The 566,405-nt window shown below is 36.4% G+C and overlaps 57 protein-coding genes, 6 long non-coding RNA genes, 61 other non-coding genes and 1 pseudogene across 142 annotated transcripts in view; 78 read left to right on the top strand and 47 right to left on the bottom strand.

Annotated features, from left to right (window-relative positions):
* Positions 1–17,908: 17,908 nt before the first annotated feature.
* LOC117566784 (uncharacterized) lies at positions 17,909–19,955 on the top strand. The gene has a single exon (XM_034246327.2). The coding sequence runs from the start codon at positions 17,909–17,911 to the stop codon at positions 19,736–19,738; it is 1,830 nt and encodes a 609-aa protein (XP_034102218.1). The 3' UTR covers positions 19,739–19,955.
* A 2,532-nt stretch (positions 19,956–22,487) lies between these two features.
* Positions 22,488–24,671, bottom strand: LOC117569256 (uncharacterized). The gene has a single exon (XM_034250330.2). The coding sequence runs from the start codon at positions 24,669–24,671 to the stop codon at positions 22,851–22,853; it is 1,821 nt and encodes a 606-aa protein (XP_034106221.1). The 3' UTR covers positions 22,488–22,850.
* A 1,792-nt stretch (positions 24,672–26,463) lies between these two features.
* On the bottom strand, positions 26,464–27,754 carry LOC117566783 (uncharacterized). Its single transcript, XM_034246326.2, is given in 1 exon segment — positions 26,464–27,754. A coding segment is annotated over 1 exon segment (1,230 nt). The 3' UTR covers positions 26,464–26,524.
* Positions 27,755–32,643: 4,889 nt separating this feature from the next.
* Positions 32,644–32,715, top strand: Trnah-gug (transfer RNA histidin (anticodon GUG)). Its single transcript has one exon. It is a non-coding gene; the product is annotated as a tRNA-His (tRNA).
* A 1,119-nt stretch (positions 32,716–33,834) lies between these two features.
* Trnah-gug (transfer RNA histidin (anticodon GUG)) lies at positions 33,835–33,906 on the top strand. Its single transcript has one exon. It is a non-coding gene; the product is annotated as a tRNA-His (tRNA).
* Positions 33,907–34,441: 535 nt separating this feature from the next.
* On the top strand, positions 34,442–36,226 carry LOC117566782 (uncharacterized). The gene has a single exon (XM_034246325.1). The coding sequence runs from the start codon at positions 34,442–34,444 to the stop codon at positions 36,224–36,226; it is 1,785 nt and encodes a 594-aa protein (XP_034102216.1).
* Positions 36,227–38,798: 2,572 nt separating this feature from the next.
* On the bottom strand, positions 38,799–39,996 carry LOC117569669 (thioredoxin-related transmembrane protein 2 homolog). Its single transcript, XM_034250916.2, has one exon. The coding sequence runs from the start codon at positions 39,869–39,871 to the stop codon at positions 39,047–39,049; it is 825 nt and encodes a 274-aa protein (XP_034106807.1). The 5' UTR covers positions 39,872–39,996; the 3' UTR covers positions 38,799–39,046.
* Positions 39,997–42,071: 2,075 nt separating this feature from the next.
* LOC117569670 (uncharacterized) lies at positions 42,072–43,145 on the top strand. The gene is made up of 4 exons (XM_034250917.2): positions 42,072–42,447; positions 42,521–42,649; positions 42,715–42,855; positions 42,915–43,145. The coding sequence occupies exons 1-3, from the start codon at positions 42,315–42,317 to the stop codon at positions 42,831–42,833; spliced, it is 381 nt and encodes a 126-aa protein (XP_034106808.1). The 5' UTR covers positions 42,072–42,314; the 3' UTR covers positions 42,834–42,855; positions 42,915–43,145.
* LOC117569668 (parkin coregulated gene protein homolog) lies at positions 43,124–46,789 on the bottom strand. Its single transcript, XM_034250914.2, has 5 exons — positions 46,279–46,789; positions 46,008–46,180; positions 43,743–43,914; positions 43,453–43,602; positions 43,124–43,346 (listed from the first exon to the last, which is right to left on the bottom strand). The coding sequence occupies exons 1-5, from the start codon at positions 46,538–46,540 to the stop codon at positions 43,186–43,188; spliced, it is 918 nt and encodes a 305-aa protein (XP_034106805.1). The 5' UTR covers positions 46,541–46,789; the 3' UTR covers positions 43,124–43,185.
* Positions 46,790–47,098: 309 nt separating this feature from the next.
* On the top strand, positions 47,099–50,002 carry LOC117569439 (serine/threonine-protein kinase hippo). Its single transcript, XM_034250602.2, has 2 exons — positions 47,099–48,619; positions 48,677–50,002. The coding sequence occupies exons 1-2, from the start codon at positions 47,341–47,343 to the stop codon at positions 49,447–49,449; spliced, it is 2,052 nt and encodes a 683-aa protein (XP_034106493.1). The 5' UTR covers positions 47,099–47,340; the 3' UTR covers positions 49,450–50,002.
* A 195-nt stretch (positions 50,003–50,197) lies between these two features.
* Positions 50,198–52,261, bottom strand: LOC117572144 (rab proteins geranylgeranyltransferase component A). Its single transcript, XM_052005958.1, is given in 5 exon segments — positions 50,198–50,558; positions 50,560–50,661; positions 50,664–50,824; positions 50,883–51,950; positions 52,009–52,261. Coding segments are annotated over 5 exon segments (1,521 nt in total). The 5' UTR covers positions 52,058–52,261; the 3' UTR covers positions 50,198–50,417.
* Positions 52,262–52,353: 92 nt separating this feature from the next.
* On the top strand, positions 52,354–53,358 carry LOC117572145 (PSME3-interacting protein). The gene is made up of 3 exons (XM_034254785.2): positions 52,354–52,638; positions 52,694–52,854; positions 52,919–53,358. The coding sequence occupies exons 1-3, from the start codon at positions 52,443–52,445 to the stop codon at positions 53,276–53,278; spliced, it is 717 nt and encodes a 238-aa protein (XP_034110676.1). The 5' UTR covers positions 52,354–52,442; the 3' UTR covers positions 53,279–53,358.
* LOC117572143 (nucleolar GTP-binding protein 2) lies at positions 53,266–55,638 on the bottom strand. The gene is made up of 3 exons (XM_034254783.2): positions 55,327–55,638; positions 54,587–55,265; positions 53,266–54,532 (listed from the first exon to the last, which is right to left on the bottom strand). Exons 1-3 carry the CDS (start codon positions 55,534–55,536, stop codon positions 53,373–53,375), a joined length of 2,049 nt encoding a protein of 682 aa, XP_034110674.1. The 5' UTR covers positions 55,537–55,638; the 3' UTR covers positions 53,266–53,372.
* Positions 55,639–56,177: 539 nt separating this feature from the next.
* On the top strand, positions 56,178–60,484 carry LOC117572142 (E3 ubiquitin-protein ligase SH3RF1). Its single transcript, XM_034254782.2, has 7 exons — positions 56,178–56,376; positions 56,535–56,717; positions 56,782–56,890; positions 56,969–58,700; positions 58,762–58,923; positions 58,987–59,265; positions 59,598–60,484. The coding sequence occupies exons 2-7, from the start codon at positions 56,604–56,606 to the stop codon at positions 59,770–59,772; spliced, it is 2,571 nt and encodes an 856-aa protein (XP_034110673.1). The 5' UTR covers positions 56,178–56,376; positions 56,535–56,603; the 3' UTR covers positions 59,773–60,484.
* Positions 60,284–60,802, bottom strand: LOC117572148 (cytochrome b-c1 complex subunit 10). The gene is made up of 2 exons (XM_034254788.2): positions 60,647–60,802; positions 60,284–60,490 (listed from the first exon to the last, which is right to left on the bottom strand). The coding sequence occupies exons 1-2, from the start codon at positions 60,697–60,699 to the stop codon at positions 60,370–60,372; spliced, it is 174 nt and encodes a 57-aa protein (XP_034110679.1). The 5' UTR covers positions 60,700–60,802; the 3' UTR covers positions 60,284–60,369.
* Positions 60,803–60,861: 59 nt separating this feature from the next.
* Positions 60,862–61,383, top strand: LOC117572147 (uncharacterized). The gene is made up of 2 exons (XM_034254787.2): positions 60,862–61,063; positions 61,140–61,383. The coding sequence occupies exons 1-2, from the start codon at positions 60,953–60,955 to the stop codon at positions 61,233–61,235; spliced, it is 207 nt and encodes a 68-aa protein (XP_034110678.1). The 5' UTR covers positions 60,862–60,952; the 3' UTR covers positions 61,236–61,383.
* A 212-nt stretch (positions 61,384–61,595) lies between these two features.
* LOC117572146 (ras-related protein Rab-4B) lies at positions 61,596–63,421 on the top strand. Its single transcript, XM_034254786.2, has 4 exons — positions 61,596–61,840; positions 61,904–61,984; positions 62,148–62,480; positions 62,543–63,421. The coding sequence occupies exons 1-4, from the start codon at positions 61,825–61,827 to the stop codon at positions 62,752–62,754; spliced, it is 642 nt and encodes a 213-aa protein (XP_034110677.1). The 5' UTR covers positions 61,596–61,824; the 3' UTR covers positions 62,755–63,421.
* A 122-nt stretch (positions 63,422–63,543) lies between these two features.
* On the bottom strand, positions 63,544–84,815 carry LOC117571670 (endoribonuclease dcr-1). The gene is made up of 9 exons (XM_034253910.2): positions 84,251–84,815; positions 84,047–84,177; positions 70,736–70,913; positions 69,912–70,222; positions 69,150–69,852; positions 68,369–68,923; positions 67,884–68,058; positions 65,626–67,271; positions 63,544–65,566 (listed from the first exon to the last, which is right to left on the bottom strand). The coding sequence occupies exons 1-9, from the start codon at positions 84,281–84,283 to the stop codon at positions 64,130–64,132; spliced, it is 5,169 nt and encodes a 1,722-aa protein (XP_034109801.1). The 5' UTR covers positions 84,284–84,815; the 3' UTR covers positions 63,544–64,129.
* Positions 81,465–82,883, top strand: LOC127565756 (uncharacterized). 2 transcript variants are annotated; one of them, XR_007955113.1, is made up of 3 exons: positions 81,465–82,028; positions 82,337–82,545; positions 82,612–82,883. It is a non-coding gene; the product is annotated as an uncharacterized LOC127565756 (long non-coding RNA). The 2 variants fall into 2 exon arrangements; XR_007955112.1 differs by having other exon boundaries at positions 82,019–82,272.
* Positions 84,816–85,033: 218 nt separating the features above from the next.
* LOC117571673 (tubulin-specific chaperone E) lies at positions 85,034–87,453 on the top strand. The gene is made up of 5 exons (XM_034253913.2): positions 85,034–85,382; positions 85,442–85,914; positions 85,974–86,397; positions 86,451–86,733; positions 86,792–87,453. The coding sequence occupies exons 1-5, from the start codon at positions 85,287–85,289 to the stop codon at positions 87,085–87,087; spliced, it is 1,572 nt and encodes a 523-aa protein (XP_034109804.1). The 5' UTR covers positions 85,034–85,286; the 3' UTR covers positions 87,088–87,453.
* A 95-nt stretch (positions 87,454–87,548) lies between these two features.
* Positions 87,549–88,915, top strand: LOC117571674 (GTPase Era, mitochondrial). Its single transcript, XM_034253914.2, has 3 exons — positions 87,549–87,845; positions 87,904–88,603; positions 88,665–88,915. The coding sequence occupies exons 1-3, from the start codon at positions 87,582–87,584 to the stop codon at positions 88,850–88,852; spliced, it is 1,152 nt and encodes a 383-aa protein (XP_034109805.1). The 5' UTR covers positions 87,549–87,581; the 3' UTR covers positions 88,853–88,915.
* On the bottom strand, positions 88,852–89,341 carry LOC117566781 (probable peptidyl-tRNA hydrolase 2). The gene has a single exon (XM_034246324.2). The coding sequence runs from the start codon at positions 89,249–89,251 to the stop codon at positions 88,931–88,933; it is 321 nt and encodes a 106-aa protein (XP_034102215.1). The 5' UTR covers positions 89,252–89,341; the 3' UTR covers positions 88,852–88,930.
* On the bottom strand, positions 89,337–89,668 carry LOC117571675 (cytochrome c oxidase assembly factor 4 homolog, mitochondrial). Its single transcript, XM_034253916.2, has one exon. The coding sequence runs from the start codon at positions 89,529–89,531 to the stop codon at positions 89,337–89,339; it is 195 nt and encodes a 64-aa protein (XP_034109807.1). The 5' UTR covers positions 89,532–89,668.
* Positions 89,669–89,822: 154 nt separating this feature from the next.
* LOC117571672 (eukaryotic translation elongation factor 2-like) lies at positions 89,823–93,305 on the bottom strand. 2 transcript variants are annotated; one of them, XM_034253911.2, is made up of 3 exons: positions 93,032–93,305; positions 91,715–92,242; positions 89,823–91,650 (listed from the first exon to the last, which is right to left on the bottom strand). In XM_034253911.2, the coding sequence occupies exons 1-3, from the start codon at positions 93,247–93,249 to the stop codon at positions 89,862–89,864; spliced, it is 2,535 nt and encodes an 844-aa protein (XP_034109802.1). In that variant the 5' UTR covers positions 93,250–93,305; the 3' UTR covers positions 89,823–89,861. The 2 variants fall into 2 exon arrangements, with proteins under 2 accessions (XP_034109802.1, XP_051861913.1); XM_052005953.1 differs by lacking the exon at positions 93,032–93,305 and adding an exon at positions 92,595–92,630.
* Positions 93,306–98,075: 4,770 nt separating this feature from the next.
* On the top strand, positions 98,076–98,469 carry LOC117566780 (uncharacterized). Its single transcript, XM_034246323.2, has one exon. The coding sequence runs from the start codon at positions 98,254–98,256 to the stop codon at positions 98,407–98,409; it is 156 nt and encodes a 51-aa protein (XP_034102214.1). The 5' UTR covers positions 98,076–98,253; the 3' UTR covers positions 98,410–98,469.
* Positions 98,470–103,791: 5,322 nt separating this feature from the next.
* Positions 103,792–104,057, top strand: LOC117568922 (uncharacterized). The gene has a single exon (XM_034249832.2). It carries the CDS (start codon positions 103,827–103,829, stop codon positions 103,977–103,979), a length of 153 nt encoding a protein of 50 aa, XP_034105723.1. The 5' UTR covers positions 103,792–103,826; the 3' UTR covers positions 103,980–104,057.
* Positions 104,058–108,488: 4,431 nt separating this feature from the next.
* LOC117570510 (neuropeptide CCHamide-2 receptor) lies at positions 108,489–142,414 on the top strand. The gene is made up of 8 exons (XM_034252208.2): positions 108,489–108,839; positions 127,382–128,143; positions 131,362–131,581; positions 131,676–131,842; positions 138,628–138,821; positions 138,887–139,007; positions 140,456–140,863; positions 142,235–142,414. The coding sequence occupies exons 2-8, from the start codon at positions 127,785–127,787 to the stop codon at positions 142,269–142,271; spliced, it is 1,506 nt and encodes a 501-aa protein (XP_034108099.2). The 5' UTR covers positions 108,489–108,839; positions 127,382–127,784; the 3' UTR covers positions 142,272–142,414.
* LOC127565755 (uncharacterized) lies at positions 114,852–118,249 on the bottom strand. The gene is made up of 3 exons (XR_007955111.1): positions 116,991–118,249; positions 116,234–116,612; positions 114,852–116,078 (listed from the first exon to the last, which is right to left on the bottom strand). It is a non-coding gene; the product is annotated as an uncharacterized LOC127565755 (long non-coding RNA).
* LOC117570511 (uncharacterized) lies at positions 120,611–121,729 on the bottom strand. Its single transcript, XM_034252209.2, has one exon. It carries the CDS (start codon positions 121,603–121,605, stop codon positions 120,676–120,678), a length of 930 nt encoding a protein of 309 aa, XP_034108100.1. The 5' UTR covers positions 121,606–121,729; the 3' UTR covers positions 120,611–120,675.
* An 11,753-nt stretch (positions 142,415–154,167) lies between the features above and the next one.
* LOC117566779 (sodium channel protein Nach) lies at positions 154,168–156,802 on the top strand. Its single transcript, XM_052005382.1, has 6 exons — positions 154,168–154,355; positions 154,411–154,614; positions 155,114–155,850; positions 156,311–156,428; positions 156,484–156,593; positions 156,663–156,802. The coding sequence occupies exons 1-6, from the start codon at positions 154,168–154,170 to the stop codon at positions 156,800–156,802; spliced, it is 1,497 nt and encodes a 498-aa protein (XP_051861342.1).
* A 1-nt stretch (position 156,803) lies between these two features.
* Positions 156,804–158,452, bottom strand: LOC117567610 (WD repeat-containing protein 74). The gene is made up of 4 exons (XM_034247699.2): positions 158,246–158,452; positions 157,470–158,188; positions 157,029–157,399; positions 156,804–156,967 (listed from the first exon to the last, which is right to left on the bottom strand). Exons 1-4 carry the CDS (start codon positions 158,331–158,333, stop codon positions 156,868–156,870), a joined length of 1,278 nt encoding a protein of 425 aa, XP_034103590.1. The 5' UTR covers positions 158,334–158,452; the 3' UTR covers positions 156,804–156,867.
* A 78-nt stretch (positions 158,453–158,530) lies between these two features.
* On the top strand, positions 158,531–159,864 carry LOC117567611 (pseudouridylate synthase TRUB2, mitochondrial). The gene is made up of 4 exons (XM_034247700.2): positions 158,531–158,751; positions 158,809–159,021; positions 159,082–159,707; positions 159,767–159,864. Exons 1-3 carry the CDS (start codon positions 158,622–158,624, stop codon positions 159,690–159,692), a joined length of 954 nt encoding a protein of 317 aa, XP_034103591.1. The 5' UTR covers positions 158,531–158,621; the 3' UTR covers positions 159,693–159,707; positions 159,767–159,864.
* LOC117567607 (SET domain-containing protein SmydA-8) lies at positions 159,709–161,779 on the bottom strand. The gene is made up of 2 exons (XM_034247695.2): positions 161,442–161,779; positions 159,709–161,093 (listed from the first exon to the last, which is right to left on the bottom strand). Exons 1-2 carry the CDS (start codon positions 161,777–161,779, stop codon positions 159,767–159,769), a joined length of 1,665 nt encoding a protein of 554 aa, XP_034103586.1. The 3' UTR covers positions 159,709–159,766.
* Positions 161,780–163,487: 1,708 nt separating this feature from the next.
* Positions 163,488–165,474, top strand: LOC117567608 (fatty acyl-CoA reductase wat-like). Its single transcript, XM_034247697.2, has 5 exons — positions 163,488–163,623; positions 163,731–163,843; positions 163,897–164,407; positions 164,460–165,174; positions 165,233–165,474. The coding sequence occupies exons 1-5, from the start codon at positions 163,548–163,550 to the stop codon at positions 165,318–165,320; spliced, it is 1,503 nt and encodes a 500-aa protein (XP_034103588.1). The 5' UTR covers positions 163,488–163,547; the 3' UTR covers positions 165,321–165,474.
* Positions 165,475–166,998: 1,524 nt separating this feature from the next.
* LOC117567609 (fatty acyl-CoA reductase wat-like) lies at positions 166,999–170,284 on the top strand. Its single transcript, XM_034247698.2, has 5 exons — positions 166,999–167,157; positions 168,548–168,660; positions 168,733–169,243; positions 169,300–170,014; positions 170,094–170,284. The coding sequence occupies exons 1-5, from the start codon at positions 167,082–167,084 to the stop codon at positions 170,179–170,181; spliced, it is 1,503 nt and encodes a 500-aa protein (XP_034103589.1). The 5' UTR covers positions 166,999–167,081; the 3' UTR covers positions 170,182–170,284.
* Positions 170,285–173,170: 2,886 nt separating this feature from the next.
* Positions 173,171–178,032, top strand: LOC117572676 (fatty acyl-CoA reductase wat-like). Of its 3 annotated transcripts, none has more exons than XM_034255706.2 (5): positions 173,171–173,354; positions 176,318–176,430; positions 176,503–177,013; positions 177,071–177,785; positions 177,854–178,032. In XM_034255706.2, exons 1-5 carry the CDS (start codon positions 173,279–173,281, stop codon positions 177,939–177,941), a joined length of 1,503 nt encoding a protein of 500 aa, XP_034111597.1. In that variant the 5' UTR covers positions 173,171–173,278; the 3' UTR covers positions 177,942–178,032. The 3 variants fall into 3 exon arrangements, with proteins under 3 accessions (XP_034111597.1, XP_034111600.1, XP_034111598.1); XM_034255709.2 differs by lacking the exon at positions 173,171–173,354 and adding an exon at positions 175,032–175,261; XM_034255707.2 differs by lacking the exon at positions 173,171–173,354 and adding an exon at positions 175,935–176,075.
* Positions 178,033–178,080: 48 nt separating this feature from the next.
* Positions 178,081–183,822, bottom strand: LOC117572672 (serrate RNA effector molecule homolog). Of its 5 annotated transcripts, none has more exons than XM_034255693.2 (8): positions 183,703–183,822; positions 183,170–183,322; positions 182,905–183,083; positions 182,558–182,843; positions 181,751–181,817; positions 179,607–181,684; positions 179,440–179,547; positions 178,081–178,302 (listed from the first exon to the last, which is right to left on the bottom strand). In XM_034255693.2, the coding sequence occupies exons 2-8, from the start codon at positions 183,310–183,312 to the stop codon at positions 178,233–178,235; spliced, it is 2,931 nt and encodes a 976-aa protein (XP_034111584.1). In that variant the 5' UTR covers positions 183,313–183,322; positions 183,703–183,822; the 3' UTR covers positions 178,081–178,232. The 5 variants fall into 5 exon arrangements, with proteins under 5 accessions (XP_034111584.1, XP_034111582.1, XP_034111585.1 ...); XM_034255691.2 differs by having other exon boundaries at positions 178,084–178,302; positions 182,905–183,101; positions 183,703–183,821; XM_034255692.2 differs by lacking the exon at positions 178,081–178,302 and adding an exon at positions 178,374–178,749.
* Positions 183,823–185,431: 1,609 nt separating this feature from the next.
* On the bottom strand, positions 185,432–307,303 carry LOC117572673 (ecdysone receptor). 7 transcript variants are annotated; one of them, XM_034255700.2, is made up of 10 exons: positions 307,168–307,303; positions 302,984–303,145; positions 294,853–294,889; positions 288,284–288,400; positions 285,587–286,286; positions 285,360–285,526; positions 192,398–192,942; positions 192,188–192,331; positions 191,229–191,381; positions 185,432–191,167 (listed from the first exon to the last, which is right to left on the bottom strand). In XM_034255700.2, the coding sequence occupies exons 5-10, from the start codon at positions 286,156–286,158 to the stop codon at positions 190,199–190,201; spliced, it is 2,550 nt and encodes an 849-aa protein (XP_034111591.1). In that variant the 5' UTR covers positions 286,159–286,286; positions 288,284–288,400; positions 294,853–294,889; positions 302,984–303,145; positions 307,168–307,303; the 3' UTR covers positions 185,432–190,198. The 7 variants fall into 7 exon arrangements, with proteins under 7 accessions (XP_034111591.1, XP_051860744.1, XP_051860743.1 ...); XM_052004784.1 differs by lacking the exons at positions 294,853–294,889; positions 302,984–303,145; positions 307,168–307,303 and adding an exon at positions 289,609–289,716; XM_052004783.1 differs by lacking the exons at positions 285,360–285,526; positions 285,587–286,286; positions 288,284–288,400; ... (1 more) ...; positions 302,984–303,145; positions 307,168–307,303 and adding exons at positions 204,075–204,128; positions 231,024–232,034; positions 245,446–246,801.
* Positions 212,979–213,061, top strand: Trnal-cag (transfer RNA leucine (anticodon CAG)). The gene has a single exon. It is a non-coding gene; the product is annotated as a tRNA-Leu (tRNA).
* LOC117571522 (uncharacterized) lies at positions 258,192–259,600 on the top strand. The gene is made up of 4 exons (XM_034253698.2): positions 258,192–258,395; positions 258,570–259,235; positions 259,297–259,412; positions 259,474–259,600. The coding sequence occupies exons 1-3, from the start codon at positions 258,290–258,292 to the stop codon at positions 259,305–259,307; spliced, it is 783 nt and encodes a 260-aa protein (XP_034109589.1). The 5' UTR covers positions 258,192–258,289; the 3' UTR covers positions 259,308–259,412; positions 259,474–259,600.
* LOC127565581 (uncharacterized) lies at positions 259,473–259,813 on the bottom strand. The gene is made up of 2 exons (XR_007954919.1): positions 259,714–259,813; positions 259,473–259,655 (listed from the first exon to the last, which is right to left on the bottom strand). It is a non-coding gene; the product is annotated as an uncharacterized LOC127565581 (long non-coding RNA).
* Positions 267,107–267,179, top strand: Trnar-acg (transfer RNA arginine (anticodon ACG)). The gene has a single exon. It is a non-coding gene; the product is annotated as a tRNA-Arg (tRNA).
* Positions 267,527–267,599, bottom strand: Trnak-cuu (transfer RNA lysine (anticodon CUU)). The gene has a single exon. It is a non-coding gene; the product is annotated as a tRNA-Lys (tRNA).
* On the bottom strand, positions 286,365–286,438 carry Trnan-guu (transfer RNA asparagine (anticodon GUU)). Its single transcript has one exon. It is a non-coding gene; the product is annotated as a tRNA-Asn (tRNA).
* On the top strand, positions 286,612–286,685 carry Trnan-guu (transfer RNA asparagine (anticodon GUU)). The gene has a single exon. It is a non-coding gene; the product is annotated as a tRNA-Asn (tRNA).
* Positions 292,063–313,340, top strand: LOC117572675 (probable cytochrome P450 6w1). The gene is made up of 4 exons (XM_034255704.2): positions 292,063–292,191; positions 311,545–312,048; positions 312,108–312,887; positions 312,948–313,340. The coding sequence occupies exons 1-4, from the start codon at positions 292,063–292,065 to the stop codon at positions 313,221–313,223; spliced, it is 1,689 nt and encodes a 562-aa protein (XP_034111595.2). The 3' UTR covers positions 313,224–313,340.
* On the top strand, positions 295,223–295,295 carry Trnar-acg (transfer RNA arginine (anticodon ACG)). The gene has a single exon. It is a non-coding gene; the product is annotated as a tRNA-Arg (tRNA).
* On the top strand, positions 295,451–295,524 carry Trnan-guu (transfer RNA asparagine (anticodon GUU)). Its single transcript has one exon. It is a non-coding gene; the product is annotated as a tRNA-Asn (tRNA).
* On the bottom strand, positions 295,963–296,034 carry Trnae-cuc (transfer RNA glutamic acid (anticodon CUC)). Its single transcript has one exon. It is a non-coding gene; the product is annotated as a tRNA-Glu (tRNA).
* On the bottom strand, positions 296,741–296,813 carry Trnak-cuu (transfer RNA lysine (anticodon CUU)). Its single transcript has one exon. It is a non-coding gene; the product is annotated as a tRNA-Lys (tRNA).
* On the bottom strand, positions 297,287–297,359 carry Trnak-cuu (transfer RNA lysine (anticodon CUU)). Its single transcript has one exon. It is a non-coding gene; the product is annotated as a tRNA-Lys (tRNA).
* Trnak-cuu (transfer RNA lysine (anticodon CUU)) lies at positions 298,090–298,162 on the bottom strand. The gene has a single exon. It is a non-coding gene; the product is annotated as a tRNA-Lys (tRNA).
* Positions 298,673–298,745, bottom strand: Trnak-cuu (transfer RNA lysine (anticodon CUU)). Its single transcript has one exon. It is a non-coding gene; the product is annotated as a tRNA-Lys (tRNA).
* Positions 299,557–299,629, top strand: Trnak-cuu (transfer RNA lysine (anticodon CUU)). Its single transcript has one exon. It is a non-coding gene; the product is annotated as a tRNA-Lys (tRNA).
* On the top strand, positions 300,789–300,861 carry Trnak-cuu (transfer RNA lysine (anticodon CUU)). Its single transcript has one exon. It is a non-coding gene; the product is annotated as a tRNA-Lys (tRNA).
* Positions 300,969–301,042, top strand: Trnai-aau (transfer RNA isoleucine (anticodon AAU)). The gene has a single exon. It is a non-coding gene; the product is annotated as a tRNA-Ile (tRNA).
* Positions 301,230–301,303, bottom strand: Trnai-aau (transfer RNA isoleucine (anticodon AAU)). The gene has a single exon. It is a non-coding gene; the product is annotated as a tRNA-Ile (tRNA).
* Positions 302,077–302,150, bottom strand: Trnai-aau (transfer RNA isoleucine (anticodon AAU)). Its single transcript has one exon. It is a non-coding gene; the product is annotated as a tRNA-Ile (tRNA).
* Positions 302,349–302,421, bottom strand: Trnai-aau (transfer RNA isoleucine (anticodon AAU)). Its single transcript has one exon. It is a non-coding gene; the product is annotated as a tRNA-Ile (tRNA).
* On the bottom strand, positions 302,568–302,641 carry Trnai-aau (transfer RNA isoleucine (anticodon AAU)). Its single transcript has one exon. It is a non-coding gene; the product is annotated as a tRNA-Ile (tRNA).
* Trnai-aau (transfer RNA isoleucine (anticodon AAU)) lies at positions 302,835–302,908 on the bottom strand. Its single transcript has one exon. It is a non-coding gene; the product is annotated as a tRNA-Ile (tRNA).
* Positions 307,884–307,956, top strand: Trnar-acg (transfer RNA arginine (anticodon ACG)). The gene has a single exon. It is a non-coding gene; the product is annotated as a tRNA-Arg (tRNA).
* Trnar-acg (transfer RNA arginine (anticodon ACG)) lies at positions 308,126–308,198 on the top strand. The gene has a single exon. It is a non-coding gene; the product is annotated as a tRNA-Arg (tRNA).
* Positions 308,369–308,440, top strand: Trnae-uuc (transfer RNA glutamic acid (anticodon UUC)). The gene has a single exon. It is a non-coding gene; the product is annotated as a tRNA-Glu (tRNA).
* On the bottom strand, positions 309,183–309,255 carry Trnar-acg (transfer RNA arginine (anticodon ACG)). Its single transcript has one exon. It is a non-coding gene; the product is annotated as a tRNA-Arg (tRNA).
* On the bottom strand, positions 310,758–310,830 carry Trnar-acg (transfer RNA arginine (anticodon ACG)). The gene has a single exon. It is a non-coding gene; the product is annotated as a tRNA-Arg (tRNA).
* Positions 311,126–311,197, top strand: Trnae-cuc (transfer RNA glutamic acid (anticodon CUC)). Its single transcript has one exon. It is a non-coding gene; the product is annotated as a tRNA-Glu (tRNA).
* Positions 313,341–317,590: 4,250 nt separating the features above from the next.
* LOC117572861 (5S ribosomal RNA) lies at positions 317,591–317,709 on the bottom strand. The gene has a single exon (XR_004572596.1). It is a non-coding gene; the product is annotated as a 5S ribosomal RNA (ribosomal RNA).
* Positions 317,710–318,079: 370 nt separating this feature from the next.
* On the bottom strand, positions 318,080–318,198 carry LOC117572860 (5S ribosomal RNA). Its single transcript, XR_004572595.1, has one exon. It is a non-coding gene; the product is annotated as a 5S ribosomal RNA (ribosomal RNA).
* A 3,309-nt stretch (positions 318,199–321,507) lies between these two features.
* LOC117572859 (5S ribosomal RNA) lies at positions 321,508–321,626 on the top strand. The gene has a single exon (XR_004572594.1). It is a non-coding gene; the product is annotated as a 5S ribosomal RNA (ribosomal RNA).
* Positions 321,627–322,150: 524 nt separating this feature from the next.
* On the top strand, positions 322,151–323,221 carry LOC117572677 (plasma membrane ascorbate-dependent reductase CYBRD1-like). The gene has a single exon (XM_034255710.2). The coding sequence runs from the start codon at positions 322,515–322,517 to the stop codon at positions 323,214–323,216; it is 702 nt and encodes a 233-aa protein (XP_034111601.1). The 5' UTR covers positions 322,151–322,514; the 3' UTR covers positions 323,217–323,221.
* A 646-nt stretch (positions 323,222–323,867) lies between these two features.
* On the top strand, positions 323,868–323,989 carry LOC117572865 (5S ribosomal RNA; annotated as a pseudogene).
* A 1,711-nt stretch (positions 323,990–325,700) lies between these two features.
* Positions 325,701–325,773, top strand: Trnak-cuu (transfer RNA lysine (anticodon CUU)). Its single transcript has one exon. It is a non-coding gene; the product is annotated as a tRNA-Lys (tRNA).
* Positions 325,774–326,086: 313 nt separating this feature from the next.
* Trnar-acg (transfer RNA arginine (anticodon ACG)) lies at positions 326,087–326,159 on the bottom strand. The gene has a single exon. It is a non-coding gene; the product is annotated as a tRNA-Arg (tRNA).
* A 980-nt stretch (positions 326,160–327,139) lies between these two features.
* LOC117572681 (snaclec bothroinsularin subunit beta) lies at positions 327,140–327,961 on the top strand. The gene is made up of 2 exons (XM_034255715.2): positions 327,140–327,274; positions 327,340–327,961. Exons 1-2 carry the CDS (start codon positions 327,155–327,157, stop codon positions 327,676–327,678), a joined length of 459 nt encoding a protein of 152 aa, XP_034111606.1. The 5' UTR covers positions 327,140–327,154; the 3' UTR covers positions 327,679–327,961.
* Positions 327,962–328,734: 773 nt separating this feature from the next.
* On the top strand, positions 328,735–329,408 carry LOC117572679 (snaclec GPIB-binding protein subunit beta-like). The gene is made up of 2 exons (XM_034255712.1): positions 328,735–328,896; positions 328,951–329,408. Exons 1-2 carry the CDS (start codon positions 328,735–328,737, stop codon positions 329,302–329,304), a joined length of 516 nt encoding a protein of 171 aa, XP_034111603.1. The 3' UTR covers positions 329,305–329,408.
* Positions 329,409–330,611: 1,203 nt separating this feature from the next.
* On the top strand, positions 330,612–331,274 carry LOC117572678 (snaclec bothroinsularin subunit beta-like). Its single transcript, XM_034255711.2, has 2 exons — positions 330,612–330,796; positions 330,851–331,274. The coding sequence occupies exons 1-2, from the start codon at positions 330,614–330,616 to the stop codon at positions 331,181–331,183; spliced, it is 516 nt and encodes a 171-aa protein (XP_034111602.1). The 5' UTR covers positions 330,612–330,613; the 3' UTR covers positions 331,184–331,274.
* A 788-nt stretch (positions 331,275–332,062) lies between these two features.
* Positions 332,063–332,728, top strand: LOC117572680 (lectin BRA-3-like). Its single transcript, XM_034255713.2, has 2 exons — positions 332,063–332,232; positions 332,287–332,728. The coding sequence occupies exons 1-2, from the start codon at positions 332,080–332,082 to the stop codon at positions 332,638–332,640; spliced, it is 507 nt and encodes a 168-aa protein (XP_034111604.1). The 5' UTR covers positions 332,063–332,079; the 3' UTR covers positions 332,641–332,728.
* Positions 332,729–334,120: 1,392 nt separating this feature from the next.
* Positions 334,121–334,841, top strand: LOC117568611 (galactose-specific lectin nattectin-like). Its single transcript, XM_034249372.2, has 2 exons — positions 334,121–334,327; positions 334,388–334,841. Exons 1-2 carry the CDS (start codon positions 334,121–334,123, stop codon positions 334,718–334,720), a joined length of 540 nt encoding a protein of 179 aa, XP_034105263.1. The 3' UTR covers positions 334,721–334,841.
* Positions 334,842–336,194: 1,353 nt separating this feature from the next.
* Positions 336,195–336,881, top strand: LOC117568521 (lectin BRA-3-like). The gene is made up of 2 exons (XM_034249223.1): positions 336,195–336,362; positions 336,426–336,881. Exons 1-2 carry the CDS (start codon positions 336,210–336,212, stop codon positions 336,777–336,779), a joined length of 507 nt encoding a protein of 168 aa, XP_034105114.1. The 5' UTR covers positions 336,195–336,209; the 3' UTR covers positions 336,780–336,881.
* Positions 336,882–337,170: 289 nt separating this feature from the next.
* LOC117569366 (snaclec alboaggregin-D subunit beta) lies at positions 337,171–337,890 on the bottom strand. Its single transcript, XM_034250498.2, has 3 exons — positions 337,769–337,890; positions 337,600–337,708; positions 337,171–337,544 (listed from the first exon to the last, which is right to left on the bottom strand). The coding sequence occupies exons 1-3, from the start codon at positions 337,853–337,855 to the stop codon at positions 337,279–337,281; spliced, it is 462 nt and encodes a 153-aa protein (XP_034106389.1). The 5' UTR covers positions 337,856–337,890; the 3' UTR covers positions 337,171–337,278.
* A 112-nt stretch (positions 337,891–338,002) lies between these two features.
* Positions 338,003–359,163, bottom strand: LOC117570203 (patched domain-containing protein 3). Its single transcript, XM_034251691.2, has 10 exons — positions 358,910–359,163; positions 348,465–348,595; positions 348,231–348,376; positions 344,682–344,896; positions 344,437–344,618; positions 344,194–344,373; positions 343,968–344,131; positions 343,564–343,902; positions 341,744–342,057; positions 338,003–341,258 (listed from the first exon to the last, which is right to left on the bottom strand). Exons 2-10 carry the CDS (start codon positions 348,593–348,595, stop codon positions 339,342–339,344), a joined length of 3,588 nt encoding a protein of 1,195 aa, XP_034107582.1. The 5' UTR covers positions 358,910–359,163; the 3' UTR covers positions 338,003–339,341.
* On the bottom strand, positions 346,123–346,194 carry Trnae-cuc (transfer RNA glutamic acid (anticodon CUC)). Its single transcript has one exon. It is a non-coding gene; the product is annotated as a tRNA-Glu (tRNA).
* Positions 347,595–347,666, top strand: Trnae-uuc (transfer RNA glutamic acid (anticodon UUC)). The gene has a single exon. It is a non-coding gene; the product is annotated as a tRNA-Glu (tRNA).
* Positions 349,297–349,370, bottom strand: Trnan-guu (transfer RNA asparagine (anticodon GUU)). Its single transcript has one exon. It is a non-coding gene; the product is annotated as a tRNA-Asn (tRNA).
* Trnan-guu (transfer RNA asparagine (anticodon GUU)) lies at positions 349,500–349,573 on the top strand. The gene has a single exon. It is a non-coding gene; the product is annotated as a tRNA-Asn (tRNA).
* A 1,876-nt stretch (positions 359,164–361,039) lies between the features above and the next one.
* Positions 361,040–361,945, top strand: LOC127565594 (uncharacterized). Its single transcript, XR_007954925.1, has 3 exons — positions 361,040–361,111; positions 361,297–361,781; positions 361,882–361,945. It is a non-coding gene; the product is annotated as an uncharacterized LOC127565594 (long non-coding RNA).
* On the bottom strand, positions 361,879–362,427 carry LOC117568542 (uncharacterized). Its single transcript, XR_004572147.2, has 3 exons — positions 362,241–362,427; positions 362,014–362,187; positions 361,879–361,955 (listed from the first exon to the last, which is right to left on the bottom strand). It is a non-coding gene; the product is annotated as an uncharacterized LOC117568542 (long non-coding RNA).
* Positions 362,428–362,972: 545 nt separating this feature from the next.
* Positions 362,973–363,731, bottom strand: LOC117568541 (uncharacterized). Its single transcript, XR_004572146.2, has 3 exons — positions 363,602–363,731; positions 363,358–363,546; positions 362,973–363,297 (listed from the first exon to the last, which is right to left on the bottom strand). It is a non-coding gene; the product is annotated as an uncharacterized LOC117568541 (long non-coding RNA).
* A 1,107-nt stretch (positions 363,732–364,838) lies between these two features.
* On the bottom strand, positions 364,839–365,555 carry LOC117568540 (uncharacterized). The gene is made up of 3 exons (XM_034249259.2): positions 365,412–365,555; positions 365,167–365,355; positions 364,839–365,104 (listed from the first exon to the last, which is right to left on the bottom strand). The coding sequence occupies exons 1-3, from the start codon at positions 365,470–365,472 to the stop codon at positions 364,866–364,868; spliced, it is 489 nt and encodes a 162-aa protein (XP_034105150.1). The 5' UTR covers positions 365,473–365,555; the 3' UTR covers positions 364,839–364,865.
* A 1,499-nt stretch (positions 365,556–367,054) lies between these two features.
* Positions 367,055–367,968, bottom strand: LOC117569411 (uncharacterized). Of its 2 annotated transcripts, none has more exons than XM_034250548.2 (3): positions 367,809–367,968; positions 367,533–367,745; positions 367,055–367,469 (listed from the first exon to the last, which is right to left on the bottom strand). In XM_034250548.2, the coding sequence occupies exons 1-3, from the start codon at positions 367,873–367,875 to the stop codon at positions 367,465–367,467; spliced, it is 285 nt and encodes a 94-aa protein (XP_034106439.1). In that variant the 5' UTR covers positions 367,876–367,968; the 3' UTR covers positions 367,055–367,464. The 2 variants fall into 2 exon arrangements, with proteins under 2 accessions (XP_034106439.1, XP_034106438.1); XM_034250547.2 differs by having other exon boundaries at positions 367,056–367,473; positions 367,809–367,962.
* A 1,034-nt stretch (positions 367,969–369,002) lies between these two features.
* LOC117571142 (gastrula zinc finger protein XlCGF52.1) lies at positions 369,003–370,730 on the top strand. Its single transcript, XM_034253144.2, has 2 exons — positions 369,003–369,431; positions 369,496–370,730. The coding sequence occupies exons 1-2, from the start codon at positions 369,092–369,094 to the stop codon at positions 370,248–370,250; spliced, it is 1,095 nt and encodes a 364-aa protein (XP_034109035.1). The 5' UTR covers positions 369,003–369,091; the 3' UTR covers positions 370,251–370,730.
* Positions 370,731–373,490: 2,760 nt separating this feature from the next.
* On the top strand, positions 373,491–373,609 carry LOC117572858 (5S ribosomal RNA). Its single transcript, XR_004572593.1, has one exon. It is a non-coding gene; the product is annotated as a 5S ribosomal RNA (ribosomal RNA).
* A 374-nt stretch (positions 373,610–373,983) lies between these two features.
* Positions 373,984–374,102, top strand: LOC117572857 (5S ribosomal RNA). Its single transcript, XR_004572592.1, has one exon. It is a non-coding gene; the product is annotated as a 5S ribosomal RNA (ribosomal RNA).
* Positions 374,103–374,481: 379 nt separating this feature from the next.
* LOC117572856 (5S ribosomal RNA) lies at positions 374,482–374,600 on the top strand. The gene has a single exon (XR_004572591.1). It is a non-coding gene; the product is annotated as a 5S ribosomal RNA (ribosomal RNA).
* A 377-nt stretch (positions 374,601–374,977) lies between these two features.
* Positions 374,978–375,096, top strand: LOC117572855 (5S ribosomal RNA). The gene has a single exon (XR_004572590.1). It is a non-coding gene; the product is annotated as a 5S ribosomal RNA (ribosomal RNA).
* A 375-nt stretch (positions 375,097–375,471) lies between these two features.
* LOC117572854 (5S ribosomal RNA) lies at positions 375,472–375,590 on the top strand. The gene has a single exon (XR_004572589.1). It is a non-coding gene; the product is annotated as a 5S ribosomal RNA (ribosomal RNA).
* Positions 375,591–375,968: 378 nt separating this feature from the next.
* On the top strand, positions 375,969–376,087 carry LOC117572853 (5S ribosomal RNA). Its single transcript, XR_004572588.1, has one exon. It is a non-coding gene; the product is annotated as a 5S ribosomal RNA (ribosomal RNA).
* Positions 376,088–376,463: 376 nt separating this feature from the next.
* LOC117572850 (5S ribosomal RNA) lies at positions 376,464–376,582 on the top strand. The gene has a single exon (XR_004572586.1). It is a non-coding gene; the product is annotated as a 5S ribosomal RNA (ribosomal RNA).
* Positions 376,583–376,960: 378 nt separating this feature from the next.
* On the top strand, positions 376,961–377,078 carry LOC117572864 (5S ribosomal RNA). Its single transcript, XR_004572599.1, has one exon. It is a non-coding gene; the product is annotated as a 5S ribosomal RNA (ribosomal RNA).
* A 378-nt stretch (positions 377,079–377,456) lies between these two features.
* On the top strand, positions 377,457–377,575 carry LOC117572849 (5S ribosomal RNA). Its single transcript, XR_004572585.1, has one exon. It is a non-coding gene; the product is annotated as a 5S ribosomal RNA (ribosomal RNA).
* Positions 377,576–377,953: 378 nt separating this feature from the next.
* Positions 377,954–378,072, top strand: LOC117572848 (5S ribosomal RNA). The gene has a single exon (XR_004572584.1). It is a non-coding gene; the product is annotated as a 5S ribosomal RNA (ribosomal RNA).
* A 377-nt stretch (positions 378,073–378,449) lies between these two features.
* On the top strand, positions 378,450–378,568 carry LOC117572847 (5S ribosomal RNA). Its single transcript, XR_004572583.1, has one exon. It is a non-coding gene; the product is annotated as a 5S ribosomal RNA (ribosomal RNA).
* Positions 378,569–378,980: 412 nt separating this feature from the next.
* On the top strand, positions 378,981–379,099 carry LOC117572846 (5S ribosomal RNA). The gene has a single exon (XR_004572582.1). It is a non-coding gene; the product is annotated as a 5S ribosomal RNA (ribosomal RNA).
* Positions 379,100–379,477: 378 nt separating this feature from the next.
* On the top strand, positions 379,478–379,596 carry LOC117572845 (5S ribosomal RNA). The gene has a single exon (XR_004572581.1). It is a non-coding gene; the product is annotated as a 5S ribosomal RNA (ribosomal RNA).
* Positions 379,597–379,977: 381 nt separating this feature from the next.
* On the top strand, positions 379,978–380,096 carry LOC117572844 (5S ribosomal RNA). The gene has a single exon (XR_004572580.1). It is a non-coding gene; the product is annotated as a 5S ribosomal RNA (ribosomal RNA).
* A 346-nt stretch (positions 380,097–380,442) lies between these two features.
* Positions 380,443–380,561, top strand: LOC117572841 (5S ribosomal RNA). Its single transcript, XR_004572577.1, has one exon. It is a non-coding gene; the product is annotated as a 5S ribosomal RNA (ribosomal RNA).
* An 839-nt stretch (positions 380,562–381,400) lies between these two features.
* Positions 381,401–381,520, top strand: LOC117572862 (5S ribosomal RNA). Its single transcript, XR_004572597.1, has one exon. It is a non-coding gene; the product is annotated as a 5S ribosomal RNA (ribosomal RNA).
* A 378-nt stretch (positions 381,521–381,898) lies between these two features.
* LOC117572830 (5S ribosomal RNA) lies at positions 381,899–382,017 on the top strand. The gene has a single exon (XR_004572566.1). It is a non-coding gene; the product is annotated as a 5S ribosomal RNA (ribosomal RNA).
* An 801-nt stretch (positions 382,018–382,818) lies between these two features.
* On the top strand, positions 382,819–382,937 carry LOC117572819 (5S ribosomal RNA). Its single transcript, XR_004572555.1, has one exon. It is a non-coding gene; the product is annotated as a 5S ribosomal RNA (ribosomal RNA).
* A 379-nt stretch (positions 382,938–383,316) lies between these two features.
* Positions 383,317–383,435, top strand: LOC117572882 (5S ribosomal RNA). The gene has a single exon (XR_004572615.1). It is a non-coding gene; the product is annotated as a 5S ribosomal RNA (ribosomal RNA).
* Positions 383,436–383,813: 378 nt separating this feature from the next.
* LOC117572872 (5S ribosomal RNA) lies at positions 383,814–383,932 on the top strand. The gene has a single exon (XR_004572605.1). It is a non-coding gene; the product is annotated as a 5S ribosomal RNA (ribosomal RNA).
* A 366-nt stretch (positions 383,933–384,298) lies between these two features.
* On the top strand, positions 384,299–384,417 carry LOC117572863 (5S ribosomal RNA). Its single transcript, XR_004572598.1, has one exon. It is a non-coding gene; the product is annotated as a 5S ribosomal RNA (ribosomal RNA).
* A 610-nt stretch (positions 384,418–385,027) lies between these two features.
* Positions 385,028–385,146, top strand: LOC117572851 (5S ribosomal RNA). Its single transcript, XR_004572587.1, has one exon. It is a non-coding gene; the product is annotated as a 5S ribosomal RNA (ribosomal RNA).
* Positions 385,147–385,525: 379 nt separating this feature from the next.
* Positions 385,526–385,644, top strand: LOC117572812 (5S ribosomal RNA). Its single transcript, XR_004572549.1, has one exon. It is a non-coding gene; the product is annotated as a 5S ribosomal RNA (ribosomal RNA).
* A 431-nt stretch (positions 385,645–386,075) lies between these two features.
* Positions 386,076–392,108, bottom strand: LOC117568402 (synaptojanin-1). The gene is made up of 5 exons (XM_034249034.2): positions 391,993–392,108; positions 391,227–391,527; positions 389,141–390,442; positions 386,773–389,079; positions 386,076–386,503 (listed from the first exon to the last, which is right to left on the bottom strand). Exons 2-4 carry the CDS (start codon positions 391,389–391,391, stop codon positions 386,791–386,793), a joined length of 3,756 nt encoding a protein of 1,251 aa, XP_034104925.1. The 5' UTR covers positions 391,392–391,527; positions 391,993–392,108; the 3' UTR covers positions 386,076–386,503; positions 386,773–386,790.
* Trnae-uuc (transfer RNA glutamic acid (anticodon UUC)) lies at positions 386,658–386,729 on the top strand. The gene has a single exon. It is a non-coding gene; the product is annotated as a tRNA-Glu (tRNA).
* A 2,817-nt stretch (positions 392,109–394,925) lies between the features above and the next one.
* On the bottom strand, positions 394,926–398,877 carry LOC117567940 (ceramide glucosyltransferase). Its single transcript, XM_034248234.2, has 2 exons — positions 397,552–398,877; positions 394,926–396,710 (listed from the first exon to the last, which is right to left on the bottom strand). Exons 1-2 carry the CDS (start codon positions 398,362–398,364, stop codon positions 396,087–396,089), a joined length of 1,437 nt encoding a protein of 478 aa, XP_034104125.1. The 5' UTR covers positions 398,365–398,877; the 3' UTR covers positions 394,926–396,086.
* A 335-nt stretch (positions 398,878–399,212) lies between these two features.
* LOC117567941 (damage-control phosphatase ARMT1) lies at positions 399,213–401,011 on the top strand. Of its 2 annotated transcripts, none has more exons than XM_034248235.2 (4): positions 399,213–399,636; positions 399,688–399,804; positions 399,859–400,579; positions 400,642–401,011. In XM_034248235.2, the coding sequence occupies exons 1-4, from the start codon at positions 399,363–399,365 to the stop codon at positions 400,949–400,951; spliced, it is 1,422 nt and encodes a 473-aa protein (XP_034104126.1). In that variant the 5' UTR covers positions 399,213–399,362; the 3' UTR covers positions 400,952–401,011. The 2 variants fall into 2 exon arrangements, with proteins under 2 accessions (XP_034104126.1, XP_034104127.1); XM_034248236.1 differs by having other exon boundaries at positions 399,216–399,641; positions 399,708–399,804.
* Positions 401,012–401,343: 332 nt separating this feature from the next.
* On the top strand, positions 401,344–403,371 carry LOC117569499 (damage-control phosphatase ARMT1). The gene is made up of 5 exons (XM_034250683.2): positions 401,344–401,739; positions 401,863–401,968; positions 402,039–402,135; positions 402,198–403,064; positions 403,131–403,371. Exons 1-5 carry the CDS (start codon positions 401,525–401,527, stop codon positions 403,280–403,282), a joined length of 1,437 nt encoding a protein of 478 aa, XP_034106574.1. The 5' UTR covers positions 401,344–401,524; the 3' UTR covers positions 403,283–403,371.
* Positions 403,372–403,765: 394 nt separating this feature from the next.
* Positions 403,766–405,390, top strand: LOC117569500 (damage-control phosphatase ARMT1). The gene has a single exon (XM_034250684.2). The coding sequence runs from the start codon at positions 403,914–403,916 to the stop codon at positions 405,330–405,332; it is 1,419 nt and encodes a 472-aa protein (XP_034106575.2). The 5' UTR covers positions 403,766–403,913; the 3' UTR covers positions 405,333–405,390.
* Positions 405,391–413,466: 8,076 nt separating this feature from the next.
* On the bottom strand, positions 413,467–424,333 carry LOC117568717 (ERI1 exoribonuclease 2-like). Of its 2 annotated transcripts, none has more exons than XM_034249533.1 (3): positions 415,843–416,204; positions 414,261–414,523; positions 413,467–414,200 (listed from the first exon to the last, which is right to left on the bottom strand). In XM_034249533.1, the coding sequence occupies exons 1-3, from the start codon at positions 416,187–416,189 to the stop codon at positions 413,623–413,625; spliced, it is 1,188 nt and encodes a 395-aa protein (XP_034105424.1). In that variant the 5' UTR covers positions 416,190–416,204; the 3' UTR covers positions 413,467–413,622. The 2 variants fall into 2 exon arrangements, with proteins under 2 accessions (XP_034105424.1, XP_034105425.1); XM_034249534.2 differs by lacking the exon at positions 415,843–416,204 and adding an exon at positions 423,934–424,333 and having other exon boundaries at positions 413,521–414,200.
* A 357-nt stretch (positions 424,334–424,690) lies between these two features.
* On the top strand, positions 424,691–426,894 carry LOC117568716 (uncharacterized). Its single transcript, XM_034249532.2, has 5 exons — positions 424,691–424,898; positions 424,953–425,199; positions 425,256–425,338; positions 425,400–425,549; positions 426,184–426,894. Exons 1-5 carry the CDS (start codon positions 424,802–424,804, stop codon positions 426,813–426,815), a joined length of 1,209 nt encoding a protein of 402 aa, XP_034105423.1. The 5' UTR covers positions 424,691–424,801; the 3' UTR covers positions 426,816–426,894.
* A 57,345-nt stretch (positions 426,895–484,239) lies between these two features.
* LOC117567311 (uncharacterized) overlaps positions 484,240–566,405 on the top strand; it is an 85,064-nt gene continuing 2,898 nt past the window's right edge. The window contains exons 1-8 of one of the 2 annotated variants that reach the window (XM_034247198.2): positions 484,240–484,372; positions 486,461–486,947; positions 547,514–547,797; positions 548,069–548,212; positions 553,006–553,112; positions 555,468–555,641; positions 561,024–561,178; positions 561,325–561,604. In XM_034247198.2, coding sequence (XP_034103089.2) covers positions 486,599–486,947; positions 547,514–547,797; positions 548,069–548,212; positions 553,006–553,112; positions 555,468–555,641; positions 561,024–561,178; positions 561,325–561,604 — 1,493 coding nt within the window. In that variant the 5' untranslated portion in view covers positions 484,240–484,372; positions 486,461–486,598. Of the gene's footprint in view, positions 484,373–486,460; positions 486,948–547,513; positions 547,798–548,068; positions 548,213–553,005; positions 553,113–555,060; positions 555,398–555,467; positions 555,642–561,023; positions 561,179–561,324; positions 561,605–566,405 lie in introns of those variants that run through there. The other variant, XM_052003648.1, reaches the window with a different exon arrangement.
* Positions 490,588–491,331, bottom strand: LOC117567313 (transmembrane emp24 domain-containing protein 2). The gene has a single exon (XM_034247201.2). It carries the CDS (start codon positions 491,231–491,233, stop codon positions 490,622–490,624), a length of 612 nt encoding a protein of 203 aa, XP_034103092.2. The 5' UTR covers positions 491,234–491,331; the 3' UTR covers positions 490,588–490,621.

Here is a 566,405-nt window from a genome sequence, read left to right on the forward strand (position 1 = left end):
GATGTCTATATAAAAATATATACTTATAAATTCAGATCATTCCTTAATGTTAGTATAATAATAATTTCCGGGCACACTAAACAGAATTCCAATGGAAAAGGAGGAAATAGATGAAAACAGTTCGAGTATTTCTTCAGTGTATTAGTAAATTAGGCATTCAATTTAGAGCAAGAGCAGTATTTAGTTTTTCCCATATTACAGAGAGTGTTTTCCCAACACTCACTGAAAGTCGCATACAACAACAACAATTCAACTGGGATCTCATTGTAAAGGAGCTTGCGATTTAAAGCAAATGCTCCAAATAATTTATTGGGTATTTTAATCGCAAGCATTGCTCCATGTCAGTGTGTGTGCAATAGATGCTTGTGTGTGTGTATGTGTGCATACATTGAAGTCTCCTATAAAGTAGATGATGTCGCTCTATGCTTAAATTGAACGGCGTGAACTAAGCGCTGACCACATTCAAACCGATTCTCTCATTGATAAGAGTTAATTTAGTGCTGGGCATCAATTCTAAACGTTTTCGTTATCAGAACGGAAGTATCTCTCTTTGCATTGAGATCGATTGTAAACCGATAATTTATAGAGAAGAAATGCAAGTCTGAGTTGTCGATAAATATTCTCAGTTAGCCAAGCAGATCCCAGAAGAAATTTACTCTTAAAGTACATGACATCGACCGGTTGTAAACTAACACACACACACACACAAATGAACACTTACAGACACAAAGAACAAGAAATTACAAGACAAAATACACACAAACACACGTAGAGATGTGAATACTTATATTCGTTCTTAGACAGAGAACGAGAACGCTAGAGTCCCATAGAAGTTGTTTATTTTGGCGTGTGCAATATATAAGTATAATTTGACTTGTGTTTAGTTAACACAATTTCACGTATTTAATAATAATAGCAATGTTAATATGTAATTTAGTTGAATTTGCGTTGAACGTTTTAGTTTAGTTAATGCATAAATTTAATTTTAGACTTGTTTGTATTATGGCGAAAATAGGTATATTGTTTCACACACTCATACACACACACACACACACACAAACGAACACATAGCCACTTGTTAAACTAATCCACCGAATAAAAACAATCTCATTAACTAAATTAATTAAATTAAAAAAAAAAACAAAGCATAATCAACAATAACATTTTGCATCTATTTTCGCCAAGCTTTTGCTTTTCTGTTTGCATTTAGTAGCACTAATATTAATGCCGCGACTGTAAAATCGACGCTGCAAAAAAAGTGCAGCATACTTTGAGGGTGCATTCAAAAATCACGAGTGAACAACAACATGAAATGAAGCGATAACATAAAAGAAGACGAGATTAAGATGAATATGAATTAGAAAGCATCAACAAAAGAACGATATCATAGCAACAAATTTAAATTGAATTTTCTAAGTATTTAGTCGAAAAAACGCGTAAAGATCGTATCGTAATTTACTTAAAAATAGAGAATAATAAAAATACACTCAATACTAACACACTACATATGCTACATTATAAACTTAACACTTACATATATATACAAACATAACACTCATACATAAATACATTCGTACATACATACATACATGCAGTCATACATAATAACATAAGCCTACAGAATGCAACATAATCAGATCAACCAAACAACTTTTGATAACAACTTTTCGATATTTATTAACAATTTTTGAAACACGTTTCTGCGTCTCGATTACATCAACATCAACATCAACATCAACACCAACACACACACACACATGTACACATTTTCAATACGATTGCTATGTGCATTGAAATAGCCATCAATCAGCAGAATTATATCAAACTGAAAGTATCGAATGAATCCAATAACAAATATCACACAACAGCAAATTTGTTTATGCGAGTATATAGACACACACAATCACTCACACACATACATACATGCAAACACTCACACTCACACGCATATACAGTCACACACAATATGACAATTTATAAACAATTATTAAAACTACTATTTATTAAATGTTGTTAGCATTTCAAAAACAAAAAAAAAAGACAAAAAAAAAACAAAAAGAAAAACGCTGTAGTGCAAATGCAAAAACTAAAAATGAACAAAACAGAAAATTGTATGCAAAACATTAAAAACATATTTAAATTTAAGCGAAAAATACAGAGAAATTCGATACAAACGAAATATCTCAAAAATACATAAACAACCACAACAACCAAAACAAAACAAAACAAACAACAAACAATCTTGAGCGAAACAAATAAATGAAAAACTTAAACTTATACACAAAAAAAAAGAGAAAAAAAAACTCAAAAGAAAAGTTTGTTTTATTTCCACAACAACAACATCATGAACAACCAACAACAGAAATATATCATTTATTTCGATCTTAACTCACTTCAAGAAACTCACCGTATACTTTTATCATATTTACAGTTAACAAGCAGTACAACAACAACAACAACAACAGACAACACTATAACAAGAACAACATCAGTAGAGTTCAGTTAGTGGCCGCATAACAAGAACAACAAGAACAACAACAATGAACAAGCACTACAGTCACCAAGTCCTCCTAACCAAACCTTCAACAACAAATACAACAATATTAACAACAACAACAACAACATCAACTACAGCTACAACAAGAACAACAACAACAACCACCTCCATTACAAGAACTAGAACAAGAACAACAACCGAAGTAATCGTAATTCGTTCTCATTTAGACAACAACAACAACTGCATGAGAACACTTTGTTTATGATAGAAGATCTGCAGACTTGAAACTTTATAAATAATTTAAGAATGCAATAAAATCACAAAGAAAAATAAGACATCTGTAGTGTTGCACTTATCACATTTTATTGTCAAAACTGTTTTAAATATTTTTGAATTTGTGCCCTTGATAGAACATTCGGGAATTCCACCTAGAACTAGTTCAATAAGTTTTTTAAAGTTTTCATGCAGTTGTAAATATTTCTATAAAATTTCCAAACCAAATGAACTTCAGTCCCAAATTCCTCTGCCTGCTGCATGTGGTAAGTAATCGATATAGCCACAATAATGTTTAACAAACAAATTTGTAAATTTCATTTAACAATAAGCAAAAGAATTTAAAGCGTTTGATTTGACAGTTGAAACCAAACAATTTTGCCTTGGGTATGATATTAATCAGAGAAGCGCAATCAACTTGAAAATTTAATTAATCCTGTTTTGCTTTCAAATCATTTGTGCTAGGAATTCTCTCGACTAAACAGATATCCTTTGCCTTTCTCACATTGTCCATTGTTATTCAGAACTCCCAATATAAAATCGAATCAAAGCAGGGAAAATAAAGCGAAAGCCTCAACAATTTAATTTAGTTCGTGCACAAAACTAATAAACAAACCCAACAGCAACAAAACAAAAATAACAAAATACACAAATAAACAATAATAAAAGATGTGACATGCGGGAAGCGGCGGCAGCCAAAAAGCGTGAAGCAACAAAGCAGAAAATGAAATGAAAATGTAAATCGAAAAACCAATTCAAACCATGCGGAAATGTGCGCAAATGTATGGAAAAATGTTGCGCCGCTGGGCATTTGGCCTAAAACAAATTAAGCGGTTTATGTGCAACATTTTGCGGCACTTCTTCTCTCCTTTGAGGAAGGGGCAACACAAAAAAGTTTAATAAACATTGTGCCATACGTCCCGATGAGCAATTTCCTATAAACTCGTAACTCTTTTGCTTTGATTTCGTTGTCAAAATTTAGTGAACGCTTGAGTAAGTTTAAGAAATTGCATTCAAAATTGTTTAATTAAGGTTGTGGCTTTGAGGGCCTAGGGCCAAAAGTTTTTCAAAAGCAGCTGCCTCAAAGGTTCAAGATGCTCAATTTATCAACTCTCCCGCATATAGAAACGTAAAGTACGTGTTCCAAAATGCCAAACCCAGGCAGTTCCATCTCTCTATCAACCTTCTGCGTGTGTCCGAGCGGCTCAATAAATAATTTACTTAAGCTTAAGTTTTATGTAAAGCAGCAGATTTTGCATTGGCTCGTTGTAATCCTTTGTCTATTATTTCATTTAACATGGCAAAACCGAGCAGACCAGAGCAGAGCCAGAGCCGAGCACCGACTTACATAAATATTCCATTTGCAATGCATGCCAATGGCAATGCCTTGGACCATTGTGGCTGAAGGTTTATCCCCATCCCTAGTATTTGCCTGCCATTGTCATTTCATTTAGGTTCTCTTCTATCTTCTTACTCCCCTCCAATCTTTTTTTCTACTTGCCTTTCTTTTTACTATCCCAAACTAATAACACACAAACGTGCAACGACGAGTATTTATCTATGGTTAAATTTATTTATTTATTTTTCTACTCATTTGAAACTCTTCTTATTTATTCCCTGGCTTTTGCAAACGCTTCTGGTATTCTCTTTACTGAAAGATATACCCATTAAATATGCAAAGAATAAACTTGATTCAAGTGTAGCTAAAGTCACATTCCTTTTATACAAATACAGTTGAATTTCCCGACTGGAGTAAAGGATATCATCTAGTCTAGCAAGATATATTTTGTCTTTTTTTAGATATTTTGTTGTAGTTGGCGTTAAATTGCATGTCGCATGTCCAACTTGGTGACCATTGATTGATGGCAATTGCGAATTGCCAGAGAGCTTTGGACAACAATGAAAAAATGCAACATTGTTCGAACTCCCTCAAAGCAGCTGCACAAACAAATACACAAACAACGCAATAAATAGTTCAAATACAATGTGAAAAAGTGTGCTAAACAATGAGAATTTCAATTGATAAGTTGCAACCGGATATTGAAAATCGTGCTTTAATAATTTGTTGCAGAGTTTACAATTTATGTTCGAAATCGTCAATTTGGTGCTCTATAAAAGCCATCATTTATTATGATTGGAAACTCACTTTGCGAGCTTTATCTAACAATTTCATTGACAAATTTTTTCATAAAAGAGGGACCAAATTTATTTTGATCACAAATCCAGTTATCTTGTTATTTAACCTGCATTCCCAAAAAAGAAGAATACATAATATAAATAATAATAATAATACTTGAAAACACGAAATTTAACATATAGCCTTGATGAAACTATTGCAGTATTTACTTTACAAAAGAAATTCAGCAATTCTTTTTGCAAATAACTAAAAAGCGTGTCAATTTGTAAATATGAGTGAAAAGAAAGATCGCAATAAATATGGAAGAAAACAAAAAAGTGTTAAACTAAATATTTGTAAATGGAATGTTTAAGTAATAATAATAATGACATTCATGTATAAAAAAAAATTTGTATTACATTTTCTTTGCTTTTTTCAATTTATTTTGTATTTTTATAAATGTGTTGCCATAAGGGAAATAATAAACAACAATGTTAAAGATAAAAATAAAGTTAAGCAAATTGTATTGAGAAAAAAATGGGGTACAATAATTTACATTTATTAAAAAGAAAAAAAGATGAGATGAATAAAAATAATGTGGCAGATGCAAGGTCCAGATGGAAAATGAAAGGTTCAACAATTTGCTCTTAGATATTATAATTGGATAGCTGTTTTTCTCACTTTGGAACGTAAAGTTAAGCATAGACTAAAGGCATAATTAAAGTAATAAAAGAAAAAGAAGATTAACAGCAACAATAAGCTACACCAACTAAATATAAACGCACTTCAATTAACCTTAGCTTAGTGTCAATTGTCTCTCAATTATTTTTTCGGTGGAAAGTAGAAATCTGCACAATAATCGAAGTTAATTATAGTATATAGATATACCATAAACTCAATACAAAAATATACAAATACCGAATAGAATACGAATAGTCTAGTATTAAATGCACTTACTGAAATTATCATTTACAAAATTCGGGTGTAATTAGAATTCTAATTTGTGTACTTAAGCAACAAGAAGTTCGATCAAATGCATTTCCCGATGCGTGCGAACCAAATGATCCTAATGTCAATTTCAAGTTAAACTTAACTGTAGTTGTGTAAACGTAAACATATACATATACATTTACATACATGCGTACATATGTGTATATACTTGCATATATACTGATGTAGTTGCGTAATTATTAAGTCGGAAAAGCGAGAGAAAAATAAAAGCGAAAAAAGAACACACAAATAAACAACATAAAATTGATATGCAAATCGAGTTACTTTAGCTACAACTAAACGTATTTTATGTAGTTGCAACACACACATACACACACACACACAATACTACTTTAGCGAACTCGCGGCGATAGTTAATTTAAGAACACAGACACACATACATATACAAACAATAGAGATACTTACACTTCTTGGCATGCAAAAATATTGTAAAAAGCAATTGAAAAAGTGTGATGATAGCAAAACTAATTCGAGTTGCTCATTCGCAACACGAAATAAAGCTGGTTGAATTCCTTGTATTCATCACACAAGAAGAGAAGAGGGGAGAAATTATTCAAATGTGATTTTGCTATATATCTTTTATATATATATGTATACATACGCACTTAATTATGTACAATTCGATGGCTCTGGTTTATGCAGTCGCATACTTTTAGATAACATTTATTGTAGCATACTTCTAGGCTAATGCTCTTAATGCTAACTGCTACTTTTGTTTGATGCCAACGACGCCTTGCTGTCTCTGTGTACTCTCATCATTTGACTATCACTTTCAGTTTCAATTTGATTTCAAATTTCACGAATATTGATAATTTGAATTTCGTTTCACCGACTAAATGTATAAATGGAGTCCAAGTAAAAGCCACCGCCTCTAACTATTTCTAATTAATCTTAGAGAAAATTGTGAACAAATTGTGTCTATGCTAACTGTAAACTATGAATAAAGACGAACAAAAAAAGTATAAGGAAACATTGAACGTATATAGATGTGTGTGTATGTAAGTGTGTACTCGTACCCGTTAATGTACTTGTACTTGTAACTAAAAGATACTTATATACAGCATATACACATTATAGTAAACTATACATAAACAAATATATATATATATATATATATGTAATGAGATATATATATATATATTCATAGATATACATATGTACTTATACAGGATAATCTTATATACATACGCAAATCCTTTTTGGACAAATTTTTCGATGTTGCTAATACGGTAAACAAATAATTACACACACTCTCACACATAGGCGACACTTTCACCCAGAGAAGTGTACGAAATTATTGTAAGTTGTGGTGCAACCTGGTCGAGTATAAAAAGAAAAGAAAAATAATTATAAAAACCTATGAAATAGATAAATAAACCTGGCTAATGCAATAGGCTAAACCAATGCTTAAACAACGTTTCGATTAGATTCATGTGAAAAAAGAGGCACAGAAATGAAGTGAATGTAACTGGAGAATTGTATTTTCTTATGCTTGAGAACATTTATAGAACATCCGAAATTATTATTCAAACGAGCATTCTCTCCGCCGATCATTGACTAGTGTCTATAACTTTCTATTCAACATGTTTTTAGAACTACCCACCAGCTGCTCTTCCAAACAAGACGCAAAATCAACACAAAAACCAACTATACAAGTCCTTTTCCAATGCAATGCAAATGAAAAAACAAACATAACAAAAGATACTATACAAAACGTACTTAGATGAGTACAAAGATATGTGTAGACGTACTCTCATAATCTGAATATCTAAAGACATGTTTTGCCATCACTATAAGAGATGCTCTTCTCAACGCTGACTGCAGAAATACCACCATATTTAACTAAAAGAGTAAAACTTAAACTTAAAGCATAAACTTACGAATCGAACAATTCTTGAATATATATACATACAAAATATATATATTTTAAAAGCGAATGAACTGTCTCAGATCAAACTGAGGACAGATCCAATGCGAGGCTCATGTATACAAAACATCAAATACAATTTAACAGCAAATAAATTTAAATGAAAGTAAAAATAATACTAATACAAGTAATACATACATCAAATATATTTTATTAGTAGCAAAATTTGACAACAAAACAAATGAAAATAATATTAATTATAATAAATAAATATAAATGTTATATATGAACTAAAGTTAAGTGTGTATTGAATATCATTGCAACAACTAACAAAAATAATTAAATAAAAAGGCAACTAATCCAACCAAAAGTTGTTAAGTTTTTCCGCTTTAAGTGTCAAATTAGCTAAATATTGTAATTATAAAATAATAAATAATAATTGCTTGATAAAACAACATCAACAAAATAACAAAAAAAAAAACAAAACAACTCTAAAAAGACAAGAAACAATTTTTAACTGTTAGCGCAAATTTTAATTGTAAAAAAAAAAAAAAACAAAAAAGAAATACAAACAAATTATTTAGTTAAGCGCATTGCGACATTTGTTAACAAAATTAGATTTTATTTAATTTTTAATAAAAACCAATAATAAAAAATGCCAAAAAAAATATATATATACATAACATATATGTAAACGAAAACACAAGCAAGGTAAAACGTTACTTTGAGGCCCAAAAATGTTGTCTAATCTTACAAAAGAGAAAACATGAAAATAAAATAATACATTTACCTACCTAACTACAGGCGACACGAAATGGAGATAAATGACGAATGTTAGCCGTGAAAATCCGCATAAAAAATATATGAGAAAACCAAAAATAAAATGTTCATACATAAATGTATTCGTAATATCAGAACATTTAATATACAAATAACATAAATACGAACCACAATAATAATTAACAGAGAAACAAGTGGCAAGTTATAATGAAACTTTATGCATACAACAATATTGTAACAGCAAACGAAATGCGAATAAATAAAAATTAAAATTAAATATTAAATTGCAAGCGAACACTTTATTTTGGTATGCCAAGGGAGATACTGGTTGTCCTTTCTATTATCGATATTGTGGGGTCCATCGACATCATGCTTCACTTTGAAAGGATTTAACGTATAACTTAACTGGTTATATTTTATCTTTCTCTCTCCGGACAGAAACATTCGCACTTTTTTGGGACTCACAGAGAGAGAGAGAGAGAAAGAGAGTGAGCGACTTGCTGGGTTCCCTATCTATCGCTAGTTATAAATCCAATTTGAGCTGGAAGCCATAAAACATTTTCCGGATAGGTAAAAGTTATGCATGTTTCCCATTTAAGTTGGAGTTTTGTTGTTGATTTCGCACACTCTGAATATATGTACAAGTGTGCACAACATTTGTGTGTATGTTTATATGTGGATGATTGTGTTTGCATGTGACAACAATACGCGGTGACTTTGGTTTTTTCCCCATTTAATGCTCTAGTGTTACGGCGGGTTTCAAATGGCAATAAAGCGAGGGCAGCAATTGACATCATTGAGAATTAAGTTCGTTGGTTTGACATTTTAAGAAGATTATACAAAGCTCTCAGATCAAAAGTTGTTTAACCAAGAGTAATGCCCAAATTCATCCACATAGTATTTTATAAATTTTTTTGATTTTTATACTCGCTACCCATAGGGTAGAAAGATGTCATGTCTTTCGACCGACAGGAAATAGTAAGTAATATCCCCTATGAGTAGAATATACATATATATATATATATATGTATATTCTTGATCAGGGTCAATAGCCAACACAGTAAAGCCAGCTCCGGCTGTCTGTCCGTATGAACACCTATGTAGATCACAGAGACAATTAAAGATATATTTATAGTACAATTTATCTTATAACAGTTGCACTCAGACAAAGATTATTTTAGATTTTGGAATATTTATTTAATTAAAAAAGTTATTAAAAAGGTAAAAGTTATTATTAAATTTAACACTAACATTATTACTAAAGCACTGACTGCAAAGACCTTCCGATTAGATTTTGATTCCTGAATTGCTTTTTATCAAATAAGAATCTTAGAAGTTATTCACGAAATAATTTTATATTGCAATATTTCTTTGGTTCAAAATCACTTTAATTTCATATATGATATATGTTGAAAGTATATCGATATATAGCATATAGTATATTTTAGTATTTTTGGTGTGTCGAAAACCACAGTATATCGATATACCATAGCATGTCGTATATTTTAGTATTTGTGGCATATTAATTTAGTACATTTTAACTATAATACTAAAATATTTTTGCTTTCGTTGAAAAGAGGTAGCAAATATCCCACAGTCTACTACGCTGAACTGTAGCTTTCTTACGTTTTATAAGTTTAAATAAAATGTGCAAAATTGTGACATTTATAATATAAATATCAGCCTGATACATTAAACTTACGAAAAGATTAAATCTCAATACAAATGTCACGAAAATTATTCAAGTTGCCCTCTTTATAGTGCATTTTTTGTGGCACAACGAAATGTTTGGCTGTACATATCCCATTTTGCTGTCAGTTGGAATGAAACCGCTACAACAATCGCGACAGCAACAGCAGTAATAGTATGACAAAAAAAAATACCCAATTAATATTGCTCAATGTCAAAATATGACACTTAACACTGCGCAGATTGGAAAATAAATTTGGGAACCTGAGCGAGAAAAAAACGGGAATACTGAAATGTGAAAACGGAAAACTTGGAACAAGTTTATCAAAAACCATTTCACTTCTTGACATGGAGCAGAGCTCACTACAAATTGTTCAGGGACAGGGGTAGAAGTGGAGAAAAGGTTAAGTGAGAAAGGTCAGTGAGGAGGAGCTCAAATGACTTCATTAGTTTAATTGCAAACATTATTATAGTGCACCCAAAAAGTTGCACTTACTGAAGAAGGAAAAGAAGCGAGGACCCAGCCAGGACCTAAGCACCCGAAGGAGCCTCCATTTGACTCATTTAGCAAACGTTTCTTGTCTGCCTGCAAACAACAATTGTTGCTTGGCCAAAAGAGATAATGAGGCAAAAGGCAAACTCAAAATCAAGCAAAAAAGGCGTGAACATAGCGCCACTTTCCCCCCTATTCTCTATGTACATCGTTCTTCTCTTTTTTCACTCATTTGCCGCCGCTGCATAAAATGGCTAAATTATGCAGTGAGAAATGCGAAAAGAAAACAGAAAAAGAAATCTTTGCCAGCTGCCAAAATGCCAAAGCGGTTAAGAGAGCAACCCAAGCAGCCCAAACACATTCCCGGCCATCGCCTTCCATGGCTTTAAAAATTTTCTTACTTATAAAATTAAATTTAACCAACGTCTTTTACTTGTGCTGGATAAACAACAATGAGCCTTGTACTCATTACTTGCTACACAATGAACTTCTAAGGAACAGAGGAATTTGGATTTCTGGCTCATTGTTAAGTATTTTCAATTCCCTTCCTCTGCTTTCTTACGCTTTTGCTTCAAACCAAAATTGAACTGAATGGCTTTGAAGTTCATTCCATTTCCAAACTAAGTTGGAAAATTTTATGTTGTCAGGTGCGAGAGAAGTTAAAGGATTTCTTTATTATTGTAAATTACACTAATTAAGCTATGACTATCAAAATACTTTTAATTGACTTACAATGTTATATAAAAAGTAACAATAATCCAATATAAATAAACTCATAACGCAAGTCTTTTGCTATACACTCCAAGCTTTATTATAATCAGAAATTCAAATGTAATTTACTTTATAATGTAAAATTATATTACTTAAAAAATGTATACGATTTCACTACCTTAAATATGTTTGCAAGATAATTTATAACCTAAGTTGTATTCTTAAAAATTTAAGCTTAAAATACATGCATTTTTTTTTAATTAACTAAATTTTATAGTATGATTGTATAATACAATAATATACAATATATTCACAATTTCAATTAGTATTATTATTTTTCTGGTATCATTTATTCTTGATGTTATTACTACGTTATTTGCTTTTACTTATTAACTTTATATTATAATTTTGTTTATAATTTAAGTTTAAACTAAAATATATAGTTCAAGCCATATATAATTAGACATTCAAAAAGTAATTGATTTTAAAATTTCATACATTTCATAACGGAACGATATGTTTATACCCGCTACCCATAGGGTAGAAGGGTATTATAACTTTGTGCCGGCAGGAAACGTATGTAACAGGTAGAAGGAGGCATCTCCGACCCTATAAAGTATATATATTCTTGATCAGCGTCAACAGCCGAGACGATATAGCTATGTCCGTCTGTCCGTCTGTGTGTCTGTCCGTCTGTCCGTCCGTCCGTATGAAACACTGGATCTCAGAGACTATAGGAGATAGAGCTATAATTTTTTTTCGACAGCATTTGGTATATTTGCACGCAGATCAAGTTTGTTTCAAATTTTTGCCACGCCCACTTCCGCCCCCGCAAATCAAAAAAATCGGATAACAAGTGTAATTTTAAAGCTAGAGCTACGAATTTTGGTAAGTACAATAATTTCTGTAGTAGTTATGATTTCTGAAAATTTGGTTGCGATCAGATAAAAATTGTCGAAGTTATTAAAGAAATACTTTTGTATGGGCAAAAACGCCTACTTACTAGTGGTCTGAGTTGCTTTGGCCGACAATCTGGCACATTGTGCCGGTTATGGTATATTTTGAATGGTGTACTATATCGATATACCAAACATACCATTTGGTATATTTTCAGTATTTTTAGTATTTTCGGTATATTTTGAAAATGATACCGCAATATTTTGCCTTTATTAAAAATGGTTAGCGGGTATCTCGCAGTCGAGCACACAAAATTATAGCTCTATCTTTATAGTCTCTGAGATCTAAGTGTTCATACGGACGGATGGACGGACGGACAGACGGACAGACGGACATGGCTATATCGTCTCGGCTGTTGACGCTGATCAAGAATATATATACTTTATAGGGTCGGAGATGCCTCCTTCTAGCTGTTACATACATTTCCTGCCGGCACAAAATTATAATACCCTTCTACCCTATGGGTAGCGGGTATACAAATTTCATTTATATTAAAATTATGTTAGTTTCGCTGTGGAACGTTTATATTTATCATTATTTTTTCTATAGTCGTCATTCATTATTAAGTTGTTCTTTCATCAGTGTCATTACTACAGTTTTTACTCTCATATACTTATGAACCTTCTACTACGCTTCCTTCTATTTCTCTGCCACACTCTATCACGCTATTGACTATGTAATGCCATAACGGTATTTGAAGCGTTCTAACGCCAAGCTCGTATGACTCGTATCGAATAACATTATTAGTGCTTTTCTTCTTTGTACTTCTCACACATTTTCCTTGGCACACAAACTTTTAGCATAATGGCATATCAGCTTCACGGCTGCTGCTGCCTTCTCTCTCTCTCTCTCTCTCTCTCTCTCTTTTTCTGTCCTACTCTATCTCTGTCTCCTTCTCTCTGTCGCACACATTACCCACTCAGCTTGGGCCATTAAAGAATGCATCAAAAAAACGGAAATTGCCTTTTTCCAAAGCTTTTGCCAGCTGCAAGTTTGTCGGTTGCATATTGAAAATTAGCTGCTCCGATATTAATGTGCAAATTGCATTTGCCAGTGATGCGCATCCTCCAGGTAAAATGAGAGCAACTTAAGCAAGAAATGAAGAATACAAGAGGCCAAGCGAAGAGAGGAATCAACTGTGCCATATGCTGTTATAAAAAATATTGAAGCACTCTGCTCTGCAATTTATTTAACCTAAGTAGTTTTATCATATAGAGAATTTAGTGAGAATTGAAAAATTATAGACACTTATTAAACAATATTTACTACTAATAACATATTATTGTCACTTGATTAACAAAATTAACTACGCTTTACTTATTTAAGCAATTAATTCAGTAATACCGTAATTTTTCTCAATTGTACAGGGTATTATTGTCATTTACAGCTCGATAATTGAATGTCGCTCAAGTTCTTTGTATTTAAACGCTTGGCAAGCAAAAAAAAAGGTCAGCTTCAATGGCAAAATAATTATTTTTCATTAATATTGCAGGCAAGTGAAGAGGATACACATTCTTTACATCTGTAAGACCCAGAGTTGGCCACAAACTGACAAAGCCAAAATAAACTGAGGTCTTGGGTAAAAAAACGAGAGAAAATTAGAAAATACATTTTTCAGCATTAAAAATTGTTCGACGTGCGGAGATTGCGGTAATTTCGCTTAACAGTTAGCTGCAGCCACACACGCGCGCATACACACACACACCCAAGCAACAATACACACACACAGGGCGTCCAGTGGTTGGCAATGTTTCGACACATGCTGCGGTACCAGTCAAACACACCTGCTCTCGCTCGCCAGTTGCCATAGGTGGGTGTGGGTGTGGGGGTGTAAACGTGTGGGCGGCGCTTAATGTCGAGAGTGTTGGGCAACTGTCGGATGGAGGAGGACACGAGGACAGCAGGACCCACAGGACGGAGGCCAGCAGCTGCCACTTGACATGAGCAACGGCAACAGCAACAGCAACAGAAAAAGCAACGATACAACTCGAGAGCCTTCGTTCAACTACAACACTCACTCACACACACTGGCAACATTTTGCTTCCGCTTCCAAATGGCAAAAACATACAACCAACTCCCCCACAAATGTGCAGCCAGCACAAAAGTGTAACTAAAACAATCTGAAATAAGATATTTTAGACAAACTAAAAAACCAAAGTTTGTGGGGGAAAAATACTGGAAAAAAACTGTTTATGGACTGGCAAATTATAACTTAATATTGTGCTTGTTAGACTAGTTGGTATTCTACAAGAAGCAAAGCTACTAACACAGATGGACTGCTTTCAATGAGAATATAGTTTAATTATAAGGAAATTTTCATGGATTTTAAAGCTATTTTAAAATTCTGTACGATAGCTAGTAAAACATTTATATATTGTATATTGCATTATACGCGTGCAACTTTATTAACTGAAAATATATGTATTCTGTTTAAAGTTCGTATACATTTTTTAAAGCGTTAATAAACAAACTTTGTATCTTACTTACTCAGGTAATCAATTGTTGTCAATATACAAATCTTTGTATTTGGATCCAAAAATTAAATTCTTATTTTATACACATAAATAAGTACATATATGTATGTATTTATCTAGCACAATGCTATATTTTATATAACACGAACTGTAAAAAGTTGAAAAAAGCAAAGAAATTATATTATTAATATTAAAAATTGCAGAACATACAAATATAATGTAAGAAAGATTTAGTCGAAAGTGATCGAATGTGAGATACAAGCTACACATTGTAAATAAAAGCCAAATTATGCAGCATTATTTTGAAACAAATAAGAAAGCTATAGTCGAATGTATTCAACTGAGAAATATCCGCAACCCATTGAGAATATATCAAAATAGTGCGGTATTTATTTTAAAATATACTAAATTAATATACCACAAATTACTTAAAATATACCATTTGTTATAATAATTCAAAATATGTCATTGAGTGCAAAAAATACCAGATTATCAGTCAAAGTAACTATGTTAAGACTCCATTGTAGTACGAGTTTTTTCCCATACAATAGTATTTCTTCAATAACTTCTAAAATTTTCTGATCACAACCAAATTTTATTATTATTATATGTTTCATCGCTCTAGTTTTAAAATTTATTTTTATATATATTTTTGTCCATTTGCAGTGTCGGCGGCATGCCTGTTACATACATATGTATGTATGTTCATTTCTTTGCAGGCACAAAGTTAAAATGCCCTTCTACCCTGTGGGTATTGAGTAAAAATATACCGGAAATATATCAAAATACACAGAAGTCTTTATTTGGTATATCGATATACTATTATTTTTAAAATATACAATATGGTACAGAATATACTAGATTGTCACCCAAAACCAATAAGACCTAACTGCAGAAACTGTTTTTAATATATACTATTTTTTAAATAACTCATACAATCTTAATTCATGTACATACATGTACATACATGTACATCAAATTACGCTTGCTATTCAATATTTTTTGATTTGCGGTGCGGAAAAATCTGAAGCAAACTTTATTTGCGAGCAAATATAACAAGTGCTATCAAACAAAAGTCAAGAATATATACACTTCCTGGGGCGGAGATTCCTCCTTCTGATTGTTACATATGTGTGTATAACATATGTTTCCTGAAGGTACAAAATTATAATACCCTTCTATCATATGCATAGCTGGTATATAAAACCGAAAAAATACAAAATTTACAACATTTTTTCCATTCAAAATGAAAGTACAAATACAAAAAAAAAAAAATCAAACATCTACAAAAAATCCAAATTATTCAATAAGATGATTTCTAAACACATTCCATAATAATTATCTTCATCTAGTTTTCATTAAAATTATTTAATTTGCAATTAAATAAACCAACATTTTTCATATTTTCTTGTAAGTTAATCAAGTATCAATGCATCCTCCATCACCAGCCGATGTAAGTGCAATTTCAAATCAATAAATCATGTTATAAAGCCGAAAAATGAATAATGATTGCAATAATGTGAAGATTTGTGCTTACTAAGAGAATCACTTATTTTGTTTATCATTTCGTGACAACTGGTTTTCAAGCTTCCTCAACAGCTGCACTGAAGCGCAGCATTTAAATCTAAATAAAAAACTGAAAATATAAATGGATGGAAAAAGAGAGAGAGAATGCGATTCAACACGCTGGCTTAATGTATTTTAGCGCTTGGGGCGCACACATTAAAAACCACAGCAATAACAACGACAACGCGAGAGATGCCATCAACAAAAAGCAGCTAAGGATGAGGGGCGAGGTACGACGGGGCAGGGCAGCGCAGGGCGAAGGAAGCTGAAAGCTGAAGGCGCCGCAATCCTGAAACATATGCCACAACAACAAGGCAGGGCAAGTGAAGTGTAGCTCCAGGTGTTTGGCTGTTTAGCTGTTTAGCTGTGTGACCAGCTGCCTCAATTCCCACGATACTTGCCACAAATGTGCTCAAATGTGCACAGAAATGTGACAACAATGTGACTAAAATTGACTTTCCGTAATGCGTATTACAATTACGTACGTAAGCGTGAAATCGCTAAAATTTGACAAATCATCGGACAAACAATAGAAACGGCAACATAGATAAAAGCATGTGCTGTCAATATGGCATTAAGTCCAGTCTTATCCGTTAAGTGTGCAGAGTAAGAGTACAAAACCTATTGCAAGGCATCAATCATAAATACATTATTTAAGCTGCAGGCCAATCGACAACAGCAACAACAGCAACAACAATATGGATGGCTTTGTGTCTTTTAGTCCATTGTGTGCATGTGTCTGGAGAGGGGAGGCGAGAGTTTGTGGCTAATTGCATTTGCTCGGCCATAAAGCTTAGACGTAACTCGATAAGCTCGCATGCTTTCGGCTCTGTCCGTTGGCATTTTGACTCAATTATGAAATTTTGCAGCAATTAAAAGTTAATGAGATGTGCAACGACAACATTGTCCGCCAGTGGGACTTTCATTGTCAACCACCTCGCAACCGGCCTCGGGCTAAAGTCGAAGCCACGCTGAAAAGTAGGCAACACAAATTGTGAGGTGCGTGCCAGGTTCGATGGTGCGTATGCGTGATTTTTAATTGCTATTGCAGCGCAAACCACAATAATGACACTGTAAAGCTTGCATGTTCCGCAACGATTTGTCCAATTATACGGGGTCCTTTGCATAAATACGTCTAAATAGTGAATATGACTGATTTGCACTTGAGATTAAAGGTGTTTTCGTTTTATGAGTCAATAAACATGTACAATAAATATGCGACCGGAGCGCACCGAGGTGCAAACGAGGCCTTGCCACGTTTTCGCATTCCAGATAAAACGCGATTAAATTCATTTTGCTCGCTCCTGGATTTGTCGGTTGTCTGTCATCCAGTGTAAACACTTTGATTGCTGGCCAATAAAATGCTCGCTGCTCGTTTGGCGAAATATGTCAGGCATGTGTTGAAATGCCATTCTCAATGGCAGCAATGGCTGTCGATACTCAACTAGCGTGTAATTCAGTTGCGAATCGACAATGGACAACTTCAAAGCAGAGCTAATGCTTAACCAGCACAGCGTTGTGCGCTCCAACATAGAACCATTAACACAGCTGCATACTATCAACAACAGCTTCGTTTTGGACATTGTACTGCGTCTCGATCGCAGCAAGCATTTCAAGAACTTTGTGTTCTTCATCTCGGAGCAGCTGAATCTCAACAATGCAGGTGCCATCGAGTTCTTTAGCAACTTCTGGCTGACATTTCCATATGTGCCCAGAATATTCGTCAGACAACCAATCGAATCTGACAAATCGATCCGAGATCTCATAAGCACACCTTCGTTGGTGCTCGTCTGCACAACGAATCGCAGTGATCCCATCATGGACGTGGCAAGTCAGAGTCTTCGGGGAATGCGTTGGCTAAAGACTATCTTTGTGCTCTTTCCCAAGTTGCGAACGGACCAGGATCACAGTGAAGCACTCTCCTCACAGGTCAAGGATGTGCTCGACTGGACATGGACCAAACAGTTTATTAACACGTTTCTGCTAACTATCAAGAATAATTTATTTCTGCTTCAGCCATATCCAACGCCCAAGGTTGTGAATAAAACACGCACCTGGCGCTCCAAACATCTGTTCAAAGATACCAGCAGTATCATCAACACCAAAGGATATAAGATACGTACTCCCGTATTCGATGATCTGCCACGTGTATTCAAGGGAATTGATCAAAAGGTTTACGGCACGAGTGCCGAGTTCTTTAAGGATTTCCTCGAGTTTATCAATGCCGAGATTGTGGACACAAGCGCCAATTTAAGTATCAAATCATTCGACTTGCCCACTCTGCTGGAGCTGGTTGCTCAGGGTGTCTACGAGACATTGATACACTCGTTTACGGATCTGATTGGCAACTATTCGGTGAGCATTAGCTATCCGCTTGGCATCAACGACTGGTGCATCATGGTGCCCTACAGCAACGAGTCCTTCCAGGAGTTGTACGTCCGCGAGGCTCTGCAGAACAGCGTTTGGCTACTCTTGCTCTTGGCCATTGCTTACATGAGCTTCGCCATATGGCTGTGCTCCCCACAACGGCCACGTGATCTTAGTGGCGCTGTGCTTCAGTGCATCTGCAGCATTACAAACAATCCGCCCTTGTCGATCATGAAACCAGCTACGCTGCGAATGCGCTTTCTCTACGTGATACTATTCATCATGGGTCTCAACTGCTCCAACATGTACATCTCCAAGATGGCCAGCTACTTGACTTCGGCACCTCAACCTCGACAACTAAACACGCTGCAGGACATCATTGATGCGGATCTGCGCATCCTGGTGCAGAGCTATGAGTACGATCGTCTGGCGAGATCACCGCAAACCTATTCGCCACGCTTCTTGCAACAGGTGGACATCGTCAATGCTGAGGTGCTGCAGCATCATCGGGACAGGATGAATGCCAGTTATGGCTTCTTTGTCCCCTCAGATCGTTGGGATTTCATGAACTTGCAACAGAAACACCTGCGGTGGCCCATCTTTCGATTGACAGAGATTTGTTCGGGACCTTTCTACCATGTTTATCCTATGCACCTCGATTCACATCTTCGCTCACCGCATCAGAACTTTATCTTGATTTCACAACAGTCTGGCCTGAAGGTTCACTGGAAACGTGAGGCTTTCTGGGCAGCTCTGCGCATGCACTACTTTCGGCTATACATCGACCAGGATGAACCAACGCCTCTTAGCATGAGCTTCATCTCTAGCATGGTGCGCACCTGGTGTCTGGGTCTGGTGCTTGCCGGATTTGCATTTGTCTTTGAGATGAAGTGGCATGAGCTTATGAGAATTTACAGGCGATTAAGGAGAACCTAGAGTATAATAGTACTTTATGTCAAATTAATAGCCTGCGTAGAGAGAGCCCTCATAATTGTCATATTATAACTTGGTCACAATTCGATATTACTAAGAAGTGCAAAGGAATGTATTTTCAATCCCACGTAGAATATACTCAGAATCTATCCCAAATAACACTCAGTTAAGAACTTCTCTTTTCCCTAAAATTAGTTTACTAATTGGCTAATGCTTCTCACAATAGGTATCAAATTTCTATACAACGTCGAACACTGTCTATGTTAATATTGCTTATAAAAAGAGAATATAATACTTTTAATTATTTAAATATAAATAAGTAATACTCATTTTCAAATAAGCTAACCTCAATGTAATTTACGGAAATGTCGCACCAAATTTTGTTGAATATTTGTCTTCAAAATTTTAATTACAATAAAAAACATCGGAATTTGAGATAACTTTTAATTAATTAAACTCTAAAAAAGTCTTCTTATATAATTATTTGTATTTATTTATGTAATTGTGAGCAACGGTTTTTTACGGAGCCAATTTAATATACACCTGGCCCTCGCCTAACACGGAGGTTAAGTTCCTAGAAATCCTCGTGTTAAGCGAAATATTGATAAGCGATACATGGAGTCAGTACAAAATAAGGGGTTACGTTCGCAAAATTCCAAATTGGCAGTAAAAATATTTTTTTATTGTTCAAATTTGGTCTGTTTTTATTAAAGTTTCATATATTTGATCAAAATTAACCAAAAGTAATTATGCATATGCTTTTAATAAATGCATAACATTCTTATTTTCTTCATTAAAAGTTGGTATTATATTAGAAAAGTTGCTTCATATAATTAATTAACAAGTTAAACTTTATAGAAACTTAAAAATGTTAAAAAGCAAGGAGATCATACAGTGGCGTGCAAGTCTGAGTACATGTTTGCAACTACTGACTTTGGGTTCGCATAAAAAAGTTATTAGTAAAGTAAATGAGCCCAAATTTTTTGTGTTTATTCTTTGAATATTTATTAACAAAATACGCCTTGTACAAGAAACTGCGAAACACTGAGGAGGAAATGTCATGGTCTGGAGCTGTTTTACTTGATGGAGCATTGGACCAATTAAGAAAATAGATGGAACTATGCAAATGGAAGACTTTCTAGATATTTTGCAAACCCATCTTTGCGATTTTGTTGACAAATTTGCATATAAGGAGAGAGACATCATATTTCAACAAGATAGAGATCCAAAACTCACGACCAAAATCCTCAAAGTATGGATCGCAAAACAACATTTTAAGTTAAAGGAGTGGCCAGCACAGAGTCCTGATCTCAATACGATCGAAAATTTGTGGTCGATAATGAGAAGATGATTGGGACTCTACGAATCAGTACCAGCAAGCTAGCGCGAGATGCAGCAACGAGTCCAGCAAGAATGGAGAGCTATTCTAAAAGAAAAATTACCAAATTTGGTAGAAAATATACCAGTATGAATATAAATAAGGCTCTTTGGACCAAATTAAAAAAAAAGCGTTTGTTGAAAAGTGTTCAAAATGAGCATAACTGAGTACATGTGAGTTTTTTTTGTTTTTTATTTCTTAATCAGACCAATTAGTTTTTTTTTTTGTTATATTTTGTATACGATTTTGTTAATAAATATTCAAAGAATAAACACAACAAATTTGGGCTCATTTACTTTACTAATAACTTTTTTACGCGAACCCAAAGTCAGTAGTTGCACGTACTCAGACTTACACGCCACTGTATGTTTCAATTCATATCAAATTTGAAATACATTTGGTGGCATTTATCATTTAAGCCAGTTTGTTTCAACATGTTTTCTCATTTTGGTGAATTCTTATCAAAAAAATTGTGTAAGAACGAGGTTTTTACCGTGTTAGCGGGGGATGGGAGCAAATTTGTAACCTTGTAACCTTGACCGAGTTCGTGCTAAAAGAGTCAGAGTTAAGCAAAGGCCAGGTGTATATTAAATTTTAATAATAATAATAATAATAATAATATATAAAGTATATATGTATATTCTTCTTGGTCGTCCCACCAACTGACTATCTGACTATCCGACTGCCTGTATGATTACCAATATCTCAGATACTATACAAGAAAAAGCTGCAATTTTTGTTGCGTGCACTTTTTCTTTCACGCAGATCAAGTTTGTTTTAATTTTTTTCTACGCCCGCTTTTGTCATTTGAAAATTAGATTTTTGATATATAACTAAAATTGTTTATGATTCCTGAAAATTTGTTATCCGTTCAAAGTCTTATACGTTATTCAGGAAATAATTGAATATGTCAGAAAGCGACAACAGTTATCAGATTAGAAATGCTATCGCACAATCACAAATATTTTGTATTCCTTAGTTTAATTTGAATCCACATATGTATAAGTAGCACATCGATATAGAAAATATAGGGCTTGGTGTGTAATACCGTTTTTCCATTATTTTGATATTATTGAAATTGAATTTGAAGTATTTATTATTTATTTATTATAAGGCTTCGATTATAAATAAATGTATAAGTTAGCGTAGATTTACTAGCGCTAATAGTATTTTTGTAATATATTAATTTGGTATATTTAAAAATGAATTAATAAATCAGTTTTGCAATTCACAGTCGAGCACACTCGACAGTAGCATTCTTACTTGTTTTAATTTAAATTCAACTAATTTTCTTATAGTATGCAAACGTATTTATTTTAACCAAATATGCTCTATTATTATCCACAATGTTTCGATATTTTACAGGCAGAGTCATAATGCCCTTGGCGAAGAACGATTATAATTTCTGGATAAATAAATATGTTATTTAAGTAACATAGAAGTGCGAGCAGAGCTCGTTGTGTATTTATTTAAAGTGCATGTTATGTCGAACAATTCCCGTGAAACGTAAGCAACGCTTTGTCAATTTGCTTTTTATATAGCATTAACTATGGGTAAAAGCCAATTAAGTATTGAGTATAACATATGCGACCTAACCACATTATCAATTAATACACAAACTTTGAGAAATTTTCTTCTTTAAAGTTTGGTTTTTATCGCTTACGTTATTTACGCAAAAAGGTCTACATATTTCAAATTCATTGCTCTTTAAAAAAAGTGTCACCAGTTGACAATAATTTAAATATTTAAATTGCCACTGACAGAGCGTAAAATACGCGCCCAACTTAGCTCAAGGCAGAAGATTATAATCGCAATTGCAGCCATGGTCAGAAGAAAAATAAATGCAATCGCAAGATGTTGCAGTCCCGCCGAGGTATACTCCTTGTTCTCCTGCAAGCGCTGCACAATTCCCGCCCGCAATGCAGATTCAAAACTGATTCTGGCATAATAATTATGCAGCCCAGAGGAGTGCACGCGAAATGTGTAGTACTCGAGGTCCCGCCACAGGGATGAGTCCATCTGCATAGGATAGGCAAGGTGGAAGGAACCAAAGCAAATGTCGCTAAACTTAAAATGAGGCTGCTTCAAGTGCCGCTGCTGTTCATTCAAAAACTGCCAAGTATCCTCGGTCACAAAGTAAGCATACGAGCTGTTGAAAGCCATCTGATGCTGAGTATAGACTCCACTGTCCACAGGTCGTAGAAGTTTGCGAAACTCCGTCGGAAGATCAGACTGCATTTCCAAAAGGAACTCCAATTCATAGTCGATGATCATAACTGGCAGTTGCGCCTCCACCAGATCTTCCATTGTGTTGAGCTGAGCGTGAAACAGATTCACAGTCAGAATGCTGCCGAGTGTCGAAGTGTAGTATGCAGACAAGAAGAAGCCATGGAAAAAGACTGTGACTAAAAGCAGAATTCGCAGTATTGATGGCTGCATCAACTGTCGACCTGTTGCTATATTGAAGATGTAGCAGAAAGAGTTGAGCAAAGCGGCAATGAAGGATTCTGCAGCACTGTCTGAGGACAGCCAAATCCAGAGCAGCTCCAGCGACAGCAGAGCCACAAAAGCGCCAACCACAAAGAACCACACGACGCCAGAGAAGGGCTGCACAGCATACAAATAGGTGGAGACCTTGTTGTACAGCGGCACCATCAAACACCAGCGCACCACAAGCAGAGGATAGCTCTTCTCCAGCTCATCGTCGGACCTGAAGAGCGCGTAGGCATGGGCGGAGAACTCAATGCGACGTTGACGCACCAGCTCCAGGGTTAGCTTCATATTAACCACCTGACCGCCAAGTGCATCCTTGGGTAGTTCCAGCTTAGTGAAGCTTCCGTTGAGATGCTGAACAAATGTTTCTATGATGCGATAGGTGCTGCCCTCATAGTGTCCGCCAACCTCGAATAAATGTGGGGCGTCCTCTCGCAATGGTGTCGCAAAACTGAAGCCTCTCACATCCATTTGAGCGTTAACCATTTCCCTGCGTTTACGTTGGAAATACCTTGTGAGATCTGTGCGATTCTCAATTTGCTTTGCGGGATATCTTGCGGTGCCAAAGAGCTGATTACTTCCATCCATCGATTCGAAATACAGCAGCGAATTCTCAAACTGATACTCGCCTAGAAAGCGACACATCTCATAGACAGGCTCCATGTCTCCAATCTTATCCATCATCATAAATACACTGAAGTAATAGTGCCTGGCCAGCAGCACTTTGTTGACCACCTTCATAATTGGATCTTCGACTCCGGTGGTGAACACAATGCTCATGTGATTACGCTTGGCAGAGGATCGAATCATTCGCATCTCTGAGTTGTTGTAGACGACAATCTGAGTAATGCCATAGGAATCTGCCATTATGCGAATGAACCGGTCCATTTGCTCCGTGTGCTCTGTGCGAAGCTCTTGGCTGATAAACCACACAATTTCCTGAAACTGAATCATCTTTTGGAACGGCATCAACAGTCCGGTAATGTACCTTAAATTCCAACCATTGACCAACAGTTGAAATGCCATCAGCAGGAACACTCCCAGCAACCAATGCGACCAATACATGACCTTACTTCGATGCGTACACAGTGCGTATGCGTAATGGTTACGTTTTGTTAAGCATCTGAACCGATTAATTCGGTCAGTTAATTGCCACAGGCAAATGCCTCCAGAGATTACAACTTACAAGCTGCCATAACACAGCAATTAATGCTCAGGAGCTTAACAACCATTTATTGTTTTCCGAACATTTTGTGTCAATAAAAGTTTATTTTGTGAAAACGATAAATGTCAATCGAAACTACTTCAATGTGCTAAAAATTATTAGGAGGATCCAAGTAGATATAATTTAATAATGTAATTAAACATTAAATGTAAAGATTGAATCTTGTTCATTATTCTATTTTAATAATAATAATAATAATAATAATAATAATAATAATAATAATAATAATAATAATAATAATAATAATAATAATAATAATAATAATAATAATAATAATAATAATAATAATAATAATAATAATAATAATAATAATAATAATAATAATAATAATAATAATAATAATAATAATAATAATAATAATAATTTTTTTTTTTTTTTTTGAGGTAGGGAAGAAAATGTCTACACACCACCATAGCGACGTCTCAAACTATGCTGTGCGGGATCGCATATGCATGCTGACCCGCTAAAAACTCCCCTTTCGCTGTTTCAGGGCGGAATTTCCCAGCCCGGAACCGCATTTGAGTGCGCATAACTTCAGGCTGGGCGCTCTGGTGTTTTTAGCTCATGTTTCACCTGCGTCCAGGCGCCTCTTTTTGCGTCGGAGGATTCTCTCGACGTGTATCGTTATTATTTTCCAGTTTTGCTCGTTACTTACGAGCAGATTTGCAACGTTTTGTGGTCTCCAGATTCCATCGATCTGCGATTCAAGTAGCTCTCTTTCTGTTTGCCACTGAGTGCATGAGAAAAAAGTATGCTCTGCGTCATCTATATCGGCATCGCCATACACGCAGCTTGGCTGTTGGCGTAGTCCTCTTTGGTGCAGGTACTTTCCGAAGTATCCGTGCCCAGAAAGCAGCTGTGTCAAATAATAGTTTACTTCGCCGAAGTCTCGGTTGCTCCATATTTTTACGTCAGGTATACTGACATAATAATAATAATAATAATAATAATAATAATAATAATAATAATAATAATTATAATAATTATAATAATAATAATAATAATAATAATAATAATAATAATAATAATAATAATAATAATAATAATAATAATAATAATAATAATAATAATAATAATAATAATAATAATAATAATAATAATAAATTGTTTACTTATCTTGTTCACATATTCAATCATATTAGTTTTGATAAATAAGGTTTTCAAAATTAATGAACAAATGTTTATGTAAGATTTAAGTAAACATGTGAAGTCTTTGTAAAGTCTTTATCCTTGCCCAATCTAACATATATAATGCAGTTATTCCCCTTATAGTATTATATTGCAATTAGTAAAAGTTGAAAGTCAACTCTTAAACTGGCTCTAAATAAGTCCCTCGAATAGTCGAATTATTATTTACTACATTTAAATATAAAGAATATCAACATTAATCAACTATTTTACACTCCATTGTATTTACACTTGTTTTTATATAATAGTTGATTGTAAGAATACCAATTCTATAATTTTATAATTTATAAATTAATGCATACATTGATTTATTATAAACACTAACGTCAATACTTCGCAAGATACGTTTCATTAAAAATTACAATAAGTGGAATAATAAGTTAATAAAAAACTAATGATAGATTTAACAAACTGGTAATTATTAAAATTGAAATAATTTACGATGAATAATAACTTCTTGAACAATAGTCTCCTCTTGTTTGCATGAAGCTCATTCTGTGCTGAATTATCGATTGTATCTGAGTTTTGTTGATGAACAACGCCACCACAAATACTCCAGAAGATAAACCACTAGGCTAATGGGCAGACCCACCACAATCACAATCCAGGCAGTGCTAAAGAACTCCAGATTCAGTGGCTCCACAGGATACGTATCGAGAAAAACCTTGGCGTAATTGGCACGCACAGCGTAGATGAATGCCATTTCTTCCCAGTATTCCCAGAGACCCGCCTGCCTTACATACAATATGAAACGGTCAAGGGCATCGGCAAATGGAGCATCTTTTTGTAAGGGGAAAGCGTTGACGAATCCATTGAAACAGACCTGGGACATGTGGAAATAGGGCTGAATGAGCACCGCCTGCTGGCGATTGAAGAATTCCCACGTATCCTCGGTGACCACATATGCAAATTGTCAAGGCGGTGCAGTCAATAGATCTTGATAATCCTGCCAAATAAGTGGTTTAAACTGCGGATTTAAGGACGAAACATCCAAGCCGGGTAGAGAACGCATCTCCTCCAAGAGAGTATCTGGAATGATAATCCGCAGTCGGGATTCTATTAAATCAGCCCAGGTGTTGATAGGCTTTACAAAGACTGGCTTCATATCGAACGACGTCATATGACTGATGTGATAATTGGAAAGTATGAATCCCTGAATGTAGAGCAGCGTATAGAAGACTATCCTCCGGTATGGCATATGATACATTCGCACCCGCATATTCATGTTGGGACTGTACATAAGGAGCGCCATGGCGTGCAGCAGATTCCGCGTATAAGATCGGGCTATGGTCTCCTCCCAGTGCACATAGCGCAGCAGAAAGGCCACATAGAAGATGCTCAGAAAGAGAGATGTCCACACATATCGCCCCAGGGGCCAAACTATATACATCCACTTGGGCAACTCCGGTGCAAGCGGCACCATGACGCAATTCCTCAACATCTCGAACGGATAACTGTACTGCATAATGTTGCTGGCGTCATCCAGCAGAGTTCTGAATAGCACTCCATGCAACGACACATTGTACACACCCTCTGCAAATAGTTCCTGCAGATCGCTCTTGTTGGGCAAACTGTCGATGTGGTCCAGCTGCAGATCGTAGTGAAACACCTGGGCAAAGCTCTGTATGGACTCCGCATAGGGTCCACGGTAGTAGGACTTTGCCTTCCTCGAGTCATTGTATATAAACGCGTGTGGAATGTCCGTGCTGAAGGGCGAAAGAAGAGGCTCCTCCATTGTATTGCCGTCGACTGTTGGCAGGACTCGTGTTGCATGCGTTATTTATAGGAGAACTCCGACAAAGCTCTAATACCAACTCCATTTGCAAATGCAAACAAGTAAGAAAGCTACAGTCGAGTGTACTCGACTTTGAGATACCCGCTACCCAATTTGAATAAAAGAAATATATTTTGCGGTATTTTTCTCAAAATATACCAAATATGCTGCGAAAATACTAAAAATATACCGAATGGTATATTTGGTATATCGATATAGTACCGCATTCAAAATATACCATAGACGGGCCAATATACCAGATTGTCAGCCAAAGCAACTAAGACCACTAGTAAGTAGGCGTTTTTGCCAATACAAAAGCATTTCTTTAATAACTTCGACAATTTTTATCTGATCGCAACCAAATTTTCAGGAATCATAACTACTATAATAATTATTGTATATACCAAATAACTCTAGCTTTAAAATTACGCTTGTTATTAAATTTTTTTGATTTGCGGCGGCGAAAATTTGAAGCAAACTTGATCTGCGTGCAAATATAACAAATGCTGTCGAAGCTCTATCTCTTATAGTCTATGAGATCTAGGTGTTCATACGGACAGACGGACAGGCAGACGGACATGGCTAGATCGTCTCGGCTGTTGACGCTGATCAAGAATATATATACTTTATAGGGTCGGAGATGCCTCCTTCTACCTGTTACATACGTTTCCTGCCGGCACAAAGTTATAATACCATTCTACCCTATGGGTAGCGGGTATAATTATCAGACTGCAAAAAACCGAATAAAACAAATTCAACGAATCAATCGTGACCCTGAACTGGCTAGACTGCACGGCGGCTAAAATCATGCAACCAGTTAGTTGCCAATCAGGTGGTTACTGGTTACAGCTTGTTCAAGTCGCACAATATTACTGAATCAGAGGAAAAAAAATACGAATTATATTTACATATATATATTACATCTATTAAAACACGATTTATTTGTAAAAGATATTTTCTTTCATTTAACATAATAGAGAGTTATTTTTTTAATAGAATGTTTTATAATATAAAGAAATTTAATTAATTAGTATATTATTATACATAGTCCATCTATTAAGTCATTTATTTATATATATTATATTTTGGTATTGTATAGAAATACTAATTATAATTTAGAGAAATATAAAATATTTATATTCTTCATACATGTTAATAAGATTATTCTTAAAAATAGATGTCAAATATAATATATTATTATTTACATTTAAAATAGTATTGGGATATTACTAAATCAGAGAAGAGTACACGCATTATATTTGTATCTATTGATTCTATAAAAATTCTTACTTAAAATAAATTCAATTTAATTATAAAAACTCGTATACCAATGTTAAGCGCAATTAAGATTTATAAAATATTAAATATACATATGTATATTAAATGAGTTTTTTAATTATTATGGTATTATTCATTCTTAAATGCATGCAAACATATTAACTATAATTCAGAGAAGTAAATTTAAATAAAAATTAAATATTTTCTATACATATGTACATTTAATTATTTTTCAATTAATTAATCACTTTATCTGAATTACAATAAAAATATTTTTTAATACTTCGTTATTTTACAACTATATATATTGTAAAAATAAATATAATACTTTTATATATTTTACAAATTTAATATGAAATAATTCAGTAATAATTTTATTATGCAATATTGAACAATACAGTATGCACACTTATTGTTCATTATTTAATATATGGAAATTTGATAATAATAGTAATAGTACAGTTTGATAAACTTAAATAATACTATTTCCTGCTAACGACTGTTTTCGTTACTATTTACGACTCCTGTTGCTACTGGTCTACTTTTAATGACTTCTGTTCAACTTCTTACGACTGAGGATCTGCTTTCAACAACCGATGCTCTAAAAAGACAAGTGATGATACCGATAGCTTCGTGCCTATCGACTTGCGAATGCAAATTGATACCGATAACGTAAATCGACTAGCCGCCACCGCTAGCTATTACATAAAATAGTTATTGAATACATCTTATTACTTCCTTATTTTACAAATATATATTAAATAAATAAACATAATACTTTTATATTTATATTTGACTCTTACGTTTAAACCTGTTTTTACCACTGTGCAAAAATTAATAGAAACATTTTTATTGCTGCCCTTTGACCTCTGCAAAATACATTTATGTGTGGATTACAGATCTGTCCACTTAATTTATATATAAGCTATGTACGTATGTATGTTAGTTGCTGAACAGGAAAGGAAGGGGCAAGGCACGTGTGCTTTTTTCAGCAGCAATTTTTTTTTACAGTTATCAAAAATTAATTTGTAAATACGGGTTGGAATTTATTTTATAGTCATACGGTCAATACATGTAAATAGCCCAACTGTTTTGCGCAATTATTGGAGCGTGAATGCTCACACACACATACACACACACACACACACATACACATGAGTATACTCACTCACACAAAGAAGGCCTCGCGCTTTTTTCATATTTCAAAAGCAGGCCACAAAAATTACAAAAAAAAACTCGCGCTGCACGAAATTTTACGGACTATTGTCTCCCTTGGAGGAGTCCGGAGTGCGAGTCGGTATGTGTTCGTAAATTTTCAGTTTACATGTAAACACTTTACAGTTTTTTACGGGTTTGCAGCACGTAACGCCAAAGTGGTGTTGAAAAAACGAATGCCAAGCCCACTTTGATCCCTTTGACCCCCGCCGAAAGCATCGTCGACTGCATTCCCACTCTGGCATAAGCATTTGTAAATGGCGCACGGTAAAAACAACAAAAAAGTGCCATTGAAATAATATTATACTTATGGGTAATTACAAAATCATTAAATGTGCAAAACGTACACAAGCCAACAAAAATTTCAAAGTACATTTGTACAGTTTAACGACGAAGGAAACATATTTACATTGAACATTATATTCCTCAAATTTAAGAGTCCTACTTTTGTTCCCCTGTGTTGTTTTGAATAGCCAGATTGTTCAAGTAATTTCGTTTCGCATTTAAGTTGACGTCAAATCAAACTTTGATTAGTGGCCTAAAAACTTTGGCTTTCTATTGATTTATTTAAATACCAAATTAAATAAATTCAAAATATAAGGTTGGTATTTGCAGTATATTTTAGATATTTACTACAAATTTACGTAAGTTTCAAATCCCATCCCCAATAAATTAGCCTCTTCAAGATTATTGTGCTGATAACACCAAATGTTCTATTAACTTATCAGTCCAAACCCAAAAAAAACAATTCCGATAAGCGTGCATCATTTGAAACAGCTCTTTCGAATACCCATAAATTTATTCACTTTGTTGATACAAATGAAATGCTCGACTGGGAACAAAATATATAACTCATCAAATTGCCCCAGGGGAGGTATAAACCAGCGGAAACAACTCAGCACCTCATTAAAGGTACGTGAGTCCAGTTAATTTCCATACCTTTACCATTTATAGAGGGGAGGTATATTGGGTTCCAATTATCCCTCAGCTCTAAATCAAGTACAACAATCTTAAGTCGCAATTATTAGATTGCATTTAATGTTGGTCGAAATCAAAAGCTCGTTATGATGTCATTATATTTGTAGGCCATGTGCGGGTATACTATAGTCGGAAACCTGGTCTTTGTCTGATTAACAAAGCTCAAATTAACATGCAATGATCAAAAGGAACGAATTTAAATCATAAAATGGTTAACACAAAGGAAATGTTTTTATTTCTTTTGGCATTTAAATAAATTAAAACACCTTTTGCCCTAAGGGAGTTAAAATGTTGTTGTGTGTTTTCGTTTATTTCAATTAGGATATGAAATAAATAATTTTTATTATTTCATTCTTTTGACAATTCCATTTTTAGAGGTTTATTTCGTAAAAAGTTAAATTGGCAAACTATAAATTGAAATTCAAATAAAATAATACATTGGGTTGTTAATATGAAAATTAAATATGGGAGAATTTTTCCTAGAACAAAAGCTTTAAATTGAGAAACAAAAATTGTCTCTAATCTACATAGATGATGCATAAAATATAAATACATACATAGATGTAACATAAATACATGCTAACCAACTATAATTTTAAACGAAATTCTGATTAAATTCAGTTGTTGTAATAATAATACATGTGAAAACATAATATTGAAAGTTTTAGTTGAATTTCAATTATTTGTTTTCACAGAAAACTCTCCTCTAGTACTTCAACTTTTATTATATGTTCTAAGAGTTCTACCAGTTCCACCCAACAGCTTTAAATTGAAACTGGAGTATTCAAACATCTGAATAAAGTCGTAAATTTATTCAAAATTGTATTTCATTTAATATATTATTTATATTCATATAACCCAGCAGGCAGCCCTCATTCCGTAGTCCAGTTCTATATCAGCTCCCCCTCAGTGTGGAGTTGCACAGAACCCAGCCACAAAATGCTGCTGATAGCAAAATGAATTGAAATGCCAAGTCAAGAACCATGCCCGCCCTTCCCCTCTCCATACACTCTTCTCCGACCATTTGCCCCCTGCAAGTGCTTGGCATTTAAATTCATTCATAAACCAAAATCTTGTTTATTGGTTGTCAGTCGGTCGGACTTTTGGACGCTGGTCGTTTGCTTGGGACTCTTGTCTTTTGCCTTCGTTTCTTTCAGTTGCCTTTCACCGCTGATTTTTATGTATTTGTTATTGTTGCTCTGCTGCTGCTATTACGAGTCTATCTTGATGTTATTGTTGCCGTTATGGGGCGTACTTGCTCCATAAACAAGTTGTTATAGAGCAAGCAATGCGCTTGCAGCAGTAACAACGCTCACTGAAGCGTTGATAACACAATTTGTATTCGCTATTTGGCTGCCACCTCTCAAGAGTCTTCAATAGCCGTGATCGTCTAGTGGTTAGGACCCCACGTTGTGGCCGTGGTAACCCAGGTTCGAATCCTGGTCACGGCAATGCTGCAATGCGCATTGTCACGGAGAAGATTCGCTTTTTTTAAATTTTTTACGCTATTATTAAAGAAATTCTACTTAAAAATCATTATAAAAAGCAGGAAAAATTAATTGTGTTTTACTGTCATAAGCAGAATAGTCGAAAGTACAACTTCAATTGGTTAACTCAACTTTACTTTGCGAAAATTAACATATTTTTTTGGGTTATTACAATATATTTAAATAAAAAATGATCAATAATTCAAATAATTAAAAAATATTATAAATGTAAAAATTCTGTATCAAGATAAACTACTAAACTATTGGGTTAACATTAGTTTCACAAAAATGTAAATACCAATTTATTTATTATTATTATTGTCATGGAGGCAACTTTCGTGTTTTTAAATTTACTTCCGTCAAATTTTAACTAATTCTCTTAAAACCTCACCATAAATAATTGTATAAAAACCTATTAAGAAATTGTACTGCCACAAAACTCGAATGTTATATACGTATGTATATAGTTTTTCAATTCTTTAAACTTTAATATTTTAACAAATTTATAAAACAAATAATTATTTTTGTGATGGAGCTTTTTCATTGTTTTAATTTATCTGCCTTAATGAATTCAATTTTACGTTAATTTTTTTATGATATATAAATTTATTAAGCTATTCAAATAGTCTTAAAACAAATACTGATTAATAAATTGATCCAATTTGATCAGCATAAACTTCTGTTTATGTTTAAACTCTTTTGTAGAGTTTCTGTAGTTTCTCTAATAAATTTATTAATATTTTATGTAGTTGACATTCTTTTTAAATGGTTTTTATATTTAATTATATTGAACAAAATAAAATAATAAAAACTTATAAATAAATAAATTTAATCTAATCAGGGTATATTTGATAGCTAAATGCAATTACTCTACTTTTATAGAGTATCGTTGAGTCGTACATTTTTATTACCTGGAACTAATTGTTACGATTGCCTTTCTCTTTGCTACATATAGTTCAACTTTATGATCTATAAGCAAGTTGACTAAGCAAGAAATGGAAACAATTAAATCAGAGCTTGCTCAAGCATTGCATTTTCGTTTATATTCGCTATTAAATCAAGTCATTTCAAGCGTCCTCAATAGCCGTGATCGTCTAGTGGTTAGGACCCCACGTTGTGGCCGTGGTAACCCAGGTTCGAATCCTGGTCACGGCAATGCTGCAATATGCATTGTCACGGAGAGGATATTTTTTTATTTAATAGCATTAGAATTTAAATATTTCCAAATGTTCCTCAAATTGAACAAATGTATAAAAGTTGTTTTTAAAACTTTTCAAAATTAAATCTATAAATAAATCTGCCGTTATTTAAAAATAACATAAAATTATTTTAGTGATGGCATTTGCCGATTTTACCTTTAAGCAAAGTATATGTATAAGTATATATATATATAAGTATATATACGCACAAATTATTAATATTAATTGTCGCTGTTCAACCAAAAGTTACTATAACAAAATTCGTTGAAGCACCACTTAAATAAAATGCACATAATTACGCCAATGCTGGCAGTAGTTACATGTGCCACAATTTGTGGCACGTTATTGTCCAGTATCCATTTGCTGGCAATTTGTTATCTGTGGCAGCGATAAGACCAATCAGCAGTCGATTAAATTGAATTAAATCCATTACGCAAGCTACGTATAAAGAGGACTCCAATGAGTGTTATGGACACAGTGAACCTTCGATCATGCCGCTTGCAACGCGGTTGCTGCTGCTGCTGCCTGTACTAGGCACATGTCAAACTAATCTCGAAGACCTGAGGTTTCTGCAGAATGTAGTCCAGCAAGTTTCCGATGAAGAGCGCTGGACAAATACGCCGTTGTTCATGAGTCATCCCCAACGATTGGAGGATTTGAATCCCTTCATCGAATGGCTGCATACCAACTTAAGTGTGACCAGCTACGTTTTCGATTCAAATGGTATGCCAAATACATACGATCCGCTAAGGAATCACATCAATAACGATGCCCTGAGCCTGCTCTTCTGCTACAGCAGCGATGAGATCATCTTCTGGCAGCTGGACCAACGCCTAAGGAAACTGCGAGCTAGTCGCCTCATTGTCTACCTGTCAAATCAGCGAGAGAAGTTAGCGCTGGGTAAACTGTTCGACAAACTATGGAGTCTGCAGTTCCTTCAGACGCTTGTGCTGCACAAGCAGCGAATCTACAGATACACACCGTACCCCAAAGTGCGCTACTTTGAGCTGAATCTAGCCGGGAAAGGACTGTTGTTTCCAGCACCGTCACGTAATCTAAATGGCTATGTGGTGTCCACTCCCGCTGAGAACGACTTACCGCGTGTGTTTCAGGTGCAAGATCAGCGAACTGGCAAACATCTCATACGTGGCTTTGGCTATCGCATCTTTGCCGAGTTTCTTCGTCGTCACAATGCCCAGCTGATCATCAGCAATGCTGGCCAGGATCTGGACGCTGGCAGCAGTGTGGACATGACACGCCTCCAGCAGCTGATTGGTGACAATCGCCTGGAGATCACAATGCATCCATATGTGGGCATCGATCGTGAACTCGGCATCCTCAGCTATCCCCTGACCATCGCTCAGAATTGCCTCATTATGCCAGTGCGCAACGAGATCCCTCGCTACATGTACCTGCTGCGTCCATTCCACTGGACCAGTTGGCTCCTGCTGCTAGCCGCCGTTGTCTACATCAGTGTGGCGCTGCACTGGCTCAGTCCCTCTCTGAGCGCCAGTCCAGGACGCTGTTTGCTCGAAGCTCTCAGCCAGCTGCTGTTCCTCAGTTCACCCAGCCGCATCTATGGACCTTCGGTGCGGTATTTTCTGGTCTCGCTGCAGCTAGTTGTGCTGGGATTCATAGTGACCAACTGGTATTCGAATCAGTTGAGCAGCTCGCTGACTGCCACCTTGGTGGGTGAGCAGGTGGACACCTTTGAGCAACTTATTGCACAGCAACAACGCATATTAGTCAAGCACCATGAGATACCCATGCTGCTGCAGCAGGTGCCACCGCATCTGGAGGAGCAGGTGTCCAATTTGGTAGTTGGCGCCGAGGCTGGGGAGCAGGTGAGAGCATTGCTCAGCTTTAACACTAGCTACTCGTATCCGTTCACTGTCGAACGCTGGGAGTTCTTTGCGCTGCAGCAGCAATACGCCCACAAACCCATCTATCGCTACTCGACGGTCTGCCTGGGCGCACCTGTCATCGGTTATCCCATGCGCAAGGATTCGCACCTAGAAAATCTGCTAAAGCACTTCATAATGTGGGTGCAGAGCACGGGGCTCTATCGGCACTGGACCGTCTCTGACTTCAATGATGCCCTCAGGGCAGGCTACATGCGTCTCATCGACAACTCGGACAACTTTAAGGCCCTGAATCTGGACACCTTCCGCCTTGCGTGGTACGTTCTACTTTGCGGTTGGCTGCTGGCCGCATTGGTTTTTGTTTGCGAGCACCGCAACGTCTTCAGCACCGTCTCAAGTCGCACCTGCCATTGACTTCAGGTTTAATTCAATTGTACGCAATTGACAGAAATACACTACAAGGCGACGACAGCTTTGCTCCCAAACCGAAGGATATTAAGATGCCGAAAGGAGGCTGCTGAATAGGTGGAAGGGGGAGGGGTGGATTGTGGGATGCGGGTGACGGGTGGCGGGTGGCGGTTGGCATCAGCTGCTGTTGACATAAAAATGCAATAAAAAATGTCAGCAAAGCTAAAGGAATCTTGAGTAATCACATTTAAAAAAACAGTCGAATTTCAAATGCACTGCAAATAACCAAATTACATTATTAACAATTTATAATTCGCAAAGAATACAAAATGTCATTAAATAAAGTTAATGTAAATTCATATAATCAGCAATTAAATTGTAGATATAGCAAAATATATCTATGTTGCATTAAGTATAACATTCATTTGGTTTTAAATTAAGAGTTTCGTATTTGAATTACTTTATTCTAAATTTAAAATAAAACGTAAAATCTTAATTATATTTAGAATAGCTATAATAATATATCATATATTGTGGGATCTTAAGACGGTGTTAATGACTTTCAGAATATACTACACATCATCATTACTTATATGTAGTTTAAATATAATAAAAAAAATATTTCAGTTTATATTCCTTAGGCTCTAATTTAAATAATAATAAAATATGTACTCAAACTCAAACTTAAAACTATTTAAAAATATCTTCAAGCAAACTTAACTATTTAATTTTGAAAAAAATAGCTCATACATAACAATTAAAAAGTAAATAAAAACAATTTCAAACTGCACGCTCCTTTTAAACAAAAAAAACTTTTATCAAAATGCGGACTCCAGTTCAGAGAGCAACGAAACGGAAACTAGCGAAACGACACATTAAGTGCAAAAGTGCTGATGTTTATGTGAAAGAGAATAATAAAATTTAGTCATAAATGTTTTTGGGCAAGATGTTGCCATAAAGCAAATATGCTCGTAGTTCTCTAAAAGTATAGTAGAGCAAAATCGCTCAAAATCAATCCAATGTGACCAACGAACGCACTGAAAACGAAGGTAGAAATGTCGTCAACAATACGTTCTGCAGTTATGTATGTATGTATGTTACTTGCTGCGTTGTTTGTTGTTTTTGCTGTTGTCAAGGAGCTGCTTATTGGATTTTCGATGTGAGAAGCTGTTGACAATATCGCGTGTGACGTCCAGTGGGAGGAGGTGCGGATGGGGAAAGAGGTGGCTGTCAGCCAAGATGAATTCCAGCTTCTATCAAGCGAACACTCGTCAAGGATTTTAATTGCATGTACGCAGACGACCGCAGTGCAGAGCGGCCTAATTTGAAATCTTACACGATTTCTTTGTCCACTTACATTGTACATACATACAAGAGCATTGCTATACATATTTTCAGCAAATAAAAAGCCACGCCACATGTGAGACAATCATATTATGCAATACAATACAATATAATGGCCATTTCCATGCCGTTTCATTGAATATAAAATAAGAATACAAATAATAACCACAAAAGCGATGCTCTGTCTGTTTGCCTTTGTCTCTTACTCCCCCTCGAGCCACCCCCTGCACCTGTATGTGTGTACACATGTATGTGCGTTTGTTTGTAAATATGCATATTGAATGGATGAAAAGGATTTGCGTTTATTTCGTATTTCGTCTGGCCGTTTGGGCCTCATATACAACCATCATGCCAAACCTTGCCTTCACTCGGCTGGTTAAGCCATCGCTCCGGAAACATTGTTGTACGGTTGTTCGATTTTCTTCCTTTTTTTTGCACAATTCTCATTGTTCGAGACAATGTTTGTTTAACGCATTCAGAGCAGCAGCGCGTCAATGCATGTTTTATAAGCACATTCCCCGACAGTCGCCTTTAGATGCGCTCTTGGCACAAAATATTACGCGTGTATTGTGATTTAAAAAAATCGTCTCGACTTGAAAATGCGGAAAACATTAAAATAAAATTCCATGCATTCAAAACGTTAGCGAGGACAACAACCAGCGCCAACTAAACAATGTTGCCTAACGTTCACTTAGTTGCATTAGGCAACACTACAAAGCGAAAACATATTTTTCAACAATAATAGTACAGTGAGTGCTCGTTTTTCGATTTCCTTTTGTTTTTTTTCCTATTCTTTTGATGAAAATATGATCTGTGGGAGGAGAATATTCGCATGATAGGTTTAAAATATGATCTTTGGTGTCTGTATTTGTTGAAAACCTTGAAAATAGCCAGCTTTTTGAAACGCCGCGCCTTATTATTCGCGTATAAAAAAAGTGTAACCAGCTGCTCTCAGAACCAACACGAGTAAAGTGACAGTTTTCTTGTAGTTCAAAGTCACATTTGCTTAATTTATTCAATAATAAATAATTCATAATTATTATCAATATTAAAGGACTGGAACATCATAAATTTCTGTTTGACCTACCATTTATTTCAACATTATTATACTTTGTTTATCTTCCCCATAGTCTGGAATTCTCGACTATATCTTTCTTACTTGTGCTCCATTAAATTTGGACGGAAATCGTTAGTTTTAATTCATTAAACACTAACGTAAAAGACGCAGACAACATTCACGATGACTTTTACAATTTTTATTAATTTATGATGTTATGGCTTGAAATTTAGCTAGCAATGAACAAACAATAAATTAGGTTAATGGCAACGCGTTACAATTTATATTTAGTTACATAGTTGCATGTAGAACGTGTCTTTAGTGCATTTGCTTTGTGCACTCTCACAAAATAAATAATAACAACTAAAAACTTAACAATTACGAATTGTTAAAATGAGATGTCGTTTGGTTAGAACATAGAGTAACTACTTTGACTTCTTCGATTCCACCGTCGTCGTCGCAGTGGCCGGCAAACGTTCCACAGCCTGCTTATAGAGTTGATTCAGTCCGAAGGTTGCACGCACATTGTCGCTGGAGAAGAAGAACTTCTGCAGCTTCCCCTTATTGTCGACACATGGACGTCGGTCCACCTCCTTGCCCTGCTGGAACAGTATAACCGTAGGCAGCTGGCGTGAGAAACTGCTGTCCGAAATGCGATACTTTTGTGCGACATCTGGGAAACGTCCGATATCGATTTTGCCAAACTTCAGTAGTTCCGTATTGTATTCCGCCGACAGCTCAGCGAAGATGGGTGCAAAGTTCACACAGCTGGGATTCCAAACAGTGTAAAAACAAATCAACCAACTGGTGCGCTTCTCTCTAGCCAGCTCCTCCTCAAAGACCTGAGCGTTGCGGAAGTAGGTGATGTGCTCAGGACCACGATACGATGGCTCCGGTAGCAGCATGCCCACGAGTACACAGATGAGTAGGAAACCTAGGCCATAACGAAAATCGGCATATGACCAGAGTATCATGTTGGCCACTTTTGTGTAGAGGAAGGACGAAGTCAAGTAGTTGATCATGGTTACGCTGCCCGACTTGCGGGAACGTATCATGACCACAATCAGCAGAAAGAACAGTATCTCTACCTCACGACTGTCCATATCACAGACGTCATCTTGATCCGTTTGCTGGAAAATGCGCGTGCAAATCACTCTGGTCTTCTTGGCGAGCAGATACGAGACGGCCAGCAGTATGTTCACCCAATAGTAGGGCTTTGCCAGTGTACGTAGTTCCTTTTGCAACGACATGACGTTGTGTTCTCGCAACTAGGTCACCTTTTTAATTAACAACTTCCCGTGTTTTTCTTTTATTGTTAGCTAATTTTGGCGACGCCTGCTGATTGCTGACTGCTCGATAAACACTGAGCACTGAAGAGAAATATCGACTACAATACAATATTTTTGTGAATGTCAAAAACATCGATTGTTTGTGACAAATATCGATGCTTTCTGTAGTCAAGTAATAATAATGCAAATTAATTTATTATTGAATCATTTAATCAGTCAGATAAATAATAATTTTATATCTTTCCACGTTAAAATTTGCTTTCTTAAACAGCTTTATTTGTCGAGATATACCAAAGTACCAAAACTCCGAGACATGGTAAGATTTTTAAAAATATTACACAAGATTTCCAAAACACGTATTCAAAGGCGCGACAATTTTAATAGCTTTAAAAAGGTTGATGTTCTAAAAAATAGATTGATATTAACAGCCAAAAGATATATATCGATAACAGACTGTACAGTTTGATGACTACTCAAGTTCACAGGGTGGTTATCTCAACAGTTGTAGATAGTGCTGCCAACTTAACTTATCATAACACGTTATTAATTCAAATTCAAATTTGAATTTTTGACACAATTTGAAATGTATTCTATAAACTTTTGCTTGGGGCGTATCAGGAGTGTTTTGCGTCAATTGCTAATTGCTGGGCGTGCCGTCAACAAAATAGAAATGTATGCTGCGAACCTTGCACAATTTTAAAGACCACACACGCAATCAGTTCTTGTATGTTTGTACTAAAGAAATTTAAAGTACAATGAATAATGAATGCTAGAAAAGAGCAAGCACACGCTGGCTCTAATCAGTGAATTAAATCGCGCTCTATGTGACTTCAGGCGCTCGTGGCAGACATTTCAGCCAGTATCTGTATTTTTTTGGACACCTCTTTTGGACTTTTTATTTTTTGTTTAATCATTAAAATAAATGCAAACATATATGTTTATACATTAAACAAAACAAGAGGAAAATGAGCAAAATGTGATGTCACAGTTTGACGACCATGTGCCTTTCAGAGACAATTATCATTGAAATTTACGTATATTGTAATCGGCATAATGCAATTGCAGCAAATATTTACAACATGCTCCGCTGCCTGGCAACAGGCAATCGAAGAATGCTGAACAATGAGAGTACTAGAATATGCGAATTATGGTGATACGTCTATAAATAATGTGTGCTTAAACGAGGTTGTATTCGCCGGTTACATGCTCTAAATAAAATCGTCCAGCAAAACATCGATAAGGTGCTCGTTATATATGGCTGAAATGTGTCACAGACATTTGTATAGTAAGTGTTTAATAGTAACTAATATTAATTATCAATTAAGACGATTAACACAACCAGCGTCATAAGTCTTTTTATATTAAATAGTTTAACCTATGGGTCACTCCAGGTATCAGGCATAATAAGATCAATGTGTTAACATAGAATGATTGTTTACTATGTTGTGTATATTATTGCACTTGATGCAGCTGTTGTTGGTAAACAACAAGCAACAGCAACAGCCTACAGCCTACAGTAAGGTCAGTAATTGCATCAGCAGGTACTTGAGTACTCACACTATGAGTATAAAAAGAACAATAGTACAATCCACTTTAAACCAGTTGATGGAGTGGTTTGACTTCACATGAACCTATGAGCAAGATAGAGCGCTCTGAAGAAAGTACTTGGCACATGGCCCACTAAAGATTGTTTGGGTAATTGACCAGCAAGAGCAAGGCTTGCCTCCTGCACTTCACTTTCTGATAATTGTTTGTTGAGCCAACACTTTTCAAAGGTCTTCCCACAAAAATTGAAACTGCGCAGTTTTCGAAACAAATTTAATCGATCTCCTTATCAGACGCTCTCGAACAATGTCGAACTTTATCAGTTAGCGGAGCGGATCGGAGCTCAGTTGGCGGATTTCAGAACGGATCGAGGTCGGTTTGACAAGTCACATGGGTTCAATTGCATTTTAAAAAACTACTGAACAACAAAAAAATGGAAAAAGACATATCAATCAAACATCTATACAAATCCGTATATATAGCATTCTATATATACGTAGGCTTACGTGCTAGTCGAAATAAAATGGCGGCTAGCTGATCTCTGTCTCTCGCTTATCAAGTTCGCCAGTTTCGTTGTGTTGAGCCTCTATAAATCTGACTCGCCGACGCGCCAGAGAGTCAGTTCAGCTTAGAACCTCTTCTATACTCTTTCGTGTGTTGTGAGTGTGCTTAACAATCGGTGTCGATCACGTTTGAAATTCATCTTCATATATAAGCCGGGCATTGCCAAATGCCATCAACGAGAACGCTTTTCTAGTGCAAAACAAAATAATAGACTGCAATAGTGAATAATACTATACAGTGTTGCGAATCTCAGAGACTCTCGAGATTTTTGCCAGACTTGAACCTTGTGCTTTGAATGCTGCTGCTGCAAGTGCGCGAGAAACCCCTAAAAATTAGTCAACACGTGACTAAGCTCTGGTATCAATTGTGTGATCTAAGCAACCTGTTTGCTCCTGAATTTTCCCTTCTCAATAACCTCAGACTGAACAGTAAGTGAACACGACTCGACTTTTCGTGTTATCAAATTGTATTTAATGTGAGTTTTCACTTTTGCTTTGTCAGTTGTCGACATGGCTTTGCCACAAGGTGCCTTCGCAGCCTGCAAACTACGTGAGCAGTTCCAGGAACGTGACATGATCTTGTCCCGTCTACGGGCTGCCAACAATGCTGATAAGGCCGACAATAATACTCGTAAGTTCTCTCAACTCTCAACTCAGAATCGTTTAACTGACTCATCATTGTCATCGCACCTGCAGAACGCGAGTATTTGCCGGTCAAATACAACGATAAGCTGATGAATTCCATTTGGGGTCTCTACAATCGCTACTCTCCCCACAATGTGAAGAAGAATGAGTTTGCCCCACCCAAATACTGAACAAAAAACAGGCGCAACAGCTGTAAGTATTTCTGAAACATCTTCCGATTTCTCTGGCTATATTTCTTATTGTCTTTACAGCTGTTGCGCCGTCCTCGCCTTGCCACAAGGATCCTGTGGCATTGGCTGCTGCAACAAATGGTTGACAGCACACCTGCATATATAATCTCAATATATACTCACCTATATATACACACACATATATTCAATTATTAAATTCCAAAACAAGGCAAATTTGCATCATTCGCATCTATGTAAAATTCAATAAATACTCTTGATATGATAAATAAATTAAGTATACGAAGCGTAAAACACGTGTAAGAAAAAGCCAATTCGCCAAAATTGATATCGCTTAGTTCAAGTAGCATGACTCGTAAGTGGGCACCATATACTTGATGTTGATGAAGGCATCCTCGCCGCCATGCAGCTCCAGCACTTGAAGAGTCTCGTCAATCAGATCGCCCAGGTTGAGATTGTTCTTCTGTGCATAGTCAATCTCATCGCCGCAGTTCACTGCAAGAAATGAAAGCGTTATTTCTAAGTGACGACTGCTCAACTATCGTTCGCATCAATTAGGAATAAACCTCTCACATCTGCGATAGTAACGACAGCAACTTACAGTTCTTCACCTTGAACGCATTGAACATGGGCAACAGTTGTCGGTAGAAGGGCACCAGGGCAGGTCCAACCATATCCGAGGCCATGACCAGCTGTTGTATGATTTTCAAGGTCGTGCACATTACCTCCAAATTTCTAGTGCTCAATGCGTCTGAAAAAGGAAAAAAGACACACAGCCATTAGACAGCGAAAGTCAAGTGACAAAAATTAAAGTCGAATGCTTGCGTGCTAAGACGACTTTTGGCTTTGGCTTTGGCTTTAGCTTTAGCCCCGTCGCAAGCAGGTACTCACTCTTTAATGGCAGAATTAATTGCGGGACTACGGGATGGATTTTCTCTCCGCCGGCGAGCAGCAAGTCGCTGACACCCTGGCGTGCATAGGTCTTGTAGGGATGTTTGGGTTCGGCCAATCCATCAAAGAACAGTGGCAAGTAGAGGCTGTAGTCCAGCTTGTCAATGTCCACCTGCGTCACGTAATGAAACGTAGTTTACATTGACAGCCATACGAATTGGAAATTGCAAATGCAATACTACGTAATACGTAATAGCGGGAAAATAGTTTGCCAAGTTTTTCTCTACTTTCTTTATTTCTGTATGGGGGTGTCGATTCTTTCGCTTCGTTGTTCAGGTGTAAATTTGCACGCGATGCTAGTTAAGTTTTTCTGATTTCTATTAAGATGCAGTTTATTTGTTTTCCTTGTCAATGGAAAGTTACAGAAAGCCTTTGGAGATAGTCTTATACAATGAAATCTACTGCCTTAATTGGGAAATTCCCAATTCTATTAACATAATGAGCCCTTTTTCATCAAATTAATTAGACGTTGACAGGAAAGAAAGTTCAGCTGAGTAAATTGGTTAACTAAAAAAACAACCATCATACTACATAATGCTAGTGTAGTTTTAGTCTTAGTTAAATGGAAATTTCAACATAAGAAATTTGAAAAAGAAATTTTTGAACAATACACTTAAATTTCTTGTTTCACATAGAAATTACAGACATATTTCAAATGCATTTCTCCGAATTCAAAAGTTTTAAACTTAAAATAACAAGACATAGAAATTTGACCGTAGACTGAACAGATAAAAGATCATTCTATTCAATATATAGATATTTATTAAAATCTCTTAATCGGTTCCTAATGTAATAGTGAATCTTACTTGCAAATATCATTTCATAGGGAACATAAGTATAAAATTAAAGATATTAGCTATGCAAAATACAAAAACTAAAATTAATTGTATAATACATGGCTTCACTCTTCAACTTAATTGGATGCCAATTGCATAATATTATTTTACTGATGCCGCTTTCCATTTCTTTCAGGAGTATTCCCCCATTTAACCTCTTTCAGCCTGACCTTCGACTGAATTTCGCACATGACGCAAATGATATGGTGTCACTCACATTTCGCTCATATGTAAATGAGCTGTCATAAATGCCTCAAGGCTTAAATAAACAAACGCACCCACTCACTCGAGCAATTATTCCATATTTATATATAAGCTCTAGACATCAACTCACTTCCAAGGCTTATGACATTGAAAGGGTGCACACACATGAATCCATGTTCCCAATATTTTATTTGCTCGCCTTCTTGACAGACTAGCTGACACCTGGACGTCAAGGCGCTGCGATCGAAATCGGTATGTCCGGAAATAGACAATGCCATATTATGTATACTATACTATTTCATGTAGTGTATTATACAGAGTTTAACTTTTATTTTTGTCGGTACCATCATAGCAAACACTTCAAATAATTGGACACGCAGGTCTGCAGATGGAGAAACCTATATAGGCCTAACACCTATATGCAATTAGTTTGCTTTGATTGTTGTCAAGTAATTTTCAGGTCAAAGTTCAGCTAATCACGACACGTATTCCCAGTTGCTCTAGGGTAATTACACTTTCTCGTTACAGCTATAATTATTCTAGATTCATTAAAATCTAGAGCCTACATCGACTCCATTTTTTGCGACTACCGAAGCATTGTACTATGTTGATACCTAAACTCCAAAGTCTCCTGCCTGTGGCCAACATTGAAATATAGTACCACGCGTTATGTTTTAGGGAATACGAAATACCATTCAAGGATTATAAAATAACAAAATGTGAGCAATCAACTTAGCTTCTATAGCTGTTACATCTCATTTTGATTAAGATCTTTTAGCAGTATTTTTCCACGGAGTATTCTTCAAACTATATTTTTATAATATTCTGCACAGAAATTACAAAAAATATAAATTCACAAATAACTTTCGCAAAAAATGTCGCATACGAAATATCCAGAGAGATATTGAATAAATAAAATATTAAATATAATATATTAAATGATTGTACAAAAAAATAAATTACTTAAATCTTTCGAATCAAAAAAAAAATACACAAAACACAACCTTAGCTCCAAATATAGTGCTAATCAAGAGCAATTAGTTCCTCACTTCGTCCGAATAAAATAATGTTTTGACTGTACATACCTATGTAAATACCTAAAGATCCTCGCTTTTCTGGCTATACTTTTGTGTAAGGTTAACTAACTTTTGTCGGTAATACTCACCGTCCAGCCAATTTTATCGCCTCCACACAGGTATTCCATTTTGATGGGTAAATCGCCGCGATCGAAATACATGCGAAACAATGTGCCACGCCCAGCAGTTTTGGGGGGCGTGCAGGCGTTGAAAGTGGCACCCAAATTGCATGTCGAAATGGATTTGTGTTGTTTCTTTAAGCCTACAAAAATCAACAGAAACAACAAAAAGTCACAAAAAGTTGCTATCAGATACAAGATACAATACACGGTATGAGAGGGGGGCAGGGAGGTTACGCACTCTTCGGATTCGGCGCTCTGCCCCGTGCGCTTGCCGTAACGGGCGCCTCGTGAATGGGACCATTAATGACAACCGTGTTTTTTTGCTGCGATTGTATCGAAAATGGTGGCACATAACGGGGTCGCGAACCCTGTATGCCACTGAACGGTCTTAATTGCGGTGGATTTGCGGATTTGGAACGTTGCTTCAGCGCTATGGAGTTTGTATGATAATCGTGTGACGGTCGGGCTCCATAGGCGGTGGTAATGCGTGTATGCGACATTTGTGTTGACGTTGACTGCAATTAAGCGCTGAACCGAAGTCACGTAGCGTAAACAACTAACTAACTGCTGATGTCCAGGTGCAGGAATTTTCTAGCGCTCCAATCAGTGTAGGTGGGCTCCACTTCGTGTGCGGCGGTTACTATGGCGCTCGTTGCCAGGACAGCAAAAGGCGCAGTGACTGATAAGACCCATTGTTTACGAATTTACTTAAGCCTTCAACTGAAACCGACAAATAACATTACACTTTGTTTACATTCCTTTGTTGTTCAGTCTGGCAACACTATCGCTATAAACTCAATGCCCGCCAAAGTGTGGTTTGTTGATTATGGTAAGCAATGGCAATATCGATATCGACAAAACCTAATAGTTTTGAAAATAAACAGACATATTAGAAATCTAATTAAAACTTAAATAAGAAAACAAGTTAATTTAAGTATTTATGTTTATTGTGTAATCAAATTTGCATATTTTGGAAATATAACTGTTTTTCTTTGTTCTCTGACTAAATAGTATATTTGCTAGTATATTTTGCAAAACAGAGTGGTATATTTTGAAGTTGAATTTGCGGTCACGCTGCTGTTCTTCTGGCGAGCGAATAAAGAACAAATGTGTGTGAAAAAATGTCGATTTAAATTGGCAATTAATTATCGTAGCACACGTAGCATCCGTGTTAATTGAAGGCTACAACAATACGCGACGTGCAAACACATTGTACAGGACTCAACCGAACGCATATGCAAGAACACCGCCAAGGTCTAAAATAAGTTGAACCACAACAGACTGCAATAGCAACAGCAACATGTCTTCCAATTCAAATGGCAATGGCGAGCTAAAGAAATTGTCGGAGGAGTCGCTGCTGCAACCGCCGGAAAAGGTGTTTGACATCATGTACAAACTCGGTGAAGGCAGCTACGGCTCCGTCTACAAGGCGCTACACAAGGAAAGTAGCTCCATTGTGGCCATCAAATTGGTGCCGGTCGAATCTGATCTGCACGAGATTATAAAGGAGATATCGATTATGCAACAGTGCGATTCACCCTATGTAGTTCGCTACTATGGCTCCTACTTTAAACAGTATGATTTATGGATCTGCATGGAATACTGCGGTGCCGGCAGCGTTTCCGATATTATGCGGCTGCGCAAAAAGACGTTGACCGAGGACGAGATAGCTACCATACTATCGGACACGCTCAAGGGTCTAGTGTATTTACATCTGCGCCGCAAGATCCATCGCGACATCAAAGCTGCCAATATACTGCTCAATACCGAAGGCTATGCCAAGCTGGCGGACTTCGGAGTCGCCGGCCAGTTGACGGACACGATGGCCAAGCGGAACACAGTGATTGGGACGCCCTTCTGGATGGCGCCCGAGGTCATTGAGGAGATTGGCTACGATTGTGTGGCCGACATCTGGTCACTAGGCATCACAGCACTAGAAATGGCCGAGGGCAAGCCCCCGTACGGCGATATACATCCAATGCGTGCTATTTTCATGATACCACAAAAGCCGCCGCCGTCGTTTCGTGAGCCGGATCGCTGGAGCACCGAGTTCATAGACTTTGTAAGCAAGTGTCTGGTAAAGGACCCAGATGAGCGTGCCACAGCTACCGAGCTGCTAGAACATGAATTCATACGCAATGCCAAGCATCGCAGCATACTGAAAACCATGCTAGAGGAAACGTGTGCCATACGGGAGCAACAGCGCGCCAATCGGGCAGCAGGAGTTACCATGAGCCAGGCCAAAAGTCTGGCCACCCAGGAATCTGGGTTAATACTGCAAGAAGAGGAGACCGAATTCAATTCAGGCACGGTGAAAACGTTCATCGATGATCCCGGCACATTAGTGCCAGAGAAGTTCAATGAATATCAACAGACATCGGCGTCAGATGCCACCATGATTGCCCATCCCGAGCAGGAGATGGACGAAGGCACTTTGGGCCCAGGAGGCATACGTGGCGGCTTGGCCAAGGCGGCAGCGAAGGCAGCAACAGCAGCCGCACCCGGTGGCAGCAGTACTTCTGCAGCGGATGTGGCAGCAGTGGATAGCGGCACAATGGTTGAATTGGAGTCGAATCTGGGTAAGGGAACACAAATTGTTCGCTTAACGCATTTAATTCAATTACTTTAATTTGCAGGCACCATGGTTATCAACTCGGATTCGGATGATTCCACGACTGCTAAAAGAAATGATGATCAGAAGCCGCGTTATCGCTATCGTCCACAGTTCCTCGATCACTTTGAGCGCAAAAATGCTGGCGATGCTCGCGCTGATGACAAATCAGCGACCACGCCTACTGAGTATTCGCCTGCAGCAGTTGAGCAACAACTACAACAGCAGCAGCAACAACAGCAGCAGCAACAACAACAGCAGCAGCAAGAGCAGCTACACATGGCAAGCGGAGCAAACGATGCCAACAATTGGGAGCACAATATGGAAATGCAATTCCAGCAAATCTCACAAATCAATCAGTATGGCTTGCAGCAGCATCAACAACAACAGCAGCAGCAACAGCACTTGCTCATGGCTTATCCGCTGATGAACGAGCAGCTGATTGCGCTCAACAATCAGCAGAATTTACTGCGCAACAATGTAACGCCGCAGCAGCAACAACAGGCAGCTGGTGGTGCATCAGCAGCGGCTGGAGTAGTGGCACAACCGCCGCCCGCATATCAGCATCAACATTTGCACACACAATCGCATGCGTATGTGGAGGGAGAGTTTGAGTTTCTCAAGTTTCTTACCTTTGACGATCTGAACCAAAGGCTGAGCAACATCGATCACGAAATGGAGCTGGAGATTGAGCAGCTGAATAAGAAATATAATGCCAAACGACAGCCCATTGTCGATGCAATGAATGCGAAACGCAAACGCCAACAGAATATCAATAATAATCTGATTAAGATATAGGCAAAGAAAGCACGCTAAACAACAAACACAACATTAACAATTTCATGAACTGAATGAAAGAAGCAAGCAGCTGATATTGAAGTGAAACGAGAACATAAAAGCTTTATTGTAAAATGCACTGCACTACATACATTATATATACATAATATTATTGTGGATTAGAGACACTAACTAATTACGAATATGCACGGCTTTTTTGTCTCGTCTCGACTCGTTTTTGTGTTTTTCTGTTGGCTTGAGTATAAATTCGAATAGTGGCATATCTAAAACAGTCATCTAACAATTAGATGGTAACCACTCTCAGCCTAAACTATTCTTCAACTCTTTTATTTGTAATACATTTATCTCAACTGCCCCAGAGCCTGCTCCTGTATAACCTTAAGACTTAATTGGTACGTTCTTCCTTGTTAACTTTACGATTGAGTTAGAAATTGTTTTTTCAACTAATTTACTCATTACATGTTTGTGCTTTACCATTTTCGTTTACTTTTAATTTAACAGTTATTCGACATCAATCAATTGTAGTGCATCACATTAACAAAAAAAAAAACAACTAAGAAAAAAAAAATGCATAGGAAACCATCAAGCAATAAATTTTTATATTACGTATTGGAATGCATATTTTTCGAAAGAATATATATTTCACACATACAAAACACTCACATATATAAACATATACACAAATATATATAGATATATATATATATATATATATATATATATACATATATAGTAACTTAGAGTTTATATAAATAATTTACACAATAAATATATAAAAAGAGAACAAAATATGCAAAAAGAAACTTATACTAAAAAACATTAGTCCTGCATACAATTTCAATTGTCCAAACAAAAGTATATATGTATCTGATGATATTTTAGTGTGTATATAGATTTCTGATCATTTCATATTTTTTGATTACAATAAAGTGATGATAATGAAACTGCTATCCAATAGAAATGAACGACTATTCAGCAATATCCATATCCTGTGCTGCCTGTTGCAAATCATGCAACTGAGCGCGCAAGTCATCCGGCAGACTGTGCTCATTTAACGCACTCGGATCCTCGCCATCGACGACTATCTCCTCCGGATCAGGAGCGCGGGGGTAAAAACTCTGCATCTACGTACAACTTGCCAAAGATTTCCCGAGCATTGGCAATGGCAGCATCATAGTCCAGCTCATAGCTGGGCGGCGCTGTGCAGTAAATAGGCGTGGTAAGGCAGCATTTGTGGTAACTGGTGCAGCTATAGTAAAGTAAGCGCTATAGATGAGTTGTTGTGGTGTCTGTGCTCCAAAGAGCAGCTCGACGAAAGGCGCCAGATCAGCAGCAGGATCGTCACTGCTAGCGGACGTGGTTAAATGAAATATATCTGCAAAGAGTAATTAATTAATAGTTGTAAGTGTATTGCACTACACTACACTGCTTACAAAGTCCTTCGGGGCAGGTACCAGAATAGTGAGATAATTGGATGAGGAACGCTTCGTGTTGTCCATCGGGCGTTAGTAGTCGCAGCAAGTTGACGCCTCCACCACCCTTATTGAGATCCTCGCCTCCCAATGGACTGCTGGCAATCAGCAAACCACGTGAGATATGAGCACGTACCTCGCTCTGCAGCTGGTCCAAAGGAACTTGTCCGGGTGCACAGACCACTTGCTTGGCACGCAGCGTTTTGCCCGCACTGCTTAGCAGCAACTCATTTGTGCTATCTTCCACTGTGATGCGATCAACGCTACGTTTTAGACAATAGATGCCGCCATAAACGGCGCACAGCCGGCAAAAGCATTGTGGCAATTCGCCGCATCCGTACATGGGAAACAGAAAAGGCGTGTTGCCATAACGACCCAAGCTGTCCAAGAAACGCTGGGTGCGCTGCATGCCTTCCTCAAAACTGGTGTTGGGCGTACACATGGCAATGGACTGCATAACACAGGTGGCAATCTTGTCAGTCACTCGTTGTGCCTGCAAATATTCCAGAAAAGTTCGTCCTCGAAAAGCGAGCGAGTCCTCATTGCATTTATCTTCGCCATAGTCGTTGCAGGCAGTTAGGAACTTCATCAACAGCCGCTTCTCCACAATACTCAGGGTCTTGGTATTGAAGACATCGCTGCGCGAACAAGGCACTGAGACAAGTTCGTTGTTATACCACATGCAGACATGATCCAAGGCACGGAATTCTGCATAACGACAGATGTTGGATTTGATCAATAACTGTACTAGCTCGCCAGCCGAGTATGCCACTCGTGGGCACAGGTCCAAACTGAATCTACGTGATTTCTCCAGCAGTTTTTCCCGTGTCCAAGACGCACTTTCCTCACAGGAATCATGCCATGTGAAGCGTCCATTGCGCACCATTGTGTTTGACTGCTGCAGCAGCGTGTTTAATGCATCCAGATTGAAAGAGCTCCACACATCGCCATAGTATTCATTTAGATCGATGTGCAGCACGGTTTTGCCAATGCGACTGGCAGCAGCTGCAATACAAGACTCCGTGAAGCCTATAAAGAGATCAAATGACTCATCGTTGGGTTGAAGAGTTTAAAGGCGTGTTCTCACCTGTGCCAATAACGACTAAATCGAATTGATCTGGTAGATCATCCGACATGGTAGCTGCTATTTAGTTGAAGTAATGCAAGTTATACAAATTAAATGCACAAGTTCTTGGTTTTGATTGTACTCAAGCAATCCCAGCTGTTATCTTGTTTTGCGTAGTATGCTGTTGAGACACTAATCGATAACAATTTATTTAAAAGTGCAAAAAGAAAAAAAATAATTGGATAATGCAAAGCGAGAGACAATTACTTTTCCTTTTTAACCAGTCACTAGAAATAAAGCTATTTATTTAAATAATTATTTGCATTTAGCGCTTGTATTCTCAACAAAATAATCGATATAAATTGTCGCTACGTTTTCTAACACTAGGCAGCGACAACACATTTCTGAAGCAGCAGCTACTTTGTTGAAAACCTTTCGTAAATAAATAAATAATAATGAGTTCCGGATTTGTAACTGAATCCGAAGCGGCCGAGGCACGTAAGCGTCGTCAGGAAGAGTGGGAACGAGTGAGACAACCGGACGATCCCCTAGAAAGACCAGAGGAGCCCTACGACGGACGTTCGCTCTACGAGCGATTGAAGGAGCAAAAAACCAAAAAGGACATGGAATACGAGGAAGCGCATAAACTTAGTGAGTACAACAAATCACCAATGAAATTCGAACTAATTTTAATCCAAATCCACAGAGAATCTAATACGCGGTCTGGACGATGATGAGGTGCAGTTCCTCGAGCTCGTCGATGCTCATAAAATGAATGCCGAGCGACAGCAAATGCGCGATGAGGAATTCGAATTAAAAGACTTTCGTAATCGAGTTGAGAAGCTGCAGGAAGAGAGTGTTGACAAGGTAAAGCGCATTCAGTTCTTTAGTTACCATTCCCGTCAGTTCCCTTTCTATAATGCATCCACAGAAACTGCAGGCGGAGATCAAAACCACATCCAAATCTATTGGCGTTGCATCGACGACGCGGAATACTCAAAAATCATTGCTGGGACAAGGCATAAAACGCCGAAATGGAGAAGTACCAACAACCAGCAAAGTGGCAAAACTGGAACAAACAGCCGTCAGCTCAACTGAAACCACAAATGCTACGCAACATGAAATGGGCGGACTCAGATGCATTGCCATATTGCCTGGTATTGGATCTTATACCGAATCGAGCGACTCGGAGGCAAGCACGGATACCGATGATCTGGATCAGGATAAAAACAGTCTAGTGGACTTGTGTGGTCGCAAGATAATCAAAAAGAAGCAATGTGCTACTGAATGATCAGTTTATTGGCGATTCTTACTAATTAATGCGTAGTGTTTTCTTCAACGAAATATATAACCTAGGAATTAAAAACATTGTGTGGTCCATTGTGTTATGTATCCTTTTTCTTGTTGCGATTGCGATTCTTCACATTGGTCGTTTCATAGAAGTTGCTGCCAATCTTCTTACGCTTTTGGCTACGTTCCAGCGCCCGCTTCTGCTTAGCATTGAGACGTGGCGCCTTCGCACTAGGACCATCGTCATCGCTGTCATCATCATTGTCGGAATCACCAGGTTGCACTTTGGCAACCCGGAATTTCCCAGATGATGTGATGGCCAACTGTTGCGGCTTCTTAGCCTTGGCTTTCTTGTGCACCACACGCTGCAAATCATCGTTGTACTCATCCTCAGAGTAGAAGTCACTAGCACCATCACTTGAATTTTCAGCCTCGTTCTCAGGATTAACAAGACGCGCCTTCTTGCGAGCTGCTCGCTCCTGCTTCTGTTGCTCCAACAGCTCTAAATCGATGTGATCTAGTTCACGCTCATCCTGCTGCTCATACTCCAGACCCACGCGAATTTTGCGGAAATCTTGTATCTGTTTAAACTCGCGTGCCTTTTTCACCGATTCGCTTACAAACGTAGGCGCCTCCGACTTAGCATCCGCATCTTCTTCGGCAGCAACAGCGTCAGTATCAGCTGCGGCAGTTTCCTCCTCGCTCGATTTGCCTTCTTGTGATTTGGGTATCGCAAAGCCTTCAGGTGGCACATAGAATGGCAGCTTGCCACGCTGCCAATCGTTCAGCACCATGCGAGCCGTGACTGTGACATCTGGTTCGCCACCTTTAAGCAATTTGCCAGTCTTCTTGGCCAACTGCTCGAGGAAGTGTGTGGACGTCGTCCAGCTGTCGATTTTGTAGTTCTTGGCAATGTATTCGCTTCGCACACGTTGTAATACAGTCTCCACATAGTCCTCGGGATTGGTGACCAACTCCACACGCACCACACCTTTCAGCACCTTTTCGGTGTCGGTTTCAGCCGAGGGATAAACGACTCCAGGACAATCAATGAGGAATATGCGCTTCATTAGAGTTATGTATTGCCAGACTTTGGTTTCGCCAGCAATTGGCGCTACATTGCAGACCTTTTTGGAGCGCAGTGCATTGATGACCGATGATTTGCCTACATTAGGATATCCAATAAAGCCAACGCTGATCTGTTTTTTATCCATGTGAAGTTTGCCCAACTGGCGGAACAAGTTGATCAAAGCACCTGTTAAATGATTGTGTTAATTAAATTGTTAGCTTAACGTTACTAAAGTCTTACCTTTGCCAAAAGGATGCTGCAGTGAAGCATGGAAGGCAATGGTGGGGTACTCTGCACTTAGGATGGCCACCCACCGCTGTGTCACCCACACTGGCACCAAATCTACCTTGTTCAGTATGAAGAACAGATGTTTGTGTGGCTTCTCTTTTCGCAGAAACTCCTCAATGTACTTGGAACGTGTGCCCATGGGATCGCGTGCATCCAGAACCTGCAGCAGTACATCGGAGGCATCCACAACCTTGTGCAACTCATTCCAAATACGCTTGCTCTGACCCGCACCAAATACCCAATCACGCACTGCCTTCTTTTCACCTGTGTCCTCGCGAATAAGATCCACATCTTTTGTGGAATCATATTGCTCAGCTTGTTCGTCGGCTGCACGGCTCAAATCCTCCAGATCGCGTACCTTGAGGCTAACACGTTTTCGTTGCTTCTTTGGTCCGAAGACGCTATCAAAGCTCTCAGTGTCCAGCAGATGCACACGTTGGTATTTGGAGGCCTCGTTGAGCAGCGTTACAGGCAATTGTGAGGGTTTCATTATCACCTGATAGGGATCCTTGACAGCCTTGCCAATCTCATCCTGGAACTTTTGCAGTGCATTCTGGGATATGACGCGTGAATTGCTGAACCATTTGGGTGTAGGTTCCACACGTGCCATTGTTCCAGCCGGCAGGCGACCCTATAAGTGCATCAAGTGATCATGACTACTGTAGTTCCTGAATAGATGGTTCGTGACTTACCTGGAAGGGCGCGGGAGTTAGAATTTTACCAGTGCGATCTCGCTTGGCCTTGAAATTGCGATACATCTGCAGGCGCTTGATAGTGCCTTTGGTTCTCGGGTGTGCGACACCTTTGAGTCCACTTTTGGGCCTCTCTGGATTCATGGAGTGATTGGAATGGTTGAATCCCTGGGTCCGGGGCTTGCCCGGTGTGCTGCGTACTTTTGGCATTTTTGTTTTGTTGTAATTTACGTGCGTTTAGGACAATTGAACTGCTGCTCTCACAGCACGCACGAATCAAAACAAACACGTTCCGCTGTAAAAAGAAAGGTTAGGTTTCACGATAACACTGTAGTCAAATTATATGGTCATCGTTATTTGTTATCGATACCATTTAAAATTTATATCATATTGCCGTAATTGCTACGCACTTATCAAGCGGTTCTAGGCAGCAATTATTAGAAATCGTACAACAAATATCAATTTATAATTCTACTATTTCGATCCGTAAATAAATACGACATGATACGACAATCGTCCAATTCAAATATTTCGATGATTTCTTTAAGAAGGTTGCCATACGAATGTAAAAAAAGATCTGGCCACGCTACGCTGAACGCCAATAGGCATAAATATAGATGCGATGTAAATAATATATATCTCCCTCCAGATTGCATTTAGAAATAACAATAATGCTTATAGAAACATTGAGAGATACTATGCGTTAATATTTAAGAAACATAAGTCAGAGTTTGTTCACCAAGCTATGACTACGCCAAATTTGTTCAAAGTCAACTTAAAAAGTGTTCATATTCAAGTGATTTGAAGTGTGGCTTAGAAGCAAGCTGGTTTAAGTCCGTGTCCGTGTCCGTGTGCAAGTGTATGCATATTTGTAGTTGTTAATTTCAATAATGGCCACGAGCTGCACGCTAGCTGCATTTAATAAATTTAATCTCATAACTGTGCTTTTTGTTTAGTTAAAAACAAAAGAGTAAACATGTAACTTATAAGTGCAACAGTTCAAAGTAGTTTTTAGTGGTATATCAATGAGATTCAGATATACAAACGGATGTACGTACATATGTATTTCACAAGCTACATCTTTGGAGCGTATTGTGTGTGTATGTGTAGAACGAGTGTGTGCGTGTGCTTTTTGGAATGTTGCTTTGCACGAAATTCAAACTGTGACCATCCTTGAGATTTTTTCTCTTTTTTGTTTTGTGATGCAGAGATAGGCGAATAAAGAGGGCAAAAAAGGGCAAATAATTATGCAAAATTAAAACGAATACAACTGCAAAATGGATGAACACACACTGAATGACCTGTTGGAATGTTCCGTATGCCTCGAACGCTTGGACACCACTTCAAAGGTGCTACCATGTCAACACACCTTCTGTCGCAAGTGTCTGCTGGTAAGTAGCAAATATATAATATAATACGTCGACTTTTATTGTAATTATTCCATTTCCCACATAGGACATCGTGGCCAGTCAGCACAAATTGCGTTGCCCCGAATGTCGCGTATTGGTGAATTGCCGTATTGACGAGCTGCCGCCAAACGTTTTGCTAATGCGAATCTTAGAAGGTAAGTTTATTTATATAATGCGCATGTGTAGGCAGCAATTGTGGGCAGTACCAACTAATAGTTAATCTCTCTTGTCAGGCATGAAACAAACTGCTGGTAAAAATGACAAAACCGAAGATTTGGCGCAGACAAACGCAAGCAGAACGCAGCCGGAAGTTGCACCTACACAGCAACAAGAACAACAGCAGCAGCTACTCCAACAGCAGCAGCAACAACAACAGCAGCAGCAACAACAACAAGCTGCAACTCGCCAAAAGCAGCGACGATTTCTATTGCCACACGCCTATGCGCTCTTCGATTTCGCCAGCAGCGAAGCCAGCGATTTAAAATTTAAGAAAGGCGACCTAATACTACTAAAGCAGCGCATCGATAACAACTGGTTCGTTGGTCAGGCGAATGGCCAGGAGGGCACATTTCCCATCAACTATGTTAAGGTCGCTGTCGCCTTGCCTATGCCCCAGTGCATTGCCATGTATGACTTCAAAATGGGACCGAGCGATGAGGAAGGCTGCTTGGAGTTCAAAAAGAGCACCGTCATCCATGTGTTGCGTCGCGTCGATCACAATTGGGCCGAGGGACGTATTGGTCAAACCATTGGCATCTTTCCTATTGCATTTGTCGAACTTAATGCGGCTGCAAAAAAGCTGCTAGACAGCGGAGCCACCAGTGCGCCGTCGCAGCCCTCTGTGCAATTGATGCAACTGCAGCAGCAACGTGCTTTGCCACCAGTGCCGCTAATCGATCCCACGCACATTACAAACGATTCCAGCACTGGCTCGTCAAACAGCAATTCATCGAACAACAGCAGCAGCAACTCCAGTTCCACCAGTAGTTCGAACAACTGTAGTCCTAATCACCAATCGCTGCCCAATACGCCGCAACATGTTGCTGCCGCTGCTGCAACTGTTTCAGCTGCAACAGTCGCTGGAGGCGGAGGTGGCTGTGGTTCGGTACGTTATCGGGATAAAGGGGCCAAGGAGAAAAGGCATTCATTAAACGCCCTGCTACAGTCAGCACCACTTAGTTTGATGCAAACTAACCGTCATTCTGCTGAAATTCTCAGTCTGCCACATGAACTAAATCGCTTAGAGTTAAGCTCCCAGGCAAATGCAGCCACAACAGCCACTATAACGCAGGCATCTCAGACATCTCGCGTACTGAAGACGCATGTACTTCAGCAACAGCTGCCGCCAACACTGCCATGGGGCTATCTGGCGTTGTTCCCCTATAAGCCAAGTCATGCCGATGAGCTGGAGCTGAAGAAAGGATGCGTTTACATTGTGACCGGACGCTGTGTGGATGGCTGGTTCAAAGGTAAGAACTGGCTGGACATTACTGGTGTCTTTCCGGGCAACTATTTGACGCCGTTACGCACACGAGATCAACAGCAGCTGATGCATCAATGGAAATTTGTGCCGCCATGCACAGAGATGAATGGGCCACCGGCTCAGTCACTCGACGTGCGTCTGAGCAACTTGCTACCTACGCAGCCACCAGATCTGCCTCCACGACAACAGCAGCAGCAACAGTTGCCGCAAACAACAAACACAACAACCAGTTGTTCTATGTGGACAAAGCCAGTGGAGGCGCTGTTCAGTCGCAAGTCAAGCGGCAGTGCTGAAAGCAAACCCGAGACTTCTTCAAGCAGTTCAGGTGCTGTTGGACTTATGCGACGCTTAACGCACATGAAAACGCGTTCAAAGTCACCGGGTGCTCCGCTACAGCAGCATCAGCAAGCAGCGCCCAAAGAAGCCCCAATTGCAACTGAAGCCATCGTCAAAGCGGAGCCACTGCATCCAGTGCATGTCAGGTACGTATTGCCAAAAGTTTTACATGCAATATCATTTATTTACCTGCTCTCCTTTGATCAGATCCGGCTCTTGTCCCAGTCAGTTGCAACAAAGTCAGCCTCTCAAAGAAACAACTCCAGCGACATCGAACGCCGGACAACAGTTTCAGCCGAATAGCAGCAACATTTCCTACGGATCGCAGCGCATCAAAAGCAACAACAAAGAGCGACCGCATTTGGTTTGGTGAGACTGCAATTTGGGTTCTTGTTGATTATGTTTCCTAATATTCCATTAATTCACTCGCAGTGCCAGGCAATCACTGGACGCAGCCACCTTTCGTAGCATGTACAATAACGCGGTGTCGCCGCCGCCATCAAGCCATACCCAAACCCAAACGCAGCTCCATGCTAATATGATCATTGCCCCAAATCATCGCAAGACTCAGAGCCTGGACGCGGGACATGTACTTTGTGCCAGCAACAGCAACAGTAATAGCAACAACAGCAATAGCAATGGCGGTATCATTTCTGAGGCAGCCATAAAGGCCAGTGCGACTACAAAATCGATGTACTGCACCCGAGAAAGGTTAGTACTAAATGTGAATAGATTTTATCTTTTCTCATATGACGTTTATGATGATTTTTCATTTATTTGCCTATTATAATATAATAATAATTACAATTGCTAATCAGATAGTTAAAATTAGACACAATTTAAAATGCACACCATTTACAAAATATTTTTTTTAATTTAAATTTAATTTAATTCATATTCATTTATTCATACAACTAGTAATGAGGGAGCTGCTAAGCTGCAATCAGAAAAAAAGACGAGGCTACACTTTTCTCTGAACCTTATATAATATCCATAACTTTTAATCTTACCGCGCCTAATAACACATTTTGTTTAATTCACAGCCGCTTTCGTTGCATTGTGCCGTATCCGCCGAACAGCGATATTGAATTGGAACTGCGCTTGGGAGATATCATCTATGTGCAGCGCAAGCAGAAGAATGGATGGTATAAAGGAACGCATGCGCGCACTCATAGGACTGGTTTATTTCCAGCTTCCTTTGTGGAACCGGATATTTAGCTTCTTTATTGCACATTCCTTAATGCATTCGTGGTGTGAAATTTCAAATTATACACTCACATTTGTCAAAATCCCCTTTAAAAATCGCCGGTCGATTTGTGCTTCCACAAATGTTCGAAGGTTTTCCAATATCTCCTTTAATCGCTTATGATCTTTTCGAAAAAGAACTTTTTTGTACATTTTTATACTGCGCTCGAATACGAATGCGATATTCTCTATTATGTAGTTTTTGATACGATTTTTAATCAAAAATAGGCATAAGCATACCTAATATTATATATACTGTGTACTTAAGATCATAATACTGTTTAATTAGTTAGTGAAATCGAACCAACGAACGAACCTGTCTCTTTGATCCAAACGTAGAGTTTGTACGTTTCCTTTGTACTCTAAATTAGACATAAGAAATTAACAAAAACAAACCTGTTATTCGTAGTAACTTGTACTTAAGTATACAAACAAGCATGCATTCGAATATTCATAATATTAAAATAAAACATATGCAAACTGATTATCGAGTTGAACTTATTTTATTCACGATTAATATCAACATGAATTAATCAAACGTATTTAACTAGTTCAAAGGAGTCGCCTCGTCTAGTCGCTCTTGTCGAACTTGGATCCGTAGATGGGCACGTATTGCAGCACCAATTTCCAGTCCGTGTAATAAAGGAGGGCCAAACCGGCCGCGCCACCGAATCCTGCGCCAGAACGAACGCTGACAACAAACGAAGGAATCAATTAACTTCAATCAACTTGTAATGATATTTGTCAGGTTTTGATTATGCAATGCAGATATTGCACGCCTCTTTACAAGGAGCCTGTTGTATCCGTACATTTCAATGTCATTTGACGCTAATTCAGATTTACTTACAAAGAGGTCGCAATTTCGGCGTGTTTCTTGCCAAAGGGTATGCGAAAAGCCATTTTCTTATATTTTTAACAAGTTTTCCGCAAATAAATATTCAGTGTCCGTCAGCAGTGTGGCTGTGTAGCAATACATTAAAAATGCCCTAGATAATAGGGTAACACATGGTAGAAATGTTGAAAAAATTCCATGCTAGGCAACCCTGTCATGTGGCGTACGTGAACTTCACGTCGTGAAGTCAACAGTTAGTCATCGTTTGCATTTGTTCATTTTTGTTGCGGATAAATAATTATTCAAGTTAAATCCAACACGATGAAGATAGCTATTTTTGGCGATTTGAATGTATTCGAACTGGCCATTCTGAGCAGTTTGATGCCATCTGTATTCATCTATTTGTGGACATTGATAACCGGTGACATTAAGGTAAGGAAACACTTTGAATCAGCTGATTATCCCCAGAATAATTTTTTGTTACAAATTTATTTACAAATGCATTCAGAACTTTGAGGACAGCAAGCGAGCTTATTCGGTGTACACTGCGAAGGACCCAATTAATTGTTATCAAAACTATGTAGAACCAAAAAAGGATTCATAAATGTAGTAACGATAAGATAAGATATTTGTTAAGGTTCTAAGAACATACATATGTATGTGTGTATGTACATATAATTTGTATTAAATATCCACTTGCATATCTGAACAACAAACACCTGTTAATTATAATTATAAATCATCCTGCCTAATGCGAGTTTCTTTTCGTTTAGTTGGGTACTAAAAAAATTAAATATTGCCGTAACAAACTGTTTTATTTCTTTTTCATTTAGCTGGAAGATTTTTAGTCTGACTAAACAAATGTTTGTGAAAACAAAAACCAGGGAACAAACCATTTTAAATAGTTCATTGCGCAGATTTTAGGTTTCAGTATATTTTGTAAGAATGTGGTATATTTGGGAAATCAAACTTGCGGCCACACGCATGAGAATACTTATTGCATGTGAACAACAACAGTTTTTAGTTAAAAACAATAAATAAGTTTTATTGAAATAGCGTGTGATTCTGACCTATAGAGCAAATATTCGTAGGCGAAACATAACTTTTAGCTCCAAAAATACGAGAAGAGCAAACAAAGACGCTGGCTACAGAGCGACAACTCAACAAAGAAATAAAGACGCAAATACAATAACATGTCTGAAACATACGGTCTGTCATCACGAAATAGAAATTAATTAGTAATTGAAATGTAATGTTTGCTCACCTTTATAGATTACCTGTTCAAATTTCTCATAATTGGTAGTGCTGGCAGTGGCAAAAGTTGTCTCTTGCATCATTTCATCGAAAGCAAATGTGAGTAGCTGAATTGCATTAAATGTATTTTTACATATATACATATGCAATCAAAGTGTTGTAGGGCTCTTGATACAGGGAGCTTCTATATATAATATACACATATGTATATTTTTCAAAGTAAGACTGTGTGTTAATTCAATCTTTCCATTCGATTCCGCAGTCAAGGACGATAGTTCACATACTATTGGCGTTGAGTTTGGTTCGCGGATTGTGAATGTTGGCGGCAAGTCAGTGAAGCTACAAATCTGGGACACAGCTGGACAGGAGAGATTCCGTTCGGTGACACGCTCTTATTATCGCGGAGCTGCTGGTGCACTGCTCGTCTATGACACAACGTCGCGTGATTCGTTCAATGCCCTGACCAATTGGCTAAATGATGCACGTACTCTGGCCAGTCCGAATATTGTCATTCTGCTGGTGGGTAATAAGAAGGATTTGGAAGAAGCACGAGACGTCACATTTCTTGAAGCCAGCAGCTTTGCCCAAGAAAATGGTGTGTACAGATGAATATTTGCTTGTAACTATTTGTATTTGAAGTGTGCAACTATTTCCCAGAGCTGATCTTCTTGGAGACTAGTGCGAAAACGGGTGAGAATGTTGAGGAGGCCTTTCTTAAGTGCTCAAAAACCATACTGGCGAAGATCGAAACCGGTGAACTGGATCCTGAGCGCATTGGGAGTGGCATTCAATACGGCGGTGCTGCGTTGCGCAATTTGCAAACGAGGCAGCGAAGCATTAACAAACCTGACTGCACCTGTCGTGTATAAGGTCGGAGTAAAAGTTTTAATAGAAAGTTAAATCAAGGATTGGCATGTAGGCAAGATAGATCATTAACTTTGTATTAGTTTAGGCGACGCTTATTAATCTCATTTATTCTATAGCTACTTGATACGAGACCGCATTATCCTTAGTTTTGTTTTATATATTTGTGTACTTTGTGAGTGTCGCTTCTCTTTTAACATTTTTAATGAAGGCTTCGTTTTAATTAGAATCGAATTGGTTAAAACTTGAAAGTATTTGGAGTCAGCAGTGCAATTTATATATCATTCCAAAATATTAATTCGATTTTTCTCATGATTTTTAATTGATGACTTAAATTCATATGCTGAATTAATTGTACAACTTTTTCATTGTTACTTATGTATGTAAATTGTAAGCACTTTTATTATAATTATTATTATTGTAACCAGTGGCGGGCCAATTAACAACGATTATCGACTAGCATCTGGAAAAATATCAAAGTCCGGTAGTGACGTATAACAAACCAAATGAGTCATTACCGGATGTAAAAAAAAAAATTTAAAAAGAAGAATAATGCGCCCAGCATTTTGTAAATAAGCAATGTCAACCTCGGCGCTGACAATGCAAGATGTAAAGAAATTTAAACAATTATATGCACGCGGTTAATAAAAACGCAATCATTAATAAGCGAAAGTTCTTTGAATTTCTTATTAGTTACAGGGCTGGGATATGTTTAGCAAAAATGTAATCGTATTACAAAGAAATTAAAGTAGTGGATATCGATGAGTTCCCCTCAATAAGAAAAGTCAATAAGATTTTTGTATAAAAAGTTTATTGTAAATATAAAAATTTGATTAAATTTACTAAGCAACAGGTGGGAACTAAAAAGGTTAAAATTTTGTATTATTTTGTTGAAGAAACAATTTTTGCATGATAACTGCATGCAAAACAAGTGAGAAAGCTACAGTCGAGTGTACTCGACTATGAGATACCCGCTACCCATTTGAATAAATTTTATATAAAAATATAAAATGGTCCGATAAAAAAATCTTTTCATTTTGAAATGGAATTTTCTCGTATGGGTTTGGTTTAATAAAAGTAACATTTTGTTTAAGTTTCATTGCTGAGGTATGAAATATACTGCACTTAATTACAGTATTAGTGATACCACAATTATCAAACCCATTCAACATTATTACAGTTAAAAATCATATTAAATTCGAAATGAGATTTTTTGATAACTAATAACAATCGGTTGCTTAGTATTAAATGTAGTGTACGCGAAAAATGGATTCGAGTGTTAATAAAATATTTTACCTATAAAGGTTTTTCACATTTGGAGTTCAATTATGGCTAGAACATGAAATAAAAACCAAATAAAAGATACGAGACATCTATAAATTAGGCCTCACATTTGGCCAGCTTCTGGAGAGCATGCTTAGCAGCTGACAGTTTGGCCTGCTGACCATTGCTGCCAAAGCCAATGACCTTAATGCTCTTCTCCATGCAGATGAACTGACAGGTGACCATGACACCGCCCTTGTCCGCCACGGGAGCACTAAAGCTGGGTTTGGCTAGCTTATGCTCCATTAGTTGTCGTATGGGATTAATCGGGACATTGCGCGAGAACTCGATCAGCTCGGGCTCAAACAACTTGTAGATGACTTGCCAAGTGGTCTCCAGATTGCGGCAATCCAGATAGACGGCAGCGATCAATGCTTCCAAGACATCACCCAATGCCTTTGGCACATCTACATTCTGCGAAATATTGTAGTCACCAACTGGAATCTCTGCATCTGTTGCAGTTATAGCATTTGATGATTCTGCAGCCAACTCATATTCATATTCATCATCGGAATCGAGGGGTTCCGGCTGCACGTCACGCTCCTCCATCAGGATGCGAACGTGATTGGTGACACGATGATTTTGCGACTCCTGGAATTGTACAAACCTCTGTATCGACTCCGAAAGCAATGTATTCTCTGCCAATATGAAGAAATGGAAGCGATGACGGACACAAATACAAGCGAGTGTTGTATTATTGACCAGGGCAGAGCGTAGATCCGTCAGCTGTCCCGGGGTCATACGTGTCTTATGCTCAAATATGTAAGCCGAGATGAGAAAATCCAGTATAGCATCTCCGATAAACTCCAGCTCCTGGTAGCAGCCCGTTAAACGATTTGTCGGATACGAGGGATGTGTCAGTGCCTGCAGTAAATAGGCACGATCCTTGAACGTATAGCCTAGATTTTGCTCCAAATTTACATGATTTATGAGAAAACCATCGATTTCCTGTTGCGATATATTCGCTCGCATACGTTTGCTTCCCAGTTGCAGATCCAGTAGGTGGGTCAATGGCTTGCCAATATCCGGCTTGCAAATGCCAAAGTATTCCAAGATGCGGAATCCATTGTGCAGTCCATAGTTCTTGACAATCACACCCAACAAGGCCTCCAGCGTGTCCGAGACCATCTTATCGGGCATGCTCACTCGTCCAATACAAAAGTTGACCTCACCACTAAAATCGAGACCGGCATGGGGCGAGTGCTGATTCGACTGGCAGCCTTCCACAAAATTGTTGTAGCTGTTAGTGCTGCATTGGCCTCTGCCAAACACTTCCTCCTCACTCAGTGAGATGTTGCGTAGATTATGGGGTCCCACCAGACCGCCGACATCAAGTTTATCCTTCCATATTGCGAGCACATTGTGCGGCAAGCTCGTGCTCGGCGGCATCCAAGTGTACTTGGGAGTGAACATTGTGCTGCAGATTCGCGATGGAATATCTGTTTCGCTGAGGCAATATAACAGGTTACGATTGGACACTAAATTGGACTTGACCTGCAATCAATGAAATGTAAATACTTCGATCTGTAGGAAAAGTGTAAGGGATGACTTACTTGTGTGAGAATTCCCTCATTCCAGGCCGGATACTTGTTGGCCAGATATAGTGAGGCACTAAATTTAAGGAAGCTGTCGCCGAGCAGCTCAAAGCGTTCCATGTCAAACACATCAACGCTACTTGAACTGGTAATGGCAGCAAGAAATTCACCCTGCTCAGCTGCCATTATATGATCGTTGGATTTGCTATGCTGCAAGACAGTCAGTTGAACCTTCTCCGCGGTACCAGCGGCTGGAAGGATTGCGGCCAAGTTGCGTTGGGGACTTCTCGGTGTGTTGTAAATGTTACCTTTGGGCATTTTAAACTGTGTCTTGGCCCAAAGCTCCTTGTCTTCTTGCTCCATTTTCTCTATTTGCAACAAGTTGCCGGAGGTAAAGTTGTAATAATAGGACAGTTCCACTGGATACGTGGCCATGATGTTTCGTGCAATATCCAGCGGTTCCATGTACTTTTGCCACGGCACTTCCAGGTCGGTGATCTCCAGTTTCTCCATTGACAACTCAACGCCCTTCGTGGGCAGAGGTTCCAGCAGCGGACGCGGCTCCTCATAATCATCGGCGTGCATAGCATTGCCCTGATAATCCACATTACGACGCAGCGACCAATCAATCTCCAAGGGCTTTGGCCTATAATTTAATCCATTTACTGGCAATTTGTCGATACCTAGATATTTGTTAATGCGAACGCGAAGTGTCTCCGCATGCAGCATGTAATGGATGCGACGCAAAATGCTCGGCAGAAACATAATCTTCACCCAGAGATCGCCTGGGAAGCCAAAATTGAAGCACAATTCGGGTATGAGCATCACTTTGGCGCGTGCCTTGCTCTGAGCCGAGTGTTTGACGCTCTGCTGGATGTAGAAGTTCAACTGGTCGGTCAGCTCACGCACCTCGAGAAGGAACTGCTGCTTGTGAATGACGTCGTTAATTAAGTGGCGATACTTGGACATAGTGAATGTGTAGTAGCTTTTGTCCTGGTGGTTCTCCTCCATCATGCTCATGGGCGTTAGTTCTGTGTGAACTTTGGTCACCAGCATCCGTTTCTTGTCATAATTATTATACCATTGCGTCACAATTTTGCCCTCATAGTCCTCGGGACGTGGTGCTGGCATGCTGGCCCGCTCGGCCAGGGTCGACTCTTGCGGTTTGGGCAATCGTTGAAATTGGTTAATTAGCTGCCAATCCAAGGCACCGCCGCCTGGTAACGGCGACAGGGGGACCACCAAAAATGAATTCTCTGCGCTACGACGATCGAACAAAAAGAATGATTGCCAAATGCGCAGCACATCGCGGAAGAGCATGACATGGAATCGTTGCAGCTGCTCCAGTTGCTCCTGGCTTTCAATCACAATCTCCAATGGCTTCTCCTCCACACGAGCTTGCAATTTGCCTTGATGACAGAATAGTGGCATCGCTGCCAGCAACGGCAGGCGCTTTCTCAAAAGCAATGCATAGCTACGAGGCGACTCTAGGGAGTCGTACATGTAGCTAGTGTAATCGTTCCTCTCGAAGTCCGCATCCAAGCTGATCTTGTATGCAAAACACTTTTCACCAACACGCGGCATGGCATCATAGAACTCCGTTGGACATTTAGTCTCATATGTGTGTATGTTGCTCAAAACTTGATCCTTGCGTTTGACCGTTACTAACAGTTGGGAATGGGTAAATTTAATAAGGATTAAACAAGTAAGAAAGCTACGTATACGCATACATACAATATATACATAGCAGGCGGTTTTGCTCATACAAAATATTTCTTTAATAAAACCCACAATTTTTATGTATAATTGTTGTAAATAGGATTTAAAAAAATTTTGTACCCCGAGCGGGCTCGAGCCCGAGCACCACAACATGCGCGGCTTGCACTCTACCACCTGAGCTATCGCATTGCTTATGAGCCCTTCATGCATACAGATACTAATATAGACGAGCATGTATATACGTATACGCATACATACAATACATACATAGCAATACATCTTTAATAAAATCCACAATTTTTATTTCTAATTGTTGTAAATACGATTAAAAAAAAAAAAGTTTGTACCCCTAGCGGGCTCGAACCCGAGTCCCCCGACTACCACAACACTAATATGCTTGCACTCCACCAATAGAGCTATCGCAGTGCCTCTTGCATGCAGATACAAATATAGAGGCGACCATGTATATATATACGTATACGCATACATACAACACTCAAAGTTATAATACCCTTCTACCCTATGGGTAGCGGGTATAAAAATCAAGGAATACGCACCATCGTCCCCATACTTCTTCCAATGCTCGAAATGTACGTTGGCGACGTCCGCAACTCGCTCGTTAATTGTTGTGGGCAAAAAACGTTCATTTAGCTCCCCCAACTCGTACAGCTTTTTGCAGGCATTGAATGCTGCTGAGATTTTCGCCAATCTCGAGCTGTTCATTGGATCGCTCTGCCAATAAAATGAAAAAAAAATTAACATAGAAAATTAAACAGAGCGGCACTTAATTCTTGATATATGCTTTCAACAACTATCACGATTATACCACAAACTATTTAGAACGTACAGTAAAATCTTCCTTATAGAACACATAAAATAGCAGAATATTCCGAAAAAAAAACTGTGTTGCGTCAAAATGAAGCCCAAAATTGGGGCTTTGGAGCGAGACTAAAATAATATTTTTAACTTACGTTTAACTAACTTCTAACTTATAGTCTTAAAGATCTAGATGATTGTACAGGACAACGGACAGAGAACTTACATAGATCGGTTCGTGCCATGACGATGTAAGTGGCAACGTTACAGAAACGATTGTCTTTTTTGCCCAGTTTGTGGTTATCTTCTTGCGATCCACTTCCTCCAACAGTTTGAACCAGGGAAGCACAATGCCAAACGCATCCTGCGGCAATTGTTGGCAGTAGCGATGCAGCAGCTGTAGAGCACTGCTGGCCAACAGTGTAGCGCCATTGGCATTAATAAAAGGAGAAATTTCGTCTGTGAAATGCTCGTTGATTTCATCCAATTGCGGCTCAACTCTCTCTAACACACGTTGTTTTAGATAATCTGCGATTTCGTTGTGAGCTTGACGATATTGAGAAATTTGAGTTGATACTTTCTGCGCGTCCATTTCCGCTGAGAACATTACGAAGGATGCATCCGCCGAGCGGGCCCGTCCCTTGGTCTGGACGTACATGTTGAATGTCTTGAGGGGATCCAATATGAGCACATAGTTGCAGGACTGCACATCGATACCCTCTTCCAGCACACTGGAGCACACAATCATGTTAGCTTCCCTATCGCGGAACTGTTGAATGGCCTGGAAGTTACAATAATCACAAAAGAGGAGCTTTTAATGATATATGTATATATAGAATATAAATTTCCAGCCCTCAATTGATTAAGTAATGCAATGATCTTCATTGAAGTAACTAATTTCTAAATAAACAGTACGATTTATTTTATAGTTATTAGTATCGATAAAGTACAATTTGAACTTACAATTTACGGTTATTTATGTATTCAAATAAAAATCAAAAACTCACCGACTTCTGCCATTTTCTTTCGAGCACGGCTTCAAAGTCCTGAAAGATGCCATGACATCCAACCATAAATTGTGGCACCAGCACGTTACGCAACTCCGGCGTGGCAGCAATAAAGTTAAGCAGCACACCATAAATGCATTTAGCGGTATACCGCCTCTCAACGAACACAAGACAACTGATGTCTCTGGGATTTTTATTGGCAAACGTATTTTTCAAATAATGCAGAAACATTTGCACCTTGGGCGTGGAGAAGTTCAAAATGATCTCTGCAGAAATGAGTTGATCGTCAGGCATATCGTCATCGTCGAGCATGTCACGTAATTTGGTCACCAGTAAATGTCGAATGCCTTCTGATGCCGTGATTGCTGCCCGGTATAAGTTGCGCAAGGCAAGAGTTTCGGCCTGACGACACTTGATCTCAAATTCGACCATCACGGACACAATGGCAATGGAACCCGCATAGATGCCATAGTTATTTACTTGGAAGAGGAAGTCGTTAAGCAGCCTTTTGATGTAACTCTTCTTATTTGGTTCTCGTTCGATATTCAAGCTCTTTGACATGCGTACCGGCTGATAACCAATATCGATAAGCTCCATAGTTTTCACAAATTGCATTATCCGAGTTTCTATATTCTTAATCAAATCGAAAGGGTTAGGCCCTGATTTATGTTTGATCAGTAGCTCTCGTGGCTTTGTTGAGTATCTGCAATAAATACAGGACATAATAGAAAAGTAAATAGCAGGTTGAGTTGAGTTTCTTACAGCATAACATTCTCCATTTCCTTTGAGTCCGAAACTGTAATGATTAGACCACGATAAGTGGTCTCTAGCTCTTTTAATTTCCTTGCCACATGCGTGATTTCGTTGCCCTTGATCAGAACACCTGTTAGACCAACAATACGGGGTATCGGTGTTCCAGGTGGAGCTATTTGCATCAATTTCATAATTTCGTGGTACGGATGCTTTCCTGTTCCATGATGACACTCGTCAAACACAGTAATACTCACTGATTTGATACTCATATGATTTTGCAGAAGCAAATCAAGTATTACCTGGGCAGTCCCAACTAGTACCTATTAATATAAAGCAGAATAAATCATAAATCACAATTATAATGTGTTCCGATCATAAATTCTAAATTTATTTATCGTTAATTATTATAATTAAACAGTAGTAGTATTAGTATTCTATAGCATTGTAAGAATTAATCTTAAAAGTTCCCTAAAATACAATTAACTATTTTCTTCGTCTGGACCCGTCTGGCATAAGCTTATAATTATAATTTTATTTAATTTACAAATATTTTAAGTATGGTAACTATAAATAATATAATATTGTTCATCACTTAATAATGTTTAAACGACAAAAAATTTTAAGCGATATAAAAACTAATTTTTATTATATTATTATTTATTATATATCTATTATTATATATTAAAATCTGTTGCTTTCAACAGAACCTAAACTGGCTCATGAGCTAAATATTCTGAACTTTTAAAATTTATTTGTTATCCATCAATAAAAGGAGTGATCTTTCCTAAAAAAAATTTACATCCATTCAATATGTTTTCGACCTATTCACTTACTTGATTATTTTCGATTTCTTCTGACCATTTGGCGCGGGAGAAGTTATCAGTTCCTTGCTCTCCAACATAGAATCCAACTTTGAAATTTGTGAACTTTCTTACACTCATTGCTTGTTGCCGAGCGAGCTCGACGGTGTTGCAGATGAAGAAAGCCCGTTGTCCGCCTTCTTTGATTGGTCTGTGTAATGTAAACAAATCACATATAAGAAAACTATCATATGCTCAAACGCGATATATATTTAAAAATATTTAGTCACTTTAGTTTTTTATTTTTATAAAAGGCAGAAGGAGGCATCTTCCACCATTTAAAGTATATATGTAAATACTTGTTCAGTATCAAAAGTCAAAACCAGACTGTCCGTATGAACATTTAGATCTTAGAGATTATCGCAGATTGAGTTATAATTATACCCGCTACCCATAGGGCAGAAGGGTATTATAACTTTGTGCAGGCAGGAAATGTATGTAACAAGTAGAACGAGGCATCTCCGACCCTATAAAGTGTATATATTCTTGATCAGCATCAACAGCCGAGACGATATAGCCATGTCCGTCTGTGTGTCTGTCCGTATGAAACACTGGATCTCAGAGACTATAAGAGATAGAGCTATAATTTTTTTTTCGACAGCATTTGTTATGTTTGCACGCAGATCAAGTTTGTTTAAAATTTTTGCCACGCCCACTTCCGCCCCCGCCAATAAAAAAAATCGAATAACAAGCGTAATTTTAAAGCTAGAATTTTGGTATATACAATAATTACTACAGTATTCCTAAAAATTTGGTTGCGATCAGATAAAAATGTTGGTTGTTATTAAAGAAATACTTTTGAATGGGCAAAAACGCCTACTTACTAGGGGTCTTAGTTGCTTTGGCTGACAATCTGGTATATTGTGCCGTCTATGGTATATTTTGAATGCGGTACTACATCGATATACCAAATGTATCATTCGGTATATTTTTAGTATTTTTGCACTATATTCGGTATATTTTAAGAAAAATACCGCAAAATATATGTCTTTTATTCAAAATGGGTAGCAGGTATCTCACAGTCGAGTACACTCGACTGTAGATTTCTTACTTGTTTTTAATGGTTTATATTTTTATATTCCCTTTTAAGCTTACTGGCAGAAGTAAGAGCTAACCGCGCATTGATTTTGATGATGGCTAGTGTGGTGCATGCACATATGAGTTCTTATTACACAACATAAATATTGAGCGGCAACACTTTGTTAGCCGAAGTCACAACACTTTGTTGTTATAACAATAATATACGCAGGGCATTGCCTATGTCACTCAGCGACAGCGTGCCAAGTGCCCAAACACATTTCAAGTGCATACGTAATATGATATGCACTCATTGCATTCACCACTTAGAGCCGAGTCTGCATGGTTCCCATGCTGACCGCTTACATACATACATATGTGCATGCATAACTCTGCGTGATTTACATACTGTAACTTTACTTATATATAAAATATATAAAACGGCTGCTCTGCCGCTGCGCCGACAGCTAGCAAGCCTTAGTGTAAGAAAACAAGAAAACATTCTAATAAAGACTCTGAACATGAGCAGTCCAATCTTTTAATTCCACACTAGAGTTAAATAGCACCTGCAAAATGGCTGTGTTGGCTCTAGTGAAAGGTTGCAAGCCCGGCATGTTATGGTGCTCGAGTTCAAATCCCGATCGAGAATACACGCACATTTTTTTAAAAAATATTTTGAGATTATTATCGCAATATGTTGCTTGTATTCAAAATGGGTAGCGGGTATCTCACAGTCGAGTACACTCGAGCTTTTAACTGTAAAGAAGATCGCACGCGACATAGTCAGAGAATTACCCATATATTTCGAGATCTATATTTTTTTTTTACTCTATTGTATGTTTTGAATGTAATAGTATACCGATATACCAAATATATATTATAATTCGGAATAGAGTTTTTTTGTACTCCATTGTATATTTTGAATATAATAGTATACCGATATGGGCAAATCCCACGTGTCGCACGCTACATTCGCACGATTTTATCTAATGAAAATCAATTTTTTGGGGGGTTTTTTTAAAGATTTACCCGTAAACTTTTGTTATGTGTTTAGAGTGAATTGAGAGTACTTTCGGAGGGTATAAGATTCAATTTCACTGGAGTCACTATTTTGAAAATAATTAATAAAATTGTGACGTGTCGCACGCTACACAAAGTGGAAGTTAGTTTCAAAATTTTCATTTCAAACGCAACCCTATGAAAGTTAATATCCTAAAGAAAGTTAAGAATATTAGTAGACAAAAACCGATCGTTTGGTCTTAATAATGTTTATAGATTTTTAGCAAAGCCGTAAACCCATTGTGTCGCACGCTACGTGTCGCACGCTACACTTTTCCGCTGGCATTAACATAAGACAAAAATCTTTTTATTTAAACTAAACATTATTTATTATATTCATAAATGTGCTTAACAATTATTTCAACGTGATTTACTTTTGATTTGTATGTGAGCCCAAGCAGAGGCAAAAAATTGTGAAGAATACAAAAGGGATTTGAAGGTGTGCGCAGAGCACGAATGTAAGTAAAATTATGAAAATTATAATGAAAATTGGGTTTGATAAAAATTTTTGCATTTATAATGATCGAAATTTCTTTTTTTGCTTTAAATTCTTAAAATTCGATATCTACTTTAATGCTCCATATATAAAAAAACATTACAAAATGTGAAATTTAAAAATTGGTCGCTGGTGGACTGTTTCTGGGATTTGCCCATATAACAAAGATATAATTCGGTATATTTTAAGAATTATCAAATAGTTTTGCTTTTATTGAAAATGGGTATCAAGCGCACTCGACCGTATCTTTTTCCATGTGTTGTTATGAAATAAAATAATTTTATTTAAAATAAAAATAATACAAACATTATTTGTATTTTTTTTTACTTAGTGCACATTGATTTATGGAAGTGGATAACGTTTATATACACAAACTTTAAGTTAAATTAATATTTAATTTATTTAAAATTGTACCAAATTTAAGAAAAAGGACTCCTCCATCACGCTAGTATTGAATGAATAAATAAAATTATGTTGTTTTAAAAAATGTTAAAATTTCATTACCTTGTTCGATATTATTTTTATTGTGGATATATATTTCACATGAAGTTTTTTATTTTATTCTGAAGGTGGTCTGTTAATTCACAAAACTCAAATAACAAGCGTCTATTCTTTGGCTGACAATCTGGTATATATTTCACTCTATGGTATATTTTGAGTGTGGCACCATACCGATATACCGAATGTATAATTTGGTATATTTTTAGTATTTTTGTGGTATATCATTTTTGTATATTTTGGGAAAAATATCGCAATATTTTGCTTTCACTTAAAATGGGTAGCGGGTATCTCACAGTCGAGCACTCTCGACTTTCTTACTTGTTTTTATTTTGCGGTACGACACTTGTTAATTAAAATACTTTTCAGTTGTTATCAATTATAATACTATTCTTTTCAATACACTTGGCCCTCGCTTAACATGAACTCTTTTACCACGAACTCGGTCTTACACGGTTACAAATTTGCTGCCATCCCCCTTTTAACACGCTAAAAACCTCGTTCTTACACGAGTTTTTGATAAAGGGCCATAATTCCATTCATTAAAGGCATATGGGCATTTCCAAAATCGCGCACGGGACATTCGTACGCGTTCAAAGTAAAAACACGGTAAAAAGGAAATGTTTTTTTTTCAACTGAAACGCTTAATGTATAGCATTTTATTAGCTCTTTCATTGGTGCAAAGATTGATGTTGGGTATTTTTTCATTTAGAAGATAATTGCAGAAGTCAAGTGATTCGCACGGGACACAAAACGGAAGTGGTTTAAGAGGTCAACCAATTCAAACGCAAATTTCAGCGAATCCAGAGGCAATATTTTAATGCAACTAATTTTAAACTTTTGTGCATTAATGCCTCTTTAAGAAAGTTATAATTTTTTTCAAAAATGACTTGTATTTTTTTTTAATTCAATTTGAAGTAATTTCGCACGGGACATCGCGCACGGGACATGTTTTATCGCCACTATTTTTATGTTATTATCATTGCCGTTGTTGGGAAATATTTAAAAATCCCACCGAAAAAATATTTTTAAATTAACAAAAATAGTGAATTTATTTATTTTTACCCTCTTTTGTAAAAAAAACTTAATACTTTAATAAATTGTTGTGTTTTTTTAAATCGATAAAGTTTAACTCCAATGTTTACATTAAATTAATTGTAATATAGATTAATGCATTCATTTATTATTTACGATATTTAATATTATTAATACATTTATTTAATACAAACAATAGTATATTGCAAGGAATAAGCAGTCCTCGCTGCCTTTACCTCGTTATATGACGTCGAAAAAAAATGAAACTTAGAAATACCCTGTATACTTCTTACCTCTCTCCATTTTTCGTCTAAGTTATATTTCAAAATATCTTTGTTAATTTCATCTGTTGACAAAAAAATTAGTTGTACACCTTTAACAAATGGGCAATTCTCGAAAAATGGTAAACCACGACCGAAAAAAAAAAATCTTCACATTCATCGTATTTTTTTGTATAATGTCATAAAGAAATATCCAAATTTTCATAATACAATGGATCCGTAGCATATCTCCGTTGTTTTTATAAAAAAATTTGCCTGCAAACTGAAAAAATGTAATTTTTTCACTTTTAGCTCCTTTTGTATGCATTTTTATGTTTTATTATTTCACAAAGAAAACATATGATATGTTTGCTCTTTTTCTACCAAATCTCTTAATAGCAATCCAATAAGATAAAAAATGCAAAGTGAGCGAAAAAATGTTCAATTACCTGTTTATTTTTATTTTGCTTCTTATCTATGTTCAAATCGTACGTTCGTGTCCGAAAACATCATTTTATTGTAATTGCTTCGCATTAAGTGCAAGCAGGTGAATGAAACTTCGCGTGTTAAGTTATTTTGGTATATATATTTTAAATATAAAAAATCGTTGGGGTTACTCTAACCAATCTTTTTTATTGATTGTCAAAGTAGCGTACGTTCGCGACCTTACCATAAGCCTATGTCGATTTTTACTAACGTCGCATGGATTTAAAAAAAAAAAAAATTTTTTTGTTTTTGGTTTTGAAAACTATGTCGTTTGCAGTTACTTACTTACGTTCGCGACCGGAACTTAATTAAATTAAAAATAAATAAATGGAGATATTTTCTTGGGAGCAGACTTAATAGAAAGCTACATGATTCTATTTTAAAAGTAAAGTTATTTCTTTAAAATATTCCGTCTCAATTCGCAGAGTTTTGCATTTTACTGTATTAAGCCAAAGTCGACTTCCATTTTGCGGCGTACGTTCGCAACCGCATGCTTTTTGACAATATTATGAAAATTAAAAATCGATAAGCCCTATAATTTACACTAACCAAAGAGCTAAACAAATGCTATCGAAGAGTAAAAAAAAAGTTTCAGGAAACGTTTGTTTTCGATTTTATTTTTTTAATTTATCTCGTACGAACGTACGTTCGCGACTTTGAGAAATGCCCATATTGGAGTTCACACTGATAAAAAGAGAATGCATCAGGTAAAACCATACTTCTTGATTTTTTCATCTGCCAAACTTTCCGTTCTACTACTGCTCCAACACCATCAACAGCTCCTTTCCCATGAGAGCTAGCAAAAAAATATTATCGTCAACTTGTCACTTATAACATCAAATGACTTTTAACGCATCGCAGCCAAGCTACACAAGTAAAAATGGTTACCTGCCGATAAATAAAATGAGCACTTTGTATCTCATTTTGACTTGTGAAGCCTATAATTTTTGGCAAAATCAATTTGAATCACCAATTCAGTTGTTTTCAAATTTTTTTTTGCTTCATCAAAATATTTTTGCTGGACTCTTTTGACAAAAAAATGAGTTTTAAAAGAGGGCTATGCCATTTCCAACTCAACATTAAGATCCGATAGAGTTGCATCGGTTGTTGAAAGGGCCATGGTGTTATTAATTTTGCGTCAATGCTGCCAACTTACTTCATCATTCATATTGTGTAAATATGAGAGAGGAATAAGTTGGTACTTATGTTCTGTACTTACAAACTTTAAATGATCACCAAAAATACAAATATTGTTTTTTCTCTAAATTTTTTTATATATTTACTGCGCGCATAAACTCTGTTTGAAAAAAAAAATTTGATGCAATTCGAGCAAGTGATTTGGATCTACTGATAAGAAATGTTGTTTTTCGGTCGCGCACGGGACATTAAAATAAGTGATAAAGCAAATCAAAATTTTTACCGTTATTGGTGATCACATGTTACTTTTTGCGTTCTCTTTCGTTTCTTGCAGTCTCCAAATAATTTTACAAAGCAAAAGACAAAGCATAATGCATTTATTTTAGAAGTTGTTATCAAAACAAAATATGCCCTACAAAAACATCATAATCACAACAGGTGCATTTGCATTCGAATATTTTGAAATCTATAAATGATAAATGCAAAATTCTTTCAAGTTTATTAAACTTGAATATTTCTTTATGTAACCATGTTAAAAAAAAATCATTTTCAAGAACTTTTAATTTTTTGGTCGCGGTGGACCTTTCTGTGGAAATGCCCATATGCATAATTCGCTCGCTCTCGCAGTCGCAGTCGGACGTGTTTTTTTCTTCCCTCTTAAACTTTGTGATTTTTCATTGAATTTCATATTTATTTACAATTAATATAACATTAATTTTACTCTCTCACTTGTGTTTAACTACAGATCGTTAAATCGCTGTGTGCTTTCTTGTATTTATTATATTATTATCATTTTTCTGGAAATATAACAACAAATTGTGTGGTCAAACTTTGCTTTGCTTTGTTAGCAAAACAATTCTGTTTTCGTTGCAGCTGCACTTTGTTTTTGTATTCTTGTTTACTTTCGGTCTCTTCCTTTTTCACTTGCTATTCTTTGCGCTCAACGCTGTTACAATAGTTAACTCTCCCTCTCTTGGTGTTGTTGTTGGCTATCGTCTATCTTGCGTCTCGCTCGACCCGCGCTTTACTCTCTTGTGCTTGTGCTTTGTGCTCTCAACGCTCTTTAGAATAGTAACTCTGAACGCGATATTGCTGGGTTTATACGGCAGACGCGAACTTGTTTTAAAGATATATGGCGGGCTTTAAAAAACTCTCCGATAGCTTTTCTGCTTTGGATTCTGGGTTTAAGAGTATGAAGCTCATGACCGAGTCTCCGAAGCGTAAAAAGGCCAATACGCGTCTGTCGATTACCCCAATCGAGCTTTCTGTCCCAGTTGATGTTCCAAGCTTATCTATACCACCTGCTGGGGAATTAATGTCGTTTAGTTCGTCCCTCAACCTTCGTCCCTCAACCTTCGGTAGCTCTGGATGTTCCAGATCATGACATTACGTCATTAAGATTGGAGTCTCCTGCTCCGGCTTCGATTTTGTTGTCGACTGAGATGGAGACGGTTGAAGAAATTCAACCATCACCATCCTCTGTTGAGATCGTTAGTGCTGTAACGATAGAAGAATCGCCTCCAGCTCCTACCTCAGTTGTCCGCAACACGTTAGTTGCAGTGCCACCTCTTAAGCAGATTTTCGTTTCAAGGCTTTCCCCTGATACGACATCTGATGATGTTCGGGCTTATATTAAGTCCAAATCCCAAGCCAGGGTTAAAGTAGATAAATTTAATTTCTCGTATGAACGGGAGATTTCGTCTTTTAAAATAAGTGTTCCGGCTGAACAATTTAGCATGAAGTGCAGTAAAGAGTTTTGGCCGGAACACCTATTAGTTAAAGAATTTGTTGCGAAAAAGAAAAATCGGTCTCCGGTTTCTCTTCCTAGTAGTGGCAAGAATTCGATTTCAAAGCCTTCTTCTATGTCTGTCAGTTCAAAAAACTAACATCCTCTTTACTTCTTGGCTATCAGAATGTAAGAGGTATTTGTAGTAAACTTACTGACTTATATTTAAATAGTGTATCTTTCCCTTTCAATGTCATTGCCTTTACTGAAACTTGGTTAAAAAATTACATCCTTGATACGGAAATCTTTTCTAGTAGATTTTCCGTATACAGACGTGACCGCAAGGTACGTCGCGGTGGTGGAGTTTTAATTGCAGTAGATGCTCAATTAAATTTGATTGAGCACACTTCTGATATTGAGCTAGTGGCTGTTAGATTATCCTTTGGTAGTTTTAACATTTTTATTTCTTGCTCATATATCCCCCCTGCTTCAGATGATGCTTTCTATTTAGCTCATTTTTCTATTATTAATAACATTTCTAATATGCTTTCTGATCGTGATCACTTTATAGTCCTTGGTGATTTTAATATTGCTGGGGTGTCATGGCATTCCGCCAAGAATCTAAATGGACTTTGCCCCTCTGTATCCCATGTTTTTATTGATAGTCTCTTCGGGGTATCATTGTCTCAGATTAATGGTATTCCAAATTTCTTAAACAGGTCTCTAGACCTTATTTTTGTTTTAGACCCAGATTCATGTTCTCTATCGAGAATATCTCCTATATCTTCCCCTGAAGACCCTTACCATCCCACTTTGGAAATTATGTTGGAGCTCCCATTTATTGCATCAGAGTCGAGTGTACGTTGTGGTGAGCTTTCGCGTTGTTTTCGGAAAACCGATTTTGAGAAACTTGCTCTTGCTTATATCTCAAGCTGACTGGTCCCAACTTTCCTTGTCTACGAACTTGAATATAGCGGTTGAATTTTTTTATTCTACTTTGAACTCGCTATTTGATGCTTGTGTTCCATCAAGTATTCCACATTTGTCTGATAAACCCTTATGGTTTACCAAGAAATTATCGAATTTAAAAAATCGTAAGTCGAGGCTTTACAAAAAAATTAAAAGGAACTGGCTCTTCTTTTGATTTTCTCCGCTATTCTGTTGCTCAAGCTGCTTTTCGCACTCATAACAATGAGTGCTATAATAATTATTTGAGTAGGTGCAGAATAAGATTTCAGCGTGATCCAAAGCGATTTTACGACTTCGTTAACTCGAAGCGTAGATCCGCGTCATCACCAGCATTTATGTCTTTGGAGAATATGACAGTATCTCATGGTCATGATGTTGCCGATTTATTTGCGGACTTTTTCCAAACGGCATATTCTGTCCCAAGTTCTCAAAATTCATTTTCTTATCCTTATCAGTTAAATTCATCTAATTGTATTTTTGGTCCTTTAATTACTGAAAGCTCTATTTTAACGGAACTATTGGCTATAAAACCTATTTTTTCGGCAGGTCCGGATGGAGTACCTAGTTGTGTGCTGAGGTATTGTGCTGGTAGTATCTGTAAACCGCTTTTTAAATTGTTTGAATTATCCGTTAACTCATGTTCTTTTCCTAAAATCTGGAAAAAATCATACATTATACCTATCCTAAAAAGGGAGTAAATCTAAAGTTCAAAATTATCGCGGTATAACTAAATTGTCTGCGATTCCGAAAGCATTTGAAAAAATTATAACTTCTCAACTGCAACATCTGTGTAAATCTATAATTTCACCTTACCAACATGGGTTTGTGAAGTCTAGATCCACTTCTACTAACTTATTGGAGTTCTCTTCTATTGTAATTAAAGGATTCGAGAATAAAATGCAAACGGATGTTATTTACACCGATTTTAGTAAGGCTTTTGACTCTGTTAATCATCACCTCTTACTGTATAAGCTTAATGTTTTAGGGTTTCCTCATAGCCTAATTGAGTGGATATCCTCATACCTTTTCAACAGAATTCAGAATGTGTATTATAATGGTTTTGTATCTAAATGTGTCCAAGTCACTTCTGGTGTGCCCCAGGGCAGTCAATTGGGTCCTCTATTGTTCACTTTGTCCATAAATGATCTTCCTTCTGTTACCTGACCTTAATCGTCTGGAATCTTGGTGCAGAGTAAATATGTTACATCTCAACTGCAATAAGTGTAAGTTCATGACCTTTTGTAGGGGTTCTTCCCAGTTAAATAACTATGTGTTATATGATACCCCTCTTGAGCGAATTGAAGGTGTGAATGACTTAGGGGTTCTGCTTGATGCAAAACTAAAATTCGATAAACATATTCTGTCTGCTGTAAATAGGGCCATGGGTGTTCTGGGATTTATAAAACGCTGGCCGAAAGAGTTCAATGATCCCTACATCACTAAGACTTTATACGTCTCACTGGTTCGTCCTATCCTTGAGTACGGATCTCTTGTCTGGAATCCCCAGTATAGGGTTTATCAAGATAGGATTGAATCGGTGCAGAAACAATTCTTATTATTTGCTCTTCGTAGTTTAAATTGGAATCCTAATATTAGATTACCACCGTATCACAGTAGACTTATATTACTAAACCTTCCTTCTCTTTCTGACCGTAGAACTATGCAAGGTGCTGTTTTTATACAGAGACTAATTAATGGTGAAATAGACTCTTTGGAGCTGTTAAGTCAAATAAGTTTTGCAGTTCCTCTCAGGATCACTAGGAATTTTCTTCCCCTTCTCATTTCACGTAGATCTACTAACTTTGCATGCCATAATCCCTTCCGTATTCTGTGTGTGAACTATAATAATCTCAATAACGTAGTTTGCTCTAGTAAATCTATTCCTATGCTTAAAACCTTATTATTAGCTTATTTATCGAGTATTTAATTGTTATTTATCTTATTATACATATATTCTAATTATACCCGCTACCCATAGGGTAGAAGGGTATTATAACTTTGTGCCCGCAGGAAATGTATGTAACAGGTAGAAGGAGGCATCTCCGACCCTATAAAGTATATATATTCTTGATCAGCGTCAACAGCCGAGACGATCTAGCCATGTCCGTCTGTCTGTCTGTGTGTCTGTGTGTCTGTCCGTCCGTCCGTATGAACACCTAGATCTCAGAGACTATAAGAGATAGAGCTATAATTTTTTTTCGATAGCATTTGTTATGTTTGCACGCAGATCAAGTTTGATTCAAATTTTTGCCACGCCCACTTCCGCCCCCGCAAATCAAAAAAATCGAATAACAAGCGTAATTTTAAAGCTAAAGTTGCGAATTTTGGTATATAAAATAACTACTGTAGTAGTTATGATTCCTGAAAATTTGGTTGCGATCAGATAAAAGTTGTGGAAGTTATTAAAGAAATACTTTTGTATGGGCAAAAACGACTACTTACTATGGGTCTGAGTTGCTTTGGCCGGCAATCTGGTACATTGTGCCGTTTATGGTATATTTGAATGAAGGCCAGCGGCTGCGAAAGCCGCCCTGATGGTGCCCTGCATCTGGAGTATGATTTCGTTTCTTCCAAATTATTGAGGTAATTATTCCAAAGGTATCTAAGTTATTGTACATTATTATTTAAGCTTCATTTCGAGTTGTCATTGAATCTAGATCTAAATTACAACTCAATATGAAGTTTAAATAATATTGTAAAATAACTCAGATACCTTTGCAAATATAATCTTAGTAAGGTTATCTAGACGACTGTATAGTCTAGAGATTACAGAGCTCAGAGTCAGTTCAAATAAAATATTTAAATAAAATGCTCCTCAATTTCTCAAGTATGTCGGTTGTGAACATTTATGTAAATATATTTTTGAAATATTTTATTTTGTTTATTTATAGTTCTTCCCCGACAAGCATCATCCAGTTTAATCGAACCCTAATCCGAATCAGCATCAATAGAACCCATAAATTGGTTTCTCATGGAGTCTTTTCGTAAAGAGCCGGAAAAAGACACTTATAGTATTTGCAGACAACGAGAAACGGTCAACAGTTATTTGCGAGCTCTGATTTTGATTCATTCTAAATAAAAGTTGAGCTTGATCAGAAAGGTAATGTTAATGGTATGATGAAACAATTGTGTGAGTTATACTAATTAAATTGAAGATTGATTTCAGAGCTATTCTGTTTACATCAGATGCTTACCAAGCCTGTGCCGTCGCTCTTTACAATCTAAAGCAAGCCTCTTCTTCAGAGCTCTGGGAGAATGTGTCCTTACTATGTATTGGCATGACTGAAGAATTGCCAAAAATATACTGTTCCATTCCACCCACTTAAGAGAATTTATTGCTTCTGCAATTCTTTTGAGCTCACCTATTATGTCTTATTATTAATTTAATAATACTTTAATAATAATAATACTAATAATTTAAAATAAATAATAATTTCTATGAATGGTATGAATGTGTTTAGTAAACAATCGTCTATGTAACCTTACTAAGATTATGTTGCAAAGGTATCTGAGTTATTTTACAATATTATTTAAACTTCATTTCGAGTTGTCATTGAATTTGATAGATCTAGGTGGGTTTTTATATTATTATTATATTTTATTATTATAACTTTGTGCCCGCAGGAAATGTATATAACAGGTAGAAGGAACACCTAGATCTCAGAGACTATAAGAGATAGAGCTATAATTTTTTTCGATAGCATTTGTTATGTTTGCACGCAGATCAAGTTTGTTTCAAATTTTTGCCACGCCCACTTCCGTCTCTGCAAATCAAAAAATCGAATAACAAGCCTAATTTAAAAGCTAGAGTTCCCCATTTTGGTATTCTATAACTACTATAGTAGTTATGATTCCTGAAAATTTGGTTGCGATCAAATAAAAACTGTGGAAGTTATTAAAGAAATAATTTTGTATGGTCAAAAACGCCTACTTACTAGGGCTCTTAGTTGTTTTGGCCGACAATCTGGTACATTTTGCCGTCTATGGTATATTTTGAATGGTGTGCTGTATCGATATACCAAACATACCATTTGGTATATTTTTAGTATTTTCGGTATATTTTGAAAATGATACCGCAATATTTTGCCTATATTAAAAATGGGTAGCGGGTATCTCACAGTCGAGCACACTCGACTGTAACTCTTACTTGTTTTTAATTTAATTTAATTAGCTGTCCAGCGTCTTTTAATATTTATTCGCGGTTTTCGTTTAATGCATGCTGTTCACAAATTTATTTTGTTTTGTCCGCGCGTCAACAAGCCCGTGCTTGGTATCGCTGGGCCACTTGATGGTACTGCCGTTAGTACGTCAACGTCCAAATAAATAAATAATAACTTTTGGTTAATTTTGAACAAATGTTATGTATGAAACTTTAATAAAGACAGACGAGAATTTCTAGGAACGTAACCCTGTTAAGCGAGGGCCAAGTGTATACAAATACAAATATTATTTATACATGAATTTGCCGCATGAAATTTGAAGCAGACTTTATGTGCCCTACTTCACAATTGGTTTCGATTTTAAATTTCATAATTATTCTTAGCTTTAAAGATTTTAAATAAGTAAATAAAATTGAACAATACATTTTGAAATTCACTTACTTGTCAAAGTTTTTGGAGAAACGCTTCAGTGTCATGATGGCCACGTGAGTCTTGCCAGCGCCAGTTGGCAAGTACACAATTCCATTATAACTTGTCAGATGGACAACCAGACGCTGTTGGTAGTCTCGCGCCTGATGAGCAAAGTAAAAAAATATATCACATACACTAAATTCATTTTGAACAATATTTAAAATTTTCACTTACCTGGATTTTACCATCGTCCTGATTTTCAGTCATATTTTGTATTTTTTCAATAAAAAAGTCTAGAATCTTCCAAGAAGGGGCTCACCATACATGTACGATTGCAATTCGATTGCTATTGCATATGACCGTCGTTGTTCTCTTCTCACTTCTTCCTTTCGTCTTACGAGACGCTGACGTGGCAATCAGAAACTCTGTGGATGGCTTTGTATTTGCAATATTCCACCCGCGTTAGGAAATTTCGTTTTCGGGGATGCACCGTTTTCAATCATACGCGTACAACATACATACATATACCTGTTTATTCACCCCCACCAGTATTTATCATCAAAACAAATTTTTTTTACCGGCTTATCGCGTTTTATCACACTACGTTGATAGTTATATGTGCTAAAATATTTCTTATTTCTTAATGCACATTAGACATTTACAATATAATGTTATTCGAACCACACGTCGTACAAAAATATTACGCACAATTCCGTTCAAGCGCACGAACAAAAAGATATTTTGACTAAATGGGCCTTAATAATAAACTGCTAATGTCAGCTGTTTTGGACTAGTATCGATACTTTGAAGTTAAAGTATTTTGCACAACATTAAATATACTAATAATGGAAATGTGGCCAATATTCAAAGTATTTGACATTTTTGGGTTGAGAAATTAAGAATATTATTCAAGTCAGCATAAAATTTGCTGATAACCAAAAATGTACTCAAAAAAGCTTCATTATGAGTGAGTAGCACAAATTAATGGAATAATATACCGAAAAATAGTTATCTGGTGTATGTTTCCATATTAAATTTGCGGTCACACTGGTCACACAAATAACATAAAGAATTCGTCATTTCGTTGCAAAATATCTTCTTAAATTAGGACCTAGCCGTGTTTATTTCAATGTTTTAATGCCAACTAGAATTGTTGTGCGCTGGCGTCAGTGTTAAACGAAAGCTTGTCTTTCTGATTGAAATTATTTGTTTATTAAACATAGATAGTTTACGCTGCCAAGCAACAGCAATACCAACAAAAACAACAACAATGGTTGGAATTATTGATGAGGCGCAGCTGTTTTATCCGTTGGGTACACGCATCAAAATAGGCAATAATTATGGCACTGTCAAATACGTAGGCGAGGTGAGTGATCAAAAATATGCATTTCCATTCACAAATATTAATTGGTATTGCGTATGCAGGTTTGCGGACACGCGGGCACTTGGTTAGGTATCGAATGGGATGAGGGGATGCGGGGCAAGCACAATGGCATTGTTGATGGCAAGCGCTACTTCCAAACGCAGCTGCCCACAGCTGGCAGTTTCATCAGACCTGGTAAGCTGGGACCCTGCGCAACACTAGAGGATGAGGCACGCGAACGTTATTTGAATTATGACTCTAGCAATGTGGATGTGTCGCTTATACGTGAGGCGCAGGCGTCAGTGCAAGCATCGTTATTTGAGGTGGTTGGCATGGATAAGATAGCACGCAAGCAAAGTAAATTTGAGCAGCTGTCGGAAGTTAGTGTGGATGAGACTCCAGTAAATGCAGCCGGTTACTTGAAGGATCTGACACAGCTTACAACGCTGAATGTGAGCCACACCCTGATCTGGAATTGGCAGATTGTTGCTAGCATAACCGAGCAGCTGCCAATGCTTAACAATTTGAATTTGAGGTAATTTTGCTCGCTTTCACATGCTTTTCTCTGTTCACAATTTCTATTTGGACATGCAGCTCCAATCGATTAGTGCTCCCTACAGAAGCGGAAATCAGCAAGTTGGAGCCGGCGTTTCGACAGTTAAGGCATATTAATCTACGTAATTGCGGCTTTACGGACTGGAAGGATGTTATGCAGACGGCATTACTTTGGCCGGACATTGAATCGCTGGGCTTGCAGGAGAACTCCTTAAGTCAACTGTTGGAGGTGGACTGCAATCGGATATTTAGGCAGCTGCGTGAACTAGATTTGCATCGTACAAAATTAATGGACTTTGACCAAGTGTGTAAGCTGGGCAACATAGCCACGTTGCGATTGCTCAATCTCATGGAGAATGGCATTGAACAGTTACAATTGCCGGACTGTGAGCCACATTCCAAGCTTAATTTGTTTGTAGCAATGGAGCAGCTTAATTTGCTGCATAATCCAATATGGAATGAGGTAAGATTAGTGATAAATTAATTAATTTGCGATGTTAAGAGCTGTATTTGCAGGCTGAAGCATTCAATGAATTGGACAAGTTGCCACAATTAAAACGCATAAATATGAGTCCACACTTAAAGTCGAATTTTGATGAAATGTTTTCCAAGGCTGTAGCTAGCATTGGAGGCTTACAGTTTGTCAATAAAGCGAAAGTCACAGCCGAGGAGCGACGTGGTGCAGAGTACGATATATGGAAGAAGCATGCGGTGGATTGGTTGCAGGCATCCAAATTGGGCGCCGATGCTCTTAGAGAGTTTTACAAAAAACATCGCACATATTTGATGATAGTCAATAGTAAGCCACTCATAAAATACTCAATTACAATTGATTTTTAATAGTCGACAATTTACAGAATATGGATCACCCGCTGATTTTGTGCCGCGCATACAAACGAAACAATCGAATCTCATTAAGGTCCGGATACAGCATCAGCCCAGTGGTGAAATTTGGGAGAAAAAAGTGCCCCGGATGATAACTGTGCAAACGTTGCAAGGGCTGGTCATGAAACGTTTCCGTTTATCCGGGGACACACCCCAACTTTGCTATGTTGATGCCAAGCATCCCGAGCTGGTTGTGCCTTTGGAGAATAATGCCAAAACACTTGATTTCTATTCGGTACAGGAACATGACACTGTTCTGGTTCAGTAGTGATATTGGCTCAGTGTAATGTGATTCCTTTAATCTATTGTGGTTCTCCTTTATTTCGTATTTAATTGTGGTATTTTAGTTGTAATCGAGAAATTGTAAAAATTCTGAAAAAGTTTTTGATGTACTAAAAATGTACGAAAAATAGGATACAAATAGAAATCCGATATGAAATACAAAATTTATAATGTTAGTGTTAGGTGCTTAAGTTCAAATTCCCAATACCGATGATATATTAATTTTTGTTCTGTTTTACAAACTAAAATTTAACGTTCATTAACCAAAATTTCAATGTCACGTTTTTTATTTTTATTAATGACTATCAAGTTATTTTTGCAGCTTATGCAAATAAATATAAAATGCAGTTGATACAAATATTTTATTTACTTGTTCAAGAATCGATTTTATACTCTACGTACTTGCTTTAGCAATCGATATTTGTACGTTCAGATTGTGACAATCAATAATCGATAACTTTGCCAGTCACACTTTGCGCGATGTTTTGTTATGGTGTAAGAGGTTCTTTAATATTGCTTAATTGCAATAAAGCCGTTTTTGCACCTTTACTTGCGCGAACTTTGTCCACCACAGCGGATACCAGTGGCACTAATGTAGAGGCTAAACTGCCACCGCCTCCAACAGAAGCAGCAAACAGTGATGGTCAACCAAACACGCAGCAGCAAAGATCGCTCCACATAGCCGTCATTGGAGTTCCGAATGTGGGCAAAAGTACCTTCATCAATAATATTGTCAATCATAGAGTGAGAGCGTGTGCATAGTTTCATTAGGATGACTAACTTAATTTGTTCGCATTTTAAGGTATGCCCCACATCCGCCAAGGTGCACACGACGAGGCAATCGAACACAGCCATTTGCACATTTGGACAGACGCAGCTCGTCTTCTACGACACGCCCGGCCTGGTGACACAGCGCGAGATCCGCAAGCACCACTTGGACAAGAGCTTTAAGAGCGCCTATCGTCATGCCATTCAGCACTCGGACATTGTGGCCGTGATACAGGATGCCTCGAATAGTTGGACGCGTAAAGAACTTCATCCCACTGTGCTAGATACGCTGAAGGCTTATGCTAAGCTGCCAAGTTTTTTGATACTTAACAAGATAGATGCCTTGAAGTCGAAACGTGTGTTGCTCGACTTGATTAAGACGCTAACAAATGATACGTTGCAAGGAAGAAGAGCAGGAAAAAAATCAAAACCACGGGAGCCTCAAACAGTGGTCGCGGATTGTACACCTTTAAGTGAGCGTGAGACTAGTTGGAGCCACTTTAGCGATGTATTTCTGGTATCCGCACTGACGGGCAGTGGGCTGCAGGAGTTGCAGGATCATTTCATTAGCGCAGCTAAGCCAAGACGCTGGGAATATCCCGCTGATGTTTATACGGATGCCTCTCCAGAGACGCTAATTGTTGAAAGTGTTCGTGCCCGCTTGCTGGACTATCTGCCGCAGGAAATACCCTATAATCTGGAGTGCATGATCGAGTACTATAATGTGGAGAAGCGTATGCTGAATTCAAAATTCAAATGTTTATGGATATAATAATTGGTATTTTTGAATTACAGATGTCGTTTACACCTCGGTGCTGGTCAAGTGCCCTACGCCACGTATTGAGCGCTTGATTTGTGGGGAATCCAATGGCAAACTTCGCCAGATAACTGAGCGAGTTACATCGGATTTGGTGGAAATGTTTGGTCAAGCAGTTTCCTTAACCATTTCCACGATGTCGGGCGGCAAGAGAACAACAGCTTGAGCAAACGAAAAGTCAAGTTTGGTTTGGTTGTTTATATTAAATGTAATATTGTTTTAACAGTAATGTCCACCTCTCTATTTACAATAGTTTTAAGTGAGCAACCAGTTTGTCAAGATCCGTGGCTAGGGCAGGTCCCAAGCCCAACACTGTCGCTGTGCCGGCTTCCAGTTGTGTGCGTCCCGCGTCTCTAACCAGTTGAGCAACCACGTTTGCCTGCTGGGCTTGATGTTGCAGGTCGTGCAACTGCTCGTAGCTATCCACACGCAGAACAATTTTTGGCTGCCCCATTCGGCACCAACGTTGTAGTACTGCCGCCTGCGATTCGCTGCCTTGAGCTGCACTTTGATAACACATGACAGCTGCATGAGCGCATTGTGCTGCAGTCTTGCCCTTGCTCATCTTGAGGTCGCCACGCACGATAAGCGCAAGTTTTGTTGGCTTGCCGACGACGGCGACACTGGTGCTGACAAGTTTCTGTATTATCTTACTTAACATTGGCGTATTTCTTGCTTTGCTCATCCACATACTTTTGCATGCACGCTTTGAACTCTTTAACTTTGTCTTGACACGTGCGCCAGTCGCCGGTCTCTGCTATGCACTCCTGAACTTTATAGTGTAGCTCAATGCAGCCGGTTTTCTTAAGCATTAGTTCAACGGGATCCTGCTCCACCGCAGACATTTTAGACAGCTCCCTTGAATGTTATGAAATAACTTCAATCGCCCGCAAGCCTGCAGTCAGTCTTTCCCACAATCAGCTGAGCAAACAGTGTGACCGTAGATGGACTGTTTAAATCCACGGGGTTCATAGAAAAATGCTCAAAAATACCGTTTTGGTTCAAGTTTAATTTTTGCGGGCTTTGAAAGATTCTAAATTTAATTGAAATTAGGAAGAAATGTAAAATATGCTGTCCCCCTTTTGTGTAATTTATTTCGCACAAAAGTTGTTAAATAACTACTGCTAACATATTCAATGAATGACAGCAGTTTAAAAAATATAAGTAAACATGGACTACAACTTGTCCAAATATTGCATAAGATCAGGATTGCCTAGCTTGAGAGCTTTACGCAAACGCGTCTCCTGTACAATCTGATACGGTTTGCTCTTGAAATCACAAGGATCGCCAGGTAGCAGCTGCCAGTGATCAAATACGCTTTGAGGAAATGCCTGTCCACGCGTATTCGTTCGTAGCTCGGCTGTGAAACCAAATGATTCGTTGACTGGCAGATAAGACTTTACCATAAACATGGGTGTGCCGGGTACCTGAGTTTCTTCAAAGACGTGACCACGTCGTTGACTGATCACGCGATGAATACCTCCAATGGCTGAATTGTGGCATTGTATCTCACACAGATAAATGGGCTCCAAGATGCGAGGACTCGCGGTGATTGTGGAGGCATAGAGACAACGCCTTGCGGCTGGAATGATCTGGCTACCACTGCGATGCACTGCATCGGCATGAACGGTCACATCGTGTATGTCAAAGCGAACTCCACGAAGATTTTCCTCGGCCAAGACGCCTTCTTTGGTGGCCCATTGGAACCCGGCCATCAGCGAATCTTTAATCTCGTGAAGGTATTGCACAGACTTGGTGCAGTCCACGATGATGTTGGGACCCGTTTCATCGGGGCCAAAGCACCAGATCTTACGGGCCTCGGTCACGTCATAATTGTACTTCTCGTTTAAGAATCGTCCGCGTTTCTTGATATCGTCGCGAGATGTAACGATACCACTGTCAATATCCTCGGGTAATCCTTCGGGCATAGGCTGGGCTTTCATGGTTAAACGATTGTGCTTATTGCGAGACTTGGACAGACACAATTGATTTGATTCCTGCGAAACGGTTTCTCGATAAGAAACCAACGGATCAGATGTTTTCAGTGCAATGCATGCATGATCTTCTTGCAAATCCTTAATGCAAATTTCCAAATGCAATTCACCGGCACCTGCAATGATATGCTCCCCAGATTCCTCAATAATGCACTGCACCATTGGATCAGATTTGGCGAGCCGCTTGAGACCAATTACAAGTCGAGGCATCTCCGCTGGATTTACGGGCTCAACGGCAACACGCACAACCGGCGACACTGAGAACTTCATGACCTTCATATTGTGTGCCTCCTTGAAGGTTGTGATTGTGCCCGTCTTGATCAGGAATTGATCGACGCCAACCAGACCGCAAATGTTGCCAGCCGGCACATCCCCAATGGCCTCTACCGAGCGACCCATCATCAGCACTGTTCGTTGGATCGCCTTTTCGTACAGATCCTCCTTCTTACCAGGCACATAGTTGGGTCCCATAATTCGGCATTTTTGACCCGTGCTAACCTTTCCCGCAAATACTCGACCAAAGGCATAAAATCGTCCCACATCGGTTGTCGGCACCATTTTCGATATGTACATCATTAGGGGACCATTGGCATCACAGTTTTTTATGGCAATCGCTGCTTCATCGTTCTGGGGACCCTCATAAAGCAGTTCCATGCGATACTTTTGCGCCGTCACTGGTGATGGCAAATGTATGGCAATCATTTGGAGTAGCGTTTCACCCGCTGGCAACCATTGCCTCATCACTGTCTTTAACAGCTCCTTCCCGGTAAAATTCTGTTCCTCTGCTTGAAGGCTTACACCAATCTTTTTTAGCAAAATGGGAATCTCGGTCGCTTTGAAATTCAGGATAGCATTGAACACCTTATAAATGGGGTCCAGGATGTACAGGCAAAATGAGCGCTTGTTCTCCAAATCCTTAGCACTTTTCCATTTTCGTGTCTTTGTGTTGAAGAAATTGTCGCCCCAAAGTCTAGATGAAATAAATAAATAATTGTAAAAGTATTTTGTATTGAGTTATCGAAGGGATCTCTTACCTCGTCATCAACTTTGCTACATCAATTTTAAATTTATTCGCATATAATTCGGCAAATTGTTTGAGAGTAAAAGCCCAACCATGAAGGCCTGAACCGAAGCCAACTGAACCTTTTGCGGCATCCACAGAGATGTCGCCCATTGGTCCATTTTCATCATTATATGTGGCAATGATGAGATTTACATTCTCTACAATACGCTGAAATGTTTGGTATAACTCCTCGCTCTCCAGCTGCAGTTCGAGTAGCGCCCGATCCATTTTATTCAAAAATAAAATGGGTCTAATGCGTTCCGCAATCGCCTGTCGTAGCACCGTCTCCGTTTGGACGCATACGCCGGAGACGCAGTCAACAACAACGATGGCTCCGTCGGTTACTCGCAGAGCAGCCGTCACCTCTGAGGAGAAATCCACATGACCAGGGGAGTCAATGAGATTGATCAGAAAACCTTTGGTGTTCTTTTCGCGCTGATCTGGTTGAGTGATGAAACACAAGTCCTTGCTATCAACTTCAAAGTACATTGTGATTGCTCTGCAAAAAACATTTCGAGAAGGTAGCAAAGTGTAAGATACTTAAATATATTTTAATTGTACTATTCATCTTCGAGTCGAAAAGAACTAATTGAGAGTTGAAAATCTATAATTCCTCTACCTACTAGAGCACACATGATCGTTGATGTATCTATCTGTCTGATTAAATTCTAAATTCTGACTTAGATTATAAGATATTTTTGTTATCTTTTCGGATTTTTAATCCTTTAAAATAATAAGCTGAGATATTTTGAGATGCTGCACTTTGTTGACCTCGTCAGTTTAATAATTCAATTTAAAATATAATATCATATCACTAAATTTCAAAAATTAAATATTTACTGATAATTTACCTGCTATCGTATTAACGATTAATATTTTTAACTGTGAGATACCCGCTGCCCATTTCGAGTAAAAGCAAAACAGTGTGATATTATTTTTTAAGAATACTAAATTAATAAACCGTAAAAAATACTAAAATATAGGAAAATCTATATTTGGTATTATATTCAAAATATACTATGGAATGCAAAATATACCAGATTGTCAGCCAAACCTAATAAGACCCGTAATATGTTGGCGTTTTTCCCTAAAGACAGACGGACAAACGGACATGGCTATAGCGTCTCGGCTGTTGACGTTGATTATGAATATATATATACATATATAGGGTCGGAGATGCCTCTTTCGGCCTGTTACATACATTTTGCTGGAGACACAATAAGTTATAAAATAATATATAAGAAGAGCTCACTCAACTTTATCTTTCTTATTTTTAGCATTCGCTTACGTTGATTTGATGGTAATGCAACGATCCTGCTCGTCTTTTCGGGTATCCGTGAATCTCATATTGCCCGCCTTGGCATTCGCTATGATGCCCGCCTTGGAAACGAGGGAATCAGTCAGCGTCGATTTGCCATGGTCAACATGGGCGATGACCGATATGTTGCGTATATTACGCCTCTGATCCATAAGGCCACGAATCTCGTCTAGAGAGAACTTTACCATTTTAATAATATTCTTTTGAGTTGCAAACAAGAAATTACTTTGCGCCTACATTTGACGCGCAATGAAGCAAATACTCACTTCGTGAACTCTATTTTCTTGCAGCGCTTATAAACACTTTTGATCTGTTAATTTCAACATAACGGTAAGAAACGCTTTAGCTTTTAACGTAAAGCTTTCACAATGCAGTTAAAGCTTTGTACCGCACTGATAAGCTTTTGTTGCGCGTCAATATGCTTGGTGAAATTGGGCAGCAAACAGTGTCGTAAAGAAAGAGGGACGGGAATATGTATATGGAACTGACTGAACTCTCTTTCAAATATTTATTGAAATGAATGTATCCAAATTAAATTTATTTCTTTTATGCGTACATGCCATGAGCTATTCTATTTAATTTTAAATACCTTTACAAAAAAATACTTGCCTATTCGCATTAGTCACAAATTCCAGCGCCATTAAATTAAATTAGCGAAGCTTAAACATATTGTTTTGATAAAGCTTTTTTCAATATTGATTAGAATCTTAAGTTGTAGTAAATAAAGCATGATTAATATATCGTCGATGGAAATACTTTGTACACTCGGTATGCAATGTGGGCTAGTGAGTGGTAACTTAACTGGGTAGAAGGAGTCATCTCAGACCCTATAAAGTATATATGTTCTTGATATTGCCTTGTCCGTCTATCCGTATGAAAAATTTTATCTCAGAGAGTATAGGAGATAGAGATATACATTTTTCCACAGCACATGTTTTTTGCCACGCCCATATCAGCCCCAAACTCTAAAAAAATCGAACAACAATCGTAATTTTGAAACAAAATCTAAAATTTTGTACAGACTGCAGTATTTATGATTCCTGAAAATTTGGTAGCGATTTGATAAAAATTTTAAAAGTTATTCAAGAAATTGTTTTGTATGAGGAAATATGCCAAACATAGCTTTTGATATATTTATGTATTTTTGCGGTGTATTTTCGGTATACTTTAAGAATAATACTGTTTTGATTTCATTCAAAATGGGTAGAAGGTATTTCAGAAATAAAAAAATAACAGACGTTTCGAGTGTTGACGCTGATCAAGAGTATCTATGCTTTATAGGGTCGCAGATTACTCCTTTTACATACATACATTCCATGGAGGCACAAAGTTATACAAATAATCGTATAATTAAAAAATGAGCAAGAATAGCGCATTGATACTGTGTTGCACCAACTTAAGTGAGTGTGTATTAAGTTTGAAAATGAGTTATGTTTAACATACATACATACATACATACTTATAATATATAGAAAACTATTTACAAATCTTTTGCCTATAATATGATTGTTATTCATATTTAAAGTAAGGTTTGGTGTACAGTTTTAATGAAACAATTTTTATACCCGCTACCCATAGGGTAGAAGGGTATTATAACTTTGTGCCGGCAGGAAATGTATGTAACAGGTAGAAGGAGGCATCTCCGACCCTATAAAGTATATATATATTCTTGATCAGCGTCAACAGCCGAGACGATATAGCCATGTCCGTCTGTCCGTCTGTGTGTCTGTCCGTCTGTCCGTATGAAACACTGGATCTCAGAGACTATAAGAGATAGAGCTATAATTTTTTTTCGACAGCATTTGCAATGTTTGCACGCAGATCAAGTTTGTTTCAAATTTTTGCCACGCCCACTTCCGCCCCCGCAAATCAAGAAAATCGAATAACAAGCGTATTCGTTCCGAATTTTGGTAAACACATTAATAACTATAGTATTTATGATTTCTGAAAATTTGGTTGCGATCAGATAAAAATTGTCGAAGTTATTAAAGAAATACTTTTGTATGGGGGAAAACGCCTACTTCCTAGGAGTCTTAGTTGCTTTGGCTGAAAATCTGGTATATTGTGCCGTCTAAGGTATATTTTGAATGGTGTACTATATCGATATACCAAATATACCATTTGGTATATATTTTTAATATTTTTTTTAGTATTTTCGGTATATTTTGAGAAAATACCGCAAAATATATTTCTTTTATTCAAAATGGGTAGCGGGTATCTCACAGTCGAGTACACTCGACTGTAGCTTTCTTACTTGTTTTTATTTGAGTTATAATCTGTTGTAAAGCAGTAGTAGAAAGTAGTTCATCTTACTATTTATTTTTAAACAATTCAAATTAAAGTAAGCAATACATTTTAGTTTTTGGCAGGTTGTCAAAATTTCGATGGAAATTAAAAGTTTTAAAGCTATACTTAAAACGCTAGATGCAATGAACAGCATTTCCAACTTTTTCTGAAAAAATTTACAAATATTTTATGTCCCAAGGGTAATTGCTGTAATTTATGGCATGGCTCCAAAAAAGGCTTTCAAAGTAAAAAAAAACAAAGACATTGATATTTGAAATTGTGACATTAAGATTGCTCGAAATGCAAAATTTGAAGCAGCATTGTTTGGAGTTATGTGCAATGTGTCATAGAATCATTCATGGTTCGTTGGCTTTATGAATTGGTTTTTCCAATTTTCAAGTAACGATATACCATATGTATTGAATACGCATTTTCTTGAGCTTTGAAATTGGAATCTTTTGTTGAACGAGTGAATCAGCGAATGAATGAAATTTGCACATTTCGGATGAGTAGACTGAGCGAACCCTTCTCAAAAGTATTCGCATTTGCATAATTTGGCTGCAGCAACTGTCGTCTGGCATTAACATTATTTGGCTTTTGTTGCCAGATTTGCGAGGCGAATGAATGCAGCGTCTCGTTTAGGTTACTCCCATCCGCAACATAGTAGCAAGTGGCAAGCGGCAAGCGGCAAGCGGCAATAAGCAACAACGCCCACATAGAGAATGGCTGCTTGTTTATGGGTTCAGTCAATGGGTTCGCTTTTTACGCATCCACTTGCATTATTCATGAGCGGGTTCGTGGCGCGTGTCCAATGCCAACCACACACACACATGCGCACACATGAGGTGTGTGCACTGCATGGATGAAAGTGCGGCGAGGGTCGAGCTGGAGTATCTTTTAAACTGCGTTGTGTCGCGACGCTTTGCTTCGTTTACATGACGCAGTTGTCAAGTAACAACAAGACCCACGCATCGTCTACTAGTGTAATGTTTATCAAGTTGAATCTTTATTTACATTTTAAGCAGTATGCAAATGCTCGTCCCGCCTTCCTTCCTTCCTTCCATTCGAGCTCCTCTCCCACGCTTTGTCGCTTGTACTATGGGCACTTCCGTTTCCGTCCACCAAAATTGCCATGGAATTGTTTACGCTTAACAAACTTGCGGATTCAGGCTAAAAACTTGTTAATTGCCAGTTGGCTGCCAGCCGAAAAGTTTACCTTGTAAATGATACTTGACAGTATTTTCTATTTGCCAATTTGAATTTTGTTTCCCGAGCGTTGGCAAAAACTTTTGTTCAAACACTTGTGACTTGGTTACATTTGCTTAAGTTCGATATTGTCTGAAGCTCTGCTTATTGTCAAATATCGAGCTTATGTGTATAGCATACTTTTCAGAGCTGGAATAAAGTTAACTGCTTCTCTTGTTGAGAGCGGATTCATTAATAAAAATTGGAATAATTATATTAGCTTTATTATTAAAAGTTACATTGCCTTTGGCAGCTGTTGCCTTTAATCAATATGCAGCTACTGTGGCCAATTTCCTGTTCCGCCTGATTGACAGGCGCTCAGTGAGGCGTGGCGCCAAATATTAAACAAGGCAAGGCCAAAATGAAAACGAAAGCCAAAGCCAAAGCCAAAGACAAAGACAAGGCTAAACCGAAGGCAAAGTCAAAGCGAAAAGGTTCCACAATTGATTGGTTAGCAATGAAATCGGTGAAGCATTGCGTAAAATTAACCAGCTAATTTGGCATTAATTCTTATTACTAATTATTTATTTAACAACGTGCAATTAGCACGAAAGCCACTTCGTTGTGGATAACGCACCACCAATTAAATTCCCATTGTATACTTTTAGGCGCCTCTGAAAATAATTCGTGCATGGAGACTAATGACACTGGCTGAAAACTGACCTAAATTTGATAAACGAATATTGATGAGACAAAAAATTATTATGAATCCAAGTAAGGGAGAAGCATATCTATTTAAAAAACAATATATAATATATAATTTTTGTTTCTTAAAACACTTTATTCGAAAAATATGCATATTATTATAAAATTGTATGCTATATAAAAACGTAAACTAATTTATGAAAATTATTATATATAATATATTCGTAAGCACTATAAATAATCATTTTAATTGATTCGACTGTTAGGTGTTTGCTTCATCACTCAATCCAATCATGAAATTCAGCTAATGTCCTTAGACCAAAACCACACCATCATCATCATAATCAACGTAGTGTGCAGTGAACTCAGAGCCCATAATTCAATTAGGTCCAACACATTTTATCTGAAATGGAATATCAAATTTTAGACAATTGGCATTGGCGCAAAATTCTAAAGCGATTAGTTACACACGTACACCCACACACACACACACACACACAGACAAACTCTCAAACTCACACACAAATTGGCAGATAGAGGGAACCAATTACGCAAATGTCGCCGGGCAAACTCATCTCATTTTGAATGAAAATTTGTAAATTTGCTAAATGCAGTAAATAAAATTTACGCAAATTATCTGCGCTCTTCTGTGCATAATTGACTTTTGTCACAAATTAACTTACTTATGTACTTAGTTTTACTTAGTCAACCATTGAGTATTATTTTCCTAAGGTCGCTGCTGTTGTCAACATATTTAATAAAGACTGGACTGTGTTTATAATGTTTTGTCTTAAATTGCACTAAAAACTAGGCTAGTCTAATATTTAATGTAATTCGAGATAAGCAGGTCAAAGACACTGCAAGTCATCTGTCCGGCCAATTGACAATTGTGCAAATACTTTTAGCTCACTGTTGCCTATAAAAAGCATGTGACCCAATGCATACATTATTATTACGCACTTCGGAGTACTTTGCAATTGACTATTAAGTGTTTTAATTAATCATTTTAATTCATCATGAATTTATTGTCGTTGTGGTTCCACCTGCTGCTGATTTCCATGGTGCTGCTCCTGATTGCTCCTGCTGCCGAGTCAACTTTTCTCTTGTTTGCTTGTATCTTCCGACTGTCGATCTGTCCGTTCCGTACAACAACAGTAGCGAGTAGTGGTTAAAATTAATGGCAATTTAACGATGACAAATTTTGAAATATTCTACAAGAAACACATGACTTTTCTAATTTTGTAAAACATAACAAAATTCTTATATTCTTTTCTGTAACTACTTATAATCAAGCAATGGAATTAAATCCAAAGTTCTGTAATAAAATGAATCAGTCTATTACGAAAAATTACAATGCTTTCCTATTTTTCTTTAGAGAATATTCAGAATTCAATAAACTAAAGTTGCAAGCCAAAAAACTCTTGCTTATTTCAAGTTTTAGGTAAAAATACTCTTGGTTGTCCTTTAAAATTTAAAATTGTTTATGGAGTAAGAATTTCTGCCTCTCAGTTTTAAATGTACTTACGGACAGGCCTTTTCAGATAACTGATTATATCTTTTGCTTTGTGCAAGCAATTTAAAAAAAAAAACATTTCTTTTGTGTGCACAAATTGTAATTGGTTAATTTGCAGAGCCCTTGAATCTATTTTTAGCGAAGAAATGGATTGAAAAGTGAAACCCTATTGAGGTCTATGAAAAGCTAACACCTTAAGTGTGATTGAATGCTGTGAATGGTTGTATAAATATAAAGACGAATGCTTTTAACATTCAGCAAAGTGACTCTTAATTGCCATTGAAGTGTCGGTAGCAAGTGGCAAGACCGAGAGTGAATAATATTCGAATGGGGTGTTGAATGTGGTGTTAAAGTTAAGTCAAGTCAAATAGAAGTCTTTCTGCTTGGCTGAATGCTCGAGTTCATTTCAAGTCGATGGAAAAGTTTGTCATTAGTTATTTGCACTAATTAAGTGCAAAGCGCATTAAAGCCAACTCAATGTGCAAAGCTTCGGCTACGTGCCATGATTATGTAATTTCAGAATACTTGGGGTACCACACAGAGACACCCACACAAGGAGCGAGGTACGAACCCGAACCTGATACTGAACCGATGAGCAATGGCCACATTAATGAAAGCTTCTGCTCGTAGAGTTTGCTGTTGTTTATGCTGTTGTTTAGGCAGAAGGCAAATGACAATGTCATATAGAATTACCCATTACTCAATTCAGCTTTGCTCAGCGCGACTAGCTTAACAGAACTTAACTTGACGCCACCTTAACTGTTCTCTCTAACTCCGTTTAGGCCTTTTTCAAATCAATCCCTGTCTAAGAAAGATTTGAAACTTTTTTCTGGAAACTTAATAGCATCAACAAAAATGTCACATTAACCTTTCTGTCGATATAAATAGTCAGGCAATTCGCTTTTAATAAATTTAATTTGCGAATCGATTTTATAGCCACTTTTTCACTAAGCATTTTGCCTTTGTATAGATGATGTGCATCCGCCGTAATTGTTTAAATAATACGAAAAGATTCTAATTGGGATGGCTCTTGAATGTTTTTACCCCAAAAATATTTCGCAATATTGATGCCTGAAAAAACATTTGGGTATATTTCCCATATGCCAGAGGCGTAGCTCTTTTGCCTCAAATGAAGGCCCACTGGAATGTGGAGACGAACCCAATCAGTAAATGAAATTTGTGGAATACTCAGAGAATTGCGAAGGTCGAAAATTGTGGAGCTGAGGGGACGGCATCTATGCAAATAAAGCTATTTAGAGTTGGACTCCAAAAATTAACATTTCATCAGCAGCAGCAGCAAATTTTTTTCAATTTCACAACCATTGGCAAATGTATCAAAGGGCCTTGGGCTATAACAGGAAAGGAAGACGTATTTGTTGTCTTGTGTGTTGTTTTCGTATGTGGGTGGAAAACATTCGCAGAGAAATGCGTTTGCATTTGGGGGAAGGTATTTATTTTTGCTCTTTAAACTTTTCAATTTGAATAGTTTTTGCGTTCCCCAAAAAAGAAGAAAAAAAAATTTATTTTACATTTTGAACATTTTTGCAAATTTCTAATGTGAATTATTTCTGCTAAATTACTCAAAACAACTACATTATAAAAAGCGCATGATATAAACATAAAATTCTTAAATAAAATCGATGACTGTGCTGAAATGAAAATCAATAAATAATTCGAAGTCATTTGGCAAAACGAAATTGGCTATTAAATGTTGACAAATGTTATAGCAAGAAAACGTATACAAAATTCCCAATAAAAAGACTTGTAAGTTTTCAATTGGTTGCAACGGACAGACAATTGCAAGTTATACAAATCAATTGCCATTTAATTAGCCGATTCGAAAGCCAAACAAAAATGTCGACTGACTGTAATTGCACGACATTTTCTGACTGGGACCGAGACAAAGCAGCAGCTAGGTGGGAGAAAGAAAGCGAATAGCTTGTAAATGGCAAACAGCCAGTTAAAGCTCAAGCTCTCTGAAGTAAGCATCTTTTGTTGCATACTTATGGGCGGACAAATAGAAATGGAAATTCTACCTTTACCTAAGATGCTTATTTTTAAACAATTTAGTCTTAAGAGCTTACAACATGCTTCAATGTTGAAATTTAAACGCCAACACAAAAATGTAAAATTGTACAAAATAAGTTAGGGTTGTAGAGCAGCTTTCAAAAATAACACAAAAAGGTTGAATTATAAATACTTTGAATTAATAATGTTATATGAAACGTTATATTGTTTTTGGTACTATGAATTAATAATTTGGAAATTCACATTCCCAAGGAATTGAGTTTATGCTTCTCAATCTGATTTTTGCCCACAGATTTTCAAGCAATCGGTAACAAACATAAATGATTTATTATTCCTTACTCATCAATAGTCTCACAAAACAGCAACACCAATAAATATAATAGTAATATAGTATACCAATCTATACAAAAATTGATACATGAAGAAGAACTTAATAAGTCATTTACTATATATCACAATTTTCAGTTTTCTTCGACGCTCTGTATAATCAAGCATTGCAAAAACCTTATCCAATTATCAATGAATTCACCGAATTTTTGCCCGATGTTTTCAGTCATTCAGTACCAAACAAAAATAATATATTAGTCCTTACAACACAGTAACCCAAATAAATATGCCAGCAATACGTCAAACTAAACTAAAATAGGTGAATAAATATACCTTAAAATGTCAGCGATGTTGAAATATACAATGAGGAACTTAATAAATCATTCACATTACCATTTCCAAGTCAATGAATTCTTAATGAATCGGATTCATTCAGTAACAAACATAAATTATCTATTTTTTCCTACAATGTAATAACTTTACAATAAACCAACACAAATAAATATAGTGCCAATATACCAATACAAAAGAAAATTGGTATAAAACAAGTAAGTAAGAAAGTTACAGTCGAGCACACTCGGACTGTGAGATACCCGCTACCCATTTTTAATAAAGGCAAAATATTGCGGAATCATTTTGAAAATATACCGAAAATACTTAAAAAAATACTAAAAATATACCAAATGGTATGTTTGGTATATCAATATAGTACCGCATTCAAAATATACCATAGACGGCTCAATATACCAGATTGTCAGCCAAAGTAACTAAGACCCTTATAAGTAGGCGTTTTTGCCCATACAAAAGTATTTCTTTTATAACTTCGACAATTTTTATCTGATCGTAACCAGGAATCATAACTAATATAGTTATTATTATATATACCAAAATTTGCAACTCTAGCTTTAAAATTACGCTTGTTATTCGATTTTTTCATTTGCGGGGGCGGAAGTGGGCGTGGCAAAAATTTGAAACAAACTTGATCTGCGTGCAAACATAACAAATGCTGTCGAAAAAAAATTATAGCTCTATCTCTTATAGTCTCTTAGATCTAGGTGTTCATACGGACAGACGGACAGACACACAGACGGACAGACGGACATGGCTAGATCGTCTCGGCTGTTGACGCTGATCATGAATATATATACTTTATAGGGTCGGAGATGCCTCCTTTTACCTGTTACATACATTTCCTGTCGGCACAAAGTTATAATACCCTTCTACCCTATGGGTAGCGGGTATAAACATACCATTACATTCTAGTGATGCCAAGCCGAGTAAATTTTCACTATAAGGTTTGTTATCGAATAACTGCCAGACGACCTGAAACAAATATAAAGGATACATTATTATTAGAAATTGAGAAGTTAAGTTTTTGAAATTGAATGTTCAAATTAAACTATGTAATTAATGACATCAACTTTAGTTTAGCGTGGAAATAAAGTTTCATCTGCCTGCTGCGGGGTTAGAGGTCACTGTGTGCGTGGCACGTGCTCGATTCAGCACTTTTAGTGACAATAAAAGCCCGCAAGCAAATCCCATTCGATGTTCAACAAATTGTTAGTATCAAAAGGTGTAAAAATCCAATTTATATTTACTATACAAGAGCAGAGGAGTCGCCGTCATTCGGCGTCGTGTCGTCGTCTGTTTCAACTCATTGCATGCTTAGCGGCGTCACAAAGTTGCCGTCAAACTTTTTGTAGACTTTAAAATGTGTTTTTTTTTTTGTCGAGAGGGGGTGTGAGGAGGGAATGAAGTAGCAGTAGAAGAAGGGAAGGGGAGTCATACATGTGGGCAAACAACTCGTTTCCTCTACTGCTGACAATCTTCCGCCCCGCTTCCCCAGCTCATCACTTGTATGAAGTTTGTTTAGATTGTCTACAATGTAATGTTACGTATACGTTATCGCACACATTTGCACAACGCAAATTGCAAACAGACGGCAAATTAATTAAATATCACTCATACGTCAGGTGGTACGTTGATGCTTTTCCTGCTTCTAGGATTGCTCTTGATGAAAGGATGAATTGTTTATCAGGACATGACTCGTCACTACTAGTATCCCAGGCCACATACAACGACTTGCGGGCGATTCGCTCGAATATTTAATCTGCATGTTGCATGCCACAATGACCATGCCACGTGGGCAGAACAACCAAAAATAGTCGTACGGCGTAGGCACGCGATTACAGCTAAATGATTTTATGTAAATTTACAGCAGACTAGATTTTTCGGCTGTCTGGCTGATACAAAGAGACAAAAGTCTTTAAGTGAGAGTTCTAAAGATGCTTTTAATGTAGATTCAATTTCATCCAAAATCCAAATTTGTTTCGAGGCTCAGTATAAACAAGAATTGGAAAAAACATTATCCAAAAGATTTCTTCAACTGAAGTTAGGACCCATTTGCAGTTGGTGTCGTTTGCCATACTTCTGAAATAATTTTTGTTAAACTGATTCACTCCAAAACTTCGTGTCTACTTTTTGAAAGAGCGTTCCCCTTTATGATCTTTTACTGCATAATAAACATACATATCATTACACAACTTTGTTTAATCGATCATCGCAGTATTATTGAAAAAATAAATGACGCGTGCAGTTTAATTGATACCAAATGTTCAAATATTTGCACATTCACTTCTCTTCGATATTTGATATAAAAAGGGGTGAGTGAGATCGTTGAATTCAGTTTAAATCCGAACTCGATTGAATTCAACATAAAAAATGCTGTCTACAAATTTCTTCTTCTACTTGTTGGTGATTGCAATGCTGCTGGTCTTCACAGCACCTGCAGCTGAGGGAACCTTCTTCCTCATCGCTTGCTTGTTGCGATCACCGCTGTGTCCATTCCGTACAACGACTCCTGCATCAGCCTAATACACCTAATACACTCGGATTAATTGGTTTCATATTGTGCATAAAAAAATAAAAATGAGTATATAAGTTTGCATTGAATATCTGTGAGTTTTATTGCCGAGCAACTATATAATCTTTTTGGCGATATTACGTCAAATACTTAATAAGGAGAACCTAGTTTTACCCTCAAGTTTATTCAAGAGAACTTCTTCTGAAGCACATAATTTAAAGAGAGAAAGAGAAAGAGAGAGAGAGAGAGACAGAGACAGAGACAGAGGGAGAGAGAGAAGGGAAGGGAAAAAACAATAGATTCTTTTAACCATTTCTAATTTGATTAAATCGAATACTGTTTTAGAGAAAATCATTTTAAGCGACTATTGCTTGCTTTATGCATGGAGAAATAAATATGAAAACATTCTTAGTACCTTCTTTATTAAAACGAATGAAGTAATATTGCATCCGATTGTTAATTGAACAACTTTCAAGTTTATTATGCCATTCATTTTATATAAATGGTTTGGAAAGTTAGAATACTTCTAAATGGATGGCTACAACAGTGCTTAAACATGTTATAAGAATTGATTATGTAGTCAGACTCTTTTATAATTTTCTTCATTAAATTAAACGCGTTTCAAGTAATTGTTTAAGAGTATAACCTGATTAATTTTTACATACTTCATTATAAATTTACTTAGTTTGAATTTATTTGTTTTATAGCTAAAGTATTAATAAAATTAAGTATAAGCCGCATGCATTTTGTTTAAACCCTTTTTGGGCATGTTTTCTGCTATTGAACGCAGATGCTGTTGGATCATTGAAATTATTTTGAGTAATTTTGTTTTACTTTTAATGTTTCGTGTATTTCGTAATATGATTTGATCCTTTCTAATTTTGTAAAATGTGAGGAAATTAAACAGATTCGAATATACATATAAATATAAAACTGAGAAAGTAATGGTATTACTATTTAAACAATTGCCGAGCATTTTCTCTTATATCATAAATGTAAATAAGCGGCACAGTGGAGTCTAAGGGTGTTTGTAATTAAATATTTGCTTGGAATTCTATCATTGGCAATGCTCTTCTGCGAAATTCCTCGCTCTCAGCTCTACAATTTAGATAGCTTATTCGATAAAAGTGCTTAAATTGTTTATATGTGTTTTAAATGTATAAAAAACCCTTTAACCATTTTATATCGTTAGAGGGTATAAAGATATATAAAAAGGGCACTGAACAAATTAGATTCTCAGTTTAAACTCATCGTATATCGTGAACAGTTACTTTCCTAATGTCATCAAAATTTTTCTTGTTCTTAGCATTGTCAGCCATATTAATGGTCGACGGTGAATTGTCGAGCCTTACAGTATTACGCTTCATCATTGAGAATAAAAAAATATCACTAATTGGCCAGAAATAATGTGCGCGTTACGTTAACCTCCATGTCCAAGAGTGTTCATCCCACGGCGTCCATATCGCAGAGATGATGCTTTAAACAGCACAGAATTCCCAGGAACGACAGCCTCTTTACGAAATAACACAAAATGGCGGTGAAAGTGCTATTGATCCGTGGATGTCGATGTTAAAAGAGTTTATCAAATTATTGTTATTTGTATTTTGAGCTGCATATAATAATGAATATGAATTCGTTTTAAATTTATTTTTAAACTTATTTACGAGAATATTAATACCAAAAAAAACTATTTTCATTATATAATTTTCTTTATTATTTGCTATTTCCAAAATATATGTTATATAGTACCCCTCTGACGCCTTAAAGTGTATAATTTGTACTTGGTTGGATTTTGTCATGTTACAATATTTGTGCTGCTTGCAGATCAAGCACGTTTTAGAATATATAATACTTTCATGACATCCAAATTCATAAAAGTAAATTCTGGTCGTTCCAATTCCAGATTGGGTGTTTTACTCTTCAGTTGGTTGAGTTTATAATTATAAATGATTCTCTAATTCTGCAATTTCTTACTCAAAATTCTGGCGCTGACTTTGACTTTTATTTGTGTTGTTTTGTCGAAGCTCTTTTTAATCGATTATTATAATTGAGAGTAAATATTTTATAGACTTCAAACCAAGTGTGCAAGATCATAACCATTGACAATATATTTGTCTTTAAAAACTCGATTTAATTTTTAAAGTCGACTGTTTATTATCTGTTATATAGAGGTTTAATATTAATATGCACTTTGAGAAGCCACGAATTGAATAAAGAAAAAATGTTTATTTTAATCAATTTAATTTTTCTAATAAATTCTAGATTAAATATATTATATTATAAACATATTATCTTAATCATTTTATCAATCAATTTTTTGCGAATATTATTATTTTTCATTTTATCACATTTTTCTTTACGAATACATCCTTTCAGCTTTCTCCGTAGTAATTTGGCGTATTATTGCACAGTTTTCCGCATTTCGGTTTATGTAGCAATCCCAAAATGAAATGATCAATTCAAGTATATATGTATGTTCTTGATCGGCATCAGCAGCTGATATGACATAGCCATGTCCGTATATCTATCTGTCCAAAGAGATTTAAAGAGATACAGATATCATTTTTTTTAAAGCACTTGTGTTGTTTTTACAAAAATCGAATAACAAGTGTTACAATAATATTTAAAATATTAGTTCTTGAAAATTTACGATCAGATAGAAAATATCGAGCACTGTAGCTTTCTTACATATTTTTTGTTAGGTAAGTTCTGCGGAAATGCTTTTTATATTAAGGAAAATAAGTTGTTATAGACCCTAAGAGTTTATAAAGTACATGCTCTAGATCTCAGAGACAACAAAAGTTATATGAACTAAACTTGGTGTCAATACAAGTTGGCTCAACGAGGATCAAGAAAAAAATTTAATTTATTTATTTGTCCAACATTATATGAAATTCATATTACAACTACTTTTTTATATCTATATTTCACCGTCATGAATACTCGAACGTAGCTCTCAGATTGGGTTTGTCCTTAACATATTTTACATTTACTAATTTTTAGAAGTTTTTAACTTAGAATCTTATAATTTAATAATTCATTTATTTTTTGAATATAAAATTATTCTTTGTCTGGATTACATTGCAGATATAAATAGGTCGAAGTATCCTTTTTGACTTTTATTTACCACTTTGAATGCTACCACCTAGAGTACCATTAATACGAAAACTGTCAGCTAAGGGCACTTCAGTGGTGGACCGGTATGGTAGGCATTGTGTAAAATTGAAAAAATTGGGATTCCATAAACACATCACTTGCAAAAAATTAGATCCTTCTGATTTAGGTGCATTGTTGACCATTATTATGGCCACAAATGCTAAATAGATGAAAAACTTCAGAGACATTTTACAAGTGACTGATCGCAGTGAATGGCGCGTTGAAAATGAGTCTTTTCTCTCTCTACGGATTACAGCCTATTTATATCTTCAGCAATATACGCAGTACTTAAATGTGTCTATCAATTTACTCACAAAACAAAGAAACTATATTCAACAACTATAAATTAAACAAGTTATTGCCATAAGTCTATATAAATATCATTAGATAACAAAGCTTTTTCAATGGCCTTTCTATTTTCCTATTTTGAAGCTTCAGCAAGTTGTAGACTGACAAACAATAATGTCTCATTTGTTATATTTTCAAAAAATATAGTTATTGTATAATGGAAAATTACATTTTTTAATAGAATCTAGACAAGTTTGAGTGGCTTGGTTATGTTTTTTAAGTAAGAATATTTTATTTTTTAGAGTTTTTTTTACAAATACAATAAAAGATCCTTATATAAAAAGTGTTTAGAATATAATAATTTGATTAATTGGAATATCTCAATACGAATGTGATTTGATTGCGATTTATTCTTTTCCCTTAAGCAATATAAGATTTTGACGGAGTGCAAAAATTCCATATTAATTATCTTATGAAGATTGAAATTTGTTCACTTTGAGATACTTACATATTTGTTAATTATTAAACATGTCAAGCATTTTAATGGCTTAAGAGGTGGAACACGTGCCAGTTTTCCAAGGAAAGTTAATGAAATGTGCTGACTTATTGCTTGACTCCATTTCGAGCTGGGAAACCACAAAGACTTTGTTGTGGTTACCAGTGTCTTAATGCTTCGAGGCGGAGGAAATTTAAAAGCAGCTTGAAACCCGCTAAAAATATGGGAAATATTTATAGAATTATTTGAGCAGCTGTGAACAATTTGTGTCAGTCGCAGAATATCATGAATGAAATTCCGCTCAATGGTATTAAGGCAACAGTTGTCCACACCCACACACACACACACACACACACACATACGAAAGACGAATACAGCATCCACATAACGAAATGAATAGATTCCACAAATAGCGAAGAGACTGCGCAGTTCAAACGTCCGCACATGGTGGCTTCCATTTGGCGTTCATTGTGGATGGCATCTTTTGGCGCGTTTTTGCCAGCCGCAATCAGTCAGATTGGCTGTGGATGGCATTTGGCTTGAATGCTGCTTGCTTTCGCTTCGTCAATTTAGTCCTGTGAACGGATTCGCCCGAAGCGGTCGTTGGTCGTCCGGAGACTGATCAAGCGGAAACAGAAGTTTTAAAAAATTCACTAAGAATATTTGGAAATTTTCCTGAAAATAATTGAAATTGAAAAGCGTGCCAAAAAATAAACGAAATAAATATATATACATCAAATATTTGGGGCGACGCGAATTGTGCCAAGTTTGTTTACGTCTCGGTTCGGGACAAGTGTTTAAAATAGAAAAACCGACATGAAATATTGAAGAACTATTACTTTGAGCAGTGCGAGTATTGAACTGTTGGCTGTTTATTTTTGCATCATTTGCAGGCATCTGTGGAAAAGTTGTTTGGCTGTGCTGCGAACTTGTAAGTTGAAAAGTGTTTTCCACTCACTCAACTCAAATGCCAGTGGGTTGCTAAGACCATAAATCAACAGAGCGTTCGATCGGGCAACTTTATCAAAATGTTCCTGCAAATATTTGTCTGTTTGCTTAGCCAGGCTTAAATCATTACCCATCTGTCTCGAATACTTTTTTTTTATGTCTGACCTTACTGACAGACTTCTCTGCTCGGACTGCAAATTTTAGATGTCATTAATTTTTTTTGTGAAGTCTCACAATGTTTTGGTCCGCTGAAAGCGGCAACAAAGTGTTGAATTTATTACTTGGAATTGATTTGTTCAGCGAAAAAATGCTTCATGGGCTATAAAAGATTTTCAACAATAAAGTGCATTAACACAATCTTCTTTTTTATCTATAAGTATTGAGTATCAATTTAAAAAGTATGTTAATTTAAATTAAAAATATTTATTTCACTTTGAGAAATAGTTTCTAAAATTTTTATATTTTTCATTTTTTTTATTTAAAACACTTTATTTAATTTAAAGGATCTTATAAATATAATCTGCTTTTTATTTAAAAGTAATTTAATTTAATAACTTTAATTTTAATTAAAAATATTTTGTTTCACATTAAAAAATCTTTTCTGAAACTATTTATTTTTCACATTTTTTGTTTAACTTAAAATGAAACTAATCAAATTTGAGGTTTAACATTGAATTAGTTTAATTTTTGACATCCTTATTTTCAAATTAATAAAAATTACTTATTTTATTGTAACTAAAAGACTTTAACACAAAATTATTATTTTCAAGCCCAAAAATACTATTCTGATTTAGAGTGACTTTTGATAGGTTCTATTAATAGAAAGTTGTCCATCTATCAGATATTTAATTACTTAAATATATTTGTAAAGGCCTAATTGAACTTTTGTTCAAATTAAATTACAAAGCGAGTTGAACTTAAGATTTGGTACAAATCTGATAGCGAGTTGCGTTCAGTGTTTTCTGTTTGTGACTGACATCAAGTTAATGAAATTTGTGGCATCTTTTTATGAGATAAACGCAAAGAAACTTCCGATTTCACAAATGTTGTGTAAACGGTGGGCAAGAGAACCGCAGAGAGATAAACAAACAAGCAAAATAATATAATTAAAAGGATTGCAATAGTTCAAAACTAAGCGAGTGGTCGAAGCAGGCAATAAACCCAGTTCTCTGCTCAGTTCACCAACACGCCTCAAAATAAACGCCTGCCTGGGGATCAATCAGAATCAAGGCAATTTTGGTGGTAAATGACAAGCTATTTGGCGCTGCTCTGCTTAAAATTAGCATAAGCCAATCAGTCTAACAGTCAACAGTCAACACAGAGTGTTTCTATCGGACCGTCAGCCGTGTGTCAACCCTTGCAGCACGCACCAAGTTCACACAGTTCAAGCCAAAATCAGTTGACGTTAATTAGCGTTCGCAATCACTGACAAGCCCAGAGCTCTACAGAGCATCATTTGCTCAACATCCATTTACCTGCCCTTTGTGGCAACCAAAATTTGGCGTAATTAATGTTTCCCTTCTTGTACTAAGCGTTCTTTTTTTTTGTTTTATAATTGTTTTCCCTTTTTTGTTGTTGAGTGCGTGGCAGTGGAAATTATCACGCATACGCCGGGTTGCAGCCTTTCTAAATTTTGATGACTAAAGTTGGCAACGTTTGCTTTGTCTTCCACATGATTACCCTAGACAAATATTGTAGACTTGGCTCTGGGGCACACTCGTTGGCTGATTGGTTGCCTCTTTCACATGCTGCTGCTGCTGCTGCCACAAAAGTTTTTGCGGTTAATAAAATTGACGCAGCACACATGGCGTATACGTAACGTCGTAATATGCCCATAGGGTCATATTTATATTTCGTGTGCGCTTGACAATCATTTGATTATTTTTCCGCGCTTTGTTGGAGTATTAAAACTGCGGCATAATACTCAAACACACACACATATACATAATACACGTGTGAATGTCTCTATTCATATTTGGGCAAAATATTTTGTGGTCATAAATGAGCTTAATGGCAAATACAAATTGTTTGCAGGCTTTTCAAACTTTAATAGACGAGGATTTTACAGCATTTTCATTGTCCCTTACAGTTTATGTAAATTTACACTCATTTTTATGGTAACTGATTTGCATCTGCTCGCCCGACAGATGGGAGGATATCAATAATATTGTTTTTATAAGATATTTAATCAAATTTTAAACTCAATTCCGAGGTTCGAATTGAGTTGTATAAAGAGGATAATATGGAATCACATTGAACTTATAAAGTAGGAATCTTTCAAGCTTAACAAAGAACAACATTTTTTAAATTGCTAAACTTGTCTTTGATATTCCTGCAAACAATATTGTTGAATGTTGAAGACCTATATTAAGTGGTATAGATTTTTAATGACAGTTCAATAATTATTTCAAATCAAGTTTATAGTCAAATTAATAAACAAAAAACAGCTGGATAGCATTTATATACATATATTTTAATAGCACGATAAATAAAAATGTTAGGCAAATTTGGAATTTCTAGTAAGTAAATTTACTTACTTATTAAAACTAAAAATATAATAGAATCACATAGTCAGTGTGCGTACTTGTGAATATAAAAGAACTATTAAAGTGTAAAACATATTTTTAAAAATTTCAGCATCCTTAGAATCGCATGCTGTAAGCCAACATGACTTTCGACTTCAATAGAGATGCCATACGTATTCGCAATTGTGGTCATAAGACAGACACACGCACATAAACGAATACTTATGTATATGTGTTTACTCACACACACACACACACACACACATTTAAGTCTGTTTAAGAACTTTTAAAGCGGCTTGAAATGTCAAAAAAGAGAGCGAAAACTTTTTATGTTTTCTCGTTTTGCCACTTGGCCATATGTCAGCCCTCGTCGTTGAGGCTGATGGCTCACTTTTGGAGAGGCTGACCATTTAAAAGCAATATATCCAAGTCTGAAAATTTCCATGGCAACTTTTGCGACATTTTCGGGAGAGGTGCTGCGGCGTGTGGTGAGAATCGGGAATGAGAAGTGAAAGTAAAATAAATAAATAAAAATTGCTTGTAGCTTCAATTGAATTAATAATGGCAGCCGCCACGCGGGAAAAACTTTTTGCTTAGATGTTTGCTCATATAATTTCCGTGCTGGTATTTTTATGGCAGGCAAGAGGGACATGGTGACATGGTCGAGAAGTGGAGAGGAAGCGGGTGTGGGAGTGGGACGAAGTATGTTTGGTGGTGCATTCCTGTTGGACATGTTCGCATTTTAATTGCCAACAAATGTGTCGTCAGGCAGGCGTCTCTTTAATCTATGGCTGCCATAATTTATGTTCATATTTGCCAGCATTTTCTTTTGTGCTTTTATTTTTGGAAAATTCCCATTCCTGCCTTGCGGGCAGGTAATAATATATTGCATTTCATTTGGCCAGACTGGCGAGTTGTCAATAGGCTGGCCAAATTGATATTTATGTGCTTTGACGACTTTGTCGCCTTTCAATACCCTGCAAGAAAGTGCACGGAACATTAAGGTAGTTTGCCTGCATAGTAAAAAGTTTTTGGTCTGGGAATTGATTTGCTCAATACAAAGAAGAGTTGCTTTAAAAATATAATTTCTTTTATGTTTTTGTGACTAGAACTAAGCTTAGATAGAATCCAATATTACACACAAGGTTTCGAAATGGGCAGAATTTAGTTGGTGTTAGTGCTTAATAGATTATTAGCACATTTCAATTTATATGTATACATTTTTTAGTAGGGTATCAACTAGCAGTTATTTCAGTAAATGAAACATTTTTTTGTTTCATAGAGACGTTAAGTTAAAGGTTCGTTTGATTTATGTACAACTAGGGCTTTTAATGCTGGCATGCTCAATCTTCGGCTTCTTCAGGCTCTAAGTCCCATTGTGACAGTTATTTTCTCCTAGTTGATTCGGGATTTATGCTGTGATTTGGTCACAATTTCTTAAGCTCTTTATTCAACTCACTTACAACATTGTTGGCGTCCATTGAAGTTTAAAGTTTATCCTCATTTGAATTTTTATTGTGCTTTTGTGGAACTTCTGGTTTCCGGCATTGTTGTTCGTTGTTCGCTGTTTGCCTGTGCTCAATATGAATTTCCCATTATAATTTCCGCTTCATTCAATTTTTCGAAGCATCTTCTACTCGTTTATCCATTGTCAACTGCAGCTCTCTTGTGTGCTCACTACTGCTCTCTTTTATTCTCATTAATGTGTCACTTACAGTCAATGTTTACTAGTGAAATTTTCTTATTAAAGCGCTTGACATCACATTTAATGGGATTTTTTCAATGACGTCGCCCTTTAAAGCACTCAAATTAATTCGTCATATTAAACTGATGAATGAATGCTGTTGCCCATTATTAATGACCATCCATTAAAGATTCAGGCTCAAACGCTGGCTAAATTGCTCAATTATGCCTTGGGCTGCCTCTCCGCTGGACTCTCGTATTGCTCTCGTCAGTTAATCAGCTGATTGCATAACAGGGGGGCAAGAAATAATGCAAAGCACATTATGAATATGGAGCAGCTGGGGCTGGAGCTGGACTCTGATTAACAAGCAAGGTCTATTTGTGTATCTCAACGAATGTTAATACGGTAATAGTATCTGCTACGGATGGATTGTTTTATGGGGATGATAAATTGTCAAGAATTTAATCATTAATGAAACCTATTTTAACATAAATTCCATGTAATGAAATGAAAAAGGACATGAATTGTTATATTTTATTTTCATAAATGTAATTTAATTTAGATATCTGTGAGAAATATTTTCAAAATTTTATTCTGGATTTTCTGATTTTCCTTCAAATTTGTTATCTTTAGATAGAAAAATGTTAAATTTAACTGAATAAGTTGTTTTGATAACAATCGGACACTGAGTAACTCACAGATCGCGCTCGATTGCAAGGTGCAGAATCATCCTGAAAAATGGGGTCTTCTTCTTCTTCACTTATGGACTCAATGCTAGGCACAACTCCACTTAAAATTATTTCTTTGTATTGACAGAATTCCATCAGATCCAATGAGATTAAATTTGGACTCATCTGAAAATAGCACTCTTGACCAATCAGAAGCAGTCCAATTTGAAGGAATAAGTGTGCATTAAGTCCTTAGATTGCCCAGACCTTAATCCAATCTAGAATGTTGGGGCCTATATGAGTGCCAAAATAAGAAAGTGAAAGCCCAAAACTATGGAGAAGCTAAAACATATTATAGAAAAAGTATGGATACACGATATAACGAAGAAATATTTGTGTTCCATTTACGATTCTATGCCCAATAGGGTAAAATCTGTAATTAAGGCCAAAGGCGGCACTTCTAAGTATTAAGCTAAATTAAAAAAAATATGTTTATTGTTAAATTGCCTAGGTTTAATATTTTTGTTATAGTTAGTAAGGTGTTCAATTGGAAAAAAATAGTTTTTGTTGAATTTTTTCATTATTATAACTTTTATGATTATTTTCCTTAAGTTTGCCATAATAGTGAAAAGTCGTTAAAACTAGGGTGAAACCAAAAACAACATTTTTTTTAATATTAAAAACAAATTTAAAATAAATATTGGTATGCACCTTTATTAACATACCATCAGTTAACTTGTTAAAAAAAAAATGGACGAATCCGCAATCATATAATGAAACCACAGGCTCTGAAAGTTAAAAATTCGTAAAACCCTTAAAAGTGCGGCTTTTTTTGTGGCGCTGACTGTATATATATCGCAGCTCTACTTTACACCTTTTCATCAAATAATAGTGAAATTGTATATCATAGAGATAGTGTGTGTTTGCGAATAATTGAGAAAATATTTCTTACATTTTCCATTGTCCCATTGTCTACCCACTTACAAATGAAATTATTTATTTAAACTCTCATGAGATGAGCAGACCTCAAGGAGAGAACAAAGAACCATTGTGAATGAATGCATTTTAATTAGAAATCTATTTGTTTACTTACAAATTCTTTTGAATAAACATTCAGCACATTTATTTGTAATATTGGACACATTGTTTTTTGTTAGACACAACTGAATAAGTAGATGCACTCATATCAGGCGATTCGCATGAATAATCAACGAAATTCAATTACAATTTCCATTTGTATACGGCTAGAGTGCGGATAATGTCATTCCATCAAGCTGACACACAGTCATGAAGTCAGTTTTTTGTTTTCAATATTGATGTGGCATAAATAGGAAATTAAATAAATGCAAGAGGTAAAACGTGTGTTGCCAGTCTAGGTCCCAAGTCAAATCAAAGCCAAGGCTGAGAACGAGACTGAGAATGAGACAGAGACTGAGGCTGAAGCATTGACAGGTTGTCAATCGATGACATGCAACATGGCAAATGGTAAATGGAGCCAGCATCCAGTTATAGTCACTCAATCTGCTGATGCGGATAATGTGCCGGCTACGTGCGTAATCTAAGCCTCTGTTTCCAATGTTTCTCAGTCTATGAAAACTGCTCAGGCATCTGCCATCTACCATCTACCATCTAACAGATTATGCCTATCTCTCTCTCTTTATATTTCTTTCACTTTCTCAGTGTGTGCTTGTGCAAAGGTAATCCAATGCTGAGCAGCCGGCTGAAAGATGAGCTGCTCTTGAGCCTTGGGATAATGTTGTTATGTGATTTGGTTACTATGCACAAGTTTAGTTTGGAAAAGCTGGAAGCTATTCGGTCGTCCCCTTGATAAATGGATTCGCTTGTCTCTTGGTCATTTTGTTGAATTGTTTGCTAATGTCAATGCTGGAGTTCTCACGATTTATAGTAGAGTTAATTTTGATAGTGAATTAAGGTTAAAGTCTTTCACATTAATCTTTTAACCACAATATCAATCAATAACACCAACTTTTAGCAAAACTTTCTTTAACCTGTACAACATCATTTACTATTCATTGACGTCAGCAGCTTCTGAAGTATGACTTGTTTTTCTTATAAATAGTTAAGAATGGGTTTTTCCCACCTGCTCGGACAAAGGCAACAACTTTTTCATTTGGCCACAAGTTTTTCCTGATTTACTCTCGTTGTGGCTGTTGCCCCTTTGTCGAACAGCTACTCCAGACTCGAGTACACTTCGAGTTGATGATTAACTTTTTCGTCATTTATCATAAAATCATTGCTCCAGAACGAAGGAAAGAAAGGCACGAACCCACGCCCACCGCCTTCCATTCGTCCACTCACTGACCACAAATGCTATAAATAATGCACTGAAATTGCAAAAAGAAATACAAAAAAAAAAACATTCAAATAAATAAATAGATACAATATGCATAGAAAAAGATGTTGTTTCTTTTATGCTTTCTGCTGTGTTACGCAACTTGAACACATTGTTCTATTATTTGATTTTTTTGCTGGGTCTTACTTTTGTTCGGGTTTGAGTTTGCTCTCCGTTTCCATTCGGTGAGCTACATTTATCTTTTGGCTTACAAATAAAGCACAAAAAACCATTTAATTTACATAAACATTCTCATCTAATACGAGTCACCGTCATGAGATGCCATACATTTCTGTTTTCTTTCTTTTTTTTTCACTACACCAAAAATATTTTAATTTTCATCTAGAAAAACTTTTTTGAAGCCCTCAGCTGTAAACTTGTGATTGTTAATTACGATTTTTGTTTTTCAATGGAAATTAGCTTTATAAGTCAGAGATTTGCAGAAGGTGCTGAATCATCAAGTAAGAATTGAGGAGTAGTGAATTTTATACATACGTTTTTTTTTGGGTACACATTGAAATTTTACCTGAAAAATATAAAGTGTTAAATGGTATTTCATTAGTGAAAAAATCCATATAGTAGAAGGGTATTATTTTTAATTATTTCTTTTCGTTATCTGCATTTTTTTACAAGCTTTAATAATTGGCCATATTTTACAATATTGCCTCTTATTCTTGATCGGTCACAAACAAGTGTCGCTTTGTTATCGGTTTTTTAGTTTCCGCGTTCTCTTATCGATACATTCTTAATTTAAGTGTTGTGTATTATGCAATTAAAACTTACTTTAGTTTAGTAGTAAGTAATGATTGCATTATTTAACTGTTGAGTAGTGTGTAAAGATACCTCAATTCAAGTGCTGTGTAGGGTATTAAGATTAACGGATAAAGAATGAAGCAACTCTTACAATTTAGTATTATACATAGAGAGCTCACATGATCTCAAAGATTTCGATAATTGCAGCGATCATTTGCAGATTTTCTTTGATTGAGAATAGGTAAAATTTGAATATACGACTGTAATTTATGTATCTTGAACACTCAGCGCTGTTGGAACTAGTACTTAATCATAATAAATATGGAAGCAATTCACAGTCATTAGAAGCTATTGTTAAACATTTGTTTACATCAGTCAAACGAGCGCTTTTTGTTTTTCTTTCGCTCTGCTTGAATTTTTTCATTCATCCTCTTTGCATATTTTGTGTTTATCTCGCTTCATTGTGTCTCGGTCTCTGTGCTAATGTTCTATTGACATTGACCGACATGTGGATAAGGAAATTGTCTTCAAAATAATTCTCTTGTGCAGTCTCAGTCTCGGCATATAAAGTGTGTAGAAAGGCAGTATTTTTCCCCTATGAGCACACGTAGTATATTTTGTTCTCAGTCTGCACGTGGAGGGTAATTTACTTAGAGCTGTCGAAAATTGTTTGTCTTCCTTTGCGCTGGCAACCTGCTGTGCTGGTCCACAAAATGAATTTGGCTTGAATTATGTGGACAATAAATTTCAGGGCTGCCTGTGGCTGCTGCTATTGCTATTGCTGCCGCTTCTCTTACTCCTGTTTCGCATTGACTCTCAACTTTGATGGCGTGATTTTGCCAATTAGCTTGCCTGGACTCAAAAATGTAGATGTAAGCATGAACGTTCTGAACAGCCCCAGCTTCGCATTCCTGACCAAGCACCGAAATTGCTTTTCAATTCTGTGTGCCGCAAACAATTTAAGAGCAATTTCAATTCTGATTTTCTGCTTTGCCATTTGTTTATTCCTCTTTGGCCCGTGCTGAGGCTCGAGTTCCGTCGACATCAAAAATTTATCGCGAAACCTTCAATTGAAATTCGCTGCATTTTCGCCGTTGACAGATTGCCGCATAAGGTAGCAAAAAATCCAAAAGGCAAACCAAACAAACTGAGTGGAGAGGGCGACATTCTCATTCAATGCTGGAATACTCTCTTGTAGAACACTGTACTGTAAATCATGTTACTCCTAGGGGAGCCATATGTCATAGTTAACCAATCTGTAATAAATTTTCGATTTAGCTAACGTATCAATATCCATATGCAAATGGGCTGAATAATTTAGGGTATATGGTTAGAAAGTTTTTCAGCACTTTCAAATTTATTGTAGCACAAATTTATATATTTTTTACACGAAACTGTAGAAAATTTGTTAAAGATTTTGACTCATGAAAATCTTTTCAATGAACTTAACTTAACTTAACAATATTTAAAAATAAAGTATTGTTATTTAGGATTTAAATCATAATAAAATTTATGGTAGTAAGATGATCTATATACTATATATGTATATAATTTATATCTTTTCTTTTGGCTTAATTTTAATGAAAATTGAATCTTTAATAAGCGCTTTAGCTTGAATATAAAACATTTTTAACAACTTTATTTATTCAGTTAAATTAATATGTTTTTCTACAGAGTTTCAATATGCATATACTAAAGAATATTACGTATACGCTGCATGTTTTCTTAAACATTTTCAACCAGGTTTGAGTGTCGCCCTTTGCATACTCTTACAGACAAAGGACGACAAGGTTGGCAACATACTGCTGCAGAGTCAAAGCCTGGTATTTGCAAGGGTTACAATCTTTGTAACTGTTTTTTTTTTTTTTTTTTTTTGTTTGGCTTTTCAGGCTGTCAAGAATGTGAGTTATGCGAGTTGGACTTGTTTCAAGCTGTTACTTTTGTTGTTTTTAGTTTCAATTTGCATTTAAGCGGCTCTGAAATGGGCTTAAAATGTATGTGTCTGCTTGTAGCTTCGTCCAGGAAAAGTAAGATCTAAAATTCGAATAGAAGATACGGTTATGGTGTAAACAATGTCGATAAACAATTGAGAAGCTGCCAATAAAACGAAATATTTACACTAGAAAATGGGGTGTGGAGGAAGGGAAACTACCACATGAAATCAATTAAAATATTTGGAAGCAAGAGATAGCACAACACATAAAACAGCGGACGGAAAACATCTTTGAATTTGTGCGTGAAAAGTAATTGAATGTGACCATTAAAATAGCGTATACGAGCCATACGCCAAGAAGAAGAACAAGAAGTAGAAGAGAAAATGTTTTTTCGACATAAATCGAAATGAAGTACGACTACTAAGTGGCGTCTGTTTATTTGGAAAACAAGCAAACAAACAGACAAACAGACAAACTGAAAGAGAATGCCAATTGAAAATGCGAAAATGTGCCACACACTGTCCATCATTGTGCCATCAAAGTTTGGCCAAAAGTGAAAATTAATTAAATACTATATATACCGAGTACTATGTGTGTGTGTGTTTAGCCAAGTATTTGCGTAAATTACTTGAATGATTATTTTTCATTTTTTATTCTTATTCTCCTCATATTCGTCTCTATGGAAGCAGCACTAAAATGGGAGCAAGAGCAGCGAGTGCTGTAAGTGAAACCTCTTCGGGCATTTCAAATATTTGCCAAATAATTAATCACGCCACGTCATGGCCCAGAATGGAAGCGCCTACGTCAGCGTCAGCATCAGTTCTTGCACTTCGTTTTACTTCCCTCTATCTCTATCGTTCGCTGTCTGTCTTTGTCTCTGCCTCAACCTCTGTCTCTGTCTCTGTGTTGACATGGCCAATGCCTGTTGCCCACTGATAAAATGAGCTCCGACTCATACCAGATTATTATTATTATAAAATTTTAAATAAAGCCGACAGTTAAAGTTCTCTACACATGACCTTATCCCCTCCTCTATCAAGTGAAGCAAAACATTCCTGATTCCGACCACAGCTTTCTGTCGCTGTCCCTGTCTCTGTCTCTGACTCTGATTCCGATTTAGATTCTACGTTGCTTTTGACTGACGTCCTTCTGCACCGGCTGCTTTCATGTTTGAGTATTTCTCTTTTAAGTTCGTGCTTATTTATTGCCCGCATTTAAACTGACATTTAAATTCAAGTTAAGTCTCAAATAAATTTCAAATGAATGTTTGCCTAAAAGTCATATTTGTATTCCAATTATGCAAGATAAATACCCATTATTGTTACTCAAAAATGACTGATAGCTATAACCGAATATTAAAATAATCTTTGCCTTCTATTATTGTAAGATTTTGAATTAAATAGCTAGTTACTTTAAGGTATCAACTTCTCTCTCTTTTTACAATTATGGCAAATTTCGTGACTTAATCTTCGCTCCCTTTGGCTAATTTCCCAGAAACAAAAATTTAATGTAGAAACTTTCTTAATCTTATCATGTAAATCACAACTAAGTTAACTTCTTATTTGAGTTTTTACCCAGGCAGAGTTTTTTATCCCACTTTCTTTTTATTTTCCACTCTGACACCCTCATTAATTTCACTACTTACTAAACTTGGCAAAATAATTTTCTTTTGAAAGTTTTGCAGGCGAGAACATTCCCAAATTTCCCTCTGCATCGCTTTTGTCTAATTACAGAATATGTTTGCATTCGTATTTAGAATTATTTTTAAGGCAATTATTGTGATGAATTTATGCATATAAAAATAAATTTGTTTAAGGAAAAGTTGCAATTTATTTAAATTAAAGACTGCAAGTCTCAAATTTATTTGTGGCTAAAAATACATATATTGAATTGGACTTAAATTCAAGCAAAGCAGTCGCAGTCACAGTTGCCCGGACAGGAGCAGACAGGAGTGTAGAGAAACTCGCTTGGCTTCCAAAAATCCACAAGTGTCTGGCACTTGTTCTTTTTGTATTCCTTTTCAATCTGCTCCATCTTTGTTTCCTTGCCGCATTGACAGAAGTAGTCGCCCTTAAGAAGATTTTCCATGTTGCCGCAACAGACATCTCTGATCAGCAAATCAATGGGACTGGGATCGGAAGTTGCGCCTTTCATTGGCTGCGCTTTCAATAGAATCTTGTGCGATGTTCTGGCATTCACATCCAGTAAAATGGTGCACTTCAGCCTAGGATTATAAATACTTTTCATTCGTTTATTGTCCACAAAGATCTCATAGTGATCCACATGGTCGAGGTCATGGATATACCAGTCCACCGACAAGCACCTCACGTCGATGCGTTTCACTTTGGTAATGCTGGCGGGAAAACCATCGTGTGGGGATGGCAGCGACTCTTTGGTCTCGTCCAGCTGATTCTCAATCCTGCATCTCGCGTATGTCATCGCATTGATGTCCATGAAGAAGCTCTTCATGTGCATCTTCATCTCGAGGCGTCTCTTGCCCTCGGGAGTTCGCAGAAAGGCAGCTCGCTTAATGGCGCATCTCACGGCCACACAGTGGCAACAACAACAATCCTCCTTATAACGTTCGCAATCATCTGAAAAAGGCTTATCGTCCTGCGCTGATTTTGCCGCAGCGCTCTCATCTGTCGCATCTGTTTTTGTTTCCGCTGCAGCTTTGGCCGCACTTTGAGCATCGCCTTCACTTGCCCTGGGACTCTTTGGTGGCGTTGCCGTTGGGCTTTTGCTGGCTCTGGCTTTCGACGATGTTGACGGTCGTGATGAGTTATTCACTGTAGTCTCCTCTGGCGTTGCAATGCTTACTCGCCTGGACATCTTGCAATGAGTCCAATTTATTTGTACTTGGATAACTTTCAATTTATTTATTTTTGCAATCAAATGAATAATAATAAATTCAAATATAAATCCCTTTGTAAAGATTGTGATAATTTCAAGAAGAAAATGAAATTAAACTCAAATCTATCGAAATTAGATACGCATTGTTATATGTATCTTATAATTATATGCTTAAAACCCACTAAAAGGTCTCTCTTTTTTTTGCACAGAAGTTATGAAAAATAATAATTAAGAAAATAATAATGATTTTTCTGCAAACAAATATTCAAATTCGAATATAAATTTTTTGTGATCATTTAAAACAAGAAAGCTACAGCGTATACAAATATATTCAAATATATTCAAAAGTATTTGCCAAATAACTTCTTCAATACAATAAATACTGTAGTTATTATTGTACATAAGTTATGTATCAAAAAGTAAGAAAGCTACTGTTGGGTGTGCTCGTCTGTAAGATAATTAAGCACAACAATTCAAAAGTGATTTATTTTATTAACTAAGTTGAACAAATAAACGAAAATGGAATTTTGTGCACCTAATGCCTTTTTCCATCAACTCGAAGTAAAATAATTTCGAAACACTACACCAACAGATCTTCGTATAAATACCCCTCGTAAATTATATAGTGCGAACTACTGAAGTTATTCAAAGCTCGCTTATGCGCAATGTGATATTTACATTGGTGGCCTGCACTTGTATTACACGATGACATATTCGAGATTTATGAAAGATAAACACGAAACGGCATCGCTATCAAATCGATGAACGTGCAGGCTCACAGTTGCCAACATCTTCAATCATCTTCAATCATAACGAATTTGCAGAATTTCTACAGAACGCTTTATGACCCGAAATGGATGACCCAGTCTGTTCCAGTCAGGTTTCTGGTCGTGATGCCTGCCTGAGAAGAACGAGAACGAGAGAGGGAGGTGAAGGACGATGGCAGGCAGCGTAACTTTGTCAATATTTATGTTCACAGCTTGGAGCTTGGGTAAAAGCAAATGGAACGCTGTGAAATTTGCATAATGTATTGAGAGGAGATGGGGGGTTGAGCAGCGAGCGTGAATGGGAGCGAGAGGGCAGCGCATACGAAATGAGCAGCGCCCATTCACTTTTTTTTTGAAATGACAAATATTTTGAGGCCTCTCTAATTAAAATAGCTTAGAAGGCGTTGCATAATGAGCGACCCATTAGTCTGAATTTGCCAAGGGCTTCAACCAACTAAGACTTGCTCTTCCAAGTTGAAGTTGAAGTTCGCTTTTAAGTCGCAGGCAGCATTTCAGTTTTGCTCAGCTCGCAGGGCTAGCCGATTTCTTTTCTTTTAGCTCATTATTCGGCTTGGCTGCGCATACGTGGCGTATGATTAACACGCTCGCCACATTACACAACATACATACGCACCGTATGCCATTACTGTTCCCGTTGCCAGCTTACAAGAAAGAACCTGACATACACGCATGCACAAGTGTGCGTGTATTAAATTATGTTTGCTTTATGATTTATCTAACGGAGGACTCGTAAGAATTTTGAGCATGTACTGCAACGCCATTCCGACAATATGTTTTATCTGCCTTTGTCTGCTTAGCAGCATCCCAAACTTTGCGGCCCAACGGGGGGCATCCTAGCCACGGGATATTCTACCCTGGCAGCCACGGCAGTCAGGCAGTCAGTCAGCGATTCAGCCAGGCATTTTAATAGACTTTCCCTCGCATCGTGACGCGTCGTGTCGAGGCGGCTCTGGCAAAAGTAATTGCGTAGAAGAAACAGTCGCTGGTTGCTATCTGAGCTCACACTCTGATCCTTAAATGATAAATAAATAGGCGTTAGAATCGCCAATGCCTCAAAAGAGCGACTAAGAATTGCTCTGTGATTCTTGGAAAATGAATATCCATAAATCTCGCAGCTAACCCAATGTGGGAATTATTGCTAATCAGCATGGCGAGAGAGAAAATGATACATCTTCTCAACATTGCCTGCGCTGCTTTTTTTGACACGAAGATAGAAGAAAAGCAATTGACAGGTCGCCTAGGAAATGTATCTCCCCAAAGAAAACTTTTTGAAATTGCCCAAGAAATTCAATTAAATTGATTGCGGTCGCCGCAGTCGCCACAGGGCATTTCCCCTAAGTTTAATAATATTTGCTGCTGCTGCCAAAATAAAAATAAAAATGAAACGAAACGAAAGCGCAAAGAAAATATGTTTAATACATTTCAAACTGCCACTTAAGCTGTGTCCTGCAATTTCTGCTGTTTTGTTTTTGTTATTGTTGTTGTTCTCCTTCTTGTTCTTGGTGCTTTTCCTGGAAAATTGGCGTGTTTCTTGAAATTGTCGTCAAACTTGTTTTGAAGTGCATATTTCATCGCCTGTGCGACGGGTATTGTGTGACATTTTCTCTATTGACTTCGACGTTTAACTTTTGGCAATTGCCCTGTTCTTGGCATTGGTCTTGGTCTTGGTCTTGGGCCAGCCACTTCCGTCGCGTCAGCGACATCCGTTGCTGTCTGTTGTGAGATGTGTATGTGGTCTGTGTGAACGAATTCAAAAGTTTTGTAACTGATAAAAGTAGATAAAGTTTGGTTTTTTGGGAGAAGCTGAGCGTTAAAAACAAACTGAAATACTTGGTGTTGCGTTGACAAGTTTTAAGGGCGCTGAATAATTGCCCGACGCCCAAAGCAGTCAATAAAACTTGGCTGGCCAACAGCGGGCAGTAGCACACAGTAGCACGTGAAAACTTTACTTTAAATTGTACGAAAAATAATTAATACTGCGCAGCTTTTCATTACATTTGCTTCACCCTTGCCGGAAGTCACATTCCGAAATTCCCCGCCAAAGCACACAATCCCGATGTCGCCTGACGACGTATTCGCATTCGTTTTGGCTTTCGTTCTCGTTGCCGCAAGAGCTGTCATTAAAAATGAGTTGCCAATGGCAATTGCAGGGTCCCCACTATTTACCCTCGACTCGACACCGACACCGACGTCGTCAAAGTCACCAACTCCGACCCTGACCGCAGTTATTAGTGCCAAAGCTAATTGCACTTAAACGTCTGTGCACTTGATTCCTTTGTGCAAGGACCACAAATGCTTTGAATGCCCCAACCAAAAAATGGCGCACATTAAATTCATGTAAGTGCCCATGTCAATTGGGTGAAAACTCAATCCCATATCAAATGCTTAAACACTTTTATGACCTTCGGACAATAAATCATCAATTGTGCGCTAGAAAATTGTACAAATCATTTACAGCACTTTTATGCGGAGTAAGCTCTTACTTTTTTCTATGATTTATTGTTTCAATAAATTAGGAATGATTTTGCTTGAATTTCGTCTAAATTCTTTCAATATAAATTATCATTAAACAATGATTAGGCAATCAATAATCAATTTATGTGTACTCTGAGTGAAAATATGTTTGAGCAGTCCTAAAGCTATTTGCACTTTCCACTTTTCAATTTCCACTTTGCCCTTCGATTTCTCTGATCTGAAATCATCCCGTGGCGTGCAAACATCAATAATTTTCACTTAGCTGTCCAATAAACACAGGATTTTATGCCAAACAAATGCAGCTGACCAGCTCAATGAAGCCACCTGACCAAGTACACATACATATACTTGTATGTACATTCGGATATGTATTCTCAGTATCTGGGCAATGCTACAATTACATTGTGCTTTCCAATTTGCTAAGCTGCTTAGCCAGTCAAGCGTCTATAAATAGCTTGTCTCAATAGCCGCTAGAAGATTCCGTTCGATTTGCCAACAATTTGTAACAACATTTTGTTTTTCGGGTTCTTCTCAGCCAATGAATAAATAATACGCATACGCACTATGGAGCTGTGTGGAATTGTAGACTGCAAGCGATTGCCAAAAATCAATAGCAAATGAAACAAGTGACGCCTTCTAAGCACTCTAATATCGAATTGAAATTGAAGCGACCCGAAAGGCATAAGGCACAAAAACACAGACAAACACTTGTTCGCAGTCCATGGAATAAAACCACATCAGACGACTGCGTTGAGACTGCGTTTGCGATTACGAATGCGATTGAATGGGGATAAAGGCGCCTGATTGCGATTCGAAAGTCTTTTGTAGTATTTGCTCCCAATGAATTTGTATTATGTAGTACACAATGTGACGCCACTGAACGGGTTTGCGACACACACTTCCTCATGCTCTTCCTTCTGCTTCGTCCTTGTCCGTCTTGCACCGGAAACAGCAGCTCAAGTCAAACAAAAACACCCCAAAAAGATAATAACAAAAAGGAATGCCAATACGCAGCTAACACAAGGCAAATGAATTCCTTGCAGCAACTGAGCCAAAAGCCATGGCTCAAACTCAATCAGCTTCCTTCGCTTCGATTGCACAAGCCAAAAATTCTTCAGCTGTAATCTTAAGCTGCAGTTGCTTTGTATGTAGATTTCCGTCAGCTTACAAGCAACTTTTCCCATCTTCAAGTAAATAGAATCTATAGATTGTAGTTCGGCAAAACGTTTTAAGGTAGATACTTTAAATCAAGATACTTCACACCCGCTAATCATGTGTGTTTGCAGCAAACTTACTTAAAAGTCAGTAGAAATCATTTCCGACTACATAAAGTATAAATATTCTTTATCAGCGCTACGACGATGTCCGTTCGTCTGTCCTTCTGTCTGTCCGTCCGTCTGTATAAAATACTGGATCTAGTTGTTCATATAAATGGTCGGACAGACGGACATGAATATAGTACTATATATCGTCTTTGACGCTGATCAAAAATATATACATATATGTAACTTCATAGGGTCGGACATACTTGATACATACATTTCCTGCCGGCACAAAGGTATTATACCCTTTTATCCTATGGGTAGCGGGTATAAAAAGTCTGCCAAAATTAGTTAGATATTTTGAATTCATATTACAATTTATTAAATTTAAAGTTTCGTCATGAAATATTTATCAGTTAAATGGTCAGAGTTGTTCTTTAAATACAAAATAAATAAACAGCACATAAATATTTGTAGCATTCATATAGTATGAATAAATAAATAAATTGACTCGTAGTCTGACCTCTGCTTTAATTTAGTTCAGTTTGAAAAGTATTTCACGCATCTTTCATTCGGCTGACAGTTGAAATTTATTGCTTCGACTAGTCGTTTAAAAGTTGGACAAGTAATGACACTATTATTGTAATACTATAATGCTTCGAATGGCTTCTAAGTTGTAAACTAACCCAAACAAAGACAATAAATGAATTAAATCGCCAAAGTCTTATTTGAGCTTCTGCTCTTGACATGCTAGAAAAAGTACTTTTAAATTATTAATAGGATTTATAGTTATTTTTATTTTGGGTATTCAGAACCCTTTCCTTGTTTTATTTTATGTTGTTTAATTTGAAAATGGTGTTCGATTTTCTATCTAATATTTTTTATTACTTTACATTAATTTGGGTAGAAGAAAAAGGTTCTATTGTCATGGAAGCGCCTCAAGCCACAGCCATTGCTTATTCAGTGTGTGTGTGATGATGCCCTTTTGGCAAAGGACATTTTTGCATATTAAATAAATAATAGACTACCCTAAGGGAGGGTTGTCGATGTGTGTGTGGAGGGGAAAATAGGCCGCAACATGTAGCAGAATTTATAGAACAACGCATTTGAGTTTATTACGTATACGCAATGTTATTTAATTTAAAGTTGCTTAAATCAAATGACTTTTACAAGTATTTGCCTCTCGCTTTTGCGCACTGTGTTTATGTGTTTGTCTTGCATTTTTTGCAGCATGGCAACAACTGGCGCCAGTCAAAGAACACAGCAAAAGGAATAACAACAGCAACAACAATTGTGGTCACAGCTAAAACAAAATGTGCAAAATAAAACACGCAACTGCGGCAGCAACACAACAACTAACAACAACAACAAAAGTAGCAGCCACTCTACGGAAAACGTAGATGCCATAAACTGAATATCCCTTAGCAAAAAAGTGCACAACAAAAAAACTTGAGCGCAACAACCGAGCAAAGGAAACGGAAGTGGCCACGACGACCACACGCACACGAAATAAGCGAAAGACAGAAAGAGAGAGAGAGAGAGAGAGAGAAAGATAGAGGAAAGGAGATAGTCTGTCAGTCTGCTGCCAGCGAGGCAGTGTCACATCTTGCATCTTTAAAGCAAACTCCCAAACATGTACGCAGCGCTAATGGACATAAGCCAGACGCTTGCGGCGAGTCTGGCATATGCGCCGCTGGAGTCCAACGGTGCAGCTGCTTCTGCTGCTGCTGCTGCGGCGGCGGTGGCGGCTGCGAACACAGCGGGCTCAAATGTAAGCCAACTCAGCAATTTCAGTCAGCTTGATGTGTCGGGCCGAGGGGCACACAACGCCAGCGCCGAGGAGGTATCGCAGTACGTGGATGTCTGGGATCGCCCGGAGACCTATATTGTAACCGTCCTCTTTACGCTCATCTTCATTGTGGGCGTGCTGGGGAACGGCACTCTGGTCATCATATTCTTTCGCCATCGCTCGATGCGCAACATACCGAACACGTAAGTGCCGTCATACTTGTAATAGCCATCCAGACCACCCACGGTGTTGGCTTGCTGGAGTCCTACCTTCCCTTTCCTTTCCTTCCTTCCGCTTGCCATCTGCCATCTGCCTCCTTCCTCCTAATCATAATCATAGCAAGCACTTAGTATATAAATAGATGTGTGTATATATATAGGAAATATAACCCAAAATTGCCACTCAACATTCATGGGCTGACTTATGAGCAGCATCTTTGATTTTATTGTTCCTTGTTATCTATCCCAGTCAGATACTTATTCTTTTCCCGCAACCAACAAAACAGCTGTCAACTTTTGGCCAAATTAAAAGTTACCAAAAGAAAATGTTCATATTTTTGTATCAGTCTCTCTCTCTCGAAAGCGGCACAGTATGTGCTTAAGAATACTTTTGCCAAGCACACCAAACTTGAAGGAATTTAAAGAGGGAACCCCAAAGGGGTTCCCTTACAGCGGCCCATAGGTTCAAAAGGGATCAAACGAAAACATTAAAGCTACATCGCACATCCCTTTTCAATTTAAATAATCCGTATCTCAAAAATCCATTAAAATATTTGCGCACACACGAAATTTTTTATTTATCATACCCAATTATGCTTCTTGATTTATGCTGCCAAATGCTAATTATAATGCATCAATATTGGTTAAGCTAATTCCCAAATTAGTAATCAATGCTTTTCAAAGTTGTGCCGAGAAAATAAGCCCATATTCTTTTTTGTATTGATTACTTGGAGCAAGCTGTAACTTAAAACTTTATGAAGTTGTAAATTTGTTGACAGCAACTGGAATTAAAAAGTTTCTTTTTTAACAAGCGCTTTAATTCATAAAATATGTCAACTGAAAAACTGTAAAAAATTTTAACACTATCTAGTTTTTATTACTCAATTATAATTAAAAGAATCAATATTTATTATTATTTCTATCAAGTTTTTTGCGTTGACATTAAACATTCACTGAACTGTTTACCCACACTGCGTATGTGTGATATGTCTTAAATAAGTAAAATGACTGTTTGCTCACATTCTGATATTGACAGCTTTTGCAGCTGGCTTAACGCGTGCTAAGCTGCAAAGCTAGTGAGATAAAGATGTTATATAAGTATTGGCAACCCGAGTTTGAAAACATTTTATGGCCAACAGCTGGCGGCAATTTCGGGTTCGGGGTGTGGCATATGAAAATGTTTATTAAGTTGGCAACTTGTACAGAAACTAACAACTATGTAACATGGTTTGCGGCATTGTGGCTTCTGTCTACAAAGAAAAATTTAAATAAATTGAAATGGAAATTCAATCAAAAGTTTTACACCTCAACGCGACAAACGCTGCAGACTTTGACTGCGACTTTGTCTACGACTGTGACTGCGAAGTCAACTGAGCACTTGCATAACAAGCATATTTATTATAAATTGTCTTCCCGCCTCGACTATCAATAAAACGTGTTTCTTATGTGCAATCCTCCTTGAAAGATGCCAGAGCAAACTGTGCACAAATTGACAGATAAAGGGAAATATGTTGAAGGTGACTGTCCAAGTCCAAGATTAAGTCCAAGTTCGAATTCGAGGAGTGCCATTGATGCTCGGACAGCTGCTATTTGGGAGCATCCAATCAATGGCAAAGAATCATAATTTTCCCTCTATTGATGATAAAAGTTTTCTCTGAATGCGACTGTCTAGACAAACGTCAATTGACGAGAGTCAGCAATCACAAATTAGAGGCAGTAATGATACACGTTAGGGCCAAATGTCTTTGCTCTGGTTGTTGCCATTTGCCACCTAAAAACCAAGTTCAAGCGTTTCAATGCCAACACAATTTGTGAAAAAGGCAACATTTGCCTCAGATTTCTCTCACACACAACTTGGACTCGATTTGACAATGAGGTGGATAGTAGATACTCTCAGTTGTTGACTCGGCTGCAGACCTAACTCAAGGATTTCACTTTAAAATGTCCAAATACACAATAAAAAATTTGTTCAGGAAAGTGCGTTTCGAATCGAGTGCTTTCCAAATGAGTACACACGAATGGCACAGAAATTCAAACAGAAACTGTATCACGGATAGTTGCAGAATCACAAACAGGAACAAGACCCTTCCGATACCAATTCCAATTTCAATCGCAGTGCAACCATGCAGCAAATTTGACACGTTTAACTGCGTGTGTGTCAAGCAAAAGAATTAAACAATTCTTAATAAAAAAAAAGGGGTTTGGGTCCCTGACCGATGAAATGCGAAATGTGCACATTATTATCCCAATAAATACTTCAAACACTTATGATTCATTTGTGGAATTAGTCACAGAAAATAATATACATGAATTCGCAGTTGTTAGAGAGCTTAATAGTTTGAGTAAATTATAAAGTCATTCAAAATAGTCTTTTTATAAGATTATATTTTCATTAAATTTACATATAATTTATTTATACTCTCTATATTTTAAATAGTATTTTTTTAATTTAAATTTATTTTCAATAATGTTTGGGATATAACCTTTTATTTTAGTTTGAACATTCCTAAGTTTCGTTGAGATATTCTTAATATTACAAATGTTTTATGGTAGCAATTTAGTCCACCATTTGTGATTCAGTATTCCAAATGCCTTTATAGTAGCAATTTAGTCTAGCATTTGTGAATCACCATCATTATTTGAATTTTCAACATTGCATATTAAGTAGCTACGATTGGTTATTGAACATTTGTTATTGATACCTGGAACAATATTCAGAGTCTCTCTTCTTGTGAGAGTAATTAAGCCTTGCTTTTGTTTTGCAAATATTTAAAATTCCTTTTTGGAATTCCTATTTGAGTAGGCTTTAAATAAAGGAAGTTTAAAAGTATGCACGAAAGTGTCTCACGCCAACACTTTCAAATATTTTCAATGTATTTGTTTTCGGGTTGATTAATCAACTGTTCTTCAATGCCTTAATTTTATGCAAGTGTATTCGTTTTTATCTGTATCATATTTCTCATTTCTCATTTCGGATATACAAAATATAGCCTTTGGCATATTTCAGTATTTCAATGTATTTGTTTTCGAGCTCGTTTTTGACCATTTCATAATATTTCTCCTTTACTCTAATATACAAAATATAAAGTTTGGCGTATTTTGTAGGATTTTAATAATAATATCGATTTTGCACACTTCCAAATATTTTAAATCAAACTGTTTTCAATTTGAATCATTTTATATTCATAATTCTTTCCTTTCAGGTATATACTATCGCTGGCTCTGGCCGATTTGCTGGTGATTGTGGTTTGTGTGCCAGTGGCAACAATCGTCTATACACTGGAGAGTTGGCCCTTTGAGCTTAATATGTGCCGCGTAGTTGAATTCTTCAAGGACATTTCCATAGGCGTTTCCGTCTTTACATTAACAGCACTTTCCGGCGAGCGATATTGTGCCATTGTCAATCCTCTGCGAAAATTGCAGGTGAGCAGCTGTCTGCTGATGTTTCCTCCTGAAGTCACTTAAGTAATTTATTATACCATTCCTCTTACTTTCTCCCTCCGTTACTCATGTTTAGACAAAGCCGCTGACTGTTTTCACGGCCGTGATGATCTGGGTCTTGGCTATAATACTCGGAATGCCATCGTTTGTTGTCTCGAACCTCAAGACGTATCCGTTGGCATCGCCGACGGGCAACATAACCATTCTAGTGTGCTCTCCATACAGCACCTCGATTTATGCAAAGTGAGTAGCCAGCAATTTCTCTGCCTCTCCCAGTTGTGCCAGTCAAGTGCCCAATCAGTTAGATATTTTCGCCTCATTCGCTTTTATTTAGTTTTAAGTGGGTCGCCGCAGCAGCAGCCTCGCCTCGTCAAAAGTCCTACCACAGTCCAATGAAGCAGAAGATCCTATTTTTCTTCAAGCTATTTAAGCCAGCACACTCAAGTTAAAGTACATAATATATGCAATATATTATACTATATAAACAAAGTGCTCCGACTTTGTATTTGTATCCTCTAAGCAGTCCTTTAGATTTCTTTTATACATTGTACATTTGAGTTTAACTTCTAAAAATATGATAATAATTTTGGACTTTTAAATTGTATTGAATTCATGTTTTAGCTAATTAAATAAAAAAATGATACTTCACTCTCTTATGCGTTGTAATGTTGGACTATTTGATTTAACTAACTTTCTTTAATATTTTGCGTTGGAATTTTAGGAAAATTGTTCAAAATTTAACTTTACAAATGGTGAAGCTTTTATATACATACATCATATTTTAAAGAAAAAAAGAAAAGCTGACTTTACCAAGAATTTATGTACACAACTCAAGTTTTTTAAAGTATAATGTTATGCTTCTATTTGATCCTAATAGAATGTCTATGTTTAACCTGTTAAATATACCTGACACTACTTATTAAAGAACGAAGTATCTATTAGCTCACCAAGCTCATTTACAAAAATTTTCTTCTTTTAAATTCGTTTCCATTTGATTGCATTTTTCAATTATTTGTTAATTTAGTTTATACATTCCTTGTTGGAAATCAATGCTTAGTAGTGTGGAAATGTTTCCTTTTTTCATGATGAGGGAAAATGTCCTCATTTAACAAACTGATTGAATCTGCATTCCCCAGATGAGCTGCCATTTATGGGACTCTTTAAGCTGTCTCCACCCGAAGACTTTGTTGGTCAGCTCATCAGATGGGCTCAGTGTTGTCTGCCCGGGTTATTTTACTTGAACATTGGCCATATGCTGCCATCTACTCCTCATTCCAACATTATCCTTGTTGATAAGCAACTTAAATTTAATTCCGCTTTCTCTTTTTTAATGCACCTCGTGCGGTTTTGGTTTGCTCCCTGCTTTCCTGGTCTGCGGCTGTGCTTGCGCTCGCTCGCCTGTTGCCATGAGTTGGAAATCCTTTGGTGTCGGACAATGGCAGCTGTTGCCACATAATCTGGCACCGCTCTCTTACCAGTGCCTCGTTGTACTATCTCGTGGCCGTAATTTACAACTGGTCGCTAATTTTTTGTTTAAAGCATTAAAATCTCTTTTATAACTGTTTGAAAAGTATTAAAAAAAAGAAGCCACCACATTTCAGGGAAAAGAGAATTTTATTTTCGTTGCTCTCAGTTATAATTCGTATTTATTTTTGTGATAACTGCTGTTATTGCCCATCAGAATGAGCCACGCTCCATAATTTATTTAATATCTTGTCCTTGCTGGTATTTTAATAGTCCAACAAATTGTTTGGCATGGCTTGAACCTGCAGCTATTTGGCCTAAATCCGCTTATAGGAATTTCAAATTGACTACCAAAGTTTACAGCCATGGCGAGGGATACTAATTTTAATTGAATTTCGCCATTTTCATCAATTTGAAATGCGATGGGAGTTAACTTAACTTAAATTCATCAAACTTCCTGTCAATTCGTTTAGCACGAAAAGCAAAAAAAAAATGCGAATCAATAATTAATTGAACGAGAGCCTTTAAATGAAATTCGCTTCTTAAACGAAAGAATCTTGTTAAAGATTAAATCGATATGCTTGGGTACAAGTATTGTGTGCCTCTGAAATGTATGTTACAGGCAGAAGCATCTCCGACCCTATAAAGTATATATCTTCTTGATCAGGGTCAACAGCCGAGGCGATATAGCCATGTCCGTCTGTCCGTCCGTCCGTCTGTCCGTATGAACACCTAGATCTCAGAGACTATAACAGATAGAGCTATAATTTTTTTTCGACAGCATTTGTTATGTTTGCACGCAGATCAAGTTTGTTTCAAATTTTTGCCACGCCCACTTCCGCCCCCGTAAATCAAAAAAATCAAATAACAAGCGTAATTGTAAAGCTAGTATTGCGAATTTTGGCATATACAATAATAAGTATAGTATTTATGATTCCTGAAAATTTGGTTACGATCAGATAAACATTTTGGAAGTTATTAAAGAAATACTTTTGTATGGGCAAAAACGTCTACTTACTAGGGGTTTTAGTTGCTTTGGTCGACAATCTGGTATATTGTGTCGTCTATGGTATATTTTAAATGCGGTACTATATCGATATACCACATATACCATTTGGTATATTTTTAGTATTTTTGCAGTATATTTGGTTTATTTTGAGAATAATACCGCAAAATATATTGCTTTTATTCAAAATGGGTAGCGGGTATCTCACAGTCGAGTACACTCGACTGTAGTTTTCTTACTTGTTTCAATCTATGGTACATTTGGAATGCAGAAATGTATAAATCTTTATATACTGCTTAACACAAAAGTTAATACTGGCAAATTTAAATTGAATGTGTTCGTTTTTTTCATTTATTATTCCGTTTTCATTAATTAACCAACAAAATGATGATTGGTTTTTATAACTTTGATACATAAATCTGATTACTTCAGGCAACCGTTAAAAAATTTCATTTGCTAAAAAAATGTTCACAAAAATTAAATGCATGTAAAAATGAATTAATAAACTGCATTAGTACGACCAAAAAATATATAATCTACTAATCGATTCATTAAGCGATTCTCTTTCAACTAAAATTGAAATATTTTTCCCTCTCTAATCCTTTTTGGGTATAATCTATTAGATTATTTTTAATGGGTATTTTGAGCACCCGTCATGTCAAAAAAAAACTTCATCAATACAATTAGATTGCATTAATTTCAATGTAATTATGATTTTTTCACTGCAGCACGTAAACCTTCTAAAAAGATTAGTGTCAATTAAAATAGAAACAATTTAAAAGCGAATAACATGTGGCGATGTTTTGCCACAACATTTAATTTTATTTAAAATTGTTGATTAAGTGTTTGCAGTTCATTTTATCTTTAAATCAACCTGTAAATTGTTTCACTCAATTTAAATGTATTTAAAAAATAGTTCAATGAAAAAAATACGAAGTGATTGACAGATATTGACAGATTGTTGACAGACTACGAGAGACACTCATTAATTAAGCTGTCTTTTCACTGATTGTTTCTGATAATAATACAGTATATAATTGCAGGACAAATAAAATATTCATGTATTAATTGCCATTGCTGAAAGTGCAATTTAAATGAATAAGCATGGCTTTTAAATATTGGAATTATAATAGAAATGAACTAAATTTTCAGATTTTAAATTTCAATAAATTCCATAAATAAAATTGGATTAAATTAGTTACTTAATTTGAATTATGTTCAATTTAATAAATAATTTAATTTAATTGAATTCTCAGTTTCTTAAAATTCAATATAAATAGGGATATTGTTTTATTATTTACATTTTTATATGCGCTACCCAAAGAGTAGAGATGTATTATAATGGATATGAATGTTACATAACAGTCAGAAGGAGCCATCTTCGACCCTATAAAATATGTATATTTTTGATTAGCATCAACAGCTGAGACTATAGAGTCCTGCCCGTATGTCTGTCTGTCCATCCATATGAAAGCCTATGTATATTTCAGAGACAATAAGATATAGAGATATCATTTTCGACAGCACTTGTTGTTTGCAAACATGATCTTGTTTAAAAAATCCCATTTCCGGCACCTCAAATTTTTAGTATATGGGCATTTCTCAAAGTCGCGAACGTAAGTTCGTACGAGATAAATTAAAAAAATAAAATCGAAAACAAACGTTTCCTGAAACTTTTTTTTTACTCTTCGATAGCATTTGTTTAGCTCTTTGGTTAGTGTAAATTATGGGGCTCATCGATTTTTAATTTTCATAATATTGTCAAAAAACATGCGGTCGCGAACGTACGCAAAATGGAAGTCGACTTTGGCTTAATACAGTAAAATGCAAAACTCTGCGAATTGAGACGGAATATTTTAAAGAAATAACTTTACTTTTAAAGTAGAATCATGTAGCTTTCTACAAAGTCTACTCCCAAGAAAATATCTCCATTTATTTATTTTTAATTTAATTAAGTTCCGGTCGCGAACGTACGGTCGCGAACGTACGATTTTTCCATGTTGTTTTATTTATTAAATTTTTATTTTTACCACAACTTTTTTTTTATTAATAACTTCATATTTCATAAAAACAAACGGATTTAACTCAATTTAATGTGTCTAATAACATTTCAAAACAAAAAAAATAAATTTTTATTAAATATGCAAAATGTACTGAAAAATATTAATAGCAAGAAAAATATGAAATAAATAAGAAGTAATAACTAACAAGTAATAAGTAACTGCAAACGACATAGTTTTCAAAAACAAAAACAAAAATAAATTTTTTTTTTTAAATCCATGCGACGCTAGTAAAAATCGACATAGGTAAGGTCGCGAACGTACGCTACTTTGACAATCAATAAAAAAAGATTGGTTTTAATAACCCCAACGATTTTTTATATTTAAAATATATATACCAAAATAACTTAACACGCGAAGTTTCATTCACCTGCTTGCACTTAATGCGAAGCAATTACAATAAAATGATGTTTTCGGTCGCGAACGTACGATTTGAACATAGATAAGAAGCAAAATAAAAATAAACAGTTAATTGAACATTTTTTCGCTCACTTTGCATTTTGTATCTTATTATTGGATTGCTATTAAGAGATTTGGTAGAAAAAGAGCAAACATATCATATGTTTTCTTTGTGAAATAATAAAACATAAAAATGCATACAAAAGGAGCTAAAAGTGAAAAAATTACATTTTTTCAGTTTGCAGGCAAATTTTTTTATAAAAACAACGGAGATATGCTACGGATCCATTGTATTATGAAAATTTGGATATTTCTTTATGACATTATACAAAAAAATACGATGAATGTGAAGATTTTTTTTTTCGGTCGTGGTTTACCATTTTGTGAGAATTGCCCATATACCAAATTATTCCTGAAAATGAGATTGCAATCAGATAAAATTTGTTATTATATTGGAAATATTTTTCTTTGTCTGACAATCTGATATATTGATACCCGCTACCCACAGGGTAGAAGGGTATTATAACTTTGTGCCGGCAGGAAATGTATGTAACAGGTAGAAGGAGGCATCTCCGACCCTATAAAGTATATATATTCTTGATCAGCGTCAACAGCCGAGACGATTTAGCCATGTCCGTGTGTCCGTACTGGATCTCAGAGACTGTAAGAGATAGAGCTATAATTTTTTTTCGACAGCATTAGTTAAGTTTCAGATCAAGTTTGTTTCAAATTTTGCCACGCCCACTTCCGCCCCTGCAAATCAAACAAGTAAGAAAGCTACAGTCGAGTGTACTCGACTGTGAGATACCCGCTACCCATTTTGAATAAAAGCAATATATTTTGCGGTATTATTCTCAAAATATACCAAATATACTGCAACATTACTAAAAATATACCGAATGGTATATGTGGTATATCGATAAAGTACCGCATTTCAAATATACCATAGACGGCTCAATATACCAGATTGTCAGCCAAAGTAACTAAGACCCCTTGTAAGTAGGCGTTTTTGCCCATACAAAAGTATTTCTTTAATAACTTCGACAATTTTTATCTGATCGCAACCAAATTTTCAGGAATCATAACTACTATAGTTATTATTATATATACCAAAACAACTCTAGCAACTCTAGCTTTAAAATTACGCTTGTTATTCGATTTTTTTGATTTGAGGGGGCGAAAGTGGGCGTGCCAAAAATTTGAAACAAACTTGATCTGCGTGCAAACATAACAAATGCTGTCGAAAAAAAATTATAGCTCTATCTCTCGTAGTCTCTGAGATCTAGGTGTTCATACGGACAGTCGGACGGACACACAGACGGACAGACGGACATGGCTAGATCGTCTCGGCTGTTGACGCTGATCAAGAATATATATACTTTATAGGGTCGGAGATGCCTCCTTTTACCTGTTACATACATTTCCTGTCGGCACAAAGTTATAATACCCTTCTACCCTATGGGTAGCGGGTATAAAAATCGAATAACAAGCGTAATTTTAAAGCTAGAGTTGCGAATTTTGGTATATACAATAATTACTATAGTAGTTATGATTATGGTTGCGATCAGGTAAAAATTGTCGAAGTTATTAAAGAAATACTTTTGTATGGGCAAAAACGGCTACTTATAGTTGCTTTGGCCGACAATTTGGTCCATTGTGCCGTCTATGGTATATTTTGAATGGTGTACTATATCGACATACCAAACATACCATTTGGTATATTTTTTAGTATTTTCGGTATATTTTGAAAATGATACCGAAATATTTTGCCTTTATTAAAAATGGGTAGCGGGTATCTCACAGCCGAGCACACTCTACTGTAACTTTCTTACTTGTTTAGTATTCTATATATTCTATATCAATATACCTAATATTGCCTTTTGGTATATTTTTAAATTAATAAAGCACTGTTTTTTTTTATCCACAATGGGTAGCGGGTATCTTACAGACGAGCCCACTTGGCTATAGCATTACTTATTGTATATATGTTATGTATATGTATATTACATTATAATTTCGAGGCAATTGGACTTTAAGTAAATAACGAAGAGATGATTCTTAATTTCGCGTATTATTAATTGCTTCTTGTTTCGTTTTAGATACATGGTTGTTGCCAAGGCGTCCATCTACTATTTATTGCCACTGTCCATCATTGGAGTGCTGTACATCATGATGGCAAATCGGCTTCACATTAGCGCCCGCGACATGCCCGGAGAGCAGTTGAGCATCCAAAGTCGTAGCCAGGCGCGAGCTCGACGTCATGTGGCTCGAATGGTGGTCGCCTTTGTTGTGGGTGAGTATTGTGGCAAGGAGGAGAAGAAAGAGGCGAAGGGAATGACTTACTAATTACTCTGATAGTGTTCTTCATTTGCTTCTTTCCATATCATGTCTTTGAGCTGTGGTACCATTTGTATCCGACCGCAGAGGAGGATTTCGATGCCTTTTGGCACATGGTTCGCATCGTGGGATTCTGCACAAGGTGAGCGAGCCACTTAATAACTGCGATTTCAGCGCTTTTTACATTTTCACATTTTACTTTCACATTCACTTTGAACTTATAGAACTACGTATACCTGGGGGCAATTGCATTTCTTTGCACGCGCTCTGCTAACTCAAATGGAAATGGGGATAATGGCGAAAAAATACGCGTAGTTGTATCTTAAAACTTAAGTCAGAATCGCCCCTGGGTTCTGTCTTTTGGCATGATTTTTAATTGAAAGAGATAATCCTTGTAAACTTTTGCTTCACCCCAAGCAAGTGGCTGTAGTCCTCTGCTCTGAACATCCCATCTACTCTCAGTCTATGAAGTAGTAAATTTATTTCAGTTGACAGCTTTCTTCTTCTTCTTCACTACCTTTCACCGCCCGAAAGAAAGTGTGAGAGGCACAAAGCACAAGTCCTGGGAGCTCTTTAGGGCTCTTAGCCCCGCCGCAAAGTGCGAAAAAATAATGCGTCAGCATTTTGGTAACTTAATTTGTGACGTCAGCGTATTAAGCTGGATTTGCATTTAAATGCCAAAAGGGTTGAAAAATTTACTCGAACAAATTATTGAATAAAAGATTTGAAACAAAACGATATACGACATTGTGTAAACGGAATAAATGCGCCGCATTATCAACTTTGGGGATGCAAATAAAACGGATAAAGCACATTAAACAATTTATGTAATTTTGGAACTGACTTTAAGAGTCTCAAAGTATATTAAAATGCAAAAATAGGGATAAATATAGTTTCTGCCTCGCAGTTAAATTTATGTTTACATAAAAGTGAATCGAAAAAAAATATTGTAAATTTTTTTAAGGAAAGCTAGTTAGGCCCAACCAGGAACATCAGAAAATACTGAAAATACGTTTTAATAATCGATAATAATGAAATAAATAATACGCGTTGAGAAAAGTCTTTCGTTTTCTACAGCGACTTTTCGGTCAAGACAAATCGCTTCACTCAAAATTATGCATTTGGAAGTACAGAGATGTAAGAGTAATAATAAAAGCATAACTTATATCAAGAGAGAGCTATTAGAATAGCCAAGAGAGTGTAAAGTGAATATGTATGTGTGTGTAGGCACTCGACCTACTACAAATATAAATATGTAAATAATTATGCATCTATTATACTTTTTAGTACTATTCAGAAAAGAATATATTTCAATCGGAGAAATCGACTTCTTATCATGTCCCTTAGGCCTGATGTTTATTTTAATTCTCTCCAACATTTCATAACAATATATATCGATAAAATAGAATTTCGTAAATTCCTAATTTTTGAATAAGTCAGATATGAAATTACCCTGTGTAACACAGTATATCAAAATTGCAATTGTATGAGTATTTGGTATTCTAGTCTCTCAAACTCAACCTATAACCATTTCCAGCAATATCATTTCACCCATGGACTAATTTTTGGCATCGCACTTTCAATTTGCAGCTTCCTCAATTCCTGCGTTAATCCAGTGGCACTGTATTGTGTGTCTGGTGTGTTTCGGCAACATTTCAACCGATATCTCTGCTGCTTCTGCATCAAGCGTCAGCCCCACCTTAGGCAGCATTCAACCGCAACTGGCGTCATGGACACCAGCGTCACCTCGATGCGACGCTCGACTTATGTGGGAGGCAGTGGCGGAGGCGGAGGCGGAGGAGGAGGGGGTGGCAACTTGGCTGCCCATCGCGCCTCGTTGCACATGAATAACAATCATGGCGTTGGGGCTGGAGGGCGTGGCGGCAGTTTCCATCGCCAGGACTCGATGGCGCTGCAGCACGGAGGCAGTGTGAATGGGGCTGGAAATGGAAACGGCGCCGGCAACATCGGACGCGGCTCCATCATCAATGAGAAAAGGTGAGGAACGCTGATTGTGGAGCTGCTGGAGGAGGGTGCCACCCCTCAGGAGGCCGACGAGCAGCTCTAAACAATTGGCAACTCTGATCTCACTGGCTGACTGTCTGTCTACTGTCTACTGTCTACTGTCTGTTTGTCTGCTCTGTTCTGTTCTGTTCTGTTTTGTCTGCTGCGTATCGCACTCTTGCACCCAAAAATCGCACACAATGCCCTTGCTAATTGGCAGTAATTGTTTGGCCTCCAATCTGTTAGTCCTGTATCTGTGCAATTTGTGATGCAACAATCGTCCAACGCCCAACGCCCGCAGCCCATCGACCAATTGGTCTATGTAAATTTCCAAGGGCTTTAAGCCCTGCATTTCCCTTGAGAAGCGAAGTGTACCACTTACTTCACTGTACATACTAACTAAGTGGCAAAAGGCCTGCGTATACGTGATTCTCAGACAGACAGGCTTAGGCAATGTGTGTAAGTATTGTAAGTGTGTTAGTGTACCTTCCATCAACTATGCTGAGAGCTTAAAGCTCTCCTCTACGTATACCTCGTGTAAGCGACAGCTTAGCCGATTTAACTAATGAACGGAATATAGCATAAACTTCCATTTTCAGTACTTTGTAGTCGAGAATTAAACGTAGCACACGTATTAATAATAGCTATTGTGTTTAGGCTCAATTTGTTGTAAATACATATGTAATGTAATGTGTAATCTACACACTCTCTCTCTATCTCTCTCTTACCTACAAAATGGTATTCTATGTGATGTGCTTAATTAAGTAGTATTTAAGAGGCACTCGAAATAATTCGTAATTATTTATACTCCAATACATACACTCAATCGCATTAGAGATGGGCAAACTATTACTAATTATTTATAAAATATATTAAAGCCCTTTTAATGAGTTCAAGCACTCATCTCTATTGCATATTGAAATTTAAATTACGTCTAGTTTCATAATCTTGTGTAGCTGCAAATATCAATAGCTATAATTATAATAAGAGAGCTTAAATTGTATGTACATAAATGATTAAATAATATTTGGTTGTTGTTGCTTTCAAGTATGAAATTTAAAAACTATTAAAGAGCAAAAATTAGCAAATTGAGTTGCATTATTGAGAAATTACTTACTGTGGAAATAATGAATATAATCAATATAACATTTTTCTATCTATTAAAGCACTTGTAAATATATAGCTTAATTTGTAAAAACACAATTTAGTAAAAGCAATGAGAATATGTATATGGTAATAAACAGGTAATGTATTCAATTTGCATTCACAATTTATTCGTTTCCATGCAGCACCAAAAAAAAAAAGAGTAATATGAACACAAAATTCAAATAATAATAATTCAAGCTTATATTTTTACGGTTTCAGTTTTATCAAATGCTACGATGAGCGTACTCGCTACTAAATTGGAAATAATATTTCATTTCAGCATCGAATTAAATAAAGTAGTTGTTAAACTCTCTTTAAAATAAATAATACAAGTAAATATTTACAGTTTAAGATTGTGAAATCCTCTCATACAAACTTAAGCAAAAACAATATATATTTGAATGTTAATGTGTCAAATGTGCAAATATGAAAATGCAAATAAAGTTTAGAAAATAATATCAATTATTTTATTTATGAACGGATACAATTTTTGCAAAATGTAAATTAAATGCGATTTATTTAGTTTCTTTCAATATTGTTTATACTCGTATGTAAATTTGCAAATGGGAAAACAAATTGCTTTTAATAGACTTGTCAAATACTGCAAAATTCTGACAGCTTTTATAAAAATGGAGAAGAACAAAATAAAAGGAAAATTTGATTGTAAAATTACACAGACAAAATATTCATAAGCAAGAAATTCCATTCCATACAAATTCAAGAGACAACATAATGTTGTTGTTGCTGCTGTTGCTTTGTCTAACATGTCAACATTGCAGATAAAAACCGAACCCAATTTTTGCCCCAAACACACGCAAATACACACAGGGGAAATATGTCAACACACCTTTTGTGTAGCTAGACAAAAGTTATTGGCATGCAATAAATGCTGCAGTCAAAGTGGCTAATCTCGACCCTTACCTCCAACTCCACCTTCACCTCCACCTCCAACCCTAGGCTGACATGTCCATTGAATGGCTCGCTCTGCCCTGGCTGACAGACCTATTGGACCTGCACTAAATCAGACGCAACTGGCAGGTGGCACCCTAGGATTGGACTCGTAGCCTACAACCTGGTCGAACAATGAACAAATTTTATCATGTTTTCCCCAAAAATGTGGGAGCTATGTTTGTGTGTTGATGAATGTGTGTGTAAGGGAGGTTCATATAGCATTTTGGCATTTTGAAAGACCTTCTCCTCTCTTCTCATCTCTTCTCTCGCCGCAGCGATCACTTCGAATTCAGGTAATGCTAATGTCAATGGTAATTTGTGTTGCCTGCAACGTGCCACAAAATGGGTTCAGAACACACCAGATTTATGTACACACTCAAAATGTAAATATGTGCCCCTCTGTGAAGGAGCAACATACATATAGAAGGTCTTATGGTCAACCCAGCATTTGCTTTGTGCCCAAATGCAAAAGCCACCAAAACCACACTGGCCACAAATTTTGTTGGCGCTGATTGGCAGCTCCCCTTAACAAACGAGCTCTTCGCCTGTCCCTGTTTCTCGTTTCCCTTTTCCCGTTTCCCTTTTCAGTCTATTTATCATTTGGGGCATTGTCAGAAGTCCAGCCAAATGCCGATTACACAATTAGCTAAATTTGTTGGTGGTCTTTTGTGCTGGTTTTGTGCTTCGGCCAGTTACCTCAGCTGTTTATAGCCAAGAGATTTAGGCGTGGACACGTAATTATCGTAAATATTCATTTCCTATGGCACTTCTCAGATGAGTTTGTTCAATATTTTACGACTCAGTTTTCTTCTTGGCAACAGAAATTGCAAGTAAAGTTTTACTGTCAATTACATTAAATATTTTGTATCTAAATTAACCAAATTTATCAGCAGACTATTTTGTTATTGTACCTAATCTTAGGCTTTTGTAGCTGAGAAGTAGTTGCCCAAGGATTATAATGTTAAATATCCCAAAAGTAGAAAAGAAAGATAAATGTTAAATTTCTTCAAAAAGAAAAGCAACCACAGATAATTTATAATTTGGTGACTCAGTTTGTCTCAGCTAACCATCAAGTTTGAAAATGGCTAAAATGTGGCCATTCATTTATTTATAATTATTATTTACTGCTGAAATTTTTATGGGTTTTTTCGTCTGACTTTGAAAATTTAATTGCTCTCAAAAGTATACTATAAATATAGTTTATTTTCTAACGAATTGCTGTTAATCTCATTGAATATTTTGTGTTCTATCAAATTTAAAATCAATTATTTAATTGTGTATTTACATATTTTTATTTTTTCTAATATTATTTTTTTTTAAGACTTGTGACTGAAGTTTATTACTTAAGACAACCTTATTCAAAGTTACTATAAATGCAGAAAGTAAGCTACAGTCGAGTGTGCTCAACCTATACTCATTTTCAATAAAACCACATTCTATAATTAAGCCAAATATATACCACAAAAATACTCAAATATTCCGAGGTCTATATTTGGTATATCTATATTGTAATACGTTCAAAATGTAGCATAGAGTAAAAAATATACCGGATTGTCAGCAAAATCAACTAAGACACGATCAAGTAGACGCTTCTGCCATACAAAATTCTTAACTACAATTTTGGACACTTAAATAAATTGTTTGAACCAAGTTCCTGTGCTTTGTTATCCGATTTTTCCGATTCGAGAGGGCAGATGTGGGCGTGTCAAAAATCTAAGGGAAATTTGATTTGTATGCAAAAATAAGAAATGCTGTCGGAATAATAATTGTAGCTTGTAGTTTCATACAGACAGACAGACAGACGGACAGACGAACATAACAAGGGTTGGAGATGACTCCTTCTTCCAGTAACATAAAATTATAATACACGTGCCAAATATTACAACAAAAAAAATTTAATTAATTTAATTTAAAAATTTCCAAAATACTTAAGGTAGATAAAGCAACCATAAAGGCAACGATTTTTATCGTAATCGAGATGGTTTGAGTAATCTGTTATAAGCTTTCTTAAATAGACTAATGCGACCAAGTTGTGGTAGATAAATAGACAAAGGCAGTGAATGTTTACTCACAATGTGGACACAAATTTGTTGACCAAACTCGAATCAAGCGTTAATTCTCCTATGTACATATAGACTGCTCCCCTGGCCCCTCCTGCATCGTCTGCCAGCAACAACTTGTAATGGAAACTTTGCATATGCAAATGAGACCCAGGGAACAGAACCGACACACAAGATGAAAAGAGAAAGTGAAGAAGACGGAGAATGTTGTATGCAACAATGTTGGATAAGTGTGGATAGAAGAGAGAGTCGAGATGAGCAAGTAGTCGTATGTGATGGACCCTGGAGTATAGACCAGAGCAGGGCATAACATAACCGTAGAAGCATCTGTGGTAATCAGATTATCAAGTGCTGAACGTGGCTGGTAATGGCAGCAAATTGCTAGCAGCCAAGGGAAAACTTTCAACGCTTCACTTCTCACCATCTCAAGTGGCCCTAAAGTGATTTATCACGCTGCATAGCTGCGAAAGATGTCAAGAATTTTGCTCGCTCTCTCTCTCTCTCTCTCTCTCTGTCGCAGTTCACAGTGCCTCCATCTGGACATCTCTCAGTTCAGTTCAGTTCAGTTTATCAGCTTATGCTTAACGCATTGGCAAGGGAAGCATAACTAACAATTAGTGTACCGAACACGCCTATCTCGATATACCCTGTCGGCATCTCGCAAGCTCTTATCCTTTATGGTTCCTGGCATTCATAATTCCTCATTATGTGTCCATGTCGAATTTCCTTGCGCCTGCATTAAAATCAGCCTGTTGTTAGGGGCAGGCTAGAGAGATGGACAGATTCTTATCCTGTTCGAGTCGCCTTTTATATGTTTGTCTAACACGCAACTAAAGGCGACTGTCTCCACGTTGAGTTGGGTTGGGTTGTTTCGGTGCTTGGACCAAGGCTTAGCTTAACGTTGCCGCCCCACTCGTTATGGGCACTTTGATGCGGCCATCCTTTTGGCCAAGTGCCGCCGTGCTGTTTGGTTTGGGCCATTTTGATTATGTTTTCGCTTTGCTTCTGCTCTGTTTTTGTTAATTGGCGCAACTTGTAAGCTGAGCAGCATTGACAGAACACTCTCTCTCTCTCTCTCTCTCTCTCTCCCTCTCTCTCATAGGAGGCGTGTCTCGTTCAGGGCTGATGGACGCACGTGTCGTAACACGGTCAAGCAACGAAAATATCATTTTGCCCTGTTTATGTGCATGTCTAAGAGCCAGCGAATTGTTTCCGGATTTACTCAGGATTTGCTTCTTGATGTTGATGCTTTAAATTGTTTTCGCCCCTCCATTTCATCGCCCTCGCCCTCGCCCTCGACATTGCTTTTCTTTTTTGTTTCATTTTGCTTGCCTTTGTTTTGCTGTTGGGAATTTTCGTGGCATTGATATTTATGGGCCAAGCGCCTGTAGTTTGATATGCCTGATATATGGATATTGATAGGTTGATTTGTGGCCTGCTGGTTAATAGAATAAAATAATTTGAGCCATTCGCTGATTGAATTTAAATACATTTCCAATTCGCACATAAATTGAATTATGTCACAAAAAGTAAATGGAAATATGTATTATATTTTTATTAATTACAAAGTTAACTAACTTAATTCAATATAACTTTACAATCAACATCAAATAGTAATAAAATACACTTCAAATTTCATTTCTGATTAAACTTACGATACAAATAACAAAATATATTTAATTACAGTTACGAAAATTGATTAAATTAAAACTCAAATTACATTGATTTGAAATTTTTACCATAATTACGTTAATTATTATTATCAACAAATAGTAGTTAAGTAAATATCGCAAATGAAAAAGATAATTAATTTGCGTTTAAGTATTTTTCTATTTATTTTATGTGTTACACACAATGCTAAACTTAAATAAACGAAATAAATTAAAATAAATAATTAAATATTTTATTTTAATTACTGAAATTATGAAATAAATTTAAAGTCAAATAAAAAGACAGCCACAGTAAGTAGCATTCCTTATTTTTAACTAAGAATATTTAAAGTCATAAAATGGAGAGAAAATAAAGGAACATATGGACAGATTTATTTACAATTTAAAGAAGACAAATTGCGAATTAATTTAGCAATTTTATGCACTTCATAGCGAGATTATAAATTTGAGCAGAGACCAAGAATAATCCTTTATGAAAGCAGCTCCATCACTTCAAGTGGCCATTTGTTAGGGCCAAAGGCTTCAGCGGCTGACTGTCAGAAATGCCGTCAAGTGTTGAAGGTCCTTCGTCAGTTTCAGTAAAAATAAAACTCCGAAATCTGCACATTGCCCCTTACGCTTTACGAATTTCCTGTTCCATTAACATGTTTTGCTTTAGTTGTTTTCATTTCAGAGACAGACTCCTCACCTGGCAAGGTGCACATTTAATAGGCTTAGAAGCATCCGTAAGCCGGCTTAAATGCAAAGTGCGTTAATTTAATGACAGTTACAATAAAAAACGCCGGCGGCAGAATGAGGCAGCCAAGCAGCAAATGCCACACAGAGCTACATCGCCACTGCAAGCAGCTTGACGCACTTTTTAACCCCACAGTGGCGCACATAAGTTTATCGACCTCGATAATAAAGACTGTTTTGAATGCAGCATATGGGAAGCCATATTGCGAAAGTCTTCAATTGACTTTTTGCAAATTATTTTTAAAATATGTTTTCCATATTTTCATTTCAAGTGAGAGAATGGTACGATGGATTTTGATTTGGAAGTTTGCAGACTGAGTAAATAAAAATAAAAGTTGAATTCCATTTGTTTTTTGCTTTTATACCATATGGTAAAAAGCAGAACGCGTTGGTATTCGGATATTAGTTGCTTTGGTTGACAATCTAGTATATTATATCCATATAATATATTTGTATTTTATATAATATAGTATATTTTTGGTGTATTCATTTGGTATAGTTTTAGAATAATACCGCATTGCATTGCTTTTATTGAAAATTGGTAGCCAGTTGACCACACTTGACTGCTTCTATCTTGAATACAATTTAAATCTTCAACGTCAGAATTGTGTTTTAAATCAGTATGCAGCTATAATATTATCTAGTAAATGCTTTCATGTCCACTGTAGCTGCTCGTCAAGCTGTTTTTATGGAACTTAACCTGTGTCAAAGAAAGCCAGAGGCGACAAAGAAAATAAGCGCAATTAGTTAACGGCATTTGCCACCTTTTGCCATTATTAAGCTTTAATGGGATTTCTGAGGAAAGGCCGCAGGCGGTACTCAATCTGTCTAAATGGCAAGGCACGAGAATACGAGAATATGCTGGTAAATTGAAATCAAATTAAAGGTATTATCGCCTCAGCAATCATTATGCCAAATGCCGAACAGTAGCTTGCAGTTGCTTTTATACTTTATTTTTATTTTATTTGAATATTATGTATATGTCTTCGAAAGTCATTATTTTGCAACCCTTTCGAGCCCCTTTCGACGGGCCACTCCAAGACCCATTTGTTATTTCAATAGAGCATAAAGCCATTAAAAATCAATTGGCCTCGAAAAAAGAAAATGCAAAGTACGCCCAGCTTATGTCTGCGAACACATGTGAACTTTTTTTTCCCCAAAAAGAGGCAACGGAAAAGGGGAAATTCAAGGCCGCCTACATCGAATAAACAAAAGTATTTTGTCTTCGGCTTTGCATTCCGCTAAATTGACTCTCAACTTTACGCGAGTGGTTCCAAAAACTACTCCCCCAACTTGGTCTTTCTGTTTTTGTCCCTCTTAGCAGCATCCCATTTTGTTATTTTTCTTGTTTTCTTGTTTGTCAATTTTCAATACTCTTTCAATGGGTTCGTGAAACTTTCAATTCCCATGAGTATATTCACAAAATAGCTTAGATGATTGATATAAATAATATATATAATTTGGGCATTTTTGATAGTTCAATTAATGCTGTCTTAAATGTTCCTCTATTTACCAAAAAATGAACAAAGCTTATAATAACACAGAATTTTTTGAACACTTTATGAATTTTAACTGTACAAGTTTCAAATGAAATAATAAAGCTGTACAAGAAATATAAATTAAGCCCAAGAAGAAATTCCGATAATCACAATCACAATCACAATTAATTAATTAATTTAATCACAATTTTTTAATATATGATATAAAGCAGTATAGATTCGATTTTGAAATTCTTGAATCTTTGAATTCTTTGAATCAAATATTTCAAGTATTAAAGATATAGTATTATTCATTTGTATATAAATGCCTCAATTGAATAGAATTATAGTAGAAATTAATTCACAATAAATTGTGTCATATGTATCACGTTAGTATTATTCATAATTCAATCTAATTACTGATCCAAGCTAATGAGCAGAAGCTTTGATTGCCATGCCAACACGTTGTTAGTCAATTGTCAGCTACAGATTGCACCTGTGGATAACTTCACAGCAAGCACAGCATTCCACCTCCAATCTATTCTTATGAAAGGGAGCAGTTAAGTTTCCTTAAATCCTTTCACTTAACATTAAGTGGTGTAAGTGTGGGTGTGTGCTTGTGTGTGTGTGTCTGGCGTCTCTTGGCAACTATTTTTGCTGACTCAGCGCAAACAATGAATCTCGAGCACAGAATCGTCGTTGTCTTTACCATTGCCGACGTCGCCTTCGACGTCTTCGTCGGCATTGTTGTTGGTGTTGCTATTGGCATTGCTATACATGGCTACTTGGCTACATGGGCAATCTTTGGCGCGGCTGTCAATGTGCTGGCTTCCGTTTTCATACATTCTTAATGCTCCATTTGCAGTACAGACAATTTCCGAGGTGCCTTGGGATGTTTTTACGAGCACATACCGACCGTACGGCTTACCCCTTTGGAGCTCTGCCCAGATGCCAACTGATATTTAACCAGATGCACATAAAGTGCTGCCCGCAATGGCCGAAAGGAAGCAGGGAGTACAAGGTACGAAATGCTCTCGTATACAATGAATTATTTGTTTTACTTTACGATTATGTCACTGTGCTTGGCCTCATAATAAGGCCGAGACGAATGGCTCGTTGTGGCTTTCACATTTCAATGTGTATGCAAATATATGACTACTTATATAGTACATTCGATATGCGATATTCGATTGCATGGCCAGCGGGACAAAGAAGAGACGACATCCGTATTTTTATGTGACGACAGCTGATGTTGATGTGGCGTCGATAGCATTCTTGTTGGACACGTCCAAGTGCTGCTCAAACACAATAACGAAGTAACCGCCGATGCCGTTGGCCATGTTCTTTGCTTTATGGCCAAATCTCTGTTTGGCTTGGGCCATTTGATTGATTTGCCTGATTGTCAGCTGGCATTATTGTTGGCTTATCATTACGAACGATGAGGACTCAACTCAAGTGCCGGCGGGATATCAATCTGCTCATTCTTTTCGTTTTACTAGCCAGACACTTGAGCTCTCGCCTGATTACGAGTATATTTTGCAAAATACGCAAAGCTTTGCCTTTTATTAGAGTTTATATTAAGATTTATTCGAACTTCCTCTGTAATCTGTCTAACTGATTTTATTTTTATTTCGATTGTTATTTGATATCATAAATACAAACTTGAGCATCATTCCATACACAATTCTCATATCATATGTCACTTTAGTCAAATCAAATCAAAGTCACAACTAACAAACTAATTTGCTAAAATTTGTAATAAAAACATTGCTCAACAAATTACACAAATTCCACGCTGAATTCTGTCAAATGGCAAAGCGAAAAGTTTCCAACTGTCAAAGCATTTGGTGGCAACTCGCAGCGAGTGTGCTGCAACGGCCACTGAAGCTGCAACTGCATCATGCAGCCGCTGCTGCCGCCACATCAAACCGATTTTCGCTCAACTTTTGCCAACACGAATTATTTGTGCATAGTAAGAAAACTTTTCTGGCGTGTAGCTGCAACTAAAAAAACGCTTTGACAAAAAGCCCAACTCACGAGGGAAATAAAACAAACACAAAGACTTACATTACATTGATCAACAAGCACATACCCTATTACTGTATTTTTTGTATTTAATTACAATTTATTGCATACACAATTTACTTTACAACTATATATTAACGACAAAGTTTTGTAGACACCCTTTAGAAAGCAAGAGTTAACTTCTTCTTACGTAAACCCCAAGTTAGTTCACTGAATTCTACTAAAATAAGATGTGACGATGTATTATATAATACTATTACAACATATTATGAGCATGATCAAGTCAATCAAAGTCTTTATATTATATTATATTTGTAAACTAATAAATAAATATTAGTTCCAAGAGTATAAAGCCAGTAATAATAAAAAAAAAAATAGTATACACCTTTATAATGTTAGTAATTATTAAAAAATGTTACTTATGTGCAATGTGCGTCCTAAACAAATATATCAGTTGTTTGCTTTTGCTTGCTTCTGCCCTTTAAACTTTTCACTTATTTAAATAAATAATAATAATAACTTGTTTATTTTTAGCTACAATAAGCCAGCAATCTTTAATGGTTTCCTCTAAGTTGGATTGAATAAGAAATTACGTATACTTACACATTGCTTAATACTGAACCAGACTGCTTAAAGAATATATAAAATTAGAGAGTATCTTCTGCTCTAGCTACTTTTGATAAGGTTCCCCATACTCAAAACCTTTTGGTTCGCTCCGCAGGGTATTAAAAGTTGAAGCAACTAAATTTTAATTTTCGGCAACTTTGTGCCTCTGTTTGAGCAGGTTTACCTGTCTAAGCCACGAGTCTTATGGTCTTTCGGTCATTTTAAAGAAAATATATTAAGCTCAGTCTGCTGAAAAATGCGATTTCCAGCTGAATATTTCGCTGCTTGCTACTTGCTACTCGCTGCCTGCTCCCGCCCTCTTGAAAATCGCGAGTGGCGGAGTCGACCCCAATGTGATTCTGTATGTTTATCAGACCCACAAATTTTACAAATTGCTTGCCAGTTCGACCGATTATACAGGGACAAACATAATAGTGTATGTGTGTCTCTCTCTCTCTCTCTCTCTCTCTCTCTCTCTCTCTCTCTCTCTCTCTCTCTCTCTCTCTCTCTCTGTGCGTATGTGAGTTTTGCCGTATCACACTTTTATGTCTGACGCGACACGCGCGCGTTTCTGAGATAAAATGAAAGAAGGCAGCATGAAAAGTTGAAGGCATTTTCTTGGCTTAAACATTTTCGTCGACATTTCCCTTTTTCCCTTTAGTTGGCAAAGGAATTAAAAGTTGCCCCTGTTGACTGCGTAGTTCATGTTAAAGTTGAAAGCACAACATGTTTTTGTCTTTGTTCATTTTGTTTTTATATTTCCTTCATTTACATGTTTTCCTCTTTCGGTCGTGTACTCTTTTAATTGTCTAGATTAGCATAGAATAATTTAACTACGCGTGTTTAATTAAAATTCAATCTGAACTGCTTACAGATGTGACAAAAACAGCATTCAATAAAATCAGCAAACTAATTTTCCTACTAAATACGCGCCAACTCACCAACTTCCCCTCCTCGCCATATCCTTCTGACTCACAAAGTTGTTTCCTCATCGTGAACTTCACCAACTACAAGTTTCTGCTCGCTTTGAGTAAATTGTTTTCCCTACTTTTTTGCCGTTGTTCCCTTTTTCATTTGTTAGTTTGTCGCCCGCCTGGAGGATGTCGTTGTCCACACAAGTTCTGATTTTTATTGCCATTTCTTAAGAGCTTCAGAGTTGTAAGTGCAAACTTTTTGCTTCTACTGTTTCGAGTGTGTGTGTGCCACCAAGCAGTTCAACTGTTGTTCCGACTCTAAAAACACATCTTAACTCACTGACACACATTCCTGCAGATAGTCCAAGAAGTGCAGTTCACTTTAAACAAGTTGCTCAAGTGCAATTGCGAATTTACGAATTTAAAGTTTCGTCTGCCAATTGAAATGACCTCAGGTTCCATTTCAGTTGCTATACATTATCTATAATGGCGAATAAATCACTTTTCCCAATAGGTACTGCAAAACTTTGACCAAAAGTATATGGAATAGTAATGAAAAACGTTGACGCACCTGTGCACAAATAAACCACCTTGAACTTAAGATTCCTTGCTGTACTATATATGTGTACTATACATGCCATAAGGTAACTTTAATGGTGCTTACATATTACTACTTGGCTCCGGCTATACCTTGGAGACTAGTCTCCTATCCGAGAAGAAATAATGGAAGGATTTTAAATGAATTATGTAAAATTTAAGAATTCAATACACTTTAATTCGCAATATAAATTTAAAGCGTTTTTATACCCACTACCCAGGCGGCAGAGGGGTATATAACTTTTTGCCTCCAGGAAATGTATTTAACAGGCAAAAGAAGGCATCTCTGACCCTGAAAACAGCCGAGGTGATATATCTATGTCCGTCCGTCCGTATGAACACCTAGATCTCAGAGACTATAAGAGATAGGGCTAAAAAATGTTTGACATCATTTGTTATTTTTGGACGCAGATCAAATTTGTTTAAAAATGTTTTCCACTACAAAAACCGAATAACAAGCTAGACTTTTGGTACATACAATAATAACTAAAGTATTTATGATTTTAGAGAAATAGTTGCGACACTTAAAAGTGTAAAAGTTATTGTTTCAGCCTTTGGTTTTTGGTTTATCTTTTTGTTTTTAAATGTGCAGCGGGTTTCTCACATATTATTATATGTCTATCAAAAGTTTTTCGGTGTCTATGTTCATTGACAGAAAGATGAATTTGTGAACTTTTCGATCTTTTGCGAAATATTAAAATTAACGCACTTTAATTTACAGAAAAACCATATAAGGAACAAAATATATTTATGAATGTATTGACAAGTTGCTAATAGATAAATATGAATCACACTTACCACATCTAGTATATCTCTCTCTTGCTTGCCATGAAGGTATTCATTCATCCTACTCCTTCAGCCATTCGTAAATCAATTCAACTTGCTCTCTCCATTTAGTTCTCCGGTCAATAGACAGCACATGGTGCTGCTAGCTGCATCATTATCATTACAACTAATGTAGTACAAGAGACAAACTTGTTCAAACTTAACAAATTAAGAAGTCAATTAGTACGTAATTAGCACTATAGCAGGCCAAGACTTCTATCCTGCTCCTCGACCAGTCATGTCCTATAAAAGTGAGTGGCATGTGGTGCCAAGTGCTTTGTAGCACATGAAATGGCTCTCAACGTCAAGTGGACACCGAAGCGAAGCGCCTCGTCAAGCCGTAGGCAAAAGCTGCTGCAGCTCTGGAGGAGTCATCCACTGCGTTTGGCGATTGCCAACACATTCTGGGAGTACACGGAGCGCACTAAGGTGAGCGGAATGTGGCTGCTGAGGCGCAATCGAACGCACGGCTTGTCCAGGTGAGTGTCCAGATCACCAGAAAGTGAGTCCATTCTGATGCCCAAAAAATGTCAGATACATCTGGGCAACAGTGCTAATAGGATTGCTGCAGCTGAGCATCTATCTGACGCTCTTGCTCTGGCTCAAGTTCTACTCGTATCCCATACTAAACACCATCTCCAATGATTTGTCCATTACGGATGTCGCTTTTCCCGGCGTCACTATATGCAGTCCCAAGGCGGTGAACATGGAACGCGTGGAACGCTACGTAAAGACTCTGTGAGTAACTTGAATAATACTAAAATACAGTGAATCACAAACATTTTCAATCAATTAAATTATATTAAATTAAATTAAAGGCAGTCTAATGTAGTAAATTGAAAATGATGTGGAGAATTACATCAAGACTCTGTAAATTGCTAGAGAATCATTTGTGTTGAATGTATTTCAATAAATCCAATTAAATTCAATTAAAAATCACCTAAAATATATTATGGCAAATAAATGCAGTCTAAATAAATTTTTTGATCTACGAAATTGAATTTAGTTAAAGTTAAATATATGTAGTTTCATTTGATTAATTTAACTGAATTACATTTTAAATAGACAGATTATATGAATAAAATTGAATTGCAAATATAGTAAAAATTAAATTAAAATTGATTTTCAAATTCGAAACTGTTCGGAGAACGATAAATTGAAGTGAACTATATTAGCTAGATTTTGAATTGTTTTCATTCATTCAATATTAAATTAACTTATCTAATTGTAACTGCAGCCGCATACCTCCGGAGTATGATATGGCTGAAGTGGCTGCTGGCTTTGACTTCCTCAATGCTTTTACGGATCAATCATTTGCACCGCCTTCGCATGACAGCTACAAGATCACGGACGCAGTGTTGCGCCTGAACAATGTGTCCATTTGGGAAGCCGCCATGGCCGTCAGTCCCGGCTGTGCAGATTTTGTGAAGCGCTGTTTTTGGGGCTACGAGGAGTTTCAATGCAACCAGACCCACGAATATCTGTCCTTTATACCGACCACGGCATTCCTTGGTCCCTGCTGCTCCTTCAACTACAATCCCCGCAACATCAGCTATGTGCCGTTCTCGGCCAACATTTTCGGCATGGACGGTGGCCTCACCTTCATCGGTGCCGAAGGATCGGAGCGTAACTTGAGCACGGGTCTCATTGTTCTCGTTCACCATCCCATGGACTATGTTACGGAGACAGCTGCGTCAGTGACGATCACCGCCAGATCCGAGAGCTTTGTCGAGGTCTCGCCCACTGTGCAGTCATCGTCGACGGAGGTGCTCGAGCTGTCGGAGAGCAAACGTGACTGTCTCATTTCGGATGATCTTCAACTGCGCAATTATCGTCAGGCCGCCTGCATGTTATCTTGCCAAACGGAGGCAATCGGCAAGCGATGCGGCTGCCATCCTTATCTGTTGCCTGTTGTCAGCCAGAAGTTCAAGGAGTGCAATCTAAATGACACCTTCTGCTATTCGGACAACTACGGTACGGTGGCTAGACTAATCAATTGTCTGCCAAAAATATAAAAGCACCATTAACAATAAAGGGGGTTTGCTGTCGATAAAAAGTTTGCAAGCATCGGGTTAATCTATCTAGTTATTCGAGAGTGTCCCTGAATTCGAGGCCATCCCTTTTTGACACTTAAATCGCATCTCTTGTCTCCTATTTTATGCTCCTTTAATGTCATTTTCACTTCGTGCCTTTCACGTTAACCTGCGAGTAGCCATTGTGATGCATTGTGCTGTGTCTGACAATGTTCGGTTTATTCCGTTTATTCTCAGACACAATTTATTTGTAATAATGTGTATTTAATATTCACAATGCGAACCGTACGTATAATGGCTCCCCCTGCAGACTAGCGCTTCAGCTTAAAGTGCACTCTTGGAAATTAAAAGATTGATACATTTTTGAGTGTAATTAATGGTTGACTTCATGTTTTCTTTAGACAACTTTAAGAGCGTTCGCTGTGATCAATGTCTGCCCAATTGCTACGACGTCACTTACTCCACGCTGTCTTACAAGACCGATCTAAATTTGCATCAGTTCTCCGTTAGCAACTTCTAGTGAGTATCAACTAGGTAATCACAGCAGGTTTTATTAAAGGAACCTCTTCAATAGCACACCGGAGCTGCTCAACAACGACAGTTTTGTACTGCGGGTCTATTTGGCTAAGCAGGTGGTGCCAGTTATACGCAAGGTAACAGTCATGTCCTGGATTGGACTGCTCTGTAAGTTGAACTATTTATATGTTATAAATACATTTCTCAATTAATTCTTCTAATTTGTTCTAATTGTAGCTGATTTGGGTGGCATTTTCAATTTATGTCTGGGTCTAAGCATGATATCCGTTGTGGAGTTTTTCTACTATTGCACATTTCGTCTGTACAAGAACTACGTGCAGCAAAAGGCGCTGGAAGAGAAGCAAGCATGGAAGTAGTTCAGCGATTCGAGTAACATAGATCCATATATAATTGCTACTATAAGTCTTAACTAAAACAAGTTTTATTGTTTTTTCTTTTTTGTTTTTAGCGTTTGTTTTGGTGCCTTCCGCTTAACAGGAGCCATTGCTTGTCTCTCTGATGCCTCCTCGCCATCGCTATCCCTGAATTGGAGATGGAGCAGTCAGTAGTCTGTTACGTTGATCTAATTATATAAAAACTTACCCCACTGTGGGCATCTGATCAAACATATCTTCATATTCCGCATCCAGGGGCGTGGCTTGAGGCTTTCTTTTGTTTTTGTTATGCTTTTGCGAATTGAGTTCTTCATCTTCCTCTTCGGCATCATCGTTTGTTTGCTGTCGCGGCTGTTGCTGCTCTGCTGACAACTCTCTGATAAGCACTTTGGTTGCCTTTGACTTTACATAGCACTGATAGAGCAGAACTGTAGACTCCGCCTCGTGCACACGGACGTAGCGATCCAAAGATGCGGAACTTAGGAATCTGCCGGTCTCATCTAGATGCAGGTCGCTAATGCCGCCCGTGAATCCTTTATAGGTGTGCACATGGGTCTTCATTCGTCGCGTGTCAAAGGCCTGCAATCGCGTGTCAAAGAGCACAATTAAAGCGACGAGTTCAACAAACAAATAATAGAGTCAAAACTACCTTCAGAGCTCCCATTGTTGTGCCCGTGTAAATGTAGTTTCCATGGGCCACTAGTGCCGCAAAGCTCATACCATGCTCTTCGCTGGAAAAGTGCGTCACTGGACGACGCTGTTTGCGTGTGTCGTAAAGTCGAACGTACCCATGTCTAGAGCAGGTGGCCAATACATTGGGTCCATCAACGAAACCGATGTCACTGTCCCACACGGGCACCTCCAACTGCAAATAATCGTTGGGCAAATTCTTGGAGGTGAATATTTGCTTGCCATCCGCGCTCAGATCATAAACTTTAAGATTGTTCTGTCTAGCCTTGCCGCCAGTAGCCACAATGTGAGGTGCTGCTTGGCATTGTCGCAAGTGATCCATGTGATCACCTGAATTGATAACAACAGGCTTAGACGACTCCTCGTCTTCGGCATCCTGCTCAGCCTCGAGCGATACGCTTTGGATTTGTCCATTTGCAATGCCAGCAATTAAATTGTTGTTATAGCGTGCTAAACCCACAATAGGAGCAGCAGTGAAGTTAATTGACCGCGTTGTTATGCCACCGCTTCTGCCAAGCGAATGCAGCTCGGCGGAGTTCTTGGCGCGACCGAGAAGAATTTCCGTTTGTGCCTCATTGCCAAAAGCAAGAGAAGTGACACGCGATTCCTTGTCCAAGGTGGTCAAATCGCTTAGATTGGACTGTGCATACGGATTCTTGTCAGCAGCAGGCAACAAGTCTGTTTTCACAAGAAGTCAATATTAAATAACTTCAATAGGAAGATCTTGCCACTTACGTTTAAAAGATCCAGTGTGTGTGCCGACAAACAATTCATGCTTGGTTGTATAGTTGGCATGCTTTATGTTTGCTGTAGTCCACTTCATTATGTTAAATCGTTGTTTAAATCACGTTTTAACAAAATAAAATAGCACGAAACGCGCAGCGAGAATGCAAAACAAATGCTACACGTGCAGCGCCAAATGTGTGCGAGCGGGACAACTCGATACATTGTAGTGTTGTGTGTACTTTAGTGTTGAAAAACGTAGAACTTATCGACTATCGAATGCGTATCGCCAATCGCGGGTATCGAAACAGCTGACCACATTGAAAGTTCTTCTAAAAAAAAGAAGTGCTTTATTTTTATGTAATTGTAAATATTTACTTAAAATAATATGGCTCTAGCAAAGGTCTATGACGCCGCAACCGTGTTCAAGCACCTAAATGGTATCATAAATGTGTACAAGCCCGCCGGCATGAAGTTAAAGCATGTACGCAACGCTATAATTGGCAATATTGCCAAAGGTAATTAAGTAAAAAACAATCGAATTACTTTTCTAATGCACATTTACAATTGCTCAGGGCTAAACGAAATGGAATTAAGAGAACCGCGTAAATTGGCAAGGGATACTCCACTGTTGGGCACAGGAACTGCTGCCGACAGCGTACTGCACAACATTGCCTCGAATACAGATTTATCAGATCATATTCTGGCTGCTGGACCACGATATATGCCGCGGGATGTTCGTTGTGCAACAGTTGCAACGCTTGGGGACCATACAAGTGGTGTTTTATGTAAGTTGTGATGCAATCACCAAAGACTTAGTTGATAAACACACTTCTTTTCTTGTATAGTATTTGGCATAAATGATGGACTGAAACAGTCCATTCACATACAGCGTAATCGCCCCATCCGTGTATACCATGTGACAGCTCGTATGGGAACTGCCACAGAGAACCACATGCCTGACTCACGAGTCACAGTGCGCGCCAACCATCGCCATGTTAGTGCGGATCGCATAAGTGGCCTGGCGGCGTCTTTGCAAGCGTCGCACCAACGCAAAATGTATGAAATGTGCGGCGTTGATTTGCAGACGCAGGCTGCATACGAATTGGCTTGTAAAGGGCTCATCCGGCCAGCTGATAACAGTCAACCAGTGCTATATGGAATAAAACTGATACATTTCGAGAGGCCGAACTTTACACTTGAGTTGCATGCGATCAATGAAAGCGAGCAATTTATTGCTGCTCTTATCCATGACATGGCTATAGAACTGAGAACAGTGGCTCACTGCTCACAACTGCGATGTGTTCGTCACGCACACTTTGATGTGACCGATAGCTTGCTGCGGCATGGCTGGCATCTGCCTGGCATTGTCAAAAATCTGAGACGACAGCGAGAGATTCTCGAAGCGAATCCGCAGTTGCTGGAGCAGGAGCGTATCGAACTGCATGCAGCCTCGTGATAAGATACAAATAAGGTAAATGTAAACAAATTAAATGTTTTGTTCATATGATACATGATTGTTTGTTTTACTAGTTAAACAGCCGTTTGTGTTTGGCTGTGGTTATTGGCCAACATCAGTTTGTCCAGCTCGAATTGATCCAGCTGTAGCCTGTCGTTCAGCTTTTTGCCAGCCACAGAGTCCTGCACCTTTTCCAACACCTCTTCCGCTTGCTGCAGATGTGACTGAGCCAATTCCAATTGAAGTTTCGCTTCAGCAGGCAATCTACGAGCTTTTTCCTCCAGTGTGTGGGCAATCTCTATCAAAATGACGCTCACGTAAATGGCCAACTTAATGCTATGTGGGTCTAGTCGATGACACACATTGCGCAATTCCTCGCAGAGCCTAAGCTTACGACCGAGTTGAAGATCGGTAAGCGTAACCAATTCCAAGCCCGGTTCATGCCCATATAGCTGTATGAGTGTATGCTTCAAATTGAACATGTGAAAGTGATTCGGATGCAGCAATTGCGATAGACGTGCCAAAAGCAATTCCACTTCACTAGCTGTAGGACTGCCGGCTAACAATCTCTCCACCTCCTCTGTCATGTGGGTCTGCACCTCTGTCACATAAGCGGCATCCACCAACATGGGACAAGTGTCGCACTTCCATTGTGTCTGCTCGTTGAGAGGCTCGACTGGCAGTTGAAGACCGTCACACGTCTTGGACACATCCCCCAGGCAGCGCATAGCGCTCACGTAACTGCCGTATTCGGTGGGATCCTCACATCGCGGACAACGACAGCTGAAGTGCTTGGTCATGCGCAGATGATGCTGCCGCATCTGCGTGCCCCACAATATGTTTGTGTATGTGATCTTCAAGTGGTCGCCCTTCTTAATATCACATCCAGCGCGCACTGCAATGCGGTGCGTGGTTGCATCGAACTGAAAGTAACAATTGGGCTGACAAGCGTGTTCCATCATACAAGCTTGCCGGAACAGACCGCTCAGCTCCACTCCGGTGGCCAGCTCAATGACCATGTAGTTCGTCTCAATTATGCCACAGAGACGATGCAACAGCTCAGGCTCATAGTCGCTGAGCACATTCTGCTTGTTCGTGTTCGACTTCAAACGGCGTAGAAATCGCTGCTGCAAGTAGCTTACAATGCGCTGCTCCGCCTCCAATTGTAACTCCGTGCCAAGACGCTCCTCTTCATGGGACTGCATCTCCAGCAATGCCTTCCAGCGTTCCGGCTGGGAGCGCTGCAACAACAGACACTTTAACACCAGTAGTGCATCATGGCGAAAGTAATCGTGCTGTCCCCGCACATCCGATTTGGCTCCAGGTGCATTGCCAAGACTGAGAATGCTGCACTCCAGACTTTCGTGTGCACAGCCAACACTGCACACTGGCCAATGGCAGCTACAAGTAGAGTAAGGTAGACATTATTTATTTAATTATTTTACATATTTTATAGTTTTCGAACTATGTATTTCTTTTAGAGAAACTGTTAACAAGTGTTATTTAAAGCAATACTAAAACTTAAATAATGTCACTACATTCATAAATTTTATTACAGGAACTAATGTGAAAGGGACAATAAAATTGATAAATTCGAAAATGAACTGCCTAGTTATCATCGACTTAATCAAGACTCCAGTTAATGTTTGCTTAAATTGGTATTTGATCTTCATTTTCTTAAATCATCCATACCGATCAAAGGTTTTTTCTAGCACTTAATTTTTGTTATGCCCATTGTTGCATTCTTACTTGCGACACTGATGTTTGCCCAGGCGACAGGGCGTAAAGCAACCGACACATGGCACAATTGTGGCTGACTTCTCCCCTTCGGTCAGAAACCATTTGGGTCCCACAACTAATGGCTCCTCGACGAATATGATCTGTTTAGCTTGAATGTCCTGGGTGGCGGCCAAGTAACGTCCCAGCGCGGGGTCTTGCTCCTCTCGAAAAGGTTTGCAGCAGCGTTTGTGCTTTGGCCAGTGCTGCTTTTGATGCTCTCCGTTGCAGTACCGGACCAGTCTGCACCTGGTGCAGGTGAGAGGAGCAGAAACACCGCAAACCGCACACTCCATACTTAGCAACGTCATTATCGTGATAATTTGACGAATTTTCAAGTAGAACTGATGTTACGTCGCGACGCTTCGGCCAAGAATAGTTCTTTCCGATTGAGTTTTAGTTATTTTCTCGACTAATTTTATTTTTAGCACGCTTCTCCAAACATTTTCCTTAGCTCGCTCGGAATTCTTTTTACGCTCACGCATTCGCTCATCGTCAAATAATGTGAGACTCTCTGTTTTGAAATGGCCATTTGAGAGCACTTACATATGCTCAGTACGTACACTATATAATTTTAGTAGGATTGCAATCGGCGGCTTCTCGAGAAAAACAAAGTCAATTCATTTTGTGTTTTTCAAAATTGCTTCTTCATTTTTTTAAATCGCACTCTAAAATCAGTATGCCAATAACTTTTTTCTTCACGTTCTTCATTTAAAAAATGCACATCTATATGAAAAGTTGTGCTTATAACATAGCTTCGTCATTAATGACAAAAAAAAACTTTATAATATATGTACATTAAGCAATCATTTAACTGCAATAGACCTTTTTATTTAATTTATTTAAATTACTTATACTTATGTTCATCAGTCTTGTTGTTGCTTTACCTTCAGGTATAGTACTCGGACAGCAATTTCTTCATCATATTCTTCACTTGTCGCATTTTATTTTTATAACTACTAACCAAAGGGTTGAAAGGTATTATATCTTAGTGCTTACAGGAAATGTATGTAACAGGCAGAAGGAGTCATCTCTGACTGCATAGTATATATATTCTTAATCAGCGCCAGCAGCCGAGACGATATGGCATTGTCTGTCTGTCTGTCCTTCACATGAAGCTAAGAGACAATAAGATATAAAGCTATGATTTTTTCCCGGCAGCATTTGTTATTTCTGAGCTTCTGCACTCAGATCAAGTTTGTTTTTGCACGCCTACGCAAAAATCGAATAGCAAGCTGAATTTTGAATGTATTACTATATATATAGTATATATTTGGTATATTTTTAGAATATGGTTTTATTGAAAATCGCGAGTAGGGTAGCGAGTATCTCAAAGTCGAGCACACTCGACTGTAGCTTTCTTACTCATTACTTTTAAAATTTAGTGTTTGTGCTGTACATTATTGATACAATAGTAAAGAAAGTTAGCTTGCTCAGATAAAAAGAAAATGGTAAAATATTGATTTACATGTGTATTATTTAAATAAATAAATGTATGAAGGTTTGATAACTCATAAAAGAACAATCTAACTCCGTAACATTGTGACCGTGTAATAAAATAAACTCGTACAGTATAAACTTCCATAAACATAAATTATAATACCCAGCTAAAGTAAACCCTTTAATAAAATGAAGTAAATATCTTAAATCTGGATTTGTACAATCGAATAATACCCATATTTTCCAATGTGACAGGGTACACGACAATCCATTGGTTTATCATAAGCTCAAAGGTTATATACCCATTCTTTCTTTTAAAATACTTGAAAGCATCGAAAAGAATATTGCAAGTATACTGAGTATCTGAATTTGACTATAATTATTGTTACATACAATAGAAAACATATGCTTACATATGCCAGCTTAAGAATTGAGCTCTCTTTTGATGTAATATGATAATTAGAAGAGTTTGCCCGATTACGCTTGAATAAAAACAATAAAGTAATCGTTTAATGTCTAATGAATTATTTAACAGTCTACACCAAATATCACTATAAAAGGTGCATCGCAAATTTGAAATTGTTCAATTGAACAATTACAGCGAAAGTATTGAAGAGTCCAAGAATATCGTAATAGGATATGGAGTCGCAAATTACAGCATTTTTCAAGGACAAAACCGTTTTAATAACCGGCGGGACTGGGTTTTTGGGTCGAGGTAAGACAATAAATTAAAAATTAATGATGAAGTATCATAAGTGAACAAAGCTAATCAATGTGTTAATGTGAGTTCAATAATTGACAAAATGTAATGGTGTTTTTCAGTAACCATTGAGAAGTTGCTACGGTCAACAGATGTAGCAAGAGTCTACGTGCTAATGCGACCCAAGCGTGGAAAGAGTATAAAAGAACGCTTTGAGTCATGGAGAACAAACTCTGTAAGTCTTCATTAATATTGTTCCCAACTTACTATCAAATTCAATCTATATAGTTATTTGGTTTACTACTCAAAACTAAACCAAATGCACTGGACCGCATTGTTTCCATTTCTGGCGATTGTGAAGAACCAGACCTGGGGATTAGTTTAGCAGAACGTGAGATTCTGAGAAAGGAGGTGCAAGTGGTGATTCATTGTGCAGCCACAGTTAATTTTGTTGAGCCGTTGCACAAAGCCCTGGATATTAATGCTCGTGCTACTCGCCTCATGCTGGAACTGGCCAGGGAAATGAATAATCTGAAGGTTTTTGTGCATGTCTCAACGGCTTTCAGCAACTGCGTAATCCATCACATTACTGAACATTTCTATCCCGGACATTTGAACTGCACTGTGGACAAAGTCTTAGCGGTGAGGGAACTTTGTGACAACACCGTTATCGACGAAATGACGTCGGCTCTATTGGGAAAGTTTCCCAATACATATACCTATACAAAGGCTCTTGCCGAACAGTTAATTCAAACGGAGTCACGCCAATTGCCAGTTTGCATTTATCGACCTGGTGCAAGTAAGTTGAATCAATTAATTATAACCGAATTCTTATTTGTTATTTATTTTAGTTATGGCAACGAGCCGGAATCCGATGCCAGGCTGGATAGACAATATTTACGGACCTGTAGCTACAATCTACGGAGCCACTATGGGCGTTCTTCGAGTTGCACCTGTAAATCTTGATGCGAATTGTGACATTGTGCCTGTTGACTTTTGCGCCAATTTAATTCTTGCTTGCGCATGGCAAACGGCTAGGGAATTCTCTGAATGCGAAGCAGAACAGTCCCCTCCAAAAATATACAACCATGTGCCTCATGCTAAAAATATGATTACCAATCGTAGCTTGATTAATGCCACCGAGCGCTTACGATTGATATGTCCATTGGAGCAGTCAATTTGGTATCCGTTTCTACATACAACGACCACTATTTGGCTTTTAAAACTGGCTTACATATTTTACCATTTGCTTCCTGGTTATATCATGGATCTTGCACTACGCTTTCGCGGTCAAAAGCCTCGTATGATTAAATTGTATAACAGGATACACGAAGCTATCGATGCAACATGTTATTTCAGTAGCCAAAGTTGGTCATTTGAAACACATAATACTGACCAATTGTGGCAGTCGCTCTTGATAGCAGATAAAGAGAATTATGAATTTGATATGCAGCATCTTAATTGGGATAAGTTTTTCGAACGTGTATTAACTGGTATGCGACTCTATTTGGGCAAAGAGGAACCAACTGAGGAAAGTAAGCAACGTGGTCTTAAGCACATGAAACGGTTCGTATTAAATATTATATATTAATGTTTGAATAATGTATTTTAAAAAATGTTTCAGCCTCACACTATACCATCGGATACTGCAATTTGTCCTTTGCTGTGGTGCCGCATTTATTGTGAAGTGGTTCATATGCTTATTCCTTTAAGTGGAGTGTATGGTACTATATACATATGTACATATATAATGACTAAAGTTTTTTTTTGTATTAGAACGTATTTGGTTGGTAATTTTTGTTATGTTTTATTGTCAATACACGCGCCTTACACGAACTTCGATCGCTATTATAATTTTACTCTGAATATATTTGGCGTGTATTTATTACATTGATTTCCTGGTTGAGGGAAGCTAATAATGTGCCACTACTCTTAGTCATTTGACTTGCGGATTCATTTGGTGACGTTTGCTTTAAATATGCAAGCATTTTAAATATGCAAACACGAAATGGACTTTAAAATGCTTAAGCTATGCACGCAGCCAACCGCAAATTATGTGAACAAATTAAAAAAAAGTCTAAACAAAAAGTACAATACATGACCCTGATTCTCACTCAATAAAGTCATTATACCGCTACCCACAGGGTGGAAGGGTATTATAACTTTGTGCCGGTAAAAGGAAACATATCCGACCCCATAAGATATATAAATTCTGGATCAGCGTTAACAGCCGAGATGATATAGCCATGTCCATCTGTATGAAAACCTAGATCTCAGCTTCTATAAAAGATAGAAATAGCACTTGTTATGTTTAGAAGTTATTAAAGAAATACTTTCGTACGGGCAAAAACGCATACTGACTACGCGTCTAAATTGCTTTGGCTGACAATGTGGTATATTTTGCACTCTATGGTATATTTTGCCGTCGGTACATTTTTAGTATTTCTGCGGTATATTAAATTGGAATATTTTAAAATCAACACAGCACTATTTTGCTTTTATTCAAAATGGGTAGCGGGTATCTCACAATCGAGCTCAGTCGACTGTAGCTTTCTTATTTTTTGCTTCTTCTCCTGGCGTATGTTTTGCTTTCAAGACAGTTTGATTTTTAAAAACCTAATCAGTTTAGAAAACACAGAATACAACGAATTGGTTTTATGCAACCAAGATCTTCAAGACATATGTATACCATAAAACTAATGTTTAAAGAGCGCTATAGTCTTTGATATCAACGCGTTTTTTACGACAGATCGAACTGTCAATATCTGATAAATACTTTTTAGATCGGAAACGCTTTCTTCTAGCACTTAAATTTGTTATGTGTTGAACAAATCCATTAAAACTGTATAAAATATATCAAAAATTGTTATTCGTTACTTTAGTTCTTATGCATGTGAATATGAATAAATGAGCAATGTTATATAAAATATATATATACGTTACATATATAACATTTATTTTAGTGAACTGTTTTTGGTACTTAGCCAATCAATATAAATGCGCTCTCACTCTATCTTTGCTTTTGTGTCAACGCTAGTCTTAGCTTTCTTACTTGATTTACACATTTTCGATTTACTTCATCTTACAAAAACCCATCAACCGTTAAAACAATAATATTTTTTAGAAATACTTAATTTATAAACATCTCCATTGAATCTTTAATTTATGATTAACGAATTATATAATAAATTCCCAAGGCTGAAGTCGCTTGAAGCTCAAAGTTAAAATTGCACTTTACAATTAGGTGAACTTCATATTCATAAAATAATTTAAGTGCACTCATCTATTACATTCGTTTCATTTACTTATCTGTAAAACTGCTTTTATTTTTAAGTACATACTTATAATATATGGAAGTACTTAAAAGGCTACTATTGACTCGCGAAGTCGCATTCGTATTATATTCATTCAACGAAATAAATTAGAAGTGCTGTCTAAAAACCTAGTGTAAAACGGCAAAAGTTTGAAATAAAATGGACTCATTGATAAAGGAATTTTATAAAAATAAAACCATATTCCTTACGGGCGGAACTGGATTTTTGGGAAAAGGTTGGAAGATTAGAAATGTGATACAATAAAAAATATAAGTGATAACTGGATGGCATCGTTTGACTTATTAAGACTTATCGACAATGGCTTATTGGTGGCCACATGATTTCTATGTTGCAATTCTTTTAAAATAACAATATTCTAATATCTGGACTGTGCGATACCAGTGTCCTATTTATATATATACCATATATATTCTTAATCAGCGTTAACAGACAAGACGGTATGGAAATCTTTGTATGCCTTAGCTAAATTTTTGCTGTTGACAATAATTTTTGTTGATGCACTTTCTGATCATTTCAGAGCTCTGATTTGTCATACATACAATTTTAAGTTATTGAATATATCACATGCAACATGCAACTTTCGGGTCTTAAATGTGATATGTCATTATACCAAATATAGCTTTTGGTGTTTAGGTATTTTTCGGTTCATTTTATCTGCATTGTACCACTTACGCACCTGTTTGTTATACCCGCTACCCATAGGGTAGAAGGGTATTATAACTTTGTGTCGGCAGGAAATGTTTGTAACAGATAGAAGGACCCCATAAAGTATATATATATTCTTGATCAGCGTCAACAGCCGAGACGATCTAGCTATGTCCGTCGTCCGTATGAACACCTAGATCTCAGAGACTATAAGAGATAGAGCTATAATATTTTTTCGACATCATATGCTATGTTCGCACGCAGATCAAGTTTTTTTTCAAATTTTTGCCACGCCTACTTCCGCCGCCGCAAATCAAAAAAATTAAATAACAAGCTTAATTTTAAAGCTTGGTATATACAATAACAACTATAGTAGTTATGAGTTATGAAATTTGGTTGCGATCTGATAAAAATTGGACAAGTTTTTAAAGAAATACTTTTGTATGGGGAAAAACGCCTACTTACTAGGGCTCTTAGTTGCTTTGGCCGACAATCTGGTATATTATGCCGTCTATGGTATATTTTGAATGTGGTACTATATCGGTATAACAAAAATACCATTTGGTATATTTTTAATATTATTGGTATGTTTTGAAAAAAATACCGCAATATTTTGCTTTTATTCAAAGTGGGTAGCGGGTATATCACAGTCGAGCACACTCGACTGTAACTTTCATACTTGTTTTTTACTGGGTAACCGCTATCTCTCAGTCCAACCCAGTCGATATAGCTTTTTAAGAAATACTTCTGCTTCCATTTGTTGAATGTGAATATTGAAAACCATAGATATATATCATTTCAAAAAGCAAACCGCAAAATGTTGCACAAAGAAACAACGATGCTGCTGCTGACATTTGCAGTTATTTTACGAGTTTGAATACATATACGTTTGAAAAGTTAATTGGGGTCAATGATTATCTATGCATATCATAATTTAAGGGTGTAATTGTGTTTTTTAGTGGTTATTGAGAAAGTGCTACGGGCCACAGAGACGTCTCGTATTTATGTGTTAATTCGATCAAAGCGTGGAAAAAGTCCCCAAGACCGCATAGACGAATGGAAAACAGATCCAGTGAGTACTGATCAATATTTTCCACAATATGTTCAAAAACTTTCAATTGAACTCAATTTTATTTTCATCCAGTTTTTTGGAGTACTACTCAAAATTCAACCAAATGCTCTGGAGAGAATTGTGCCCATATCTGGTGATTGTGAAGAACCAGATCTGGGAATCAGTGCAGCCGATCGTGAGCTGCTCAAGAATGAGGTGCAAGTGGTGATTCACTGTGCAGCCACAGTGAACTTTGCTGAACCTTTGCACAAGGCAGTGGATATTAATACTCGTGCAACTCAGCTTATGTTGAATCTGGCCAAGGAAATGAGTCGACTTGTGGGATTTGTCCACGTCTCCACAGCTTTTAGCAATTGTGTAATTTCACACATTTCGGAACAATACTATCCGGACAATCTGATTGCTGGGGCAGACAAGGTTTTATCGATTAGAAATGTTTGCGGCGATAATCTATTAGACAGAATGGCATCGACTCTGATAGGCAAGTTTCCTAACACCTACACTTACACAAAGGCTCTGGCAGAACAAGTGATTCAGACCGAGTCGGGAGAATTACCGGTGTGCATCTTCCGACCAGGTGCAAGTAAGTGCCTTCACCGAGTTGATTCAATTCCATACTAATTGTGAAATAATTTTTAGTTACTGCAACTAACAAAGAACCGATGTCGGGATGGATAGACAACCTCTATGGACCCATTTCTATGATTTATGGCTGCGCAATTGGTGTTTTACGAATTATACCTACAAATAAGAGATTTCTCCAGCACATAGTGCCAGTCGACTGCTGCGCCAACTGCATACTTGCTTGTGCCATGCAAACGGCGAAGGAATCATCTGAGAAGAAACGTCGCTCATTGCCTCCGACCATTTATAATTATGTACCCCATGAGCAAAATACGTTAACAAATAAGCATTTCATTGAAACAGTCTATAAGCATCGATATACTTGTGCTTTAGAGCAGGCACTGTGGTATCCTTTCTTACATACTACATCTTTCCTTTGGATGTTCAAATTGATAGCGTTCTTCTATCATACATTACCCGGATATGCTATCGATCTGGTTTTACGTTTGCGAGGCCAAAAACCCCGAATGATTAAGTTATATCAAAAGGTACACAAAACTATGAACGCACTCGCCTATTTCGGTACAGGATTCTGGACATATGAAACGATAAATACAGATCGTCTTTGGCAGTCACTTTCTGATGAAGATAAAAAACATTTCGAATTTGATATGAGAATATTCGATTGGGATGATTATTTCACACGTGCATTAGTCGGCATGCGTGTCTATATGGCCAAAGAGGATCCAAGCGATGAGAGTATAATGCGTGCTCGCAAGCACATGAAACGGTTTGTTGAACATTATCTATATTTTATAAAATAATTGGTGAGCAAAGCTAGGAATATTTTAATTTTCGTATACTTCCAGACTCGAAAGGCGCCATCGGGTATTACAACTTTTTATTTGCATTTGTGGCATCTTCATTTTTAAATGGCTTGCGGGTTTCTACTTATAAGGAACTAGTCAGCTTGGCCCGCAACATCGTCCCCATTGCATTTTGAAAGAAAATATTAAATATGTTAAAAAATAATAAAAATATATTGGTGTAAGAAACTTGAAGCCTCCTCCACTGCAGATTTTGACGAATTTTCCGCACTATCTTTCTATGGACATCACTTATTTAATTCTAATTTAAAAACTCAAATTTTCTATGACCAATAATGATCTTATCTTTCGTTCCGAGTTTGGATACACTTTTGCTTAAATATTTTTATACTTGCTACCCATAGGGCAGAAGGGTATTATAACATTGTAACAGTAGAAGGAAGCATCTCCGAGACGATATATCCATGTCCGTCTGTCCAAAATTCGAATAACAAGCTTAATTTTGAACCTAGAGCGGAAATTTATTATATTTGATATCTATGTAGGTACTCATAAGGACAGACAGACGAACATTGCAATATTGTCTCGACTCTGTAACTTATTTACTTTATATAGTTTTCTTTATCATATATGAGCTCGATGGTTAGTTTAAATATGTATCCTGTATAAGGGATGTTATGTGTTTACTTACTTGACCGCTTAATAAATATATGTATATATACTAATAAGAAAGCTCGAGTGAGCTTGACTGTGAGATACCTGATACCCATTTTAAATATAAGCAAAATAGTGCGGTATTGATTTTAAAATATACAAATTAAATTTAAAAATACTAGAAATGTACTGAAGGCTATTTTATAGAGTGCAAAATATACCACATTGCAAGCAATTTAGACCCGTAGTCAGTATGAGTTTTTGCCCATACAAAAGTAAATATGTATGTATCTTTAATTAATTTAACAATTTTTAATTGATCGCATCCGAATTTTCGGGAATTTTAAATACTATAGATATTATTGTATCAAAAATCTTTTTAAAATTATGTTATTAGATTTTCGTCGATTTGTTGAGTCGGAAGTGGGTTGTCAAAAATTTGAAACAATATCAAATACCAAAACTATTACGTTAATAACTTCTAAAATTTCTAATCTGATCCCAATCAAATTTTATGAAGTTGATATTTTTGTATTTACAATAAAAATTACGCTTCCTTTTAAATTTTTTTTTTCTGAGACCTGACCCAGACAGACATACAGTTTAACAAATCTGTTTGCGTAGGGGCGCTGAAAAGTTCAAAAGTTCTTTCTTTTCCGAAATAAAAACACTCGCGGTTTTTTCTTATAATAAATATGTATTTATTGCAAACTTCTCGGGTTGTTGAAAACGCACAATTAGGGGGTAATTAAACCGATGTAAGTGAGACGTGGTTTAGAACTAACAATAGAGAAAATGCCGACGGCATTTCGTCGATCTATTGCGCTGAGCCGCGCTCAGCGGTGGTGAGTTGTGGGAGAGAGAAGCTGAGAGCACTGGAGCTTGAGTGCATTCTTACGCATTGAGCGCATTGCTGGTGAGCGAAAAAGCTGAGTGCTTTTCGGTCGGCGGAATGGTGGTATGCCCCTCACCTACAATGCGCAACAACAAAATCTTTAAAAATAATATCTATTGATGACGTTGATCAAGAATATATGACGCAGAGTTATAATGCCCTTGTACGGCATTAGACAATCTAACAGTGCATCGCAGCGTCGCATTAACTTTGTAACTGGTCAACTGAATAATAAATACATCTAACAATATATATTGTATCATCACGAATAATCTTTTTTATCTTATCTTTTCTCTTTTCCTTATGAGTATACAAGCATGCCTATTTCAAATATAAAACTTATTTTTTGTGTTAAAAAACAAAATGAATTATAGTTCGTTGAAGCGTTTAAAATTTTTTGAACTCTGTTCGATTTTGTGAGCTACGGCAACTGAGTCGTCTTGTATCTAAGCATCTCGTGTCGAGCACACTCGACTGTAGCTTTCTTACTTGTTTTTTAAATTTAGTCGTTTTAAATAAAAAAAAAAACTAAGGTTGAAAATATGTATTATATTATAAAAGAAATTCAATAATGAGATATATAAATATTCGTCTTGTATCTAAGCATCTCGTGTCGAGCACACTCGACTGTAGCTTTCTTACTTGTTTTTTAAAATTAGTGGTTTTAAATAAACAAAAAAAAAACTAAGATTGAAAATATGTATTATATTATAAAAGAAACGCAATAATGAGATATAGAAATATTTTTGAGTTTATTTTTAAATGGATACTTACTAACATATGCGAGAATAGGAAAATAATCACAATTCAGAAGATATACTCTACTCTGCTATTATTAGTCCAGTTTTCATTAATGTAGATTTAATGTGGGTCTGCTTTCAACATTATTCTGTATATGAAAACTCACCGCGGGCGATGGGGCGGACAAAACTCGGAGGTCATGTTATTATGGTATGTTATCAGCGCAATCCCCTATTCGCAAGGGATTATCAGAATCTTGTCGAGCAGAGAATGGAAATGCATTTGTATGTATGTATGTATATTCCTCGATTGGACTCAAAATGCGTTTACACTGAGTATATACTTACATATGTAAACATGATATTGCTTTTAAAAATGTTGTCATAAAACTTAAAAGCAACAATTTATGTATCAAAGTATCAATTCTTAAACCTTATAAAGCACTAAGCTAGAGTCTTTACCTCCATTCTATTGCTTACATACAAATACAAAATACTTAATAAATATTAACATTATTATATTAATATATGTTAATATAATACCATTTCATTTTGTCTCTTCTTCTGCTTTTTGAAAAATGAAATTAATTTATTTCAGTTCACTTAATATCAAATATGGTTTCATATTTTTATTTTCACACAGTATTATAGTAAGGGAGATTAGGCTGATGCTAACACATACATATTTACTGAACTTGTTTAACTATACTATATATACTATATTACACTCGTATGCATGAATGAGCCAGTATACTTTGTAGCATATTTTAATACTTTGTATTTAATTACACAACAATTTCCACTATATAAAGTCGAACAGCATTAGGCGAACCGGTATTGATTCGCAGCGTCGCGTAAACGTTATATCTGTTGAACTGAACAGATCAGTCGTGTTTTTCTTTAAACGAAAGTGAAAAAGGCAATAAGTTTTAGAAAAAATGAACTCGACAATAAAGGAATTTTACAAAGATAAGACGCTATTCCTGACAGGTGGAAGTGGATTTTTGGGAAGAGGTAGAACAACTATAAATGTGATAATGCAAACAGTGATAATATACATTAAATAATAAATAAACGTAAAAAATACATTGAATTAATACGAATGATATGACCAATAATTATTATACCCGCTTCCCAGAAAGGATATTATAATTTTGTGCCGGCACGAAGGCATCTCCGACCCGAGTATATATATAAAAAATAAAACCAAACTAAGTAATATTTTACGTGCAGTAAGCGAGGGTACATTCATTAATAGCTATCTACTTCTATATGATGGCATCCTCACTTCACATTACAATTAAAACCACGCAAAGTAAAAATTACAGACATTTTTTTAACGGGTTCAATTTGTTATTTGTGCATATATTCTATATTTGTTTAATAATGTATATACGAGTACATATATTCTTGATCATCTTCAACAGCCGAGACGGTTTAGCAAAGTCCGTCTGTCAGTCTGTCCGACTGTCCGCCTGGCCGTATGAACAGCAATATCTTTCAAATTTTAGATTCGAATAAAAACAATATTTATTCAACCAAAATAGCCATGCACATATTTAGGAATGACTATCAAATGTACATTATGAAGTTAACACATCGAGACTTTAAAGACTACAAAGATACAAAATCATTCTCCCTGATATAATTTGTTACTTTCCTTTACGTACTGGTTTTAATTGTCGATAGGTAGCGGTTATATCACAGTCTTACACACTCACGGCCTCGATTTTTATTACATTGTATTAACTTGACTTATTTCAATATTACAATGTATACTATATATACTAAGAGAGATTACGGTGATAACTATCACACAACCAAACACACTGAACTACAGCTGGCATATTTATTGAACTTCTTTATATGTAGTATACTCGTATTCATGTGTGAGACAGTATATTACCATACTATAACCAGAAAGAAATCTACAGTTGAGTGTGCTCGACTGTGAGATACCCGCTACCCATTTGCAATAAAAGCAGTACAATATATGCTATATTTCGTATATCGATATTCTATTACATTTAAAATATACTAGATTGACAAACAAAGCAAGTAAGACCCTAATGCAGCAAAAGTTTTTATATTGCATATAAAATTATTTCGTAAATGACTTCCAAAACTTTTTAACTGATCCCAATAAAATTTTTTGAAGTCATAAATATACTGTAGATATTTTTATATTTATAAAAAGAAATTGGGCTCCCTATTAAATATTTTTGATTTGCAATAATCATTTACGTGCATTATCAGGTTCGAGCTGACTCGTTCTGCTTGTTACGCTGTAAGCGCAATGTTATAATACCATTTTACCGTATTAAAAGTCAAACAGCATTGACAATCTGATATTGCCTCGTACCGTCGCATTAACTTTGTATCAGTTCAACTGAATAATAAATACATCTATCAAATACATTGTATCAACACGAATGATAGACCGATATATCAATGCTCTTTTCTCTTCTCCTTATGAGTATACAAAGATGCCTTTTTCAATTATAAAAATTATTTTTTGTATTGAAAAGAAAATTTAATAGTATTTTGTCTAAGTGTTTCAAATTTTTTGAACATTGATCGACTTTCACTACGGGCAACAGAGTCGTCTCGGATCTAAGCAACTCGTGTAGCTTTCTTACTTTGATTTTAATGTTAGTAGTTTTAAATAATAAAAAATAAAAAGGTCAAAAAATTATACAAATAAACACAATAATGAAATGTGATAGCAAAATTTTTTAATTTATTTTTAAGTGGATATGCACTAACATAAGCGAGAATAGAACTCGCAAATGTCATTGCGAATTTAAAATAACCACAATTCAGAAGATATACTCTGCACTACTATTAATGATCAAATTCTCTTTGATTTAATGTGGGCCTATTATCAACAACGCGGGCAATGGGGCGGACAAAATACGGAGGTCAGCAAATATAAATGAAAATGTAATACTTTGTTGCATTTGCTGTAGTATTATTGTTATTATTGTTATCAGCGCAATCCCCAATTCGCAAGGGATTATCAGAAACTTGTCGAGCTGAGAATGGAAATACATATGTATGTATGTATGTATGTATGTATGTATGTATGTATATTCTTTGATTGCACTCTAAATGCATTTACACTGAGCACATACTTTCATACAAAATGTTGTAATAAAACTTATAAGCAACAATAAAGTATCAAAGAACTATATAAAAAATAATTCTTAAACCTTATAAAGCACTAAGCAGGAGTCATCACCTCCATTCGATTGCTTACATACAAATCCACAACTACTCAATAATAAATATTGGACTATCATTAATATATGGATTAAGATACCATTACATTTCGCTTCTTTTCTGCTTTTTAAAACATGAAATTAATTAAAAGTGTCAGTTGACTTGATATTGAATATGGTTTCATATTTTTATATCGACACAGTATTATACTAAGGGAGATAAGGCTGATTGCTAACACAAAACCGAACTACATAATTACTGAACTTGTTTAACTATACATATATAATACATAATATAATATGGGCCAGTATACAGTATATGTAATTACACAACAATTTCCACTATATAAAGTCGAACAGCATTGAACTGTTGAACTGAACAGATCAGTAGTGTTTTTCTTTAAACGAGAGTGAAAAAGGCAATAAGTTTTAGAAAAAATGAACTCGACAATAAAGGAATTTTACAAAGATAAGACGCTATTCCTGACAGGTGGAAGTAGATTTTTGGGAAGAGGTAGAATAACTATAAATGTGAAAATGGAAACTGCCAGTGTAAATTAAATCATAAATAAATGTAACAAATACATTCAATCTATACGAATTATATGGTCAATAATTTTGTTCTCTCCATATAAGTTTTAATTACACGCATGTGCCTTTTTAAAAAATTAAAAAGTATTGTTTGTGTTAAAAAGCAAATTGGGATCATAGTTCCTCTAAGCATTACAAATTTTTGAACTCTGATCGGTTTTTCAGTGGTCATTGAGAAAGTGCTACGGGCAACAGAGACGTCTCGTATTTATGTGTTAATTCGATCAAAGCGTGGAAAAAGTCCCCAAGACCGCATAGACGAATGGAAAATAGATCCAGTGAGTACTGATCAATATTTTCCACAATATGTTCAAAAACTTTCAATTAAACTCAATTTTATTTTCATCCAGTTTTTTGGAGTACTACTCAAAATTCAACCAAATGCTCTGGAGAGAATTGTGCCCATATCTGGTGATTGTGAAGAACCAGATCTGGGAATCAGTGCAGCCGATCGTGAGCTGCTCAAGAATGAGGTGCAAGTGGTGATTCACTGTGCAGCCACAGTGAACTTTGCTGAACCTTTGCACAAGGCAGTGGATATTAATACTCGTGCAACTCAGCTTATGTTGAATCTGGCCAAGGAAATGAGTCGACTTGTGGGATTTGTCCACGTCTCCACAGCTTTTAGCAATTGTGTAATTCAACACATTTCGGAACAATACTATCCGGACAATCTGATGGCTGGGGCAGACAAGGTTTTACCGATTAGAAATGTTTGTGGCGATGTTCTAGTAGACAAAATGGCATCGTCTCTGATGGGCAAGTTTCCTAACACCTACACATATACAAAGGCTCTGGCAGAACAAGTGATTCAGACCGAGTCGGGAGAATTACCGGTGTGCATCTTCCGACCAGGTTCAAGTAAGTGCCTTCACCGAGTTGATTCAATTCCATTCTAATTGTAAAATAATTTTTTAGTTGTTGCTACTAACAAAGAACCGATGTCGGGATGGATAGACAACATCTACGGACCCCTTGCTATGGTTTATGGTGCTGCAATTGGTGTTTTACGAATTGCGCCTGTAAATATGAGAGCTCCCAATCCCGTAGTGCCCGTCGACTACTGCGCCAACTGCATTCTTGCTTGTGCAATGCAAACGGCGAACGAATCAGCTGAGAAGAGACTTCGCTCATTGCCTCCGACTATTTATAATTATGTGCCCCATAAGAGTAATCCGATATCAAATAGGACTTTCACTGATATTTTGGCGAAGTATCAACATACTGTTCCATTAGAACAGGCGCTGTGGTATCCATTCTTACATACTACATCTTATCTTTGGCTGTTCAACTTAATAGCTATATTCTATCATACGTTACCCGGTTATGCCATTGATTTGGTGTTACGGTTGCAAGGCCAAAAGCCCCGTTTGATTAAGTTGTATACGAATATCCACAAAAGTATGAATGCACTTGCCCATTTTAGTACTGGATTCTGGACATATGAAATGATAAATACGGATCGTCTATGGCAATCACTTTCTGCAGCAGATAAAGAGCATTTTGAATTCGATATGAGAAAAATCGATTGGGATGATTATTTTAGCCGCGCAATGGTTGGCATGCGAGTCTATTTGGGCAAAGAGGATCCAAGCGAAGAGGGTATACAGCGTGCAGCCAAGCACTTAAAACGGTATGTATTAAATATCATCAGCTATAGTAACTATACATAAATAATATGAATATCGAATGTGCTTTCAGACTCAAAAGACGCCATCGGGTATTACAACTTGTCCTTTGTATATGTGGCATCATTATTATTAAATGGTTTGTTGGGTTGTTTCTTTAAATAATAATTATTTTATTTACTTGAGGGGAATTAAAATCTTGTTTTTTTAAGTAATTTGAAAATAAAAATTTCATGCTGATAATCAACTTTATTTATATATTCTTTTCATTCAAGCAATACAAACAATATGCATACATTGATCCATGATTTGTCATTTGTCACTTTTAAACTTTTCTTTTGCTTTAATAGATATTATGATTATTTTTTTCGTAGTCTGATTAATAATTTATCAGAATTGTTCAATCTATTAGTTATAAACTAATTGTGATGACACTCTTATTTGTGTATCTTTTAATACGGCTCTTGCGGCGCGTCCAAGTCCCGGTAGTGTGATCTGGCGCGATAATCAAAACCACCGGGTCTGTAAGCAACGAAATTGAGTTTAGATTGAGGAATAATATGCAGATCTTAAAATAAAACAAAATGTTTTTGAAATGCTCGAATATGTTTGCATTTCATAGCTTTACAAAATAGTTCAAGTTTATTAGTTGAAATGAAAATTAAAAGATTTAGGTCTTGGGTTTTATCAATTAATACAATCCACATATTGTACATAGAATCGAAAATGAAATAATATTTTGAATAATTAATGTTAAGAATTTCCCTTTTTTAAGATAGCATTGCTTAATTTGCTTATAAGAACTGAGCTCGAGAGCTCGACATAGTGTAGTCTGTCTGTGTAATTGCTGTGCTTTAAATTTGTTTGATTGTTTTCATGCTAATCAATTAGTCAAACATATCGGAATTAACAGGCGCGTCCAAATCATGGTAACCGATAAGCCGTCGTTGGTGATCCAAAGGCAATTCTCTGCAAAAAATTTGCGACACAAGAAAGTTGTGACAAATTTCGATTTAAGACCACAGCAAAATATTAAAAAAAAAAAAAATTTGGGGACAAATACACTAGGTTTTTAAAGGAGAAATATGATGTTTGGAGGGACTTAAAATTATCCTTGCTTTTTTAGCATTCAGACAGAATTAATCTAATCATGTTACAAATTTTTGCATCCTATGTGGCCAATGCTGAAAAGCTATTTCTTATCACACAAATTAAGTAAATAATAAAATAAATTCAGTGACTAAACAATTTAACAAGATTTTGTACAAACATGCATACTTATGTACTCATACATGTACCTAATGAATACATTATAGGAGATTTGAATACTTCAGCTAAAATTTGCTTTAGTCAGAACCGAATTTAGCAATCCACGCTCATAAACAGCTTGACAGTGAAAATTCCCTTAATAAACACCTTTATGGGACACCTTTGTTTAGCGGAAATGAATTCCATGACACCTCTCTTGGTCTAGTTTTGAAATGTAATCGGACACCCGAGTGACAGTTTTCTCTGTATTTCCATTTGATCGAGTTGAAAAAATGTGTGGAAAAATGGTTTAACGAAAATTTTTAAAAGAAAACCTCTCAATAAACCTTCATTACAAATCTCAAATCTACTTAATTTTATGGACGGAACAATATTATTTATTAAACAAACCTGCGTGCTGGCGGAAAATTGCGTCCTCCACGACCACCACCGCCCATCATGGGCGGCGCGAATCCATAAGGCATAGCTGAGAAGGGCGGATACATCGGTGGTCGATAGCTGCAGTAATTAAAATTGTTATAAAACCATATTCATTTAGCAGGCACTTAGTATCTCACCCGCCACCGCCACGGCCAGACTCGGAGTCCGTGCGCTTAGAGCTGCCGGGATGCTCCGGTAGCTGCGGGCGCTTGGGATCGCGCAAATAATTATTGAAATATTCGACTTCCTTTCGAACCTCGTCAACTTTCTCTTCATGCTTGTTAAAGATGTGCTTGCGGATGAACTCGGGCCCTTTGAATTTTTTACCCGACAACGGACATAGCCACTTGTCTTTGGCCAATTCTTGGGTGTTGGCCTGTACGAATTTCTCCACTTCCGTGTCTGCATTTTTGGCGCCAAGCTCTTTGATATCGTCTTCGCTCAATTGAACGCTCTTCGTTAAGAATTGCACTAGCTTGCCTTCATACGTCTTAATATATTCTTGAACATCGTTGGTGGTGACACGCATGGGCGCTGGGCCACGAGCATGGATGATACCACAGCGATTGGGCATCTCATCCTCATATGGATACTCGCAGTGATTGTAGTAATCCACAGAATGAACAATGCGCAAATACAGTACCAAGCGATCTAGCACTGTCAGCAGCGGCTCATCTCTCTCGATGGGCTCGCCTTCGCTGTCCTTGTTGTCGCCAGCCAAACCCAATAGCTCCTCCTCCTCGGCAGAAGCTTCTTCGATGAGGTAATCGGTTATGTTTTGAAGTACTGGATTCTTGGAATTAAAACCATAAGTAGTCGAGTTGCTTCCACTGCCATTGGTTGCCTCCACACCAGCCTTGCCCTCCGAAGCCGCTTCTTCCGCTGGAGATACATCACTCCACAATCTGAAGCGCTCGTCCAGATTCATTGCTATCTTAGCACATAACTTGATGTCGGAGCGCACAATCTGCTTATGTGCTGTGATGCCATTAGCGGGACGCACCCGTCGACTCAAATCGCGATTGACAATTGCTCCCATTTCGCAGTCCCGAAGACGCTGATTGTTCAGACTCCAGCAGATCTCCTTTATGTTAACATCACGAGTAAAGGTAATCCAACCACGGCGATACCAACGTCGCTCCACTAGAGGATCGGCAATTGCCACGCGCAGATATCCACTAAATCGGGTGCAAATCGCCTCGATTTCTGCCTTGGTTATTGAAGGGGCCAGATTGCGCAAAAATATGGATGATGTGCGATGCAGTGCACGGGGATGTCCATCCTTAACTTTGTCTAAATCGATTGTCTCGGTCACTTCGTCGTTAGCTTGTTTTGCAATTTCCCCGTCGCCTTTGTCCTTTGTCTCCAGCTCGTCCTTGTCCAAAGCCTTTTCTTCAGTTTCTTTTTCAGACTGTTCTTCCATAAGTTCAGGCTTTTCTGCGTTCCCATCGGTGATTTCCGTTTTTATATCAGTTACGTCCTGATTTTTACCCTCAAAGGACTCCTCAGGTTTCGGACTAGCAGGTGGTTGCAATTTGGCCTTAGCTGCTGCTTCCAACTCTTTGTCTTTTTGTGCCTCGGCCTTTTGATCAGCGCGCAAACCCTCTTCCACGTCATATTTTTCTTTGAGCTTCTCGTCGTCGGAATCCGAGTCCGAATCAGAGCTGCCAGAGGATGAACTTTCGTTGCCGCTACCGTTGCGTTTATGTTTCTTGTTTTTCTTTTTTGTTAGGTTTTTATCGCTGTCACTTTTTGGCGAACCTCCATCGGCCTGTCCTTCAGCTGGCTTCTCAGTGACGGGTACATCGTCCTCTTCTTGATCCGTTTTAGATGCAGTCTTCTCTGATGCCGCCATCTCGTCATCATCCCAATTCTCCTCATCAGAGTGCGCGGGCCGCGTTGTTTTGCGTGAAGGTGACACAATAATTGGCAAGTCGTCGTCGTCCTTTTCAGTTTTTGTCTGCTGCTTTGGACTATCGGGCGTCTCGCGCTTGGTAATTACGGTTGAATCAACAGTTTCCGATTTGCGCTCCTGGACTACAGGAAGATCCTTAGGCTTCTCATCAAGCACCTTGAGATCCTCATCGGTGCCGCCCTCTAGCTTAATCACACAAGTGTCAAGCACGCGCACCAATGCATCTGCTTGAGAGGAGTCAATTTTGACATTGTCGATGGTCCCATTCTCGAGTAGTTCAAGAAATACATCTGTACGCCTCTGTAAAACATTCGGGTAAGATGAATGGAAATTCGTAAGAAGTCGGAATGTAAATAATGCATTTACCTTCAAAAATCCTCGCTGTTCTTCACTGCGCCGCACGCTATCCTCGGGATGATATTTATTTTTGAACCTACGAGAGATAAAATATTTCTGATAAGAAATGGAATCTTTCAGATATAGCTTAAGTACGTCTCGTACAGAGATATATTTAGATAGATATATGGATATTCCACGCGCATCCTCTGGCTGAGTGGCATCACATCAAATTGAGAATTAGTACTACATTGTTTTACGCTTGCTTTGAATTGAGTTTTGTAATTGATTTAGATATCGGTTGCAAGTACATATTACCCAAAGTCTTACCTTTGCATATTTTTTTATATGCTCACATATTTAATGCACATATGTTTATGTACGAGAGAATTGCATATTTAGGCAACGAATTTACATAAATCGCGGTTTCAAAAATATAAAACACACCCACGGCATTGCTCGCCGGGTACTTTAAATTTAACTGTTATCATATGTATTTAGTTCAATATGCTTCTATCGAGGCAGAGACAGAGCCGAAGGCAGAGGCTGACGCTGAAGCGGAAACTGAAGCTGAATCACTGTCTCGTCTCTGACTCTCAGCAGTTCGAAACTCGTCATAAAACCCATTAAAGCTGCAGAGAAAAACTTAATAATAAGTAGGTATACAAATAGGAAGTTATGATTTGTGATGGATTTGATTTGATTCGAGATTTCAAATTGAACCAATCAAAATAGTCTTCAGGAAGAGTAGCTTTCCATTGTCCTTTGCGTGTAGCTCTCATTGATTCATATTTTGCTTTAGTTGTTCTCAATTGCTGATCAATTTGCGCTACTCACCATTCCTCATCCTTGTGGGCCACGAAGAACTCATTCAGCTGCTGTCGCTTAAAGTCCGTCTTATACTCGGTGTACTTGCGCATCACCTCCGAGTCGGAAATGTTCTCATCCTGAGTGTCCAGAAACTGTTTCAAAGTCAGCATCGCCGGCTGAGTTTGCGTGTCACTTGTTACGCCACCACTTGGAACTGATTCGCGGGCAGATGGCACATGGCTTGCATGCGAATAGGCCGAATGCAGTGACTGATAATGATCGTTCCAAGCCTGCACAAGGTACGGATCATAGCCTGCAAAAATGGAGTGAATGTATCAATAAGATGTTCTATTTTCTGTTTTACCCCAACTCACCAAAGCGTGGATTCGAGCGCATCTCGTTGTCACCCCAGTCGGGACGCATGCGCTTCGCGGGCGGCATCTCGCGTCCAGGTGATCCATATCGTGGACGTGGTCCGGAGCCGCGGTAGTCGCTGTAATCTGGCCGATGCCGTGCGCCGCCACCACCTCCTCCACCACCGCCAGCTGCCGAACTACCTCGAAATGGATTGCTGTGAAGCAGTTTATTGCATTGTAATGGAAGCCGAGTCCAAACCAGACAATAATGTCCGTTACTTACCGCTCCGCTCCCCACTCGTCGCGAGCATTTGCTCCGCCACCCATTGGACGTCGTTCATCCCGACGTTCTGGCCGATAGCTGTCACGTTCACCGCGAAACTTATCGCGCCGTTTGCGATCGTATTCATCTTCCGAATCACCCATTGCCGTTTGTCTTCAAATTACAATGCTTATTGAGCAAAAATTATCCAAGAGAAAGTAGTTTTTGCTTTATCCGCTGCAAGTCGCACACATAACCTCAATACGCCTGTTTTATTTATGTGAATCAATTGTTTGCATATGTCTTACAGTTTGCATTTCTAATGAACTGTTCACTATAATAAAATCGGTCGATTTGCCAATTGCAAAATGCACCAATCTGCCTAATATTCATTTGCAGCTGCCATTGCCGCCATCTTGCCGCCTTTGCAAAAACGCTTACGTGTTGTTGTTGGGTCGGCAAACTTCAGCAGTATTCCGTATTAATAAAAATGCAATTGTTTGTGTGCGATTTGCAGCTTCAGAAGCAAATGCAAACAACACCATTTTACAAACCTTTTATAGTTTATCAATAAATTTACTATTTATTTATTATCCTACTTTTCGCAGTGCGGCATCCGAGTAGAGGTGGATAGAAATCGATGACAGTATCGATGAGTTGATATTTTATAAAAGTTATGTAATCGATGTTCATAATGATTATTATCGATTGTTCTTGACACCTTAACGTAAGATGTATACTCAATAGAATCTTGAAAAATATAAAATATTTTTATTTTTAACTATTTAAAAAAATTAAAAATCATACTCGACGAAGATATTCATTTCACTACCACGATATATCGATAAATTACTTATTGTGAATGTGTAAAGTATGCCGCCCTGCCAACTATGTTGAAGGTATATTTGCGCATTTCGTCTTGGTATTATTTAAGAATACTGCTTACGGTCACACTCTAACGCAGATTAAAACCGCAATTTTTTTTGTTCATCTAAATATAAAAAAAATGTTCAAAATAATAGTGCAATCGATGCTAAATCGATCACTAAATGGCAGTGAGAGATTTCAAAATATTAGTGGTTTAAGTAAATTCAATAGTAAATCAGTTGAACATATTTTAAATATATATATTTTTTTTTTATTTTATTACACGTTTCATATATATCGTATATATAGACTTCTGTTGGTATTATATTTATATGTACAACTTAGTTTTAAAACTATTTAAAGTATATGTACGTGTAATCTAGACCTATTAGATTTGTTATGTATGTATGTAATTAATTTCAAAAATGTAATTATGTATATGCGCCCAAGAGTTGCATATTACTCAGTTTTAGTTAATGCGTTGCCACACGATCGCCCAAAGATACACAGAAATAGCAAATTACATTAACTTGTACATATACGTCAATGTATGTATTGTATATAGATATATGTATATATTATTTTTCTCAAACTTAAGTCAAGTTATACTCGTAATTTTTACGCCTCTGAAGTATAAAAATTTTAAATATATATTATATTTGTAATTCTTGGTTTTTGTTGTTGTTGTTTTAGCAATACATAATATTCATTAATTTGCATGAAATAATTTCAAAATTAGATGTCAGTTTGATAGATAGACTTAATTAAGTTAAGTGTAAGTATGTCTATGTAGATAGATCAATGCACCTTATGTTTTCATTAAAACAACAAGCTAACCTCTCATGTGTTAGTATTATATGCTTGATAATAGTAATAATAATAGTTCATAATAATCATAATAATAATTATAATAATAATAATAGATAGGTTTGCACAATATTTAATTGTTTGTTGGGTTTAAATGCTAACAATCTCTACATCTCTCTCATTTTAATTAATGCGGTTTCCATAATAATAATGATAATAATAATAATAATAATAATAATAATACAAAGAAGCCAATAAATTGCAATTCGCCAAAATAATTTGTGTTGATCTCTTAAGCAGGCACACTCTACGTTCGGTACTTAAAATTTAGACGTATCATCTGCCCTTTAACGAGGCTAAGATATAACTTAAGGTTCTTCTTTTGGCAGTGTAGCGTTTAAATTAATAGCATAGATTGCCGATAAGCCAAAATATAATTGTGGATGAACAGAAAATATACTATACGTATAAGAAAATAAGATGAAATGGCTCCATTTTGTTTTTCGATTTCTTCACTTTTTATGAAACTGCCGAACTGTCTTCTCTATTACGTATATTTCTTTGTTGACTGCCTTTCATTTAGAATATTAAATTGAATATAATTATTAATTTGTTTTTTTTTTTTTTGTTTGTTGCTGTATTTTTGTTTCGTATTTCGTAACACTAAAATGCCATCAATTCAGTTTTAAGTTGTATGTATTTTTTCCGGGGTTTTTCATTCCTGCTAACTGCATTTGTTGTTGAATAATGTGCGTTGTTTTTGCCTTCTCGTAGTCGTATTTTAAATGTATTACAATATTTATCGTATCTATATTGACTTGAACTGTTTTTTTTTCGTATCTCTATGTACTAGATCGTAGATAATTAATTATTTATTTACTCGTATATTACTGATTGCTACACATTGCAAACGAAATTTGACAAATAGTATTTAATAATAACGGAAATTTGTATGATTATATCTGCTTTGTATAATAATAATAATATATTGTTTGTTTACTTTCAATTTTGGCAGTGAGAAAACTACACAACTTAAAACTTAACTCCTTTTGCATCCGATTTTAGATATTGAATTATGTGATTGAAAAAGCAATTTTCTTATTGGTTTTTATCTTTGTTTTCCATCTTTTAACTTTGGTTAATTCGAAATTAAATGTTGTTTTTGGAAACATCTTTTGTGTGACTCATTATGCTAACCATCGAGTGTTGCGAAACAGGTACCTCGAAAAAAAGGCGTCAGGAGTTCGAACAGAACCATTTTTGAGGTTATGGGAATTTGCGAATTCAATGCAAAAAAGAAAATTCAATAATTGCTGTTTTTGTAAGTATTTATGTGTGTGTAAGTATATTTGTGGTTTAGCGCTGTATGCTAAGGTCTCGCTTGTAGTTACGTTTATTATTAATGCTCAAAAACCGTTCAATCGTGTTTCATTTGAATGTTTCGTTTGAGGTAGTTTTCAATTCAGGATCAATATCTACAAGTTGAACACAAAACTCCAATTTCAATTTCAATTTCAATTCGTTTCTCATTCATTTCATTTCATTTCATTTCTCTTCTTTTGGTTTGCATATTTTCTTTGTATTTTTTGTTGATAAGGATCATTTTTAGCTGTGTGCTCAATTGGGTTATATTTGTGGATCGTATCATCTAAGGATAAGATTAAAAATGTATTTATGGGCAAAACAAGTTACAAGTTACACATAACAGAAAACAGTGCATAAAAATTAAATAAAGTTTTTATGTTTCTTTATGTTCTTTTTTTTTCTTTTTTTTTTTTTGGTTTTGAAAATTTTCAAAAATCTACATAACGATTTGTTTTCACTTAATTTGTTTTGTTTTGTTTTGTTTTACTTTGCTTTGTTTACTTCGGTTTGTTTCAATTCAATGAATGGATATCTCAACAAGTTGTTACTTTATATCTTATGTTCATCATTATAATTTTGTCAGGTTGCTTTTTGTATGTTTCGTATTTGTTGCTTGTCGTAATGCTTCTTTGTATAGAGCGAGAGTTACATAAGTACATACATACATATTTACAATTACTGGCTTAGGTGTAGGCTTAGGTATTTTTCACATTATTCGGGTATTCCGTATTCCGTATTCCGTATGCTTAGGTGTTATCAAATTTTAAAGAAATCGTTTAGCGAGGGCGAGAAGAGTTTAAATTGTAATTGTATTCTTTCGTTACTATTTGTTAGGTTAAATTACTTGACTTAATTTTAATTCACACTTGACATGCCATCAGCCTGGTAGATTAATATTCTTTCTTTCTTTATTATCATTATTATAATATTTTGTTTTCATTAAATTAGAAATTTCATTAATTTTAAAAAGGTTGTTAGCAAATCATTAGTTTTAGTATTATCTAAAGCTATTTTATAGCGCGTCTTATGTTTCAATTATTTTTAAGGATCTACTCTCAAGTTTGACCCATTTTAAAATCATTTCTTGTGTTTCACTTTTTCAATTTTGATGCTAGTTTCCCAATTGGCAAAACTAAAACTTGGACTACTACAAATATAACTAAAGTTCGTTTCCTTCCTCGAAGCTCTTCCACAAAATCCCTTTTCAGTTCTCCCAGTATTACAAACAGAAATCTTTCATTTTTTTTTTACTTAGCCTGCTTTCCAATATCAATTTCATTTTCATCATCATTTTATAGCCACACTCAGAATCTTTGAAAAGCCAACTTCACAGCCGTTTGCTTCGCATGTTTTGATCGATTTATCAACATACAAACTCGATCATCAATCATCAGTTTTTTTTTTTGTTTTGGGCTTAAGTCTAACGAGTCTTTGCCTACTTGTCGCATTCTCTTCAATAAATCAAAATAAACCGAATGAAAATTGGGGAAAATAATAAATAAAAACACATTTGCTGCATTTATGTTTATGTTTGAATTTCAGTTGTTTTTTTTTTTTTTTTTGCTGTTTTCATTCAACATATTTTCATATATATTGTGTATATTTTGTATATTTCTGTTTTGTTTTTGCATGCTCCATTCTTGCATTTACGTAAAATAGTAAAAATTATTTATAGATTATGATAAATGTTTGTTTTATACATATTAGCGTAGTAGGTAAAACTACAAAACAAATTATTTATAATAATTAAACGCGCTTTATGCATACTAGAAAACTTAAAATTAAAATCAATTGTGTAAAGAAGAAACTTAAGAGTGTGTTTTTTGCGTTTTTAATTTTTAATGGGGATTCTTCCACTTATAAGTTTTGTATTTATTTGATTAATTATAATTAAATTATTCACTGTGTATCTGTTTTCTATTCTGAAGAGTGTTGTTAATATATTTATATGTTTGATTCTTTCAATGATTTCAATCATTTACAATATAAGAAATTCAATGGATATAAATTAAATTTACTTAAATATGAGTGTCCGTATGTATGTGTGTGTGTGTTGGTGTGTGTGTGTGTGGATGTGATAATTATATTTAATTAACGTAAATAATTATACAGTAATTAAAATAATAGTAAAATTAAAGAATTGCACATTTCAAAAAAGATGTCTGCCACGTTTTTACACAATTAAAAAAATAATTGGGATTTACATTAATATATTGTTTGTTTATTTGATGTTATTTTCTTGTTTTCTCATCGTATTTTACAAATCACTACTAAAATTAATATAAATTTGATTTAAGTTAAAATAAGGCCAACAATTTGTATTTGTATTTGTTTTTGTTTCTTTCTTTCATTGTTTTAAATTACAATTCAAAATCAAAATCAAAAGCAAAAGCAGCATAAACAAAATATTCAAATTCAAATTAAAAATATAAATTGCATAACATAATTTCAAATAAAGCAAATTGCCAAAAAATATATATATAAAAAATTAAATAGTTTGCACGTTGTTGTTCTTGTTTTTGTTAGAAAACAAAATTTTGATTTTGCCAAATTGTTTTGTGTTTTTAGATTTTAAATTTAATGTCTAAAATGTACAAGTTTGCATTCATTTTAAATTTTACAATTTTAATTTACAAATTAATATTGAAGTCTTTTGGTGTATGTGTGTGTGTGTGTGTGTATGTGAGTGTGCATGCCAAGTGATTGAAACTTATTCAAATTTAGTTTAGCAAAAAGTGCATTTTGTTTTCCATGTGGCGTTTTTTCTTTTTCTTTTCTTTTTTTTGTAATTGTTTAATTAATACCGTTAATGCCTTTTTGAGTAAAACTCCAATCACTTTTTGTTTTTACAATTTTTACAATTTTGTTATATTTATAAAACAACGACGCCAATTTGTTTCCATGAATCAAGAAAATTACAAAATAAACTGCGAGAAAAAAATTGTATAAAAAACGACGGCGCTTAAAAAATGTTCTTCGTAAATTCACGTGTTAAAAATATAAGGAGGGCATAATAAAAAATATGTCGTTTTCTCCTGTTGTTGTTGTTCTTGTTATTTCACTTATATTTTTTATACAGTTTTTGTTTTGTTTTGTTTTGTTTTCAGTTAATATGATTAAAAAAATATTTATAAAATCAGTCCAAGTTTTGCGTGTTTTTTTTTTGTTTGTTTTTTTTTTGTTTTTTGTTTTTGTTTTTAGATTTAGTTAGAGTTTTGTTTTCGAATCATTTAACTTATATTAGAAGTTGATGTTTATTAGTTAGGTTGTTAGTTTATATAGTATGGGGGAATTATAAATCAAATTTAGTCGCTGCTTTTGAATTAGTTTACATATTATGCACTTGCTTCTGCTATTATAATTAAATCATTCTTATTATCATTATTCTTTATTATAAGTGTGTGTGTGTGGTTGGTGTGTGTATTTTTTTTATATTTTTAAAATATAAACAATCTTTATTCTCTTCTGTTTTGCAGGCGCTTGCAGTTGTCACCCAAACATAAGTTAATACAATTTATCAATTATTCTCTTGTCTCTTCTCTTCTCTTCGCTTCTCTTCTCTTCAGTTAAGGTATTTTTGTTTCTGCTTTATAACTCTACGCCCTTTCTAAATGTGTGTTCCATTTTCTTGTTGTTTAAGCATTTGTGTTGTGTATGTTAAGAAGTTCTTTGCACATATACATATATCATCGCTGTATATATATATATTTATATATCTATATGTATCATTATTTGTATATTCATAATCGTCTTAGGTCTAATATTTGCAGACTTAACACTAAATAACTGCATTTTACGCTTACTTCTCGTACTTTTATCTATCAAGTTCCAAAAAATGAGGGATCTCTATCTCTGCGAATCGATTCTCATGCGCTGTTCAGATTTGAAATCTATATGTATGTGTGTGTATTGTATTGTATACAAGCTGCCCCGCCCTCCTCACATTCACTCAATAATGCTGCCTAGCAGTCCCACTCCCACTCCTACTCCTAGATCCACTCCGAGCAGGGGCTATGCGGTGGTCGTCGAGTGCTCCGACTTCAGGGGCACGCCCATCAGCGCCATGGCCGTGTGGGCGTTGGCATACATGCTGCCGTTGGCCACCGCTGATGACGTCGTTGAGCTCGCCGGCACCGCCGCTGTGATGCTGGTGGATGAGCTCGCCGCTGCAGTGGTTGCACTGTTGCTATTGCCTCCTCCGCCACCGCCACCTCCTCCTCCGCCTCCGCCAATGTAATCACTGCTGGTACTGACCGCAGAGACAGCAGATGAACCACCGGGCAGCGAGTGCACGGGCAGAGTGTGCAGCTGCTGATGTTGTTGCTGCTGATGCTGTTGCTGTTGTTGCGCCGCCGCAGCCAGGGCTGCTTGGGAGGATGTGGATGCCGAGTCGGCATCGAGGCCGGCAGTGATGGCACCACCGACGGCGCCGCGCATGCGCTCGGCACGCGCCAGACGCTCCTGCTCCTCCTGCTGGGCCTGGAGATGGGACTGCACCGAGGGCGGTATGGCGTGGACGTCCCAGATCTCCTCGAGAAACTTGGGCAGCTTGCGATTCTTGAGCTTGAGGGAGAAGCACATCTCGGCATTCTGGTTGCCCAGCGTGCGCAGCTCGGTGAGTATGGAGAGCAGTTTGGCGTAGAAGACGAGACTCATGGAGTCGCCGCAGTGGCGATTGAGTATATAAATGCGTAGCGTGTCGATGTAATAGCTCTGTATCGCTTCGACCAGCTGGGCCTTCTCCAGCCCCGGCCGATCCGAGAAGATCACAATGGCAGTGAGTAGCGCGTACTCCACGTTGTCCACCTTCATCGAGAACATCTGTCGGCAAAAGTGCAGCAGATCCTCAATGTTGTCCGCCATGCCCGCCATTTTGTACGAGTCTCGTGTGTACGATCGATTGTTCGCAAAGAATATCGAGTCCGAGTTGTGATCGTAGCGTCGCGCCATTCGCAACATCATCACTTCAGATGAGCAGGCCTTTAAAAAGATAATTCCAATTAGTCTTGATCTCTATCAATCTAAGATTATATGGACTTACCTTGAGTAACGTGATCTGATCCTCTTGGGGTATCTTTGTAAACGCTGGTAATCCTTTCGCAAACTCCACTATCAACTGCACTGTGAGTATGGTTATCTCGGTGATGTGCCTGAAGCTCACATCCGTCTGACTCTCATTCTCATCGGGCTGACTCTGTGGGTACAATGGAGAGGTATGATTAATAATTGGAAGCATAAAAATATATACTTTAATAGATATACGCTTGAAGCAATTGCCAATGTCTACATTAGTTGATTGATCAATCAAACTCAATAAGAAACAGAAATATTCACCGGAATTGTATAAACATACGAATTTTTAGTGTCAACGAAGTGACCAAAGTTTCCTATATGTATTTTAATTGATTGATCAATCATGTTGTCGATAAATATTAAAACATTAAATTGTTACAAGAGAGCATAATAGAGAAATTTACATGTATTTAGATTGACAGATCAATCAATTTATTGAATTACTTCTATTAGTAAATTGCTATCGGGAGTACTTGAGTGAAGTAAAAATTAGTTTGATTTATCATATAAATTATTGAAGCCAACGAAGTGAGTAAAGTTTGCTTTATACTGATTAATTGATTGATCAATCATGTCGTTGATAACAAATATAAATAATATCGTATAAATGCATATATGAAACTAATAATTTGTTGAGTATACTATTAAGATAAAATAAATAGCATAGTATAAATAATATATTCCAGAACAATCAAATTTACATGATTTTAGATTGATCAATCAATTTATACATGGTAAATAAATAGCTTGTAAAAAACGTCGCATCACTTGAGGAAGACGAAAACTGTATAAATTGATGAATTAGATTATAGAAAATAATGCTAAGAAAGCTTCATGGAAATGGATTTGGAGTTTATAAAATTTGATTGATCAATCAAACAGACTTTAACCATTTAGCTATTAAAAACGTAAGCAAATCAAACTCACCATAATACGCTTGAGATCCTCTTCGGATGGCTGCTCATAGCCATCCTGATACCAAATTAATTTATATATAACGGCCAACTGATTGAACGTTAATGGAGGTATATTGCGCGCTTGACATTCGGCCAAAATATCATCAGGTAGTAGCTGTAAACGAAAGAGAGAGATAGTTAGTTAATGGAACTCTTAAGATCGGATGATAAAGTAAGTTACCGGAATTGTGGCATGCTGGGGGGCCTCGCACGTCATGAGGTCGAGTATCTCCTTCTTGACGTAATCATGGGCACCGTGGTTGCCACCTGCGCCACCGCCACCAATGCCCTGCCCCGAATTGGAGTTGATGCCATGCTGTGAGCTGGGCGAACTTGTCACCTTGTCCTTCTCCTTCTGGGCCTTCTTCTCGCGCCGCTTCATGGCGCACTGATTCTCCGGCACAACGCACTCCGGCCGCATGCCCACCGCGAGGCACTTCTTCAGTCTGCACTCCTGGCACTTGCGCCTCATGTACATGTCCATCTCGCAGGCTCGCCCGAACTTGCAACAATACACAGCATTCTTCGTGACGCTGCGCCGAAAGAAGCCTTTGCATCCCTCGCAGGTGAGCGCATTGTAATGATACCCCGACGCCCTGTCTCCGCACACCAGGCACAGCTCCTCCTGCAGCCGAGGCGCCGGACCCTTCTTGCTCTTCTTCGCATCGCAGCCCTCGTTCGCTGAGTAACCGTTGAGGCTGCTCGAGGGCGAGAGATCATCGCGACCTGTAAAAGTTTAAGCAAAAAATGAATATAAATACATCAATTTCAATTTACATTTAAATTCTCTACTCTTTTTTTTTTTTTTGCAATTTCCGTGAATTTTAAAACATTTGTTGTTTGTTATCTTACATAAAACATTAGACCCAAATAAATAAATTTTTAGCAGTTGCCAGTTGGAGTCGAATTTGCATTCGCATTGGCGATTTCTGCACAAATTCAAAGACTATATCACATGTTCATCTCTCTCTAGCTGTATATCTAGCAACACTCTTGTAGTATATATAAGTACTTGTATATATGCCTGACTATATGCCTGTCTGTGTAACGGTGTGTTGCCGAGAGGCCAACAACGACAAAATCCAACACAAGAAATTTAAAATTCAATTAACGTGCGGCTCAAAGTCGCAAAGAATCTGCGTAAAATCGAAAAAGCGCCGAAACAGAAAACGAAACGGGCATTTGACAGCCTTTATCAGAGTTCTTTCTATACACTGAGATCTACCGCTTTTAATATTTATTATCCACACAGCTTTAACCTTTAGTGGATGTTATTTGCTAGTCTGCTCTAGATTTTTTTGGGGGTTTTACTTTTAAAACTATTTATCTTGTGTAGTGATTATAAGGTTTGCATTTATACTACGATTGAAATGTTATTCTCTTCCATGTGGATCGTAAATATGATATTTTAGAATATGTGAAGTACCAATTAAAACACAGATCATATTGTGTCATATGGTATACTAAAAAATAAGTAAGCAATATAATGAATACTTGAAAATATATATTTACGAGCGCATTATTTATATAGTGTGGAATGTGAATGTGTATTCTATATGGCTATGAGGAAATTATATTTATGCAAATTTACAAAATAGTTTCGAAGGGGATAAAGTGTTAAAGTAGTACAAAAATATTCCCTTACTCTACTTGTCTACTATGCATAAATGCAAAAATGCAGCTTGTAATTTGAATTCGATGTGGAACGCATGTGGAATGCATGTGAAGCTTAAGTACTTAAGTACTTGTTTATTTAAAGAAAATAATATGAAAAAAGTACTAAAATATGTGTTTACTTTACTTTTGAACTATGCATAAATTAAGTCAAATAACTTGCAATTTGCAGTCGGTGTGGAACGCATATGGATTGCGCGAGTATTATGTTTCTTGATTATTTTAATGCAATAATATTGACAATGTATTACAATTTCCCTTTCTTAATCCGTTTACAAAGTATAAAAGGAGTCAATTGCAATTTGTATTCGATGTGGAACTCATGTGGACTGAATGTCCCTAAGATATAATCTTTAATGAATATTATTAAAATTGTACTAAAATATTTATTTACTTAGTCTGTTTACTACGCATAAAATAAGTCGATTGTAATTTGCCTTTGGTGTGGAACGTATGTGGAATACATGTGTATGGTGTTAGCCAAGACACTTGATTATCTCGTGTTCAACACCAAATTCAAGCTGTTATTGATTATGCTATAATTTGTGGCATGGCTCTGAACAGGAAACTGTGCGAACTGTGGACTTTGAAGGGCTCGGCTCAGACACATAACGTACAAATAGTCACGTTCGTATCACACAGAAATAGATAGAAGGAGGGAGAGATAGAAAAGGGGGGAAGACAATGCATGGCAAGCGACAACAAGCATATCAAGTGCAAGTTGTAGCTGTGTGTGTGTTTTTTTATATGTGTGTGTGTGTGTGTGTGCAAAGACAGTAATAATCGGGCAACCCATTGGACAGATGGATCGCTGCTTGAGGGGATTGGATGGAGGTGGGAGGTGGGACACTGACTGTGTTGTTGGCCAAGTAGATAAAAAGATACGACAAAGAGGCGTTGCTACAACTACAACTGCAGCTTAGCACAGCACAGCACAGCGCGAAGCACTTGACTAAGAAGCCGCAGTTTTTGCAGCCACAGTCAAAGCCAAGCACTTGGCCACAAGTGCAGCCCCTTCCCTCCGCTCCCTGATAGTCGTGCCCCGTTATGTGTGAGTGAGTGCAGCGTGGTGCATTGTCGGCATAACACAGTTTTTTTCTTGTACGCCAACAGGCGGCACTTTTCCCTCCACACACGCCAAGCCAAAGCAAGGCAAGGCAAGTGAAGTCGCGACGCGTTGCGATGCCATGAAATATTGCGCATACGCCCAGTCGTCTTGTCCGCTTTCCCACTTTCCCTCCTACGACAAGTTTAGCGTTAGCGACGTCGTCGTCGTCGTCGTCGTTTCAATTTCACTGCCACCGAGCAAAACGAAGAAAAGCAAAAAAAAAGCGAAGAGAAAAAAACACACGCTAAATAAAATGAAATAAACTGCGGCGTCATGCAAACTTCGTCTGCTTCAGCAGCGACGCCAACTTGACTGCAAATTTTCACTGCAACGTGTGGCAAGTGTGTGTGTTTGTGCCGCTCGCATGGTAAATGAAAAATGCAGTAAATTGCTGTTGCGGCAAAGAAAAAGTGTGTAGCAACAACAGCAACAACAACAACAACAATAGCAACACACTAGACGAGTAATACGAGAAAACGGGCAGCAACTAAAATGAGTAAAAAAAAGTAAAAACCTGACCAACCACACACACGTCTCCCTCTCCTCTTCCTCTTCTCATCATCATCATCATCCTCCTCCCCATGCACATGCCTTTGCCTGTGTGTGGCAAGTTGACTTCTCCTGCCTCCTGTTGTCCCCTTCGTAGTTTCCACAGAGTTGCTTTATCGCTGACAACGTCATGCAATGTTTGGCATTTTCATGGGTTGTTTGAGCTTTACAACAAAGCAACTTTATTTTAATCGCTATGTTTGAGCCATGACAAGTTAAACTCTGTGCCTGATATCGCCATTTTTATGCTGCAAGCAAATATTCCACAGTGTTCTTTCTATACGTGTTTATATGATTTATGATAGTTCTTTTATGGAGCTAAACATTATCTTTTGTGTTTGGAAATTGTTTAGAATGCGCAAAAATATGTTCTTTTCTTATTTTGTTAAATATTATATAATATATTACACTTATAGGTGATTGATAGATCAGCATATTATGCTTATAAAGACAAACAAGTGGATCGTAAGTTTCAATGGGGATCGAATGAATTGTACAGCTTTCAGCTTGTGGATTCTATGTGTACTATATTCATTGATTGTCATCCATTGCTTTAGCTGACTTCCTCCATTATGCTTATCTCACTTTCCACTTGCACGATCTGCACTTAACTTCAATCAGCAATCATAACTCTCTATATATACAACTCGCTTGTTGTTGTTCGAACCTATCTGAAGGCCACCGTAATACATACAGACGTACATACTCGTATAGTATGTATGTATCCAAGTGCATTTGTAATAGAACACGTTCTGCATGGCGCCAGGTGGCGCTAAAAGTTGCCGCATCAGCTCATTGGCCGCCATTTTGCTATTGCAATTACCTCAGATTGAAGCTGCTCCACTGTAACGCATCAACCTGATGAGTTATTATATTTCATATATACAAGCGTAAATACATTCCTACAACAAATACCTATATATGTACATATAAAGCATTGAAAAGCAAGTACAACAAACACAAACAGAAACTCAAACGAGCCACATTTCATTTTTCACTATGAAAAGCCATTTTTCCAACTCGCACACAACAGCAAAGAACGCCATGAAGTAACAAAACAAAGGCGGGCAATGGGAAAAAGCAGCAGAGGCAAAAAATAGACGCCAACCGAGTACAGAAACAAAACACAAAAGGCAGCCAGAGGCTTTCCCCCTCCTCTTGCCACGCTCATTCACAGTCCTCCTCCCTGCACCTCTTCCCTTTCTTTCTCAGTCAAATGTTGAGCCCGGCCTCTGCCCACATTTGGAGTTCATTGTGTTATTGTGCTTGGCCGTCTCTCGGTCTCGGTCTCGCTCTACAACGTTACGCCGCACTACATACCCACATAATCCATGTAAACGTCCAAAAGCTACGCGCTGGCAGCGACGGCGACTGCGGCAGTGGTGGAGGCAAGAGCGAAGGCGAAGGCTGAAGCAGAGAAAGAAGCAGCCATAGCGGCAGAAGCCATAGCTATGGTCACGAGAGCACAACACAAACTGCAGTCGCCGTCAGCGGCAAACAACTTACACAGCAGCCGCACACTCACACACTTATGCAGTACGCTCTCTTGCTATCTGTTTACAGAGTGTGCTTTTTGCTCTCACTCTCTGTCTGTCGCGGTCGCGGTCGCAAGCTCTCGCTCTCTGGGCTCTCTTGGGCGCCCTTGCAGTTCGAGAGCTGAAAAATGTTGATGTAGGCCTCGAATATGCAGTTTGCCTTTGGCATTGCCACTGTCACTGCAAGCAGCGCTGCCAGCGTCTACGTCACTCGTTGCACTCCTTCCCTTTCTATGCATGTGTTCTGTGTATGTGTATGTGTGTGAATTGCATGTCGCACACAATTTGAACGTGGTATAGGTAAGTTCTCCCTTCTGTTTTCTGGTTTCTGCTCGTCCGTTTTGCGTGCTTTTTGTTCTATGCTAAGAATTGAAACTTTTTTTATCGTATTTTTCTTTTTCGTTGTTTTGTGTTCTACTCTAGTCACTGTATTCTATGGCAATCTTTTTTTTTTACTTGTTTCAATGCATATTTTTAAGCGGCTTTCAATGTGTGTGTGTTGTGCGATGGATAAATACATACATGTGTGCGGAGCGGACTTTAGCGCGGGAAGGAGAGGGCCGCGCAAATAGCGCCTTCTGCAGCAGTGCAATAAAGAAAAAAAAGAAGCAGCAGCAACACAATAAATATATATGCAAGTCAGAGGCTTTTTGTTGTTGCTTTGCCATCGCAGCTGCCTCACACTGCTGCTCCCCCACCCCCTTGCAAACTCTCTCTCTCTCTCTCTTCTCTCATTTCATGCCATGCTGTGTTATATTAGCAAGTTGAAATCTAGTCGACTGAAAGTCAGACAGCGATTGGGGAACAACAACAACAACAAGAGTAGCAGCTGCAGCAAAAAGTTGTTGCTTTCGGTTTGTTTGCTTGTACGATTTGCAGTTGAGTTGTAGCTACAATATAAATACAAATACCGACAGAGAGTCACACATCTATAGCTCATCTTGTATCACATATGAAAAATCAAATAAAAACTCTCATCCGAGATTTTTGCCTTAAATGTTTTTTTTCTTTTCAGTGAATTGTGAAAATTTCATGCGAAATGTTTTTGTGAGTGGACGAGGTTTGTATTTGGAATGGCATGCATTGCAATTTAATGGCGCCATATTCATTGTGAATGTCAGGGAATGAATCATACATACTATATGCGAACGCGTACTATATCATCATCTCGAAAAGTTATTTATAACATCGCTCTCGAAAGATGCGAAGCTCTCAAGGGTTTGCATTATAATTGTGGAACATGTGAACATAAGTGGAACACATGTAACTAGCTGCGCTGTGGAACGCAAGTGGATTCTAAGTAATATAAGTCGCTCACTTCTTTGGAAAACAACATTAATGTTGAGCAATTGATCGATAATATCGGACTAGAGGAGTTGTAACAAATATATCTGTATATATATTAGAGTTTCAGTTATGAACATAATCAGTGTGGATTGCAGGTTTCATTCATAGCAGCCATTAATTATTATTTGGGAAATATTATAACTTTCTCTCTCTCTCTCTCTAATTCTGAAATAATATTGATAAATTGAGGAATAGGGAAGTGTTGTAATAAATCTAAGTAGTGTAATTTATTAGAGCTGCAGTTCTCAACATAAATCTATGTGGATAGCAAGTTTCATTCATAATGAAAGCAACCCTTAATTATTATTTGGCTCTTGCGCCCGAAAAGTCATAAAGCGAATCAAAAACAAAAAATCATTCCATTGACACATTTTTCCATAACGTTCGCGTTGACCAATAGCCCTACAAGAGGCCCAAAGCTCAGTCGATTACATAAATAGGGCTGACGACCCTAACTCAAAACGTAGTGAGGCCAAAACATTAACAGCCCTTAACCATGGCAACCCTAAATTGCAAACCTAAATAGTAGTATTGCCTGCCTCCCCAAGGTACACAACTGGCTGTCCTACCTTGGCTTTGGCTTTGGTCTTGACTTGGCTAAAACGCTTTAAGCCCAAACATCAACATGGCGTTTATACTGTGCATTGAGTAGGGGAAGCAAAGAGGAGAGGGCTTGGGGGTGTGCAGGAGATGCAGGGGTTGCAATGCCAGGCGCCAGTTTGTTAGCTGGAGTTGAAAAACTGTACCAGAAGCAGCGCATGGCAAATGCATTGCCAACAGTGTTTCTCTCTCTCTCTCTCTGTCTCTCTTTCTCTCGCTGTCCCTTTCGATCTCGCTGTGGGGTTGGGGGGTTGCTAGATGGGTTCTAGTGCAAGGCTGCAATATATTTTGCACGAGTTTCTCGGTGGTTAGGCACGTTTCGGCATAAGGCGGCACAGAATTGATTTTTTCAGTTCGTTGGCATGTTGCCTAGGTCCCAGCACTCCCCTTTACCCCCATCCCATCCCCAGCCACCCCTGTGGACCTCCCACAATACGATGACCACGGCGTTGCACAGGGTTGCATTGCAGCGCAGTACGTCACAGGGCTGGAAGTGGTTTTTAACCTACTTAGAGCACAGGTCGACATTTGGCGAGGGTCGTCGCATGACCTTTGTGCTTTGACTAAAGTAAAGCAAGGAGGTAATGAGGGAAGAGGCAAGTGAGGGGCAAAGGCGGTATTCGATTTACCATTAAATGCGTGCTGGGTTGCAATTGCTTAAGAGTCAGAATGCGGCACTAATTTGCATAGACCGTCGGCGAGTCAAATGACGCCATTTTATGGCGTCGCAAATTCTGTAAAATGGCTGCCAAAACGTTGTAGTTGCTTTTGGGTGGGAGCTAGAAGCAGACACGGCTCGCAGGTAAACGAAAGTATTTGCAGTGGTTTCCGTTTCCGTTCAGCTTGTCGAGTTCAAGGAGAAATGTGCCTTTGGCATGACATCAACAAGGTGCCGCCATTTTGTGCAAGCGTTGAAAAGTCTACAACGTGTTATCGATAACATTTAATCGACTGCGTATGCAAAATTTCTAAAGCAAGCGCCTTGAAATATGCTGCATTAAATTGCTGGCTTCGGAATGTTGCTTATATTACTGCATTCCATCGTTCTCTCTCTCTCTCTCTCTCTTTCGCTCTCTCCAACTCACACTACTGCTCAGTCATGCAATATCTCTGGCCCACTGGGCCGACATATTCTTTTTTATGCGCCTTTAATCATGCACATGTTTGCATAAATACCCTCCACACACACACACACATACTGCTTTGTTTACAGTTAGCTTTTTATAGTCCACACATATGTTCGACATATTCAGTGGAGTCTTTTATTGCACTTTGCATTGCGACGCTGCAAGTCGTTTACCAACACTGCTATGCGAGCGCGACACTTAACAAATATTAAAGTGTCTATCTACATAGCATGCGGAGCTGCATTCATTTAAATGCTGTTGTGGCGCAACAAAGGCGCAGCAACAAAAAATGAAAAGAGTAATCCAGAAGCTGAGCAAAAACAATGGAGTGTAAAACAAATGGCAATGGAGTGAAGCCATTAACAAACACACACACACAGAGACAAACACACTTGCATACAAAGAAAGTTAAAATAGTAGATGAGCAGCACAGAAATGCAGAGAAGTTTCTGTGCGAACAAAAAAACTAAACAAAAGTCACAACGCCAATTGTTAGTCGCGAGCTCCTTCTAAGCGACTGCCTGTGACAGTGTGACCATAACAAAAAGGTGGTGGATGATGGGAGGTACAAAAAACGCTAATAGAAGTGCGCTGCCAACTAAATGGCGTGAAATTTGGCAACATGGCATGCCAGGAGTTTTGCATGCCAATTTGCATTAAAAATAAGTTTGGCCACCACGCAAAAGAGCTGCTGAAGTTTGGCAGCACTGAACTGCATATTGTTTTTAATAAAGTTTTGGTATCAATTGCTTGGATCGATTACACCCACATAGTGCTGCTGTACCATTTGATGCACTGTTGCCACACTTCAGTCAAGTCGAGAAACGTGTTTTAATGCACTCACTGAAGCGTTTCTCGTATGCAAAAAAACAACAAACTTTATATTTTTCTGCTGCTATTCAAGTGCAGTTCTTGTTGTTGTTGTTCTGATTGTTTGGGAGTTTTGCGAGTTGTACATTGAAAAGTTGGAAACGGAAGTTTTTAATTAAATGTGAAATATGAAAAACTGTTTGATATTTGAAATTCAACAATGGCTTTAAGGTCGATAACGACCTTGTGGTCACAGGGAAAAGTCAAATGCAGTGCGAATTCGAATGCGAGAATACGAGAGTGCGTTGAAAATACGACTGTCTGTCTGGCTTATTTACATTTTATTGTTATTGTTATTACATTATCAACAGCATGTTGTACAAGCTTGTGCAGCATCCGCAGCATCAGCTTCAGCTTTAGCTTCAGTCACAGTCACAGTCTGCGACATCCTACACCGTTTCCATGCCCACCCTGTCTGCGTCTCTATTGTTATCGTCTCGCTCTCTTACTTATTAAATATCAGCCACATTGTTGATGGTCAGTGATTTTTATTGGACTACAACAACATTCGGAATGTTGTAGAAATTGAATGTTGGACTCGTTTGTTGTCTTGTCTTGCGTCTTGTCTCGACTTGCGTCTTGACACTCTTATTCTTGCTCTTCCACTTCGAGTCAGTCTTGTTCTGCTTCTCCTCGTTTGTCGTCTCTTATTATTATTATAACTGTCTGTGTTGTCGTCTGTGGCGGGTTACTGTCGTCCTTGAAGTCATTTACGTCACTTGACAATGCATCTGGCTCTGTATGGCGATGAGGAGAATTGGCGAATCAGTGGAGAATGCAGCCTCAACTGCTCGGTACGCATAACAAAGCATTAACGCACCCTCAGCTTCATTGCAAACAAAGGATTAAGAGCCTAGACAGCCGTCTTCTAGATACAATTCCAATTGGGTTTAACGCTATAAATAGTTGAGAGACACATTTAATGCCAGCCCGCAAAAACATCGCTGTCGAAGCATAAAAAATGCATATCTGCTCCATAGTTTGCAAAGCAACTTGAGCTTGAGCTGAGGCTTTTACAGTTCTTAAACCACAACGATGTAAAAGGGAATCGTATATGGACAAGACTGAGGAATTAGCGTCAACTCCTAAATATAAATATATATTTCGCATTAAATGCGAGTTGCTTTTTCCACTCTCATCTTAAGATAAATATATATATTTTGAATAAATATTGTAAAATTCAAGCAAATATATGTTGTCTCATTTAATTATTATCTTTATGTAGCAAAAGGCATTGAACTGAGATTTAAGTTATCAGATTTTCGTATGCTTTGCACTTTTTGTCTTGTTACTGGCAAACGTGGCACAGCTGATGCATCAGTTGTATGCAATATAAGATTGTGTATACATATGAAACAAAATTATATATAGTATGCTTGTTGATTGTGTGCGTTCACTTATGCCTTTGCCTTTGGGCGTTCGCTGTTCTACGATGCGTATGCGCAATATATTTTTGGTTCGCTGACTGTTGACATTGTGGGAAATTCTTTTGTCGAGTGCAGCAGAAAGTGTATTTGCAGCGCTGAGTATTACATTACCACCACCGCCTTTTCACCGCGAGGCATTTGTAAGACGAGCAGTAAAATAAAACAGAAAAAAAATGAAGCAGCTATACGAGCTATTACAAAATACAATTCCTGGAATTTCTTATAAGCAGCCCGAAAACTGACTGATGAAAATATGAACTTAATGCGATTATCAATTTGTTTGCCTGCTCACTTTATTTTTCTTTTTCTTTTGGTTTCTTTCTTTTTGCAGCGCCAGGCGAAATTTGTGCACAAAGCGAGAACCTGAACTGAACTGAAGACAGTTGACGCTAAGCTCCCAAATGTAGTATTTAAATTTATGAAATTATTGCAAATAATATGCGATTTACTACGCTTATTGCGTGCCCTGAGACTTCGGCCTGAGGCCTAGGCAGCTTTTTATATCTATTGTATTATCGCGTATTAATCTTAAATGTGACAAATTGCCAACAAAAACTTTCGTTTGCCACACCTGTCCATCTCGCATTTGTCGCGTCTTTCACTCTCTCACACATTAACTACACATTTTTATTATTTCTATTTTTTGTCATTTTTTTTCTTGCAGATAAATCACTCGCAAAAAAACCTGACGATTGCCTGACAACAATAACAACTGCGATAACAACAACAAAAGTGTGAGGATTTAACAACATTTTTTTTTTGTTAAACTCGCCAAATTTTGCTTAAGCTTTCAAGTACATCGAATTCATCATAATGATGAGAAGCTACTGAAATGCTTATAAATCTTGGGCATGCTTTCTGTTTTATCTTCCCTGATTTATGGCCGCTCATTTTGGCACTTGTTTAGACCTATTCTTGATAATTATTTTAATGGTGATTTAACTAATGTTAATTTAACAATCAAGAAAGAGTTTCTTTTAGGTTGTGCACAATTTGCCATAGTTTTAAAATTCTAAATTGGGAAGAAATTATAACATTATTTTTTGTATCTTTAAAATAAATTTCATAATTCATACATCTCTTTGTATTATATATAAATCTATTAACTATTCAAATGTTCTAAATTTGTTTCATTTCATTGCAGCCAATTTGTGTGGTCAAATTCGTTTACAACAACATCAAATAACACTCCCCAATTGTTGGCCAAATATTATAACAAATTTGGCGTTGTTGTTTTTTAAAAATATTATTATTGATTGCAAAAAAAAAGTAAAAACAATTTATTATTTTTGTTGCTATGACAAAAAGTGTGTCAAGGGGCAACTTGTCAGTCATATGATTTCTGTGCGCCTGTCAAATAACTTTTTTTTTTTGGTTTTCAGTTTTTGATTTTTGGTAAGAGCAAAAGAAATTGCGCAAAGGCAGCCTGTCTGTGTGTGTGTGTGTGTGTGTGTGGGTGTAGGCATAAGTTTTGTTTTGTTTTATTTTATTTCATTGTATTTTTCATACTTATTGGTGCGTAAGTTTCGCAAGACAACTCGGTGTATATGAGATTACGAGCATGTGTTCAAATGTGTATACTTAATGTTTATAAGTAGCGAGCACATTAGGAGGGTTTTACCTGTAGAAAGGCAAATTTGCTGTGACATTTCGTCGTATGGTTGTGTGTCATTACCTGCAAGAAGAGTGAAGCAAAAAGAAATGGACATTAACGACGTGTGTAAAACTCGATATACTTATAGCTACGTGAGTTTATACCCTATAAATGAGAGCATGATGGTAAAGAGTATGATAAAGAGTTGAGAATAAAAATCATAGTTTATAATTATTATCATACCATGTTATAAATATTATGGTATACTAAATATAGCCTTCGGTACATTTTAGTATTTTTGTAGTATATTAGAGTATATTATGAATATTAACGCAATAAGTTTCTCTAATTATATTTAAATTTAAAGACTGTATCTATATACCAATAAATTTCAGTATTTTTAGTATATTTATTTGGTATATTTTAATAATAATGTTATAGAAAGATCTCATAACAAAATTATTAAATATTTGCATATTTTATATTTCGAAATATATATTGATTACAAAATTATATCTTAGAATATATATTTTTATGAAAATTAATGCATGCTTCATATTTTTATTTTTTGAATAGATTTTATTAAGAAGAATGTATTTGTTGTACTTATAGGTGGCAATTATGTTGAATGTTTTATAGACATGATAAATACAGACTTACTTTGCTTAGAATTATATTTGTCCAAGTCATATGAATACGGTTCTTTATAAAATTCTCTTGGCAAATGAATATTATGTAATAGCTGCAAGTCGTTTCAGCTTGACTCCTTCAGAATTTTGTTCTCAAGATGTTGAGATGTATAACTTTGTTATGTTTTGTTTTTTTTTTCGTGTTTTGCAGTTCGACCTAGCGCATCTGGCTCCCATTACATTTCCGCAAACAGCAAAGCCGCAACAACAAGAATCAGATATATCATATACACATGAGTGTGTGTGTATGTGTGTGTGTGCTAAGGTAACTTCACAGCTCGTCTAACTTCCGCTGGCAACTTTAATTACAAGTAACAAAGCAAAAGCAAAAGCAAAAGCAAAAGCCAAACGACCAAACGACCGACAATTTTCTTCTCGTCGGCTTTGGGTCTGGGTAAATGAAACCAAAGCTCAAGGTAAAGCTCAAAAGCACCGACAATAACCACTCAGAACACCAGCAGCAACAACTAACTAAAACCCAACTGTGTGTGCGTGTGTGTGTGTGTGTGTGTGTGTGGAAATTGTAGACACTTTGAAATCGACATTTCATATACATATTACTTTAACGTCCCAACTATTTATAAACATGCGATCATCATGCGAAAAACAGCAAAAGAACCCGAAGAAATGTTGGCTCCCATCAGAAGAGGCAGCAACAACAACAAGAAAAACAAAAAGAACAGCAGCAGCAGTTGGTAGCAAGAAGCGTTAAGAATCTAAAGAACGAAAGACCGATTGAGGCTATTAAAGCTGCCAGGCTCACACACACACACACATTAACACACACACGCACACACAAAGTGGGCTATCATTTGCTTGTTAAACACCTGGAGGCGTGGCCAGCTGAAATGAATACGCTTCAAATAGCTTAACTATAATATGTAGGTAGCATCAAAGCTCAAGATAGCTTTCAAGCTGGACTCACTTAAGGACGTGACCTTTATTATATTTCATGATAAACACATTTCTCTGTTTTCATTCAAATTTTAAGAATTTATCGATATACCAAATAAAGCTTTCGGTATATTAATTATTTTTAGTATATTATTATAATAGAAATATACTAATATAGTTAGTATATTTAAGAACGTTACCTCAATAAGTTTCTCTATTTTAATTCAAATTTTAAGAATACATCGATATACCAAATATAGGCTTTGGTATATTATATTATTTTTTAGTATATTAATTTGGTATGGTTTATGAATTTTACCGATCTGTTTTGCTTTTATTGAAAATGGGTATCTCTTAGTCGACTTTATTAATGGGGAATATAAATTGATTAAATTTATCAAATTGCTATTAGCAAAATTATCAAATGTGTTGAGATTCTACAAATTTCTTTTGTTTTTATTAATGGCAAATTTAAATTTTTTGATAGATTGATATTGGTTTTAAGCTAAGCGATCATATTGAACATTATGAATTATATTTCTAATGATATTAATTTCAAATTGAGCGATAACAAAGCTTTATGTTTCAACTGATTTAATTTTCAGTTTTAAAGAACTTGTAATTTTATATTAGTAATTTTTAAAAATATTTTCAAAAAGAAACTGGAGAGCTTTGATAATAAAATAGTAAATTAATTCTAGAACAGAATCAGAGTTTATTTATAAGATTTCATTTGAAGTTTGAAATAGTTTTAATTACGCAATAAAGCAAGTTTAATCAACTAAACTTATTATTGTGCTGTCAATTGGCCACATTTTGGTTCAAGTCGAGCTAATGAATGCCAGCCACACAAACAAACATAAGCATAAACATTAAAGAATTGTTCTAGACAGCTGCAAAAAGTCTCAGCCTGAGAGTTGTTTCAACTAATTTCAATTATTTTGCGGCTTACAACCTGACTGAGGCTGGCGATTAAATTAAATGCAATTAAACCTGATGATGAATGAATGCGAAAATGAAAATACACATAAAAATGAATGCGAATAGATTATTTGTGGGATATTAAACCAAACTGAACTGATCTGAACTAAGCTGTTGAGTGCACAATAACAATGAGCAAAACAATTGCAAATAATTTGCGATAAAAACGAAAAATGCAAAAGAAATACATCGAGAAAGAGCGAGAGACCAAAGCAAACCACTTTCAATGGCTCCCAGACCCACCAACAAACAACTTGTTTGCCAAAGTGGGTAAGGGGCATGTGCAACGAGTGCACTGGGCAAGCGGAGCACAGCCAGTTTTTCAGTATTTTTTTTTTGGTTTTTGTGTTTGCGAGTCTCGTGTCTGTTTTTTTTTGTAACCGCTTTCTAAACATGCCACAATCAAGTTGCATGCGGCACACTCACACAGACTCTTTTCGTTTCATTTGAAAATGGCCAAGTTGCTGCCACAATTTGGCCTTGAATTTTTAATCAAGTTTCGCAGACAAGCCCCAGGCATTGATCACGGCCTCAAAAGCCAACCAAACCAAGCAGCTAACATCTCAAATGGAGTCGTAGTCAAGTTGGAGCTCGATTCGACTCAACTCGACTCGACTCGATTCGAGTATCGACTTGTGGCGACTTCACAAAAATTGCTCGGTCATGTTTTAGGCAACAAACTGCGAATATTACTCGTTAACTTCCAAACAAGTTCTATTGAACTTGGTGGCTCAAAGCATAACAACAACAAAAAAGCAGCGACAAAACCTTTGCCTTTGCCTTTGCCTCGTCTGTTGCTTTGTGCCAAATGATTAATGGAATAAACGCGCGCAATTTTCGCCACAGTCGCCGCACAACAACAACACTCTCTCTCACACACACACACACACTCACTCGCAACTCATAAAAACTGATACTTATATTAAAAAATATTATTTTGCCCAACTACAACAACAAGAATAAAAACTGCCTGCTGTGCAGAAACACGCAAAACGATGATAAAAAAAAATTAAGAAAAAAGAGCGAACAAAAACATAAAAGTAAAAAAATTATGTTCAACAGAACCTGCATAAATTTAGTGAGAGTTACTACACAAAAATAAAGAAAAAGCAAATAGCCAAGACCCAGAACTTAGCATTAAACTTGCAAAAAAAGAAGAAAAAAACATTCGCTTATTTGAGATTGTAAGTAAAACACTTCATAAGGCTGTGATTAGTCTCAGCGTGAATTAAAATATATTAAAAAACTTCTGTTTTGCAAATATACTAAATTCCTAATGTAAAATTAGAGTTTAATCTAATATATCTACACTTTGTATATCAATGGATCTAAATATGAATGAATGAATGAGCTTTTTAAAATTCAAAGTTCAGAATTTGCTTCTTAATGTAACAATAGTAATTGTTTGTTTTATACCCGTTACCCAGAGGGAAGAAAGCAATTATAAATGTGCGTTCAACAAGAAGTCATCTCCAACCCCATATAGTATATATTTATTCCTGATCAGGGTCACACTATGGTATATTGGAAATGTAATAGTATATTGATATACCAAATAAACCTTTCGGCATATTTAATAATTTTTTCAATTGGTATATTTTATGAATAATACTGCAACAATAATACATCAATATACCACTGTATTCTAGTATTTTTTTACTATATTAATTTGGTATATTTTAAGAATAAACCCGCATTGTTTTGCATTATGTATCTCATAGTCAAGCACTTTCGAGTGTATCTTTCTTTCATGTTTGCAAATGCTTTTTTAAATAATATATTCAGTATATTTGGAAATGTGATAAATAATAGATAAAGTACGCACAGATACTATTTTAGTTAAGTCCCACAAAAGAGTCGCCTAATAATTTATGATCTTAGGAGTCAGAAGCACATTGAGTTTATTCAATTGAACGTCAGCTATTGCATAATTGAAAATAAATAAATGAAGCATATTTCAATTGTAAATTAAAAACTTGATGACAGTATGGCAACTGTGGAGTGGGAGATGGGGGAGGGAGTTGAGAAACCGGCCGGCTTTGATTAATTACACGCACATTTTTGAGGCGTGACAGGCAAAGGCAAAAGGAATTGTCATAAGCCATGCAACGCGACTCATGACTAATAAACAACAAACAAAAAAGACTCAAAAAGAATAAAAATAACAAAATAAAAAAAGAAGTTTAATGAAAAATAAAAAAGAGACAGCGTCGGAGACAGAAACCCAAACTGCGCCTTCCTAAAATCATAAAATAAATAAAACTGAAGGCAGCTAAAAGCCGACATGTGTAAACTCTGACAGCCCAAAGGGACAGGGAAGGGGGCATGGTCAGTGGGGTAGACGAGGAAGTGGACTTTGCATTTGTCTGTGTGTGTGTTTGAGTTTTGATATGCCTCCTAAAAGACAGAAACAGAGCGAGAAAGAAAGAGAGAGAGAGAGAGAGAACGATCCCCGCTTGCATTTCAAACACACCCAAAAAACATTTTAACAAGAAAACACATTTTTGGGTATTTTTTGTTCGAAATGCATTTCAAGTCAACGACGAAATTGAATCATTTGACAAAAGGCAACGAGCTTTATCAATTTCGCGGCACACACACACACACACACACACATACCAATACACACACAACATATTCACTCGAAATGCAAATTATGCGTTTAGGTAGAGGCAATCTTTGACCCAAGCAAAAGGGGGAAAGAAAGGGGGAGAAACATAACGAGGCACAAACAAAAGTGAAGAAGTTGTCGCGCTTGTTTTTGCACAAATCCCGATTTCGTTTCCATTTCAGATGGACAACCTGAACGAAAAAATAAGAAATAAAACGAAGAAGCCTCTGGAGACTGGAGGAGATCCATGTATGCAAAAATATGCAGAGCCTATAAATCAAAAAACCGTGGCTCATTTGACATTTATTTGTGTTTTTGCTGTTCATGTTGTTGCTGACGGCCTTTCCACCTCCTTTCTCTCTCTCTCTCTCTCTCTCTCTCTCTCTCTCTCTCTCTTTCTTTTACACCCTCTTTGTGGATTTATATAAATGTCTGCGAGCTTACAAATATATTCATTATACTTGTATTATTCCTTTCAAGTCATCACAAAAAGGGCTGACTGCATCGTGCAAAAATTTGTCGCTTGTTTTGCGGCTTGCTTCGTTTTATTTTTCGTTAATGCTTGTGACAAATTTTTGTTGGAAAGTTATTCTTTATTTATATTGGGGTGCAACAGAGCCAATAATTAAGATATGCATACAAATAATGGAGACATTTCAGAAGGGGAAAATGCGAAGTGGAAAGGGAAGCATTAGAAATAAAATCAAAGTCATAGAAAATGCTTTTTGAATGATTACATTTTAAAAAAGTGTTTGGTTTCAGCCCTAAAAATACTAAATGGTAATTTTTAGTGTTCAATAGAAAAACTAGAAAATAATACATGTACTAAGCATGTTCCTACTATATAATGAATGACTATAATTAAAACCTGACTATAATTAAAACCTCTTTTTAATAGATTGTTGAAAATATTTATATTTCATTTTCAATGCTTAATAAATGGTTTAGAAAATATATATACTTGAAAAAAATATACTCATGATTAATATGTAGGTTATTGGTATATTTTATATTTGAAGCGAAAGACATGTTAAATGATTGTTGGTATATTACAAACATTTAAATTGTGCTCAATAAAACAAATTGTATAATATCATACCATATGTTCTAGTATATTTAGTATAATTGCTAAACTGTTTATTAGGAATATGTATGCAATTTATTTTTAGTTTTATTATGTGTAACTCAATAAATACTATATACCATATGTATACCGAATATACTAAATATTGCTCATGTTTCAGTATTTATAGATTATATACTAGATATAGTATGAATTTACATATTAATTTACTTTATTATTTTATTTTTTTTTAAATTTTAATCGTTTATAAGTAGCAGGGAAATTCTTATTTTTCCAGTGTTGTACAACAATTACTGAACACACGTGATACCCTGGAAAAAAGAGTTCTACACGCAATACGTAAGGCAAGTGTCATATTTAGGCGCGCCCCGCTGTCTGTCTATGAATAATGAGTGTGTGCGGGATAGTGAGTGTGAATATGAATGTGAATGGTTGTGAGTAAAAGCATATTGAGGAATGTATTTAGGTCTAGGTCTTCTTGGGCATTAACAAATAAACACAGTATATAGTAAAAAATAATATATATATGCATTAAAGTCTGATAAACTTTTTGTGTGTGTGTTTTTTGTGACATTTCATTTTGAATTTCTCGCCATTCGCTTTTCACTGTTCGCTGACAACTTTCGTTTCATTAATTTTCCTGGTTGGACACATGGCGTATGCGTAATGTGCGTTTTCGTTTGCTTAAATATATGTGCTTATAATTATTGTTCATACGATTATTTATGGCATGAGTAATTGAACGAAATAACTTTTTGGCCCGTTGGCGTGTTACGCACTTGATTGATGAGTCTGATTAAATGGAGGCATAACGAAGTTGAGAGCAAGAGCGCTTTGCATTTTCTGCATTGTTTGCCAATTAAGGTTCTGGGATGCGATAAAAATCGCACAAAACATTTGCCAACTACTTAAAACATATCAAAAGACAAAACACAAAAGACAAAAGCCAAAAGATATACAATTTGAGCAGATGCCAGGCCAAAAACGAGCAACAGCTGCTAACAAGAAGAAAAAAGCGCCGACAAAATGGTGAAGAAACGAAACCGAAGCGAAAAGAACCGAATGCAGAGCAAGAGCAATTGGAATCTAATTTAAAATTAGTGCTTAAAGGATTGAAATAAATTTAGGCAATTTTAAGACTGACACAAACAACAAGCTGACTTCCCCGTTTTTGGCTGCTGCCCTTTGGCAAGTCGAAACGAGAAGAGAACCTCATTGAAAATGCGTCGAGCTCTTGTTCCGGTTAGTATTCATCGTATCCCGTATCCCGTATTCCATTCATTCAGCAGGTGGCCTGATGCTTTGGCCCCGATAGCGTTAGGGCGACCTCTCAGATCAGACCAGACCAGACCAGTCGAGACATCACCAGAGACCTAACTAACCAATTGGCCAAGCTGTTGTTGCTTTAAACTTTAAACACACACATATTTTGACAAACTGGCCAAGATAATATCCAATGTTAAGACCGTGGCTAGAAACAGACGGCAGCTGCCATACGAAATTCGGGCTCAAAGTTCTAAGGCAATTAAAAGACTCGACTTTAGTTTACGGACAGTATTAGTGAGCGAAAATAGAGAGAGAACAAATAAAGACAATGACAGGCCTTTAAAATTACAGATAATTACGGAACGACAACAATACATGGATAGATACAAAATCTAAATTATGCTACCGAAATTAGAGAACACAGAAAACGTGCCAAAAAAAAATCCAGGTATCAAAAAGAGACTTCGGATTGCTCCTTTTAGCATCATCATCATCTTAATTATGTCAATATTTAATTCACATTCATTTTATATCAATAAAGAAAAACAAGTTTTGTTATTATTGCGTTTCTTTCACGCGATATTTGAATATAATTTGAATTTGTGAAGCGCTTTTTCTTTTGTTCGTCATTCCTACGGAAGTCGAAATTTAATCATAGTTTATTAATTTATGATATTTCAATCACGTTTTAGAATAACAGACGAAAGAGAATGCCAACGAAATAATAATATTATTATATCACAATTTTAAATAGTTTTTTTTCGTGTAACAACAAATTATTGTTGCTTTCATCGAATGCGAGAAAGATAAAAACAATTCGAACAACTCGAATTCAGTAGGCCAAGTTTGATCTTTTTATTGCCCACCTGCGCAGAAAACAATCAAGTTTCAATAGTTCAACATGCCCATAAAAGGTGGACACAAGCCTATTTACCGTTAGCCGGCAGCCCACACACACATACTCACACACACACACATGTACAACTTAAAGCTCAGCTGATGCGAGAGTGCAGATTAAGCGTGTTGCTAATTGAAATGCTCGCCCAGCTGTCAGCTTGTCCCGTATGACAAATAAATCTTTTCATTTTTTTTTTTTTTTTTTTGTTGTTCGGTGTGCAAATATTTCAAATAGAAATTTCAGCAATTAACGCCTTTGAGCCAAACAGAAAGCAGTCAACAACAAAAAAACAGCAACAATTGCTATACATATTTAAAAAGATAATTGTTAACCCAGTTTCGGCTTATGAATGGGCGAATGTATAAAAAAATACAATATGCAATTTTCATTAGCTTTGAATTCCGTCTAAAAATGATCAAGTCAATTTGTCGTAGTATTTATAAATAGTCACACATTCTTCTTCTTCTAAACTTATTCCAATTGGATTCGATTTTCCGCGGTCTCAACTGTCAGGATGGCCGAGTGGTCTAAGGCGCTGCGTTCAGGTCGCAGTCTACTCTGTAGGCGTGGGTTCGAATCCCACTTCTGACAAGACTTTTTTTTTAAATTTATAAATAAAAAAAATTGATTTTTCACTCTAACTTTTAAATAAATGCAAAGCTATGAAATAAATTCTTTTTTTGACTTAGCAAAGAATAAAGATTAAGCTATTATTTGCTGATTTATCTTAGAAAATTGTAAGAAAGTCATTATTTTGCAGCTATTATATAATTATTTTAATTTCTTTTATGTTTTCTTTTCGGCATACTATTTTCTTTGCTATTCATTGCTTTCAACTATCACAAATTTCCCAATTGTTCCATGCGCACTTTTGCGTAGCCAAAAACAAAAGACTTAGGCAACGAACTGTTGTCTAAACTAAGCCTGAGGAACAGCAAGCGAAATATATTTGGCGCCCACTAAGAAAAGCAAGAACCAAAAAAAAAGTATAAAAGCGACGACGAGTGAGAGAATGGCGTCAGAACAATTTAATAAATCACTTCTGATTGCGACGCATTGTTATTTTAATTAAAAAATAACAAACACACACACACACACACAAGTAGACGTAAACAACGATAATAATAATAATAGTAATAATAATAATAACAACGCTGTTTTAGACAAAAAGCCAGTGGAACAACAAAAGACTCAAATTGTAAAATTGAAGCACATGGCTTAAATAAATATGAAAGAGACTCGAACCCGAACTCGGAACGAAACTAGAAAGGTTCCACTCTAGTGTTTGCTGCTGTTCGTTGTTCGTTGTTCTAATAGGATTGTGGAGAGGTCAGAGAGAGGAGTCCAGGGGGCAAGTGTTGGCAAGTTAAAGTAAACATCAAATTTAATTTTGGCTTGCCAACGATCATCATCATCATCATCATTATCATTATCATCGTCGTCATCGTAATCTACATAAGAATAATAATAATAATCACGCAGCACACGAAATTACAAAATAGAAAAACATGCGAAAAAAAAGCGAAAATCAAAACCGAAACCAAGAAACCGAACGATGCGAAAATAGAAATCGCGTGTGCGCTGACGCAGCAGAAACTCCCCTTCAAAATAGAACAGATGCCGAAACAGAAGCCGGGCCACATAGACACAACGTAAAACTCATGCATAATAGTAAAAATTCTCAACGTCCAATTCTAATTCGAGTCCGACTCCGATTCTGATTCTGATTCTGATTCCGATGTCGATTTCGATGTCGAGTCCGATTGCGAGTTGCGAGGCACGCACATGGTTCAAGCTTCTATTATACTTTCCGTCGTTTGTTTCTCTTCAGGCAACGTGTTATTTCTAAGCCAAAAAGTGTGAACCAACTTGTGTTGCGTTGTGTGTTGTTGTGTAGTTACCTTTGTTGTTGTTGTTGTTGTAGTTTATTACGCATCAGCATTTAACCTTGAACGTGCGGGTCAATGAACGTTTTGGCCAAAATATTCTAACGATTTTTAGTTGCTACCAACAACAATAACAATCACAACGAAATTCTAACAATAATAAAGTTGTGAATGCCATAGAAATTATAATATTTATATAGTTACTAACTGGCTGGTGGCTGGTCAAACGCTGCGTATGCTTGATATTTATATACGCCTAGTTTCGTTTATTTACATAGCTGTTGAGTGTGGAGCACACTTCTTCTTCTTTTGGTGTTACTCGCATTTGTACATTTCACTCTCTTAGCGCCTCTTCACTTTATTTAAATTGTTGTTGAATGGTCGTAAGTCTTGTTGTAATTATTAAATAGATTTCTCGTGTGAATTCATTAAACTGTTTTAATTTAGACTGTAAAGCACTTTCTTGAATATAAGAATATATTTTTATTACTTTTTGGTTCTTTAACTTTCAGTTTAATTATTTATAACAGCTTTCAAATCTCGTTTGAATTAATTAGTCGAAAATACTTGTTCACATTTTTTTATGAATAATATAATATAACCAAAAAAGTTGTTAATTTAACTCCGATTAAATTATTATTTACATAATTTCGCCACCCTTTTAATTCTTCAACGCCTTTGCTTTTGATTTACTTTCAATTCGTAAGCGGAATTTTAAATCTTAGTTGACAATTTAGTATATTTTGCACCATATGGTATATGTATTTCCAATATAGTACTATATCGATATACCAAATGTCAATAATTTCTCTCACACAATTTTCTGTACAATCGTTTGTATTCATTAGAACCTTTCACTTGATGACATTACTTTCAATGAAGAATATTAATTAGTTAAGTTCTTCTTCAATTCCTTAACATTTTAACTCAACTCAGATTAAGCTAGTAGTAAAATACTTTCCTTAATCTTTAAATTCTTTAACACCTTCTCAGCTTTATTTCTGCTTTCAATTTGTTTTCGTAATAATTTTTAATCATTTTTCTCACACAATTTTCTATGCAATTTTTCTGTTTTGGGCACGTTTTCGTGGTCTAAGCATTTAGTATTTTTGGACTTTAATAACGCTCTTAATATTATTTATTACTATTATCTTAAATTTTGCAGTCGCAGTCCTACTTTTTGGCAATGCCATTTTGCTCGTTGTACTTGAAACACAAGCAACAATAACAATAACAAAAACAACCACAGAAATTTATTGTTGCTCTTTCCTATTTTTTTTTTTATTATATACTGTGAATTTCAATTGTATTGTGGACTGTGGGATTTCCCCCGGCCCGTCGCCTCGCCTCCTTGCCACAAATAGCAGGCACGGTCCTACAATTATTTTCGATTCGCATTGACGAAAAAATACGCGACTCGTACTTGAATTATTCGTCTACACATCGATGTGAGTGTGTGACTACAGATTCGAATGATTCGTACAATTTGTATGGCTCAAGTGTGTACTATATAGACTCCAAAATACACTATATACTACATATTCGCTTGCTATTGTTATTGTTGTTGTGGCTTTGCCTTCATTATTTGCAATTTTTCTTTTGTTTTCTTAGTCGCACAAAAGCGAGCGGGAGAAAGAGTTGAGAGGCGAAGTTAACGCGCTTCAATCAACACGTGTTGAGGACCGTCAACTTCGGGGGATTGTAACCTGTACTCTTTAGCACATATATCATATTACACAATAGACAATGCGGGCTAAAGCTAAAACGAAAACCTAAAGGTAAAGGTCAACACTTTTTTTTTCCTTTTTTTTTTTTGTTGATTTGCTCGACACATTGTTTAATTTGGCTTTTGGCAAAAGTATTTTTTTAGCATTGCAAATTCACCGTTAAAATTTTAATTAAACTCTGCACTTGATTGTTCAGCATTTGATTTAATTTATTTAATTAGCGTTACAAACCAAAAAGACATCAATCAAAGTGCCGGGCCGACAAGGTCAGTGCCAAATACGGAAACTGACAGTCTTAGAAACTCAAGTGAGAAATTAATTTATTAATATAAAGCAGTGAATGCCCAGAAAGCACTAAAATTAAAAAAACAAATTGTGGGAGTATTCAAAAGGAAAATTGTAAAATAATTTATAATGGATTCTACTATCACATAATAATATTACTATTCACCAAAATAAACAATTTAGAATATAAAGCTATCATTAGGTAATAACTCAAAAATAAATCATTCAATCTTGTAGTAAGAAATCTAAAGTCTAGTGTGCTCGACTCTGAGATACACAAAAAAACAGTGCGGAATGAATTTTAATGTATACCAAATTTATATACCACAAAATTTGAAAGATACCAAATGATACATTTGGTATATTGACATAGTACTAAATTCAAAATATACCAGATTGTCAATTATTACATTTTTGTCGATTTGAAACAAACTTGATCTGCGTGCAAACATAACATGTGTCTCGACTTTTGACTCTGATCAAGATTATATATATTTTATAGGGTTGAAGATGCCTTATTCTGGCTGTTACATACATTTCCTGCCGGCACGAAGTTATAATGTATAAAAATAAATTGAGATTCGCTACAAATACTTTTTATAATTATAAGTTTAACTTTCAAACTAAACAAAATATAATCAAGCTTTTGTCCGCTTCCAAAAATATTGTATAATATTAATGAAAAATTATAATATCTGCACAATTGTGCCAATTATTGGGCATAATCTGCGTTTTGCGGCTGCGCTCATTACATTCGAGTATTAATTTTTATTTGTTCAATTTAAACAATAAATTCGCAGGCCGCGCTTAACCTTGTAACATTTTTTTCCTCGCTGTTTTCTAAACAAACAACGAGGCAAGTGCGTGCTTTTTAACAATTTTTATTTTTTTTATTTATTTATTTTTGTTTTTGCTGTATTTGTTTAGCTTAATACTATTTTTGCTTTGCGAAGGTTTCGCGCAACAACTCAACAAACAAAAAAAAAAAAAAAGACAACAGCAACACCCACAACACGAAGAAAAAAACGCGACTTCAAATTGATGGCGTTTTTTTTTTTTAGCGTTTTTGGCGCGATTTTAAACGCCACATAGAAATGGTGCGCGACTTTAGCCTTCGCTCGATTCGAGCAGCTACAAATTGCCTTGCGGTTGAGCATGGCATAGTTTCATTTGATATTTTTTCTCCACTTTACTTTTACTTTGTGTCTCGCATAGGCTTTTTTTCGCATAATGTTGTTGTTTTTACCTTTTCTTTATATAATTATGCGATGATTAACTTGGCTCCAATTGAGCCTCAGTCGAGTTGAGGCTGAAGTGAATGAAGTGTGGCGCATAATTAAGAAATTTTTATAATTGCAGCGCACAGACCACATGCCACACTTGCCCCGCCCACACACCACACACCACACACAGCTGCCACTTTCTTTTTTAATTGCAAGCAAAGCAAAGATAAAAAAAACTTGTACATAAAAGATAATACTCGTAGCTCCTGAAGCATCTCTCGGGGGACTCGACGAGTGTGGGCTTAATAATGTTTAATGTTTTGCTCAAGGCTATGAGGTGGAAACTCTCGACTATTACTTGACCAATAAATCCAGCTGATTCAATTTCGAGTGAATTGAGTTGCTCTTATCTTATTATTATTAGTTGTTCAAATTAAACAAGACTTTATCTTGGCCAACTTATTGGCAGACTAAAGACGTCAGTAAAGAAAATTTGCAGGCATCATTTTAATTCTTTAAAGTAGATATTTTTTTAATATTTATATTGCCAATTAATATTGTCATCGATGAAAAAAGCTTCGCAAATTCAAATAATAATTTTCTACACATTCCTTTTAGAAATTTTCAACAGCATACTTAACTAATTTATTGGTAGCTAAATTTTAGTTGCTTTGGCTGACAATCTGGAATATTTTAAAATCTATGGTATATTTCGTATTCTGCGATATATTTTAATTGTAGTCTTCGTATGTTTCGGTATATTAATTTGGAATATTTTTAAAATATGGGTTGAATGGAAATGGAAAAAATTTTAGTACTATATCGATACATCAAATATAGAAGTTGGTATATTTCAGTATTTGTTTTGTATATCTCATAGTCGAGCACACTCGGCAGGTGTAAATTTGGTTATGTATGTAGAATTCGTATTTATATTTCTTAATTAAACATTTTTCATTTGTTATAGAATATTTGAAATCGGCATTTCAAGATATATCTTGTACTTTAGGATATATATTAAATGTATTACTATATCAATAGACCAAAAATAGCTATTGATACACTTTAGTATTTTTGTGGTATATATTAGGTATATTTTAAGAATATTTCTCTATTATTATAGGAATTTTTGTTTGGCATTTCCTGTCAAATCTTCGACAACATTCCATATGCAATAGTATAAAATTGGCTGCCTTTTTTTCTTTTTATTGTTGATTGCAATTTCTGTGCAAAATTTCACTTTCAGTTGCCAAGAATGGGAGTAAATATGTATATCTGTATAGCAAAAATATAAAGAGAGGTACTACAGTGACTACTAAGAAAGCCAGAGACTCGCTTATCTTATCAGCAATGCGACGGAATACAGGGAATACAAAAAAAAAGTGCAAAAGCTTATAAAAAGAATAAAAAATTGTTTATACATTGTTGCTGCTTAAGTCCGCCACACACTTGTATAGAAAAGAATAATAATAAAAAAACGAAACAAGAACAAAAATGGTTATAGCAAAATAAATAGCACAAATGTGCATTATCAGCGACACATGAGTAGTTGTATAGTGTGTGTGCCGTGTGTGTGTGTGTTTATTTTACGCACACTCGCGCATTAACCTCAATTTGAACCGTCCGATTGTGGGGCACTGTGTTATCTCTCGCGTGGTGTACACAAAAAAAAAGAGAATGAAAAAAAACCAATCGTCAGTTGACTGGCATTTTTGGCCGCTTTTGATAAGAGTTCCCAAAAAGAAAAATACTAAAGCAATAAAGTTCGAGTATTCCTCCCCATTATATATGTATATATATTGATCCCTTGAACACCAAAAGCACACATCATATCTAATTAGAGAGTTTTTACCTGCAAACTGCATGTATTGAAGTTGAATGAACTTTTGGCGATTTAAAAACACTTCCGCACTTCACAACATTTTTAGTGCGCTCCTCTCTTGTTTAGTACACTCCGACCCTGAACTTGAACCCGCGAAATTAGTTGAAATCATTAAAAAATAAAAGCAAAGCCCATAAAAACATACAAATAAAACAAAAAGTGAACTCGAGTCTGCTGTTTGTATTTTCCGCCAAACAGTTCATGAACTCTTTGGTCAAGTGTGAAGGCCAAATGGGTTTTCAACAAAAGAAAAGACGACGACAAATAGCAAAGAGATAAAAACAAAAGCCAACACTCAAAAAATCCCAAGTATAATGAAAACTCGTTTTCAGGAAATGTGTAGTTAGTCGCTCGTCTTGTTTCCAACTCATTTACATATCGAAATGCCTAAGGTATTGCGCTATACTTGACGGTATTTACTGCCTTATGCTCGTCAATAAACAAACGCTGCGATATATTGTGCGTGCCCCAAAACGAGTTTAGTACGCTGTACTAAAATACAAGCCAGCAGATATGTGAACATTTATAAATGTCCACTAATTGATGACTTTATTGTGTGATATTTGATTTATTTCAGGGTTGTCTTGATGTATAAGGAAATTTTATTATCCACCATCTAAACTAGTTTTAGAAACGAAGAGTTTTATAGTAAAACAATTTCTAAAGTTAGGCTAACATATTTTTCGTTTAAAAAAAGACTTGAAGTGAAAATTTTACTAAAATATTCTGGTAAATTTAAATATCTTAGAAAATACCTCTTTAAATATTATTTCAAAAATGTAGTCAACAGTTTATGCTATTTTAGATCATAGACATATATTTAGATCAGACAGAAGTAGAGAATATATTAATTTAGAACATTTGAACATGAGAGCTAAATGAAAATAAATAAATACATTTAGAACATTTGTGTTATGCATGCGAGCTAAATGAAAAGATCTAGTGTAATTTAGAACATTCAATTAGAGCAGCTGATCTATATTTTGTTGTTTGGCCTTCAGTCATTTTTAGCACCTACGAAAACTGAGTGCGACAAGTGGAGAATTGAACAAGTGGAACAAGTTTTTTCCAGGTTTTATTTTCTTGTTTTTTCTTTATATTTATTTATCACGATAATCATGACAGGGGCAGGGGCAACTGACCGCCCAAAAAAAAAAAAAAAGAAAAAGAAAAAACGGGTATTGTGAAAGTGCCCAACTGACTGAAGACTGAAAGAGAAGAAGAGACCTGTTAGACCTTAACTAGGCCTACGCACAACTCACGCGCCATTCACCTGAAGAGAAAGAACCAGGAAGTAAACGCAACGGCAAGGTACTTATCCGATTAAAAAAAACCTATTCACGTGAATCGGATGGGGGAATACCTATAACCCATAGAACACCCCCGCACGCACCTCAGCAAACTCAAAGCAGCGTAAAGTAAATGCAAAGAAAAGAAAATTTTCGAAAGACTTTTTGGAACAGACCCCATTTAGCATTACGAAAGAATAGTGAAAGATGCCGAATGCCTATGACGCGTAGGTGCGTTCTACGCTCTCTTTCTAACACATGCTCATTCGATTGCTCTCTCTCTCTCTCTCCGTGTCCGTGTCCGTCTCTGTCTCACTCTCTTTCTCTGTCTGACGCATAGACAGCAGTTTTTCGGTGAGTGAGTCGGAAATGCGTGCGTTCCAAAATTTGGGTTATTATTTGTGTGTGTTGCCCTACTTTCTGAGATAGTCGACGCACACACACACACACACACACACACACACACACACACACACACACACACACACACACACACACCCACACTCACGCACACAATTGTGCTGATTAGAATTTGTTGTTGTTGCTCATTTATTTTTATTTTTTTCGTTCTTTTTTTTCGTTTGTTTGCGGTGCGTTTGCCTCCAGCTCCTTCAAGATGCGACCGCCGCGATAAGTTATCCCCTCCCCCCTCTCCCCGCCATGAAGGCATAATAAATGCCGGTATCACTGATAAGCCGCCTTACAACACAACATCGTTTTCCCTAGGTAGTGCGTTGGTCAATGAAAGGGGAGGAAGGGAGACAATTCACTGTCTTTTTGGTCAATTTCATGTGACGACGAGTGCACAATTTTGATCGTTGAGCTATTTTAGTCAATTTTGTCTCTCTTTCTCTGTGACTTTTTTTCACCATTTGTGTTTTTTTTTTGTGTTCACTTTTGTTGCTCCATTTGGGTTAATTGACATATTTGGGTCAATGTTTAGTTTGCATTTTTTGTGCCGATAAATAAATAATGCTTAGCCGAGGCAGTGAAGCGAATTTAAGCATGAGTACTTTCTACACTCTTTGTGCATATGCCAAAAAAATATTGCTTTACAGTATATAAATATACTATAAAAAAAACAATGATTGATCATTTCACTTCACTTCACTTTGCAGTAAATATAGTATTTTAATATACTATAAAATTATTAAACATTTTTATATCTTCACTTTGCAGTAATTATAGTATTTTAATATACTGAAAAAATATTGAACATTTCTATGTCTTAACTTTGGAGTAATTATAGTATTTCAATATACTGAAAAATATTGAACATTTCTATATACTTACTTATCTCTCTAGTAATAATAGTATTTTAATATACTAAACAATTATTCAACATGTCAATATCTTAACTTTCCAGCAATTAATAATTTCCTACAGCTTCGTGCACTTTACAACAAATTTCTCTCAGCTTTAAATATTCTTAACACTTTTCGAAATATTACTCTTTAGTACTTTTTGACTCTTCATGTTATTAAATGAGCCCTTATTAAGTTTGGCAGTTCCCTCGACTTGCTTTTAAATCTTTGTTGCCATCGAGCGAATGCAAGAGCGCTCGATAAAGCGGGACATGTAAGACAACACTCTTAGAATTGAATTCAATATCTTTGCAAACGAAGCGCACAATGATTACATTTTTTCTTTTTCACTCGCTCTCTTTTCTTTTCATTTTTTGTAGTTACATTTTCGTCTTTGTTTGGTTCGATTTGTTTGAGTTTGGGGTTTTGGGTTCTACGTTTGCTTCACAACTTTTTGGTTTTTTTTCTTTTGGGGTCATGTGTTTCGCTTTCTGCTGTTCTCAACAGAATTTTCTTCATCCACATTACGTTTTTGTTCCCCTCTTATGCATATAAGAATTAGAAATACAATACAAAGCTCACTACTGCTCGTCTTAATTGACGGAACGACTCCGCTTGACGAGAGAAAGAGAGTGAGAGAGAGAGAGAGAGAGAGAGTTGGGGTGAAGTATCTTCAAGTGGCTCCACAATGGAATTTCATTACACCCCATGGCGACCATGATGACGATTGCGTTTGATTTGTGCTGTGCGTAAATCGAAACAAAATTCAGCGGGGCGAGACTTTGAAGTACTCGAAATTGTTTACACCGGAAAATGAACTGTGGAAAGCTGCTAGGGTTAAATAACGATTGTTTTCGATATTAATTAATCGATGGCAAGCGTAGGAAGTTTATAAGTTGTTGACCTACTTTCTGTTACAATTTATACTGCTATATATATCTGTATATCTGTCGTGCTCACTCTACTTGTCTTTATCACTATTATTTTCCTTTAGGCTTACCCGGTTGACACTTTGATAAAACTTTGATTTGCATATTTGGAACATACCTGCAAGATAAGAAATGAGAAATAAATCAATCAGTTTGTTTATTAATGAATTAAGTAGCTTTTGCTGCGCTTTCTTTACAATAGTTTTAATGTATTTATAATATTACTGTATGCTAATAGATGAAATATGAAATAGATCTCAACTTTTTCATTGAAGTAAATTCTCGTAATATTTTACATGAATATATCATATAGTGAATTCTAGTTAAATGAATTGACATTAATATTCCTCTATCGTTTTTCGCACTATTTAATGTTGATCCTTCGAGCGGTTTTTATTGAACCACTCGTAAAATACTCGTAAAACGATAATAACCAAGAATGTATATTCATGTAGTAAAAATCAAATCCTATAATACCAATTTTATCACAGTGCAAATGGGGCGACAACTCATTTGCACCTCGACAGAAAGAGGGAACATTGCGTGCCAGGGCACAAAGCAATGGGGGATGTCAAGGGTTAAGAAGTAGGGTTTAGTCTGGGGTTAAGTATCTGGGGGGTTACACGCGATACGCTTCAGCTGTAATTAATTAAAAACTATAAACGAACGAACCTTGCGCTCACATCTATAGTATTTGTTTCTCACTGAGGTCTGAGCCAAAATGTTATTTATAAATTAGACACGCGCAAAAAACCCACAAATAATGCGCGAAAATCATTTTAATGAGCTCATCAAGTCAGACAACAAAAAAAACTAAAATAACAACAACAATTTTTAATACTGGGCTTTTGGTGTTTTGAATACACAGAGGAAAAGACTAATTTATTTTGTACAATCATTGGGAAAAGGGAAATTCTTCTACATCATCTACACCAATTTATTTAATAAATAGTTTTGCAAACTTTACTTCTTCCATTTCCATTTTTCTATATTTTTTGGCAATGATTTATCAACCTTTTTTTTTGCAGCTCGCATTAATTGCTACAAAGTTCTCAATGCCAGAGATGGATGATGTGCAAAAAATTGTAGAAATATTATTGATATTTTTGTACTCGTATTTTTGTGTTGCCAATTTAAATACATTTTTTATATTTTCATTTAATGCTAATTGTGGGCGCCGATTAATGCCAAGGCAACAAAAGTGAAACTATACAGCGATTAAAAGTTGTAGTTTTTTTTATCCAATTATGGAGACGTGTAAATAAATGGCAAATTCTAATTATAGGTGTCGCAGAAGTTATTAAATACCTAATAATATGTAATTTAAGAGGCGCTTTTAATACCCAAAGTGTTTGCGAATTTAATAGTTTCTTTAAATGCTTTCAGCATTTTATTATTACGAGAATTTTTTTATATTATATAAATTTTGAATTTCAAAAAATATAATTTTTAATATGTAATATTTTTAAATAGTTACTCTTTTATGTTTAACAAAAAATAAACTAATTTCACAATACTTTAAATTGTGGATTGAAATAAAAGTTTTTTTTTTAATATTTGAAGTAGTTGCAAAAGTATTCAAAAATGGACTCAAAATAAATTGCAAACAATGTGGCAACTTTTCTTTTTATCAACAGATTTTGTGGCTTAATAGAAAACGTGATCTTGCGATCTTGTGAGGCATTCACTTGGCTGCACTTATCGATCGATTGCGATAATAATCGATAGTTACCTTTCGCTCTCACACTTTCCACACATTGGGGTCTTTGGCGATTTGGGCGCCTTTCGCTTGGGCCAATTTCAAGTTCAAAATTGTCGATGTTGATGTGAAGTCGCAATCATTTTCTGATTTGGATACATGGGAAATTTATGCAAAAATCAAAATTGCTAGCAATCAGCAGCAACATAAATCAAAATGCTAAAAGCAACAGCAATCTCTGCTGCACTTTATTTGCTCGCTCAATTTGAGCAGAAAACAAAAGCTAAAGAAAAAGTGGAAAATCACGCTTTGCTGCAGCAACAACAACTTTCACCCGAGAGCTGCTGCAGACGACGCATTTCTAGAAGGCCAGAAAGAAAGTGAGCAGCCCAAGCCACAGCTACAACAGCTACAACGCAACAACAGCAACAAAAAAGAAATAAAAAACTCTAAACAAGAAGAAAGTAAAGAATGAAGAAACGAGCAAACCAATGGACAAACGAGTGAGTGAGAGGAAAAGAGAACAGCCATTAAGTGTGAGTGCGAGCGAAACTTGTTTGCTAAGCTGCGCTTATGAACATCGTGTTAGAAAGTTGTTCAGACTCTTTAGAATGCAGCAACAGCGCAAAGTAAACGACGATGTCGTCGTCAACGTCGACGTCGACTGCGACGGCGTTCACTAATGGCTCAAACAGTTAGTCGAGACAGATCGGGAGCTTAAATTGTGTGTTAGTTGGTTTGTCTGTCGCCTCTGCAATTCCAAAGCTCTTGCGTGTGCCGCGAGCTCACTCTCACTCACTCTCTCTCTCTCTTTCTCTTTCTCTCTGTGTCTTTTGCTTTACGCTCTCTTTATGTTGTTGCCTAATAAGAAAAAGTGTATTCTTAGCACTTTTTGTTGTTGTTGCTTATAAATATTCGTTTTGTTGCTTTCGAAAACAAATTCCTGGCACTTTTATTTCAGTTTGTAGCTAATAAAAAAGAAATACATATACATTTCGATGTATGTATTTATGAAAGCATGTACAACATTTGTGCATACACACTACTGACATAGTTAATGTTTTTCTTTTTCGTTTTTTCTTCTTGTTTTCTGAAATCTATAATTTATTTTTAGCAGCAATGCTGCTTAGCACAGTGGCGCCAAATCAATTTGCCAGACTGCAAATCGAGAGAGAATATTGTGTAACTTATCAACACAAATGCGACAGTGAATAATTTCACTTTTTTTGTATTTTTATTTTTACTATTTTCTATTGCAGCGCGAGAGTTCACAGCTGCACTTGGGGTTGTTGTTGCCTTAAATGCAATTAAACAGTATATAAAATAGTTTCTAGTTTGTTGCTGTCGTTGCAGCCGCTTGTGTCATTAACCTATAAAAACGTGTTCACACACGCACACACATTGGCATATAGGCAATCTAACACTAATACCAGCTGCGTCGACGTTGGCAAATGCACTTGACGTTGACGCCGCACAAACCGAAACACAAAGCTCTGTAGATTGCGGCGCTGTTGACGTCGACGCTGACGACGTCTTTGCTTTGCTTTCTTTGCGTTTCTCATTTGATTGCAAATTAATGCCAAGTGTACGAAAATAGCCAAAAACATACAAAGAATGCACAAACACAAATGCAAATGCATGTTTGTTGTTTGTATGCGTAAACTCTCACGTATGCATGCGATTGTGGGCAGAGCTTTCTCATGTTGACGTCACACACATGTGAGTAACTTTCAAAATGGCTGCCACATGCAGTTGGCTGCCTAATGAAATGTACATTTTTATTTAGAAAATCTTTAAAATAAAATATATTTACAGTGTGGTGTTACTGTGAGCAACTGCAAATGCAAATCACCAGCAAACAGACATTTGCAAAAAATTAAACAAAATAAACAAACAGCTAAAAGTCAAAGTCAGCCAGAGGCAACTGTCATGCTTTGGGCCGGCAGCAGCGCAGCTCGCAGGCGGCGGCAGCAAAGCCGAAAGCTTATCAATGTCAAAGCGTGAGAGAGACGGCGTAATTACACTCAAACAAAATACCAACAAGCAAGACGACGACAACAGCAACCAACAACAAATATCTCGTTTACACAAAGTAGACACAATGTAGCTGAGCATGAATAAAAAATTTTGTTGTGCACGCCATGTAACAATAACAACAACTACAACTACAACAACAACAAACTGCCTGTTAATCAAATGAGTGCGCGAGTCCATTTCAATTAGCGCGCGGCCGTGGGAGAGTAAAAGAGAGAGAGAACGAGCAAACGAGCTTGCATGCAAAGAGCGCAGTAGTTTTTACGCTCATTAGCTTGTAGTTGTTGTTGTTATCGTTGTGCTCGTCTCGATTCTTGGCGCTTGCACACGAAGTGCGCTTCGGCTGCTCGTTTGATCGCGACGTCGATAACTCACGATGGCGGCACAAAATCATTGACCTCATTTTTTTTCGTCATGCGAATACACGCACACACACACACATACAGATAGGTGTGTGTACTACAAATAGTAGCTGCTGCTGACTGCACTTGTATGCGAATGTAAGACTTGAAAAATTGTCAACTGGCTTGTTATCGTTCTCTTTTTTATCGTGCCAACGTACTACGTATTTTATGTGTAAATATGAAATATTCTATTTCAACATTTCGTTGGTGTCCTTGAGCTATAGGATCTGAAACTAAATTATGTCATCGAATAACAGAGCAACCCTACAACCCTATTAAAACGGCATTCACCATCACCACCCCAAAAAGCCCATTTGGAATTTACGAAATACTCATTGCGAACGCGAACACAAAAGAAATGTAAATACGAGACGAGTAATAAGCTCGCTGGCCGGGCGCAAAACAATTGTGCAAAAAGCACGCACACACGTCGCAGCAGAAGAAGCAGCAGCAACAGCAGCAACAAAAGCAAAAGCTGACTTGTTATTATTACCGGTAGCAAGCAGCTTCAGACAGAGTCTGACGTCGACGTCGACGTTGTCGTCGGCATCGACATCGACATCGTATTGCTCGTCGTCTGCAGGGGTAAGGTCGTGTACTTGAGCTTGCAATGCCTGCAATGGCACGTAAAGCTGTGCAGCAAGAGACAGACAAACAGAGTGTGTCAGAGGGAGAGAGAGAACGAGATGCGAGATGTAAGTGTGTCCTTGCATTTTTCGGGCCTGCCCTGCACCAGTGACCCAAATTGCTCAAAATTACGAGTTGAGTTCAAAGTCACTTTGAAACAACTCGAAGCAAGTGAATGAAATATCGAGACATATGTTGTTAAGAGTATGCAACGTTGAATAATAGACTTTGAAAACAATATTAGCATTTCTTTAGTACTTCCTGGATCAACATCTAATACTACAGTAAATGCTCGTAAATTAGAACCATTTGTTTTAAGGTAATCATAATAAATAAAATCTAAAATTTAAAAATAAAACAAGTAAGAAAGCTACAGTCGAGTGTACTCGACTGTGAGATACCCGCTACCCATTTTGAATAAAAGAAACATATTTTGCGGTATTTTCTCAAAATATACCAAATATACTGCAAAAATACTAAAAAAAATACCAAATGGTATATTTGGTTTATCGACATAGTACCGCATTCAAAATATACCATAGACGGCACAATATACCAGATTGTCAGCCAAAGCAACTAAGACCCCTAGTAAGTAGGCGTTTTTGCCCATACAAAAGTATTTTTTTAATAACTTCGACAATTTTTATCTGATCGCAACCAGGAATCATAACTACTATAGTAAATATTGTATATACCAAAATTCGCAACTCTAGCTTTAAAATTACGCTTGTTATTCGATTTTTTTGATTTGCGGGGGCGGAAGTGGGCGTGGCAAAAATTTGAAACAAACTTGATCTGCGTGCAAACATAACAAATGCTGTCAAAAAAAAATTATAGCTCTACCTCTTATAGTCTCTGAGATCCAGTGTTTCATACGGACGGACGGACAGACGGACAGACGGACAGACACACAGACGGACAGACTGACAGACGGACAGACGGACAGACGGACATGGCTATATCGTCTCGGCTGTTAACGCTGATCAAGAATATATATACTTTATAGGGTCGGAGATGCCTCCTTCTACCTGTTACATACATTTCCTGCCGGCACAAAGTTATAATACCCTTCTACCCTATGGGTAGCGGGTATAAAAAGTGTAAAGTTATAAAATGTACTAATGGATTTCTTTTGTTATACTTTATTTTAAATTATAAAAATAAATAAACGTTACTAAATAATACCGTGAAATTCATATAAATTGCATATCATATCTATATTATTTAATTATCATAGTAAGCATACAGACTCACTCCAATTACTTTAATTACTTCAAAATCTAATTTCTGTGAGATTCAAAAGATTTATAATTACTGAAAGTCTACTGTATTAAAACAAATGAAATAAATAAAGACTGGTTTCGCTGCAATATTTATGAAGAAGTTTTCACTTTCATAGAATACATTCCAATACAATACTTGTATTCTATATGCTATCAACGTTTGCTGATCATGTTCTTAATTAAAAGCGCAACTGGTTTAAAACAATTCTTGAAATATGCACAAATAATTCAATGATTTCTATTTGATTGAAATTTACTATACAGAGCTCTTTTGAATTTAAGTTGAATCGCTGTTGATTTTTTGTTTGTAAACTTTTCGATGACCTGACCATGACACAGCTCTGGCAATGTCCTCGGATCAGGGACATGGTTAAAACTGTGTCAGAGCATCAATCGATTTCCGGTCACAGCAGCCCTGTATTTGTATCCTGCGTCCCTGACATCGAACAGCCAGAACATCGGAGAGACAATTGGGTCACATGCAAATTGGCCTGGCGAATGCATTGTGACCTGGTTTCCAGTTGCTACGATGAATATACGAGGTCATCTGACCAGCTGAAGGTCAGTTTAGGCAGCAGCCTGAACTCGGTGACGTCATCGAGTTGCAGCACCGAAGCGAAGCGCACGAGGGACAACAAAACACAAACACAACAAAACTCACGAGACATTCTCTGCACTGTGATGCAGTTGTTGTCTTCTTTGTCAATTTGCCCGATTCTGAAGGGGGAGCTCACTAAATATAGAACAGCTTGAGGTAGGTTCAAGTTACAGCACACCCGCCCTTATGGCTGCACATTGCTTTCAGCCTCTGCGTATGTGTGTGAGAGTGTGTGTGTGTGTGACTGGAATGCAACCTTCCATGACGCTGCCTGATAAAGTCCGCACAACAACGAACAACGAACAACGAACGCAACAACAAATGCAGGCTGTTGATTGCTGCATGGTCCTCTTAAAGTGCTGCTCGTTCCCTCGTTTCCCGCTCGCAACGTGCAACTCGTAAAAAGTGCATCATAAAAAGCGCGCAATAAAATTTAATTAGTGCCAATGTACATTAGCAGCAGAGCAGCAGCAGCAGGGGGCGTGCCACCAGCCCAGTTGATGCACAGCAAAAATAAATAATTAAGTGTAGTATGCAGCCAGCGGTATAAATGGAAAGTTACGATCGTAACTTAGGCTCCAATAACGCTAGATATGCATCTCCACTCAAAATCAATAAACAAAATGTTTAACTGCCTTTGAATATTAAAATGAAATACCCAAATATTGATCCATGTTTAGATATTTAGATAAGAATAATGAAGCATAAATTGGGTGTTTATAGCACAGACTTAATATTTGAAATGTCCCATATATAGAGATAAAGAGTTCCATTACTAAATGTTTATATAAAATTAATGAAAGATATAGTGGGTGTTGATAGAAAAAACTTAATACACATCCTATCCTATATTTATAATATACTTAACTGATCTTGAATGAAAGTTTTCTATAAGGAAATTAGAAATTTAATATTATAATATTCCCTTTACAAGGAATTATAATATTTTGTATATATGTTTACAGATTAAAAGAATGGTCTACTAATTTTTATAAGATCTTTAACAAACTTCATTATTTTTTCTTTTGTAATTTGCTTTTCTTTATCTGATAAATCCTTTATGACTTTTAGTAGTATTCCATCCTTAATCAAAGTTTATAAATGTGCAACGTTATTTTCGTGAATATTATAGAAATAAAAGAAAAAGGTTCTGGAAATTTCTTAATATTTTCGAAAATATTACCTTTTTGTATTAGATATTTGAAGAATAGTTAACTTGGAATTGTAAAAAGTAATTTAAAGAGTACTTAAAAAGTAATATTTCATTAAAATACATACATTTTAATTTTATTATTGTGAATATCTTAACTTTATCGCTCAACCAACCAACAAAAAAAAGGAATATATGGGGAAAGTGCTATTGATGGAGTGTAACCCACTAACCTGATGAAATGGAATTTGCTGAATCACTGCGCGGCGTGTGTTGCATGCCCATGCCCATGGGTCCGCCCATGCTGTTGTTGTTGTTGTTGCTGTTGCCATTGTTGTTATTGCCACCGAGTCCTCCGCCTGGACCGAGTCCATTCGAATTGCCATTCGTGTGGTGGAGAGCATTGAGGCTCATGCCAACGACACCGCCCATGCCACCTGCTGCTGCCCCATTGAGGCCATTCTGTTGCATGTGCAGAGGGGTGGGGGTTGTGGAATTGATCAGACTGTGACCATTCTGTTGCAGCTGTTGCATGCCATTCACCAGGCTGCCCACCATATGCCCATTGCCCAGATTTGTGGCACCTGCCACATATCCATTCATCGAGCCATTACTGTTGTTATTGTTATTGTTATTGTTATTTGTATTGTTGTTGTTGTTGATGGGGATGATGGTTGTCTGGGCGGGCAGGGTGCTGGAGCAGCCGTGCATGGCGACGGCAATGACGCTCTGCTGCTGGGCATTGCCATGCCCCAATGTGTTGCCGTTGACGTTGCCATAGACGCTGGTGGCATCGGCGCCGCACAGCCAAAGCTCCTGCTCGCCATAGTCGTGGGAGTCGAGGGACGAGGGCGACATGTTGATGCCCGATGGCAGGACTAGACCGTTGCTCGAGGAGGTCACCTCCGAGGAGGATTCCTCCTGTATGCGCAGGAAGCCGCCATTGTTCGACCAGCGTCGTTTCATCATTGGGTAGCCGATGGTCGCCGTTGTGCTGCTGTTTTTCCTTAGACTGTCTCTCAAATAACACGGACACTTTCTGTGGTCCGAATACTCTCCTCTCTTCCGATATCTTTGGATATATCCTTTTTCTCCTTATTTGCTCTCGTTGCAAACAAAAAGAGATGCGACCTTGTTTAAGGAATCTCTCTTTATCTGTTTGGTATTTTTTGTATAGACGTTTTTAGTATTTTTTACGCACTTGTTTGCGTTCAAAATACATTTTTATGGCGTTCTTCGAGTGCCTTTAATAATCGAATGCTGCAATATGAAGATTTGTTACCCACATATTTAAACTTTCTTGATTTCCCAAAGCTTGGCAAACTCGTTGTACACTTTTTAGCGCAAAAAAAAAAACACAAAAAAAATCACAGACAAGTTCAACGCACTTCGCCTCGAAAGTGCTCATGAAATTTTCATTTTCATTTAATTGCAAATTTTCGCCTTGCCTTGAACCGAATACCCAAACACGAAAAATAAAAAGAACACAACAGAAACTTAATTAATTTCGACACTTGAGTCCAAGAAATTTATATTATATGTATATAATTCTAGTCCCAAGTTGAGCTTAAGAGACCAACACGAGTTTTGGGATTCTAATATCTCACCGTCATCTAAGAAGAAGAAGAAGAAGAAATGAACCAGTTCTCTGCGTTCTCTCAGATTGCAGTGTTGTGATAAAAAATTCGCGAATATTTATTATCATATGCATAGACCATAATTTTGTTGGCCACTTTTAATTAATCAAAGTCATAGTTAAAGTCAAAGCCATTCTTGGAAATGTCAACTGGTCACGGTTAACACTTGGTTTTTGTAGCTCTCAGGCAAAAATGAGAAGAGAAATGAGTTGTGGCAATAGATCTTATCCCATTCCCAATATCATAGTCTTTTAACCTATACACTTAATGATTGTCAATCAATCAAATTGTCGACTAATCAATTTCATTTCCCTATTTACCGAATCAAAACAAACTTTGCTATGTATTGGATTCCAGTATTTTGAGGAATTTTATGTATGTATCTATCTAGTATGCATTGAACTTGGACGAGTACACTTGTCGCACTTATCTAAATATTTTTACAATCATTTGTTTACACATTCGTCTATACAGTTTTTTCCACAACTCAAACAAAACGAAGCGACAACGACAACAAATATTTATGTTATGTACGTTGTAAGTGCCTTGAAAAATATTTTATTGATAACATTGGGCACAAGGAAGTTGAGAGAAGCGGAAAGGTGTGAAAGACTTGCAGTCTAAGAAATATTGGAGACCAAAAAATTTAAAAATATACTATATTATTAGATGTAAATAGGGAAAAACTAAAGGATCTGTTTTATATATTTGTCTGAAACTTTAAAGTCACTAATTCTAATTCTCAAAAATGATCTTGAATGATCTTGAATAATAAAACTGATAACCTTTTTCTTTTCAGACAGCAAATCCTGCAAAATACGTTCATTAAGTATACAATGTAATTATCTAACGATCAACAAGTTGAGATGTCATCAAATCTATTGCTTTCATCATAAAACTGATTGATGCAAACACTAATCAAGTATTATATTTCCTTCTCTCTCTTTTTCTGCTATAATATAATGTCTACATCTCTCTGCTCTGTTTAAATAAAGTATACTATTAACAGAAATCATTAACAATCATAGATCTAATTGTCAATTTAGTTAAGTGTTGTCTCACTTTATAGTAATGTGATTCCAATGTTTAATTACAGTGACACACAAGCGTAATGCGCCTCTAATTGAAGGCATTTAATTAGTGAAAGTTTCTTTCTTCAAATGAGATAAATTCAACAGCGACCAGTTAATGCAGCAGCTCTTTTTATTATTTCTCTTTTTTGGTCATGGTCATGGTCCAAGTTGACCCTATCAAGGGGATTGCAGTTGAGTCATTTGTGAGACACTCAAACAGGTGATTCATCTGAATTCACATTTGACAGTTGAACTTAAAGGCGAGTCGCAGCAAGCGGCAAATGCCGGCAACAACAACAAAAATAACAACAACAACAACGAGTAGTCAAGTTAATAAGCAAAAGTTTTCGAACAGATTTATTTTGTTCAAAGCGCCAAAACAGGTTTGGCAACACAGCCAAATGGCAGCGTCTGCTTGTGTCTGTGTGCGTATGCGTGTGAGTGAGATCGAGATATAGCAAGGCTGAGCTTAGCGCATCGCAGTTGGCATGTTATATAGCCATCTCGCTTGCGCAGCCAGCTTAGAACAAAATCGAAAAACATCGCAGCAACAACAACAAAACAAACTGTCTCTAAGCTTTCAAAGAGAGTACGAAAAGAGGTAGAGAGAGTGAGAGAGAGGGGCAATGCAAGAGAGCAAGGGCTTTTGTGAGTAAGTCAGGCAAACAACTGGTGGGAGTGGAGGGCAAGCACATTGCTGAGATTTTGGCCCGCATTAAGAAAAAAAGGCATCAAGAACACGAAAAAAAAAACACGTAAAAACCTGTCGCTCTCGTATCTCGTTCAATGAGAAAAACAGGTTGTTCTTTGCGTTTTTCGTTATTGTTATTGTTGTTGTTGTTGTTTCTTTTACTTTGTTGTCTACAAAAATCTTGCCCAGAGGCCGCGCCGCAGCAGAAGACGCAGCCAGTTTAAGCACACACACACACATAGAAATGAAATACATACACGCACACACTCGAATGTGATATATAAACGACATTTAAGGCATTTTTATAGCTTTGCGTGTCTTGTTTTTTTGTTGCTGCTTTGTTATTGTTGTTGCTTTTTTGCGCATTTTTACCTTTTGAAGTTGAGCTGCAAAAGCAAAAGGCAAGTGTAAAAGGCAACACACAAGACGCAGACGCAAACGTCTTTGCCTTTCTATATCGCCATCTCTGTTCCTCCCACTTACTTGCGCACTCGCTATCTCTGTCTCTCACTCTCTCGGTCGACGCGTAATTACCTCAGCATGTAAAAGTTCTTATTCGTTTATTTTTTGCGTGTGTAATTTGTCAGCGCTTCTGTTGTGAAATTCACATTGTTGTTGTTGTTAGTCAGCAATTTGTTACGCGTGTAATGCGTGCAAGCAACGCCAAGCTTAAAGCTTCAAGCGTCGAGAATGGAAGTTGTATTACAGCGTAATGACAACACTACGTAATGAAACGATCAGCTTACGTTACGCTTTGAGGATTACATAGAAAGGCGGTGCAAATCAGAGCTATCTTGGAATATGTTCGAGTTGAAGCTTAGCATGAGATATTTTGAATAATGAGATAGTCCAATAACAAATAAATGCGAAATATTCTTAATTATCGTTAAAGAAATTATTTTTTAAGCTCAGAATACTCAGTAAAGAATTGACAATACTTTAAAAAATTAATGCAAAGTAATATTTCTGCATTGTAAAAGAATTTATTAATTTTTTAGATTATAAATACTAAATATTCAGTTAAGAATTGAGATGATCAAATGACAATATTTAATTTCAAGTATTTATTATTAATTTTAAAACTATTTTTTAAAGATGCAAACCAATAATAACTTAAACAAATAAATGAATATGTACACTAAGATGGCATATTCAACTAAGGATCCCCACTATTTTCACACGTTGTTGCTCCAAATACCATCAAATAAATAACTTTATTCCTTGGGTATTTCATTTGTCATTCATTGACTCGTGTTTCGTTTCTATTGAACTTCTTTTTAATAATTGAACTACTCAGAAGTATTCACAAGTATGTCAATGGCTGGCACGCGATTGTCGACTGAAGGTATCCAAGTAATCCGAAATGCTATAAACTTTATCAACAACCTAAAAGCAACAACAATCGAGTGTAAGCACATTGAGCTAAGTACAGCGGAAAGGGTCTTCAGGACAAACATCGTCCCATAGCTGGGGCAAAAAAAAAGAGGAAAAAAACAATTAAATTTCCGCTCGCTAGGCTTGTCCAGCTTAGCAAGGCCCATTAATAGGCGTACAATATGCATAGACACACTCACACTCACACATACACAGGGAGAGACTGACTGACATATGTACACACATGGATCCTTTTAATTTCCTGCTGTTATTTTTATGCACGTAGTGGAAACGCCGCGTGATTTCCATTTGCTAACATCTTGTCAGGGTATGCAAGGGAGCTACGCTCGGTCTAACTCTGACTCTAACTGTGTGTGTGTGTGAGAGTGTTGCACACATGTGGCATATTCCCATAAACAAAACACAACTGCGACATGTGTCACATGGACACCAAACACACAGACAGCGAAACGCTTTGCTTCGCCTCAGGCAAAGTAATCTAATAATAATGCACAGGGCCACCCAAAAGAACACACAGACAGAGTGAAAGAGAGCCAGAAAGAGAAAGAGAGGGAGATACATCGTGTTGGGGCAGCAAAGCGAGTGAAACAGAGAATTCAAGCTAATGTTTCTCAGTAGAAAAACACATCGAGAAAAGTGAACACCACAATAAAAAAAAAAAAAAACAGAAAGAAAAAGGCTTTTATGCTCATACACTAATGACTGTCATTGAGATTGACTTCCTGTTGGGTTTTTGTGGACCAAAACTATATAAAAGCATGTGTTACATATTATATAGAAGATGTCATCTATGCTATATATGACAAGCCCGCGTAAAGAGCGTTCTAGGCTATAAAGTCTTTATCGAAGAAGATCAATGTGTCTGGTTATTCAGAAGCATAATTTTTGTAATTTATAAAAACTCTTTAGTTTCTTAGATAAAAATAAAAAAATATAAAAACAACTTTTCTAAGCTTTTATTAATTTCATAAGAATTATCTTTCAAATCTTAAGAACTTTTAGATTATATGAAACATTTTCATTTCTCTTTTGATATTCAATATAATTTTAACTTTTAAAACTTTCCTACAAAGTTAAAGTTTCTAAATACTGTTAAAGGCTTTACATAAAAAAAACCTTTCATATATTTCTTTGAATTCCTTTTGATCTTTTTTAAATCATACGAATTTTTTAGATAATTCGAAACATTTTTTTTTTAATTCTATGAATCTATTTCGTTTTTCGTACTAAATTTTTCGATACTTCACAAAGAGCATTGCAAAGCAATTTTATTTTTAATTCAACAAGCTATAATTTCTCTAACAGTACTAATGAATCAAATTTGATCTAAAAATTTCAAACCTCTTAAGTTTTTTATTGGGTATTGTCTAGTCGCTCAAATGAGGAGCTGTCTATCATTTGCTTGGGTTACCAGCTGGCCATCTGGCAGGTAAACAAATGAAACATGTCAACTGTTGCAGCAACTCTAGGCCTCGACCATTATGACGGACGAGAGTTTTTGAAGTTTGATCGAATGCGAATACAAAAGCTTCGACTATAGCTTCAGCTGCAGGAAAGTTCTGTCAAAAATCCACTCGACATTCCTCAGAAGCAGCCCAAAACACTGTTGACCTCGTTTCATTTCTTTCTTTTTTTTTTTGTTTTTTGTTTTTTACTGCTGTTTTTGGTAAGGGAACTTTTGTTTTTGTTTGCAGCTTCTTCGCCCGATGACTGAGTGCAAACACACGTGCCCAAAAAACTTAAAAAAACGAGCGAAAAAAACCGCAGACAATTATATATAAATATGTACATATATTTATTTACAAGTGGGTATTGTCCATGGGCCATTCGACTGACAACTTAACGGTTATTTCTTCTCTGTGTGGGTCTCTCTCTCTCTCTCTGTCTCGTTATAAACACATAAAAAGAAGGTACGAAAAAACAAATGAAAAAATCAAACCAAGCCAAACTGGTTGCGCTTTACTTTTCCGCGAATTTGTTGTCTTGGTTTTTTATATTTTGGTTTTTTGGGTTTCTTCTGAACTTTGCTGATTTGGTTAAACATGAAAAATTGTGCCATTCGATTGACACATATCGAACACAGCTTAACAGGTAGCCACAAAAGTGAAAAACTTGTCAACAGGTGAAATTACACAAACAACTCTCCCAAAATTTACCCTCATCAAACTATGGCTATTATTTTTCAATATTACGCATTTACATTTATTGCTGTTAATTAATTTTTATTGATTGACCACAGCTGTGAATTCTCAGTGGACTTATGCTTATGATAATAATATGCCGCAAAATCATAAAATCATTTGCATGTAAGTCCTTTCCTTATGACTACATTAATAAATGCTTTGCCCCAACCAATTAACTGACAAAACAAGCCAAGAAAAATCATGTCTCTTTGTCAGAGCGAAGCTTTAATACCCTAAGAATACAATTTCTACTAAGTACAATACAAGAATATACTGAGTAAATTTTATATCCAACTCCCTTTATGAAATATGTTTATATATAATATATATCTTTAATAAATTTATTTGTTAAGAATAAAAATTCGATACGAAATATAAATTTTTTTATATTAAACCTTCTTTATAAAATATGTTTATATTTATTTTTAAAAATGATTTACCTAAGAATAAAAATACTACTAATTATATGAATATACTGATTATTTCTCATATTAAACCTCCTTTATAAAATAAGTGCTCAGGGTATCATAACATATAAGCTTTTTAATGGGCAAGTTATGTTGGCAGATCCATTACCTAATACTCCCTCCCCTCGTTTTTTCTTCTCTCAAAAGACAAAAAAGCAAATCTCTTTCCAAAACAGATTTATGGCAATGTTTGGCGCAATTTTCAGCTTTTCGTGGAAAAAGCACTTAATTGCTAGAAAATTTGTGACAGGGCACGCGTTTGGATTAGCACTGGAGGAATTAAGACCTAATGAAATAAGAACGTTTTGGAAGTTTGCTCAACTAGAAAATACTTTGTAACCACATCAAATAGCTTACTATTTTTGGACACATTACATTTCGTTATATCATAAAAATAAAAAGAAATGTAACAACTAATTTATGCATTGTTTTATCTTTCATTACAGGGTATTTGAGTTACACACAACTAATTGAAATATCTTGAGAGCCCACAAAAAAAACTGAAAAACATTAATGTTGCCACTGAAAGACAGGCGAATATATTTATTTATTCAAGTTCTTCGCACAGCGTCTGGCGCACTGACACAAATTATGCGAAAGCAAAGGAAATAGAAACAACAAACTGTGGCATAAAGTAGCGTTATGTCTTAGAGATACAAATACAAACATTGTCATAAGCAAATTGGCAGCAACCTTGAGGCCTTAAAAACCATTCAATAATAAATATAAATATCAATAATATTTGAGTTGAAAACAAAATGAAATAAAATAAAAGACTGCGCTTGAATCATTTCCTTTTCCGGTTTCGCGGCGTTTTTTTCGGCTCGTTTTTCTTCATACTCATTATCGATTTGCATTTATTACCAATTTGATTTGCATACGACATCGTATCTGACCTTTTGGAAAGTTCTATGAAATAGTCGTAAGTTATTTTGGCAAACTCAAATATCTAATTGAAGACTGACATGTTTTAATCAATTCCTTTCGCCATGGGCACATATCGAAGACGATTTACATATGTGTATCTCTCAAAATTTGCAAACGCAAATTGAATTGCAAATTAAACTGGTTTCATTTCAAGTAGAAAAGATAACACAAATTGCTTGACCAAATGGTAATGGATTCAACTGATGTTGGACACCTTTTGATGTGTTGCTTTTCAATCAGAATCGAAGCAATCACACACAAAAAAAAGAGCAACGTCACCGACAACAAATAATAAAGGAAGGTGTTAGAGATGCGAAAAATATCAATAAAAAACAGCAAATATAACACGAGATTAACAAGAAATACCAAAATTTATGTCACCTTAAAAATGATTAACGGATTAGCGGAAAATCGAAGTTTCAATATCTTTATTTTGTGGTGTATAAAAACACTAAAAATCTTGTTATAGATAGTGATTCTAGTTCGAGCAATGCATAATCAATATATCGTTTATATACTGCTGACCTTTAAAACTTACTAGCAAAAAATATATCTCTCTTTTTAAGGGAAAATCTTAGTTTTATTTCTTGCCGAAAAAATACTGCCATTAATCTCAGTTTTTTTTTTTTGTGTTCTCATTATTTGCGCGTGTCTCATTTATTATATTAATTTCGGAGTTCTCAAAAAAAAAGTCTTATACACGAGTAGATGAACTTTAGTATACGTATGCGTATAACAGAGTATGACAGTTGACGACCTTGAATCTTGTTTTGAATTTGTCAAATGCTAACAAAAAATTATAATTAATTCATTTATCAACGTTTTAAGTATGATTCATTTGAATCTGGTTTAAATGTTCAGCTTTTTGCTGAGGTCATTAGCTTCTCAAAGGGGCCGAAATGAAGGGAGAAGGAGGAGGGCGTATAACTTTATATATGGTGCATTATTTTTGCACTAAATTGAAAGAGTGTTAAATTGTAGAAAAGCGTGGAAAGTAATGCGAAAGTGTTGACAGCTTCGCTGCTGTTGCAGTTGCAGTTGCATGTGGATTGAGCAATGTGAAAGCGTTTCATTGAAACTCGTTTCGAGCGCCGCTTTTATGGCAAGCGACTTTGCTAATTAATGCCACACACACACACACATATGTACATATATAGTATATACTTATTGTATCTGCAATCGCTCTGGTTTTCCAGCGAGAGATATAAAATAAAAAAGAGCTACAGCCTCGCATGCTGCACAATGAATGTCCAGACAGAGAAAGAACTGCACTCGAACTCGCACTCACACTCACACGTTCGTATTCACACACACAGACATTCACACAGGTAGTCACAGGAAACGCACAGAGCCCGAAAGCAACTCAGCCAACTGACAAGATAACGACACATTGGACACAATGAAAAGGGAACCTGTTTGATGCGATATGCAATTGTCTTGCTGCTTCGCCTCTTCTTCTTCTTCATCATCTGGCTGGTCTTTTTCTTCTTCTTGTAAGGGTAGTTCAGCATGGCTGGTTTAAGGCGAGAGGATAGAAGAAAGAGAGAGAGAGAGAACCTGTACAACAGCTATTACCACACTACGCTGCTCTACTCATGACTCATGACCCAGTCAGGCTGTCAGTCATGGGATGCTGCTGCCGTGATATACAAACTATAAAATGGACTTATTGATTGCCCCTAGTTACATTGAACCTGTGTTGACCCAGAGCCAGGTGTTTAAGTGTTTTGAGTCACATTGGGGGTCAATTGAATGTCAGGGAGACTAGGAAATTGCTGCACTTAATTGTTTAAATGACGTCTTAAGAGCTTTTAAGCAATTTTCTCCATCTGTATGATGATTTTAACAGTTGCTATAAAGTTTATAGCAAGCTCTCTTTTATTTAATTGGCACAAATCTGACCAGATGATCTTCATAATGACATTTTATTCATATTAATGATGAATTTAGCAGTTGCTATAAATTTTATAGCAAGCTTAAAAATGTTCTCTTTCATTTCATTGGTCTAAGTCTGTCTTTGTGAGCTTCAGAAAGTGTTAATTGAGTTGCCATAAATTTATAGCAACTCTCAAACATGCTATAATCTGAATTATAGTTTGTTACACATTCATGAATGACTTTTGCTGCTTATCTGAGTTGATATAAAATTTATAGCAAGTGCCAAACGTGTGAGAAACGTCAGTTTCTCACTCTACTCGCCAATCAAAGTTGATATACATTTATAGCAAGACACATTTAGACATCGAAACACGACACTGAGCACACAACAACTAAAAGTAACCGTCATAGTGAGCCAACAATCATTATTTGGCAGAAAGGGCGAGTCCATTAAAATCGGTAGTTTGTCAATGCAATGCGAGAAGAAGCGACTAGCAAACACTTTGGAATGTGCGCCTAGAGCGATTCAAACGCACACATAACACATAAACACATATCTATTTGCATAAAATGGCATTAAAATTTGCCATTTTGCCAACTTTAATGTACCATAAAACAAACAAGAAACAACGCCATAGGAAACAAGTAACTTTTTTCCCTCTTTCTTTCGTTTTTTTAGTACCTAGAAATTGTAGCAAAAGAGAAATAGCAAATAATTTAATGTGCAAAAAAACAACGAAAAGAAAAACGTCGCAGACAGGTCGCCTGTCGCGTTGGAAAAAGATCTCTATATAGAGGGCCAGACCCTACTCTTGGTAAGAGGAGCTTCAGCATTATGACTAACTACCAGGGTGGCAAGGGAGGAGGGGCAACTCCTCAATGCGACAGGCAAATTAATTGCGAGTGAGCCAAACTAATGTGGGTCTGGTTAATGTGGCTTTCGGGCTCATTAGGCGCCTAGAATTAGGCAACGAAAAAGAAACCAGAGCACCAGGCACATTTTTAAGACTAATTGAGAAAAAAAACAACACACACACACACACACACACAAACGATGAACGATGAACGTTCAGCGAAGTCTGTAATAAAGTGAAATGAATAAAAATAGACGCGACCAGAAGATAGTACACAGAAAAACACGTAGCACAAAAACTAACGACACGCGCCGCCTTTTTCCACTTTCCATTGAAAACAATTAGAAGGGAATCGTGTTCATCATCATTATTAACATGCAACATCGTTATCATTGGGATCATTAAGGTCAGGATTCGTGGCTATAAATTTTTTGTTTTTATTGTGCGGCATTTGACATCCAGCAATCGAATCATATTACGTTTTCATTGTTTGCCACATTTAATCTATGGCTTAAACGTAACCAAATGGCAAAGACCTTAATTGAGTATTTTAATAGTTAATGAGAATTCGAATTACTACCGAACGAGAAATAAAAGACAAACCTAAACTAAATTAAAGTTCTCTGAAACAAGTAAATTCCACAAAAAAATAACGAATCAATTATTAACTCATTTAGTTAAGACTTTGCATTTCAACTACAATTTATTGAGAAGTGAACTCACATACATATACAGTGGATCGCAGCTTATTTCGTGCAGTCGCAAACTCAAAGTTTGAACCTTCACTGCTACTAAACCATCAAAGATATTTAAAAAATTTAAATGAAGGTTGGTAAAGCAGAATTTGTAGATTTGAAATTAATAAGAAAAATTTTCTTAATTACAAAAGTAAAACATTGAGATAAAAAAAAAAAAATTTTTGGGCTTTTTTATGCCGCAGCTTATTTCGTGCAGACATTTTATATAGACGAAATTCTAACTTTTTTGACTAGAATATTAGGTTTTCACGCTAGATTTGGTATTTATGGTAGTTAAACTAAAAGATTTAATGAGTATTTTGACATTTGAGACATTAATATACGAAAATTTTGGGGAATTACAAACAAGGCACCTCGAACAACTATTAAACAACGAGAATTAGTTCTTAAATATTTTAAAGATGGGAACAGCCAGCGTGCTATTGCGGAGAAGTTTTCACTAAGCTTTAGCACTGTACAATATATAATTTAGCGCTTTATTCGTGAAAATCGGGTGGAAAATAAAGGTCAAAATGCACCAAATAAAATTTTTTGCGAACAAGAGGAGCTTCGCATAGTAAGAAAAGATAAACAAAATCTGAAGCTATCGCCTCAAAAATTGGCTGTGGAGATAGAGGATGAAATGGGCAAGAAGTGTAGCCCGGATTCAGTGAGCCGGGTCCTGCACGAACACAACTTTAATGGTCGAGTAGTTTGAAAAAAATAATTTATTAACAAGAAAAATCGGGACTACCGCTTACATCTCGCTCGGGAACATATCCGTCATCCAATTTCTTTTGGGAAGACGTCATCTTTGAGATGAATCAAAATCTAACATATGCGGCTCGGATGGGCGTCAATATGTTTGGCGGAGACCAAATACCGAGCTAGACCCCAAATACCTAAAACCAACAGTTAAGCATGGCGGGGGTCACGTTATGGTTTGGGCCTGTATGTCGGCCTCTGGAGTCGGTAGCCGGTTTTTATTGATAGTATAATGGACACCAATCAATATCTTTCAATATTGAAGGAAAACCTTCTCCAAAGTGCCGAGGAAATGAGCATACGCGATTGTTTTCGGTTCTACCAGGACAACGACCCAAAGCATAAGGCTGGAATTGTGAAGACCTGGCTCGTCTGGAACTGTCCACACTTTGTGCAAGCACCAGCACAAGTACCAGATTTAAATGTGATAAAAAATCTATGGCAAATTTTGGACTTGGCTATTCGGAAATGACAGATTTCGATTAAAAACGATTTAAAATCTGCTTTGCTTGAAGAATGGCAAAAAATTCCAGTCGAAACGACCAAAAAATTGGTATCGTCAATGGAAACCCGTCCGAAGGCTGTCCTAAAGCAGAGAGGAGGCAACACAAAATATTAGGCTAATTTTTCGAATTTTTAAATAAAAATTCTTGAAGTGCACGAAATAAGCTGCGGCATAAAAAAAGCCCAAAATTTTTTTTTTTTTATCTCAATGTTTTACTTTTGTAATTAAGAAAATTTTTCTTTTTAATTTCAAATCTACAAATTCTGCTGTACCAACCTTCATTTAAATTTTTAAAATATCTTTAGTGGTTTAGTAGCAGTGGAGGTTCAAACTTTCGGTTTGCGACTGCACGAAATAAGCTGCGATCCACTGTACATCCCACTTTATAACGTAGACTATTTGACGATCTTAATGGGTAATGCCCAACAAGGCATTTTATAAATCAAATCCCACTTAAAAGTCAATAAGCATCGCAATTTATTCGATTGTCGCTTGCCAATTACATGGCCAAGATGAAGCTCAATATTTCACTTCTCTAGCTACGCAATTTGTATCTAAAAGATTCTTGTCCGAATGGATGTGTGAGTGTGCGTGTGTGTGTGTGTGCGAGTGTTCATAAAAATAAATTTACATTTCAACGAATGCGCTTTAATTGGCCGTCTGTCAGTTGTCATGACAATAATTAATGTATTACCAATTTATGTACATAAACATGTGTATTTTGGGCCTAAATAATTGTATTCGCATCTGTATCTATGTATATTTTTGTATCTGTATCTCAGCATTTGATGCTTGTGTATGGTGTGTATCTTGGCATCCACAGCAATGGCTTCATGTTGTTTTTCTCGCAAAATAACTTTTCACTTGGCCAATTTTTCAATATTTTCTTTTGATTTCTGCTATTTTTCTTCTCTCTGACTGGACAAATAGGAAATTGGGAAATGCGTAGCAATGTTTTTCTAGTTGGACGCCTGTTCAATTGATGGAATGGTTGACAGCTCAAAATGGAAGCAGAATAAACAAATCTTAAAAAAGACGACAGCTTAATTTGCTTTCGAATTGCTTATAGAATTGTCTTACAAGTGCAAAATTCTAGTTACACAATCATTATAAAGAATACAATTGAATTGGATAATTGCTGAAGATTTTATCAAATCTTGGTGAAGAAAAAACATATTCCTATAGACAATAAAGCAACAATCGTTGCTTCTAACTCATTTATTATTTTAGACATGAATCAACAAATTCTCTACTAAAAATTATTTTTGAATATTTCGCATTGTTTTAAACATTATTCCTCATATACCCTTTGGCGATGTTTCTTTTCTAATTACTTTTAAAAAAATTCCCCTTTTTTACATTAAATTTCTTTACAAAATTTCGATCTGTATAAAGAAATCGCATCATCTTAATTATTAATGAACAATTCTTCCCTTATTTTTCTCCCATTCTTTTTTTTTATTTTCAAAATATCAGACTTCAGTTACGACGAGTTTGCCAGCTTTTTTTGAAAGGAAAACGCAACGAGATTTTCTCAACTCACCATTTGCATCTATGTAATGTGCCAATTCAGCTGCTAATCCATAAAAGTTGTAATCCATTTACAGAGATTGTTTGTTTGTTTTTATGTGCAAGCCTTTTTTGTTAATAATCCAAAATTCTTGATTTTGTCACAAACACACAATAATTCTTTATTTGCTGCTCTTTTTTCTAATTTGGTTGTATTATTTATAGTGTAGATAGGGAGGGGAAGGTTGTGTAAACACTGTAACTTTTAGCAGCATTTGTATAGAAAAGCACTTGGGAAACAATTGTTAAACTGGAATCACTTTTTGATGCGGGCTTTTGGTGTGTTGTTTATGGGGAAGAAAACGAGACGAAACAACACGAGACGAGCCGAGACGAAACTAAGCGCGGAATCAGTCAATTATTCAGTTTGTCAGTTAGTCATTCTGGCAGTATTCAGACAGTGAGGCAGTAGTCAATATTATATTTTGTGCGCTCTCTCTCTCTCTCTCTCTCTTCCTTCCTTCTTTCCTCACAGACCGCAGGACATGCGTTATAATAGACTAGACGGGAGAGACAGACACTCTGTAGACGTTTGTCTGACGTCGTCGTCGTCGTCGTCGCTGTTGCTGTTGTTGCTCTTTCTTTTGCTCTTCTTCACGGCGCTGCCCCCGTTGATTACGTAGCGCAGTCGATGATGATGATGATGATAAAAGTCGCCTCTGTTGTTGTTGATGTTTGATAGTTCTCGTTGCGAGTGTGTGTGTGTGTGTGTGAATGTGCGTGTGTAGGTGTGTTGTTGGTGGTGTGTTTGCTTTTACTGTGAATTGTTTGGATTCATGTGCGTTTTTATTTACACATTTTTTTGTCTTCGTTTTGTAATTTCTTTTTTGTTGTTGTATTTCTATATTTTATGTTGGCTTGTTGCTATTTTAAAGCATGCCGCATGCGGCGACTTGCTGCACACGCACAGATGAAAACTATTTTCTCTAGTTTTCCCCCAAAAACAAATGAATCGAAATCGCTATAATATATCTATTATAAACTTGTTCAGCTACAATGCAGCATTTGCACTTTGTTGTTTGTGTTGTATTTTTTGTATTATTAAATTGCACTTGTTGTGTGTTTAACAATTTGTATTTTATTTTTGTTTTTTTTTTTCTATAGAGAATATATTAGTAATTTTGTTTCAACGCGTGTTATAAACAAGAGTTTCGTAAGAAACCGTTTTGCTATTACATGTTACATTTAGTATGTAGTATTATTATAAATATATTTTTTTGTGTAGTTTTATTTGTATTTTGTTCAAAAGCAAACCGCAAAAAACACAACGAACGAACGAGCGAACGGGAGAACGAACCGCTAACGACAAAGTCCAAACAAATACTAAATGTTATTGCTCTGTTAAATTCGAAATGATGAACTTCGCTGAAACTCACCACGAAATCCACCACCCCGCCAATAAGAGAGCGTACGACAGAGAGAGTGCGAGAGCAAAACAGTGGAAAGAGAGCGAACGCTCAGTACTCATACCAATGCAAAGAGCGCTAACCAAAAGTCGAAAACAGAATCACCGCTAAAGTTAAATGTGAAGCGCAACCCACAGACACGCTCTCACAGATACACACAGACACCGTCGCACTCAGTCGCGCACACACACACTGTCAGAGCGAGCGAGCAGCTCTGAATGAAAATGCCGATGCAATCGCACGCTGCTCTTTGTATTTGCCTCTCCGGCACCTTTACTCACACACGCACACACTCGCAGCTATTCTCCCCCCACGAACACATACACCCACACTCGCATGCACAATAATAAGGCGTGTCTGCAGTGGTGTGCGTGTCTGTGCCATCATCGCTTTCCTCCTTTATATTTGCCTCCTTTCAATATCTGTTTTCTTTTTATTTTCGTTGATTTTTTCTCTTGTGTGCGTACGTCTCTGTGCGTGTATGTGTGAGTGTGTTTTGTTCGCTCAGCTGCCGTCGCTGCTGTTGCTGCTGCGGCGTCGTCGTCGTCGTCGGGTGCACAAGTGCAAATTCACACGTACATTCGAAATGTGTTCGCACAGTGGCACAAAAGCGATTATTAGCATTGGCAGACACAAGCGCAAATAATACTACGGCTACAATGAAGTTGGGAAGTTGACTTCTCTATGACTGTGAGATGGGAACCGCGACTCTGGAATTTTCTAGTACACAAGTAAATCTTGTATGCATGTACTTACATTGTAGCTATGTATGTTCATACTTATTTACATATCATGCATGAAAATGAATGGAAATGGAAATTTGTAAACAGCAAGTGAGAGCCAGGGAACATAACGTTTACTTTTTGTTGTTGTTTTTTCTTTTGTATAGCTAAAGTTGGAGTGTCTCGATGCATAAGAACATATTTGAATATTTAGTTACACAGTTGGGGCTGAAAAACACCTTTATTTCGCTCTTACAATATTCGACGAAATGTTATTAATTTTGAAATAGAATATTTTTCTTTTTTTAATTAATCCACTATTGAAGAAATTACTAAAACTTAAAAATTGACACTTTCTGTTATTAAAATATTTGACATTTAAATGAAATAAAGAATTTAAATTTAATTTTGAAGTGCAATATACTATGCTTAAAAAACTTTTGCAACAAATTCAGAGTTCAAAAAAGATAAAGAAAACTCTCCTAAATGTCTCAAGATCTTTACCCTAATATGCGAAATTTTAGTTAATTTTAAGATCTATTGCGTTGACACACATTTCAACTTTATTATAGAAAAGCTTATCTCGTACAAATCATAGATTTGTTTAGCCTGTAAAGTCTTTGTGAATCTGTTTTATTGTGTGATGCAAACTCTTATCTATTTTTGCCAAGTGCTATTTGTGTTGCAACCTCTTAAATCTGCTTTCTTTCGACTATTACCTGTTCCATAATGATCTATAGTTAGTTAGTTCTAGAATAAGTAGAACAAATAGACCAGCGATTAAAGTATTTGCCAACCACGTTGTATAACTTGTCCACTTTTAAGTGATATCCTTCATCAAGGCAGAAGTTAGTATGTATGTACATATGAATGTATGTGCTTTGAAAACAAATTGAACTAATTTCCAATACGATGCAGATCGCAATAACGAAAATAGTATCTCGAATCAAGAACTGAAATGTTTGCCTTGAAGTTCGAAACCCACAAATACAGATACATATGAGTAAATACATACACACATACATATATACATACATATTATGTATGTAGAAAGTCGACGTGCTGAGACGTAATTGATGAAAGGCAAGATCTATAACGCAAACAGAGAGCGACAACAACAACAACAATAGCAAATTCAACTAAAGTATTCGACGTAACGCAAGTGACGGCGACGTATGAAATTGCACATTTCAAATACAATGTGCTTAAAAAGTAAGCGCAGAGGCAAACAAACAGTGATACACAAACCCATACATATGTGCATACACACAAACCTACACTTGTATACATATTTATGTACGGCTGTGTGTTGATATAATAGTGTGGAGTGGTGGGGAGCCCTGCACACAGATAATTGTAGACAGCAGTCTCACTGTCAGACTATATATGCACATGCATACATACGTATAGTATGTATGCCCATACATATAAGAGCTTATCTGTGCCTGGCTATGTCTATGTGTGTGTATGTGTTGAGTTAACGCTGGGCAAGTTCAAGTGTAGAATGCAATAGAGCGCTGCAAGCAGCAGTGCAGAGAGCGCAGCGTTGCGATAGCAAACGCGAGAGCGAAAGCGTCTACGCATACGCATAGAAAAAAGCCGGCAAAGGCAAGGGCAATAGCAATGTTAAATAGTGAGAGAGACAGAGAGAGCGAGCGAGAGCTGCAACTTTGCAGCTAACAACACATTTGACTGCGTGTGTGGTGAATTTGGCATTTGGCAGCTTTTTGGGGTTGGCTAGACACATTGAACCACAAAAGTTCAAGATGAAAACACAAAATATCAACAATGACAGCTGAGTAAAGTAGTTTGGCTCTCTCTCACTGCCCCACCACCCTCTGCTCCCACACGTATTTGTGTGCGCTCTCTCTCTCTGTCTTATCTATGTGTGTGTGTGGCTCCACTGCTTTGGCCGAGTGCCAAACGTTCAGTAGTACACTGGAGCAGTTTGGGTGTGAGTGCAACAGTCATACATACACATACTTGTAAGTGTGTGTGAGTGGGTGACTGGTTGAGTGTGCATGTGTATGCTCTTAGCAGGGGGCGGTGTGGGGGGAAGTCATGTGCATGTCATGGCTGCCATTTGTTGGGGTAGTTCGCTGCCGGCAAATAGCAAAAATAAAGAAAAACACAGAGTAGCAGCAGCCGTAGTCGTCGCCATAGCCACTCACACACACACACACAGGCAGCACATATTGTGTATCTGGTTGTCTGTATCTATGGCTGCCTAGCGTACAACAACAACAACAACAGGCAAAAACTTGTCTACATGCCGTGTCATACAACGATGCAAAATTTATGCGAAGACACACAAATCTACTGAACGAGAGACCGACTATGCAGTCAGCAGCGCTGCAAACGTCGCTGTCGCTGCTGCTGTCGCAGTTGGCGTCATTTTGTCGTCGTGGCTTTTGTGTTGTTCTTCTTTTTGTTGTTGCTGATTTATCCATAGAACTTGAACAAAACTCTCTTGCTCTCTCGCTCTGACGCTCTCATAAATGCATAGAGGCGCAGCCCCACATAACCCCATGCACATAATAATCATAATAATAATTTGTTGTTGTATTTTCTTTACCCGGTTTGCCTTGTTCGGTTAGGTTTGGTTTGGATCGCTTTGGTTTCAGTTTTAAAAGAGAGGGGAGGATAGAGAGAGCGCGACTCTTGCACACAGACAGACTAAAGAGTGAGTGTGAGAGAGAGAGGGAGAGACATGATGACAAAGTCAGGTTTAATGTCGTTCAGTGGCGCGCGGCATTTGCAGTTGAGGCAGGCAGCGGCCAGAGGCGACAGATGTTGGGTGGAGTGGAGTAGGGGGGTGTGTGCGATGTGGGATGTGGAAAAGTGGACTGCGGCTGATTGTGGGCATAGACAACAAGAAACAACAATTTCATGCTTACTATAATATGAATGGGGGAACTAAAGAGACATGACGTGACATGCAGTAGCCCATATAGAGTTGCCACCGTCTCCCGAACATAAGAGTTGGTATTGAAAGAGCAAAAAATTCCTATATAGAAATTTTATATAATATTGTAGATAGCAGTTCATTATACATATATTTTTATAGAAGATTTCTAATTGCAATTATTTAAAAATCGAATTTTTAAAAAATTAGAATTGAAATTATTCTAGTAATCGGATTAGGAGAGTGAATAATAGAATTGCCTAAAAATACTATACTAGGACTTGACTGAATTTATTTAATAAATATAAGCAATAAAATTAATTATGTTTTACACAAAATACACAAAAAACGGATAAATATATCGTCCAAAATTAAATATGCTCTATAAAGTTAATTGAATATTTGATATAAAGATCACTAATAATCTTTAAAGAAAAATTTAAAAATAACTCCTTTGCCTAATCTACTGTAAAGAAGCTATCTAAATATCCCTTATGTTTTTTATTTTAATAAATGACGTAATAATCGATTAAACATAATTCACATATAATAACCCCAAGCATTATTAGATTAATTATTTTCAAGTACTTCAGTTGCACTGATTAGGGAAAATGCACTTGAAAATTATCGTTCTATGCTATTAGCATATTATTTTACTTCGTATCTCAAAAATATACTACCACTTCATAAACGATAATTTTGACTTTGTCATTGCTACTGGCCACTTGAAAAAACATTTTAGTGCTTATCAATGAAATTTTTGAAAATTCTTTCTGAAATCAGAATCAGAAAACGTCTGTTTCCGAAGGAGGGGAGAAAAGTAAAGTAAAGTAAAGTGGGGTCATCAACAATTGACCGTCAGCTTTGAAACATTTTGTTGTCACATTTCTTCTCTTTTCTTTTTCTTTTTCTTTTTTCCATTTCAATTTTAATTTCAATTTCAATTTTTATGTGCGTGCATTTTTCACTTGGCTTTTGTTACTGTCATTTTATGTTTTTGTTGCCTTATGTAGTTGGTTTTTAGTAAACTTTTTTTATTTTCTTTATTGCATATTGACATTTCAATTGCTTTTTATCAGTGCAATTTATTTTCATGTCTTTTTATGACTGTCTTGTCGTTTGCGTTGCATCCACAGACAATTTGAGGGGACGCAATAGATTGGTTGGTTGAGCTTCGATAAAGTTATCGATATGTGTATGTCTTCATATATGTATATAAATTGTAGCTTATATTTATTATATTTACCAGCAATAATGTAAACAACAAGCTGCAACTAACCTGAAAAGATACAAATAAAATGCAATTAATTAGTTTAATTTGAGATCATTAGAGAATATTAAGATTATAACTAAAATTGAACCGGATTTCGATTATAATATATGAAACATCTAAAATTAACAGCAATTCTCAACTTGTTAAACGTTTTGTGTTTTCCAACAATAAGAAAAACCTTGGCCATAATTTTCACGCTCGAAGCGCGTGCTCTCCCTTTTAGCCCTCCCCTAATTTGCATATCGAGCTGATAACAACAAGAGGAAAATGTGTGAAAATTGCATCAAGCTGTGGCTCAATCGAGTGATAATCCCAGAGGTTATTATAGTTAGATTACAACATTCTATAGACTGCAGCAGGAAGAGAATTTCTTGGGATTTACTCTTGCTGCTGCTGCAATAACAACTTCCCTTATGTAGAGCAGTTGACATCTGTTAAGCAGTGCGCACATTTTTATGCATTATAATTTAGAGAGCCAGCCGTCTGATAACTTTATTATTTGTGCACGTTTCTCGTGTCAACGGCGACACATAAACTTAAATGCAAAATGCAAATTCAAATTGAAAATTGCGACACTCAACGAGTCGACAGTTGACGAGATGCCAACAAAAATAAATGTGATAATATGTGTAATAATAAAATAAAAATCTATTCAACAACATAGTTGACTATATTATAGAACATGTTGTGTACAGTGACACAGAAGAAAAAGAATCATTTTAAAAGCAAATACCATATAATTTCCAATAGATATAAATGTGGTTTTAGCTGAATATTGTTGACAAACTATACGATTAGAGGAAACAATTTGAATTAAATAATAGAACACATTAGAAATGCATATAGATATACATATTTGCAAAACATCAAACTAAAATACATTTTTATTATATAGAATAGAACACAAAAGGCAATAAACATAGTAAGAGAAATATGAAAATAATTCCATAATAGAACAAATTAGAATTGAGCATATTGATAAGAAAAGTATTTATATAAACTTAGAAACAAATGTTGAAAATGTATACTATATATGTATATCATAACAAACAGAAAACAGTTTTGTCAAAAGTTATAATTATTGAAGATAGTGAGAGAAATTCCATATCAAATTAGAATTGAGCAATTTAAAAAATCCCAAATAAAACAAAATTAATTAAAGTTGTAAAATAATAATATTATAAACTATAATAATAAAAATGAGTTAAATAATATTGTCGAATAAGTTTAAAATTGACGAACCCCATTCAAAAATTATGAAATTTCCTCGGCACCCATATTAAAAGCTTCTACTATAATATACTATATAATTTATATTAGTATGTGTACATACATTCAGTATATTCGTATTCGTTATTTGGCCAGACGTGCAGCTTGAAAGCTTCACAAATACTGTCTGACTGATATTTAGTCTGTCTGGAATTTGATTGAAATAATTTATATGATGCCGTGTCCGTTCTTAAGCCTCCTGTCATCAACTTCCCCTTTGGCCCCCTCCGTTGACAACACAGTTCCGATCTTGATTTAGATTTATATTCATATGCAGCAACATTAAATATGCAGCATACGTATTATTGCGACTATTGTTATTGTTATTGTCATTGCGATTGCCATTATTATTATTTTTATTATTATTATTTAATGTTAATGCCACCTTGCGTGACATTCTTTCATTCAATCTGACAATTTCAGTCAGAAAACGAGTAAAAAGCATATTGACAGATGGATATCAACATGTGGATGTGCCAAATTGAGCTTGATAGACTAGCAGATATGCTGTATTTTTCCATAAGTTTGGTATATTTTGTATTATATGGTATATTTTGTATGTAGTGTTGTATACAAAAGTTACGACTCGGTATACTTTAATATTTTTGCAACTAGTACTGGTTGATAATCTGGTATATTTTTTACTATATGGTCTATTATGAATGGAGTGCTATATCGATATACCGAGTAGTACGATATACCAAATATATGATTAGTATTTTAGTATTTTTTCGGTAGTTGTATTTGTTGGCAATCTAGTATGTTTTGTACTCTTTGGTATTTCTTGAATGTGGTACTATATCGATATACCGAAAATATCATTTGGTATATTTTAGTATATTTCAGTATATTAATTTGGCATATTTTTATAATGGGTAGCGGGTATCACGCAGTCGACCACACTCGACTGTAGCTTTCTTATTTGCATTATTATTAACTAACTATGTACAATATATAATATTGGAAAGTAAATAAAACAGATAGTTATTCATAACGTTTTTATAGTCATTTACTTTTTGCTTTACATCAATATACCTTTCGCAAGCTGCCTTTACAGGGTATTGAGTCCGACAAGAACGAATATAATAAAGTGTGGCGGACGCCTCTGAGAAATCAGATGGTAATGGAAACCGACAACGCGACACTAGAAATCAACGATTGCATATTAAACATCGCTCCATTGGGGCGTGGCCCCAACACGCTCTTCCCTCTTCTCTCCCCTCGTTTTCTAAGCTGTCATCGATAGCAGAACACACGTGCCACACGTAGCAACCGCCTGTTGCACGGCAAAATTCATTTCTAGTTTACATTGCAATGGCTGTTGCACTTGTTTACACATCTGTTCTAAAGAACCCCTTTGGCATCGGATTACAGGATCAGGAACAAGGTCCACAATCAGCAGCAGGAACAAACTGCATAAATCCACAACACGCGTCGCCACCCACAATAAGGAAAAAGAGAGAGAGAGGAGGAACTGCGGCTCAACGCCCTTTTGGAGCATGGATCAAAATAGTTTAGAATCTGTGGTGTTTTTGTGGGCGTGGCTGGGCCACAATACGTTGCATGCAGCACGCGTGGTGGCAAGGACAACTGAAATCGCCACGCACTTCACTGCACTTGTCACACACAATCTGCGTCGTTTAATCAGCTATTCCATCCACCCATCCACCCATCGACCATAATCCACCCATAGTCGAATATACATTGCTCTGGCTCTTTTTGCACCACAATGTGTTGTAATTTATTTTTAAAATTGCACATATTTAATCAGCTGTTGAAGAGTCGGGGTGAAGTGCATGTAAATATTCCATTTATTTGTCAACTAAAGTCACTTATTTAAATGCGTTCAAGTCAACAATTAATTAAGTTTTCAGTTGGCTGCTTTAATTCGATGCGTTTTATATTTCGACAACTATTTCAAGAGCAATTTGTATGGGGAGATGCGGATAGGAAAAATTAAATATGCATTGAAAAACTTAACTAATAGAAAGATAAACTATTGATAAAGTCTATGAAAGAGTGTTGACCGATAACATTGATAATAACTATTTTCTGTAATACAATAAATAAACCCGATAAATTTATTAGTTATCGATAGTAGTAGATACTTTACCAAAAGCGATATTACGAAAATATGCAATTATAAAACTACCCATCGATATTCGTTGATTTCGATTGAAGATGATTATCTATCATAAAAATTTCGCTAAAATCTTTATAAGAATCTAAAACAATATTTTCAGTAAAAATGCTTCCGTTAATAGTTATTAAATACTCTATGTTGCTTATTTGTTAACAATAGTTCAAGGTTATCTTAGGTATCGATATTTGCAATTGCATTAATCCCCATTCAATTGTTCGATAATAACACAATAGGATAGAATTTCACAAAATTATCGATAGTGCAAATGTCACAATTTTTCAATACTAATTGTAATTGCATTTACATTCATAATTATCGAAAGCAATATTATCGATTCTTGATTAGTTATCGATATTATCAGATGCTTTAATGAATATTCAAATGTTCGACGGATATATTCAACACAATTGATAGTTTATTTCGATTCCACAAAATTATCGATAGTGCTAATGTCACAATTTTTCACAGCTAATTATAATTGCATTTACAATCATAACTGCAACAATCTAGATAATTATCGAAAGTAATATTATCGACGCTTGATTAGTTATCGATATTAGCAGATGCTTTAATGAATATTCAAATGTTTGACGGATATATTCAACACAATTGATAGTTTATTTCGATTCCACAAAATTATCGATAGTGCAAATGTCACAGGTAATTATAATTCCATTTACAATCATAACTGCAACAATCTTGATAATTATCGAAAGTAATATTACCGATGCTTGATTAGTTATTGATATTAACAGATGCTTTAATGTATATTCAAATGTTTGACGGATATATTCAACACAATTGATAGTTTATTTCGATTCCACAAAATTATCGATAGTGCAAATTTTACAATTTTTCACAGCTAATTATAATTGCACTTACAATCGTATTAGCAACAATCTTGATAATTATCGAAAGCAATATCCTCGCCGCTACTTTCATGAATACAGCTGCAGCTGTTGTCGTAACCTTCATAAAAAGTTAAGTTGTTTTTTATATGCACACGCCGCGTGTTTGTACAAAAAAAAACAAATGAATCATTTGAGTTAATACGAGTACGAATATGTAAATAATCGTGCTTATTCGTATTGTACCTACGTCTCTGAGCCATTTTAACAAAGGTCGCAAATGTTGCCTTTGCCCTGTCTCCCCCTTTCCCTTTCCCTTTCCCTTTCTCGTTTCTTGCTGATCCCTTTATCACACCTTTTCACACTCATATTGAGATTCATAATTATTTAGTTGCCGCCAGTTCAATGAACGACTTGTCGCTGTGGTTGTTACTCATTTTGATGTTTTGTGCGCCACAAAGTTTTACCTAATTAAATCAACAAAGTGTTGGAAAAACCACACACACACACAACAGAAGCACCCACTTATCCAAAGACTGTCTAAAACAACAGCTAATAATAATAAAATGCAATTATTAAGCCACAACAAACAGAAAAATTGCCAAATAAAAATGTTCCCCAAAACCACTTTTTATGCATTTATGAGGGAAGGAGAGTGTAAGGGGTGTCTGGCCAATGAGTTATCGCAATTTCTGATTAACACGCGACGCAACAAATTTATCCTAATAAAAGTTTATACAAGTCTGGATTTTGCATAAAAGTGAACACTAATTGGGTCGGGACATGTCGCCAGCACTCTTTTGAAATACCCTGTACGTGCATCGTGTAGGATGTATACAGCTAATGACGAATAAGAAAATTGTTCGTTTATTAGTCACTCAATTACGTGAGCTACTTTTAATATTTATATTTATTGCAATAACAAAGGCGAATGATTTCATTTCATTCTTTTTTTATATACGCAATCTTGTCGATACATTGATATAGGCTATCTTCTAGTCGAGCATATTAGAAATTCAATGGCCTCCAAGAAAATCAAGCACTTTGGGGATAGTCTAACTGCAAAATATTGTTTTTGCTTCTTCGTATTTTAATACCACTTGATAGTATCGTTTAAGAGGGAAAGAGTAAATTACACAGTCAGGTCATTAATTAACTTTCGGCTGATGGAAACAAATATTGAGAGCTTTACAACTAAGATATAAGAATGTCTCATACTCCATTAAAATAAAATGGTACACAGAGAGAAAACAATCAAAATTGAAAAAATCTTGATTTAAGACTTTTTCGATTGGAAAAATCTTTAATCAAGATTTTATTGTCAAGTTTGCATTTGAAGATTAAAAACATCTTATTTTAAGATTAAAATCTTGATTCAAGAATTTTTTTATTCTAGATTAAAAAGAAGATTGCAAATCTTGATTTACCAACTTTTCGATCTTGAAAAGGAAATTATTGTGTTCTTGTTTTTTAAAATTTTGGAGCTCCCTTCCATTAAAATTAGCACCTAATTTCTGGTGTTGTTGTTGTTCTGTGTGTTCGTTGGTCTTGGTCTTTTCCATTCTTGAAACAAGATTATAATCTTGAATTTCAAGATTGTGCAATCTACTTTTTTTTTGTAATCATAATTTTCATAATCATTCTTTTCATACAAACAATCTTAATTCAATATTATTTTTGATTTTACCACGTTTTTTCCTTCTGTGCATAAATGACCAAACTAGTTGAATCATTAAATTAAGCTTTAAAGCAAATACAATTTTTATGCAAAATAAATAAAATTATTATTCGCATTACTGAACTTAAATTAATATTGATAGGTAATTTTAATATGATTACTAATTTAAATAAATTTGTTTCACTTAAAATATAATATTTATATATTAATTAAAATTAGTTTGAATTTTCTATCACTTTAAAAAAATAAAATGAAACAATAGATTTAAAATTGTTATATAATTATATAGTGTTTGTTTGAGTTTTAAAATGTATTGCAATGTAGTAGTATCTCATTATACCAAATAAAGCTCGTGGTATATGTCAGTATTTTTTGTTTTGGTTCTATAAATCTGGAATATTTTAGCGGTAGCTTCCTGAATCGTTTTGTTCTGAAATATCAGTAACAAATATTGAGTAAGCATTGCTCTTGAATTACTGTACAAAATTCAAAAAAGTAGAATCACAAAACTTTGAGCTAAACACAAAATTCTTACAAGTCACTCACATCTTAACTGTTTTAGCCTTCCGCTAAGATGCGGGGCACTGCCAATTGGATAATATGCTTGGGATTGACCATAGTTGTATGGCTGGTCTTTCATTATTATCATTTCATTGGGGTACAGAATGAACCCAAATCTGGTAAGTGTTAAAGAGCAACATCAAGCAGGCTATGAGACACACAATATGTACACCTAACACTATTAAGATTATTGAACTCATATACAATTTCCCACATTAATACGAGCACATCCTCATCGACATATTGAAACATATCCACAATGATTCCGCTGGCCATGGATAATTCAACGCTAGACAACGAACTTCAGGAAACGCTTTCGGAGAGTTGCAAAACTAGTTCAATTGATGTTTATTTGCACTTCTTCTGGATCTTTGCATGCATCTATGCATTATCCAAGTTTACTGAATTATCTGAACGTTATCTGAGCGCCAAAATCGCATTTAAGGAGCGCAACTCAGATATTCGAGTGCTCAACGAAGAGTGGGAGAAGACTCTTAAGCTCTACGAACAGGACAAAATGCAATTAGATTCTCAGCTAAAAGCATTGCGCGAAAAGAACTGCGGATTGGAGCAATCGATGCAGGATTTGCGGGATTGTAATCTGCATTTGATCAGTGAGAATTTTATGCGCACTGTGCTTCAGGATCAACAGATTCAGGGACTGGCACAACGTGTGCAGGATCAGCAGCCATCGAACATATACATCACCAATCGTCACATCCACCTGACACGTCAGGTATTTGTCAACGAGGGAGATCTTGATATCGATATCGGTTCACGAACAGCCGGAGGACAGGATTTTGAAACGTCAGATAAATCCTTGAACGTTTGGGTTCAATATCTCAAGATGCGCAAGTGTTATATGGGACCTATAGCTGATCCAAAATTGGTCTTTAATGGCGATTCGGACCGATTTCCTCCGATTGTGATGACTACAGAGCAATTGGCCAAATTACAGGGTATCTTCCAAGCTTTATATATAACCAATATTTCTTTATTTTTATGCTATACACACTTTAGGCATGATCTAACTTCCCAAGACAATATTGCTGGGAATTTTTCCGTCTTAAATATGTCCCAAAAAGTTGCTTCTTGAAGATTCCATAAAAATTACAGCACAAAAGGGATTTTATTTGGTAAGCTTATAATGGTAAAGATTATAAAGATTCTCAATTAACACCTTTCCCTTCGAAATAGAATTACTCAAAATAAATGGACTGTACAGCGTAAATTTTTAACAATTATTTATATGTATATTTATGCAGCATACTTGGCAATTTGCTGCAATTTGTCTCCATTGAATTGCAATAATAAATCAACTTAAATTTCAAAACCAAATGCTTCTCATCAATAAAATTCGTCGATATACTTTGTAAAAGCTGCAAGAGATTAGGACTTATAGGAGTTGCTTACAAAAGTTCAAAAATACTGAATTACCTTCTAGGTTTCATCAAGTCCAATTTTGTAAAATAAAGAAACAACTAAAGTAACTATTTTATGAAAGTTTTCATATTTCGAACTGACTTACATTTCATTGCTACATAGAGAAACAAGTAAGTTACAGTAAGTTAAATTATTCCTAAAATATAAATATAAAACACTGAAACATACCAAAGGCTATATTATAGGTATATTCATAATATACCATGCAGTTCAAATTATACAAAAATATTTCTAAAATACAACAATTTGTATCAAGTCGCAATCAAATTTTCAGGAAATATGTTAACAAGATTAAGACTACTTATTTTTATTTTTACTTTGTCTTAACTTTGGTATGTAACATATACACACTAAAAATAATACTAAAATACTTGAATTTGAGTTATAATAATCTCAAAACGATGATTGAAGGCTTCCCCTTTTATTTTTTTTAGATATTTTTAAAATTGAAAACTAGAATTTTATACTTGTAGCTCTTAACGTTCTTCTAGTTCTAGTTGCTAAATTATTAATCGAATTTATCAATTGTAATTACAGTTAATTTGATACATTTTCTTTTGTGACATATTTGGTGTATTTTCGTGCTCATGTAGTTTTATTTTTAAATGAGTTTTCAAAGTGTAATAATACTGCTATCAGTTGGTCTGACATCTAGAGTATTAGTGCCTGTCGATCAATTAGCCTTAAAATCCCAATCAAATCCAAATCAAACAGTTTGCATTTACTGCGCTCCAAGACAGAGTGCAAACATCTGGCGATGTTGGTCAGGAAACGAAGCGATGACGATGACGATGACTTATCAACACAGCCAGCAGAGTCAGAGTCAGAGTCGCAGTTATTTTTTGTGTTGTCGTTCTTAGTGCGAATCCTCCCACTCTTCTACTCTCCCACCACCGCTCTCTCTCACTCTCTCTCTTTCTGCATTCATTGCTCACACTTCACTCCAGTTGAGTGGAGCTGAGTTCTGCTTTTGCTTTCTGCGTTTTGCGCCCATTCATTGGGCGCTGGGGTCACTGGCAGTTATCGGTGCAATTTTGTAATCAGTCGCCGGCTCAAGGTTAACTGCTAGCTGCGCCTCCCTCCCTTCCCCTTCCCCTACCCGTTCCTCCTCCTCTTCGTACCCTTCCCCACACTCTTGTTCTCGCACTCTTTCACCATCTCCTGTTACGCTCTTTTTGCATTTTATTTGCACATATTGACAGACGCCATGTTTGTTTTGCATTTGTGTTTGCATTTGTATTTGTGTTTGTATTTGCGTTTGTGTGCGCGAACTGCGCTTTCAACTGTATTTCACTTTTTTATTTGATTCCATTTCATTTCATTTTATTTTTTTATATTTTATGTCGCCTTCTTTTTTGTTGTTGTTGTCGTTATATTTTTTGGGTCATTTGCCCGTCTGGAAAGCGGTTTTATTTTGTATTTTGTATTTCGTATTTTGTTTTTTATTGTCACTTTGTTAATTTAGATTTATTACCATTTAAATGCACTTCCATTGTATTTACTGTACGACAGTTGGCATTTTTTCGGGGCTTCACGATTAGCGCTGATTGTGCCCCAAGTCAACCTAATGAGGTCCGTAGACTTCAATACATTAAGCAATAATGCACATAAGAAGCCCGAAACAAGAGATAACAAAGCGCAAATTTTATGTTAAATAAATAAAACAGAACATTAAAGTTTAAAATTCTCAAAATGATTCATTTAAGAAATATTTTTGAATATTTTTTCTAAGATTTAAGGAAGAAGACAGAATATCATATCGATTGAAAATACCGAAATATTTTGTCTGTTATGATTATTAAAACGTTTATCAAATGGCAATCAGATAAGTACATACATATATACATATGTATAGAAGTATTATAGTATTACACACTGTAAAGTCAAGCTTAGATTGTGTTAGACATCAAGAAGTCCAAATATTCTCTGACTTAGTAAATCAAATGTCAGTTTGATTTAATTCATTGTATGAATTTTAACGTGTTTTGTAATCCATTACTGAAGAAATATACTACTCATAGAAAAGTACTATAAAATTGTGCTAATATTATTCTGCTATTATAGACAGAAGGAAGAAAGTGATATACTTGTAAGTGGAAATGTATGTAGTAATTTCCTAAAAACAGAGTTCTTCGAAATTCTATCTCACTGGTTCGTTTTGAACATAATTCTTATTCAGTATATATCGTCATTTCGGTATAAGTACATTTATTCGGTTCTAGTTTACTTTCGGTAAGCCTGTGTAGTATATATATACTAACAAGTAAGAAAGTTACAGTCGAGTGTGCTCGACTGTGAGATACCCGCTACCCATTTTTAATAAAGGCAAAATATTGCGGTATCATTTTCAAAATATACCAAAAATACTAAAAATATACCAAATGGTATGTTTGGTATATCGATATAGTACACCATTCAAAATATACCTTAGACGGCACAATGTGCCAGATTGTCGGCCAAAGCAACTCAGACCCCTAGTAAGTAGGCGTTTTTGCCCATACAAAAGTATTTCTTTAATAGCTTCCACAATTTTTAACTGATCGCAACCAAATTTTCCCGAATCATAACTACCCTAGTATTTATTGTATATACCAAAATTCGCATCTTTAAAATTAGGCTTGTTATTCGATTTTTTTGATTTGCGGGGGCGGAAGTGGGCGTGGCAAAAATTTGAAATAAACTTGATCTGCGTGCAAACATAACAAATGCTGTCGAAAAAAAATTAGAGCTCTATCTCTTATAGTCTCTGAGATCCAATGTTTCATACGGACAGACGGACAGACACACAGACGGACAGACGGACATGGCTAGATCGTCTCGGCTGTTGACGCTGATCAAGAATATATATACTTCATAGGGTCGGAGATGCCTCCTTCTACCTGTTGCATACATTTCCTGCCGGCACAAAGTTATAATACCCTTCTACCCTATGGGTAGCGGGTATCAAAATATTAGTGGTATATTTTCAGTGTCTGTGTACAGTATATTTAGCAAAATGTCAATCACTGTCGGGCTTCTCACAGTTGTGCACATTAGACTTGTTTTCTTTTCTCAATCTTCTAATATATTCCATTCTTTTCTTACTATTTTTATTGACACTCCATATCCTTTTAGGTAATTTCTCATCCTTAGCTAATTATAAGCTGTTATTTATACCACAACAAGCTTTGTGTTCTGCAGTCAAGTTTAGCCTTTCATTTTTAGCCCACAGTTTCTACAGCAAACAATTACTGGGTCAGGGCTAACTGTTTGAACAACGTCATTCGATTACCCGCATCCTCGAACGATTGTCAAGTGTTTTAATTGTTGTCACTGTTGACAATTCGATTCTCACTCCCCCGCCTAGAGAAAAGAGAAATGTTTTTACATGAAAACTATGTGACGTAGTCTCTTGCATTGTTCTCTCAGTATCGGCGTCATCCACTACGCAAATATCAATTGCATTCGAAAAATTCATATTATTTATAGATAGAACAAAGTCTGGTCAACATTCGATTCCCTGCTTCTTCAACCACTTCAGCACTACCCACATTTTTTACACAATTTTATTACGCATTTTGCACATTTCGTCGAATGCTTTGCATACGATTTGCATAGATAATTTGTTTACCGCTTCCATCAGAAGCATCTCAAAATTGTTGGTTCCATTCCAATAACCCACTAACGTGTATACATAGATAGATATATGGCAAAATACACAAGAGAGCAGAGAACGGAGAACAGAGAACAGAGAAATCTAATCGTTAATTGGCACACTAACCCCAAACAAATGGGCAACAGGCTGGCGTTTGCCATTGGCCCCATTTGTCTGACTGATAAAAATAGTTTATCAAGGTTATTCGCAAAAAATCGCAATAGCAACAAAAACACAAACACAAACAGAAAAAAGCGAAAGCGATTTCGAAAGCATGTGGGTGCCTCAATAAAGTACTACAACGACACAACAACGAAAATAATACAAAAAACAAAAAAAAAACGCACCGAACCTAACCGAAAGTAATTGAAAACGACCTTGAGATAATGGCCTCATTTATGCAGATATTTCGTTGGCTGTGCGAGTGTATTTGCTGAAATTCTTTAGCTATCCGTTTGCTTAGCTGCAAAAAAATGAACCAGGAACCAGGCCAACAAATAATGAGCACAACAAATGGAATTAGCTATTAAAATGTTTACAATGTGCCAAATTGAACAATAACAATACCATAGGGCAACAGCACAAAAGCTCTCGAGCTCTCTTTCTCTCACACTCACACTCACTTTCACTTTCTCTCACTCTTTCCCTCAAATTAAATACAAAAGAAAAAGTAAATATGATTATAATAATCATCAAGGCAAATCCAAGTTGTGCTAGAAATTTGATTGTCCAGACGAGGAAGCAAAAAATGATCTAGAGAAAATGAAATTTTGAATGTAGAAGCGATATACCGAATAAAGCTTATGGTATATTTTGGTATTTTTCGCAATATATTCATTTAGTATAATTTTACTTGTTTAATTTCATATTTAAAAATCATCACTTAACTTTAGGCTTATTTTAAATTCAAATTTTATTTTCGCTAGTTTTTCAAATTTATTGAAATTGACTTTTGACGACTGTAGATAACTTTTAAAGTTTATCGCAGACCGAAGTTCATAAAATATTTATTTAATCATTAGGTGGGTTGGGCAGGGGCGAGACTTTACTTCACACTTGTGTAAATGTCAGAGACGTGAAAAAAGAAGTATAGAGAGGGAGAGAGAGAGATAGCGATAATCAAATTCTGCTGGCAACCATTTTTCAATTTTCAATAAAAAATTTGCAATACGAATTGAGCAAATAAATCAGCATTGACAAACGGCATCATAAAAATTCAATCATCCATATAAGAGGTTCAAAATGCGTATTTCACAGATACACAGACAGTCAGATACCGCTACAGATACAGATACAGCTACAGCAACAGCTACAGATACAGAAAGCAAGAGACTCGAATTCAGTTGCAGCAAGTTCAATAACATCGCACTGCTAAATTTCATGGAATATCTAAACAGCTGTCTGCTTCGTGTGCGTCACATGACAAAAGTGAAATAAATAAAATGCGCTGCACAATGAACTCTCAACATTTTGGCATAGAAATGGGAAAAAGTCATAATACGAAAAGATCACAAAAATACAAATATAATTAAATTATGCCATCGACCATAAAAAGAAACCAAAAGTTGCTTAGAACAAATACAACACCAACAAATAAAAACAATGCAAATGTATAAAATAGGGAAACAATTGCATTGCCAAAACTTTACAGAGACTAGCAAATACTCTATACTTTTTAAAAGTTTTTTTTTCTTTTGTAGTAAACTGAATGTATGTACTTATAAATTAATATATATTTAATTCATTCTGAACAATTGAGATACAAATTTAAATTAAATTTTGAATGTTCGTTAATTTTATTTATTTGTAATTTCAATAAATTTTTTTAGTTCCCTAGATTAATTTTTAACAGATATTTTCTTATCTGCAGTATATATTTCTCAAAGCATACATTAACAAAATATATAATTCTCTAATATATTAAATTTAATATAGACTTTTGTAATAATAAGAAGAATTTTAAATTAACATTTCGAATTTTGTTTTATACTGATATCTCATACAAAGTTTAAATTTAATTTATTTTATTTGTATGTAGTGAGTTTAATTTTATATGCATAATCAGACATTTTCCAACTTGCAGTCTTTTTTTTTACAAATATACCAACAATACTATATAGATAATAAGTATATTATAGTCTCATATATTTTTTGAGTGAAATGTGTTTCATCCCTCTTTCAATACCTTTTCAACTCTAGCTAAACATAGAGTATACAACATATACACGAAGCAAATTTGTATTAATGGGTCAATGTGCTAGTTTGAGGCTGACTGAGTATTTAGCCACAAAAAAAAGCAGCAGCAAAAAGAAGAAAAAAAACCTGGTTGACCGTCGAGCGTTGACACCTTATTTCAGCAAAGATTCTGATTCAGATTCCGATTCCGATTCTAAACAATTCATACACCGCAACCGCAACAGCAACCGCAACGCAGTTCATTCACAGTGTGAACAGTCAGACGATGTTGGGCATTGTGGAATAGCGATTAGGCAGATAAGGGCTTCAAAGATATGCCTGCTTCGCTCTCTCTGTCTCTGTATCTGTCTCTATCTCTGTCTTTCTCGATTGTTGAGAAACGCTTTCGGTGTTGGGTGTCGGTGTCGCAATGACAGAACAAAAGTGAAAAAAGGAACAACAACAACAAAAATCAAGAAAAATTGAGACTGAACGAAATGTTTGTTTACCCAAAAATTAGGGTCAGGGCTAGAGGCAATATGACGACAGCAGACAGACGACGTCTTTGCTCTCGCTTATCCCCCTCAGTCTGGGCTTTTGCTATTGTCGGTGTGAGTACATAGCAGTTGAGTGTGTGTGTGTGTCTCCTATCTGTGTCATGCGAAAGCGAAAATATACTGTATACAATTTGAGATATTCAACTGTCGTGGGCCACCTCAACTAGCCAGACAGCAAGTGAATGCAGCCCAAAAAAAAAACGAAAAATTGTTGTTCATGACTCTCATTCTAATTTCATTTAAATGTTGCTTCAAGCTCAGTCAGTCGTTCGTTACGTCTCACTCACTTCTGTCTGTATCTCTTTCTAGCTCGCTCTCTCTCTCTCTCTCGCTCTGCCAGACATAGACATCCACATACATCTGTATGTACTCGCCAAAACACCCGAAACTCTCAAAATATTGCAGCCCGCCGGCCATTTTGGTTTTACTGTTTTATTTCGTTTCGTTTCGTTTTGTAGTCTTTTTTCTTTTCGGCAATTTCATTTTTGTTTTTTGCCATTGTTCTGCTGACTTGTTGTTGTTGCTACTTTGCTGCTGCTGTTGACGTGCTGTCTGCTGCCGCGCCGCCTTCACTTTGACGCCCACATTGCAAGCTGTCGCGCCCCCCTTTCGCACACACCCCGCCAACGACTTTCACACAGACCAAAGTCGCCTTCGTCGTCGTCGCTTTATTGTTGTTGTTGTTGTTGTTGTTGTTTTTTGTTGTTCGCCGAAGCGCAAAAACGTGTCGTTGTCATTTTTGAGCTTTTTTTTTGTTATGTTTATTATAATTTTGCATTTTTGTTCTGTTCTCTTTGGTCTTCATTTTCTGTTTGCGCACATTTTTGCCATTCTCTCGCTTTGTCTGTCTACCTTCAATTATTTATTAGCTACTTTAATGTTTATAATTTTTAATTACATTTTCTGTGGAAAAGTTTTAAAAATAATTCTGTTCTGATTCAGGCAACAATTTTGTAATATTTAAAGAATGCGTTGCAAGTTCTTTTTCCATTATTATCTATTTTCTGTCGATGTTCTCAGCGGTCCTGTGGCGCAATGGATAACGCGTCTGACTACGGATCAGAAGATTCCAGGTTCGACTCCTGGCAGGATCGAAAGTTTCTTTTTTAATTTTTTACATATTATCTTAATATATTTCGATTTAAAAGAAAACTCTAGCAAACAGAATTTGAACTGTTTCTATATCTTATATTTAAATGTTTGCCAGATATTCTTACCAGAGCAACTTTTGTCAGTTGAATGGAAGTATTCGGCTAAAAAAAGGTGAAATTACTCTACAAAGTATACCAAACGGCATAGGTAAAAGTATCCCTCGGGATAAGCATCCGGCTAATAGATTTCTCCGTAAATAAATGTTTTTCTTAAAACTTTCAAGTTATATTTTGTATAAATATTTGATAAATGTTATCAATTTTAAAAAGAAAAAGCAAAAAGTTGACTTCGCCCAACGTGGGGCTCGAACCCACGACCCTGAGATTAAGAGTCTCATGCTCTACCGACTGAGCTAGCCGGGCACTTGGTTACCTTCTGGCCAATATTCAGCTTCTAGGCACGCCAAGAACTATTTACAACACGGGTGCTATAAAAATAGTTCTGTAATAGTGGCGTTATATAAACAAAATACTGCAAAAGCATAAATAATAACGCCTACGCCTAAGAATTGTATATAAGCGAGTTAAGGGCGGCAGTGGGCCTCAAATGAGGCCACGTCGCGTATACGCAATTTAGTTTTATATTTTGTTGTTATTTGATGGGAATTTTCTTTGGCTTTTCTATTGGAATTTGGGTCAAACTCATTAGCGGCTAAACAATTGATTCGATGTCTACTGATTACCTGAGGCGTGCGCTTGATTAGCGTAACGACCCCATTGTGAACTTATCTACAAGTGCAAGTAATCACGATTTGCTTCTCTCTCTATCTATCTCTATCTCACTTTGTGCATCTCTCTTCGACACCCACTTCGAGTACTCGTCGTTTATTATAGTTGTAGTTGCATTTTAATTGCATGTGCTATGTGCTTTAATCAGTTTCAGTCTGGTTTATAATTTACTTTTGCATTTCATTCATTTATTCGCTCACTCAATCGCACTTATTGTGTTTACCTCTCACACACATTTACTACTATATACTCACACACTCAGAGTGCGCTCTATCAACACTATTCATAGATTTCTATTTCATTTCACCCTGACCCACCGCAATAGTTTTCATGTGTACCCCTTTTGCTGCCAGCTCCGCCAACTGCGACAGCGGCAGCAACGTCGACGTCGACGTCGCCGGCGACTGCAGCAGAAAGAACAACAATGCCAACTATTTATGGCGAATTTTATTCCGGCGCTTTCTTTCTTGTATTTGGTTTTCTATTTGTATTTGTTGTTGCTCTTGATTTAGTTTATTATTTTTATGGCTTGGCATCTACTTTATGCTCTTTTAATAGGGTATTTATGAAACAAAAATTGAGTGGTAAATTGATAAAGACAAAACTGAAGCATGTGTTTGATTTTTATGGACACTATCAATATTCGTTAATGGAACATTTTATTATTAAAATATAACCATTTAAATATAATTAATGTTATATTAAAAATGTACTTTTTTCAATAATGTATCTTTTCATTAAACTACTATTAATATATATCTCTTTTTATTTATAATTTGTCTCTTTTATTATGTAATTTCTCTTCTTAATAATTTGATTTAATTTTTCTAATTTAAAATGTATATTTTAAAGTGTATCCAGACGTCGCTGTGTCTGTATACTAATTATAGTTTTATTTTGTTCTTTTTTCATGTGTATTTTATTTCTGTCTGCGACGGTTCATTGAGTTTCAGTTGCGATAAAGCGACGCCGCTCGCGCCACGCACTTTTTTACGCACACTAGAAACACAACGAAACAACAACAACAAAAGCCACAATCGTTGTGGTGACAAAAAGTTTGGCAAGTGCGAAATTTCATGCAGACAGCGTGTGATTGTGTGTGTGTGTGTGAATGTGTGCGTGTACACGGTGCGTATGACGCGTGTTTATGACGCATACGCCGCGTTGTCTGCGACGCACATTCCTAATAGAGTCAATTAATGTGACTAACGCAATGCGCTTTAGGTTAGCTAAAATGGGGGAATACTTTAGACAGGCGATTTGTTAGAAAACAAGGCATACGCAAAAAATAAATGACACTTCGTTTGTCACATTCAATTAAATGAAAATGCGAAAATAAATGCATCAAAATATATTAGAATTAAGAGAATTTTGCAAATTTAAAATTCGAGAATTTTGTTTCTTAGCAAACCGTGGCATATATGATTTATATACTACCTTAAATAAAATCTTAATCGTTTATATAAAAGTATTATATCATATTCTTAAATGATTCTTATATATTCTATTTAAATTTCGACAAAATTGTAAGATTTATATTCATTTAATTTAATATAAAAAATTGTTATAACACTATATAGTACTATATCGATATACTATATTTTATATATTTTAGTATATTTCGGTATATTTTTAGTTTAATATAAAAAATACTCATATACAGTATTATATTTTTAAAGTATATTTTGAATGCAGTATATTTTGACTGCATTGATACATGAATGAAACCTTTGGTATATTTTACTATTTTCGGTATATTTTTAAAATATGGTTGGTGTTTCAGTTTGCAATATATCTAACATATTTTAATGAAATTTCTTCAAATTTAATTGTAGTATTTTGAGCCACCCACTTGCTTTCTTTAGCTGTCAATCGCTTCATTAATATACGCATATCTTCAAAGTAATTTATACTTAGTCCATACACACATTTGTGTGTCTTTTGTTTGCCTATAAACAATTTGATTTGGTTGGCTTTCTTGAGCTCCTTTTGCCCCTGATTATTCATTTCGAATTTCGTTTGTTATTTTCATATATGCCATATATAAGAAGTATACATTTTTTGCTCAGCCTTTGTTCTCGCACTTATTTGTGTGTGCTGTGATTTGAAATGCTTTGTTCGTGTTTCACGTCTCCGTATCTGTATCTGGTTGTGTGTGTATCAGTATCTACAATATACACATATGTATATATATATATTTTAGGTACACATGCAGTTTGCGTTTTATTCATTTTGTGTTATTTTTCGGTTGCTTTTGTGATGAGTTTTTTTTTTGTTTAATTTGTTGTACTTTCTTTTCTCTTTTGCTTTTTTTGTGCAAAATTCAGGTACATATTAACAGAATTTACTGCGTCGTTAGGTTCATTGTTTAGCCTAAATTTTATTTGCAATGCACTCGAAAATTTTATTTAACCGCAAATCGTTTCACTTAAAATTTTAGGTATATTTTATAGTCTATGGTATATTTTGATTGTAGGAGTATATACATATACCAAAATATAGCTTACAGTATATCTTTGCATTTTCCGATATTATTTTATTTAAGCGCAAATCGTTTCACTTAAGAGTTTAGGTATATTTTTTACTCTTAGTATATTTTGAATGTTGGAGTATAAACATATACCAAAATATTGCTTGCGGTATATCTTTGTATTTTTCGGCATATTTCAACGATTGCACACTCGTTTAATATAAGAAAAAGTTATGAAGCCAGACTCGCTAAAAATGCTAGAACATTTTTCGGAAAACATCTAATAATAATCTTTGTTACCTTTTCCGCATTTTTATATATATTATATTTCGTTCGCTATTGTTTGTCATGCTCACACGCTCTAAACACTTTACGAGTGCATTGCCTCGCATTAATTAGACATTAATCATCAACATAGCCGTCTAAACGTATTGCGATGGTCATAAAACATCAATCAAATATTGAACAGAAGCAAAACAAACAAATATGTACCTGCTGCTTCCCTTGGCAACACCATTCGCCTCTCTCTCTCTCTCTCTCTCTCTTTCTTAGATTACTTTTAATTAATGGCCTTTGTTTTGCGAATTTACTGTTTGTTTTGAGCTGCTAAAACTTTTACTATATCTACACATTTCTTATGTGTATATACTTTCGTATTTGAGTGTGTGTGTATTCATGAATATATTCGCATATATATTCGTTGCACTCGACTGCGGCACTCTGCTGTTTGAGATAAGCGACGACGAGCTGTTGTTGAATTCATAGCATTTCAAATTGAAAGCGAGAGTGTGTTTACCAACTTGTATAGCACACACACACACAGACAGACACCTCATCTATATAGTATATATCTGTATAATGTGAGTGTGTGGGCACCTTTTCGATCTGCAATATCTCGTATAGATTCGTATTTACTGCGCGCAGTTCGGTTCTAGTTGAAATATTTTTGCACTTATTAGTCACATTGCATTACGAAGCATTCTAATTGCCTCCTGACTTATCCAGTAAATCATATTAGTTGACTCATGACTTATCAGACATTGCCCTCAACCGTAGCGAGATGTGCTAAGTGCGAAGTTTTAGATACAGTTTTGATATTTGTATGTTAACCTAAGAAGAATTGCAGGCAGAAATATAGCATCTAAGTCGAATCTTGAAATTTTGTTTATTAAGCAAATAACATCGAAATAATAATATTAAATTAAGTGTGAATTTCTTACAGAACAACTTTATTCTTTTGCATGAATGTCCAAAATCGATTTGTATATGAGATAAGATAATACAAGAAACTTACTAGTACATAAAAATGGATGAATGAATAATTTAAAAAATATATATATTTGATGTTTGATCACTTTCTTTTCTAATTAATTTTGAAAGTGTAGCAAAATAAGTCTAACGAACAAAAATCATTCAAAATGTATCGATATTTGTTGAAAGAATATTAAAAGAAAAGGCAGTCCTTTACTAAGTTTTTCCATATATTTGAACTAAAAAGCTGATGTAACATATTTTAAATTAGTGAATCACTTAAGTCATCTTCTACTTATTGATGGATGGACAGATGGATATGGGATAATGTGATTTCCTTTCAACTAAGAAAGTGTTTTTATGACTGGCACCCATAGGGTAAAGGAGTATTATAAATGAATCTCAACAGAAATTGACATAAAGCTCATAATTATGTAGTAGGTAAATAAATAACGGTACATAACAAACAACCGAAGATGTTGACGATCTATGGTAGTTGCTTTGGTTGACAATATTTCAGTCTATATGCTATATTTTTAGTATATTAATATACCAAAAGCAACTTATGGTAAATTTTAGTATATTTTGTTTGGTGATGTCGAGTCTTAGTTGCTGTGGCTGACAATATTTTAGACTATGTGGTGTATTTTTAGTATATTAATCTACCAAACACATCTTACGGTAAATTTTAGTATATTTTGGTTAATGTTGTCGAGTCCTAGCTGCTTTGGTTGACAGTATTTCAGACTATATGCTATATTTTTAGTATATTAATATACCAAATGCAGTTCACGATAAATTTTAGTATATTTTGGTTAATGTTGTCGAGTCCTAGCTGCTTTGGTTGACAATATTTTAGGTTATATGCTATATTTTTAGTATATTAATATACCGAATAGAGCTTATGGTAAATTTTAGTATATTTTGGTTGTTGTTGTCGAGTCTTAGTTGCTGTGGTTGACAATATTTTAGACTACATGGTATATTTTTAGAATATTAATATACCAAATATAACTTATGGTATATTTTAGTATATATATGTGGTATGCTTTAACGATAATATGTCACACTTCATTATTGTAGCTTTCTTGTTTATCTTTCCATTTCTTTTATTTGATCTAAAGTTAAAAGTTACACTAAATAATCAAATATCTATTATTAGTGCTCTATAAGTACGCCAAAAGAAACAAATTTAATAACATTTCCAGCAAATGTCTAGCAACTAAAAGTAGGCAATATAACGTGTGACCACAAACTATCGAAAACAACAAGTATTGACTATTGGCACACTCTTCCCTCACACCCACTGCATGTCTTTTTCGGTTTTTGCTCCTTTCAATGACCCAGTCAATAGGTATGTCATGATCTGTAAGATGAGCTCATTGATAGTCGAAGCATTGTGAGTTATTAATGGTGTAGCTAGAGCTACATTCATTGATAAATATCCGCAGCTAGGCGGCAATTAGTTGAGCTGCTAAAAGTAAATCAAAGAGCACAAAAACCAACGAGAAAAACAAAAATGCTCGTTTTATTTTTAGTGTTTTCGCATTTCAAATTGTTTTTGGTTTTTGTGTGTGTTTTTTCGGATTGCTGGGCGGCCATTTTTGATGACGCGCAGCGAGACTAAATGACAAACAGTCAGACAATTGTGCGACACACAGAGATACAAACTGCAGATACAGATACACAGATACAGATACAGATACACACGTGTGCTCGTGTGTGTGGAGCGATTGCTGATGAAATGAAATGCCCCGACAATGTTTGTATCGGAGCCCCCCGAAATTTATATTATATTCGGACGTATACATACATACATATATGTGTTAATGGGTCTCTGACCTGATTTAATAATAATAAATATCATGTCATGACTGTATTCGTATTCGTATTCGTATTCGTGTGCATGATTTCTGGTGTGAGGCAGAATGAGCAATACATATATATGGGGCATATAAATAAAAGAAATGTTTATATACATTTTTGACACTTGAATTTGCAATCAACGCGAGCTGCAGTCAATCTTATTCATTTCATATTATTTTTCTGTATTTTATGCACTTTTTTTAGCATTTCCACAACCGCATTTATTTATTAGAATAATCTAGAAAGTTAAAATGCTCAACGATTTTAAGAAAAAGCACAATAAAGTCAACAACACTGTGCCAAATGTCTTATCACATAATAAACAAAAAATAAAAGAAGACAACCGAAAATTATAAAAAAAAAAAATATATATGAATAGCATTGAACACTTGGCAAGTCACAAATATTGCACGACTAATTTATGCTCCATAGATTAAAAATAAAAAATAACAAAAATTAGGTAGATGATTCTTTTTCTTGTTACTTTTAGTATTAAAAAGAAACTAACCAACTAACTAAAATACATAAGAGCTGAAAATACTTTAAGTTGGAATTAATTCTATAAAAGATTACGATTTTTTTTGTAAAATATTGTTTTCACATTTTTTAAATTAAAATACTATTATACAAAATTAGCTAATTTTTTTAAATGAACTGTAGTTTGAAAGAATATTAATAATTTTGGTAAAAAATTAGCTTGAATAAGGAAATTATCGACATTATTTTTATTCATACCATAGTATTTAAAATATACCATATAATTTCATAGAAGTTTTTGTTTTCGGTGGACATTTCTTACAGTATTTATTTTTAGCTTTTCGTTATTATACATAATTTAAATTTAAATTCGAATTCAATTTACTTTTATTATTTATTTTTATTTTTTATTACTATTCATTTATTTTATTTTTCTTCATATTCTTTCACTTTTCTTTGTCCAATTAAGCAAAAGTCACGCCCATTTGCTGCCACCCAAACCTCCCCCTGCCTGCAGTTCAATATACCCAACGAGAATTTCGTGAGGAAAAGAAAAAAAAAAAAGAAAAAGAATCGAAACGAAAACAAAATATTATCAACAAGCGTATGTTTTTATTTTAGTGTCCAATTGAGTGAATGTGTGTGTGTGTATGTGAGGGTGTGTGCGTGCAAATTTATGTGAGTGTGTGTGTGTGTGTGTGTTGGTGCAACTGATGAGTGCGTCTGTGTGCGTGACCTTGAAAACGGTTGCTTTGTTGTTGGCACATTTTGGAAATTATCGCGCGTGTTTCGCTTGTGTGTATGCGAGCGAGTGAGAGAGAGAGAGAGGGAGAGAAATTGTGCGTCCCTTTCTCTCTTTTTGGATCGTTCTGCCTCGCTCGGCCCATCTCTGTGGTTATTGATGAAATGAAAGTTGACAAAATGCAAGCAGCTCGAAATTGAAATGCGCTCCGTAATTATCACAGTTCGCAGTCGACGACGACGACGACGACGCGTCAGCGATGAAACGCTGCTGCCATGAAATTAATTATCTTTTTACAGAGATGCACGATAAACTTGTGCGCCATATAAAAAGCCAAAGTTCGCTGTATTAATTCAAGGCCAAGTGCAAAAAGATATACGTACACACATACATGCACACGTACACTCATACAGACAAAAACAGCAACGAGTGCACAGAACAAAAATACAACGCAAACAGAGAAAGCGCAACTGAAATAAGTACAACAACAATAACGACTACAGCAAAAGCAACAACAAAAAATAAATAAATAAATGTGCAAACATATGTGCGATATGTATGAACAAAAAAACACACACACACACAGACACGCAGTACATCTAATAACAGCAAATGTGCAATCAGACAGAGAAAAAGAGTGAGCGAGCAGGCAGAGAGAAAGAGTGTGAGTAAAGCGAGCTTAAATCTGTCGACTACTAGATACCCTATACTTAGCAGATTTCTAAGCTTTGGCTAGATTTTAGAGTGAAAAATTGGAAATACAAACTTTTTTAATATATTCTTAACTTTTTGTCGATTCCTAAAAAAAAATTATTGTTATTGGTTTGATTTTATATTAAAACCTTTAAAACAAAAACTTGTTTTCTTTGTCTCATCTCTTTTCACAAGAAAATTATTCACAAGTTTTTTTTTTTTTGATTTATTCCTAATACATAATTAATATAAAAATGATGATATATTATTATGATGAAATATAAATTTGTGTCATAATAAAAATCTTAATAAAATTAGCTAATGGAATTGAAATCTTTAAGACATTATTAACAGTTTCATAGAAAGATATATGTATGTATGTAAATATAATGTAATATATGTAATATCAATTCGATTAGACGATTTTATTGATGTGTGAAATGCAACATAGATTTTTATCAAATGTAATAATACATACCGTTATTAAACCAATTATATACTAAAAATAAATCAACATAAAAATAATGATAAAAAATGTAAGAACACATAATTTCCTTAGTTATTTGAGGACTTCTTTTATGGAATGAAGCTTTCAACTAAAAGTATGAACCCATTTCCAAATGCCTCTTTTCTCCATATTAAAATAAAATGCATCACAAATAATTATATGAATATATTAAGTGCATAAATATTTGTGATTCATTTAATGCCCTTGAATATTGTGAAGAGTTATTGACCTCAAACTATCCTATTCAATGAGTTTAATATGAGTAATATTTAAGATTTAATCATAATAAATATGAGTATTTCTTATAGCATTTTTGCTAAAACAGTTACAAATTAAAGCAAGAGAGCAGATTCTACCAAAAAGTACACCGCTAAAATACTGTATTTGGTATTTCGATACATAACTAAATTAGAATAAAAAATAAACCACATTGTTATGCAAAGCAAATAAAACCCGATTTAAGTCGAATAGTATTTCTTCAATAGCTATAGTTATTATTATATAGAACAAAAATCGCCACTAGCCTCTGCTGTCGAAAGGAAATTATTGCTCAATATCTTAAAAGTCTCTGAGATTCAGTGTTTCATACGGATAGACAGACAAACGAACAAACGAACATGCCTGTATCGTCTCCGATGTTGACACTGATCAAGAATATATATACTTTATAGGCTCAGAGATGCCGTTACAAAGTAATAATATCATTTTACCCTATGGGTAGCGGGTATTAAAATTAAAATTTTAAATGAAATCAGTGGGAAATTGAAATATCGAATTTTTAAATTTTTATATATAGAATAATAAAAACTTAAATAAATAAACTTAAATTTCAATGAAAAACATACAAAATTCAAAAATAAAATGTACATATTATAAATCATCGTATTATAAAAATTGTATGTATAATATGTTTGATTATTATGAGATTGAATTAAAAAATGATTGTTTTGTAAACAGTTAACATTATAGTTGCTATCTTTATTATCTTTTTCCATTTTAACTTAACTCAAAGTGTTCTTTAAGTTGATTAAATCATCGGTGATTGCAATCTGTTCAGTTTAATGCAGAAAATAAAGCTAGCAACTATATTGGGTTTATATATCTATTCAATCAACTAATAGCGGCAAATCCTTATCATTTCTATTTGCAACAAGACTGACAAAAACGTCTCCTTTCATTAATGCCAATCAAAGTGCCTGTGAAAAGTGCCAATCAACCGGACACAATTTTGAGCCTTGAGCAACGAAGCTTAGGGCAAATTGTTACCCAAATGCAAATGCAAATTGAACTGTCACATAATTCTCAATAGAAACAACAGGGAGTGAAAACAGGAGCGGCAACGTGCTAAGTCCATTTGTGGCACGTTGCTCACGTATTTGGTTCGGCTAATGCCACGTTCTACCCGCAACTATCTATGTGGCAAGCTTTGGGGCAGCCCCCCAAAGAGGCAGAGAGAGTAGGCGTTGCTCCGTTCGCATATTTTTGGGAACCGAAAGCGAACTAAACAAACGGCGACAACATCATTAGGAAACTTCATAATCGTGTTCAAATTGCTGTTGTTGATATTCAAAAATTCACATGAATTTCAAGGACAAACTCGAAACTCAAACTCTGCAAACACAACAAGAACAACAACAACAACAACAACATTTGGGAAGGTTTCTCTTCGATTTTTTTATTTCGTTGTTTTTCATTTGCAGGGAATTAATTGTGCGGGTTCTCTGCACAAGCGTTGCACTTATTGTGCGCTATTATATACAAAGCATATAAACATACGTATATATGTATTATATATCTGCTGCGCCCTATATGCACGATTCTAAAATGAAAGGCAAACAGGAAAGCGAAACCCGCCACAAACGTCAGTTTCGCTCTCTTCTTCTTCTTCTCGTTGATGTTGTTGTGTGCTAATGGCATTTGGCCTATTTATGCTTCCACGTATTCGCCACACACATACACATACACTCGCACACACACGCACACATCAATAGATTGACATATTAGGTAACGTTTTGTGCCTTCATTTTCGCTCCGGGGTTTCAAATTTTTACTTCTTTTTTTGTGTTGTTGCTTTAATTTAACCCTTCAACTGGCGCGGGGTAACTTTTCAATTTTTTTTCAAGCTTTTCGAGTTGACTGTCGACGTTCTTCTTCTTCTTGTTTTGTTGTAGTTGATTTTATGCAGTTGCAAGTTAATTGGGTTACAAGCGCAGTGGGTTAACAGGGTGACTCATTTTGTGCAAAGCTATGCGTGTAAATGGGTTTGAGGTGCGACAGGACTTTTCTTCATTTTAAGTATTTCGTCAATAATTAAATCGAATTTAATATATTTATTGTTTTTAGTTTTAGCTCATATTTTTGTAATGCTTTTAATAAGTATTCTTTTAAGCTTACGAAAGTCTTGAGAATTCAATTCTTAATCTTAATTCTTTTAATATCATAGAAGTTCTTGAGTGATAAATTCGTTTATCAATTTTAATATCATTGAATAACACATTGTAATTTGACATTTTTTAGACTAATGTTTTAATTTTTAATGGTCTAATAACATGAACACAATTTTTAAGAACTTGGTTTGTTTTTTCAGTATACTTTTCTAAATTTAATGAAATTTTCAGTTCTGTATGTTTTGTAAGATTATATGTTTTTGTTTCTTTAGTTCTATAATTCCAAAAAATGAAATATTTACCAATTTTGTATTTATTCCATCTAAATTCTTTGATTCTGTTAGAAATTTTTATAGTCTTCTACAAAATTTCGTTTCTCAAATTTTAATATTAACATATTACAGAACACATTTTATCTATAATTTTAATTTTTATAGTTTCGGAATAATCATCTAATAAACTTCCTCAGCACTTTCCTTATCAACTCTATAGACACCCTGTATTGCAATACCCTCGAACTTGTTTTGCACGCGTTTTGAGCTTATTTCTCCCCACTTAATCGCACATATGCATTCTATGTAAAGCTGAGCACATACATATATGCGGCGATTTGTATGTATGTTTTCAAGATCAAGGTCAAGCCATATACCGAAACTCTTTATGTACAAGAGCGCAACGACAAAAAAAGCAACAGCAGAAGAGAAGAAGAGAATCGCAAACATGTGCCGATGGCATAAACAATGAAACTCTGGACTCTCTGCTTCGAGGTTTGAGGTTTCTTTTTTTTTATTTTTAGTTTTTTTTTTTTGGTTGAACAACAACCCCTTGCAGACCATTTGACACACTAAGGCAGCCACAATGATGACGATGACGATGATGATGATGATCGTGGTCTGATGATGATGAAGTTTTTGAGCCTGGACAATGGGCAGACAAGTGTACCTGCTAAGAGGAAAAAAAAAAAAGAAGAGGCAGCTGCTGTCGAAGACGCTGTCGGTAGACCTTGAAAAAGCAAAGCCAGACAATAACAACACGAAGAAGAAGAGAGCGTCGAAGTAGAAGAAGAAGAAGAAGAGCAACCGCAGCAGCGACAAATTTCAAGACGGGAGGATTGCTTTTTTTTGTTGTTTGTTGTTTTTTGGTCAAGCAACAAATTCTAAGGCAAAGATCAGGAAATGCAAGCCAAAAAACCAGTTCTACCTACATTCAATCCTTCTTCTGCTTATATGTAGTTTATAGTATGTGCTTTTTTATTATTTTTGATTTTTTTATAGCCTCAACCCAGACAGACAGACCGAGAGCGAGAGGCAGCTAGCTAAGCAAAACGGTTATCATGTTTCAGGCACATGATTGAAATTGAAATTCATCGCTGCAAAACCTTGAACATTTTAAGTTACTTTTTTTCGGCAGAAGCATTTGCGTGTCCTGCACAGATTAAGCTCAGACTGCGCCTTCTACATTGAGTCTGGTTTTCTGGTTCTCGGTTCTGGGTTCTCGGTTCTGGGTTCTGAGTTCTTGTTGCTCAAGCCCAGGGCTTGGCCCGTCTAGACATTTGGTACGCACCTAATTGCAGAGCATTGCTCAATCGATGCCATCGATTCTCAAAAAGATGGAAAGGGGGGAAGAGCATTTCGATTGGGTTTCTCTGGAAAGCGCCTGCAGCGTATAACCTTATGCTAATTTGAGCTACTCTCTGAAATCTGAGGCAACGACAAAGGATTCGGTTTACGCTTATGCAATTAACAGTTAACGTTTTCGGTGCTTACCCTCAATACGTAGTTTCAACTTGATGAAGCTTGCAAAAGCGTTGACTTACCTGCAAAGAAAAGATTTGATATACGATTTAATATAATATGCCATTTAAGAGCAAGTAATTTGGTTAGTAAGGTTCAATTTTTCTAATTTATGATATTTTTCGACATTCATGGTATTTTTTTCTATTTCTTTCTATCTTTGTTCGTATTTTTGAGACTCGTATTAAATATCTTCAAGGTTATATTTTTCCAATTTATGGTATTTTTCGAAATTTCTAGTATTTTTCAAATTTTTTGGATTTTTTTTTTAATCTATCTATTTTTTTTCGTATCTTTAAAAAAAAAAATGTAAAAATTTTAGTACTAGATTAACAATAAAATCAATAGGATTCATTTTTTTAAAATGATGCAGACTGATGCAGAAAAACATCCATTACAAAAAAGGGCAAGGAAAGTTGAAGTTTGAGAATTTTGGAACTTTTATAAAATATAAAATAAATATATAAAATGTGTGGATACATTATGATCTAAATATATAATATCCTAGTTGATGTAAACATATACTGAAGTGAACACAAATGCATTTTAATTCATGTTCTTCATTGAATTCGAATTTCAATTATTATTTTACTTAAATATGATTGTTTTATATTTGCTTATGACCATATTGTAAAATATTTTACAGAAAAAGAAACTATAAATATAGTCTAAAGTAACTTGAGTCCCATTTAAATTTTAATAAACAAAATATAATTTAGATATTTTCCTGCTTTGTCTTCAAAGAAAGTATCTCAATAGAATAATCTCTAAATCTTAATATTTTGCATCTAACAAAGACATTACAATTGAGATAATTCCCTGATCTATCTTCAAAGCAACTATCTCATTAAAATAATCCTTAATTCTTTATGTTTTGCATCTTAAATCTAAAGAGTTTTTGTGTAAACTTATTGCAAGATATTATATAACAAAATATTATAATATATTTTAAAGTATGGTTATTTCAGTTCTATTTGAGTTCTTAATAAATAATACATTCTAAGTGACATTAAAGAATAGAGTTAAAATATGTTTTAATCTTTAAAGTTTCGAATGGCAAATATCAAGTGCTTTTGTCTGGTTTTCTGTGTCAATTTATGATTATATTTATGCATCTGCATGTTTTCTCTCAATTTGCTGTCTACAAAGTTTCGCCTTTTCATTAGCCAGCATTCTGCTTATCTTTCAGTTTGTTCTTCGCATTCATTCCGCAATTTTTGGTCGATACACACAGCTTGCTTTCTAAGTTTGTGCAGACTTTTGTAACTTTGGCAATGGCAATGCAAAGAAGTAGGAAGGGCTTCTCTCTTGAGCTGTTGTGAACTGTGACGACCTTGTGGCTGTCATTAGCATAAGATTAATGAGACATGCCATAAAGTGCACTCGAGACTGAACTGGACCGACCATACATATAAATAACCAATTACCGATGCCTTGTCAGGCCATAGCTCAATTGGAAAATGTGAAAATACGAAATTGTGAAAATACGAAAATCTGCAAAACGCAATCGAATGAAAATGTCAAGAAAATGTACGCAAAATATGCGTAAAATCAAGCAGAAGCGACAAAACAACAACAGCAACTCTAGCAGCTGTCGTTTCTAGGGAGCATTTTCATGGGTTTGCAGACATTGCGCATACGCCACATTGGGCACGCAAGCAACACACAAATGTGTTGCCCAATTGCCAGTGAAATTGCGAAAATAACAACAACAACACAAACAACTTGATAACATGTATTTGGGATGTGTGTTTCGCCCACAACGTCATCGTCCCTAAGGCAGCCTCCTTCTAACTTTCCTTTTTCTCTGCTTTTATTGCTGCTCTTTCTTTCACTCTCTCTCTCCCTATCTCTCTCTCTCTCTCTCTCTCTCTCTCGTCCTTGCCATTTTACGTCTGCCTCAACAGCCTTGGCATGATTTCATTACATTACGCGCTTTCCTCACTCAGCTGCCACAATTCCACCTCTCTCTCTCTCTCTCTGCTTCCCTCTCTCTCTTCTCTCCACCAACTTCACTTCCATTGCCCTTTTTTGGGCTTTTGTGGGTCGTTTGCTTGGCTTCGTTACATGCGCCGCGCACCGCCAGACACATCCACAAAGTGAAAGCGAGACGATTTTGGGTTCAAAAGCACACGCACAATATGCAGCCGAGACAGGAGCTGAGGTAGCTCCTCTTCATACCCGTTATCCGTTGTGCGTAAAAGGGCATTATCATTTGCTGGCAATCGGAGAAATATGCGAAAGACTGATGAAATCATTTCTGTGGCAACTAATTGTCAAATAACAATACGAATAAATTGTAAAATTTTACAATAAATTACACAATCTTTAAAATTATTTAAAATTATTTTTTACAGAAATTTTAAAGAAAAAAAATCAAAAATCAACAAAATTAAAAAACAACAATTTTAAATAAACAAAACAACAATGCATCTGTTCCCAAATTAATTTATAATCAAATAAAGCATATTGCATTGCTTGCTGGTAAAAATGGTTTTACAATACAATGCTAATTTTTGGCTTCCTTCAAGTGGCGCTTGAACAACTCTTTATATTTATAGATAGTTTTATTAAATAAGATTTTCAATGATTTGAATACATATGACTGTAATGAGTGTTGATAATATTTTATCGACAAAGGAACAATACCGAACAAAAACATTTTTACAGGCAGCCCAAAATTGGCTGAATTTAAAGTAGAAATTTTGTACATTTCGTTATAAAACTTTTGTTTTAAATAATATATATATATATATATATATATATATATATATATATATAATATATATTTATTTAGAATCTGCATTCTATTGGGAGGAATTCAATCCCAAGTCTTTTGCATTAGTCGCTGGTTAATATTATTATACCTTAAATACAAATGTTTTCTATTGAAGTAGTTAACTAATCTTATATGAATATTAAGTATACTAAGTATATTTGTTTATTTTGAATACTAAACTTTAATTCAAAAGTTGTCTAGTGAATATCTTCAGCTATTCATATATAAATATTTCGTATACCATGTATATTTATTTACTAAGTATCATTTTGAATAATAACTTTACAGCAAAAGTTATTCATTAGAAATATTAAACTATTCATATAGATATTATTAATATTAGTATACCAATTTATATATAATATACTAAGAATATTTAATATATAAAGTATATTAGTATATTTTGTGTATTCCCCAAGCAATGGGTACCTGGTATCTTATAGTCTGCAGCTTTATTGCTTGTTTGTGGGGTTGCACGTAGGAGACAGCAGCCAGGGAAACAATCGATTATTTGCGGGCCGCTGACGACGACGACAACGACGACGTCGACGTCAACGCTTTTGGCCATTTTATTTTAGTTGGCCACATAAAAGAAAGCCAGACCCTCGAGCGGGCCATAAACCACTTTCACGGCCAGGGCCAAGAGAACTAGGGTCTGGCTCTGGAAGTGGAAGGCAAGAACTGTAAAGGGAAATTGGGAACTGGAATTGGAATAGAAGCTGCGCAAGGGCGTTGGCGTTGCAAGGAATTGTGCGTGTTGCGAAAGGAGGTTGCGAGGGGGCGGTGGGCAGAGGGCGGAGGGTGGAGGTGAGGGGCTGTCTGGCTACCTCAAAGTTGATTGTCTGCGTTCAGCCTTCAACTTGTCGCCGATGCCAAAAACCGACGCCAACGACGACGCCGTCTGGTGACCTTCAACTTTCAACTTTATTGGCATTGTCAGTCAGACGCGCCCCATAACCACCCCCAACACCCACCCCCTCGCTACAAGCACACATCTGTCGTATCTGTCTGTGTTGTCTGTGCGCGTTTTAGTAATTTCGAGGCTTACATTTGAGCATAGGAGAGCTGGAGGAGGCAACGCGGCTTGGAGGCATTCAATTTGCTGTCTGGCATGCGCGACCTTGAAAATGGCCACGTTTTCACGTGAAAGGTGAAAGGCACGTTCTAAGTATATACATATACCTAAATATATATATATATATATATATATATATATATATATATATATATATATGTGTGGGTGTATTTGCTTGAGTTCTTTGTGCCTAATTCACTTTTAGGTCTACACTGAGGCTTTTCCTCATCCTGGATTTTAAGGCATATTTGCCACAGCCACATATTCCGGCGACAGGTTAACAAACTGCCTTTTAATAACAAGCATTTTCTGGGTTCACAGCGCGATTCGGCTGAGCATTTAATCTGCCTAACAGAATAAACAGACACTGACAGCACTCACTTAAAGACTTGGCTCGCATAAACAAAATTAATGAGAAAACTCTTAGCCATATCGTATTTATTGTGTTTAAAAATTAATTAAAGAAAAATGAGTGAGCAAAATTGGGAATAAATATTAATAATACTATAAAATATTCAACAAAAAGATAAACGTTTCTTATTTCAAATAAAAAGTTGTTGAACAATGCCAACAACAGGATTGTGTAGCTCAAAACAATTTTTGGAATTGACTTTGTTGTGACGTCCTCAAATTATCATTAAATACACACTTGTTTGTTTGTATTTAAGCCATTTTAATACCTTTTCTGAATTAAATTCTTTAACTAAATCCTCTTACATGGATTTGTGTTCAAATTCAAGTCAAATTTTTCAATATAAGAAAGTATTAAATTAAAAAAAAAAACAAACATCACATTAACTCCTTCGGCTTAAATGATTTTATACATTTTATCTGCATTTTCCGTTTTCTTTAATTATTATACACAAAACTAAAAGTCAAGTTTATGTATAATTTAGTTCACGCTTACACAAGACAGATTTTATATAAATATTTAAATAGGGTCAATTTAAAAGTTACAGTTAAGTTACAAATATTTTCAGAAATATGTATTTATATAAACATATACTTAAAACGAATAAACGTACTTTTTAAAAATAACAAGTTGTATCCGCAATATATTTTCTTTTATTTTAAATGAGAGCGATTTTTCCATTTTTCTATTAACAAATTTTCCCACCTACTTTAATACAATTTACGACGAAACGTCTATACGAATCATTAAAACAAAATTGCAATCAGCGCCATCTATGAACAACCACTGACAACTAAAGGCAGCAATTTATAAACAGTCGAACACTAGATGGCGCTGTCTGCAGTTTGCACGAAAGCTTTCTTGCACGCATTGTTTGACGTGCTCGTATCTGCCTATCGGTTTTATTCGTTTCGCTTGTGTTCATCGCATAGCACACTCACCTGTTTTGCCATTGGGACTGTATGGATCGTAGCTGCCGGCGGACATGGGCGATGCATAACCATTGGACATGTTGTAGCTGTGGTTCTGTGACCCTGGCGATGGCGACAACGGCGGCGCCGAGCTGGGCACGCTCCCTGGACTTGGCGTCGACATCCAATCCTCGGGACTGCAATACAAAATACAAAAGCTTTAGAAATGAAAAGCAAAAGCTTTTGCAAAAACTTACGCATCTAAACGCGCCCGTTTATTGGGCACAAATACCAAATGCCCATTGGAAGAGGCTGCAGCCGCAGCAGCAGCAGCCGCTGCCGCAGATGTCGATGCAATGCCGCTGCTGCTGTTGGCTGCAGATGCAACAGAGCTGTTGCTGTTATTCGAGGTGGATGTGGAGTTGGTGGTCAAGGCGATGACGTCAGGCATGGGTTCGGTTTTTATTATAGCGGGTGCTGGTACTGTTGCTGGTGCTGATGCTGATGTCGGTGACGGCGTCGCCGTGGCAGTTGTCAATAGCTTTAATTTATCCTCAACAGTTGTAGTTGTTGTTGCTGTCGCTGTTGTTGCAGTTGCGCCGCCATTTGCATTGGCCCCTTGAAAGGTCAAGGCGACGGCGGCGGCATTGTTATTGCTGATATTGCCAGCTCCAGTTGCGGCAGCAGCGGCCGCAGCTAATTGTTGTTGCAACAAAATGTGACTGGGAATTGCTGATTGTTTATGTTGTTTGACTTGTTGTCCACTTTGTTGCTGTTGCTGGTGCTGTTGTTGCTGCTGCTGCTGTTGTGAAGCATTCAAACGGTACATTTTGAATGCACGAAACTATTAAAAGCAGTATATTGTTGTAGTTGTTGCAGTGGCGTTTGACAACATTGCCACGCCTTCATGTTGCCTACAAGCATTTTATTTTACATAATTTGTCAAGTGCCGTAGAGCTGCAATTAATACAAAAAAAGGTTACATTATTTTAATTGCAAAATATATTTTAAATATATTTAATAAAAAAGTTAAGTCGCCCCCGGGTGGACTCGAACCACCAACCTTTCGGTTAACAGCCGAACGCGCTAACCGATTGCGCCACGGAGGCTGTGCTAGCAGCGCAAAATTTTTACACACTTGAAATACTATAAAGCCGAACAACAGTTTTTGATGGACCAACTAATAACAAATGCCAATAAGAGCTTTTGCAATTGGACTGCTTTATTCAAAATGTGTATGCACTGCTTGACAAAAGCAACTTTGGCCGCCGTCAGAACAACAGCCTCCGTGGCGCAATCGGTTAGCGCGTTCGGCTGTTAACCGAAAGGTTGGTGGTTCGAGTCCACCCGGGGGCGGCAATAACTTTTTATTAAATTATTTTTATTTATTTAATAAATTAAAATTCCAAACTACGTTCTGAAATTTATCCTCAACCAATAGTTACAATAGTAATTAATTAAGCTAATATATATATATATACTGGCTATCACTTGAAGTTGCAGTTTGTTTTTATATCGTTCCCGGTTTGCGTGTCTAAATGTCAATTGCCTGACGCTCAACGAGGTCAATGCAGTAGTTTAATGCACCTTAAACGTTCGTAATAACTACACTCACACTGCATGCACCATCCGTCTACTTCTACTATTACATTACACCGCATCTCCCGTCTAAAAGGGTTGTGTCTTTGTTTTCAGTGCTGACCACCAGTGCAAATTGAATTCTCAAGAGAATATACATAGCCACACCTCCCCTTTTACACGCCTCCGCACGTATACAATTAGTATTATGTGCCACAAACTATTCTCTCGCTTCGAGATGTGTGTGGCGTAAGCATATTGACCCAGAATCCTTGATAAGGTCGCTTGCGCCGACGTTGACCCAATTTCTGTATTGCTTATGTAAGAATAGCCCCCTGGGGCATCGAGGAAAAGTGACAGCAATATGATTATTATTACACTTGTAGCTACGCCAAATGCAATCGATTTACAAACTTGATAGAGTAGTTTTGCCCACTCAATCCAAAAATAGATAAAAAGTGTGAATAATTTGTTAAAAGTCGGGAGCTCTATAAATTAATATAGGAACGTAAATTAATAATAAAACTTCGAATATATTTATCAACATGTATTTTTTATTCTATCAAATCAAAACTAAGTTGATCAACGTTTGAATGTTTTTTCGCAATCCTATTTTTTGTAATAATTGTAAATTTAATTGTTCTTGAAATACTATTATTACTTTAATAAGTGCATCATACCCAATTTGACACTAATTTCCCTAGAAAAAGCACAACAAATTGGCAGATTAAATTCTATTTAATCAGCACAGAGTCTAAAATAGATTTTATTTTCCAATTCTTTTTTTTAGCCTTTTGCATTTGGCAAAGTTTATTCGCCTTTCTTTGCACTTGCACTCAATTTTGAACGCTAAATAGTAAAGAGGGAGGGGCTAGTACTAGCTGTTGCTATTATTATTGTGATGGTTGTTGTTGTTGTTGTGGTTGTCTGTCAGTCTGTCTATCGTATGACTAAACAAATAGTCTCAAACTGACTGACTGCCTGATTGACCGATGGACCGACGCTGTAAACGATGCATTTCCGCTGCGAAAAATTGTTTCAGTTTTATTTTTGAAAAAAAGAAAGAAAAAAAACAAGGGGAAGAAAAGAGAACGTGCAGGAAAAGCGACTGCTGTCATGCAACTCAAAACTCATCTGCATTGCCAATTGGCGCGCCACAAAACAGCTGCAATTTATGTGCATTACAATTAGCGAAAGAGTTTCAGTTTTCCTCTCCTTTTCTTATTTTAATTTTTGTTTACTTGCTTTTTGTTTTTGGCTAGCGTTAACTAGAATTGAGTAGCATAGTTAAGTTGCTATGTTAAGTTACAAAGTGTATTAAAGTTATTTATAAGCATGGAAAATGAGGTCATACAATTTAATACCCATTTACTTACCAATTTTGCATAGTCTCATTAATTATAATATCCAAAATTGTTAGCAGTGTTCTGTTTTGTTTCACTCTGTATAGGCGTTTCTTAATTGTCAATGTTGTTTAAAAAAAATCACCAGATCTGTAAATAAACACACGACAATATTCGCTTTATCAATCAATCATTGTGAATAATATTCTTGTCAAATTGAAATTTAATCATCATATAAATGACGTTTGACACACTGTGCTTCATTGCACTTTGTCTAAAGAGCGGGAGAGCATAAGTTCGATTCGCTTTGTGAAGTGTCGGAGAGCGAAGAAGAGAGCACATTTGGTTGGGCTGGCTATGCAATTGGGTCTCAGTCAGATGGCAGACTGGCAACGCCGCGCCGCAACCAATTGCCCGCCTACACACCCCGCTCACCCGCTTAGCAGACACGTGCATTTCAGCAAATTTTATTGGCATGTGACAAAGAAGAAGAAATCACAACGCAGCAAAAACGTTGAATGAAAATTGTTCAATGTGGTTCTTCAATTTTTGCATTAAAATTCAATTTTTTTGCTTTGATTTGATAAACATTGCACACGTTTTAATACGAAAGCTAGCCATCCAATAAGAACAACAACAAAACGTACACACTGCACTCCATCCAATCTCACAGTTTCCATAGCTTCCGTTCTCAGATTGAGAGAGAGATAGAGAGAGCGGCAAACACAAAGCTCTCTCAGAGAGCAGAAACGATTGCATGCATGCGAGTGAGTGACGCGTGTGGTGTGGGTGGCGAAGGGAGTGAGCTAACGTCACTCGCAGCAGCAGCATCGCATGAAACACACACCAAAAAAAAAAAAGACAAGAACACGCACATTCGCTGCACTCGTTGATGCTCTCTCTGTTACTAGTTGGCAGAGAGTGCTCTCCGAGTAAACAAGCTCTACGAAGTGCATGGAATTGTTATGCGGGTGGGAAAGGGAGGGCAAACGTCACTCGTCAGTCGCAGCAACAACAATAACACTTGGCACGGCACAGTTTTTGTAATTGTTTAGAAATGCATCTAAATTCACATATGTATATACGATGTACAATATATGTATCTTTAAATATATACATATTTGTGTGGAGTCGATTTTAAGTTATATTTATTTAAAACGTTATCATTCTTATTGTTGTTTTTCTTCGTCTACTCTTCTCGAACTTTTCTAAAGCGAATTTAACGCACACAACAAAAACAATTTATATGCACGCGTGTCGCGTAGGCACACAATTGAGAGGCACACACACAGATGCAGGGCATGCGAGAGCCTTACAATTAAACATACACAAAACACAATATTTTGTTGTAAATTTACGTTTTGAATGTGCTCGTATTTCTAGCACAAATTTGTTGTTTCTATTTCTTAATATTTTCTGCACTTCTTCAGCCACAGAAACGACGCGCAATGTAATTTTTATTACACGAGAGCCGCACATAAAAACTAAAACTAAAAGGCCGCCGTTGCCGTTAGCCCGTCGCTGCTGCTGCTGCTGTCAAAGCTACTATGGACAGAGAGCAGCTCTTGTTCTCTCACGCGCGCCCTCTCTCTCTCTCGCTGGTTGTTGGAGCTTGCTCTCAATGGCGCTCTTTCTCTGCTTCTTGTCTTGTCTTATATTTTTGCTTTTGCTATTACGGGGACCGGGGTCAGGAATGGGGTGTGAAGCGCTTGCAATTGTTATTGCTGTGAGCGCATGCGTGCTTCTCAATTTTTCTACTTTGGCAATGCTTGATTCTGCTTTGCTAAGCTGCGCTCAACTTTCGCGCGTACAACAACAATAAAAAGACGAAGATGTGCAGTAGCCAAAGCGGCAGGGGGACTTGACTGCACCGTGGTGTGAATAATGCATAAAGTGAGCCTTATAAATGCACTAAATGCATCCCTTAATATTATGCGCATACGAATTTAAACATTATTTTTTACTTTTTATATAAATATTGAATTTAATGCTTGTTACTAATCTATCCGCCCCACTGTGCACCCACACTATGTAAACTTTGAGGCCAGTGTGCGGAACTTTTCAAAAAACTGGTTTTCAACATGGGCTCATTGTGTGTGCCTGACTTGCTGCTTATTGCCGCTGCTGCTGCTGTTGCTACTTTTGGTTGTACTACTTGTTGTTGTTGGTATTCTTGGTTTCTTTAACGTTGTGGTTTTTAAGCTCTACTTGTTGTTGTTGTGCTTTTGACTTTGTAACACACTTTTTGTGTTGATTTCGCTGCCGAAGCGTCGCGACGCTTCGACGTCAACGTCGACGTCGCTGGCTATGTGACTTTTGATTTTAATGCTTTTTTTCTTTAATGGAATTTATGTTTTCTGCCCGTTTTTGGTTGTCTTCTACTCTCCCTCTCTTACTCAGACTCTCTGAGTGCATTGAGACTGACAATGTGAGACGCACACGTGTTGTTGTTTTCTTCATTTCGTGGGAATTTGGCAATTTATATTGTTTATATCCAAGTGAAAAGGTCAGGTGTTGGATTGCAAGTTATACAAATGTAGCAATGAATAAATCTTGATTAACTTTAACCATCTACATTGTTACATACATACATAGATGTTGTTGTCTTCAAATCTATGAATGTAGGTATGTATAGATGTATGGATATATGTATGTAGATATTGTTTATTTTAACTGCTTGCTAATTTAACATTTCGATGCGAAGCACATAACCTCACTCTCACACATCCTCAACTAATTTGCAATAATCGTGTATTGAACCTAGTTGTCAAGGGGAATCCAATAAAGAACCTCTCACAACAGCTTGGCCCTGTGCAATGAAAAAAGCAGTAAAAACCAATAACTATAACCATTACAGTGACCGATGTACAGTGTGAACATTCATTTATTTCAACTTTCTTAAGAGTGATCAGTAATTTATATATTTCATTTATTTAAATTTGGTTGAATTTCTTCAACAATTATAACAATAACAAACTTCTACTGTATTACTCACTTTTATAATTTTATTTATTTTATTTTTTATTTCATAATTTGACTGAGTGTTAATAAAGTATTATTTCTGGATGCCAATTATAGATATGTATTCAACTATAGAATTCACATTTATTCATACAAAGTATGTGTGAAATGCACTTGGGCTTATATTAGGGAATGAGACTGGGAATGGGAATGAGATTAGATGACGGGCCCCACGCCCCAGTTGAATGGCTCAACACGCAAGCGAATTGCGGCAAACATTTATAAACGGCAGCAGCAACTACAACAACAGCAATAAAAAGCGCAAAGCGCAGCAGTGACGAAAATGTAAAAGCGCCAACAACAACAATAACAATGAAAACAGCCACGAAAACAGCGACGACAACGACAACAGCAAGTTGAATGACATAAAACATCAACTGACCTTCAACTCTGCGACTGAACCTTAGAAAAAATGAATAATTTTACACTCGAAACAAAACACACACAAACACTTGCATGCATGCAAATGTATGCGGTGAGCGGTGAGCGGCGCATGCAACTTACACCATTTTACAATGGATTTCAGCCTTAAACACTGAGACATAGAGAAAGAGCGAAAGAGAGCCAAAGCAATCAAGCATGGCGAAAAATAGTGTTGCAAGCCAACAAAAAACACACACTCGCATAGTTCGCCCCAATGTGCATGTGCAAAAGCCACAGAGAGTCTAGGCTGTGTGAACGAGAGAGATATATAGAGAGAGGGAGCTGAAAGCTTTGCAGTGCATGACGTAAATTACAGCAACGCAAAAGCTAAGTCGTGCTCTTGCACTTGGCTCGCCAGAGAGCCTACAATGTGTGCGCCTGCCTTGGCAGAGGCACAGGCAGAGGCTGAGGCTGAGAGCGCATACAACAACAACTACAACCACAAATACAACTACGAGTACTACTGCAATTACAACTACAACTACAATAAGCAGCTAGTGAGTAGTTGGAGCGGCCTATTTAACGTTGCATGTTTATTTTCGGCTCAGGCAGCAGAAGCAGCGGCAGCGGTAAAACTGCATTCACTCTCGTTTCAGTTTTTGTTTTAGGGCGTTGTACAAACGTTGCAATGACGGAAGCACTAGGCAGGAGGGGATGGGTTCGAGGGGAGGGGCCGGTATAAACGGCAGCAGCAGCAGCATTTTGCCATGTCAGCGGATGCATCATGTGACGACGAGTGGCAGTTTTAAAGCAATTGCGGGGCGACGAGGAGCGTTGCAAGGGGCACACATACACAGAACTGAGAGTGTACTATATAGTATGTGTGGCATGTGGAATGTGTCGTGCATGCCATTTACACCTGTGTAAATGACACAGGTAGGTCAAATTTAGCTGGCAATGGTTTTGGTTTGATGCCTTAACAGCTGTTGGCCATGTTAGGATCCGGCATAGGGGATGGGGCCAAAACCACAAAACGTCAAAGAAGTTTGCCAAATAATGTGCATGTAATTAGATCGATAGGAGCTCTCTATACACCGGCCAAGAGGCACATGCAACGTAATAGAACTAGTTCAAAAATAGCTGGTTGAAATTGCGAAGTTATAATTCAGATGAGTTAAGAGGTGTAGAAATTGTAATTGGAAGTGTGTGGGAAAAACTTAGTGGTTTAGTATTTGACCTAAGCCCATTAAAATTGCAAATTTGATTAACGATTAAAATGTGACCGATTAAATTAAAAAAGCCTGAATTACTCTACCGATTATTAATTATTATTCTACTACCTAATTTCTTTCGTTATCCTAAATAAATATAAAATCGACTCTAATTGGTTTAATGTTAAGTGGTTTTTCTTTGACAAATACATTAACTAAAAAAATATATTTCACAATTTTAAAGTATTCTAAACATCGAATTCCTTATAATATTATGTATAAATACTTTCAAATATAATCATCTTAGTTTTATAATTAATCGTAATAGTAAGATACACAGACTACAAAATTTTACATTCCTATAGATTTAGAAGTATCATAAAAAAACTTATTTATAATAAACTTAATTCAAAACGCTCATTTTAAAGCAAATAGAATCACAACGCTTAAAATAAATACTTGTCGCTTTTATTCTTCAGTCTTAACGCTTTTTATCTTACACAGCCTCCTTGTCTTATTACTATCAACAAATTCTCCGTTTATTGACATTCTTCGGTTTTGTCCCAGACACTTCTTCATGTTTTATGCATACTGCACTCAATTTGCACCGAACATTGAAATTCCTCCACTTGGCGCACATTTTTGATGAGCATTCAAAGTGTGAACTCAAACTGACCCCTTCAAAATGTTAGGAGGGGTCGTGAGGAGGGGTCTGGTCGAAAAGGGGCCACAAAGTTAACGCCTGTTAAAAGTTCAAAGCTATCAAGTCAAGTGCCGCCAAAATGCACAAGGCAAACGTCGCTGCATTCCCCTCCACCTTCATCTCGTTTCCCGGTGGTACAGCACAAAGTTCCATTGCTGCATCCTTGACCCAAACAATGCGCCAATTTGTGGGCCACTGGGCGCACATGAGCGAATGGGAGAACCTAACGATGCAAAAAGTTAAGTGGAAGCGCAAAGGAAAGAACAAGTACAGCAAGAGCAAACCGGAATGGCCGGAAACCTGCAGAATTTCCGAAGACTCAATGCCCTTACTCACAGGATTGATATGAAGTGAAAATACGTATTTTCATAAAGTTCAGTTTTTATAAATTTAACCTCAATTTGTCGGCTTTATATGATTTTTTAAAATAATGTATTAATAGAATAATTTCCTTTTCTAGGTAAATATGTATTATCCAAAATGAAAAAAAAGATGTTATTAAAAAGAAAATGCTCTTAAGCTCAAAGCTATTTACAAATGATTCCTTGACGTGAAATATACAATATATTTAGAGGGTTTAAAATATTTGAATAACTTTATCGAATTTTTAAAATAAAGTGAAGAATTGATAGAATAGTTTTTCTATTTTCTGTTACTCTTATAAACAGAAAGCAGAAAGCATCTTTTAAAAGGGTATCTAAAATACTTAGTGCTGGCTGGCTGGGCGTTGACAATGACCAGCAGCACTAGAGCCAGAATGAGAATTGGAATCAGAATCAGAATCGGAAACAGAACCAAAAACACACCCAGCGACAGACACAGAGGCAAATGTGAAATGGAAAGGTCTACCACCTGGCAGCCGCCATGGCGACGATATCTGAGGCAAGGACACGTCTCGGCGCGGCATTAAATGGAAATGGAAATTGAAAAGAAAAAAATGCTGGCGCAAAAAAATCAATAAATTTCATTTTCAGCAGTTTTTTCTTTTTACAGAGCATGGTTTCAATCCAAAGGGTAAGTATTTGCTTTATATTAACATCACTTTACTAGGATGTCTCCGTTTTTTTAGAGAGAACAGAAATTGGTTGAATTTATGGTATTTATTACGACGAGACTTTGAAGCTTTTTCTTACAAATCTTTTCATTATTTTTTTCTATATAAAAATTAGGAAACACCCTTTAATATTCTTTTCATATTTTCCAAAGGCGTGTCTTAGTCAAGCTGAGTAAACAATTTATGAAATACATTGCTTTTAAAATATTTAAAAAAAAGTTAAAGCATTCCAACTTCTTCTCTTACTCACCCAAAAACTATAGTTGTCTTGTCTTTGTTGATCGCCACTGCAAATAAATAATAAAAGAATGAGTAAATGAGTAAATAGTTTAAAGTATCTTTTATAAGTCAAGCTACTTCGACCGAAAACATGTTTAGTTTTACTTTTATGCAAATATGTTAATGATATCAGCAACTTGCTAAATTCAATGAACTTGCATAAATTAACATACGGTTAAAAAAGTAGCTCCGATGATCGTCATCAAAGAGACAATAAATACCAATATAAAAATGCCAAAACAATAAAAAATAGGAGAATTGAGTAACCTAATTGAGAACTTTGCTAAACGTATTTTCCTATTAAATTTAGGGTAGCGAATTAATTTCGATTGAAATCAGTGGGTCCTGTGGCGCAATGGATAACGCGTCTGACTACGGATCAGAAGATTCCAGGTTCGACTCCTGGCAGGATCGAGAATGCTTTTTTTTTCATTCTTTTCATTTTAGATATGCCTAATATATAAAAAACAAAAAGGTTAAACCAATTAAAATTGTGAAAATTAATTTATTTTAAAGGAATAATGTAATGTTTTGTGTTTGTTGGGAATATATTTCCACAGCTTTCAAGAGCCTCCGTGGCGCAATCGGTTAGCGCGTTCGGCTGTTAACCGAAAGGTTGGTGGTTCGAGTCCACCCGGGGGCGACTCAACTTTTTCTTCGATTTTTGTTTCACCTTAATTTAAAATTCGAATGATCATATCGATCTTTTGTTCCGTAACGGCAAAAGGGTTTTTGTCCAAGTTGCAGTGAACTCGTCAAGGTCATTTTCATAAAGACTTGTTGGGCGGCTCTTTCGACTCAATTGAATCTTACGTGTGGTAGAGCAAGTTTTTTTTCTCCGGTGTCGAGCAAAAACCGGCTCCAGACATTATCGCTCTTGGACATCAGTTGGGAAAAGGCACTTCTTACCATTACTAAAAAGCGTTTCGTCACGCGTGAAATACATGGGAACTCAAATTAAATGCAGCGACGGAGAATACATGAAGATAGTGTGTGAAAAACATACAGATAACAAATAAAAATAGATGCAGTGGGATTCAAGAATCTACCCATATCAAAATAAAAGTATACGGAATAATCCTTCCCATACCGGGAATTGAACCCGGGCCTTCCGGGTGAGAGCCGGATATCCTAACCACTAGACAATATGGGATATATAAATATAGACATCTAATTTTTTCATTAATTAATATTTGAAAAATCTTTGTACGATAAAAATAATTACTTCGGTATCTACTCAAAAATGCATCTATAAATTAAAAAGCATATTTTCAATAAAAAGAAGTTTTCGTATTTTAAGACACTGCAATAAAATTTCATCAATTTGACGTGGGTTTCTTATATGGAAGTCTCACTGTTTTACACAAGTTCAGCATTCATTAATATTTTGCAATATTTGCAATTTGTATGTTGAAATCATACAGTTTTTGTTTTTGGTTTTGGTTGTGCGGTGCATTACGGAATTACGTATTCGTATACGTATTTATATTTATATTTCTGTGCGTTGTGTTTTAAGGTTAAGTTCAGTCATTCGCCTCGTTTCGTTTTATTTGCATGACAAACAGAAACGTTTTTAATATTTTTACGTCTCTGCTGAACTGGCTTGGCTCTCTACTTTGTGAGTGTGTATTTGTATTTGTTTTGCATTTTCTAAACGTGCTTTTATTTCCATTTGCTTTCTGTGCTGATTATTAGCAACGTCTATAGTTTCTTATTGAGGGTCCATAGACAACCTTTTTGTTTCACCTAACAATGCATCGACGTTGTAACTGCACTCAAGTTTCATATCTTTTTAAAAGCAATAAAAATTCAGAAACCGTAATAAAAATAGAAGAGATCGTAAGGAAAAAAGTATTTCTCGCCCAACGTGGGGCTCGAACCCACGACCCTGAGATTAAGAGTCTCATGCTCTACCGACTGAGCTAGCCGGGCGCTGTGATAACGGGAAAAAAATGGATGTTCTCCTAATGAGAATCTACTACGAATGCGTTTTACACTATTATAAGGCAGTTCGCAAAAAGAGTTAGGATACAATTAAATTATTGCCAAGATATTTCTACCACAAAATAACTTAAACGGATATAAGAATGAATTGTGAATAGCAATTGCTAATTAATAAATATTGCAAAAATTAATATTAATTTAATAATAAATTTTATTTTCTAATTTTAGATCATTTATTTTCTTATAAGAGAAATTATCTATTTTAATATTTCAATGACGTTAAAGTAGTATAAATGCTTTTTACGTACACATTTAAAATACTTTTGTATAGAAATCAGATTTATACCATTAATATATTCGATATGATGTCGATCATGGTAGAACACATACTAATTATATAGTACCGGAGATGCTATGTTTATCAAAATTTATCTATAATAATGGCAAAAAATTATTATTGTCGCCCAACGTGGGGCTCGAACCCACGACCCTGAGATTAAGAGTCTCATGCTCTACCGACTGAGCTAGCCGGGCACTGCGGAGGAAGGGAGGAAAAAAAAGAAGCGTCTGTAACGGTATGAGCCTATGATAAAAGTTTGATAAAAGATCGTTTTAATTTACAATATTTTTACGAAAAGTAAGTTTTATTTAACGCAATATTGTAAATCAATCAAGATTGAACTTGCAAAAACAAGCTGGATGTAGTGCTCCTAGACATAAACGACTTTCTGCGTCGGCGAACGTTTACTAATACGAAGGAAGTATTTTACTACTTGATTTACTTAATTTATTAGAAATAAAAGATAATAATTTCAGTAATAAGTACTGCCTTCTTTGTTAGCAATAACTTCATATGTCTTTCATAGTAATAGACGTAAGGAATCGACGAAGTTCAAGGAAATCTTTTTCATTGTTTTTCTCCTTCGTATTGCTTTCCGACTTCGTACAGCTTCGTTTAAGCTAGCCACTAACATTTTAATTCATTTAAGTTCTGAAGAATATGATGGTCAGATTATGATATTAAATCTGATCCATAGTGCTTATATATTGGAAGAAGTACCCTATAGCAATTAAAGCCTATTGCTATACAAGACTTATTAACAAATCGGCCTTTACTACACTTAAACCAAAACATAGGTCGTTGAATATGTATAACTTTAATAAAGTGCCCAGAAAAAAGTTTCGATTGTTACATATGTGTTCACGAACCTATCAAACCCTTTTTTCTCATTTAAAATGCCTTAATTTAAAAAAAAGTCAATCTCGCCCAACGTGGGGCTCGAACCCACGACCCTGAGATTAAGAGTCTCATGCTCTACCGACTGAGCTAGCCGGGCGTTGTGATAGGAGGAAAAAAAAAGCATTGCGTATCAAGAAGGATCCAATTTAAGATCATTCTAATATAAAAAAAAGATAAATAAAAAAAAATAGATCGCACATTCATATTACAATTCTTTGGCAAAGATACGAGAAATTTGAAAACATCTTTTCACAAGTTTAATTAGAGTAATGGATTTCAGGAATTAAAAAAGAAAACTGAATTCAATAAAATGTGTTTATTTCTTAAGCTTCACAAAATATGAATTTTAACTTTTGCGTCAATTTAATAATCTTGCCTCATTGTGCACATTGATAGTTATATATTAAAACGAAATGTTGGTTTCTGAAAGACTTTCTGATTTTTCAAGGTTTTTGAAATAATTATGTAGGAAAGATAATTCAAATTTTATGTCAAAGTTTCGCTGTTTATTAAAATTTTATTTTCTATATTTATTCGAAATGGATGTATCATTCTTTTTTATTGACGAATTATCAGAAAAGGAATTGATAAGTAAAAAGTTATCTTTCGCCCAACGTGGGGCTCGAACCCACGACCCTGAGATTAAGAGTCTCATGCTCTACCGACTGAGCTAGCCGGGCGTCATGGCGGACGGGAAAATATAGCTGTCCTTGTGTTTAGGATCTTTGCTAATTTTAAAATCTGACTAGATTGTTAGAACTTATAAGCAATCTTTGTAATCAATGAATGGACAGACCCTTCATTTATATTTTTGAAAAATTTCATATTGTTATATATAAACAAGGTGCTTAACAATTTAATGAACATAAATAGATTGACACAATTTACTTAATTGCTCAGATAAATACTTATTTTGTGCATGTACTTTCTATATGGTTAGATTTGTGGCATTATTTTGAAGTTTAACTTTTGTTTTATTGAACTGGTTTTATAATGTGAAAGAGGTGTGAGTACAAGTGTAGAATTATTTTGTATTTTTGTAAGTATATGGATACAAAAAATACTTTCGAACGAACACTTTTTATAGTTTAAAAATCATAGAGTTAAAAATAGAATTAAACAACTAAATTTGAAGACAGATGAAATGCATAAATAAGTAAACAACATATCTTTTAATAAGAAAGTGTAGAAATATTCTTAAAATCAGAAAGCAAAGAAATCAATCTAATAAATATTATTCCACCTTTAATTTATAAGATTTTAATTTAAGTTACGATCAGCTAACTATAATCCACATACAAAAAAGGCTTTCAATAACAATGAATAATTTATTTTCTAATATAAAACTCAATTTCACTATCTACTGTTTATGCGCTTAAATAAAAAGTTGTTAATATGGTAGTTGTTCGTTAAGAGAAGTTTTACTGTATTATCTATTCTAAAATTACATAGTTGATTACAATAATTGATTATTTTCTAGCCGAATTATCTGCCCGGCTAGCTCAGTCGGTAGAGCATGAGACTCTTAATCTCAGGGTCGTGGGTTCGAGCCCCACGTTGGGCGCAAAATGCTTTTTTGTTTTTGTTCTGCAAATTGAAGACTGGATTTGTTGCTTGTTGTTTATCAAATAACATTTTTGTTTATCTTATATTGCGAGCCTACCCTAACTTATTTGGCCTTGTCTGCCACAGACGCTCGAGTTGCCTCTGGCAATGGAAATGCGTCTGACTTGTGCACGTGTGTACATACTTAATGGTATGCTTTGAGGGAGTCGGTGCTCACTGAGTGCCCAACATAGACAATAAACAACAAACAATTTGTCTGCTCACAAATAAGCGTTGTGTCGCGTTTCTCCTACAATCTTAACTTTCAAAATGTCGCTGTGAACGAAAAATATCAAAATGAATGAAGATATATTGAAGTGAGCTATAATAAAAAACTAAATAAACAAACGACGAAAAGTTTTAAAATTGTTTCAGCATTTAAATAAGAATTTTACTTCAACAAATCTTTAATTATACATTTCTGTTCTACATTAAATAATAATATTGCTCAGCTATAATTTCAACTTTGCTTTTATTTCGAAACAAATATGCCGCATTGTTTTGAAAGTAGCGCAATCAAAAGCCGTCTGCCAGGCTGATTATCTGCCTGCTGTCTTCATATCCGTCCTTCTGTCTGAATACTGCCGTCTCTTGTTGTTCCTCCAATAACTCTCTATTTCTCTCCCTCGGTCGTTCTCTCTCACACTCACTCTCCGCCCCAATGTCTGAGTCTGTCTCTGTTTCCATATGCATGTATTTTGTTTTGTTTCCTTTCGCACATTGTTTCGTTTTAATATTTTATAGCAAATTACTTGGATGTCGGGGGCGGTTGTCCCTCTGTCCGACTGTCTGACTGTCAGAAGCGTCTGCACTGCACCCCTTTCCATTACTTTCGATTCTGCATTGAGGTAGGCGAGTAATTTTATACATCATTTCCATTAGGAAGCAGCAAAATGTTCTACACAATGGGCACCTATCAACATGAAAACAATTACAAAGCCAGTATAAAGGGTAAAATAGAATACCACAAGTAAGAAGAGAATTGGAGTGGAGAACTGAGGACCACAAGCTGTGTGCCGGTTATAAATAATATCCCATCACATCGAAATGTATGTACACTGCGTCTAGAACCTCTCGCTGTATAGGGGCATACCGTATTGGACACGAGCTGCCACCAAGCCCGGCTAGCTCAGTCGGTAGAGCATGAGACTCTTAATCTCAGGGTCGTGGGTTCGAGCCCCACGTTGGGCGAGAATAGATTTTTTGTTTTGAGAAATGCTTATAATTCCCACTTCTATTTTAACGGCTTTTTAAATTCAAAGTCTTCATGACACATATTGAACAACCCTAAAACAACTGGCCCATTAGCTCAGCTGGTTAGAGCGTCGTGCTAATAACGCGAAGGCCGCGGGTTCGATCCCCCCATGGGCCAAGTTAAAAGATCTAAATTTTTTTTACAATATATTTTTCGAAATTAATAAATAAATTTGTTCTCAAAATTACAAAAAAAAATTTAAAAAATTATGGAAATTATTTTAATTCTTTAAATAAAATTTTGTTCTTTAAATAAAAAAAATATGAATCTGTTGTTGTTTAAAACATATAAAAAAAACCACCTATGGCCCATGGGGGGATCGAACCCGCGGCCTTCGCGTTATTAGCACGACGCTCTAACCAGCTGAGCTAATGGGCCCTGTTGTAACTCGATGGATTAGAAGCCAATTTAAGAACCTGTTCAAAATATATACCCGCTAAGGTAGAAGGGTATTATAACTTTGTGCCGGCAGGAAATGTATGCAAATGTTATATGATAGGCAGAAGGAGGGATTTCCGACCATATAAAGTATTTCCGTCAGTCCGTCTGTCCGCATGGACACCTACATAGATCTCAAAGACAATTAGAGATAGAGATATAAATATTTTTCAACAGCACTTGTTATGTTTGCAGGCTGATAAGGTTTGTTTCAAATTTTTTGGCGAGGCGCACTTCCGCCCCCGCAAATTGACAAAAATCGAACAACAAATTTATAGTTATACTCGCCAATTTTAGGATATATAATAATATCTATAGTCTTCATTATTGCTGGAAGTTTGATTGGGATCACCTAAAAGTAATGTCAAAGATATTAAAGAAATCGTTTACACAATCTGGTATATTTTTCACTTTATGGTTTATTTTTAATACATGTACCTAAAAAAGCCTTATATATCTTTTTTAAAAGTATGTATATAACATATAATGCATATTAATTTGGTAAATTTCAAAATAAATACCGCAATATTTTGCTTTATAATGTTATAATGCATATTAATTTGGTAAATTTCAAAATTAATACTGCAATATTTTGCTTTAATTCAAAATGTTTTCTCATCCAAAAATATCGATATCTTGTTAACTACAAAATTCAAAATGTCTTGGAATCGTTCAGGACTCGACAATAATAAAGAATCATAAAAAATAAAATCTGGCCCATGGGGGGATCGAACCCGCGGCCTTCGCGTTATTAGCACGACGCTCTAACCAGCTGAGCTAATGGGCCATGTGACGATATTTTGACTTCCAGGTCCTTGGAGAGGAATGGAGAGCGTAATGTCGATAATAGCAATACAACAAAATAATTCTATAAATAAAAATTGAAAAAAAAAACTAAAAATAGTATTTATCTATTATTTAAATTACAAATTTTCAATGTTTTGTTGAAATTGGTAAACAAATTTTGAGCAAAAAGGATATTACCTGGCCCATGGGGGATCGAACCCGCGGCCTTCGCGTTATTAGCACGACGCTCTAACCAGCTGAGCTAATGGGCCTTGATAAACCGTTATTTTAAAAGTCTTATAAAAAATATTTGAAACTGAGATTTATAAAATAGTAAGTTAGTTGTTTAAGATACAATAGAACAGCATATATTTACTTATAGTACTAGTATTCTTAATACTAAAAAAAATTTTTCCAATGGCCCATGGGGGGATCGAACCCGCGGCCTTCGCGTTATTAGCACGACGCTCTAACCAGCTGAGCTAATGGGCCCTTCGGTCGCAATTCTTTTTAAAGGCCTATCAGAGCAGAAATATTTTTATTCAACCGAAAGTTAGAAAAAAAAATGAAATAAAAAAATATGTCTTTCACTTACTCTTTCTTTATAAATAATTTTGATTTAACGTTGCAACTATTAGTAAACTAACATCGAATAAAAAAAAAACTAAGCAAAAAAATCACTTTCTGGCCCATGGGGGGATCGAACCCGCGGCCTTCGCGTTATTAGCACGACGCTCTAACCAGCTGAGCTAATGGGCCTGGCGATCGCCCTCTAAACAGATGCCTTGTTGGTCTTTCCGGTAAAAATGTCTGTTGATAAAATAGTCAACTTACCATTATGTTCTATAAATACTTGTTGGCCCGGTTTATCTAAAGGGGTCTGAAGTATTTTATATTGAATTATTGCACGATTGCCCGTCGCAACGTGTTATAAATAATGTTTAAATCGTATAATTAATTGACCGGATCGATTGATTATAATTTGCACAACGCGAACTGCAATGAAAAAGGAATGAAAATTAGTTTCTAATGAACGAGAATGATTGGCAGGGCAAAACGATAGCAAGCAGAATGGGAGCGGGAGTGTATGTTGTAGCAAATTGCATCAATGAAACCAAAACGAAAAACTAATGAAGAAATACAAATAACACGAAATACAACAACTGCAAACAAAAAATAACAATAAAAAAAAAAATATCGTGTAGACTGAAAAATGTATGCCTCGTACGTAGATAATGCGAGAAATCAAGTGATGTGTGTGTGTCTGGCTGTGTGTGTGTGTGTGTGGAAGTAGAAGAACCGACGCAATACATTTTCTGTGGTGTAGGTTAGGGCAAGGCAGTGTCCTCTCGCTCGCTCGCTCGCACTCGCGCATTCGTGCGCTCACACACTCAGACATACAGAGTGCGCGAGGTGGAGCAGAGGAGAGGCACACAGACAGCTGCATGGCCGAGTGCACTAGCAGCGACTGAGGCAGAGACAGAGAGCTTCAATAGGCCGCAGCAACTTGCAATTTTACAAGAATGAGCGTAGAAACGTGCAGAGACGGAGATAGAGTAAAAAAGGGTCGATGGAGGCGTGCTGGCGACTAAGTGCTGAGGATAAAGAAGCGGGTTGCGGGGAACATTGAGGTAGGGACGACCGACAAAACAGACACAGGCACAGGCAAAGGCTGACTGTCGAGCAGGCATCGCATGGTCCGATGTCAGGGGCATGAAGTTGCAATGAAAATGAAATTGCAAGCGGCGCGCAACGTTGCAAATGTGATGGGGGAACTGGGGAGGATTGGAGAGGACAGACATAGAGTTAGTATGTATCTGCAGTCGGCTGGTCTCTGTGTGTGTGTTTGCGTGTGAGAGTGTGTTATATTTAGTTACTTGTGTCTGGTTCTTATACTGCATGCTATGTAGCAATTTTAGATATGTATCTGCAAGATACATTCGCAGCCTGGCCCAAGCACCAGAACCAAGCAAACCAACAACCAACACCATTTTTTCTTTCATTCTTTTCTTTTCTTTACTTGATTTTCTGCGCTATTTTCGCTTTCAACGAAGCTGCAACCTAAAATGGTCGACGCTATTAATGCTCCAGACAAGTTTTCGATTGAGCAGGTTAATGGGGCTATGGGCTATGAATAAAAGAGAATTCCGCCTCAGCATTTATCTACAAAATCGCCATAAACAAGCCTAGAGATTTAAGCGCCTTTGAGATCAAGATTTTGCAAAGTTTATCGACATAGTTACCAACAATCTTACATCTAGAGAAAGACAAAACAAGCAATACATGTGTGTAAAAAGTTAACTACTCAAGAACTATACTAGTTTCCTTTGAAACTTTAAAGTGAACACCAAAGTTATTTGCTCAAACTACATTTCAGTAATTTATTTGTCTCTAAAACAATTGTAAAACTTGAAATTGCACATGCGTCCTAAGGCAGCTTCTACTTCCGTCATCACTTAGCTTATCTATAAAATTTGAAAGCTTTTCTTTTAGCAAACTTGTAATGAATTTAGAAATTTTACTGAAAACTTCAACTAAATAGTTAATAATTCAATTTATCGCAATAAAAATGTATTTAACTTGCAATTTAAAACAGCTCAAATGTTATAAATTATTCAAATTTATTTAGAATAACGGAGGGCACATCTCGTACAAATTTTGCTAATGTCATAATAGATCATTTTAACTATTAAGCAAAATAAATAGTTTTTTTGTAAACCTTATATTCCAAATAACCAATTAAATTTTATGACAATTCAATATGTATGTACATTGTAACAATTCAATTTTAAAACCAAAAAATTATTTTAATAGTAAATTTATTTTATGCTTTCTTTCTGCAATGCTTTCTTATTGTATATTATTAAACAGTATTACCGATCTCTTACTTCTCTACGGCATTTACATGGTTTCTTTTATATATTCTTGTAACTTTTATATTAATAAGGTTTATTCATTTTTATTGATATTTAAAGAATTTTTTTTGTTTTTTAGAATAGGCAACTGAAAACTTTCTAATTGGGTAGCGAAATATATGTTTTTTAATGTCCCATAATTTACATTCAATGTCTACAAGTTATTATTCGTGATTGACAGAAAACATTACATTTTATTATTTTACAAATAAATTTGTATTGTTATAGCCCGGTTATGAACATTACAAACAGTCGAGTCGCAATTTTATTTTCTATCGTTGTACATATGAAAATATGTGAGTAAGTAATTCACTTTTGGGAAAGTTCTGTGTGAGAAAGAGTCCAAACAAAGTTCAAGAAGTTTTCTTTTAATCTTTATACTCGAAATCCATCGACATGAAGGGTATTCATATGTATTTGTTGCGGATTGAAGTTGAGCCAATAAAGTTAGAGAGTTCAACAACAATAACATCTATATGAAAACACTAATATTTATAATTTGGTCACAATTTGAAAATAAGTGCAAATTATTTAAGAACCCAATTAATTCAAATCAGGTTAAATTCAACTAGCACTTGGGCACCGTCTAATAGACTGCTTATCGTTTATTAAATACTTTACGATAATTATATATAATATTTTATCTTAATTAGTTATGGTTTTATAGCATTTCAAAATTACTTTACTACATTTACAGATCTTAACAGCAAAGCTGATCGTACTTATGGACACTAAAGCTTTTGCATTCTATATTAGCGGGTATCTCACAGTCGAGTTCACTTTGCTGTGGCTTTCTCACTTATTATTGCTAGCATTAGGGAAGCTGACAAAGTAATCATTCAAACTATGCCAATTTGGATGTTGTGTTGGTAATGTAGGGAATATGTATGTACATATGTATATAGTACTTTGTATGTAGTACATATTTGTCTACATCATTTTGATATGTACACACTGACGCCGACATTTGTGGGCCGGCACGGCTCGGTACGTTTGTCAAAAGGGAAGTCAACAATTCTACCAGACTATTTTTATGTGCTACGGCGTTTTATTGTACTATGGCAAAGCAGGCAAAACAAGTCGCCAAACGAGTTAGCGGCGGGCGACGAAAAAGCGAGATAGACTCAACGGACAGAGAAAGAGAGATGGAGAGAGAGAGAGAGAGATGGTAGTGCTGATGGTGTGAAGGCAAGAGACAAGAGGGCGGACAGAGGCAGCATCAGCAGGTCGCTCGCTTGGCGCTTTTCGCTGCCAGTGTGTATGGAGGCCTACAAACATAAATACACACATACGAACTCAACTCAAATGCACACACACAAGCGCTTCGTACCGAAACAGAGCTAGTGCCAAAGCAACAACAATGTGACAATGTGTCTTATGCCTTGATTACACGTATCGAGTAGAATATAAACTCAGTAAGAATAGAGTGTGGTGAACACCTTGGTAAAAGCGAGTAATAGCATACTAATAACAAAATGAAATGATTTTATTAGATGTTAAATGCATTATAAAGAGTCGAATTACGCTTTAAAACTAACGCGAATCTTTCGCCAACATATTCGCTTTAAAAATCGCGGTTTGACGAACCAAGCACTGTCTCTTGGTACGTGCAATCAAGGCATTATAGTTGTAGGCAGAGGCGAACGCAAGAGAGATCCACACACAGTCGCAGACACACACGTGTAGAAATCAACATATCATATCCTACACAGACAAACTAAACAAGTACACACGTATGCGCCTCATACACACGTACGTATATGTAAATGGAGAAACGACAGCTAAACAAACAGCAAAAACAACAACGATGAAAACAACGAACGGCGTCTCTGTTTAGCCCTAGCCCCAATCTTTGAGCTTTTCGCTTTTACGCTTTGCCTTGTGCTGTTTCTCGTTCTTCTTCATGTTGTTCTTGTACATTTCGTTTCATTTCGTTTCGTTTCGTTATGGGGAGCAGAAGCAGACGATGAAAACAAAAAAGTATGTGAAAAAACAGAATAGGCAACTCATACAAAACACATAGAAGCCGAAGAAAAATAAGAGATACATCAGCATCAAGAATTGGAAGGGAGGCGGGAAATGGGGAGTGTCGGCTACACTTACCAAAACAAACGACAGTTAAAGAACTTAGTTTATTATTTGTACATATTTGCATTAATTCTTATTTAATATACATAATTATTTCTATATGTATTTATGTATTTATTGCACACGCACTCACAATCACTCACGACAAACACTGGTAGAATATACTCTCTTTTATTATTATTACTTGTTATAAACAATTTGGCGTATGTATGTATTAATTATATATTTTTTTGTTGCTCAGAGATTCTTCTTTCTATTTTGTTGTATGCTTTTGCTTTTGCTTACGTCGCGCGCACGTAAACTTTTCAGCGTCCAATGGCTTGTCGGTCGTGTTTTTGCGTCGTCACTGAACTGCACGCTTTGAGTGCCAAAGAGAGACTAAACAAAATTTTTGTTGTTGACGCCAACCGCCAAGTGGCGCTGTAGCAGACAACATTATGACTTTGCATCGGCGAAATACGAGAGAGTAAAGTCGTATCAATGCTATGCTATTAATTTAAAACCATTAGAACATAAATTAATTGATAATTTTACATAATAATACTGATTCTCACCTCACATTATTTTATAATTCAAGCTTTTATTTATGAATTGTTTGATTTTAATGGTGTTCGATAAACACAGCTGTGTAACACTGCTTGTTGAACTGCTTGTAGGGCTTCCATGAATTGTTATTCTAGTTCTGAACTGCTTGAATCGTATATTTCGTATCAGCCATGAGGCGAACCATCGGTCCTGTGGCGCAATGGATAACGCGTCTGACTACGGATCAGAAGATTCCAGGTTCGACTCCTGGCAGGATCGAATTTTTTTACCTCCCAAAAGAATTAAATTAATTTACAAGATCGACTCAATTCCTCTGCGTTAATTTTTCATTGTTATTAAAATTTTTTATTTCAAATATGGTTTTAATTAAATGATCATTGAAGCAGACTGTCTGCCAAAGTATGTTTTTGAAGCGGCGGAGATTATCGGTCCTGTGGCGCAATGGATAACGCGTCTGACTACGGATCAGAAGATTCCAGGTTCGACTCCTGGCAGGATCGAAAGATTAATTTTTTGTACTAATTTAATTTCGTTGATTAAGTATTTTTTAAATCTACTTGCAATTTTTAATTTAATGCGTTGCGACTGAATAATAAATAAATTTAAACAATTTTTGATTTTAAAATTAGATAGTATTTTTGATGGTGTCTTTTCTAACTATTTGCAAGCCTCCCATATGGTCTAGTGGCTAGGATATCTGGCTTTCACCCAGAAGGCCCGGGTTCGATTCCCGGTATGGGAAACCAAATTTTTTTTCTATTTTGTTTATTTTATATTTTTATTTGTTAGAAACATTAAATTTATATTAAATTTACAGCTAATTTGGACTTTCTGCTTTATAAATTGTAGCACTACCTTGCTTGTAAATACGTAAATTATTTAGTGGATATATGTTGACATATGTTATTTCCGAACAAGACTTGTCTTTGTATTTTTTACTTTGAGTCCCTCAATGAATGGAGTAAACTTTTTGCATATTCTTCGATTACAAGTTTTTGCTATTATGTAAATTACAGTGGGGAAAATTGCATTCTGAACACACACGCACAAAACTACTTGCAGTCCTTCAAATGGAATCAGCATTCGGATGTCACCTTAAATGTCCTTGGCGTGCAATTGCATACGCAGCTGACGCGAACTGATTTGGTAGTCGCCCTTAGCTGCAATCTCTTAACGTTTCTGCTGTTTAGCATAAAGCGACAGCTACACATAATCCACACAACTCCACATGACGCCACTTTATTTGCTCTTAGCCACCGCAGCTCAACTTTGCCATTGAGCCACAGGCTAAAGTGCCCCCTACTGGCCACTCCCTGTGCAAGTGCATCACGTGTAATCCGACAAGCTCAATTGGAAAAACACGTCTTGCAGGATATTTGCAATTTTTTTATGAGCTGTCTGTTTTAATAGTTGATAAAGTTTTTTTTCTTATTAAAAATGAATATATTTAATTCGCATATTAAATGCACAATAAAAAAAAATTTCGATCCTGCCAGGAGTCGAACCTGGAATCTTCTGATCCGTAGTCAGACGCGTTATCCATTGCGCCACAGGACCGGTTGGATTTGTAGTGTCAAATGCTTGTTTTCTGACACAACCGGTTTGGTAACAAGTTGTTGATTTTTAATGCTAAGTATAATAGAATACTATTTCTGTCATTGTTTGGCTTATTTATATCAATTGATATCAAGCGACCAAATCATGTAGTAAATTAATTCTTGAAAGCAATGTATATGTAATTGTAGAAATATTGTAAACTTCATTATAAAAAACAATTTAATTTTGTGATTCAAGTGTATACCTATATGACTAAAATAGATTTTACATTTTTTGTTTGCTGTTTAGGCTATATATTGTTTTATTTATTTATTTGTTAAGGTATATATGTACATATATCCTCTTATACTAAAAATAAGATGATGGAAATAATTGTCATGTTTGACATGTCACAGGCGGCAGAGCTTAAATGAAATTAAAAATAACTGACGATTTAGTCAAATTTTACCATTTTATAAGGTTTTTTGAATTCATTTTTTCATCAGTTCGAACCAAATTGACTTAATTTTTTTTATTATTATCATAGAATCTAAGAATTACACAGAATCAAAATTTACTCTAATTATATTATAGTTAATCATACATACGCTAAGGTAAACAACATTCCTTCACTTTGAAAGCGTACAAATGTGTTTTTCGGTACCATATAATCGAGAGTCGATATTTTTACATTTGAGTAATTCTCTGGTAAATGTCGCGACCACCTTTACAGTTAAAAAAAAAAAAATAAACTAAAACAATTTTAAAAATTAATGAAGTGCTTTGGATTAGTACTATTTTTAGAGCTAAGATTGATTTTAGAAACTGGTTCTATTTTTTGGTTTTGCGTACGAATTTGTCAATTTTTGCAATTATCAGAACAGAAAACAAAACAGAAAGAAAATTCCAAAACCATTCTTAGCTCTAATTAAAGTACTAATCTAGAGTTATAAGAGTAACCTTTTCCCATTTTTAAAATTGTTTCAGGTTATGTTTTTTTTTGTTGCCTGTTCGTCAGAGAATTAGCCATTAAAAACACCATGAGAATATTAAAAATAATTCTTGCGTGATTGACGTAATGACTTAATAAAGTCTTCCATAATATCTTCAATAAGTTCTGTTTTATATTTAAAGTTTTCATAACAATTTTATTTACAATGTCTAATCTACTTAAAAAAAGTAGAATATTGAAAAAACAATGAAGATAAACAAAATAATTATATATTTTTTTTTAGCTTGCTATGACACCATTGTTCAACTAACCTTTGGGTAAAAATTATTTTATATAGCAAATATTTTTACGTTTCTTAATTAAGAGAATTAAGAGGCTTTATTTTTAATTTATTCAAAATTCGAATTTAAAGTTGAGAATTTTGTCCGCTCTTCACAAGTCTGCTGCAACTCAGTTTGCATAATCTAAAAACGCCAAAATCTTGTCCATTCTATGTAGTATAAATATACATATGCAATTAATTATTATATATTTGGCATTTAGACGATACGAAAAAATAAAAAATTATTTTCGATCCTGCCAGGAGTCGAACCTGGAATCTTCTGATCCGTAGTCAGACGCGTTATCCATTGCGCCACAGGACCATGCGACTAACGACGTCGCAAGCACATTAATTGCTTGATACTGATTCTTAATGCCGCAACTGTATTATCGACTTTAGCAAGCAGTGTCAAAATATGACAAGCAAATTGTTCATAACTGCTTTACGCCAATGCGTTTTAACAATGTTTTTTATTCCAACAACATTTATAAAGCCATACATGTTATAAATATAAGTATTCAATATTTTATATATTATAGCTATATTATGTGCCTATGTGCGTAAACAAAATGTATGTGGTATGTTTTAGTTCGGTTATTTTCCACTCAGTAACCACATCCCATATTGTCTAGTGGTTAGGATATCCGGCTCTCACCCGGAAGGCCCGGGTTCAATTCCCGGTATGGGAAAATTGTCGAATGTAACAAGAGTTTCTTTTTTATATTTTTGTCAAATAAATACGTTATCAATTCTGTCTACGTTTTATTTTGTTTATTGAAAATGTTTAAATGTGTATGTGGCACGCCATTTGTTTACATTTGTATGAAGACACGTTTCGATTGTTAGAAGTCATTCAGTCTAGCATTTTACTGGCAAACCAAACGCTGATTGTGTTTTGTCAAGTCATTCAGTATAGGCAAAAAGCAAAATCTGGTTATTTGCCTAGTCTCAATGAGCTGTGCAACTTTTTGCTTATCATGTGCGGCTGCTCTGACCGAAAGACCCAACTTGTGGGGATTAAAAGCGCTCGTTCTAGCGATGCCACCCAGAGTCGATCACTACAGTTGCGACAGTGAACATGTCTACTGAGATTTTATTGTTGATCGCCACATTGGCGATCGTCTTCTACATATGGCAGAAGCGTACATACAACTATTGGCAACGCTTGGGAGTCAAGAGCATTACAGCGTCGCCAATTTTTGGTAATACGCGTAAATTTCTAACTGCCAAAGTGGCGTTCTTCGACCAAATTAATGTTCTACATAATACACCCGGTTTCGAAAAGGAGCCTCTGATAGGCGTTTATTTAATGCATCGTCCTGCTTTGATTATCAAGGATCTGGAGCTCATTAAGACGGTGATGATCAAGAAGTTCAATTACTTTACCAATCGTGCGCTCCAAACTGATCCTCATCACGATCCCCTTGGCTACAACAATCTGTTCTTTGTGCGCAATCCTGAATGGAAAGATCTGCGCACCAAGATCTCACCAGTTTTTACCAGTGGCAAAATCAAGCAAATGTATCCACTGATGGTGGAGGTAAATTGTGGATTATAGTGTTATATACCAAAAATCCTTATTATTTACCTAAATTGCAGATAGGCCATGATTTGGAAACTTATTTGGCAAAGCTGCCTGAGAACTCGACTCTGGCAATTAAAAATGTCTGCGCTCGTTTTACAACTGATTTAATTGCCACAATTGCGTTTGGAGTCAAAGCGAATTCGCTGAGTGACCTGAAGAGCGAATTCTTTTCATACAACAAGGCGATCTTCGATGTCAACTGGAGTCGAGGCTTTGACTTTGCCATCATCTTTATGCTCCCAGCGTTGGCTACGTTGGCACGTGTTAAAGTCTTCTCGAAGAAAACCTCCGATTTCATACGTCGCAGCTTGAGTTATGTTCTGGAGGAGCGAGAGAGAACTGGTTTGTTGCGTCGCGATCTCGTCGACACTCTGCTGGCCATGAAACGTGAGGCTGTGAATCAGGCTGATAACAAGGCCAACCAGCTGGATTATTTGGTTGCCCAGGCAGCCATCTTCCAGACAGCTGGCTTCGAGACGAGCTCATCCACGATGACAATGGCGCTGTTTGAGTTGTCACACAACGCTGCGATCCAGGAGCGTTTGCGTTCGGAGATCAACGAATACTTTGGCGATGGCAATCACATTGATTACGAGCGCATCCAGGAGATGCCTTACCTCACTCAGGTGGTGAACGAAACCCTCCGCAAGTATCCCATTGTTGGCTATGCGGAACGTGAATGCGCTCAACCCAGCAGCGGTGAACGCTTCACGTTGGCGCCTTACTACGATGTCGAGTTGCCAACTGGGACTCCGGTCTATATTTCTACCATTGCCATACAACGTGACGAACGCGTAAGTTTATTTATTATGCTCAAAATATATTCTTATTTATAATTATTTCATATTTTGCAGTACTGGCCAGAACCTGACAAGTTCGATCCAGAACGTTTTGCTCCGGAGAATCGTCACAATCTGAACCAGGATGCTTACATGCCCTTTGGCATTGGTCCTCGCAATTGCATTGGCATGCGTTTGGGTCTGTTGCAAACCAAGTTGGGTCTGGTCCATTTGTTGCGCAATCATCGTGTTCTCGCCTGTGAAAAGACCAAAAAAACTATCGAATTTGCGCCCATGGCTGCAGTGCTCATTCCCAAAGATGAAGTGTTTCTAAAACTGGAAAGAGTCTAGAGAGTGCTTGAAATCCTGTTGAGATTGCCTTAGGGTGAAAGCTACTATTATTTTGTATCAAAAACAAAAATACTTAAAAGCTACTTCAAATAGAACATTGCAAAAAGAAAGCTAAAACTATTTACTGAACATTTTTGTAGAACATTTGAGAAGGAATTAGTTAATTATTCATTTTTTTTTATTATTCAAAATCATCATATATAAAAATTAGTGCTTTTGAAAACCTTCAAAAGACTTTCTTCACAATTAAAAAGTTACTTAAAATGGAACATTGAAAACAGAAAGCTTTAAATAATTTATATTGTATACGAAAATGTTGTAAGTTGATTTACTTAGAAAAATTATTATTTAAAATGATTATATTAAAAAAAAATACTTTTTAAAAACGTTTCCAAGACCTTCTTAATATCTAAAAAGTTACTTAAAATAGAACAATGCCAACAAAAAGTTGAAACTTATTACTGAATATTAAATACGTAATAATCTTCCTTAAATTTTCAAGATTACCAAAAAGTTAACCAAACTAAAACATTTCAAAGCTTCAAATATGTACTGGATATCAATTACGAAATAATACACTTAAGGTTAATACACTTAAAGTTAATTAGAAAGCATTCTTAGAAAGGATTTCAATGAGTATGAAATTGAAATCATGATAAGCTGAGTGGCCATAAAGAGTACTTATCCCTGATGTGATTTCGAAAAGTTAATGAGCAACTTTGATTGTTTTATAATCTTATCTTCACAAACCTATGCTTATTATAAACAACACTTTAATTTTAGAAAATACCATTTATTGAGTACAAAAGGGGAATATGTGGAAAGATTTGATATTCGTCATTAAGTACTTGGACTTTATCTATTCAAATTGAGTATCTAAATTCCAATAGAAAATTTCTTCGGACTCAATCTGTATTTTCTCTCATAAATTTATAAGTAATTTATTTATATAAGTTTTTGAAAATAGTACAATAAGTGAAAAATTGAATATCAAATGGAAATCACAAATATGTGAAAAATTGGTTTTTATTTTTAAATCTCTTTATTTATTCAGAAGCTTAGCTAATTTATTCTTTTTTCTTGGGTCACTTTGCTCTATAAAAATACGAAATATTGTAAAAAGTAAAAACTATTTATAAAGTCTAGTCATAACTACATTTACAGACGAGAGTGATAGCTTAAAAGCAATCGCAATTTCGCATCTAATAAATTGTTGCTTGAATGCATATATTACGTATACGCCGGGTAAGCTGCAACCTTGTACAAGGTATTACAACGACTGAAGGTATTAATGGCAGATTAGTTAATCAATCAAATACAAACTCAATGACAGCGTAAAAGTTGTTTAAGAAAATGTGTTGCAATCGCAACATCGCAACATCGCAACAACGTTTAACCTTGCCCTAAGTAGCTGCTGCGTGACACGCGAAGGATGTCCCGTGGACAATTATCCTTCAGGGTAACTGCAGGCTGCAGTGTGTGTGTGGGGTGCAACCTCGAAGCAAATGTGTCATAATGGGGAAGCCGCAACTGCAACTGCGACTGCGGCAGCTGTTGCCGCAAACATCGCTTGCAACAATTGTTGTAACAGCAAAAAGTTTTGACGGATAAAAAGCTTCGCTTTCCGGCAACAACTGCGAGTCCTTGTAATATCCCATGTACTCTGCTTGTTGTTGTTGCTTTATTATTGCACACACACTCAGCATCTGAAGCTGAAGCTGGAGCTGTGTGTGCACTTAACGCACTTAATACAATTGTCAATTTACTCAGCGCAATGTCGCATGAACGAGACTTTTAAATGCATTCGAGAAGGGAAGGGAAGGGAAGGAAGTTGACTTTACTCACTTAGCTGTTAGTTAGCTTAACCACGTAATGCTCACATAACGCCACTAATTATAGATGCGTTGACTGCTCGACTGGCAATACGTGTATTCACTACTTTGTATTGGAGAATCAGTTTTCATATCTCGATTTAAATAAAAACAAGTAAGAAAGATACATTTGAGTGTCCTCGACTACGAGATACCCGCTACCCATTTTAAATAATATCAAAACAGAGTGGCTAAATATACAAACGTAATGTACTACAAAAATACTAAAAATATACCGAATGCTATATTTGGTAGAATGATATAGTATTACATTCAAACAAGTAAGAAAGTTAGAAAGTAAGATACCCGCTACCCATTTTGAATAAAAGCAAAATATTGCAGTTTTTTTTTTAAATATACCAAAAATACTAAAAATGTACCAAATGGTATATTTGGTATATCGATATAGTACCACATTCAAAATATACCATAGACGGCAAAATATACCAGATTGGCGGTCAAAGCCAAAGCAACTCAGACCCCTAGTAAGTAGGCGTTTTTGCCCATTCAAAAGTATTTCCTTAAGAACTTCCATAATGTAACAGTTAGAAGGAAGCATCTCCGACCCTATAAAGTATATATTCTTGAATCACAGAAGCTCAGAATCACATTTACTATAGTTATTATTGTATATACCAAAAGTCTAACTTTAAAATTACGCTTATTATTCGATTTTCTTGATTTGCGGGGCGGAAGTGGGCGTGGCAAAAATTGGAAACAAACATGATCTGCGTGCGAGCATAACAAATGCGAAAATATCAAAAAATTATAGCTCTACCTCTCTCTGAGATCTTGGTGTTCATACGGACAGACGGACAGACGGACATGGCTAGATCGTCTCGGCTATTTTTGCTGATCAAGAATATATATACTTTATAGGGTCGGAGTTCTTCTACCTGTTACATACATTTCCTGTCGGCACAAGGTTATAATACCCTTCTACCCTATGGGCAGCGGGTATAAAAACGCTATAGAGTGCAAATTATTCGGTATTTTTCCCTACATCAGTATTTCTGAAATAACTTTTACAATATTTATCAAATTTTCAGGATTCATAAAGAATATAGTTATTGTTGTAGGTAGTACATACTATGTACCCTTCTAGCTTTAAAATTATGCTTGTAACTCAACTTTAATGGATTTAAAAAGGGAGGAGCTTGAGAACTTGATCTGCGTGCAAACATAACAAGCGCTATCGAAAAAAAATATATCTTTATCTCTTATAGTCTCTGAGATCTTAGTTTTCATACAGACGGACAGACAGACAGACATACGGACATAGCTAAATCGTCTCTGCTGTTGACGCTGATCAAGAATATAAATACTTTATGGGATCAAAGATGCGTCCTTTTGCTTACGGTTACATACATTTGCTGTAGGCACAAAGTTATAATACCCTTCTACCTTATGGGTAACGGGTATAACAATAACAGAGCAAAGGGCAGCTATTATTTGCATAGACAGAGTAATAAGCACAATCTATGTGTCGCTTTATTGAAAATACTACACTTCAGCACAACAACAGCTCGACTTCATATTCACTTACTAATTATCTTTTCAAACGCGATGTGGGCTTGTCTCGGAATATGTCAACCGCAACTAAAATAATAAATGGAATTTGTGTTTTTGTATTTATACTAACATTTATAGTATAATAAAATTCACATTATAAAAGAGTTATTGGTGTTAGATAGTGAATTTTTCTGGCTTTTTTAAAGGTGAAGCTACTCAATTTAGTTTGTATTAAGTCATCATTGTTTTCTAATCTTTTTCTCTTATAATAAATCATTCACGATAATTCTAAAAATACAAATTTACATTAATGAGCGTTGTTTTTACATTATTATGCTTTCTCTCAATTTAACAATATGTAATATTTACTAATAAATATATATTTCTGAAAAGAAACACACTAATATAAGAAAGTATCATTAATAAATTTGGTTTATTATTTTATTAAAATTTGCTATTGTTTTCTACTTTAAATCAATAAGTTAAATCCGTTATTAAGAATCCGTTATTAAGATACCTAAATGCATTTATTTTTATATCTTTTTAAAACAATTGTCTGAACAACATTTGCACCAAGTGCTAAGCAAGAATCAATAAGATTCGCCTTTGTGAAATCGAATTATTTGCTGTGTAAGTCGAGTAAAGAAATACGAAAAAATAAGGTGAATTTCAATTTCAGAGTAAATAAGATATACAAAAATGTATTTAAAAATTTAAGTAAATTAAAAAAAGTCAGGTAAATTAAAAAAAGTAAAACAAAACGCATGAAAATGATTGTGTTGCTTTGCGTATTTTATTGTGGATTGGTCATACATATATCATACATATTTACATATAATATATGTTGTACGTGGATTGTGATGGAAATATAGGAAGGACATGTTAAAATAGTTGAGAGGATGGCAAGGATAACAAATGAGATAAGAATAAAATTTAAAAAAGTGACGAGAAGAAGAAAAAGTAAAACAAAAAGTTGTTGAACGATGCCAACAACACGCGGTGTTCCCAAGCGGTCCCCCATCTAAGTACTAACCGCGCCCGACGCTGCTTAATTTCGGTGATCGGACGAGAACCGATGTATTCAGCGTGGTATGGTCGTTGGCGAAAGACGCATGCTTAGCGTAGCATTTTGTATTTCAAATGACAAGTATTTTTGCATCTTTATACTATTGAAAAATGACATGTAATAGATAGTATTGATTGAATTTGGGAAATGCGTTAAACAACACAGATACATATTGTTAAAGCTTTCTGTAGTTTATCAATATTGAATTGAGAATGCTGTCATGTGGATTGGTGGAAAAGCAAGGCATATTTACATATGTACTATATGTTGGACGTGGATTGTGATGGAAATATAGGAAGGACATGTTGAAATAGTTGAGAGGATGGCAAGGATAACAAATGAGATAAGAGTAAAATTTAAAAAAGTGACGAGAAGAAGAAAAAGTAAAACAAAAAGTTGTTGAACGATGCCAACAACACGCGGTGTTCCCAAGCGGTCCCCCATCTAAGTACTAACCGCGCCCGACGCTGCTTAATTTCGGTGATCGGACGAGAACCGATGTATTCAGCGTGGTATGGTCGTTGGCGAAAGACGCATGCTTAGCGTAGTATTTTGTGGTTGATATACAATATATTTTTGTACTGCGAGTGGTATTATGAAAACGATTGTTAAAACATATTTTGTAAGAAAACTGTATAAGGTTTCAATATTAAACTGAGAATATTATCGTTTGGTGAAAACTGAATAAATTCGTATCCATTCAAAGTGAAATATATGCTACATACAGTACATTTAGTATTAAGTTTTATTCTGGGCAATTTTTAGATTTCTATAGAAATTAGGAATTGCTAATAGGAAATCACAAAAATGAATACGACACAAACAGAAATTGTTTTTTAACATCAAAGTATTTAACCAGCGATTTCAACGACACCCAAAATTAATAGTTTAATTTCAAATATTTGAAAAAGTAATGAATATATTGAAACTATTTAAACTATTCGTTTATATGCGCTGCAATAACCATGAGATAACTTGTTTAGCTTTTAAATGCTTTTTCTTGCTCATTTCCTAAGGGAAATGTTATTTTACGCATTTCTAACGCTGGTAAAGATTTCACTACGACATCAAAATCAACGTGCAAAAATGTGAAATGACATAAAATTAAATGATATACTGCATTTAAGCCAATTTACAGTTGACTTGGTTTAGGGGGATGCAACAGCAAAAGCAACAGCAAAAGCAACAGCAGCGCGCACGCAACAACTTGCGATGACTTTGCAATGACCTTGTGGGCGAAAAGGCCACAACAGCAAATCCCGAATACGAAATACCAAATACAAAACACAAAATACAAAATTCATTCTCGATTCCACTTATTCTCCCCATGTGCTATTGAAAATCGAGCGTAAGTCGCACGCGACTTTTATTTTTACCCTGTTGCTATAGGGCGAGTGGCATTGAGCATATTAAATTTATGAATAGTTTTGGCTAATATAAAATATTCCAATCATACGATATAGTTTCTTAAATATTCATATATCAATAACAGGTGGAATTGGAACAGAGAGAAAAAACAATCTAGATTGAAAAGAAGATTGCTTGATTTAAGTCTTTTCAATCTTAAAAAAAAATGTTAAAATAAGATTTTTAGGTTGAAAAAAGTGTCCTGATCATAAATCAGTTATCGAAATTGTTTATTGTTATATATACATATTAAATAAAATGACATCAATTATGATTATTTATTCCCTTAATTCAGCGGTTAAGTGTTAATATTGTTTGAAGTTCAAATTATTATTTTGTTAAATTCTTAACAAACTTTATATTTATGAATTAAATTGCACATATATTTTGTAGAGCTATATATATATGTAAATACAGATAGTTATTATGACATGTTTGCCACTTCTGACTTTCAAAGTGATGTAAGATTCTTTAATCGTTTTAATTTCTTTTTTCATATAATCTTTATTAATTTCTACAATATATAAAAAGAAAAAATTCAAATAATGAGGTGTTTATATTTAAATTATTTTTTTTATTTAAAGAAAATGTCATGTTTTAATATTTTGTTTAATGTTTGGTCCGAAGTCTTTATTTACACTTTTAATGCGTATAGGCATATAATTGTATGTATGTATGTATGTATATTACTTATTAAGAAATGGAGAACTCGAGAGATAAATTGAGTTTCGAAGAAAGTTTTTATGACTGCAAAACGCTTGTGAATAATAGTTAGATTTGAAAATAGTTTTTATGTTGCTGAAAATAGTTTTTATGTTCTTTGTACTTATTTGAAATTTAAAAGTTTCTTTTGCCATCACATCTTAGGGTATGCGCTAGTCGTCATAGTTATTAAAATAACCTACTTATATGTTTTGTTCTACCTTCGAGTGTCTTTCGACGTATTTATTTTTATTGAATTGCAGTTTCAAAGCCATCGAACAACAAAATCCACTCAGCTGAAGACAATTTGAAGTTTTTGGCGCAACGTTGGGGATTTGTTGGGAAGTTGCTTTGATGGGGAGAAGCAGGAAGCGAGATGCAGTTCCACCTGCTGGCTGCTCCACCATGAGCATAACTGGGTTGGTCATTAGTTTTAATTAAGGCAGTGTGCAATGCATTTCATTCCGCTAGATTAGCCATCATAAAGGCTAAAACTGCGACTGAGCAGATAAAGCTTCGCCTTGAGCGCAAAATTGCATGCAAATTGACATAAAATTAATAAACACGCAAATTGCATCATTTGGATACAGAGAGAAAAGGGGGACAAACTATACTTCTAATTAGCTGGAAACTTTACCCCAGAGAACCTTGTGCTACATCAAAGAATTTGTTAATTAAACGAAGCGAGGGTCGCTAATGTCCCTTGCTTTGACGGGACATTGACTAGAACACACAAAAAAGGAACTAATAATAGCAGCACAAAAGAGCGATAAAATCTTAATGAAACATTGGATTTTCTTGCAGTGATTTGGCCAGAAACTTTTAGCAAGCACAAGAAAATTAGGGTTTGACAGTCAGTGGCTAATGCAATAAAAATAAATGAATGTCAAGTAGAGCAAGCTTTGGCTGAGGAACTATGCACATACCATAATTTAAAATGCTAATAAAATGTTTGCCTTACAAACTTTGAAATCAAATTCATAATCAATAGATATTGATAAATTTGATAAATTCTAAAAAAAAGTTTGAAATTTTAAGATGATACCATATTTTATTTTAGTGACAAGACAAGACACAATAAATAAAAGAAAATTTTGCACTTTATAACTTATACAGCAAATGTATGTATGTAACAAGAAATGGTTTTATATATTAATTTAATTTTATTAATTTTTGTATATTAGTTTCGTAAATTTTAAGAATAATTCCGTACTGTTACGGGTCGTCGTCTTAAAATGTATTATACGGTATGTTTAAAATGTAATAGTATATTAACAAATCAGATGAAGCTTTTGGTATATTTATTCTCTTTGTTCTATTATTTTTTGGGGTACTAGTTGAGTATATTTTAAGAATAATTCCGCACTATCTTGCCTTTATTTTATATGGGTGGCAGACGAGCACACTCCACTAAAATAGTTTTACAATCTGGTACATTTTATACTCTACGGTATGTTTTGAATGTAAAAGTCTATTAAAAAAAGAGGGGTGCTTTTATTAATTTCTGTGGCTATTCAAACCAGTTTATCACTAATATATAATATTAACTGCTTTTTTGACGCATATATTCTTACAATATTGTAGGTACAAATGTTAAACATAGCAATTCAATCAATACATACATATGTATGTATGTAAATGCAGATGTATATTTCGTTTCATTTCTCACAATACAAAAATACTTTGCATTTCAACCACAAAATGCTACGCTAAGCATACGTCTTTCGCCAACGACCATACCACGCTGAATACATCGGTTCTCGTCCGATCACCGAAATTAAGCAGCGTCGGGCGCGGTTAGTACTTAGATGGGGGACCGCTTGGGAACACCGCGTGTTGTTGGCATCGTTCAACAACTTTTTGTTTTACTTTTTCTTCTTCTCGTCACTTTTTTAAATTTTATTCTTATCTCATTTGTTATCCTTGCCATCCTCTCAACTATTTCAACATGTCCTTCCTATATTTCAATCGCAATCAACAATTTTGGATTTCTATATCACCATTGGTAATTTATTAATATTTATTTGTTCTTTCAATGTATTCTGTAAATTGTACTGCACTTTTAATGTTATTTCCGGAAATCAAGATTATTGTCTTGTTTCAAGAATGAAAAAAATCTTTAAATTGAACCAAGAAGGCAAAATCGTAAGTCAAAATTAAAAATAATCTTAAACTTAGATTGTTTAAAATAAAATACAATTTTTTTATATATATATGTGTACATATATGTATATATATATAAAAAATGGGTAAGTTGTTTAATTCTAACTAATATTAAAAAAAAAGAAACTAAAAATATTAGTTTACTTACAACTTTTTTTTTTTACAAGTATACTTGTTTAAATTGTTGAACAAATGTTTAACTCAGGCACTGTGAATTTAGCTTCATAATTAATAAATTCTAGTAAAAAAAAGATTATGTTTGTATGTAGTGCTGCATTGTTTAATAAAGCGAAGCTGCATTGACTTCACAGTACACTAAGAATATCTGTCACATTTATTTACTCTTTGTGCATTGTACTTTGAGTTGCTCGTTTGGCTGTATTTGCATTTCGTAGCGTATTATTTTGTATTTGGTCCAACAAGCAACACTTCTATTGCATGTGAGGTGTAATCAAAAAGTGCGACCATCTCAAAAGATTTGAATCCGCAAGCAGTGACAGCAGCTGTAGCAATAAAAATAACAGAACAACAATAAAAATATCAGATAACAAGTCAGCTACTGATTCCTCAATGATCGTCTTTAAGCTTCTCTATGTGCTGGCTCAGCTGTGTGGCCTGGCGATGATTGTGTTAGTTGGCATCTGGATTTTCGAGCACTATGGTGGACTGGACTTTTCATCGAATCCGAAGATCGAGTTTAACTGGCATCCGTTCTTTATGACTATTGGATTTATCTACTTGTATGGGAATTCTATTCTTATCTATCGCGCCTTTTACACCCTGCGCAAGAAGACGCTGAAACTCATCCACGCTTTCATACATATGTCTGCCTTCATCCTTACTGTGATTGCCCTGAAGACCGTATTTGATTCTCATGATTTCGCCAATCCTCCGATTCCCAATATGTATTCACTGCACTCGTGGTTGGGTCTCTCGGCTGTGATCATTTTTGGCATGCAGTTCGTTATTGGTTTCGTCGCCTTTCTGTGGCCGGGAATGAAGATGAATTTCAAGATTGCTCTGATGCCGCTGCACATCTATTTCGGACTCTTTGGCTTTGTGTTGGCCATTGCCACCGCTTTAATGGGACTCACGGAGAAGGCCATCTTCTCCCTGGGATCCAAGTATTCCACGTTGCCCACAGCTGGAGTACTGGCCAACGTTATTGGTGTGCTCTATGTAATCTTTGGCGCCCTCGTTGTTTACCTGGCCACAGAGCCAGCCTATAAGCGGAAACCTCTGCCCGAGGACTCGGCTCCTATCAGTGAATAGCATTGAATTCACAACACATTAGAAACCGCTTAAGAGAGCGAGTGAGACTTATTTTTCAGCAACAGAAATTTTAAAGTTACATTTTTTAATTGTAATTGTGAATAATAATTTATAAAAAAAAATATTATTATTTCTTAAATAAATAAATAGGTAAATAGGCAGATAACTTGTCGCTTTCGTTGCTAATAAGAAGTAGTTGTTATTTAGCTAAATATATCAACCAAATTTGCATTAGGAGACAACTACTGCTTATTAAAAACTTACCTTTGAAAGCTACCTTTCATTTTAGTACTTAAATTAAAAAAATTAAAAAAGAGGAGTGCTTTTATTAAATTCGAGAGTGTTATTTACCATAAATAAAACTGTAATCAGAAAGAAATAAAAAAGAAGACATTAGAATTCACATAAATTGATATGTATGTTAATAATTCGAATCGTAGCATTGGTAATCAGTTTCTATTCAATCCGGTTTATCACTAATATATTAACTGCTTTTTTGACGCATATATTCTTACAATATAGTAGGAACAATTCAATCAATACATACATATGTATGTAAATGCTGATGTACATATATTTCGTTTAATTTCTCACAATACAAAAATACTTTGCATTTCAACCACAAAATACTACGCTAAGCATGCGTCTTTCGCCAACGACCATACCACGCTGAATACATCGGTTCTCGTCCGATCACCGAAATTAAGCAGCGTCGGGCGCGGTTAGTACTTAGATGGGGGGGGACCGCTTGGGAACACCGCGTGTTGTTGGCATCGTTCAACAACTTTTTGTTTTACTTTTTCTTCTTCTCGTCACTTTTTTAAATTTTATTCTTATCTCATTTGTTGTCCTTGCCATCCTCTCAACTATTTCAACATGTCCTTATTACATTTCCATCGCAATCAACAATTTTGGATTTTTATATCACCATTTGTAATTTAATAATATTTAAAATTTATTTGTTCTTTCAACGTATTCTGTAAATTGTACTGCACTTTTAATGTTATTTCCTATTGAACCATTTCAATTACTTTTATTTATTTGTACGACTTAAACAGGTGAACTTGCAATTTATACATAAAATAGTTGCAACATAAAATTAAGTCAAAGTGTCTTAAGCATGCAATTTATATTTAAAACATTTTCTAAATAAAATGGCGTCAATATTCATTACTATTATGGGTCGATAACTAATCCTTATATTTATGTATATTTATGTAATATTTAAGCTATTTTTGAAATGCTTTTATTGTGTATTCTGTTTGATGTTATTTATATATTATGTTTTTATTCAATTTGCTGGAAAGACATTCATTTAGTCAACTAATTTAAATTCAATCACATAGCAAATCAATCTAAAGTCAGTATTAGTCTTGCACCAATAAATATTGTACTAATTTTCATTGCAGATCACCTTGTGGAATAACCTTTTGCAATATCTGTTAACTTACTTGTTAATCAAGGCTAACCAGGGGGACTGGGGAAATTGAAAAGTTGCAAAATTGTATTGTTAAGGGAGATAAAAATTGTGAGCGTAAGATGAATTTCCACGCTATAAAACGAAAGCTAAGCGTTGGCTTAGCCATTGACGACCTTCGTTAAACGTGCTGTGAAAATGGCCAACAGGCAGCTCCTCCCCTTTCCTTGCACCAGATTCCTGCTTCTTTCCCTGACGCATAAATTAAGTGGAAGCAGCAGCAGTAGCAAAAGAAGCAAAAGGAGCAGCCATTGGCCCTTAGCCTTAGCCCTGTCGCATGGTGCATTTATTCTGCGTGACTTTTGTTGTCAGTTTTGCCCTCTTCTCTCCGTCTGGTGTTATTGTCCTTGCCGTCGTTGTCGTCGTCGTCGTTGTTGTCCTCGTCCTTTGCACTCAACTTCCTGCAGCAGTGGCCAATTTAATTGCAATTTTTCCTGCACCCAACGTCAAAGACAAATAACCAAAGCTAATAGATCATGTCATCTTGTCAACAAGTTTTACAATCTAATTGCGCACATTCAACAAGAGCATCTCAATTTGTTCGTCAAATAGAGAACTTTATTTATTCTATGGGGGTTCCTTTGATGCATTATTTATCTTTAATACTAGAATAACTTTGGAAAATGTCTTGAGTGGCCGAGTTGTGATAGCCGTAATTCAATAAAATTTATCGACATAAGTTGTACTAAAAAGTATTAAAAATTAAATAAATTATGCCAACTTGAAGATACCAAATTAAGCTTCGACTAGCCTCATATTTCAAATAAAAAGTAATTATTTCGAACTTAAGAATATTGAAGAAATGATCGATGAAAAAAAGGTTGTCTGAAGATACATACAATTTATTTGCTTTTGAAAACGGGGTCAACAACTGTATTTATTTTACCTGTTTTAATTATAATTCTATAATTATTTTCAGAAATTCTTCCTAGTCTTAAAAATAGATCATTTGTTCTGCGATCGTTACCGAAAATGCTTCAAGAGTTCTAGAAAACGTCGATTCAACTGCCCGGCTAGCTCAGTCGGTAGAGCATGAGACTCTTAATCTCAGGGTCGTGGGTTCGAGCCCCACGTTGGGCGCAAGACAACTTTTTATTAAAAATAATAGAAATTCTAAAAATAATAGTATTATTAAATTAAAAAATTTGAATGAATAAAGAGTTAAAAATATCGTATTATAGTAACACAATTTCGTTTACGATTATTGAGAATTTTTTCAAATTTTTTCTGAATCGATGCCAGCCATTAAAAAAAATTTAATTGTTTTCTACTACGCGGAATATTACAATATTGTATCACAACAGAAAAAGGGAATCATAATCTGTAATAAAATAATAAAAAGGCAAAAGCAAAATATCGAAACAGTGACATAAACATAATAAATAAAAAACATCGATCCTGCCAGGAGTCGAACCTGGAATCTTCTGATCCGTAGTCAGACGCGTTATCCATTGCGCCACAGGACCCACGGAAACCAAGCAAACTATCATTAGTCAGCAAATTAATTAAGACTTTTGACATACATATCGTATTGTATCCACCAACATACATACATATGTACATATATGTCTAAACATATATTTGTAAATTTATTTATAGACTTTAACAAGATCGTGATTTTGAAGTTGTAAAGCAGCTTTTAATTAGGCAGTGAAAACTTTGAGCTATCGAAATGAAAGATTCGAGATAACAGCAATTTAGTTGAAAAGTTTGCCACTAGCATGACCTTCTCAACAAAAGGAACAAGTTAGTTTTATGCTGCAGTGGCAAATGCAAATGGCATGCCATTCAAACAAACAGAAATCATATTATCCATACGTCCCGTTCGCCGCACGCATTCACATTCACATACACAGTAGTGGCAGCAATTTTTGATTTTATATCCGACACAACCCTCCCAAACAAAAACGCAGCGATCTGTACGATGTGCTTGCACATTTCATTCTTGTTGTCCAATCCCAATGGGACTCGTAAACAGTTTGGCCAGAGAAGAAGGAAAAAATTGCGAAGCTGAGCAAAACTTGCAATGCAAGTCGATGAGGGTGCCCAGGCACAACCCTAGCTAGGAAACAGCACAGCAGTGGCAATTGCCAATCCTTGACCCGTCATAACGTCTCCTTCGTTGCTGCTGCTGCTGCTGGTGTGTTCTGACAGCACAGTTAAATGAGATATGCTTTTACATTTTTTCGATAAATTTCGTGGCACCCCTGCACTCAGTACGGAGCATTGGATAACATTATTAGCGCAAAAGTTTGCCATAAAAATGGTAAACGGATTTACGCAACGCTTAAAATTGAGATTTACTGTAAGCAAAATTTATGGCAAACGCCAAAAATTTAATGAAAGCAAAAGAATAACTTAGATTTCGAGCTTATCGAATGACATTGATGGATGCACCAGGCAATTAGCTTTTGTGCTTAATGGTATAAAAAGGAAATGACTCGCTCGATATATTTACAAAATGAAATTTCTAGGTCTCGGTCTACTTTGTTTACTCGGTGCTCCAGCATGGGCTGATTTGGAACCTTTTCCAACCTTAACGTATCAATATGGAAACTATTTACTATCCGTTGTAAATAAGGTAAAACACGATCATTATTTGCACTTAACTAGGTCGTTGATCCAACTCTTTGCTTATGATTTCAGTTGAATTGGTACGAAGCAACGACAGCTTGTGCCAGATATGGTGACTCCTTAGCATCGATTCCCAATCAAAGGGCTCAGACTCGAATATATAACGCGATTCTCAGTTCGGGTTTCCAGAAAATTTTGACCGAACCAGTCTGGACTTCTGGCTCGAATCAGGCCAATGGCGTTCAATGGAGTTGGTATTCAACTGGTAATACAATTACTTACCGTAATTTTGCTGAGGCACCATATTCATATGTGTACAATTGCCTGGCTCTGGATGCAGTTTCCGGATTATGGAGAGATATAAACTGCATGGAGAAACGTTATTTTGTTTGCGAAAAACGATGTGCATAAAGAGTACACTTAATTCACTTAAGCAAATAATCAATGAAATCGTTCGTGTGTATTTTAAATTCAACGGTTAGGTGCTTGAGTGTTTTTCCATAGCTGCCAGCTTTTGCACGCGACAACGTAAAGCTTTCAGTGAGCTTTTTAAGCTCTTTAACCAAAATAGATTGAGGTAGCTGTTGTCAACCAGCGAGATTTCCATTGATAAAACAATTTGTTGTAGAGTGTGACCGAATAGGAAATACTCTTTTTAAATAAATGGTTTTATATTTGATCCACACTTTATTTTCCATAATAAATAATCGAATAGAATATTTAAATTTACAGATTACTTGGTGTATACGATTTAAAATATTGTGACCTTAGAAAAATTATTTAGATAACGTTTTTGTAAATGAATAACAAATAATACAAATATGTATTTATGCAATATTCGTATCACCAATCGATAAATTAGGTAAATATAATTATTGAGTTCATGTTATGTGCAGTTAATTGTAGAATATTAAATGTAACGTTTAGGATGATTCTAATTTACAATATATAAAATATATACATAGATTATGCTTACATATGTATATAGCAATTTAGTTTATCACCGTGTGATATACATTACATATAATGTAAACTTATAATAAATAATATAAATTAAATTTTGTAACCATTTCTGTCATCTATCATTTAATTTTCTTTTTGGTTTTACTTATAAATTTCACTGTAAGACAAACAAATTGGTGAAATATTAATAAAAATTGAATTTACTCTAATTTCCATACGTAGCCCTTAAGTATAACATTATATTTATTGAAAATATATGTCGTTTAGAGAAATATTAGTTTCTGATACTTTTTCGACAAAAGTTGCAATGATAACAAAATTCTTTTCTCGCGAAATCTTTTTTGTTGCTGCTTACTTAATCTTTTAACTAATATAATTTCTTTAAATCGTATATAGCCGTAGGCATATTCCGTACTTAAATGACATTGATAAATGTTCTGAGTAATTAGCTTTAATTGCCTAAAACTATATAAAAGGAATGCAATCCATAATATTCTTGACAAAATGAAGTTTTTTGTGGTTGGTATTTTCTGTCTGCTTTGCACAGTTGTCTGGGCAGAAGGTGATGTTACACCGGCCAATGAGGAAGATGCAGACCCAGAAGTTGTGTCTATTAAAATATTTACCTATGAAGACGACACCTATGGAATAGGCTTATATGAAAAGGTATAAGCTTAAATAATCTCGAAGAATATGATTTATTATTTACATATATTTTAGGTGAACTGGCATCAGGCCGAACTCCTTTGTGCATCCCAGAGCTCTACGTTAGTTAGCCTTACGTCAGAAATTCTTTACAATGGGATATTAGAATGGATTCGATCTATGGCCAATGACGATTTGCCCACAATTGCTGAGGACCCTATATGGACTTCTGGAAACAATTTGGGAGACGGCTCCCTGTATTATTGGCAGGGCACTGGAGGACCCGTTTATTACAACAATTTCAGGAATAAATCGTATTCTCATTCAGCTTGTATTGGATTTAATGCTGGGACTGGCTACTGGACTGAGCATGAGTGTAGAGAATCGCATTATTTCATGTGTCAAAAATATTCCAAGCAAATATGCTAACAACACAAACATTATAAGAATTCATTTAGACTGTCGTCAAATGAGTAAAATTTCGGCATTTTAAAAAATAATAATAATAATAATAATAATCCCAATTGCGATCCAATTTAAATAATTCGGTAATTACTAATAGGGATCAAATAAAATGAAGCGAAAAGCAAAAAATATCTCTAATAGTCAGTAGAATATAATAAACGAGAAAAAAAGTAAGAAAGCTACAGTCGAGTTTGCTCGACTATCAGATACCCGCTATCCATTTTGAATAAAAGAAAACCAGCGCGGTATTATTCTTAACATATACTACATTAATATACCGTAAAAATAAAAAAATATACCATAATATGTATTTCGTATATTGATATAGTACTACATTCAAAATATATAATAGAGTACAAAATATACCAGATTGTAAGCCAAAGCAACTAATATCCGTATTAAGAAGGCGATTTCCCATACAAAAGAATTTCTTAAATACCTTCTACGTTTTTTATTTGATGTCAACCAAATTTCAAGGAATCGAAATGACTATAGTTATTATTGTATGTATCAAAATGCGACACCAGCTTTTAAACTTACACTTGTTATTCGATTTTTTGTCGATTTGCGGAGGCAAATACCCGCTATGGGTAGAGTGTATAATTATCATGAATTGTGAGATATGTAGTTGGGGTAGAATTATGTAGAACAGGAAAATTTATCAATTTTATAACTTAGTATCTTTGCATCGTCGAAAAGAAACTTTGAATGCATAATAACAGAGTTAATAATAAAATTTGGCATTATGCCTGATAAGTTACGTTTTATGTATTTTATTCTTAATTTTTAAATTTATCGAATTTTCAAAAAATTCGTTTGAATAATTTCGAAAATGATTTTGATTTGCGAGCAAAAATAACAAATGTTCTCAAAATTATATAACTTCATCACTACTCAAAGGGGTTGATTGATTCAGGCATGGATAAAAATAAAGAACACATATTCTTCATTTGGTTAGAAATGCCACATTCTCCTTAAGTTTTAAATTTCTTTAGTATAATTTTGATTTTGTTAAAATTTCTACCATCAAAACGGTATCTAAAATTATTATTTTTATAAGGTATTAAGAAATTTGAAATAAAGGTGAGTTACATAATTTTAACTTTGAATCTTTAGAATGTTATGTTACTTACTTACTTACTTATTAGTCCCTAATCTATTTAATTACCAGCTTATCATATGACATTGATGAATGTCCCATGCAATTACCTTAATTTTGAATATTACCTCTAATAGTATAAAAGAGATTTCGGCTCATTCAAGTCCTCACAAAATGAAGTTCATAGCTCTTGGTGTACTTTATTTGCTCAGTGCAGTGGCCTGGGCTCTTGAGCCATTTGAATACGTGGACGAAGAATTTGATATTTTTGGTGCCAGCAATGATTCAGATCCATTGTCGATATCAAACCCCTTTCTCTATCTTAAATCGCCTTATGTATTGTCAATCACTAAAAAGGTGAGAATTAGTTATAAATAAAATAAACTCATACTAATTTCCTGCTAATTTCAGCTCAATTGGTTTGAGGCCACCGCAGCATGTGCTGCTAGAGAGTTCACTTTGGTCTCGATTGAAACTTTAACCAAACAACAAACATTGTACAGAACTATCGCTGGATCGGGTATCCAGAATCAAATGAACGAACCAGTTTGGACTTCGGGCTCGAATCTGGCAAACGGTGCCGTCTGGAGTTGGTATTCAACCGGAAAACCCTTCACATATCGCAATTTCCAGAATCAATATGTGGAAAGTGATTATCGTTGCATGGCTTATAATGCGATCAATGGTCGTTGGACACCTGAATTTTGCAGCTCCAAACGTTATTTCATTTGCGAATGTTTATAATAATGTTTTGAAAATAATACATATAATATATAATATATTCATTTGGTGTTGGTATCGAAAAATATAATAAAACTTTCTGATTGCAAATAAAGTTGAAAATTTTCCTTTTTATAAATTTATAAAAATTAAAAACAACTGAAATATACTCGCTACAATGTATAAAAACAACAAATATACAAAAATAATTGTAGTATATAACAGGCATAAGGCATATCCAACTCCAAAAAATATATATGTATAATGTTGATTAACACCACGATCTCAAAGACTAGGACAGAGCTAAAAAAATGTTGACGGCGACCAGATCAAGTTTGATTTCGATTTTTGCCACGTCTTGCCTCCTTTAATTAAAAAAAAAAAAAACGAATAGAAAGTGTATCAATAATTCTTTATACAGTAGGACTTTAGTTGTTTTGGTTGACAATCTGTAATATTTTGAACGTAATTGTTTATACTTGTTTATAGCAAATACATCCTTTTTTTGTTAATTAAAATTGGTTTATTTTAACCATAATCCGCACTGTATTGCTTTTATTAAAAATGGATACTGAAAACTCGAATGCAATTTTCTTTTTTGTTTTTAATAAAAAATCACATATGGTGTCATATTTATTTTTCTCTTCAAACTTAATGATTAATTTAAAGTGTTTTTTAAAGCTACACAAAATACGTTCAAACACTTAAAAGGTATATAGAAACATACAATTTTCCACTGAAAGTGTTCCTCCAAATGTAAATACATGAAGACCATATATATTTAGGTTACATGATTGATGATAAAATTTTAGTTGGGCATTAGCAATACTTTCTAAATCTTCAAATGACATTGATAAATGTACCTGAGAATTAGCGACAACTATATAAAAGCCCAATGCACTCATTATATTCTTCACAAAATGAAGTATTTAGCGTTAACTATTCTCTTTCTGCTCTGCACTGTGTCCTGGGCTGAGGATGAAGAACTTCAGGATGAGGAAGCACCTCTGACTATCGCTCTAACCATCTTTAATTACAATTCAAGTTCCTATGGATTCTCTCTATACCATAAAGTAAGCTTGAAAGTAACCTTCAAATGCTTATAATGTATATAATTATTTATTTAGGTGAGCTGGTTTCAGGCTGAGCTCATTTGCAGATCAGCTGGTTACACTCTGCTGGATATTCCAACCGATACCATTCAAGAAAGCATAAAAGAAATTTTGTTGAGCAGTGGCCTTGATTTGAGTTTCTATTCCGACAACTCACTTTGGACCTCAGGGACAAATCTAGGATCGTGGGGTCAATATGTTTGGCAATCTACTGGACAACGCATTACCTATAATGAGTTCCTTGAAAACCCACCTACAGACCATCCATTTTGCATTGGCTATAATGTCGCAACTGGCTATTGGCACCATCAATATTGTCGGGATGAACGTTATTTCATATGCAAAGAAGTTACTACCGCAACATGTTAGTCAAATGGAGTAACACTTATCAATTCATAGTAATTTTGATGACGGAATATTATATATCATATTAAAACTTCACGTTTGCAATCAGAAGTAAAATATTTTGTTTTAATACGAGTACCATATGATTAATTTAATCCTAATCTTCATATTTTGAGATCAAAGTTACAAAATTATATAATGCTTAATACTGTTTTTAAATGCAAAAACAACATTTATATTATTTATTATATGCGTGAACTTGATAAAATACCTATGAAATTTATCAATATATATTTTATTTTTTGAATATGACCTATCAATCGGGCTAATGAAACCTAAACTGTATTTGAAAATCAATTGCGGAGCCCCGTTCTTACAATGGAATGATGCTTTTGTATAGTTGACAATAATTTTATTTAACTATTCTTCTTATATTTCCAGTCTCCATTATTACGATAAACTTTAAAGAAAGCTCCTTTTGCAATTAGTTTAATTTGATACTTTTTGTTTAATTACTTATGACGTTTTTATACCCGCTACCCATAGGGTAGAAGGGTATTATAACTTTGTGCCGGCAGGAAATGTATGTAACAGGTAGAAGGAGGCATCTCCGACCCTATAAAGTATATATATTCTTGATCAGCGTCAACAGCCGAGACGATATAGCCATGTCCGTCTGTCCGTCTGTGTGTCTGTGTGTCTGTCCGTCCGTCCGTATGAACACCTAGATCTCAGAGACTATAAGAGATAGAGCTATAATTTTTTTTCGACAACATTTGTTATGTTTGCACGCAGATCAAGTTTGTTTCAAATTTTTGCCACGCCCACTTCCGCCCCCGCAAAACAAAAAAATCGAATAACAAGCGTAATTTTAAAGCTAGAGTTCCGAAAATTGGTATATATAATAACTACTATAGTAGTTATGATTTCTGAAAATTTGATTGCGATCAGATAAAAATAGTAAGTAGGCGTTTTTGCCCATACAAATGTATTTCTTAAATAACTTCTACAATTTTTATCTGAGCGCAGCCAATTTTCTTGAACTATAAAAACTATAGATATTATTGTCTGTATTAAAAATCGATTCTTATCGATTTCCGAGGAGGAAGTGGGAATGGGAAGACTTAGAAATAAACTTGATCTACACGCAAACATTACAAGTGTTGTCCAAAAAAAGTATATCTCTATCTCTTCTAGTCTCTGAGATCTAGGTGTTCATACGGACAGGACATCGCTGATCAAGAATATACATACTTTATAGTATAAGAAATGCCTTCTTGTGACTGTTACACACATTTTTTGCAGGCACAAATTAATAATACACTTTAAACCTATAAGTAGCGGGTACAAAAATGTTGAGTTAAGAAAATAATAATCAAAAATAATAATTAGTTAAATGTAAACCGAATTGAATGACAGTGATGGATGGATCAGTCGATTAGCAAAAGTTGTAGCTTTGGATTATGGTATAAAAGGTGAGCTTTCTCCTTACAATTCTTACAAAATGAAATTAATAGTTTTCGGTCTACTTTATTTGCTCTGGGCTGTCGCATTGGCAGACGATCCTGAGGACCCATCAGATGAGGTTGACGAAGATGAGATTGACGATGAAGACGAGATTCCCGGCACTGAAGTCATCGATCATTCACAGCCATGGCCAATAGCGTTTTTCTACGTTGAAGATCCCTTTGTACTATCAATCACTAGAAAGGTAAGCCTTAACCATAAGTCCAATAAGAGGTCCTTAATAATAACTCATTATTTTTCTCAGCTCAATTGGTTTGAGGCCACCGCAGCATGTGCTGCGAGAGACTTCACCTTAGTCTCCATTGGAAGTTTAACCAAGCAGAGACAGCTGTATAACACTGTTATTAAATCTGGTCTTCAGTATCAAATGAACGAGCCAGTCTGGACTTCAGGATCCAATTTGGCTAATCGTGCCGTGTGGAGCTGGTATTCAACCGGAAGACCTTTCACATATCGCAATTTCCAGGATCAGAATGTTTATGCTGAGGAACTTTGCATGGCTTATAATACACTCAACGGTCGTTGGACCGCCGAACTTTGCACTGCCAAACGTTACTTCATTTGCGAGTGTGCCTAAAATATGAATCCATATTTGATATATGAACCCAAATATGATATTTTTAGTTTACGTATAAAAAATTCATTTTCTGATTGCAAATATTAAAAAAAGCTAACATATAAATTTGAAGCATAACTAACATTTGAAAATCTGAATTCTAATTGTCAATTTTGGTGAATTTTGATATTGTAACTTTATGCCTACAGAAAATGTGTGTAACAGGCAGAAGCAGGCATATGCTACCCCTATAAAGTATATATATTCTTGATCATATAAATATATCGGGACGATATAGCCTTGTCTCGTTAACTGTAAGCGATAGAGCTATAATTTTCTCGTCAATAGTTGTTATTGTTGCACATTGATCAAGTTTGTTCAAGTATTTTGCCACGTCTAACTTCAGCCCTACGAGTCGAAACATTTAAGAGAGCTACATTCGAGTGTGCTCGACTATGGGATACCCTTTACCCATTGAAAATAAAAACAAACGGCTCGGTAATATTCTATAAATTTGGTATATTTACCGAATATCGAAAAAATACTAAAGTATATCAAAGACTATATTTGGTATATCGATATACTACTACGTTGAAAATATACCATAGAGTACTAAATGACTTGACATAGCCGTTTTTAGGCTTATTAAATTATTTCTTATATAACTTCTAAAAATACCTTAAATAACTATTCTAAAGTCCTGTCAATATAAAAAACATACCCGTATTTCGTTAACACAGATAGGGAAACAATCTATTACACAATTCCGAAATTCTTGAGGTCAGAATTAAAGTAAAATACCATTTTTATATCCGCTACCCATAGGGTAAAAGGGTATTATAACTTAGTTCCGGCAGGAAATGTATGTAATAGGCATAAGAAGGCATCTCCGACCCTATAAAGAATATATATTTTTTTAATCAGCGTCAACTGCCAAGACGATGTAGCTATGTCTGTCTGTCTTTCCGTATGAAACACTATAAGAGAGAGACATATAATTTTTTTTCAACTGCATTTGTTATGTTTGCACGCAGACGACACGACAAAAATCGAATAACAAGCGTAAAGCTAAAGTCGCGAATTTTGGTATATACAATAATAACTATAGTCTGTGATTCCTGGTTGCGATAAGATAAAAATTGTTGAAGTTATTAAAGAAATACTTTTGTATGGCAAAAACGCCTACTTACTAGAGGTCTTATATGCTTTGGCTGACAATGAATGTGGTTGAATGTGGTACTAACTTTACTATTTCGAGCACACTCGACTGTAGGTTTCTTACCTGCTAATGAATGGAAAAGGAAAAAATGTTCGATATTTTTGTCTATTTTTCTGAACATGCCCATTTATTAAATAATATTAATTATATTCAGTTTAACTTTTTTGTTTTGATAATATTTTCAAAATACTTATCATTTCTTCAAATGACATTGATTAATGCCCTTGGAAATTACCTTTAATTTGCGACAACTATATAAAAAGCAATGGAACTCATTGTATTCTTCACAAAATGAAGTACTTAGGGTTAACTATTCTCTTTTTGCTCTGCACTGTGTCCTGGGCTGAGGATGAAGAGCTTCAGGATGAGGAACCACCTCTGAATATCGCTCTAACCTTCTTTAATTACAATTCAAGTTCCTATGGATTCTCTCTATACGACAAAGTAAGTTTGATAGTTACTTCCAAATGCTTATAATGGATTTACGTTAACCAAATATTTATTTAGGTGAGCTGGTTTCAGGCTGAGCTCATTTGCAGATCAGCTGGTTACACTCTGCTGGATATTCCAACCGATACCATTCAAGAAAGCATAAAAGAAATTTTGTTGAGCAGTGGCCTTGATTTGAGTTTCTATTCCGACAACTCACTTTGGACCTCAGGGACAAATCTAGGATCGTGGGGTCATTATGTTTGGCAATCTACTGGACAACGCATTACCTATAATGAGTTCCTTGAAAACCCACCTACAGACCATCCATTTTGCATTGGCTATAATGTCGCAACTAGCTATTGGCACCATCAATATTGTCGGGATGAACGTTATTTCATATGCAAAGAAGTTACTACCGCAACATGTTAGTTAAATGGAGTAATACTTATCAATTGCTAATTATTTTGATGACGGAATACTAAAATATTACAACTATATCATATTAAAACACATTTGCAATCAGAAGTTAAATGCATGATTGTTTTATTTTATGAGTGTGTACTCTAAGAAAGTTATACGGCTTTTGAAATTGAAAACTTGAGATTTCACAAACATATTTAGGCAATCGATTAAGTTTGGCAACAACAAAATGCGTTTTCTCACATTTTTTAATTATTGTTGATGGTTCATAAATTTATATAGGCTATGAAGAAATTAGAAACACCAAAAATATATTAAAAGTCAGAAATTTAATTTTAATATTTTAGATTTGTAAGTAATTGCTGCGAAAGGGTTTTTTGTAGTAAAATTAAAGAAAAAAATTATTAAGGCTTTAGGTTCACTTTAATATTTTCCATTAGTTCAAATTTGTAAGATTTCTTAGATATTTCGAAATCATTTTAAAGTAATTTATATTATTTGATGTCTATTAAATAAATATAGGTTCCACAGCTGCATTAGAGTCGCACTTTGATTCGCATACAAAAAAGTATTTATTGTTGCAGTCTTCGCTGTACCAGTCATTATCCTCAGCCATAACTAGGCACGCTTCTTCTCCAGTCAAAGCGGATGTGGGTTCATTCTCTGCCCATTTCTTGTAGCCAAAAGGTAATCCTGCACCTGGCCAATTCCATGTACTTAGATCACCAAGGTTATTTCCGCCTAACCAGAATTTTTCTCGGCCCAATAAATAAGCTAAAAAAGGGAGCTTATTAATAAGCGACTTGATAAATCTAAGATATTTTCATACCAATCTCACTTATGCTGCTTATCACTTTGTAATGACTCTGAATATTGGGAACCGAAGCTAAAGTCATGTTGGAGCGATTGCAAATAAGTTGCGCCCTGAACCAATTAACCTGGGAATAAAATGAGTTATTTTCAAAGTTAAGTCTTAATTGCGAGATATTATAACTGACCTTTGTATAAGTTACTGTGATATATTTCGGTTTCTGACAATAGCTCAACTGAAGCAGTCCGAGAATCAGGAACAGACGAAACAACATTTTGGCTGGAAAGTCGCTAGGTAATTAAATCTTTCTTTCCCATTTAGTCGCTATTTATATGGGGATGATAAAAATCGCATCAAGAGTCATTTAAAAAGCAATTAGTTGAGAGCGTATAGATAAAAATGAATAGAACATTGTTTCTAGGAAAATATAAAATATTTATTCAATAGCAAAAATCGTTAACACTCTACAAACTTGTGTCCCTTATAACTTATGTGTAAAATGCTAAGACTGCACATTAGCGCAGCTCTTGACATTTAGTAGTTTAAATATTTATTCAGTTAATCTATAGCTATTTTTGTTGCTAGCTCTATACAAAATATCATCGAATGGACCGCATCGAAGGGTCGCACAGTTACAATTACAGCTAAATTTAATTTAAATAAACACTGATTAAAGTCTGACTGAAATTGATATGAACTAACAGTGAAAACTTAAGTTAAGTGTTATGTGACTTGCGTGTGCCTTTTTTTCATGAAATACATACATTGTATTCGAGTTAAAGGCGGCTCGAAAACAGTTTGCTTTATAAATAGAATCAAATATGTGGAATGAATTAGTCAGCATTGTAAAAAGTAAGGAGAATTCGAATTGGAATTAGCTTAAATAGAGCGGTGTATAAACATAATTGAATGGAATATTCGCCAATTGCTGTGTGACTTTAGTTGCCTCAACAAATATATATAAAATTTTTTAAATGGGGGAGGGCAAGGCAAAAGTGCAGGCAATTGAGTTAATTGCTGTGTTTACGCCGTGGCGCCAGTTTGCGAAATCATTGTTAAATCAACAACCTCAGGGTTGCCAATTTATTGCGATAAAAATGTCAAACTTGAATTTGTTTTATTATATTATTTAACAAATTACATAAAGAAACCTTGTGTGTTATATATTTTCCAAATTAACATAATATCTATCACTTTGTGTTTTATAGAATAGCAAAAATTTCCGTAGAAGAAACTTTGATATTTTTCTCTTCACTTCCTTAACAACTTCAAAGGGGAAAAATATTCAATTTCTTTATGCCGAAATTTATACTATAAGTCCTAAGATGATAAAAAGAATGCTTATTTGGATACACAGATCGTTTCTGTATATATATTTTTTTCATAATATAATTTAACTAATTAAAATCTGTCTTCTTTTAACGCATAAAATTGGCAGCACTGGACAACATAAACAAGCTTAAGTCAGACGCAGCCAACTTAACATACTGCAGCGTTGCCAGATCGCTTAAACTGCACTGAGAGAAGAAACTGTTGGACGGATCCGAAAGCTGTTGTAGGCGACTTGAATGCACTTGAAGAGAGAAAATAGAATAAACATAAACACAGCAAATTACGAGTATGATCGCCACGGCAAATAGTAAATGTTTTAAACTATACTTAAGTGTAATCATTGTTGTTTTTCATTTTTCTGTTTTTTGTTTAGCATTTTGACAGGACAGCTGTCCCGGTTATCTTGATGACTTCAAGTGGCCAGCGAGTTAGTAATCTCCATACTGATAAGTGGGCGGCTGATGCGTTGTCGCCTTGACACCTGACGGCTGATAAAGATTGTGATGCGAGGACGAGCGACGGGCAAAGCTAGCGGCAATTGCGGCAGTCTCTGAGTACGAATGCGCCTGCGAGTGTCGCTGGGCGCTGGGCGAATGTGCTCTCCGGGCACGACGCTCCTCGATGTTCGCCGGCCAGCGTTGATGGTAACGCGTCGAGTCCTCCGAGGAGCGACGGCGATGATAGCGCTTCGCTGAGCTGTTCGCCAGTGGCCCGGCGCCTGGACTTGACTCGGGCTGCTCACGATGATGATAGCTGCTGTCGTCGCCGCTGCCCGCCGAGGCGCTTATCGCCAGCTGATACTGTCGCCGCATGCGCTCGTCTAGGGACGAAGTGGGCGTCGGGGTGTGCACGTCGATGACATCGCCGTGGGAATTGCGACGCGCCCGCTGCATGTCGCGATCGTAGTTGTCGTAGCTCTCATTGCGTCGCTGCTTACTGTTGCGATGCTGCTGCTCGTGGGCATCGAGGCGCTGGCGCCACTCGGCCGCCGACACCTGCTGGCCATAGAGATCGGGCTGGGCCTGAAACTGTGCTCCTCCATTGACATTGCCATTGCCATAGATGTTCTGGTAGCTGGACCGACGCCAGCCATCCTCATAGCGTCGTCGCATTTGTGTGGCATCCTCGGGGGACGCTGCGGCATTGGCCGCCAGCTGCTGGCGACGCTGCGAGCGACTCGAGCTGCTCTCCGACGAATCCTCACCAGACGTGCCTAGTCCCTGATCCTTCTCGTCCACACCGTAGGCTTTGTAGGGTGCACCGAGGAAACCCTTGGAGCCATAGGCAAAAGGACCATTCAGACCCATGCTGGGGTACTGCATGTAATAGGACTGCGCGAAGGGTTTCTCCATTACGTGGCCAAGCTTCATGTCATCATCCACGCTGTCATCTACTTCCGCATCGGAACCATCGTCACGTCCCGTCCACGTCAGCCACGAGCCGGGACCGAAGAGCGACAGCAAAACGGGCAGCAGGAAAAGTCCGTGCATGGCACCAAAGAAAATGACCAGGAAGACCATCTTGAAGAACACCAAGAAGATATAGCTCTGAGCTAACAGCAGCGCTATGATGCCCAAGATCGTGGAGCTGGAGCCCTGCACAATGGGCAGACCCAGGGAGTGAAGTGCTTCGCGGACTCGCGCCTTAGGACTGCGCTTCTTCGAGGACATGTAAGTGTAGCAAATGTGTGCGGTGAAATCCACCGAGAAGCCAATGCACATGATCAGGTTGATCATCGAAATGGAGTCGAGATTGACATCCCATAGTGCCATGTAGCCAGCCACGCCCAGCTCAATGGAAATGACCGAGAAGGCGACCCAGAGTGAGCAAAGAATGTTGGGTATGAAGATGAACGAAATGATCATCATGATGATGGCACCAATAACCATGGCTTGGAGGGAAACAGGACGCACCAATTCGAACTGATCGAAGAACACAAAGTAGGGATGGAAGATGGAGGCATTCAGCGGGGAGTCCTTGCAGATTTTACGCAGATCTCTAACCATTTCCTTCTCGTGATTCGTGTCTGTAATGTTGACCGCTTGAATGAGGAATCTAGAGGCGATGATCTGTGTCTCGTCCTCATTTAGACGCACGTCCAGTGAAAATGGATTGCCGGGGAAGAGCCAATGCTCCTTGACTGCTTCGATGAAAGAGGGCTCATCATCGATGGTTATGTTCAGATAGTCATAGTTGCGATCCATGAACGAGAGGAAGGAACGTAGCCAGGATTCGGTATACAGTGAAGAGGTGACATACGAAGTGTGCTCTAATGTTCTGGTCAAATTCTCCATTTGCTCCTGCACCCAGGGATCCGAGTAGTTGTGTGGACTCGAAATGATAACCTGTCAAGAGATTTATAGCGTTATTAGGAAAGATTTTTTTTGGTTTTGAGAGAACTTTTCTATCTTGAAAAAAATTTAAGAATTTCAATCCAAAAAAGTATTGAAATAAAATTTCAATTTTCAAATATTTTGCTATAAAAAGGAAACAAATTCAAGATTTTCATTTTTGTTTTTGTACCCCCCAAAAGCAAAACAATTAAATACTCTTACTTTGAAAATTATATGTATTCAACTATCATAATAATCGCATCAAAATAAAAAAGAAAGACTTAGGAATGTTGTATCTTGATATGAGAATTTCTTCTGGATTTCATTTTTACTTTATTAGTATAACTCTTGCCTTTCAAAAATAGTTAACCTAGATTTTAAAGATTCCTGATGTAGAATTTTGATATCGATCTTTAAAACTTTAACTTTTGCGCTCAATTTTGAGAAGATTTCAGTGCGATTCAAGATTTATTTTTTGTTCTTAGTAGACAACTCACCTGCATTCTATAGGGAAACTCGCGATAGTAGTCATCTTCACGATCGAAAAACTCCACGGAATAGGAGTCCTCGCGTGACAGTTTGCGACGCTCCAATCCCTCCTTGATCTGTGTGACGCCATAGCAAGCACCAGCCAGATAGGTGGCAAAGGCCAGAATGATCAAGATCTTGCACCATTTGTTGTTAATCACAGCAGCGAGTTTGTCTTTGAAGAAGGCCATGAACATGTGATCCTTATTATCGATGGGATTATCCGGATCGTTGTGATCAATGCCGCCAGCCATGATCGCCTTGTAGAGGAAGTTGCGTTTCTCTGCAAAGAGTTGTTGTAAAAAGTCACACATAACAATATAATAATAGTATAGTAGTGAGTATGTTAGTCCAGTTGCCAATGACCCCAATTCTTGGGTTTGCTATCGCCGTTCATGAGCGTCTCTCTCTCTCTCTGTCTTTCTCGACTAGTCTAGTTTTTGTTTCGTTTGCCTCATGATCAAGTTCATGTTGCAGCTGCTGGTCACAGCGCGTCTAAGTGAATTAAAAATACTAATACTTGAACTAACTAATAAGCTTGTCTCGTAAGCCGGTTGTTCTGGCCAGACAACTGCAACAAAGTGGACCTTGTCATAAACTGTGCAAAAAGCATAGCCAAAGTGAGCCAATCCAACGACCAACGACCAATGTTTAAACCGTGTTTCGTCATCAATAAAGCGCACTCGATCGTTGAAAATTGCTTCATTTTATGCTTGACAAAAGACAAAAGAGCCAACTAGTTGAACAATAGTGGTGATCCACCTTCTTTAAGAGTGATTGACAGGTACACCGTTTTAAAGGTTCTCTAGTTAATTGGTTAAATCATTTTACAGGCATTGAATTATTTATTTTAATTACAAAGTGGGCTCTAAAAACAGATTTCAGCTAATTTGTTAAACTAACAAGATAAGATTTATTGATTATACCCGCTACCCTTAGGGTAGAAGGGTATTATAACGTTCTGCCTATAGGATGTATGTAACAGGCAGAAATAGATCCTACAAAGTAGATAAATTCTTGATATAATACGGGTGTTAGTTGACAATCTGATATATTTTATTGCTTTACGGTATATTTTGAATGTAGTATTATATCAATATAGCAAATATTGAGGGCAGTATTTTTGTGGTATACTAATTTGGTATATTTTAAGAATAACAACGCACTGTATTTATTTCATTAAAAATGTGTAGCGGGTATCTCACAGTCGAGCACACTCGAATATAGCTTTCTTACTTTTTACAAAAGGTAATAAACGTGTATTTTTATTTGATTTACAACTTCTGAAAGAAAAGCAGAAGCTGTATGATAAAAAATTTCTAAATAATAGTACTGTCAGCTTCATGTATTATTTAATGGCAAAATGGGATCCAAAAAATTGCGCTTTCGCTTAATTGAGTAATCTAAAGTAGCAGATCTTTAAAACACATTTAAGAGAATAACAGTTTTTTTCTTTGAAGATTTATAGATCTTTTCAGCACTTAACATATTAGTTCATTTTGAAATTATTATATAGAGTGAAGCATTCACATATAATATAAATTATAATTCAATTTCATTTTTTTTTATTTCTTCTGAAGCAGAAGTTCTAAATTCTAAATTTTTTCTTGCTCAATTTTTCTAGATTGCAATTCTTAATCAATCATCAATGCTAACTATCACATTTAAATGCCAATAAACTATAATGCTTCCACCTTTTTCTAATTTTTAGAACCTTAGTTATTAAAAAAAATTCTATCAAAACCCTTACAAAATACCAATAAATAATCGAATAAAATTTCTCACTCACCCTTAATAGCCACGGACATGGGCTTCACTTTGCAGCCGAAGATGGCGTGAAGATTCTTGCGTTCCCTGTAGCCCGAGATGGCCATGCAGGCGGCGAAGAAAGTGATGTGCCAAATGAATGTGAAGCAGACGGCAAACACTGAGTAGGTGCAAAAGATTTTCACCGAACGGAACGGACTGATGATGCCAATCAAAAAGGATATGAAATCTGTAACCGAAGTGATGGTGATTGAAACAGCAGCCTCCGACATCATGTGAGCCATGCGCTCATGAACTGGCATCTTGGCGGGAGTTCGACGCCAACCAGCTAACATGACAAACGTATCATCGATGCCAATGCCTAGTTGAAGAGAAAGATACCAAAGAGTAAGTAAAGTTCAACCACAAAAGCAGCAAATGTCTTACCAATCATGAGAAAAGGTGCAGCCAGATTGATGCCAATGAACTCAATGCCACAATACATGGCCAAGCCGAAGGCAGCCAGTGTGGCCATAATGGCCGAAATATTGCCCATTAGACCCAGCCAAGGTTTCGAGCGGACCGCATCACCCATCATGCAGGTTATGATGCTAATGAGATCAATAATAATTATAATTGCTGTTTAAATGTTTCATGGATCTTTGCCACTTACCTGAACAGACCCATTAACAGAAAAGTGGAACTGAAATAGGGCACAACTGTTTTCGTATTCTTCTCCAGCTCGTGGTCCAGAGTGCGAGAGGCAAAATATGAAACCGAAATGTGCTTAAACATGCCCGAGTTCTCAGCCTTGCCCACAACCCGAAGGAAAGTTTCTTCCCACTCAGCGCCCCTAAGGAAGAAAGTTCACACATTAAAAACTTCTCAAATTTGTTCACTAGCTCTTTCCACTTACTTGGCATCTTGTCGTTTATTATCCGCCGTGACAAAGTAGACCAACTGTATGGCCGGCACACTTATGATATAGTTATCCTCGGTTAGTTTTGTGCCTCCAAAGAACACAGGAAAAGCGTGAGCATCCCACGTCACGGGATTAAACATAATGGGAAATGTGAGATTCAGCTGACCGGATTCGATCTAAAAGATTTTAAAAAGTAATTTAATTCATCTGTAATGGAAGTTGAAGTCTGCCTTGCTTACATCATCCATGAGTGCATCCAGGTTGAGAATGTCATTCTCGAAGCATTCGTTCTCCCAGCGGGCACAGTTGTCCTTGTAGGTGAATGTATCGCCATCGAATGTCGTCGTCGCATTCTGTATGAGATTGTCCAATTGCCGCAGCTCCATAAAGATCTCGCGGCGCAGCATATTGTCATCGCCATCTTTGGGTATGACAATGACTCGACCAAAGCGACCTGCAGTTGACAGAAGAATGGAATCGATTAGAGTTATGTTTCGATACGGTTAACTTCCTACTGCCGCCTCGAGGCACATGCGTGAAGGTTGCCCCAATCGAGTCAAGGTAACAGTACATTGATTCGTTTACCATATTTTTATGTTTTCGATTTCTTTGTCAATTCGATAGATATTTAAACTTTCATTAAATAATTTGTTTATGAAATTATGAAATGCATAAACGAGTTTATTGTCCAGTGACTTAGTGACTAAGTCTTCAACGTGTATTTGTCGCAATTTTAATCAAAAGCTGACCCTATTTGGTGCCAGTGTGCACTAGCTAGGCCTCCTCCTTGAGTGCCAAGCCAGCAAGCAGCGCCTTCATTGTATGTGGCGACGTGACAATAATTCGAATGAGTTTCATTTAAGTTGCTGCTATTTTATTTTTTATTACTTATTTCGTGTGTGCGCCGTTTAGTTCGCCGTATAATTCACTTCCACTTTGATATTGTACAAATCGTTTGAGTGTTTAATGCGCCATAACAAATGCAGCTCCATCCAACTTGCGTCAGTGTTTGCCACATACCAGACCCACTGTACATACATTTTTTCGATATGCGTACAAATATATCTACGTACATTGGATACCAATTGATTATAAGAAATGTTTGGTTGATCATCTGGACAGAACGTGCCAGTCCACACGTTGCCTTGGCATTTTATGAATGAACTTGTAAAGGCCGACCAGAGTTTTGACATAAGAATACTTTGCACGTTGTCGCGATAATAGATACAAATGAAGACACTTGAGATACATTTCAAGTGATTTCTGATAATCAAGCAAAGTGCTGCTGATAATATTACACTTCAAATGCATAAATGCTTTTGGCAGCTGCTTATCAATTTAATTGGTTTCAGTTTGCTGTTCATAAATTTCGATTATCAAAGTATGATGTGAATTTAAATGGCATCATAAGTGAGTGAATTTTGATGGACTGAAAGCGGCTTGGCCACAAAGAATTCTTTGTCAATCAAAATATTCTTTAAGACAATCAATCACTATCGAAAATTACAAAATTACCCATTTGCGTTCCTCTATAAAGAAGATGAACATATTCAATATGCTAGCCATCGCTGGTCAAAATCAAATATAAATTACCATTACAAAGTTCAATTAATTTATATAATTTAAAAAAAGTTAAAAATTAAATTAAAAATAAACAAAAAAGTATTCCACAAATTGTGCTTCCCATACCGGGAATTGAACCCGGGCCTTCCGGGTGAGAGCCGGATATCCTAACCACTAGACAATATGGGATATATTTGACAGCAGCGACAAAGTGATAGTTGAATGGCATGCGACGAGACTCCTTAGTGTTTTGCAATTTATTTAATACATTTATTATATTGTATTCGCACAAAAAAATAGTTTATTTTATGGTCCCAATCAATTTATATAACATCCAAGGCGATAAAAAAGCAGAAAAAAAATGAAGCAACAATTTCTTGCGCTACATACTACAAAAATGTATCAGAGTCCGTTTGGACGGGGTGAAAGTTGCATTAGAGGTTTGTTTGCCACACAACACACAACACACATCACATGCAACAAAGCGGGCGCGGACACACGTTGCGGTTTTTGGTTTGAAAAGCATTTGAAATCGCCTCCGTGTCTGGGAATAAAGTGCAAGCGAAGCGAAGCGCAGTCAACTGGTCGTAACCGACTAATGCGGTCTAGATAATGCCCATATACAGTTAACTAAAATGCACCACAAATTGCTCATTGTGTGCAGCAAGAAGACAACGCCATTGCCATTCGACTTGCTCGACTTGTTCATCTTCAGCATTAGCGATTGTCAAAACAAAGTTCAATGATGCTGCCACAACAAAACACAAAACACACACACGCACATCTTAAGCGCACTTATATCATAAATCAAGCTCGAATGTTGAATGAATAAATGAGTGGTTAGATGAGTGTGGTTGGATGAGCTGAGACTCTAGAAAAAAGCAACTAGCTCTTTGATCACCTAAGCAGTTAAGTTAAGGCCTCGATGCACATTCGCACATCGAGTGCAGCAGCACCATTCAGAATGAGGCCAGCAAATTTCATTTCGCAAGAATCATTTGTTAATTTGCGCATATCTCTCAATACATACATAGTTGTGTGCTTGTTTTCTTCTTCTTATTTTTAATGGTCCAGCTTAAAAATTTGTGTGGTAAATTCAGTAAGTTGTTCAACTTGACTGTGCTCATTATTTTTGATGATTTTTTACGAGTTTGCTGCGGTTACTTTTAATCGTTTCGTTTCGTTTCGAACACTCAACTGTGCATAGTGCGCACGTTTTTTAATTTTGTGCAACATTTATTTTTATTTTTTGCTACGTGCCATTATTTAATTATTTTCGCAAAAACAAAACTTTTACCAATTCCAAACACTTACTACATAATATTTCTCCATTTGTGTGCTAAGAGTTTCATGTGGGCGCGTACTTTTTTGTTGCTAAAATATTGCGATTTTTATGGGTCAATAATTTTTAATTTTGCACTAACAATAAATTTTCACGCTTACTGCAATCTTAACACGAATGGTTCGTCTATTTATAATCAACTAAAAATAATTTCCAGTTATCTTTTTTTGTCTACAATCTTAAACTAGTTTTGATCGATTGGCAGCTGTGTCTAATATTTGAATATTTTGCTAATAGAATAACCGCCTCCCATATGGTCTAGTGGCTAGGATATCTGGCTTTCACCCAGAAGGCCCGGGTTCGATTCCCGGTATGGGAAGTAATTTTTTTAATTTATTAAATTGTTTTTTCGTTTTTTTTTCTTAAATTTTAATCAATTTTCATGTAATTTGATCAATATGTGTTGCCATAATTTTTGTTTTATATGTCACAATATCGTAAGGCAATTTAGTGTTATTTGTAAGGCATTGTTGCTGCCTCTCGCTAATAAACCATTAAACAGAGTTAATAGCGTGTAAAGAAATATACGCTTCTCAGTTCAAGACCTCAATAATAAATGATGCCCACTTTCATCTCCCCGTTGCATATTTTAAGGTAGTCTTGAACTCAAAGTCAGCGCGGAAAAATGTTTAAATCAGAGGTAATTTTGTAATGGGTTTTTTGTTATTTTGCTTCTCCTAGCGATACCTAGATATATTTCGGCGAACTAACGTTGCGACGTCACGGATGCGGCGAGTTGCAAAATATGTTGCAATTTTTAATTGGATGACTAAAGGGGTGTCGTCGAGCCATTTCACTTGCCCAATGCTAGCAGCCATTATTGCCATAAAATATTTGTTTGTGTTGTTTGTGTTTGTCGCTTTTGCTGACGTTGTTGACTTACCGGGCCTCGTAATGCGTCCCACATTGAAGCGATGCGTATAATTCACCTTAAAATATTGCTCAACAACGGCACGCTCGGCCTTTCCCTCGCCATTAATGGGCGAAAATAGATATTCAGGATCGATTTGATATTTTAATTGTTGATAGCTGCAAAAGATAATTTAACAAAAATGAGGCCAAATATTCGCATTTAATATGCATATTCAAAGACAACATTTCATAATCATCAACTTACCCCGTCATACACAACAAAGTTATCATCACAGGTATAATGACAAAGTAGCCCGGATGTTTGGCGATGCAAATGCCGAGATGGTAGAATGATTTATTTAGTGTCTTATCGACACAAGATATGCCGCAAGTCATCTGCAAAAATAGAAAGAATTCACCAGATATTATTATAAAGTACAACTAAATAAAAAAATTTATAGAAACCGTTCTCAATTAACGAAGTAATTGACAAACAAAAAACTAATCACACAAAAGCTTAAGATCTAAAAACACTAAATCTGTGCTGCTTCTCACTGCGTGCATGTCGAATTCACGTATGAGCTCTGTCTAGTGAAGGTGAAAGACATAAGGCAAAGGTAGATTGGTGCTATTATTATTATAGGCAATAAGTACTCGTCGACAATTGCGTACATCTATGAGGTTTCGTGTCTGTTTGGCTTTGTTCATCGACACCTTCAACTTCAACTTAACACACGCACACATTTTCAGCCTCCGCTGTCTCAACGCTCAACACTCAGCATTAGTGCTGTTTTCTGAATGTTGTTTTGTCTGAATGAATTTGAGAAACAAAAATGCCCTTGTTCAACTAACAAAACCCAGCAATAAAATAAATAACGACGAAAATATAAGCTAATGTGCACTATTAGCATGATTATAGAAGTCAAGTACGGCGGTAATAATAAAAGCATGCGTATTTATCGTTCGGTGCTATTAGCTAAACACACAAAACGTTGTAGACATGTATGGACAGGTAATTATTCTATTTAAATAAAATAAATAATTTTTACAATTTATTTTTATATGAAAATAAAAGATATCAACAAAAAATTTATTGCCGCCCCCGGGTGGACTCGAACCACCAACCTTTCGGTTAACAGCCGAACGCGCTAACCGATTGCGCCACGGAGGCTGTTGGTTTCTCCGTGTCAAATTTCATTTTCGTACTGAGGGTGCCAAGTTCATGTTAGAATTTTGATTTTTTGTTTTGTCCTATTTCGCTCTTAGTTTCATGGAGGTTATAATTCTCGAGACAAACATAGCCTCCGTGGCGCAATCGGTTAGCGCGTTCGGCTGTTAACCGAAAGGTTGGTGGTTCGAGTCCACCCGGGGGCGGCAATAACTTTTTGCAATATTAAATTTTTGAAAATGAAACTTTTTATTACGACAAGCGTTCTTAACGTTTCATCAACTAGTTAGACACATTAGTTTTCAAAGAATTTTAAATAGTTACCTAGGCACGTGTTTAAGTACAAGTGTACGTATATAAAATATTGCCTGAAGTAATTGTCATCATAATTTTAGATAATTGGTGTACTTTAACTAATTTAGAACGCATTAAGACTCCTCTTAAGAGCATGTAGTGTGTGAAATATTAAGAAGTTCAAAATAACAATTTTGTCTTTCGGATAAAGCTTCGTGCGAATTTCTTTTGTATTTACTTAAAGCTCTAAAGCAACACATTTTTCTGATTTAAACACATAGGAAACCTAAACGTACATACGTGATACATGAATATTATTCTTACTAAGACATATTTGTAGATGCGCCATTTGTTTAAGCAATTATTCATGCCAAACACAGAATTTGGCATAGGCATTCGGCATTATGAATTTGTTAAACAAAATGCTTTTATGTACTCTACATGAATAGAACATTAGCATTATAATTGCACAAGACTGTGGCTAATGACAAAAAATGAAAACGAAATAACAATAAGAAGGAAGACATAAACAACAACAATACACTAAGTGACTGAGTGTCTGCTAAATTACAGAATGTACATTGAATGTACAATGTGGGCATCAAACTGTTAACCGACTGTCATTATCATCACGTTCGTCACATGAAAATAAATGTATGTATCGATATTTTTGTAATTTCAAAACTAAAACTAAACCTTTTCACTAGAATTGGAAGATGTAAAAGCTTTAATACACGAAGGGCAACGTACTTCTGTTAATTAGTAAAGTACGAATTCACCTCTGTTTACTTAAGAGTAGCTGTTAAAGTTCAGTGGCCTGTTAACAGCTATTATTCCTGGCACGATGCCATATTTCATTTCATATTTATTTTTTTGTAAGAATTACATTATAATACACAAATAAATAAAGCTTTAATTGTAATTAAGACTAGGTGCAACTTAATTTTTATATTTATATTGTTTGTACAGTCTTCTCTAAAATATTGGTACAAAAAGTGTTTATCTTAACGCAATCGTTAAGTCCTAGGCTGTTGAAATGCAAAACCAGCTACTAAAAAGTTGTGAAGTCAGCTGAAGGCAGCTGCCTAATTCAAAACTGCTGAGTGTATCGGCATCTGTTAAAAATGTTTAACAATGATTAAGCTGTAAAATGTATTGACGCTCGGGTTTTGTTTGCTTTTGGTCTTGGCATTTGCATGCTAAACGCCAAATAGACGTTAATTTAATGAGTTTACAGTATATCGAGCATAAGCATCTGTATCATTATTTTACATGCGGGCAACTTTCCATTTTTTTCCTGGGGTTCAACGACAACTGACACTGCACTTTTACCAAATTGTAACACACAAAAAAAAAAAACAAAATTACAACATGAACGTCCATAGTCCACAGAGAAGGCTTTTGGAAGTCGCTTCAGTCAAGGTTACGGCTCAACTCTGGATCTTTGTTGTTGTTGTTTTTTTTATATTTGGTAGCGAGACATTTTGTTGGCATAACGGTTCATTATGTCAAAGTGATTTAATGAACAAGCCATTCGCCCCAACACCAACAGGAGTATTGTGGCAACAAAGTTGCCAACAGTTGAGTTGAGTCCACATTGTTTTGCTGTTGTCGAGTGTTCAGTGTTGTGAGTGTTGAGTCTGCCCGGCAATATTCATATGTTTGTGTTAAAAAGGCCAAATGAGTTTTTTTTTGTAATTTTTATCTGCATAAACTCGTCTACTCTCAGTTCAGAGCAGGGCCAAACACCTCAAGTCCAAGTTGTCACTTTTGTGGCATAATGTAAACATTCGGAGAATCGAGCGGTAAAGAGTTATGCAAATAAGAGGCACGGACTGACAGTTACTTCACCAATTTGTGGAGGCTTTATCTAGTTACTAGTTTGTAGAATTTGACAGCGTGAAATAATTATTTGAATGCAGTTGCACTGAATAGCATGAAGTTGTTCCCAATCTCACAAAGCATACTTGATAAATAGCCGTGTCTACATGACTAAGCCCAATTTTCCACCTCTCTGTCGTCACATCTATTATTAATTTATTAGTCCACATTCTATCCCTAATATACACATGTAGAAAGAAAATGTAGACTGACGTCTATTGAAATTAGGAAACTAATGTCTTAATAAATGCACGAAACGTTCACTTCTTAATACAGGCAGAAAGAATACCCATACAAATATAAATATATAGTAATATCGACATTAAGTATGTTATATCGATATACTAAATATAGTCCTTGGTATTTTTCCAGTACCAAGTCGAGACGTCATGTACCTTGAAAATGTAATAGTATATCGATATACCAAATATATTCTTCGGAATATTTTAGTATTTTTCTAGTATAATTATTTGGTATTATTAAAAAATTATACCGCATTATATTGTTATACCCGCTACCCATAGAGTATAAGGTTATTATCTGCCCATGTGTATATTTAAAATGTAATCGATATACCAAATGTAACATTTAGTATTTTAGTACTATTTTGGTATATTTATTTGGTATTATTTAAAAATAGTACCGCATTGTATCTCACAGTTGAGTACACTCGACTGCAGCTTTCTTACTTGTTATTATTTTAATGCTGCATTAAATGCTGTTAATATTTCTCAAGTCATAAAAACCGTCTTAAAACTATTAATGCATCAATCTAAAAAGCTTTGACGAGATTTTAAGTCAAGAGACGTCACACTCTTCGATCTGTCATTGCAGATTTTTCTCTTTTTCATAATTTATCATAGAGTTTCTCTCTGTCTGCTTTAATTATGCTTATCATTTCTTCATTTGAGTGCACTCAAATTTTGATCATGGAACTTTCACTCATGACTTTTGCACATTTCTATTGCACTTCTCAGAACGGAAAGCAAAAAAAAGTTGTTAACATCTTTCAAATCCCACACCGCTAAAAATAGCTATCTGAAACTCGTTTTATTATGTAAAAATACATTTCGTTTTTACAACATATGTATAAAACAAGCTGGTTACCCTCCCCCCTACTGAGGAGCATCAAAGTTCATTAATGAACCTTACAATTGTGGCGCAAGCCGCAGACGCAGCTTCAACTTTTGGTTTTCATAATCAGCCGGCAAATGACATTAGATGTCCAAATAACAGACTTTTTAGGTTGTTTCAGTTTGCTGCCTGTGACTAAAGCGATTTGTTAGCTTATGAAATTGTAACCAAAATAAATACAATTTATGTTTTCCATTTGCAGCGATCACACGTTCGCATCAAAAGCAAAGCAAAGTGAAGCGAATCAACACCTTGAGAATTTCCCGCACTTCTCCTTAGCATGATTGCGTGCCAAGAAAACTAACAAATCGAAATACTTAACAAATTATATACATATACTCGCATTTAAATATTGAGACCATCAACAGTGACTGGTGCATAATTTCTGGGTCTTCTCTCATTTGGTTAACTGGGTCAAAAGACAGCTGTGACAGCTCGGATTAATGGCAAATTCTTCTATAAAAACATTTCTAAGCCGATGCCAAATGCAAATTACAAACAAATTTACGCACATTTTTCAGAAACACATTAAAAATTCTATACAAAAAAAAAAAAAAACAAAAAAGAAATATAGCTGAGAAAGTTGCCGCCTGCCCAAAAAGAGTTTGTCGCTTAAGTCTTTTGTTTTGCTGTTGCTTTTTGGTCAGCGCCGTAGCAATTTAGCATTATATTGTTATGACTGAGCATGTGAATGTGTGTGTGTGTCATATTATTATGATTGTTGTTGTTACTTTTGCCTTTCCTGCTATTTGTTGTCTTTCATATGCATATTGATTTCTATGAAAGAATGTCTCAATTTTTTTGCCACACCAAGCGTTTATTTTGGGCAACAAATCAAAAGGCAGATAATCAGTTTATACCCTGTAGTAATAAGCAGAAATATAAACATTCAGCAATAATTCAAAGCTTCTCTAAAGTATAATTTAATTGTATATTTTGCAGAGTATTATATGGTGTATCTCTGTTCTCGCTTTTTCATATCTTTTTCGTTGCTGTTTTTTGGGTCACTGCAGATCACATTCGGACACAACTCAACTTGAGTGTTTTTGCTAATTTTGAGTTTCTTGTTAACTGTTCAAGTGTACAACACACATTCAGATTTCATTTCTGGCAATCCAATGAATTGAAATACGATGCTACTTCTCACTTTTACTTCTAGTAATATTTTTGAATTCGCACCTAAAGCTCTGGCTTATAATTGATTCATAAAGCAGCTTGAGCAACATTCAGACAGCATAATATAAACATGTCTGAATGCTTGTTTAAGTTGTATTAAACAGCATATCCAGTTAAGTCTGGACTTTACCAGCACTTGCATACAGGTTGTTTCAGCTGCTGCTGTTGCTGTTACTGCTGCTGGGACTTTCTGCAAATTGTTTTTCATCATCAATCTGTTGTCGTATTGCATGGATTGCATAATCCTCGGCATTTTGCACGCCTTTATTTTGTATGCGCAGCCTCGTTTTCTTTTTTTCTTTTGCTTCTTGATCAATTTATTTTTATATAAGTAATTTATTAATATACACAAAAGCAACGAAATGCGGCGCGAGCAAATTGATTGCATCGCCGAAACCACAAATACCGAAATCAACAAGTTTTTCTTTTGCCAAATCATAAAATCAACAACTTTCACTTTTTTTGTGTGTATGTGTGTGTGTGTGTGGCCTGAAGACAAACTGACGCACAAAGCATAAATACGAAGAAATTACGAAAATTTATATTAATTAATATTTAAATATATTTTTTTGCACAAACGCCAAATTCCCCTCGAAAAACAAAATCATCATCAACCACCACAAAAAAAAACAAGACATGGAAAAAAATACTAACAACTCTTTGCCATTTGCCTTGTGGGTGGCTTTAAATTTGGGTCAAGTCATTGAAGTAGAACACGAGCAATCATTTTATTGACCTTAGCGTTTGGGGGCGTGGCCTGTCTCGAAAGACAAAAACAGAAAATAAATTTTGTTTTAATTTTTGTATTATTGTGATTGGTGATTTGTGATTGTCAACCCCGCAAAGCGGATTTTCTGTTTTGTTTTTTGGCAAAAGACAAACAGACCGACAGACAGGCAAACAACCTTTGCGTATTTCTTACAATTGTTGCCACACATTTGTTCGCAATGAATTTTAATTAGTTTGCTTCGAGGTTGATGACGCATTAACATTGAGAAGCACTTAAAACAACAATCGATCATCGTTTATCGTTTATCGCTAGCCGGCACTTGTTTGGGGTTCTGTCCCTAAAAATAACCAAAACGCAAAACAAAACAAAAAAATCCAAACAAAAATACCGAAATCACTTTCTACTTTTTCTGCGACTTCAAACTTCAAGTGTGGCTGCAACTGGGTCACACACACTAGTTTATACACATTCGGTCACACACACACACACACACGCACACCGGTAGTTCGCTGTTTGTAAATGCTTTCAATTTGAATTTAGCTTTTATCTGTTCGATTTTTGATTTGTTTTTTTTTTTTTTTTTTTTTTTTTGTTTCGTTGACTTTGCATTAATTAGCAATTTACGAGCTCGTTTTAAAAACGGTTTTATAAGACGCATTTTTCCCCTCTTTCCTTCCCCTTTATCTGCTTCCTCTTCTTGTATTTGCATTCGATTTCTTGTCTTTTGTGAGCTTTGGGTCAGTGGAACAGTGGTCGATGTTGATGTTGATCTGATTAGATGATAAAAGGCTATTTAACAGTCGCTTTAGCTTTGTACTTCAGAAGAAACGCAAACATTTCCGGTAATTGCATTGCAGATAGTTTATCAAAATAATTACTTTACCTAAATAATTTGACAGCTTTTGAGGCAATGCTTGAGTTTTAGCGTTTGGCTTAAATAAAGTTGTAGAGCTTAAACTGAATGATGCATTAATTGTTGTCAATATAAATTCAAATGGTAGATAACTAAGGAAGTCAGCTAACAGAAAAGGGAAAAGTAATTACCAGAGAACAATCTTTAGCTGGCATTTTCTTTTTGTACAGTTGTGTACAATGATTCTTTGAACTTAGCAGGTAGTCGAAATTCCTATTTAATTGCTTTGATCTTTGATTTCCAACCCTGTTGATACATACATAGATGCATTTTCCAGATTTTTCCTTTGAAAACATCCTCAAGCAGGTAAAACTACAGAAAACTAGTTTCAGCTGAGAAAATGCTTGGAATGCTGAAGATTCACTTTTACTAGAAGGCATCCCCAAAGTCACGATAATCAATTAACAACTTTCAGCACGCGACTTTTAAGCGTTCAAATAATTTGCTAAACTTAACAAATTGCCATAGAAGTTAACAACACAGCAAAGTGTCGAACAAATAGCAACAAATACTGTTTGCTTAAGCTATTAACACGAAAGCCGCAAATTAGTCGCGTCCAGTTTCAGTTTCAGCTTCAGTTCCAGTTCCAATTCCAATTCCAGATGGGGAGACTAAAGTAAATGACACTTTGTGCAATGACAACAGTGTCTTCAAGGTGTTCGCATCCCTCAAGTGTCTGTGGCAAGTTGCCAAGTGTTGCCAAGTGCTGCATGATATGCAATTTGAATGGAAAAGTGGCCATGCTTCATGTTCCAGAAAATCTTTATAGCCATAAAGCAGAGTTCGCTCTGAAGTGCCGTTAACTCTCAGTTATTATACCACAACAAAAAAGTATTCAATACAACACACATGCTTGCACGTGTATGCGTGTGTGTGTTAGTGTGTGTCAGTGTGCTTTATACCTCAGCATTGCACTTTCTTTTTTTCTACAACATTTCTCGGCGGTTTCTTACCTTGCCTTGCCTTCAACTTGGCTTTCGGTTTGCTTTATTTCTTTCTTTCTTTTTGCTTTTTAGCATTCGCCTGGTACGTAAACATATACAATACGTGCCTCTCCCTCCCTCTCTCTCTCTCTCTCTCTCACTCTCTCAGTCGCTGTCTCGCTTTTTCTATTGGTCTGTCAATTGGAAGATTTATTAAGTCGATGCTGCTGAAATGACTGAAATGCCTGGAAAACGCCGTCATAATTGCTCATTTTCAACGGAAAGTGAACTTAAAGAGTAAAAGTCATGTGATAAGTCTAATTAGCATTAGCTCCACATGTCCAAAGAAAGTGCAAGTTGCTTGCCACTGTGCTGCAGTGTCTAGCGATAGTGATAGTTTGTGGTGCCACCCAGATGAAGATTAATATGCTTGACATACCACTAAAAGCAGACATAAGCTAAATAATTACAGCTGCTGCTCGCAGAAAGAGTTTTTGGAGAAGCCAAAGAAATTTGTAAAAAACCCAACAATATTTAAATATTTATTTGATGTTCTAAGGGAAGTGCTTTTTAAACACTCTATAAGTTTTTTAATTTTAAAAAATTATCAAAAATATTGATATTTTAAATTCAGCATAAATTCCAATTTCGAAATTTTAAAGAAGTTTCAAAAAAGTGTATTTAAATTTTGTGTTTTAATTTACAGACGATGTTCTTTGACGAGTTCTTTAATTTATTGCAATTAAAATAGCAATAACAATATTGTCAGCTCGATAAGATGTTTTTGAAGATTGTAAAAAATATTCTATTTAAAATTTAACAAAAATTCCTTAGTTCGTGTCACATATAATAATGATTATTTTAAAGTTAATGTTTGAATTCATAATAATAATCTAATCATATTGCAAATTTGGTAATATTATTCAAGAAGATTTTCAGAAAAGATTTATATGACAAGATCAGAATATAATAAATAGGTATTTACTGTAAAATGTTCTTTTTTTTAGAACATTATCAGAAAATAGACACCTTAAATTCCTAGTTTCGAATAACTTATCTATCCCATATGGTATAGTAAATGCTCTTCTATAATTCACATTGACTTTCAGCATAACTGTACTTGTTTAATTACATTAAACATTAACTAAATGTACGCGTGGCCTTTCTCATTTCGATTTCAAAATTGCTTTCGGCCTTGAACATAATTGGTTACCCCAAAAATTGAAAAAAAAAAATTGATTTAAAAACTTGACCCAATCGAACCGGTTTCGGCAATTTCACTTGAACTTTCATTAACTTCGGCTAAAGTTGCAACTCCTTTTTGTCGGTTATGTCTTCATCATGTAGAGATGGGAAGGGGACATTCAGACTGGGGGGTGTCACAAACGTTTTCACATTACATAGTCGAAAAAGCAAACCGGATCACAATGAATGATTTTTTGTCGAGCAAAACTTTTGCCATATGTGCGTGTGTGTGTGTGTGTGCAGTTAATGACGTCCATTGGTGTGGACCGATAACTGATTGGGTTTGGGTTTTGGGTTTGGGGTCGATTTGCTTTTTGGACTTTATGTAATCATTGCGGGTCGTATGTTCAAAATGCAAACTTATGAAAAATGTTGATGGGTTTGCCTATTGGCCAATGTTTGCTATTGATATTTGGACTTGTTGCTGCTGCTGCTCGTATCGTTATTATTATTGTTGCATTTGTGTCAAAACTTTTTCCGCTTCATTTTTAATGCCAATTTGTTTCGGCTTTGAGTCTCAGGTGTTGGCTTTGGCTTTGGCAATATCCAAACATCTGTCTGTTTGTCTGTCTCTCTGCGTAATTGGATCTCTGGTCCAGTTTGATTGCATTCATTTAACTGCCAAACTATTTTGAGTCGCCAGTGAAACGAGCTGAAAGAGTTGCCTTTGCTCTACTTGCACGACAATTTAAAGTATTTCTATTTTTAATTAAACTAGTTTTAGTTTCAGACACTCATTTGACTGCAAACACATTTAATTATTTGCCAAGGTGCAAATTTTTTATTTATTTATTTATTTTTTTTTGTTACTTATTTCACAGCAAATCTTAAAGTGATGAGCACCAAAAACGCAATCATCAAATTAGTAATAATTGTTCTCTAAATTGTGCATAAAATTATTGTAAATTACTCAAGACTCGGGCTAATGTCTACAGTTCTATGAAATATTATACATAGCAATTTGTACATGCAATAAAAATTAAATATGACTGGCTTTACATCAGTTTAAGGGAAGCAGTTTGGTTAAAAAATGAGTTAAGCCAAAAGTGCTTAATGAACTCTAATTTGACTCTTGACTTCAAGTAATTTGACGTAGTTTTCTTAATTTTCTCTCATACGCATTTTCCGACCTATATACAATGTGTTGGGCCAACAAATTCCGATACGTAGTAAACAATTTCACCCCTAAATGGGAGACACCCTCAATGAAGGAATATTGCGCATTTGAAAATTGTGCGAAACTTACCTTGATAGTGTTGCGGAATTCGTTCGTTTAATATCCAAAATTAAATATATATTCAATGATTATTTTTTTTTTTAGAAAAAAAATATTAAAAGTTTTTCGTTTGCAAAATTTGCTATCAGCCTTTAATTCTCTCTGATCAAATTTGAATTGCACTTCATTCGTATGATATATTTTTATTATCTATGTGATGGAAACTATATTCCTTATAAAAGCACACCACGCACACGCGCTGCCTTGACCGTCATTTTAAACAGATGTATCAGATGTATATGTATATAGAAATATGTATTTCCTTTTCACACTTAAAATAACCGTTAAAAAAGGCGGACTCGTAATCGAAACACTCGACGTTGACGGAGCGACTGTTGCGACCGTTGGCTTTGAGACCGTCTCGCGGACTAACTGAACTCAGCCGATGTTTTGTGCCTCAGCCTTTTACAACCTCAGCCTCAGCCTCTGTCGCAGTCACAGCCGCGGCCGCAGCCGCAGTCTCCGTCTCAGCAAATACGCATTGAATTTTGCGCGCTCTCTCGCTCTCCCGCTCTCCACAACTTTAACATGTGCTCGCTGTTGAGCTATTGCTCTCTTTGCCGCTCAATGCGCTCACCTGTTGCACCATTGCTTTCTCTCTCATTCTGCGTCTTTGAAGTTCGCTCTCTTCTTGGCTTCTCAGCTGTTGCATTTGCGCACCGGTTTGCGCCGGTTTACAATTTTTTGGGAAATATCATTTTCCTATACCTGTTTTTCCTCCACAGGTGATCTTGCTTCTGTTATTGTTGCTCGAGTCGAGTCTGAAGGTCGCAGTTTCGCTCATTAATCGCCACTTCGCCACTTTCTTCAGCGGCAAATGCTGCGCTTGCGCTCTCTTCCAGATTAACGGTGTCATGTGGGAATTTATATGTGTTCGTCTGTGTATGTGTGAGTGCTATACCAATATATTTGTGTTTACCTTTCTGAGAGTTTCAAGCGAAATTGGGTCCAAGTGACCATAAATAATTATTGAATGCAGTTCTCTGGAATGAACCAGCACACCTCTCTCTATAGGAAATACCACCTGAGCATTCCCTGTATGCAAATAATCCTTTACTTGATAATATGTATATTCAAATCAAGTTTTGTTTACGGTCATAAAATAGGACACTGCATTTTAAGTGGAACGATTTCAAATTTACAATACTTTATGTACATATGTATTATGTATTCTAAATAGAATTTCTATTACATTATTATGTATGGTATTAATATACTTATACAATGTATGTAAGTGTTGTACATTTTACATTCTTGCACCAATAATTTTCGATTTTTTGTTTAAGAATAACTTATTAATTTTAGTAAAATTTTGGAGAAACTTTATATTTTAATAATTACAATATCCGTCTTTGCAGTAAATTTGAAATTTTAATTAAAATGCTAATGAATACTATTTTTATTTTTTAAAAAAGTATTAAAAAAAATTAATAAAAACCAAAATAGCAACAACAATTTGCTATGTTAATTTATTGTATTAGTGTATTACTAAACAAAAAAAATCTTAAATTTGGATAAAGTAGCACAATAAAGATACGACTTTAAATGTTTTAAAATTGTGTTCTATAGGCAATGACAAAATAATTGTAATTTATTGTAATTCATTATTTATACAGGAGTATAATCGGTTTTTATTTATCTAGGTTCTTTTAAATACTTTCTTGAGAGAACAGAAACAAGATACATTTAAGTTAGTTTTGGAAATGTTGTAATTTGAGGAATTTTTAAAAATTCTGAGATACGAAATATTTAAAGGAAATGGAGGCAAGATTGAAATGAGTTTAATTTACATTTAATAGATTATATTTATAGGGAAGTAAATAGTTCTTTCGTCTTATCGAATGAGAATTAATAATTTTATGGGAAAGGACAAACAAAAGGCATTTAACCTTCATCATACGTTAGTTTTTATAATGTTGTAATTTAAAAAGTGTATAAAAATTCTTAGACACAAAAATTCTGATTTAAATGGAGACGCCACTCAAGATTAAAATGAGTTAATAGTAACTATGTTGCCAGGTCCGTGAAATTGTCGTACCCTAGTAGATTAGTTCCTCATTGATCATTGCCTAAAATAGAACAATTTTCAAATGTCAGGAACTGAATGCACGTTCTAGAAAGCAAATATTTGACAGATGTGTGTGAGAAAAGTGCTAAAGAAAATTAAAAACTGTAAATTCTAGTTGCTTAGAGAAAGAGGCAAACACGATTCAAAATCACACACCCACACTCCCACACACACACACACACACACACACACACGAAGACACAAGCACACACACACGTAAATAAACACATAGAAAGAAATGTTTAAGCGGAAATTTTAATAAAAATTATATACAATTTATTTCAAACAGAGAAAATACATACACACGATGTTGTATGTGGGACTATATAGAGACAGCGGTCGGCTTGGCGAGATGTTGATAGCGTATTCAGAATGTCAGATGAGCACGTTCAACTCGGCCGAGGATTGACGGCCCATCCAATTGAGTAGGTGTAGATGTAGGTGTAGCTGTACAACATGTATCTGCAATTGTATCTGTATCTGTATCTCGTACTCGTACTCGTTCTGCGATGCGATGCGATGCGATGCTATACGATGCGAATCGTATAGTTGAATTCAATTCTGTGCAATCAGCGGCGTTTAACGACATTCTATATACAATATATTGTGGTACATGGGTAAACATCGCAGAGCATTAACAAGGCGTTGATTGGATTTTGAATGAGACTGCGATTATCACACATCAGCAGCATAATCGCCTCTCTACACTGCTCCAAAATCAACCCAACGAACAAAAATACTAGCTATGCTAATTTTGCACCATTTACTAATCTGGTGTGTTTACTTTTTGTTCATTTCCATAACCATATCAACTTTTCTCAATTGCCAACTTTTAGAATAACCACAAGAATAAAAAAACTCTTTTTTCTTTCAGTGTTCTCAACATTTAATTTATTCAATTAACATTTATTGTCACTAGGACAACGGGACACTACGCCGTATTATTAGCTGTAGAAAATTTGATAATTTCGTTAATCGTCACAAATTTTAGTTCAAGTTCAAATACCACGTGACAAAGTGTATATTGCCCCCGTCAATGTGCTTGGTTGCCTCGACTTTTAAGCAGGGACCTCAAATAAGAGTTATGAATTCTTAAAGAAATAATTTCAATGTATTATATTTAAGTGCAGTCCGCAGTATTCTATGTTTTAAATACAAATGATCACCTAGATTTCAGAGGCTATAAAAGATAGATATGTATCATTTTTTTTCGATAGCTCTTATAGTGCTTACACGCAGATCAAGTTTATTTAAAACGTTTGCCTTCCACTTCCACCCCCGAAAATCGAATATCAAGCGTAATTTTAATGCCCGATTTTTGGTATATACATTAATAACTTCTGTCTTTGAAATATCCGAAAATTTGGTTGCGCTTAGATAAAAATTGTCGAAAGTTATTAAAAAAATACTTGTGTTTGGCAAAAACGCCTACTTACTAGAGGTCTTAGTTGCTTTGGCTGACAATCTGGTATATTTTGCCCTCTATAGTATAGCTTGACATATTTTTTGTAGTTTTGTGGTATATTATTTTAGTATAATTTGAGAATAATACCGAAATATTATGCTTTTATTCAAAATGGGTAGCGGGTATCTCACAGTCGAGCACACTCGGCTGTAGCTTTCTTGTTATTTTTATTTTGTTATCCGTCCACAGCCACTAATATATGTTTAAGTTTCGCACTAATCAGCACTTAAATCATTAGTCAACACTTCAAATAAGTTATTATTACATGATACACAACCCCTAAAATGAAGAAGCATCGAAGGAAATAACTTAGAAAATCAATTGTGTTTTCATCGATTAATAGAACGTTGCGTAATAGGAGCTCAAGCTAAAATATATAATAAAAAATAAATAAATAAAAATAAAAAACAAAATAAATATACTTTAAAGTTAAATATGACCCTATTGCAAATAAATAATCTTTTGAAATTATGATCCGATAGATCTCCCAACGAGACCTATTAAGTAAACATCATCTATTTATTGTAAATACTTTCAAGTTAATAATTATTGTTAAATGAGGCACTTCGGAATTTAAAATATATATCAATAACTTTTCATAATATTAACATAATAGATGTAGACCCAATAAGAAAGCCAATACATGGATACTAAAAGTGCGAGGGGAAAATCCTTTGGAATATTTGCACCCACAATACGATGCACATGTGTGACATACTATAGCTTTCTTTTGTTTTGATGTTGGTACTTTTAAAAACTTCTTCTCTCCAACTGCCTTGCACTTTAACGTAGGAGACCAAAAACAATAGAAAGTTGACAATTCGCCTGAAACGCAATATCAACTAATATTAAACTATTCCCATGTATTAAATTGTGATAACTCACCCGTAAATTTATAACCCGGATTCATGCACTCTTCCAAGTCTGAATCGGCTTTCTCACCCGGTCCAAGTTTTTGAAGTAATAACTTATCCCTGGGAGCTTGAGCTAAATACCCCATTCCTGTATTGTTGACTTCACAGTCTTTGTCAATGTGTGAGCTACAGTCAACGCATACATTTTGACTTATCGTCGCTTTTTAGGATATGTTTATAATGTGGATAAAGAAAATAAACCCATGCATACTTACAGTTTATGTACGCTATAAGAAGCAAACACTTCAACAATAATCCATAAAATTTCATAATTTGGATAAAATTAAAAAAATGTATGTGCCACTCAAATTTTAAATATTTGTATTCACATATTATTTAAATGACATATAAAGCAACTAAAATACATTTTTAAAGGAATTTACCTTATTGATTAGATAGTGGTTATTAATATAAAATCCAGATTTTATTGTTAATGTGACATAATATTTTAATTATGTATATTTTAGTTCATATATTTTTGCAATGGCTTAATCCTTTAAGTAGCTTAAATTGTAAAATATGTTAAATGAAATTTATTTATCAATATAAATTGGAAATATTAGTGTCTGGAAAGCTTTGATCCAATTGCAATTTATATACTGGCTTGGCAAAACTTTCCTTAAAATTAAGAGGAAGATGGATTTAGCACTTTTTATTTTTAGTTCATTTTAAATAATATCTTCAATTAATAAAATAATGTATATGATAAAACATAAAATATATTTTATGACTTTAGTTTACATATTTATAAAATTATTTTGAAAGTACCTTAAACTGCAAAATATGTTTAATGCAATTTACAATATTTAGCAATATAAATAAAAACAAGTGAGATACCCGCAACCCATTTTAAATAAAAGCAAAATATTGCGGTATTTTCTCAAAATATAAACCAAAAAGACTAAAAATATACCAAATTGTATATTTGGTATATCGATATAGTACCACATTCAAAATATACCATATATAGCACAATATACCAGATTGTCAGCCAAATCAACTGAGACCCCTAGTAAGTAGGCGTTTCTGCCCATACAAAACTATTTTCTAATAACTTCGAAATAAAAAGTGCTGTCGAAAAAAATTATAGCTCTATCTCTTATAGTCTCTGAGATCCAGTGTTTCATACGGACAGACGGACATGGCTAGGTCGTCTCGGCTCTTGACGCTGATCAAGATATATATACTTTATAAGGACGAAGATGCCGGAGATACCCTATGGGTAGCGGGTATAAATATTTGTGTCTTGTATCCGAATGCAATTCATTTATAGACTTGCTAAAAACGTCCCAAAAATAGAATACAATGAAAAAAGAGTTAAAAAAACATGTTTTAGTTGCAATAACTTTAACTTATGTCTTCTTATAATAAAAATAATATATGTGATAGTACATACAAAAATTTTTAGTGTTTTAGTACCTAAAATATTCCCTAAAGTTAAAAGGAAGAAGATTTTAACAAACAGTTTTTCCAATAAATTCAATTAATAAAAATAAATATGTGATAAAACATAATAAAAACCACACAACTAATACATGAGACACTCAAATAGGAGTTAAGGATGCTGCTGCTATCAATGAGTTTCTCACATTCGCAATAAAAGGCGCAATATCTGCAGACGTAACTTAGTGAATTCTGAATAGCGAATTGCTTTTTATTCCCAACCACCAAGCATCCTTTCGTCGTTGACTTCATACAAATAAAGCTCGTCAGTTCCCCTAAGTATATTCGTGCATAGATTTTAGATAATACAAAATATTTCAGGAATACAAATACTTACCAACTACTTTAAGATTGTCGTCCAAGCATTTCTCTAGTTTTGGATCAACCGTTTCACCCTGCTGAAGATATCGAAGCTTGTACGCATCCTCGTCTTTATCAATGGATACGCTCTTTTTATTCACCTTGCAATCAGAGATAATCCATTGTTCACAAGCAGGGCAAAAGTTGAGCGACTCTCCATTCGTCCCTATGATCGTTTGTTATGAGATATGAAATAATTTATCCCACCATTTACTGGCTTACTGTTAATTGAGTTTACAGACACGGGTAAAAATAATAATACAGTTGTAAAAATGTTCATCATAAAAGAAATAAAACAACAATAATTTTTATGAAACTTGGAAATTTACTTGACTTTTGTTTAAAATTTGACTCTCTAAACGAATGAAATTAAAAAATAGCAAACACTTTGTACAACTCAGTGCCAAAAATACCCAATTTGAACCAGTATTTATATTTATACATATACATAATTATATTATAAGTGTTTTTTATTCAAAAATATATATATATTTTTTTAAAGATTTACACTTTTTATACCCGCTACCCATAGGGTAGAAGGGTATTATAACTTTGTGCCGGCAGGAAATGTATGTAATAGGTAGAAGGAGCCATCTCCGACCCGATAAAGTACATACATATATTCTTGATCAGCGTCAACAGCCGAAACGATCTAGCCATGTCCGTCTGTCCGTCCGTCCGTCTGTCCGTATGAACACCTAGATCTCAGAGACTATAAGAGATAGAGCTATAATTTTTTTTCGACAGCATTTGTTATGTTTGCACGCAGATCAAGTTTGTTTCAAATTTTTGCCACGCCCACTTCCGCCCCCGCAAATCAAAAAAAATCGAATAACAAGCGTAATTGTAAAGCTAGAATTTTGGTATATACAATAATAACTATAGTATTTATGATTGCTGAAAATTTGGTTGCGATCAGATAAAAATTGTTTAAGTTATTAAAGAAATAGTTTTGTATGGGCAAAAACGCTTTCTATGTATGTGTTGTATGTATGCGTATACGTATATACATGTTCGCCTCTATATTTGTATCTGTATGCAAGAGGCACTGCGATAGCTCTATTGGTAGAGTGCAAGCATATTACTGTTGTGGTAGTCGGGGGACTCGGGTTCGAGCCTGCTCGGGGTACAAACTTTTTTTTTTTTATCGTATTTACAACAATTATAAATAAAAATTGTGGATTTTATTAAAGAAATATTTTGTATGAGCAAAACCGCCTGCTATGTATGTATTGTATGTATGCGTATACGCTATATACATGCTTGTCTATATTAGCATCTGTATGCAAGCCGCGCATGTTGTGGTGCCCGGGTTCGAACCCGCTCGAAGTACAAACTTTTTTTTTTTTAACCACCCTGTCGGTGGTGCTCGAGTTCATATCCCGATCGATTATTTCACAGTCGAGCACACTCGACTGTAGCTTTCTTACTTGTTTAATTTATATTCTAAATTAAAGGATTCCTTAAAGAGTTTAATACCATCTAAAACTAAATTAAAGAAGCCCGCCTATTTCCAAATAGCAAGCATAATTTCATACCAAAAATAGAAATTATAAATTTTATGATCCCTGATACTTTGCTATGATCCGATAAAAATTTTCGAAGATATTGAAGAAATAATTTTCTGTGGTAAAAAAAAAAGAAAAACAGCTGTCGGGTGATATTTTATTAAAGTAGTTCACAAAATATACCGTTAGTATATTTTGCGAATAACCAGCGTAATTTCAAAGGTTGAAACGTTTTTTGATTCCAAAATTATAATTATAAATGTTATGATTCCTGAGCATTTGGCTACGATCCGATGAAAATCTTCGAAGTTATTGAAAAAATAATTTTAAATGGTAAAAAAAACTTAGCTATCGGGTTTCAATTACTTTGGTTTACAGTCTCAAATATTTTATTCTCTTTGGTATGTTTTGAAAGTAGTAGTATATCGACATAGTGTATTTTCAAGGATAGTAGCGTTCGTATTGTTTTGTTTTTATTGAAATTGTGTAGTGACTATCTCGACTGTAGTTTTCTTATTCTCCACAGCTCATAGTCGTCTTTTAATAATTTAAGTATTGAGTGCCCTTGCAATATAATAAACACACCCAAGTCGATCCTAGAATCCAACTTGTATTAATTCCATCCGAGGCTCCACTGCGAACACTGCAATTACAATATCTGGCACAAATCTTGCAGGCGATGCGATGCATAAGTCTCTTGTTCACAACATTTTTACTCGCCACAGCCTGACAACCCAACAAAGGGGACCAAAAGCAAACAAATGTCTCTAATCTATCTGTGACAAAGTCAATGAACTGAAAGAGATTCGGAATTATGAAATGTATGATTACGTACCAGTAATTGTATAGCCATCGGAGACGCAGTTGGCCAGATTTTCATCATATACATACTCTACTTCGGATTGGCCAGGAAATTCGGGTATCTTAACAACCGAAAATTGATCGTAACGAGACATTTTAAAGACACTCCAACCAGTCTTAACCATTTGACAGCCTCCATTATATAAAGTGCAATTGATGCATTCATTGAGCGTTTCGCAAAATACGTCTAAATAGTGGAATTATAAATTAAAGGTATTATGTATCTTATATAAATATGTTTCTAACTTACTGCTCATCAATTGCCATAAAACTAAGCTAATGTAAGAATACAATAAATATGTGGTTGTATTAGTCATTATGTCTGACTTTCAGCTCAGAAAATTGTAAATATTTTATTATAAATGTGTTGCATACTTTGATTGTTCAACAAATATTTGAAACATTGTCGAATATTTAATACCTTAATAAAGTGAAATCAACTGACTAAAGACGTGTTGAATAATCTATAAATATATTAAATTCATGAATAATTTGTTGAAGGGAAATCTTAAAATAAGATTTTTTCAATGCCGAATTAAGATTGAAATCATCTTTCAAGAAATTTTCAATATGAAACTATTTAATCATGTTGGTAAATTCAGAAGTTCCCAAACTTAAGATCTTAATTATTGGTTCTAGAAAGTTCTTTTTGTCTGTACAGCATTGAATATTAACAAGTGTACTTCATATTATAGAGTATTCACCCAACTAAACAAAACTATTAATATTAGTAGTTCAGCACCGAAAGATAACAGAGTACAAGGGATTTCCTAGTGCTGTGTATTTGGATTTTGGTTATATGCGCATTAATTTATACAGCAATCGCTTCGAAATAAATTGCATCTGATAGAGCTCCAAAAACTGAGTATGTTCAGAGAAAAATAAGAGCAGTTTATTGGTCCCTAAGGCGACTTTTAACAGCGAAAAGTTAATTTTGAATACAACAATTACATTGTGTCACGCACAAGATTTGGCTGGGAATTCCGTCTAGTCCAAAGATCAACAATAGCTAGAGAGAACAAGAGAGATAAGGATGGCCACAATCTAAAAGTACTAAAAGTATATTTGAGCTGAGGTCTTAGGTGGCGACCTCAAACCCCCGACCACCTAAAGCGACGAAAACGTGCCAAACTTATAGATGTAGATAATCGTTGAGTTTCGTTGCACTTGGAAGTGCTGTGATAAGAGATCATGGCGATAAAAGTGAGAGAATGTAGATATATTGCAATGGTAATCAATTAGTAAGCATTCGGCTATAAATTAGCAAACGTTGACAGACATTCTCGGGCTCTCGTTATCATCACCCCAGGCCCATTGCCTATACCCGGGCTTATGTCAAGGGCTATCTCTATGCCCTGAGCCGGCATTCAAATCTCTGTTGCCGTCGTCGTCGTCGCCGTCGTCGTCGCAGCAGCAGTAGAAGCAGCAGTGAAGCAGTGTAACTCTGATAGAAGCGGCTGTCATTATACGTTCACATCTCGGGCGCCCAGCATCGGTTCAGCTGAGTGGACGCTCCTCTCAAGTATTATTAAAATGTTCCCGCTGCTTCCTCAACCCGTATTCATAGTCTGCCGCTGCTGCTTGGAGGAGCAGCCGCCGCTCAGTCACAACTTCAGCGAGAACGATCAACTCAATGTCGATTTGCTGTCGCTGGCACCCAATCTGAAAATCCAATCCAACGATGTCATATGCGATCCGTGCCTGCAACGTCTACGCGATGCTCTTGAGTTCCGGCAAAGCTGCGAGGAATCCGAGCGAATTCTCCGTGACCGTCACGAACAGGCGCTGGACGATGCGGTCGAGTTACTGAAGCGCGAAGTGGGCGAAACCGAAACGTTGCCAATCTTAACGTATGTGGAGCCGGTGGATTTTGGTAAGTGATTGGTTGACGTGGACTCGGGTTTCTGTTCTGTACTGAAATCGTTTGCTTAACGCAGGTAATCTGGATCTGTTTGATGCCCTTGAACCCAGCTATGAGCCATCATTGCCAGCGCTCACGTTGCATTGCAACGATAGAGGCACATTGAACACACCTCTACATTTGACCGCAACACTGGAGACGTTGGAGCCACCGCAAGCTTCCAAACTGAAGCGTAAGCGAGTAGAAACCTCACGTTCCCGCACCCCAAAATCGCTGCGACCTTGCACGGAGTGCGAGAAGAAATTCACACGCACCTTTCAGCTGAAGTTGCACCTGATGTCGGTGCATGGTCTGGGCAACGGACTCCGCTATCCGTGCGAAGTGTGCTCCAAGAGCTTTGCCTCGCGGCACAGTCTGCACTATCATGTCACGTCGCTGCACTCCACCGAACGTCCATTTGCCTGTGAGCTCTGCGATCGCCGGTTTGTGCTCCGCACTCAGTTGAACTCACACGCCCGGATGCATACGGGAGAGACGAAGCCGCGCATCTTTAAGTGCAACATATGCGCAAAGACGTGGCCAACGAAGTCGGATCTGCGCACTCATATGCGCAGCCATGACCCGGATATGTCCAAACGACCCTTTAAGTGCGACAAATGCGAGAAGGCGTTTTACACACGGGGTCATCTCAGTTCGCATAATTTGGTCCACACGGGGGAGAAGCCTCATACCTGCACTTACTGTAAAAAGTCCTATCAAAGTGTGGGCAATCTCAACAATCATATAGTCCGACAGCACTCGAGTGAGCTGGAGGAGCAGCGGGAACTTTGAACTCAGCCACATCGATTGACTTTAACAACTATGGTAGAATATAACCTTGTATTAAGTGCACTCAGAAAACTGTGAAATTTGCGGCTTTATTCAGAAAACATTTTAATCAAAACTCAAAAACAAAACTAACAAATTGAAATGAATTGCTAGATTTTCCTTGAGTGTATGTGAGATGTGAGATGAGCTGCAAGTATTATTAAAGCTGAACCATTGCATAACCCCCAAAAATAAATGTATATAGTATGTATATAAAACAAACAAAAACTTTGCAAGCTATCAGCGCTCATCTGGAAATGTGTGTGACAACATGAAATACTCGTAAAAGCCAAGGCAAAATAATTTCAAATACTCTCAAAGAGAATAGATAGGTGCAATGTGAAAGTAATCAAATAATATTAATTCTAAATGTGAATGAGAATATTTATAAACATGCATTAAACGTACGCAAAATAAAGCCTTGAACTTCTGTATTATTTTTAATTCATTGATTATTCTCGCACTGAACTATTAGTCTACAGTAAATAAAGAATTCTGGATTTAAGAACAAAGACCAAATTGCGACTCGACTGGAGCATAAAATGGAAAATTCCACATCTTCAGTGTTCTTAATCATACCCGCTACCCATAGGGTATTATAACTTTGTACCGGCAGGAAATGTATGTAACAGGTAGAAGGAGGCATCTCCGACCCTATAAAGTATATATATTCTTGATCAGCGTCAACAGCCGAGACGATCTAGCCATGTCCGTCTGTGTGTATGTGTGTCTGTCCGTCCGTCCGTATGAAACACTGGATCTCAGAGACTAGAAGAGATAGAGCTATAATTTTTTTCGTCATCATTTGTTATGTTTGCACGTAGATCAAGTTTGTTTCAAATTTTTGACACGCCCACTTCCGCCCCGCAAATCAAAAAAATCGAATAACAAGCCTAATTTTAAAACTAGAGTTACGAGTTTTGGTATATACAATAATTACTATAGTAGTTATGATTCCTGAAAATTTGGTTGCGATCAGATAAAAGTTGAAGTTATTAAAGAAATACTTTTGTATGGGCAAAAACGCCTACTTACTAGGGGTCTTAGTTGCATTGGCTGACAATCTGGTATATTGTGCCGTCTATGGTATATTTTGAATGGTGTACTATATCGATATACCAAACATACCATTTGGTATATTTTTAGTTTTTTTTTTTTTTTAGTATTTTCGGTATATTTTGAAAATGATACCGCAATATTTTGCCTTTATTAAAAATGGGTAGCGGGTATCTCACAGTCGAGCACACTCGACTGTAGCTTTCTTACTTGCTTTTTATAGTTTAATTTTTCTTTGCCATAAGATGAAAAACTTAAATGTCATTCAGGAAATTATTTTATATGCTACACTTTTATACTGTTTTTATTATGTTTATTTACATTATTAATCTCCTGTCGCTATTTACCATTAAATAATACTTTTTATTTTAATTATGTTATTGTTAGGGAAAAAGGTGAATCCAAAATATCCAATTGGTTTTTTTTAATACTATTCCATATATACATATAACTTATAGATATTATAATATAAGGTATAATATCTTATACCTTCTTTTATATAAATTTAAAATGTATTTTATTAGTTAAATATTGAATTCATTACATAAGAGCATATAATTTAAAGAGTATAAACTTCAATTTAATTCTATTAGTTCGTCTTGGGTTAGCAATCTAAACTTTTATTTTATTTGAAACCCCCAATTTATATATTTCTGTAGACCTTGAAACGAGAGTTTAATACATACTACATATTTAGCATTTCTGTAGAGCTTCAAGCTAAGATTCTTATGAAACATTGCTTATCGCATCATATTATATACGTTTATATTTATACATACAATGAATATGTACACGGTGCGCTTGGATCTATCTTATACAGCAATGAGATGTATACGTTAATTATTAAAAATTAAAAGTATATATTCACTATAGCAGCGCAACAGCAACAACAACAACACCATAAGAGAGAGAGAGAGAACGTTGAAAAAGCGCAAGTAATTTTGCTTTCTAGCACATTCCATTATAATTTCATTGCATACCCATTGCTGGAAATTGTTGAGGAATGAGGCATGACTCCTCATAGAAAAACAAGGTAATAAAATAAAATATGTACATATGTAATGCCTTGCAAACTATCTTGAACAATAGGAAAACAATATTTCTGTAAAATTCCCGAGTTGTCCACTTAAAGTCCGAAGAAGACATAAACATTATCAGCTCGGAAAATAACCAAGAAATGGATGATTTTATAGGGCATCCCTAATAACGCATGTGCCAGACCAATATATACATATATAGTTATAGTTCTCAGTATTTGTTTTACGAACACACGGAACATGCTATCAACGTCTTTAATCAAAGCAAGTGCCCGTCTGTCTGACCGTAAACACATCGCATGGGACGGCATCGAGAGAGAAGGCACAACAACAGATACGGTCAGTAAAGACAATTTTGATTATGAAAAGCATTTGCTTCAATTACAAAATGACCACAACAACGAGATATGTCATAATTATGGACTTGACTTGACTTCAGCCACAAAAAAGTGTTAATCCAATTAACTTAGATTTAACGCCGGGAAATCGCAGACGCTGGGCGTAGGTCATCGATTCGTTGGGTTAGCGACTTAAACAAAAACAAATTACGCAGACAGAGAAAGAGAGATGGAGAGCGAAAGAGAAAGCGAGGGAGTGCTCTTCAGACTGACTCACAACTGTTGTAAGTGAGACGTGATAACCTTGCCACCATCAAGTCACAGGCCAAAATAAAATGTAACTACATGATTATCTCTATATAGTAAATATTTATAATACTTGTGAGCATTCACTATACTTTTATTGTATCCACACAACTTGCCAATTAGTCACTTCAAGTCGTGAGGTAAATCAACAGCCAAGACATTGACCCAACCCCTGCATCCATCAAACTGTCTTTGTGTCTGATCCACCATCCAGTCACGCTTGCGTCTCGTCAACTTGTTTACGTGTTCTGGGTGTAGCACTATGAATCCTCATAATGTTCCCTAACAATACAAAAATATGTTTCTTTAAATTTTATTCTTTTTCTTTGACAATATTTATGGGTTAACTGCTGCTTAACGTATTTCCCAAATTCAATCTTCTTTTACATGTCATTTTTCAATAGTATAAAGATGCAAAAATACTTGTCATTTGAAATACAAAATACTACGATAAGCATGCGTCTTTCGCCAACGACCATACCACGCTGAATACATCGGTTCTCGTCCGATCACCGAAATTAAGCAGCGTCGGGCGCGGTTAGTACTTAGATGGGGGACCGCTTGGGAACACCGCGTGTTGTTGGCATCGTTCAACAACTTTTTGTTTTACTTTTTCTTCTTCTCGTCACTTTTTTAAATTTTATTCTTATCTCATTTGTTATCCTTGCCATCCTCTCAACTATTTCAACATGTCCTTCCTATATTTCCATCACAATCCACGTCCAACATATAGTACATATGTACATATGCCTTGCTTTCCCACCAATCGACATGACAGCATTCTCAATTCAATATTGATAAACTACAGAAAGCTTTAACAATATATACATATCTGCGTTGTTTAACGCATTTCCCAAATTCAATCAATACTATCTTTTACATGTCATTTTTCAATAGTATAAAGATGCAAAAATACTTGTCATTTGAAATACAAAATACTACGCTAAGCATGCGTCTTTCGCCAACGACCATACCACGCTGAATACATCGGTTCTCGTCCGATCACCGAAATTAAGCAGCGTCGGGCGCGGTTAGTACTTAGATGGGGGACCGCTTGGGAACACCGCGTGTTGTTGGCATCGTTCAACAACTTTTTGTTTTACTTTTTCTTCTTCTCGTCACTTTTTTAAATTTTATTCTTATCTCATTTGTTATCCTTGCCATCCTCTCAACTATTTCAACATGTCCTTCCTATATTTCCATCACAATCCACGTCCAACATATAGTACATATGTATGTACATATGCCTTGCTTTCCCACCAATCCACATGACAGCATTCTCAATTCAATATTGATAAACTACAGAAAGCTTTAACAATATATAACATATCTGCGTTGTTTAACGCATTTCCCAAATTCAATCAATACTATCTTTTACATGTCATTTTTCAATAGTATAAAGATGCAAAAATACTTGTCATTTGAAATACAAAATACTACGCTAAGCATGCGTCTTTCGCCAACGACCATACCACGCTGAATACATCGGTTCTCGTCCGATCACCGAAATTAAGCAGCGTCGGGCGCGGTTAGTACTTAGATGGGGGACCGCTTGGGAACACCGCGTGTTGTTGGCATCGTTCAACAACTTTTTGTTTTACTTTTTCTTCTTCTCGTCACTTTTTTAAATTTTATTCTTATCTCATTTGTTATCCTTGCCATCCTCTCAACTATTTCAACATGTCCTTCCTATATTTCCATCACAATCCACGTCCAACATATAGTACATATGTACACATATGCCTTGCTTTCCCACCAATCGACATGACAGCATTCTCAATTCAATATTGATAAACTACAGAAATCTTTAACAATATATACATATCTGTGTTGTTTAACGCATTTCCCAAATTCAATCAATACTATCTTTTACATGTCATTTTTCAATAGTATAAAGATGCAAAAATACTTGTCATTTGAAATACAAAAATACTACGCTAAGCATGCGTCTTTCGCCAACGACCATACCACGCTGAATACATCGGTTCTCGTCCGATCACCGAAATTAAGCAGCGTCGGGCGCGGTTAGTACTTAGATGGGGGACCGCTTGGGAACACCGCGTGTTGTTGGCATCGTTCAACAACTTTTTGTTTTACTTTTTCTTCTTCTCGTCACTTTTTTAATTTTATTCTTATCTCATTTGTTATCCTTGCCATCCTCTCAACTATTTCAACATGTCCTTCCTATATTTCCATCACAATCCACGTCCAACATATAGTACATATGTATGTACATATGCCTTGCTTTCCCACCAATCGACATGACAGCATTCTCAATTCAATATTGATAAACTACAGAAATCTTTAACAATATATACATATCTGTGTTGTTTAACGCATTTCCCAAATTCAATCAATACTATCATACATGTCATTTTTCAATAGTATAAAGATGCAAAAATACTTGTCATTTGAAATACAAAATACTACGCTAAGCATGCGTCTTTCGCCAACGACCATACCACGCTGAATACATCGGTTCTCGTCCGATCACCGAAATTAAGCAGCGTCGGGCGCGGTTAGTACTTAGATGGGGGACCGCTTGGGAACACCGCGTGTTGTTGGCATCGTTCAACAACTTTTTGTTTTACTTTTTCTTCTTCTCGTCACTTTTTTAAATTTTATTCTTATCTCATTTGTTATCCTTGCCATCCTCTCAACTATTTCAACATGTCCTTCCTATATTTCCATCACAATCCACGTCCAACATATAGTACATATGTATGTACATATGCCTTGCTTTCCCACCAATCCACATGACAGCATTCTCAATTCAATATTGATAAACTACAGAAAGCTTTAACAATATATACATATCTGCGTTGTTTAACGCATTTCCCAAATTCAATCAATACTATCTTTTACATGTCATTTTTCAATAGTATAAAGATGCAAAAATACTTGTCATTTGAAATACAAAATACTACGCTAAGCATGCGTCTTTCGCCAACGACCATACCACGCTGAATACATCGGTTCTCGTCCGATCACCGAAATTAAGCAGCGTCGGGCGCGGTTAGTACTTAGATGGGGGACCGCTTGGGAACACCGCGTGTTGTTGGCATCGTTCAACAACTTTTTGTTTTACTTTTTCTTCTTCTCGTCACTTTTTTAAATTTTATTCTTATCTCATTTGTTATCCTTGCCATCCTCTCAACTATTTCAACATGTCCTTCCTATATTTCCATCACAATCCACGTCCAACATATAGTACATATGTATGTACATATGCCTTGCTTTCCCACCAATCGACATGACAGCATTCTCAATTCAATATTGATAAACTACAGAAAGCTTTAACAATATATACATATCTGCGTTGTAACGCATTTCCCAAATTCAATCAATACTATCTTTTACATGTCATTTTTCAATAGTATAAAGATGCAAAAATACTTGTCATTTGAAATACAAAATACTACGCTAAGCATGCGTCTTTCGCCAACGACCATACCACGCTGAATACATCGGTTCTCGTCCGATCACCGAAATTAAGCAGCGTCGGGCGCGGTTAGTACTTAGATGGGGGACCGCTTGGGAACACCGCGTGTTGTTGGCATCGTTCAACAACTTTTTGTTTTACTTTTTCTTCTTCTCGTCACTTTTTTAAATTTTATTCTTATCTCATTTGTTATCCTTGCCATCCTCTCAACTATTTCAACATGTCCTTCCTATATTTCCATCACAATCCACGTCCAACATATAGTACATATGTATGTACATATGCCTTGCTTTCCCACCAATCGACATGACAGCATTCTCAATTCAATATTGATAAACTACAGAAAGCTTTAACAATATATACATATCTGTGTTGTTTAACGCATTTCCCAAATTCAATCAATACTATCTTTTACATGTCATTTTTCAATAGTATAAAGATGCAAAAATACTTGTCATTTGAAATACAAAATACTACGCTAAGCATGCGTCTTTCGCCAACGACCATACCACGCTGAATACATCGGTTCTCGTCCGATCACCGAAATTAAGCAGCGTCGGGCGCGGTTAGTACTTAGATGGGGACCGCTTGGGAACACCGCGTGTTGTTGGCATCGTTCAACAACTTTTTGTTTTACTTTTTCTTCTTCTCGTCACTTTTTTAAATTTTATTCTTATCTCATTTGTTATCCTTGCCATCCTCTCAACTATTTCAACATGTCCTTCCTATATTTCCATCACAATCCACGTCCAACATATAGTACATATGTATGTACATATGCCTTGCTTTCCCACCAATCGACATGACAGCATTCTCAATTCAATATTGATAAACTACAGAAATCTTTAACAATATATACATATCTGCGTTGTTTAACGCATTTCCCAAATTCAATCAATACTATCTTTTACATGTCATTTTTCAATAGTATAAAGATGCAAAAATACTTGTCATTTGAAATACAAAATACTACGCTAAGCATGCGTCTTTCGCCAACGACCATACCACGCTGAATACATCGGTTCTCGTCCGATCACCGAAATTAAGCAGCGTCGGGCGCGGTTAGTACTTAGATGGGGGACCGCTTGGGAACACCGCGTGTTGTTGGCATCGTTCAACAACTTTTTGTTTTACTTTTTCTTCTTCTCGTCACTTTTTTAAATTTTATTCTTATCTCATTTGTTATCCTTGCCATCCTCTCAACTATTTCAACATGTCCTTCCTATATTTCCATCACAATCCACGTCCAACATATAGTACATATGTATGTACATATGCCTTGCTTTCCCACCAATCGACATGACAGCATTCTCAATTCAATATTGATAAACTACAGAAATCTTTAACAATATATACATATCTGCGTTGTTTAACGCATTTCCCAAATTCAATCAATACTATCTTTTACATGTCATTTTTCAATAGTATAAAGATGCAAAAATACTTGTCATTTGAAATACAAAATACTACGCTAAGCATGCGTCTTTCGCCAACGACCATACCACGCTGAATACATCGGTTCTCGTCCGATCACCGAAATTAAGCAGCGTCGGGCGCGGTTAGTACTTAGATGGGGGACCGCTTGGGAACACCGCGTGTTGTTGGCATCGTTCAACAACTTTTTGTTTTACTTTTTCTTCTTCTTCTCGTCACTTTTTTAAATTTTATTCTTATCTCATTTGTTATCCTTGCCATCCTCTCAACTATTTCAACATGTCCTTCCTATATTTCCATCACAATCCACGTCCAACATATAGTACATATGTACATATGCCTTGCTTTCCCACCAATCGACATGACAGCATTCTCAATTCAATATTGATAAACTACAGAAATCTTTAACAATATATACATATCTGTGTTGTTTAACGCATTTCCCAAATTCAATCAATACTATCTTTTACATGTCATTTTTCAATAGTATAAAGATGCAAAAATACTTGTCATTTGAAATACAAAATACTACGCTAAGCATGCGTCTTTCGCCAACGACCATACCACGCTGAATACATCGGTTCTCGTCCGATCACCGAAATTAAGCAGCGTCGGGCGCGGTTAGTACTTAGATGGGGGACCGCTTGGGAACACCGCGTGTTGTTGGCATCGTTCAACAACTTTTTGTTTTACTTTTTCTTCTTCTCGTCACTTTTTTAAATTTTATTCTTATCTCATTTGTTATCCTTGCCATCCTCTCAACTATTTCAACATGTCCTTCCTATATTTCCATCACAATCCACGTCCAACATATAGTACATATGTACATATGCCTTGCTTTCCCACCAATCGACATGACAGCATTCTCAATTCAATATTGATAAACTACAGAAATCTTTAACAATATATACATATCTGCGTTGTTTAACGCATTTCCCAAATTCATCATACAATCTATTTTACATGTCATTACTACGCATTTGATCAATACTATCTTTTACATGTCATTTTTCAATAGTATAAAGATGCAAAAATACTTGTCATTTGAAATACAAAATACTACGCTAAGCATGCGTCTTTCGCCAACGACCATACCACGCTGAATACATCGGTTCTCGTCCGATCACCGAAATTAAGCAGCGTCGGGCGCGGTTAGTACTTAGATGGGGGACCGCTTGGGAACACCGCGTGTTGTTGGCATCGTTCAACAACTTTTTGTTTTACTTTTTCTTCTTCTCGTCACTTTTTTAAATTTTATTCTTATCTCATTTGTTATCCTTGCCATCCTCTCAACTATTTCAACATGTCCTTCCTATATTTCCATCACAATCCACGTCCAACATATAGTACATATGTATGTACATATGCCTTGCTTTCCCACCAATCGACATGACAGCATTCTCAATTCAATATTGATAAACTACAGAAATCTTTAACAATATATACATATCTGCGTTGTTTAACGCATTTCCCAAATTCAATCAATACTATCTTTTACATGTCATTTTTCAATAGTATAAAGATGCAAAAATACTTGTCATTTGAAATACAAAATACTACGCTAAGCATGCGTCTTTCGCCAACGACCATACCACGCTGAATACATCGGTTCTCGTCCGATCACCGAAATTAAGCAGCGTCGGGCGCGGTTAGTACTTAGATGGGGGACCGCTTGGGAACACCGCGTGTTGTTGGCATCGTTCAACAACTTTTTGTTTTACTTTTTCTTCTTCTCGTCACTTTTTTAAATTTTATTCTTATCTCATTTGTTATCCTTGCCATCCTCTCAACTATTTCAACATGTCCTTCCTATATTTCCATCACAATCCACGTCCAACATATAGTACATATGTATGTACATATGCCTTGCTTTCCCACCACCAATCGACATGACAGCATTCTCAATTCAATATTGATAAACTACAGAAAGCTTTAACAATATATACATATCTGCGTTGTTTAACGCATTTCCCAAATTCAATCAATACTATCTTTTACATGTCATTTTTCAATAGTATAAAGATGCAAAAATACTTGTCATTTGAAATACAAAATACTACGCTAAGCATGCGTCTTTCGCCAACGACCATACCACGCTGAATACATCGGTTCTCGTCCGATCACCGAAATTAAGCAGCGTCGGGCGCGGTTAGTACTTAGATGGGGGACCGCTTGGGAACACCGCGTGTTGTTGGCATCGTTCAACAACTTTTTGTTTTACTTTTTCTTCTTCTCGTCACTTTTTTAAATTTTATTCTTATCTCATTTGTTATCCTTGCCATCCTCTCAACTATTTCAACATGTCCTTCCTATATTTCCATCACAATCCACGTCCAACATATAGTACATATGTACATATGCCTTGCTTTCCCACCAATCGACATGACAGCATTCTCAATTCAATATTGATAAACTACAGAAAGCTTTAACAATTTCCCAAATTCAATCAATACTATCTTTTACATGTCATTTTTCAATAGTATAAAGATGCAAAAATACTTGTCATTTGAAATACAAAATACTACGCTAAGCATGCGTCTTTCGCCAACGACCATACCACGCTGAATACATCGGTTCTCGTCCGATCACCGAAATTAAGCAGCGTCGGGCGCGGTTAGTACTTAGATGGGGGACCGCTTGGGAACACCGCGTGTTGTTGGCATCGTTCAACAACTTTTTGTTTTACTTTTTCTTCTTCTCGTCACTTTTTTAAATTTTATTCTTATCTCATTTGTTATCCTTGCCATCCTCTCAACTATTTCAACATGTCCTTCCTATATTTCCATCACAATCCACGTCCAACATATAGTACATATGTATGTACATATGCCTTGCTTTCCCACCAATCGACATGACAGCATTCTCAATTCAATACTGATAAACTACAGAAAGCTTTAACAATTTCCCAAATTCAATCAATACTATCTTTTACATGTCATTTTTCAATAGTATAAAGATGCAAAAATACTTGTCATTTGAAATACAAAATACTACGCTAAGCATGCGTCTTTCGCCAACGACCATACCACGCTGAATACATCGGTTCTCGTCCGATCACCCGAAATATCGGGCGCGGTTAGTACTTAGATGGGGGACCGCTTGGGAACACCGCGTGTTGTTGGCATCGTTCAACAACTTTTTGTTTTACTTTTTCTTCTTCTCGTCACTTTTTTAAATTTATTCTTATCTCATTTGTTATCCTTGCCATCCTCTCAACTATTTCAACATGTCCTTCCTATATTTCCATCACAATCCACGTCCAACATATAGTACATATGTATGTACATATGCCTTGCTTTCCCACCAATCGACATGACAGCATTCTCAATTCAATATTGATAAACTACAGAAAGCTTTAACAATATATACATATCTGCGTTGTTTAACGCATTTCCCAAATTCAATCAATACTATCTTTTACATGTCATTTTTCAATAGTATAAAGATGCAAAAATACTTGTCATTTGAAATACAAAATACTACGCTAAGCATGCGTCTTTCGCCAACGACCATACCACGCTGAATACATCGGTTCTCGTCCGATCACCGAAATTAAGCAGCGTCGGGCGCGGTTAGTACTTAGATGGGGGACCGCTTGGGAACACCGCGTGTTTGTTGGCATCGTTCAACAACTTTTTTGTTTTACTTTTTCTTCTTCTCGTCACTTTTTTAAATTTTATTCTTATCTCATTTGTTATCCTTGCCATCCTCTCAACTATTTCAACATGTCCTTCCTATATTTCCATCACAATCCACGTCCAACATATAGTACATATGTATGTACATATGCCTTGCTTTCCCACCAATCGACATGACAGCATTCTCAATTCAATATTGATAAACTACAGAAATCTTTAACAATATATACATATCTGTGTTGTTTAACGCATTTCCCAAATTCAATCAATACTATCTTTTACATGTCATTTTCAATAGTATAAAGATGCAAAAATACTTGTCATTTGAAATACAAAATACTACGCTAAGCATGCGTCTTTCGCCAACGACCATACCACGCTGAATACATCGGTTCTCGTCCGATCACCGAAATTAAGCAGCGTCGGGCGCGGTTAGTACTTAGATGGGGGACCGCTTGGGAACACCGCGTGTTGTTGGCATCGTTCAACAACTTTTTGTTTTACTTTTTCTTTTCTTCTCGTCACTTTTTAAATTTTTATTCTTATCTCATTTGTTATCCTTGCCATCGTCTCAACTATTTCAACATGCAGCGTCCTTATATTTCCGCTCCAACATATAGTACATTTGTTATGCCTTGCTTTCCTCTCAATATTGATAAACTACAGAAATCTTTAACAATATATACATATCTGTGTTGTTTAACGCATTTCCCAAATTCAATCAATACTATCTTTTACATGTCATTTTTCAATAGTATAAAGATGCAAAAATACTTTGTCATTTGAAATACAAAATACTACGCTAAGCATGCGTCTTTCGCCAACGACCATACCACGCTGAATACATCGGTTCTCGTCCGATCAGCGTCGGGCGCGGTTAGTACTTAGATGGGGGACCGCTTGGGAACACCGCGTGTTGTTGGCATCGTTCAACAACTTTTTGTTTTACTTTTTCTTCTTCTCGTCACTTTTTTAAATTTTATCTTATCTCATTTGTTATCCTTGCCATCCTCTCAACTATTTCAACATGTCCTTCCTATATTTTCCATCACAATCCACGTCCATATGTATGTACATATGCACCAATCGACATGACAGCATTCTCAATTCAATATTGATAAAACTACAGAAAGCTTTAACAATATATACATATCTGTGTTGTTTAACGCATTTCCCAAATTCAATCAATACTATCTTTTACATGTCATTTTTCAATAGTATAAAGATGCAAAAATACTTGTCATTTGAAATACAAAATACTACGCTAAGCATGCGTCTTTCGCCAACGACCATACCACGCTGAATACATCGGTTCTCGTCCGATCACCGAAATTAAGCAGCGTCGGGCGCGGTTAGTACTTAGATGGGGGACCGCTTGGGAACACCGCGTGTTGTTGGCATCGTTCAACAACTTTTTGTTTTACTTTTCTTCTTCTCGTCACTTTTTTTAAATTTTATTCTTATCTCATTTGTTATCCTTGCCATCCTCTCAACTATTTCAACATGTCCTTCATATTTCCATCACAATCCACGTCCAACATATAGTACATATGTATGTACATATGCCTTGCTTTCCCACCAATCGACATGACAGCATTCTCAATTCAATATTGATAAACTACAGAAAGCTTTAAACAATATATACATATCTGTGTTTTGTTTAACGCATTTCCCAAATTCAATCAATACTATCTTTTACATGTCATTTTTCAATAGTATAAAGATGCAAAAATACTTGTCATTTGAAATACAAAATACTACGCTAAGCATGCGTCTTTCGCCAACGACCATACCACGCTGAATACATCGGTTCTCGTCCGATCACCGAAATTAAGCAGCGTCGGGCGCGGTTAGTACTTAGATGGGGGACCGCTTGGGAACACCGCGTGTTGTTGGCATCGTTCAACAACTTTTTGTTTTACTTTTTCTTCTTCTCGTCACTTTTTTAAATTTTATTCTTATCTCATTTGTTATCCTTGCCATCCTCTCAACTATTTCAACATGTCCTTCCTATATTTCCATCACAATCCACGTCCAACATATAGTACATATGTATGTACATATGCCTTGCTTTCCCACCAATCGACATGACAGCATTCTCAATTCAATATTGATAAACTACAGAAAGCTTTAACAATATATACATATCTGCGTTGTTTAACGCATTTCCCAAATTCAATCAATACTATCTTTTACATGTCATTTTTCAATAGTATAAAGATGCAAAAATACTTGTCATTTGAAATACAAAATACTACGCTAAGCATGCGTCTTTCGCCAACGACCATACCACGCTGAATACATCGGTTCTCGTCCGATCACCGAAATTAAGCAGCGTCGGGCGCGGTTAGTACTTAGATGGGGGACCGCTTGGGAACACCGCGTGTTGTTGGCATCGTTCAACAACTTTTTGTTTTACTTTTTCTTCTTCTCGTCACTTTTTTAAATTTTATTCTTATCTCATTTGTTATCCTTGCCATCCTCTCAACTATTTCAACATGTCCTTCCTATATTTCCATCACAATCCACGTCCAACATATAGTACATATGCCTTGCTTTCCCACCAATCGACATGACAGCATTCTCAATTCAATATTGATAAACTACAGAAAGCTTTAACAATATATACATATCTGCGTTGTTTAACGCATTTCCCAAATTCAATCAATACTATCTTTTACATGTCATTTTTCAATAGTATAAAGATGCAAAAATACTTGTCATTTGAAATACAAAATACTACGCTAAGCATGCGTCTTTCGCCAACGACCATACCACGCTGAATACATCGGTTCTCGTCCGATCACCGAAATTAAGCAGCGTCGGGCGCGGTTAGTACTTAGATGGGGGACCGCTTGGGAACACCGCGTGTTGTTGGCATCGTTCAACAACTTTTTGTTTTACTTTTTCTTCTTCTCGTCACTTTTTTAAATTTTATTCTTATCTCATTTGTTATCCTTGCCATCCTCTCAACTATTTCAACATGTCCTTCCTATATTTCCATCACAATCCACGTCCACAATCCAATTGATAAAACTACAGAAAGCGTCCAATTCATATAGCGTAATACATCGGTTCTCGTCCGATCACCGAAATTAAGCAGCGTCGGGCGCGGTTAGTACTTAGATGGGGGACCGCTTGGGAACACCGCGTGTTGTTGGCATCGTTCAACAACTTTTTGTTTTACTTTTTCTTCTTCTCGTCACTTTTTTAAATTTTATTCTTATCTCATTTGTACATCACAATGTCCAACATATAGTACATATGTATGTACATATGCCTTGCTTTCCCACCAATCGACATGACAGCATTCTCAATTCAATATTGATAAACTACAGAAAGCTTTAACAATATATACATATCTGCGTTGTTTAACGCATTTCCCAAATTCAATCAATACTATCTTTTACATGTCATTTTTCAATAGTATAAAGATGCAAAAATACTTGTCATTTGAAATACAAAATACTACGCTAAGCATGCGTCTTTCGCCAACGACCATACCACGCTGAATACATCGGTTCTCGTCCGATCACCGAAATTAAGCAGCGTCGGGCGCGGTTAGTACTTAGATGGGGGACCGCTTGGGAACACCGCGTGTTGTTGGCATCGTTCAACAACTTTTTGTTTTACTTTTTCTTCTTCTCGTCACACTTTTTAAATTTTATTCTTATCTCATTTGTTATCCTTGCCATCCTCTCAACTATTTCAACATGTCCTTCCTATATTTCCATCACAATCCACGTCCAACATATAGTACATATGTATGTACATATGCCTTGCTTTCCCACCAATCGACATGACAGCATTCTCAATTCAATATTGATAAACTACAGAAAGCTTTAACAATATATACATATCTGTGTTGTTTAACGCATTTCCCAAATTCAATCAATACTATCTTTTACATGTCATTTTTCAATAGTATAAAGATGCAAAAATACTTGTCATTTGAAATACAAAATACTACGCTAAGCATGCGTCTTTCGCCAACGACCATACCACGCTGAATACATCGGTTCTCGTCCGATCACCGAAATTAAGCAGCGTCGGGCGCGGTTAGTACTTAGATGGGGGACCGCTTGGGAACACCGCGTGTTGTTGGCATCGTTCAACGACTTTTTGTTTACTTTTTCTTCTTCTCGTCACTTTTTTAAATTTTATTCTTATCTCATTTGTTATCCTTGCCATCCTCTCAACTATTTCAACATGTCCTTCCTATATTTCCATCACAATCCTCGTCCAACATATAGTACATATGTACATACATACATATGCCTGGCTTTCCCACCAATCCACATGACAGCATTCTCAATTCAATATTGATAAACTACAGAAAGCTTTAACAATATGTATCTGTGTTGTTTAACGCATTTCCCAAATTCAATCAATACTATCTTTTACATGTCATTTTTCAATAGTATAAAGATGCAAAAATACTTGTCATTTGAAATACTACGCTAAGCATGCGTTTTTCGCCAACGACCATACCACGCTGAATACATCGGTTCTCGTCCGATCACCGAAATTAAGCAGCGTTTTACATATATATTTTTAATACTTTCTCCGTTGATCATTTTGTTCAGTTTGCTCGCTATGGTTAACATAACATAAATACGTAAATACTTCTTAGTTTATTTGGTGCATTAGTGAGTACGTCTGGCCAGTGTTGGTTAAGTAATCATATTCTCAGCTGTTATACAGGTATATGTGTATGTGGCTGTGTGTACAACAGCAGATTCTCATTCAAATCTAAAGCGTGTTTTGTTATACAATTTCAATTATTGCCTGGAAACACTTTTAGTATGCATATTAATAATATTCTATTATACAATTGGCAATTGACAACAAAATATAACATATATACGTTTATATTTAATTTGTGATTTCCAACGATGAATACAACAATTCGGAATGTAATTGGGTCGACTCTACTGCCATTTGTACCAGGTGTTTCGACAGCGTGCTGTGACAATGACAAATAAAAAAAATAGAAAAAGTATGTTAAGTATTTGTTTCTACCAATTAAAAACTAGATTCTTTTAAGCATTACATTTTTTGCTTGCTACAAAAACAGCCAGCGTATTTGTTATTGAGCTTTGGCCAAGCACCTACTAGCCTCCCATATGGTCTAGTGGCTAGGATATCTGGCTTTCACCCAGAAGGCCCGGGTTCGATTCCCGGTATGGGAAGTAATTTTTTTCACATTTTTTTGCATTTTTAAATTAAACTCACCCTTCTGGCATGTCCCGCTTAGTTGTTTGTGGGCCGCGTTGGCAGTGGCGGTGCATTGCCACTACGGTTTGGGATTGGAGGAGGTCCCCGGCGATTTGGCAGCGGTGGCGGCGGACCCAATGGTGGAACCGCAGGCGCTGCTCCCGCTGTGGGTAATGGTGGCTGACGACGTGGACTGTCGATGGGAGCAATGACTGGAGGTGGCGCAGCTGGTGGTGGATGACGCGGTGCCGGCACATCGTCTTGAATCTCCTCGTAGATATTGCTGGCCGTCTCATAGGCGGTGTCTGAAGGCGATGCCTGCTCCAGCGATGGCTGTTTGGATTGACGCGTGGGCGTTGAGATTGGCGTCGCCTGTTTGCTTTGCATTTGGCGTGGCGGTGTGGGCGGTCCCGAGGGCACAGTGCCCGTGGGTGAAGCCTTGCCAGACGATGAACTCGACGAGCTGAGCGATGTGGCGTGCAAGGGAGAGCCTAACTCTGTCGGCGATTGCGATTTGGATGAGGGCGTCGTATCGCCCATGGCAGGCGGACGCGGTGGCGCCACCTGAACCGGCTGCAGTGGTGCCTGCATCATGGGCTGTGGTGGCATCGGTGGCTTGGCCGGCTTGGGCACAATGCTGATGACACCAGCGTGCGGCAAGTGACGTGGCGAATTCTTTGGCGACATGGGCATGGGCGGACGTGCTGGGGCCGGTCTTGTCGGTGGCTGTTTAGGTCGTTGCGGCACCTCAGGAGTCAACTGAAGCAACTGGGCCTGCTCTGCAGGATTAGCGCACAGCGGAATCGTATTGGAGGTGCACAGTTCAATTTCACCGTCCACCTGCTGCGGCCACTCGGGTGTCTTTAGCTCAAAGACCAGCTCCAAGCCACAGACCTGAGTGCTCCGTTTGGCGGCAGCATTGAGAGCAGACTCACCATTGCGGAACGTCACCCACATGGTGTCCTCCACATAGCGCACCAGTGTCACCTCGCCCATTTTGGAGAGCTCGGCAATCAGCGCGGACATCACATGCTCATCATAGATGGTAGGGCCATCGTCATCAGCATCGGCATCGGCCGAGGCCTCGTGCACATGTACAACAATGGTGGAATCAGGTGGTCCAAGATCGCGTATAACCTGATCGAAGACTGCACGTCTACGTTGTTGATCAATCTCCATTATCTCGGCATCAATGATGGCAATAACTGGACGATGATCGCTCTGCTTTAGCTCGGAGCGGCCGTAATGGATGAGTTTCCCAGGATTCCAGGCAGCTGCTGCGGCGCCACCGAAGTCGCTCTCGGCCAGAGCCTTGCGACGTCGCCAGAGCACACGATCTGTCCAGGCGGGAGCACGTTGCTTCTCCGACGTGTCGTAGTCATCGCTAAACAAATCGTATTTGTAAGTGGGATCAAAGGAAATTTCACCCTCGAGAAACTCAGAGAAGACATTGCCCGCTTCCTGCTCCTTGCGCAACTGATCAAACTCCAGCACCGTCGACAATTCACCATTACGTACGCATTCCTTTAGCTCATCCTTATCCATGTCAATGCGATAGTTGAAGTCGCCGCACCAGAAAACCCAATCATGCGATTTCAAAGTGCGCCCCATGGGAAAGGCCAATTTCCGGGTGATTTCCGCATAGTCAGCATTGCGCTCCGCCACCTGAGACTGTCCGGCCGCAAAGTGAGCGCAGACAAAGCACATGGAGCTTCCATGCAGCACAAAGCGTATAGCACAAGCTCCCTTATTGCCAGTTGCACCTCCCAAGCCAGTCTTCACACAGTCAATGGCAACGTCGCGTATGTGGGGCGCATGCTCCGGCCGTATGTAGATGTAGAGACAGACGCCCACCAGTTGCTGATAGGTGAGCAGCACATAGTCATTGTCCCGCGATATGGTCTTCTGCAGCTCCTCGGCCCACTGCTTGGCATTGTCGGTGCTGGCAGCCATGATATTCGAGGCATTCAGATCGACAATCTCCTCAAAGCCAATGGCGTAAATGTCCACCGGATGGTCGGCATGCTCCGATGGATTGTTCACATCCACCAGCGCCTTGGAACGTGCCAGAGCATGACAATCAAGCAGCCAATCGGCCAGAGAATCCTTGAACACAATGCTGCGGAAATGCTTGCCGCCATTCACATTGTAAGTGCCGACGGCAACTCGTGCCATGCGCGGACGCACATACTCCGTGTAGCGTTTGCAAAGCTCTCGCAGCGTTGTGGTTGGGGCATGCAACATGTTCGAGGGCAGCAGGATGCGTGCCCGATCCGCCAGCTCCGAGCTGAGCGTGGAGCCCACCAACAGCACATCGATGGCTTCCTGCAAAAAATAGTCAAAAGTTCAAGTATTGATTGACTACTTCGTTCTTTGCCACTCTCACCTGCTTCGAGTTGTCTAGGAGATTGTTTTGTATGGTGCGCGCTGCGGATCGAGCACCGTCCATCAGCTTGGAGCCACCTTGAATGGCCCCAGTACCGGCATAGATTTTGCTCACCTCGTTGCCATTGTTGATCCACATTTGGCGAAAGATTTCCTCGAAGCGCGACACATTCTGTTGCTTGCCACCCAACTTTAGTGCCTCCAACTGCAAATTAAGCGTGTCCAGACCCAGATAGGTCTGCACACAATTGGTGCGATCTAAGCAATCCAAGCAATTGGTGCGCACAACGCCAAACTGCTCGCGAAGCACCTGACCGTTGATGGCATGAAAGATTCCATAGTGTGCACCGCAAGCGACCATGCGTTCCTTGAGCTTGGCCAGCGCTGAGAAGTTGCCGCCCCGGCACTCCTGATGATAGTCAAAGACCACATGCGGCACATCCTTGTGGGCGGACATGCCGTGATGCCGCTGGAACTCGTTGCTCAGCATCGCCTCGCCCTCCTTGCTGCCAATCAGCGAACTGCCCAGCAAATTGACAATGGTCTGGTAGCCATAGCGTTGTCGCATCATGCTCATGTGCCGATCGAAGGCTGCAGCCGACGTCTCGAAGCCACGCGATAGTTTCACCTTGTGCGAACCGACCTGGACTCCCGGCTGTTCCCAGAAGAGCGGCACCGAGCCGCGAGTTTGCACATAGCTGGTCACATCGCCGTCCACATAGATCACCTGCTCTGTCTCCACAAAGTTGGCCACATAACCCTCGTCGTTGGTGCCCCGCACATTGAAACGCGTGCCAGCGCGTTCGCAGCTCAGACGCGAGATAATTGCAGCCCTGGCCTGCTTGGCGCCAATGTAGACGGTGCGCACCTCAACGGAACCGCACATGGTTTGGAGCAACCACGACTGGCAATCGATGCCGAAGCGCATCAAGTGTATGTGCATCATTCGGTTCCAGAAGAAGCGATTGTCCGTCTCTCCAGTTTGATAGCGACGCTGTGCACACAATGTTATATCGAACTTGGTGTTCTGGGACGAGGCAGCTGCTCCAGCTCCGGCAGCCGAGGGATTCGTGTGGGCAAAATAGAAAGTACCGGAGTTGAGCAGTTTGCGCACTTCGCTAATCTTATCCTCGTTGGGCACCGCGTTCTGCAGTGACACGAACGTAGTTTGGGTGATCCGAAAGATTTCCACATCGCCAATTTTACCCATCGAAACGCAGCCAGTAACGAGCACCAGGAAGAGCACAGTGCTTTCTCCGGCATTGAGCTGGAGTGCACCCAAGCAGCCATATGCATCGCAGACCTGCAAACGGAACGAAATTATTGTATTAAATTGATTATATATCGGATCTTGGATTATTATAAGACATAATTCTGCTCTCGACAAACATCATAAATGGTTTCTAAAACTCTTCTAATTTTCAAGTGCAAATCGTACTCCTATACGTCTAATTTAAACTGGATTTAACTTCTATACTTTAATGCTTATTTATATTATTCTACGTATAACTCATATATATTAGTAAATTCATGAATTCAATATGTACTCTTATACCCAATTACATTGTCAAGTGAAACTCTTATACCTCATCAACTTCAGTAACCAAGCAGGAATCATATTAGTATGCTACGCTTAACTATTATATTTTACTTTACTTCAATAAGAAAAAGCGGAAGGCATATTCTCTTATACGCTTCTTATACAGGAGCACAAATTAAATGTAAGCACGAAAATACAATATTATTTCTGAGAGAGAGAGAGCAAATGCAAATATTAATACGACAAATTGTACTTCTCTGCTGGATTTTACTTTTGTACAGAGCTATACTAATTTAATTTGTCAGCCCAAAAGTAACTTGATTTCTGCAGAAGATAGTAAACCTAATTGGATAGCCTAATAAAATCCACTTGGATACCATTGTGTGCTAAAAAGGTTTCCCATTCATTTGTATTGCAAATTGCACTTGCAGCAAATTCCTTTTACAGATCGTGTTACGTGATTGCGAAAAAAAAACACAAACATGTGATAGCCAAGCTTCTTAAGAAAATAAGAAGAAAAGAGAGAAAGCGAGATAGAAATACAGACCTTAGTGTACTGCTTGCGTATGACGTTTTCCTGTTGAGTCAGCAGAGCACAGACATGAGATTCAAAGAGGATGCAGTCCGTCTTGTTGCGATGCTCGAGCAAAACGCTGTGCGGCGATGGTGCTATGGATTTCTCCAGCACACGTATCACCTTGGACATGGCCATTTTGCAATTTGCAATTTACTTTAATAGAATTCCAGATGCTCTGGATCAAGTTGCTACTGTTGCCTCTTGCCTGTCGTTAGAATATGAACAGAATTTCACTTCAACGCCGTTTCATCAGCAGCGGCCAACCAAACATCTGCAAGTAAACAGAGAACAGTTTTATAAGTTATAAATTATAACATATATTTCTGACCAGTTTTATGGTAGACTATCTGTGTATGCACAGCAACAACACACTTATGAGATGTGCTAAAAACCAAGAGCCAAAAACATTAAAAATAATGTAGAATAAACAATTGCAATGTCCGAGAATTTAAATTTTTTTCATACGCCCCCGTTCCAATCGCCGCCAGCTGGTGCACACACATGCAAACACATCTACGCTCACTGGCATGTACGTGTGTTTGCAAGTGTTGTCTGTGTGTGTGTGCCGTTGACTGATAAACTGTATAGATTTTTCACAAGCCAAAACAATGCAAAGCTTTCATTTTGCATACGACAATTTCCCATCACAACTTCACTGCTTTTTACACCAGGGCTTTTTATGTAATATTGCCTATGATTAATTACTATATTCTGGCATTAAACAGACAATTAATACCTTTTTTCAACGATTTGATTACGATTTACTGGAATTTGATTAGAGGTGGAGAAACATCCATGGCACTATCGCGATATTTTTGAAATTTTTGCAAACATCGATTTCTTGGTGCAAAAAAATCGATTTTTGTTGTTGTGGTCAGATTTTATATTAAATTCGGTTATTATAATTGCTTTGAATTATTTCTTATTGTACTTTGTCTTTGTATTGTACTGAAATAGCGTTAGATCCATAGAAAACGAAAGTTAAATTGCAAAATATACCCAAGAAAAATACCCAAAACAAAAGTCAAAATAAATAACTAGTTCAAATGAACCAGCTTGCGCTAGCGAAGAGGGCGCAATTTTTTAAATGGTTTTGCCACGGAACCATGAACAAAAAATATTACTGCTAACTCGACTTGAATACTAAACGGCACCAATTCTAAGATAATTCGAATGGAATAATAGTTAATTTGCCATTTGATAACAGAGCAATAAGATGTCTGGCAATAAAATAAAACAATAATTGATAAATGCTGCGTGATAATTATTATTATTCAAAATTTCACATTTTCCATAGGTCTGGCATTAATTAATAAAGTTTCGTTTCGCTCGAAAGTCTTCAATTTAAGCAGAAATAAATTTATTGCCTGTTCTTTGATTACTTGCTCTGTGCGCTGAGCACTTCGAGATAGCGAGGCTATTTATAATCGAACCACTCGAGAAAATTCATGTGAGTCTTTGAGTCTTCTATCTGCATACACCAGATATATATATATATATGTGTGTGTGCGTGTGTGAGCATATAGTATTTGTTGCCAACTTCTGATTCTGCGTAGACTTTGCACATTCGTATGCGATTACGTTTTGATAAAATATTTGAATTATGTTTCCGCTATCTTAAATAACAATAATATTTTAATGCCCGCCGACCCTTTTTGTGTTTGCCCAAAAGCAAAGCAGAGTCCCCCATTCATATTTTATGATAAGAATGTGATTTAACGGATAAGAATATACGCAAAAGGTGAACATAAAATGCTGAGTATGCTGAGTATTCTGATGATGATTTGGCTAATTAACAATGGCTGCTTTTGGGTACCCTTTTGCTCATATCAGACATCGCGGCAACCATCAATAAATACCCTTAAGAGCACTTGTCGATAATTTGAGTACATTCGTTAATTGCAAATGAGCTGTTTCTTGTTTGCACGCAAAAATCATAAATTTCTATTGTTGAACAATTAATCACTGCTCCCCCCAACCGAACCGTAATCGTAAGACCCTGAGCAGAATGTTGACAGACGACGGATCTGCACAATGTAAAACTCGCGGTGACTCACAGTCACAATAAGCGTTATCAGCGAGAGGCTAATAAATAAATATTATATAAAAAAAAAAATACAAAAATTACTTGCATACATAGAAGAACATACGCAAACTATTTGCTGGAAAGGCACTCGTGAATGGAAATTACGTGAATACTCGTACAGCGAACTCGTGTGTACAAATGTGCGTATACGTGATGTCGACGAGAGAATAAACTTTAAGATGGCGCCCCAGCAATACTTCAGAATATTAAGCGCGTGTGTTGTTCAAGTTGCAATCTTGTTTATTGTTGTTATTGACTAGTTTTAGGCCTAGTTACAAATAGATTACTATATATGTATATATTATATATTTATGTATACAGATACAAATACCTTAAATTATATACTTTTGTTTAAAGCAAAAGTTTACGCTTGCAAGTCAGATAAAGGCATACATAAATAATTCGAAAAATACACATTGAACACACACCCAATTCAGCGTTATCGAATGTTTTGGATGTTATGTAATTGAACTAATTTGTTGTTAAAAATATACATATATAAATAAACAGACTTATTACTTAATGGTATTTAGATTATTACTTTTCTATTTCTATTTCTTTTTCTTTTTTTTTTTGTAGATTAGGTAAAACAATCAGTAGATAATTTGACTGACTTTTCGTCTAGTTTTTTTTAGTAAACGGTTTAGCGAACCTCAGTTGTATTTTAGTTGTTCTATGCATGCCTCTTAATACACATAAATAATTGCGCTTGTTATTAATACAGAATATGTTTGTTACATGTGTGTGTGTGTGTGTGTATTTTGCGAGTGTACTATTTAAATATGTTTATGTATTGTATGTAGAATAAGTTGATTTGTTAGCAGCTCGCATATCAGACAATAGAAATTTTAATGCACATTGATAAGAGTTCCAAGTTGAAAGATAGTAAGTACACATACATATGCACAGCTATGTATTTATGTATATGTGATCACATATTTTTTTTATCAATTTACTTTGAAATATGAGAATGCAAGTGTATTTGTTCTGTTCATTTCGTTCGTTTTGCAAGCAAAGCAAATTATGCTAAGCTAACATAGCTGATCACACATACATACATATGTTGTGTGGGTGTCTGTGTTTGTGTGTGAGTGCTTGCATCTGTCATCGCCTGATCTGTCTCTATCTTGTTTCTTCGCCTCTCACTCTCTTTCGCTTTGGCTGCGCCACTCTCTAATCTATACGTATGCATGTGTGTGTGTACTTGTGATTGCAAATTACCAATACTTATGCATGCACTCGTATTGTCTTACCGAGCATGTTTAATACTGTGTTAAAAGAGATAAGCTGGAGCCGTCTCCATCTTTCCACGCAGACTAATAAGGTCTCGCTCTTGCTCCCGTTCTCGATGAGGTGAGGTCGAGACTAGGTCTGAGGTTGACTCAGATCAGAGCAATGCACGCTAAGAAATTTCTATTGTACTCAGTAATAGTTTACACTTGAAGCATTCTATAGTTCACAAACACATCTGTAAGTTTGTAATTAAATTATAATTCCTGACTGGCGGTTTATTTTTAAACAGCAAAGTGCGCGCTTGTCGTACAAACATAATTGAATTAATTTACATGACTTTTTAACCCTCATTAAATGTGTGCCTCGCCTCTTGCCTCTCGCCTCTCGTTTGATCTGAGCGCCTCTCCTTTGTGTGATAACAATTACGATGGGATTGTGTGTGACTCAGAGCACAAACAAAATGTGAAGTCCAAACACTGCTGCTGAGTCACAACAATAGCTCGTGCGATCTATTATCATCCAGAAATAACTGATAATCGAAATGTACTCGTTACGATAAGTACAACAGAAAAAATATATATAGAGTTCTATGAAATGTGTGTGTGGTTTCGTGTGTAATACATAATAAAACAAATCAAATTATTCACGGTTGAATTATTTAAATTAAATTAAATTTATTCGATGGCGGTTTAGCGAAGCCTATTTACAGAGCGATAAGCAAGGAAATGAATATAGTATATGTATGTTATGCATATATGTATGTGTGTAAGGGTAATTCCAGCAAACAAACGAAGTAAACTAAGTGTATCTGTGTAGGGCTAACAAATAATAAATTAACTTAACTTAATTACATCGAATCGAACTCGAACTCAAACTCAAAAAAACAAAACTAAAGCTTAACTAAGTAACTCGTTCATCAATCTCAGCAGATAAATATACAAAAGTGATTGCTAATACTAACTAAATCGCATGGCCAAATGTTGGACAAACATTACGTTGCAAACCTAACTACAAACTAACTTATCAAATAGTTTTCGCTCTTCCTTTCATCCATTCTTTCCTTCCTTCCTTCGCTATCAGCAACTGTGAGCGGAAGATTCTCTTCTTTTGCTGCTCAAGTACAATTGCCATTTATCAAAATAAGGTCTGGTGGCCCCCTTCTTAATCTTAGTACTGTGTACTGTTTACTGTTTACAGTTAATGTTTTTGTTTTCATTTGTCTGTGCGCCCAATTCTCTTAATCGTTACACGTACCTAACTTAAGTTATGTAGTGACTAAAGGGTTTTTACGTTAATGTTAGCTAGTAATAATACTACTACGACTTCCATCTGATTGATGCAGATGAAGATGTGTTGATGTTAAAGTTACTGTCACTGTTACTGTTGTACAAATCGCAGTTGGCTGTGTCGCTCTCTCGAAAAAAAACAAAACAAAACAAGAAACAAATCGAAACTAGTTAAAGTACAAATTACGCATATAACAAACAAATTGTAACTAGCTTTAGCTGCTGCTACGACAGCAAACGATGCTTGGCCATCGGCAGTGTTCCCGTCGTAACCACACCCGTACTACTTCCTGTACCCGTCCCCGTCCCCGTTCCTGAGCCTGAACCCGAACCCGAGCACGTTGTGGTTGCCAGCGTCGTTGTGGACGTTGACGTCGCCGTCACAGCTGCTGCTGCCGTTGCGGTCAGCAACGTGGGCGCTGGCTGCTGCTGCTGTTGCTGTGATGCAATGAGCGGCGACTCCGAGGCGGGTGTGTTGTTCAGCGGCAACTCGTAGGCGATGCCGCCCCAGTGCAGTTTAAAGGTCCGCGTACGCCAGCGAATGGCGGGATTCCACAGGGCGTGCAGGAAGAGATAGGGTCCGCTTAGCTCCCTGAAGAACCAGCCGATGACGAACTCGAACTTGTGGAACGGCATCGAACCGTGCTGCACTATCGACAGCAGCAGCCAGTCGGAGAGGAACCAGCCGAGGATGTGCACCAGGTAGAACACCAATGGATCCCAGGCGAACAGCAGCGATGCCGAGCAGGCAGCCAGTGCACCTAGCACCAGGCACTCTGAGAGGGGTTCCAGGAGTATCGTTGTCGGCACCATCGCCACCCTGAGCTTGGCCCAGCGAATGAGGCGAGCCTGCAAAGACGAACATAGAAAATACATTATGAAAAACTGAAAACAATAAATGATATATTTAAGCGATTCCAAAAAGAAAACGCATTTAACCGCATAAGCTAAATATAATATTGTTGCTTTATTTTTCAGTGATGATGTTAGCTTTTAACTGGAAACAGTTTTGTGAACAACGCAAATGCATAATATCTGATGTGATCTCAAGTCTGATTCAATGAGGAACTCGTTTTTAACAGATCCCACATTTGTTAAAGTACGCTAAAATGGAATACAATAAGAAGAACGCTTTCTTTTAAACTTTGCTGAACCGAAACTTGATTTGTTTAAAGTTCAAGGTTAAAGTTCTGCTAAATAGTTGCCAAATTTAATATAAATTTGCTAGAAAAGACCGATTGAATGCGGAAGCGGGCATCGATTGTAATAAAGAGGGGAATTTTGATTCTTGAAATTCCTTGAATTTGTTTAGTTCTAGATTTGTATGCCCTAAATATCAACAAAAAGTAGTTCAACCTTCTCAAATCTAATATTTGTTTAATCTAATACAGCGAAGAAAGCTGCGCAAATAGAAATTTATGATTCACAAATTTACTTTACAATATTATACGCACTAATGGGAATAATTTGCAAATTTTAATCGTTTATATCTCAAAATTCTCCTAATTTGCATCCAGGCACATTCCACATAATTTGCACAATTTTAATTGGAACCGGTTAAATTCCTGCACAGCAAGTCGTATTCCCAATTAAACAGTTCACATGATTCGCAAATTGGAGTCATTTGTATTCCTCTTTACGTTGTCCCATTGACTCCAATTTGAAATGGGACATCGAATTAGAATCTCACCTGAAAACTGCCAATGTCGCAGAGTCCGCTGTTCTGCAGTGCCGGCTGATTGGAGATGCGCATCTTCCAGCCCAATTCTGTGACGCGTTTGGCAATGAAGAAGTCCTCGGCCAAGTAGCAGCCAAAAGCGCGTAATCCTCCCAGCTGATCGATGACCGCTTTGCGGAGCAGACACGACATCCCCGTGTGGCAATTAATGCCCAATGCATCGGCCGAGAGATAAATCCTTGACTGAACCGTGCCGAAGAAAACCTTCTCGAAGGTGGCCGCAAATCCATCGCGATCGCAGGTGAACGGCATCTGGTGAACTAGAGCATGTCGCTCCGACATATTCTGCACCATGTCGAGCAACGTGTCGTCCTTCATCTTGATGCCACTGTCCGAGATCATGACAAAATCATACTTGGCCGCCATATAGCCGGGATGTATGTTATTGATCTTGGGATTCACGCCCACATCGGAGCCGCCAACAAAGAGCTGGGCATCGATCTGCGGGTATTTGTCCAGCAGCTGTTCCACCAGCTTAATGGCCGGATCATGTTTATCCTCGACGCAAAAGAGCAGTTCGTACAGCGGATAATCCATGGTGAAGAACGTCTCCAGATTATGCTGCAAATTGGGATCCACGCCCATCAATGGCTTCAGTATCGAGACACCCGGCAGTGGGGATGATTCTGTGGGCAGCTTGCATGACTTCTTGTGCAGCTTGTATTTGCCATAGCAGATCGCGATCAGATGAACACACCAAGTGCCGAACCAGAAAATCATAAAAAATGCTGCGAAGCCATACAGCGGCAATGGTAAATGTGACATTCCGCGAGTGTGTGTGCGTTTGTGTTTTGCGGGCGTGTGTGTGTGTGTGGGTGCTGTCTGCGCCCTGCGGGTGCTTGTGTTTGTGTGCGTGTAAGGTGTGTGTGTGTGTGTGTGTCGTTGCGGTTTAATTGGTATGCATTTGTCGTTGCTGCTGTTGTTGTCAGCTCCGCTTGTTGTTGTTGAGTGGCACAGAAATATTAAAAATTTTGCGAAAAAGCCTCTGCTGGACTTTATCTCGTCGTATCCCCGTCGTCACCGTCGTATCTTCTACTTCTACTGCTGCTGCTGCCTTTGTCGCTCGTTCGTTGTGATTGAGTCAGCATACCCCGCGCGTAATACAGTCAACAATTGGTCGCGGTGTTGTTGACTATTACACTTTGTCACTATGTCGTCATAGGTTTTTTTTTGTTTCGTGTGTGTTTTATTCGCTAATTATTCATTAATACACGCGTGATAAACATTTCAAAGAATTCGCGTAGCGTTCCATGTCCAAGTAAAAACTGCAATGAAGAATAGGGAACGCGGAAGTGAAAATGCGCTAAAAAAATTGCAAACATGGTATATTTATAAGTAGCCAAAAAATGCCAAATAATGCTAATAGTAATGTTGGTATTTTATTATTGAGCTAGTTCGTAGTATACTTAACTATGGTGTTGATTATCAAAACCACTGTGAACAATAAACAATTCATTTAAATAAAACAAAAAAATTAATAAAACTATATTATTATTTATACAATAGAAGAAGCATTAGAAATTATTAAATACATCACTCGCAAATTGTAGATTTTACATTAACAGCATACCATGCACCTTATGCTGCGGCTTTGGTCACATTACGCCCACTTAAAGAAGTAATGTATATAAATAAAAAGATCTATTGAGTTTATTCCGTCTTTAAATGGCTTAAACTATAAAGTAGGCGGCTGAAGTGTTCAAGATACTTTTGTTAGTGTTTTAATATGCACAAATAATTCAAAATTACAATATAACAAGAAGATGGATCCCGAAGGAGAAGAGAATCCCTCGGCAGTTTCCCCAGTTCAGGCGACGGGCAACAAAAATGATGGCCAGAATTTGGCAAAGGTGTTCAAGACGGACTTCGATGCGAAATACAATATTGTCGACATCCAGACCCCGCTCAATGCCTTCATGTCTGGCCAATTTAAACGGAGTTACGCCTACTCAACACTACAGAATGAATTGCCGGTGGTGCTCACAAAAGTAATAGATTCCATAACAAAGGAAAAGAACGAGTTAGTCACACAATTCGGTGAGGTTCGTAAACAGTTATGACACTTTTCGTCTTAATTTTGGTCTATAGCGCCAAACAATTTTGTACAGAACTCCCGTGAGGAGCTGAAGATTATCATCGGCTTGATATCGAGACTGAAGTATGAGCTTCAAACGGACAAACCATTTCAACAATTTAACGGCGATGGTAAGTTTTTAAATTATTGAAAGATCTATGCTGACTTAAATCAATCATTTTTAGAACCCGATCGTGAACAGTGGAATAATTTCATAACTCACTTGCCAGAGGACGGTCGCACATTTTACAGGGCCTGCTGGATGCATACTCAGTCCTATATGTACCGCAAACTTCACTCCTTCGTGGAGAACAGCATCTTTCTGAAAGAGTTTGACTTTTTTGCCAAAATTAAGGAGCATTCACTTATCAGGAGCCAGGATGCAATTCTCTCACTATCCAAATACACACGTCGCACTGAAAACAACCTTGAGATGTTTAGCGAATTGTTGAAATATAATTTGTGGAGCAATCGCAATGATCTTGAGGACAATGGTGCACACATCTTCAATATGCACGTGCTCGAGGATTTCACAACTTTAGATGATTATATAATCGCGAATAATGCAACAGATATTTGGAATTGTTTGTGCAACAAGAGCAATAGACATCAAGTTGATATTGTTCTGGATAGTGCTGGGTATGAGTTATTTAACGATTTCCTCTTGGCCGAGTACATCATCGAGAAGGGAATGGCGGATAAGGTGTGTTTTCATGTTAAGGCACATCCTGGCTTCGTATCCAATGCGACAGCACGCGACTTTCACTTCACCCTGGAGTATCTGAGCAATCATGCAGATTACATTATTAGTCTTTTGGGACAAAAGTTCTTGGAATTTTACAAAGAGGGCAAATTCGAATTGGCAGCCGCTTCATATTTTTGGACGTCGCCCAATGCCTTTCATCGGTTAGTTCGATTTGTCACTTAAATTGTCGTATTAATCTTGATAAATGTGTTTTGCCTTGCAGCATGCGCTCATTGGAGCCAGAATTGTACACAAATCTGCAGCGTTCGAAGCTAATAATATTTAAAGGAGACTTGAACTATCGCAAGCTGTTGAGTGACGTGTGCTGGGAATCTTCACAGGATATTAAGACGTGCTTAGGTGGCTTTATTCCCAGTAATTTGTGTGCTCTGCGCATAATAAAATCTGAGGTGATTTGTGGCCTTCGAGCGGGCGTCTGTGATGATTTGTTGAAACAGGAACCGCAATGGATGTCTTCTTGTAGCTATGGTCTCATTCAGTATGTGGATGGCTCTCGTGAATATGGCTATTAATATACAAAATATCATGAATATCACCAAAATCAAACCAAAAATAAACATCTGTTAAACTAATTTCGAATTCAAAAGTTTATTTTGGAGTAGGATGACCTGGATAATAAACGCATTTAATTACTATTTGAAATGGCGCTTGCACATATGATGTGGTTAATTATGGAATGTAGTAAACAAATTAAAATGCTAATGTCATAAACACAAATTGGTTTAATTTGATTACATTTAAATTTGTTCGTTATATGAGCTTTCGATACTTTTAAAAAGCTATCGATAAAGATAATAATTTTGTCTTCTTTTCGATATTTTCATATCACTTTTATAGCATGGTTTTAATAATTTCAAATATAGTTGTCACTAATCAACATTCACAGGGGTTAAGGGCAGTTACTTGGTTAAAAATTGTGAAATTAAAATAAATTAAAATGTATAATTGTTATAATATTGTGGTACTTTTGAGCAGTTCAAATAATATTTAGTATATTTATAAATTGAGCTTGCGGTCACTCTGGCCGCCAGTAACTTTCCATACGCGCATCTCTGACGCGCCAAGCTGATTGCGTGCATAACTAGATGAATGAACGTTTTGTGTTGCTGCCGTTGTTGCTGCATTTACTTCTCTGTCAACAAACAACAAGTGCAGAATTGAACATAACAGAACCCAGAAGTCATCAAGGAATATTAAGGAACATGAGCTTAACACAAGATGACGCAGATTTCGATGTGAAGAATGGAATTATTGATAGCGAGACGCCTCCGCATACGCTGCTAGCGGCCCTATATAAGCAGTGAGTATTGGCTATATATAGATATAGACAGACGCACGTGTGTCTTACAATTCATATGTTGTGTGTGTGCTGTTGATGCAATTTGATTGCCTGACCTCTAATATGACCCCATTCGCTTCATAGGAGCTTTGCGTATTACACGTTTCGCGTTCGCCTGCCATCAACATTGGAAACAATTGCCAACTCTTTGGCCAAGGACAAGGACGAATTGCTGACAGTACACGGTGCGGTAAGTTTGTTATTTGCATTCGCCTTGCATTGCATAATAACTGAATCAATCAATCAATTGCACTTTACAGGATGTTACCAGCGATATTGAACAAACAGTAAATGAAATTCGAGAACTGCGTTTGAATATTCTACAAAATGGAAATTTGTTGGCTTTTACGGACAATGGTAATGTGTGTGGGGATTGTGGAACACATGTTGCGGCATCTACTAAATCCACAATTTCTTAGGTAGCGACACTGCAGTGTGGAATGCATTCTTGGAACAGTTGCCGCAACAGCAACGCACCTACTTCCGAGCTTGTTGGCTCTATGCCGAGTGCTACATGTATCGCAAAGTCTCCTCCATCTTCCTGACATCGAAATATCTGGCCAGCTATGATTACTTCAGCAAGCAGAAACAAACCGCTGCCCAACTTAGTCTGGATGCCATGTTAGCTGTAGCGCGAGGCACACGTAGCAGTGAGAGCAATGCAGCCACTTTCCAGCAGCTGCTGAAGTTGAATCTTTGGGGCAATCGTTGTGATCTGTCGATAACATCGGGCAAACAGATCAAGCCCACGGGAGATGCTCTCGATTTGGTCAAAGAGCTAGATGACAATCTGCTGGTGGATAATACAAATGCCATTTGGCAGTCACTGCACAGTGCCAATGGCGAGGGAATCGTCGAGATTATTTGCGACAACGCCGGCTATGAACTGTACACGGATCTCATATTAGCCGAGTACATTATCGACAAGGGATTGGCGAAGAAGGTGCGTTTCAACGTCAAGGCCATTCCTTGGTTCATCTCGGATGTGATGAGCCATGATTACCATTGGACACTCCAGTTTCTTGCCGATCAAGCTGATCCACTGCTTAGTGAATTGGGCAAGAAGCTGAAGCGTCTCACGGATGAGGGTAAATTTGAATTAGCGCCCTTGGAGCATTTCTGGACCAGTCCCTATGAGTTCTATCGCATGGCGGAGGTTAATGCGCCGCTCTATGAGCGTTTGTCACAGGCTCAGCTGGTCATATTCAAGGGAGATCTGAACTATCGCAAGTTGTTGGGAGACTACAGCTGGAATGACACCGAATCCTTTGATACCTGCTTGCGTGGTGAGTTTTATTTGTGCTACAATCTTGCAATTCAGCTTGATATATTGAAATTCATTCCTAATGCAGGTTTTAAGCCCTCGAATCTCTGCACTTTGCGCACTATTAAAGCGGATTTGGTGTGCGGACTGCCACAGGGATTGTCACAGCAATTGTTTGCTAAGAATAAGGAATGGATGCTCACTGGAGAATACGGACTCATTCAATTTGCCAGCAAATAGAGATTCACCAAAACATTAGACTAATTAATAGTTTGCAATTTTATGTATAAAATTATTGTTGTGCTAGTTTTCTCTGTTGTTAAATTTTATCACTTGTTAAGTGCAATTGGATTAAATGAAACTTGTTAAGCTTTAAAGCGATTTCTTGTTTATAGAGTACATCTATTTATTTGCTAGTTTCTAGTTAGATTTCAACAAGTACGAAAGTCGAGCGTGCTAGACTCTGAGATACCCGCTACCCATTTCGAATTAAAGCAAAAGAGGCGGTATTAAAATGTATCAAAGGCTTTAATTGGTATATTGATATAGTACTGCATTAAAAATATACGATTGATTACAAAATATACCAAATTGTCAATCAAAGCTACTAAGATCTGTAGTAAGCAGGTGATTTCCCTATACGGAAGAATTTCTTAAATGATAGCAACCAAATTTTTCGAAACCATACAGACTATAGACTATAGTTATTGTTGCATGTATTGTATGTACATATATTCGCCGCTCTAGCTTCAAAATTACCCTTTGGGTAGCGGGTATAAAAATTACATTTTAAGTAGTTGACAATGCTGTCAAAATTACAAGTTACGTAGGTTATTTTTAAGTTGAGTTGAGATTTGTAGAGGCGGAAACCATGTCGGTGGCCATACGAACTATAGAGTCCTGGACCAGTTTAAGTTCCAACAATACATATGAATCCTCATGGACCACATTGGAAACTGTCGTACACAATAAACTGGAGGATTTTGTGGAAAAGCAAAACATACTTGTTCTTTATCCAGCCCTGAATGAGCCTTTGAGTGCCAAGTTCTATCACAGCCACGCCTACAAAACATTTCGGACTCGTTCTCCACACATGATCCACGAGCTGATCCACAGCATGAGAGAGAACGAGGAATGGATCATGAAGCGCTGTGGTGATTATGCACGCTACGATCTGCGACGTGTCATTTGGAGCTTGAGCATCTTGCGTACGGAAATACTGCAGAATAGTCCGTTTAAGTTGTTCTACGACCAGGAGCCCGATGCCAAGGAATGGAATGTGGCTATCAAGAGGCTGGCTAATCGCGAGAAGAATCAGTGGTTCACCTCGACTTGGCTTTTTGCCGAATGTTATCTCTATCGACGCATTTGGGCGGCTTTTAGACGCGCAGAAACTCTTAGGAACTTTGATTACTTTTCTCCGATTAAATTCAATACAGCACAAGGACTAGCTAATCTCATGAATAATATTGTGATTGCCACTCGTGGACTGCCACTTAACCAGATGAACTTTCAGCTAATGCTGAAACTATCTCTTTGGAGCAATCGTTGTGATCTGTCGAACACAGCCGATCCACCGAATGATGAAATGTTACAATTGATCGACGAATACGACAAGGATTTAATAATAGATCAGTCCATGGATGTGTGGCATCTTCTCTCAGAGAATAAACAAACGTCTAGACAGCCTATTGTTATCGACATCGTCTTCGACAATGCTGCCTTTGAGCTCTTTTCTGATCTTCTGCTGGCCGAGTATATTCTCGAAACGGGTCTGGCCCAGAAGGTGCGCTTCCATGTGAAGTCCATTCCCTGGTTTGTGTCCGATGTCACAGCAGCTGACTTTCACTGGATGCTGAACAGCTTCTTGCGCAATAATTTGGTCGAACTTTCCGCCTTTGGCCATAAGATGCGATCTCTTCTGCGTAATCAACGCTTGGAGCTGTGCAGCATCAACGATTTCTGGACAAAGCCAACTGGCTTCAGTTCCATGCGTCAACTGTCTCCCTGCTTGTACGTTGAACTCAGCTTTAGCACTCTTGTCATATTCAAAGGAGACCTGAATTATCGCAAACTCCTAGATGACATCAATCGCAGTTCAACGACTCCATTCCGGGATTGCTTTGGCGGTTTTATACCCACCAGCATTTGTGCTCTGCGCGTTATCAAATCGGATATCTACTCCGGGATGCCTCTGTGTACTGTGGATTGGTTGACCGAAGATGATCCTCACTGGATGATGCGGGGGGAGAAGGCGGTCATCCAACTGGCAGTCAAAACAAGTCCCTGAATTTTAGGCCATATTCTGTTCAAATAAATTACTCTAAGAATATTAAAGTTATGATTTCACTCTATATTAAAAGAGGGAAGATATGAGTTATATACAGTTAGCTCTGAAGACTCAGAAACATTTGTATATAGTATAAGAAGAATATAAAAAACTATTTCCACACTTATATTGTAATGTAGTATGTGCATATATCGAGAATACACTGTACCAATAACTAAACAGCAACACTAAGTTGTATTGCTTAAATAAGCAAACTCAAGTGGACGTGAAATACGATCACCCACTTCTGCTGCACGCTAAGACAGCATTCAAGCTAAGTCAGCATTCAATATATATATATATGCCCATAAGACTCTCTCTCCCGAACATAGTATATAATATATATGCAGCTGCTCTTCATGGCATTCCACTATTATGTACTTAGGCTAAGCCAACCGCATTATTTCAATAAAAGAGCATTAACAATTTGACAACAGAAGAGCACTGACGTGCTGCTTCTATGAACTTGGCTACGAACATATTACATTTTATTACATGGTGACCGTAACAAAAGAGCTAAGGCTCTTCGGATCGTTTTTTTAAAACAAAACAAACAACAACAAAAATAATGGCGATATAATCAAAAGACAAATAATGATATTAACGTTTATTAATTCAACAATTGTCTTGGTGCAGTGAAATGATGAAAATACACAATACACAAATCATATGTTAAAACATCAAACAAACAAAAGTCGTGCAGTCCATAAAAACTATATAACGTAGTCGAGTCAAGTGAAAAAAAAAGTTAAGAAAACTATGGTGTGCACATCCGCACACTATAGCAACGAAGGAGTAGCAGACGAGCTACAAAAGAAATCCAAGAAGCTACAATAGCGAATGACCACCAGGCCGACGTTTCAACACCCTGCTCCTGTCGAGCAAAGGGACCTGCCAAGCCTTAAAGAGGCAATAGAGGCACATCCAGCCGCGGGAGCAAAGCCCTTGACCATAGAGAAATACAAGGCACGGACAGCAGCGAGGGAGCAGCCACCTAAGGAGAAGCGAGGTGGCTGCCGGGTAAAATTGCTCGGCTTAAGAAGACTGAACATCGAGTTGCTGAAGACGGCAACCAACGAGGAAGACCGACAGCGTTTCAAGGAGCGCCTTGCAGCCCTCAACACTCAACTTCGCGGTGAGCGAGCTGCTTTAAAAGGCCATAGCCCCAACCGCCCCAATATTATTAATGTGGCCAATGCGGTTTCCGCTGCAACAACAAAAAACAACAATTACTAACTTACTAGGGCCCATATTCACAACTAACACATTATACTCAGTCTTAAACTTAATACGAGTATAAGTAGAAAACATTGTAAATTTGCTAATTTGCAATTTATGTATAATGAATTCATTCATTAATTAGGGAAATGGTATAGAGTTTTAACATAAACCAAAAAAAAAAGAAGATAATAATTGTCAATTATTCAAGATATATCTATGTCTTAATCTTTAACTAAAATTTTTTTTACAATGGGGGGCACCCAGTCAAAAGCGGATGATAAAACCGCAAATGTTATAAATACAGTAGAAGTCGTGGATACAATTCCACACTTAGATGCACTGTACGTGCTACTTTTGATTTTAGTAATAATATCAGCCCTTAACCTAGTACTGAAGATATATCTTCTTCATAAGAGATCGTTGGGTCGAGCCAACGATTTAGAAAAAATATAAAAATAAAAAAATACTATCGTACGTGATGGTCATAGTACAGACCATACCACAGGGGTACAGGTGCGATTACATCGCTTTCAATTTAAACACCTTTACTGCTGATTGCTTAAGGGGGTTTGGCTGTTTTCCGATTGTACGTTAGGCACATTTCGGTTGATATTGACATTTTGATTTTGATTGTTATTTTGGCTTTGGTTACCCCTTCGGTTAGTTTCCGCGATAGCTTCCGCGACCTCTATTATTATTGTTATAACCTTGGTTATCATTCTGGTTGTAATTATTTCTGCCTTTACCGCGATAGTTGGCATTATAATTACCTCGTCTATTATTCCCATTGTAGAATAAGACTGTGTTAAAATTGACGGTCATTTCTGTACTGCAATGTATATATTTTTCCATTGCATCATTGAATGTACTAAATGTACCCGCTATTAAGATCATTTTGAGTGACTCATTGGCACAGTTTTTGATCATTGCCGATATCGATTCTTTTGTCGCGAATTTGTCCGAATTATCGGCGTCTAATCCGCCGTCTATGTAAGCTGCTTCGAGCTGCTTACGCATGTTGTCTATTTCGGTAGAGTACTGGGGCGCGGTTTTGCCTTTTTGTTGGGCATTCATTAACTTGGTTTTTATAACGTCAGGTGATTTGCCTTTTACGTTTGCCTGCAATATGTTAATTATTGCTTGTATTGATGTCACATGTTCGACTTTATACGTCAATGGTCCAATAATTTTGGTCTTGATGACCTCTACGGCTGAAGCTTCCTGATCTCCTTTAGTTAGATCCGTCAACTTTAATGCTGTCACAAACCTGTTTAGATGGAGTTTCTTACCATCGAATTCAGGTATTGTGGCGGATACCCTGTTTAAGGTATGCTCTCTGAGCTTCCACTGTATTGGCCATGTTTATGGTAGCAGATTGTAATATATTTGTCTTTATCTCTTCTATGGATTCGATATCGCTTTCGATATCCAAATCCTCTTGCGGTTGTGACTCGTCCAGTTCTTTTAGCTGGCTCTCGTCGAATTCCGCTATTTTGGATATTTCGGCTGGTACTTCTATTATAATACTGTGTCTAACACTAGTATTATGTAGTCTTTTACCGAATGAACTGAGAACTTTTAAGCATTGAGCTTTATGTTCTTCAGTGAGTTTTTCTCTGTATTTTAATATAAGGTTTTGTAACGCGTTGTATTGCGTTATGAATACCTTTATGTGATAAATAAGTGTCTGAGTTTTTATCAGAGCGTTTTTGTTGATGCATTTATATGATTTATCAAAAGCATCTCTAATATTGTTTATGGCTTTTGCTAGATTTAGTCATTCCATGTATGTACATTCAGGATGTTCTAGTACTACATGAAATTCATGTGGTACTAGAACATCCTGAATGTACATACACATGAATTTCATGTAGTACTAGAACATCCTGAATGTACATACATGGAATGGCTAAATCTAGCAAAAGCTTTTGATAAATTATATAAATATTGCAGTACCCAGATTTCAGCAAAGAATTTTGCATAACATAACGATGCTAGTAAACACGCATGCGGAGCGGTACTTACACAAGACCACAATGGTCAACAACTTCTAGTGGCATACGCTTCAAGAATGTTCACTCAAGGTGAAAGTAATAAGTCCACTACAGAACAAGAATTAGCGGCCATTCATTGGGCCATAAATCATTTTCGACCATACATATATGGCAAGCATTTCATGGTAAAAAGCGATCATAGACCATTGTCATATCTATTCTCTATGAAAAATCCGAGTTCCAAACTCACTCACATGAGGCTGGACTTAGAAGAGTATATCTCAAGAGGAAAGATAACCATATTGCGGACGCCTTGTCACGCATAACAATAAATGAATTAAAAACAATTAATAGAGAAATATTAAAAGTAACTACTAGATAAAAAGCTGAACAGGGAAATTCCTGCAAAGAAGAAACATGGGTCAGAACACTAAATAAAAATAATGACATGAAGAAACATGTTTTAATCAAAATAGATAAACACAAGTGTTTATTAAAACGAGGAAAATCAATTGTTTCACGCTTTGATGTTAATGACTTGTATTCTAATGAAACATTTGATCTAAATCAATTCATTTAAGGGCTTATTTCAAAAGCCGGAATGCATAAAATAACAAAAGTGCGAATATCACCAAGTGAACAAATATTTGAATTTGTATCACTAAATGAATTTAAAACAAGTAAGAAAGCTACAGTCGAGTGTACTCGACTGTGAGATAACCGCTACCCATTTTGAATAAAAGCAATATATTTTGCGGTATTATTCTCAAAATATACAGAATATACTGCAAAAATACTAAAAATATACCAAATTGTATATGTGGTATATCGATACAGTACCGCATTCAAAATATATGTCAGCCAAAGGAACTAAGACCCCTAGTAAGTAGACGTTTTTGCCCATACAAAAGAATTTATTTAATAACTTCGACAATTTTTATCTGATCGCAACCAAATTTTCAGGAATCATAACTACTATAGTTATTATTATGTATATTTGCAACTCTAGCTTTAAAATTACGCTTGTTATTCGATTTTTTTGATTTGCGGGGGCGGAAGTGGGCGTGGGAAAAATTTCAAACAAACTTGATCTGCGTGCAAACATAACAAATGCTATCGAAAAAAAATTATAGCTCTATCTCTTATAGTCTCTGAGATCTAGGTGTTCACACGGACGGACGGACAGACACACAGACACACAGACACACAGACGGACAGACGGACATGGCTAGATCGTCTCGGCTGTTGACGCTGATCAAGAATATATATACTTTATAGGGTCGGAGATTCCTCGTTCTACCTGTTACATACATTTTCTGCCGGCACAAAGTTATAATACCCTTCTACCCTATGGGTAGCGGGTATAACAAAGGGCAATCGAGTACTCGAAAAACTAGAACTAGCTATTCTACACAAGGTGATAATTATAGAAAAAAAAACGACGAAGCTCAAATTAAGGAAATTTTGACAAAATTCCATGATGATCCTATAGAAGGAGGCCACACTGGTATTGCGCGAACCCAGTTAAAAATCAAAAGATTTTATTATTGGCCACAAATGACGCAAGACAATATCAAAGTATGTAAAGACTTGTTTAAATTGCCAACAAGCCAAAACAACAATACATACCAAAACACCATTAACATTGACACCAACGCCAGCAACAGCATTTGATACCGTTTTAATTGATACAATTGGTCCATTACCGAAATCGGAAGACGAAAATGAGTATGCAGTTACAATCATATGCGATCTAACTAAGTTTTTAGTCACTATTCCAACACCGAATAAAAGTGCTCAAACAGTTGCAAAGGCTATATTCGAATCATTTATATTGAAGTACGGTCCAATGAAGACGTTCATTACGGATCAAGGTACAGAATACAAAAATTCACTTATAAACGAATTATGCAAATATATGCATATAGAAAATCTAACATCTAGCGCTCACCATCATCAAATTTTAGGAACAATATAAAGAAGCCACCGAACTTTCAATGAATATATACGTTCATATATATCAGTTGACAAAAGTGATTAAGACATTTGGTTACCATAATTCACTTATTGTTTCGATAGTTCATGACTATTTCCCATATGAACTAATATTTGGCAGATTACCCAGACAAATAATTTTGATTTAAAAATAGGAGATAAAGTATTGCTTAAAAATGAAACAGGTCATTATTTAGATAATAGATACGAAGGTCCTTACGACGTACATATTAGATATAGGATTAAGTGACAACATAACTATTAAAATACGAAATAAGAAACAACAGGTAGTACATAAAGATAGGCCAAAAAACCAAAAAAAAAAAAAAAAAAACGGTCTGATCAGCCAAAAAAAAAAAAAAAAAAGATAAAGACATAAATATGTTTGAATTTTAATAATTATAAAAAATTTTTTTTTTGGATTCCCTTTTATTCATCTAAAACTCAATATCATCAATCATTTTAATTCATTAATATCAAATACACATAATACCAGTATAATAGAAAATAATAAATAATAATAATAACTTCACTTCATAACGTTGTTTTCAAAAGGAGGGAGGTGTGGTATGTGCATATATCGAGGGTACACTGTACCAAAGACTAAACAGCAACTCTAAGTTGTATTGCTTAAATAAGCAAACTCAAGTGGACTTGAAATACGATCACCCACTTCTGCTGCACGCTAAGACAGCATTCAAGCTAAGTCAGCATTCCCACTCTGACTGCTTGCAATATATATAACATATATGCCCATAAGACTCTCTCTCCCGAACATAGTATATAAGATAAATATATGCAGCTGCTCTTCTACGCAGTGGCATTCCACCATTATGTATTTAGGCTAAGCTAACCGAATTATTTCAATAAAAGAACATTAACAATTTCACAACAGAAGAGCACTGACGTGCTGCTAGTATGAACTTGACTACGAACATATTACATTTTATTACAGTTGAACTCAGCTTTAGCACTCTTGTCATATTCAAAAGAGACCTGAATTATCGCAAACTCCTGGACGACATCAATCGCAATTTTAACGACTCCATTCCGGGATTGCTTGGGCGGTTTTATACCCACCAGCATTTGTGCTCTGCGCGTTATCAAATCGGATATCTACTCGGGAATGCCTCTGTGTACTGTGGATTGGTTGACCGAAGATGATCCTCACTGGATGATGCGGGGGGAGAAGGCGGTCATCCAACTGGCAGTCAAAACAAGACCCTGTATTCTGTGAATTTAAAGGCATATTCTTTTCAAATAAATTACTCTAAAAATATTAAAGTTATGATATCACTCTATATGAGTTATATACAGTTAGCTCTGAAAACTCGGGAATAGATATGCGGAACATTTTTATACAGTTTAAGAAGAATATAAAAAACTATTTCCACTCATTTTCCATATATTTTAAGCTTATATTGTAAGTTAAATCGTTATCACCTGTTTACAACTGATTACAGAGCTGTAGATAAGGATGTGATAATAGCTTGTTGACAATATAGAGACAATTGTATGATCTTTTATGATTCCTTTTCATTGTTATTCCAAAATAGTTTTTAAATCATAATATATAAAACGCAAGAAATATTAATTTGAAATGATGTCCTAAAATTTAATAAGTCGCATGCTATCATGACTGATAAAATCGCAAAAAGTACCAGGGGAACATAAATGAGAGAACGACTCAAAACATTACAAACTCGTTGAAATAACATTTTCCAAAAATTGTCACTCATGCAATTTGTATAAGGGTCGCTTCCCAATTTTCCTGTAAATTCGCTCAAAGCAAATATTACACACAATATCAGTAGAGCTCTAAGTACATAAATCATATCACTAAAATGTGTGTCTGTTTCGGGTTTCTTTGTGTGTATGTCGAAGCGACCTTTTGGTACCTGGAATTACAGTTAAACTACCTGGCGAACAGGATGAGCAGCTGCTCATAGAAATGTCCTTTGAGTGACTTTGTGATTATCTTGAGTGGAAATATTTGAGTTCACAGTTCAAACATTTAACTAAATATTGAATATTGGATAAGGTAAATGTATTCTTTATGTATTTATAATTTAAACAATAATGTAATAGACATGAAATAAAACGTGCAATATAAATAGTTATATTATATTATCTAACAATTTTGTAGTTGTAGCACTGTTCCATCATTCAGGTAGCTACAATATATGTATCCATAGTGCCTTCGTGTGTTTATGTTATCACTCAAAAATGGTTTTTGAGGATTTGGCTGAGCAGCTCTGTTGCTGAGACCTTCTTTTAATGCTGTTCGCCTGTTACTTTTGGTCATTTTATCAGCGGGTTCGAACCTTGCAAACTGATATGAACAATTTTGATAGTGCTGCAGACATAATACCCGGCACACATAGATCGAAAAGGTATTATCAATTAGTAGCAATTCACTGTAAAATGTTTCTATAGTTTATCAGAAATATCTCAACTATAGAGCACAAATCAAAATCTGAAATTCCATTGAAAAGAAATACGTTTGTTTTCATATTTATAATATTAGTAGGCCTATTGTCGGTTTTATTAGTAATGCTCTTAACATTTAAATGGTAGGCTGTGTAAGTCGCTATATAACATAGTAGTTACTATATTTCATATTATATTTTATGTATAGTATGTAAGTGGTACGCAGTACTCGAATAGTCTATATGTTGGTATGTTTATTAACTAGAATTATCAAGTATGAATGGTAGAAAAATATGCTCTAAGGCCATATCTTATATGGTAACTATGTGTAGAATATTCCTCGTTACTTGTCCCGCCTTTTGCCATCGTTGTTTTTCAATAAGATTTTGGCAGCGGTGTTTTAAACAATTCAATTTTCAAGTCTTATCAATTGCTGTTACAGAAAACAATAGAAATCGTTTATCGTCGATATATTGCCCATAGAGCCACATCGCATCGCATTCGTACAATTAATATTATTAAAAGTCAGTAACTAAGTGCATTTATTTTATTATTTTCTTTTTTTTTGTTTTGTTTTTGCTTTGGAGGGAGTTCTCGCTCGCTCAGCTGGCTCACAATACACAGTTGGGATTCAGCTGCTGATATGGCGTCAGATCCTTGGTGATGGAGAAGAGCGCTCCATCTCTAACCATTTTGCACATAAGCGCACCCAGATTCTTGGCATCATCGATCCCCGAATGTGCGCGTCCCTCAAATGACAAACCCACATGGGAAAGGGCATCACTGAAGTTACACGGCCGATACTTGTACCACTCGCGATACACGGCACGCACATCGATCCACTGATTGAAATACGGTGCCTTGCGCATCCGTTTGCGAGTGCACTCCTTGTGCAGACAGATGCCAAAGTCCCAGTCGGTCCATGTGACGAATGCACAGTTGCCCAGTATATTGGATTTGTGCATTTTGGGCAGCAACAGGTTTCGAGCCCGCAACTCTTTGCGCATCCACTCATGGAACATCATCAGTGCCGTCTGCAGTGGGACGCCAGTGTCAACAGTCTTTTGCTCTATGCCCGTCAGCTCGGTGCAGTATGTGCTCAAGCGAGGCGACTCAATTGGCATCACATACTTGTGGAACTCGGCCTCGATTTTGCCCGTCTTCAGATTAACCAGCACAGCTGGGAATTCTAAAATCGAAATACAAATGTTAATCCTTGACCAATCTTCCATGCAAATTCATTATTTACCTATGATCTCGGCTTCACGCCATTGGGGTGGCGCCTGTTTCTCCCAACACGTGGCCTCAAAGTCAACGGCAATCACATAGGTGAAGGGCTGCATTGCCAACTGTTTGGATTTTCGCGATTTCTTTGTCTTGACGGGAGCTGTGGCTGTGGCTTCGGTGGCACCGTTGATGCTTAGATCGCCCTCGTTGTGCAAGTCGTCCAATTCGTTGGCAGGATCAGGTTGGGCGCCGTCCACATACAATGTGTCAATCAGGCCCAGTTGTCTGCCAAAGAGTCAGAACCAAATATACAAAATGATGGTAAAAAATTCGAGCTTTTTCTTAATGTTTCTTATCCTAATGTACAAATTATGTATTGTTTCTTTTCAGATTTTTTTTTGTTGTTTTTCTACTTTTTCTACTATTTTTTGTCTTATTTTTTAATCTTTTTTTTTTTTGTAGAAAATATATATATATGGTAATATGCTAGTATAGCCCTTGCTACTTGTTGTTATAATACTGACAAATCGAATACAAAATACATGACGATGTAGAGCAGAAATTTCAACATGCCAACAAAGCAGCTACTGAGATCTCAAATTACAGACTACAGTCTACAGACATTTGGATTAATAAACAAACAATTCAATGGAATAACACCTGCGCTTTAGAGGAAAACAATGTTCAATTATTAACTACAAAGACAAATTCGATTTCATTCGACTTGAGGTCGCACCTTCTATGCAATCTTTCATTGCTGCTGCTGTTGCTTGCCATAGCAAACAATCATGGGCTTCTCTTGCCAGAGCAGTCCATTGGTCTCGACCAATGCTTGGGCCACCACCACCGCCGACTCTGCCAGCAGAAATGTGACAAATGCCTGTCCCTTCATGCGACCCTGCTGCATCACTTTGATCTCCAAACTTTCGGCTGGGGCATAGCGTGCATAGATGGCTCTCAACTGTGTCTCCGTGACACTTTTGTCCAGATTCTTGATATACAACTTGTTGCTGGGCTCGCCACTCTTGTAGTTCTTATAAATGGGCAGCGTTTCCAGTTGCTCGAGCGGCATGCGTTCTGTGGGCAGCTCTTGATTCGCAGTGGGCAAGACAGCGGGCAGCTTTAATTCTATCTTAGCTTTAGGTATTGCAATTTGTTCTTTAGTTGCTGTTGTTGTGCTGGGTTGACTAGCTGCCTGTTGCAGCAATTGACGCGCCCGCTTGCGATACTGTTCTGGCACCAACTTGCTAGCTGGGCGCTTCAGCTTGTGTGACAGCTGCTGCTGGTGTTTCTGTCCCTCATCGCTTTCCAGTTCACTTTCACTCTCGCTGGCCAGCACATCGGTTTGTGTGCCCACAGTTTGGCTTTGGCTTTGCTCTGTCCGTAAATGCAAACCAGCAGCTCGAGGAGCAAATGGAGCCGGCAAATTCATGCGATTCATCAGATGCAGCACTTGTGTGTAAAAGCGTTTCTCACTCATCAGCGTTTCACTGATGGCAGCGAGTATATCGGCATTGATGGGCGGATAGGCATAGCGCAGATATGGCGGTGGTGGCTGCAAAAAGTCACATTCATTGTTGCTGGCATATAACTTTTGCACATACTTGTTGATTTCTGGCTGTAGCGTCGGTGTCGAGTTCTTCGCATTGGAAGCTGTCTTGGCTTGGGTGCATTTGTTTGCTGTGCGGGGCTTGGCCGCAGCTTCACTTGGATCTCGCGGTCCAAAGGGGCAGACGCGCAACGGTTTGTCCAGTATATCGCTGAGCCCCAACAGCTGTTCAAGCGCCGTCTGTGCTTCGGCAGCGTCTGCATATTCAATTAACATGCGGCGGCGACCGAACGCGTTCAGCGAACGCGGTGTGATCAGGCTTAGCTCTTGAATTAAGTCACCGAATTCGCTCATGGTGCAGGGCATGCTCTTGAGCATTAATTTACTTGTTGCAGCTGTCATTTTAATTTATATTTTAATTAAAACTGCAAGTTGCGGCAACAAAAATTCGATATGTTCAGGAATTAGAGTGACCACAATTGAAATGAGAAACATACAAGTTTTTGTGAAAATACCAAAAAACATACTAATTTAGCTTGTGCCAGCAATTATTCGTGTTGAATTGCGCAATTTGTTGAATGCAGTTTTTCTTTTGTTAAAAATATGTAGCATGTTTATTATCTAGAGAATAATAATAAAAAAAAATAAAGTGTACAATATACACAGCATGTGGTAGTGTGCCCGTTCGGTAATCACAACTACAGTGTATGTAATAAACGCTTTCCAACACTATTCAAGGCGCGCTATTTGAACGCGGAACTTTAAAACAAGCACATGCTGTTTGATCAATAATGAAATATAATAAAAACAAAAACGTTCAACCCGTTACATCTTTATCATTCACTTTCACTAATTGCAGTCATTGGCTGCAGCTAACCCTGACATAACCATTGCATTTAACTTGTCGGTCCACACTTTCGAGCCAGCTGTGTCGCTTTTTCCGGTTTTCTCTGTTGACCAAAATCAAAATGCATTCGAATGCCGTTTAAAAACTCGCAAATCGCGTGCAATGCCATTTAGGAGGCGGGTCCAGTTATAATGGATAATGCAAGGGCAAACAATGCAAATTGCCGATGGCTTAAGTGAAATTGTTTAAAGAGCGACTCTATTTGTTTATTTTAGAGAACTGATGCAACAGTCGCCAGAGTCAATGCACTTTCATCAGGCAAATGGCACAGAGTCTCCATGATCTCCACTGATTTTGTATACATTTGTGGAACACAAAGGCGTTATAAAAAGATCAACACACATGCATACAAGCGAAAGACTCAAAAGTCAGATTGCATAAAATTTGCAATGATTAAATGGACAGCGACAACAACAACAACAATGACAGTGCCAGGCCAGCGACATACTCTCACTTTCGTTTGGCGTGCAGTGTGGCTATGCGAAAAGGGGAGGGGCGGAAGAGGAGGTGGATGTGCACTAACGATGTCCACTGCAAATGCGGAAGCACAATACGAATATCTGGACAGTCGACGGTGGCAATCAGCAACCAAACTGAAACGGGCAAAAGTTGAATGAATGAACTCGCTTCCTTTCTCTTTCTAAGATACGCGCCGTAATTGATTGCGCTGCTTTGCGTGAGCCGACGAGATTTTGCATTTTAAGTGACAGTAATGGGTTAATGCAACTATATTTAGAAGAAACCCTCTATCAATTAGCCCAACAACAAAGCTGACAAACGAGAGCAGTCAATGATAAACAACTGTGGTTTCTTCGCTTTGGCATCCTCTGCCTATTTGGGTCAATGTTTAGTTTTTTTTAAGCATAACTATGATTTAAAACAAATAACTATAGAGTTTTCGAATATTAATTTATATACCGAAATCAACTGCAACAGTTTTGTAGGCAATTCATGTCAACAAAACTATTTTGTTGTTTTACATGCTGCTGACAAGCACCCCTTAGCTATTAACTATTAAGTGGGCGACTATTAAGTGCGACACAAACCTGTAATTAAATGGAGACAAAAAAAAAAAATACTCACACAAAAGTGACAATTAGTTGCAATTTGTAAGCTTTGCCACAGTAGTCGACAATTTAACGATGAGCTAGAAGCGTGTCAATGCATTTCATATACAATGTAGTTCTACAATGTTTCTTCTGATGAACTACTAGATACCTAAAGTGCAGTTGAAAAAAGTTCATTGTCAAAAATATATGATAACTGTGATTTGTATAGTAGCAAATGTGGCATTAAGTTCCCCAAGTTGTTACTTGTTACTTTAGTTATAACACTCTAACATTTAAAATAGTAGCACAATGGGGACATTCTGGTAATTCTGGTAATACTGATCAGTAATCAGAAGGTTGTGTTGATTCCTCAGATTTACTACAAAAGCAGTAAACTAAGTTTAATCAAAATATGGTCACATTTTTAAGAAAACAACAAGTCAATTAATAATGTATTTTAACAAGAAGTAAATGCTCCAAATATAGTCCAAGTATATGCAGTATATAAACGATTTTGCCAAAAAATACTGAATAACGGATTTTATGGTACCATACAAATTATTGTACTAAATATTGAAAATTATTATAATTAAATAATAATAATTAATAATATATGTATATCTTCTGCTGATAACTTCGTTCACTGAGAATAACAGAGACATGTTAAAAAAAAGATGGTAAGCTGCTGTAATGAGAGATAACATATGTTAGCTAAAAGCACATTGCCATAGAAATCTTAACAGAGCTGTTAGTTAACATAAGTTCAAACATTTCATAAAAGAGTTCTTTAGCACAATATACACTTCTGTATAACAGAAACGAGGGTATGGCGATTGGGGAAGTGCAAGTGTCATAAAAATCGTTGCACTCTTAAACGAGCGAATTTACAGCTAGTTAATTAGTGGCAACACACAGAAAACACGTTCAACGCAAATAAACAGGGCAAAAAACAATAAATATTTGCATACACTCGCACGCATGTGTTGTTCAGTTAAGTTTTGTTTATAGTATAGCAGAATTTCGCAAGCAGAGACCCAAAAATAGAGCGCAATTGACTAAACCAATCAATGAACTTTGGCTTTCAATAAGTCTATTTGAATGTCTGTCGATGTAGAGACGAGAATATGCAAATGGAGCAATGTGTGATACGGTTTTCAACGAGTCAGAGCAATTGATATCAGTGACTGGACGGCGACGGCGACGGCACGTGTTCCATCACAATTGGTCTTTGGGGGGCCTCTGGCTAATTGCCCTCGTCGATGATTGGGATGATTATGGTCGTGTCCTTGGGTATTAAGTGGAATTGCAATTGATATAGAAATTAGTCAATTGCAGGCTGAAATTATGGAGACACTAAGATGACAAGTTGTGTAGTATGTAATTATTATAAATCATACAACTGCTTTGTATGCATATTGCGCATACGCCGCGTGCAACGTTCGAAATGGAGGCGCGTGCATGAGCCAGACTGACTGAATGTTTAGTGCATCTTGCCGACTGTTCGCTCCACTGCCAACCTAGAGTGTATCTATCTCGCTCTCTCGCATTGTCCGTCTCTCTCACGCTTTTTAATATAAATTCGATTGCAGTTGTGTGTGTGTGTGTGTGTGTGTTTGGTTTTCTGACAAAGCATATTTCACCCTTCAGTCATCTCTCACTCACACCAACTTCCAAATATATGTAATATGTAAGTTTTACTTGTGTGTTCTCTATATACTACATACATTTATATATATTTATTGCCTGCTCTGTCTGTCGCTTGCCATTTGCCGTGTGCTCTTTGCTGTGTGCTCTTGACTTTGGATAAGTTTGGTGAAAACTGCTTTCAGCCGGATTTGCCAACAGCAGCCGCTGCAAGCGCAACAATCGATTTGAAAATATTTTTTTTTCTCTTCCATGATTAATTGCTGTACTCACGACTTTCGAGGGCCCTAAAACTAACTATATTCTGAGCATCTATTTCATTTAGTACATTATAAACATATTCTTCTGTTTATTCATTCAATTTCTGGCTCACAATTCACGCTTTAATTCGAAATACAGCAAAAGTGTCCTCGTCGTCCTTTAACATCATTATTTGATGACGCAGTTGGAAATGTGTTAGGCAATACTTAAGCATGATGATGATGTTCATGATGAGCATAAGTTTCGCTCAGGAGTTGTTGTCGCTTCTGGTTGTGACGGCAACCAGAAAGAAGCCATCGAAACCAGAAACAGATGATGTCTCTACTGAATTGTTCTCTCACGACTTTTATATAATTTGCTGTTTGTAATATTTTCAATTTATTGTAACGCTCAGAAAGCTGGTTTACTTTAATTTGCAAACTAGTTTCATTTGTTTAATGTAGAATTTATGTAAAGCGCATATTTTCACACCTATTATAAACTCGTGAAAACCATTAGATGGAATATTTTTATTTATAAATTTAGTTAAGAGACTTTCAAGAATTATGTTATTATCCATGGAGAATGGGAGAAAAGAAACCAAAAAATAATTGCTACCCTCTAGTGATTATAAATAAACGCAAAACAATGCAGTATTTTTAATTTAATAAAACTAAATACAAAATATATACTGAAACTACTAACAAATACAGAAGGGTATATTTGGTATATCGATAAACTGTCTAGACTCTAAATATACCATCGAGTACACGAGATGACAGATTGTAATAAATCTTCAATATAGATATTTTTTTAAGATTCGATAAAAAAAATTATTTATAAGAAATATATATTCATCACACAGCTTATCTCGTCAATTTTTGAAGTTACTCACAAATGCATTACTAGATTCCCCTAATTAAAATATACTAAAAGTAATAAAAAGTACGGACGGATATTTTTGGTATGTACTATTAGATTCTAAATATACCATAGAGTATAAAATATGACAAATTGTAATAAAGCTTGTATATAGCATTTTTTTAAGATTCAATAAAAGAAAATATTTGTAGGAAATATATGACACAGCTTACATATCTTGCTTAATTTTTGAAGTTACTCACAAATGCATTGCTAGATTCCCCCAATTAAAATATACTAAAAGTAATAAAAATTACGGACGGATATTTTTGGTATGTACTATTAGATTCTAAATATACCATAGAGTATATGCCAGCTTATCTTGCCAATTTTTGAAGTCACTCACAAATGCATTGCTAGAGTCTCCTATTTTTTTAAACATACCAAATATACTAAAAGTACTGAAGGTATGCACTATTAGATTCTAAATATATCATAGAGTATAAAATATGACAAATTTGTAATAATGCTTGTATATAGCATTTTTTTAAGATTCGATATAAGAAAATATTTATAGGAAATACATATATGACACACCTTACATATCTTGCTTAATTTTTGATGTTACTCACAAATGCATTGCTAGAGTCTTCCAATGATCTATTAGATGCACCATTTTAGTATGCTGCTGCTTTCTTTATTGCTTTTACATCAATTCCAAAGTTGTACTATTGTGTTTGTTTAAAATAAATTGCGACTTTTCGTGACACGCTGACAGTTTCGACTGAATACGAGTATAACAATGGCTATTAGATTTGAATGATGATCATTTGTCAAAGGCGAAAATGTAGTTGCTCCAAAGCATTGTTTGCCATAGGCAACAACAACAAAATCAACAACAAATTTAAAAAGTATAAAGTAATAAAAATAAAACGCTAAGAATCTAAGGCCATTTATAGCATACTACGCATTTCAATTAATAAAACTGTCATAATTAAATTAAAAATCAGCAATACACTTGCCCCGATTTTGTTGCTATTTGTTGAATGAATTACGAATATACATATGCATAGCAATATAATACAGCAGATATGTATATAGACGACACAGATTAAGCAGCCATATAGATTGCAAAAGTTATCAGCTTCCAGTTGCATTTTTAATGGTTACAAAAACTCTTAAAAGTTTTCCATTCGCTCTACAAATTCAGGCACATCTGAGGCCACAACTGTAGCACAAATAACAACAGACCACAGAAAACTGAGCTCGACTACAAGTTGATCAGTTATAAAATAGAAAATAAGGCAAAATTTATATGATGTAGAGTTTCAGTCTTTTTAGTTGGATAGTTTCAGATTTGGGCAACTTTCTTTTATCTGTATAGTTGAGAAATATATTATTAGGTATTAATGAAATGTTATACCGTATTTTGTGAGATACACAACAAGAAACTCAGTTATAAAAAAGATAATAAAGCAATATTTTTATAGTGAGGGCAATTTCGATATATTTATTTGAATATTTCCAGAGTTGGACAACTTCGTTTAGCTGTTATACCTTTTTTCACCCTTTGGGTTTACGGTATAACAACAAATAAAATTATTTTATGAGCTCGACCACAAGATACTCAGTAATAAAGCAGAAAATAAATAAACATTTATACAGTGTAGAAAATTTCGATGCTTTAATTTGAAAAGATCCAGAGATGGACAAATTCCTTTTATATGCAAGGTATTAAAAAACTGTTATAATTTATTTCCCCCTTTGACCATTTGTTATAACAACAAACAAAATTAGGGAGTAAATAACTGTTATACCTTATTTCCCACCTTTGGGCTTAGGGTATAACAACAAATAACAAAGCACGCACCATGCCTTAGGACTTATTGGGGCCACACAACTAACACAAGCTCAACTATGCATCTACATCAACATTTACATTCCTATAGCTATAGCTAAAGCCATAGCTATATGGTTACATGTAGATACAGATATTTTTACAGATACAGACTGCACTTTTGCAGTTTCGCTTCAATTGCCCTGAAACTGTCAGTGGTTGGCTTTTAGCGATTGCACTTGAGAGTTGACTCCACACAGCATCCGCAACACAAACAAACAAATAAACAAACACATAGTTCGCATCCAATTGCATTCAATTACAGTTGCATTTTACAAGAGTAGAAAGAAGGAGGCATGTCGAGTTATTTTTGGTCTGACAGAACTCCAAGTGAGACTAATTGAAGTGTCGCTATTTATTTATAGGGCAACAATTGCCTAAGAAATTGCAAACCAACGAGACTAGACTAAATTGAGCAGAAGGTAAATCCTTACGTATTACATGAACTCCCTCTAGACAACAGTGTTATGTAACTTAGCAGCTACGTAACAGTGGCATAACATTTAAATAGGAACGCCAATAGATCGTGTTAACAGCATGTAAGCAAAAATGTTATACAGCGCTTTAATTGTTATAATTTCTGCAGCTTAATTATTTCTTGTTATACTCACTTCTTGAAGCATGCAAAGTTGCGTGATTGAATTTTTGAAGTATATAAAGCCAAACATCTCATTTTCTTAACATATTATATGAAGTAGAAGTACCATGCAATTACTTTGTGACAGTCATTCAGAATATCTAATTAAAATAATGCAATAAAAGTTCTGACGCTATCAAAAGCCTGTATCGCATTGCATTAGCATTGTTATTGCTTTTGCTGTCGTACATTGCACAACAGAGTAGCGGGATGAAATTGTATCTACTTTGTTAATCACAACAATGCTGCTGCAATTCATTTTTATGTAAATAGAATTACAGCTGAGTTATCTCAGGGTCTCTGCTGCCTACCCAGAGCAGAGAGAGTGCAATGACCAATTGCACAAATGTAAACAAGAATAAGAACAACAATAACAACACCTAGTTGCGAATACCGTAGCTGGCGAATTGCGTTTCAACAAAAGAAACAACAATAATAACAACAAATGTTAAGGCAAATATTTCATGACCAAGGCAAAGAGAGGCGGCAATAGCGAGAGTGACGTCGACGACATCTTGAATATTACGCTCTTTACACTGCTTGAGTTATGCTTCTCACCTTTTGACAGTGGGTGGTTTATACTATGTATATGCACTGCATTCTGATAAGAATCAAGTGATCTAAGAGATAATGCGAGACATGAGACCTGACGCCAAATGTAAAGGCTATTGTTCTGCTTAAGTGCAAATTGTATTTGCCAATATTTATATTTCACATACTAAGTATGTACATTCATTTATTTCTGTAGTTAATCGCAGAACAATTTATTCAGACTATTGATTTCTATAACATTCATTCATTCCAGCTTAACAGCCATGCACAATTACATAGGGCTAACATACTTATGTTATGATGTAAACAATAATTATCCAAATGCAATTATATTCATTGATCCGTTGGGCACAACTTACCTTGCCAGTCTTATTAAGGCCATTGTGTTGAATTTATTGGTCCAAAAATTGTGTATTTGAGCGAGAGTTGAGTTGTAAAATGTTCAACTTCTTCTATCTTCTACGAGTATGCGAAAAATTCGATTTGTTATTTTGGCAGTGCGAATAACGGCATTGGGCAAGGGCAAGGAAGCAACGAAGGTGGACCGGCAAAATTTCTTTTGTTGTCTGCGCTGCAGTAGGCGACATACACATACACACAAGCTGAGCACAACACACACACACGTTCGCGAATAGCTGCAGCAGGCATGCAGTAGTGTACGACGGCTTGCACGAAATGAATAAAGTATCAAAAATAAGAACGACGAAAATAAAAATTGCGCGCGCACACAATAACTTCAGTCGATTTTTAAACGTCCGTCAAAAGCAGAGCTGTGAGTCTGCCGCCCGGCAAAGATTGGATAAAAACAAACTCGCAACAACGGCAACCAAAGTGACCTAAAGTAAGATTTCAAAAAAAGACTACTTCACAGGCAAAAAATATACTAGATTTACTGCAATAAAATGTGTGGTTGGTTGGGGAAATATTTGAAACAAATTAATTTAAATAAATACAGCGAATATTTGTTGGGAATAACATTGAAAGATAAAATTAAAGATTTAAGTAATTAATACAGCTTAGCTCTTTTTATATTCATCTCTACATTTTAGTATAATTTTGTCACTGTAAACAAACTTCATACGACATTCTGGCAACACTGAGCGAAACAGCGCCATCTAGAAGGCGGTTTTTGAAATTGAATTCAAAATTAGGTGAAATTCATTATTTCAATAACATAATTATTTTTTACAGTCTAATCACTGTTATCAATGTATTTATATTACTAAAATGTGGGAGGAGTTGGAGAAATATCGCAATCATTTTCTACAATACGAAATCAAAGATGTTATGAAACCGAGTTCAATTAATTGCCTGCAAAACACAGGTAACTCGTGCAAAACTTTTTTAATTACAGCAATTTACTGAGTTATTTTTTAAGAGTGGCACAAATTTAGAGAACAGCGCGATGGCTGTCAACGTATTCAGAAACGTTGCGCGGAGTACTCAACCTATTTCGAAGATCGTGCTCAGCTGGCTTATGGCTGGTTTGCACTGCCTAAGCTATTGAAAGAAATGGACAGTGGGGTGAATTTGACACATTGGCGTGCAATTGTTTCGCTATCGGAATTCCTGTTGAATCCGCAGCATGCCCAGCGAGCCATTCTAGAGTTCGACATAGTTAGAAAGTGAGTTGCTTTCCAAGTTCTCCATTTACTTGCAATTCCATTTTAATAATTTTCAGAGTTAAAAACGCGTTTATGCGCATGCGTTTAAAGTTTCATGCGCAGCATTATCAAGAAGTCGAAACGTATCTGAAGATTTTAAGTGAGTAGCCAGACAATTACTTTAAACTCTTTCAATCACATTAATATGCTTCTATGTTCAGATATTCTCTCTCGCTGTTTGCATGGCGCCGATCGCATTGCTAATTGCAAGTGCTTAATGATTGAATTTTACAAGATTATTAAGGACAAGGAAGCTGGAAAGGAGGATTTGGCTGCTGAGATACTGCGTAATTTAACTGGAAAGCCAAAGGGCAAGTGGAAATACAGTTATCACCAAATGATTTCCTTTTCTTTATTTTCTTTGCTACTAAAATTTTGTATTTCGTCATTTTTTATATGTAATAATCATTATCGATTTCCTTTTTCTTTTTTGTACTTTTCGCATGTGCATTTCGACATTTATACTTTATGTTTTTTTCCTAAATATTTTTATATATTTTCCACTTTATTCATTTTGATGTATTTGCACTTTGCTTTTTATATTTTATTATTTGCTTTTGGCTATTTTTCTGTTATTTGTTTTTTTTTATGTTTTATTTTGTATTTGCTTCTTTTCTTTCTAATTTGGTTTTTTGATATTAGAGTTTTTTTATTTAATTTTTCTGAAGCGTTTTAATTTTAAAAAATTTTATAATTTCTAAATAATATATTTGTTTATCGCTAGTTGTTCTTTTTCACATTTTACTTTTCCATATTTTGTTTGCTTCTGATGCAATCTTCTTTGTTTCAGTATTTTCCAATTCATCTTTTCTTAATATTAGTTTTTACTATTTTTTTTTTTCGTATTAGTGTTATTTTATATTTGCTTTTAAAAGTTTCCTAGTCTTACCTATTTTCTTTTATTTTCTTTTTAATTTCCTAATCGTATTATTAACCTCACCGTAGTTCTTGGCATTGTGCTGGGGGATCCGGAGAACTTCGAGTCCGTGGCCGGGATCTTTAAGCAGGATCCTTGCCAGCCGCTCTATCCGCCGCATCTGTGGCATCATCTGTACGACATGCTGGACGTTGCTCCAGAACGGGGCATAGAATTGGGCTTCTTCGAGCTGATCCATTCACGTATCCACAACCGCTTGCCCAGGTTCTGGGACATGGCCTGCAAGGCGTTTGCTCTGCTACTGCGCTGCGAGGAAGGACAACGTCGCTTCGACAATGTCGATGGCCTCCGTATGATCAACGCAATGTTCGCGAAGTCAGAGAAGGTGGAGAACTATGAGTATGTGGTGTTGATGCTGTTGAATGGGCTGCACAGCAAGCGTGCCCTGTGGCGGAGTCGAGAGTTCATTGAGTTGCCTTGCCATCTGGGTCGTCGCATGGCCAGCGAATCGAATCCTCGCCTGCAGCTGTATTGCTTGAAGGCGCTGCGTGAACTGGGCGTGATGCCGTGCACCAAGCGTTATATTATTGGCAATTGGCTGCCGGAGATTCGTGAGCTTGTCTGTCTCGATGCTGAGGTCGAATGCGCCAGGGATGCGCTTCTGGATTGGTTGCGTAGCGATATCGCTGAAAGCGGTTAAGTTCAAGCATTGTTTGGTAAAGCTTTTATTCGTGAATTAAAGTTACTCAAATTGATTTGTGTGCGCAACCAACGTTTGTTTTTAGTTCGCTTTGGGCAAAACATCGCAGCTGCTTTCGCCCCTTAACGTTTATCCGTTTAACCGTTTGCTGTTACTCCAACAGCAGTTGTCCCAAGGAAAGCTTGCAGCGGTTAACAGTGATGTGGTTAAGCAGCTCCCACTGTTATCTCTTGCTGTTAATAGCAGCTGTTAACGCTTTGCGGCATCTGTAACGTGCTTTTTAGGATGAAATTTATTTGTTTGAAATTTTATTAAAAGCGATGTTAATATCAAGTTTGTAAATGTGAAAATGATTATCTTAAACTTTTGGTAATTCTTTAGTATATAATTGTATTTACATGTTATTAAAATTATGTTTATATAATTATTTCGTTTTCATGTTTGCCACGTTTAAATATAAATTCAAATGTTATACAAATTAGTTTGTTGTTTTTTATGTATTACTTATATAATCCAATTTATGTCTTACAATTGCTAAAATCAATCTTGATTTCAGATTATAAGATGTCAAAATTGAACCAAGAAGGTTTATTCATAAATCAAGGTCAATGTTGCTCAAATATTGTAGATCCATGTTTAAATTGTGAATTAAATTAATATTTTAAATTTTATAGAAAGTGTTAATATCTTTATATTATTAAGCTAAAACCATTTGCTTTTCTTTATTTTCTCTTTCCTAGTTGCTTTTTGATTTTATTTGGAAGCGATTAGATACAAATAATAGAAGATATTTAAGAAATAATTTTGAATGGCAATAAAGGGTTGGTATATAATCTAGAATATTTTGTAATTTATGGTATATTTAAATTTAATAGCAAATCAATATACTAAAAAAACATTCGGTATATTTTAGTATATTATTTGTGGTATGTTTTGCGTTCTAGCGCATATTTTTAGTTGAATATATATACCGCATATAGACTTCGGTATATTTAAGAAATTTGTTCAGTATATTATTTTAGTATATATATTATATATTTTCCAATACTGAACTACTTTGCTTTTATTGAAAATGGCTACCGGGTATCTCACAGTCGAGCACTCTCGACTGTAGCTTTCTTACTTATTGCTATTTGCAATTGGAATTTTGCATTTTTGTTTTTCTATTTTTCTTGGAATTTTGTATGCCTTTTTATAGTTGAAATTTTTTAAATATTCTATTTACCCATGTAAGTTAGTTTTTACGAGTATGTAATGTTGCAATTGTGAATGGTCATGTGAATATCTTGATGCCATCGAGGTGCGAAACCAATAAACTCTATCTAGATCAGGTCACAGGTGTGTAATTCCGCTCCTCAGTCACATCCACTTGCATTTAATGCAAACAAACCTGATTTTTTTTTAAATAAGGCAAAAAAAAGGTGGCAACGAACTTTTCCAATTTCCGCTTCGTGGGCAGCAGCTTCTTGTCGCCAGTGGCGGCAATAATGACTAGCAAGATTACCACGACCCGACCCAGCATCAACATCAGTCACAGTTATAGCAACAACAACAACAACAAGAATAACAACCACAACGAGTTCAATCCTCTAGAGTCGCTGGCCACAGCCTAACCACAGTTTGTTGGTGTCTGCGGTTGCCAAGCTTTCCAATGTTTTATGCATCTAGTATACATATAATATTTTGTTGTTGTTGTTTTACTATGTATTTTTCTTTTCGTGGTGACAAAGTTGGCAACGAGTTGCAATTTTTTAATTTATTTGCAGCGCCAGCCTGTAAACAGTTTATGTCCGTATTCTGCTCGGACTTGTCTCAATCGGCAAGTTTTTCTTCTTCTTTTCCCTCCGCCCTCGGAACACAGCACAGTTCTCAATTTAGAGTGGACGATGCTGCGAGGCTGCGATGGCATGTCATCCTTTTTTGTGAACTTTTTAATTACCTCATCTCCCTTTCGACTTGTTTACGAAATACTTTATGCAAATTATGCATAGCCAACAACTTGATTCACACTTTTCGCAACAAATTACATTTTAAATGCATAAAACTGTAAATTGTGGCAAAACTTGCAAAAGACTCGCAAACATTTTATGAACAAGTTTCGCCAGGTTCTTTTAATTTATTTACTTACTTTATTATAAGAAAGAAAAAACACTACAAAGAAAATGCACATCGATCGAAGCTAAAAATACTTTTAGTTAAAGCGATTCAACTCCATGGAAGTTTCTGATTTTTAAATTTAAAATTTGTACGATGTCTGCAACTAGATGCTGATCTCTTTAACTGATGAAAAGGTACTATTTTTGTAAAGAACTAACTTGATTAAAAGTTTTCTTAAACAAAATAATGCAGATACTGCAAAAAAGAGTTATGAGTTTACAAAATTGAAACTTACCAAGGAAGAGAGCCACAGTTCGATTGTGAGATACTTGGTGTAGTGTGGTGTTATTTAAAAAATATACCAAAATTATTTTATACATTACTCCATTCAAAATATACCTTAAAGTGCAAAATATACCAGATCGTCAGCCAAAGCAACTAAGACCCGTGGTAAGTACGCTTTTCCCACGCTTTTTCCCATATAAGCTTATTTCTTTAATAACTTATAAGGTTTTTATCTGATCGCAACCAAATTTTCAGGAATCATAAAAATTATATTTGTTATTGTATGTACTAAAAAACGCTAGCTTCAAAATTACTTTTGGTTTTATGTTTTTGTTGATTTGCGGGGACGGCAGTGGGCGTGGAAAAATTCGAAACAAACTTGATCAGCGTGCAAACATAACTAGGACTGTCGAAAAAAAAACGTGTCCTTATCTCTTAGTCTCTGAGATGTAAGTGTTCATACAAACGGACGGACAGACAGACGGACATGGCTATATCGTCTCGGTTATTGAGGCTGCCTGCTTCCCCCTGTTACTTAGATTTCATTGAGGCACAAAGTTATAATACCTTTCTACCCTATGGGTAGCGGGTATAAGATTACTGCAAGAAGGAAATTAAAAAGTTTATTTAATGTAATAATGTGAAATAAAGATAAACTCCATTCAACTTTATCGGAATTATAATTTATTTACTGTGAGATACCAGTTACCCATTTTGAATAAATGCCAAATAATGCGGTATTAGTCTTAAAACATACTTAATTAATATACTGGAAGAATGCTAAAATACACCAAATGCTATATTTGGTATATCAATGTACTATCGAATATGCTTCCCTCTGCTTGTTACATAAATTTCTTGTAGAAACAAAGTTAACATATAACACCCTTCTACTCTATTGGTAGCGAGTATAAAAAACAACCGATTGCTTAGGTCGATCACCTATCAGAACGTCATTGCCATATGCATTATGGTTCATAAATATACCTGGTAAGCAAAGTTAACAAGCTTTTGAAAGGTTTGTAATTACTAAAGATGTTTTTGTTGCTCATGTTGTTTGTTCTTTTTGGTGAAGCATGTTCAAGTAGCTTCACTTGTTTTACACTTCATGTATCAACTATTTTAAAGGTAGTCATCGGCATTGCTGGAACAGAAGGTGTTTTTTCGATACTGAATACCTTTGCTACTGTGTTGGACTGTTTAAAGTGTGCTGTGGTTGCTCTAATAAATCAATGTTGGCAACAAGTTTGATCCTTTGGCCCACTTCGCCCCTCTTTAGTCTTCTTTGTGTGACCAGGAAGTCAACTGGGCCATTGTGATTGCTGAGATGTGAATGGTTTTTGGAAACGTGCAAGCAAACTTGATAAGGTCAACAAATGGGCATCGAGACATTAAGAATGAATTGGATGCCCCAATTCTAAACATAAATAAGTTATTATTCGCAACGAATAAACTTGATATTTATTGAAAAATGAATGTATTTATGGTGAAAAGTTAAATGCATTTAACATTATTGGGGCAATTTTACACACTGAATGTTGGAGAATGCGATTGGGAATCGAGGTGGGTAGCTTGAGGAAGTGAGAGTGCTATCTGGGAGGGTAATTTAACATAATTTATGCATTCGCCTTTTGGGACATGCACAAAAATAACTCATGAACGATTGTGTTTGACTGTCGGATACCCTGTGTAAGGTGATAAATCAATATTAGATATATTTGAGGTGTAAGTAAAGTAAATAAAGTGAAGAAAGTTGAAGAACATTTTAAGTATTTATTATTTGAACGTGTTTGAATTAATTTGAAGGAAAAGTTTAGTAAGCAAAATTAGGTAAATAGAGGAATTATTTATTTATTTAGCTTAAACTATTTCAGCCTAATACTATTATTTATGCTATATAAAATGAACCATTTTTGTTTACATTTGATTTGGTTCCATTATTAATATGTAGACTTTAATTTCCTTTTTATAAGCTAAGTAAGATCATTGCTTATGTAGTATGTGGATAGAGTGCCTACACACACACATATTGACTTTACGCTCTTTTCACTTTTTCGACAACTCTCGGTTGATGTTAGTTAATCTCTCGACTCTTTTGAGAAAGAATAGTTAAGAGCGGCACGATCTGTCTTGATCGAAGAGTTAACTAAAACAAAAACACATTTAACTACGAGTATTTTTCAATTCATGATTTGTCTCCCACACTTATAAATAAGTTGTTTAAATATTCGAAGAGTTCGGTAGAGATAGATAGGCTGACTCGCATCTCTAATGTTACTTTCCTCATTCTTAAATACTTTTATGTGCCAATATTCCTCATCTAAGATGGTGCTTTAAGTAGAGGGTATAGCCAGCTCGGCGGGTGGCTGGAACTGTTTCCACTTACCGACCAGCCTCCGTGTCCTTGTCGTCGCTCGGGCACTGTGCTCAAAGGCTCGCCTGATATATGTAATTGCATGGCTGGCCGAGCACTTGAAGGTGCCGTACTCTTCTCATTCACTCTCTGTGTCTCTCTTTCTCTCGTTCACTATCATGCATTCAAGTCTTCACTTCACACATGCCCAAGCTTCTTCCTCCCGCTTTCCGGGCACATAAATCATTTTAAAAACATTACCCTAACCGAGTGCGTAAGAGAAGTATGAGAAGTATTTTCAGTATGCTTACAATTTTGCACCTTATATGTGGATAAGATTTATAGCATACTTGCTTAAAAGATTTACACTGCCAGCCACCCAGCCAGCCAGCACTTTCCCTTCGTCGTTGTTGTTGTTCTTGTGCTGCTTCTTTCTGTTGTGGGGTTGATTAAATTTTCACAGTTCCCTTAAAACTGTAAGCACGTGCTTCTGTTTGTTATTTGTTTCCATTTGCTTCGATATTTATGACCATTTTTGTTATCATATTTTGTTTTTGAATTTCAGACCTTTTTCGGTCACTTTATTTTTTTTTAATCTTAGCGCATATTGAAATGCAATTAAGTTTTATACAGTTACTGGCAAAAATGTTCAATTAAATTCTATTCTGAAAATATTCACAAAGCGTTTTTTAATTGATTAAAGTTAGCGCTTGTTGTTACTGCCTGGCCGCGTTTTATTTAAGTTTCAGATTCAGAGATTGAAGATTGGGTTTGAGTTGAGAGCTTACTCAAGCATCACAACTCGACTCCATTGTTTGTCGCAATCTTATCGGGCATCTTTGATCTCCAAAACAAAGACGTTCACACAAAAGAGTGTGAAAACTAACGACAAAAGTTTAAAGATATTTCCATTTCCTTTGCATCCCCCCTCGCTTATTTGATTCACTTGTTGGAATTTACGGCCTGGTGATGTGCCTTGAACGAAAGCCAATGATTGGGCCACTGTTCTACACAGCTACATGGCCATAATAAGTTATGCGTTCCGGAATTAAGCCGCTGGCATAGTGTCCTCGAAGTAGGTGAAGGGAATAAGTTAGCGAGGGGGGATAAGAGAGAATGAGGCAAGTAAGCCAACGGCAACGCTTTTATAAATCTCTTTAATTTATTAGATTTCATTAGACGGTTTGGTGCCGAGTTCTGCGACGCGAAACGAGGCATCGAAGGCGATGTTGGCCACTGCTGAAACAACAACAAACAACAGTGAGTTGCTGTAGCATTTTTTACATTAACAAGCGCAAAACATGGCAATAGAAGGAAGCGTCGACGTTGGGTTCGTTCCCATTCCCATCTCCCATAAAAAGTAATAATGTGGCCGTAAAATGGCGGCCAAGGGGCAGAAACAAAAAGCGTTGCATACTTCGCAGCGCTGCCAGTATTCCGCATCGCGTTGTAATGTGTGTGTGTGTGTGTGTGTGTAGTGCGTGTGTATTTGTGCGTGGGTTCTCCTTGTTAGCTTTAACGTCAAGTTAAATTAGTTTTACCTTTTCTGGGCTCAAAATGACATCATTACGTGAGCGCGTTTAATGGGAAGCAATGCAATGTAGCCTAAGGTTAGTGATGAATTAAACTCAGTCAACTTTAAGTTATTTATTATATACAACTGATTAACTAAGAAAATTAAATTAGAGAAGCAAAACGCATACTTATTGTACTTAATTTATTAATCGAGAAGCATAAAATCATTTAATGAAAGCAATGAGTTAATACAATAAACATTTCTGATATTTATTATGAACTAGAAAATTAGAGAAGTAAAAAGTACAATTATTATTTTACTTGTTCTTCATAGAACAAATTAAATTAGGGAAATAAAAAAGTAGAATTATTATTATACTCGAATTTAATTTGTTATTCATACAAATAAAAAATAATGAAACAATGACACTTGGAAACGTTTTTCTAAACAAATTAAATTAAGTACAATTAATATTTTACTTCTATTTAATTTCTTCTTCATGAAAACATAAAGTTATTTAACAAGAGTTTTTCCAAGAGTCCTAAATTACTTATTCTGAAGCATTTTTTTCCTAAGTTAAATGAATTGGGTTTTCTATATTGCACAAAAACTATTAGTAAAAGCAGAAGTTTCATTACTAAGAAATGCATTTGCTAAATTATTTATTAATTTTACATATTCATCTTACTATACTATTATATGTATAATAATAATTAATTTAATTTTTGTATCTAAAATTTTTTTTATACTATTTGTGTTATTTGTTTAACTATATTTATTGATGTAATTTGCTTTATTTATTTATTGTGCTTATCGTTTATGTACTTGTTGTAAAACCAGAGTCATCCTCAAGAAAGCTGTTTCAGGTATTTATTTCTGGTGGATGCAGCGATTTGTTGCTCTTCGCAGTATTTGTTGCTCATAATTATTACTTCTCTTTTATTGAGCACGTCATACTTAAATCAAGAGAGTGAGAGAGAGCAAGAAGAGTGAGCAGACCAAGCAACGCATAAGAAGCCACACAAAGACTTAGTTCTCAAATGGCGGCTTCATTCTACCAGAACTTGGATCTACCAATATAGCCACCTGAAACTCGCATAACAAATATGTTAATCCACTGCATCACATACTTATTTTTGCTTTAACTTTTTACACCATCTCTACCCATAGGATAGACGGGTCTTATAACTTTATGCCTCCAGCAAATGTGACAAGTTGGCATATTTTTTATTCTATTTTATAGTTAAAATGTAATGTATACCGATATACCAAATTTAGCCTTTGATGTTTTTTTAGTATATTAATTTGATATATTTTAATACATGTTTTTTTTAATGATTTTATATCAATGTTATAAATGTTATATTTGCTGCCATTAACATAATGTATACTCTTGATTTAATTAGTTAGCTATTTATTTAATATACATAATTTCGGAGACATTTTCACAAGTCGTACCAAAAAAAAAACTTAATTACATTAAAAGGATTTTCTGCCTTTACCGATTTTATTCGCGAATCACTTCCAATGTAATTTACTCCAATATGTATGTGTGTGTGTGTGTGTGTTATGTCTGTATGTAGACGTGCTCGTATATAATTTAGGATCACTCCAAATAAATTGCACATTCAACAACACACACTGACACACACACGCACACATACACATGCTGCCACACACAAAAGCAGCGGCAAACAAAGGCAACAACGCTGTAATCAACAAAATTACACTAAAATACAAAAATAAATTTGACACGAATGCGACGATGACACAAAAGGGCCACCGCCTTCTTTGTAGAGGTGGGAGCCTCTACTACTCTTTCTGTCTCTCTTTCACCCTGTTACCTGTCTCCTTTACGCATACAGCATACAGGGACTGAAGGACTGAGAGTCGAGCCAAAGCCAACGACAAAGTAAAATGGCACAACGCTCGCAGCGAACATTGTGAAGTTGGTTGCCAGCGAGCACATGAAGAGCTGCTGCTTGCTGTAGATGCTTCACTATCTGCTCTTGTATGTGTAAGTGAGTGTGTGTGTGTGTGTGATGCGGTGTGCCAAAGTGTTAGTGTGCGTGAGTGAGTGTGGCTCCTGTCATGTGCGACACTTTGTAACATATTTTTTGTCATTTGTTTCCTGTGTGTTTGCCTCTTTTTTTGGCGTCACTCGTCACTGACTCGTCCTCTCCCCTCCCCCTTTACGCCATTCCTCCTCTGATTCATCACATACGTATGCTCTCGCCCTCATTGCATGTCACTTCACATACGCATGCTGTATATACACTTGTGTATATGTGTGTGTGGCTGAAAATGTTACATTGTTTTTGGCACGCAAGGCGACACCGCGATACACACACACAAACACACACCTATACTCAAAAGCATACTCACACTCACACGCAGATGTCTCTGTGTATCAATCAGTTACGAAAAAATACGAAGAAGAAGAAGAGGAAGAAGGGCGTAGCGTTGCCACCACGTTGCCACTTTTGTTGTAATTTTATGGCAACATTTATAACATTTATTTGTATTTTTACGAGCTGAATTGTCTTTGTTGCTTTATTATTATGTCTCACTTGGGAATTTTACGAGTGCCATATACCCAGTCTCCTCCACATCCCCCTCCAACCAATGAATTTTTAAGTGGGCCTCACGCTGGGCGGAGAAACATTTTCCTTATCAACTGGAAAAGAGCAAGAAATAAAATAGTCAATTGAAGCTATTCACAGAGAAAAACAGGGATTATTTTTATAGTTTAATGTAGTTGTTAAAAGTACAAAGATTTTTTCAAAACATATGCTTTTAATAATTGAAATGATTATTATCCAACTTATGCATTATAAAAACTAAAGTATTCCAAAAAAAATAAGAAAAAAGAAATAGTTTCTAAAATCAAGAACATTATGATATTTTCAAATGTTCTAGAAATTAAAAACTTTAAAATTTTTATGTTCTTGATGCACTTTTTATACCCGCTACCCATAGGGTAGAAGGGTATTATAACTTTGTGCCGGCAGAAAATGTATGTAACAAGTAGAAGGAGGCATCTCCTACTCTATAAAGTACATATATTCTTGATCAGCGTCTTGATCTATCTGTCTGATCGTCTGTCCGTCTGTCCGTATGAAACACTGGATCTTAGAGACTATTAGAGATAGAGCTATAATTTCGACAGCATTTGTTATTTATTTGTTATTTGTTGGTATATACAATAATAACTATAGTAATTGTGATTCCTGTCGAAGTTATTAAATAAATACTTTTTTATGGGCAAAACGCCCACTTACTAGGGGTCTTAGTTGCTTTGGCTGACAATCTAGTGTATTGTACCGTATATTTTTATATATATTTTTAGAGTTTTCGGTATATTTTGAGAATAATACCGCTATGTTTTGCTTTGATTCAAAGTAGGTAGCGGGTATCTCACAGTCGAGCACACTCGACTGTAGCTTTCTTACTTGGTATACTAAAATTCTAAGTTGGTTGGGACAAAATCTTGATTGTAAATGCTTTTTATCTGTGTAAAAGTAAAACAATTAAACAATTGGGTTTATATTACTTATGAAATGAACGCAAATGACACCAACTTTCGTAAAATCTCTTAAGCCCTTGGGATTTGAAATTTGCCGCTCAATGTTAGCGTAGACACAAACCAGTGCACGATAAAGGGACATGCACCTCTGCAAATGCAATTTCCCCTCCGTGGTGAGTTTAGCGAGTCTATCGAGCGAACGATCGCACGCTCGTATGAGACGAGCTTTGTCGCTTATTGCTTCGGCAACGACAGCTATCATTCATTTATAATTGAACTACGATCCGAGACGGTTGACATCTGAGTGGTCGAAATATTGTTTGATGATGTGTGAAGAAAATACACATGCATCTGCAGAAAATATAATCTGCCAATAACTATTGCATCCATCCATTGATGCTTTTTGCTATTGAGCAAAATAATTAACACAGCTCGTTCCACTTGATAAGCTTGATAAAAGGTAATTATTTCTGTAAGATAATCAAATTTTTATATTATTTTTTCGAATCTGTGAGAAAATCAAATTTTTATATTATTTTTTCGAATTTTTTCTCTGTATGTAGCTTATAAAAATTCGTCTAAGCCGTCATTAGTCATACAAAAATAATACGGATGAACGGATAGAATCCTAACTCTTGTAGTGGATTTTGATTCCACGAATCCGTCATATTTTGGCCAGCGGAGGCAGACTATTTCGTGTCGTGGACTGACATCTCTTGGTCTGTTGCCTGCAGAACAAGAACCAAGAAGGCGACAGCATTGGATTGCAGTGCATCTCTGGCCTGAGCACTCTTGTACCACTGTGCCGAGCAGCGCAAGTCTTTCCGCCGTCTCCTCTTCGTCGCAGCAGCCTCATCTTCTCCAGTGTGTACCAGTGTAGTGTCTAAAAAACTGTCTAAAATGCACTATGACCACAAAAAAAAGAATAAGTTAACAATAAAAGGTCATACAATCGATGTGTAGTGTACAGGCGCAACAGTGAAGTAGTAATAGCCAACAAAAAAAAACAAATTAGGAAAAAAATTTTTTTTAAATAAAAGATAAATATAAAATAATTTTAGTGGGCGTATATTTATAAGAAGATACTTGAAAAGATCAAATTGTGAATTGGCACTAATTTTTTTTTGCGCTATCATTTTTTTTCTTTGCTTTCTTCTGTTTGCCATTGTGCCCTAGGCCTTAAAGGGTTTGTCCAATTCCAAACATTTTTGCTAATAAATAATTAAATAAATAGTGAAAATAATACAAAATATTATAAGACAATAACCAACCACAAAATAAAACTGTGCTGCAAAACGACAATAATTACAATAAAGTGAGTGCGTCAAACAAAACGAAATATATATACCCTATAATGTATATAAACAAAAAAAAACATCATCAACATCAGCAACAACATTGTGAAGGCCTTCGTTGTGGAGTTCTGTTCTGGTAAGTGATAAGTCCGAGTCGTCTGAATAAAAGAAGTTCTGATAACAGAAAGATCCGTATGTATGTATTTACATATATACATACATATGTACATACATACATATGTATGCCTGTTTGGCCACGCAGCAGTTGCCCACAGTTTTGCTTGCACTGTATTTTTGTCCACCTTCTCAAACAGCATATGAGCTGTCGGATGGTACCCTAACTTTTGTTAATCCTATACTTTTTGTAATTTAATTTGTACTTCGCCATATTTTGTTGTTATTATTGCGTTTTATTACAGCACAGTGGTTAAAACTTGATTAAAAAATATAAAAAATAATAAATAATACACAAAATGTTAAAAAAATAAATATATTTTAAAAAAACTTCTTTGTTAAAAAAAAATAAAATAAATAAATAAAATAAGAAAATAAAATGTAGATACACCTAGACATATATTATATAAAAGAACCATGCATATTGTTTTTGTAGTAGTGCGCATAAAAGAATAGGTGCCAAAGTTTTTTATTAATTGTTATTATTTTGTTGTATTCTCTTCTTCTTATTTTTTGTTGTGGTTGATTATTAGAAGTTAATAAAAAAATGAATATATTAAATATAGTTCAAACAAACTTACCGAAGAAAACCGAATTGTAATGGGTAATAATAAAAACCAATATTATTTTCGATAATGGTTGGGTGGGTATAGACCAGGGTGTGGCACCGTACCATCTTATAAGACAACCCCTGCATTTCTTAATTTTATCCGGATTCTTTTTTTTTAGTTGATTAGATAATGTAATTATTCAGATCGAGTCATATTTGCAGATTCGAGTCTGATTAATTCAGTCAGGTTAAGATTATGGACAAGAGCATTGACTCATGTATTTGTTTTTCTTAGAATCAGAAGGGAACCTTTAAGTTTTAATTTGATTAACCGCAAACTGGAACTAGAAAAACCGCAATCGCAAAAAGCGGAAAGTGTGGGCGAATGAAGCTTATCTGGAAGTGTTGATCTATTATATGTTGTTTTATTATAGCAAAATACATCGACACTGTTATTGTTTTTTTCTGTTGTTAGTCATTCTGCCATTTAAATTGTGATAATGTTGCATTATAATTAATGCTCCTCTTGTGCCACTCTCAATGCGATAACAAATGCTACGAGGGTCGCAATTATTATTTTGATTACATTTCTCCAACGAATGCACTGTTGGTTCCATTGCCATCTCCATCAAAGTAGTTAATGAAAGTCAATTTTTCTTTTATGGCAGGTCTTTTATAGTTCTTGAAGTTGTAAACATTGTGAACAATCCTTTTCATCATCAAGCGTTTTGGACAACGAAGAGTCGTAGATAGAAATATATAGAAAATGGAAAGTGACAAGCTAACCGCAAATATATGTTAAAAAATTATGAATGTTCAGTTGTCAGAAATTTGATTAACTTTGTTTCTTGGTTTGATGAAATTACAAGTGATGAAGTACTATATAGAACAATAGTTTACCTCTTGAAGTTGATGAAATAACTCCATCAACTTGTGTTATATCACACTACAGTCCCTTGAGTGATGATTATATGGAGTCCTGACGACAACAATTTCATAGGTAATGAAATTAGAGAAGATAAGAAAATGAAGTAGAGTCTCATGACGAAAATGTAGCAGATGATGATAATCATGATGATGAAGAGCATGAAGAATAATATTAAAAACAATAGTTGAAACAAACATTTACAAATTTTTGATTTATTTAATCGCGTGGTACATCAATGGTATCCAATTTATAAATCATAAGACTGTCTTTGGTTGCATTAAAATTAAATTTTCTTTCAAATTTGTTCTCTTTGACTTGTGGTTGTGAATAGCTGATACTATAGCTATGAATAGCTGATACTATTCAGTATAATTCTAGAAAACCTTCAGTTGAGCACTTATATACTAGAAGCACCCTCTTATTTTTATCAATTTATATATGTATATTCATATGACTACTATATAAATGGCGTTGGCCTTGAATTCGAAATAAAATAAGTTTTATTTTAATGCGTTGTGTTCATATGTATATAAATTCTTACAAAATGTGATAAGAAGTCATAATTTGTAATGCCACATGTTCGTAAAGCAATTTTTGTTGTTGTTGTATACAATAATCTAACTACTTCGTTTTTTAATGTTTGATTTTGATTAAAAGCTATATTTAAATTTTCAATATGTTCTACTCGCATATGAATATTTAAAAGTTTTTCCTTATCTTCAGGTGTTAGAATATTTAGATATTTTTGAATAAAATTAATCATTTTTGTTGCCACATTTTTTTTTGTTTTATTTATTTGTCAATCCATATTTTACTTATATGTATTTACATTTTTTTTTGTTTTTTTGGATATTGACAAATAAATAAGATTCTTTTCCCTCGCTTGATGAAGCTGTTGAAAATTTTCGACAAAATTTAATTAGCAAAGAACATAATATTGGAGATATAATTGAGTCACCTCAATTCATCGATTCATCATTCGATGTAGTTATCATAGTGACTATGAAAATAGAAAATTGCGAATTTCTTGTTCTCATTATAATGAACCTCCTTGGAGTCCGTTTGCAGCTTCTACTCTGCTTGGAGAGTTGTAACATATAATACAGCAATGTTGTCCGCATATATTGCAATGAGAGCCTTGGACGGATCTTCTATATATGCACCTATTGGTATGGGTAGGTCATAGATGTATAGGGAGTACAGCAGAGGTCCTAAAACACTACCCAATACCTCCAGCTCTCATGTGGCATGTTGTAGAAAATGAGTCTCTAACTGACCTTGAATTCGCGTCTATCCATATACGATTCTAAGATTCCATAGAATGGAGCAGGTAGCAGCATTTTTATTTTACACAGAAGGCCATCGTGCCATACTCTGTGGAAGGCTTGTTGCATGTCTATAAAGACTGCGTTGCAGTACTCTAGGTTGTCAAACGCTTGCAGGATATGTTTTGCCAGCCTGTGAATATATAAATCTCATATTTTTAAAATGTTGTTTTTTAACTTGTGTGGTTTGTCTTTAACTTGCGGTTGTGAATAGCTACAAAGCTGTAAGTGAACTATTCAATTGAATTCGCGCAAACATATAGTTGACCATTTATGTTGGATTGAATGGGTTGAATCATCATCTACTTCGTCTTTTATTGTTTCATTTTGATTAAAAGTTATATTTAAATTTTCAATATTTTCGAGACGCATATGAATATTTAAAAGTTTTTCTTTATCCTCAGTTGTTAGAATATTTAAATATTTTTGAATAAAATTAATAATTTTTGATGCAAGTGCCATTTTTTTGTTTTTATTTATTTATTTATTAATCAATATCCATATGAAAAACTTGAATATAATCATTGATGTCAGACATTCCATTATTATTATTTTGTTGTACACCACTTTCAATATTTATATATTCAGGATTAAGTTCAAAAATTAAATTTACTTTAATCTAATTTATTTTTATACCCGCTACCCATAGGGTAGAAGGGTATTATAACTTTGTGCCGACAGGAAATGTATGTAACAGGTAGAAGGAGGCATCTCCGACCCTATAAAGTATATATATTCTTGATCAGCGTCAACAGCCGAGACGATCTAGCCATGTCCGTCTGTCCGTCTGTGTGTCTGTGTGTCTGTGTGTCCGTCCGTCTGTCCGTATGAACACCTAGATCTCAGAGACTACGAGAGATAGAGCTATAATTTTTTTTTCGACAGCATTTGTTATGTTTGCACGCAGATCAAGTTTGTTTCAAATTTTTGCCACGCCCACTTCCGCCCCCGCAAATCAAAAAAATCGAATAACAAGCGTAATTTTAAAGCTAGAGTTGCAAATTTTGGTACATATAATACATATAATAACTATAGTAGTTATGATTCCTGAAAATTTGGTTGCGATCAGATAAAAATTGTCGAAGTTATTAAAGAAATACTTTTGTATGGGCAAAAACGCCTACTTATAAGGGGTCTTAGTTGCTTTGGCTGACAATGTGGTATATCGTGCCGTCTATGGTATATTTTGAATGCGGTACTATATTGATATACCAAACATACCATTTGGTATATTTTTAGTATTTTTTAAGTATTTTCGGTATATTTTCAAAATGATACCGCAATATTTTGCCTTTATTAAAAATGGGTAGCGGGTATCTCACAGTCGAGCACACTCGACTGTAACTTTCTTACTTGTTTTTTATTTAATTACCTTCATCCGATTTATTCTTTCATTTGTTGCTATTGTTTGGATGTGTTATTAATTTGAAATTAAAATTTATAACACGTTCACTATAACTGGTACTATGAGGCTTCTTTTAATTTAATGTCAGGAATTCCTTTTTGTCAATATAGAGAAAGTTTTTCTTTGTTAACGTCATTATGTTTCACATTGACACACGCTTTTTTCTTGAATATTTGCTTCGGTTAACAAATGTAATTTGTACCCCTTATAGGTTGATATTTTTTTATATTTACTTCCAAATGCATTATTTCAGTTAATGACCAACCGCTGTCTCGTTCTTGAAATGCACTGACTTTATTTTTATACCCGCTACCTATAGGGTAGAAGGGTATTATAACTTTGTGCCGGCAGGAAATGTATGTAACAGGTAGAAGGAGGCATCTCCGACCCTCCCGACCCGATAAAGTATATATATTCTTGATCAGCGTCAACAGCCGAGACGATCTAGCCATGTCCGTCTGTCCGTCCGTCCGTCTGTCCGTATGAGCACCTAGATCTCAGAGACTATAAGAGATGGAGCTATAATTTTTTTTCGACTGCATTTGTTATGTTTGCACGCAGATCAAGTTTGTTTCAAATTTTTGCCACGCCCACTTCCGCCTCTGCAAATCAAAAAAATCGAATAACAAGCGTAATTTTAAAGCTAGAGTTACGAATTTTGGTATACTATATACAGTAATAACTATAGTAGTTATGATCCCTGAAAATTTGGTTGCGATCAGAAAAAAATTGTGGAAGTAATTAAAGAAATACTTTTGTATGGGCAAAACGCCTACTTGCTAGGGTCTGAGTTGCTTTGGCTGACAATCTGGTATATTGAGCCGTCTATGGTATATTTTGAATGCGGTACTATATCGATATACCACATATACCATTTGGTATATTTTTTAGTATTTTTGTAGTATATTTGGTATATTTTGAGAATAATACCGCAAAATATATTGCTTTTATTCAAAATGGGTAGCGGATATCTCACAGTCGAGTACACTCGACTGTAGCTTTCTTACTTGTTTATATCATCGTTATCGTACATTGTTGAATGCAAAGTATTCATTTTCATTTAATGTGATTTAAGTTCAATTAATTAAAACATAATTGCAAAATATGTAGTTTGAAATTAAATTTTATATTGGTATGTTTTTGTAATGCGTCTTTTAATAATTTTTTTACTTGTTCATCGATTGATTGAAAAGATAATGTAATATTTAAACTACTTTTATTCAGATTTTGAATTATATACGTTTCAATACGATTATTACATACACTTTTTACACATCTTAAGTTAGCATTTATTTGCCCGCTAGATAATTGTTTATGCAAGTTTGTACTTAAATGATGTGACCAGTTAACATTCGCAACATTTTGTTCACATACATCACAGTAACTTTTTTCGCTAGATGTTGTGTTGACTGTATTATGTTTCATTCTAATTTGGAGACCGTTTGATGCTTACTTCGTCGTTTTTTTGCCAGAACGTTATAAACATATGTCGAGTGAAACCTTGACAGCGCTCGCAACCGGGAAGTACAAATTCCGGAAAGTTAAAATAGGTCCTAATATTAACTACACTTTTCAATTTTCAATTGAATATACTAGAAAAGTTAAAAATAAAACATTAGAAAACAAAAAAATCAAAAATGAAGTGTAGTATTACAATATTATATATGTATGTGTATGTGTAGTATAACAATATTTTTTAATGTATTTGTGTAGTATTCCAATATTATATATATGTATGTATGTGTGTTTGTGCTACAAGGGACCCCGATGATTTCACAGCTCCGGGAGATCTGGAAGACGCACTAACCAAGAGAAGAAGAAAAAAAAAAAATTGTTAAGTTTCCTCATATTTTTTTTTTTTTTTTTGTTAGGGGATTCTATTGTTGTTTTTGCATATTTTTCTCTTATGTACCTCGACTTTAAATTTATTACGTTTTCATAATAATCATCTCTACACTTTCTACATACTCGATATTCATATCGACAATTATATTTATTTGTATACATATCCCTTACATGCAATGGAGTACACAATTGAGTCCTATCTACAGGTATAATCCACCCCTCTCTTTTAATTCTTTTTTTGCAACTATCACAAAAAAAATGACAGTAATTGTCATTAATTTTATATTTACAATTAGTACAATCGTCAATTTTTCTAATACATCGACGATAATTATTAACAATTTCAGCTTCAGGTTCATCAAGTTGTTGAAAGTATTTACCATTTTGTTGTTGTTGTTGTGATGCTGATGGATGTTGTTGTTCTTCACCCTCAGTTTGGTGTTGTGGTTGTTGCAATGCTGGCGGTTGTTCACCCTCACGTGGTTGTTCCCCCTCACTTGGTTGTTGTTGTTGTGGTGGTTGTTCGTTGGAACAACCATTTTGCGACCCGTCGGCATTCATTTCTACGTCTTCGTCGTCCAGAACAACATATTGAGAATTTTGGTAAAAGTAGTAGTCATCCATTGTATTCACTGGTTGATTTCACTTTTATTTTTTTAAATAGTCAACTGGTTGACTAAACTTTTTGCCCTGACTTCTACAACTGAATGTGGTGTAGTATTTATAAGCCGCAAGCAAGCAGTATTAAGGAGCTTCATCACTCTTACAGAACGCTAGCCTCTGTTCGGGATCGTCGTCGTCGTTGTATGCAAAAGTGTGATAACAGCAACCCACGCGTAAAACCATACATAGGTCTTTGTTCTCATAGTATTTTAAAGTATGTCAGCAGAAAAATCAAAACGGAAAAAACAACAACCCACGCGAAAAACGGAAAACAATCCCATGATTAATAATTAAATTAAGTACATCCCTACGCTCGTTATATATAAATAAAATATATAACAACTTTTATCAACTGCAAATAAAGAAAATTATATACAAGAATTTTGCTATAAAAGATGAGAAAGAACTCATTAAAAGCTCACTAACAAGTAAGGTTTCCATATAAGCTTATATCCAATTTAAAAACAATAATGGAAAACATTCTGAACGAACTCAACTCTATGGTGCTTTCTTATCCAAGAGCGTTCGGGACATACCCTTCGATGTGGATATCGCTATCAACACCGCCGAGTTGAAGAGGACCATTTATGGAGATCGCATGATGTTAACTTGCGACACCAACATAATTTTCCTGCCAAAACGCTTTAGTCGTTTGACCAGTTCAACTATCGCGGAGCTTCAAACTGGAAGATATAATTTCCGTAAAATAACAAGTAAGAAAGCTAGTGCAAGCCGAGCATGTTGTGGTGCCCGGGTTCGAGCCCGCTCGAGGTACAAACATTTTTTTTTTTTTAACCACCCGGTCGGTGGTGCTCGAGTTCAAATCCCGATCGAGAATACATGCATATTTATTTTTAATATTTTGAGATTATTACCGTAATATTTTGCTTTTATTCAAAATGGGTAGCGGGTATTTCACAGTCGAGCACACTCGACTGTAGCTTTCTTACTTGTTATTTTACGGAAATTATATCTTCCAGTTTGAAGCTCCGCGATAGTTGAACTGGTCAAACGACTAAAGCGTTCTGGCAGGAAAATTATGTTGGTGTCGCAAGTTAACATCATGCGATCTCCATAAATGGTCCTCTTCAACTCGGCGGTGTTGATAGCGATATCCACATCGAAGGGTATGTCCCGAACGCTCTTGGATAAGAGAGCACCATAGAGTTGAGTTCGTTCAAGAAGTTTTCCATTATTGTTTTTAAATTGTATGTAAGCTTATATGGAAACCTTACTTGTTAGTGAGCTTTTAATAAGTTCTATCTCATCTTTTATAGCAAAATTCTTGTATATCATTTTCTTTGTTTGCTGTTGATAAAAGTTGTTATATATTTTATTTATATATAATGATCGTAGAGATGCACTTAATTTCCGGGGGGCTTATATAACGATCATGGGATTCTTTTTTTGTTTTTTCGCGTGGGTTGTTGTTTTTTCCGTTTTGATTTTTCTGCTGTACCACATTCAGTTGTAGAAGTCAGTGCAAAAAGTTTAGCCAAACAGTTGACTATTTAAAAAAAAAAAAAAAAAAAGTTAAATCAACCAGTGAATACGATGGATGACTACTACTTTTATCAAAATTCACAATTTGTTGTTCTGGACGACGAAGACGTGGAAATGAATGCTGACGGATCGCAAAATGGTTGTTCCAACGAACAACCACCACGAGCATCAACACCATGGCAACCACAAAGTGGGGGTGAACAACCATCAGCATCGCATGATTCGCGAATGGTAAATACTTTTAACAACTTGATGATCCTAAAGCTGAAATTGTTAATAATTATCGTCGATGTCTTAGAAAAATAGACGATTGTACTTATTGTAAATATAAAATTAATGACAATTACTGTCATTTTTTTTGTGATAGTTGCAAAAAAAGAATTAAAAGAGAGGGGTGGATTATACCTGTAGATAGGACTCAATTGTGTACTCCATTGCATGCAAGGGATATGTATGAAAATAAATATAATTGTCGATATGAATATCGAGTATGTAGAAAGTGTAGAAATGATTATTATGAAAACTTAATAAATGTAAAGTTGAGGGCCGTAAAAGAAAAATATGCAAAAACAACAATAGGACCCCCTAAAAAAAAAAAAGAAATATGAAGAAACTTAACAATTTTTTTTTTCCTCTCTTGGTTAGTGTGTCTTTCAGATCTCCCGGAGTATACTAGGCAGTCTCGCTGATTAGTGCTTTTGTCACTGTGGCTTCGTTTCCAAACGCAAGAAGCTCTTGTGTTTGGAACCGAACCCAGCGGGTATAAAGCGTATAGAGTTGAACATTACATTATCAAACAATGATTTGATAAAAGTCAACTTTTCGTTTGAGTTTATAAAACAACAAACTCCTAAAATTGAATTGATTGAAATTTAAACATTAACCAAATATAACATCATCAACAACATAAACTTCAACAACAACAACAACAACGAGTCCTTCTGTTAACATCAATAATGATGATGACTATGATGGTGGATGAGGCAATCAAATTGTTTCAAACAAATCTTATAGAAAAAGAGAGAAATATCGGTGGAATATTGAATGCAACGGGACCATTTTACATACACTTTAATCTAAAATATAAATCTACAACTATAACAGTTCGTTGAGTATATACAAGCAATTATGAGAATAAAACGATAAACATCAATTGTATGGAATATTTTGAGACTGCGGTAATTGAACGGTTAATGGCAAACGGAGAGATTGAGAGAACAATTGTGGAAAAAGAGTGTGAGGAACACTCTCCAACAAATCATTCTCAACGAAGACATCAACAACTACACACAAACTTATCAAATGACTATCACTTGAGTGTGAGAGGAAACACTGGCGATAATTTAATATCAGAGAGAGCAAACACCCACAATAATTTTAATATAGAGTTTGTGAAATCAGTTGTTAAACAAACGCAGAAGAAGAAAGAATAAATTATCAACCAATAAACAATATATATTATACAAAAAAATAAAAAATGAAAATTAATGTGTTATTATTTTTGTATATAAAACTAATATTAAATACTTCAAATTTAATCTCATTCTAAACGAAACATTTACAATCAAAGTAAATTTAATTTTGAACTTAATACTGAATATATAAATATTTAAAGTGGTGTACAACAAAATAATAAAAATCGAATTAACCGATAGTTCAGTCAAGAGAAAACATTGGAACGTCTGACATCAATGATTATATTCAAGTTTTGCATATGGATATTGACTAATAAATAAATAAATAAAAACAAAAAAATGACACTTGCATCAAAAATGATTAATTTTATTCAAAAATATTTAAATATTCTAACAACTGAGGATAAAGAAAAACTTTTAAATATTCATATGCGTCTCGAAAATATTGAAAATTTAAATATAACTTTTAATCAAAATGAACCCATTCAATCCAACATAAATGGTTAACTATGGTTAACTATATGGGGATATTGTTTTTTGTTGGTGTTACATCATCTGTTCTCTCTATCGTTGTTGTTGATCATCAACAATAACGATAGAGAGAACAAATGATGTAACACCAACAAAGAACAATATCTCCAATGAAATGATGGAAGACTACCCCGATCTAATAAGAACTCCAATACTACCTAAATACATCCCAATTACAAACTACCTTTTTCTCTCAATATTAATTCTAATGAATTTATTTTATATATATCATCTTTTTATTAAATGTACTTTAGATTATATTATAGATAATACCATGTGATTAAATAAACAAATTTATAAATGTATGTTTCAACTTTTTCTTTACTTTATTATTCATCATTTATTACATTTTCGTTATGGGTCGCCTGCTTCATCACCTGTTGACGATGTGATAACCTTATCAGCTTCTGCTTCATCATCTGGTGGTGGTACGATAACCTCATCATCTATTAATGCTAAGAGATCCTCTAAATCACACCAAATAGTTGTTGAAATTTCTGATGACTGAACTCATAATTCCATTAACGTTTAAGCTATAACTAATTTTCTTTTGTTAAAATTTTAACCCTTATTACGTAGAATGCCAGCTTACGAGGTTTCGAATTATCAATACTTGCACTTAAAAACAAAAGGGCTTCATAGTTATGAATATGATAAGCTATGACCTACTATCCACACCTCCACCCAGACCTCCGCTCAGGCCTCCGCAACTCCATTAATTTAAAATTTTGGTTTTCAATCCATTCCATAACATTTTCCGCTGTGTGTTTTGGATCCCCATCTTGTTGAAAAGAGTCGCAGGTCATCATGAGAATATGCTTCATTTTCATCATTACCCTCTGCTTAACTTTCATCATGATCTGATGGTGGTAACCTCATTGTCATCTTCTCTATTTGCATAACCTATGAAATTGTTGTTGTCAGGACTCCATGGTATATAATTGTCACGTAAGGGACTGTAGTGTGATATAATAATAATAATTGATTAATTACGTTCTTGATGATGAGATGGATTTTTCGCAAAACTCACAATAAGTTTCTTGAGGATGATCATGATGAATATAATGATGAACGATGTACCTTTTGTATTACTGTAAATACAGGATTTTTGATGATGACTATCACTTATATTGTAGTAAATGTAAATATAAGATGAATAGATGGTGCGTACTAACAGATTATCGCTACAATTACCGCATACGTCTGTCTTATGAGACAGCAGAATGTATCTGGTCGACTAGCTCGTTGGATTTTTAGATTACAGGGTTTATATGATAGGTGAAGGTGATATAGATAGTTTAGAGCTTGTGAGGCCGAAAATCGATTTGGAATCATCATATCTGAATATTTAGATCTGAAATTGTAAGTTGAATCTCATGGTTGAAGTTGAATCAAATTCGTATATATATGAACGGAGCCATCAACAGGAGAGACAAGATTCTCATTTTTGGAAGCTTTGGGTACCGGAAAGATTGCGGGAAGCTCTGATTTGTCAAGCACATTATAGTCTAAGCTCTTCAAATGGTAGAATGCTCACGACGATTGAAAGAGTGCGTCGTAATTTATTTTGGCCTGGTTTATCGAAAGACATTAAAGCCTAGATTAGGCAGTGTGATATGTGTAAGCAAACTAAAGCCCCAAATATGACACTACGTCCGCCTATGGGAGGGCAAAGTGTCTCTAGTCGACCATTGCAAAAGCTTTATATAGATATCTTGGGTCCTTACCCACGAAGTCGCAAAGGACATATTGGGATATTAATCGTTCTTTACCATTTTAGTCGATACCATTGGCTATGTCCATTAAAAAAGTTCCCTACGTCATTAACAACTGAGTTTTTGTCACAAAGGAGGTGTACCGGTATGAAATGAGCCTTTTTTTGTGAACATAAAACACTAATTATTAACGGGAAAGTAAAAAACATTTTATTCAAAGTATTGGCAATTGTTTTTGACTACCTTTCTGGAAATTTGTGGATACCACGCCAATAAAATTGTTCGTCTTTTAAAGCAAACCAACCAGACACCCAATTTTCGACCTCCTCGTAGGAGGAGGCTGCTGCTCAGCCAATGCGTGTGCCATCGATGAAAACAAATGGTAGTCGGAAGGAGCCAAGTCTGGTGAATACAGCGGGTGGGGTAGCAGCTCCCAGCCAAGTGTTTTGATTGTATCCTGAACCAGTTTTGCTTTGTGGTCAGGTGAATTGTCATGGAGTAAAATTACCTTGGCCTATTCTTGTCGTTTCTCGATCAATGCATGGTTCAAATTGATCACTTGTTGTCGGTAGCGATCAGTATTAACGGTTTTACCAGGTTTTAGGAGCTCGTAGTACACCATACTTTTCTGGTTTTCTATGCGTTCCGCAAATCATCACTTTCTGGCACAAAATTCGACATTTTTAACACGTTAAAAAAATATATTGTTGTCTGTTCAATGACTTGATGTATACTAAATATGTTTCACAGATGTCATAGCAATCAAAAAACAAATTAATAAAGACTCGTTCACAACAAATGTTCCCTAACGAGACATTTCTATCTAGCGGCTCATATCATACCGGTACACCTGGTATTTGCCGAATTTGAAGTTTCTGAAATTAAAGTATAAGATAATGGATCGCAATAAAATCAAACAAATTTGAAGCATTTGTGACCAAGTTCGGTATTCGAGATGTTTTTACTGCGTAATATTCGCAACAGAGTGATTAATGAAGCTGAGCGAGCGAATCGATCATTACTTGCCGCTAATCGAGCTTATCTTAAGTCTGATCAAACTGAATGGAATATACTTGCCAAATATCTCATCCACCTTGCGTTCTTCCTTTCATCAATCCATAGGTTGTTGTTGATTAATCATGGAGGTGATTACAAACTATAAAAGAAATTGTCCTTGCTGGAGGAGTCTCCACATTTAAAAAGAGGTGTTCAATTAGCGTTGTTGCGAGATGAAATTAAGAAAAATAGTCGAGGCGTATATTTATAAGAAGTCTCTTGAAAATATCAAATTCTGTATTGGCACTTATTTTTTTTTTGCGCTATCATTTTTTTTCTTTGCTTTCTTCTGTTTGCCATTGTGCCCTAGGCCTTAAAGGGTATGTCCAACTCGAAACATTTTTGTTAATAAATAATTAAATAAATAGTGAAAATAATAAAAAATATTACAAGACAATAACCAACCACAAAATAACACTGTGCTGCAAAACGACAATAATTACAATAAAGTGTGTGCCTCAAACAAAACGAGATATATATACCCTATAATGTATATAAACAAAAAAAAACATCATCAACATCAGCAACAACATTGTGAAGGCCTTCGTTGTGGAGTTCTGTTCTGGTAAGTGATAAGTCCGGGTCGTCCGAATAAAAGAAGTTCTGATAACAGAAAGATCCGTATGTATGTATTTACATATATACATACATATGTACATACATACATATGTATGCCTGTTTGGCCACGCAGCAGTTGCCCACAGTTTTGCTTGCACTGTATTTTTGTCCACCTTCTCAAACAGCATATGAGCTGTCGGATGGTACCCTAACTTTTGTTAATCCTATACTTTTTGTAATTTAATTTGTACTTCGCCATATTTTGTTGTTATTATTGCGTTTTGTTACAGCACAGTGGTTAAAACATGATTAAAAAATATAAAAAATAATAAATAATACACAAAATGTTAAAAAAAATATATATTTTAAAGAAAAACTTCTTCGTAAAAAAAAAAAATAAATAAATAAAATAAGAAAATAAAATGTAGATACACCTAGACATATATTATATAAAAGAACCATGCATATTGTTTTTGTAGTAGTGCGCATAAAAGAATAGGTGCCAAAGTTTTTTATTAATTGTTATAATTTTTTTGTATTCTCTTCTTCTTGTTTTTTGTTGCTGTTGATTATTAGAAGTTAATAAAAAAAGTCATATATTGTATATAGTTTAAACAAACTTACCGAATATACAGTTACGAAAAATATTTGAAATAATAATACATTTATAATTCTTATTATTATAAACAAATGGTTTTGTTTTTATTTTCTACAATTACTAAATACTTATGTCGAATTTGAGTCATTTCACTTTACAATGAAGTTCTACATTGAATTAAAAGGGAGTTGTGGGACAGTTTTGGGTCATAACAAAAATTTTATTTATGATCATGGTTGGGTGGGTTGTAGACCAGGGTTTGGCACCGTACCATCTTATAAGACAACCCTTGCTTTTCTTAACATACCTACCAAAATCGTCTTACGTAGGTAACTATTAAAACAGGGGTGCTTAAAATCGTCTTACAGAGTATTTACTAATTGTTTCGATTGTTTCGACATGTATGTCAAAATAGAAACGGAACGTTTAACTTTCATTAGGTTGAACCAAGCCAAACTGACTTGCTATATAGTTTGGGAATTTTAATAACTAATACCGCGACCAAGACGATCAAATCTTTCCCAACATAATAAAAGAGAGATACGAAGAACTGCAAGAACAGAAGAATAACAAGGAAAAAGCTACATTCGAGAGTGCTCGACTGTGAGATACCCGCCACCCATTTTGAATAAAAGCAAAAAATATTGCGATACGGGGGCGGAAGTGGGCGTGGCAAAAATTTGAAACAAACTTGATCTGCGTGCAAATATAACAAATGCTGGCAAATTATAGCTCTATCTCTTATAGTCTCTGAGATCTAGGTGTTCATACGTACAGACGGACAGACAGATAGACGGACAGACGGACATGGCTAGATCGTCTAGGCGTCGGATGCTGAAAATGCATAATTTGCGACGCAGAACAAGAAATTTATCAAGCGCAGATTTGAATCGATCAGCGTTTCGATACGATTGCAGCACTGATTACACCTTCCATCCTAGCGTTTGAATTGGGTAAGTAGAAGTTGTTTGCATCTAAAGTGGTGCATTAATGTTTTTCGGTGAAACGCCAGGATTATGCTGCCTTAGTGGTAAAGTAAAATTGTCGTTGCTGACTCCGCCACATGAGACTTTGTATTCGTTTCTTTGTGGCGATACACCAGAGTAACGCCGCTTTCTTGCAAACACTCAAAAATATAATGGTTGTTTCCAAATGTCGTCACTTGGAGCAGATATTATCGTCGAGCGAGGATTTAATCCAACTTTTAAGGTATTTATTAATACGCATACTCTACTCTTACACCGAAAAAAGTGTGTATAACTCAGGTAGTACTGACAGGCTTTCATTTTATAGATACAAGGATATATTCATTATTAAATTAGATCTTTACTACGACTCGAAGATGCACAGCATACATTTTTACAAACATATTTCATGGGCAACATGGAAGAACAACTTGATCGAAGTGGAGACATCAAGCAGGAATGAACCGAGCAATTCTTCAATACTTGCAGCAACTGCTTCATGAACATCATGCATTTGTCAGGTTGTTTATGAGTACATTAGAGCGCAATGCGAAATGCGTACACAGTTGTCATCAAAGCAGATAAACGACCATCTGGAACACATGAACGCACATATAACGCTCCAACAATAGATGAAGTTGCCATCCTGATTGTTTGCGAACAATTGGAAACACGTGATATTGTGATTACACGTCGAGATACTGGGCAACTGCAAAAATTATCTGAAACACATCGATCATATGAAGCATTACAATACCCGCTGATGTTCTGGCAAGGAGAAGATGGATTTTATTTTTATATCAAAATGATAAATTCATTTTTTGCAAGGAAAAGATGGATATTATTTTAATATCAAAATGATAAATCTATTGAATGGTGAGTATCAATATCATAATTTATTTTATTTATATTAAAATAACCTGTAACCGGTAATTAATTACGCATAAAATTCACTTGTGAATTATTAAATCTACTGTTTTAATTTCAGGTGAAGAAACTACAAAGAATGTTAGTTAAATGAGATCGTTTGATGATTCGCAAAATGCTGACAACTATTTGCTGCGGTTTCGTCGAATGTTTCAGCAGTATTGTATCGAAATGAATGTCAAAATAGAAATGGGAACGTTTAACTTTCACTAGGTTGAACCAAGCCAAACTTCGTTCGGAGGAATATATCCATTTACGTGATGAAGTAAGTACTGAAGGAAATGTAGCTAATATTGCTTGTTTAACTATTTTGCCGGCGACGTAAATTGTTAGTCCAAGATGCAATGACATATGTTCGCCATTACGGTCGGCCAGATTTATTTATTACTTTTATGTGAAATCCAAAATAAATATAGAAATTATTCAATTGCTGCCTCCCGGACAAACATAAAGTGATAGACACGACATCACAGAACGTATATTCACGCAAAAAATTAGGGCCTTGATGAATTTCATTGTTAAACAACGCGACTTTGGAGATACTCGATGGTAGATGTATTCAATGTATACTTATTCTTGCTGCCCGCACATATTCTTTTTTGTATAGCGGAAAGAATTCAACCTGACCAAATAGAATATATTATGTGCCGAGATTCCTGACCATGAAGCCAATCAAGTCCTACATGATGTTGTTATTACAAATATGATTCATGGACCGTGCCATTAATCCCGATGGTTATCGATGATTATCCGCTGTATCGGCCTCGATCACCAGATGTTACAACAAAAGTGGGAAAAATGGATTTCGTTTTCAACAACAGTTGGATTGTTTCATATTTACCACTTTTTTCTAAAACATTCAAGACAACCTTAAGTAATAACGTTAAGTAATAAATGATTAGTGTACTTTTTTTTCTACGAATAAAATTAATTATTCCGAACCTTTAAGACGAAACAGAGTTTGCCGAGTCAGCTAGTATGTGATAAATATAAATTTCCAAAAATTAAAATATGTATAATCTACATTTTTATTGAATAACATAAAGAATAAGTAATTTAAGTATTTGAATTAAAGCAACATAAATTTTTTTTATTGAAAATTACTTAAAATACAGATTTGAACTTGTTTTACTTTCACTCTTTAAACCATATTTACCATACTATTAATTTATTTTGAAAGTGAAAATCTCTGCCTCGCATATTTCCCTGCAATCTAATTTTAGAAAATATTTATGCACGCTTAGACAATAGATGTCCAGCAACAGCAGCAAAAGCAGCCACAACAAGTTTGCTTCTCGACGAGCACTTTAGAAAATGAACAGAATTCCAATTGGGAAGAAGATACAAAAAAAAGATGAGGGCAACTGAGCAAAGTATTTTATAATAGCCTTGTAACAATAGCGCTCTATTGTTTTCATTTTGATTAAAAATTCTTATATATTGTGCATAAATTGTAATATTGTGCTATGTGCAGATAAAGGGACCTAGTTATAAAACGAATTATGTATTATTAAAAATATAAAAAAAAGAATAGAAAAAGATTCGGTTAGTGACTAGGAGGGGAGGACAACGTAGAAGAGCTGACAATGAAGCCGCAAAAAAACTTGGCACTGCAAAAAATAATAAATGTAGAGAAAACCCGAAGCAAAAAAATGCGAACGGAATGCAAAATTTTACAAGTGACGCGGTGTGAAGTACGAGAAACTGGGACAAAGGCAGGGAAAGCAAAGATTGAAGTGCCAGCAAATTTATGGAAAACACAATTTTCCTTTTCGCCTCTTTTTTTTTTATTCGCTGTTTTTTCATTTTTGCGCCAAAAGCAAATTGAATAGAATTCAAAGGCGTCGGCAATGGCAATGGCGAGACCAAATGCAAAAGTTGCCAGCCTCCTGGCAAGGAAGTGAAGTTATAGCACGTCTGCTTTGCTTTGTCTACTGAATAGTCCTTGCATAATTTGCGAGTGACAATAGCCAGGACGAATAATGTCAGGCAATGGACAACGGGCAACGCAGCCAGAGGGGAATGCTTCGGAATTAGTTTGTTAAACAGGCAAATGTTTCGCTATCGGTGAAATGGCAAGTTTCAACAATGAATTGAACAAAAATCAGCACAATAAATAAAACCTAATGAGTTTCACTAACAAAAAGTTCATATCTGCCGGAGGGAAATACCTATAATAAAAGTATATGGAATGCAGGGGAATTTCAAAAAGCAAATATTAAACGGAAATAACGTTTTCTTTATTTGAACGAAATATAAAAATAACAATATACATAATAGTAATATTCGTTTAAGAGAATTTACCATTCTGAGCAGATTGCTTATGTCTATGTGCATCATTCTGTTTTTCAGCCCCACCCAATAATTTAATTTGCATTAGGTATGATTCTGAAAAAGACTTATACACAGAAAGAAAAAATGTGCTAAAATCAAAAAAAAAAGTCTTGAATCAATATTGTTTGATGTCAAAATTGAACCAACAATGTTAATTCAAGATGAAAATCTACAAATCAATCTTGAAATTCAAGATTATAATCTTGATTCAAAAATGGAATAATTTAAAAATTGAACCAAGAAGCCATAATCTTAAATAAATAATTTCGATTGTTTAAAATAAAAGAAGTAAAATTAGATTGTGTGCATTTATTTATTTTTAATACAATACAATACAATTATATTACTTAATTTTTTTTTATACTAGAGTTCGAATTCAGGATCTTCGACCAATGATTTGCGGCATCTCTAGTTACTGAGCTAACAGCAACAGAAAATAGGTTCCAATTTTAAAGGCAGCCATTTTTAACATTTTAAGAAACAAGAAACAAATTTTTTTGTAAGATCGAAAAGTTTTCAAGTCAAGACTTCTAATCTTCTTTTTAATCTAGAATAAATCAAACTTGATTCAAGATTTTAATCTTAACAAACGTTTTTAAGCTTCAAAAGCAAATTAAGCAAAAAAATCCTGATTTAGGATTTTTCAAATCTTATTTCAATATTTTTTTTTAGATTGAAAAAATCTTAAATGAAGATTTGCAAACTACTGCAATAAACCCAAACAATGAGAAATGATCTGAGAATTGTCTATTTTTTGTCTTTTTACAAATAGTTCAATTAAATTTTGTATTTCAGTAACTGATTAAAGTTTTGGAATTTTATCGAACGGAAAATAAAATATTCTTGATATTAAAATTTTTAAAATAATTTTTTCCTAATGTTAAGTTAAACTTAACATAATAACTTAACAACATATATCGCTTTTAAGCAATTGATAACTATTTTATCATTTTTGTTGATAATTCAAAACAGCAACGGATGACAATTGTTGTACTTTAACAAGCTAATATATCACGGAAATATTTCTTCTATTATTAAATCATCATTTAGCATAATTAATAACAGAATACATAATTTCAATATTTTTCCCAATTTCACAAATAGTTAATCTTAATTTTTCGTAGAATTTTATCAAACAAATATACCATGAAAATAAACTGTTCTTTCTCTAACTAAACTTAATATAATATATCAATCGATTACTATTTTATATTCATTATGTGTCTATTTTTACTAATTTCACAAATTGTTAAACTGCATTTTCGACAATTTAAAGTAGCAACTGATGACATAGTTTTAGAATTAATTTTTAATTTTATCGCACAATATTTGCAGTATATTAGTGATTTAAATTGTCGTTTAGTGAGCTGTGTATGATTTAATGGGAGTTTAATTCACATTATGCATTTATTTTGTTTTAAAAATGCAACATGTCATGCAACCCGCAAACAATTGGACCCCAAATCATGTTCCGTTGTCCCAAACAACTTTTGCCTGGTTGCAGCTCATTCAAACTGAATTCAACACACACATTCATATGTGCATGTTGCAGAGTTGCAGGCTGACCTAACGACTACAGCAACAACAGCAATGAGAACGAGAACAACAACAGCAAATCGCTGCATTCAACGTGTCATTTAACATTTTGGCTAATAGTCTGCACATTGTTTCTGTACTTTTGCTAAACGAAATCCAAAACAAAAAAAAAATAACTTATTTTCAGTGAAATAAAATAAAAGTAAGCGAATTGTTGTTGAGTGTTGGACGGACGGAGTTGGCGTAACGAGTTAAAACCGCGGTAATTTTGGTCAACATGCTGAATGAACTGTAAAATCAACTCGCTCAAATGTGACCAACAAATGCGAACGTCGTCCGCTTCTCTCTCTCTCTCTTTTTGTCTATGTGTATAACAACAACTGCAATTGCAACTAAAACTAAAAACAAAACTAAAACTCAACTCGCAGGCAACTAAAAATCAGTTTGCACAAAATTACGTATACGCAACGTGCAACGCTAAGCGAGAATTAACATTTAGCTGGTGTATAATGATGCTTGGTTGAAGTTCTGTGGCAACAAATGGACGAAGCACAATACCTGACAGTGTGTAAGTGTGTAGTTATATATATTTCTACTATATGTATAACTAGATTTCCACACGAAACGCACATTTTGCAAATTGTTTTCGGTATTTTTATTTGACATGTGCTCTGTTGTGCATTAAGCACTTGTTCTGCAATTGTGTGGGTTTATTATAAAGGATTTGTGAAACGATCGGATAAATAGTTCATGAAATACGAAATACTCGAATAACTAACTAAGTGAAATATTGCCAATTAAGCACCGAGCACGGAGCTTTAAATGCAAAGTCTTTATAACTATAGCATCCATTTCAAATGGAAGGTTTACTATTTGAAATGAATGGCAAATTTACATTGAGACCGCTTTTATTTAAACTGCTTTCAGATTATTTTATTTATTTTATTCATCTATATTATTTATTTTTATTTTTCTATTATTTATTATTATTATTAATTATTTATAATTTTAATTGAGATATTTTTATGTGTAATTTTCATTTGAAATCCCATTTAAGTAATATTGTTTTTATAATAGCTAACAACAGTTTATTCTTTGAATGACTTGAAAATAATTAAAATTTGAAAATAAATTATTTGTAATAAATTGCCACCAGAAATCAATTAGAGTTTTGTTAAAAATTAGGGTAATTTTTGTTGTTTTGTTTAATTAAATTAAAATTAAAAAGCTAAAAATACAAACTCGCTTAGCATAAATTAATAATTAAATGTTTTCATACCCGCTACTAGGCTAGAAATTATTTTTGTAAAATAGGTCTACAATTGATGTGTGTGGCAGTCGGCTGTAATTTTAAATATTTAAGGCAGACAGCTAAATGAAATTATGCAAAAGCGTTCTCAGAAATAGGAATCTCTATCAAGAGAGTTGTTATATACTTTTTCCAATTGAAAAGTAACTACCGAAGTATTTAGCAACTTTCAATTGCTCGTGAAAAAGTTGTCAACATTTTCAAATGGCAACAATTTTGTAGTGTTTTCTTGCTTCAATTTAAAATAATTTTCCGCTTGAAGTTTGAAGCTGATTTCCGCTGTGCAGCAACTTTAACTAAAGGGTTATGAATTCTCAATTTTGAGTCACGAATTCTACACGCAGTGTCTTCATCGATTGCGAAGCACACAAATTAAATCGAAGTTAAGACAGAATATAGCCTTCAGCTAAGTTGAATTGCGGCGAGAAGATGCCACAGATATAGGAGATAAAATTGTATGCCGCATGCCGCATGCTGCATGCAACACACGCTGGTATTATTAAATTTTCATGCAGCTCTGCTGATAATCGAGCGTAAGAAACAAATGAAAACCTAAAGTGCAAGTGCAGGGCAACAAATTGAATAACGAAGCGAAAGCGCCTCAGGAGACAACCACCAAGGATGCGGCTGATGCTGCTGATGATGATGACGATGATGACGTTGATGACGCTGATGAGGAGAACGAGCTGCCAAGCCAATCCTGGTTACAATCCCAATCCCAGAGTGCAGCTCAGACATCGCATATGTGTCCCTGAGGTGGTTTGCGTCTGGCAACGGATTTGGATTTGCTTTTCCTTTGCTTGCATCCTTGCGATGGCAATCGAAGAGATTTGTTGCTTATTATTTACACTACGTATACTTATTGTGCTATATTGTGTTGCGTGTGTGTGGGTGTCCAGCGTGGGGATCCTTGCAAGTATCCATCAGGGTATTTCTCTGCTGTCTGCGTGTAAATTTCAATTTGAGTGCCCTGCGAGCCTTTGAAGGGAGCTTAAAGCCAACATAAATCATACTTAGCACCCAGAACTGCGCCACAGACCAATCCAGCTCAGCTCCAGCTTCAACTCGACTCAGTTTCGCTCGCACATTCTTTTGGTATGCTGGCAACGTGGCCAGCAAACATTTCTTGGCAGCCAGTCCAAGAACTTGGCATTCTCTCGCACCGCTCTTTTTGGCTCCTTGCTAAGGAAAATGCTCGTAAACATTTTCACTTTAGTCACGCGCCGTTTGCAAGTTTCCTAATGAATTATGCGCTGATGTTGCTGCCTCCGTTCGAGGTGTTGCTCCATGGTTACGAATATTCCCATGGAAGTTCTCCCCTCTTTACTCACCATCTCGCCGAATACAAACTAAAGTTGGCATTTTATATTCGAGTTTTGTTTTTATGATGAATAATGATGATGTTCATGAACTATAAACAATGCGAAATAGTTCAATTTCTTCATCTCGCGCTTCATTTGCATTTTATGAGGCATAATAAAAGTATTGCAAAATACAAAAATCAACTTAAAAAGTTTTAATTGTTGTTTGATTTGGCTTTAAATATAATATTGATTTGACTTTGAATACAAGAATAACAATAAACTAAAAGATACATTGAAATATATAGGTAGACATTAAAACGAAATATAAATTATTTACATTGTACAATTAAACTAAACAATTGTAAGTTAATATGTATTGCATTATCTCATTTTCCAACGCTTTGCAATAGGTTCAAATACATAATACATAATACATAATGAGGGAACTTCAAAAAACCTATTCAAATGGAAAATAAATATATTAGTAACATAAATATTTTACTATAAATACTGCTATAAATTTGGAAGTAATTAGTTAGCTTGAATATTCATAAATTTTATATTTAAGTGAAACATCGATGTCAAAATGTTGAATTAAACGAATGCAGCTACTAGTATAATTATAATTAATTTTGATTTAATAATGTGCGAATGGATCTGGCAACATTCGAACAAACAGCGCTCTAATCAATAAAGCGATCTGGCAACGTTGCACTGCATTGAAACCTGCACTTTACTATCGACAATCGACATCGCTGCATCGATAACATTAACAATCGAGAGTTAGTATATTTCGGAAGTCAAAGACGAAAAATGACTTCGAATAGAAAAAAGTTACGAAAAGATACTTATTATTATCAATTACTTATTATAATTTCTAAATACAATAAACATAAACGTATGCTATTTTATAAAATGAATACCAAAATAATTTCATATATTTGCTTCACAGTAATTTTGGTCTGAGCAATGCTTTAATTTTCGCTTTAATAAGACAAAGCTTCTGCATGTATCAAGCAGGTTTTTGACAATTCTATATTTTATATAAGGGTGTCCGTTCATTGTGACATCGTAGCCACAGGGTATGAAGATAACTGGGAGTGGAAGTATTTACAAGAATGACAGCAGCTGCCACATTAAATAGCAGCAGCAGCAACAACAACTTAACCCACATAAAACTTAACAAAACGTAACGAAGATGTGGCTTCAAATGCCAAAGACTGTTGCTTGGCAACGACTATTCGTATTCGTATTCGCATTCGCATTCTAAGTGGAATGACCCACAGAGTAAGGTGACTATGAGTTGAGGGTGCTATGAGGTGTGTCTGTGGGCAATAGGTGGCAGGTTGTGTGTGGCGTGTGGCAACTACAATATCAGACCAACTGATAAGTGTTGCAACTACTCGTAAAATTCAAGTGTCTACCCTTAAAGCACATGTGTTCGAGTGTGTGTGTGCGATACTATTAAAGTCTCGCCCTCGTCAGGAAGAGAGCGAAGCCATTAGCTTTGCTTTATCCACAGCTCAGCACATTTGTGTGTGGCATGTTGCAGCATATTCCGCTTCAACATATGGCAAAATGCAATGGCGGCAAATAAAAATAGATTTGCTCATTTGAAAGATTATTAGCCAATGCAGTTAGGGAGTTCTCGAATAATTGATGAAAGATGATTCTGCAGAAAAAGGAATGGAAGTATTTCTACAGTTTTAATTCAAAAAGTCATTGTGGCTTAAAATTCTTATATAAAAAAAGTATATAATTTAATAATAATAATAATAACAAGCTGATAATCCGGTATATTTTGTAGTCTATGGTATATTTGAATGTAGTATCATATTCAAATAAAACCATCGGTTTATTTTAGTAAATATATTTTGAATGTAGTATATTTAAATATGACCTTCGGTATATTTTTGAATTTATTTTCGGTATATTATTTTTTTATATTTTTAAAATTTAGCTGAAGCTTTCTTACTTGTTTTGTATTACCTTAAATTATTAAATTAAAAGTAATGAATGATGAGGTAATATTCTCAAAATCGAAAGCAGCTTTAAGATAATTAAAAAATGTGCCATTGCCACTTTTATTTAATATTAAAGCATCAATTAATATTATTAATAAGGGTTCTAGTTAAATAATTATTAAAATTAGTAAGTGTAAGATATTAAAGACTTTGCTTATATGAATTTTAACGAAACCTAAGTATTTTTTTGAAATCCCCAGGTATATTAATTAACAAGTCAATTCAAGAGCGAATCTTTTCTTATACGAAAAAACTTTGGCAGTATTTACTGCGCTGTTTTCTCTCATCACTTTGTGCTTTATCTCTGGGCACTCTTTATCTCATATCCGCAGTAATTTCGTTAACTTTCTCCTACATTCACATTCACTTCTACAATTGAACCTATCACAATCGCTTTGGCTATATCACAGGCCACAATCACACACTGCCGTGAGTCTCGTGTTGCCTTTATGCCTCTGACAATGTGCTGAACTGAACTGTTCATGCATTGTCCAGCTATTTTCCTGGGTTGCACCCTTGTCTCCCTCCCTTTCACTGCGACAGCTAGCACTTCGTTTAAGAGCGAGCAACAACTTTTAACTAAGTAACAGCGGCAACAATAAACCGCCAACTTGGCCGAATAGAAGCGAAGGACACGTGCCAGGACTAGCTGCTGCTGTTACTGCTTGGGGCACAGCTGCTTGCTTATCGCTTATCTTAGTTGTCTGCCCTCTCCTCTCCTCCCCTTCCCTTCCCTTCCCTTGTTGAGTCATTTTTGCTCCTCTCCCAAATGATGCGAGGCAATACAAAAGCAGCTTACAGAACTCGTATGGCGAACGCAATTCGCTTTGTTAGTTTCGCTTCGCCGAAAACTATGCTACATACTTACAATGCACAGTTTAATATTCTTCAAAAACCAACCTTAAGGGTATTTCTGTGTTAAATACTTATTTGTCTAATGATTATTTATTTACTCATTTCAAAGCTCTACCGCTAAAGCTTATAAATTATGATAAGCCACTAACATTTGATTTTGGTACTATTATGCTATATCTTTTTTTAATTATACCCGCTACCCATAGGGTAGAAGGGTATTATAACTTTGTGCCGACAGGAAATGTACGTAACAGGTAAAAGGAGGCATCTCCGACCCTATAAAGTATATATATTCTTGATCAGCGTCAACAGCCGAGACGATCTAGCCATGTCCGTCTGTCCGTCTGTGTGTCTGTGTGTCTGTGTGTCCGTCCGTCTGTCCGTATGAACACCTAGATCTCAGAGACTACGAGAGATAGAGCTATAATTTTTTTTCGACAGCATTTGTTATGTTTGCACGCAGATCAAGTTTGTTTCAAATTTTTGCCACGCCCACTTCCGCCCCCGCAAATCAAAAAAATCGAATAACAAGCGTAATTTTAAAGCTAGAGTTGCAAATTTTCGTACATATAATAACAACTATAGTAGTTATGATTCCTGAAAATTTGGTTGCGATCTGATAAAAATTGTCGAAGTTATTAAAGAAATACTTTTGTATGGGCAAAAACGCCTACTTATAAGGGGTCTTAGTTACTTTGGCTGACAATCTGGTATATTGAGCCGTCTATGGTATATTTTGAATGCGGTACTATATTGATATACCAAACATACCATTTGGTATATTTTTAGTATTTTTTAAGTATTTTCGGTATATTTTCAAAATGATACCGCAATATTTTGCCTTTATTAAAAATGGGTAGCGGGTATCTCACAGTCGAGCACACTCGACTGTAACTTTCTTACTTGTTTTTTTTCCTTTTTGTTTATATTCCAATTTTTTATTTAAAAAAAAATATTTTCTTTGTTTCCACATCATGAATATTTAATAAGTATGTGTTATGCATACCATTGTTTTTTAAGTACTTTTTTTTTAAATTTGTGTTTGATAGTAAGGACGCTATTTATTATTTTTAAGTTGTGTGGTAACTGATTTTAATGAATATAATATCGTTTTTTCAGCAAAACATATATGAATTTGATGAGTGAAATGTTAAAACAAGATATGTAATCAAAAAATACGTAACAAATAAATCAATAAATATTCAATGGAAGATGTGACACTTTTTTTGTGTTCATACATATTTATATCTTTTGGGACGACACCTCTTTGACTGGACAAATTAAGAGCACATGATTATTATGATTATTATAATGACAATTTTATATAAAGATAAAATAAGTGGGAAAAGGAACCACGTTCTCTTGGATTTGTGTTAAACATTGTTTAATTAATAGAGTGTAGCCCAGTTTGTAGAGTTCGGCGAATTTATGAGGTTACTTAAAAACTTTCTTTTATAATATTATTTGCTTTAGAAATTATTTAAGAAATTCTTTGTAAAGGCAAGACGCCCACTTACTACGGATCATTGTTATTTTGGCTGGTGAATTTTGCACTTCATGGTAAATTTTGAATGTAGTAGCATATAAAAATACAGAATATAAACTTTGGTATATTTTTAGTATTCTTGCGATATATTAATTTGACACATTTATTCAAAATGGCTAGCGGGTATCTTACAGTCCAGCACACTCCACCGTAGCTTTCTTACTTCTTATTTTTGAATTTGTTGTCGTTGGAATAGCATCGCCAAAATAAAATATCATAGAAGTATTTTGAATCTTAAGTTCAAGGAATTATATGAATATGAAGGAATAAGTTGAATTATGAATACATTGAATTAATAATATACATTTTTTTGAATTGTTTGCAAAGAAAATTAGAAATCAAATAATATACTTAGATTAAACATTATTTTTAAATATAAGAGCATCAGCTGGTTGCCAGTCTCTAAGTCTGGGTATGTCTTAGTCGGATACTTCGCAAGTTAAAGGTATTAGTACATTCTTTGCCGTTGGGGCAGCCATGATGTTGTCTTCCATTGCAGCAGCTGTTACAGGCTGCTACTTAAGTGAGGAGTTCTCTGTGAGTGTGTGTGTTTATGTGTGTGAAATATACTAGCATCTTTAGTAAACGTTTAGATTCTTTTAATAGCTAGCTTAGACACACACAAACACAGACACACACACATGTGATTTTTAGTACCTTTTATATAGAGAGAAGTCGCAGTTGCCACGTGTTTGTTATCATCTCTCTTTTATACTTAGCGATTGCGCTGCCCTGGCCAGACATTTCTTTAATTATCCAATTACAAAGGACACAGAAAACAGAAAACGAAGTAGACGAAAAACAAGAGATACTCAGACATTTAATGTCCTTGCACATTTATTTTAGGACCATGCACTTAAGACATCTTTGTGTACAATTCCCGGAAAGAGAAAGAGAGTGTTTATGCAGGAGGATTTCTTGAATGAAAGTGCTACATTGAAAGCTTGATTGGGTTGCTGCTCAAGTTGACTTTTTACTAGCGAGGTGAGCAAAGTGGATTTCAATAAGCGATAAATTTGGATTTGTTTACAGGCCATAAACTGCAGCTGGCTAATGAATGAGCCTCAAATCCAAATTAGTTTTGTGCTACACTCATCTTGATCGGAGAACATATGGCTGAGGCAGCTAAGTAGCCAAGTAGCCAAGCAGGCAGCTCGTTAAACTCTTATGCCATCACATCGTAATATACTCCGACCAACAACATCAGCAGCAACAGGAGAAGAAGGAGCACCGAGAGAATTTAATGCCGTAAATTGACTGCGTGAAATGAGGTTAATGCTCAATAATGCATGCGAGTAAATGCTGAAAGCCGACTGAGCTTTGAGCCAGCCAACAGCCAGCAGTCAATAGTCAACGGCATCCCAGCATCAGCCCTAGCACAAGCTGCCCTCTGCCCTCTGCCCCCTGGATACACAGCGTGAGCCTGATCCTTTGACAGCAGCACTTGCTGCTGCAGTTGCAGTTGCAACTGCTGCTGCAGCTTCTGTTTGTTGTTGTTGCTGCTCGATTGGTGGGCGGGGAGTTATCGATGCATTGACACAAATGTCGGCAGGCCCACATTTTTACTTCGCACACTCGTAAAGCATATGTAAAAATAAAAAATATATTTACAACATGCCATATCTGTATGTATGCGTATACAAATATACAAACCATGCACATTCTCGCTGCGCAGGATTTTCGTGTCAATTACTATGGCACTAAGTCTTTACAGTGGCAACATCGGAAAAGTTCTTGTAAAATGTCAATTATAACATTGTTTTTTATTTTATCATTAAATTGCTTATTTTAAGTAAAGTAGTTGATGTTCAATCTGTTACAAGTTCAAGATATTTATTAAAATGTTATTGAAGATAAATCTAGAATATACAAATTTATAATATAGGAAACAAAATAATTGAGAAATATTTTTATTTACATTACAGACTCTATAACAATAAAAGTATATTTCTATTCTCCAATTTATAGTACCGAAATTGGAAATAGATTATTATAAGATTGCAGATTATATATTAACAGATTATTATAAGTCATATGCGACCCCATAAAGTATATATATTTTTTATCAACGTCAAGAGTCGAGACGATATAGCCATGTCTGTCTGTCCGTTTCTCCGTATAAAGTACTAGATCTCAGAGACTATAAGAGATAGCGCCATAATAATCAAGTTTTTTTTTTTAGATTTTTGCAACTCCCACTTCCGACCCCGTAGAATTGAGTAGAAAGCGCAATTTTGCATCTAGATTTTTGATATATTACGTACAATCATACAATAGCTACAGAATTTATGATTGCTGAAAGTTTAAATGCAAACATATGAAAATTGTAGATGTTATTTAAAAAATAATTTTATATAACAACAAACGACTGCTGCAGTCGAGAATAAAAATAATAAATATTTTATATTACTTATTGTGATTAATAAGTATTTAGTTTGGTAAATGTTTTTATCTTCCCAGTGTGCTTGTGACTTGTGGAATTCACAGAAGCAATGATAAAGGTTCAGGCGAAGGTAAATCGTGAAAAATTATTAATAAAGCAGCTTAAAATGGCATTAACACTGCAAATTTATATCGAAGCTTTAGTCAAGGCAACTACTGAATGTGCGGTAGAAAGTGTTAAGGACACTGATATTATACAATTTGTATGCCAGGACGAGCACAGGCTGCTCTCAGTATGCGATACAAGTATGTGTGTGTGTGTGCGTGTGTTTGTGGATTAGAGAGGACATAATGTCCTGCAAATTGTGCACATTTTTCAATTTAATGAGGTGCTTATTTTAAATTTCCACATGCATGCACATCCAGGCAATAGAGACGAGTCAAACGACCAGAAACTGAGCATCGAAGGAGGCCATGCAAGGGGCTGACTCTGTCCATGGCATGGCTATTAAAATGCTAAATCGTTGCTGGCCAGAGTTGCAGACGGTGGCCATAAATAGCTTCATTTCTTGCCAGATTACTCATACGCCGCGTAGTGCACTACTAACACATCATTATCATGCAGCAAGCAAAGACTGCATCCTTGAGAGCTTTTGCTCTTATTGCTTACCAGCTAAATGCCAAACAAATTATTCCCAGAAGCAGAAGCAGAAGCAGAAGCATGAAGATTGTGTTTTGCTATCAAATTTTGTGGAGATTCTCAAGTTTAAATTGCAATTGATGTGTGTTGTTGAATTCAACTCTTTTGCATCCACTAAAAAAAAATTCTAAAATCACGAATAACATCTTGAATCAAGATTATATAATGTGAAAATTGAACCAAGAAATAAGATATGGAAATCAAATATTCTAAAATGTAAAATGCTTAAAATAAATAAAAATAAGTAAGAAAGCTACTGTCGAGTGTACTCGACTGTGAGATACTCAAATTAATACCAAATTTTTAGTATATTTACTAAATTTAATGAGTACTACGTTCAAAATAAACCATCAAAATATACATTCAAAATATACATTAAAAATAAGCAATTCAAAATATACCATTTTGCATGTAAGATACCAAGATATAGCCTTTAGTGTGTTTTTAGTATTTTTGCGGTATATTAATTCGGTTTATTTTAAAATTAAAGCCGCATGTTATGCTCTCATTAAATATGAGTAGCGAGTATTTCAAAGTTCACCACATTCGATTGTAAGTATCTAACTTTTGTTTTATATTTTTTATTATGCCACCGATTATATACATCTACACGGCGAAATGATTTGCATCTATAGTTACAGAGCTAACAGCAAAAACCCCGAAAATTTGGTTCTAATTTTGGAGGAAGGGAATTACAATATCGCATTCTCGAAATTTTGTCTTAAAATTTTTTCAACCTACAACTATCTAAAAATTAGAGATTTTTATTTTAGGATCGAGAACTTTTCAAATCCGATTTTGCATTCAATTTTTCAATCTAGTTTTTCTCTCAATGTACGCATAACTGTATTTCACTTATTAAATGCCTGTCGGGAGCAGCAGACAGCGCATGTTAATGCAATGCTGTGACAGCGTCTGCCAGCAGCGCTGCATCTGCCGGCAGCGCTGTATGCTCTCTGTTAGCGATCGCTTGCAGTTCGATCGGCTAATTGTTTGTCTCTCTTGGTTTGACTATTCAATTGTAAATTCTTGTATATCGTGTCGGTGGCGAAGCTTGAAAGTGTTCAAGTCACAGCCAAATAATCCAAAGTGGTGGTTACATATACGAACATGTGTGCCATTTAATAAACATTTAATTTGAATTCGCGTGTTTTATTTATAAACAATAGACGTGCGAATAAAAGCTACTAAAAAAGCTTAGTAGCTCAACATTTGGAGGCCCCGGCGAGATATATACTCTCGCTAAGTGTTGTGAATGCAATTGATTTGCATAAATACATAATTGTTGAAAATAACTAAACATAAAATAACAATAACAATTGTTGAAACATTGAAAGTGCAAGTGCTGAAGAGTGCAAAGTGCTAGAGTTGGAATTGATTTATATATGTACATATGCATATATATTTAACAAGCGGTGCATTTCTATTTTTGCATTCTCCGTTGTTTGCGCATGTTCGCCGTTGCTCCGCGTCTTGCGCACCCTCTCCGCACTCCGTCGCTTGTCTATGCTCTCCGCTACTCCGCTGTCGCAGCTGCGTACATTGCCCTTGCTGCTCTCTCTTATGCTCTCGGTTTTGTGAACTAAATCAGCTAATCAACTGATTAACTTTGAACAGCTGCTGTGCGTAAGCAACTCGCGCGCGTTTGTGATCGCGGCTTTGACGCGTTTTCCGTGGTGCGCTTCACTTTAAGCTGCTGCTGTGCGTAAGCAACTAGCGCGCGTCTGTGATCGCGAGTTTGACGCGTTTTGTCTCACTTTGAACTGCTGCTGTGCTTAAGCAAACCGCGCGCGTTTTTAATCGCGGTTTGACGCGTTTTTCTTGCTGCGCTGCACAGTAAGTTTGCCATACAAAGTGAGCAATTGCCAGTTAGCAAAAGTGCGGTTAACTGCTAACAATGGAAAACTCGATAAACGAGCAAGCGACTACTGTCGAAAATCGCGCGCGTTTTTCAAGCGGAAGGTTCTATCGCTCCATGATAGCCTTGTGAGACTCGATGCGTCGCTTTCTGAAGTTAAGCTAGCTACATTTAATTCATCGGAATTAGCAGTACGGTTGGAGCTATTAGAACGTGCTCAAGCTTCATTTGATTTAGCTCAGAATGCGCTAGAGGAGATCGACTATAATGAGATCGGTAGTGAAACGCGAGACAATTTCGATGAGCGTTTTCTTGAAGTGAAATCGCGTGTTCGAGCGCACTTTGACAGTCGTGAGCGCCAATTGATTCGGTCGTCCACATTGCGGCGTGATGAGACCATCGATCCTTCGGCTAATGGCCTCAGTGCCCGCGCTAACAGACGTCGTCTTCCCGAGCTCAAACTTCCCACGTTCGGTGGAGGTTACACGGAATACGCGAGTTTTTGGTCAATGTTCGAGTCTGTCATTGACAAGGATAACGACTTAGATGATGTTGAGAAGTTCCAGCATCTACTATCGTGTTTAACTGGTCCAGCATTGGATGCAGTTAGATCATTGGATATATCGAGGCTCAATTATCGTGTGGCGCTGGATATCTTGGATAATCGGTTTAACAACAACCGACTTGTGTTCCAGTCGCACATCAAGGATCTTTTGGGTACCAAGAAGGTGGAGACAGGAGCATCCGTGGCCACTAAACTCCGTGAGTTTAGCGATAAGGTAAATGTTCACATGGGGGCATTAAAGACTCTGGGCCGTCCAGAGGAAATTGCAAACAGCATTATCATTTACGTGCTGCTGCAAAGGCTGGATGTGGAAACTCAGGCGGCGTGGGAGGATAGCAGGGCATTGGACAATCCTGCCGCCGATAAAGTGCCGACTGCTACTGAGTTTTTCACGTTTCTGGACGAAAGATGTCGGAAGCTGGAAAGTCTGCAGTACGCTATGGTCATTCACACAGCAGGCTCACAGGTGGGAAGGAACTTTACCCATAACGGCAACAGGAAGGCGTTTGTGGTCCAATCTAGCCCCAGCAGAGCCAATGTTTGTGGGTTTTGTGACGCGCCTGGTCACGGCATATATTCCTGCCCCATCTTCGCAAATTTGTCTCCCTTCTTGAGGCAGAGAGAAGTGAAGAAGCTTGCTCTCTGCTTTACCTGTTTGAAGAAAGGACACCAAACCCGATCCTGCACATCTGGTGCTTGCCGTAACTGTGGTGGACGGCATCATTCGTTGTTGCATTTCGAGACATCGCAACGAGCCCCGTCAGCTGATTCGTCTGCCGCTCTGCAGCCTCAAGCTTCTACGTCGCTCGCTGCCCAATCTCGTTGTTCTGATGCTGCACTCTTGGGTACTGTTGGTGTTTTGCTTAAGAGTCGTGCTGGGTCGTTCATTCATTGTCGTGCTCTGTTGGATTCTGGTTCGCAAATCCACATGATGACGTCCCATTTAGCCCAACAGTTGCAATTAAAACGGACGCGATCAGATGCTATGATTTCTGGCCTCGGAGACACAGACGTTTCTGTTGAAGGATGCACGGTCAATGTTTGTATGCGCTCTTGCATCACCGACTACTCGGTCAACTTTCAAGCTGTTGTGGCATCGACAATCACCAACAGCCATCCGAATTTTGCCATTGACATCGACGGTTGGGCGATTCCATCTAACATTCAGTTAGCTGATCCAGCCTTCAATCGTCCGCAGCGCGTGGACCTGCTGATTGGTGCAAGCCTATTCTACGGCTTGTTATGTGACGGACAGATTGACCTTGGAGATGGATTGCCTATCCTTCAGAAGACCCGCCTTGGTTGGATCGTTGCTGGTGGTGGAGACAGCAGACAGCAGACAGCATTGATGGCAGCGGAAAAGGTTTCTGATGTTAGTGTCGAACAGCAGCAATGCCAACGGATGGGACTCGCCAATGGTGTACAGTGCATGTCCAAGCAGATGGACAAGTTGAGCTGTCAGGAGGAGTCACAGACAACGCTTCCCGAGACAAATGCCGTGCTGCAGCAGATGCAGCGCAATTACGAAGAGCTGCAACAGCAGTTGCACGACAGGGATGCGGAATGGACGCAGCGTCAGCAGGAGTTGGAGCATCATTTGCGTCACAAGCAGGATCAGCTGAATGCCGCCGAGCAGCAAGTGCTGCAGCTGCAGACACGCATTCGCGATCATGAAGCGCAGGAGCGGATAAAGGAGCTAGGCAAGGAACTGCAACCGCTGCGCACCAGCACCGAGATGAAGGAGCGTGATCTGCGCGATCGTCTGGCGTTGTTTAAGGATGAGGTCAGCGCGATGCGCACTTCGTCGCAGCTTCGCCGTCCCAGCAACCACAGCAACAGTCTCAACGATAGCAGCGGTGAGCTGTGCCGTCTGACCAAAGATATGGAGAGTTTGCGCTGTGTGCTGGAGCTGAAACAGGCCGATATCCCGACGCTGTCCAAGCAGAACGCAGAGCTGCAGCGTGAGAACGACGAGCAGCGCAGATTGAGCAATCGTGTCACTCTGCTGCACCATCTGTATCGCTCTGTTGGTCGCTTCGTTCTCAATTACGATGAGCTTCGCACGTTGATTTGCCAAATAGCGGCAATACTTAATAATCGTTCATTGCTATCAGTTTCAGAGAATCCTGACGATTTGGATGCGCTGGCTCCCGCTCATCTACTGTTTGGTGGTCCTCCAACCGTGATTCTTGAGCCCGACCTAACTACGTTGGACTACAATCGGCTGGATGGTTGGCAGCGTATCACTCAACTGCAGCAGGTCTTCTGGAATAGATGGCGGGAGGAGTATGTGACTCTTCTCCAGCGAAGATCGAAGTGGCGCACTCCTGACCGTCGTCTCCAAGTCAACGACTTGGTCTTGGTGAAGGACGAAAATTTGCCTCCTCTTCGGTGGCCGCTAGCCCGTGTCCTGGCGCTCATCCCTGGCAAGGACGGCGAGTGTCGAGTTGCCGACTTAAAGACGACGTGTGGCAGCACCCGGAGAGCCATAAACAAACTCTGTCTACTGCCCCTGAAGGATGATGTTGAAAGATAGGCTTTCAACGGCGGGAGTATGTCGGGAGCAGCAGACAGCGCATGTTAATGCAATGCTGTGACAGCGTCTGCCAGCAGCGCTGCATCTGCCGGCAGCGCTGTATGCTCTCTGTTAGCGATCGCTTGCAGTTCGATCGGCTAATTGTTTGTCTCTCTTGGTTTGACTATTCAATTGTAAATTCTTGTATATCGTGTCGGTGGCGAAGCTTGAAAGTGTTCAAGTCACAGCCAAATAATCCAAAGTGGTGGTTACATATACGAACATGTGTGCCATTTAATAAACATTTAATTTGAATTCGCGTGTTTTATTTATAAACAATAGACGTGCGAATAAAAGCTACTAAAAAAGCTTAGTAGCTCAACAATGCCCCTTGGTTGAAAAAACTGTGCCTGTCCTTGTTAAAGTTGAACTGCGAATCAAAAACCTCAACAAAAACGCAGACGGGCAACAATTGTTAATGAGCACAACAGCAATGAGAATTACAATTACAACAGCGCACGCACTTTAAAATATATTGCGCCTTGTTTACGTATATTTTTTACTGGCAGGCTCACCACACTGCGTATGCGTAATTTTGCACTTGTGCAGACTTTTATTTCGGCTGCAGTGCAATGCTCCTCCTCAACGTGCTCCAGCTGTCTCGTTAGCTAGGTGGCGTCAGATAAAAAATTAAATTAAAATTTTAATTAAAACAAGCACTTGTCTTTGCAGCCGTCATGATCTTTTTTGCCAGCTCCTCACTCATGACACACAAATTTAAGTCATCCACTTTAATGAGCGACGTTCTTCCTCTGAATTTTCTTTATTTTTGTATCTCCTAGAAACTTGAAGCGTTGACTCGGCTTCGGCTCAAATGTCAACTAGAGAAAAGTTTTTGATGGTGTTTTACTTAAATCAAGAAATGCAATGTGATGTGACTGCGACTGAAACTGTGACTATGACGATGGCTCAGAGCATTGTCTGTGTCTTTTGCCTGCCATTTTGTATTGTGTCTTGACAAAAAGAGGAAACCAGAGTGCGAGTTGGAAGGTGAGTGCGCGGTTTCTACTGCAACTGTATCTGTATCTGTATCTGGTTGCCAGTCTGTGACGTTGAAGTGTTGCGAATGCAAAATGAGCTGAAAAGGTAATTTATAAAAGTAGCAGAGCAGCAAAGCAAAAGAAACACTGTGAAACGCCATTACGACGAGTCTCGACGACTTCTCGCAAAAATTCTAAAGTTGAATGGAAAAAGATTTCTGAATGAGGGAAACTTTGCTACAAATATTTGTGGAAGTATTTTGTGGTAATTTTTTCATAGAACTAATTATAGAAAAAAACAAGTAAGAAAGTTACAGTCGAGTGTGCTCGACTGTAAGATACCCGCTACCCATTTTGAGTAAAAGCAAAATATTGCGGTATTTTTTCAAAATATACCAAATATGCAAAAATACTAAAAATATACCAAATTGTATATTTGGTATATCGATACAAAAGTATTTCTTTAATAACTTAGTTATTATTGTATACACCAAAATTTGCAGCTCCAGCTTTAAATTTTTATTAATTTACGGGGGCGGAAGTGGGCGTGACAAAAATTTGAAACAAACTTGATCTGCATAACATAACAACAACAAACATAACAAATGCTGTCGGCAAAAATTATAGCTCTATCTCTTATTGTCTCTGAAATCTAGGTGTTCATACGGACGGACGGACAGACAGACAGACGGACAGACGGACATGGCAAGATCGTATCGGCTGTTGACGCTGATCAAGAATATATATACTTTATAGGGTCCGAGATGCCTTCTTCTACCTGTTACATACATTTCCTGCCGGCATAAAGTTATAATACCCTTCTACCCTATGGGTAGCGGGTATAAATATAGTGTCACTCTTGTCTTCTACTTTATTTTTATATATTAATTAGTTACCGTTTTAGATCCTAGAAGATCCTTTTAAGAAGAGAAAAAATCCAGAATAACCTACTACCCACCGGGTAGAAGGGTATTAACATTTAACTTTGTGCCTCCAGAAAATGTATGATACGATAAAGACCGTCCGCCCGTATGAACACCTAGATCTCAGAGACTATTGGAGATAGAGATAAACATTTTTTTCGACAGTACAGTACCACGCCCATTTCCAGTAAATAAAAAAAAAAATGAATAATTAGCGAAAATTTTAAGCCAGTACATGAAATAATAACTAACTAAGTATATGTAGTAACTAACTAACTATAGTGTAAATGTAGTGCTAAATAAATATACCAATTATAGACTTTGTTTCGGTATATTTTGGTATATTTCATGAATACCTCAGCTTTGCATTTGTTCAAAATGCGTAGCAGGTATCTAATGCGATCAGATAAAAATTTGTATATTTTAAATGCAGTACTATATCGATATACCAAATATATTATTTGGTATATTTTTAATATTTTGTAGTATTTTTGGTATATTTTGAAAATAATACCGTAATATTTTGCTTTTTTCAAAATGGGTAGCGGGTATATCACAGTCGAGCACACTCGACTGTAGCTCTTACTTGTTTACTTTCATTTATATATCAGCGAGTTTTAAATATTCCACGAATTTAAGTATTACAGTAGCGATAAATAAAACTAAAATAATGTAAGAACTTGAAGATGATTAAAACCTTTAGCAAATTCATTATTTAATTTTACTTTACAAATATTGTTCAAGCAAAGCTTCTTTAAAATGTCGTCAATCTATTATGCCACAAGTAGTCTTTTAAACCATTATTCTTAAAATGATTCTACAAGTATTTCACGGTAATTATACGTATAAATATAGTTTTACTCAATTGTAAGTATGTGGAGTATGATTTCAAGTGATGACTACGACGTCTTTAATTTATTTTATTAATATACCTAACTTTTAAGGTACTTGAACTTAAATAAGCAAATTGTTATTTATTTATTCCTTATAGAAATAATAAAAGCTTTTTAAATTGGGCTGAATTGAGGGATCTTGAATAAATGCATTATTTACTGCCTCATTATAAATTTCGTTCAACCAATGCTTCTTGAAATGTCTTGAGGCTATTATGCCATAAGCAGACTCATAAAGCATAACCATTATCATAATAACAATAATAATAATAATCGTTGACATGCGAAGCTGTTAATGGGGCACAGCACATCGACCTCGACTTCGACTTCGAGGAGCCTCGCACAGCAGGATGCTTTGAAATCACAAGAATTTAATCGACCTCCAACAATTTTCAAGCTCATAAATTAAATTTTAATAAATTCATGTTACATTTGTAAAGTGCTTCAGCAGAATGAATGTGTAAAACTTACATTGCTCGCAACCTCAAGAGAGATTGTTGAAATATTCAATAAGTCAAGATTAATATATCAGATAATCACATTAAATACGAGACAAAATGGAGATAAAACAAACTGGGAAGACAGAATTGAATTGCTACACACACTCGTGACCTGCAGAGGTCAGCGATAAAATGAAACAAAAAAAAAAACGAACAACGAAAAAGAAAATAACAATAAATAATTGAATTGATTTCTTCTCCTCTCATGCGCTTAGCAGATTTTTCGCTTCTTTTGTTTTCGCTTGCCAATTTCTGGCCAGCGAGATGAAAATTGAAAATTGAATATTTCCGGCGACACAATGGAAGCAAAAGCCGTTTTGTTTCTCCCGTTGTTGCAGTGCCAAGAGATGCTCCATTTTTGTTTTTGTTTTGTTTGCGCTCTCAATTGAAAATTGCATGGCTGAGGTGAAGATTTGGAATGTGGAGCGTGGAAAGCGGAAACGGAAATAAGCCAAGCACCTTTTGTACTTTTGTATTCAAGAGCGAAAGATTTGCGTGGAAGTGAAACTCTATAAATTGGAATTCTCATTGCTTGCCCCATGCTCAAATCGGGTTTCCGAATGACTATTAATTTGTTTTACAGCCTCTAACAACGTTTATTTAGTGTTTTATATTATACAAAGAAAAACTCAACACGAATGTGTCAATACAAATTTATTAATATCCGTTTTCATAATTTTGATTTTTGAACTTGCATGCTATATTTTTTAGAAAAGATTAGTAGCTAGTGGAATTACATCATCAAAATTTTTTTATCTTGCTTTGTTTAATCTCTGCACAGAAAATAAATATTGTATAAACATGTCAAGTTTACCCGAAGCAGTGTCAAATATGGATAATCCCGGATTTCTTAACGCAAATATAAACATATGTACATATTTGATTTTTTTTTCAAAAATTTTCTAAATTTAGTATAAAATACTATAATGTATATTTTACTGAATATGTGGAATTATGCACTTGTCTTATAACTATTATACATTCAGTTTGTTTGTTTAATACTATGAAATATTTTAATCACCGAAGAATTTTTCGCAACATTTACTTACTCAGCTACGAATGAAAACTCTGAGAAGTAGATCAAAAATCTAAGGGGAATTTGATTGAATTGACATTAATCTTTAATCTTTTGCTTATAAAATGTATTCCTAAGTACTTACTTAAAATTCCACGTTGCCTTTTGTATATATATATTTTTCTGAGTGCTGACTTTTTCAATTATTATGCATTTGATATAAATTTGGCAGGACATGCAAATGTGCGCAGTCGATAACACGAAAAGCGCCACAAAGTCGCTTGTTTACACTCGCATGTGGAGACTGCGATTACCTCTCCCTTTCATCACGTTGTATCCATCTCGAAACTTCCTTTGGTTTGTGCTGCATTCCAGTTCAGTTGAGTTCAGTTCAGCTCAAAAGCCACTCTCCAATCAGAGCCGGGCCAGCGTTGGCCACAGCTGCGCTTGTCGCTTGTAATCCCATCGTCCGCTCGCTGCACTTGTAATGCGGCTTAAAAGGGGAACCCGCCATTTTATGGCGCCCCATCAGGGGCTTTTATTTTCCTCTCCTCTCTTTCACTTTTTGGAGCACTTTTCGCGCGCATTTTGAATACATTTTTGAATCAGTGTCGAGGCTGTTTACTTTTTATGCCACTTTTTGCCTCGACTGCAACTTCAGCCTCAGCTCCGACTCAGCTTCGTTGTCGTTGTGTTTTATGCGATTTGTGTACTTCCGGCTTAGTGCCTTCGCATGGGACATGTCCATGTGTGTGCTCCTCCCATTTCCATTCCCATTCCCATTTCCATTCCCATTCCCTGTCCCATTCCCTGTCCCAATCCCACTCCCCCTTGCTCCCCTGTGCGGACAGTGGCCACTCTTTGCTCGCCTGTTTTTAATTGCATACAGCGCTCAAATAGGATTTGTGCATTGTTTTCTGTGGTGGATTTTATATACATTCTCGCTCGACTCGTTCACAATTTTTTTGCACTCGCTTTTTTTGCGCTCTCTTTTTGTTTTACATGAAATCTCAGTGCAGCTATTTTTTTGCTTTTGTTTTGGTCGCATTTTAATGTCAGTTTAATTCAATACCCTGGCGAGTCTCTAATGCGCTCAGGCAGGGAATAGGAAGCGGCGGTTCATTGTCCATTATCCGTTGCCTGGTTGCCTGGTTGCAGGTTGCAGGCGCCGCTTTTGTTGCAACTGTAATTAAATTGTGGCCAAAGTGCGACCAGCTTGCCACATTTTTTTGTGTTTAGTCAATTTGAATGGTAGAGCTATGTGCAACTGTGAGCAAGTATTTCAATGCGTTGGATTAGCGTGGGGCTAGTCCAATTTGTGGTCAACTCTCGCAGGAGGATAAAAAGAAGAAAACTAAAAAGAATGCTGCGGTCGAATCTTCTCGACTGTGATATACCCGCTACCCATTTTCACAGAAAACAAAACAGTGTGGTATTATGTCGTTAAAAATATACAAAATTAATATACTGCAAAATACAAAAATATACTGAAAGTTATATTTGTATTATCGATTTACAACTACATTTAAAGAAAGCTATAGCGTACAAAATATACCAACAAAGTTTGGTATTTAATTGTTACAGTATTTAAATCGAATATGCTGACAAATACTAAAATATATACAACTATAATCAAAATATACCGCAATAGTTTTTAGTTAATATACTAAAAATACCGAAAAATTGTATTTGGTATATAAATATGCTATTAAATTAAAAATATACCAAAGTACAAAAAATACCAGACAGTCAAGCAAAGTCTTTAACACCAGACAAGACAACAGCAGCCATTTTGCCACATTAAATTAAGTGTAGTTATTATTGTGAGTGCCAAGAATCGAGACTCTACTTTGAAATTACGTAAAGTTATAATACCCTACTACGGGTAGCCGGCTTAAAAAAAACGACACCATTAAGATGATGAGGATAATGAATACGAGTCGGTTTCAACTATGAATAACTGGTTTAAAGGACAAATGAAAGTCAGCGAAAGGCAATGAAAATTGAAATCCAATAAGAAACGAGCAATAAATCAAATTTAAATTTAATTAAAAGCCGACACGCCTCACTGCGGTTGCCAACGAGGCGATGTGGCGACAGTTGGCGACTGTTCCACTTCGCTCTTCGCTCTTCTCTCTGCTGCTCTGGCTGTGGCTGCAGCTGTGGTCTGAAGGACCATGGTGGTCCTTTGGCTCCTGCTGCTGTTTGTCTTTGGATATGCACACCTGGTAGCGCGTTTAGTGGGCGTGTCTGCCTCAATTATGAACAACGCGCTATGCGAAATAATTTCACTTGTAAATATTTAAAATGTCGACAGAGAAACAGAGACTCAGCGGGGGGAGACAAAGTGGTGGCCGCGGGCAAACTCATTTGTTTGCAAAAACAAAACACACGCACACACACAAACACTCATACGCACTGGTAATGTATACAGGGATATGTAAATATGTACACATGTTGACAAAGCAGTAGAAGGAGATGCTCTGGGAAAAGAAAATAACTTGAATAATGTGTACAAATAATCTCATGCTCCACATGCGTGTGTGGTTGTGCATGTATGTGTAATTACAAAGCACACAATGCATAGAGAGAGACAGAGAGAGAGAGAGAGAGAGGGATAGAGAGAGGGAGCATGTCTGCATAAATATTTATTGTATAGTATGTTCAATTGCATTGCCAACGGCAACCACCAGGACGAATGAGTGATTTTTGCTTTGATTCATATAAATCACACAACAGGACAATGACCATCACACACACACACACACACACACACACACACACACACACACACACACACACACACACACACACACACACACACACACACACACACACACACACACACACACACACACACACACACACACACACACACACACACACACACACACACACACACACACACACACACACACACACACACACACATGCTAGCCTGTGGTCAGTCGGTTACATCAACGTTATTATTTTTCTATAAAATAATTTATTGCCCAATTTGATGCAATTTAAATCAATTTTGACAACAAATTATATTTCACAGTAATTGCGAACAATGTTCAATATAATGCGCAACATTGTCAATAATCCAAGTATAACATAAAATAACATAAACATAAATTGTACATGAAAATATTGACATCAGTCGGTAAATAATGCGATTATTTGTTATAGTCGTCAATGCTTTGAAACTTTACGAGGGCAAATATTGTTGATTGGCATTTCAGTTCATCAATATGTTAACCAACAATTTATAGAGTGTATGAGTAAATAATTATAAGGTTATCAAATTATTGAAGAGAAAATAAATATATTTTCCAAATTGTTGGCTTTAGTTCTGCTTTATTGAGTACTAGACAGCTGAGCTTGCAGCTTTTATGCGGTTGCAACAGCCTCTAGACAAATTCACAAAACTAATATAAAAAAATAAAGATATTAAAAGCTTTGTTCATATTCGATAAACTTTTATTGTTGTGAAAATTGCAGCAAAGAAGAGAACAAATTATTTCTAATATGAAGTGTTTTTCATATTTATTTGCAGTCTGTCAAAGCAAAAAGAAAAAACAATGACCACAACATAATACTAAAAGCAAAAGCAAAAACGTATATTTTGTTGTTGACATTGATATTTGAAAGAGAAAACAATTGTATTTGCAAAATAAGAAAGCGAATGCAAACGGTTGATGAACGATTCTATCACACCAACATACATATTTATGTATTTTAGTATCAAAAGCAATGAACAACCCTCAACAAATATGTATGTTTGCTAGTGCAAGCGAGTACACGATAGTCGATTGTCAAAGCTAGCGTAAGCTGATCGTGTCTGACACACAGACGCACTCACATACTATGTATATGGTAGAGTAGATGTTCACCTGTATTTGCAAAAGCAAAAAGCAGATCTCAACAACAACAACTTAAAATGGAGAAAATAAAGGAGAGTAAGTGCGAGAGCTCTGTATTGTACTCACACAGGCTTGCATATGTTTGTGTTCTAAAGAAACGTTTTGACCTGTGATTTTTATAGGTAAATTGAATTGACTTAAATGAAAACATTTCCTATTGTGGAAAACTGCTTCTTAGAGTGAAAGTATGCATTTTACATTAATTTATTGTGTGAGTGAGTGAACTTCTAGATGAGTGAACTTTCTAGGTATTTTTGCTTAATCCAGTCACTAAACATTTGTCATCAATTACCATTAATTAAATAATGGTTAATATATAAATAACTTCTAATGAAGAGCAAACTAAATTCTTCTTATTGAACTTCTCTCTTTTTTTGTTATACTCTATAAAATACACTATAGGATCTTCTTCAGAAGATGTCAGCACGCGCTCTGTTGTGACGAGAAAGATGTGCTCTGTTGATTGTCATTAAATATTTAGAAGTTTTATGACCATTTGCCACAGTGGCTGGCATTTGGTGGCATTTGATGAGCTCACATGATCCGCGAAATAAATTTCCGTTGAATGTGCTTAATAAAATAAAAATGAAAGCGCAGGCACTTTGTTTTACGAAGGCATAAAGTTTATGCGGAAACTCGTGTGTCGCTTCTGCCAGCACACACAAAGGAAAATTAAATAAAGGCCTGTGAAGAACAGAAGGCGAGGAAAGACACAAACAACAAAACTAAGAATACACGGCAAGGTGACAGAAACAGGAACAGCTCGAGTCTGGCAAATACAGATACAGGTACAGATACAGGTACAAATACAGCTACAGATGATGTATGTGTCAGTTCAAAAAGCAGTTGCTGCTCCGAGGAAGGGGACAAAGACGGGGTAAGCGAGGGGCGTCAAAACATAAAAAAAGAGGAAAACAAAAAAAAAACATTTGGCGGCACCATTCGGCGCTGTTTTTGACACCTGCGCACACAGGTTGCCCACGAAGATGGGAAATGAGAAAATAAGCAGCAGCGAAACACAGCGGCGGACAAGAAGAGTGCTGACGCTCGGGGATGGGGATGGGGATGGGCAAAGATGCCAGATGCCAGATGCTGGTGGGGGAGCGGGAACGGAAGCGAGGGGCGGGACAGCGATAAAAACCCGACTTGGCCAGCATTTTAAAGGCAAAGAGGGCCAAATTCGCCTTTAACTTTTTACGTTTGCGCAACGAATCGAGCGAAGCGTCCCCAAATTGCCCGTCTAATTGGCATGCAGAGGTCGTACACGGTTCACTGAGTGCCACGATGCGGCGCCACAAAATGCTGCTACTGGTGTGGCATTCTCTTTTCATGCCCAAAAGCCGCTGAGCCAAGCAGCTGCCTGCTTAGTTCTTGAAAAGTTAGACATCTTTAATTAATATAAGAAAATGTAACACTAAAAAAATAAAAACACATTTTCAATGTTGATTTCAAATTACCATTTTAATTTAAATTCTTCAAGGCTATTTTTAATTTTAGAGAATGTAACATCATTAATAAAATGTGATTGTAATTATTGTATATTTTTGATATCCTGTGTTCTTCAATCATGTAATACTTCAGAGCATATCTCAAGACTTGAAAAGTTAGTCAATATGTAAGACTGAAAATGTTAATCTAATAAAATGAAGGTTTTGAGAGTAGAAAAACAGTTTGATTATTTATAATTAAGATAATTATCTTAAGAAATTATTAACTAATATTGATATAAAATGTTCACTACTTTGGATAGTTACATTATTTTATTTATTGTATAAAAATTCCAACAAACTTGGAAAGCTTTTTATCACGTTCTTCAGAGCTCTTCTTAATCGTTAAAAAGTTAACTTAATACTATACAATTGGTAGATAAAAAGGTGGCACTATTACAAAAAACAATTTTTTGTATACACCATTCACACCTTTTCTCCTTTTCAAACTTAAGATTTGTATAATTTATATACCACTTGATTTTTAAATGTACTTCTTATCTTTATTATACTGAATTAAATAAAGTGAATATAAGCAAATCTCTCAAAATCAAATACCAAAAATTATTGAAAGCTGGCTTTAGTGCTTCAAATAATTTGTACTACATTTTCTATTGTTTTAAATAATTTTAAATGTAGATAGAGCTACTACTTGAAGATTAACAAATATTCTATATACTATTATACTATAGAAAATTAAATAGTTATTATATTCTTTTGTATAATAATTAACATGTAAATAAATAAATAAATAATTAAATAATTTTACGTACATATGTAGATAGAGCTACATGAAGATTAACAAATATTTCATACACTATTATAGTATTTAGTCACAGGTTTTATATTCTAATTATTTATTGCGTTATCCTTGCACACACTCCATTATATCAGAAGTGAAGAAGCAAGAATATAATATTTATGCATGTCATCTATGCGATGCTTATTATAGTATAACACCTATTGCGTTCTCCTTTAATTTGTGTGTCAAGTGAGTGTAGCATAAATACTTTCTATGTGATTGACATACATATGCAGATGACACTTGAGGAGAAGAGCTTTGTTTGTCTCAACATTTGCACCTGTGTCATGCGATATTTGCCACACTTAACCCATGCACCAATACCAATTCAGTCGGGGCAAAACACAATTTGTGGGGTGTCTGGGTTGAGAAGTTGAGGTTTTGGGGGTGTCTAATCCAAGCACGTGCTGCCTGTGAGCGTGTTGAACAGCTGTTTACCTCAGCGCGTAAACAAAAGTCATATGACGGCGGAAATCGCTCTCGCAGCCTCTCTTGAGCTCGCTCTCTCTCTCTCTCTGCCTTGCTCGTTGCAGAGCTTTTGCACTCTCAGATAAATTCAACCGTTTCGCTCAGCCAAACTTCACTTTCATTTACAGTTACAGTTACAGTTGCAGTTGATAGCGACAGCTTTTGTGCTGTGGCTTCAGTTGGTCGTGGCAAGCCAAAGCTTGAGGTTGTCGTCGTCATCGTCGTTGTCGTCGTGTCTATCGTTGCTTGTTCGTCGTTAAAGCTTCGTGCAGATTGCGACTTGCGAAGCGCGCTCAGTTCTTGTGCAAACGGCAGCAGGACAACACTCTGTCCCTCGCTTTGCTTTCGCGACAATTCCGTGTTGTAAGTTCGCATTGTGTAATAAACGTGATTCGACATGCTCGAATTTAATTTAATTGAAATTACAATCGAAATTCCGAGACTTGTCTGCTTTTACTAGCGACTGTTGCAGTTTTGTGACCCCTTGAGAAACATAAAAACGCGTGTCGCACTCATCAATCTGAATTCGTCAATCGACAATCGTCAGGCGTTAATCCAACAGTTCCCCCCTTGCTCTCCGCTATTCAAACTGTTTGCATTTCACTTGACTGGATTTGCTTTACGAGTACACAGCACGCCCTGAAGTGTGTCCCGTTTTGATTTTTATTGCCGTGCCACGAGAACCTTTTCTCTGTCGCAGTCGCAGTCGCAGTCGCTTTCTCTGTCTCTGTCTCTGTTGCTGTTGTAGCTGTTCCTGTTCCTGTTGCGAGGGTTTCTCTCAATTTTTGCATAAATTATTCTGCGCGCCAAGTGGGGCAATAAAAAACATCTCTCGAATCTTTTGAAATATTGAGCAAGCTCTTCTGCTCTGCTCTGACTTTCTTTTATTCCGCCCCTTTTTCCTTTTCGTTTTTTGTTTTGGCCATTCCACCTATGTGACGAGCATGTGGCTAAAAGGATAACAAGCGTTTGGCTGAACTCTGTGTGAGGGCACAAAAAAGGCAGTTTGAAGTGCTTGAAAGTGCAGTTGACAAGCTGAATTTGAACATCAAGAAAAGCAACTGCTTGTGTTGATTGTCAATCACAGTTTTTTTTTTTCTGAGTTTTTAAATAATCGTTCAGGCTTTCAAAAAAAAAAATAAATGATTCGACTATCTGTTGTAGTCAATAGTGCTCTTTAGTGATTGCTTTCTGAATCTAAGCTAAAAATCTATGAAGTCTTTGAATTTTTAGAAATCACACATCATAGTTTTTTTCTGAAGTGCCTTTGAGTAATCGCTTTTTTTTATATACCATGATTTTTTTTGTAATTACGTTGAAGGTAGCAAATAATCCGCAATTTTTCGACAAGTTCTTAATAGAGCTGTAGTTTAAGTGATTGCATTCTATTTATGAGCTAAAAATCTATGATTTCGAGTTGTAGAAAACCCGCATTATAATTTCATTTTCAAGAAATCGCTTGCACTTTCCGTAGTCCTCACATTTAATGCTTAATTCCAAAATTAATCGCTTGTGCTCTTATGTATGTGTTGTGTAATAAATGAATCCATGACTTGTGATATTATTGCGTATAATAAACCATTTCATTGCCAACCATCAGTCAACATCTTAGCGCAGCTCTTGGGATTCCGCTCAAAAAAAAAATATATATATTATAGCCATTCCTCAGCAGTCTCTGATGACTGCGGTGCTGAGAATGGAGTTGGAGGCTTTAGTTGAAGTCGACCACATCATTCTTCATTAGAGCGTCGACATATCAGGGGCTTTTGGCTGTCGCACAATTTTTGGCCGCTTTTTGATATTTTCACAATGTTTCATTTCCATAAAAAATTGCCAAAAATGAAAAACAGAAATAAATTCTGCAAAAAAGATTGCAATGCGAGGCAAAACGTGAGCCTGCACAAAAAAAAGAGAAAGAGAGAAGATTCCGTTACTGGGAGCTCTCGAGCTTGAAAAATGGCTGCAATTAGTACGCTTGGAGGTCAACCAACGAACCAACCAACCAAGGAGTCCTGCTAAAACAACGTGTGCCAGCCAAGAAATATGTGACACCAATTTTTTGACGTCATTTTTTTTCAGGCCACACATTTGCCAGACATACGACAGATTCTAAACGTTTGTTAAAGTTACGATTTCCAAGAGGTTGCCATTTTTAATGACCAGCACTTTTAAGACGAGCAAGAAAGTTGAGAGTGCTTAATGTTTTATCATTTAAAATGAATTAGATTTCAAAAAACTAAATTGAATGAATTCAAATTAAATTCGAATTAAATTAAAGTTATTGTTAATAATATTTTGTTAACTTTAAACATATAATTTTTGTGGTTAAGTACTATACGAATTTGGTGAACTGTTGGAACTCCTGTGATTGAACTTAAATTCGTAAACTATTAAAATTTAACATAATAAATACCTTCCTTTTTTTAATAAATATAAATTCATTTTTATTAGGCAAATGAATTGCAAAATTAAATAAAATAATGCACTTGTAATTAAAAGAGAAAAAGAAAAAAGAATTCAAATTGATTGCCGAAAAAGAAAGCGAAAAGAGCAAAGTGTGAAAAGTGTTTGTGTGTGCGAAAGTGAGAAATGCGCCAGAGCAAACGCGTAAGGAATCCGAATCAGTCGCCACACAATTCAGAACCGACTTCGAGACAGAATCGGAATAAGAATCAACAAGCGAATCAACAGAGCAGCAACAGCACAGCCAAAGGATCAACAGTCGCCACCAGGCCGATGAGGCAGAACAATAAAGCTGGCGGAGCAGCTTACAGCTGCGGATTCGGATTCGGTTTGCGGGTGCCGAGGTCGGAGTCAGTGTCGAGAATGCGAGGAGTGGCATTGCCCCTGCTCCTTGGGCTGCTGATGCTGCTGCAGCTCCTTGCTCCGACACTGTCGACGCCCTCGCCATCATCCATGCAGACGCCACAGAAGCGAGGTAAGCTGAAAGTCTCCTTCTCCTTTTCTGTCTTCTTGCTTGTCGTCTTCTTATGCCCCACATTGTGGACATTTTATTTTTGTCGCTGGCGGGCAACGTCGCCATTGTGTATGTGGTTTTGGGGGAAATGGCAAATAAATGTCAAATAACAGTAGCTGCCTTTGCTCCCTCTGCTCCTGCTGCTCCTGCTGCACACATGTTTGGATATATTGGCCATTGTTGTGCTGGTAAATAGGCAAAAGACGTCAGCACAAAAGCGCACTGTACCACGTTGCGTATACGCGCTGTTGTTCTGTGCCCCGTTGCCGGGGCAGCAACGAACTGTCGCTGACATCTTGAGTTTGCCTTTCATATTAACTAACAGCGAGCGAAACATAGCGAACGAAAGAGACAGTCATAGAAAGAGAGAGAGAGAGATGGAAGAGAGAGAGAGAGAGAGAGAGGGACCACATTTTATGAACATTGCATTGCTTTCAACTCGCTGACATAATGGAAAATTGAATTGCTGCGAAATGGCAGCGAACGAGGAGCAGCTAGAACTCCTGTTTGTTATGGCTTGTTGCCTGCGATGCAATTAGATGAACAGCGCTAAGGGATGCAAAGCATAATTAAGGCCAAGCAACTCAATTGCATAGCATCGTCCTGGCATGACATTAGATAATCACAACGATGACAAACTCGAAAGTGGTTCAGCGACTGCATTCAGTTCCGAGAGTCAGGAACAGAATCAGCTTGGTGAAATAACTTGAATTATGTCTACGAACTCGAGTTGCTGACTGACTGTTTATCCATAGCCTAAGCAATTACTAATAATTCTTTGAAGAGACTTAAAAAAGTTAGATGAATTGAAATTTTCCTAATGAATTCATTGAACTTTAAATAATAATCCAAAAATGAAAATTATTCTTAAAATTTAATTTTTTAAGTCAATTTAGTATATGTACACATAATGCAATAATTTTGTTTAAAAATTTCAAGTTCTGATACAAACAGTTGACAAATCTCTATAAAATATTTACCGCAAAATAATATCAAACATATGTAACAATTGTTTTCAATTTTTACGTAACAAAAATTTGATTGTGATCAAATAAAAATTGTAGAACTTATTTAACTTATTTAGATTGGAAAAAGCGACTGCTACATTCGTTACTTAGCTGCTTTGATATATTTTGATATTCCAAATGCATTTGGTATACTTTTAGTATTTTAATACGTTATTTTTTTAATAATAATACCGCATTGATTTTATTAAAAATGTGTAGCGGGCATCTCACATTTGAACACACTCAACTTGTTATTACTATATTTTTTTTTAAAATTAAGGCTTAGTTATTTTTCAGTACTTTATTACACTTTTATAGAGAACAATAAGGTCGACAACACGCACCATTTTATTGTGATTTTGGTTAACATTTTGTGGGTCAAATTAAAAACTTGCCTAATCACTCTTATTGAGCACCAGGGACAAATAACAATTCCAAATGAGTGCAATGAACTGCACGTAGATGACTTGAAAGTTGATGGGGATAAATGAGAAGTTTATCACCTGTGCCATGGGCCAAAGCAGATAGCTGCGTGCCATGATCATCAAATAGCATTCCTTTATACGCTTCACAATATCCCTATGCATCTCTCCATTCACAAAGGGCACCAGATACGTCAGCGTCAATGTGAATATCGGCGAGAAGCAAGCTTGATCAATGAGCATCTTTTTGACAGCTCGCTGCAGTGATGGTTGTTCCTTGACCACCAAATCATCTAGAGTCATGTACCATTTGCGTAAGACGGGTCCACAGAAGCACAAACCAATCGATGCGAAGCGAGCTGTTCGTCCTGCATTGTAATCCTTGTAGGATTTCTTCTCGATTGCCAGTTGTGCAATCACATCTCCTGCGCCCATGATGATGGCACAATTGAGTCCTTCGCGAGCCAAAACTTGCAGAGACATTCTTTCTTAATAAATACTTAAAAAATTTGTAGTTAAAAGTTTCACTTTGAAAATTTGGTTTAAATGAAATGTGTAATACTTTACTGTTGCTAAGGTTTAGAAATTGTGTAAGAGATTTAAATCACACAGCAACCTTGTGAACAGATTTTTTAAAATTTTATAAAATACAAATCTATTTCATTATTAATATATTTTATTTTAAGATTAATATTAACAAGTAAGAATACAACAGTTGAGCCACCTTTTATGAGTAAGAGCAAAGCAGTGCGGTATTTTTGTTTTTATGGTATTCCACTGCAAAGGCTTTTTTGTTGTTTTATTCTGCTAATCACTTAATAAATATAAATTCTGTTGTTTCTGCTGCTTAGATTTCTATGGTACCATTAATTTGATGGGATTTGCTCAATTCCAAGATTTTAAATACAACTTAATAAAGCAGAGCACTCGAAATGCTAAAATCATCAAAAATCTGAAGAGCTACGTGACTTAAGTGACGTTTCAGCTGGTCTTCTGCTTAGGATTGAGACTACGACGAAGAAGAGGACTAGGAAGAGGACTTGGACTAGGACACAGCGTGCGGTCCTGTGTGCTCGATTATTGTGTGCTGTCCCTTTGTCTTCTGAACTTTATTGAGCTGGCTGAGTTAGTCTCTCTCTCGGTTGATTGCCACCCTCTGACACTCTGACCCGTGGCCTAAGTCCTCTTCCTCCTCCTCCATTCCATTCTGGTGTCCGGGCAGCCGCAGAGCTAACTGGATTCATGAACTTTTGCTTTCATTTGACGCTGGGGAACAATATTGTATGCTGGCTGCTGTAGCCTTTTTTTCTGTGTGCTCAGTTGCCCAGTTGCTCATCTTTGCTGTGAGCGAGAGAGAGACAAAGCATCTGGGGGAAGTTGACTCTATGACCGACACAGATGCCGCGACTCGACTCAACTCGCCTCGACTCGAGTCGAACAACATGCTTCATTTTATTATGCAACAAAAGCAGCCTGAGAAGAATAAGGAATGAACAGAAACAAAAAAAGAAAAACCAAAAAACTTGCAAAACAAAAAACTTGACGCGACATTGTCGTAAATAAGAGGCAAAAACTTTTGTTTGTATCTCATTCTTGCTGCTTGCCACCTCACCCCGCCCCACATCAGTTTCCTGCCGTCAAGAGGAAAAAAACTTGTGAATATGATAAGTTTGTTGTTGGCGCTCTCGCATTGTTATTGTTCCGGGGACATAAATTTGCGCTAATCCAATGTGGGCACAGTTTATAGGTGAAGTGAACTTCATGGATACTTGAGTGCCAAGTTGTAGATACTTCTTCATATGCATAAATGTCTCATTTCAGTTGAAAGTTTTACGGCTTGCGAAGCATGAAATGTGCAACAAATTGAGCAGTCTGGAAGTTGAGGCAACTCCAATGAATTCAATAGGCAACAAAAAGTTATCTTTATTTATCGTCTCACTAAACAAATCGTCGCACCTCGAAGAATTATTAAATACTAAATACTAAATACTAAATACTAAATACTAAATACTGAATACTAAATACTAAATACTAAATACTAAATACTAAATACTAAATACTAAATACTAAATACTAAATACTAATTACTAAATACTAAATACTAAATACTAAATACTAAATACTAAATACTAAATAAAGTCTCGAAGTTAAGGCAACTCGAATGAATTCAATACGCAACAGAAAGTTATCTTTATTTATCGCCTCACTAAACAACTCGTCGCACCTCGAAGAAGCGCTTAAGGTAGTAAACCTCCACGATGGTCATCAGCAGCAGCAGCGAGGGACCAAAGATCGACCAGGCCACGATCCGAAAGTGAACACTTTTGCTGATCTGAGCGTGTCCCGAGTACCGAACATGCATGTACTCTTGCTCGTGTCTGATGTTCATCAGTTGGCCAGAGAGCGCATTGATGTTCTCCTGGAGCACCGACTGCTCGATGACATCGTCGGCCCGCTTGTTCTGATCAATGTAGTGGCTCAGCTCGTGAATAACCGTGAAGTGGAACATCAACAGCTTTGGAGTGAGCGTGGAGCGTTCGTTGTCAAAGCAGAGCTTGAACTTTCCCTTCTCCGAGGCTGCGAACGTGTAGCTGCCACTTGTCTCCGACTCGGATTGGAAGAGTGTGTTGCCACTGGGATCCGTAATATGGATGGCAATGTCCTTGAAACCGCCCTCCATCACCTCAAAGCGTATTGTTATCTTGTCCTTTGTCAGTGCCTTATCATGAAAACAAGCAGTTTCATGGGCATCAATCGTGATCATAAAACTATAAACTGTTTTACACAGCAGCATCATCCAAATTACAACTTTTTGCATTTTCGAACAAGTTTTGCAATTGCTCTAAAGGAATTTTATAATGAGAATGTGCTAAAACGAAAAAAGTTTTTGTTCTATTTTGTTTCGCCTCCTATGTGAACGGATTTTTGATTGAATAAACTGTATACCATTTTTAGAATTTAACAATAACTTGCATTAATTTTAATGAATTGTAGAAGTGCCACATTATTTTCGATTCTCTAAATTCTTTCTTCTCTTATCGATTTTTCCATACTTTAAGTGTATTATATGTATAATAATTGTTGAGAAGTGCTTAATGAGAATTTCGTTTAAGTGCTGCGTATGATTATCTCGCTTTAGTGTTTTGTAGTGTATAAGAATGTGGCAAGTCTACGTATTCAATAAAATTTTAAAAATTCAAATTTTTTTTGTATGTGAAATAATAATTTATACATAAAGTAATGAATATCCATGGAGCTGTGATTATAACAATAAGGGAGACTTTGACGGACAAGAGATTAATTTGTTCTAAAATATAAATATGTTGGTTACATTTTTTTCTTTAAAAAACTAGAATATATTTTTTAAAAATTATATTTTATTCAATTTAAAGAGCTTCAGTTGCTTATTAGTTTTCTGTTCAAGCAGAAGATTAACTAAAGATTAAGTCTACGGCTATAAAACGAACAGCTTTATAATTTTAAAGATTTGCATTTACTTAACTCGTTTGTTACATTATTATTGGACATGATTAATTTATAAAAAAAACATGAAATTGCTTGCTTGAAATAATTTGGTTATTTTTACATTTTTGTAAAACTGGAATTCATCTGTAAGCAACTAAGTCTTTTATTCAAAATGTTATCTTCTAGCCACAATATTAATGCTATTTAAGAATTAACTTATACACACAAGAGCAGCCTTCAATTATGAATTGACTTCTTCTCTATCACTCTTTGCATAGCAAAGTATTCAGTTATTTGTCTTCAATTAGCTGGATCAACAATTGCATAATAAATAATTGATTTCTCTGCTAATTTACGTAGTTTGTGAGGAGTTTTCTGTTTACAGCAGCAACATCTACATTTACATTCACATTCAACTTTCATCATAATCATATTCACAGTCAAAGACAAATACGCTTCAAATCAAATTAAGATGATAAAAGCAAATTGCAAATTGGCAACTTAGTTTGTCTGTCTGTCCGTCTGTCTGTCTGTCCGTTCAATCATTTCATTCAGTCGATGGCAAACGCATTTGCAACCCTTGGGTGTCCATTCATTCAATCTGTTCCCTCTGCTGTAGACTGTGTAATGCATATTTTATGTTATCGATTCCTTGGCATGGGCGTGGCCATCAATTGTCAAAATGTCATTCATTTTTAATGACATCGGAACAGCATTTCGAAGTGCTCATCTCACTCTCTTCCTCTTTCCAACATTAATTTCCCTTTCTGAAACTAAGCGCTGTTTTAATTGCGTAACAAATCCCAAACAAATTACAATTTATAACTTTATGGAAAATACACAAATTTATTCTCTATATAAAAACAATAAAAATGGCAAATAAATTTCAATTGTATTAGTTTTCAACTACGAAAAAATAACAAACCTCAAAAAGTTCAGTTGGGTCAAGTTCGTAATCCAATTATTCGAGAGTGCGAAACTAGTTTGTTCGATATTGATAATTAAATTCCACATAAATTACGACTTCAAATTAATGCAAAAAAGCTACCATAACTCTGATTTAGTTAGCATTAAATAATATATAGTCAACATTTGAATGATTGTGCAATTGTTTGACTCTTCATTGGAAACCCATCAAAATAGTCAAGTTGAAAAGGAGAAAATTTTGTGAATGCAATTGAATTATATGAGAATTAATATTGCAAATTTTAGCGTGTTTTGTTAACGATAAATTCTGTCAATGAAATTTCGAACAATATACAAATGAGCAATCAATGATGTTGTCGTAGTAGAAATAATTTAATTTTCAAAATAATTGTGATTCACCAGAGTTGAATCACATTACAAGCGAACAAAGTAATTGTGAGTTTCAATTCAGAAGAATTACAGCATTTCAAGATGTTATTCAAACTAAGCCAAGTTGAATTTGCATATTTCGAATAACTGACATTGCAGTCAAACACTTTAAACGTGAACGTTAACGTTTGAGTTTGCTTTGGCGGTGGCGTTTTGCGAGAAACTCTTGAACTGTGGATAGACGCACAACTATTTCAAACAAAAGCTGAGCATACACTGGAGAAAAGGAGGGGAGAGGAGAGGGGATGTTGCCATCATCGTTGGAGCAAGTAAATACAGCAATGGAAAAATGCCTTTCGCTTTGCCCAAGTATTTTACAACTATTTGTGTGTGTGTTTGTGTGAGTTTCCTCTTTTTTCCTCGTAGTTTGTTTTTCGCGCTCTTTGAATATCCTTTATGATATTCAATTTCAAATTCTAATGCTTTAAGCGATTAAGTACACGCTTTACGCCACTTAACTTCATGTCTATGTGGAGCGCATCCTCTTCAACACTTTCGTCTCTGTCTCTCTATCTCTCTTGTGTTGGCGGTATTTGCCGACTACAGTTACTTTAGGCCACGCGTGCGGTGCTCAGTCGACACTTGACTCTTTGGTTTCCCCTTCTCTCTGTACATCGTCATGACATCGACGCTCTTAAGTGCCGGCTGGCATGGGACTAGGCACTGCTAGTGTGAAATGTTTTTTCGTGCTCAAGGACTTTTTGCACCGAGAGCTTTCGTTCTAGCTGCTGGATATTTCATATGCGTAGAGCTTAGCGGATGAAGTTGCCGAGTCCCAAAACTCAACTCGAGCGACAGATTTCGTTTCATATCGCTTCGCTTCGTTTCGGTTCATATTTCTAGCTCTTCTGCTCCTACAGTCGGCTTTAAGCGGCTTAAATTGCGTATACGCCCCGTTTCTCAGCACACAGCATGTCTGCCTGTAATGGCTGTCCGTGTGCCTGCTTAGTGCTCCGCACTTATTTTGCATTCCTATTCGGTACTCGCATGACCAGAAGAACCAACTTCTAAGGCAGTTTCATTTCTTCTGCCAAGCTACTCAATTATTATTATGCCGCCTAGGACACGCCCAGGGCGCCATGGATGGATGGATGGATGGATGGGAAGGTGGAGAAAAGTTTCAGTTGACGACGTGCGTGGCAGTTACCTGGACTCATTCAGATGTCTACCGACTGCTTTGCCTGGGCTTGGGCTTCATCAAATCATTTTTGTGGCCAATGCAGTCGTGCGTGTTCTAATTTGTTTGGCTCACAGTTCGCCAAAGGACGCACAGGACTCACAGGACTCACAGGAGTGGCGGAATGTGTATATAGCGCTGATTGCTTCTCTGCAGTCCTAGTCGCATTTTAATGCCTTTTTAAAGGTGCAAATGAATCGCTTTCGCTCGTTTCATTTTACCTCGACAGAACAGACAGGACTCGCATTAGCCTAATTTTTACATTGTCGCACGTGACGCCTCGACTTCAAGGCTTCAGGGCATCGGGGTTTCTAGGCTCAGTGCAAATTAAGAAATTACCATAAATGCAAAACATTTTCATCGCACAGAAATGTGACGAATAAAATTCGTTCAAATGCTGCGTAAAAAGTTGTTGCCTACTTTTAGGGGCAATGTTAAATTTGACAGCGGAAGTTGTTGATTTAATTCAATTTAAAGACATTATATGAGCAGATGTCTGTCTTGTCGAATGCGAAAAGAAAATCCTTAACGCTTTGCCTGCAAACAAATCAGTTTTCTTAGTTTTCTGAGAGAGCGAGAGAATAAAACTCTTTTATAAGACAGGCCAATAAAACGAATAGTGCTTTTAGAAGGCAACGATCAACATAAGCTGTAAAATCTTGCTAATCTGTACTGGAGAGGAAGCACTTGAGGATTGGTGACAAAAACGAGGGAGCTTGGAAGATGGGCGAATGGAATGGAAGCAAAGCGAATCGAGAATTGAGAATTGAGTGAGGCAAACAAACGCTGAGAATGAGCTGTAAAAAGGCTCAAGTATTGACAATGCCAACAAGGATACGAGTATCAACGAGGCAATGGGCGTGTCGTGCATGATGTGTGTAATGGCCTAATGGGCGTGGCAGTGAGCAGAAGCCTGTTTCATTTTGTGTGTGCGTGTGTGTGTGTGTGCCTATGGCAACAAATTGGCAAATTTTGTGTAAAGATTTATTTCAATTGAAAGTGCCCAAGCACGAGCTGTCAACATGAGCTGAGTTTTATGCTCGGCATAAAGTCAGCTAACGAGCTTCAATGAGGCATGCCAAGTATTTCCGTCACACACACACACACAGCATAAACGATAGCAACGAGCAGAGATTACGCATCAGAGATGATGCACAGCTATCAAGAGGCTTGACAAGTTATGCGCCTTTTGGGCAGCCGCTGTGAAACAATTTCCTGTCCTGCAGCAAATTGCATTATATGTTGCCGTCAACATTTATATTCAAATTTCCTTTTCTTCCTGCCGAATTAATTTCTGTGTGCATTTTGTCGAAAATTTACGAATGCTGCAGCAGCGCCTGCAATGGATAATGTCATAAATACTTTTCTCTGCAATTGTGTTCATAATAATTTATTGAATACAAATTGTAGAAGTAATTTAAGAAATACTTGTTACGGCAAACATCATCTGCTGCATGTGTAGTATCTGGCATATTTTGTCAGTGGTATATTTTGAATGTATGTATATCCAATATATACGAATACATAATTTAGTATATATTACGACATTTTAGTATATTTAATTGGTATATTCTTTTAATAATACCGCACTGTATTTCTTTTATTGACAATGAGTAGCGAACTTTAGTTTTCTTATTTTTGTTTATAGTTCTTCGACATCTTTGTTCGGTGATTTAAAACCCATTCACTTTATTTTTTAGTAAAAGGAAGTAGTCAAAAAAGAAATATTTGAACATGTGAACATATGAACAAGAACGAAATGAAGATCAAAAGTGAACAACTGAACAACGCAGAACAATAAAGATGAACTTATTCAGTTTGTTCACTTCGTTAATATTTGTTCAGCGAACTAGTTCAATTGATTCGATCATTTGATTTTTGCGATCATTTCGTTTGTCTAAATTTGTTGGCAACAAAGTTGACCGTTTATTTTCGATCATACATTTTGCGTATTTTTCGCTTGATAACTTTAAGAAATAGTGAAAAAAAAGAAAAAAAGCAGAAGAATAAAGATTAACTTATTCATTTCGTTCACTTTGTTCATTTCCTTCATTCGTTCATTCACTATTATATACAGACATACTTTACTGAAATAGAGAGCCATTTTGCTTTATCCTCTCTGCATTGAGTCCTTTAATTAGCCGTTTTAGCTGTTGCAGCTGCTGCTTTTCTTTTGTTGCCACTCGCCACTCAATTAGTCAAAAGTTCTTGTGCTTGCGGCTTCTTTGGTTAAGCGTTCTCCTCACTCACGCACACACTTAAACTCTCACTCAGTGACCTCATGTCACACACACACACACACCATGAAACGATGAAGCTGTGTGACACTCGACTAAATGGAAATTTGCAATTTGTATACCGTTAGCTCCATTCGCTCAACATTTTGCGGCTTATGCGGCTGTCAGTTGGCGACCATTCAATGGACACTCACACTCCCATTCACACACGCTTTCAGATACGCATTCACATTCGCATTGAATGACTTTGATTGAGTTTAAATGGTGCATGGACATGCTTAATGGGCCGTTGTACATATGCTTGTGAGAGAGAAACAGCTTATAGATTACTGATAACTTATACGATACGCGTATTGGCGTTTGCTTCAATCTCCAGAGAAATGTGACTCCGATAATTGGTAGTTTCTATGGTGATTTGATTATTTAAAAAGAAAGCAGTACAAATGTGTCAAAATAATTGTCAATCTATCGATATATGCATATATCCTTCAAATAGCTAGACATTCATTTTGTTGAATTTATACCATTTTAAAAAGCTAATTTAATTGAATTTACGAAGAATTTGTAAAAATTTATTATTATTATTAAATGTTTATTTAATTGTATCAAACAAAATTTTCAAAAAATTTAAGTTTCAATATATGTATTTTATTTATTTTTTTATTAACAGTATAATGTGTAATTTTAAATGGTATTATATTATATTTGAGCATAATATGCAATTATATTCTATGTAATTTGATTAATGAAGTTTGTTGTTTCCGTATAAATATAGAAGCAAAGTTCTTATTAATTGAGTGGACAATTACTGTTTCTTAAGTTCAAAAAGCAAAATTATAAGAGATTTAAAGAAATTATTCTGCATTATTATATATATTAAATATACATGTGTATATCGACTGATGTTATGTGTTGCTTTTGTACAGTGAATTTTGACAATATAAAGTTTAAAAACATAATTTCTTATTTAATGCAAATAATGAAAATGCCATAAAATATTAGTTATCTTAAATGAAATAATTAAACAATTTGCATTACAAATTTAGACAGTTTTCTAATTGGATTTCGACGGAAATTGCTAATTTGAAATATTCATTTCCCATTCGGACCGCATTCAAATCGGACCAGCAGCGTGAGCAGTCCAACAAATCCTTACTAATTATTATTGCTTAATTAGAAGCCATTCCATCTAGTTCGCCTGGTCTTTGAATTATGTGAGCTAGTTAGTATGAATTTGACAAAACGGAAACATCTTCAAATTTCACGCTTATACGCCAAGCTCACATAAATCACATGGCAAACTCAATGATAATCACTTTGCAAATTCAATTAAGAAAATGTGCTTAAAACAGCAACTTGAACGAAGCATAACACAGATATAAATTTAATTTAAAGCCCAAGGAGATGAAATAAATTTAAGCATTTTGCAGATTCTATGCTCGAAATTAAGTTTTATTTTTGACACGCCCAATGGAAGCAGAAGGTGGCCACATTGTTGTTCTCCATGCTTGCATTGTAAGCGACTGGGTAATCCACAAAAGCTCATACAAATATATATGAACATACATGTGTGTGTGTGTGTGTGTATGGGTGTGTGTATCACCGACATTTGTGGGAGCCACAAAAAATTTAATTTTCTCACATTACTTGTGCATACTTGCAAAGGCCGCAGGCAAAAACCCAAACCCAAACCCAAAAGCCGAAGCTGAAAACCTCAACTTCTCCTCATCCCTTTTCATACTCGACCAGAATGCGTGTGTTGGTTGTGTGGAATGGTTGTTGTTGCTATACCTAAACTTCGAACTGTGGAGAGAGAGAGACAGAGAGAGAAAGACGGAACGTATTTAATGTACGTGTAATATTGAAACAATGTGAAAATTGCGCATACGCACAGTTGTGCGGCACTTTACAGCGCTCGACAGGCAACACGCCGTGCAAACACCCTGGCATTACTTTATTTGATAAGCAAGTCATTTGCATATGGCAGGTTGACGACCCTACCCCAAGTCCCTCCCCCCTTTTGTCTGCAAACTGAGGGGTCACGACTTAAATCAGCATCGTGTTGTGTCAAATATGTTGCCAGTTTTCCACAGACAACAAAAGTAACAAAGGCAACAGCCGGCACATGTTCAGTCGTGTCTTTAATAAGCAACAAAAAGTAAGAAATAAATTTAAAATATATTATCAGCTGAAAGATAAATCTAATTAGCTTACTTTGCCAACAAACTTAAATTGAGCTTTAGTTCGCCTGTCTTTGGTATTCTAAACGAATAGAACTTTAAACAAAACCTAACTGCGATAGTGTATTTGCAACACCAGACAAATCGTAATTAATATACAAACATATAATACTTGTATTATATATTTCTGGTGTATTAATATACTATTGCATTAAAAATATACCACAGAGTACAAAATATACCATATTGTCAACCAATGCAACTAATACTCGTCACAAAGAGCTAGTTTTCGCCAGTTTTTACAGTTACAATAAACAACAAAAATAAGCAATAAATACAAAAGTATATTATCAGCTAAAGGATAAATCTAATTAGCTGACTTTACCAACAAACTTAACTTAAGCTTCAGTTCGCCTCTCTTTGCGATTCTCAAACTGTGCAGAACTTTAAATAAACCCTGTCTGCGCATATGTTTATGCAACACGAGGCAAACATATACTATTATCTATTTCTGGTGAATTAATTGCATTGAAAATATACCACAGAGTACAAAATATACCATATTGTCAACCAATGCAACTAATACTCGTCACAAAGAGCTAGTTTACGCCAGTTTTTCACACGTACAAGTACAGTTAGGTCTACAATAAACAACAAAAATAAGCTATAAATTAAAAAAATGTAATATCAGCTGAAGGATAAATCTAATTAGCTGACTTTACTAACAAACTTAACTTGAGGTTCAGTTCGCCTCTCTTTGCGATTCTCAAAATGTGCAGAACTTTAAACAAACCCTGTCTGCGCATATGTTTATGCAACACGAGGCAATTGGCCGGGTGTAGTCGCCATAATTTTAGACAATTTGTTGCGAAAAAGAGAAACTGTGCCGTCGTTGGCTCCACTTTTGCTCAGGGTGTATAAAATTACAATAAATCCTTGCATTTTAGCTGCAAATAAACAAAGATTTGCAGCAGCCAACGAAACTGGGCGCTAAAACAAAACATCTGGCTGGGCAAAGTGCATGCAAAGTAGCATTTTAAGTTGCCACAGTTGCAAAATAAGAAGAAGAAGAAGAAGAAGTGGCAGAAGAAGAAGCAGGAAGCAGGAAGGAGCTTAAAAGGAACCCTGCAAAAGGAGGAACGAATCCTTGCTGTTGCTCGTTTTGCTGTTAAATCAACATGTAAGCATTTAATGCGGCGCCCCAAAGCTGAAAAAGCGTAAAATTCCCAAAATGACCATAAATTTCACTGTTTTCCCCCATTGTTGCTCTGTTGTTGTTGTTACTTCGCATCGCATCGTTTCGCTTCGCTTTGTTTTCCTGTACTCTGTGAATGTGAATGTGACTGGAGAGCAAGCGTGGAAAACTTCAACAAGCACTTGAACAAATAAATAGCATTTCGGGTTATGTGCAATAATAAAATGGAAATTGTGCAAAAATATTGTCGTTTCCACTGTGCGAGTGTGTGGGTGACTGTAGAAATTGCTCGTTTGCTAACTAAAACAAGTCCGGTTTGAACAGATATAATGGCCGATGATGTAGTTATTTCAACACACTCAGCTACTAGATTTTTGTGGCACTGACCTTGTTGACAGTCCGCTTAGGAAAAGCTCTTCGGAAATGTGATGCATGCGAATCTCTCTCTGATCACATTCAATGTATCATAAATCTATGCTATGCGTGTGCATAACCATTTATCGAAATGGGTTCAGCATTTGGCAGCGTTCTGCTTGTGTACTTAATCAACTTTACTAGCAAAGTTATTTGTATACATTTTTTACATTGACATGTGCGCATATACAGATTAAATAGAGACGTTCAAATTATGGTAGTATGAAAAATAGTTGTATGAATTTTTTTTTATTGCCTGCCAAAGAAATTTCAAAATTATAGTAACATACACACAAATTATATTATATGATGAAATTATATTAACTCGAGTAAAATATAAAAATAATATATATGTTAAATGGGAAGTATTGCACTACTGGTTGCTGGCAACGAGTGGCAACGCGAGTTTAGTGAAAGGATATGGCAGCACTGATCGCGAAAGCAAGATCGACGAGAAGGGAGTTAGTGTGTCGGCGTTGACAGGAACAGTTGTCATCTAATCGTGTAGATCATTATTCTGTTTATTTCATCATTACTTCATTATATATTCATATATTATATTTCATATCAATAAACTAATTTGTTACATAAATGTGCTTAAATGTGTTTATAACTGCGGTTTATTTTCTCGAAAGAAAGAATATATTTTTAATTATAATTCTACTACAACTTATATGTAGATGGTAGGATATTACAACTAAAAAAATATTAAAATACAATACATACCCGTTACTTATTGGAATAAAAGGTATCAAATTGTAGAAATCGTATAAATTATTTATGGAATAATTTTATATGGCAAAAAAGGCTTCTGCTGTTGGGTCATAGTTGTTATTCTTAACAATCTGACATTTTTAGTACTCTGCAGTAAATTTTAAATGAAATAATATATATACCAAATATAACATTCAGTGCAATTTAGTATATTTTTGGTATATCAATCGGTATATTTCAAAAATAAAAAACGTACTGTTATGATTCTAATTAAAATGTGTAGCAAGTATTTCAAAGTCGACTGCAATTTTATTTTCTTATTTTATAATATGTTAATATATGTATATGTACACAAAATCAGAGATATTAGGTGTAGATGCTTTATTGTTTGTTCATTTTAACTGTTGGTGGTCAATATACACAAATAAAATGATAGTGTTGATGAAATATGCAGCAATCTATACAATGTATATAAATTAAATATTTCACGATTAAAAGAATAAGAAAAGGAAATACTGTATAGCCGAAGCTCATGTAAATAAATAAATATGAAATACTTTAAACAAATATTATAAAAGTGATGTCAATACATTTTCTGTACTTATGAAAACTTAAATGGTAGAAACTAGCATCAAGTATAGAATACATAACATATGTACATAACATATGCATATATTCAATTCTTTTTTTTAAATCAACAAATTCATATTTTTTTCCATAGTTAATCGAGTTTAATCGATACACGTATACAATCATTTACTAAGTGGAGAGTGGAGGGTATAATTTTTTCTTTTTGCTTACATTTTATGGTCGCTCTCAATGCAATGAACAAGGACGCTGCCAGCTGAGCCCTCGGCTGTACTTGAATGCGTTTTAGACAAAATGAAATCGAGTCTGGGGCCAAAAAGGAAATTGCGCTTTTACTGATTTTACTTACGAGCGGTTTTTGTGTTGCATGGGATGTTGATTTTTGGCTGGGATTTTAGCTTTCAAAAGAAAATAGAGTACACTGGAGCGAGCAAAAGCAAGTGAAATGTGTATGCTAAGAGGTTCTTTGCTCTGCGTCTCTGTCTCGCTGTCGCTCTTTTTACGTCGCATTTCCAGCCATTTTTTGTAGCTAAAAACATACAAATAACAACTCACACACACAGAGGCAACTTGGGGGAATCCCATTTTCATATGCATTTCGAGTGCCCGGCGGCGGTCAAAGTAAAAAGCGCCAGGCTGAGGCTTTGGCTTTGGCTTTTGCTCTCAACTATTTTGTTTTGTTGTTTACCATGTGTGTATCTCTATCTTTTTCTCTCTTTCTCTTTCTATCTATGTGTGTGTTTGTGTGATATGTCAAAGTAAAAGTTTTGTGCGCTCCTTTGGGCGCTGGCTGTAATCTCCGTCCGCTGTTTTGCATTTCGCCATTGAATGTCAGCGCAGTCGCTTTTGATTTTGTTTCAGTTTCTGAGCCCCAGGGCACGGGGCAGCAAGCTGCTGCCATCTATACTCTCTGCACCCCCTCCGTTAACCCTTGTGGCTCACTTTTGACATCGCATATGTTGTGTGTGTGCTCAGTATAGGCGAGCATTCTTCTATTTGTCCCAAATGTGCACTATTATTTCTGCTGCTGTTGCTCAACAAAAAATTAAAACGTGCATTGCAAAAGATAAATTTTTTATGAGTCTCTCGAGAGCATGCTAGCAAATCTATGACGACACTCGAGTAAACAGATACATCTACAATCTATGTAATATGAAGACAGCATTTTATGTTTGTTTTGCTCAACTTCCCACATATCCCATATACTTATTTAATGTATAGAATTTTGGGCACAATTAAATAGAATTACATTCAAATATAAATATTCTGTAACTTCATTGACTAAAGATCATTTTAAAAACTTTTTTCTTGAGTTAAGTTGGTTATTAAATGGGTAAAGTATTAATAAATTGTTATGAATTATTTGAGAATCAATACCATGGTACCACAAAGTTTGCTCTACGATGCTAACTATTGTCAGTTATCGTTTTTATCGATATAAACTATCGATAGTGATCTCTACTTTTGTCTATTTAAGTCAACCACGCAATGAAGCGATTATGAAATACAATTAGAATAATAAATGAACTTTCAAAATATTAAATAAATAACATCAACGTGAATAAAATTAACATATGTATAAAAGTATTTAACTTAAGCGAGCACTCGAAATTTAAGTGTTTCATGTGTTATAAATATTTGCCCATATTTCAGCGGTAGAATGTAATTTTCAGTAGAACTATTGACTTAACCCCTTGAATAATTCAACAATCAGTGGCTATAGCATATGTGTGTAAATATAAATATGCAACGTGTGATTTTATTTTATTTTATTCGTTTGTTCAATGTGAAAAGTTTTTAAGTTTCCATTCAGAATAAATATACAATATGTAAAGTGCTTATAACTAAAATAAAATGTTAAATACGTTGATTAAATATTTTTAACAATAATTTTTAAGTCATGAATGAAAATGAATTTTAAATACAAATGAAAATTAACTTTAACTTTAAAATTAATTACTTTACAAAATCAATTCATATACTTACTACAAAATCGGTTTGAACACAATCAATCCATATAAATAGAGGTCTTTTAAATACTAATATTTTTTTATATTTAGAGCAATATTATTCCATATTTCACAAGCAATCAAATCATGTTGGCTGATTGTAATTATATTAGCTTCGAGCAAAGAAAGTGACCTCAATTTAAGTGAACAACTTTCCGCCAACTCGTAATTGACACTTTCACGGCAAATTGAGAAAATGTTCGACCACGCAATCCAATTTGCGCAATTCCATGCCACAAAATGCGAGAAACTATCAAGATAATTTGAAAATTGTTTAGCAGCTTAGCACGCACACACAGACAGAGAAAAAGAGAAAGAGAATGAGAGTCAGACACAATTTCATTGGGGATATGAAGAGGTAACTTGAAGCTATTTTCGACACCTGGTTATATGAAAACTTTAAGCAAATTATGACGTTTATTAAAAAGCTTTAAATGCCGTGTGTGTGTGTGTGTGAGTGAGTAAGCATGTGTGCGTGTGGACTGCGGTTGGCTGTAAAAGGACACGTCTTCACTTCAGGCACATGCAAAACTTTAATGGCATGAACACACTCACACACACATGTACACAAACACACACACACGCACACACACGCACATGAGCAGACCCGTTGTCCATGGGAAAAGTTTTAGGGGAAAAACTTGAAGTAATTTGCACAGTAATTGGGTATTAACCTAGCAGAAGAAGCCAAAATAAATGGACAGAGTTTAAGGCACGTTTCACGTTCCACGTTCCATGTTCCACGTTCCATGTTCCACGTTCCACGTCCATGATTCACTTTTCCCGTTCCCAGCGACAGCTCAAGTGCTGTCCATTTCTCAGAGTTGATAACTCATTTCGGCAATTGTTTGCCTCCTACAACTAGACACTCAGACAGAAGCTGTCTGCTGCGGTCACTTTTGATGGATTCATTTATGGCCTGGAGAGCCAAAAGTAAACTGCATGTAGCTCTTATTCAAAACTCACTCGCTCAACTTTTTTGAAAGCCCCATTTCCCCATTTCCCATTTTGGCATTTTTTCATTTTCAGTTTGAATTCCGTTGACCGACATCCGCGTTTTTTGTATTTCTCCTCTGCCCACCATTTTCCGCCGTGTCGGCCTTTATTTGATATTAAATATTAACAAAATGGCCTCAATGTGCAGCGCGCCGTGTGAGTGAGTGTAAACTTTGTGCTTTATCCTTAAACACACAGACACACACTCATACACACACACATGTGCATGAGTTTCGCTTATAAATTTATATAGCAACAAAGTTACGTCCGATGTTGCCATTGCTGTTGCTTCTGATGTTTGCTCAGCAAATTTTGTTTTCCATTTTTGTGTTGATGTTGTTTATTTGCTTCACTGACGCATTGCTGTTGCTGTTGATGTTGCTGTCTCCTCGTCTTCTCTTTGTTGCCGTTGCACGCAATGTTGTATATCTAGTTGTTGATGTTGCACAAGCACACACGAGTGTATGAGTGTGTGTGTGTGCTGCAACATCGCTCGTCGTCGTTGTTGCTGCCACTTTGCATGTCCTCCCGCAATTGCCATCGCTGTAAACTGAATGTTACTTTATTAAGATAAACACTCGGGAAACATACAAGTACTCGTATAGTTCTCTTCCTCATTCTTCCCTCAATTATACTTTTTACCGCATTGCCTTAAGTTTAATTTGCCAACTTGCGATATTTACTTAGTGTTTTTCTCGATAAACTAACTGCGGATAGACACGGAAGTCCAATGAGCTTAAAAATATTTGAGAAATGTTCTCATTTAGATAAAAAGAACACCGTCATTGTTTAATTTTATATATTGATATTTACTTTGTAGCACAGTTGTATTCATTTTAATAAAATGGATCGGGCAACAACTACTTAACTTTGTGGCTAAAATCTTCAACTAAACTAAATAAACTGCATATAAACAAATTATTTCTTCTGCAGTTTTTTATTTAAATATCTCATATTAAAAGATATTCTATAAAAGTTGACATCAATTTCATGCATTTTTAATGTAAAGATTTCCTATTAAAAGATATGTAAAGGTTTACTGATAAATACCATGCAAAATAATTACTTCTGTAGTTTAAATTTGAAGATTTTCTATTAAAAGATATTTTATAAAGCCTTACAAATTAATTTCAAGTAAAATTATAATTTTTTATCTTAAATTTAAATTTTGATGATGTTCTAATAAAAGACATTCTCTACAATTTGACAGATAAAGTTGTTGAAAAATAATTATTTCGTATTTAGTTTTAAGTTTTAAGACGTTCTAATAAAAGATGTTCTATACGATTTTTAAAAATTTAAATATTAGTAAACGTGTCTGGCATTGGTTTGAATGTAGTTCAATATTAGGAATGTATTTAAATTAAGCCAACATCTTAGAAAAACACTAGATGTTGTACAGCAGTTACAATTATATCTGCTATGAAATGATGTCTTTCATTTTCTGATTCTAAACGATTTACATTTCATTTGCTTATTAAAATGATGTCTTTTATTTTCTGATTCTAAACGATTTACATTTAATTTGCTTATTGAATTTATTTGCCAATATTGTTAATCAAAATTTATGTAATTTCTTAGAGGTTAGAGAAATTTGCAATTCATATTTGATAAATAATATTTAATAATATTATATTGTAAGTGGTTATCATCCGTAAGAGTATAAAACGTAAAGTTAAATAAAAACAGATGTTTACTAAAATAGCTTAACATAAATAAGAGTGCTTACAGAGAATTATTAATCAATGTTGCAAGCGATAATATTTAAAGTTACATTATTCCCGCATTATTTCATAACAGCTGTTAATTTAATTTTCTGTTAAGTGCAGGGTATTGCAAAGTCGCGCATTCTTTTCATAGTTCCGCAATGTTATTTTATCTGCGCCAGCTAACGAAATTCTTTTTTATTAAGTTGTTTTATGCAATTTTTACCGCTCGCTGCCTGTTTTTGTTTTATATATTTTGGTGGCAGGCACACTCCCACACACACATACATGTATGTAAACAAGGGAATACATACACACACAGACACAGCCACATATGCAAGTCACTTTATTAAGCAGCTGGTGCCAGAGCTGGCCATTCTGGTTGAGTTGCCTCCCTTTTTCTCGCTCTCCGATAATCACATTTCGGGAATGCTTTTTGCAATCCAAACACAAACACTCACAGATACATTTACAGTACACCGACACACACACACACACATGCGCATGGAAATTAAGTTAATGTTTGCTTATGAATAAGCAAATAAGCGCCTACGGGGATGCCAAACGGCGGAATCTCTGAAATCTGTGATGGACTCTCGCGATCTCACTCTCTCTCTGCCTTCTCTTTTTCACTCTTGTGCCTTTGGCGTTTGCATTTTGAAATGGCCAACACGTGTTGACGTTGAATATTGCCATACTCTTCCCCTCAACCCTTTATCTCCCTCTGATAGGCGACTCATTTCAATTTGCTTGCATTTCAATGCAGCAGCCGCAGCTCGAAACTTTTTCCATTTTCGGTCTTCTCGTCCTTGTTGCTATTATTTTATGCATGTATGCTGAGTATTTCTTTTGCGCACGTTTCATATGATTGTGTGCAAAATACTTTGCCTTTTTTTCCATACCCCTTAAGCCACGACTAAGTGCCTAAAAAAGGGTATGATTGTGATTACTACATATTATATATATAATGGCGACATGGTGTTTCTTTTTTTGAATATTCATAAAGAAGCAATTCGATTGCATAGCTTGTATTATGGAAATCGTATGAAGAGAATGTGAGAATTTCGTTATTAGACACTTGAATATATTCGCCAAGTTTAACACTGTATTAACTCTTCTATATAATAGACTCTTAATGTTTATAGTACATTTCATTTCTTGAAGTTTAATTAGCTTAAAGCTTAAATATATTCCTCGTTTAGCGTAAAGAGATTATGCTAAAGAATAAAAAATAATTGTATAGGTAATTTTTATTAAAATTTTATAATTTAGTATGCTTAGATACTGTATCTTATGAAAATATAGTTTAATTGTGGCATTTGAATTGAACTCTAAAACTTAAAATTAATTTTTACGGTCCACGAAAGTGGAAGTTTATAATTTAGTATTTTAACATACTGTATATTAGATAATATAGATTCAGTCTATTTACATACTGTCTGTTGTGAAATTATAGATTGATTGTGTCATATGAATTAAACTATAAAGCCTAATTTTTATTTTCGTAGACCGTAAAAGTTCATGCTAAAGAATAAAATGGTATTATAATTATTATTAAATAGGTAATTTTTATTGCAATAGTATAATTTTGTATGTTTACATAATGTTTGTTACTAAATTGTAACTTATGTTATGCGATTGGAACTTTAAAATTAAAATTTATTTTTCCTTGACCGTAAGTAGCTTACTTATTAAATATGTATTTTTTATTAAAACTTTTAAATGTACATTAATTCCATTGGATTTTAGTTTCGTTATTTGAATATATCCGAAAGACTTCAAGGTTTTTCTTGCATATAATAATAATAGTTGTATTATATTAGATTATATATATTTTGTTCTAATTTTATAGTTGACTAAAATTTAATATGTGTTTACTTAATTTTCGTTATTTGAGTTGAATTGTATTATTTAATTTTAATTTTCTTAAACTCTCATTATTTGACACTATAAAGAGTAAAGAATAATTATATAGATTACAAATCCCAAAGATATTTTTCAATTACAGAGTCCCTTTTAGTCGAGCAGCATTTTTTTACTTATGTATATTTCTGTTTATCATATGTGTTTGCAAAAACATCTGGGTGTGTTTGTGTTGTGTGTGTGTATGTGTTGTGTGTTGGTAATTAGCATTCGCTGCGCATTAATATTAATTAGTTAGTTATGCGCTGTCTGTTGGGTCCTCTCTTGGCCACGGTCAGTACGTTTTAAGCCGCTCTGCGGCTCTGCGTCAAGCACTTAACTCCGTTTTTAGCCCTGTCATCGACCATGCATTTTGATTAACTTTTATTAGCTGACGCAAAACAGAGCTGTGCAGCAGCTGGTCCAGAAATCTGAGGCAAGTGCGGTGGCACAGCTTTTATGGCGATTGGAAATTGGCTGTTTATTGAGCTAATTGGTAAATTTATTTGTATTGACCAAGTCAACATAATCGCACAGTTTCCAAATTGCTCAGAGACCTATCAAGAGGAAGTCAAAAAATACAGAAAACTTAAATAATTAATGTTTAATCCGAAATCGAATTGAAATATTTCCGTACTATTTTTTTTTTGTTCTCTGAAAATCTGAGCAAAAATATTGTTTCTTTAATTTATTAGACATTTTAATGACATTTCATTATTTTATGTTTTGTAATATTTAAGTAAAATACTAGGTTAGCCAAAGCTACGGTGGAGTGTGCTCGATCAAATAAATATATCGCAAAAATACTGGTATGTACCGAGGGCTATATTTCGTATATTGATATAGTACTACATTCAAAATATATCGTGTAATACAATATGCTAGATTGTCAACCAAAGCAAATAAGACCCATTTACAGTCGGAGTTTTTTGTATCCAAATTTTCAGAAATTAAAAAAAATTAGTTATAACTTTGTACACTAAAAATCGATTTATGCTTAAAAATTATTCTTGCTGATAAAGAATATTTCATTTATGGGGTCGCAGATGTCTCCTTCTGTTTGTTACATACATTTTCTTCAGGCACAAAGTTATAATACCCTTCTAGCTTATGGTTAACGGGTATAACTAAAGGTGTCTTCTTTATGCCATGATAAATATAAACATAATATTTCCATGGAAATATCACATTTATGCAGTATTGTTTTCGAAGGAATTAAAGCTTTTTATAAACTAAATATTGCATTTCAGTTTTTATACTCGTAAGCTGCTATTTTTACACACAATTTTTGCTCAGATATAAATTTGTTTGAATGAATTTTATTTCAGAATAAGTTATAAACTTTAATCGCTTCTATTTAAAGCGTTTTCTTATGTAAGAAGCTACTGCCCAGTTAACTGAGCTATAAATTATCTCTTGATAAATGAAGGAGGCAAGTGATGAAGAGTCTCTGTTAAAGTTGTTCGACAAGTATTTCATTAAATTTGCATTCGGTAAGCTTGAGTTTTACACAAGCATTTCCACTTACCCGCAAATTTTCATTTACGAGCGTACACAAGCAGAATCAAGTTTGATGTCCTTGTGGGCAAGACATCCGCTCGCATGTAAGCTGCAGGTCATTAGGAGCCACAAAGTAGCCAAAACTTCGAGGTTCAAGCAGCAGGAGCAGAAGCAGAGGAAAAGCTTTGCCAGTTGGTGGACCTTATTGCTTCGAACTTAAGACATGAAAAGCCGCTTAGACATGTCTACAGCTTCCGGTCGACAAATGCCTGCCACTAACCCTCGAGCATTTGCTGTATTGGTAAATGGAAAATGGTAAATGGAAAACTAATAAATGTGAATGTAAATTTTATGGTTCTCACAAATCAAATAATTTGCTTCGACCATTTTCGTCAACGAGTCCCCCAAACATGAAATACCGAAAAAAAGAGAGAAAACAATTTAAATGCATAACAAGGAAAAGTATAAATAATAATGGGCATGTGTGTGAGAGGCAGTTGGCAGCCTGCACAGCCTGGAAACACGTGGCGTATGAGTGATGGGCTCGGAATTGGGCTCAATTTTAATTTATGCCATTGGTCGATAAACTGAATCAGGCCAATCAAGTGCAATTTATATAGACATTTGATGTTGAAACCGATTCACACAATTTGCAGTTGCCAATTTATTATTTACTTTATGACAGCAGCGAGGGCAGCTCGAAAAGTTCTTCCACATTTACTCGAACTTTCAATGAAGTCTTGCAAATTAAATATATTTTTGGTTAAATTATATGTACTTCCTTCGGCCACATAAGTGAGTTTTGTTGTCAGCTCGAATCACATTTAAAATGTTGCATAATTGCCGCATGTTCACATGTCAATTTGCATTGTTTTCAATATTGGTTAACCCAATCACATCGCATTGAGCTCGAACCGAGCTGAAGCTCGACACTTTTATGGGATGCCATGGATGACATGAAGCTGCAAACAAATATGCAAATAGCTTGCCGGCAGCTGGCAGCTGGCAGTAGAATAGTTTCAAGCTCCAGTCGATGAAAATTCAATGGCAAATGGCATATTGTAGTGGCATTCTAATGGCAGCACGTTCCCAGCCAGCAAACGGCAAATGCCTCGAGATCGAAGCCGTAACCGTAGCTGAAGCTGAAGCTGTAGCTGAAACTGACAATATCAACAATATCTAATCAGGCTGCATGGCTGATGGGAGTGTTCTTCTCCGCCTTCTCCTCCTTCTGCTACTCTTTTCTACCTTAGTTCCTGCTCCTTTTCGCTTGCCAACTCGAACTGCTTGGATCGTTGTGTTTGCATTGACATTTGCATGTCGTGTCCAGTGGTCCATTGGCACGTTACCTTTGCTTTGCATTTGAATTAACAGTTATTTTTGTCACCGTCATCGTTCCCTTCTCCCGCTGCACAAACAACAGCAGCAGTATTTGACAATGCCAGAGACAATGCCACAAAGTGAGGCAGCATTGGAATTGGGCTTCTGCTTCTGCTCCGGCTAATCTCTTCCATTCACATTGGCCAGTTGGGTTGAATTCTTGAGCAGACATCTGGTTAACTATTGTCTGCCGTTGGCACGTGAAAACACTCGTGTGTTGTGTGCTAAAATGTGAATGTGATTCACTAAAGTTCGATACAAATTTTTAAATTCAACTAAGCACTAGGATGGAAACACACAAAAAACTTAATCAAAATATCGTGTGGCTTTTGACTTTACACAAAACTGCATTTAACCAAATGATATGCTTTCTCTTGACTTTCTTTGACCTTCTGATCGGAAGATGAAAAATCAACAGCAAATGTCGAGATAGAAAACCATTTTTCTCCGCAAAAAGATAGCCAAAAAAATAAATTCAAAAGAAAGGAAAACAAATGGTCGGACGGAGTACCAGTTTTTAATTAACAAACCAATTAGTTTTAGGTTATTTCGATGAGCGTACCAAAGAAATCAACTCGAACTGGCTGTAAAAACAAACAGCATTGACCCAAATCAACTTTCAAGCTGCAAGTTCCAGATACAAAATAAGGCAAAACATTGAAAAAGTAAATACAAGCGATACAAGGATACAAGAAAAGGATGCGAGTGAATGGCGGAGAGTGGAGTGAGTGTATATGTAGGGGTGGGGAGGGGGAGGTCAAAGGGCAAACAGAGAAACCCAACCACAGCTTAAAGTATTCCTGGCTGCAGCCATTTCCAGCAATTTAGATAAACTTGTTCCGAGTTCTCGAGTTTGTGTTCGTGTTCGTGTTCATGTTTGTTGTTATTACTCGTGTTGTTGCCTTTGACCAGCAAAATACACCGCAAAAAGGCAAAAGTCATTTCGGACCAAAGACACGCCAGAGGCTGTGTGTGTGTGTGTGTGGGTGTGTGTACTTCACTCTTCTGTGTGTATCTGTATTTGTGTCCTTGCTTGAGTTCATAAAATGACAGTCAGCAAGAAGCGTGCTCAAGCAATATTTCATCTAAATCATCGACTACAAGATATCATAGAAACATCGCGAACAACAACAAATAAAAATGTCTTTATAATAGCAATATTTACAAACTGTGGAGCTGCTTCATCAGTTATGAATTAATTGTTAGACACTGCCCAACACTTACAGAGGTTACCGATACGCATTTTACATCACTTTATTGAAGTCATCGTTATGTACTACACAGCACTAAAATAAGAAACTATCTATAAGAAAACGCAGAAATTAGAGAATCGATAATAAAGCGATCACACTCATAACACAATAATAAAATAATATAAAATATAAAATAATAAAGCGATAAACTAATACAATTTGTAAGAAGTTATAAAAACTGTACGAAAAGAAATAAATGACGTCACATTTCTACACAAATATTTGTCATTAATTATAAATTCATATAATATAATTTCCTAGTAATGTTAAAAAGATACAAACAAAAAGACACATTAAGTATGAAGATGTATAAGAAACTTTTAATTCTAATTCTATTATAATAAAATCAATTGAAAATATCGAATTTTCTTCATAATAATATACAAATTAGTCTTATAAAATAACATTAAAAGAAGTGTATTCATATTATATTATATACAATACAAATTCAGATTTTATTTTAAGTACTCCTACTAAAGGAGTACTAACTCCAAAGTACAAATTTATAAATTAATAAAGCATATTTGCATAAAACAACTAGATTTTTAATACATTTTTTCATTTACTTAATTTTTTTATTGCATTTTTTTATTTTTTTTTTTTTTTTTATTATTAATTATTATTATTATTTTTTGTTTTTTATTTATTAAGACAATAAAAACAAATATATATATATATATATATATATATATATATATATATATATGTGATATCAACTATTTTATTATATTTTATTTTTTATTGTATTATGTTTTTATTTATTTTATTGGTTTTTGTTTTATTTTTTTAGTTTATTTTATTTATTTTAATAAAATATATAACCTTTTTGATTTGTTTATTTGCGTGGTATCGCAGAAGTAATCGAGAGCTGACTCAAAAATATAAACTTAAATGCACACAGTCCATCGCTTCGAAGTATCTGACCTGGGCAGCTGTCGTTCTTTGAGGCAAGTCACTGGCAAGTTGAAAAGTGAGTTGTGAGATGTTTTGCTGCAAAACTAGAACTTTATTCAATTCCCTTTGAAGCGCAACAGACACAACATTGAGAGTCGTTCATTTACGAGCATTTTCAGCATTCAACAATTTGGTTTTCAAGTTTATCCTTTTCGATTTTTCATTGCAAGCACAAAGCACGCAAATTCGGAATACATAGATCGCAATCTATGCAGATAACATTTTTATAGAGATTGCCATTCATCAGTATCTCCTTTTCTATCCTTTTCTTTGCAATGTTTGTATTTGCTCTCACTCTGAGCTTTGCTGTTTAGGTAATTTTCATTTTGATTCTCTGCTCTGACTGTGGCTTGTTAAACCTCATGGATTTAACATTTATCCATTTATTTCATTTCATTTTTGCAAATTTTCTAAGCAAACCAAAACCAAAATGCAGCAACGTTTTGAAGGCAAAGTTGCAACAAAAATTGAGTAGAAATTTGATTCTTAAAGTCATTGCACAAATTGTTTGCTTAAAGGTAAACACAATTCAATTAAGACGAAGATTATTTCGCAGTTGTTCCTTAAACTGCAATCAATGTTAAGCAATCAAGTCAACATGACTTTACTCAAAATAGACAAGACAAAAACTAATTATTATTCTCTCTTTATTGTTTCATTTCAGGTATGATATCTTCAAAATAAACAATTACATAAATATTGAATTAGCTGCATCAAGTGACATGAAATTGGCCCAATTTCACATGAGAGCAAACTAATTGAATCATTTCGTGGGCTTCGTGCTTCATTAACTTTGCTGTAATGACACACCTTTAAGTGAACACGCCCCCTTCTGGCCGGCTTTCGCCCACTAGAGAAGATTGCACATGAAAATCGCAAATTATGCAATTAACCCATTTTCACGATGGCAACAACGACTCGGCGAAAATGGCCACAAAAAAAAAGAGAAGGATAAGGTAACTGGCAGCTGAGGCTGTAGCTGCAGCTGCTGCTGTGGCACAAACAATTGCTGGGCAAGACATCCTGTAGGTGGAGGCTGTCCTGTCCTTGTCCTGTCCTGTCCTGTCCTGTCCTGGCAGCGGCAAATGATGTGTGTGCACAAAAATCGTGTGCTTTTTAACTTTAAATGGCCGCAAGCATGCAAATCTTTTTCATAAATTCACACGGCAACTCGACATGGTTGTCGAGCAGAGCAACGCAAAAGCATTCTGGCGAAAACTCAGCCATGTGCCTCAGCCTCAGCCGCAACCTCCCCCTCATCACTCGCCTGCTTCAGGTGATTGTAGTTAACGAAAAAAGTGAGTGTGAGGCGGGAGAGTAAGGGGAGTTTAGGGGAGAGACGGAGCGAACCAAGGTGAGTCACGGTTAAATTCAAACTGACGCTGCAATTAAGTATAATGTCCTTGCAAGGATAACGTTAAGTGGCGCGTGAAATTACATTAATCATTGAAGGGATTTACATGCAGCGCTATTCGCCACTCGCCAACTGAGCTCCTCCCCTTCCCTCCCCACTGCTCCCATCGTTGTGGCCAGGTAAGTTGCATTTTTGGCCTTGCTGACAGCCTGCGCTTACTTTGCGGCAAATACTCGGTGGATAGCGGATTCGCTCTGTGTGTTTGTTTTGCGGCTGCTCACAGCACGGTTTAACTTGATGGCGCACAAGTTGTTGCCGCGCATTAAATGCGCCTGAGCTGCCCCAAAGGGGAATACTGCATAAGGAATATATGACAAATGCACTGCGATTTTTTGAAATGAAAATTAGTTATAAAATCAAGAAGGTTATATCAACATTTTAATAAGAATATTTAAAATTTGATTATTACAATTAAACAAAATAAAGCGAGTGGAAAATTATAAAATTATGATCACTGCTTAATATGATGAATGATGAGGGAAATAAAATAATGAGATATGTAGAAAAAATGTATAAGCCAATTATTTGTATAGCAGCTGTTATCCTTTTTTTTTGTACAATAATTTTTAGAAACAAACAAACCATTTTAAAATAATTGATTATTCTTTTCATTAGTTCGAAAATAAGGTCATAAAAATAAGAGACAGTTGCAGAGAAAAGTCTTTACAAAAATGAGTTTGAGCTTGGAAATTGTGTCATGAAGAAGATATAGAAAAAAAGAAGAGTGTTCCAATTAAGTTGTGTAGGAAAATGTGAAGTGACTTTAATCTTAAGTGAAATTACAATTTTATCAAATCAATTCATTTAATTACATCTCCATTTAATAGCTTGCAATATAATTTCAATAACATTATTATATTTATTTATTGCAGTTATTTCTGCATTTGCATACTTTTGTAGTATTTGCAGTTTACTTAGAATAAAATATAATAAGTCAACTTATTTTTAAAAATTTTTAGAATCCAGTTAATGGAATTGAAAAATCTTCTGCTTGTCCACAACTGTTTTGTATAACACTTTCAGTGTGCAAAGACAAAAGAAATTTCTATTTCCTCTGTCACTGAAACTCTTCAGCACAACTTGGCCTACTTTTATGCCGTCGGCATAAATTGCATCTCGAGCATATTTGGCATTCAAACACAGTCCAAAGCAAGCTGTTGGCTCTGCAACAATTCAAACTAGGCAAGGGCCGCACATTTTGCGCATTGCAATTGGTTTCCACAACAAAAAAATAGCACCTGCTTCTTCCTACTCTCCTCCATTCGTAGTTGAAGCCAAATCAAACAACAAATAAAAAAGAGGCAAAAAGTAACAGATTCTCCATCTCGTTCATATCGCAGAAGATAATCAAATTTTTGTAGCCCGCATATTTCGAAGGGAAGCAACAATTTCATTTCGTTGGCCGCGGCCAAGTAAAGTCAAATCGAATATGTTGCCAGCTGGTTTTTGGGGCCAGCACTCAACACTTTTTGGGCCAAGGGGGAGGCATGTAAGGGTCATCGGCTAGGAGCCAAGTGCCAATGGCAACGCGTGCTAAAAACTGAGTTAGAGGCCCCGTCGAGAAGCCCTTGAACTATGCAAATTGCCAAATGAAAAACGCCACTGAAGTTGAAAGCAACGCGGCTACTGCGACCGCGATTGGAGCTGGCATATCGAAGGGTAAGAGGAAAAGGGAAAGTGGTGGGGAGGAGAAAAGAGAACTCTAACTGTGCCTAGGAAAATGCATGATGCGCACCTTAATTGCTGCGAAGGCTGCTGCGAACACAGTATTTTTGGCGGCAACACGCCGCCAAAGCTTGATTGTTTGCATTGAGGTTGAGCAGCAGAGGGAGCGGAGAGGAGAAGAGCGAGATACCGTATGAAGTAAGACACAGATAGGGAGGCAGCAAAGCAAAGGCCACCAAGACTTTCCATTACACATCCTAGAGTTCCTCTCGCAGTCGACAAAACAAAAAAACAAGTAAGAAATTTGGAGTCGAATGTGCTCGACTGTGATGTACCTGTTATCCATTTTCAATAGAACAATATTCTAAAAATATACTACATTAATATACCATCAAATCTTAAAAATACCGAATTCTAGTTTTGGTATTTCGATGTAGTAATACACTTAAACTATACTATAGAGTAAAGAATATACCAGATTATCAACAAAAGCAAGTCTAAGTTCTTGAATAACTTTTACTATAGTTACTATATTATTGTGTGTACCAAAAATCGCGACTCTTGCTTCAAAATTACGCTTATCAAAAATATATATAATTTGTGCTCGGAGATGCCTCCTTCTGCCTGCTACACACATTCCCTGGATGCACAAAATTATAATACCCTTCTACTCTATGTTTACCGAGTATAAAAAATGTTCAATTAGCGGCATTCGCAAGTAGTTGCGAAAAAGAGAAGGGAAAGGAAATTGAAACAATGATGAAATGTGTATAATGAAAATGCTCCCTCGAAAGTTTTCCCCACATTTTCGCCAGCATTTGCAGTTTACAAACTCGTAGATAAAAGGCAATCATAATTGTTGGCCTGCAACCTGCAAACATCGAGTAAAATGCCCAACGCAATTGCCTTGATTGAAAAATTAGCAGTGCGTATGTGGATACTCTCTAAAGCATTTAAGTGATTGGCAGTGTTCGACACTCAATCGGATATATAAATTAATCGAGTTCACCTTTTTTGAAAATATGAGGTAAATGCAAGTCGAACACACTCCATTTTCACGTTCATTCAGAAAATATATTCAGCCAGGTAATTGGCTTAATAACAAAAGAATTTCAATAGCGTGCAAAGTGCAATGAGTGAAAAGATGAATAACAAAAATGTTAAACGGATCCTTACTAAGCATTCCATTTGTTTTATGGTAACTTTTCACAGCAGGTATAATAAATCAATTGAAAAATAGTTATATGTATGCATTTGAGAAACGGTTTTATCGCAAGCAATACTCAACTCTAAAAATAATGCGATTAAATATTAATAGAAGTAGAATTTAATAGAGTCATTATTACTCATAATATGAACATACTATACTATTGCAGCTTTTAGCCTGGTATATTTTCACATGGTGTATTTTCAATGTTGTATATACCAAATATCGCCTTCGGTATATTATCGTATTTTGACAGTATTTTAATTTAGTATATTTTTGGAATATAGTTTTTTTGAAATGGATATCGAGAACACTTGACTGGAGCTTACTTACTTGCCTTTTGTAATTTTCAGTCTTCAATATCTAATTTTAATTGAACTAATGGCGGCAGTTCAATGTCTACTTTAAATTGAAAGTTTACCGAATAGATAAATATTAATTTCATGCATCATTTAATTCCAAAAAAATTATAATTTGTGATTTTGTTGTAAACAAGAAATGATTTCTATTAATTGTTATACAAATTTATAAATAATAGGTATACATAAATATTATAATTTAGAAATCAGTGTATTGGCAGTAGTCAATGTAGTAGTCAACTTTGTTATTTTAGCTTTAAAGCTTCAATATCAATATTAATTCAATTAATATAAGTATAAATATAAATATTATAATAATATAATATAAATGTATTAAATGGTTCAGAATATTCTTTCAAATCTTTTTGATACTTCGTAATTGTATTTCTTTAATATTTGAAACCCAACAAGAAAAACAAAATAAATTAAGAAACATTGTCGCAAAATATGTTTCCCTAACGAGTTGATACGTCGTTCTTAGTTGTTTGACTTTAAGACTGTTGAAACAAAGGACTTGCTCTGTGGCATGTTTAAGTCAACAGAACACACAAATAAAGTATACAACCAGTGGGCGTGGCACTTACAATAGACTCTCATTGCTTGGCAGTTGCTCAAGTGCAGCGACTTGGACACACACACACACACACAGAGAGACGGAGATGGCTTTGATATGGTTGCTCTCTCATTCTATGTTTTTGTTGTTGCCTTTGAACGTTGGCTGCGTTTTTTATGATTTTAACTCCAACCTCAACCAGGAAGTTGTGTGTCATAGGAAGCACTTGTGTGACATAATAAAAACTCAGTCCGGCTACCAGGCTTTTGTACTCCGCTCCGTACTCCGAGTTGACGACAGTCTCTAAGCAAACAGTGGATTCACCTGCTTGCTCTCGCACTTGCAGTTGCAGCACTTTATGCTTTGTCAACAACAGCAGCAACAACAACAAGAACTTCAAGTAGAAGCCCGCAAATGTTTTCATTTTCCAAGTCAGGAAGAGTCAACTCTTCATGCATAGTATGTAAATACATGTGTATGTATGTATGTATAAGAGTATGGCTAAGAAAAAGGAACTGCAGGTAAAAGCCTCTTTAGACCCCTTTTGCTCAGCTTGCCAGAAGTTCGCTTTACTGCATTTGCATTTCCACACAGTGCCACAACTCTTGCAATCATTCTCATTCGCAGTTGCAGTCTCAGTCTCAGTCTCAGTCTTTGCTTCTCGGTAGTCCATCAACACAAAGTTCTAGCAAAAGTTGAGCTGCAAAAAATTGGTTTAGTAAAAGTTTTTGCCATCGCAATATGCATATGCAATGTGTGTTGTCCATTGGAAAGTTCCCTTTTGTTATTGTTATTGCTGTTGCTTGCTGTCCTTGTTGTTGTTTATGCATGTTTGTTTGCATTTTGCTGCAGGAAATTAGACAAATTGCCGCAGTGACCTAACCAAACCGAACCAAACCGGACTACCATGAAAAAGTTTATATTTTGCCATTTGTGTAGATTTCTTTTTTGTAATTTGATTGGACCCATTCTCCGCAATCATATGAGTGCCACAACTAGGTCGACAGGCCTGCCTGATACTCAGCGTTGGAAGTGCTTTAGAAATGTCACAAAAGTGCATATGAAAATTACATATGCCATAGTAAATATTAAACAAGTAAATATTTCTGTTAGAAGCATCAACAGCATTTGTTTGTAGAACAAACACTTTTACTTTAGCCTTTAAGTAAACTGGAAAAATGTTTATATCGAAATTGTCGCTCCTGTTGTCTTTAAACATTGAACTCAGCGTTTAAATTGATAGAATACTTATTTTATTTTATATTTATATATCATAATTTTTTTTTTTTTAATATTCAAAATTTATTTACTAGATGTACATGTCGAAGAATCATTTGATAAAGGTTATTTCCTATTTATAGCCCAGCAAATTCTATTCGTTATATCCACGCTTCACAAACTGACTCAAAACTACGCAAACTTCATACACAAGAAGTGAATCTCTCTCTTTCTCTCTATTTCTACCTATTCTTCTTATGACACTCGCTTACAAAAGAATATGCAACTTACATATGTAAGGGAGGTGGAGCTTGTCGATAGTCACTCAGTTAACTATCGGTTAGCTATCGGTCTCAGCAGTTGTCCGAAGCAACAGCACTAGAAGTAGTTGGTACTGGAGACCATCGTCAGCAAAATGCAGTATTTACTAAGTTTAACTACACTAAATCGTATATTATATATTATAAGTTTATACCATATAAGAAATACCCAAAGGGCTGCTCTATAACGAACACTTCTTCAAAATTCTTCAATTGACTCCATTCACTGGTGAAAGCATCAACAGAATCAGTTTGTACCATCGACTTTTTTCTTTTAGCTATTAAATAAATTCCAAAAAGTCTTTTACTTCTAAATTCAGCGTTTCTTCCTTTTACGAGTGTTCGTCTTATTGAGCTTATCGATCAAGACGTGGTCAGTGTCAAAATTATGTATTCGAAAGTACAGTTACAGATATGAGAGATTAATTAAGAGAGCATAACTAACATCACAGAGAGAGTTGTTTCAATAGACGAGAAAGCGTAAAGTGAATATGTGTGGGTAGACAGTGTCCACTAGACACTCGTTCTGCTACACAAAGAAATGTTGATTAGTTAAACATATAGTATACATAAAACTCTTGTTCATTCACTCCATTTAATTTTCGAAGTATCAACATAATCTGTTTTCAGAATAAACTCTTTCTATTATTTTTTTTGTATCAAAATTGTTGCTTTTATTGTTAGTTTTTCTCAGGGATAAAATTAATAGATATTTATATTTTTAAAAATATTAAATACTTTTTGATAGAACACGTTATTAAGATTTTTATTTGTTGTTACTCTTCTTTAAAATACAAATATATTTCTATATGCGTTTCTAACCATAGGGTGCAGCGAGTATTTCTCTTTAACAAAACTAACTATTCTCTCGGTATGAACATGTCAAAACAGTCTGTCAGTTTAGCAGGGTTTTTCCTGAGTATTGTTTTTGGTTGCCATAGAAGAAGAAAGCTATTTGATGCTTCCCATCGCATGCCATCGGCAGTCACAATGCGTTATTTTGAAAGTTTTTCCTTTCACGCTAAACTTTTGACAAGGTTTCGAAAGTTCAATTTGCCAGTTGCTGTTACTCAGTGCTGTACATCAGTGCGTATACTTGCTAACCAGCTGAAGTGCCTACAAGACAGGACTTATCACACCCTCTCACACACAGAGACTTACGCACAATTAGCGACCGCATGAAATTCGAAACATTTTCAACAGCGAGTTACATAATTGCGCATTGCTCTTGCTCCCTTTCGAATTCTGTTGCAAAATTCACGCCGAACTTCATCAAAATTCCAATTAGCGCTTACACTCAATTACAAGGCGAAAGCGAGGCAAAGGCAAAGAGAAGGCAGCAGTATAAGCAGCAGCTGCCAAAGACAAAATAAATACAAATACAGCCACAAAACTGCGAGTACATTAAAACTTTTGCCAAATTACTAGCAGACTGCAAAGAGTGGAATGATTTTGGGAATACGGATTGCGATATACGGATTGGATTTTACGACAAAGGAGAAACGAAGGGCAAAAGAGGGAAAAGGCTTGGAATAGAAATTGAAAACGAAAACAAATACCAATACAAACACAAATTCGCAGAGAAAAGTAACAAGTCCAGAGGCAAGCAACAAATCCATTAAAGTTTTAAAGTCGCCTCGAATGTGGGAAATGGCGTCATAAAGCCGAATAGCAATGTTGTCAGCCTACAGCAAATAGACGGATGCCAAGGAGCCGCAGGATATTGAAATTCATGTGTAATTATATATATTGTATACAGACAGCGCACAAAAGCATAAGCAACCAAGCAGAAGGAGGTGAGAAAGGGATGAGAGAGAGAGAGAGAGAGAGTCAAGCAGAGCTCCTGCTCTCTAATTGTTCAACGCGCCACATGAAACAATTCTGGCAGCAAATAAGTCTGTCTGTCATGCCACAAAAGGCACACACACAAACACAACACACACACACACACACATGCGTAGGGTGAGATGAACAGTTACAATGGCAGAGATACAGATACAAAGATACAGACAGGCTAAAGCTCTGGCAGCCAATGGGGAAATTACCCGAGCCACAGGCAGCAGCAACCTTCAAATGATTTCATCAACGTAATACGATAAATTTCATAATGAAACGACGCGGTAATTGGCAGCCAGCCTTTCATTCCTCTCTCTCACTCTCTCTCGCTCTCAGTCTATCCTTCTCTTTATAACTGTGTGTGTGTGCATTTGCTTATTATGCATAATTTTGGAATTATATTAGCTTGACTTTCTGTCCTTAAACAAGAAGGATTCCTAGACATTCTCCCAATTAAAAAGTATATTTTACGCCCTTTGAACCCTTGGGGAAAACTCTCAGCTAAAATATAGTAAATTAAATCATACATTCTCAGCGAATTTTTCTTGGGATTTATGGCGAAATTAACATTAACACGTTGAACCTTTTTGATGAAGCTAACAGACCATTTTCTTGGTTAATCATTGCGCATTATCTCATCCTCAAAGTGTTGAATAAAGAACAAAGCGAAAAGTTTCCTAATAAATGGGAAATTAAAGTGTATTAAATATCAATGGCAAAAACCATAATTTATTTAATGGCACTCATTTTGTTAATTAAAAACAGATTAACAAATATGTTGAAAATTGAAAGTGGGTTTAAAGCAATGTTGATTTTATGGCCAAATTATAAGAATCAATTATGTTAGTTGCAATCGAATTTGAATTTAAATTGGTAAAGTAACAAGTAAGAAAGTTACAGCCGAGTATACCTAAAAATACTATATTATACTGGTATATTAATATACTGCTTTGTTTAAAATATACTATAATTATTATATAGTAAATAAATTAAAAAATTAAGAATTGCGAATCAAAAGTTCATTCCTGACACTGAAAATAGAAATAATAATATTCAACTGTTGACATACCTTTTTCTATTTTAAGTTGCTGCTGAAAGCACAATTTAAATGGGCAACATACGAATTAAAATAACAAAGCGTTGTACAAATTGCGCAATTTACAATTGCAGTTAAACTTTTGATTGCATATCAATTCATTTATATAGATGTCATTCGGTAAAATCATACGAATATTCATAAATGAATCACCTTGAGCACTCACACTGCGTTTAAACTCTCGAATTTTGCATTCACCACTTTTAAAGTTGAATTATTTTACGACAGAAAACAAAAGAGAATAGTTTGTAATTTTTGTTCAGATTTTCGGGCTATTTTTTATTACTTTCATTTATGCTGAATTTTTTATGTGTCCGCGTGATATTTGTTTTTATTTCATTTATTGCGATTGCAACCAAAAGAACAGTTTTTATTGTAATTGTTTTATGCACGCGCTCATCACGCTCGAAACGTTTTGTTTATGAATCGGTTTGTCGACTTGTTTCAGTTTCCCGAGCCGCCTGCAACAAAATGGCGACAAATTCAAATGCAATAAATTTATGTTTGCTTTTGCTGTTGCCGTTGCTGTTGCAGTGGTTGCTTTTATTGTTGTTGTTGTTGTGTCGTGATTTTGAGCAATTTGTTAAAACAAATATCGACACATATATATTTGACTGGTTTTTGCTGTGTTTATTCACAGCAATATGCAGCTGCCCTCGGATTCGTATAGCGATTATTTGCATATTTATTTACTTTTCTGATTATGCGGCGTTGAGCTTTAATTTGATTTATTTATTCAGCCAAATGTTTACAATTATTTAACATCCTCTTTTCATGCAGTATTGGGGATTTCTAATTTTGTTTTAGGTCAGCATAGTTTAAATAGTGTCATGACATCGATACGATCCAATGAAAAATTTTATATTTTCTCTAGTTGCATTCCAGCTGGCAGCCTGAGGAAGCATTACAGAAAAATACTCAGTCAAGTTTGCTATGCGGTTATTTTCATGTCAAACTTTTTGCATTGTAATTGAGCGTAAAAGCAAAACTTTTCCTATGTTGTGTTGTTTTTAGCCAGCTCTTCTGAGAATTGCATAGGCAATCTACCCTTGGCAAGTAGCTTCGCTTGGCAGCTGCGTCTTAGCCATGGCTGCCAAACATGGCTCTATGGCTGCGGCACAGAGCCGCAGCCGCAATTGAGGAAGCTACTCAAAAAATAACTTGTACATAAACTGTAAACAACGGCGCAAGTAAAGGGGGAAGACTTGTTTCTCGCTTGAGGCTGAACTGCTCATAAAGTTCAAGAGCAACATATGTTGTGGCATAAATTTATAAAGTCCTCTGGCTTCGTTCTGCTTTTGCTCCTTACAATTTTGTTTACTTTCATGTGGCCCAAAACCAAATTATGGTTAGACTTTTAACTTGTTTATTATGCGCCGCCTTCGCCTGTCTAAAAATAAGTTTTTTAATTTAATTTTAATGAAAATTTATGATTATTTCTTTCACACGCCACATTGAGAAACTTTCTTGCATTTCTTTTCATTATTATTATTATTGTTTTTGTTTTTGTGTTTATTTTTATTTTTATTTTTGTTGTAGCTGTCGGTTTTTGTTTTATTTGGTTTCTCCCCCAGCACATGCGAGGATATTTGTTTATTTGTCCCAAAAGTTTTGTGTATAAACTCGGTCTTAATCTCTTTGGCCAACATGCTTTGCTTGCCAAATTGCAATTAAAATACGAAAAATTCTCTATTCTCTGAAATTATTTTGCAAGTGTGAAATTACTTCTGTCATGTGAGTGGAATTTGCATAACTGGGGAGGAAGGTGAGAAAAATCTTAAAGTGAAAGCAAAACTGAGGTAAAACTTTCAAGAAAGTGTGCATTTATTTTCATGTCACATATGAAATAAATATTGAATATTATGTTGTTACGTATTTATTTTGAGTAAACTTTCGCTTGGCAATGTGTGAAAAGACTTAAAACGAAAGGAAAACAAAAAATCCTTTCATAAAATAAGCTTTTATTTTGAAGCGAAGATTTTGTTAAAATATATAAAATATTATTCAAATATAATATTGAATTAATATTAATGTTGCATCTATTTTTTTTTCAAAAAGTTTTTATCTTAATTGATTGAACACTTTATTAGAAAATGGGACAAATTGTATAGAGATAACACACGAAGAAGTAAGAAAGCTACAGTCGAGTGTGTACGACAGTGCGGTATTATTATTATACTGAATTAATATAGTTTGGTATATCAATATTCTATTACATTTAAAATATACCATAGTGAGCTAAATATACCAGACGCAAGTCCCGACTGGAGCAGTCGTTTGTTGCCATGTAAATTGATTTTTTTTAATCAATTCTATAATTTATGCCTTCTACCCTATGGGTAGCTGGTATAAAAATAGAACAGTCTTTTCCACTTAAGTAGATTAATCTTTCGAAAACTAAAACAAAGTGAATAACATAATAAATTTATATATAATATATTTTCCTACCTTACTTCATATTTAATGATCTATCTTTCTGTCGGTATGACTGTCTAATTCCTTTCTCTTCCCCTTGAGAGACGCGACGTTAACTCCAGCGATTCCATTAATGGCACGACATTTCTCGCAACGTCAGTGAAGTGCTGTATAAATATTAATAACGTTTCAAATGCCGTGCCACATAGCTGTCAGTCTCTCGTATGGGCGGCTGCCACATGCGGCATGCCACCTCAAACATATCAAAGATGGCAGCTAGGAGTATTGAGGAGGCGGGTGGCGTTTTACAATTGCGACAAATTGCATTTGCCTAGCTGACTACAACTGCCACATATGAGAGCATTGTGTTCGAGTTAATGCCTCCGCTTTGTCTCCAGATTATATTGCAGAGAGAGAGCGAGAGTGCAGGAGTGGGAGTGGGAGGACTGGCAAACAGACAGGCGACAACGCTGAGAACATAACCCTAAACATTACAACATGCATCATCAACATAATCAGCAGCAACATCAACAATAACATGCTCCCCTAGCATCACTTGTTCAACGGCGGCCGCAACACGCGTTTGTCATTCAACTGATATCGCCTCGATCTAGGTGCGACTTAGAAGGGGATTAGAAGGTGGTTGTGAGCTGCGGGGTGAGGTGTGTTGGGCATACGTGCTGCTGTCCGCCTACAATTCACGAACAACAAATTTAGCGATGTGCGTGCCCAGCCAGTTCATCTTCCACTTCCACAGTGTTTCACATTTAAGCTCTCCTCTCTCTCTCTCTCTCTCTCTCTCTCTCTATCACGCTTTCTCTCTTCGTGTGTGTGTTTATATTTATCTGCGTATTAAATTGCCAGCTCGTGTGTTGAACTCAGCTCAGGCCTCGACTATTGTTAGCCTTTTGTTCCTGTTGTTGTAGTTTATGTTGTTGCTGTTGCTGCTCTGCTATTTTTATAGTCATTTTTCTGCCATTATTTTTATCAGCACGTGAACGTTGCGAGTCCATTTTCAGTTTCAGTTCGAGCCACAGTTTCTTTGCTTTCCCTCGCTTCATATTCCCTTGCTCTATTTATCTTTACTTGCTACTCTTCTTCAGCTTCTTCCGTCTCCTTAAGGTTTTTCGTTTTTGTTTGGGTTACAGATAAGTTGATACTCTACTCTCTAAAATAGCAGTGTAACAAAATATTGTAATTTGCGTGAACAACATTCTCTCAACATCTCATTACAATTTAAGCATCACAATTCACTAAATTTAAAATAAAATAGCACATGCATATGTATTTATTTATTTATTAAGGGCATAGACTATAAATTAATTTATAACCTATCGTAAATTTACTAATGGTGGCTGCTTTGGTCTTTGGCTAGGAACAAGTATAATTAAATTATGTATTTAAAAAAGGTATTTAACTATAATGATTAATTAATATGAACAAGTTATAATTTTAGTTATATTTATATTTTTATATAATATTTGAGCAGATAAGTAAGTGTAGCATTATTATCGATTTTCTAATTTCGTCCTTCTGTTATCGATATTTTCCATGTTTTGTATTGCGTAATTATAACTTATTTAAGTGTATCCCAAGTTTAAATTAAATCTTTTTATTTATAAAAAGGAGTTGCAAAAACATGAAATTAAAAAATGTAATTAATGTAAAAAGCAAATTACCTTGTTCATTTATTAAGCAGACAATATCTCGTAATTGTTCCTGAATCGACTTACAGTTGATTACTGTTCAGATATATAGGGTATTTTGGGGTAGCACGCACCCTGTCCGTGATCAGATGCGGAGTTGAAAGCTTTATGGCATCCGCTCTGAGGTTGGGGGTTTGATTTATAAATGAATAAAGTAGCTGAAGCACTTGGCACGCAGCGAATAAACAACGTACGAAACGTACGAGCTAATTTATTATTGCACTAATCAAATCTATCTTTTAATTTAAATGTGCAATCTAAAGTAATGTTAATAGTTTTGGGTTAAATATCTGGTCATCTAGTTGATTAACTCCTCGGATTATTTGCCAACTAAATAGAGCTGTCGTTAAGCGAAATAACTCACTTTTCGTGTTGAGACAAAGATTTGAGGGCAACATTTTCATTTCAACGAAATGTTGCTCTAGGCTGTGTTCCATTTTGGATGACAGGATGTCGCTGAGACGTTTGTCCTGTGGCAAGAAGCAAGGCATGTGGCACAGCCAGCAGTCGAGCTTTGCTTGATTGTCTTTCACTCAGCGCGGAGACAAGACAAGAGGAGAGGCAACAAATTTGATGTACTACTCGCACATGTGAAGTGAATGCCATGCATGACAATTTTCCAGCTTGCTGAGGGGTTGAGTCAAGTCAGAGAAGAGAAGGGAGTGAAGGGAAGGGAAGAGTAGGAAAGGGGAGTAGAACAAACACACGCTCCACGTAAATTTCATGCAATTTGTTATGTTTTATGTGCCTCGTCTGGCAGTCAGGGCGGCTTCAACTCTGATGGGGGCGCAACGTTGCGCTCTGCGATGGTTGCTGGCAGCTGGTTGCTGGTTGCTGGCTGTTGGTTGCTGGCAACTCGAATGTTACGCCTGGGAATCTCAAAATGACAGACTTCAATTTATACAATTTATTTTATTAAGTCAAACATTTGTCTCTCTCCCTCTCCCTCTCTCTCGCCATCTCTCTACGTGTGCGTGTTTGCCGTTTTATTAACAAATTGATGAAACAATTTCCGCAGCGTTTAATATGAGGCAATTTTTTCCTCTGACCAACCGCTTTTTGGATTTCCGCTCAACAAAAAAAAAGAAGAAAATTGAACATTCTTGGGGAGTGGGATGAAATCAGACAACATTCCGAGTATATGAAACTGTCCCTTTATGGCACGTTAAATTTCACAATTTTAGTACACACATAAAATCTAGGAAATTGGCAAATTTCAATTGCCTCTCGACCAGCCAGCGAAGGATGCGGAGGACTCGACTTGACTCTCACCTAAGCGCCCATATAAATCTCAATTTATGTGCCCTATTTAGGCATTTTGGGCACGCAGCAGCCATTTGGGTTTGGCTTTCGCTTTAGGCCTCAAAATTATTGAATCTAATTAACTTAAATGAAATGAATGAAGACTACAAATGCGCCTGGCAAACTCGTAAAACTTCCCAGACTCCCAAGAACCTCCTCTATGCCATAGGCAATACGATGTGTGTGCGAGGCACGTTTAATTTATGGATGTGTATATAAATTCATTTGGAGCTCTTTAATTGCAGCTTAATGGCAGGAATCTTGTAATGTTCGTCCATTCCAGACGCTCTTGTTACTGCGCCTGAAGGTCAACAGATTGATTGAGGATTAAGACTCCCAGTCCAAAAGACTTTGAAAGTCTTGTTTGTTTGCCTTTCTTCTGGCAATTGATGGCTGCCCAAAACTCAACTGAAACCTTATAATTAATCATTTACACAAGCCGAGTTGGAAGTGGGTCTGCTCCTCTAATATTTATAATGTAAATTGTTTGCCCAATTGTGGCTGCTTTCACAGTGTTTACTTTATTATTGTGCAGGCTGTTTAATAAATTGAATGCAAACAGTTTCTTCCACGAACCCAACTCAAATTCATGTCTGACTTTGAATGAAAACTATATTGGAACAAGTAGGAAAGTTTCGGTCGAGTGTGCTCGACTGTGAAATACCGGTTACCCATTAAAAAACAAAACAAAACAGTGCGGTATTATCCCTAAAATATACCAATTTAAGAGACTGATTGTAACTACTTAAATATACCGAAGGCTATATATATGTATATATATATATAAGGCTAGTTGCCTTAGTTTTATTATAATATTGTAAGTTATAACGTAAGTTTAGGATAATTGATTATTGATAATTGAATACTGATGAATACGATGACACGCACGGCTGTTCTGCTTCACTGCTGATCACGGTTCTGCTTGTACTTCTGCTGCTCTCGTACTCCTGCTGTTCTCGTACTACCGCTCTACTCGTACTGCCGCCTATTCTCGTACTGCTTGTTCCTTTCTGTCGACTCCGATTTCTGCTCACGCCGGCTACTCGATACTTTTCTACGTCGACCAATCGATATCTGCTCATACCGATATATCGATGTCCATTCACACCGACTCATCGCCCTTGCCATCTTACATTCGGCCACCCTGATTCAGTCATCAGCCTCTGATGACCAGGCTTCTTCGTTGACCTCAGCATAACGCCATAGCTTCATGTTGTCGACGCTTGTAGCGGTATTAATAGGCCCTTCTGTGTTACCAACTTTACGCACCTCATATCGCCCGCTACGCTTTATTTTCGTGACCTCATATGGCCCCAGATATTCGCTAGCTAGCTTCCTACCAGCCACGAACTGCGTACGGCGAATGGCCACGAGATCTCCAAGCTTATAGCCATGTTCGTTCTTCCTGTTTTTATCGAACGCTTTTTTGTAGTTATCCTGTGCATGCTGTATTTCATCTTTCGCTTCTTGCCGAGTCTTCTGTCGCTCCTCGTCGAAACTGTTGTACATTTCGTCATCTAGCATCTGTAGAATTCTGCAATCGGCATCATTTTTCATCTTAACGCCAAACATAAGCTCGAATGGTGAGCGCTTCGTCGACTTGTGTGTGGTACCATTGATGACTCGCTGCACCTTTGGTACAAACTTAAACCATTTGTCGGGCTTATCTGCAGACAGCTTTGAGATTATGGCCAAAATTGAGCGATTAACGCGTTCGACTTGGCCGTTTCCTCTTGGGACTCCGGTGGTGCTCCAAATGTGTTCGATTCCATTCTCCTTAACATACGACTCAAATGCAGCTGAAGTGAATGCCGATCCACGATCGCTAATGATTCGGCAAGGATTTCCGAAAACGTCGGACCAATTCCTCAGCTTCTGCAGAACTTCCTCACTGCTCGTGGTTTTAGTTGGATACAACCAGACAAATTTTGTGAAGCCATCCACAATTGCAAAAATGTGTTTATACTGCTTGGTCGTTACATCCATTACTCCTAGATGGTCAACATGTACGGTATACAACGGTTCCGCTCCTTTGTCGATCTTATAAAGAAATCCCTCTTTCTTGCCTAATTTTTTGTTGTATATGATGCATTTGACGCAGTTACTGATGACCTTGGATACCTTTCCCTCCAAATGTGGAATCCAATAGTTTTGTTGTATGGAATGCATAGTCTTCTGGGTACCGAAATGGCCAGCTTTGTGTGCTTCTGTTATGATCTCCTTTTCCATAACTTTTGGGACCACCAGCACATCCGTTCCTTCGACAGCTTTGTACAATAGGCATCCCTTAATTTTGAAGTCTTCATATGGGCGGCTGGACAAGATCTCCAAAATCGCTTTTACCATGGCATCACCTTCCTGTGCTTTCTTCAATCTGGCAGAAATTTCAGTCGAAATAACCATTATTTGGGGTGGGTAGCGACTTAAACAATCGACGTGTTTCAATCGATTTCCAGGCCTATGTTCTACTTCGAAATCGAACTGCTCCATGTACACCACCCATTCTGCCACGTCGCGAGGTACATCCTGCTTCTTAAGGGTTTGCTTGAAGGCGGCGCAGTCGATAATCAACTTGAATGAAATACCCAACAGGTATTGGCGAAACTTTTTAAGCGCCAAATAAACGGCCTTTGCCTCCAATATATAACTGTGCTTTCTCGACTCGGCTTCTGTAGTCTTCTTACTCCAGTAGCAGACAGGATACAGTTGATCATCGTACCACTGCAGCAATGTGGCACCAAACCCATCTTTCGAGGCATCTGTGTGGAGCTCTGTGCTGGCATTTCTGTCATAGATTCTCAATACAGGCTCCGAGGTTAGTGCGTCTTTCAACTTTTGCAGCGACTGTAACTCAGCAGACCCCATTCGGAAACTCTCATCCTTCCGTAAAAGATCTGTTAACGGCTTTGCTATCTGAGAATATCCTCGTATGAACTTCCGAAAAAATCCAGTGAGACCCAAGAATGACTGCAGGGCTTTAATATTCTGTGGTGCTGGAAATTTTCCGATAGCTTTCGTCTTCTCTATTCCTGGCTTGATTTTCCCGTCTTCAATTATATGGCCGAGAAAATGGATTTTCGTCTGGAGAAAATGACACTTTTTCCATTTAATTTTCAGCCCAAACTCTGCTGACTTGCTGAACACGCGCTCCATTTTCTTCATGCATTCATCTGCTGTGACTGCATGTATGATTATGTCATCCATATAGAGATCTAAAACATCTTCGTTTATCAGCTTTTGGAAAACATGGTTGACAAATCGAATAAAAATCGCTGGCGAATTACGAAATCCAAATGGTGCTTGGTTGAACTCGAAAAGGCCTTCCTTCGTAATAAAAGCTGTGAACTTCTTGCTGTTTTCTTCCACCGGCACGTGGAAAAAAACCATTTTCCAAATCCATAACGGTGAAAAACTTGGCCTTCTGCAGTTTTTCCAACACGTCGTCAATCACCGGTACTGGGAAGCAGTCTTTGAGAACCATTTTGTTGAGCTGGCGATAGTCGACACAAATGCGGTTGCTTCCATCCTTCTTTTTGACAACAACTAGGCGGCTAGCAAAATTAGATGTGGACTGCCGAATTACGCCTGTATCCAGCCACTCGTTGATTTGATGTTTTACTGCTTCAGCCTCGCTAACAGCAATTCGACTGGGTGCCTGCCGAAAAGGCATAATGTTGGTATCCGGCACGATCTTGAGTTGAATTGGGCACTCAGCTGTTTTCTTCATCGCATTGAACTTGTCAATCATTGTTTCCACTGCTCCTTTATATTGCGGAGAGGTATCAATATCAGTGTTGGTTTCTAAAATATTGAGAATACTTAACTGATTTGATTCTACAGTTTCCTCCCCAGCAGGGGGAGAAAACTCGTAGCCGGCTGCTGTCATCTGCATTCGAAACTTTGCCACGAAGTCGTATCCCAGTAAAGCATCACAGGCGATGGCATCTTGCGGAACAACTAGAAACCTGTGTGTCAGCTGCATTTCGTCGATCTTCACCTCTGCATTGAATTGACCCAGAGGGCGAGTCATACCTCTTCCAAGACCTCGTAGTGTTGAAACGCTCTGCTGTAATTTGACGCCACTAATTTTATTGACCACTGCCTCTTTAATTATTGAGACGTCAGCTCCAGTATCCACTAGCGCCTCTACCACAACGTCAGCGATTCGCAGCTTTTTTAGACGACGATCCTCGTAGACAACTTTCATGTTAGGTGCAGCCTTGCAGTTTCTTGACATGTGCCCGTTTTCGTTGCACCGAAAACACTTAACCTCACTCTGGCAATCTTTTCGAAGGTGGTCGTTTGCGCCACAATTAAAACAATGCTGCTTCTTCTCAGTTTTAGGCTGTGCGCTGTATTTGTTTTTGCTTGGCTGATTTTGTCGTTTCTCTTCGTTCTCATTCGTTTGGTTACTTTCATAGACTTCATACTTTTCTCTCAATTCTTTAAATGACGAACATCCGTACAAAGTGAATTTAAAGTCGCTTTTAAGATTCAAACCATCCACAACGTACTTTATCACTGACTGTATGTCTATAACTCCACGCGCAGCAATACATTTCATTTGCAGCAGGTAATCGTGAAAACTTTCGTCTTTGTGTTTCACACGCTCAGCTAATTTTCTAATAATTTCGGCGCTTGACACATTTCCCTTAGCAAATTCTTCAATCAACTTTGTTCGCAATGTATTATATTCGAACACTGCAGTTGACTCCAGAAATAGTGCCGCTGTACGAGTCATCTTGGCGCGCGCTTGGACATATTTCTGCTTGTCACTGAGTCCGTATGCGTCTGCGTTCAACTCAAAGTTTTGAAACCATGCCACCACTTGCATACTATTTCCATCAAACTCGGGTATAATTTTTGCAAAATTTTCCACTACCAGCTTTCCTTCATCTTTTTGTTTTTCGTCAGCTCGGATTTTCAGCGTTAACAGCTGTACTAGCTGCTGCAGCATTTCATTATTTTCGGTCATTATACTCATTTCTGCATGTGTGGTTTTGCTCTCTTTCTTCTCAGCTTCATTCTCCATCGTCTTTACGCTTTTCCCAGCTTCTTTTTCTTCTGCTATCCTCTGGCGCGATCGCAGCGAGTATTGTTGTCTCGCTTGCACTACTGCCGGCTTTTTAGTTTGCTTCTGCTCTGTTTTTTTCGAATTTGTTCCACTCATATACACACATACAGCTCTAACGGTGCTTTTTTCAAGAATTTCACAACCGCTTGCAATTCACTTTTAGGCTTTTAATTTTGTTGTTGTTGTTTTTTTTTTTTTGAACGAGCTTTTTAATTCCGCTGCTGCTGCTTTGGGCGAGCTTTTTAATTCTGTTGTTGTTTTTTTTTTTTTTGACGAGCCTTTTAATTCCGCTGCTGCTGCTTTGGACGAGCCTTTTAATTCTGTTGTTGTTGTTTTTTGGACGAGCCCCCAAATATAAGGCTAGTTGCCTTAGTTTTATTATAATATTGTAAGTTATAACGTAAGTTTAGGATAATTGATTATTGATAATTGAATACTGATGAATACGATGACACGCACGGCTGTTCTGCTTCACTGCTGATCACGGTTCTGCTTGTACTTCTGCTGCTCTCGTACTCCTGCTGTTCTCGTACTACCGCTCTACTCGTACTGCCGCCTATTCTCGTACTGCTTGTTCCTTTCTGTCGACTCCGATTTCTGCTCACGCCGGCTACTCGATACTTTTCTACGTCGACCAATCGATATCTGCTCATACCGATATATCGATGTCCATTCACACCGACTCATCGCCCTTGCCATCTTACATATATATCGATAAACTATTAAATTTAAAATATAGCCTAGACAATATTTGATATATCGATATACAATTGTATCTAAAAACAAGTAGGAAAGCTACAGTCGAGCGTATTCGACTGTGAGATACCCACAACCCATTTTGAATAAAAGCAAAACAATGCGGTAATATTCTAAAATATACCGAATTTGTAGACTGACTATAACTACTAAAATACATCGAAGACTATATTTGGTATATCGATATACAATTGTAGTCGATTAGACAAGTGTGCTGGGCTGTGAGATACTATTGTGGTGATATTCTGAATATACTAAAAAATACTAAAAGGCTTTGTTTGATATATCTACTTTTAATTTGATCAAAAGAAACGGTGATATTCTTAAAATATATTAAATTAATATACTGGAATATACCTAAAGCTTTTTTGGTAAACCGATTTTTACTAAAAGTAAAAAGGCGGTATTATTCTTAAATTATTATACTAAAATACTAAAAATAACGAAGGTTATATTTGGTATATCGATGTACTATTACGCTTAAAATATAGTATAGACAATTTTATTTGGTATATCGATATACAATTTTGTATTTAATATATACCATATAGTATAAAATATTCTATATTGTTCATATGGACAGACAGTCAAACATGCGGTTGTCACTGATGAAGAATCTATATACTATATACTCCTTCTGCCAGTTACATGCATTTTCTGGAGGCACAGAGTTATAATAACCTTCTCCTCCATTTGTAGCACGTATTTTCATTTCGAGTGTGAATATCCTTTTCATACCCTCCTCTTCTGAACATAATTTTGACACGTTTGAATGATGGACTACATCGATGCTCATTGCACAAAGTGCTTAGACTTAGACTGACATTTGTAGCCATCAATGTTGATGTAGACACAGGTAAATGTCGGAATAGTTTCAAAGGAATTTCTTGACTATGCACTTTAAGAAACTTATAAAATTTGTTTTACTTTTGACAGTAAACACAATCAGTGTTAGCCGGCAGGTAAATTCTGGCTCAGATTCGCTCAGCTGAGGAATTTCCGTCTGTTCTCCTTTTTGTGACTGGCACAAAATCAATTTGCAACTTCACTTTGAACCCTTCAATTGCCAGGACAAAGGCCGCAGGCTACAAACAGTAATGACCTCATGCCACTTCCCCTCCAAATTCCGATCCCAAATAGCTTCATTTACGTCAGCCAAAAAATCCAAAAAGGTTAAGGAAAAATAAGTCAACAGCCCAGCAGATTTTTCTATTTGTCACCCGCAAAAACATGAAAAATGTCAAATGAAAAATTTGCTTTTTCCGCAAAAAGAAGCAAATAGAAATTGCAAACGTCTGCATAAAATGTGTATAAATTTGGTCATGGTTTAGACAAATCTATAAAATAAAAGAGAAATACTTTTACGCATCGCGGCACAAAGTGACCTCGATAAAGTTGATGTAAGCTGTCGACTGTTAACAGTTTTTCGTTGTTCGTTGCTCGTTGTTTGCCCAAAAACTGTGCGAATTGCGAAACTTTTTAATGGATTTTTTCGTTTGATAAGATTAACAGAGCAACAGCAAAGAATTAAAAGCAACACGCTAAGAAGTTGTACTTGCTTTAAAGCTCTGCCAACGAAAATGTAATTTTCCAGCAATAGAAGAAAACCCTTTAAAAAATTCAACTCGCTTTGTTTGATGTGGTCGGCAAAAATTACTGTAGCGGAAGTCTTTCACTGACAGCTGAGAAATCAGCTCTTCTGCCTGCCATCGAAATCAACTTCAGCTGTCCATTGAATTTGCCCCCCTCAGTCCGTCATTCACTCAATCAGTCGGACAGTCAATCATTCGAAGCATCGCTGCAGGGCTTCCAGAGTTGTTTGTCTGTGAAATTTGAGTAGGCAATTTTAATAATTTAAGTAAATGATCCATCACAGTTACAGTTAATCTATCAAAGGCAGCCCAGGAGACATACATACTATACATATTTATGTATATTTTATCTTCTTCAATTTTTTTTGCTTTTCTCTTTTAGTTAACAAATTGTCTTGTTAAAAGTTTTCGTCTCCTCCTTATTTGCCTGACCGCAAGTCGCGCTGTGAAAATAAGATGAAAAGTGACTTGAAAAATCTGTAAAAATGCTTTGACTTTCCTTTGTCTGTGTGGGTGTGTGTGTATGTGTACGATATATGTGTATATGTGTGTGTTTGCGATAAGGAAATTTGCTGGCTATTAGTATTTAAGGCGTCAAGTCATTTATATTCATTTGGATATTTTTACCCAAATGAGACAGACAAACGCTTGATTGCCAAGTGCTGATGGATAATCGTAATGGCCAAAAGTGGACAGCCCAAAGGACACCAAGGACATTGAACTGACAAATGATTAGCAATTGAAGGCAGCTCAACGAGGACAAAAGAAAGACCAAGAAAAATCCAATTTTAAATCTCCTATTAAGCAGCAGTCTTTAATGCCTTAAATGGGCTACTTTAAGGCAATAGATTTCAATGTAGATTAATATAAATTCTTTGAATTTCTTGGTAAGAAAAAGTAATTTCCTTTATGAGTATCATAAGAATTTTTAACAATTTTCAATGGAATTTAGAAGGAAGAAGGATGTTACAGATTTAAAGTATAATTTGGTAGAGAATATATTATGATGTGTAACGAGTTTTCAACAATTTGCATGAAATCACCAGATTTAAAATAGGTTATGTTATAATATAGTAAAGCAAAGCAAATATAAAGTGCTTGGGACACTTTCGGTAAGGAACAAATTATTTTAAGCAATCCAATCACATTTCAGGCTGGCAAAAATCCTCTGCTGAACCCTCCCCGAGGGTGCTGGCTGGGTAGGATCTGTATTACCTCAGTGTCAACGGGTAGCAGATCTCTACTATACGTCGATATTTCAGGAACTGCAGATCCTAGCTGAGGACTCTGTTCCTTATCTTTCGGGCATCTGCCTGAAGATAAGTAGCAGAATCCATGGTACGAGGTGTCTGGCGGTCAGACTGAAAACGCTATGGGGGGCTCCCAAGAACAAAATTAGCCAACTATGGTCTCGGATGGACTCATTAAACTATTCAACTCGGGCTGGGATGTCAGCCCAAACGTCGGTGGAAGGCGTGACTGCTACCACCGGCGGGCACGGGGGGGAGAGATCCTCTCTGCGTGTCGCCAGCGGTCACACCTCTGAGGCGGCGGGAGCAGGCCGTATCAGTTGTAACAACACTGCCACCAAAAATTCGAGGTTGGTGCGCGCGGGTGCTGTGGTCTTAACCGACACGGACCAAAAGAGCGCTGCGCCAACTTCTACGGTGGAGGGGGAACGTCTTCCTCTTCAGTCACCCCTGCCTATCGCCAGCACCTCCAAGGTTGCGCAGCGGGGCACGGGGGGCTGAAGGAGAAGGCCAAAAATAGGGCGGCGACCCGTATTCACGCAAGGCTTAGTGGCGTAGCTAACCTGTCCGTCAAGGACCAGGAGAGGCTTGCCTGGGCCAACACGTGGATGCGGGAAAACCAACTTAGCCCCCTTCCAAAAGACAATAAAGTGCAGACCGGTTCTACCGGCCCTGCCAACAACAAGGTGGAGTCCATGGCAAGCAAGCGCCAACGGTCCGCTGAGAGTCCCAAGCAAGGGGCTCCAGTGAGCAAGAAGCTGCGAGCACCTGGCTCCACCAACACGGACTCGAACAGGACGAAACAGAGAGCAACGGTTGCTGAAACTGCCAGGCGGCATCTCGCCGTTGCTCTCATAGACAGAGGGGACCCTAACGGGAAAATGTCTGCAGAGCGGTGGCGGTTGACCCATAGTAAGCTGGTCGACGCACTGTTTGTCAGGATGGAGAATGTCCCAGACAGTCCAATGCCTACATTCGAAGGCACTGGCTGGCTGAATGGTGTCAAGATCCTGACATGCAAGGACGACCCAACATTGCAGTGGCTGCAAGCGACCGTACCCAAACTGGACGGGCTGTGGGGGAGGGGGCCAAGCTGGACGTGGTGGACAGGAATAATATTCCGTCCATGCCGAAGGCGAAAGTCCTTTTCCCAATAGTTGTCCAGGGAGAGCGGGCGCTTCAGCTGCTTAAAAAGCAGAACCCGGCCATACCGACGAGTGATTGGTCCGTGCTGAAGGTTGATGAACCTTTACCCAGTGGTGGGCAGCACGTGATCATTCAGATCAACAAGGAGGCCGAGGATCTGCTATATAAACGCAATGGGAAGATGGCGTGGGGCTTAGGGAGCGTGTACCTTCGCCTCAAGAAACGTCATCCGAACGACAATGACACACACACGCTGAGGTCTGGGGAGGTTGAGGCAGATCTCGGTCTCGAGAGCGTGACCGACGCCACCCAGCACCTCAGCCTGACTGACAAGACGGAGGAGGTGGGGGAGGAACTGTCCATGGAGACGGGCCCCCCCGCGAGTTTGCTAACCTCTAATGAGTGTGCTGCAACTCAACCTCCATAAATCCAAAACGGCTTCGGCGGAGCTACTCCTTGCCCTGGAGGAAGTGTCCGCCTACGCGGCTTTGGTCCAAGAACCGTGGATAGCGTCGGGCAACACGGTGGCTGGACTGAAGTCGCCCAACTATGATTTATACGTCCCGACATTGGTAAGCAGATCGAGAACTGCCATCCTTGTAAAGAAGGGGCTAAAAGCTCATCTACTACCTAATTACAGCAACGACGATCTAACCGTGGTGGTGCTGGAGAGCCGTGAAGGATGTTTGCTGCTGGCATCCTGTTATATGGCCCACGACAAGCCGGCTCCACCTGACGAGCTGCGGAGGCTGGTGGACATGGTCTGCTCCTCCAATAAGCATATTATTATCGGAACGGACGCCAACGCCCACCATAGCGTCTGGGGAAGTCCCGACATCAACGACAGGGGTGAGTCAGTTCTTGATTTTATCCTTAACCATAAGCTTAGACTAGCCAACAGGGGTGAGGTATCTACCTATGTAGATCCCACCTCCAGTAATGTGCTGGACTTAACGATTTCAACTGAGTGTACCAATGTTGAAGAGTGGAGGGTCCTGGACAGACCCTCCTTCTCGGACCATAAGTACATTCAATTTACCATTCCTTTTAACAGGGTACCTGCGGCTCAGCCGTTCAGAAATCCCCGTAACACGAACTGGGCGAAATTCTCTAGCCTTGTTTCCAAGTCTCTTGGTTCGCCGGGTAACATCAACTCGGTGCAGGACCTAGAAACTAATGTCAATGTCCTTTCTGCAGGACTACTTTCAGCGTTTCGCCAATCTTGTAGACTCTCAAGACCGACGAGAAGATCGAAGCCACCCTGGTGGAACCCAGATCTCTCATCGCTACGTGGAGAGCTTACTAGCATGTTTCAACTTGCTAAGAAGGCGGACAACGAATATGTCTGGGACGAGTATAGGTCTCTCCTGAAGTCGTACAAGAAGATGATCCGATCATCCAAAAGGTCTTCATGGAGAACCTTCTGCTCGGACCTGGATAACATCAAAGACACCTCCAGACTGAGGAAGCTGCTGTCCAAGCAGGCTTCCAGTCCTAGTCTGCTCAAGTCGGGCGATGGAGCGTGGACGGAGAGCAGTGCTGAAACTCTTGAAGCACTGCTCTCAACTCATTTCCCGGGATGTATTGGAATAGAGAATAGTGACTGGCAGCTCTTTCCTAGTCTCCCAGTTATGAGACTCCCTGCCAGTCTAATTACAGATAACAAAATAATTTGGGCTATCGACTCCTTTGCGAAGGTCAGGTCGCCTGGTCTCGATGGACTTTCGCCAGCAATGCTGCAAGCCAGCAAGCCCACGATTGTTCCGTGGCTGTCGGGTATCTATTCGGCGTGCCTCGCATGGGGTCATATCCCCACTCTTTGGAGGACCTCGAAAGTCATTTTCCTGCCCAAGGCGGGCAAATGCAGTCATGTGGTCCCAAATGACTTTCGGCCTATCAGCCTAACCTCTTTCCTGCTAAAAACATTGGAAAAGCTACTTGATTTGCACATCAGAAGCAACTCAATGCATCTGTTGTCCCCAAATCAGCATGCGTATACAAAGGGCAAGTCCATTGAGACTGCTCTCCATGCTCTAGTAGCCTCCATAGAAAAAGCGGACCACTATAAAGAATATGCCTTGGGTGCATTTCTTGACATTTCAGGCGCCTTCAATAACGTCACCACTGATGCTATTATGAAGGGCCTTACCTCAATTAACACGGCACCAGCGATCCACAGATGGGTCAACCGCCTTCTTTGTGACAGGCGGGTGGTGGCTACGTGGGGCGATGCGGCCATTACAAAGGTAGTGCGAGGTGGCACTCCCCAGGGTGGGGTTCTCTCGCCTCTCCTTTGGAATTTGGTCGTAAATAGCCTACTTCTAAAATTTTACTAGACGGGCCCCCAAGTTAATTGCCTATGCTGACGACATAAGCATTTTGATAACTGGGAAATGCCCAACCACCCTTAGTTCCGTAATGGAACTTACTTTGCGGGAAGTTAAAGCATGGGCCGAATCAGCCGGGCTCAGCATTAACGCGGATAAAACGGACCTTATCCTCTTCACGAAGAGGTATAAGGTACCTGCGTGGTCCCCCCCAAAAATAGGCTGCACTATGCTAAAGCCGAGCCTAGCAGTAAAATACCTAGGTGTGGTCCTGGACAGCAAACTGACATGGAAGCTCAATGTGTTAGAAAGGGTGAAGAAGGCCACCGGAGCCTTGTACATGGCGAAAAAGATGCTTAGTTGCACTTGGGGCCTCTCTCCTAATCTAATGCGGTGGATATACATCTCAGTTGTTCGCCCTATCCTCACCTACGGTGTTCTAGTGTGGTGGCAGGCCACTGAAAAAAGGACGTACCTATCCATCATGGAAAGGACACAGCGTCAAGCGCTACTGTGTATCACAGGCGCTCTCAGGTCGACGCCAACTAAAGCCCTCGAGGTAATAGCTGGTGTGGAACCATTACACCTATACGCGCAATCCATAGCCGCAAAATCGTCCCTACGGATTGCCGCAACTGGCAATTTGGGTCTGCTAGGCTATGGTCACAGCGCCATTGGTAGGGAGACTAGTAGAGACTTGGACTATACTATCCCCCTTACCAGTACTGACCATATTAACACTATATTCTTGGAACCGGAGTGCTGGCGGGAAGGGTTATGCATTCCCGAAGCCCTCAACCTCTTCACCGACGGTTCGAAGATGGATGATGGTGTCGGAGCGGCCGTATACTGCCCGGACCCGGTCTCCAAACAATCCTATAAACTCCCAGACCATTGCAGCATCTTCCAGGCGGAAGTTTTTGCCATTGGCAAGGCTGCCGAATTGGCTCGGGGTTTACAGCGTGATCACACCTCTATTAACATCTTTGTTGACAGCCAGGCTGCAATAAGATCAATGCACTCTGATGTGGTCAAGTCCAAAGTTGTCCTGGACAGCAGAAGAGCAATAGAGACGCTGAACGCATCTGCGGTCGTGCGAATCTATTGGATCCCAAGCCACCAGGGCATCGATGGCAACGAGATCGCAGACACTCTCGCCAAAGAGGGAGTGGGGCTCGACGTTGGCAACATGTGCAATGTTCCGATATCCCTGCGAACTCTAGGCAGTGAAATTGAGGTGCGCTCTAGACTTCAGTGGGACGCGAGCTGGCGTAATGCCAACTCGTGCAAAACTGCAAGGCTGATGTGTGCCTCTACTAACAAAAACTTAACCAAATTCGTCATGCAGCTTTCAAGGAAAGACTGCAGGCTAATGCTAGGCATTTTAACTGGCCACTGTATGTCAGCTGTCCATGCTGTAAAGATGGGCATCACGAACAGTGATCAGTGCAGGAAATGCAACGAACCCGGGGTTAAGGAAACACTTGAGCATCTTCTCTGTAGATGCCCAGCGTTATCCCGACTCCGGTTGAAATACCTTAATTCGCCGTGCCACAACGATCTTCGGGACGTCTCACGGCTATCTCCTAGGATGATGCTGGCTTTTGCCAAAAATGCATCCATACTGCGCGATTTCTGAGACGTAGATAAGCTACCGGTTCAGCTACGGACCTCCACTGGTCTATGCTTTGCCCCGTACTGGGGCAGCCGGTCCTACCTAACCTAATCACATTTCAGAGTAAAATATATTTCTAAGACTTCTTAAAATATTTAAGTCAATAGAATTTCTTTATTTGAAAGAGTATTTTGTTGGTTGCTTTTCATTATTTTTGTTCGTCGAGCAATTTACTTGATTAGATGTATGTGATTTTTTTTATGTGCCATAAATTCACTTTACGGCAATATTCTACGCAAAGGATTTTCGTAGACACTGAAAAGTTTCCTCAATTGATTTGATGCCAAATGGAAAATTCCCATTTTCTTTTTCCAATCTTGCTTTTCCTTCGATTTTTCTATACGGCACGCAATATGCAAATTTTATGTTTTATTGCTTGGGCACTCATCAAATTTGGAAATCACTTTTTTTTCACCCGAATACGAAGTCGAAAGTCAATATAGAAGGTCGAGCTAAGTGAATACAAGAAGTCATATAATGTTATTATACATATATGGTAGGTACCCCCATTGGGAAGTTGGGATACATGGCCGACCAGGCAAAGCCATCAATCTTTTGATGGAACCTCTCACGTAGTCATCGCACAGCTGCAAATAGTTGAAGCCGCTTAGGCACGAATTTCTATTAAAATATTTATGCAAAATCCTGTGAAGCGACATTTTAAGCCACCGTTGAAAGGGTCTGAGTAGGTTCTGGATTGGGTGCAGCTCTCCGGCTGTGCGTGAAAAATTTCAGCAAACGATTTTCATAATCGATTTTCAGTGTCTCCTCAATGACTGTTGACAAGAGCGAGCGAATTGCGGGGGGCATGACTAAAGAGGCTTGTCAACCTTTATCAAAGTAAAAAAAAAAAAAAAAAAACAAAAAGGGATAAGAGGCGCCAAGTGGGGATGAGAGGCCAGACAGAGAAAGAGAGAGAGAGAGAGAGCGAGAGCGAACAAAGCCGAGACAAATGCGACATGCGTCTGTTGACAATATATCAACATGTGGAATGCGGGCGGGAAGCCTTCAATATGGGCAAGGCGGAGTGGGCGTGGCGGGGTTCATCGCTGAGGCATCGCTTGCTATAGTGGCTGTGAATGTCCTTGCTGGCTTTCAGACTCGTTGAAAAATATGCAAAAGCCAAGCCGGCTTTACAATTTTTCTACTTGACTTTGACTTTTTCGCATCTGTTGTCGTTGCCGTTGTCGTTGTCATCCTTGTTGTTTTTGTTGCTCGCGGTTCACGCCACCGGGTCAAGTAATCTTTAAAGTAGGCCCCGTCCTCCGTGCTCTGTCTGCCGATACCCGAGAATCCTGCTGGTACAACGATACACTCGCTGGGCAATTCAAGAGCAGCAAAGCGCGTCTAATCGATTCGCTGGCGGCACAGAATTGCCTCGCTATGGGACTGTGACTGCGACTGTGAGAGTGAGGTCCTCCTGCTCGTCCTGCTCGATTTGGGTTTGACTTTGGGGTCGTCTCTGCTGCTTGTCTTTGTGTGGATTGCGCTGCTAACCCGTTTTGTGGGCGTATGTGACAATAGTTGTGTGAACTTGCTAGCAACAAAACAAAAAAAAAAAAGAAAAGAAAAATCAAAAGATTAAGCACAACATGTGATAAGCAACAGTTGCCTGCTTCCTTTGGAGGCAGTTTCTAAATCACACTTCTTGCCACCCGATGTGAAGTGGACAGTACAAAGGAAATAAATGGGTGAAATGGTAAATGTTCTTGTTGAGCTGAGCATTGAATGAAAATGAACTTTCGCAAAGAAGTTTTGTGTTGCATGCAACGAAAAACACTTTTCACATCAGGGCAATCAAAAGCTGACAGCGATGAGTGATAGTAAATTGATTTTGTTTTTGTAAAATATTTTACAATGCATTCAATTTGAATTGTAAACAACGTAACAGCCTTAGACTGCTAAATAGATTTAGTTTTCTTCATACCACATTGTAGGAATTACTGTAATTATATTTGGTATTTTCTTTTTGTGTGTCTAGATGAAACAAGAAGTCACATTTGGAAATTTAACAAAGTTGTTCATGTAACATAAGAAAGCTACAAATTTCCATTTCCAAGCAAAACACAATTCAAGTAGTATATTTGAAGAATAATCCCGCTGTATTTTGCTTTGAAATGAAAATATGTAGCGGGTATTTGGGTTTTAGTGTGTTTAGCAGTCAGCTAAAAATACTAAATACCCAACACCATAAATTCTACATCCATATGCTACAACATACTATACTATACTATAACAGTATAAAAATAAAAGTATAAAATATACCAGATTGACAACCAAAGCAATTAAACCCAACTCCATCAGACACTCGTTGCCATATGAAACTTTATCTTTAAAAACTTCTTCAATTTGTAATTTGAGGTCGAAAATTGCTTCTTCTGCCTGTTACATACATTTTCTGTAGTATGTGAATTATAACATAGCTTGAGATTAAAAATTCAGATAGAACACAACAACAACATATCATAATATATGATGGTTAAACAATCTGATCATAATTATGACTGTCACATTTACAAATAGTTTGATGTCTCTTATTCTCTTAATGCAAGCAGTATTACTTATATTTAAATGCTTTGCATTTTAAGGAATTTAAATTGTTTGATTGCCGTTGATTGGTTTGGTTAGAATCTAATGACATTTCTGCTATAAATAATAATGATTTATTGACATATTTCAGGCATGTCATTAAAGCAGTTCATTAACTTTGATTATTGCATTATTATACATGAAATATAACAGCAAAATATTGATTTATTATGGGCTTTTCTTATTGTGTCGATAGATGTATTGTCATCATTCGAAACACAAAGAAGCCATTTTCTGCTAACATTTGCTTGTTTGCTTAAGGTTCAGCAATCTATGGTTAACTATCAAACTGAGCTACGCATTGTCTTGTTTATATTTCGACATACAAACTTACAGGGAGCGGCTAAAAGTAGGTGTGGCATCTTGGCTTTGGAGCTGTTTCCATAATGAAATGCTGATACATTAAACAGATTTATTAAACGTTGACTTCGTTGTCGACGTTGTGGCTGCTTTCTCCCCTCTCTCCCCTCGAACTCTAAGCTGTCATGGACCAAGGTCTCTCGCAATTCTTAAGCGCGTGCTGTGTTCGTGGTTTTATGTTGGGGGTGAGTGGATAGGGGTGATGGAGCTGGGGGGTGTGGTAACCGCCTGCAGCTAAGCGCAATGCGTTTGTCAAATTTTGACGAGCATCTCCCGCGTTGCTCCCTTTTATCGATTTGGCCCCAGCATCCTTTGAAATCTATCTGTCTGTGGCTGGCTTAGTGTGCCCTTAAGCTAAATTAAAGCATATATTACATTGCATTAATCCTTTGATGTCTAAGAGTGGTTTTTTCCTTCCAAACTTGTGTTGATTAAGCTGCGGATTTCATGAAAATAGAAGAAGTTTACGTTTCTGCTATAAATTTCTTAATTTTAAAGTCTGTTTGAGCATTTAAAGCAGACATTTTCTGGACTTGTCTTTGCTTCAAGAATACGCAACGCAAAAGCAGAGTCCAACAATTTCCGTCATCGAAGGCAAACAAATCATTTGAAATGTTTCTCCTATTCTTATGCTTCCTGAGTAAACAAAGAAACAACTCGATTGTCATTCATAATTTAACTGAGACCTGCAAACTTGACAACATCAAATGAACACTAATTTCAAACCCAGGCTAAAATTGACTTGCACAAAGCCAATCTAGCAAAGAGAAAAAAAATGTTGGTCACGTAACCACTTTGCTTTTTGCCTCTAAGGAATAACAAATACAACGAGGACGAGAAACGCATGATTAGGAGGTGAGAGCGATTCATTCGAATATGAAATACCCTATAAGCTTTGAATGAAATCAAAGTAGGCGAGTTGTGGAAAGGAAACAACGCTAGGCACTGAACGCTAGATGGCGCCAGTGCATCTATAAAAATTAGTCATGTTAAATGGCAAGAACAAAGATTGTACATGCAATTAATTATATGATTTAGAGGTGACATCGATCCATTCGACTATGAAATACCCCTGAAGTTTTGAATGAAATCAAAGTAGGCGAAAGATGCAAGCGAAACAACTAACCGATAGATGACGCCATTGGATTTAAGAAAATAAGTCATGTTAAATCTCAATGTTAAATCAAAGATTGAACATGCAATTAATTCTATTCAAAGATAAACGTGCGCTCTTTGACTATAATACTCTTTAAATTATTTATCAAATTGAATTATGCAAACTAAGCAATCCAAGCAATTCCATCGAACAATAGATGGCGCGAGTATATAGCAGGAGAAACTATGTTAAAAGACAAGAAAAATAATTGCACAAACAATTAATTATATTAAAAGTTAAGAATGTTGCCTTCGAGTAGCAAACTAACCTTAAAATTGTTTATCAAATTAAACTAGGCAAATTAAGCAATACATGCAATGCCAACGAACACTAGATGGCGCCATTGCCGCTAGCAAGAGAAATGATGTTAAATGACAAGAAAAATGGTTCTACAAACAATTTAAATTAAATCAAAATTTTATGTTTGGTTATTATTTGAAACTATACAAAAATGCATAATGCACACTCGCATCTCAAATTCGATAAAATCTAAAATGCAAATTAATTAATATATCATTTATAATTGAAGTTCGATAAAATTCATTTAATGTTCACCACGTCGGAATAATTATAAAGTAAAATAAATTAAAATGCAAGCATTTTGATTCAGCTTATAAATTGTTTATTTATTTCGGAGCAACCAGTTGTAGCATTTGCAACTGGCCAAGTCAACATCCTGAACTCAATGCAGACTTGCAATGCGCCTCGCTGGCCAATTCCATAACGAGCAAGGACAACAAACACTCAGGCCAAACCGAGTCGAGTCGAGTCGACAGTGTGCTCAGAATTTTCCGCGCGTTGACTGCTGAAGTGGCAGCCGAAGGGAAGTTAGATGTGGGCGGGTCTTGCAATGTTCTTTTGTCACAGTCAGGGACAAAAAGAGAGAGCGAAGGAGGAGAAACTTTACATTTTAAGGGGGCGGCTACCGCAGACTGGAATTACAAATTCAGCACAATGTCCGCTTTGTCATTTATGCATTCACCGTATAAATTAAGCACAAGACATTTCAACCTAGCTGCTTAATGAGCTCTTAAATGTTCTTTAATCTTTTTTTAGGTGGCAGTGGCAGCGGAGGCGGCGGCGGCGGTGGAGGAGGCGGCGGTGGCGGTGGCAGCTCCTCGGACATCTCCAAAGATCATTGCAATAAGACAGTGGACATCTTCGAGGACATTAGCTCACCTGAGGTCAGCAATCAGAATGTGGGACGACCTCTGACCTGCTGGTATCGCTTTCGACCCCTCAAGGGTTCGCCGCGTGACTTTGTGCTGCGTTTACGCTTCAAGAAGTTCAAGGTGGGCCAGCTGCTGAATGCCACCCACTGTGACGGTGGCTATCTTCAGGTGAGTACAGCAACAATCGCAATCGCAATCGCACTTGCAACAACGATGTCGCTGATGACGCTGATTTATGGCATTGCCGCGGCAATCAAATCTAATTTATAACTTGGCGTCGTCTAAATGATGACACATGTCCTTGGCCCCCTCTTGAAATGCTTGACAGCTTTATGGGGCAGGACGTGCGCCATCCACTTCGCACTGGCAATTTATGTTTGAGTTTGTGGGATGCTCGCTTATCATTTGATTTGCTTTCGCCCCTTCGTCTCTTCTGCAGATTGTCGATGGCAATGCCAAAACAGATGTATCCAATCGTCGGGAGCCCGGAATGTTCTGTGGCGAGGCCGAGCAGCCGCAGACCTTCATCAGCGAGACGAGCTATGTGAAGGTTCTCTTCCACACCGACAACTTTACGGATCAGGTAAGGCCATCATACTACGACTCTTATTAGTCATTACTTGCCGAGGAAAATCATTCTTAATTTAGCCTTGTTGCAAGTGCAATTTGTAACAACACCTGGCTACATTTTTTAACCAGCTCCACAGTCTTCCAATTACGCTGAAAAGATGCTGTCCTCGTCTGGCAAAAGTATCTGCAACTTGCAGACGCCAACGCACTTACTCTAATAAACCAGAGCTATCCTCTGATTGCTCTCCCACATCTCCTGCAGTCTTCTTGTGTATTTATATTTATCACATAATTTAAGCAAAATATTACAACACACACAAGTCCTTGATGTCGTCGCCTTCTCTTGAAGTATTTCAATACACTGTCCTCAAGCAAAGATTGTCAACATTTTGGTTGCATTGGTGATATTGGTGACGTTTAACTGAAATAAGAGTTATTGTTGTTGTTGAATACATGATCATTTTAATGAATAATTTGAATAAATTGATGTTTCATAGTCTTTAAAATCATACAAATTTTATCAGACTTTTTCAGAATTTTATTAATAACAAATTTTAAATTTGAAAAAGTTATTTTTTCATATTCGAAGTAAAATATAATATTACAAAGATCTGACAAATTTTGTATGTTAATGTGCTTTTTAATAACCTTTAAAGACTTTAATAAGTAAATACTTTTGTACAGCCATAACTGAAAAAAAGAATTGTTTACAACATTTGTTATTATAAGCATGCAGAACTTTATAATAATAATATTTTGCAAAACCGAACCAATTTTTCTTCAATTTCAAACATTTGCCGAAAATTGTGACGGATAAGCAATCGCGATAACTGAATCAAAAGAATTGTTCAAAATGTTTGTTATTATAATCATGTAAAGCTTTGAAGAGACATTGACATCTTTCAAGTTTGGTTTGAGATCACTGTCGAGAATTGTGCTTAATGAGTAGAGTAATGACGTTTGTACTGAAGCTCATTTCATTTCAATAAGGAGTTGTATTCATTACTAAATAAAACAATGATAATAATTTTTCAAACAATTTCTTTAAAAAGTTCAAGGCAACGTTAAATGCGATTCCGTAATGAATACAAAGCTCATTCGATAAACTCATCTTACAAAATTAAATTTGGGCAACAGACTTAAATTTGTTTCGTCCTTGTAAGCTTAGTGTAAGTTGCAGCTGCATTTCTTAGAATAATATGTAGGGTATCTGTTCGTCACATTGTCTGCCTCGTTAGTTAGGTGTTTTATTTGGATTTTTCCCCATTCACATTTGCAGTCTCATTTTGCGTTCTTTTTTGCTTGTTGGCTTTGGCTGTGACCTATGTTGCTCTATCTGCTTGGCTGCATTCATGCAACTCACTTTCGCACTTAGCCCGCCATCCTTATGTAGTACACCACATATGTAGGTAGTATAATACAGGTATACAACACATAAGTATATGTATATATAGTATTTATATATGTATATTTCTGCATGCATTATTCAGCTGAACGTCTAGGATGTGGGAGTCGTCTCCTCGTGTCCTCGCTTGATTCTCGTCCTGTGCACGTTGACTGCCGTCTAGTTGGTGTCTGTCGCTCCCCTTTTGGACTGACTGGCGACTCGTTGCCGCTTGCAGGTTTTTCCTGCTGCTGCTCCTCTTGTTGTTTTTCGCACGGAGACTCTCTCTCGGATTTTATATTATATTAGTTTTTTGTGCAGTTTCTGACGTGTTGTATTTACATATATCAAATTAAAGAAAAGTTTGCAGGAGTTTTAAAGTATTGTTTTAAGTTATTTGATACGCTAATCTATTCGGAAGTTATTATGTTTCTGCTGTGTCGATATAGCAAATCTGCCATAAAGTCAAACTGTTTTACTGCGTTTTTCTGTTTCCAATCTCCATCTTGAGTGACTTTCAGTAGCTCCAGCAGCCGATTCTTTGCTTAGCTTATTGCATTCAGTTCAGTTGATGGCTTAACTCCATGCTGCAGCTTACAAGTTGCATGAAGCGCAAACACAACACACACAACACAGCAGCTAAACTAGGAGATAGACTGCTGCTGCCGCTTCAACTCCTGCCCTCCAGAGTGTCTTATGGACACCTTAATGGAGTCATAAATATTTATGAAAACTCGTCCCGTCTCGCTGCCTGAAGTTGGCTTGGTTTGGCTGGCTGGCTGGTTGGCTGGCAGACTTGGGGGCGTTATGTGCTTTGTTTTTGCCACGCTGATTTTGCCAGAGTTTTCCTCGTCTGAACACATTTCTGCCACTTATTTTGCGCGAATGCGCTGGAAAATGCGTTACGTTGCAGGGCATCGCAAAAAGAAAGAAAGAAGGAAAAAGTGCCAGTATCATCCATGATAATAAATAAAAATAATAGAGCCCTGGCAGGTAATAACGTTGCCACGTTCACAATTTAATGAGCGGAGTGAAAGTACAGCAAAAAAAAGTTAAAGCAACTAAAAACAATTTGGCATTAACATTATTTCAATTCGAATAAATCAAAAATAAATTGCCTGACAAACGAATCTGACTCTGAATCTGAATCTGAATGATTTTTAATTTATTCGCACCCCGAAAAATTCGCCATATTAAAATGAGACGACGTTGTTGTTTGGGGCTCAGTTAATGACAACGAAATCGCTGCTGTCGATGCTGCATCATCATCCATAACATCATCGCTCGCATTTCACGAATATTCAATGCATCGAAAGTCGTATAATGCGGCAAATATGAGTGGGGAATGCGGCATCCATGCGGCGTTTGACAGTTTTCGAGGCATGCCCATGCACGTAACAGCTGCCCCTGACTGCTGACTGCTGACTGGCTGAAAGGCCACCAACCAGGTCCACGTCTAGGTTCAGGTCGTCCTTCGACTGCGTTGCTGCCATTGTTCACATCGTTAAGTGGCGCTAACGTCATTGACGCCGGTAACGCATTTAATATTGACATGTGCATTACGCACCAAGTACCAAGTACCAAGCTACGAGCTGCATGCACCATGCTGCATATTGCATGCACCGAGCAGGACTTGCCGCAGTGCCACATCTCTGCTCCAACGGATTATGATGATGATGATGACGATGAGCAGGATGACGATGACGATACCGATGCACAGATAATTGTCAATAAAATGGAATATATTCTACTTATATATTGCGATTATGGCAACAAGATACTGCTGGTCTCCAACTATCGATTTGATATCCTTAACGCATTTTAAATTTTCTCTGCAATGCAAATTTAAAATAATGCTCTCTTGAACTTTAAACTTCCTCTCTTTTCTAATGTACTGGATATTAGCTGTTTATAATTCTAGTCTTCAATTATCAGAAAATACCAATCAAATACCAAACATTATTACAGTATAGTTAGTAAATATTAAATTATGTTACTTAATGTTTTTCATAGTTTACAGTAATTAATATTATTGACCAACTCTTGTTGACTTTTGTTGATCAGAATTTCGGTCATTTAATCCTCTAGCAAGTCACAAACTCAATGAAAATCCATTTGAAAAATTAATATGTATTTTTGTTTGAAACTTGTTCAAGCCAAATATGACAGTCTTAAATATTTCCGTAGCAAGGAAAAAACTTGCTAAAATCAAGAATAAAATATTTAGTCAAAATTGAACCAAGGAAGTAAAATCTTAAATCAAGATCAAAATTCTGCAAAAATTCTATATGGAAATTCAAGATTATAATATTGTTTCAAGAATGAAAAATTTCAATATTAAACCAACAAGGCAAAATCTTAAATTAAGATTCAAACATTGTCAATTGTTTAAAGCAAAACAAAATTGTTTTAAAGTATGTATTTTTTTTTTGTTGTGATTAGTTACGCGTCTACGCAGTATTAATAACATTCATTCTTTTTAAACTATAGTGAATTAAATTTATGAAATCGGAAATTCGAACCAATTTATAATTAAGGAAATTCTAATCTCTGAAACATTTAAAGTACCGAAAATGTAATAGATTTCATATTTTATATTTGTTATTTAGTAATATTCAGTTAATGCTACCGAAAAATCTGATACAATACAAAACTTAAATATTTACTCCAATTACTTTACAAAGCATAAATATATTGAAAATGTAAGCTGCTTAATATTCTAAATTTCTGGTTTGTACTATATTAAGAGTTGGCTTATATTAAAGTTAATAATTGAGATTTGGTATTCATTTTTGCAGTTAGCTTATCAGGATTGAAATAAATTCAGGTCTAGAAAGTAATCTAATATCTGGTATCATCATCGGGTATTAGATTTTCCAACTGGGGTTACGCAACGGAAGAGCTGCTGGGCCTGCGTCAATGCAGCTGCGTCATTAGTGCTGATGAGGTGCATGGCCAGAATAGGGGCCAGAAAAGGGGTCAGGTTAGACGATAATGATGATGATGATGATGAGCCAAAGGGAAGGCAGAGCCAGGCAGCGAACAAGAGTGGAACGTGTCGCGTTGGCAAACAGCCACACAACGGTTGACAACGGCGAACACACAAAATACAATGTTTTCATCTCAGACTAACGCACAGCAAAATCAAATTTGAGAAGAAGGCGAGGGAGTGCTGTAGGTGCGGGGGAGGAGGCGGTGCAATTGTCTGTCTGGCGCTGCAGCGGGAAATTGACGAAATTCATCAAGTAGGTAGGCATCGCATAGCTACTAATGGCATGCAGTTTAGCGTGGCATTGGACAGCAGTGCGTATACGTAATTTGCGTAGTGCTTAACGAGGAGAACGGCAACTTTACTTAAACACGCATAGATTTTAACTCATTTAGCTTGATTCTTGATTCTGTGTTCTTTGTTATCTTTGCAGACCTACTTCACATTCGATTCACGCGCCGAGCAACAAACCGAAGTCTATTTGCGCTATGGCCAGCATCCGGAATTGTATCCAAATCGTCGTGGCGAAGTTGTGCAAGGGTGCGTATACGCAATGAACTTTAACAAAAGAGAGAGAGAGAGAGAGAGCGAAATGAAATCAGATACGAACTGAAAGACTGCCCGCTGTGACCCCCTTGGCTTATCGATAATGTTTAGCGCCTTTGTGCTTCATTTTTATGTCCCCGAAGGATGAGACGGTTGGTTGGCAGTGGGCGTGGCTGACAACTGACAGTTACTACTTTGTAGCCAGCGATGCGTTAATTTAATTTTATTATGTTGCACGCAACTTGAGTGGTTTTTGAAGGCAGTGATGTCTTTGACAATTTCGAGAGTTGTCCCTCCCCTCTCCCAAGTAAGAAGTAAAGAGGACATTCCATAATCATATGCGAAGGACGCGGAGCGGGACATGAATGCTGGCAATGCGGCAACAGAAGGTCGCATAAAATTGAATTACAATTTACGAGTGGGCGTGGCAAGGCGGCACTGCGGCAACATAAACTCGCGACAGGCTGAACAAACTGGGAGCTTGGGAAAAGTGGGAGACAGCAAAATGAGCATTCAGTTATCCCGAAAAACTTTGCAGACATTAAATTTCATTTGATTTCGCTCGCTTTTTTCCACGACGTCGTCTAACTTTTATCTTAATAAAATAAGTTGCAAGTTTTGAGCACTGCTATATGGAATGTGAATTTGGCAAAGGCAAAAGAGCAAAGACATTTCTAGTATCTCAGCGAATATTTTATGCATACAAAGTACAACTTTTCTGCTAGCATTTTGTGATTGCAACTTTAGCGCATTATTAAAGCGAAGATCTCAAGCTTTAAGTATTTCTCTAAGCTGCCTTTCATCCATCGTATTGAACTGTTTCGACACTTTAAACAGACAAAAAGAACAGACAGTTAGGCATGGGGATTGAATTCCAGACTAAATCCCAATCCAATGGCTAAAACAAATACAAATACAAACAAAACAACCGCCCACATGGCCAATATGATTTTTATGCTAATTCTGTGGTCACGCGCATCGATATCGACCTAACCCAGCTACAAGAGTAAACAAACAGAAGCTCAACGAGATAAATACTCTTTAGAAACTTTTTATACAAATGAAATGCGCCAGTCTAAAACAGTTTATTTTGTTTGAAAACAAGCAGCTTGACACGCATTTTGATTCAAGTTTTTTTTATAGAAAATGGCAAGCATCGAATTTAATCAAAAAATATTTCAAAACTCCAACCTTATTGGATGGTAAAATGCTGTTTAAAGTAAATCCTTCCAGCTCTTACCCTTTAGATTGTGTGTTGATAGATTAGGCAATGTCGTATAGTCAGGACTAATAACAGTAAATATGGGAAATTCTCTGGCGAAAAATAAAATAAGTAAAAAAAGTAAAAGTTAAGTAAAGTTAAGTTAAAAATAAGTAAAAGTTATTCTTATAGCTCTGGCTTAACATTATATTTAGAGCTAAAATTGATTTCAGGAACTTTTTGTGTTTTACGATACAATGTATTCATATGAGTTCATTCATTTTTGCTATTGTGTTAAAACAGAAAAATAATTTCAAAATCATTCTTAGCTCTAAAGAAAGAAATAATCAATAGCTAAAAGATTTATTTGCACTTAAAAAAAATTTTGGTATGTTCTTTTACTTTAAATAGTGTCGCATGGAACATTTTCGTTTGAGTATTACCCATATAGTATAAAGTTATGATTATATTTAAAATTAAGCCACCCTATATTAAATTCCATTTAAAGGGTAGTCAACGGAAGCCAACGACAAGCAAATGAATGGTGAATGTGAATGGGAATGGAAATAAAAAGCGAAATAGAATGTTGAAATTTAGAGCACAAATACAATGGTAAATGGTAATCATATTTAGGCAAACTTCGCAGCGGAGTGACAACCCTGGCAATGCGTTTGTTTGACTTGAACAAATTGAAAATTATACGCACGGCTTTCTTTACAATATTACAGTTGTTTTTGTAATTCAAGAGCAATTTTACAAGGTTGCCTCTGGAAGGCATGGCAAGGCAAGGAAACTGCTCAAGAATTTCCAAATCAGTGAACACAATTTTCTGCTTTTGTTGTTCTTCGTTGCCCTTTCCGTCCGTCCGTCTGCCCTCGAGTATCTAACAGCCTGCCTGACTGCCTGTCAGGCAATTCCAGCGATTAATTTGTTGGATTTGTGCCCAAGAGGAAAAACTAGTGAAAGAGAAAGAGAGTGGGGATAGAGAATACAAGATTTGGAGAAGAGATTGGCGACATTTATTGACGGCATTTAATGTGGCGACCAAGGAGAGGAACAAAAGCTACAAGAACGAAAAGTATCCCAAAAATAGAAAATTAAATTTAATTACAATTTTAATATAATATTTGTATTTCTTTCTCTTTCAGTTCGTACTGCGAACGTGAATATCGCGACTGCCGTCTGCAGACCTGCTACGTTCAGTCTCCGGCGTATCCTGGACTGTATCCTCGAGCCTTGAACTGCCGCTATAAGCTGCACACTCGACAGCCGTACATCAAGTTATATCTGCAGAACGAACAGTTTGCGGTCGATGGTCAAAGGTAAGCGAGAGAGAGAGAGAGAGAGAGAGAGAGAGAGAGCGGGAGTTTCCACTCGTTGGACATTCTCTGGGCATATGCAAATTTTGGAAATTGGCGAGAGAAATTAGCGCCAAGTTTAACACCCTGTAATTTGTCATTTTGGCACAACGATGGCAGCGATGCAATTCCAAAAATGCTAGCAATATTTTTTCAGACCTTTTTTTTGTGTTGTTGGCGAACAGTCAACATTACGTGTGTTGTGCCATCGACGTTGTTGTAATGCATTTGGCATGCTGACAATGACAATTTGACAGAGCGCTCTGGAAAAATTGGCACCAATTTCATGGCAAACGCTGGCGACATGTCACACACCCAATCCGACTCCCAACACAGCTTTCCCATTTCCATTTGCATTCCCAGTCAAAGTTGCAGTCGCAATCAGAGTCCCAGTCGCTGTCGCATCAACATTACCGTGACAACTCCTCAGTCCTTTCTCCTGGATGCCACTTCTATCTGCCCACGCTCGAATTGCCTGGCTCAAGGATTTGCAGTTGCAGTCATTGTTGATTTACTATTATTAATGTGAAAATGATGAAATTGTCTCAAGACAACTTAAAGAATGCCATTTTAAATGAATGAATAAGTAAGAAAGCTGCAGTCGAGTGTGCTTGACTGTGAGATACCTGTTACCCATTTTGAATAAAACCAAACAGTACAGTATACTTCCTAAAAATATACTATAATAAAGTGCAAAATATACCAGATTTGAAGACCAGTTTTTAAAGTGTTTTTCCCCATACAAATATATATCTTAAATGACTTCTACAGGAATATTTTCCTTCAAAAATCATAAAGACTTTAGCTATTATTGTGTGTACCACAAATTGTGGCTCTAGTTTCAAAATTAAGCTTGTTATTAGATTTTTAATGATTTCCGGGGACGGAAGTAGGCGTAGCAAAAATTTGAAACAAACTTGATCTGCGTGCAAAAATCGTGATATCGAAAAAACATTATACCTCTATCTCTAATTGTTTTTAACACACCGATGGATCATTATATCGTCTCGGCTGTTGACGCTGATCAAGATCTATATCTTGACTTCATGGATTTGGAGATGCCTCCTTATGGCGGTTTTATACATTACTAGCAGTTACAAAGTTTAATACCCCTCTACCCTATAGGTACCGGGTATAAAAATCGAATGAAATTGAAAAATGCATTTTAAACATTTTTGCAACTAAATATTTAACTTCTTTCTGGCTTTTGTTTTGGATTTTAGTTGGCAAAAAAAACCCTTCCATGAATATGAAATCTCGGAGGAGTATTAGCAGCTCTTTGGAGACACTTGCAGAATGCCATCTGTGTTTTGGGCTTAAATCACAACTTGAATATTTTATAAATTGCCCAAGTGGCTGATCCTTCCAGTCCTGCCCCACTTAACCCCTCCGTTGAATTTACCTGTTTGGAGTATCTCTTTCTGTACATGTGTCTATGTCTCGGTCTGTGTCTGTGTCGACTACAATTTGCATTTGCCATTCACTGACCTTTCACAAACGTTGCGGGCGGTCATTAAACATTTCGCCCCTTTTCTGCTTTATCATTGCACTGAAAGGGCTTCAATGGAACAGCAAACACGGCGAAGAGCGAAGAGGCGTGTGAGGGGAGTCGTCTTGCTTTTAACACTTCACTGTGAGGGGCACTTTGCAAATGGGCAGAAAAAGTGTCTAAGTATCTTAAAGCTGTTTGATGTGCAAATGCCAGAGCCACTGCCAGTCAGCATATTTCAGTCTCTCTTGCGCTCTGCACGTATTCTTGGCTCCTCTGAGCTGAAATTAGATAAGCAACATTCAATTTATTTTTATAGATTCAATTTGAATATTTACCTTTTGAGTGCAAGCACGAAGGCATGTCAAACTGTTAGCTTTGACAGCGAAAAGCGAAGAGTTGAGAACGTTTGTGCTGGAATGCGAGGCGAGTGAAGAAGATACATCGAGAAGTTGAGAAAACACGCTTTTCGGACTAGTTGAAAATCCACTTTAAGTGCGTATTAATTTGCAAGTCTAAGTTGCTCCACCCGGTCGATGAACGGGTCACTCAGACACACAGACACACAGACAGACAGAGAGACCGACTGAAGGCGTGCCTGCAAGGATTAGTCAAACAAACGCTACAAACGAGCTAATGGCAAACTCAGCAGCAACAGCGACCGAGTTAATCGAATGTTTTTCGACAAAAGCCAAAAAGGGTTTCAATGCTCAAATGCCATTAATGATGTTTGGCTGGGGTCGTTGTTGGGGTGGGGGTTGGAGAGGCAATACACTTAAAATTCTGTCTACTCAGTCAACTCACTCGACAAACTAACCGTAAAGTTAAACCCAAAGTTTGTCGGCATGCGAATTAATTAGAGATTTGAAAATATATACTGCATATGCTTTCAAGTTTTAATAAGGATTATTTGCAAAATGTTTGAAATATGTAAAGGATTTACTTAAAATATCCCCAATTTCAATGGCTAATGGAAATCAATACAAAAATATTTATTTCAATAATTGGACAGATTAAATGTAATTTCGGCTTAGTCAAATTATTTGACAACATTTAAAAGCATATTGGGCCTTTTTATGTGTTCAATTTGTTGACCGTTGCAATCATTTCCATAAAATATTTTTCAGTAAATTTAATTAGCTCAGGAATTGAGATATTAGTTTCATTTATTTGTGTTTCGGCGTTCAGTCTGAAACTATGAAGCTTGTCCTTTGTTATTACAAAAAAATCAAGTAAGAAAGCTGCAGTCGAGTGTGTCAACTGCGAGAGAGCTGCTACCTGTTTCCAATAAAGTCACTAATACATACCAATAAAAATACTAAAATCAAAACAGTGCGGTATTATTCTTAAAGGATACTAAACTAATATACTGAAATAATACTGAATATGTATTTGGTATATTGACTGTGAGATATCCGCCACGCGTTTTCAATAAAAGCAAAAATAATTCAGTATTATTATTTAAATATACCAACATAATATACCAAAATATAATATCGAAACATTACAGAAATATGCTGAAAGTTACATTTGGTATATGGGTTTATTATGACATACAAATTTACTTTAGAGTATTAAATATACCAGTCAAAGCAACTAAATCCATTGCACAACTTCTACAATCTTTTATGTGACCAAACAAATTTTCAGGAATGATTTATTGTATGTTTCAGTTTAGTCTGAAACTATTGGCAAACAATCAGTCTAATCCATAGAAGCATTACACCCAAAGCTCACTCAAATCCAGTTCATAAAACACACTCTCATTCTTAGTCTCAGTCCGAGCCTGAGTCCGTGTGTCTGTGTCGGTGTCTGGACGAATTTTAAGGCCAAGTCCCATCGATATGAAGGTGCTTATGCCAAGTCAGCGGCAACTTTGTCCTTGCTTGTATGCGTCCCTTATAAATCAGCTGAGTTTATTGGACCTGGGCAATGGGCAATGCCAGTTTTGCAAAACATTTTTCTAATTTCTGCGTGGCAAACACAACAAATATTTTGCCAGCACAGCATTTTTGCCAACCAAACACAAACTTGCAAACACTCGCATAGAAAAAAAGTTGAGTGAAACTTTTTTGGGATACAGTTGAGGCGAGGCGAAATAAATGCAAAAGTCATCGAGAAAAAAGTTTTTTAATATGCCGAAATTATTACCAGTCAGTTATTTTTGATATGTCTGTTGGCCAAAAACTTTTGCCAGCCACCAACTTTGGCATGGAGAGAGAAAGAAAGAGAGAGACTGTCAAAATAATCAACTTTCTGCCCTACGCATTTATTATCAATAAGTTAGATTAGGCAAGCCCCCTGCACCGAACTGAAGAGGAAACTTGCTGACAAAGTGATTAAATTGACTGAAACGAATCGAAAGCAAACCGAACAACTGTCTGGCTAATAGAAACAGTTACAGTTACAGTCACAGTTTGGTCAAGTTTTTCGATCTCAAAGTTTTTACGGAAATCATGCAAAGGCTCAATAAAATGTCAATTAGTTTAGATTTCTTTCTTTTTTTTCAATCACATGTCCAGTTTCAGGCCCGCATTTGATTAAGGTCGAGAGAACATAATTGCCAAAGTTGGCTTTCAATTAGAAACTTCACTCACACTCACAAACAGGTAAAAGTCCGTTCGTTTGCCTTTTAAATTGCCTCGAATTTCGACGCCTTCAAGCAAATTGTATTGCCAACAAATGGATGGCCAAAAGGGGCCTCGTCAATGGCTGAAAACAGAGTGAATCACTTTGCAAAGGTCACTTTGTCTGGGTTATGCTCGGACTGAGATGACGAACAACAAAAAAATAGAAAGCATATTGCAACAGGATATGCTCAACTTTGAAATACCTGTTGTACAATTTTATACAATAAAGTGAAGTCAATTGCTGAAGTTTCTTATGAAATAAGAAATTTCTTCTTTTAATAACTGTCGGAATAATAATAATTTATTCGTTTCAAAGAATTTTGTACATTATTTTTGTTGTTATGCCGTTTTTCTTATAGAAAACTATTTAAGTTTTCGACTATTTGTTAACATTTTCAAATTTAATTTTCTTTTTAAAATAATGAAACTAACTTTTCATTCTTGGCCTTTAATAATTTAATTAAATTGCATTTTAAATACATGGTAGTTTTAATAATAATTGTTTTTCTAACTTTTCTCTAAAAAAAAGCATAACATATTCGGTTACATCATTTAAATAATTATAATAATAAATTACTTAGAAATGATAAGTATTAATAATATGCATCTAATACATAAAGTCTATAAAGTTTATAGAACTTATTTGCCTAGTCAGTCAGTCAACCCTTTCGACTATTACAATCATATCAAGCAGCCTTTCACCTAAACATGAAGGGTATGAAAATGGTTAGAAAATGTTTCAGGACAGACCAGTTGGCACTTGCAGTTCTCTTCTTCTTTTTTTTTTTTGTATGTGCGCTGTCGAAGTGAATGCCATGGACGTCGTAGGCAAAAGACAAGGGAGGGGTCTAAACTAACATCAAATAAGTTTGGAGTTGTTTGTGTATTTTCACATGTTTCACTGATTAGATAAAGATTTCAACACATTTCCGGCTTACATCCCTCTCTTCGTATTTAAACTCTTTCATCTTTTCACTAAAAGCTGTTGGACGAGCAATTATTCATTCAATTTCAACTCCCTTTTTATTCTATTTGCCTCGGGCGCTCTGCACTTGAAATTGTGTTCGCTGCTCTTTGAAAACCGTGAAGTCAAGGCACAAATTAGATTTACCTTTTGACGCGCGCCACAAATGCAGCAAAGGTTATTAACCTACTCACAGAATTTAAAGTATTTTAAAGTGCACAACTACCATTTGTAATTCATCAATATTATATCTCTCTCTATAGATGCGAGAACGTGATGACCTGTCCCATCAGACCCATCGGATCGGGCAACGAGCATTGCCCATACGACTGGTTGGCCGTTTATGATGGACGCGATGAGCATTCGCCGCTGATAGGCAAATTTTGTGGCCTCGGCAAGTTCCCATTCAGCATTATTGGTAAGTACAAAGGGCACGTTGCCGTCGGCGAATGCCTGATAGACCACCGTAGACTATAGACCACAGAGCATGCCATGCCATAAGCCTCTTAGCCAATCATTCTCCGTACTCTCTCTCTCTCCTTCTCTCTCTTATTCCGCCTCCAGGCACATCACAATACATGTACGTGGAGTTTGTTACATCACCGGCGGGGCCATTGCTGAATACGGGTTTCCATTTCAACGTTGGCAACTGGCCGGGCCATGTGGAGACCGCAGGAATCAAGCACGGCGTTTGCGATTGGTTGCTCAGCTCCGATTCGCTGAAGGACAGCAGCGCCAGCGAGGGCATCTTCCTCAGCATTGCCCACTGGTATCCGCCAAACACCTCCTGCAGCTACCACATTAAAGGACATCCTGGCGAAATCGTGCGACTCTATTTCCCGAGGTAAGCATATCACATTTTAAATTCCTTAAATTATTTGCATTTTACATTTTTCTTGCCTACTGAGGAATTATTCAATATACAGCACACATTTCATGGCAAATTTTTAAACTTAAATAGGGATAGTTCTAATCTCCTTATATTAGTTGCCTTTCATTTAAGAATATTAATCAGTTTACCAACTTGTGAATAATTTAAAATAGTGCGTTGTTGCTACAAAGGAAACAAGTAAGCAAGCTACAGGCGAGCGTGCTCGACTTTGAGATACCCACTACCTGTTTTCAAGAAAACTAAAATAAAATACAGAAAAAAAATATACTGAAACCTATATTTGGTATACTTTTATATTTTATATATACCTTACCTTACAAGATATACCAGATTGTCAATTAATGTTACTAAGATCATTGTATGCATATAAAACTATTAAACGACTTCTTAAATTTTTATCTAACCAACCCAATTTTCGGGAAACCTATATGTATACTGTAGTGGAAAAGGGGTTTGTAGGGGGCACAAAAATACGGGACAAATACGCCCAATTTCGTCTGAAGCGGAAACAATATTAAAATGCTTAAGGATTTCCATAGTCCAATTATAAGTAGATTTGAATTAAAACTAATTTACGAATTCTCAAATTATAATTTAACATCATATAGCACACAAATTGTTTTTTATAATTTTTTTTATCGTTTATAAATTACTAAATATGCAAGAAAATATTGGTTATATTCGGTAGCACAACTTATTTGTTTTTAGTTGCGTCGTGCACTTCGACAGTTTGATATAGAAATTTGAAACTCTTAGTTCCCTTAAATACTTAAAGTTGTTTAATAGACCTAAATAGATTTATATATAATCTTTTACTTACACACACATTTTTACTTTTTCCAATTCAGCAAAGTGCAACAACGCCTCGCTTTAGTTCTTTGTAGCTGTTCTGCCCGACATCATTTACAATTTTGAGCCGCCCCTGGGCCTGTTGCCATTGTTCCCCCATTGTTCGGTTCCACACACATATAACATAGTCGGGGCCAAAGTCTGTTATATTGTAAATATATCTGGACGAAAAAGAGGCGTGACTTCGAGGGTCTTTTGGCCCAAAAATCCGTCGCCCTCGTCGACATTTCACTTAAAGTGTAAAGTGTAAAGTTTTGCGGCAACAGAGGATGCCTGCAAGCGGTTTCGCCTTGCCCCCCTCATCTCATCCCCATTGTGACAAAAGTCCGCATTCCCCGATCCTTGGTTTGCCACTCCAGCTTCAATCCATTTTGGCGCTGCGTTCTATGCTGTAAGCGTATTTTAATGAAATTTGCCGCAAAGATTTATGTGACATTTTAATTTAACGTGTCGAGTTGAAGTTGTTCTTTATATTTTTTACTTTGTCCCCACTTTCTTCTCCTTGTCGGTCTGTTGTTTGTGTCTGAGTCCGGGCTCTGAACTTTTGTCCAAGTGTCGGCAATGGTCGTGCATTTTCAGCTTACAGTTTTCTGCTTCCAGTTTTCTGCTTCCAGTTTTCAGTTTGTGCTTTGCAGTTTTACTCTCCGCTTTTCCTCCCTCCCTCGCAATGCAATGCGCCTATTCATAGGATAGGGAAATATTTTATTGTGCTGCGGTTTTTGCCAGCTTCATTGCGAATCTCGTCCCAGGCAAAGGATCGTCTGGCTTAGTCTCATCCCCTAAGACTATGCAAAAGTTTTGATGCTTTGACATTTTGGGGGGCATCATTGATGCTTGCTTCGTTTGGTTTGCTTTGGTTTGCTTGCTCGAATTGAATCCATTCAAAAGGGTGAACTGCAGAGTAAACAGGGCTTAAACTTAAGAGCGTAGTTGAGTTTTGCAAACTCTTGTTGCGATATCTATGACGCATAGAGCTAAGGACTTTATTGGAAAAGTTGTTAACAAGTTTAGTCCAATTATTGTAACCCGAGTAAATTATAAGACGAGCGGATTATTTCGCTTAAAACTGCAAAGTATTTACCCCGTATTCGATTGAGAAACCGGGTATAATTATTTATAATATTATTTATATTATTTTTTTTTTCAGTTTAAATGAATCAATGGTCGTATACTTGATATGAAATTGCTGATAAATTACCCAAAGTTTTCTAAAAAATTAAGTTGGGATAATAATGAGAATCTTAGATAAAATAGTTTAAGAAGACGTTTAGCCATAAGTTAAGTGAGTCAGAAATAAACTAATAAGTTCTTACGAATAAAGATGGAAATGTCATAAGAATCTCTGATTATTTTGTTAAATAGGAAAATTACAAGCTAAACAAATTGAGTAACTAATTTATTCAGTTTTATTTACATTGTACTAGTTTTGCAGGATAACTGCTAAGTATTTGAAATATATCTATCAATTGCGAACAATTGTTAAAGATAAGAGACACACTCGTAAGTTTACCATTTCATTTATGTAACTTGTTTTCTCGACAATCTCTGGCACAGCGGAACTCGCTGCAGTATTGTGAACGAAAAGCAATACTTTAGTTGAAACCTCGCCCCTAAAGTTGTCAAAATAGAAACCTTCAACTTTCGCAATGTAACGCAACAACAATTGCAGCAGAGAATTCGACCATGTTGCAAGCTTATAATTTATGCACAAAATGTTGCAAAACATTGCCAAGTTTTTGGCTAAAAACTGCAAAAGAAAACTGTGTGCATGACAAACATCAGGGACAGAGATGCACTCACACACATGCGCACACAGACAATCGCACACAGCCAACACACGCATTCACACATGAAGAGTAAAATATCAAACAAGTTTTTGCCAAAAGATAAATATTTATGTCCACCTACAAAAAGCAGGGCAACGAAACTAAATCCAAGCGCATGGAGAACTTGTGCGCACGTTTACACCGATTGCCATTAAGAGTTTAGAAGTGGGCAACATGATTGCGTGATTACAGTGCACAAACAGGGACAGAGAAAGTGGAAAGAGAGAGGTGGTGAAAGGGGGGAAAACACATGTGAACAGTGACTGTCCAAAAGCAGCGAAAAGTTCAAAATAGTAGACGAAAAATGCAATGGGAAACTGCGTGAGTTGTGCTCAATTTTCGTACTTTCAGCTCAAGTTTTTGTCTTTGCAGCGCAAAATTGTTGTTGTTCCTTTTACGACTCTACTTCTCGTTGCTGCTGTTGTTGTTGTTGTTGTTGCTGCTTGCTGCCAACTTCATTCAAGTTGTTGCAACGCCCACGACAACAATTGCACAACCTTTCCATCCTTGCCTGCCTCCCACCAGTCCTTGAGAGCTTCACTTACATGTGAGAGAGACACTCCTTGGCTGCCTCAACTGTTGCTACTGTTGCCACACGGCTGCTGCCTGGCCCAAGTCTGCAAGTCTAGACACTGTCGACATTGTTTCCAACAAACTTGCTCATTTAAGTAACATGTCATGCCTCGGCTTTCTTCTGCTACTCATACTATACTAACTACGAGTGTCTACTGTTCTTTTTTTTTGTTTTTGGTCCACCCTACATTCCAAAAGATTTAAATTAAATGGCGAATTGCTAGTCGACAAGCCAATTCTCTTACAATGCCCCTAAAAGTATACTGCAAAATTATTTTAGGTGTTCAGCAGAGGAGCAAAGCAACTTGCATACAATTTGTAGATGCTTATAAGTTTAACTGTTATTAAGTATAACTAATAATAATAATTTTTTTTTAGTTAATTAGAAAGAATTCATTCCAGTTCAGATGAAAGTCAGACATACTATATTATAAAAGTTAAAAAGAAAATTACAAATTGTTTTATCAGTTCTTTTTTATAAAAGCAATAGACTCTGGTCTACTCTATTACTCATACTAGGTTTAAATGTGTAACTATTACTCACATATATCGTTGAGTTTGTTTGCTTTACTTTTAGTATACATTATGTAATAGATGAACAGCGAAATAAACAAAATCAAACAGTGAATAATGATAGTAAAGCAGTAAAATATAGAAGCTTAAGTATTATGATAAGTATTCTATATGAAAATGAAAGCAGATGTCTTAAACCATTTCATTAAAATTTAGGCAGATTGAAATAAGTTTGAGAATAATTTCTCAAATGTAGTCTTGATAAAAGGACTATGTGTTTTTTATAAATTATGTGGTCAACTATTTCAACACCAAATTTGATAAACATCTTTTTGATTTATTTAAAAAAACAAAAAAATATATAGTAGTAGACTCCCAATGAAATATGATACTATTTAGGTTAGATGTTTCGCTGCCATTTGCAATAAATGTATGTAATAAATCGGTTTAGAGGACAACTGGAAGCTACAGCTATTTATCAGCTGACGCCCGCACTTAAAGCAGGACTCTACACGACACCAATTGACTGCCATATGCACATAACTAAGCAGTTACTCCCTAGTTAGCTGACAACTGAGCAGAGCAGAGCAGGCCAGATCAGCCTGGTGGAGCAGAGGGAGGTGAGGAGCAGTTTCAGTCCAACTGCTGCTGCATTGCATATTTTAAGGCGGACTGAATAAACTCCCCACTGAGTCAGCATAGCCAGAACTAGGCTGCAAACGGATTATGAGGACATGCCGCAGGGCGTCAGGCTTACTTTGCGACGTCGCGTACGTGAATAACGGCATAAGCACGTATAGATGAAGGGGAGAGTGACAGCAGCAGAGAGGATAATGGCAAAGGGAGTGGGACAGCGGGAGAGCGGGAGAGACGGTGCAAAAATGTAGCTCTGCTCTATTATGAATAGAACGAAATAATAGTGGAGCAGCATAAAAAAAAGAAACAAAAATGAAAACGAAACGAGTCAAAACGAGACGGGATGAAATGAAATG

Source organism: Drosophila albomicans, chromosome 3, assembly GCF_009650485.2.
Source record: "Drosophila albomicans strain 15112-1751.03 chromosome 3, ASM965048v2, whole genome shotgun sequence".
Taxonomy (NCBI): Eukaryota; Metazoa; Arthropoda; class Insecta; order Diptera; family Drosophilidae; genus Drosophila; species Drosophila albomicans.

What these genes read in the sequence shown, in the direction of transcription:
- LOC117566784 (XM_034246327.2), top strand. Translation starts at nt 17,909, where the DNA reads ATGGACAACTTCAAAGCAGAGCTAATGCTTAACCAGCACAGCGTTGTG.
- LOC117569256 (XM_034250330.2), bottom strand. Translation starts at nt 24,671, where the DNA reads ATGTATTGGTCGCATTGGTTGCTGGGAGTGTTCCTGCTGATGGCATTT.
- LOC117566782 (XM_034246325.1), top strand. Translation starts at nt 34,442, where the DNA reads ATGCCGCTTGCAACGCGGTTGCTGCTGCTGCTGCCTGTACTAGGCACA.
- LOC117569669 (XM_034250916.2), bottom strand. Translation starts at nt 39,871, where the DNA reads ATGTCGTTGCAAAAGGAACTACGTACACTGGCAAAGCCCTACTATTGG.
- LOC117569670 (XM_034250917.2), top strand. Translation starts at nt 42,315, where the DNA reads ATGCTGCTGCTGCAAGTGCGCGAGAAACCCCTAAAAATTAGTCAACAC. An exon ending in CAATAACCTCAGACTGAACA is followed by an intron (nt 42,448 to 42,520) that starts GTAAGTGAACAC and finishes TTGCTTTGTCAG; the next exon opens with TTGTCGACATGGCTTTGCCA. An exon ending in TAAGGCCGACAATAATACTC is followed by an intron (nt 42,650 to 42,714) that starts GTAAGTTCTCTC and finishes TCGCACCTGCAG; the next exon opens with AACGCGAGTATTTGCCGGTC.
- LOC117569668 (XM_034250914.2), bottom strand. Translation starts at nt 46,540, where the DNA reads ATGTCGCATACACGCATTACCACCGCCTATGGAGCCCGACCGTCACAC. An exon ending in CAGAGCGCCGAATCCGAAGA is followed by an intron (nt 46,181 to 46,278) that starts GTGCGTAACCTC and finishes TGATTTTTGTAG; the next exon opens with GCTTAAAGAAACAACACAAA. An exon ending in GCGATAAAATTGGCTGGACG is followed by an intron (nt 43,915 to 46,007) that starts GTGAGTATTACC and finishes TACGTGACGCAG; the next exon opens with GTGGACATTGACAAGCTGGA.
- LOC117569439 (XM_034250602.2), top strand. Translation starts at nt 47,341, where the DNA reads ATGTCTTCCAATTCAAATGGCAATGGCGAGCTAAAGAAATTGTCGGAG. An exon ending in TGAATTGGAGTCGAATCTGG is followed by an intron (nt 48,620 to 48,676) that starts GTAAGGGAACAC and finishes TTTAATTTGCAG; the next exon opens with GCACCATGGTTATCAACTCG.
- LOC117572145 (XM_034254785.2), top strand. Translation starts at nt 52,443, where the DNA reads ATGAGTTCCGGATTTGTAACTGAATCCGAAGCGGCCGAGGCACGTAAG. An exon ending in CGAGGAAGCGCATAAACTTA is followed by an intron (nt 52,639 to 52,693) that starts GTGAGTACAACA and finishes CCAAATCCACAG; the next exon opens with AGAATCTAATACGCGGTCTG. An exon ending in AGGAAGAGAGTGTTGACAAG is followed by an intron (nt 52,855 to 52,918) that starts GTAAAGCGCATT and finishes ATGCATCCACAG; the next exon opens with AAACTGCAGGCGGAGATCAA.
- LOC117572143 (XM_034254783.2), bottom strand. Translation starts at nt 55,536, where the DNA reads ATGCCAAAAGTACGCAGCACACCGGGCAAGCCCCGGACCCAGGGATTC. An exon ending in TAACTCCCGCGCCCTTCCAG is followed by an intron (nt 55,266 to 55,326) that starts GTAAGTCACGAA and finishes ATGCACTTATAG; the next exon opens with GGTCGCCTGCCGGCTGGAAC. An exon ending in GCAGCATCCTTTTGGCAAAG is followed by an intron (nt 54,533 to 54,586) that starts GTAAGACTTTAG and finishes ATCATTTAACAG; the next exon opens with GTGCTTTGATCAACTTGTTC.
- LOC117572142 (XM_034254782.2), top strand. Translation starts at nt 56,604, where the DNA reads ATGGATGAACACACACTGAATGACCTGTTGGAATGTTCCGTATGCCTC. An exon ending in TCTGTCGCAAGTGTCTGCTG is followed by an intron (nt 56,718 to 56,781) that starts GTAAGTAGCAAA and finishes TTTCCCACATAG; the next exon opens with GACATCGTGGCCAGTCAGCA. An exon ending in CTGCATCCAGTGCATGTCAG is followed by an intron (nt 58,701 to 58,761) that starts GTACGTATTGCC and finishes TCCTTTGATCAG; the next exon opens with ATCCGGCTCTTGTCCCAGTC.
- LOC117572148 (XM_034254788.2), bottom strand. Translation starts at nt 60,699, where the DNA reads ATGGCTTTTCGCATACCCTTTGGCAAGAAACACGCCGAAATTGCGACC. An exon ending in GCCGAAATTGCGACCTCTTT is followed by an intron (nt 60,491 to 60,646) that starts GTAAGTAAATCT and finishes GTTTGTTGTCAG; the next exon opens with CGTTCGTTCTGGCGCAGGAT.
- LOC117572147 (XM_034254787.2), top strand. Translation starts at nt 60,953, where the DNA reads ATGAAGATAGCTATTTTTGGCGATTTGAATGTATTCGAACTGGCCATT. An exon ending in TGATAACCGGTGACATTAAG is followed by an intron (nt 61,064 to 61,139) that starts GTAAGGAAACAC and finishes AAATGCATTCAG; the next exon opens with AACTTTGAGGACAGCAAGCG.
- LOC117572146 (XM_034254786.2), top strand. An exon ending in TCATTTCATCGAAAGCAAAT is followed by an intron (nt 61,985 to 62,147) that starts GTGAGTAGCTGA and finishes TCGATTCCGCAG; the next exon opens with TCAAGGACGATAGTTCACAT. An exon ending in CAGCTTTGCCCAAGAAAATG is followed by an intron (nt 62,481 to 62,542) that starts GTGTGTACAGAT and finishes ACTATTTCCCAG; the next exon opens with AGCTGATCTTCTTGGAGACT.
- LOC117571670 (XM_034253910.2), bottom strand. Translation starts at nt 84,283, where the DNA reads ATGACTGAAAATCAGGACGATGGTAAAATCCAG. An exon ending in GAAATGGAGAATGTTATGCT is followed by an intron (nt 69,853 to 69,911) that starts GTAAGAAACTCA and finishes TATTTATTGCAG; the next exon opens with ATACTCAACAAAGCCACGAG. An exon ending in GAAGAAGTATGGGGACGATG is followed by an intron (nt 67,272 to 67,883) that starts GTGCGTATTCCT and finishes CCCAACTGTTAG; the next exon opens with TAACGGTCAAACGCAAGGAT.
- LOC117571673 (XM_034253913.2), top strand. Translation starts at nt 85,287, where the DNA reads ATGGTTGGAATTATTGATGAGGCGCAGCTGTTTTATCCGTTGGGTACA. An exon ending in CTTAACAATTTGAATTTGAG is followed by an intron (nt 85,915 to 85,973) that starts GTAATTTTGCTC and finishes TTGGACATGCAG; the next exon opens with CTCCAATCGATTAGTGCTCC. An exon ending in ATAATCCAATATGGAATGAG is followed by an intron (nt 86,398 to 86,450) that starts GTAAGATTAGTG and finishes CTGTATTTGCAG; the next exon opens with GCTGAAGCATTCAATGAATT.
- LOC117571674 (XM_034253914.2), top strand. Translation starts at nt 87,582, where the DNA reads ATGTTTTGTTATGGTGTAAGAGGTTCTTTAATATTGCTTAATTGCAAT. An exon ending in ATAATATTGTCAATCATAGA is followed by an intron (nt 87,846 to 87,903) that starts GTGAGAGCGTGT and finishes TCGCATTTTAAG; the next exon opens with GTATGCCCCACATCCGCCAA. An exon ending in GTACTATAATGTGGAGAAGC is followed by an intron (nt 88,604 to 88,664) that starts GTATGCTGAATT and finishes TTTGAATTACAG; the next exon opens with ATGTCGTTTACACCTCGGTG.
- LOC117566781 (XM_034246324.2), bottom strand. Translation starts at nt 89,251, where the DNA reads ATGAGCAAGGGCAAGACTGCAGCACAATGCGCTCATGCAGCTGTCATG.
- LOC117571675 (XM_034253916.2), bottom strand. Translation starts at nt 89,531, where the DNA reads ATGTCTGCGGTGGAGCAGGATCCCGTTGAACTAATGCTTAAGAAAACC.
- LOC117571672 (XM_034253911.2), bottom strand. Translation starts at nt 93,249, where the DNA reads ATGGTAAAGTTCTCTCTAGACGAGATTCGTGGCCTTATGGATCAGAGG. An exon ending in TGCATTACCATCAAATCAAC is followed by an intron (nt 92,243 to 93,031) that starts GTAAGCGAATGC and finishes TGTTTTTTGCAG; the next exon opens with AGCAATCACAATGTACTTTG. An exon ending in GTAGCAAAGTTGATGACGAG is followed by an intron (nt 91,651 to 91,714) that starts GTAAGAGATCCC and finishes TATTTCATCTAG; the next exon opens with ACTTTGGGGCGACAATTTCT.
- LOC117566780 (XM_034246323.2), top strand. Translation starts at nt 98,254, where the DNA reads ATGAATTTATTGTCGTTGTGGTTCCACCTGCTGCTGATTTCCATGGTG.
- LOC117568922 (XM_034249832.2), top strand. Translation starts at nt 103,827, where the DNA reads ATGCTGTCTACAAATTTCTTCTTCTACTTGTTGGTGATTGCAATGCTG.
- LOC117570511 (XM_034252209.2), bottom strand. Translation starts at nt 121,605, where the DNA reads ATGTCCAGGCGAGTAAGCATTGCAACGCCAGAGGAGACTACAGTGAAT.
- LOC117570510 (XM_034252208.2), top strand. Translation starts at nt 127,785, where the DNA reads ATGTACGCAGCGCTAATGGACATAAGCCAGACGCTTGCGGCGAGTCTG. An exon ending in ATGCGCAACATACCGAACAC is followed by an intron (nt 128,144 to 131,361) that starts GTAAGTGCCGTC and finishes CTTTCCTTTCAG; the next exon opens with GTATATACTATCGCTGGCTC. An exon ending in ATCGTGGGATTCTGCACAAG is followed by an intron (nt 139,008 to 140,455) that starts GTGAGCGAGCCA and finishes TTCAATTTGCAG; the next exon opens with CTTCCTCAATTCCTGCGTTA.
- LOC117566779 (XM_052005382.1), top strand. Translation starts at nt 154,168, where the DNA reads ATGGCTCTCAACGTCAAGTGGACACCGAAGCGAAGCGCCTCGTCAAGC. An exon ending in TTCTCCGTTAGCAACTTCTA is followed by an intron (nt 156,429 to 156,483) that starts GTGAGTATCAAC and finishes CCTCTTCAATAG; the next exon opens with CACACCGGAGCTGCTCAACA. An exon ending in GTCCTGGATTGGACTGCTCT is followed by an intron (nt 156,594 to 156,662) that starts GTAAGTTGAACT and finishes TTCTAATTGTAG; the next exon opens with CTGATTTGGGTGGCATTTTC.
- LOC117567610 (XM_034247699.2), bottom strand. Translation starts at nt 158,333, where the DNA reads ATGAAGTGGACTACAGCAAACATAAAGCATGCCAACTATACAACCAAG. An exon ending in ACACACTGGATCTTTTAAAC is followed by an intron (nt 158,189 to 158,245) that starts GTAAGTGGCAAG and finishes TTGTGAAAACAG; the next exon opens with ACTTGTTGCCTGCTGCTGAC. An exon ending in GATCAGATGCCCACAGTGGG is followed by an intron (nt 156,968 to 157,028) that starts GTAAGTTTTTAT and finishes TCTCCAATTCAG; the next exon opens with GGATAGCGATGGCGAGGAGG.
- LOC117567611 (XM_034247700.2), top strand. Translation starts at nt 158,622, where the DNA reads ATGGCTCTAGCAAAGGTCTATGACGCCGCAACCGTGTTCAAGCACCTA. An exon ending in AATTGGCAATATTGCCAAAG is followed by an intron (nt 158,752 to 158,808) that starts GTAATTAAGTAA and finishes ACAATTGCTCAG; the next exon opens with GGCTAAACGAAATGGAATTA. An exon ending in CCATACAAGTGGTGTTTTAT is followed by an intron (nt 159,022 to 159,081) that starts GTAAGTTGTGAT and finishes TTTCTTGTATAG; the next exon opens with TATTTGGCATAAATGATGGA.
- LOC117567607 (XM_034247695.2), bottom strand. Translation starts at nt 161,779, where the DNA reads ATGACGTTGCTAAGTATGGAGTGTGCGGTTTGCGGTGTTTCTGCTCCT. An exon ending in GGCAAACATCAGTGTCGCAA is followed by an intron (nt 161,094 to 161,441) that starts GTAAGAATGCAA and finishes CTCTACTTGTAG; the next exon opens with CTGCCATTGGCCAGTGTGCA.
- LOC117567608 (XM_034247697.2), top strand. Translation starts at nt 163,548, where the DNA reads ATGGAGTCGCAAATTACAGCATTTTTCAAGGACAAAACCGTTTTAATA. An exon ending in CATTTATCGACCTGGTGCAA is followed by an intron (nt 164,408 to 164,459) that starts GTAAGTTGAATC and finishes TATTTATTTTAG; the next exon opens with TTATGGCAACGAGCCGGAAT. An exon ending in GGTCTTAAGCACATGAAACG is followed by an intron (nt 165,175 to 165,232) that starts GTTCGTATTAAA and finishes AAAATGTTTCAG; the next exon opens with CCTCACACTATACCATCGGA.
- LOC117567609 (XM_034247698.2), top strand. Translation starts at nt 167,082, where the DNA reads ATGGACTCATTGATAAAGGAATTTTATAAAAATAAAACCATATTCCTT. An exon ending in ACGAATGGAAAACAGATCCA is followed by an intron (nt 168,661 to 168,732) that starts GTGAGTACTGAT and finishes ATTTTCATCCAG; the next exon opens with TTTTTTGGAGTACTACTCAA. An exon ending in CATCTTCCGACCAGGTGCAA is followed by an intron (nt 169,244 to 169,299) that starts GTAAGTGCCTTC and finishes AATAATTTTTAG; the next exon opens with TTACTGCAACTAACAAAGAA.
- LOC117572676 (XM_034255706.2), top strand. Translation starts at nt 173,279, where the DNA reads ATGAACTCGACAATAAAGGAATTTTACAAAGATAAGACGCTATTCCTG. An exon ending in CATCTTCCGACCAGGTTCAA is followed by an intron (nt 177,014 to 177,070) that starts GTAAGTGCCTTC and finishes ATAATTTTTTAG; the next exon opens with TTGTTGCTACTAACAAAGAA. An exon ending in GCAGCCAAGCACTTAAAACG is followed by an intron (nt 177,786 to 177,853) that starts GTATGTATTAAA and finishes ATGTGCTTTCAG; the next exon opens with ACTCAAAAGACGCCATCGGG.
- LOC117572672 (XM_034255689.2), bottom strand. Translation starts at nt 183,312, where the DNA reads ATGGGTGATTCGGAAGATGAATACGATCGCAAACGGCGCGATAAGTTT. An exon ending in GACGAGTGGGGAGCGGAGCG is followed by an intron (nt 183,102 to 183,169) that starts GTAAGTAACGGA and finishes ACTGCTTCACAG; the next exon opens with CAATCCATTTCGAGGTAGTT. An exon ending in GCCCACAAGGATGAGGAATG is followed by an intron (nt 181,818 to 182,557) that starts GTGAGTAGCGCA and finishes TATCTCTCGTAG; the next exon opens with GTTCAAAAATAAATATCATC.
- LOC117572673 (XM_052004783.1), bottom strand. Translation starts at nt 231,759, where the DNA reads ATGATGAAACGACGCTGGTCGAACAATGGCGGCTTCCTGCGCATACAG. An exon ending in CCCAGCATGCCACAATTCCG is followed by an intron (nt 192,332 to 192,397) that starts GTAACTTACTTT and finishes TTTCGTTTACAG; the next exon opens with CTACTACCTGATGATATTTT. An exon ending in AGGATCTCAAGCGTATTATG is followed by an intron (nt 191,382 to 192,187) that starts GTGAGTTTGATT and finishes TTGTACCCACAG; the next exon opens with AGTCAGCCCGATGAGAATGA.
- LOC117571522 (XM_034253698.2), top strand. Translation starts at nt 258,290, where the DNA reads ATGCGGGGCACTGCCAATTGGATAATATGCTTGGGATTGACCATAGTT. An exon ending in ACAGAATGAACCCAAATCTG is followed by an intron (nt 258,396 to 258,569) that starts GTAAGTGTTAAA and finishes ATTCAACGCTAG; the next exon opens with ACAACGAACTTCAGGAAACG.
- LOC117572675 (XM_034255704.2), top strand. Translation starts at nt 292,063, where the DNA reads ATGTGTGCGCCTGCCTTGGCAGAGGCACAGGCAGAGGCTGAGGCTGAG. An exon ending in ACAACTACAATAAGCAGCTA is followed by an intron (nt 292,192 to 311,544) that starts GTGAGTAGTTGG and finishes CGCTCGTTCTAG; the next exon opens with CGATGCCACCCAGAGTCGAT. An exon ending in TGTATCCACTGATGGTGGAG is followed by an intron (nt 312,049 to 312,107) that starts GTAAATTGTGGA and finishes CCTAAATTGCAG; the next exon opens with ATAGGCCATGATTTGGAAAC.
- LOC117572677 (XM_034255710.2), top strand. Translation starts at nt 322,515, where the DNA reads ATGATCGTCTTTAAGCTTCTCTATGTGCTGGCTCAGCTGTGTGGCCTG.
- LOC117572681 (XM_034255715.2), top strand. Translation starts at nt 327,155, where the DNA reads ATGAAATTTCTAGGTCTCGGTCTACTTTGTTTACTCGGTGCTCCAGCA. An exon ending in TACTATCCGTTGTAAATAAG is followed by an intron (nt 327,275 to 327,339) that starts GTAAAACACGAT and finishes TTATGATTTCAG; the next exon opens with TTGAATTGGTACGAAGCAAC.
- LOC117572679 (XM_034255712.1), top strand. Translation starts at nt 328,735, where the DNA reads ATGAAGTTTTTTGTGGTTGGTATTTTCTGTCTGCTTTGCACAGTTGTC. An exon ending in GAATAGGCTTATATGAAAAG is followed by an intron (nt 328,897 to 328,950) that starts GTATAAGCTTAA and finishes CATATATTTTAG; the next exon opens with GTGAACTGGCATCAGGCCGA.
- LOC117572678 (XM_034255711.2), top strand. Translation starts at nt 330,614, where the DNA reads ATGAAGTTCATAGCTCTTGGTGTACTTTATTTGCTCAGTGCAGTGGCC. An exon ending in TATTGTCAATCACTAAAAAG is followed by an intron (nt 330,797 to 330,850) that starts GTGAGAATTAGT and finishes TGCTAATTTCAG; the next exon opens with CTCAATTGGTTTGAGGCCAC.
- LOC117572680 (XM_034255713.2), top strand. Translation starts at nt 332,080, where the DNA reads ATGAAGTATTTAGCGTTAACTATTCTCTTTCTGCTCTGCACTGTGTCC. An exon ending in GATTCTCTCTATACCATAAA is followed by an intron (nt 332,233 to 332,286) that starts GTAAGCTTGAAA and finishes TTATTTATTTAG; the next exon opens with GTGAGCTGGTTTCAGGCTGA.
- LOC117568611 (XM_034249372.2), top strand. Translation starts at nt 334,121, where the DNA reads ATGAAATTAATAGTTTTCGGTCTACTTTATTTGCTCTGGGCTGTCGCA. An exon ending in TACTATCAATCACTAGAAAG is followed by an intron (nt 334,328 to 334,387) that starts GTAAGCCTTAAC and finishes TATTTTTCTCAG; the next exon opens with CTCAATTGGTTTGAGGCCAC.
- LOC117568521 (XM_034249223.1), top strand. Translation starts at nt 336,210, where the DNA reads ATGAAGTACTTAGGGTTAACTATTCTCTTTTTGCTCTGCACTGTGTCC. An exon ending in GATTCTCTCTATACGACAAA is followed by an intron (nt 336,363 to 336,425) that starts GTAAGTTTGATA and finishes ATATTTATTTAG; the next exon opens with GTGAGCTGGTTTCAGGCTGA.
- LOC117569366 (XM_034250498.2), bottom strand. Translation starts at nt 337,855, where the DNA reads ATGTTGTTTCGTCTGTTCCTGATTCTCGGACTGCTTCAGTTGAGCTAT. An exon ending in TCACAGTAACTTATACAAAG is followed by an intron (nt 337,709 to 337,768) that starts GTCAGTTATAAT and finishes TTTTATTCCCAG; the next exon opens with GTTAATTGGTTCAGGGCGCA. An exon ending in AAGCAGCATAAGTGAGATTG is followed by an intron (nt 337,545 to 337,599) that starts GTATGAAAATAT and finishes TCCCTTTTTTAG; the next exon opens with CTTATTTATTGGGCCGAGAA.
- LOC117570203 (XM_034251691.2), bottom strand. Translation starts at nt 348,595, where the DNA reads ATGACTTGCGGCATATCTTGTGTCGATAAGACACTAAATAAATCATTC. An exon ending in CTGTTAATGGGTCTGTTCAG is followed by an intron (nt 344,132 to 344,193) that starts GTAAGTGGCAAA and finishes TGATCTCATTAG; the next exon opens with CATCATAACCTGCATGATGG. An exon ending in AGTTTCCCTATAGAATGCAG is followed by an intron (nt 341,259 to 341,743) that starts GTGAGTTGTCTA and finishes ATCTCTTGACAG; the next exon opens with GTTATCATTTCGAGTCCACA.
- LOC117568540 (XM_034249259.2), bottom strand. Translation starts at nt 365,472, where the DNA reads ATGATGAACATTTTTACAACTGTATTATTATTTTTACCCGTGTCTGTA. An exon ending in GTCTGTAAACTCAATTAACA is followed by an intron (nt 365,356 to 365,411) that starts GTAAGCCAGTAA and finishes AAACGATCATAG; the next exon opens with GGACGAATGGAGAGTCGCTC. An exon ending in CGACAATCTTAAAGTAGTTG is followed by an intron (nt 365,105 to 365,166) that starts GTAAGTATTTGT and finishes GAATATACTTAG; the next exon opens with GGGAACTGACGAGCTTTATT.
- LOC117569411 (XM_034250547.2), bottom strand. Translation starts at nt 367,875, where the DNA reads ATGACTAATACAACCACATATTTATTGTATTCTTACATTAGCTTAGTT. An exon ending in TTTATGGCAATTGATGAGCA is followed by an intron (nt 367,746 to 367,808) that starts GTAAGTTAGAAA and finishes TCCACTATTTAG; the next exon opens with ACGTATTTTGCGAAACGCTC. An exon ending in CGATGGCTATACAATTACTG is followed by an intron (nt 367,474 to 367,532) that starts GTACGTAATCAT and finishes ACTTTGTCACAG; the next exon opens with ATAGATTAGAGACATTTGTT.
- LOC117571142 (XM_034253144.2), top strand. Translation starts at nt 369,092, where the DNA reads ATGTTCCCGCTGCTTCCTCAACCCGTATTCATAGTCTGCCGCTGCTGC. An exon ending in TGTGGAGCCGGTGGATTTTG is followed by an intron (nt 369,432 to 369,495) that starts GTAAGTGATTGG and finishes TGCTTAACGCAG; the next exon opens with GTAATCTGGATCTGTTTGAT.
- LOC117568402 (XM_034249034.2), bottom strand. Translation starts at nt 391,391, where the DNA reads ATGGCCATGTCCAAGGTGATACGTGTGCTGGAGAAATCCATAGCACCA. An exon ending in TACGCAAGCAGTACACTAAG is followed by an intron (nt 390,443 to 391,226) that starts GTCTGTATTTCT and finishes TTCCGTTTGCAG; the next exon opens with GTCTGCGATGCATATGGCTG. An exon ending in TCCTAGACAACTCGAAGCAG is followed by an intron (nt 389,080 to 389,140) that starts GTGAGAGTGGCA and finishes TATTTTTTGCAG; the next exon opens with GAAGCCATCGATGTGCTGTT.
- LOC117567940 (XM_034248234.2), bottom strand. Translation starts at nt 398,364, where the DNA reads ATGTCACATTTACCATTGCCGCTGTATGGCTTCGCAGCATTTTTTATG. An exon ending in GCGACATTGGCAGTTTTCAG is followed by an intron (nt 396,711 to 397,551) that starts GTGAGATTCTAA and finishes TCGTCTTTGCAG; the next exon opens with GCTCGCCTCATTCGCTGGGC.
- LOC117567941 (XM_034248235.2), top strand. Translation starts at nt 399,363, where the DNA reads ATGGATCCCGAAGGAGAAGAGAATCCCTCGGCAGTTTCCCCAGTTCAG. An exon ending in CGAGTTAGTCACACAATTCG is followed by an intron (nt 399,637 to 399,687) that starts GTGAGGTTCGTA and finishes TTTGGTCTATAG; the next exon opens with CGCCAAACAATTTTGTACAG. An exon ending in TCAACAATTTAACGGCGATG is followed by an intron (nt 399,805 to 399,858) that starts GTAAGTTTTTAA and finishes AATCATTTTTAG; the next exon opens with AACCCGATCGTGAACAGTGG.
- LOC117569499 (XM_034250683.2), top strand. Translation starts at nt 401,525, where the DNA reads ATGAATGAACGTTTTGTGTTGCTGCCGTTGTTGCTGCATTTACTTCTC. An exon ending in CTAGCGGCCCTATATAAGCA is followed by an intron (nt 401,740 to 401,862) that starts GTGAGTATTGGC and finishes TTCGCTTCATAG; the next exon opens with GAGCTTTGCGTATTACACGT. An exon ending in TGCTGACAGTACACGGTGCG is followed by an intron (nt 401,969 to 402,038) that starts GTAAGTTTGTTA and finishes TGCACTTTACAG; the next exon opens with GATGTTACCAGCGATATTGA.
- LOC117569500 (XM_034250684.2), top strand. Translation starts at nt 403,914, where the DNA reads ATGTCGGTGGCCATACGAACTATAGAGTCCTGGACCAGTTTAAGTTCC.
- LOC117568717 (XM_034249533.1), bottom strand. Translation starts at nt 416,189, where the DNA reads ATGACAGCTGCAACAAGTAAATTAATGCTCAAGAGCATGCCCTGCACC. An exon ending in CTACAGCCAGAAATCAACAA is followed by an intron (nt 414,524 to 415,842) that starts GTATGTGCAAAA and finishes ACTCTTTGGCAG; the next exon opens with ACAACTGGGCCTGATTGACA. An exon ending in GCGTGAAGCCGAGATCATAG is followed by an intron (nt 414,201 to 414,260) that starts GTAAATAATGAA and finishes TTTCGATTTTAG; the next exon opens with AATTCCCAGCTGTGCTGGTT.
- LOC117568716 (XM_034249532.2), top strand. Translation starts at nt 424,802, where the DNA reads ATGTGGGAGGAGTTGGAGAAATATCGCAATCATTTTCTACAATACGAA. An exon ending in GAGTTCGACATAGTTAGAAA is followed by an intron (nt 425,200 to 425,255) that starts GTGAGTTGCTTT and finishes AATAATTTTCAG; the next exon opens with AGTTAAAAACGCGTTTATGC. An exon ending in AACGTATCTGAAGATTTTAA is followed by an intron (nt 425,339 to 425,399) that starts GTGAGTAGCCAG and finishes TTCTATGTTCAG; the next exon opens with ATATTCTCTCTCGCTGTTTG.
- LOC117567313 (XM_034247201.2), bottom strand. Translation starts at nt 491,233, where the DNA reads ATGCAAAAAGTTGTAATTTGGATGATGCTGCTGTGTAAAACAGTTTAT.